This window comes from Chelon labrosus, assembly GCF_963514085.1.
Source record: "Chelon labrosus genome assembly, chromosome: 2".
Classification (NCBI taxonomy): Eukaryota; Metazoa; Chordata; class Actinopteri; order Mugiliformes; family Mugilidae; genus Chelon; species Chelon labrosus.
The window spans coordinates 30,185,686-30,665,519 of NC_140338.1; the positions used below are offsets into that span (position 1 = coordinate 30,185,686).

General features: G+C 40.8%; 17 protein-coding genes across 19 annotated transcripts; 8 read left to right on the forward strand and 9 right to left on the reverse strand.

Moving 5' to 3' along the window:
- Positions 1-6,060: 6,060 nt before the first annotated feature.
- On the reverse strand, positions 6,061-7,851 carry LOC311506232 (cerebellin-2-like). Its single transcript, XM_084570115.1, has 2 exons — positions 7,072-7,851; positions 6,061-6,765 (listed from the first exon to the last, which is right to left on the reverse strand). Exons 1-2 carry the CDS (start codon positions 7,313-7,315, stop codon positions 6,464-6,466), a joined length of 546 nt encoding a protein of 181 aa, XP_084426241.1. The 5' UTR covers positions 7,316-7,851; the 3' UTR covers positions 6,061-6,463.
- Positions 7,852-10,743: 2,892 nt separating this feature from the next.
- tppp2 (tubulin polymerization-promoting protein family member 2) lies at positions 10,744-14,421 on the reverse strand (the record flags this gene model as incomplete). Its single annotated transcript, XM_084560115.1, has 3 exons — positions 10,744-10,935; positions 12,879-13,032; positions 14,231-14,421. The coding sequence occupies 3 exons, from the start codon at positions 14,419-14,421 to the stop codon at positions 10,744-10,746; spliced, it is 537 nt and encodes a 178-aa protein (XP_084416241.1).
- Positions 14,422-18,327: 3,906 nt separating this feature from the next.
- Positions 18,328-22,716, forward strand: ftr84 (finTRIM family, member 84). Its single transcript, XM_084557635.1, has 7 exons — positions 18,328-19,011; positions 19,209-19,304; positions 19,385-19,618; positions 19,789-19,945; positions 20,033-20,089; positions 20,185-20,238; positions 20,323-22,716. The coding sequence occupies exons 1-7, from the start codon at positions 18,439-18,441 to the stop codon at positions 20,862-20,864; spliced, it is 1,713 nt and encodes a 570-aa protein (XP_084413761.1). The 5' UTR covers positions 18,328-18,438; the 3' UTR covers positions 20,865-22,716.
- Positions 22,717-24,879: 2,163 nt separating this feature from the next.
- On the forward strand, positions 24,880-25,952 carry LOC311503572 (uncharacterized protein). The gene has a single exon (XM_084566372.1). It carries the CDS (start codon positions 24,912-24,914, stop codon positions 25,851-25,853), a length of 942 nt encoding a protein of 313 aa, XP_084422498.1. The 5' UTR covers positions 24,880-24,911; the 3' UTR covers positions 25,854-25,952.
- A 52,638-nt stretch (positions 25,953-78,590) lies between these two features.
- Positions 78,591-86,168, reverse strand: LOC311507146 (ecto-ADP-ribosyltransferase 5-like). Its single transcript, XM_084571392.1, has 5 exons — positions 85,961-86,168; positions 85,504-85,847; positions 80,010-80,063; positions 79,722-79,806; positions 78,591-79,642 (listed from the first exon to the last, which is right to left on the reverse strand). Exons 1-5 carry the CDS (start codon positions 86,015-86,017, stop codon positions 78,944-78,946), a joined length of 1,239 nt encoding a protein of 412 aa, XP_084427518.1. The 5' UTR covers positions 86,018-86,168; the 3' UTR covers positions 78,591-78,943.
- Positions 86,169-86,762: 594 nt separating this feature from the next.
- Positions 86,763-88,344, reverse strand: LOC311507151 (ecto-ADP-ribosyltransferase 4-like). Its single transcript, XM_084571402.1, has 3 exons — positions 88,185-88,344; positions 87,932-88,032; positions 86,763-87,766 (listed from the first exon to the last, which is right to left on the reverse strand). The coding sequence occupies exons 1-3, from the start codon at positions 88,273-88,275 to the stop codon at positions 86,879-86,881; spliced, it is 1,080 nt and encodes a 359-aa protein (XP_084427528.1). The 5' UTR covers positions 88,276-88,344; the 3' UTR covers positions 86,763-86,878.
- Positions 88,345-88,722: 378 nt separating this feature from the next.
- LOC311507161 (ecto-ADP-ribosyltransferase 4-like) lies at positions 88,723-96,066 on the forward strand. 2 transcript variants are annotated; one of them, XM_084571413.1, is made up of 3 exons: positions 88,723-88,773; positions 91,967-92,078; positions 92,285-96,066. In XM_084571413.1, the coding sequence occupies exons 2-3, from the start codon at positions 91,974-91,976 to the stop codon at positions 93,149-93,151; spliced, it is 972 nt and encodes a 323-aa protein (XP_084427539.1). In that variant the 5' UTR covers positions 88,723-88,773; positions 91,967-91,973; the 3' UTR covers positions 93,152-96,066. The 2 variants fall into 2 exon arrangements, with proteins under 2 accessions (XP_084427539.1, XP_084427540.1); XM_084571414.1 differs by lacking the exon at positions 88,723-88,773 and having other exon boundaries at positions 90,958-92,078.
- Positions 96,067-105,719: 9,653 nt separating this feature from the next.
- LOC311508825 (uncharacterized protein) lies at positions 105,720-122,824 on the forward strand. Its single transcript, XM_084573805.1, has 17 exons — positions 105,720-105,817; positions 107,181-107,395; positions 107,597-107,801; positions 108,296-108,381; positions 108,497-108,590; positions 109,167-109,353; positions 109,630-109,799; positions 109,908-110,020; positions 110,877-110,993; positions 111,654-111,860; positions 112,024-112,159; positions 112,938-113,090; positions 113,186-113,278; positions 114,044-114,153; positions 114,483-114,647; positions 114,785-115,084; positions 116,538-122,824. Exons 2-17 carry the CDS (start codon positions 107,195-107,197, stop codon positions 120,387-120,389), a joined length of 6,189 nt encoding a protein of 2,062 aa, XP_084429931.1. The 5' UTR covers positions 105,720-105,817; positions 107,181-107,194; the 3' UTR covers positions 120,390-122,824.
- Positions 122,825-122,974: 150 nt separating this feature from the next.
- Positions 122,975-189,885, reverse strand: LOC311501921 (cytoplasmic phosphatidylinositol transfer protein 1-like). The gene is made up of 8 exons (XM_084563987.1): positions 189,269-189,885; positions 141,052-141,200; positions 137,311-137,410; positions 133,319-133,390; positions 130,067-130,162; positions 129,311-129,466; positions 128,242-128,305; positions 122,975-126,724 (listed from the first exon to the last, which is right to left on the reverse strand). The coding sequence occupies exons 1-8, from the start codon at positions 189,314-189,316 to the stop codon at positions 126,369-126,371; spliced, it is 1,041 nt and encodes a 346-aa protein (XP_084420113.1). The 5' UTR covers positions 189,317-189,885; the 3' UTR covers positions 122,975-126,368.
- Positions 189,886-195,576: 5,691 nt separating this feature from the next.
- On the forward strand, positions 195,577-203,057 carry psmd12 (proteasome 26S subunit, non-ATPase 12). Its single transcript, XM_084564053.1, has 11 exons — positions 195,577-195,768; positions 196,158-196,217; positions 196,773-196,901; positions 197,260-197,367; positions 197,658-197,762; positions 198,341-198,490; positions 198,671-198,805; positions 200,027-200,139; positions 200,417-200,591; positions 201,034-201,111; positions 201,620-203,057. The coding sequence occupies exons 1-11, from the start codon at positions 195,661-195,663 to the stop codon at positions 201,827-201,829; spliced, it is 1,371 nt and encodes a 456-aa protein (XP_084420179.1). The 5' UTR covers positions 195,577-195,660; the 3' UTR covers positions 201,830-203,057.
- Positions 203,058-204,126: 1,069 nt separating this feature from the next.
- On the forward strand, positions 204,127-252,744 carry helz (helicase with zinc finger). Of its 2 annotated transcripts, none has more exons than XM_084560932.1 (33): positions 204,127-204,259; positions 210,068-210,313; positions 210,909-210,945; positions 211,379-211,503; positions 213,677-213,733; positions 214,047-214,095; positions 214,342-214,417; positions 214,826-215,024; positions 215,445-215,552; positions 215,726-215,867; positions 216,728-216,883; positions 217,096-217,366; positions 219,963-220,089; positions 220,224-220,436; positions 222,196-222,326; positions 224,295-224,474; positions 227,003-227,104; positions 228,233-228,411; positions 231,410-231,528; positions 232,678-232,823; positions 234,029-234,176; positions 237,012-237,195; positions 237,778-238,006; positions 238,981-239,257; positions 241,820-241,865; positions 242,948-243,135; positions 243,349-243,553; positions 243,670-243,752; positions 243,892-244,429; positions 246,170-246,449; positions 246,635-247,364; positions 248,175-248,469; positions 248,559-252,744. In XM_084560932.1, the coding sequence occupies exons 2-33, from the start codon at positions 210,086-210,088 to the stop codon at positions 248,969-248,971; spliced, it is 6,261 nt and encodes a 2,086-aa protein (XP_084417058.1). In that variant the 5' UTR covers positions 204,127-204,259; positions 210,068-210,085; the 3' UTR covers positions 248,972-252,744. The 2 variants fall into 2 exon arrangements, with proteins under 2 accessions (XP_084417058.1, XP_084417059.1); XM_084560933.1 differs by lacking the exon at positions 204,127-204,259 and adding an exon at positions 204,968-205,017.
- Positions 252,745-254,452: 1,708 nt separating this feature from the next.
- On the reverse strand, positions 254,453-265,277 carry LOC311506570 (voltage-dependent calcium channel gamma-1 subunit-like; the record flags this gene model as incomplete). Its single annotated transcript, XM_084570574.1, has 4 exons — positions 254,453-255,037; positions 255,126-255,272; positions 257,516-257,590; positions 265,043-265,277. The coding sequence occupies 4 exons, from the start codon at positions 265,275-265,277 to the stop codon at positions 254,805-254,807; spliced, it is 690 nt and encodes a 229-aa protein (XP_084426700.1). The 3' UTR covers positions 254,453-254,804.
- Positions 265,278-278,977: 13,700 nt separating this feature from the next.
- LOC311499073 (voltage-dependent calcium channel gamma-4 subunit-like) lies at positions 278,978-288,465 on the reverse strand (the record flags this gene model as incomplete). Its single annotated transcript, XM_084559913.1, has 4 exons — positions 278,978-279,771; positions 280,099-280,239; positions 282,072-282,155; positions 288,243-288,465. 4 exons carry the CDS (start codon positions 288,463-288,465, stop codon positions 279,215-279,217), a joined length of 1,005 nt encoding a protein of 334 aa, XP_084416039.1. The 3' UTR covers positions 278,978-279,214.
- A 13,487-nt stretch (positions 288,466-301,952) lies between these two features.
- On the reverse strand, positions 301,953-307,931 carry LOC311496326 (voltage-dependent calcium channel gamma-5 subunit). Its single transcript, XM_084556141.1, has 5 exons — positions 307,434-307,931; positions 304,669-304,755; positions 303,107-303,247; positions 302,662-302,807; positions 301,953-302,456 (listed from the first exon to the last, which is right to left on the reverse strand). The coding sequence occupies exons 1-5, from the start codon at positions 307,627-307,629 to the stop codon at positions 302,193-302,195; spliced, it is 834 nt and encodes a 277-aa protein (XP_084412267.1). The 5' UTR covers positions 307,630-307,931; the 3' UTR covers positions 301,953-302,192.
- Positions 307,932-318,942: 11,011 nt separating this feature from the next.
- Positions 318,943-454,515, reverse strand: prkcaa (protein kinase C, alpha, a). The gene is made up of 17 exons (XM_084570894.1): positions 454,167-454,515; positions 452,472-452,503; positions 410,429-410,511; positions 385,518-385,629; positions 384,053-384,181; positions 374,522-374,678; positions 374,204-374,338; positions 373,270-373,363; positions 367,883-368,026; positions 367,610-367,783; positions 362,702-362,793; positions 362,507-362,569; positions 362,039-362,177; positions 343,203-343,283; positions 339,781-339,888; positions 331,978-332,118; positions 318,943-323,605 (listed from the first exon to the last, which is right to left on the reverse strand). The coding sequence occupies exons 1-17, from the start codon at positions 454,331-454,333 to the stop codon at positions 323,441-323,443; spliced, it is 2,016 nt and encodes a 671-aa protein (XP_084427020.1). The 5' UTR covers positions 454,334-454,515; the 3' UTR covers positions 318,943-323,440.
- Positions 454,516-457,131: 2,616 nt separating this feature from the next.
- Positions 457,132-460,508, forward strand: LOC311496489 (beta-2-glycoprotein 1-like). The gene is made up of 8 exons (XM_084556369.1): positions 457,132-457,401; positions 457,593-457,775; positions 458,438-458,534; positions 458,634-458,710; positions 458,889-459,074; positions 459,296-459,475; positions 459,708-459,905; positions 460,258-460,508. The coding sequence occupies exons 1-8, from the start codon at positions 457,332-457,334 to the stop codon at positions 460,365-460,367; spliced, it is 1,101 nt and encodes a 366-aa protein (XP_084412495.1). The 5' UTR covers positions 457,132-457,331; the 3' UTR covers positions 460,368-460,508.
- A 6,595-nt stretch (positions 460,509-467,103) lies between these two features.
- Positions 467,104-470,317, forward strand: LOC311496470 (beta-2-glycoprotein 1-like). Its single transcript, XM_084556345.1, has 6 exons — positions 467,104-467,502; positions 468,012-468,108; positions 468,494-468,570; positions 468,922-469,110; positions 469,264-469,443; positions 469,725-470,317. The coding sequence occupies exons 1-6, from the start codon at positions 467,307-467,309 to the stop codon at positions 469,943-469,945; spliced, it is 960 nt and encodes a 319-aa protein (XP_084412471.1). The 5' UTR covers positions 467,104-467,306; the 3' UTR covers positions 469,946-470,317.
- The last annotated feature ends 9,517 nt before the right edge of the window (positions 470,318-479,834 follow it).

Consider the following 479,834-nt stretch of genomic DNA (forward strand, 5'->3'; position numbering starts at 1 on the left):
CAGATCTCCAGTCTATCACAGGGCTAACACAGAGAGACAGACAACCATTCACACTCACATGCACACCTACGGCCAATTTAGAATCACCAGTTAACCAGCATGTCTTTGGACGATGGGAAGAAGCTGGAGTACCTGGAGAGAACCCACGCAGGTAAAGGGAGGACATGCAAACTCTACACAGAAAGGCCCCAGTCTGCCGATGGATTCAAACGCAGAACCTTCTTAAACCAGAATTAAAGGATTTGGTGCTAGAATTTGGTATAACAGCACACCGTCTAGTAGAGTCCTTGTCTGGAGGTGTCAGAGCTGTTGGGTGGGAGGTACACAATATTAGGCAGGTAGTAACAATGTTATGTCTGATTGGTGTATGTATGTGAAAACACAAAATTCTGCTTAAGAAAACGTTCACAAAAGTGTTTGTTTTCTCGGAGGACAACAAGATGCTTTCATCAGATAAAATGACTTACACAACCACTGGTGCATCAGCAAGAACGAAAGTGTAGACAACAGTTGTTTACTTAACATTAGTTGGTCACAATATACTAACAATGCCTCCCAAAAAAGACAAACATGCACCTTGTTTAATAGTGTAATAATCCACACTTATATTGTGCTAGGGTCACATTTGACATGATATCCTCAGGAACAACTATTTTAACTCAACAAAATAATTTTTCACCATTTTAGTGAATTCTGAAAGCCTCTGAAAAAAGTGACATCTGTGGTGTTACGGGTCAAATATGACCCGTAATATGATCCATGCATCGTAAAAAAAAGTTTTAGTTTGCTGTGTGGATCAAATTTGGCTAAAAAAAAAGGTGACATTTCGTCCCCCACTCCACAAACTGATGAAGACAGAAACCAAAGTGACATTGAGGAAGATGTGTCTGAGAATGAGGATGGTGTTGAGTATGATCATAAGAATAAGAATAATAAGAATAAGAATAAGAAAACCTTTATTCGTCCCACAATGGGGAAACTGCAGTTTGCAACAGCAGAAGAAGAAGACACATTTGATGAAGAGGAGGGAAGAGAGGTCTTCAAATCAAAAAAAGGTGACATTTCATGATCGTCAATCCCTTATGATACACAAGGCAGAGCATCAACTAAGAACATCATCAGAATGACCCCGGGGCCTACCAGATATGCTGTGTCACATGTTCAAGACATCAAGACAACATTTAATCTGCTTATACCACCATATGTTGACATCTTGCTTGAGATGAAGAACAGTGAAAAGAGAAGGGTGTCATGCAACAGCTGGATTGGAAACGGCAGACACACTTGGATGCTTACATGGGGCGGTTCCTTCTTGCTGGGGGTTATAGATCCTGTAATCAGACTTCAGCCATCTTATGGGATGCTGTATCAGGCCGGAGTATTTTCTGTGCTACCATGTCACTTCAGACCTTTCATGTGTTGTCAAGAATTATCCACTTTGATTATTGGGAGATGACAGCTGGTCCCAGTGCAAATTACAAACTTGCTCCCATTGGAGATGTTTTGGACAAATGGGTAGAGCACTTGCCATACATGTACAAACCAGGGCCTATCTTTGTATTTTCAATTTTGAGCAAAATAAAGTTTGTTTTTGTGAAAAATCCTTTTTTTTTTTGTGCGGGTCAATTTTGATCTGTAACACAACAGATGTCACTATGGTTAATAGTATTAAGTAAAAAAAAAAAAACTTCACATGTAATTTATTTTTGGTGGTATGTTCTAAGTTAGATATGAGGTGAAAAACAAAACTTGTTGACATTGTGCTTTGACAATTTTGGGCTGGGTTAAGTTATGGGTCAATTTTGACCCGCTAGCACAAAAGACGTGGGCAGCTTTCTAACACATTACAAGGGTTAAACAAAAGAAAAGTGAAGTGGTGGCATTTCGTACCATGTTACTGTCCATGCAGCATAGCATTTATTTTGTGACCTTTTACCTTACAATACACCACTCGTTTCCATCTTAAAAACAAATTTTTAAATCCACTCATTATCTTTGTTTCAATAAAGACAATTTGTAATTGTGTTATCTGACTGCAATCATTCATTCATTCATTCATTCATCTTCTGTAACCGCTTGTTCCTGTTAAGGGTCGCTGGGTCTGCTGGAGCCTAACCCAGCTGTCATCGGGCAAAAGCCGGGGTACACCCTGGACAGGTCTCCAGTCTATCTCAGAGCTAACACAGAGAGACAGACAACCGTTCACACTCACACCTACGGCCAATTTAGAATCACCAGTTAACTTAACAAGCGTGTCTTTGGACGGTGGGAGGAAGCTGGAGTATATCTGACTGCAATAGACTAATATTAGAACATACCACCAAAAATAAACTGCTTTAATTTTTTTAACTCAGTATTATTAAACATAGTGACATCTGTTGTATTTCGGGGCAAAATTGACTCATACAGATTTATGTTAGGACAGAGGTAAAAAAAAGTCCTTTCTTTTTGACAAAACTAAACTTTGTTTTGCTCAAAATTGCTAATGTAAAGAGAGGCCCTGGATTGTACATGTATGGGAAGTGCTCTACCCATTTGTCCCAAGCATCTCTAATGGAAGCAAGTTTGTCATTTACACGACAAGCAGCTCTCATCCCCAATTGTCAAAGCGCATAATTCCTGACACACATGAACACATGAAAGTCACCCCTCTCCCTTCAATGTTTGTCATCCCAAGCAGGATCCTCTCAGCCTACGGTGGTATAAACAGCTCAACTGCTGTCGTCATGTCTTGAACATGTGACACAGCATATCTGGTAGGCTCCATGGTCATTCTGATGATGTTCTTAGTTGATATCATAAGGGATCAACGACCATGAAATTCAAGTCAATTCAATTTTATTTATATAGTGGCAATAACAATACAAATCGTCTCAAGACGCTTTATAAAACCCAGCCTGAAACCCCCAGAGCAAGCCTGAAGGCGACGGTGGCAAGGAAAAGCTCCCTTTTAACAGGAAGAAACCTTGAGCAGAACCCAGCTCATATGGAGGGACCCATCTGCCTAAGGCCAGCCATGTCACCTTTGAGCATCTGTCTGTATCATCCCTCCTTTACCAGATGTGTCTTCTTGTTCAGGATGACACTCAACACTCAACATCATCCTCATCCTCATCCTCAGACACATCTTCTTCAATGTCACTTTGGTTTCTGTCTTCACTATCACTTAGTGGAGTGGGGGATGAAATGTCAACTTTTTTTGATTTGAAGATCAAAGGTGCTGGTCTGTGCCCCCAAAGATGATACAAAATGTATCAATATTCTGCAAGAAAAGTTGTGTTGCCATGGGATCAGGATTAGATATGGGGGTATGCTGAGGTGAGGTGTGGTGGGGAGAGTGTAAATTGAGCCAGATTTGAACCACAGAGCAACCTAAAACTTATTTTTATGATCCATGGATCATATACCACCGTATATGAAAGCATAACATTTTCTAACATATGAAATTATGCAGTCCATGTGACAACTATATTTTGTTTTAAGGCTTGGCTACATGCTCCCTCACAAGGACACAGTGTTTTTTTTTCTCAATTTCACATGTTTCAACCAAGTTCTGGAGGTGTGAAAATGCCGGCGTGTCAACTTTGAACTGGTGGCAAAATCATCTTCACTCCACTGTTTTTGCTTTGCTGCATGCTGTCTGTAGACATCACGAGTCTAAGGTTTACAGCACATGTTCTTAAGTCTGAAGCCTAGGATACTAGTTAAAATCTTGGTTGGGAAGTAACATCCATTAATTTTAAATGTATTAACTTGTAATAGAGTGTTTTGATAAGCATGTGGACAAAGACATTTACAACATCAAACTAATTTTTTAAAAGAATCTCTTATATGACCCCTCTTGACCTTTCCCTTTGCTTTTTCAGATCCAGTCCAGCTTCACTCTTCCAGATGCCATCAAGGACATCCCATTGAGTATGGTTAAAGATTCAGTTGATGACATATACTTTTGCTGTAATGAGGCAATGATGAAAACAATCAAGGACAAATACATTCGAAAAATGTACATGGGAACATTTTTAGATGCCTGGAAGGAAGCAGAAATATGTGTCTAAAAAACGTTTGAAAAGAGAGAGGATGACGCTCTTACCAAAGATCACATGCAGGCAATCTACAGCTAACGGAGTGTATACAATGTTCAATGCTGCTGTTAGGACAGGACGAAGTGCCTATATCCTGCTGACATCAGCCATACAAATCTTGAATAACAGTCACTACTGTCACACCACCTACTGGTGAAGTTTGGTTTGGTTCCTTTTCTTCCAGCTCCTATAAAACAGGCCTGAGGCTCTTTGGTAGACATACTTGCTTTAAAATTAAGACCTGCTCAGGTGCTTTTTCAAAAAAACTATCCATTTTAGGACAATGAAGAGGCAGACGTGCTTATCCCCCCATATGAGACGTTCAATATTGCTGAGAAACATGAAATTGTTTTAGTATATGAAATTTTAGTATATGCAATATAAAATTCAGGACTGTAGGATTGCAAAGTTGTCTATGTCTTGGAGAGTGCTGGGGGTAGGAGTAATTTCAACTGCAAACTTCTGGACATATAAAAGTCCTTTAATGATGAAAGAACTTGTTGGTCTTGTTATGTCATCTTTCAAACTTCTAAATCTCTTGTGACAGCTGACTGAAAAATCATTTAAATTATACACTGCATCATTTTGGTAAAATACATACATTCAGCTCCATGCTTTTTTTGTGTATCCTGTTTTTATTTGTTTGTTTTTTTTACTCTTCTACAACATGATTTTGATTAGGCTGTACAATTACTGAGCGACATTCTTGACGTCGTTCAAATTTCTTTTTGTAAAACCAATACATCTGTCACTGGAAAACTGTGCAATTCCTGCTTTTGCAAAATACACAGTGGTCTTTTTAAGCACCTACACACTGAATAATGAATGCTCATTATTCTGCAGAATAATAGGTCAAATTCACAAGCATTCAGCGTTTTGATTGTTTTGGCACATAGGAGGTGGATTACTTTTGTTGTTTGCTGCTTACTTACGTTTAAGTTAATAGGCTGTACGTACATTTCTGGGGAGGTTCACGTCAGGCTAGAGGGGGATACGGTGTAGGGTCAGGAGCTGCACTGTAAAATTGACACGCAGCTATAAATTGTAGCTATACATCTTAAGCGCATGTGTCTGCAGAAATAAATTCACAAAGACAAATTTATTTCTTTACATAACTTATATTTTGGAAATATTATATTGTCTAGATGTTTTAATTGAATCTCTATATAGACATTTAGATGCAGAATATAAGAGGCACAAATAGAAGCACCTGTACAAGAAAATGCAAACCCAAAATCAAACTTTGAACTAATATAGGTTTTGTGTTGACTCAGTTCCATGATGTATTGTTGGGCTATACACCGTGGTCATAAGGTTAGGGTTAGAGGTTAAGGACTGCATAATATGTTTACCTAGTGTGCTGGGATAAGGTCTTATTTTTTGCTCAATTAGGGAAATGTAAAGACAATACTGGCAATATGAGGCTATCCAAGGTACAGACACAGTTGCTAGATAGCCTTCTTGCTGTGAGGCATCAGCGCTAACCACCACGCCACTGTGCCGGGTGCCACCCTCAACAACACACTTAAATCTGCTTTTTTTTTTTTTTTTTTCATTGTGTATCCATCTTGTGATTTGTATCTTGTATGTATCTTTGTCCTTGATGGTTAACCCCTTGACGCCTAGTGTCGCGAATTCGCAATGCACTGTTTCCGCTCAGACTGCAGCCGAAATAACGCATGTAATACTCCAATGTCGGTTTGTGCACATTCAAAAAATTCCTAGGAACCTTTTGCAAGCACTAGTTTCTCGTATGACCGGTCAGAGTGGTAAGCAAAAACACAAATAATTAATTTCTTTATATAATTGAAAAATCTATTCAGGCGTCAAGGGGCTAGCGTGCTTTAGTGCAGCTTGGTTTTAACTAGTGAGTTTAGTGATGCAGGAAAAGTGCATCATGACTGGGTGCTTCAGGAAGCCAGTTTCAAGAACTGCATGTCTGAAATTATATATATCATATCTCACATGATAACTATGATTCAAGGAACCCACTCATTTGTTAAGAAATAATTGAGTTCAATCAGAATGTTAAAAATGCACTGTATAGCTTTGAACAGAGCTCTACAAAAGTAACTGCTATTCCTAGTTTATCCACTGTTATAGTAAGAGTAGCAGACAGAACCCAACATCCAGAACTAAACGACAGATGGCAATAAAATTGCATTTTCATGATTTATTTATACTTATTTGCATTAAAACAAAGGGAAACATTTGGAGTTGTCATCATTTATAGGTTATTGTAATATAATATTTCTGGACGCACCTGCTTTACACAGAAATATAAATACAGTTTCAGAACTGCAGCAAGAGTGCTGTAATTTATGTATTTTATTTTCAATTGCATTCAAGTCGACATTAGGCCACAGTGAGATAAATCAGTACTACACCAGAGTGGGATAAATCAAAGCGCCAGCGAAGGTGTTCAGGCCCTCAGCGTTGCCACAAAGCTGCCTGCCATTCAGCAGTTCTACATAAACCTGGCCTCCCTGCTGCAGAGACAGCAGTATTGTCTGGGAGTTGCTGTCTTCTGAATCCTCCCTGTTGTCCTCCCAAGTTGAAGTAACTGGTTCCCCATTTTTCATGAGTTGTACTTTGTAGTACATCCTCTCACCTGCTCCGCCCACCTTGGAGTAGACGGAGAAGGAGAAGGAGTAAAGTCCGGAACGAGGTGCTGTGAATATCCCTGGAAGAACAGTATTTTTAACTTTAGATCACTGTCAATGAGCAACTCTACGCTTTCATTCCTGAGTCGAAACTCATCCAACAGTATTGTACCGTGTTCAGTGTTCTTTGCCTAACGTGTCCAAACAGCTACATGTCTATTAAATGTCTGTCCACCAAATACTAAAGCAGGTGATCTCATTACTTCCCTGTGCTTAAAGTTGCTAATCATTCAGAGAAATATCTGTCCATCACACGTATCATGGTAGGACAACAGTTTTATATCATGAATGATACCCTCTATCTTGAATCATTGCTTGTGACTTACCCAGGGCAGGGTTATATCCACTTCCGTGGTTTAGGGTGATGACATCGTAAGGAATCGGGCGATTCCTGGTGAAAGGTCCGAGGCAGGTTGTTCTGGGGCTTGTGGAGGCGGTGAACGCAACCCTTATCCCTCCTGAGAAAGAGGCAGGCCAGCAGGAGAAAGAAAAGACCACTTTCATGTCAGCACCATTCATTTTGAGCTTCAGTCTTGACAGTGAAAACAGCAGCTGGCAAAGCAGCCTCATGTCAAATTTTATTTAACTGCTGTCCCAGAGCAGCTCCAAATGTTACCTGCACTCAGAACATTTCTAGCGGGGTTACAGAACTCTAAACTTTTTTTTCTGTCAGTGTCCAGAGTACCTATGAGTTCCAGGATGCTGTCACCCAGCTGGGACACTCTGTTGGACAGGTCCATCATTCTCATAAAGATTTGATCCTCTTCTTCCTGGAGCTCATGGGCTGCACAGCAGCAGCCTCGCTGGCGTGTAAATGCACATTCGCAGTCATACTTTGTGCACGGCAGCTCCCCCTCCCAGGCAACTACAGATGCAGAAAGAGAGACAGACAGGGGTGTCGAGTTAGATTAAAACTGACATTTAGAGACTGAACCATCCACACCACTGACACACTGTTTTTCTCCATTTTAACAGTTTACCTGCTGCCGCCCGCAGGCTGCTGATAATGTCTTCGGCTCTCACACTGTCCCAGAGCAGTGCCAAGGCAAACAGAGTGCATGCTACAGTTCTCATTTCACAACACAGAGAAATATCTGCAGACAGAATAATTTGTGAGAATTAACATCACATTTATTTTATGCTGCCTGACAAACTTGATAGGAGAAGGAATAAAATTGATTTCCTGCTGTTCTACAGAGGGAAAAGTGAAAATGAACTGTTACATACATTATTACATGATTGCTACAAAATGCCAGTCATCAACATAAAAAAAAATAATAATAATAAAAAAATAGCAGTTTGATTAAACAGGAGATCACAATTTTGTATGTGTATACTGTATATGTATCAATGTAAACCTTAAAGGGCAGCTATAGTTTATAAAACAAATGTCTTGACTCACTTTAGTTTTTTGAGAATCTCCTCTTCAGATTGTATCCGGGTAAAATCTGGTTTAAACCACCTGCAGTTCTTTAAATACCGAGGGTCTTGCAGTAGTTTTCACAATCGCAGCTTGTCAGAGATGTTCCTTTTTGTTTCTTAGATGGGTGGAGCGATCTCTGTGTCCAGTCAGCTGGCAGAAAGGTCCAAAACAACTCTTTGATTCCCCTTCAATACACAGTGTGAACCCTGTGCTCTCCCAGCTGTCTGACCTGGACGGGTAAGTTTCAGCAGGGACCATCCTGATGAGCCCCCCAGTGTACAGGCTCCTAAAGATCTCCTAATGATGTTATCTAACACAGCCTGTGTGTATTCGTTGGTGGGTCAGTGGTGTCAGGTTTGCTGATAAGATCCCTCAGTTTGTTGTTTATGATAAGCCTGCTGCCTTACCCATCAACAGCTGTCCTGCTACTGGATACCGATGACACTGAATGAAAGGACGTCCCAGTTTAGTTCATGCTGCTGTTTCCACTAGTGTGTCAATAGTGCGTGTGTCTGTCAATCAAGACCAGACTATGAGGAAGCACGATGAAATAGAAAGTGTTAAGCTAAATGTTAGCACCCGGTATAAAACTCTTTAGTAACTCTTATCAAGACATTACAGTTCTGTCACGTGCATCACTGTAACAGTGTGTAGTTTAATGGATCAGAACGTGATTTTCTATCAGACTCCTATATGAAAGCCTCTTTGTTCACAAACCCCTTTCATTCTGACACATAGCAAAGCAAACAAGAGAGCACTTCTATTCATCATGTAGCCAGAAACACATCTCCAGATGAATACATTATGACTGGCAAGTTTGACAAGTTTGTTTTATGATAATAAGGCGGTTTACAACTAGTGTCCGGGGTTTTAAATGGAAGGACACAAAGCCTAAACATCTTATTTTAGAATAAAACTATATTCAGAGTAGGGAGCATTCCTTCATTATCAATTGGGATTCCTATCGTCATACTGAACTGTGAGATGAGCAAGACAGTTCACACAATAGAGGCTTTGTATTGTGGAGTTCAATGCCATTATGTACATGAAAACCCAGGTGATGCTTATCCGTTCAGGTGCACAGTGTATTACATAAAAGAGGAGAGTTAAGGAGGGAGATCCTTGACCATGTGCACTATACGAGATGCATTGTTATATGTTTCTTATGAATCCTCCATAAATGCCAAGAGTATCACAATACAAGGAGGGTCCTCGGAGGTGAATGAGTGTATGCTTAGTGTTTATTGTTCTACAAAGACTCTTTATGGTATGAAATTGGATCCTGGCTATGTTTTCAGACCGGCCAGGTTAAATGAAGGCTAGTGAGAGAAGACGGTAACGTGTGTTGCTTTAAAGAGTTATTTACCGAGAACATACATGACAGAAGAGATATTTCATTTTTATGTTTTGTTCTGCTTTATTTTTTTTTCTGTGTTTTAGATTTTCTTCTTGCATTTGTTTTTCACATAGGATCAAATATAAGCTCATACAGAACAATGTAAAAGAGTATTGGCACACTGCTGCCACATCATAAAAAAGAAAAACAGATCAGTATCACATTCTACAACCTGATATTATATATAGTAGTTAGTATAGTTTTTCTTGTTATAGCAATATACTGTTTATTAGGTAATTATGTAAAAACATTTCACATATATTTTAATGACAAGAAATATTTCTTTCATGAAACTATCATGTCATTATTGAAAAAAAAAAAAAAATATGTGATACTGATCTGTTTTGGGGTTTATTTCTGGCATGGCAGCAATGCATTTCCGTACAATATGTATATGTGCACCCCTAAATATTATATTATAGTGTGTTCAAACCAGTAGATAACATCCTGAGCATTTTCTTCCGTTATGTTATATTGCGGCACCCCATAACCCACATTTAAAATTGAATATATATTCATATCAGAGTCATTTGGATTTATTTTTGAGTATTTATTTAAATTTTTACATTCGCTCCCCTTTAAATGTATTTTTTTCTTTTTTTCTGGGAGAAAAGAAAACAAGACAACACAGAAGGACACGTACTGTGATGTGAACAGCATGATGACATTAGCATTACCAGTAGGGTCTAACTGTTCTTCACTGCTCATTACATTATTTTTCTACAAGTTATTTAAAGACTTCAGTCGTTCATATAATGACACGAACAGATTCCATCGCAAGAGTAATAATGGACACTGATTGGTCTTGTAGCAACAAGTATTGGCATTAAAAGTGTCAAGCTTTGCTACAGTCACTTCTTGAAGGCAGCTAAATTATCTCCTGTTGCAGCAAGATAACTAAGCATAGCAGCGCATCATATCATAGGCTTTTAAAGTAGCGTATAAATTTAGTAAGGCACAGTGTTAGTGCATAATGAAAAGCTGAGTTATACTACAAAGCAAGCTGTGTTTTGGTCCCTGTCAAACAACACAAAATATACAGAGCCTGATTAGTTGGACATGCTATGTGTTATTTGAATGCTGTACTAACTAATATTGTTTCTGAATCCTAGAGAAGCCCGTACGTGTTTGTTCTTAGCAACCTTACTTTGGCTTATTGGTAAAACAAAATGTTCTTAATTACGCCTCTTTAACTTTTTCGTCGTAAGTGCCACTGCCCTTGTAAGCTGACACGTAGCCACTGGTGTCTGGGATGTCCTCACGCCCGGATTTCCCTTTCCCTTTGCCTGACTCATCGAACCGCTCCTTGTGTAAACCGGTGTACTTCGTGGTGTCTGTCAGTCTGTCCACTGCTGCTGCCTTTGCCACTTTCTAAAAGTAGGGAAAGATACAATTTACAGTAAGAACTCATTTCATTTGGTAACACATGGGATCACACAGACACATTTGAGCTGTGCTCCTGTTTACTTTCACCCTCTAATATCCCATACAAACAACTGATTACTATAGAGAGAGGAATGTCTGTTTAAAGACTGAGGCCCAGTTCAGGCCTTGCTTTAACATCAGTCCTGGGGAATCAGATCGCAAGTGACCAGCCTAAAATTACTGGTGTGAACACACCCAAGAGACACTGAGGCTGCGTTCGAGAAATCTGATCTCTGACCACAATTGGGGGTGGTCTAGGTCACACTTGACCTCATTCCTGTGGTAGTGTGAACAATGACTGAGTCACATTAAAGACGTCCTACTCTATAGAGGTGCTATCGCGTTAGCTAAGATTTGCATCATTCATTCAGACAAAAAAAAAAAAACACCATCACCATTATATTCTATCCTTCTAGGCGTTTATGTACAATATAAGTAAACTGTGTGATTCTGTTGCGTGCAGTTACGTATTTCCTCAATAATCACCAGCGTTTTTATTTATCTATATTACCAGAGATTTTTCTGTGACTGCTTCAAACAGCACAGCCGTGAAATTATAGTGGGTGATGATTTTTTATTTATTTTTTTTCAGGACTATAATGAGCTTTGTGTAGGCAGATTTCCATTAGTAACTCGAGCTACCATAATACTGTACTGTGCCCCAAAGGACATTGGTGTTTATTTGCATACAGTGCGTGAAACCGAGATCGAAGAGATGACTGGAGACACATGCAGAGGCGCATTTTAAAGCCATGTGTGACCACGCATACTTTAAGCTGGCCACCTGTGATCAGATTAATTAGGTCAGATGTTAATGCAAGGTCTGAACAGGTCCACAGTATGCTTGACACACATTTTGTCTGAGTATATATTGTTAGCCATCATCAGACCAATAGAGAGTCAATCAGAGAACTACACGATATTACTCTGGAGGGATAATTTGGAGGACCCTAATGTAGGACCGAGGGAGGCAGATTTTAAAGAACAGAAAGTGAAGTCTGCCCAAAGTCCAGAAAGGCAAAACCGTAAGATACAAAGTAACAACAAGATTAAAAAATTCAGCAGGAACAACTGCGAGAGGGTGATACTGAACTATAAATAAGGAATATTTGATGAATGAAGCACAGGTGCTACAGAAAAGTATAAAAGGAAGGAAGTAAAGCGTGTATGAATAACGTTCAGCTTTCTATACTGACATGGTATTTAAGACACTAAAAGAGATGGAGAGATTATTTAGTATATCAAAAACCTTGTTACGAAAACAATAATATGTATCATGGGTATTATGTAATAGGAAATATTGTCGTATGTAACCACTAGACATTACACTGATGACATTATAATTTTATACTGAGGAGTATGGCAGTAGCTATATACTACTGTTTATTTGCATCACGGTATGTTGAACATTTTGACTATGTAGTGCAAAAGATATGCTTTAAGATACATAAATAGATGGACCAAGCTGTGCTGAAAAATAAAGTCAATGCAAAATTTTCACAGTTCTTTGAATATCAACTTGACGTAAAATCCTCAGCAGAAATGTTGTAGATATGTTTACAGCCTGGGTACAAAAAAATAAAAAAATAATAATAATAATTCATGAAAGATATGTGGCTGAGTTTTGATGTAACTCTCCCATTAAAATTATAGCAAGCTTAAAAGTTATGCATGACTTGGTAGGATGTGCAATTGTGCAATTTCAAATCACCCAACCGCCTCAAATTCACTCATGTGCCAGATCCTTGCCCACTTCTAAACTGGGATGGACACATTTGGGAAGTTGTCTCTCAAAATCAACCCAACAACACCAAGAGCCAGGACATACTCAAGTGTAGTTCCTGGATTCTGCGGGCTTGAAGATGTCAAGGTTCTGTCTAAATACTCACAGTGACTCCAACATTGGTAGGTTCCTTCCCAACAATGAGACCATAGAGCTGCTGAAGTGCCTCATCTTTGTTCTTGCCTTTGAACCGTTTGGGAGCCAGCTCGGTAAGGGCCTGGTTGAACTGCTCAAAGGTGATTACACGAGCCGATTTTGCCCTGAGGAAACCGGAAACACACAAGTGTATTCTGACAAAAAATATCCAGAAAATACCATGCACTTGCTTTCGTATCAATATCTTGCCAAGGGGCAAGCAAAGAGAGGTGGTTACACAGTATGCCACAATCTGACTGTGCGATATTGTTAGACTAAACAAACAAGCCCTGCACATTGCATGTATGAGCATTTTTATTCTAGTAGCCACTAGAGGTTGTACAGACTAGTTGACTAGTTGACTAGTCGATTAGTCGACTTCTGTTCTGTGCCATGACGCATCATGTCTACTAGTCACGGAACACATGACAACAACATGAGCCCAGTGGGTCACTGCAGCAAACTAGCAGCAGTTCTTCAGGTGTGTGGAAATACTTGACTAAACTTGAAGCCCATTCTGCCGTGACATGCAAAATATCTAAATTGTTCCTGAAAGACAACAAAAGTACTACTGCAATGCACACCCGTCTGAAAAGATATCCTCTAACACTAGCACAGGAACGGTAGTATATATAGTAGCTTCAATAAATTTGCAGAAAAGCCTCCTTTGTGTGAGACGGTACAATATGTATTCAGGTCAAGAACACAGATTTCATTGTTGCAAAGTATTACTTTCTGTGTTTATATTAATGACGTCATTGGCGATTAGTCAGAGTCGACTCAACTGTCATCGCATAATAGTCGACTTTAAAAAGTCATGCAACCTCTAGTAGCCACCACAAGACTAAAATGCTCTTCTTTGTCTATTTGAACACACCTTTAGAGGAGACATAAAACTTAACTAAAATACATTTTTCACTACCAAAGACCACACCTTAATTAATGCAAGGACGTTTATTGGTAGACAGGATGTGAGGGAAATGGATGGAGGGATGTGAATGGTTGAGAGGAAGGGGTGAGAGGGGTTGAATAATTAGATGGATGATTATAAAGGAACCCAGGGAGTGAGACTCAGGGTGGGGGCATGTCTCAGGAAGCTTCAGCTCCTTCTACCCCAGGTTCCTGTAACAAAAGATAGAAATGGAAGAAAAGAAAAGAGAGGGAGGGGGAGGTTGGGGGTTGAGAACTGAGGCAAACAGAGAGGGAGAGGGTTAGGAAACACCTTTATAGGCAAGCACGGGAAAAAGAATGACAACATGGGCTGCAAAACAGTTTGATGAACTCTTTTTAGCTGTGGAAGGTGGAGCCTGGGTGAAACCTTACTTGACTTTGGTGAAAACTATGTCAACGTCCGTGGTGGTGACGTTCTTGCCGTCAGTGATGCGGCAGTCTTTGCAGAGCTTGGCAAAATTCTTGCCGTTCATCTCCTTCCCCGTGGCCTTGGTGTCCCCGTGGACTGCAAACTTCTGGAAAGCTGTCTCCACCTCTGCTACAGACACTGAGCCCTCAGCCATTCTAACAGATGCACACACAATTATTGGTCAGGCCAAAAATTCATGTTTTCAGTTACAATAACAAAGTATGAGCCATGTATGCACTTTATATGATTGTGAGGACAATTTTGAATCCACTTTAAGTCCCTCAAATTCACAATGACTCTATAAGCCAATTGATAGGCCAGCCATGGTGTTCAGTCTAACTTCTTTCTCTCCTGCTCATGGACACACGCACGTTTGTATGGCTATCTTAGTGAGGAGGACATTCATTGACATAATGCATTCCCTAGCCCCATTATCGTAACCCTAATCATCTCAACTAAGCACCTAACCCTAACCCTTACCCCAGCGGTCATCAACTACATTTGTCTAAGGGCCAGACTCCGTGAGGGCCAGATGCGCTTGCAAAACAAAATAAAATAATATTGCATCCTAAGTAATATATTATTATCTGATATGTTCATTTTCCTTCCACATTTATTTAATTTTTTAGCCTTTGTCAGTGTTAAGTATTAACAGACTTATATTACCTGTACTTCCACTAGGGGGCACTTGCGATATTTTAAGCTTCATATTTGTAAGGCTGTTAATCGGTCAACCATGTGCAACGTTACATTTTTTGGCTTATCCCCAAGAGTACGACACGCTGAAGACAATCGGCATGTATGTGCTCACCACGTTCAGATCAACATACACCTGTAAAGCTGCGTACTCAAAAATGAACTCTATTAAAACACATGTTAAACCAGTCTTTGGAGGACTGCTTGCACATTAAACTTGACAGCTATTCATCCTGATGTTTAAAAAAAAAAATAAATAGCATAGGAGGGGGAATGTAACTTCTCCCATTAACCTAACATGAGTATTTCAGTGTTTATATTCTTGGTTTAACTTTATTTGTATTTATTTGATCACATTTCTAATAACTAAGGCCTGTCACTTTTTTTTGCCATTTGTATCTATTTGCTGATGTGCTATGTTTGCTCTTCTCTGTTATGTTGACAGTTGTTATTGAGATTCCCCAATTGTGCGCTATAGTGTGGGGGAAAAAAGCCCAAGCAAGATTTATGAAAAACGACTATAGATAAAATAAGCACAAGAAACATTCTTTCATTCATTCATTCATCATTCTATACCCGCTTAGTCCTGTTAAGGGTCGCGGGGGTCTGCTGGAGCCTATCCCAGCTGTCGCACAAGAAACAAGTAAAAAAAAAAAATAATTAAAAAAAAAGTTGATAAATATAGGAACATATTCTTGAATTCAGTATATTCTGAGGGCTGGATGGAAAGCTCTGGCGAGCCGGATGTGGCCCGTGGGTTTATGTTCACTGCCTTATCCTAACCCCAACAATAACCTTTACAATAAAAAGCAGTCTTAATCCTCAAACAGCTTTGTAAAGAAGTGAGGACCAGTCAAAATGTCCTCATTTGGCTTTTCATCACTGGATAAACTCATATTGGTCCTGAGAAAGAAAGATAGCTGTACAAGTGTACACACACAAACACGCGCACACACACACACTGAACACCCTCCATTTGCGTTGCGAAAGCTGCTCTCAAGCCTCTTTAATTCAATCAACTCAATTTCCAAAGGGCTGCTCTGCTGACCAGTCCTTTCTCTCCCTTTCTCTTCAGTAATCTGTCACTCAAGAGTTACTGCTTTAAAGCTACTCTGACGGAAAAAGAATGAAATAGTTAATTCAGTGAAGGTGGGTGGGTAATAAACAGTGAAACAGAAACATTGTTTATTAGTCCAAAACAAATCTTTTCTTTAGAAATTGCAGTACTTCTTCAGCACATAAATGCTGATCTATTATAAATGCCCTGTTCATGCACATGTACATTAAAGTGGCAGCTAGTGTTTAATTTATATTCCTTGAGTAGACATTTTATTAGTGGGCAGGTAAATAAAAATAAACAGCAGGACTTAAAAGCTTCTTCTACACAATCTATACTGTAAAGCCAGTGCTGCATTCTTTGCCCAGTGGCACATCGTTCTGGGAATAATCCTGAATCTATTTACAAAAATCTAAAATTTTGTCTTAAAATAAACATTGCATAAATATTGCATAGTAATTGTCAGTACTTGAGCTTGAATTGTCAAATGTCTAGCTCTAAGAATTGTTTAATGCTGTTAAGAGTATTTCCACTGCGCCTCTGCTGCATTTCTGCAAGTAGCGCATAAAACAGTGATACTAGAACGTAAGGCGTACCTGCTGTCGTAAATTAAAGGATGCTGCGTAAATATTTAGGAGAATCCTCAAGAAGATCGTCCTCAGTTTCCTCTTCGTCCTCTGCCTCTCCTCCGTCCGGCCACTCCCAGGCTTTCGCACAATGACGACACGGATGGAGAAACGGAGAGCCAGAAGGAGGGAGGGAGGAGGGAGGAGGGAGGGAGGAGGGAGAGAGTACCAACCAGCACAGTCAATGACATCATAGGTGCTCAGCCCCACTTGTGTGTCTATTCAGTCTCCTTAGTTCCCTATCTCTCTGTACAGACTGGCCTCTGTGGAAGGATTTATCTGGTCCTGAATATATTGCTTGCTTTCATTCAGTTTTTCTAAATATTGGTTAAAGATATTTTTGTTTTAGAGAACAGGCTTCAAAAACAAAGATTATTGTTCACTCCTATATCCCTACAGTTTGTTAAAAACTAAATCCAATTTGTGTATCTGGTATGCTCATTATCCATTTCTCAACTAGCCTCTTACTTTCTCTCTTTTCGCTCGCCTACTGTCATCACAATAACCTTCTTGTTGGCCAAAGATGCGAGTGGCTCTTCACAGAACAAGGAGCTGACACAGTACTGGACAGATACCTCACAGCTTCATATCAGTCGAACTAATCCTACAGACAATAGACAATTAACAGTAAGAGGATTAGAAAATATGAATGTCTATGGCCCTGTTCAGACCTTGAATTAACATCCGTCCCGTTCAATCAGACTACAAGTGGCCAGCTTAAAGTATAGGTGTGAACACACCCAGAACAAATTAAGGATGACGTATGTGAGAGATCCAACCACATTTGGACTGGTCTGAGACGCATTTGACCATATTCCAGTACAGTGGTGAAATTACGATGATTACAAAGTTTTCAGGATTGGAGTTATAATCTAAGCTTTATGCAGGTTTCTAAAATAACAAAATAATAGATAATGTGTAGTATTTTTTTGTTGAGAGAAAGAGAGCTTGTTCCAAAATATGGAAGTAATGACTGTTGATGAATAATTCAAGTTTAATTTGTTGTGTCTTTTTAGTCTATAATAAGATACATCGGTCAGTTGATTCTTTATTTTCTCTTTCAGTGTTTTAATGTCTTAAAAATCATCAAATAATGCTTTCCTAACCAAGATAATTTGAATGATTATATAATATTATCAGCATCTCTTTTGGTGTTACAATGATTTTGTTTTTTTGTGTGTCCCTGTGGGAACTCACATGTTCTGTATTTGTTAACAGGACAAACAGATAAGTTGTTTTGGCATCAGGTACCATCATGAAACTCTCCACTCAGTCAACTGGAAAGCTGAAGGTTCACCTTAGAAGAACTGAATAGTTCAGCTCAATTCCTCACTCGTGATTAAATAGACATTTGGGGAAATTAATGTTAAACAACAGTGGAGCTGTCCTTTGTCCAGTCTTGTGTCTTTTAACTGTATGCTCCTGGCAGCCAGCCGTAGTTTCTCTTTTGGTGACAGCTTGACCTTACTGTGTCAGTTTACCTGAGATTCCTGTTTGGTAAGCAGATTGGATGAAGACATGCAGACCTCAGTACTTTCAGTCAGATGCAGGAAAAGGGGCTGTGTGGGAAGACATCACCTGTCTGTTTATAGTAGAAACAAAGCCTCCCTTTAAATGTCAGCACAAAGCATGTTTGTCAGGTGTAAAGGATCACAATATCTTGTGGATGCACTCTGTCTGGACCATACTGTGAGCAGCAGCACTTGACTTACCATCATTTTGTGGACTTTAACTTATAAACAGTTTGGGAATCTATTCTAATTCATTTCCAGTATCTTTTCCATCCAACATCATGGCTGAATCCGGTTTCCCTTTGCCACCAGAAGCTTTCTGTCCACTGTGCGTGGACACTCCGAGAGACCCAGTCACCATCCCCTGTGGTGACACTTACTGCCTAGAGTGCATCAAGATCTACTGGGATCAGTTTGACCACATGGGTGTGTACAACTGCCCACAGTGTCGTTCCACCTTCACCCCGCGGCCCGTCCTGAAACGTAACCTGCCAGACGTACACCACGAGCCACGGCAAAAGCTTCCGGAGCTCACTCCTTTCCCCTACATGCACCGTGAATCCTTCTGCGATTTCTGCGTTGGCCGTCGCAACAAAGCTGTCAAGTCGTGCCTCATGTGCTTGGCTTACTACTGTGAAACGCATGTCAAGCCTCACTACGAGTCGTCTACCTTCAAGAGGCACAAGCTAGTGGATGAGACCGGTCACCTGGACAGGAAGATTTGCCCTCAGCATGAGAAAGGCCTGGAGCTGTTCTGTCGTACTGACCAGATGTGCATCTGTGTGCTGTGTACTGTCCGAGAGCACCGCAGCCACAACATTACCTCAGCAGAGGAAGAGCGCATCGAGAAACAGGTGAGTTTGAAAGCTGGAGTCAGTATGCCTGGCTCTGAATAACATATTCAGAGCCAGGGTCAGTTTTTCTGTTGTATAGACTACACAGGGGCAATTTAAACTTACTCGTGTCTCATTCCAAAAACACAACTGATGTTACTGGCTTCACTGGAGTGACAATGATTTACGAATCCCGTCTATTTTTGTTTTTCTATTAGAAAGTCCTGGTGGTCACCCAGTCTGAGGTCCAGCACATCATCCAGGAGAGGATGAAGGAGCTACAAGAGCTGAAGCATAATGTCGATGTTCTAAAAGTAAGATCTAACATAGCCATGAGAAAAATGAATGTTATTGTACCTAAATGCTCCTATAAGAAGCTGACTTTACTTTTCAGAGTGGTGCCCACCGAGCACAGGCAGAAAGCGACAAGACCTTCCACGAAATGCTGCAGGCGGTGGAGCGCTGGAAGGCTGAAATCAACCAGATGATAATGGCCAACATGCAAGCGGCGATGTCACAGGCGGAGGGCTACGTGGAGCGCCTGGAGCAGGAGATCCTGGAGCTACAGCGACGGGATGCAGAACTACGACAGATCCTCGAAACGGAAGACAACATTCACTTTCTGCAGGTGCTGGAAGATGATACAGAGCTGCAACAGTTAGCCTTTATTAGTATTTATAATGCAAAACTTTAAACATGTAGAGATGAGTTAATGATATGAGAGCTAACTACATTTCGAATCGTGTTCTTACTTGTTGAAAAAACAAAAAACGACACCCCTATATTTTCTTTAAATAGAATTTCCCAACCCTGTGCGTTCCTCCTGAAGCCATGGTGCCCAAAGTGCTCATCAACCCTCAGTTCTCCTTTGGAGAGATGAGCAAAACAGCCACAGAGATGAAGGAACATCTGGATGACGTATGCAAAAAGGAACTGAGCAAAATCTCCAAGACAGGTTTGTTGCAGCTCTTAATTTTCAAAACTTATCAATACACAGTGAAAACCATACAGCGAGACAACTTAATGGTGTAATATTTCACAGTCAGTGAAACTCCTGTGTACATACTTTTGCCGAGAAATGGAGACAAACGACTCAAAGGTAAGAAGAGTGTGTCAACTGAATAATTTACAGTTTTAAATTAAACACTTTTATACATTTTACACAATAATGTATATGTTTTCAAATCCAAACAGTTCCTTCCAGGGTAGATTTTCAGGAGCCAAAAACCAGAGCAGACTTCTTGAGATGTGAGTAAACTCTTTATGGTTCAGTCCATTCAGTGCCTTTCGCTCTTATCTGAAACGGTGGATAACTGTGGTTGTTTTGATCAGATTCCTGCAAGATGTCATTTGATCCAAACACAGCCTACAAAGAGCTGGTCTTATCAGACGGGAATCAGAGGGTCACAAGGAAGAAAACAGCCCAGTTTTACCAGGACCATCCAGAGCGTTTCGATGGCTTCTCTCAAGTGCTGTGCAAGGAGCCTCTAACTGGTTTCAGATTTTACTGGGAGGCAGAGTGGGGCGGCGAGTTTTCCATAGGGGTGGCTTACAAGAGCATCAGTCGTAAGGGGAAGAACTCGCACAGCCTGCTGGGCTACAATGACAAGTCGTGGAGTCTCCTCTGCTCGGACTCTGGCTACTCTGCGTGGCACAACAAAGCAGACACAGACCTTCCCGACGCACCCAGGGCTACGAGGATTGGTGTGTACCTGGACTACGCGGGAAACACTTTGGCCTTTTACTCAGTGTCAGAGTCTATGGAGCTTATCCACACATTCAAAGCTCAGTTCAGTGAGCCTTTGTATGCTGGCTTTGGCGTGGGCTCCTCAGTCACCCTCTGCCAACTGAAGCAGAATCCCATGCCTTATTGATTCAAAAGGTCTAGAACTCATATTGATATAGATTTTAACATAGATCCAGTACTATATTCAATGTGAAGTTTCAGTATATTTCAGACTGAATCATCAAACAGTTGCTTCTCTATAGAAGTTTGAATAGAGACGAGACAAGATAAGATATGATGACATGTGAAACAGTGACAGAACATGTGGAATAACAGAAGAATTGAAATAGTAAATCAACAATCGGTGTGAAACATTATCATGTTACTATACATTTTTTCTCTCCCTATATATATATATATATATACATATATATTGTGATAGCTACTTTAATGACTAGGCTCTCTGTTATGGTCTTGACTCTATGCACATCACATATTTTAAGATAAGCTTTACATATGAACATCGTGAACTTCCTATTTGTACATGTTTTAACATTGCTTTGTAGGTACCTTAACACCAGGATGAAAAGCAACCATTTGTTGATGCTCTCTGCGATTGGGAGTTTTCAACCCCCACGCTCCGGCTGTCTGGCCTAATGTGATCAGTAGTGTGTTCTGTTGCGGCTGTAACCACCCAAGGTGGAAATCATGTAGTACACCTGTACATCACAGAAGCAAAGGCATAACTTAAACAACTGGAGGTGAGAAACAGCTAAACAATCAGAGGGTGTGAAGTTACTCTTTTATGTCATTATCCCTCTGATCAAAACTTCTAGGATCACATTTTATAGATCCACAGATATCTCCATATTGGCTGTTATTTTCTGGAATGTTTCACCACTCTATACAGATAAAGAAGAGGATGGCAAAAAACTGTTATGACAAAGGTCCAGATATTTACTGAGGAAAATGTGAAAAACTGTGAATCTGATGTGGTTCCTTTCAAGGATGTAAATAACACAACTGGGAGCTGAGTTGCAGTTGTAAACACCAGATTAATGAGAATGATCTTAAAAGCCCTCCTCTTCATCCTGTTACCACTTTGTTTTTTCCTCCGCCCCTCCCCTGGTACCGGGAGCTTCAGAGCTCTGAGAATCAAGATGCACCAGAAAGCTATCAAAACAACTGATACAGAGCTGCTATGCCAAAGAAATACTCTCTTTCAGAACTAAATGCTTTAATAATAATGGAGACCGCGCTCACTATCAGCCAAGACACACAGCAGCCGCTCACCCTGTGGTTCAGAGGTTTACGCCTGAGGAAAATAACAGGATGGACAGTAGCGGGGTATTGTTCCAGGCAGCTATAGCTCTATAGCTCTGCAATAGTGGACAAATAAAAAGGACAATTGCACTGGAGAACACACATGTTGTTGAGACATGTAGTGACATGTAGTGACATGTAGTGGTCCAGGAAATAGCAAATGCCTGACACACAGAAAAGAATCTCAGACACAAGCTGGTTGATGAGGATGAAAGCAGAAGCTATCTTGTCTTTCCCTCAGTATGCCACAGGACGTAGCCATGGATGGGGAGACCAAAGAGAAGGTTTGTTGAGTACACAGCTCCTGGCAGTCCCTCACCGTCTTCATGGTGTTTTCTTCAGGAGACATCCACGGTGAAGTCGTGGCTGTACGGATGATAGCGCAGACATTCATTTTCTTCCTGATAATAAAATACTAATCAATACTTTTGCTTTTGGACGTATTGTAGATGTGTGCTGTAGCAAACCTTACTATACATGTTTAAACAATAATTAATAAATAATATAAGCAACAGGCGCTGGTATCATTTAAAAAGTCTTATTAACTTTTGATTTCTTATCTGAATTTATTGCTTCAGAATTATATGCGAGTATTAGGTTCTGCAAAGGGTCACTGTAATGAGTTTTCCTCATCTTAAGAACCATGCATTTTCTCAATGTAAGAATTTGAACTAAATAAACAGTTCCCTGCATTTGCTCTTATAAAGTCAAAGAGTTTTTAAAAAAAAAAAAAAAAAAATTTCCATAACCAACTAAACTGATTAGTTATCTTTATTTTACATTACATACTGTACTGGGTAGGATTTACCATCACGACAACATAAAATAACACCCTCTTACCTGCAAGGCCTGGCATGAGTCTTCTTCCATGGCTGTACCAGGTAATTTTCAGGACCAGGATCTTTGCATAGTCTTTGTATATTCATACCCTCAAAATAAACATGCTATTGCAGTGTTCTCCCAACGTTTTCCAATCAAGCCAAGCAATAAAAAGCAGAAAAGTAGCTAAAAAGTAGCGTCAAGAGCTACCAAGTAGTTTTCAACTCAATGCCTAGTAGTACTATACTGTAAGATATCTCTCTTTCATATATGTATTAGCATGTGTACTTCAAACTTTGTTTAACAAATAAAGAAACAGTGATTTCCAAATTTCTAACACATTTATTATTATAAAAAATGTTGTATTCAGATTGATTCCATTCAGTGTGCTTGATGGGAGCTGCACACAGTGTTAATTTTAACATTAATCTACTGTCGTCTGTTGCTATTGTTTTGTTATTTTTTTAAATTACTTATTATCTGACATTTTTGCAGAGGCCCACAGAATGGAAATTGTCTCGCTGTGATCAGCTCACATGATTTGCAAGACAAAAGACCCAAAGGGTACACCGCAGCTTTACATTTTTTTCCATAACAGATGCGAAGCACGGCCATGTGTGCTATATGTAAATGTACAGGTGTTGGGGGCCATCAATCAAGTGCAAGAAGGAGCGCCACCTAAGGTCCTCTGTCCCTTCAGCAGTCACACTCTTCAACATCATTTCTTAGCTACACTGCTGGGTCTCCTCAGGACAGCACATCTGTCCATGTCTCAGGAAATGTGCTTATTTGTCATTCTAGCATTTTATTGTGTGTAAATGTGGTCTTTTCTCAAGTGCAATACAGCAGTCTCAGAGTTGAAATATGCAATGCCATCTCAGGTATCATGTAATTTCTGTGCAATATTTGTTTTTGAGAACAAATTTGAGAGCAAAATTTATCATTGTTCGTTATATTGAATGTCCATATGTATATTCAACCCCCAACCACTTCAATCCTTTTCTTTCACTTAACTGAACTTAAAGGGGAACTACTGTTTTTTACAACCTGGACCTTATTTTTGGCATAAAATATGATAATTTACTCACCTTTTGCTGCTACTAGTTTTGCTGAATATTTTTCAGATTCTGAGGTTGTGGACGAACCACAGCGTTATTTAGAGGCTGCGTTTTGGTGCCCCAGTCACTCCCACTATATGGATATACACTGATCTAATTATCTCCCGAACGACTACAAATTACACAAAAGTTATATGGGTGAGTAAACGATCGTATTTTATGCCAGAAATAAGGTCCTGGTTGTAAAAAACAGTAGTTCCCCTTTAAGTTCAGTGCAGATGCAGATATAAATCGGTGCTTGATTCTTGTAAACTCCAGACAAGGATATTGAATAACAAAAGCAACATTTAGACAAAAAAAAGTTCAGTTCATAAAGATGTGCTTATTTAGAGGTTTCTATAATTTAGAGAAACCAGAAAGAGAGGAAACAATCAACTTTAAATTCGCTGCCATCTGCTCCATTCCGTGAAATTATTTTTTTTGTGGCCTTTTTGCTGTTTTTTTTTTTTTGCTTGTGTTCGTGTTGCATTTGATTACAGCAACATTAAAATGAGTTCAAATTCATTTTCCAACATGGATGTAAGCCAAGGTTGTGGCTCCATGGAAGTGCGTGGCTGAGACAGATTGTTACAGAATGTTATGCATGAGAACATCTAAATCTGCTCTTACGAAGAGTTCTATGTAGAGATGGGCCGCCGGGAAGACAAGCAAGTCAAACGGATAATGGGTTTGAATATGAGGAGGCACAACAGAAGGTCTGAGTGCATGCAGTGATAGGATAAATGGAAAAAGGTTGGGGCACGAGGATGAAGGAGAGGCTGGACCAGAGAAATAGGCGTAAATGATCCTGGCCCTGTCTGTGGTTTATCATCCAACCGATAATAAGAATCTGCAACGCTATTTGCACATCATTTCAAATCTTCATTGCACTGCTGTTGGACCAGATCTCCAAACACTGCTCCACACTGTGCCAGGTTTGCAATCCTTAAGATTTAATGGCAACTAGACTGGGGGATTTTGTAGAACATCACGACACAATGATTTCTCGACCTTGTGTTAAACATAACTTCTGTCTTCTTTACAGAGACAAAATGAACATCACTTCTGCAGAGAATGGTTTGTCAAGACACCCCGGTATCATTGACTCTCATCATGCGGCTCTTAGCTTGGCTTCGGTTGCAGTCAACAGCACCCTGGGTCTTCCTTTGAACGGCTATGTCATGTTTCTGATACTGAGAGGAGCCAGAGGGACTTTGGCCTCAGACTTTTTCTCTCTTAACCTGGCCATGTCTGAGACCCTTTTCTCTTTATCCAACCTCTTCTATGTTCTTTTTGTAGAGCTGAAGTCGTCCTTCTTTTTTGAAGCATTCATGTTTTCACTCGGTCTTCTGTTTACGGCCCGCCCTCTTTTCCAGTGCTGGATCTGTGTTGAGTGCTATGTTGGGGTTGTCCACCCAGTGTTTTTTCTTCGGTATAAAGCCCTGAGATACAGAGTGGCCTGTTGTTGTGTCACCTGGCTGACTGCTTTGGTTTCCTGCATCTACTCTAAATTCACCTATTCTAACACTCTGTATCTTTATGGATTTTTCTGCCAAAATGTGCTCTTCTTCTCTGTGAAGCTTTTCTGCTGCCTGTCTGTTGTCAGGGCTCTGAAAAAGCCTGGGCCAGGGGAAACAGCCACAGAGAAGAAGAAGAATAGCAATGTAATGAAGAGAAGGGCCTTTAAAATCATTTTGATTGTTGTGATTTCCATGGCCATTAATTTTGTTTTATATGTGGCGGCTATCCCACTGCAGTGTTGCTTTGATTCAAAGTATTTTACCAGCGCTTTCACTATTTGCACGTGCTTGGCTTTAATAACTGGGTTTATACAGCCTCTTCTCTACCTCCACAGAAATAGAAAACGTATCTACTGTTGTCTTATTCTTTTAGATTAAAACCACTGTAATGTCAGTCAATGCTTTGTGAGAAACTGTCCATGTATGTAATAGTAATAGTGGCTGCAGATCTTTAAGCATTGAATGGTAGGGCACTCTTTCATGTAATAGTTTTTATAATCCATATGTCTGTGAGTGATCTGCATGAATTTGATTATTTGCGTGTTAAATCAGCAGCGCTTGTGCAGGTGTTGCGTTACATGCAAACCTTGCATCCGATGTGATCAGCCTGCATTTCCCAAACAGCACACATTTGTGGTTTGTGTTTATTTCTGTTCACTGATTTGATTAGTAATATCAATAAAATTCTATTAAATAAAATGTTGGCTTTATCTCCCCTCATAATCTGACACATCTGGAATGTTGTTTCCAAGAAGAGCAAATGAATTAAACTACTCGAATTAAAGCATGCTTCAACTAAGAATTTTTATCTTTTTTTTTTTTAATGGTTTACCTTTGCTACAGGTTATGACTTTTAAATAAAACGTGTGTTATGGTCTCTAAGGTTCAATAGACAAATAACATAAAAGGGATGCCAGACAAGAATTGGAGGGTCTACAAAAGGTGTGTTTTATTGAAGTTCAAGAATCCTGTTATGTTTTGTTTTTGTTTTATTTTTTATACCACAAGAGCCTTCTGATTTAAGAGGGGTTGACATTTGGTACCCACTGACCTTGACCCTGAAAGGATGAATTCTAGTCTCAGCTGGCCTCATGGCGTATTTGCTCCCCAACATTCCACCGCATTCTTGAGTCTCCCAAAGAATGTCTAACTCGTGTGGCTTGTCCTGCTGTATGAGGCCTTTAGTCGTGGTGTGTGAATAGATGCTGGCATACTCCATAATAAGTAGCAAACCATTACAAGATTGCTAACAGGCATTTTCTTTGTTTGCAAGATGAGAATACATGTGACTTGTGTATGCCAGCTACATTTCCAAACACTATTTCCCAGTTATTTTTACAAAACCAAGTGCAACATAACTTATCAGTGTTTGTGATGAACAACGTGACTAACCAACATAATAACACAATGGGATGTTGAGTGATCCAGCGCCACAGTTGCCTTTGGTACAATGTATAAATCACTCCCACTAATGAGAATGAGATGTTTGTCAGTAATGCAATGCCATTTGTGATGCAATGAACTCAACATAGCTGCTTTCTCTTAGCTGTTATCACTAATTACTTCCTGTGATTTTAATACCACAGAAGGACAGCTGCAGGGAAGTTATTTTCCAGTAGATGGCGACATTTCAATCTTTTGCTGACTTGCCCAGGGCGTTTTTATTACAGTAAATCAAAAAGTGTATTTAAAACCCCTTTTGTGTGAGTGTGTGTTCAATATGTTTGGTTGAACACAGGGTTGATTAAAAACCACAAGAATTACAGACTGGTGAATCAAGTGCACTTTAGACTCTTAGCCTAGCTCTGGTGATTGATTTAGTTCCCAACGTGGTTCCTGTGTGTTATGTTTTCATCCCCGCTATACCCAAGGAAACAGTATTGAATTGAAATTGAAATTTTTTTTTATTTTATTGTTTTCAGTGGCCAAGCAAACTGTAAACAGTGCATTTAGAACAAAATAATTAAATTGATAATTGCATTAAATTGAACAAAATAATTTTTTTCTTAAACATTTAAGAAAAGCATTTGTACACAATGAAAAAGAGCCACGTACATTGCTGTCACTGAGAACTGAGTTGTTGCTCTTTATCAAGCTGAGAAAATAAACTTGGCTGCTGTACATATTGATCTGTTTAACCACAATCTGCACAACTTCCTCTTCCTCTCATCTTTTCAGAGATGAAACCTTGTCCATTTTGCCTTTTGCACACTCAAAGCACATCAGTGTTAAAGTACATGTCAGACTGTGTCCGGAAACTGGAAACATTATTCATTTGAACTTTTTACCGATAGCGAAATAAAAACAGAACAACCCTGCGATGCAGCTTTTTACCTGCCTGAACAAAAAGGTCTTGAAGCAAAAAACTGTCACACCACTCCTGTTTCAGCCTCTTTACACCAGCTCCTGGTATGTTTTAGAAAGGAGTCACCACCTGTGTCCCCTCAAGAACAGCATTCTGAGAACATAAAGAGAATTTGGAGAACATGCATTCAGTCCTTCATCAGTACAACTGATCAAGTCCTGGAATAAGACCTCCAACACAGTTACACTGGTTCACCCCACGGCTGTGTACTCAGTCCATTACTGTTTACACTGATAACTCATGATTGTGCTTCTAGTCAGGAGGAGAACCTGATCATGAAGTTTGCAGATGATAGCACAGTGGTGGGACTCATCATCAATGAGGAGGCAATGGACAGGTGTTACATATAGACTTGTGTGTGTGTTTGTGTCTCTCTCTCTCACTCGCTCCTCCCTTTGTTCTGCCGATGAGAAGAGGAAGATTGGCTGCCACCTGTGAGCTCCAGAAGAGCTGTGGATTGGAACACCCTCCAGCCAATCAGCCAATCAGAGATGGAGGACACCCTTTTAAAAGCCTCTCTCTCGTTTTGCTCTCTCTCCTCATTGCTTTGTTGTCTAGGAAGGTTTGTGGTGGGGCTGGGGTACCCTGTACATTCACACACATAGGAAGAAGTTGTTACAACACTAGGTTATGGGATGTTGCCACTGATGTATTTTTGTTCTTTTCAGACACTTTTGTAGATAAGATAGTCAGGCCTTTTGTTTCTTTTCTTTCCTCATAGAAAGGTTGAGCTAGGCCCTGTTTTATTGTACTTTGTTTATTTTGTTTGGCACAATCCCCACAGTTCCCTCTTCCCCCAACATTTTGCAAACCTACTTTCGTTGTTTACCTTTTCATTTAAAAATAACAAATAAATCTTTCTTTTTTACTGCCTCCCGTCTTCCCTGAGCTATCTATGTTGGTTGTCAGCATTATTGTTTCTGCTTAAAAAGGGAAACGTAACAACAGAAAAGAGGTTTTTTGTGCACAGATCTCAGAGAAACACAGTTTCATTCTATCTACATTACAGTTGTATGTATGTCAAAATGGCAACGCTTGATTTGATAATGAGACTAACATACTGTATGTAAAAGTAACCCCTGTGTGGCAAAATCTCAGACTACAGGCCAAGCCCAGCTCATTGAGATTTCCTTACAAAGTTATGTCCCCCTAGTCAGTTGAGGACAAAGGAAAAGACAATACAAGTGACCATGAGTTCCCAAAAAAGTCCAATTGTGTCATTTGTTGTGCAGTGATTTACTAAAAATGACTAAACAGTTATGGAGAATACACATTGAGTGAACATTCATTCATTCATCTTCTGTAACCGCTTATTCCTGTGAAGGGTCGCGGGGTCTGCTGGAGCCTATCTCAGCTGTCATCGGGCGAGAGGCGGGGTACACCCTGGACAGGTCGCCAGTCTATCACAGGGCTAACACAGAGAGACAGACAACCATTCACACTCACATGCACACCTACGGCCAGTTTAGAATCTATGAACCTAACCAGCATGTGTTTGGACAGTGGGAGGAAGCTGGAGTACCGGAAGAGAACCCACACAGAGACAGGGAGAACATGCAAACTCCACACAGAAAGGCCCAGTCGGGCCACGGATTCGAACCCGGGACTTCTCGCTGTGAGGCATCAGTGCTAACCACCACTGTGCTGCCCCATTGAGTGAACAATCAGATCAGTATTTCTTCAAATAATGTCTGACACTTTAGAGCAGTCACAATTGTAACACAGCAGGTCAAGTGCCTTACCCTCATGGTGTGTGTAAGAGTGCTGTAGACTTGGTCTCCATCTATAGTGGATGGGTGGAGCTTTTCATAGACTCCATCAGGACCTGCGCTCTGTGGGAATTTAAAATTACAACAGTTGGAAAATAAATCAAACATTCTAAATACAATTATATTTGCTTTTGTGCCAACTTCATTATATGACCATCTGCTCCAGACACAACAGGAGTTATAAGGTCAGTTCCACCACAGTCTTTAGAACTCCTCCATTTTACTTTAAGAAAAGATTTAAACATTGCTCCCAGGTGCTGCACAGGTGGCAGCCCACTGTTCTGAGTGTACACACTGCTGTGTGAATGACTGGATTGAATAAATCGGAGAAAGAATTCCCCCATGAGAGATCATTAAAGGAATAATAATAATATTATTACTACTACTATTAATAATTCTAAAAGAGGACTCTACCGTCCTGACTTACCTCTTGTGCTTCTTCTGGTGGAGAATCAGCACTTGTCACTATTTCTGACGACATAAACATTTGTTAGTATGTCTGAGGGAGACTTTAGTGTTGTTCTCACATTGTGTGCCATGTCTATGATGGCGTGTGTGTCTTACTCTGCTGTCTCTTCACAGTCTTCATGAGCACCAGAAGGACGATCAGTGTGGTTACTGTGGCAGCGAAACCTATGAGAAAATATGTTGCTTTTTCTGGCCAAAGAAAATAAATAAAAAAGAGGAAGATGTATGAAAAAGAAATAGCACATCTCATCATAGTAAGCACAGTTTACTCAACACATAATCAAAGTGAAGAGATACGTGAAGATGACATTTCTCAGAATCACTTCAAATCTGACGCTACAGGCATGGAATAAATACTATTCACAGTCTACAACACAGGCCATGTGTCAAATGAGTCAAACAAGTTTACTTCATACCAGGTACTACTGCTGATGCAGTAGGTGTCATATAAATGGTAGAATATGACACAAGTATATCAGTGGTGATATCCAAGTTACTGGAAGACACAGCAGATGACACTGTTGATCCAACAGTCACTGGTTTAGCAGAAGTCTTGGGAACTGGAAGCTCAGCTGAAAATAAAAGACATAATACACAGTACATTACTTTATTAATTAACTGAGATGTTATTATTTTTTGATAAATGGTGTTTTATTGAAATAAAAATGAAAAACATGAACTTACCATCTATAACTTTAAGATTCGCCTCTATAAATGTGTCAGGGCCAAATCTTTCAACTCCACAATAATATTTTTTGGAATCTGACATTTTAAGATTTTTGAAGATCACATATAACCCTTCTGCAGCATTAATTATCTCTATTCTGTTCTTAGATGTAGTCTTTCTAAAAGCTGCTCTGATGATGATATGTTTGTCTTCTGTACATGGACTGTGACAAAGGTACTTAACATTTTCTCGTACATTACTCCAAGCCCTCCAGTTAGAACATGTAAATGCCACATCTTTCCCAACACGTCCCTCTACTCTGAGAGTCTTCATCTCCACAATACTCAGAGCTACAGAAGAAGAAATAAAGAAAACATTTTCAAGTTGTCATAGTGTCAATGGATACATCAGTTCAAATTTAAACATTTTCATTAAAAGTGATCCATCCAGCATTCATATATGAACTATTGTATGTGTAAGATTACAGAAAAAGTCAACTCACCAGAAAGAAGACAAGCACACACAAATTTAGCTGTCATAGTTAAAATGCGGAGAAACAAAAACGAAATTTGCAAGAGGGATCAGGTCGGTTCTAACACAATCTTTAAAACTTCCCCTTCCTCTAAGAGACCAAAGCTCCTCCATTCAGCCTTTTACATGCACGCACACACTTGACCACACACACAAGCACAATTCAACTATGTAATGTGAAGGACAGGGTTTGTGAATAAAAAAACAACAAAAAGATAGAAATAGGTCAACTGACTAGGACTCTAGGGACATAATTCATCACAATCTCTGGTTTAGTGGACTGTTGTATTTGAAGCATTTCTGAGACTGTCCCTTTAAGAAAAGGGTGTGAATGTGTGCTTTCTTTTTTTAGCCATCTATTGTGGTTACCAGAGTAGTTTTGTGCTCTGCTCTGTTAGAGAGCAACATGAAGTCACAGCAATCAGAACTCAACAACCAGAATGAAAAGCGAATTAAACAAATTCAACTGTAATCTGGTTATGAAAGATGCCACTAAGACTTCAGCCACCAGACTTCTGATTTGATTGAATTCAGCTATAGACGGTTTAGTGACATGGAGAATGTTAAGTATAACATCAAGGTGCATACTTGTTGAGATCAATAGAATGGTACAGCACAGTTAGTAATGTCTTTCACTTCTAGTTGTCTCGCAGTGACGTCTAAGGGGACCTGTTGAATGGGTTAATCAACAGTGGGTTGGCTGGAGATTGTCTCAATGAATTGATTGGTTAGTTCTACTCATGTAATAACATCACCAGTGACCAGTAGATGGAGACATAACACAAAGATTTATCCTTGAGCAATAGACTAGTCAGTGTTTATGGACTGTTACAACCTGACATTGCCTGTGTTGGTAATGAGTTTGGGTCTAGAACAGACACTCCATAGCTTTCCATACCATTGGATGTAACTAACTTTAGTGTAAATAAAAAAAATAAACTGGCTCCTCATAGTCATCTGGTTCAGTACAGTGTCACTGGAGCTGGTAAGATTTACAATTCAACAATACAATTTGAACTTAATATTCAAGTGGTGCAATGTCGTAGCTCAACATTTAAATTAAATTAACTCACTCATTTAAATTCAAAATTCAATTTCCCTCTCACTGAAATCACTTGTGTTCCTGAGTAGTTCCCTCTCCATGGAAACCATCGGCAGTCCATTCAGACCTCCCTGAAACATTTCACTTCACAGGAATTTCCTGACAAAAGAACATTAGTTCAAGACCTCCAAGAGCTGTTGAAAAAATACAGCTTTAATATGAGACTCTATGAGAATAGTCCGAGCCATGTCAGTATGGCAGCAAATCACCCTGATTTCTGGGTGATTTTCTTCTGAGCATGGACTGAAGTACTGAGGTACTGAGGTACTGAACATTATATCTTACATCTGTTAAAGCGTTCTAGTTTGAACATGTAGCTGTCACCCTTTAACCAACCTGTTTCCCTGTGTTTTGTCTTTATCTCAGAAATACTCAGCGCTACAAATAGAAACATTCTGTCATCGGGCGAGAGACGGGGTACACCCTGGACAGGTCTCCAGTCTATCACAGGGCTAACACAGAGAGACAGACAACCATTCACACTCACATTCACACCTACAGCCAACTTAGAATCACCAATGAACCTAACCAGCATGTCTTTGGACGGTGGGAGGAAGCTGGAATACCTGGAGAGAACCCACGCAGACACAGGGATAACATGCAAACTCCACACAGAAATGACCAGTAGGCCTGGATTTGAACCCAGAACCTGTGCTCCACCACCACGCCACTGTTCCACCCCAAACAGAAACAAATGAAAAATTTTTAAGTTGTCATAGTGTTGTCAGTTAAATTGTAGATATTTCAGTTAATACTGGTCCACTTTATTATTTTAGTATATTTTTATAGGCTAATCTTCACTTTTAAGCCAAAGCATTTATACACAGGTTATTGTATGTGAAACATAGCAGACGAAGTCAAATCAGCAGAAAGAAGATAAACTGATACATTTGTTACACATAAGGAGAAAACAGGAACAGCCTGACACAGGAACAACTCAGAAAACATGAAGAACAGCACAAGGTGTTGACCTGACCTCCAAATTCACTAGATCCCAAACTGATCAAGTATCTGTGGGATGATCCACAGAGACCCCTCCCTTCAACCCATAGGACCCAAAGGCCCCCACTAACAACATTCTGTTACCAGACACCACAGGACACCCTCAGAAGGCCCAAGTCCATTCTCTGATGAGTCACAACTGTTTTGGAGACACAAGGGAGACCTCCTTGTGCCTTAAATTGCCCCCTGGGGACAAATAAAGTTTTCTGAATCTGAATCTACACAATATTAGGAAGGTGGTCATAATGTTATGCCCAATAGGTGTAATTAACCATAATCTGGTATTTAGGCCAGTTTCAAAAGCAGTGGTAAATTATGCTTTTCTAAATGAGTTTAGAGTGCTGTAGACCTGGTCTTCATTCTTTGTGGATGTGTGGAGAACTTGAAATTGTAAAGAGAAAAAGAAAGTTGTAAAACATCATTACCACCACTTAAAGCACTGATCCAAAATTCATGACCACATAGTTGACATCCTCATTAGTGGCATGAATATCACAAAGACAGCTGTGTGTGTTATTAAGATCCACTGATTTGTTGACAACAATACAAGGATACAGTTGTACAGTTACCTGGAATATTAAACCGATTAGGGCTACAATAACTGAGTTTAAACTGTTGTTCTTTTCCCGATTCTCTGTCTCACATAGTGTTACAGTGTTGGATGTTTGTAATAAATGTGTCCAGAGTTTCAAATAATTAGATAAATGTATGTAAAGGTAATTCCTGTGAGCTAAATTTCAGATTTCAGACTGAGCTGAAGGCTCTGTTCCTAACACACAAGCTCGCAAACTCAGCTCATTACAGATTTGTCTTTACACTGTGTTAAATGCCCCAGTTGCGTAGGGGGGTGACCGGGGTATAAGTGTCCTGTATTTATATTTATTGACTAAAAATGACAGAATAGCTAAATGCTGAAACACACATGACAACAATATTTGATCAAATGATGTGGGACCGTTTTGAGCATCAGAGTCTGCTGTCCTGACTTACCTCATGTGCACTTTGTTGTTGAGAGTCGGAAGTTGGCACAACATCTGAAAATAGCAATATTCGGTAAAATATATATGCATACACACACACACACACTGCCTGGCCAATAGCTTTGATTTACAGCACACATTCTCTGTGGCATAAGCTTCTGCAATGTCACCAGATTTATTTCCATCCAGTGTTGCATTCATTTTTCACCAAGATCTTGTATTGATGATGGGAGAGTCTGACCACTGCGCAAAGCCTTCTCCAGCACATCCCAAAGATTCTCAATGGGGTTAAGGTCTGGACTCTGTGGTGGCCAATCCATGTGTGAAGATGATGTCTCATGCTCCCTGAACCACTCTTTCACAATCTGAGCCCCATGAATCCTGACATTGTCATCTTGGAATATGCCCGTGCCATCAGGTAAGAAAAAATCCACTGATGGAATAACCTGGTCATTCAGTATATCCAGGTAGTCAGCTGACCTCATTCTTTGGGCACATAATGTTGCTGACCCTAGACCTGAGCAACTGCAGCAACCCCAGATCATAGCACTGGCCCCACAGGCTTGTACAGTAGACACTAGGCATGATGGGTGCATCACTTCATCTGCCTCTCTTCTTACCCTGATGCCCCCATCACTCTGGAACAGGGTAAATCTGGACTCATCAGACCACATGACCTTCTTCCATTGCTCCAGAGTCCAATCTTTATGCTCCCTAGCAAACTGAAGCCTTTTTTTCTGGTTAGCTTCACTGATCAGTGGTTTTCTTAAGGCTACACAGCTGTTCAGTCCCAATCCCTTGAGTTCTCTTCACATTGTACGTGTGGAAATGCTCTTACTTTCACTATTAAACATAACCCTGAGTTCTATTGGTGTATTTCTTCGATTTGATTTCATCAAACATTTAAGTGATCTCTGATCACGATCAATCAGATCACATTTCTTCCTGGAAGACGATGGTTCCCCACTGTCCTTTCAGTTTTTAATAATGCGTTGGACAGTTCTTAACCCAGTTTTAGTAGTTTCTTCAATCTCCTTAGATGTTTTCTCTGCTTGATGCATGCCAATGATTTGACCCTTCTCAAATAGACTAACATATTTTCCACAACCACAGGATGTGTTTTTAGACATGGTTGTTTACAGTTTTTTTCAATCGCTAACAAGCGCTTACCCATACTAAAGATATTTTTTCTAAACTCTTAACACAAATTCACACCTACAAAACACAATTGGCCAAATGGATAATTTTCTTGTCAAAAACACATTTTGTTAAATATATACTAACTCTTCATTTCAAAATAGAACACATCTTTCTCTGCACACACCAACTTTATACCAAAACACTGGAAATATGACTCAAAATGAAATTATTCTGTCAAAGAATAACACTTGTTTTCACTTCACAAGGTACATGCAGTGAATCAAAGTACACCAGGTTTCAAAATACTGGCTATTGTTGACATTACAAAAACTGCATAGACTTTTATGCTTCATTTTTACAAGTATTTGCATGCAAAACATGCAATCCACTGTTTTTTACACTAAATTTCTTGGTTGGGAACTGTATGTCCACATGTAATGTTCACATTCAAAAGCATTCCAGTAAAAAGCAAATAATTTTTTTTCCTTTACTGTTTACTACAGGAGGTACAGTAGAAATACTGTTTACAGTATGATAGAACAGAAAAAGTTTTACAGTATTGCTTACAGTACAGCAACAAAATATCCATGAAACACACAAGAGCATTCTGAACAAAAAATACAACAGGAAAAAGCCCAGATAAAGAAAAGGGGGGACTAAAAAAAGCACAAAATTACTGTATCTAATCTTCGCGATCTTCACGGTTAGGCCACATGTTTTCATCAACATCGCATCTGATATTATCCAAGGTGATGCACCTGGGATAAAACTGCTTGGTATGTCGGATCCACCCTTGGCAATCATCAACTGTGATGTCCCTGCAGCCAGCATCCATGGCTTCCAGGAGGGACATCTGGTCATGTGGCTGACGGTCATAAACCTTCCACCTCCATGCAGAAAACAACTCCTCTATGGGGTTGAGGAACGGTGAATAGGGTGGAAGGAAGAGACGTACCAGTCTTGGGTGGTGAAGAAGTAAACTTGAAGGGACATTGAAATTGACACGTCTGGGGCAATTCCAGCCATATGTTGATCTCTCCTGCCTCTGCTCCCCTGCTGATCAGAGTTTCCTGATCATACTACCTGAGTGTCACTCCTTTGTCCTTTTGTCCTTTTGTTCTGACCACGTCTGGGAGCCACCTCTGCCCCTCCGCTGAGTTTACCCTCCTGTGTAAAGTTGCCCTCGACTGACCAATATGCAACCACACCTGGGGACAGGGTATATCTGTGCTCTGGCCCTACATTCAGGGTCAGTCTCCGGTCTCAGACCCACTCTGTGTCGGTAGGCTCACCATGACCTGGAACTCCAATAAACTTGCACCACTTCAGCAAACTTGGAACTAGACTTGGATGTTTTTTTTCTTCAACAGTGGACTTCAAACCATGTTGTTAGCGATTGAAAAAAACTGTATTATCAGCTGAGATATGTTGTTTTTGAACTGATATCATTGCAGAAGAAGAGGTTTTTATACTGTATCTAAGGTTTGGAATATTGTTTTTGCTATTGTTGGATGTTGTGTGTTAACATTCGTAAATAATACAAAAACAATCCATAATTTTGTTGGGAGGTACAGCTGGTCTGTTAAGAAAATGTAAGCATTGTGAAAATGTGTTCATTGACTGCATATTGTGTGAAAACAACATGAAATGTGTGAATGGTATGGCCACAAAAGTCCGATGCTGTGCTAATTGTGTTTAGAGTTTTGAAAATGTGACCACTGATTGGACAAACGCTTGTTAGCGACTGAAAAAAACTGTAAGAAACGAGAAGCTACTCATTGCATCAGTTGGAGTTAAATAACTTGTTGCCAGCTGAAAGATAATCATCCATGCAGTAATTATCCAATAGGAGTAATTATCCTTTATTTGGCCAGACAGTGTATATATGAAGGGGGCTTTAATATTTCTACCACATCATGTGGAATACCTGTAATGGTGTTTGTGTCTTACTCTTCTGTCTTTTCACTGTCCTTACAAGCTTCAGCAGAACCACCAGTGTGGTTACTATTGCAACGATGCCTGTGATGAAATACAGTACAGTTCCTGGCAAAAGAAAAGGGAAGTGGAAGATATATGAAAGGAGGTGTTCAGCCTGTCTCCGTGTGTTTCAGAATAGAATCTATTAATTATTGATAAAATATTTGTCTCAGTAAACTGATAACTGTACTGCAGTACAACTACACTCTGAATTTCTAATATTGCTAAACATAATCTATGAGTAAAAGTAAAAGCAGGGCGCTTCATACCATATCCTTGCAATGCTGGAGAAGTAGGTGTCTTATAAATGGTATAATATGAGACATTCAAATCTGAAGAGATGTCCATCTCGCTTTGAGACATAGTGGTGACTGATGTCTGAGGAACTTGAAGTGCAGCTGAAAACAATAACATGCATCACTTTATTAACTAGCTGAGATGACCCAGACTGAACATTATTTTACTGAAATGAAAGTGAAATGCAAGAAGTTACCTTCTAAAACTTTGAGATTCACCTCTATGTACGAGTCATGGCCCCACCTCTCAACTCCACAGTAATATTTTCTGGAATCCAACCGTTCAAGATTAGTGAAGACCACAACTAAACCTTCCTCTGTGTTAGCTACCTTTATTCTGTTCTGATGTTTGGTCTCATTGAATTCTGCTTTGATGATTATATCTTCATCTGCTGAACATGGACTTTCACAAAGGTACTTAACATTGCGTTGTACATTGTCCAAACGTTCCAGTCAGAGCATTTAACTGTCACATTTGTGCCGACATGTCCCACTATGTCAGCAGCCTTAATCTCCAACATAGTCAGAGCTACGGGTGAGAAACAAAAGAAACACTTTTAAGTTTTGGTAGTGTTAACACACCAAATGTGGAATTTTTATTCATTTTTGTATTCAGTCAATTTTAACATTTTAATATCAAAGGCATTTTTTTGCTTCAGTGCATTTACACACAAGCTAATGTATATGTGAGATTATAGAAAAAGACAACTCACCAGAAAGAAGACAAACGAGACCCAAGTGGGCAAGACGTAGCATTTTACAACAATAGTCTGGAACTTCCTCTCACCCTTTTAGATAACAGCTCTGTCACACACACAGAGACAGACAGACAGACAGACAGAGAGCACACTGTATCATGAAGCAACATACAGTCAGAGCAACCTTGTGCTACAGAGTTTTAGATCATAAATACACATGTGGACAAAATTTCTGTTACCCTGCTGTTAAAGAAAGAAGTAACTTGAAAGCAATGATAAATAAACAATTACTGCACATAATGAAAATCAGATATTACTTAAACTGTGGTTCAACAGAACCATCCTAAAACTTAAACTAATGAAACTGTCCTGTGCAAAACTGATGGTACCCCTAGAATAGATATTATTATTATAAAACAACATAAAAATACTTGCGACTTTTTTCTTTATGTATGGATTTACTTAGTTAGATGAAATGTGTATTTCTTCCTGTCTCTGCAATTTTAATTTTCTGACAAACATACTGTGAGTTTATTACTTTACTATTATTTTAAAGCTGTCTTTCTTTTATAGGTGTTTATATGTGTTTAGTTTTTGTTGACTTGTTTACTTTGTTAAATATTTAAATAAATAAATGTATAGATTGACAAGTGTCATCTTAGGAAGGGTGTCCTGTGGTGTCTGGTAACAGAATGCTGTTAGTGGGGGCCTTTGGGTCCTATGAGTTGAGGGGAGGGGCCTCTGTGGGTCATCCCACAGATACTTGATCAGTTTGGGATCTAGTGAATTTGGAGACCAGGTCAACACCTTATACTGTTCTTCATGTTTTTTGAGTTGTTCCTAAACCGTTTTTGTGTGTGTGTGTGTCTGTGTCAGGTTGCATCCTGCTGGGGATGGCTGCTGCCATCAAGGAGTGTCATTGCTATGGGGTGGTGGTGTCTGGTGTGGTCTAGGTGGGTGCTACATGTCTAAGTAACATCCACATGAATGCCAGGTCCAAAGGTTTCCCAGCAGAACACTGAATTGTCATAAGATGGTCGATGTTGTTTATTTCTCCAGTCAGTGGTTTTAATGTTATGGCTGATCTGTTCATATTTCCGTACTTTCTACTTTGTTTTTATTTGACAACTTTAGTTACGGTTACTTTTGATCATCTCACAAGCCCTCAGGTTTATCTACTGTCCCTGTTTATAGACTGTATACAAGTACTTATACAACCCCTGGCAAAAATTATGGAATCACCAGTCTTTGATTCCATAAATTTTTCCCTCTGCCTGGTCTAAAAAAGTTACTGTTACTGACTACCACAATTTTTTTTTTATTGATTTCTTTTAGTGTTTCTTAAAGCCAGAAAGTTGCCATTTTAAATGACTTTAGTTTTGTGTCATGTCTGTGATCTGCTTATTTTCTACAAAAATAAACAACTGAATGAACTCCCTCCAAGACTGGTGATTCCATAATTTTTGCCAGGGGTTGTATACTAGCTCCACCCTCAGCTGCTACAGACATACTGATACTTAATAGTAATATTTATAACAGTGTAACTATGTCATATAGAATATAAATAATAGTAATACATGCGCAGTAGATAAAGGAAACAAACCTGTATATTTTCAAGTGAGGCCAGAACATTTTTATAGAAAGCAGTTGTCACCAGAAAGGGAAGTGACACCCGGGGTACAAATGAGAGGGGGATACAGAAAGCAACAAAGAAAGAGCAGACAGAGAAAGCAAAGGGGGGCTAATAGCAGAGGAAGTGAAAAAGTGGTCTTTAATACCTTGCAATACATCAATCAAGCATAACATTATGACCACCTTCCTAATATTGTGTGTGTGTCCTTTGTGCCTCCAAAACAGTTGTGACTAATCAGAGAATGGACATGGGCCTTCTGAGGGTGTCCTGTGGTGTCTGGTAACAGAATGTTGTTAGTGGGGGCCTTTGGGTCCTATGGGTTGAGGGGAGGGGTCTCTGTGGATCATCCCACAGACACTTGATCAGTTTGGGATCATTTTTGTGTGTGTGTCTGTGTCAGGCTGCATCCTGTTGGGGAGGTGCTACATGTAACATGTACAAGTAACATGAATGCCAGGTCCAAAAGTTTCCCAGCAGAACATTGAATTGTTTCAAGATGGTCATTGTTATTTACTTCTCCTGTCAGTGGTCATAATGTCGTGCTTGATCGGTGTATATTTCCACTCTGTTACATTTCAGAGGGGAGTATTGTACTTTCTACTCAACTGTTTTTATTTGACAGCTTTAGTTACGGTTACTTTTCATCATTTTACAACTCCTCTGATTTATCTGCTACAGACATACTGATGCTTTAGTAGTAATGTAATTATGAGATATAAAATACAAAGAATAATAATACATGGAAAACAAACCAGTTTATTTATTTTAAGACTGTACAATACTGCTGATAATACTTTTAATGAAGCGTTTTCATGCAGAACCTTTACATGTAATGATGTATTTTTCATTTATTGGTATTTTTACTACAAAAAGGACCTGAAAACCCTCTTTTGTGTGTGTGGGTGTGTGTGTGTGTGTTCAATATGTTTGGTTGAACATGGGGTTGATTAAAGACCACCATAATTACAGACTGGTGAATCAAGTGCACTTTAGACACTTAGCCTAGCTCTGGTGATTGATTGAGTTCCCAACGTGGTTCCTGTGTGTTAAGTTTTCATCCCCACTATACCCAAGGAAACACTTTTGAATTTTCTTTTAATAGTGATGCATTTTATCATTTTCATTGGCAAAAGAAACAGCATGGTTAGGAAATTGTTCAAAATGTTTTTCTTCTTAATCATTTAAAGTAAAGCATTTGTACACAATGAAAAAGACAAGAGCCCACGTACATTGCTGTCACTTAGAATTGAGTTGTTGCTCTTTATCAAGCTGAGAAAATAAACTTGGCTGCAGTACATTTTGATCTGTTGAAGCACAACTTCCTCTTCCTCTCATCCTTTCACAGATGAAACTTTGTCAATTGTCCAAAAATAAAGGATATGGGAAACATCATTCATTAGAACTTTCTACCGATAGCAAAATGAAAAACAATAACCCTGTGATGCAGCTTTTTACCTGCCTGAACAAAAAGGTCTTGAAGCAAAAAACTGTCACACCACTCCTGTTTCAGGCTCTTTACACCAGCTCCTGGTATGTTTTAGAATGCAGTCACCACCTGTGTCCCCTCCATGTCGACTCAAGAACAGCATTCTGAGAACATAAAGAGATTTTGCATTCAGTCCTTCATCAGTACAACTGATCAAGTCCTGTGGTTCAGGTTAGTCCAATCAAAGTTGCAGCAGAACTGTGTGAACTGTGTTTTACCATCAAGAGTGCTGTAGGCTTGGTTTGGATCCATCGTGGATTGTTGGAGCATTTCATAGTCTCCATCAGGACCTGCACTCTGTGGGAATTTGAAATAAAACATTAACCAACACTGTCACTAAAGATGCAGCTATCCAGACTCTGGTTTGTCTGAATTCAGCTGTAAGCATTTCAGTGACATTTTGAATATTGGAAAGACAGAGCTGTCAGGTAGTTGAACTGCTGAGATCAATAGATGGATCCAGCTCTGTGTTGTATAGTTACTAATTTCTAGGTTTGTCTATTTAAGAAGCCTTGAAAAACCAAACTAAACTAGTGAGAAGTTTGGACCAAAATACTGGAGTTTAAAGTCTGCATTGGGAATAACACCCCCACATGAACACATCAAACACAGTTCTGTTGGAATACTGTGTATATATTTTTGTATTTTTTGTATTTTTGTATTTTATATATAGTTCCTATATTTATTTATTTTATGAGGCAAATTCCTTGTATGTACAAACATGCTTGGCAATAAAGTCTTTTCTGATTCTGATTCTGATTCTGAACACAATTACGCTGAGCACTGGTTCACCCCACGGCTGTGTACTCAGTCCATTACTGTTTACACTGATAACTCATGATTGTACTTCTAGTCAGGAGGAGAACCTGATCATGAAGTTTGCAGATGGTATCACAGTGGTGGAACTCATCAACAATGAGGAGGCAATGTACAGGAAAGAGGTGAAACAACCTGAGGAGGGCTGGGATGATTGTCAACTTCAGAAAGTCTCAACCTGAGCACATGCCCCTTTGTGTCAGAGACCCCTCTCATCCTCTCAATAAACTCTATGAACTGCTGCCATCAGGAAAATGGCACCAGAACATCAAATGCAGGACTAACAGACTGCTCAACAGATTTCTCCCACAAGCTAGACTGGTGAACTACTGATCTCACCCAGGAAGGGCACATCTTTAGCATTTTAACTTTTACTTATTTTGCTAAGTCTGCACAGATCTCAGAGAGAAACACAGTTTCATTCTGTCTACATTACAGTTGTATGTCAAAATGACAATAAAGCTTGATTTGAAAATGAGACTAACATACTGTATCTGTTGATGGACCAACATTTGCAGAGGCTAGACTCAAATATCTCAAAAGTGCATCTGAAGAGAGGAGTGTTACTGCTATTATGTAAAAATGATTTTTCTGATATGCACATTAGATTAGATACAGCTTATTCATTACAGTGAAATGTTGATTATCAGATGTAACTACGGCATGTGGTAATGCTAAGCTATGGAGTATTATTCATTCATTCATCTTCTGTACCCGTTTAGTCCTGTTAAGGGTCACGGTGGTCTGCTGGAGCCTATCCCAGCTGTCATCGGGCGAGAGGCAGGGGTACACCCTGGACAGGTCTCCAGTCCATCGCAGGGCCACACATAGAGAGACAGACAACCATTCACACTCACATGCACACCTACAGCCAATTTAGAATCACCAATTAACCTAATGAGCATGTCTTTGGATGGTGGGAGGAAGCTGGAGTACCTGGAGAGAACCCACGCAGACACAGGGAGAACATGCAAACTCCACACAGAAAGGCCAGTCGGCCCATGGATTCAAACCGGTGACCTTCATGCTGTGAGGCATCAGTGCTAACCACCTCGCCACTGTTCCGCCCGCTATGGAGTATTATATTATATTAATATTATTAATAATAATAATAATAGTAATAATATAATGTGTACTTTAACACTGATGTAGTTTCAAACAATTAACATGCTTTAGATAATTTGAACTGTAAAACAACAAACAACTAGGGTTAGAAATCTGATATATAAAAGGATGAAAAGGGGATAGCACTTTGACTGACTATTAAAAGCAGATAAAACATTACAGTTTTTTCCAGTTGCTAACACACTAAAATGAATGACATGGATAGCACAAATATTAAAACCTCATCTCAAATCTCCAAAACTTTAAACACATTTTCTGCTTTACACACATTTTGCAATTCGAAATGGCACTTTTTGAGTGTAGTGAACGTGGTTCTCTGCATAAGACACAACAATCTGACATAAAGTCACATGTTTGCGATTTCAAAACACTGCCATCTAAAATGACGCACTACATGAGCTCATTGGCCACTATATGTGCAGGAAGTAAGCAATACTAAAAGACCACAGGTGAGCATCTTTTTTTCTTTTCCAACAACAATGGAAGACATTGCTGAGAGAGGAATAGGAAGAGGGAGGGTGAGAGTGCGATGTTGACGGGGCGTTGTGGCCAGACCTAATTGTCTAATTATTTTGCTTTCTTGCTTTATTTATTTATTTTTTAAATTTTTTCTGCACATTTTTTCTGCATTGTATTTTTTAGCTTACTGTTTTGTGAGCATATTTTAGTTCACTCCAATGTAAATATATCTGCTGTGCATATGTTGCACTGACTTGTTTGGTGAAAAATAAAAAAATAAATATTTCAATAGCGCGTGTGTGTATCTGCAAATCTGAAGAATTCTCTACAGTTTGAACTATGTTAGTATTATGGCAAAGCATACTAAAGATGAGAGTGCTTTTCATTATGCCCAACAGTGTGTAGTTAGTTAGACAAAAATCTGTAATACGAATGAAGTGTGTGCCATCTGGTGCAAAAGATTTATTTTGGTTGCAGTGCTTCATTTTGCAGGATATATGAGGTATTTTGCAGTTTGGTTGTGTGGTTTGGTGAATTGTGTTAGTATTTTGATAAAACCAACCTAGTTTGCAAAATTGTGTTTAAGCAATTGGAAAAAACTGTAACTACCCAGATACAACAAACAATAAAAGTGTAAATTATGTTGAATCTCTGCAAATGATCCATAATAGTAAAGACCCAATCATGCCGCACATACAGAAGCTCAGAAGCAAGTTATCAACTTAACAGTACACTGTGCTAAATAACTGACGCAGTACAACTGATGCTTCATTTCATTACTGTATCTTTACTATACCTCTTTCTTTCTCCCGATTTTCCTCCTCTTCTTTTCTCTTCTTTCTTCCCCCGGACAGTTTAGTTCATTTTGGCAAGTTTACAAAGTTCTCTGGAGTCACATCAGTAAGTTCACCCCTCCCACCACAGAGAGCAAGCAGGTACCGATCAGCCAGAGGACAGGAGGATGGGGACTTATTTTGCATTCTGATTTGTCGTAATATTAATTGGCCATTGCTTTCCATTTTAAGAGTCAATAGTAATAACTAGTTTTAATATAATTATATTGAACGTGAAGTTTTGGTTTGATTCATTTTTCTTTTTGCTTATTTTGCTTATTCGTTTGGGTTCCCCTCTCACTTCCCTTAATTTGACATGGCACAGGGTGGTTTGGTTTGTAGTGGTTCTCTTTGGTTTGAGTTTTTTTTTTGTTTTTGCTTTAGTCTATCAGCCATAAGTCTTAAGACACAGTCCTGGCTATGAACAATAGAAAAGGTTCTATTTACTGATGAATCGCAGTTAGAGAATTGTGCAGCAAGGCAATGAGACCAAACACACCTCAAGACTTAGAAGAACTACTTGAAGACCAAATAAGACCAAGACATTCTGACAAACATTTCTGAATCACCAGAAGCTTTTTGTAACATTGTCAGCAAGCTAGGGTGACATGGGTTATCATCTCAGGGGTGTTTCTGTCATTAAAGTATCAGACAGACATACCATATATGGTTTGGAGAGTTTTTACAGAGCTTCACTCTCTCTCTTTTTTTACTCTGTTATCATTTGTAAGAAAACATTTAGCATTAAATCAAAACAGATGCACAATGGAAACATCTTGTAGTTTCAGACATTTTGAATACATTGAAGTTCCTAAAGACCCACCACAAATATCCAAGAAAACAAAAGTAAATAAATAAAATAATTAACATGTTTACGCCGACCTGTCCAGGGTGTACCCCGCCTCCCGCCCGATGACAGCTGGGATAGGCTCCAGCAGACCCCCGCGACAATTCACAGGTATAAGCAGGTACAGAAGATGAATGAATGAAGGATAATGTGGTGTATTGATTTACCACCTGAAAAAGTCAGATCGGTGCATCCCTAGTTGAAACTGAAGCTCTGATTGACACTGAAGTGTGCCAATCAGGGAGCCTCCTCCTGTTCAGGGCAGCCAATCAGAGGAGATCTGTGTGTCGATGCCAGATACATTGTTCCAAATATTTAGTTTGATAAAAGAAAAATCTCTGATTCTACAGCTCTGAGCTGAACTAACTAAACTGTCATTCAAACTACTGAGCAGAGAATACTTGTCATGCATAGATTTTGTTGTGGAAAGTCACTGGGAACAGTTTATTGAATGTAAATGGCCATTTACAATGCACAGCTGAACCAAGCATTAAGTTAGTGTTAACTAATGCTGAGGACACTTTAGACTGATGGGTCAAACTCATTTTAGTTCATGGGCCACATACAGCACAATTTGATCTCAAGTGGACTGGACCAATAGTTTAAGAACTTACATAACAACAACAACTCCAGATGTTTCACTTTGTTTTAGTGGAAAGAACATAATGCAAATGTCTACATTTAATGAGCTATACTCTTTGTTATGAAAATAAATTCAACTGCTTTGCTGTCATCTGCTGTTTACTTCTGTGTTATGTCCACTACTCTGACTAAAACAGCTGACAAACTGGAATTAGTAGTTACTGTTATTAAAAGATTACAGTTAATGCCTTCTATGTAGTTTTCGACGGCCAGATTGGACCCTCTGGCGGGACGGTTTGGCCCACGGGCCATATGTTTGACACCTGTGCTTTAGATACAGCGTATAATCAGTATATCAGTGTAATTTTCTGGATATGAAACCAACATGACAATTTAAACATTAGACACTAGAGCTGCTAGAACAGTTGTTTTATGTACTGGCCACATACAAAAAACAAACAGCTGTGATTTTCATACTGTAATGACAGAAATGCTACTGACCATATCACTGTGAATTTCAAATAAAACACCACATCATTTTTGCTGTAAGTTAACTAAATTTATTACCAAAGAATATGTCAGAAATACAGTTCGAATGGGGATAATAATGGTATTGCAGGCCGTTTCAAGGTGCATTCCCGAATTTTCTGCTTGCGCTTTTGAAATTTTCAGTATGGGGCAACAGTGCAGTCCTAGGAGAAAAAGAAAAGAGAGATTGGTATGAAAAGAGAGATGAGTAAGGGATTGGAACTGGTAAAGCTATAAATCATATGACACAAATTCACATGTCTGAGAACTAATTCTAAATGGGCTGGAGAATGCTCCATCTAACAATCAATGTTCCACCTAAATTTTGTGTTGCATTGTAATGAGTTGCCTTGTGTTGAAGACTTGACAATATATCTTTAAGAGGGTCTATCCCCCCTAACCCTAACCCACTGACAATGTTCCATCCAAACATGTTTCCTACTGTTCAGACTCCAATTTTTTCAGTTTTCAAACTCTTATAGTTTGTATTAGTAATTCAGCTAAATTACAGTCAAACCCATGGCATGGCTTTCATGCCATAATTTGAACCTGCAAATAATGTTTTGAAAGATGGAAGTATTTGAAAGATCCAAAAAACGCCACAGACATGCAACTGGACTTGAAGACATTTCACCAAACATCCAGGTAGCTTCTTCAGTTCTGAAGACTGGTGGGGAGGTGGACTTTCAATAGTCACGTGAGGTTCTCATGAGTAACACCCATAGATGTACCTATTTGAACCGCAACACCCCATCAGTCTTTTGGAACTGAAGAAAGTACTTGGGTGAGGGGGGAAACGTCCTCATGAAAACCTACAACTCCAATTGCCTTTCTTTAGCGTTTTTGGATATAGCATGACAGAGTTGCAGGGGTGAAGAATAAAATAATAAAATAATAATTGCAGAGATTTTTTATGCAGTTCCAAATTATGGCATGGTATAAACAGAGCACTTAAAACAGTGTGCTGCTTCTCTCTAGTGGCTAAAATCACTGTAACATGTCAGTTCTAACTAATTCATCAGTCAATACACAGATCACGCATAACATTACGACCACTGACATGAGAAGTAAATACCACCAACCCGCAAGACACAGGCACACACAAAAATGTTTTAGAAACAACTAAAAAAAACATGAAGAACAGCGCAAGGTATTGACCTGGCCTCCAAATTCACTAAATCCCCAACTGATCAAGTATCTGTGGGATGATCCACAGAGGCCCCTCCCATCAAGCCACAGGACCCAAAATTCTGCCTATTATTGCGGCCTACGCAATAATAGGCAGAATGCGTGATCAGTGTATACTAAATGTAAAAAAGCATGGCAAATACTTTAGAGTAGAAAACATTTCTGATCATATCAGTCATTATCCTGACAGATGAACAGTAGGAGAAGGAAGTTTCAGACTGGTTCAGCTACACCTTCTAAACTGATATGGTAGTGTGGGATACATGTGTAGGGACTATGGAGGTGGGATAGAAAAGTCCTGCCCAGAAAAACAAAAAGGATTACTCACCCCTCCAGAGGTGGAGGGCTGGGGACTGGGGCTCCACTCCATGGGGACAGCATCTGGCCTGTTTCCTGCAGGAGGCTCACATCAACGTGTCCACGGATGCGTTAAAAACATGGACCGGAAGCCAGAGAGAGAAGGAGAAGGAAGTTTCAGACTGGTTCAGCTACATCTTCTAAACTGATACAGTAGTGTGGGATACATGTGTAGGGACTATGGAGGTGGGATAGAAAAGTCCTGCCCAGAAAAACAAAAAGATGGTGAAAACCAACATATCTGGATTACTCACCCCTCCAGAGGTGGAGGGCTGGGGACTGGGGCTCCACTCCATGGGGACAGCATCTGGCCTGTTTCCTGCAGGAGGCTCACATCAACGTGTCCACGGATGCGTTAAAAACATGGACCAGAAGCCAGAGAGAGAAGGAGAAGGAAGTTTCAGACTGGTTCAGCTACATCTTCTAAACTGATACAGTAGTGTGGGATACATGTGTAGGGACTATGGAGGTGGGATAGAAAAGTCCTGCCCAGAAAAACAAAAAGGATTACTCACCCCTCCAGAGGTGGAGGGCTGGGGACTGGGGCTCCACTCCATGGGGACAGCTATGTTCACATTGAGCCTTGTCTTTGGAGGTTGCCGGGAGGATGTGGAGCTGTTCTTATGCACCTTCCTGATCTGTGAGAAATATGAACAGGTTGAATGCAGAGGACTACTGATGGAGTAATATGGGATACGTGTGTAGGGACCATACAGGTGGAATAAAACGGTTCTACTCAACAGAAAAACGAGAAGATGGTGAAAACCAACATATCTGGATTACTCACCCCTGTAGAGGTGGTGTGCTAGGGGCTGGGGCTCCACTCCATGGGGACGGGTGTGGTCACACTGAGCCTTGTCCTTGCAGGTTGCCAGATGGATGTGGAGCTGCTCGTACGCACCTTCCATGAGAGAAAGATGAACAAGTTGAATGCAAAGGACTACTGATGGAGTAATATGGGATACATGTGTAGGGACCATACAGGTGGAATAAAACGGCTCTACTCAACAGAAAAACAAGAAGATGGTGAAAACCAACACTACATCTGGATTACTCACCCCTGCAGAGGTGGAGGGCTGGGGACTGGGGCTCCACTCCATGGGGACAGGTATGGTCACAATGAGCCTTGTCCTTGGAGGTTGCCAGGTGGATGTGGAGCTGCTCTTACGCACCTTCCATGAGAGAAAGATGAACAGGTTCAATGCAAAGGACTAATGATGGAGTAATATGGGATACATGTGTAGGGACCATACAGGTGGAATAAAATGGCTCTACTCAACAGAAAAACGAGAAGATGGTGAAAACCAACACTACATCTGGATTACTCACCCCTGCAGAGGTGGAGGGCTGGGGACTGGGGCTCCACTCCATGGGGACAGGTATGGTCACAATGAGCCTTGTCCTTGGAGGTTGCCAGGTGGATGTGGAGCTGCTCTTACGCACCTTCCATGAAAGAAAGATGAACAAGTTGAATGCAAAGGACTACTGGTGGAGTAATATGGGATACATGTGTAGGGACCATACAGGTGGAATAAAACGGCTCTACTCAACAGAAAAACAAGAAGATGGTGAAAACCAACACTACATCTGGATTACTCACTGTTACGGAAATTATTTTATTAAGAATAACAGAGTCGCTGAAATCTCGTTTAAAAGTTTTTCTTGCAGCAAGGAGTTGACACATGCACTACAGCAAGTACAGAATCATCTGGCAATAATAAGGTTACATTCACTTTTCTATAGCAGGTGGTCCCAAACTAGTGATGGTTACAGAGAGACAGCTTTGCTCAATTAGCCATAATAAAAGGAGTCATAATAAAAGTAGACTTGGTGCATCAGTGCCCTATCTTTCCCCTAATATTTAATAAGAAGATGAGGGTAAATATTTTGTGCGACAGTTTAACCTCTGTATTTTTGCAGCACTCACCACTATCGATCTGCTATGTAGGCCAGCAGTGGAGTGCTGGGGGCTGGGGCTCCACTCCATGGAGTCATCCATGCTTACATGGGGTCGTCTTGTCTTACGTTTCTGTGAGAGAGATGAACAGGCAGAAAGTAAAGGACCCCATCCAACTGGTTCAGGTAGAGTGCAGCCAGACTGCTGCTGTAACATCATTACACCTGAGTTTCCTGTCAAAATGAACTTATCATTGTATTTCAGCCAAACTGGCTTCTGTTGTTTACCCAAGTATCAAATGAAATTGAGTTAGTTAAGTATAGTTTAATCTATATTTATAGCCAGTTTAATCTGTGGGCTAATTTTAAAGTGCAGTCCCTAGGCATGTGTTATTACAGCCACAAAAGACAAATACAACACAGTTAAACAGGAACTGCAATACCAAACATATAACAAAACCTGCTTAGTAAAACAGTTTGTTCTTATAATTATATTTTGCCGATAAAAACTTGACATAGCATCAGTTGTTGGAAGCTGTTTTGTAGTAACTTCTATAAATAAATAAAAACTTAAGTAGCTACTAGCTAAGCATCAAGTATCATAACACTGCTAGCTGGCTAGCTGCTTCACCTGGAATAAGAGGCTGTCATAAAATATTAAAATAATATAAATATTCTCACACTTGCCATTTTTCTGTCGTCAGTAGTCCGAGTGTCTTCTTAGAAAGCAGTTGAACTTTGTTCTCTCAAGTGTGTGAGTGAGTGAAATGGTAGTTTAGAAATCGCTTTTTCAAACATAAACGTACATAAACGTAAACAGTCTTTCGAACATAAATTCTCTCCATAGCAACCGGCGCCATAGCTCTTAAAGCTAGTCCTTTTACGGCCTACGTCACGAATACGTGATGGCGGTTACCTGGAGGCAAAAACCCCAGAGTGATACTCGCGGTCCTGGAGAGTGGGTTACCGTATGTATTATGTTTTTTTTTTGTTTTTTTTGTTTTTTTTTAAAACAACAAAAAAACAAACAAACAAAAAACGTTTTCCTCCACCACTGTCAAAAACAACCGTACAGAGAGAGACAGTAAGCTCAATTACACCATAAGTGTAAAAACATTTTTACAACTCAACCTGTGCAATATTACAACTAAATCTGTGCAATATTCCTATCTGATCTGTTCTACTATTTATCTTTAAAGCTACCCTTTTTGCTCTTGCTATTTTTTTATTCCGCATCTTTCTGTAAGCTGTTGTGAACTGCAATTTCCCCATTGCGGGACTAATAAAGGTTTTTCTTATTCTTATTCTCATTCTAAATAGCCAGCCCATTCATTATTATGAAGTATAGGTAACCACCTAAACAAATAGCGAAAGTAATAAAGGAAAGTTGATGATCATCAGTAAGGCATCATACATAACATGTTAAAGTATGAAGGTCTTACACTTTAACTTCAAATCTTCCATATAGCCTACAGAACAACATGGTACCACTGTGCCCAAAAAATACAAGTTTGACTGAACATAGTGCAAAAATTGGGTTATGGGAATGGCTAGTGTGTGACGTCATCAAACGTGAACAAAACGATCTCTTATTACCGATTTCCCCTCGACGAAAAAGAGAAGAAGAGATGGCTGAAGTTGATACGGTAAGTTGGATCTCAAATGATGAACATAATAACAAAAATAATAATTAGTGATGGGTCCGGCAAAACCGATGCGTCGGCGCACGTGTCGAGCTCGTAGAGCGAAACCCCGTTTCGGTGCGCGTATCGCGTTAAGAAAAAGTCACGTGACCGATACAGACGCTGTTTCGTTCGTCACCGAGGCGCCAAACTGTAAGGAAGCGCATCTGTCAACGGGATGATGTTTGCCAAAAAAAAACCTGGAACTGTGGAATCAAATCAAGTTGGAATATGGAACCCCAAAGAAAGAGAAAGGTCTCTGCCGTGTGGGACCATTTTGATCTTATCGGCAAATAAGGTATTTGTTTTTATTTCATCCAATTGCTCTTAGTTTCCACTTGATCTATCAGAATTCAAATCAAAGTGACTCTTAGTTTAAATTACTCATTTTATTTTCTGCAGGTTAAATGCCGCATTTGTTATACGGAACTATCGTATATAAATAAAAGCACCTCCTCAATGCTAAGACATTATAGAGCTAGGCACAAAAATGAGGAGGCCACAAATACACCTGCAATAAACACAGGTAGGCCTAAACAGACATTTTACAACTTCCTCATGGTCGCTTTTGTTATTAATGAATACATATATTGTTTTTATTATTTCATTTTTGACCATCAAGCTTCCAGGAAGCATGTGGTTGACCAGGCCATAATAAACATACCTGTCAAGTATCCCGTTTTGGCCGGGAAAGTCCCGTATTTTACCCTTCTTTCCCGCCGTCCTCCCGTATTAGTATTTTCCCGTAAATCTCCCGTATTTTAACCTGCGTTATTAAAAAATAATAATACCCAAGGCCGGGCCGAGTAAAAAAAAAAAAAAAAAAACATCCCCAGTCTGAGCTATGTCACTAGCCTCGCGATAACTGCCACCTGCAGTAGCATACTACAGGTACTGTGGGTGGCGGTCGTCGCGAGGTTAGTGTGTGACGTCAGATGATGAGTGACAGCGCGAGAAAAAAAAATGAAAAAAACAGAGATGGATGATGGACGCCACGACAGAGAAGGCACTCCTCCTGCCAAAAAACCAAAACCCTCATGTAAATCTGATTAATCCAGGTGTGTCTGATTATTGTTGTCGTGACTACTGAGGTCAGGCACACCTGGATTAATCAATTTGTCCAATAACAGCAGACAGGACAACAAAGGAGCAGGCTGAAGTTCAGGAAGTAGTGCAGCTGTGCATAAAGCCAATTGTAGTAGTTGACAAGTGGTGATTTTAGCTTTCTTGTAGCCTACACTTGTCTTAAAATGTAAGGGATACTGGAGCTTGGTTGGGGTGGTGGGACTGCTCGCGGCGGGCGCCGGAAAATTTCCCTTATTTTCAAATCCAAAACTTGACAGGTATGATAATAAATTTCATCGTCAAGGACTGCCAACCCTTCAGTACGGTTGAGAGTGAGGGCTTCAGGGAACTGCTTCAGGTCCTGGAGCCATCATATGTTTTGCCAACCAGAAAGGTTTGTATAGAAAAGGTCTACAGAAGTACTAATATTTAATTAATGTGGTATAGAATTTAAATTGACGTGCTTTTGGCTTAACTTGGTTTAATTTTCAGACTGTCCAAGAAATGGTGGCCAAAAAATATGAGGAGGAACGAGAACGAGTGAAAATGGAAGTACAGCAAGCTGTGGCAGTGAGTATAACAGCTGACATGTGGACATCTGTGAATATGGATGCTTACTTGGCTCTAACCTGTCACCATATTAATGACAATATGCAACTGTGTACATCTGTGCTGGGAGTGCAACACTTTCCGCAAAGTCACACTGCAGACAATTTGGCCCAAGTCAAAAGGGGCATGATGGATGACTGGGCCATAACTCATAAAGTAAAGTGTCTCGTGACCGACGCAGCACCAAACATGATTGCATCCACAAAACAGCTCCAGATTCGGCATTCGGTTTGCATTGCACATAGTCTAAATTTAATAGTAAAAAAATCATGTGATCAAATCCCAGCATTTACAGCAATCAGACATAAATCTAGGCAAATTGTAACATACTTCAGATCAAGCACCACAGCCAAAGAGAAGCTTGCTCAAGTGCAGCAACAGATGGGATGGCCAACCCTGAAACTTGTCAATGAGGTACCAACACGTTGGAACAGCACATATCAGATGCTGGTGAGGCTACATGATGAGAAGGAACCAGTGTGGGTATCTCTGGCCTCACTACCAACAGACATAACTCCACTAACGGCTGATGAGTTTAACATCATAGGAGAAGCACTTCTTGTGCTTGCTCCTTTCCATCAAGCCACAGTGGAGTTGTCTGAGGAGAAGAGAGTTTCAGGGTCAAAGGTCATCCCTATGATGAAAATGCTATGTCATGCACTTGAGCGTAATGCTTCAGCTTTGCACACACAGGCAGCCATGCACCTACACCAACACCTTAGGCGACGAGTCACAGACACTGCTTCCAATCTGGAGTCATTGAGTGTGCTGACCCTATCCACACTTCTAGACCCCATATTTAAATCACTCGGATTTCGGAGTTCCTCCAAATGCTGTGAAGCAGTGAACAGATTAAAATCGGAATGTGCAGCTGTAATTGGGCGCGTAGCAACCGAGCCACAGCCTGGACCGTCTTCACAACAGCTATCGGCACCCACTGCAGGCATGTTATGTTCAGTTTTATCAGTTTATTTGTGCATGTATTTGCTTACAAAACATGCACAGGCTTGTAATTGATGACTCAAACTAAAATGCCAATTTGTTGTTTTTTAGATAACCTCTGGCAGCAGCTCGATGAGGACGTTGGCAGGCAGACGAGTAATGCCACAGCGGACTCAATTATTGAGGTGCAGCGGTACCTTGCTGAGGGCAACCTCCCCAGATCCCAGGATCCTTTACTGTACTGGGCCAGCCAGAAGTATAATTATCCACACCTCTTCCGGCTGTCACTACAGTTTTTATGCACCCCAGCTTCTTCAGTCCCATGCGGGCGGGTGTTCTCCAAAGCTGGAGAACTTGCATCGAAAAAACTAAATCGACTAAATGCGAAAACCCTGGAAAAGCTTGTTTTTTTGAATAAAAATTTGTAAAATAAAAAAAAAAAAAATAAATAAACCTCCCTGCCTCAAAGACAAGTACATAAGCACATTCACTATAATTTTCACATGTTCACATTATTTATTGACCACATTTTAAAGATATCAAAGATTTTTTACACTTAGATTAAGATAGAAAATACACAATATAAACAACAATAACAAATGATATTGTGTATATTCTAGGTCATTCAATCAGTATGTCAGTGGAGTCTCAACTAGGTTGCCTGCAATGATGTTTATGGTCCAGCAGGTGTCCCTATTGAGTGACACAGTACCGACACAGTATCGATACGGTTTGGGTAATGTGCCGCAACGCTTCACGAGTAGGGTGACCAGATGTCCCGCTTTGTGCGGGACAGTCACGCATTTTCATTACTTTTCACACGTCCCGCAAATTGAGACGTTGTCCCGCATTGTTATTGACAGTCAGACTCCAGTTTTGAAATGCGCGTTTTATAATCTGGCATTTATCAAATAGCTGTTTGGAGAAAGCAGTGAGGGCTGTCATCAGGGGTCGGGGCGGGCTGTTTGATCATGTCAATCAAACTGGGACGCGGACGCAGGATAAGGGCACGCCCACCAACAACAAACAATGCAAATCCGATCACAACGGCATCCAGCGCGAGACATGGAGGGAAGCACAACCCGTACGGCTAAGAAGAGGAAATGCAGCTATAATAAAGACTGGGAACTATCTATCCCTGGGTGAAACCAGTGCAAGGCGAGTCTGGTAAAGTTTGCTGTGAAGTTTGCTTGAGTCATTTTCCCGTTTCACACGGAGGTGAATACGACGTGAAACGGCACAGACAATGCGAGACAAAACGTGTTGCTCAACTTGGGAAAGTTGCATTTAAATAAGTGTATATATATATATATAGGCCTATTTTTTTTTTTAAGATGGCAAAGCATAGTAATGTTATAAGCAAAGGGTCAGAATAGAAATGTTTATTTTTTCTGTTAGTTCTTTTAGGGTAGGCCCTACTTGGTATCTCACATTGTCCCACATTGTCCCACACAAACGTAGCCTTTGTCCCACATCTGGTGAACTGGGATCTGGTCACCCTATTCACGAGGCCTCATCTACCCATCACTAATAATAATAATAACCGGCTAGCGATTATAGCGAGCTAAGCTTGGTACTACTAGCTACTGCTAGCTGTTTGTTTTGTCAGCACTTCGACTTCCACTTAACGTTAGCTCGCTAGTAATCGCTAGCCGGTTATTATTATTATTTTTGTTATGAATGTTCATCATTTGAGATCCAACTTACCGTATCAACTTCAGCCATCTCTTCTTCTCTTTTTCGTCGAGGGGAAATCGGTAATAAGAGATCGTTTTGTTCACGTCGTTTCTGTTATTGCAACACGGGACACAGCACTGCACCATTTTAATGCCGTTGTAGTCCAGTTTGACAGAGCACCGTAACCGTAAGAGTATTAGCAAATGGACACGGAAGTGGCTTTTTTGGACGTGATGACGTAGCGCCTTGCTATTCCCATTAATGAACTCAGATAGGCCTACTGCCTTAATAAAACAAAATAATAACCCATAAACATAGTTATATCAGGCTCATCGGTAGCTTACCAAATGAAGAGCATCAGGTGGCTAGCAAAGCAGTGATTTAATGTCAGTCCTCAGTGTCCTGTGACAGCGGGATGTCTGTCCTGTGAAGTAATGCGAGAAAAACAAAACAACAGCCCACACGTGCCGAGTCTGAAATCCGACAGGGAGTCGGTCCGCCTAGGCGTCAAACAGGGACAGAGTTCCGCCGCAGAAACGGCCGATGTGATTCTGAGGTCAAGGTGAGGAAGCGTCGTCCTCCCGCGCCGAAGCCTCTGGGTATGGAGCCGGCACCGACGCCAGAAAATCCTCCGCTTCTTTGGGTGAGGTGAAGGCTTTGTACTGAGCACCGTCTTTAACTTTCAGAGTGGCCGGATAAAGTAAAAAGAAGTCCAAACCTTTAGCTCGAGCCGCATCCATAGCCTGGTGAAATCCTTGGCGTCGCTTGACGGTGAAGTTGCTAAAATCTGGAGAAAAGCGAATCCTCCGACCTTCGATGGAGAGAGGGTCCTCCCTCAGCACGCAGAATGGCCTGGCGGGTCGAGTAGCGAAGCACGTTGAACATCAGGGTGCGGTTAGCTCCTCGGTTGCGGGCGTTGTAAATACGGTGCGCTCTCATTATCTCAATCTGGATGTCACCGAGAGTGGGGAACCACTTAGGTAGACTGTGTGAAAGAAACTGAGTAGCGTTGGACCCCTCGAGCCCCTCTACAAGGCCAGTGATGCGGATATTACACCTTCTGTTCCTGTCCTCCATGTCGGCTAGCTTGAGCTCCATAGCCTGAAGAGCCTGGTCGTGTCTGCTCAATGTACCGGAGTTGCTTACGACGGTGGTTTTCAGTGTGTTTAAGTCGGATCTAATGGTGCCAAGGCCGGCCGCCAGCGTGGCCAGCTCAGCTTGGATAGCACTTAGCTTCTCGTCGTTGTCTTTCCCCACCTGTTGGATCTGGGAGAGTTCAAGATAGTCACGCTGCTTCTGCAGTACGGACTCGGCAATGGCTTCAATATCTTGACGGTTGCTTTTGGTTTTGGTAGACATCGTTGTAATCTATCTTTAGACAACACAAAAAGCCAGTATGAAAACCTGTAGCTCCGAAAAAATCAACAATTTGTAGGGGTGTGACGCTCGAAGCTGACGTTTCAAAACAGGGTCGAGCTTCCGAAACGCAAGTGTTTCGAAAAGTGTTTCGAAGTGTGGTTCAAAACGCCCATGTCACGTGACCATGGCTAAGTGAGGCTTCGTGGTGTTTCAAACTGGTTTCACCTGGTGGCACACTTGCCGAGCCGAGTAATTAGCCAAGTCCCACAACGCTTAAAAGTCATTCAAACATCCTATCTTCGTGGGTTTTTTGTGAGGAGAGAGATTTTGAGCGATAACGACATATAGAGACTCCAAAACAAGAAACAGATAAAATGCCAAGACGGCAGAACAACTGTTATTCTTAAATAAAAATTTATGTTGAACCTGATTAGTCTAACCTGCTTCATTCATTTATCCTTTATTTCCCTACAATATGTTCCCCAAAAAAAAAAAAGCCTGGGCCATAAGCATACATTTTAAAACCACTGTAACATTTTTCTTGAGTATATCCCAAAGGATAATATACTATGAAACTGAAATAACAAAACATCTGTAACTGGCAGTACATTTCACTGTGCATTGTACTATGTATAACTGTGCATGTGACAAATAAAACCTATCTATATGAATAAAATGCTCAATTTACTCTAGGGATAAACTAGTTCAGACATTTTAAGCATCAGCAGGGAATCGAACCTCGGCCGTTTAGGCCGCGTGCATGTGAGTTAAAAACTGAACCACCTGGCGGTTGACGAAACATCGCGTTCCATGTCGCTTATTTATATTCTTTGTCTGAAGCAGTTGTGCTTCATGGTCAAAGTGTGATGTTAGCAAAACAGGCCACTAGATGTCACCATGGAGTTACGTGTGTCGGATTGTTTCGAAGCCTCGACACAATTCCGGCGCAATTGCTTCGAACGTTTCGTTGTTTCACAAAGCCTCGTTCTGCCCATCCCTAACAATTTGGCGATGCTGGGCCGGGAGCTGAAAGTCGGCTGCCATCTTGTCCAGCTGATCACGTGACTCCCCTGTTTATATACTGATGTCTCAGAGACAATAATCTTACTATGTTCTTTGAAATACTATATTTGCTGCTAATACTTCATTTGTTCATTTATTAAAGTGGGCTTTTTCTTGCAGGACATCTACTGGAGTAATTTTAAATTTCTTAATTATTACTTTTTCACGTTCTGCATTCATCTTCTTCCAAGGGTTTCAAGTAATTAAACTGAAAAGCTATTGCTATCATTTCAATGATCGCCATGTTGAGTTTGGAAGCGTCCTCTTTTTTAACTTCAACGTCTCTCACAGTTTGCTTTTATACTTAAGCATGTTGTATTCTGTCTTAATGTTATTAATTTCCTGTGACTGAGAATGTGCAGCACACATTTACAGAAAGCACTTGTCATCATAAAGGGAAGCCACACATGCAGGCTAAGATTAGAGAGCTTATCTGAGTCAGGTGACAAAGAAGACACTCAAACATGACCATACATAGAAAAGTCAAACGTGCTTTCAGATAAGTACAGGCTAGTTGTGATTTTATATGCAAACAGGCGATTGAAACATGTCTTTAAGAAGCCAGTGAGACACCACTCATCTTTAGGATTGCCAGTTTAATGGCTGAAGACTATGCTGTGAGTGAAAACTGCACTTAAAGACACCCGATCAGGCAAACGGCACCAGAACATCATCTTTAGTAGCTAGTTGTACGCACAGGTGAGACCACCTGCTAGGCATTTCTGTCTTAACTGAGACTTTTAACTTTTTTTTTTTTTAACTTAACTATTTTGCTAAGTCTGCACAGATCTCAGAGAGCAACACAGTTTCATTCTGTCTACATTACAGTTGTATGTCAGCACAATGATACAGCACAGTTAGTAATGTCTTTCACTTCAAGTTGCCTTGAAACATCAGTGTTCAGTCAGTTTAAAGTGACGCTTCACAGGACAAGGGGTTACAGAAGATGAATGAATGAATGAATGAATGATTCTGTTTTCATCAACAGAACCTACTTAAACACATCTAAATTTCAATGCTCCCACTTAGAAGCATCATCTCTTTAAAACCAGCTCCTAAAATGAAGGCACTTTTTGACCATGCCAAACTAAAACAGCTAAAAACTATTTGTAGAGTTTTAAAAATGTCCCCGAGTCTGTTGCAGTCATTAAAACAGTGAAACACAGTCACACACTGTTTGTCCACAGAAAAGACAGTCACTGGATATTGTTGGGTTAATAACGGAGATAAAAGCGTTCACTGCAACAGCTCCATGTAAAATTCTCCACTGTAAGTCTGTCAGCCAGGAGAAGATGACGACATCATCTCCTGACTGACAGCTACAGTCACACAGATGTGACTGAAGTAAGTAGCATCAAGAATCAAGAATCCTTTATTGTCATTATGTGAGAACATAACGAAATGTTGGGTGGTAGTTCTAGGCTTAAATAGTGCAAATATAAAAACAATAGAATAAGCACTATAAGAATCAAATAAAATAAAATTAAAATAGAGCTGTACAGATATATACATATGAGTAGTCAATCCCTAAACGATGCTTCAGTATTTGATGAAACAACTGAACACATTTAGTTTGTTTCAAAGTAATTCACAGATGCCACAGAATCCTGCATGGTGACTTTATTAATGTATAGGATTAATTGAAATTCAGACTGAACAATTTTAGCTGTATCTTTGATATTGTTCTGTTACCATAGTTTTGTTTTATAGTTTAGTAGGTTCATAATACCACCACTAGTGGGCGATGGTGTCTTAGTGAGACGCAGCAGGTGGAGAGAAAAAGTCACGTTCGATATCTGTTAGAAGTACGTTACCTAGGGAACAGCGAAGCTGTCTGTTTACATGAGCGAATAACCGTTTACATCTTATGCTATACGAAGCATCGTCGGTATGTATTATTGTTGTATATTCTTATGTTTAATTACGGTTCATTATTTGTCATTACAAAGGTTTGTGAAGTTTTAAGAAAAAAGACAGAGAAAGCAAAGGGGGGCTATAGCAGAGGAAGTGAAAAAGTGGTCTTTAATACCTTGCAATACATCAATCAGGCATAACATTATGACCACCTTCCTAATATTGTGTAGGTTTCCCTTGTGCCTCTAAAACAGTTGTGATTCATCAGAGGATGGACATGGGCCTTCTGAGGGTGTCCTGAGGTGTCTGGCAACAAAATGTTGTTAGTGGGGGCCTTTGGGTCCTATGGGTTGAGGGGAGGGGCCTCTGTGGATCATCCCACAGATCCTTGATCATTTTGGGATCATTTTCATGTGTGTGCCTGTGTCAGGCTGCATCCTGTTGGGGAGGTGCTACATGTCTAAGTAACATCCACATGAATGCCAGGTCCAAACGTTTCCCAACAGAACACTGAATTGTTACAAGATGGTCATTGTTATTTACTTCTCCTGTCAGTGGTCATAATGTTATAGCTGATCGGTGGTTATTTCCACTCCGCTACATTTCAGAGGGGAGTATTGTACTTTCTACTCGACTGTTTTTATTTGACAGCTTTAGTTACGGTTACTTTTCATCATTTTACAACTCCTCAGATGTATCTGCTACAAACAGATTACTGATAATACTTTTAATTAAGTGTTGTCATGCAAAACTTTTACATGTAATGATGTATTTTTACTACAAAAAGGATCTGAAAACCCTCTGCCACCGCTGGTTTTTAGTTAGTCAAAAAGTGTATTTAAAACCCCTTTTTTGTGTGTGTGTGCAGGGCTGTTTCTAGCTTCGTGGGGGCCGTAAGCAAGATGCTGTTTGGGGGCCCTTAGTTTGTCAAACTAGAGATTCCTAACCCAGATGGTCCACTAAGACGCCACAATCTATTCCACCTCATGAGCAAAACAGGCTAGAGTTAAAATTAAACATCTTAAGTTGAGCCACTCATGCAAGTTAAACTGATGAAAAACTATAATACAAGGAAAACAACAATCCTCTATACGTCAATAAATAAAACAGATTTTGAGTGTTTATAAAAATGTTTACTTTAAATAACAACATTTATTTTAAAGTGCAACAGTGAATACAAAACAACACTAAAAATAATGCTTATTTAACATCACAGTTACTTATCAGCATAACACCTGATATACTTAATCAAATAGTTTATGTGTTAATGTGATGGTCCTGGAGCTTCCTGGTCAGGAAGTTCAGAAGATCCCTCTGGCTCAACATCTGGATCTCCAAAATATTTGAGTGTTTTTATGCAGAACCTTTACATGTAATGATTTAGTTTTACATTCATTGGTATTTTTACTACAAAAGGGACCTGAAAACCCTCTGCCACCGCTGTTTTTTAGTTAGTCAAAAAGTGTTTATAAAAGCCCTTTTTTGTGTGTGTTCAATACGTTTGGTTGAACACGGGATTCATTAAAGACCACAAGAATTACAGACTGGTGAATCAAGTGTACTTTAGACACTTAGCCTAGCTCTGGTGATTGATTGAGTTCCCAACGTGGTTCTTGTGTGTTATGTTTTCATCCCACTATAACCAAGGAAACACTTTTGAATTTTCTTTTAATATTGATGAATTTTATTGTTTTCGGTGGCAAAGGAAACAGCGCATTTAGGGGATTGAACAAACTAATTTTTTCCATAATCATTTAAGAAAAGCATTTGTACACAATGAAAAAGACAGGAGCCACGTACATTTTTTTCACTGAGAATTCAGTTGTTGCTCTTCATCAAGGTGAGAAAATAAACTTGGCTGCAGTACATATTGATCTGTTTAACCACAATCTGTACAACTTTCTCTTCCTCTCATCCTTTCAGAGATGAAACTGAGATGACATTTCTCAGAATCACACAAATAAAATCTGATGCTACAGGCATGGAATAAAATACTATTCACAGTCAAATGAGTTTACTTCATACCAGGTCCTACTGCTGATGCAGTAGGTGTCATATAAATGGTAGAATATGACACAGGCATATCAGTGGTGATATCCAAGTTACTGGAAGACACAGTAGATGACACTGTTGATCCAACAGTCACTGGTTTAACAGAAGTCTTGGGAACTGGAAGCTCAGCTGAAAATAAAAGACATAATACACAGTACATTACTTTATTAATTAACTGAGATGTTATTATTTTTTGATAAATGGTGTTTTATTGAAATAAAAATGAAACACATGAAATTACCATCTATAACTTTAAGATTCACCTCTATAAATGCGTCAAGGCCAGGTCTCTCAACTCCACAATAATATTTTTTTGAATCTGACATTTTAAGATTTTTGAAGGTCACATATAACCCTTCTGCAGCGTTAGTTATCTCTATTCTGTCCTTAGATGTAGTCTTTCTAAAAGCTGCTTTGATGATGATATGTTTGTCTTCTGTTCTGTACATGGACTGAGACAAAGGTACTTAACATTGTCTTGTACATCAGTCCAGGCGTCCCAGTTAGAACATGTAAATGTCACATCTTTCCCAACACGTCCCTCTACACTGAGAGTCTTCACCTCCAAAATACTCAGAGCTACAGAAGAAGAAATAAAGAAAACATTTTCAAGTTGTCATAGTGTCAATGAATACATCAATTAAAATTTAAACATTTTCATTAAAAGTGATCCATCCAGCATTCATATATGAATGCTGGTATGTGTAAGATTACAGAAAAAGTCAACTCACCAGAAAGAAGACAAGCACACACAAATTTAGTTGTCATAGTTAAAATGCGGAGAAACAAAAACGAAATTTGCAAGAGTGGTCATGTCGGTTCTACCACAATCTTTAGAACTTCCCCTTCCTCTAAGAGACCAAAACTCCTCCGTTCAGCCTTTTACATGCACGCACACACTTGACCACACACACAAGCACAATTCAACTATGTAATGTGAAGGACAGGGTTTGTGAATAAAAAAACAACAAAAAGATAGAAATAGGTCAACTGACTAGGACTCTAGTGACATAATTCATCACAATCTCTGGTTTAGTGGATTGTTGTATTTTAAGCATTTCTGAGACTGCCCCTTTAAGAAAAGGGTGTGAATGTGTGCTTTCTTTTTTTAGTCATTTCTTGTGGTTACCAGAGTAGTTTTGTGCTCTGCTCTGTTAGAGAGCTAAATGAAGTAACAGCAATCAGAACTCAACAACCAGAATGAAAAGCCAATTAAACAAATTCAACTGTAATTTGGTTATGAAAGATGCCACTAAGACTTCAGCCAGCAGACTTCTGATTTGTTTGAATTCAGCTGTAGACGGTTTAGTGACATGGAGAATGTTAAGTATAATATTAAGGTGCATACTTGTTGAGATCAATAGAATGATACAGCACAGTTAGTAATGTCTTTCACTTCAAGCTGCCTTGACGTCTAAGGGGACCTGTTGAATGGGTTAATCAACAGTGGGTTAGCTCGAGATTATCTCAATGAATTGATTGGTTAGTTCTACTCATGTAATAACACCACCAGTGACCAGTAGATGAAGACATAACACAAAGATTTATCCTTGAGCAATGGACTAGTCGGTGTCTGTGGACAGTTACAACTCGACATTGCCTGTGTTGATAATGAGTTTGGGTCTAGAACAGACACTCCATAGCTTTCTATACCATTGGATGTAAATAACTTTAGCGTAAATGAAAAAATAAACTGGCTCCTCATAATCATCTGGTTCAGTACAGTGTCACTGGAGCTGGTAACATTTACAATTCAACAATACAATTTGTACTTAATATGCAAGTGATGCAATGACATAGCTCAACATTAAATGAATTAAATTAACTCAATTATTTAAATTCAAAAGACAGCAGAGTAAGACACACACTGTGACAGACATTGCACATGATGTGGTAGTCTTACTCTGCTGTTTTCTCACAGTCCTCAAAAGTTTCAGCAGAACCACCAGTGCGGTTACTGTTGCAATGATGCCTTTTACGAAAGAAAAAGGATATGGAAGATAGATGAGGGGAGGTGTCCACCCTGTCTCTGTGTGTATCAGAATAGAATCTATTAATTATTGATGTCTGTGAAGGTTCTCAGTCATTCAGGTCATGGTATATCCAAAAAAGCGTTTAAAAAAGGCAATCGGCGTTATTGGTAAACAATAATCTATGTGTAAAAGCAAAAGGAGTGCGCTTCATACCATATCCTTGCAATGCTGGAGCAGTAGGTGTCTTATAAATGGTAGAATATGACACAGTCAAACTTAATGTCCAACTTGCTCTGAGACAAAGTGGTGCCTGATGTCATGAAATTTTACAACGATACTCTGGAACTTCCTCTCATCCTTTTAGATATCAGTCCTCCCTCCCACCGACTCTCCCACTCACATGCACACACAGACACAGACAGACAGACAGATTTTTTTGATTCTTAAAAAAACGTTAATAAAATAATTATCTACAGACAATCATTTTGGAACAATAAGTAACAACGGTCATCATCTTCCAAGACAGTGGAGATGGTCATGGACTACAGGTAGAACACAGCCCCACTCCTCCCCATCATCCTGTGTGACTCTACAGTCATCACTGTGGAGTCCTTCCGTTTCCCGGGCACCATCATCTCCCAGGACGACTTTGCAGATGACTGCGTAATTGTGTCCTTGCTGACTAGTGACGGCCCTGACTGTGGCCCCGTAGTGAGGGAATTCACTGACTGGTGTTCCTCATCCTTTATGTGCATCAATGTGGCCAAAACTAAAGAAATGATTATAGATTTTAGGAAAGTTGTGTCGGACACACCTTCTCTGGTTATTGAGGATCAAGCTGTCGAAAGGGTCCATAATTATAAATATCTGGGAACAAATATTGATGACAAACAGACTTTTAATGACCATGTTGATGCTATTTGTAGCAAGGCCCATCAACGCATGTATTTTTTAAGGAAATTGAGGAGTTTTAATGTCGACAGCACTTTTATGAAAATGTTTTATTCTTGTTTTATTGAGTCCATTTTTACCTTTTCTTTTATCTGTTGGTATGGTTCACTTTCCCTCAAGAACAGGAACAGATTGCAGGGCATAATAAAAGTGTGCAGCAAAATCGCAGGCATTAGCCTCAATGACCTGTCTGACCTGTATAGGCACAGAACCTTAAGTAAGGCCCGCTTACTCCTCATCGACCTGAACCATCCCCTGGTCGGTGAGTTTGTACTGCTTCCGTCGGGCCGCAGGTATATTATGCCAAGGTGTAGGACAAACAGACTCAAGAAATCTTTTATCCCTGCTGCCATAGGTTTTCTTAATAAGTGACTTTTTATTCTGTCTTCTGTGCTTGATGTTGTTTGTTGTTGTTTTTTAACATTGTTTTTAATATTGTCGACTGTGTCTGTTACTGCTGGCTGCAGAACAATTTGCCCCTCGGGGACAATAAAGACTCCTTGAACCTTGAACCTTGAACCCAGGACCTCAAATGGGAGCATCAGTGTCCTAATTAAAAAAGCACAGCAGAGGATGTACTTCCTGCGGCAGCTGAAGAAATTTAACCTGCCAAAGACAATGATGGTTCACTTCTACACTGCCATCATTGAGTCCATCCTCACCAACTCCATCACCACCTGGTATGATGCAGTCTCTGCTAAGGACAAGAACAGACTGCAGCGTGTCATTCTCTCTGCAGAGAAGGTGGTTGGCTGCAGTCTGAAGTCTCTCGACGAGCTGTACGCTTCCAGGACTCTGAAGCATGCAGCTAAGATTGTGGCTGATCCCTCTCACCCTGGACATAGACTATTCAACAGAGTCCCCTCTGGCAGACGGCTGTGATCCATCAAGTGCAGGAACACTCGCATGGCGAACAGTTTTTTACCATCCGCTGTGTATCTGCTGAACAATGCCAGATTTGACTGTAGTAAGTAGCATCAAGAATCAAGAATCCTTTATTGTCATTATGTGAGAATATAATGAAAATTTGGGCAGTAGCTCAAGGTTTAAATAATGCAAATATAAAAACAATAGAATAGGGACTATGAGAATCAAATAAAAAAGAACTAAAAATAGAGCTGTACAGATACACTACTGGTCAAAAGTTTTAGAACATCTTTATTTTTCCAGTTATTTATTGCAATTCAATGCCTCGTAGCTTTTGCCGGGAATGCGCAACTGCGTCACGCATGTGTGTCTCGCTAATAACCGTCCCCGGCAACAACACGTAATGTGGAACTAATTACCTTATATACAAAAATTACTCACATCCAAAGTTTGAAAGTACATTGAAAATTTGGCTTTTGCAACAGAGATTATAAACAGGTTTTGAGAAGGTTCACCAAAATAATATAATGTAAAACAATTTCTTTTTAAATAAAATATTGGTAACGCTTTATAATACCATGTGCTTATTAACTCGGAACAGTGCATAATAAGCCGTTAACAATGCATAACTAACAGCTTGTTAACAGTTATTCCCCGTCACTAACTGTTAACAAGCAGCTTGTAAGCAGCTTATGAGCATATTTTTTAAGAGTTTACAAGCAGCTTGTTAACTGTTAAAAAGCAGCTTGTAAGCGCTAATAAGTTGATTTTAATTTACTTACAAGCATATTATAAAGAGTTAACAAGCAGCTTGTTAAGTGTTAAAAAGCAACTTGTAAGCGCTTATAAGCAGTTTTTCAATACTCACAAGCATATTGTTACCAGTTAACAAGCAGCTTGTTAAGCATTAAAAAGCAACTTGTAAGTAACTTAAAAGCAGCTTATAAGGGCTTACAAGCTGCTTTTTAACGGTTAACAAGCAGATTTGCAGAGCCCGGATCTAAAGCGGGGACTACTTGCTATACTTTCACTACCTCAAACATTTATCCCTATATTTCACATAGGGATTTTGGCTCGTCTCTGAATGTCACTTTCAAAAGTACTGCTCCAACCAGGATTCGAGCCCAGGTCTCCCACATCTGAGTCTCAGCAGTTACCAAGTGAGCTATATTCAGATGAAATAACTGTGACTCTTGATACTGTGTGTAACTGTCTGTGGGACAAATTAATCGCCTAAATAAATTTACATTTCATATTTTATAAACAATACAAAAAGATTTGAGTTCATGAAATATTTTAAAAAGATTGATAAATAGGAATATAAGTACAAGACAATAAATAAGAGATGTAAAAATGGTTACATTATAATTAACTTCTGTGACAACATGATAATAAATGATTTCAGTTGTGTTTAAAAGAACAAGTAACTTAAAATCAACTTATTAGCGCTTACAAGCTGCTTTTTAACAGTTAACAAGCTGCTTGTAAACTCTTAAAAAATATGCTTATAAGCTGCTTACAAGCTGCTTGCTAACAGTTAGTGACGGGGAATAACTGTTAACAAGCTGTTAGTTATGCATTGTTAACGGCTTATTATGCACTGTTCCGAGTTAATAAGCACATGGTATTATAAAGCGTTACCAATTTCAAATCTTCGGTTCATCATGCAGGATCTTTGTACGCCGTCGAGTAGGCGAGAGGATGGTTCCACAGTGTGTGACATCAGCTGTCAAACATGGAGGAAGAAGTGTGATGGTCTGGGGCTGTTTTGCTGGATCCAGGGTCGGTGACTTGTACAGAGTGAGAGGCACCCTGAACCAAAACGGCTACCACAGCATTCTGCAGCGCCATGCAATACCCTCTGGTATGCGCCTAGTTAGTCAGAGGTTCATTCTACAGTTTTGAATTTTGAATATTTCTTATTCAAAATATATTTCTTTTAATATTGATTTATACATTTAACATTTTATTATTTTCAGTGGCAAAGGAAAAAGGAAACAGCGCATTTAGGAAATTGAACAAAATATTTTTTTCTTAATCATTTAAGAAAAGCATTTGTTCACAGTGAAAGAGCCAAGAGTACATTCTTGTCAGTGAGAATTGAGTTGTTGCTCTTTATCAAGCTGAGAAAATAAACTTGGCTGCAGTACATATTGATCTATTTAACCACAATTGTACAACTTCCTCTTCCTCTTATCCTTTCAGAGATAAAACTTTGTCCATATTTCCTTTTGCACACTCAAAGCACATAAAGCACTCAATAAAAAAGGTGGTAAGGAAAGAAAAAACGGGACCCAAAATAATTCTTAAAAGATCATACAAATGGTTTAAAACTGAGTGTTTTAAGGAGGAGGTAAAGAACCCAAGTTGGGAGGAAATTCTAAAAGAATGTAACCCAAACAAAGCACTGAACAAATCTGATGAAATTCTGATGCCGGTTATAAACAAGCACGCTCCTCTCAGAAAATTCACAGTCAGAAACACCCGTACACCATGGTTAGATCACGAAACCAGAGAGCACATGAAACACAGAGATCAAGCAAAGAAAACTGCAATACTAATAGGATATGAGTCAGACTGGATAATATATCGTAAGTTAAGAAATGGTGTTACAAAGTTGAATAGAATAAAAAAGAAATTGTACTATGAAAATAGGATTGTTGATATCAAAAATGATAACAAAAAAGTATGGAAAACACTGAATGAATTAATGGGCAAAAACCCTCACAAACACCATCCTTCTTAGAGGTGGACGGCAACTTCCTCACTCGACCATCTGACATTGCTGACTATCTTAATAAATATTTCATAAATAAAATTGATCAATTAAATAATAATATGTCACGTATTGATATTAATAACATATCCAATCTATTAATAAAAGATAACATTATGAAGGATAAACAATGTTCATTTAAGTTTGATAAAGTAGGTATTAAGACAGTAGAACTTGTAAAAATAAACCACCAGGCATTGATAATCTTGATAGTAAGCTACCAAAGCTGGTCGCAGAGGAAATTGCACCTCCTATCTGTCACATTATAAATATGAGTTTTGCCAGCTGTCAGTGTCCACTACAATGGAAGCGTGCCAAGATAATTCCATTACCTAAAAACAAGAAACTGCAATTTTCAGGAGCCAACAGTCGTTCAATTAGCCTTTTACCTGTATTAAGTAAAATTATGGAAAGTGTAATGTTTGAACAAATGACAAACTACTTATCTTTGAATAATTTCCTTGCAGATTTTCAACACGCATATCGTAAGGGGTCACTCCACAACATCAGCTCTAACTCAAATGACAGATGACTGGCTGAGGGAAATAGATAAAAAGAAACTAGTTGGTGTGGTTACGCTTGATTTCTCAGCTGCATTCGACCTAATTGACCACAATTTACAGTTGGAAAAACTTGAATGTTATGGGTTTGAGGTGTCCTCCTTGTCCTTCCTAAGGAGTTATCCAACTGACAGAACACAGACAGTTTTTTTTAATGGGTGTTTTTCTGAAGAGAATGTTGTGTCATGTGGAGTACGACAGGGGAGTTGTTTGGGACCGTTATTGTACATTATTTATACCAATGACCTACCACTTGTTCTGAGAAATGCAAACATAGGAATGTATGCTGATGACTCAACCATATATGCCTCCGCAAGGGAGCTAAATGCGGTTTTGAAAGAAGAGCGAAAAGCAGTTATGAACTGGGTTAACTGCAACAAACTTGCTTTGAATGTATCCAAAACTAACTGTATGATAATGGGCTCGCACCACAACATTAGATTAGTAAAAATCCTCAGTTAGATCAGAAAGTCAAAGAAGTACGTATCAATCAGGTTCAGGAGACCAAGCTGCTGGGAGTTGTCATTGATGAGAAACTTACATGGAAAATGCATATAAACATGGTTGTTAATAAAATGGGAAGTGGAATCTCTGTTATCAGAAGATGCAAAGCATATTTATCACCAAAATCAACTAAATTAATAATACAGGCTTTAATTCTGTCAAATCTTGACTACTGCTCAGTGGTCTGGTCAAACGCCACAGAAGATATAATTAATAAACTTCAAAAAGTGCAAAATAGAGCGATTCACATTGTCCTGGGTTGTGATCTTAGAACTAATGTATTTAAAATGCATAGAAATTTCGGTTGGTTGATGGTTAGTGATAGATTGTTTTATTCATTACTGATATTTGTAAGAAATGTACTTATAACAAAAACTCCACAAGTTCTATACAAAAAACTACAGTATAGTTCAGACAATCATAGTTATACAACGAGACATGTGGCCAGTGGAAAGTTTTCACTTCCAAAAATAAAGACAAACTACATTAAAAGAACAGTAATGTACAGAGCTATGGATGCTTGGAACCTATTCCCCAAATACCTTGGACAAACTATTAGCACAAGAGAATTTAAATTGTTAGTGAAAAAACATCTTTTAAATGGATACATACAGAAGGCAATGCATGAATTGCTTATTTATTTATTATTATTATTATTTTGATATTTTTATTTTATATGATTTTTTTAATATATATATTGTATTTGTTTGTTTGTTTGTCTGTTTTTTGTTTTTTTTTTCCTTAAAAATTTGTCTTGTACTGTATTATATGTCGGACCCCAGAAAGAATAGCTAATGGGGATCCAAATAAAACAATAAACAATAAAACAATCAGTGTTATAGTACGTGTCAGACTGTGTGCTTACCAAAAAAACAAGGGAAACAGGAAACATTATTTATTAGAACTTTCTACCGGAAAGTAAAAACAGAACAACCTGCGGTGCAGCTTTTTACCTGCCTGAACAAAAAGGTCTTGAAGCAAAAAACTGTCACACCTCTCCTGTTTCAGCCTCTTTACACCAGCTCCTGGTATGTTTTAGAATGCAGTCACCACCTGTGTCCCCTCCATGTCAACTCCAGAACAGCATTCTGAGAACATAAAGAGAATTTGGAGAGCATGCATTCAGTCCTTCATCAGTACAACTGATCAAGTCCTGTGGTTCAGGTTAGTCCAATCAAAGTTGCAGCAGAACTGTGTGAACTGTGTTTTACCATCAAGAGTGCTGTAGACTTGGTTTGGATCCATCGTAGATCGTTGGAGCATTTCAGAGTCTCCATCAGGACCTGCACTCTGTGGGAAATGAAACATTAACAAACACTGTCATTGAAGATGCAGCTATCCAGACTCTGGTTTGTCTGAATTCAGCTGTAAGCATTTTAGTGACTGCTGACACTGCTAACTCATGATTGAGCTTCTAGTCTGGAGGAGAACCTGATCATGAAGTTTGCAGATGATAGCACAGTGGTGGGACTCATCATCAATGACAAGGCAATGGACAGGAAAGAGGTGAAACAGCTTGAGGCCTGAGATGATCGTCAACTTCAGAAAGTCTCGACCTGAGCACAGACCCCTATGCGTCAGTTGCTCTACAGTAGAGAGGGTGAGCAACATCAAGCTCCCTTGAGTTCATCTGTCAGGGAACCTCACATGGTCAGCAGACACCACCGCAATTGCTTAATGGGCCCAACAGATGTAAATGTACTTGGTGAGGAAACTTAAGCAGGCTTCACCCGGTTGTATAATCACCTTATTATCATTCCTGTGTATAGAATATATACTCTTCCATCTCTATTTTTTGTACATTTGTTTATATGCTAATTCTGTACAGTTTTTTATTTGATTTTTATTTGATTTTACTCTGAAGAGGGACAAAAATGGACACAACGGAAGAGAAAGTTTGATCAGAGCCAAAACCCTCAACAAAGGGTTGTACTTAACATTTTCTTACAGCTCTACATAGTAGTTCTATATTAACTGTGAGATAACATAATTAGCGTTAGGACTGTTAGTTGTTACATTTACCCATGAATGGAAACAGCAGTGCATTAGATAACGCCATCTATCCAAAACATTATCGCAGAGCTTATGACAAAGTATTAGTTTGTATTATTTACATTTAAATTAGATTTTTTTTTAAAACATTCTCACTTCAGACGAACTAGTCGGGGGTCCCGGAACTGTCTGCGGTTGCGCACTTATTGGACCAAAGATTTTTAAATTTTTAAAATAATCTTAAATTAAAAATATATATTAATATCTGTGTGGTCCTCTGTTGAGTTTAGTGTCATAACTAGACGAGAAGTTATATCAGTGAAGGTTAATTTTCCCTAAAGGAAAGATAGCTCTCTTCGCCCAAGCCCAGATTTCCCATTTTCCCGGTGGCACTATACTTATTTTAACTTAAGTCTTTAGCATTTTAACTAAGTCTTATAACGTATTTGAACTGAGTCTTTTACCTATTTTGCTAAGTCTGCACAGATCTCAGAAAGAAACACAGTTTCATTTTGTATACATTATAGTTGTATGTATGTCAAAATTACAATAAAGTTTGATTTGATAATGAGATTAACATATGTAAAAGTAACCCCTGTGTGACAAAATCTCAGACTATAAGCCAAGTCCAGCTCATTGAGATTTCCTTACAAAGTTATGCCCCCCTAGGACGGGGAAGAAGGAAAAGACAATACAAGTGACCACGAGTTTCAAAAAAAGTAGCAAGAGTCCAATTATGTCATTTGTTATGCAGTGATTTACTAAAAATGACCAAACAGTTATGGAGAATACACATTGAGTGAACAATCAGATCAGTATTTCTTCAAATAATGTCTGACACTTTAGAGCAGTCACAATTGTAACACAGCAGAGTCAAGTGCCTTACCTTCATGGTGTGTTTAAGAGTGCTGTAGACTTGGTCTCCATCTATAGTGGATGGGTGGAGCTTTTCATAGACGTCATCAGGACCTGCGCTCTGTGGGAATTTAAAATGACAACAGTTGGAAAATAAATCAAACATTCTAAATACAATTATATCTGCTTTTGTGCCAACTTCATTATATGAACATCTGCTCCAGACACAACAGGAGTTAGAAGGTCAGTTCCACCACAGTCTTTAGAACTCCTCCATTTTACTTTGAGAAAAGATTTAAACATTGCTCCCAGGTGCTGCACAGGTGGCAGCCCACTGCCCTGACTGTACACACTGCTGTGTGAATGACTGGATGGAATAAATGTAGAGAGATCAAGATAAAGGAATAATAATAATAATATTATTAATACTACTATTAATTATTATAAAAGAGGACTCTACTGTCCTGGCTTACCTCTTGTGCTTCTTCTGGTGGAGAATCAGCACTTGTCACTATTTCTGACGACATAAACATTTGTTAGTTTGTCTGAGGGAGGCTTTAGTGTTGTTCTCACATTGTGTGCCATGTCTATGATGGCGTGTGTGTCTTACTCTGCTGTCTCTTCACAGTCTTCATGAGCACCAGCAGGACGATCACTGTGGTTACTCCAGAATCGAAACCTAGGAGAAAATATGTTGCCTTTGCTGGCCAAAGAAAAGAAATAAGAAAGATGAAGATGTACACCACACCTTTTCCATTTTTTTTACTGAAAATTATTCAGTTTAGTGTCTCATTGCACTCTGAAATGAATCAAAGAACAAATAAGCAATTTGAGTTGAAAAAGAAATCATGGAATCAGTTTATAAACCAAAATGTATTTGACTCATCAAAGTAGCCACCTTTGGCAGATATAACAGCTGAACACACTCGTGGCATTCTTTCTACAATAGAAATCAAATATTCTTCAGAAAGTTCTTCCCAAGTCTGTTGCAGAAGTTCCCATACATGTGTGGCACTTGTACTAGGTTGCTTGGCTTTCACTCTTCTGTCCAGTTCATCCCAAACCAGCTAGATGGGGTTTAAGTCTGGAGACTGTGCTGGTCACTCCATGTTTTCAAGCTTACCATCTTGTTCTTTTTTCCTGAGGTAGTTCTGGCATAGCTTGGACTTGTGTTTTGGGTCATTATCTTGCTGTAGGATGAGCCTCTGACCAACTAGGCGCATACCAGAGGGTATTGCATGGCGCTGCAGAATGCTGTGGTAGCCGTTTTGGTTCAGGGTGCCTCTCACTCTGTACAAGTCACCGGCCCTGGATCCAGCAAAACAGCCCCAGACCATCACACTTCCTCCTCCATGTTGGACAGTTGATGTCACACACTGTGGAACCATCCTCTCGCCTACTCGACGGTGTACCAAGATCCTGCGTGATGAACCGGAGATTTGAAATTTTGATTCATTAATCCATAATACCTTCTTCCAGTCTTCAGTAGTCCAATGGCGGTGTTTCATGGCCCAGCTCTTATTCTGACATCTTAGCAATGGCTTTCTTGCTGCAACTCGTCCTGTCAAACCTGCAGCTCGAAGTCTTCTCTTCACAATTGAAACTGAGACTTGCTTACTACGACCACTATTAAGCTGTGCTTGAAGCTGTTGTCCTGTGAGCCGCCTATCACGCAAGCTGTTAATTCTCAGAAACTTGTCCTCTGATTCAGTTGTGGCTTTGGGTCTGCCAGACCTCTTCCTGTCAGAGTTTCCCCCAGTTTCTGAGTGAGACTTTCTTTGCAATTTCCCTGTAGGAAAGACCTACATTTTTAAGTGTTATGATGGTCTGTCTCTCTTTCATTGTTAATTGCCCTTTTCTTTCATTGTTAATCTGCCCTTTTCACCATTTTTGTAGCAACACACTACTTTCTGCAGTACAATACTGTTCACCTGATGCTCATGAGGGTCTGGTACCACAGTGTGTTCCAACACTGCTTTTATGCAGACAGAGGGGGTTGTAAGTAACCAAGAAAAGTTGGAACACCTGTAGGAATTAGTATCACCAGCTTTCAAGGCTGATTCAACCTTCCTTGCTGCAGAACAGCTTTAAATTGTTAATCCACTTTGTGTTCCCTGAAAGAGGCCTTTTTGTATAATTCTAAAATGCACATTATTTTTCAGTTTTAGGTAACCAAACCTTTTGTTTTAACCTCTGGGTACCTTTGTACCATTTCAATCTATTCATTGGACTTGAACTGCAATAAATAACTGGAAAAATAAAGATGTTCTAAAATTTTTGATCAGTAGTGTATGTAAAAAAAAATAATAGCACATCTCATCATAGTAAGCACAGTTTACTCATCAACACATGATCAAATGTCAAACAGGTTGAAGAGATACGTGAAGATGACATTCCTCAGAATCACTTCAAATCTGACGCTACAGGCATGGAATAAAATACTATTCACAGTCTACAACACAGGCCATGTGTCAAATGAGTCAAATGAGTTTACTTCATACCAGGTACTACTGCTGATCCAGTAGGTGTCATATAAATGGTAGAATATGACACAAGTATATCAGTGGTGATATCCAAGTTACTGGAAGACACAGTAGATGAAACTGTTGATCCAACAGTCACTGGTTTAACAGAAGTCTTGGGAACTGGAAGCTTAGCTGAAAATAAAAGACATAATACACAGTACATTACTTTATTAATTAACTGAGGTGTTATTATTTTTTGATAAATGGTGTTTTATTGAAATAAAAATGACAAACATGAACTTACCATCTATAACTTTAAGATTCACCTCTATCAATGTGTCAAGGCCAAATCTTTCAATTCCACAATAATATTTTTTGGAATCTGACATTTTAAGATTTTTGAAGGTCACATATAACCCTTCTGGAATGTTAGTTATCTCTATTCTGTCCTTAGATGTAGTCTTTCTAAAAGCTGCTTTGATGACGATATGTTTGTCTTCTGTTCTGTACATGGACTGAGACAAAGGTACTTAACATTGTCTTGTACATCAGTCCAGGCGTCCCAGTTAGAACATTTAAATGTCACATCTTTCCCAACACGTCCCTCTACACTGAGAGTCTTCACCTCCACAATACTCAGAGCTACAGAAGAAGAAATAAAGAAAACATTTTCAAGTTGTCATAGTGTCAATGAATACATCAATTCAAATTTGAACATTTTCATTAAAAGTGATCCATCCAGCATTCATACATGAACTATTGTATGTGTAAGATTACAGAAAAAGTCAACTCACCAGAAAGAAGACAAACGCACACAAATGTTGTTGTCATAGTTAAAATGCGGAGAAACAAAAACGAAATTTGCAAGAGTGATCAGGTCGGTTCTAACACAATCTTTAAAACTTCCCCTTTCGCTAAGAGACCAAAACTCCTCCATTCCGCATTTTGCATGCACGCACACACTTGACCACACACATAAGCACAATTCAACTATGTAATGTGAAGGACAGGGTTTGTGAATAAAAAACAACAAAAAGGTGGAAATAGATGAACTGACTAGGACGCTAGGGACATAATTCATCACAATCTCCGGTTTAGTGGACTGTTTTTAAGAAAAGGGTGTGAATGTGTGCTTTCTTTTTTTAGGCATTTCTTGTGGTTACCAGAGTAGTTTTGTGCTCTGCTCTGTTAGAGAGCTAAATGAAGTAACAGCAATCAGAACTCAACAACCAGAATGAAAAGCCAATTAAACTAATTCAAATGTAATCTGGTTATGAAAGATGCCACTAAGACTTCATCCACCAGACTTCTGATTTGTTTGAATTCAGCTATAGATGGTTTAGTGACATGGAGAATGTTAAGTATAATATTAAGGTGCATACTTGTTGAGATCAATAGAATGATACAGCACAGTTAGTAATGTCTTTCACTTCAAGTTGCAGTGACGTGTAAGGGGACCTGTTGAATGGGTTAATCAACAGACTGGCTGGAGATTGTTTCAGTGAATTGATTGGTTAGTTCTACTCATGTAATAACACCACCAGTGACCAGTAGATGGAGACATAACACAAAGATTTATCCCTGAGAAATTGACTCGTCAGTTTCTATGGACAGTTAATTATAACTATAACTTAATATGCAAGTGGTGCAATGAAGAACAGCACAAGGTGTTGATCTGGCCTCCAAATTTACTAGATCCCAAACTGATCAAGTATCTGTGGGATGATCCACAGAGGCCTCTCCCCTCAACCCATTCTGTTGCCAGACAAGACGTAGCATTTGGATCGTATGGGTTGAGGGGAGGGGCCTCTGTGGATCATCCCACAGATACTTGATCAGTTTGGGATCTAGTGAATTTGGAGGCCAGGTCAACACCTTGTGCTGTTCTTCATGTTTTTTGAGCTGTTCCTTAACAGTTTTTGTGTCTGTGTCAGGCTGCATCCTGCTGGGGATGGCTGCTGCCATCAAAGAGTGTCATTGCTATGGGGTGGGGGGTGCCTGGTCTGGTCTAGGTGGGTGCTCCATGTCTAAGTAACAGCCACATGGATGCCAGGTCCAAAAGTTTCCCAGCAGAACACTGAATTGTCACAAGATGGTCGATGTTATTTATTTCTGCAGTCAGTGGTTTTAATGTTATGGTGGATCTGTTCGTATTTCCACTCTGTTACATTTCAAAGGTGAGTATTGTACTTTCTACTTGACAACTTTAGTTATGGTTACTTTTCATCATCTCACAAGCCCTCAAGTTTATCTACTGTCCCTGTATAAAAACTGTATACCAGTACTTATATACTAGGTCTACCCTCAGCAGCTACAGACATACTGATACTTAATAGTAATATTAATAGTATTAACAGTGTAATTATGTCATATAGAATATAAATAATAGTAATACATAAGTATTAGATGAAGGAAACAAACCTGTATATTTTCAAGTGAGGCCAGAACACTTTTATTGAAAGCAGTTGTCACCAGAAAGGGAAGTGACACCCGAGGTGTAAAATTAGACAGCTTAGCAAAGTCGGATCACAAAGTAAAGATTTTAACAAGAGCATAAAAGATAAAGCAATTCTGTATGTTAACGTGGTAATTGGGGTTTTCTGTGCAATGAACATAAACATGTTTGATTTTGTTAACTTCATTCATCTACCTCAAGTAAAAGCTAGAATTATACTTCCCACTCCCACTCCAAATCTATTTTCAAAAGTATTTCTAAAGAATCTTGATCCTGACTAAAGCTGTACAAACATCTGACTAATACACAGTTTAGTGAAACACTAAGGTGCCTTTTTGGCACACTAGCATGGTAATGGGAACACTAGAACAACATCTGGCTGTTCAGTTTCTAAATTAAAATTCATACTTAATAATTATTGGGTGATTAAATATTCTGACTGAAATGAGTGTTATTCATTTGTAACAATTTGGTTCATGCTAGAAGCCCTCAAATAGAAACTACCAGTCAATTCACACATTGTGTTTTAAACACATACCGTCTGCCAAGCGCTGGTTTCTGTCACCAGCTTCGCACAAGAAAACCATTTTAGCTTCTGTTTCTTTGAATTACATGCAAGCCCAAATAGAAAAGAGAATCAAGCACAGTTTTTGAAATGTGGGCTTTATTTGACCAATAGACAGTACATTTAATAGTTTATGAAACTGTGTTACAAAACAAAACGGGCCTTATACAGTATGTATATACATCACTGGAATAGTAAAAATATTGTTATACCTTTAGTTAAATATTCATTCATCTTCTTTAACTGCTTGTCCTGTGAAAGGCCGCAGGGGGGATGGAGCCTATCCCAGCTGTCATTGAGCAAGAGGCAAGGTACACACTGAACAGGTCGCCAGTCTATCACAGGGCCTTTATTTAAATATGTGACTCCAATTTCAAATGAATTCTAAAATATGAATCGACTAATCTGGCACAATTCTGTATATTATTTTTATAATATCATGTGTCAGACTGCTTTTTTCAGAAGAGAGCACAATTCAAATTGGAAACAACTTTGTTTGTGGTGTCCACTTCATAGACCACCTCACATGGAAGACTGTTTTGCTCAGACCTTCTCTCTATCTTTGTGACTTTGAAGACCTCATAAGGAGGAATCAGGACTTCACTCTCTGACTCATGCTTAGAGAACGACGAGATGTCGGCTCCAAAGCATGTGTTTATCTGAAAGCACGTTTTGTTTCCAAATTTCTTAGGGTTAGGGTACGGCCTCCGTGAGCTGGAGGTGAAGGACCCAAAGCGAAACTCTTTGTTGAGAACATCTTGACTGAAGTAGCTGTTGACACTGCGGTATCCAGTGAGACACCCTGAGTTGAGAGTTTGAACGGCTCGTGTGAGGAAGAAGTGCAGTGAATGATACTTGAATGTGGTCTTGTACTCAGATTTCTGGGTTCGAACCGCTTCATTGAAATCAAGATAGATATTTGGACTGTCAAGTGTATAAACATAAATAGCCATTCTCTGAAATCGCCGTTCCTTCTTCCCTTTCTTAGATACCCTTTTCTCCGCTTCATTCCAGGCCTTTTTGAAATTCGCATCATTATTTAATTCATTCTTCAGGTACTGCTTCTCCACTAGTTCATGCATCTTGTCTTCACATTCAGTGTACATGTCATCAACAGAATTTGGGGCCATATCCAGTGGGATTTCACTGGCTTCATTCTGGAAAAGTAATAAATACAGTCTGAAAATAAATCTTCTGGTGATCTCGTTCATTCAAGAAGTAAGAAGCTTACTCTACCTTTTCCACTAGCATAGAAGCTCCAGAAGTCACTAGCACTGCTGCCAAAAGTGCCGTCATTGCCATTTTCCAACAGCATGCAAACCTGCGCACAAAACATTTATTTATTTCTTTATTTTTTCACACAGTTTTTGTAGTTTTTCATATAAATCAGCTGATTCTGCTGGCTCTCTTAAACACTCAAATGTCAAACTGATGCAAAATAAGCATTTACTGTATGTATATGCTTGTTGGAAATCTGATCAAATCATGAGAACAGCAACGGAAGAAATAATGACTTCTACTTATCACAGTTCATTGCCCATTTGGTAGCCTGGTTGATTTAAGCTTCCAAGACTATGTCTGTTAAAAGAATGAAAGAAACTCAACTCAGATGGAGAAGCTGTTCTCAAATTTGCAAATCGGCTTGGGCAGGTCGAATGCTGATTGGTTAAAAGGTTGACATGAAAAACAGATGACCACAACACAGACCACCACAAAGAGGAAGTAGTGTGGGGGAAAGAAAAAAGTATGCAGCAGGCCTGGCAGTAAGTACTTTTGTGCTGTAAAAGATGGCCGAGGCCTCCAAGGGCCCCAAAACAACTTTGAGATCAAAGGAAAGGGTTTGTTGTTAAGTGCAGTTTTGATAAACGCATACTTTATGTTTTTGCTACTTTTCAAAGGGAAATACTGAACTTCTGACTCCACTACACTTATCTTACAGCTTTAGTTAAGAATTACATTCAGTCAGTGTAATTATTAACTAAGGTTTATCCTCTGTCTTTGTATATACATGTGTTCAGAAACTGATGTCTCAGTGACAATAATCTTACTATGTTCTTTGAAATAGTATATTTGCTGCTAATACTTCGTTTGTTCATTTATTAAAGTGGGCTTTTTCCTGCAGGACATCTACTGGAGTAATTTTAAATTTCTTAATTATTACTTTTTCACGTTCTGCATTCATCTTCTTCCAAGGGTTTCAAGTAATTAAACTATGCCATGTTGAGTTTGGCAGCGTCCTCTTTTATCTCACAACTATTAACTTCAACAGTCTCTCACAGTTTGCTTTTATACTTAAGCATGTTGTATTCTGTCTTAATGTTATTAATTTCCTGTGACTGAGAATGTGCAGCACACAAGGCTGGATTAAGAATTCAGAGGCCCCTGGGCCAGACTCTTATAGGCCCTCACACGCACGCCTGCACGCACACACACACACACACACACACACACACACACGCACACACGCACGCACGCACGCACGCACGCACGCACGCTTTAACTCCATTTGCATGTTGCTCCTTTTAAATTGTACAATCTACAGCTGTGTAGATTCAAATTTCGCGGTCATCTGTCATCTGTTTTTTTTTTTCAACTGTCATCTATGTGTGTACATGTTTACGTGTGTACGGCCCCGTCATCATCGCCTGGACAAAGACAGCAAAACAAACACTCAGTAATATTTTTATTTGCAAATAATTTGGGTAGGCTATAAATTTATAACTCATCACACACTTAATGAGATCTACTCCAGTGTTGTTTTTGGCAGCCATTTTAGATTTAGTCTTAGTCTTTTGGACGAAAATGCTTATTAGTTGTCATTTCTATATGTGATGGTTTTAGTCTAGTTTTAGTCGACGAAAACTCAAAAAGGTTTTAGTCTAGTTTTAGTCAATTTTAGTTAAAAGAAAAAAAAGAAAGTATTTTCACCAATAATTACAATAACAAAGGAATGGTTTTAGACAGACAAGTTTTCCACCCAACAGCAAATACTTTCTGATCTGCTATAAGGATTATGCATTACACACAGATAAAATGGTAACAGTGTATATATAGTCATATTAATTGGTGCTACAGTGTTAAAAGCTCTATCCATCTTTGTTTTTATTTTTATCAAGAAAAACTGGTGCACTGCACCTTTACAAAAACAGCGCTGTCTCTTTAAGAAAGACTGTAGTCTTGAGTTGTGGTTGAAGTTGTGCGTGGCTGTGGATTTATGCCGCTGAACTGAGGGCATGTTGCAAATATAAAGTAAAAATAAATAAAGATGAACGTTTTTCTTGCTGTTTGTTTTGGAGGTGCAACAGACAAATGTTTTAGACTAACATCTAAAAAAAGTTTTCAGTGGCACGCGATCTACCGGTCGATCGAGATCGACGTAATGAGCACCCCTGCCATAGATCATCTCGTCGTTTCTGACCACCAAGGCCCTTGCCGCTGCCACTCAGGTCCATCATTTAGTGTGACCGTGACGGCAGGCGTGTTGTGCAGAATGTGCACAGATGCTGGCGTGATGCCATGTGGTGGGCGTGACCAAACAAGGATAGGATGCAGCACTATTGCTGATACTTTTTAGCTTTTGACAGACAATAGGCAGAAATGTCATGCGTTTTGAACGTCTGACAGACCACCCACAACATATTGTCATGAAACAAGGGGCGTAAACGAAATAATTTCATCATCGTCATCGTTGACGAAAACAACACTGATCTACTAAAAAAAAAAAAATAAATAAAAATAAAAAAATAAATACTACGTGACGGAGGCCTCTCGAAGCTCGAGGCCCCCGGGCCGCGGCCCAGACGGCCCGGTTCAGGATCCGGGCTTGGCAGCACACATTTACAGAACGCACTTGTCATCATAAAGGGAAGTCACACATGCAGGCTATGATTAGAGAGCTTATCTGAGTCAAGTGACAAACAAGACACTCAAACATGACCATACATAGAAAAGTCAAACGACACTGTGCTTTCAGATAAGTACAGGCTACCTTTATGGAAGCAAAACACATTGTGATTTTATGTGCAAACAGTCGATTGACACATGTCCTTAAGAAGCCAGTGAGACGCCACTCATCTTTAGGTTTGCCAGTTTAATGGCTGAAGGCTATGCTGTGAGTGAAAACTGCACTTAAAGATACCCGGATGTTGTATAGTACTTCTGTTTCTGAGTTCGGAACTCACGTGCAACACTCCCCGTCCTGAGTGGAAAGCTTCTCAACTCAGCCGTTCTCGGTGAAGTAGCCACCACTCCACTAAAGGACAATAAAGAAAACTTTTCCAACTCTTTGAAAACTCCATCACTCTCACCGGACCAACCTGTTGATCCTATCATTGACTGTATATACTATCCAATCATGCACTTCCGGGTTCTCCACACTCCTCTACCTGCACACAGTGTGATGACGCCATTGCACCAACCACCAAGCAACAGACAAGCCAAACCTCTGAGGGTATAGAATTCCTTTAGAAATGAGACTTTGTCGTAGAATACTTCGATGTATTTGATGCCAGCATGTTTTTAACACTTCTACAGGGCAGCAGCATATCTAATGAGAAGTCAGTGTTTAAGATGGGTGTCTAATTAAATGGCATCAATATAACGGATAATAAGTATAACACCAGATTCTTTAGGCATTGTCCTGCAACTTCTCATAACACCACTGGAATCGTCACTTTGAGAACATTAATTGGTAAACAACTTGGACCTACTCTGACAAATACCTGCTCAACAGTACAGAAGAATTGGAGAAGTGTCCTTTACAATCATACCCCTGATTAATCCAACAAACCACTTTCTAAAAAAAGTATAAAAAGTATCTTTCTGAGTCCTGTGTATCCTGTTTCACTGACAGAAACAACTGTACATTTACTTTTGGATTTTATTTATGTTAAATTCTTCTGGATTGATGTTGAAGAATGTGCTTTGTGGGGTTAAGACTAACCAACAGAAATGGAGGTCATGTTTTACTTTGAAATAAAAAGATATGGACAGAAGTCATGTTTTCTTTTTAGATCTTCTCATTTTGTATGGAATGTTTTACAAATGAAAGGTCTGAAAAGAACCCCAATATCCGCTAGTTTAAGAATGAAATGAGAGGTCTTTTGTTCTTCCTCACCCTGTCACAATCTCCATTATTTTTATTATTTATTTATTTTTGCTCCATTTATCATCCTAAATGCAGCTTGCATTACGTAGCAGATACCGTAGCACTCTTTCCTGACAACACAGCTGGTGGCAGCTCACCTCTAACTGGCCAACAAAAATATGGACCCTCTAGAAGCTATAACACGTTATTGTTGCAACTATTTGGGGAGCTGGACTAAAGGTCTTCCTCCAACATTAGAACATCCATTACCCCAGTATACATCAGTGCATTAATTTCTTCTGTATTAAACCACATTTGCTCTTCTTTTATTTCCTGCTCCATGTGAATACGCCAATCAAAGCACATTGAATCTCACTTAGCTCTAAACGTTCACCTCCATCTCCCTCATCCAATCGTCCATTTCATCCAGTGCTCCTCCAGCAGTCCTCTGATTCATGCTGCATCCATTACTTCCAGCCTGACAAATATATCACCACATCATATGCTAACCAAAAGCTCACACAGTATCTATTTGGCGCTAAACATTCATGTATAACAACAGGCCCACTCTCCTCTAACTCTCCATTTCGGCCACATCAAAGAGGTTTCCCTTGCAAACCTCTTTGCAAACCTGGCATCAAGTGGATCTGTCCCTCTATATGAGCTTGGTTCCGCTCAAGGTTTCATCCTGTTAAAAGGGAGTCTCTCCTTGCCACTTTCACCTTAGTGCTTGCTCTGGGGGTTTCAGGCTCTGGTTGTTTCAGGCTCTGTAAGGCGTTTTTAGATCGTTTGGATTGCCTTTTACGTTATAGAAATGAATCAATTTAAAGCTCTTTCTGGGGAACAAAGAGCCAAAGCACCCAGAGATGTTCCGCCAACCAGAGTTTCAGTCCCTGGGTTCCTCTACACATTTTATCCACCTACAAATGCCTTCGCTTCGACCATCCCCTCAAACTTCTTTTAATCAATTATGGTGTGGTCTTTGTTAGTGAAGTATTTTTATTCGGCTTTTGTTTTGTACTCTAGAAATCTACCTTGAACATTTCCTATAGAAGCTCCATAGGTCATGAAGCTGCCCAGGTGAAAGCACCAAAATGCATGTTTGTGTTGACGACATCTTGCTGAAAGCATTTCCATGTCCTGTGATAGGTGGTTCTGGACGATTGTGACGCAGTCACACTTAATCCATCTATGGTGTAAATGTGTTTTCCCCTTGTCACTGCTTTGTTGAAGTCTATGGCATGGTCTTCTTTCAGGTGCTTGTGCTAAGGTTTCTTTGCTTCTCTTTCCAGGCATAACTAAAAGTTTCTATTGTAGCGCCACTCAAACACACCAGACAGGTCAATCATAGAGGATGCAGACTGGCAGCTGTCACTGGGATCAGGAGCCATATCTATATTCAGTGCAAATAATACAACTGAATTTCAAAACATGAATAGACTCAGTTGCAGTTCCGCATATTGTTCTGCATGTTTAATTATCAAATATATGTTCAGTGTGTCAGACTGCTCATTTCAGAAGAGAGCACAATTCAAATTAGAAAGATTTCTGCCTGCGCTCTTTAGTTTATAGACCACCTCACATGGCAGAGAGTTTTGCTTAGACCTTCTCTCTATCTTTGTGACTTTAAAGACTTCATAAGGAGGAATCAAAGCTTCTCTCTCCGACTCTCCGAGCTTGGAATACAATGAGATGTCTGCTCCGGAGCAAGTCATTATCTCAAAGCACGTCTCATCTCCAAATCTGTCAATACTAGGGTACCAACCCATTGAGCTTGAGGTGAAGGACCCAAAGCGAATCCCCTTGTTGAGAACATCTTGGCTGAAGTAGCTGTTGACTCTGCGATACCCAGTGACACACCCCTCATCTTTAGGTTTGCGAGAGTTGAGAGTTTGAAGGGCGTCTGTGAGGAAAAAGTGCAATGAATGATACCTGAATGTGGTCTTGTACTTCAGCCTCTGGGTTCGAACTGCATTATTGAACTCAAGATACAGTTTTGGTTTGTCAAGTGTATAAACATAAATAGCCATGATCTGTTCCTTCCCCAGCGCGCTGGAAGGTTTTCTTCCCTTTCTACGCTTCCATCTTTTGTTGTAGTATTTCTCTGCTTCACTCCAGGCCAGTGTGAAATTTTTGTCTCGGTTTTTCTCATTCATCAAGTACTCATTCTTCACTCTGTTCTCCATCTTCTCTTTACAACCAATGTACATATCATCTACAGAGTTTGGAGCCATATCCAGTGGGACTTCAATATTTGAACCAGGTTTTGCAAAGTTCTGCAAAAATAGTGATACAAGAACAAAAAAAAAAAAAACACATTCAGTGATATAGACCAACAGACAGCTGTACACTGAGACACTTAAGAAAGCCACCACCCAGCTTACAATACCTTTGCAGTTCCTATAGAAGCTCCATAGGTCATAAGCACTGCTGCCCAAACTGCCATCACTGCTATCTTCAATCAGTCCCGTATACAAAACACATCTCTAGAGAACACAGTTTAGTGATTGTCAGTGTAAATCAGTCATCTCTGTTGACTTTGCTGACTGCCTTCTGCGTTACTGAATATTTCAAATGTAAAGATCAATGATGCAACATGTGATAGGTCGGATTAATATTGGATTTAGTGACAAAACAGCAAATGGATGAATCACCTTTGTAACTATTCAGTCACCTGGACTAAAGTATTTGCAAAATTTAATCTAAGTTTGTCTGAAATCTGATCAAACCCCAGACAATTGCAAGGGTGGAAATTAAGATTTTGATTTACTTACCACAGCTCAGTTCTCACGTGATATCACCTTTAGTGGTCTGTTCAAATGGGAGCTCTTGCGCGTCTTCAGCCAGCTGCAGCTTTTTCCAATCAGGGGCGGGATTTCCATGAACTCTACACTTTTGATTGGAATGAATTATACGCAGCTGTCCATCTTGGGATGCGGAAGTCGTTCCTACAATATAAATGCTCTAAAACTTTGTTTGCATTTAATTGGTGAATCTCTGCAGATGTACCACTGCATGAACTAAAGTGTCTGGAAAACATAAGCAAAGTCATTTTCTCTTACCTGTAGCTGTGGCAGTTCAAAAACATACAAAAAAACATACAGCTGCAGATGTGGAGTTAATGTGTAGAGAGTGATGAGCTGTTCACAAAAACTACATCATTTTGATCACATTAATCAACAAAGTCAAACTTGTGAATTAGTGTGAATTTATTTTGGACAGTACATTGCTTTTGAGTTTATTATTACTTACAAAACATGTATAAAATCTTTCAGGGGCACACATCAATCGTGCTTTGATTTACTGATCAAGTCAACATTAATGCAGTGATTAGCAGCACCAGCAGAGGTCCCAGCACTGCAGCCACAAAACACTTCTGCTTGCGTTTTATCAGGACTAAAGAACTTATCATCAAAAGCAACACGCATGTTGACATCAGCATAACACTGCTTCCATGCCAGTGTGTTGAACCAGTTCCAAAATATGCTGCCATCAGCCTTTGATTCAGTTGACAGTTGAGATTCCTCTGTAGAGTTTCAGTGCTCTGTAGCTTGTAGACCACACTGCACCATGGCTCACTGGTCACAACATCTGTGACTTTGAAAACCTCATAGGGAGGAATGAGCACCTGTTCCTTTTGTTTTATGTAAGAGTAGTATGTTATATCAGCACCAAAGCAGGTGTAGATCTCAAAGCAGGAAACATTGCCATTGAACATCAATGACTGCTTGCTTGACGCTGCCCAGGTGAAAGCACCAAAACGCATGTTTTTGTTGACGACATCTTGCTGAAAGTGTTTCCACGTCCTGTGATAGGTGGTTCTGCACGATGTCTGATTGTGACGCAGGATTCGAATGGCATCAGTCAAGTAGTAGTAGAAATAGTGGAACTTAAATCCATCTGTGCTGTAAATGTGTTTTCCTCGTTTCACTGCTTTGTTGAAGTCTTGTCGGATGTTTTTTGCTTTTGAGTACATGTGTAAAACTATGGCATGGTCTTCCTTCAGGTGCTTGTGTAAAGGTTTCTTTGCTTGTCTTTCAGCTAAAGCCCAGGCATAACTGAAGTTTCTGTTGTAGTGCCACTCAAACACACCAAATAGGTCAATCACAGAGGCTGCTGCAGACTGGCAACCGTCAAACATGTCATCAATGGAATCAGGAGCCATATCCAGAGGTAAACTGCCACTATGTGTTTTCTGCAGTGACAGATAAGAGATAGCTGCAATGAGCAAAACCAGCAACTGAAGAAATGTGGAAAATTTTGTGTACATTGCCCGGAAAAGATGCATTACATAACATGATAACATGATTTTTTCATGTCCACGTGGCTGGACCACAATAAAAAAGGACTATGATCCCACCTCAGCAGGTCTCCAGAGTATTAGAAATGGGTCAGCATACAAAAGGACTGCCACCAACAACAGGACACAAAGCACTGCCCAGTTTCCCAGTGACTTCATACCTGAATGAAAAAGATAGTATCAACGAAGTACCAGAGGCTTTGTATTATTATTTTGTTTGCGTGCATATTCAGAGTGTATAGTGGTGCATCAGCCCAGTGGCAGTTATATAAAAGATAAACGGTAAAAAACGGTGGAAATACATTTATCCTACCTTGCTGATGTTCTCCAGCAACTCCAGGAAACTGTGACGCCTGATTGTTTTGGCTTACCTTTGTCCTTCCGAGTGTGTTTAACAGCGCCATAAAGTTTCAGTTGTGTGAAAAGCGTTGTTGCAGAGTTGTGTGTCAGGAAGCTCCACCTCACTGGATTCACTGGTAAAACCACATGGCACACACACACCCACATACACAGATACACGCCTACACAGAGACACCTTTTTTTTGTGTGTTTACTTAAAGGTTCCAGAGCTAATAAGCTAAAGTTTTACTTTTACTTAATTTCATTTTGTTCTACCAGTTATTTTCTCATTTCGCTGTGTGTCTGCATTCACTGGGTGTAAACAAATCCTTGCTTCATACTGTCTCTGTCATATTTTTGTATTGCTCAAGGGAGGGTCACATGTGGTAGTACTTGCAAATCCGGTTTAGTCGCTAGGTCGGCCAAGACAAACAAAGGTAAGTCACTCGGTTGCAAATCACAAAAAGCCAGCTGAGACATTTTTTTCTCTCAAGGTCTGAGGGTGACAGCTCCTCTTTTCTAACACGCAGACCACGCTTCACCACAGTGCTGCTCATGATGTGGTAAGTTAGAAAGCATTCTAAAAACATGACATTTTCAAAACATTCTTCAAAATTGCTCGCTAGTTTTTCAGCTAGTCAATAGCTAAATTCGTGAATATGTTTAATGTAGAGCTCTCCATTTTTATTTGTATTTTCAGCAGCAGCTTTATATGCTATGACAATTCTTACAGGGGCAGTCACTTTAACACAGTCATCTCAAACAATGGCTCTAGATAATACTGAGAAAGCAATAAATGAAGTTGGATTTTTAGCAAAGCTGTGACTTTGTCAGGAATTATGGTAATATAACCCTGGTTTCTAGCAGTGGCCTTGTCCAGACTCTCTGGCTGTGGGTATAATGCGGGTTACAGTTCAAATCTTCTTTTAATCTACACCAACACAGCTGGACAGTACACACTTAACTTTATTACCTCGATTACGCGCACACCGGGAGAGCGTCACACCCCTAAAGAAAGGTAGGAACCAGGAAGCAAAATTACTCTATAAGGGGGTCAGATAACAGAAAACGATAAACGTCAAGTCCCAGAATAACATAACATAAATTATTATAATAAAAATGTATCCTTAGAATAATCCAAAACTAATGTGTGCAATAACTAATGTTACAGTGATAGTACTCACAGTGTAGCTGCTGACTTGGATACCATTTAACCGGTCTAATTACAACATGAAACACAAACTGCTGAGTAAAGTTTAGCTTTCCCCACTGACTGTTTATACAGATGGACAAACCCTTAATGATGTCACCCATATCACTCCTGAAGGGTGTTTGTGAGCATCAGTGTGGATAGCACCAGCAGTTCCTCACTTCCCAGCTTATTCAAAAATGGTTTAAGAGGATTGGGGGTAGAGATGATTTGGGTGGATGGGTAATGCCTAGACACGCAGCTAGTGACCTGTGGTAGCACCCACTTGAACTTTATACATAAAAAAAAAAAGTCACACAGTTGATTTGAAGATGGAGATTTCACTCAGTTTTGGAGTCAGCCTCAAATGATCATTTGAGGACATGAATCGGTTCTGTCATACAGCCCTGGCAGTTGCCGTTCGTTTCTCTCTCACATTCATACTGGCTATGAACAAAACTCAGTTTGCTTTGTGCACACATACAGTGATATATTTTAAACAAAGCTTTTTCTATGTGTTTTAGTCTGATTAGTCAGAACGTGCTACTGAGGCCCCTGCTGCATAGTCCACACTCTGAGACAGCAGGATGCCTTTGTCAGCTTCTGACAGGACGACATGGGATCAGCGTTATCTTGACGGCTGTCGGTTTGGCACGCTCTTGACAATACCCACTTGTGTATTTGCGTGTGGACAGTGTGGATGGTAGGAAGGAAGCAAACTATTTTTAAAAAAAATAAAAAAATATGTGGTTCAGTCTGCATCAACCATGGTAGATTTGTTTGTTTGAGTCGGGATTCATAAAAAGACTAGGCTAAATTATTGAAATATTAGTTGTTGATAGTCACTGAATGGTGAGAAAAACGTGGTTGTTCAGTGACAGCGTGGAGGGGGGTGACTCCAGGACGCTGGAATTCACTGTTAAGCCTTCTCGAGGTGTCGTCGGCCTAACTTAACGAAACATCGGTGAAAGGGAGGTGCCCACTTGAAAACCCCAATGACATGCTGCATACTGCTGTTGTTTAGGCCAGGTATCTGATGTCTTCATGTTGGTTGGTAGCGATATTTCTAAGTTAGCTTATATTTCACAAGGGTTGAAGTATCCTCTGCTGCTCTGTGGGCCTACAAGTGAGCAGCATTTACTTAGTTCATGTAGATTGTAGGTTAATCGTCATAGCTCATGACCGTAGGTTTGTTAGGGTTTCTCAGCTGGACAGGGCCTCTAAATGTGTTTTGCCTGGGATATTGGCACAAGGGATTGTAACATCTAATCCTGTATATTAACGAATGTTTCTCTCTGAGATCTGTGCAGACTTAGCAAAATAGGTAAAAAAAAAACTCAGTTCAAATAAGTTAAAAGACTCAGTTCAAATAAGTTAAAAGACTCAGTTAAAATGCTAAAGACTTAAGATAAAATAAGTATAGTGCAAAGTGCAAGATGTACGGTGCCCTTCCTGGGTCAGATCAGCAGTTCACCAGGCTTGTGGGAGAAAACTGTTGAGCAGTCTGTTAGTCCCACGTTTGATGTTCTGGTGCTGTTTGTCTGATGGCAGCAGTTGATAGAGTTTATTGAGAGGGTGAGAGGGGTCTCTGATGATATTATTTTGTGCTCTGTTCTTGCATCGGCTCTGGAAGAGTTATTGAACAGGAGGCAGGGAGACTCCAGTCACTCTCTCAATACGTGTGGATTTGGCTGTAGTTTTAAATTTGGAAAAGAGAGCTGCACAGATGCTTCTGTTGTCACAAGCTGTGACCTGGCTTATTCAGATTCATACAACTTTATTTATCTCCAGGGGGAACTTTAAGGCACAGTGAGCAGTGTGACATGCAGGAACAAAACACTTTTGAGAAACAAACAACAAAAATTGAAATAATACAAAGTATGTACAACTAACTTTGAGATAATGTTTTTAACTTTCCAAACTGTCCATGGAGGATGTAAACAAGACTGTATGCGTAAAGTGACTATATAACTGATTTTATATTTACCTGTTATTGCAGAGGTAGAATGGGTAATACATACAGTATATATAAAAATATCTAAAAAATAAAATAAAATAGAATAAGGAAATAAGGTGCTTGGGAAAAAAAGTCAGCTGGAGAAGAGTCAGAGAGAGAGAGTAAGTGCGTGTGAGTTAGGAGCAGGATGGCTTTGGGGACGAAGGTGGTCTTCCTCCTCTGAGCTTTGCAGGCAGGGCAGCGGAGCCATTGTCGAATGCTGAGTGGAGGACATGCGAGGGGTTTTTGGTGATCTTGCCTTCTAAGATGAGTGTCTATTGGTCGTGAATGTGTGACCCACTGATAGACCCATTCCAGCTTGCATATCTGGAATATTCATTAAGCATATAACACACAGTCAGACACAGAGTGAGAGCAAGGACTCCCCATGAATATTTGGCAGCAGAGTCTATAAATGTTTTAAAGAGAGCTCTGTGTCTATTATAAATGAGGAGACTGTAAAGGCAGGCAGACAATTGTTTCTTCCTTGGTTTGAGGAAAGACAGCATAAAAAGCTATCACCTCACATTAAACCAAATGACCCTGATCTGACAGATGTTCTCTTCTTCAGATGCGCCATGCCTTCCCTGGAGAAGCCAGCCTGCCAGAAGATAGCCATAGCATGTGCCATCACTTTTCTTGTTCTTTTGGTGGGACTACTGATTTTGGTTGTCATTGAAGAGGTTTGTAACACTTCATATAATTTACAAAATTTTATTTGACATAAAGTTGATGGTGAAGTTTTCAAAATTCCTATCTGTTGTTGTTATTGGTTGATCTCCGTCATCTCTGATGACTGTGCAGAGGTCCTGGCCTCATGCAGGATTTATGTTGTGTATGTCGCCCTCTAGTGGACATGTTATTAAGGACGCGTTTCTCCTCATTTCAGAGTTCCTCTCAGAATGTGACCTATGACTACAGCCTCGGTGACAACAGATCTGATGGCTGCAAATCTGAATCTACAGTTGTAACAGATGAAGAATTAATGCAGAAATGGGATACCTGCAGTAGAAACTTCACCCAAGCCTGGAGCAACGCAAAGCAAAATGTTAGCGAGCCAAAGCTCAAGTACATGGAGAAACGTCATTCATTTGCTTTACACATGTACACAGATTTTATGGTGCAGCCTGTCAATCAGATGTCCACATCTGCAGAAAGAAATGGGAAACAAAAGGTGACTTTTGAGTCACACTCCCTCTATTCATCCCTAAGTGAAGCCATCCAGATTCTGAAACACAGTCAGGTGATGTGTCATAGTACAAGTTACAGAACAGAGACAGTTCTACACCTGAACATCTCTAACAAAGATGTTCGGTTCAGCACATTCACACTAGGTTCTGATGAGCAGAACTTTACTGGGAACGCTTCATGTTTCGAGGTATACTCGTGTTTTGGTGCTGACGTAACGCATTACTCTGCCCTGAAACTGAAGAATCAGGTGCTGATTCCCCCTTATGAGGTTTTTAAAGTCACTGACACCCAAACAGGAACGAAGAGATGTAAAGCCATCTACAGACTCGAGAGCAACCTGAACTGCGTTTATGACAGAGACAGCAATATGTTACATCAAATATCACCATTATCGGTGGAGGAATTTTGGCTTATATTTACTATTACTTGTATTATAATTATATTTCTTGTGATACCTTTGATTATCAGAAAAGTGTGCTATAAGCCTGCTGCTAAGACCACTGTTTATAGACTTTCATCTTTGCACAGCAGCACTGGAACTAACCCACATTGGGACCCCTATTAGGCTGAATTTTCCTCGTTGTTCATGCATGAGAAAACAGGAAAATAAGGTTAACATCTGCATACCTGAAATACATACAGAACATTAACATATGTTATCCATTATCATCTTGTCATTTTGTAAAAGCTAACCATATACCACTTTTGAAACTGCTCTGGTACTAAGCTAATATTTAGTGCCTGAAAGTCTCCAGTCCTGTCGACGATGCTGAGTCACTATTGTGGTGACACTAATAAAATAACATCGTTATCAAAAATACCATTGAGATGCAACAGAATACCTATGACACTGACAAAATGTCAGAGAGCCAACCAACAAGCGCACAGACAAACACAATTCATTTCCTTTAAACGTGTGCACAAATATTATGGTGCAATCCATGAATCTGATCTTCACGTTTGCAGAAATATGTGGAAAACAAAAGGTGAAATTTGTGTCACATTATTTTTATTTAGTCGTAAGTGAAGCAATTCAGATTATGAAAAACAGTCGAGTCAAGTGTCTTAGTGCAGAGAAACTTTTACATCTTAACATCTCATCGTCCTCATGAGTGGAGCTTTACAAGGAGTGTTTCATGTTTTGAGGTTTACTCGTGTGTTTTGGTGCTGACATAATACGTTATTCTGACCTGAAATCCTTCAAATCTACACTACTTTAAGCTTGACTACATTTATTCATGACTGATGAACTCATATAGCAGAAATGGGATGCCTGCGTCAGAAACTTTAGTCGATGCAGAGCAAAATGGTAGAGAGCATAATATACAAGTAGCTACATTGAGAAACATCATTCATTTCTTTTATACGTGTGCACAAATATTATGGTGCAATCTGTGAATTAGACGTTCAAATTTCCAGAAAGAAGTGGAAAACAAAAGGTGAAACTTGAGTCACACTCCTTTTATTCAAGCCTAAATGAAGCAATTCAGATTCTGAAACACAGTCCTAGCAAAGAGACACTTTAATGTCAGCTTCTTTAAGAAAGAGATTCAGCTTAGCACCTTCACTCTAGGTTCCGATGAACTTTACAAGGAACGTTTCAGTTTTTGGGCATTGCTTTGGTGGTGACACATTACTTAAAAAATAAAAGTCTAACCTACTGATACTCTTCCACTATTTTTTTTTTTTTTTTAATTGTTAATTTGTACGCTTCTTGAATACTATTACTATTCAGATTTTATTCAATACAACTGCAGTGTTAAAAAAATACACATAATATATCAGCTTGACACGGAAGACAAAATGTATTTGAGGCACTCTTATTTATTGATGTTAGCGGCATCCTTCATTGCAAATGAATTTGCATTAATTAGTTAGTTTTAGGTGCTTCCAAATGAGAATGGGCCATTCACATGTACTGTATTTGTACTGTATGCACAATATGTACAACTCCCTTGAAGAAAAAGAATGTGAATGAACAGGTATCTTGGTACAGATATTGTTGCACTGAAGTTAAAATAACATTGTTACCATCTTGACAATATGTACTAAACCAAAAGCTCCAAATATATCAGCCGGCATTGGCCAACTCCATGACAGGAGAACTGAGAATAGGATTTGTGATGGCCACCTGCTAGGGCCTGTTCTGTGTTTTCCCCCTTGTCTTGTTTTTCTGTTTCTGCAGGTACCTTAGTGGGCGGGTCTTATTTGGGAAATTGGGAGCACCTGGCCAGTCTCCCTGAGCCATAAGATCTGGCAGTCACGATCCTCACGCTCTCTGATCTTTGACCTGGATTCCTCCAGCATGGGTTTTTGTTCTGTTGGCTTTGGCCTATTTGCTTTATGTTAGCACCTCTCAACAACACACATACACTATCATGCACCCATCGACAGACACACTGATATTCAGACTCAAACCTCATTAATTCTTATGGGTTGATTTTTGGTTTGTTTAAATAAATCAGTTAACCTTTATGTTAAAACCACGTTTCTCTGGTTTTTTTATCATGGCTTACGAGCCAGGTCATGAAAGATTAAACATGGAGGACCTGTCCGTGGGTAAAAAAAAACTAAAAGATTACCCAGGAACACTGAGTCCTGGGGGGTATTCCAGAAAGCAGGTTCAACAAACTCTGAGTCTATCCCTGAACTCTGAGTTGACTTACTCTGAGTCGGGAAACTCTGAATATCCGGTTCCAGAACAGCTGATCTGAGTTAGTTCAATCAACTCTGAGTATGTTAACCTCGAGTTACGCGCGTGCACAACCACTATAAAAAGCCATCATCAATGGAGACCCGATACCACGAGTCACCATGACAACCGAGAAAAACAAAAGATCAATTTATTTCAGTGAGAAGGAGTTGGAGATCCTTATGCTGGCCTACGGAGAATATGAGCACATATTTCGCCGCAAATGCAACACAGCTGCAGCAGCGAAGGAGAGAGAGACGGCATGGGAGAAAATTGCTGCCCGAGTCAACGCAGTTTGAATGTACTATTCCATTGACGTAACAATTAACCGTAAGATCGTAGCATAGCCTATAGTTATGAATATAAGTAGGAATGAAATCTGAGTTTTTCATTTAGGTGCAATCCAACAGGAGAAATGAGGACTTGGAAGCAGCTCAAAATGAAACATAAAAACATCATTCAAAAAGGTAAGGCATATTTAAGGCATATATATGATTGCACCTCACTTTGATTTATTTATTTATTTTTTTAATTGACTTAGGCTATTAAACGTAAAGTAAATATTAATTCAGATTGCAAACATTGAGTTCTGCTCAGCCAACAGAAAGAAGGCAGAGGCCCGAAAAACGGGTGGAGGGCCACCTCCACCACCTCTGACAGAGGCTGAGGAGCTGGCTCTCAGCCAAAACAGGGGTCGCCCTGTGGCTGAAGGCATCCCCGGGGGAAGCTCATCTGAGCCTGTCACCCCCCAGGACACAAGTGCCTACATCAGATGCAAGTATACACTTATGTCTTTTTTAAAAATAAAACTTATATATATATATATATATATATATATATATATATATATATATATATAGCCTACTTCTTAACAAATATATATCCACCCACCCAACAGTTGTGGATGGTGTTATGTATAGCTACTGGCAGTGCTCTACCCATTCATATTCATTTACATTCTTGAGTGGAATTTGGAGTTTGACATGTACACTGAAGTGATGAGCATAGATAATGGACAAACTAGCACATTCTTGTCCTTCAACAGAACATGGCTGGGCATCACCAAGAGGAGGGTCCATCAACTTCTAGAGCACAGCTTGACACAGTGAGATTTTCGGTCAATACCATGTTAAATCTGTATGTAGAACTGCAGGAATTAAATGTCGTCCATATGTTTCCCAGTTGCCGGTAAAAGAGTTGTACAGGGTGCACCTAATGAAAACCATTAAAAAAAACGAAAAAGAAATGGTGTACCTGGACCGGCAAATCAGAACAACAGACTTGGAAATTCTATTACTTGAACGCCAGTTGAGGTGGGTGCATTGTCATGGTGAAACAGGTGAATATGTGAAATATGTTAATGGTTGGAACTATATTACAAATCCTGACTGTTGCTTTTGTACTTTTAGGGAATAAAGAAGAACCAAATCACATGTGAATTTGTCTTTTATTTTTAATCAAAAGTGGTTTCGGGCGATGAGGTCCCTTACAGCCCTTCCATCCTGAACATCTGCAGGGATGGGATGGTCATCCTCAGCGTCGTTGATTTGTACGGCAGGGTGTTGCTCTCCTCTAATAATTGCAATATTATGGAGAACAACACATGCCACAATGATGTCACATGCCCTCTCTGGGGTGACCCTGAGCTTACGCAGGCACTGGAACCGGGATTTGAGTATGCCTATGGTCATCTCAACCCGGGCTCTAGTCCTGCAGTGGGCCACATTAAAACGTTGTTGGGGCCCCGGCTCAGGGTCAGGGCAAGGGGTCAACAGAGAGGGCTGGCATGGATAGCCTCGATCCCCCAGCAGGTAGCCATCAAACTCTCCTGTAATTATAGAGGACACATTTGAGTGCATTTAGAAAGGGAGACAAAGAACATTTGTACAAAGCTTTAGCTTCCTTACCACGTGCAAATCTGTTGCTCAGACTACACTCCCGGTAGATCCGGGAATCATGAACTGAGCCAGGCCATTAGCTTCTACATTTGTAATAAGAGAAGCTGCATCACATATGATCTTTACAGTGCAGAGAATGACATGAGTTAGTTGTATTGTAATGTATACATTTTCATGTACATATTTTTTAAGATGGTAGGTCACATACCTGGACATTGATGCTGTGAAAGGATTTTCGATTCACATAGTCCCCTTCATTTTGTGTAGGCGCGGTAATAGGGATTTGTGTCCCATCTATGCATCCTATCACATTTGGAAGGCCTGCAAAATGACAGCTAATTAAGCTACTGACCCCACTCTGAGGCCGCAGCAGAATGTAGGCCTATATCATAATTTAAAATAACAGAATATATGATTTCTACATCAGTCACAACCTGCAAGCCTGTGGAATTCCTCTTTGATGGTGCGAACAGGTTTGTGTCCGGGGAACACCACCATCACTGGTAACAGGCGTTTCAGTGCGAGGGTTACCTTCCTCACAGCTCTACACACTGTTGCCTTTCCGTAATGCTCTGCATCCCCGATGTTATAAAGAAAACTGCCGTTTGCAAAAAAACGTAGCGCTATGCATAAAGTTTGCTCTGATGTGAGTGCTCGTCCGCGGTGTGTGAGGTTGGTGATATATGGCCGGAGAAGGTTATTGAGATAAATGATACTGTTGGATGAAAAGCGGTAGCGTTCAAAAAGAAAATCCTCGGGAAATGATAAAACGTCTAATCTGGGTCGGAAGATTCTCTCACGACGTAATGCATTTCTAATCAATACGGCTTCGATGTCGATTGGATTTCTAATGAATGGGCAATCCATGTCTAACTGCTTTCTTCGTGTGGGAGGCGACAGGTAGAAACTCTGGGTTTCTTATAGTAAACCTGCCAGCGAGCAGGTTATGTTCACAGAGTAAGTTACCGCAGTAACAGACCCAGAGTTTAAGTTACCTCTCTTTCTGGAACGGATAACTCAGAGTTTCCCTCATCTCAGGGTTAACAAACTCAGAGTTTTCACATAACCCGCTTTCTGGAATACCCCCCTGAACTTTTTTTTTTTATTTATTTATTTTTTTGCGTGTGTGTGTGTATTAAAAGTATTCACAGCATTGCACACGTTCTTCAGACAAAACACGCAATCACTTCTTGATGTAGTTTGACACCTCTGACAAAATTAGCTCCTTTAAAGTGTCAACACCTTTAATGGCTGAAGTATGTAGGCTACTTCAGTCATTAAAGGAAGTGTTCTTCTGACTCTATTGTTTTGGGCTGCAACAGTTTTCACCAGGAACATTTTTTTGTTGTTTTTTCTAGACTGCTTTCAGAAGACAAATACAGCAGCTACATAACTACAGAAAAATAGCAGCAGCAGATAGGAAACAGGAGAGTTGTCAACTAAAATGCCTTCATGATTATCTGTTGAGTATTAAATTCGCTAAAGGATGATCTTCTTGCCACACAATGGTGTCTAATCAGTCAACCCACTGTGAGACTGGATTTACATGATGAGACCACGCTAAAATATTCCATGATAATCACCCTTGCACCTGTCAACAGGAACTGACTGTTAGACAATGCTGACATCATGTTTGTCTAAATGGGCCGTAGATGCGCATGTGAGTGTGAATGCTTGTCTGTCTCTCTGTGTTAGCCCTGTGATAGACTGGAGACCTGTCCAGGGTCTACTCCACCTCTCGCCCAGTGAGAGTTGGGATAGACTCCAGCACCCCCTGTGACCCTCCAGAGGATGAATGAATGAGTTACCTTTATAATGTTTAAGTAACTATGGGGCTTCTATTCTCTATGCTGAACCAGAATAAACATGCCTTAACACACATTAACTACCTACGGTACACAATGAGTTGTTCTTCCAACTGGAAACAATAGTTGTATGTTTTAATTATGCAATAGATTGGAAGCCTGTTTATAATATACTAACAATATATGGATGGATGTTCAATATATGAACGGGTTTGATAAAGATAAATTTACTGGCATGCAGTAGAAATGTATTATTTCTGATTAAAAGTACACGCATACCCATGCCCTCAGTCAAACACGAGGATGCATAAAAAAAGCGGTTTGTGTGGGACACACCTATAAGAGGAAGGAATGAGCCTGCACACTCTCTTTCAGGATGCCCAATCACGCATATGCACACATGCTGTTTAAAGATTATGCAGGAGAAATGTAAGTCTACATACAATATGATCTACCTGAGCGTACACCTCCGAGGCCTGAAGAGGAGTCAACAAGACCCAATTGCAAAATGGATATTAAATTAAGCATGGAAACTGCACGAAAGTTTAGTCTGTAGGTTTCGCTAAATGTCAATAAGAAATACCATTACTACAACAACTGCAAGCATCATTGTTCCCATACCTTTGTGTTTTGCCAGCTGAGTATGCCATCCATCAGTGTGGCAAGGGCTCATTATGTGTTGACAGTGCTGAAAGAATGTGGTGGTTTTAAGCCCAAGTCATCTGATCTCAGTGCTTCCTCTGTACATCATACTTACAGCAGGTGAACGTGGCCTTATACCCTCTGTATTCAAGGATGCATAGAAAGTATTCTATGGCTGGATCAGTCCCTTACTGTATTTTAAGGGGACAGCTTCCCTCTTAAATGTTTTGTCAAGCACTGATAAACATACGGTCCAAGACAACGGAGTGAATTTATGTTTTTAATAAGACATGACGGAATGCTTAAATGAATGTCAGCTACATGTCATAAATCAGACTGAGAGCATGAGTATTGTTTTTACATCTTGCCAACCAAGAACTTTGTCGTAGGGCGGTCGATTCTAGGACCAGTCTTGTGCACTCTACAGGCAAGGTTCACGCGTATTTAGTTTATGATGAATGTCAGGTGATGTCCAGTTCTTCTGATGATCTAATGATGGTAAAATAATTCAAAGAAAAAGCAACGGCGGTTCTGTAAGCGTGGTAAGGACTTCTACAGCCACAGTAACTGGGTCGAGCTGGGCAACAGCCCTCTGATCAGACCTGACGAGTCTCTTACAAACCTGTCAGGGAGGACACTCCCCTCAGTTTGCAGAGAGCATATCTTGTCAACAAAATTTCTGCGTGGTGACTGTCTGTGCTTCAGTTAAAGACCACAGTAGAAAACACTGTCACCCTGTCACATATCTGTTAACAAATCCCAACCCTGCTATGCGAGGCTTTTTAATGCACACACCCAGAACCACAAAAAGACGTACAGTGTTACACAACATTCATTTTCTGTAACCGATAACTACAACCACTTATGTTCACAACTCATTTTTTAAATTAATGAAATGAATTAAAATTATTTATTTGCTTATTCTAACTCTATTTTAAATTAAATCCCAGTGTAAATTAGCATATAGATATTTCTGTGTGTTAAGCAGTGTGTAATGTTACATCATTGTAAGTTGCACCGTATTGTCAGATAAATGATCCATTCATGACTGTATTATTGTATTTCTGTGTTGTTTGATAAATGTGTTGCAGGACCAACTGTTCCACCTTGTAGTACAGGAAGGGGGTTTCACTGGCAACATTCTGCCTGACGTGCTGCAGCAGGGGCTTCACACTTCAGGCCACTACTTCAGCATCTACTCATCAGCAAAACCCGAAGGTGACTTACAAGGAATCATGTGCATTTGTGTGTTGTATACACTGCATGTAGGTAATATATCAAAATGTCATCTCTGCTACCCTTCGCAGGAACAAGCGGTTACAGAAGAAGAAGTCATCTCTGCTCCAAGGCAAATGCAGCCACGGCGGATCGGTCAACGAGACGAGCAAGTGTCCTCCAGCTGGGGCCATCAGGAAGGATGATGTTGGGCCCAGTCACGGCTCACTTCACCACAAAACAGCTGACATGGCTGTACTATGCCGCTATGGAGCTACTGGAGGACATCAGACAAGCTGCTGGAGACAAGAAATTTCTGCGGTGAGTGATAACTCAAAATCATCATTTTGTTCATTTTCTTACACATTTATTTTGGTGCCATATATTTAGTTAGTTAGTGCTTTTAATCATTTGTCTCTTCTATTTTTGTGTCCCCAGGTGACAGATGTTGATTTGGACAGAGTGGGAAATGTGTGGATCTGTGCAGGACACCAGCTGCACCTGTCACTGCAGCTGCAGTTAACACAACATCCACTGGAGGGCGTTGAGCAATATCACACTATCTCTGGATCAGTGTTGCGGTTTCACTTCTTAGAAAGCAGGAGATGAAGGGGAAATGCACTGTAACACATGACTACTGGGAGATTAAGTTTTTCTTTCTGTTGTAAATTGTTACAAATGTGTCTTTAATCAACTTATACTTTCTCGGTGCACATGTTTGCTTTATTTGAATGTATACATGGTGACATTAACCATTTTTGTACAGTGTCCTTGTGTGTCTTGAAAGGCGCTAATAAAATAAAATGTATTATTATTATTATTATTATTATTATTATTATTTGCTCCACTCACTATTAACATCCATTAGAACTGTTCAGTATAGTGAGGCTAACACAGAAGACCCTCTTTCTTGCAGAAAATAATTAATTTCCACAACCAATTTCAGGATTTCGATAGAAAGTTCAGTTCTTCTATTCTGTGTCTTGGTCGCAAATAAAACAATATAATGTTTTGGTGTCCATGCTTGTTTTTTTGTATGATTTAGGGTCATTATTACCGAAGGGGAAGTTTTCATTTTGTGTGTGTTCACATTATTATTTAATGTTGCTGTATCCAGGAGGGCCAGGAAATATTTTGTGATTAAACCGTGTCTTTTCCATTTTTGGAGGTACACTCATTGTACACTTTAATTAAAAGTCCTGACCTTTGTCTCAATCAGCAGTTGAGATTATTTCATGAGACACTTGTTGCGGCAGCATACAGGGGTACACCCTGGACAGGTCTCCAGTCTATCACAGGGCTAACACAGAGAGACAGACAACCATTCACACTCACATGCACACCTACGGCCAATTTAGAATCACCAGTGAACCTAACTACCATGTCTTTGGACAGTGGGAAGAAGCCAGAGAGAACCCACGCAGACACAGGGACCCAGACAGCCTTGATTAAAACGCAAATGAAACAAAAATGTGACACACCTCTGTCTCATTTGCATGGGAATTAAGGAAATGGTTTCAGGATGTTGTTTTACACGAAGGTTGGGATTCCTGTAAGTTATGTCACTCGCTGTGAGCCACATTGCACATCATTCTCCTCTGTTTGCTCACTGCTGCTACCGAAATGCCATAAATGTTTCTAATGCCTTGATGAGGATTTCTTGGCAAGGAATGGCAGACTGCGGTTTTCTACGTAATACAAATGTTTAATCAGTGCTTACAATCAGTGCTGCAGCTTTTAATGGAATAGAAAAATGTAGTGATGACAGACTCCAGAAGGGAGTCAAACCTCAAAATACTTTTTTAAAGCAACTGTTACTGTATTGCTATTACTGTATTTTGTGTTTTACACTACTTATGAATTACAATGATAAAGTAGCATACAATGGAAACACTCACAGAACACATATCTCCAAATCCTAATTAGTACAGTACTTGAGTAAAAGCACAGAGCTTGTGTCATCATCTGTTGTCCCCCATTTTGTCTGAATAAAGGTTAACTCAGGAGTGTCAAACTTAATCACACCAAAATGTAAAACACAATCTAAGTTGCAGGCCAAAGAGGATTAGCATTTATTGAACAGTCTATTACTGACAGCGCTTTAACCAAAAATACTGTATTTGAACCGACAGCAACAACATTTTCCACAATAAAATAAATAAGAAAATTAAATTCAAACTATTAACATTAAGCAAAATAAGATTATAGAAGGATATGTCAGTAAGGGGTGTCTCATTTCAAAACCATATTAGTTAAGTTTTGGGGTTGATAAGGCAATGCCGCTTGGCCCTTGTGCCGCTGATCCCTCCTCACCCTGAGAAAACAGGTCACCCCCATCCACATCCATTCATCATGTTCTGAACATAACAAACAACACAGTGTTCCCATGGTCAGTGTGTAAATCTGGTTTCTGTTTTTTTGTGCTGTCGCAATTCGCTAAACAGCGTGGACATTAGTACAGTCTAGAGTCTATACTAATAAAAGTCTACACTTTTACACAGAGGCTTTTATTTTAAGACAACCATACACATGCTAACCTCAGGCGGGTCAGATAAAATGATGTGGTGGGCCGGATTTGACACATGTGGTCTAACTAACAAATAACTGACTGTAAATGTCATTGTCATATGGGATAGAAAAACAGAAACCCTGCAGTTGTTTATATAAACAACTGCAACTCCCAAATATATAAATATATACATATATATATATATATATATATATAAAATCCCACAAAAAAAATAACGCGTTAATATATATCATGGGAGATAATCAGTATTTTGTTTGTCTGTTTGTTTAAAGGTGCAGTCTGTTTTTCCCCTGGTGAATAAACGAGGAAGCTACAAGAAAGGTTTCTGATGCTCCAGATAAAAAAGATAATTAGCGGTCACGATAAGGGCTGGACTTTAAAAGGAAAGCAACCAGTGGAACGGCAAACATTCACTAACGCTTCTGAACAAACAGCAACCAAGATATTTGTTGTTGTTTCAAGGTAATGGCATTTTCAATGTAAGGAACTGTCAGGGACGGGGGAAAAAACACTTCACTTTCTGGAACTCCCGATTGCCCTTACTTCCCTCAGTTCAGACACTCAACTTAGTTGTTTGTTCTATGAGCGGGTGTGCGTATGTGCAAGTAGCTATCATCACTACCGAATAACATTATTTAATAAGACTCTAATATTACACTGCCATAGCATAACTAACAACCTTCATATTATACACTTTAAATACTAAATGTTCTCACCGCAGGATAATTCGATAAGGGTTCTGAATAGAGGCTGACCTCCAATTTTTTAAAGACGAGTAATGTGGTGAAAGTCGAGTCAACGTCGACTAGTCGATGACGTCACACATAAAAACACAGTAGAAAGTAATACTCTGCAACAGTGAAATCTATTTTCTTGACCTGAATACATATTGTAGCATCTGACACAAATGAAGCTATGGAGGCTTTTCAGGTAGCCTAAGTCTGTCTGGCACTTCTAAAACACGCTCTACAACCACGGCAACAATGTCAACTAATAGAACACAACAGAAATGAACAAACATATGAACTTGTCTTTACTGTGCGCTTTAGATATGTTTAGCCTATATAAATCGGCAACGTCAATAACATTTAATAGTAGCCTACTTCACGGGTGTTGCAAGGATAATGTAGCTGGGATAAAAAAAAATTAAAAAAATATAAAAAAAAAAATAGAAAATGCGGTATATCTCCTAAGCCTTTTCCGTGTAAAACAACCAAAGGTCTAATAACAATGACAGTGAATTAAAAAATTATTGATTCACCGCCTCCTTCTCTCTATTGTTGCTGTTTGCTGTTAATTAACTGCCGTTGAGAGGATTCCTGTGTTAGCGTTAGCGGAGGCCTTTTCAGACGTAATGCAGTTGTACTAGTTGTATTTCAGGACTGACTTACATATCCCTCATGTCATGGTAGAATGGGCTTCATCTTTATTTAAGTATTTCAACACACTTGATGAACCACCACTATTTTGCTGCAATGACTCACTGGCCTCATCTGTCTTCTCGGAGGCGTCCGTGTTGTTGTTGTCAATTGATCGGAGACTAATCGACTTCCTGCTAAAAGCGTCATGGCACAGAAGTAAAGTCGACTAGATCAACTAGTCAGTACAACCCCTAGTTCTGGATGTCCTTGTTGCTTTGTGTCTCTTATGTTGTCCCTGTCTTGTCCCTGTTCTCTCGTTTTAAAAATGCAGAGAAATGGATTGCTCTATACGTGATTTTTTTGTTATCAACTATTAGGCCTACTATTCATCACTATATTGCAGGTTCTATTTGAAGCTTTTTATTTATACGTAGGAGGATGAGATTTTTGTTGTTTCAGTCACTGTAATACCACACACACACACACACACCCACACACACACACACACACACATATTACTCAAAAAATAAAAAAACATTCTATCAGTTTCTGTCTCTCTGTCTCTCTGTCTTAGGGTGTACCCCGCCTCTCACCCAAAGACAGCTCCAGCCCCTCTGTGACCCTCTAGAGGACAAGCGGTTACAAAAGATGAATGAACGAATGAATGAATTGTTCTCATTGAAAGTTTCCTGGTAAGGGAATGGCAGGCTGTGGTTTTCTTGGTAGCGATAATTTGAATACAAAAAGGATACCCAGAATTATGACAGTCAGGTGGAAAACTTTTACAGACAACGTTGTCTGATCTGAATCTTTTAAGCAGCTGATCTACATGGCCAAAAGTTCCTGGATCTATTTGGTCAGTGCCTCTGGGTTTCATAACTCAAGAGAGCAAGTATGTAGGCTCAAGAGTAAGGAATGAGGATATATTCTCTGTATAAATAAAAGCAATAACGTGATCAAACACGCAAGCGCACTTAAAGGTTTTAAATTCCGCTGGCTGGGAATCATAGGCCTAGAGTACAAACATAAAAAAGAAATGAAAGCATCATTTCCACTGGACTAAGGCTAGCGAGGATCGGAGCACGAAGGTAAGAGTGTGCAAAATGATTATTATTTTGTACATTTTCAGTTTATAGTTTTATATATCAGTGTATATTTTTAATTAAACCATCAGTGATCATTCACATGTTGCACAGCGTTGCATATTTTGTTGACTTTAAAAGCTTGTGCTTGTGGTTGTACTTCTATACATATGGACTGTATTTCAGACTGGTCATACTGTATATTAATGTAATAATAAGTTGGCCACACATCAACAAATGACAGGGAATTATTTTAATGGCATTCATGATATTAGATTATTTTATTAACGTTACGTTAATTTTAATAATATATAACATTTGTGATTATTTCTTCATATTTTTTTGCCCATCCAAGTTCTAATGGAACAAGTTATGTATTTGTTTTTCCAAAAAATGTAACACTTTGACATTACAATTAAGAACAAATGAATATATAATATAATATGTAATCATATATTATAATACAATTTTGGATTTAGAATTAAACAAAAAACTATTAGGTTATTATTGAACAATAACCTAACCTATGATAGCCATTAAAAATATTTCATGCTTGAGGCACTGAAGGAGATTAAGTCATATGAATACACCCTGCAATTATAGGTTTACAGTTTCCTGTTTGTTGTTTTATGTGCTCCTCTTTCATCTACCAACCCACCATGGAATTGTCCTCTATATATATCTGCTCTGCATATCACCCAGACCTGTTTCAGTCTCTTTCCAAAATATACACTCGAAGGACTTGAGAGTTTAAATGGATTGATTTGCGAAAGAACCCACATTATGTCACAGATTTTCTGGAATGTTAAAAATGCCGATCAGTGGCTGATACATTGTTTCAGGTGGGACACACCCTACCAGTGTGTACTTTCTCCTTTCAGTTCTGTTCAGGATGTCTGCATGTTCATTTCAAACTTTTACACCACTATTGACTCTCTGCAAAACCAGTAACCACCTTCAGCATTTAGGCTTAAAGTTCTGCGAGCAATTCATCCGACATACAACCACACACCCTAGAGCTCACGCAACACAACTAATTATCGAGCAGCATAACAACACCACACACACATGGCAGAAAAGTAACTTCCTAGTAATGGTTTCCAAGCCTGTAGCCACAAACACTAAACACTACCAAAAGAAGTGTCATTAGATTTGAGCCAACTATTGCAACCATAACATTTCCTCCTATTATCAAACTCAGCTAAGAGCTCGGTTAAAGACACCACATGCACTCTAGAGAGTTTAGAGGGATTTGATCCCTCCAAGTTCTTGTTGTGTTTATTCAGAGTAAACAACGACAAGTGGTACACAGTAATAGAATGAGTGGGGATTGTTTTCCTCTTCTTCTTTTGTTCTTGCTCTACTACAGCCCCACCATCCTTCATGGCTGCCAGGCAGACAGTCGCACTGCTGGTGGTGGTGATCTCCTTCGTGCCTGTCTTCACCCAGTGCTTCCAACCGGACTTATCTGTTGATGGGATGTCCATTGCTCATCGTGACATTACCCAAATGGCAATGCTCAGGAAGACAGCTGAGGTCTGCCGGGACATTGCTACCACTGAGGGACGGGACTTCAACCTTGAGGTGAAGTCTTAAACATGAAAATTAGATTAAGGTTTCAGATAACGACGGAAATAGAAATATTCTATTGGCCCTTTTCCAATCTCTAGCATATATCCTATTCAGATTACCTGAGGGCACTCTTGCAAAGGAAATCTGAGTAGGATATCTGTTTCACGAGGTACTGTATGTACTGTATTTTAACTGACATTTCTTTGTCTCCAGATTGATGACAACTTGTCAGCCACCAAGGTATTGAGGGCATGCTCAGCCACACCCACCTCTACTCCTCTCTCCGCTGACATGTTCCAAACTGCCATCAACCAGATCTGTGAAAGAAATGCATTGGTGGATTTCAAATTGGCCCTGGAAGCAGAGTACCATTTTAGCAATGAGGCCTTTAAAGGAGGACGGGAAGTCATCACAGCAGGTATATTTTCAAATGTTGTGTTCTTAAATAAGATCAGAACAGGAGTGATCATAACACACACACAGAGACACATATTCCTGCCAAAATAAAGAGAGCTTGTTTATCTACAAAAATTCCAATAAGTTGGAGACAAAAAGTAAGTAGACCTCTGTCGCAGTGAGACTAATTACTCAAACATTTGATGCATTGACATGACATGACAAATACCAAATTTGTCATGTCAAATTCCCCCTTAGTAGTTTCTGTTTGAAGTTTTACTTACTCTTAGTGGCTGTATCCTACTCCCCCTTTCTTCTTCTGACAAACCAGTCAACGGTGGTTCACATGAAGCGCATTGCTTCCGATGCATGGATGTGGGACCATCACCACAAACAACAGATTAAAAATTCCAATATACTGCGACACTGATAGCTGAAAGCTTAATCAGCACTGTGTGATCTCACCTGGCAAGTTTCATTCATACCAGACTCTTAATGTTTTCTTTTTCTTTTGAGGCATGTGTGCTGTGAAGGCAAATGTGAAGCGTGGGAACTATATCACTGGGAGGCAGACTCTTGGTCAAATCTGCCACATCCTTCAGGTGAGGTTGATGATTATACCGCCGTAGTACCCTTTTTCATTAAATAGCATTTTCATTTTAGATATAAGAAGCAATGATAGTACTGCAAGCAACGTTAGGTATTCTTTGTATTAAGGACTTCTACAGCCACAGTGACTGGGTGGAGCTGGGGAAAACCACTCCTTACAGTGCTCTGATCAAACCAGATCAACCTCTGGAGACCTTGGCAGGTAAGATCCTGCTGTCTGATGAAATTGTGTGGTTTAGACAGCGATAGCTTAGTCGGCATTCTGAGAAGAAACATGATTTTCCGTACATATATGAATAAATATGATATCACAAATTTGTCTGAAGGTGTTCTTCCAGTCAGTACACTTTTTACTGCATATTCTGTTTCCATATTGAGTTCAGCATTATAAATTACATCCATCTCAATTAACCTGTAAGAGCTGCACAGGAGAGGTTTGTGCCGACGACATTTTGCCTCAAGTACGGGCACAGGGGCTCCTCACTTCAGGCTACTTTGACATTAATTCTCTGAATAAACCGGCAGGTAAAATTTAACAATCTCATATATTTGATTCATCCTATTAGTAGTGGTACATTTGAGAATTTACAAATGGATACAATGGATACTCCTGAGCTGTGCACTTGAAATATGACAATCAATAGGTAGAGTGCTGTAATACTCCTTTGTGTATTCGCTTACCTTCTGTTCAAATTTCCTACTACCCATGTTTTGTGCATCGTTAACTAGTCATCATCCATATTTGTCAAAATCTAAGGTTATTGATTCCTGTCCAAAGGTAAATGGAGCCACGGTGGTTTATTTGACAAGACGAGGAAAAAGGACCCAGTGGGGGGGATCAGTAAGGATACTGCTGAGTCTCATCGTGGTTTCCTTCACAAACAAGCAGCTAATCTGGCAGTGGCTGCAACTATGGAGCTTCTCGAGGACATCAGAGTGGCTGTTGGAGACAAGAAATTTCTGAGGTACCAGACAAATTCACCTGAGGAATTTTTGTCCTTATACAATGGTTGCATAGATGGCATGTTTAGCAGAAGTTAAGTGGATGGAGTTAAATATCAAAACATCAAAACATCTACAAATGTACATATACATGCATTGAACTGTTCAAATTAAAAGTCTGCGGAAAGTAAACAACAGTCCAATATTTTGGGAGGTACGATTTTTTGCAGTCTTGCCAAGTAACACTCACTTAAAACATGAAGGCTAGTTGTTTTTTTGTCTCTCTCATGTTCCTCTAGACTGATGGGCCTCTCCCAGACATCCGCGATGTGCTTTGTCATCGACACCACAGGAAGCATGGCAGATGACATAGCTGAAGCAAAGAGCATTTCCTTTGAGATCATTGACAAGAAGAGAGGAACACCAAATGAACCCTCTATGTACATACTGGTACCTTACAATGACCCAGGTATGTAGAATACTCCACATGTTGCCTAAGGCAGCTGCAAAAGAAGGTGTGCTTAAAGAGATAATGCAATAATATGCGTGCCTTTATACTGCTTTATCTCCTGTCAAGATTTTGGACCTGCCATAAGGACAACTGATGCAGGCATCTTTAAAAACAGAATCAACAGACTCACTGCAGGAGGAGGAGAGGATAAGCCAGAGATGATTTTGTCTGGACTGAGAGTACGTCTACTTGTATTACTCAAGCTGTTGTAGGCATATAGAACATTTGCATACACCTTAGGGTGAAGGTTAGGGTGAAATCATGTACCAGTTATAGTTTCCAAGTTTAAGTGAATGTCTTTTATGATGTATGGGGTAGGGGTAATATGACTTTGGATTTTTAAAATTGACTGTTATGTGCTGAAAGTCAAGTCAACGAGATGAGTCACTGATGACGTCGCTGTTAAAAACACAGCAGAAAGTAATGCTTTGCAACAATAAAATCTGTATTCTTGACCTAAATACATATGCTTAGAACTGATAGCTCATGCGCTACATACTGTGCACTGCAGATATGTATAGCCTGTATAAAAACAGGCTGCAACTCAGGACCAACAATAGCATTTAATAGTACTGACGTGTGTTGTAAGATGGGATAGTGTAGCCGAATTAAAAAAAAAAAAAAAAGTATTTCTCGCAAGCCTTCTCTGTGTACTGCGCCAGCAATCTTTAGTGAAGTGTTTCCACACAGCTGCTAGTTTGCTGCAATGACCCACTGTGTTCCTTACCTGTCCTCTCAGAGGTGTCTATGTTGTTACTGTCACGTGATGAGTGACTCGTCGACACGATGCTTAAAGAGTCATGGCACAGCAGTGAAGTTGACAAACCAACTAGTCTGTACAGCCCATGGTGTGGTGTTATGTCATTTATGGGTGCATTATTTCAGACAACAATGTAAAGCTAAATGAATTGTATAATATGTAAGCACATGATCATGTTACGCCACAGTAAACAATAACTGAATTATCATGCACCAGGTTTCATTTGAATAGATCAAACAAATAGCATTTTTTTCTTTCTTTTATTTGACTAAAAGCTTGCACTGACATCAGCTCCAGCTTCCTCTGAGATCTATGTCTTCACTGATGGGTCAGCCAAAGATACCCAGCTGACAAGCACCGTCCTTGCCCTTATAGAAAGTACTAAGTCTAAGGTAAGTCTGTGTATGAGTTGAGTTTTTGCCATTCGTTCGTTTCATGCTAATGTAAATGCAGCCAATAACTATACAATAATACAAACTGTAAACATATCGCACGACCCAAAGGATGATACCACTGGTATACAACAATACAAATTTGATCGTATTTGTAAGGGACAGCTTAAATGCTGTTGCTGACACAGAAATAAACAAAACTTCAGAAATATTTTCTCATAAACACATGATTATATATGTAAATATTTGACATCTTGGACCTTTGGGCGACAACTGTTGGCAACAACTGAAGCACATTCATCAAGAAAGTCCATCCAAAAATATCTGTTCTAGCTCCTGAAAAAGGGCTATGAACCATCCAGGCCAATATCTGAATTGCTAGATTCACTACCATGAATAATGTATGAATAATGATGTATTGTATGAGTTAGCCAGACTACATAGTACTTACTGTAGTAGTAAGTATTTATGAAATGAAACAAATTCAGAATTTATGTCTCGATAAGAAGTTACTTATATTAATATAGCCAACAGCCAGATTCCACCAACTTTTATTTTCTATTTATGAGTGCTTTATTACCAAAAGGGATTTATGCATATTGCACATCTACATGTACAGTCTATGTATTATATTTCTTTTTATCAATCCCTGTGCATTAGGTAAATTTCCTGTTGACAAATGTGCTGTCAAGTCATCGGCGCCACCATAAAGATTCTCATGGTCTGACATCATGTTCCCTGACCCAATTAGAGATCCAGCTATACAAAGATCTGGCCCGAGCCTCGGGGGGTCAGGCCATTGAAGTCACCAAGGCCGAGCTCTCTCTGGCCACTGCTGTCATAGAAGATTCATCAGCCAGCGCTGTGGTAAGACACTGATCAAGGAAATGAATAGCTGACTGAAGGTAACATACAGTACATGCTAACTGTGTACCAATCAAATGTTGTGTAACTTGTGGCTTCATGTGTCCCACACATCTTTTTATACTGGTTCCTTTCTAACAGGAGTTTTTGTTCCTCCCTCTTCCAGGTGACAGTTTTCCAGGTAGTAATGGATCCTGGATGGCCTCAAGTTTTTAGATTTACTGTGGATGCATCACTGAGCAACATGACCATTTACATCACAGGAGACTCCTCTCTCACCTTCAGACTCATCAGCTCAGCAGGTTCACTTCTGTTCTGTTAGACTTGTACTTCAGTGTTGTTGCTGCTGGAGTTAATCTAATTATGTCCCTTCCTTGTGTCAACATTGGGTTAAACTATGACTCTTTAGATGAGCATTATCTGGAATTGAATCTATTTGTGTTGGCTTAACAGTGTTATCTATAGACTGGTACCTGGTGTTACCTTAAGCTTTATGTACAGGCAAGCAGAGGCTGCTCAAATTGTAAAAAAAAAAAAAAAAAAGAATAAATAAATAAAAATTTGCCATATTGCACTAAAACACTTGGTGGTTTAGTGGTCAATGGTTCAAATGATAAAAACAAAACAAACAAACAAAAAAAAAAAAAAAAAAAAAAAAACATAACTGACCCCAAATAACATAAATGTCTTTGGAGGTATTTCTCTTAAATACTGAAAAAAACGTTTCTGTGACCTCATTTCAGGACTTGTATATGTTCATAGCAAAGCCAATTTACTGGTTATGGTATGTCATCAGTCTCTGTATTTCAAAGTAAAAGACCCATTCTGATAAAGTAACTGTTGCCATATGGTAACATCATGCAATAGAGGGTAAATAATGTGATTAGAAAAGGGTTACCATCTGCTTTTGTAATTTACCAGTAAAGACAGTGAAATTACCAAGGAGCAGGAATATTTTCTTAGTGCTGGTAAAATAAATAGAGTCTAAATGGGTAAAGACTGTTCAGCATGACGTATTTGGTCATTTACATGGGTCCTTCATTCAGCCTGGTGATGTGGTTGTAATATGTGCTTCTACAGGAGTAAGTCAGACCTCAGATGAGGCCAGTGGTCCTCTGGCATCATTCACCAAAGTGGGAAACCTCCGCCGGATAAGTCTTAACAACGGCATTCAAACAGGACTATGGAGAATCAGCGTTACCTCAGTTCATCCCTACTCTGTTAAAATCACAGGTCTGTGGTATAAATAAATCCAAGTTTGTAGAGAATGGTTGAAATCCTAAAATTTCCTGAGCATTCAAAATTTGTTTTCTGTGTGCCAACATTAGGTCAAAGTTCAGTGAACTTTGTCTATAACCCTGTGGAAGAACAGGAAGGAGCCCATAGTGGTGTACATCTTAAAGAAGGACGCCCTACCACAGGTTAGAGCCATAGAGTGTATATAAATATGGACAATACATCCCCAAATCCTTGCATTGATTTGAGTGATGCTATTGTGCCGGGGATACGGGCAGCGCCATCTTGCAAGTTTGGAGTCAGAGTCTGCGCAGTACAGTACAAGAGTGGAGCCACGGTATCGATGACCCGGCCTCACTTCCGTCAGACTCACTGGCGTTTTCGTTCAATTAATACTATGCTCTGCTCTACCTCCACCAGTTACAAAGAAATGTTGATTATTAACTGTACTTTTTTTTCTTTTCAACTATCATGGCCCTGCGGGACTACTTTAAGGAGGTTGGCATGGCAATTTATAGTTATCACGATGTCACCTCCTGTGTCTATAGCATCAAATAACTAGCTAAATTGAAACTTACCAGAAAAATTGACACTTGGAAAATGCATTAGCATTATATTAACTACCTATAATGAGAAAAACAATTGTTGCAAAAAACAAAAGTGACGTGTATTTTAGTGCCTCTGTACTGCAGCCAGTCACCAGGGCAGCTCTACTTGCTTTGGTTTCACTTTACAGTCTATGGTTGGAACACAGACCAAAATATTATAATACCCTTTTCACAAAGATTTCTTCCTTATTCTCCTGAACAGCTTCAAATTCTCTCATGTCCTTGTCAAGACCACCCACCAACACTATACTGTTTTGTTTGACAGTCCGCGTGTACATCATGTATATGTTTAATATCTGTTACAATAATACTCAATACAATAATAATGTCTCTTGCCATCAGGTGGTAATGTCACTCTCTTGGTCACGGTGACAGGAAGTGACACAGCAACAGTCACAGATGTGAATCTTTTTGACAGCTCAGGCCCAACAGCAATCAGCGGATCAGTGCAGGTAGGCCACACATTACACCTGCTAGATTAAAAGATGTAGATAAACTAAACTTTTTAAAAATTGAAAGGTATTCACTATTCAACTGTACCCTCTCCAAGACAATGTGTGATTTTTTTTTATCGATGAAAATATCTAAAAAAAATAAAAATTGGTGTAGAGCTACATGCAACTCTGTAAACCCATATGTAGGAGAAGTGAAAGAAGATTTAAATGTCAACAATTAGTCATACTCTAGCTATTGCGTAGTCTGGTTGACTCTTATTATTGTTTAATTGCTACTCTGTCACTGAAGTATGCATGATGATGATTTGTGTTTCTGTTCTCCTCAGTCATTGGGAGGCAGTAACTTCTTGGTAAGATTCTGTGGAGTTCCAGCAGGGGAATTTGTGTTTCGCCTGAGAGGAAAGGACTGCAGCTCCACCTCCAGGTCCTCAGCAATCAGCTTCCAGAGACAAGCCTCCACACAGATCAGGACTTCCAGCCTTTCTGTTACTGTGAGTAACATGTTGTTTTCTGCCTCAGACCAACCTGGCACATACCAACACCTCCTGCCATATTATTACACAAAGTACAGAAGGAAATAGTTGACATTTTCTACTCTCTGTCCTCTCTAACCTTTTTTTTTACCCAGGCTCAAGCTAACAACATCAACGTAGAACCAGGCTCTACTGTCTCCATCCCTTTCACAGTGTCTTCAGACACAATTGGAATGTACAAAGTGCAAGTCAACAATGACCGCAGCTATGCTTCCACCTCACCCAGCACCGTCACCATTAAAGCAGGCAGTGGAGGAAAAGCCAACGGCACCGCCACATTAATAATCCCAGCCAGAGCTGCATCAGGAACTGACGTGACTCTCACCATTGAGGCAAAAAATGCAGCTGCCACGGACATGAACTATGTTGTCCTTAGGTTTTCTGTAGCTGCCAAGGTGAGAGGAAATGATCATTTAGCTGGATATAAACAATGTTATTATAAAAAAATGTCATGGAAGAAAACCCTAAGCAGAACCCATCTGCTTGAAGAGAAAGGGATACACAACAACATGCTATACAGTAGTATCACACAAATCCATGAGTAGTAATAGAGAAGAAATTAGATAAGAAATTAGAGGATATGAGCTTGGTACGGGAGAGAAGAAAGTAGAGGACAGGTGCTTAGTGCATCATCCCCCAGCAGCCTAGGCCTGTACTAGCATAGTTAAGGGATGGTTCAGTCTAGCCCGACTATAAGCTTTACCAAAAGGGAAAGTCTTAAGCCTAATAGAGAGGGTGCCTGCCTCCCCCAACCCAATCTGGGAGCTTGTTCCACAGGAGAGGGGCCTGATAGCTGAAGGCCCTACCTCGCATTCTACATTCTGAAACTCTAGGAATCACAAGCAAGCCTACACTTTGAGATTAAAGTGATCTACTTGGATAATATGGAACTATGAGGTCTTTAAGATTGAGATAGACCTTTAAGGGCATTTATCTATTCTGGGTTTTACAAGACCATTTACCATTTCCGTCTGCCACCAAAAGAAAGTTAATTACTATAAATCTCCAGATTAAAATGTGCTAAAGTGCATAAAGAAACATGTTCACAGCCTGATATCAAAAACTGTTTTGGTCTTTATACATAATTTAACCATACCTAACACCTGCATGCTCACTAATTTAAATCATATCAGTAACATGCCTTTTATCATAATTTGAATGACATATACAGTAGATGCCCTCTCAGGTCACCAGCTGTCTGTCTGGTGGTGTCATCCATGGCTCCAGTCACACACAAACTCCCATTTCTGAATCAGTTCTATGAATGAGTTCTATGACTGATGTCATGAAGAGTGTGTCCATCTTGATGTACAGTCAGTGTCTTTAACACAACATGGGAAAACATACACTTATAACAAGCTCTGCTACACTTCCTGTCTCCTAGTTGGAGCAGGTAGAAGTACAGCATATAGCATTTAGCATTATAAAAAATATCTAGGGCATTTGTTAAATGTCAGCGTAACAGTTTTAACGGTTAAAGCACTACTCTGGAAACATCTCATTTTTTTCTTTTATAGAAGAATAATGTGGGGGAAACAAGTTTTGTGTGCTGCTAAGAGAGTGACAAGTGAGTGAAAAAACGCTGATAAATCTAGATCTGTGACTGTGTTGTGACATAATGTATACACAGACTGTGGACAATCAGAATGATGCGGACAAACATGGCCAAAAAGGCAAAGTAACAGAACTGCAATGAATTTAAAAAACTTGTGACTCAGAACGTGGGCAATCAGAGAGAGACTGGAGAGACCGAAATCAAGAATGAAGAGCTTTTGACAGCATAGGAACGGCCAAGTGATGATGCTAACATTCCAGGTTGTGTCTTATTGCTCCTCTCTGTCTTTGTAGGTGACAGATGTGTCCAGTCCTATGTGCCAGGTGGTCAATATAACAGGTAACTGTCCCTCCTCTTCATCGCTTTGTGCTTCATCCCATTGGGAATTCAACGCCAATCTCACCGATGGCATCAATGGGACTGGCATTGCAAGAATCACCTTACGCCGAGGGAACGGTACTTTGAATACCTGCAAAGTGGGTGGAGCAGGTGGCAAGAACATCATACTGGTTACCTACAGAGCATCCTGCTGCTCCCAGAATGTGGAGCTGGCTGCTGTAGACACAGTAGGTAATGTAGGAATATGTATGGGACAGGCGAGAGCACCTGTAACTACGACGACCCCTTTAAGTACCCAAGAAGTGGGACATGCTCCTGCGGAAGCCACTGCGGAGCCCCCCGCACCAGCCCCTTCAACTACCCAAGGGGTGGGAAATGTGGAGGCCACATTGCAGGCCCCTTCAACTACCCAAGGAGTGGGAAATGCTTCTGCGGAGGCCACCGCACCAGCCCGTTCAACTACCCAAGGAGTGGAACATGCTTCTGCGGAGGTCACCACGCCGGCCTCTTCGACTACCCAAGGGGTGGCACATGCTCTTGCGGATGCCACCGCGCAGGCCCCTTCGACTACCCAAGGGATGGGAACTGTGGAGGCCACTTCGCAGGCCCCTTCAACTATCCAAGGGGTGGGAAATGTTCCTGCGGAGGCCCCCGCACCAGCCCCTTCAACTACCCAAGGGATGGGAACTGTGGAGACCACCTCGCAGGCCCCTTCGACTACCCAAGGGATGGGAACTGTGGAGACCACCTCACAAGCCCCTTCAACTACCCAAGGGGTGGGAAATGTTCCTGCGGAGGCCACTGCGGAGGTCACCATGCCGGCCCCTTCGACTACCCAAGGGGTGGCACATGCTCCTGCAGATGCCACCACGCAGGCCCCGTCGACTACCCAAGGGATGGGAACTGTGGAGGCCACCTCGCAGGCCCCTTCAACTATCCGAGGGGTGGGAAATGTTCCTGCAGAGGCCCCCGCACCAGCCCCTTCAACTACCCAAGGGGTGGGAAATGTGGAGGCCACATTGCAGGCCCCTTCGACTACCCAAGGGGTGACACATGCTCCTGCGGATGCCACCGCGCAGGCCCCTTCGACCACCCAAGGGATGGGAACTGTGGAGCCCACCTCGCAGGCCTCTTCGACTACCCAAGGGGTGGGAAATGTTCCTGCGGAGGCCACTGCGGAGGCCACCACAGAGGCCCCTTCGACTACCCAAGGGGTGGGAAATGCTTCTGCGGAGGCCACCGCGCAGGCCCTTTCGACCACCCAAGGAATGGGAACTGTGGAGACCACCTCGCAGGCCCCTTCGACCACCCAAGGGGTGGGAAATGTTCCTGCGGAGGCCACTGCGGAGACCACCACGGAGGCCCCTTCGACTACCCAAGGGGTGGCGCATGCTCCTGCGGAGGCCCCCACGCCAGCCCCTTCAACTACCCAAGGGGTGGGAAATGTTTCTGCGGAGGCCACCGCGCCAGCCCCTTCGACTACCCAAGGGGTGGGAAATGTGGAGGCCACCTCGCAGGCCCCTTCGACTACCCAAGGGGTGGAAAATGTTCCTGCCGAGGCCACTGCCGAGGCCACTGCCGAGGCCACTGCGGCGGCCACTGCAGAGGCCACTGCAGAGGCCACTGCGGAGGCCACTGCGGAGACCACCGCGGAGGCCCCTTCGACTACCCAAGGGGTGGGAAATGTGGAGGCCACACTGCAGGCCCCTTCAACTACCCAAGGGGTGGGAAATGTTTCTGCGGAGGCAACCGTGCCAGCCCCTTCGACTACCCAATGGGTGAGAAATGTGGAGGCCACCTCGCACGCCCCTTCGACTACCCAAGGGGTGGGAAATGTTTCTGCGGAGGCCACCATGCCAGCCCCTTCGACTACCCAATGGGTGGGAAATGTGGAGGCCACCTCGCAGGCCCCTTTGACTACTCAAGGGGTGGGAAATGTGGAGGCCACATTGCAGGCCCCTTCGACTACCCAAGGGGTGGGAAATGTTTCTGCGGAGACCACCGCGGAGGCCCCTTCGACTACCCAAGGGGTGGGAAATGTGGAGGCCACACTGCAGGCCCCTTCAACTACCCAAGGGGTGGGAAATGTTTCTGCGGAGGCCACCGTGCCAGCCCCTTCAACTACCCAATGGGTGGGAAATGTGGAGGCCACCTCGCACGCCCCTTCGACTACCCAAGGGGTGGGAAATGTTCCTGCACAGGCCACTGCGGAGACCACCGCGGAGGCCCCTTCGACTACCCAAGGGGTGGGAAATGTGGAGGCCACACTGCAGGCCCCTTCAACTACCCAAGGGGTGGGAAATGTTTCTGTGGAGGCCACCTCGCAGGCCCCTTCGACTACCCAAGGGGTGGGAAATGTTTCTGCGGAGGCCACCATGCCAGCCCCTTCGACTACCCAATGGGTGGGAAATGTGGAGGCCACCTCGCACGCCCCTTCGACTACCCAAGGGGTGGGAAATGTTCCTGCACAGGCCACTGCGGAGACCACCGCGGAGGCCCCTTCGACTACCCAAGGGGTGGGAAATGTGGAGGCCACACTGCAGGCCCCTTCAACTACCCAAGGGGTGGGAAATGTTTCTGTGGAGGCAACCGTGCCAGCCCCTTCGACTACCCAATGGGTGAGAAATGTGGAGGCCACCTCGCAGGCCCCTTTGACTACCCAAGGAGTGGGAAATGTGGAGGCCACGTTGCAGGCCCCTTCGACTACCCAAGGGGTGGGAAATGTTTCTGCGGAGACCACCGCGGAGGCCCCTTCGACTACCCAAGGGGTGGGAAATGTGGAGGCCACACTGCAGGCCCCTTCAACTACCCAAGGGGTGGGAAATGTTTCTACGGAGGCCACCGTGCCAGCCCCTTCGACTACCCAATGGGTGGGAAATGTGGAGGCCACCTCGCACGCCCCTTCGACTACCCAAGGGGTGGGAAATGTTCCTGCACAGGCCACTGCAGAGACCACCGCGGAGGCCCCTTCGACTACCCAAGGGGTGGCGCATGCTCCTGCGGAGGCCCCCGCGCCAGCCCCTTCGACTACCCAAGGGGTGGGAAATGTGGAGGCCACATTGCAGGCCCCTTCAACTACCCAAGGGGTGGGAAATGTTTCTGCGGAGGCCACTGTGCCAGCCTCTTGGACTACCCAATGGGTGGGAAATGTGAAGGCCCCCTCGCAGGAGCCTTTGACTACCCAAGGGGTGGGAAATGTGGAGGCCACCGCGCCGGCCCCTTCGACTACCCAATGGGTGGGAAATGTTCCTGCGGAGGACACCGCGCCGGCCCCTTCGACTACCCAAGGGGTGGGAAATGTGGAGGGCACCGCGCCGGCCTCTTCGACTACCCAATGGGTGGGAAATGTTCCTGCGGAGGACACCGCGCCGGCCCCTTCGACTACCCAAGGGGTGGGAAATGTGGAGGGCACCGCGCCGGCCTCTTCGACTACCCAAGGGATGGGAAATGTGGAGGCCACCTCGCAGGCCCCTTCGACTACCCAAGGGATGGGAAATGTGGAGGGCACCTCGCAGGCCCCTTCTACTACCACAGGAGTGACACATGGTCCTGCGGAGGCCACCTCACCAGCCCCTTCGACCACCAATGTAGTGGGACATGCTTCTGCTGAGGCCACCGTGCCTCCTGTAGAGGCCATTATGCCGACCCCTTTAACAACCCAAGGAGTGAAAGATGTGCCTGTGGATCTCTCTGTGACCAGTGCTGTAGTTAGCACTACATCCACAGGAGAGCACACAATGGGCACTTTACACTCTGTCTGGATCAGTGTTGTGGTTTCTAATCTGGTTTCTGTTCATGGGAAGTAAAGATCCCATGAATAGATCAGTGAATATGTTTCCCCTATTTATTCTGTGTTTTTTCAAATTTGTTTAAAATCCCTTCTACAAGATAAGATATTTCATATCATTAGGTGGTAAGACAGTAAAATAATAATATGTTTCTTTATTGGATAATAATATATATTGAATCCAGTGGAAAAATCATTGTCTCTCATAGAGATCTACAATCAAAGCGAAAATGATGTGTGTTTGGTTTCTTACAAACTGTCTTGTCCACTGCATTTTATGAATTTGTCAGCTACATAGAAGTGACTAAGCCGATTCTGATTGTAAACATAAACCAGATGATTATCTTATAAATTATGTCTTGTTAAAGATTAAATCATCTTCCACAGCAATCCAGTGGTAATAAAAGTCCATGATGTTGTTCCATTTAATTGTGTATCCTACACTCTAACTGGGAACCATTGTCACTTGATCACTGTTTTTGGTTTTGATATTTTAAGTATGTTCTGCTGCTAAAGCTGTTGAACTTCTACTTACAAAATTTGAATGCAGGACTCTTTCTTGTAACCAGTTATCTTTATAATTTAAAACTACAGCTTTTACTTAAGTAAAATATCTCAGTAGGGTACTTCTTCAACTGTTAACTGTAACTTTATGCTGTGAGTGTGAAATATTCTTCACTTTAGACAATAATCTATATAAGTAAGAAAACAAGTCAACTTCATTTCAGCATCTAGTTATTTAATAGAATGGGATCAGCCTAACTTTAGTCTGTTTATATTTAAAACAAACGTATTATTTTCAACTCGAGTGTTACTTATTTGATGTTGGATTTACTTTCAGTGTTTCTTAAATATGTATTACAGGCTAGGGTTAGAGTGTCATTCTCAATCTCTACTAGGTCTTGCAAGCAAACTCAAAAAGTACGGTCTTGTAGTACTAGTTGATAATAATGGAATGAAAAACTATGATTATGCCTATGGCTGTAGACATAATGGACAGGAAAACATGATTTCTCAGGCCAAGCCAAGAGTTTCTTTAAAGGATTGTGTGACAGATCTCCAAAGAGGGAAATAAAGGTTGTTTTTTATATCCACATGAAACCACCGTGGTAGTCAGTAATAGTGACTGCTGTGGACAGCTCGTGCTCATGCCTCAGGACATAGTCAAATCATTACTACTGGCCCGTCCTTTATGGGCCATTTCAGTCTGGTAGCAAATCTTCCAGATTATATTCATGACTGTCATATTAACACTATATGATACACTGTATTGCAACCTGAATGGGTTCTGGGAGTACTTCCACTATTTTGCTTTTGTTGTGCCTAACCTGTTTGTTTTTTAATTGCTAGGGCAGCAAGTTTGCTAGTTAGCTCAAGGCATTCTTGAAAAATGCAAAGTGTGAATACACTGGCCATGATTTCCATTTAGAAGAAACTACTTAGGGATTTTCCTGATTTTGGTGAAAGGGTAACTGGTCACTTTGCTGTATTCAAAATAAGTGAATGTATTTTGAATTGTGAATTATGCGATTACACTTATTTACACATCACTACAACAGTTCAATTGTAAATGTTTTGATGCATTGCATCAGCCCCAGTGCCACTGCCCTTTATTCTGGATTTTGTGCACATTTATGCAATGTACACGATGTACTAAATCAGAGCATTTCAATCTAAAGAATGAACACAAACCATCTGTTGACGACAAGACGAAAAGCCCAATTTTACTAATCTGTGTTATGTGACCAGCTAGTGGTTACTGGTGGTATTGCTATTTGTTTTTGAGCAAAGACTGAATATAAATATGGATGTCCCCACTTCCCTGACGCTACTTTTCTGGGGATACGGGCGGTACCATCTTGTGAGTTTGGAGCCAGAGTCTGCGCAGTATGGACCGAGAGTGGAACCGTGTTCTCAATACTTCCACCAGACTCACTCGCGTTTTCGTTTAATGACACTATGCTTTGCTGTACCTCTACCAGTCACAAAAAAAAAAAAAAGTTAGATTATACACCGCACATATGTATTTGTTCCTACTCTCACTTCTGGTCCTTCACAGAGGGGTTGGCATGTCAAGTTGTTGTCACCAAGATGTCACATCCTGTTTTTATGGCTTCAAATTAGTAAATGAAACTTATCAGAAGAATGGACACTTGAGTATGCATCAGCATTATATTAACTACCTAAAAAGACAGAAACCATCCTTGAACATTTTTTATTTGATGTGTATTTTAATGTTTTACTTTGGCCCAAGCGCCATCCCCTAACATGGAGGAGGTGGAGCTTATGACCTATACTGCAGCCAGTCACCAGAGGGAGCTCTAATTGCTTTGGCTTCACTTTTGAGGAGCTGCTCTGTGTCCAGTCTACATGAGTAACAGAAACGTAAGACTCAATGCAGTGTGACGTATTTATTTAGCCTGCTGTTGATTTACCAAAAGGAAAATTTACCCTTTGCTGTCACTGCAATATTTGACTGCGACTACATAAATAATTTAATTACTTTTATAATACTAATAATTGCCTTTTGAACAAATTCAAATTAATTCTAGCAATAAGCTCAACAGATATATCAATGTAAAGATATAAATTTTTTGTGTATACAGCAGTGAAATACTGTTGTTTTGCAAGCTGTGTAGCATGGTTTTCATGGGTGAAACAGATGGTGAACAGAATAAATAGTAACACGATTGCAATAGCTAATAAAGTTTATTTGTCTATTTCAGAAAAAAGTTAAACAATAATTACAACAAAGAACCAAATAAACTTCAAAGGGCAGTAAAAATATACGAAATACAATAATACCGCACTTCCAGGGCCTGTTACACAAAGCAGGATTAATGAGGAAAGTTGAATAAGCCAGAAACACACCGTTACTCAGTGGCGTGTTCGAGCCAGCTCTGAAACTCTGGTTTGTGAGACAGGGCCCAGTTATCAGAAGACAGCACGACAGCCCGGCCGATCGAGAGGAGGAGTGAAATGCTTGGTCCTTTAATCAAAAGAAATAATGACAAAGTAATTTTGAATTTTTTTTTTCTTCCAAAAATACAGCAATCACAAAATCAAAAGTACAGCATGTTTACTACATTAAAAGAAACTGGAAAAGCCAACCACCTCTCAGTTAACATCATACGTCATAAACGTCAAAGCAGCCACACTACTAAAAAAAAGAAAGCTTCATTTTGTTTTAAAAAATCATTTTGACCTGCAGGGTCATCAAAAGCAACCGGGGAGTCAAAAGTGCACCACTACAATGAGGCGTCTTTACACTTGATTGAGAAGAGTAAACTTAACTGAACTCAGTATGCTCAACAGATGACAACTTCATAGGTACAGACACATATTAAGCCTACTCCTAGATTAAAACAGACCTTTAATTCATGTCTGTGGAAAAATGTCATCCCTATCACACAAACATAAAAGAAAATCCTTCTCTGTCCATTTTAAATCTTCAAGCACATTCATGTTACATCAGTAATGCAACTTGGAGCAATGTAGGAAATCTACTATATTAATCTTTAACAACAGTATTTACAATACCTAATGTGTTACTCTTTTAAACAGAGCAGAGCTTAATGTTACACAGTTGGATATTTTGCATTATTTTAATAGCCCGCGGTAGATCAAACATGTCCCTGGATCTCTGTGTTCCTGACAAGAGAGGTGGTTAACACCAGAGTTGTAAGTACGTATAATCCATACATAATAGATCAATACAGAGGGCCAAAAACTGGTATTTAGCATTTTTATCCTCAAAAGGCAAAGACAAAAGCTACAGTTACAGATAAATAGCTACAGTTGGTTTAGTTTCTTTTAACAAAAGCAAGTGAGAAACTGTACAAATTATTAACAATATTGTATGGCAAGACCACTGCGGGACCTTCTCTTTGACCTCTTCAAAGTTACTATGCTGTATCATAGGACTTTGGTCCAACAAACCCAACAAGACGGTATTGTAACACATTCCTTCATAGTCAAATAAGGTGTCAAAGACTGGAAAGTGCAAAATGCATTTGCGCTGTAAAGTCAGTTAATTTTATGAAGAGGGGAAAAACAAACAAATTAAAAAAAAACACTAATTTCCTAAAAGATAATGAGAAGTTAGCCCTGTTACTCGATAGTCTGATGTCATACTTTGATATGATTGATCTGAATATGTTCAGCCACTGTATGTGGGATTGTGTCTTAATTCTACAGGCAAAGAAAATGCAATGAAAACATGTGTTTCTGTAGCTGAAAAATCAGAGATTTTGGTTTACACACATGTAGGTGATGATATAATTGTTGCATGCAGAGGCACTGAGTTCAAAGAGTTTATAGGCCTACAGTATATTCTCTGAACATGCTAACGTTTCACTCAAAATCTGCATTTCGTATTATACAAAATTTAGTATAGACTTCCAAGGTAAGCATTCTTTTTTCATACAGTTGCATCACCAATACTGTACCAATCCATCCATTTACAGTATATCCATATATACTTCGTATAATGTGTATATGTCGGGAACATTCCATGCAGCATATTCGAACAAAAAAAACACTCTTTGAATAATATCATTTGCATTGAAAATGGGGTTTCCATCAAAGAATAACCTGCTGTCTTAGTTTATTGGTTGCTGCTTTAGGGGGGTTGTATGGCAGCCAGTAATACCAGCACAACACAAATGATAGGTCACTGCACTGGGTGCTCCTGTTTTACTCTGACTAACCCTGGCTCTATACTACCATCCAGTGCGGCCAAAGCCTTCTGAAGATTCTGTTCACCCAACAAAGCATATACTCAAGTGCCCTCCTCATGTCAGACACTGAGTTTTCAATACCTCCACTGTGCACAATGATTAGTCAGTGATTTCAAAACTCCCCAGTATGGCCTTGTTCCTACATGCGACATAAGAGTGGTGTGCTGATTTGATCAAAGTCGTTTATGTCACATGAGATGTCCAGCATTAGTGTCAGGCAACTTTTGACATTTGTTGTACTGACCTCTCCGTCAACTTCAGCAAGATGTACGCAGAAGCAAACTTCAGCTAATATGAGTATCATTTAAAAGTCGCGTTAATACCAGCTCTATCAACAGCTTGATTTAAAACTTTCTGGCTAATATGCAAATGCTCCAAGGTTTCTCATCTGTAAACATTTCCAGGGTTAAGCAGACTAATATAGTACATACAATAATTACTGTATTATAATATCTGTGGAGGTATAAAATGCAGTGTTTGGCAATAAGTAGACAGAGAATGGAACATCCCTGCCTTTGGAGTGCGTGCCAGGTAGAGTCGGGGAGACCTGAGGTGTATTCTCTCTATGATTGTACTGATCTTGCATCTCTTATAGAACTGGAGTTGGTAATAGAAAGGATGGTCTGTGTGTCACGGCTCAAGAAACAACTAGGTGGATCGATAATGAAGATAGCTGGGTGGCTTTCCAATGTGTGTTATTCAAATATATCATGTCTACTGTGCCGCTCTAGTTTGTGTCATTGATTCCTAATTACAATGCAAACCGCCATTTTGAACACTGAAAATGGACAGTATTTTTGTCAGTCATTGATTTGCGGACATTGTTAAAAGTAATAAACACCAGTAGCTCTGTGGTGTTAAGGCAACTGTTTCAATGTTCAATAGTTCATAGCCAGCTTGTTTGTTTGAAGAGTACATGACTAAGAAAATAATGAGAATAATGTATTGATGTAATATAGAACTGGCACTCAGCAAAAATAATTACTAATGATCTTTGTTTTGCTTAAACATCATGGGCTGTAGCTAGAGCAAATGTTAGTCATAGGAAGAGGTGTCCAAATGAGCCTATAACAGCCTGGGTGGTATGAATGACACTGATGGCGACTCTCCAGGAACATGACAAATCATTGGATATGGCTAAAAAAGTGAATGTCTGGGCACTGGTGTTTGGAGGGTAGGCTTGTCTCATTGGGCTCATAAGACATTTGGCTGGGAAAATAAGTAAAACAGGGAGTGGGGGAAGACATGCCAAGGCCCCTCTACTCGTCGTCCATTTCAGCAAGGTCGGAGTTGGAGGGTGGCGCGGATGACTGAAGGTGATTTGAAATGGGCGATGGGCTCAAGGTAGACCCTTGAGGGACGCCGCTTGGGGCAGGGTCGGGAAGGGTCAGGGTTTCAGGAGCAGATTTTTTCCGGGGTCGGTCCTTGGGGACAGAGAGGGACTCTGGGGCTTCAGTGCACATTGGAGTGGAGGGGGCGCTGGCGGGGCCAGTGAGAGCACAGGAGGACAGGGGTGTCTCGCTGATGGAGATCGACGGGGGAAATATCCCAATCTTCTGGTTGGTGGCCTCCTGAATGGCACGCTCAAACTCTCTCACCTCATCCATTGTCATGTCTGGATAGGAAAGAGATTGATTAAGACCAACAAGAGGAAATATTAGTGAAGTGGATAAGAGCTTATCCTCTGAAGACAATTTCAGACAATATGTTGATCAGTTAAAAGTCACAGGTATATCCTTTTCAAATACATACAACAGAATTATCATTTTCTTTTTATTTCTCAACCGTTCATGTGTGCATAGTTTGGCTCAATGTAGGACAAGATGAGTGGTATGAGGACAGTTCAATGGATAGTTACCAACCGTTCAATTATGAGACAAAAGCGGGGCAATGGAGTAAAGAAACAATGAAAAAGACATACGCTTGCTTTATCATGGATCTCAATGTCATCCAGAGAAGATGGTTTTGTTGTGGAATGCTCTTGCTGCTCATGGCAAACTTTAATGTTGGTTTTCTCATGCATTTGTTTCTCGTAATCCCGCACGTCATCCCAAGTCATATCTGGAAAAAGGGGGGGAGGGGTGGAACGAGGGTCGAAACGTTGGTAACTCCTCTACAATGGCAGTCCATTTGTGAAACAGGTCAGCGAGGAGAGGGTTAGGTGAAAACGTGAGCTTTTTTTAAGTTAAAGCCTTAGTGGTTAAAGTGGTAGCTTCCCAGGACCCAGAGAGTTTACAGGGGACAGCAAGACAAATCCAAGCCACACCAGGAAGAAAGGATCAGGCCAAGAGTGTTTCAAGATTAAAGAAAAGCATGAAGAGGTTGCATCAGCAGAGGTTCAGTTATTCCACAGGCAAAAAAAATCATTCCCAGTGAGAAAAGATTAGGAGTATTTAAAAAACACATCCAGGTTGCAGGGAGTTGTGGTGTAAAGGTTAGTTGGGATGGAGAGGAGAGGAATATGTTTTATGGCAAAGATAATGGCCTTATTATCTCGAGGCCCTACAGCTATGGAAAAAGCTCAACAGCCTAGAGTGAGTACATGCGTTGCAGCCACTTATGAGCGCAAACAAGGCTGGCTCTTGTGCTGCCAGACACTCAGAGAAACAGACAGAGGGCACGTTCATGTTTCTGTGCATGCATTCACCGATGCACATTTCCAGCTCATGTGGCTGCAGAGAGTTAGTTTGTAAAGTCTATAAACAAAGTCCCACATTTTCAAATACAGTTAATAGCAGTTTTTCCAGTAATTTTCTACTATTGAATCTACTCTTTATTTAAATTAATTTTGACACATAAACTTATACCTATGGATTTCTCTAACATGAAACATGAAAGAATGTGGACTGTGCAGTGTTGAACTGCACCATACTCTGGTGATTTCTGGAAAGTGTTTACAGTGTTCGTAATTAATGAGTTAGTGGTGAGAGGAGGATCCATGCTCTAGGAGAATGAACAGGACCTAGCAGTGACCAGGTTAGACGAAGGTCGAACGATTGTTCATGCACGCTGAGAAATAAATAGCAATCAGAGTACAGTACAATTTTAACATTTTAAAGAATAATCAGTAACAGTAAGAAAAGCAAATGCTTTAATGACTGAAGTGACTTTATAATTTGCTTTCACACTTACCTATCCATTCATCCACCCAGGCAAATGCTTGTCTGTGACCCAGCAGCAACACATCCCGAACCACCTACGACACAAAGCAATGATGGTCAAATTATTTCTCATCCATCTATTGCTGAATGCAATAATATAATATATATAATACATACAATTTTAATATTTATTTTATACAAGTATGATAATTTTCATCATTTTTAAGTGGCATTCCATCTAAGATTTATAAAAACGTAAATAATCTAACCGAACGGCAACTCAGAAATGAGCAATATTGAACACGTACACGATCAGTCATAACATTATGACCACCTTCCTAACATTGTGTAGGTCTCCCTTGTGCCTCCAAAACAGTTGTGATTCATCAGAGAATGGACATACAGAACAGTGGAATGTCATACGATGGTCAACCTTATTCACTTCTCCAGTCAGTGGTCATAATGTTGTGGTTGATCTGTGTGTATATATTGGTGTTCTTTACAACAAATGTGAAAAACATTTTGTATCTATTGTCTACATTACATGTTTGTGTGTTCAGCTGTGTGTTTACATGGACTTGAATATCCCAAGATTAACTAGGTTTTTGAAGCATCCCATTTTAGTGTTTGCGCAAGTAAACGTTGGATCCTGAATAAGACATTATCTTGTTTTGAGGAATCTGGTCATGCAAGCCAGAGTACTCTGAAAGAACCGGGGTAGTGTTTTTGTACAGTTGTAGCTTTCAGTAATGAAAGAATTAAATAAACTTGTCAGCTTCAGTGTTAGAAAAGCATCAAAATAGAGTCCTATTCAAAGATGCAGTAATCAGGTTAAAGGACAGAACATGATGGTGTTGACATCGCCTTCCCTTCTGCAACAGATTCAAAGCTTTCTCAGGGTGGCACATCAAACCCAGGTAAGTTGCTTGGTTAACATTAGCATGAACATATCATATCACATATATTTTTCATTCATTCATTGCTGGCTTGTGTTGTCACCAGTCCATTTCTCTGGATTTCTCAGTGTTCTGTGTAACCACCATACCCTGAATACAATCAAAACTGGGGTAAGCCACCCTGGAGTCCATCCGTGCTCTCACCTTGTGCACAAACTGCTCCACTCGTGTCTGCAGGCCCCACACCTCAAACTTGACTGTGACCAGTTTGTATGAGCACATGATGGGATCCTGCGTGTCCCTCCAGCCTTCCTGAAGGATCCCTCGCGACGTCTTCTCTGACTTGAAATATCGCAAGTCCTGCAATGGCGGGGGAGAGAGCACGCACACAGACGCTTAATATTACAATATTGAACCCAAATCTTCAGGCAATGTTGCTTCTGCACCCCAGAAGAGGAGATGGACTAAAGGGAGAGTCTAAAATTGGGATGCACGATTAAATGACAGCATTAAATACAACCTGCATTACCCTCAGAGGTCCTTAGAAAGTCCAGGCTCATTAGAGCTAAGGCAAGCTATCATTAAACATCTATGAAGATGATTTAAAGCCCTTTTCCAGGACAGAGCCTGTCAAGCGAGAGAGTCTTCACATTAATGCATATGCAAAAGGGGAGAAAGTAGAAAGTGCAGCTGCAAGACAAATTAGCCTTATTTTACATGAGAAAATTCTTCAGCAGATAAAAATAATCGGATATAAGGTTAAACAATTTAGACTTAGAGAAAACCACCTAAGGAAGAACAGGAGAGAAACTGAAATCCTACCATGTCATCTAAATCACGTTGTTATACTACTATTTCCAGCTTCAAGTACTACACTCACACCTCTCCAGTGGTGTTGACTGTCAGCAGCCGTGAGCATCTACACTACACACACACACACACACACCTACACAAGCTCACCTCAGACTCTTTGTAGTAGCGCTCGGGGATCTCATCGTAGGCGATGTCGACGAAGCACACCTCCCTCTCCTGGTCCTTCAGCTCGGTGTCGAAGATCTGGAAAAAAACAGAGCACATCGGTTTGCCAGTGCTGGCTGCAGCCTCTGCGTGCCAGTCAGAGTAACCTCCACACATACATGCTGTACACAGACTGGTTGGAACGTACTCAAACTGTTACTAATGCTTGAGTGTTTATGTTGCCACTCTGTTCCCACGCTACTAGAGGCACATGTTGTGACCGTCCTCACAGCCATTAGGGGTTGCTCTTAGCCCATGCCTTCAGCCTGGTGCTGCGCGCTCACTGCAGTTCTTGTGTCACATATTGATAAGCACGCTGATTGTTCCATTTCTTATTTTATTTATTGTCATTTCTCACACTGTTGATTAACATGGACCCACCTACTGCAGCAAGGAAAACCATTTCATATTGAAATGCTTACTTTTAAATGAATGCATGTGCTGTATCTGCATGTCCCCGTATCAGCCACCCACAGTCAGAGGATAGAGACCACAGGCTTCATTAAGAGATTCACTTTGGTTTAACAGCATAAACAAGCCGGCTGACGGAAGATTAAATCGTGCGAAACAAATGTTAATGTCGCGATTTACTTTACTGCGTTATGGACTGAAATACTCTGGTTATTGCATTCTGAAGATGTTCTGCAGAGGAGGCGAGGAGGCGAGGCAGAAGGATCGACAGAGAGGAAAATAGTCAACAGAAAAAGAGGAAAACGTCTGCAGCGAGTGTGGGTCTGCAATGTGAAGCGCACTAATGCCCTGCGAGAAGGCTGTTCATTTTTATGTGCTACGGAGTTTCATGCAAATGAGTGGTTTTAAGAAAGCAGTGTATGCCCAGTAGCTCTTTTTTTCAGAAAGCTAGAGAACATGCTAATAGATATACGACATTAATGTCTTTTTAGGCATTCAATTATCATTCTTTTGTTTTATCCGTTTGTGTCTAGGTGAGTGAACGAATTTCCAAAGAATTATTTTATAAGGATGGGCAGAATGAGGGAGAAGAATACAAATGAACATAAAACACTTGAATGAAGAATGCCACTGTCACATTTAATATACTCAAGTCTTCAGTCAGGAAGACTATCTCTCTGCTCATTTACAGCACTTTCCCGCTATCATCTCTCTTCAAGCAATCAAAATTTGACACTTACTTAGACTCTGACCAATCAACCTGTAATCTCTCAAATGTAAAAGCCTTCTCTCTCTGCTGTCATTTCAGTTTCACTGTGTTTTACCTTCCGCCATGACGTCAAGACCCCCCTACTTTCACCTTCACATTAATCTTAGCTCTGCTCTTCTTCTCCCAACATGAGGACATGCAGTCTTTCTGCTAATATTGTACCTTTTTCTGCTCCTTCTCCAAGTGTGTGTGCATTTCACCAGCAGGTTCTGCTAGTTGACGTTGTGCTTGTGTCTGTGAGACCAGAAGGCCGTTTAAAAAACAGTTAATGGGGTAAAAAGTTTCCAAAAACAGAGCGTGCCAATAGAAAAGAAGAAAATAGAAACAGATGTGCTTCGTCATTCTGAATGCTGCGCAGTTTATGGGTCCCTGGGGAGATTACAAGAGCAACAGGAGCCTGAGCATGAACCCGGTCATACGCGTGTGTGTATGTCTTTAGATACGTCATGTACTGTTACCACACCCTCCATTCAAATAGTGCATGATGTTCACTCACACACCCACTCATTTCCTGTCCACACAGCCATGATTTTGCTCCTGCATTTTCCTTCTTTCCTTCCTTCCTTCCTTCTTTATGTCATCCCTCTTTTTTAAGAGCTTACACACAGCGTGAAGACAAGCTGGGTGGACAGATGAACGTTGTGTCGGAAGAAAGGACGACACAACCTGACACTTGTTCAGAGAGCGTTTTGCTGTATTAAATCTTCAAGAAAAAACAACAGACAGCTGCAGTCTTGTTATTTCACAGCATGATTTGCGACAAACGTATCTGTCTTCTGCTCATATACTGCTTATACACTGTCATAAAACATGCAAAGCCTCTTGTTTATTTGCCCTAAAGATGTTACACAAAGTAGTGCAGATCTATCATTGAGTCGCAGACTGAGACTGTCAGCTCATATCCATAGGCATCGAAACAGAATTACACCAAGGCACACATATTTAAGCGTGATTGTGATTTCTCTTAGTTTGTATTTATGATGTGCATTTATTGAAGGCAATTTGGGTTGTAAAATTTTTATCCAAGCGGTGTTTGATTTATAACCTTGTCTTGTCAAACCAAACAAGCATCGATCTAAAACGTCACTCCGCGGTTAATGCAGACTGACGGTCTGTCGGTTTCCGTCTCCCTGCTCTCGTGACAACATGAAAACTACTCAAGACACACCAACTCGAGGCACCAACTCCCAGTGTGCGCTTCGCCGAACAAACGCCACTTTGATGCGAAACATGAAGACAGTAAAATTAATCTGATGCCCACCCACCGTCATTAACTGTATTTCAAGCTATTTGTCTGTTGCACACCACTCCGTCGTTCCTCTTCATCACTGTCCAAACCCTGGCAGCCTTTCATTTGATGACTAATGCCCCAGTAAAATGGAGCATGGAGAGTGAGCAGTCCGGCAGCCCAAATGAAATTAGCTGTCCAACAAGTGGAGCACTTTTTGGCAGACTCTCCAGGCTCATGTATTATTGGCATTACGATACGGTATGATGTGATTGCAACATTTGCCAAAGCGGCCTGGAAGACTTTCCCTCATGCAGCTCTTCTTCTTTTCTACCATATGCATGCTTAATGTGCTATTTTGTTTTGAATTGGCTTGCTTTGCTTTACATATTTCTGTAATGAGAAAGTGAAGAGATTTGTGTGGGAGGTAGAGGCCGACTGGTTAACTCGCCGGGCCTATGGGCTGAGTTTATGTTAAAAGAGGAACAAGAAATAAAAACAGCAATGTATTTAAAGCAGTTATCAGACTGGTGTGGCAGGAATAGAGTTGATGAGGGAGCGGTATGGTTTACCAGAGTTTGCTGATGCCTTGGACTTCATCAGGTTATTAATGGAACACGTTACCCACAATAACTGAACACAGCAAGTTCATTTTACTCAGAGAGCCCCGAAATCACAGATTTGCCTCAGAGCAGTCTGCAATCTGTGACACTATGTGACCCTCCAACCATCTGGGAGCTTTGAATGGCACCATTCAAAGCTCCTTTCACACACACAGTGGACTCACGTTGTCATTGCATCCTTTGTTGTCTTCATATTTTGTCTCTATGTGGATGGAGAACTTGGGCAGGAATGAGCACTGTGGATGAAACCAGAAAAAGATATTAAACCACTAAAAAAAAAAAACACTGAACGCAACCGATGTGCTGAACAGATTTGTGTATTATTTTAAAACACTTAAACAGGGAACACAGAAACCGTGAACAGTCTATTACGGAGAAAGTTAACACTGCTTCACTTCTTGGAATAATCTAGATAGGGTTACATGTTTGGAGTTTATTTGTACTCAGACATCTGTTTGAAAGTAGCCAGTCCTACATGCTTTGTTATAACAGCTTTCAAAGTGACTGTCAATGCTGCTTTTGGAACTTCCTGCCTCTATTTGTGTGTTTTATCTTTTTACCCCAGCTGAGACAGTGCACTTTTCAGTTTCTATCTCCTTGTCAAGAGCGACAAAAGCAAAGACAACTTCTAAGACTCATGTGAGACATTTGCGTAAAGACTCATCTTGTATGGGGGTATTTACACTGACTCATACGTGAACAAAACATTTTCCCCACACACAAGCATTCTGTTGCTGTCACAACATTGTCCTCTTTCCCTTCTTCTCCCAGCGCCTTAAAGCAGTGTGACTCATGCCGTCATCATTTCTCACTTTGCACAACAGAAACCCTATAGCTAAGCCTAATGACATGGATGCGTGTCCTAAATGGCGTCGGCTTGTTCTGCCAAAGCTTCATATGTTTCAAAGGTTAATCACAGGTCACGTCTGCTTATTTGCAAAGCAAATAATGTTTACTGGTGGCTAAGTTAAGTTGTCTGGATCATGGCAGGAACAGAAGATGCAAGTTTCTAGCAGATCTCATTTCTTTGTGGAGTTATTCACTTAACTGCCAGATGCCGGGGCTACACTTTACGCAGCAGAAGACTCCGTAATTGACTTCTGTAAACAGACGTTACATTTTCTAGAAGAGGGCACCACGGATACTCCAATATGTAAATGTTTGCAATTTTTGACATGATGCAAGCTGTCGGGCCCTTCAAACATGTACATAAACACATAGTAATTAAAAATAGTGGAAGAGTGACTGCAGGAGTGGTTTCGGAAGCAGCAAATGTTTAGTGTGCTTGTGTTTAAATTGAAGAGGGCAGACGAGCTTCTCAGTCACCTGGACTCTGTGTAACTCAACTCGCCAGATGGTTTATAACATGGAAAATCATTCTTGGACAATGTTTGGAAAAGTGTCAGCCTGTCACAGGCTGGCCTTGGCCATGCTTAACTCTGACCCTGTATTTTTGGCAATGGCTGTTTTACTTTGCAAGTTGCTTAACTCTCTTCCTGTCCCCTTGTAGTTGCCTGCCCTGATTGTTTGCTCCTCCCTGATACATCTCACCTGTGCCTAACTGGCCCCCTCGTATTTAGCCAGCCTCCCCCCTATGTCAGTTCTTCTTAGTTCTTTGTGCTGTAAACATAGCCTGTTCCTAGTGTGTTTAGTGCTTTAGATTTGCTCCTTGTGGTTTCTGGACTTTGTCTTTTCCAGTATTTTTAACTAAAGACCTTCCATCCACCACCTGTGTCTTGGGTTGTGCGTTTGAGTCCTCCTCAACCAGTTCTTTATCTCACAGTCAATGTAGTTAGCTCATTTAGTGGGATGTCCTGATGCCACTTTTCGTCAGAGCAAGAACATTTGGGCACCCGCTGATATTGACGGTGCGTTCACACTGCGCGTGACAAAAGCTACAACATTGTAAGCGACACTGTCACCAACTAGCCATTGGACAGCTATTCAATTGGTCTGTGACGTCATGAATGATGGGGTTTCGAACAGGCAATAATTTGAATTATTGTGTGAATTATTGTCTGTCTCTCTGTGTTAGCCCTGTGATAGACTGCAGACCTGTCCAGGGTGTACCCCGCCTCTCGCCCAACGACAGCTGGGAGGGTCGCTTCATATCGCTTCCATTGAAAATGTAGCTTGTGAATGTAGCATGAGTGCCGACACAAGGCATATATTTGGACAGAGTATCCCAGACCCTGCTTCCAATCAATGATGCTACTGAAACAGATCGGTCTGGGGTATTTTATATTTGTATACTTGTTGAGCTGCATCTCAATCCTTTAAAAGGCTAAGGAAGAATGTTTAAAGTGTAAAATTATTGTACATACACCTGGCACCACATTGGAACCAATTAGTCAAAAGACCCTCAGCTAAGCTGCCTGCCACCACCTAAATTCTTCTTTTTTAGGGTGTTAACTGGCAATTGGTAACTCAGCTAGAATTATACAGCACATTGATGCTACTGCTGCCTCCTTAATGGTGTTATGTACTGGTTATGTATTGTTCCCTTAGATTATATGAGTATAGTGTCTTGCCATAAAGTGCACTTAAGTGCAGTTGTATTGGGTATTGTGGTTTTATGAATACAAGCACAGGAGAGCAGTATATTGATATCGTTTGTAGTTGCCATGACGGAAGATGAGTTTTGACAGCTTTGTAGGGAAAATATGCACATAAATGTCACACACTATGGTAGACACATTATCATAATAAACTGTTTTCATATCTAAAGTATGTAGCTCCTCAAAGAACGCTAAATGGTGGAAGCACTGTTAGGCCACAAGGGAATAGCTCGAAGCCTGGTAAGATGGATCCCATGTAATCTTGTGATTTTTAAGAGAATTTGGTTGCTGCAAAATGTTGCACACTGTATGGCTGAAGATCAGTCATAATGATAATTGACACCTGGGGCTTCTTTTATTAAAAAAAAAAAATATTGTGTGAAATAAGCATTGAGGATACTTACAGTATATTCTTCAGACCATGACGTGGAGGGGCAGACGTGAAGTCAGAGCAGAGAAAGAACACAACAGACACACAGTTAATTATACAGCCTTCAAAGAATTTCCACTGTACTGATACTTCCAAAGAACACATAAAAACATAACTGTCACATATCTAATACACCTTATCATCCCCTCCTAGGTGACCTTCTTCTCTACCAATTTGCTCTCATCAAAAACAAATTCCCTTTTATCTGTGTTCCTCGTCCTGTGACACTTCTCGTTAATGATCAGAACCACTAAAGCTTCACAGGAATATGTCCTGGGAACCGCGGCTCTGATCATTGCACTCCTGATGACTGGATGCTTGTACAGCGCCGCCAATTCAAACAGCGCAGCTTATCCCCCAGTCAGCGTGGGTAAAAACCATTTGCATCACGGCAAAGCTGCCAACATGTAAATACGTGGCAGCTTTAACATGTTTCCATGTCAATAACATGTTCGTGCTTTCTCGCATCGGGTCTTGCTGGCAAACTGAAAGAGTGACAAGCGGCAGTGGTGTGACGGACAGTGTGATCAGTGTGTCATCGTCACGTCTGAGTTATCATTCAATGTTGTGTGTCGGCATTAAGGGCCCTTGTGAATCCATAGGCCACGGTCCCACCTAGTTTTTTGCTCTTTTTAACAAGAAATCTTGTCCCATGTAAACTCTGAATGTGGAATACCCCTCCATCCCCTTTTATTTACAGAAAACATTTTTCTTAAGATGCTATAAAACTCTCGTTACCTCATTACCATCCAGCTCATGATCCATGGGATCTATACTCTTAAATCTTCAAATGGCTAATCGTCCGTGGCTTTCAGAAATTACAACTGAAGCCTGAGCATCTTTATTTAGCCAGCCTCCCTTTTCTCTGTGCCTCTTGAAAACTCACTACTGTCTTTTCACACCACTCCACTTCACTAAAAACATTCAGATAAGTGTTTATACCAAGTGCTGAGTGATGAGTAAACTGTGGATAAAAAAAAAAAAACAATTGTAAGCGGATCTTTTTTTTTTTAAATAAGCACATTAAGTGCAGTGATAAGCTATTCACATTCACTGTTTCACCTGACACGTACCGTATTAGAGTGTTACAGAAGGGACCTTGATACAGCAGCTAACTGGATTTGATACGATCCGAGTGGTGACCAAGAGGCAAACACATTTACACTACAGTATACTCACCTGTAATGGTGTAAGGGTAGTAGTTCCAGGCTTTCTCTGTCACGTAGAAGATTTTAGGAACCACTGCTCGAGCCCAGCTGGGCAACTTACTGCAGAGAGACATGGAGACAAACAGAGACAGAGGAGGAGAGAGACTGTGAGCTTGCGCCAGAGAAGGGGGAGGGGCAGGGGTGAAATGACTTCTTTATCGCAGCAATCAACAAAAACTTGTTCCACATATAAAAGGAAAATGTGCTCTCAGTTGAAAACATTGTCGAAAATGGTAAGCTTTGACTCACGGAAGAGACCAGAAAGACATTTTCTACATATGAGGTAGCATCCAAAGGTGCCTACAGGTTTAACGGCACCTCTGGAACCGCAAATCCGAAAACTAACACAAGGACACAAACGTAAGTGTCCACAAATATAGTCTTTGTGTTACTCTGATCTTTTTGGCAAGTTTTGTCAGAGAGGAACGTCCTGTTCACATTTGCACAGTTACACACACTCATACCTGGAAGCTGCCCAGGACAATCGCTGTTTTTCTTCTGGATACTGATCAGCTCCACTGGAGCAGCTGATAGTAAAGGAATTTATGGACCCCAAAGGCACCTCAGTGGAGGCAGTGAGGGAGAAAGGGCTGCTCTTTAATTGTCCTATAATATCTAAATATCGTTAACGCTGCATGAAAGAAACAAAACTCCAAACTATTCTTTTAGGGTGTCTTAAGGTCCTAGCCTTAAAAGGTTTCCTGAGCCTGTTAGCCTCTCCTGCCACCCTGCACATCTTTGTATTATTCATCATGTGTTCATTGTTCATAGATTTTCAATATTATTTCATTTTTTTTCTCCGATTCTGAACTTGGGTCAGAATATAATCACGACTGCACTGAGAACTTATTTATGAGATGTGTCAAACATGTCAGGTTTCCATGTAGCCTGCCATCATCTCCAACTTCTTCACAGAAAGCAGTTTCTTGAGGAGGACATAAATGGCGCACTGTGATTGCTGTGAATAAAATCAGCCTTCGACAGACATGTTGGCAGTCTCTCACTCTCTCTCTCTCTCTCTCTCTCTCTCGCTCTCTCCATTTCCCCCAACAAAAGAGACTGACACTCCTCCTACTCCTCCATCTGTCGATTTCTCCCATTCCCTCCTTGGTCTTTTAAATATCTTTGCCAATATCTGCCGCGAAAGAGCCTACTTTGACAAGTGTGGAAGCGTGATGGGTGGCTGCTTTCATGCCAAAGCTGGTGTTTGTATTTAGAAGAGAAAAAATGTTGTTATCCAAGGAAAGGCAACACTTTATTCAATCAAACACTCAACCATCCCCTCTCTGCTCTTAATGGAGGATATTGACAGAACAAACATGGGAAACAATGTTCAGGTTAGATAAGATCAGGCCAGAGAGTTGGGGGTTTGGGGTGGGGGGGCTAATGAGCTGGTTGAAATGTGACAGAACAAGTCCAGACTGACTTCCCTGCTGGTGAATCAAAGCTAAACGTTTAGTCACTGAGGAGCAGATGGATGGCCAATAGAAAGCCAAAGTTATATATTAGATTATATTTTCCCTAATGTGATTCCACAAAAAATAATTGAAGTTACAATACTGTGCCTCATCAACCAGAACCAACTTGACTGATTTTTGGCTGCAGATGTTGGCTTTACTCTGCTTCTCTTCTCAGTCTCAATCATCCTTTCAGCATTCAGAGCCGAGTGCTTTTGGCTTATGGCACAGATGTCTCTATCGGGAGAGACATGTAGCTTTTGCATTCTGGCAGACATGGAAGCAGACTAATGTACAGTGTGTCATGAGAGTGTTTTTTATACATTTATACATTTTTATCTTAACAAAATGTCAGCCATTCTGGAAAGGTCAACGCTTTTCATTCTCCATCAAGACCTGGGAATGTGAATGGACTTAAAAGCTGTGAGTTGGTGGTTTCCTTCTTTCTTGCCTGACCTCCACTAAAATCCCCTCCACATACACATACAGTATATAAACTATAATGACAGCTCTGGTAAGCTGTGAACATAAATGCACTGGCCTGGAGCAAGTAAATGATCTTCTTTAGATACTGGCTGCATTTCAGAAAAACAACACATAAACACGGCGGTTGCTATTGCTTTGGCATGTCTAGGTCACCATGCATGGATATGATTTAGTTTAGGAAGTATAAAGCAAGCGTTGAGTTTGTGTGCAAAGACAATAGTTGGAGCCTTATTTGTTACAAAACCAGGTTTATTCTTGACTATTCATCCTATGATCTCCAAATTGTCCAAAGCCTCAACAATGAAGTCTAAATGATTAGTAGGGACAAACATATCTTGAATTAGTTTAATACTGAGCTATACATGGCAACAGTATAACTGGCAACCATGAAATGGCTGGAATGTATCAACAACAGCCTTTGTCCAGAGTGCACTGTGGTCTCAGTCAAGGAGAAGTCAAGGGGAGTAGTTGCAGTAAGACAGCGGTGGAAATATGACTGAGTCGGAGAGAGAGACGTCTCAGAGGAGAATGGAGCAGCATTACCAAGCTGAACTACAGACAGAAAGTGTAGCTTGCTGTTATCATGGAACTTGGAGAAAAAACACCAATGGTTATGTTTGCACATTACCAAATTGTGGCAACAAAATGTAACAACCCAAAGCTTTCACAGGCTATCTTTTGGAGCAACTAATGTTGTGGCCAGCTGTGCTACAAATGGATGAAGACGGTCCTGTCCATACCATAGACTGTAGAAAGATGGACGACTGAACAGCTCCTCAAAAGTGAAGCCAAAGCAAGTAGAGCTCCCCCTGGTGACTGGCTGCCGTATAGGTCATAAGCTCCACCCCCTCCATGTTAGTGGATGGCACTTGGGCCAAACTAAAACACTAAAATACACGTCTAACACATTTTTTTCAAGGATGGTTAGGTAGTTAATATAATACTGATGCAAATTCAGGTGCCCCTTTTTTGGGTGGTGTTATTGGCTTATTTTATTAACCTGGCATCACCACACATGAAAGCATACCAGGATAACAACAAAAACAGTTACTTAATCAGCTAGCATTATGTAAAAAAGTAAGTGGTAAAAATTGTCAGGCCCCTTTTGATTACATTGCAGACATTTCATGTTTCAATACTGGATCAGTTTCACATTTAAAGATTTGCTCAGAAAACTCAGAGAGGTGCAACAATAATGCCCAGTTTTGAAAATACCAGAATTATACTTTCATAAAATAATCCATTTATATTCTTATTTTTCTATTCAAGCTGAAACAGGACAGAAATTTCAACTTGCCTCTGTGTGCTGCCCTTTGCTTTCTTCCTCTCCTCTGCAGAGCGGAGCTGTGCTGACTCAACATAATTAGTTCCCCGGCATCGCGAACGCTGACACAGGTATTTGTGATCAGACAAATGGCCTACAGCATCTCTGCCTCCTTTCCCTTTTCTCCCTCTCTTTTCCTTGGTTTGTCTCTGTCCCCTGCACTGTCATTATTTTTCTTTCACTTTCTTTTCTTGCACACATTTTCTATTCTTACAACTGTCCTCTCTGTTTGATTCATGCTCAAGTCTGTTGCAAAAAACAGTCTGTGTGCAGATCAAGGTCCATAAAGAGGCTAATGGAATGCGCCAGTGTAGGGTGATGTACAGTCCGGCTGTGATAAACCACCTTATCAAAAGACTGAATGAAATCCAAGCTACACCCCATGAGCTGATCACACGTCAGCCTGTAAACTAGCAGGGACATGCTCCACTGACCTGTTGAGGTATACTCGTTTCTCTGTGAACTGTCCTTGGCCGTGCGCCGGGTCTTCATATGGTTCGTTCTGGACAACCTCCACCCCTTCCCCTCGGTCACTCTGCTCATGGCTGTGTTTGCTGATCATGTACAGCTGCCCAATCCGGTACTGAAGGGAAAAAACACACATACAAGAAGATAAGCAAAAACACAGGAAACCTGAGACATCCGCACCTAGCAGGCATGGAGCATTTTACACTCAAAGTGAAATACTCATAGATCAGGTCGAGTGTCAAACTGAGAAACTTATCTCATCATGAGGGCCATTCAGGAGCTGTTCTGAAGCTTTTTCTTCACAACATCCAAACAATGAGTTACTAATGTTCCTGGAGACTTGACCTGTCTACAAGATAGTCTTTATTTGACGGGGTCAAGAATGGCCGTTTAAATTTGAATGAACATTTCCTTTTTTAAGTGTTCACAGACACTGCATACAATTTCACACTGCACTCGCACCTACTTGCAGCCAAATGGTGACAGAATCTGGAGGCAAAATAACTATAAACCCTTTACAAAGGAAAGAAATTCAGTTCTTTTCTTTTCATCTCACCTGCACAAAATCTGACACATGAGCTGAAGCAATGTCTCCAGATAAATAACAATCAAATTTCCTCTTTTGCGTGTTCAATAAAGGGTCAGACCTGCAGTTTGATTTTGGCAAAACTACAGTGTTTATCTGGGTTTCTCTTGGAAGCAGACTAATGTGTAACATATCACCCTTTCATTTTCTGGCACTCACTGTCAATAGGTGTGTGTGTGTGTGTGTGAGACACAGTATGTTATATGAGTGGTATTTATGCATTTCTATTTATTTTAGTTTTTTTAAAGTCAGTAAATCTGGAATGATCAACGCTTTTTTGCTTTGCAGTTTGTTTTCGGCAACACTACTTCTGGTTTAATGAACGTGCATTTGCAAAATATGCAGCGGATGATTAAATACTGTGGCCATGCATTAACAGCTCTTTCAGTCTCTTTCAGTTCTCATCATTTAGTCAATGCACTACACATTAACAGATTAAAGACAGCTCCTCTGCTTGCTTTTGATCTGTAATCTTCATTCTCTAAATCCAAAGCTTCTGTTTGGTAAAAAAAATAAATTAAAAAAATCAGAAAGGAGAAGGAAACATATGGACATGACTGAATTCAAAGAGGGTTTAAAAAAGGATCTTGCGTATTGAGAGCCTGAGAAGCATCAAAGGAGGCCAACTTAAAGAGCTTTAATGAGAGGGAGGGGTACACTCAGCGTACTACGACTCAGTGAGTATGAGAGAGATGAGGTGTAAACAGAACAAAAGAGATGGTTTGATCATGACAGCTTCTAATCTTTCTTATCTGTGAACAAGTGAAGCTGCTCTCTGCTTCCTGCTCAGGCATCATACGCTTCCGTTTGGGCCCTCATCTTCCACACATGAGCTTCAGTTTAAAAATCAGAGAGAGCTGGGCCTTGGTAATGAGAGGGAGTTAAGTCAACCACATTCCTCTGGATCCCTCACCGCCTCTCTCTCCCTGACCTTTACCTGTCTGAGCCGTGAAATGCCGTCAGGGGAAAACGTGAGGCGGTCTCTGCATGATTTCGGCACCTAGCTGCAGTTGTGAATCTCCAAGGAATACGCCTATTTGCAGGCATGAGATAAAGCAAATGAAACAATTACAGTATGTAAAACTCCCAAAGCCATTAATCCAAGTAGTGGAGGGATGCAAAACAAGGCAGTCCAGGTATGGGGGATTTGCATAGTTAGAGCTTCAGTGCTTGCATGTCAATGTTTGACGCCTCATGCAGTTCAATACAATAAAAAAGAAGCTTATTTCCTGTCCTGCATACTCGGTCTAACACAGCAAATATGCACATTTACCTCAGAGTGGATGGGGTCAAATGTGCTGAAACTATTACATGACATAAACACAATATACTTAATATGTATAAATATGCATAATATGTTTGCCTAATTGCTAAAATGTTTGACACACTATATGCTGATTTGAGTCTAATAAGCCCTCTGCTGAATTGTGTTGACTGTTATGCTCAGTAGAGCTTTCGGTGGCGAATTCTGCCTCAGGGACAAGAGTGTAATCATCTGAAAAACAGACAGCCCCAAGAGGCTATGACACAGATGACACGGGGGATGAAGTGGTATAGCTTCTGATTAAATGTAGGTCAGTTTTGCATTTCACACACTTCATGCACCTTACTTTTTTCCTATTGACGTGTTGTCACTTTAATAAGAGTACGAAGGAAAGATACAGAAGGTCTTTCCTTCCTGCTGCTGTTAGGCTCCATGGCGAGCACTCCTAATATGTGCAATATGTCTATTATCTGTTCTATCTCTGTCATTTCTGTATGCTGTTGCAAACTGCAATTTCCCCATTGTGGGACTATTAAAGGTTTTCTTATTATTATTATTATTATTACATATATATATATATATGTACTCTTTTATCACAAAAGAGTACATAAAAGTCATCTATGCAGTTCTCTTGTATATTGAAATCAATAAGCAATAAATGTTGCATGAAATACCACCAGTAACTTGACTGGTTCCTCAGCGCACAATCCTCGGGTATATCACCAGATGTTTTCCTCATCATACATAGAATGTATGCATCTGAGGTCACAGACTTAGATGCAGCACCTTGCCTGCGTGGTCTCTGTGGTGGGCTAGGTTCAGTGAGACACTGTGAAGGGACAGTTGCACAATGACTCACTTCCTCTGCATGTGATCGCTCCAAGGCCCCCCACTCTCTTGGCAGCGCTATGTGTACGGTGGTAAAATTATTTTGTGAACACGACATTCCACGGACACAGCAATGTGTTCAGATAACTACTACTCCCTTACTGAAGTGACCACAGATACACAATATATAAAAATATTTTCCTCATCTTATCTGGCTTTTTGTTATTTTTTTTTTAAATTTATCCTTGCTACTTAATAGGTGGCTGTATAAATCATTGACCTTTAAGAAATAATTGAAATACGTGCCTCTTCAAGAAATTCTCAATTTTCATCCTAGGTCATTCAATTAATTGTAAACATGCTGCTGTTGTTGAATTTTTCACAGGGCTCTAAGCAGAGCAGGAACAAAGCCCTAACAAATTGTTTATGACATTATTAAGCTGATGAACTTGTTAGCGAGCTGTTGCTTTTTTACACGTTTGGCACTTTAACTGCTATATTATGTTCATGCAACTCTGGGTTAACTTTGGCATTTGGTGCAAAGGAACGTTTTGCCAGTGTCGATGGCCAAAATGCTGCCAAAAAACTCGCCGCAAAGACTTCATAAATAAAGGTGCGTTCACACCACGAGCGAAAAAAGCTGCAACTCTGTCAGCACTGCCAGAGACAGTGTGGCTGTTGGCGTGTCACTCAAGTGCTCGGTAACGTAATCGACGGGGGGGATTGGAACGGGCGTTGACTGTATACGCAACATGGCAAGAGGTGAAGCAAATGCATATAACTGGTGGATGCGACAATGTGTCATAAGAGGGTCAAAAAACAACTTTTACGTTGCGAGTCTCACCAGACACGTAGCAACACGCTTTAGACGTCAGCTTGTCGTTTCATATCGCTAGGTTCCATTGAAAATGTGTTGTAGCTGGTCACTCTCTCTCTGATAGGGTGCTACTATAACTATAAAAAAAAAAAAGGGAATCCGTAACTATTAGCTGGAAAGCTAGGACTAAATGATGGGCTACAAACCTAAAAATCTTTGTGTATTTTGTATGTTCAGATCAGACGATAGAAGACGTAAAGCGAGAGAAGCCTCCTGTGTGACCTGTTGAACTTACGTTCCTGAACAAAACCAATCGGCCAAAGATTCTCACTGTCAGCCAAACACCAGTAAATGGCTGACTGTTGGATGGGCGTCTCACGGCTCGCGAAGAAATGCAAAACAATGAGCCGCACAACGCTATGATGGGGCAAGTGCAGTCAGGTGATAACTCTCTGGGAGTTCATTCATCGCTACATGGGCATCATTCTCTCACACAGGTATAGTGATGTCATTATTAATACATGATTAATTATAGCTGTTTTAACAGCCACTCGTGCCTCAAATTTCCTAAACCAACTTCAGCAGCAGTGGAGCAGAAGCAGCCACCTAACAGATCAGCAGCAGTTCAGTAAGCACAATGGCGCGCAGGGCTGTCATGTCACAAGATTGTCATCAGGCTAAAAGGACATTTTCGGCAATCGCAGAACGCCTTCAGGACACTCTGAGTGTCAGGCTCATTCCTGAAACGACCCGCCTCAGTGTGATGCCCTGTCCAGCACAGCCAGTGCTGCACTTGTGAAAATAAGGACCTATCTCCGTTCGTTATCTAATACTGATAAAGGGGTAGACACATTCAACCATATGCGGCTGTGGGACATGTACTTAGTACGGATGAGGTCTGTGATGTGCCTGCAATGTGTCGACTTCAGGGACGGGTCAAAGCCAGTCACGATAAATTAGTTATGAAGAATGTCACGCACTGAAAATCTACACACTTAAATATGTCTGGGTTGTATGAGCAAAGATTATGTAATTCTGTTTTTAAAAAGAAAAAAAAAAAACAGAACTCTAGCCGTCTGTGTGTTAAGTTATTAATGAAGTATAAAGTTGAATGAGTTATTACATCACCTCAATTATCTCTATCTCAAGTGACAGACAGGACACATTGCATAATGCGTTCTTGTTGCACCACGACAAATCGGCCTCTGCAAAACTGCACCTCTGTCTGCTCCATTAATAAAAGTTCACCTTTCCATTGAAGTCTCCAATGCAAATGCAGCGTTTCTAAAAACAGCTCTGGGCTGTGGGGGGAGCGAGCCTGCCAGGTTAAGAGCTACTGTAAATAATGCAGATGCACTCCATCCCTCTTCCTCATGTCTCATACAAAGCGAGAGAGGTGAGTGGTGCAGACTCAATGACACTGAGGAGGCAGAGGACAAGCGGAGGACAAGACCAGGAGGGAGCTTTTGTGAGTCCTCCGTGAGGATAAACTTGCCAAAAATGAGAGTGAGGTGGAGACAGAGGGGAATAAATGTCTGGGACACAGAGTTATAGAGGCAGTGAAGTGTGACATCATCCTAACTCTACGTCCGGTTAGGTAAGAGATGTCTTCATCCATCCATCTCGTCATCGATGAACTGCTACTGAAGGCCATCAACTTCTATAAATATCAAGGACCTGAGTAAGTTATCTAGACCTCTCATGAGGGATGATGTGATGACTTGAAAATGTTAGAGAACACCATGAATGCCCTCAGCTGTGAACAGACCAGAACAGACAGCTCCACAAATGAAATCCAGTTGAACTGCCCTGTTATTTCCCCTGTTATATTTTGAAGCGAAACAGCCAATCACTTCAGCAAAAGCTGCAGCACCGAAGTACGACTCAACTCTGTCTACTGTCTGGATTCTTCATAGCGTAATCGATCCTATAGCCGCGCGACGCAGCCGGCGCTCGCCTCGCCTTTATTCGATTTGTCTGATGACGAGGCACTCTGGTTTGTCTGCTGCTCATTAATCAATGCCAATAATCTAGAGTGTGTTGTCATCATCACCCCTCTATTACAGGGTGCTGGTCTAGTTCACTGTAACCCAAATCCACAAATTGAGAGGACTGTGTACTTCCAGATGTGAAATCAACCCACTAAGGTGTACTGCGCTGGGGGAAGGCGTCACTTGTCCTTCTCGTCAGTAAAAGGAACAATCAGGCTCATGTCAGGCTGCACGGTTCTGCTGATCTAGATTGATCCACAATCTTTACTCATGTTTTGATGTACAAAAAAAAAAAAAAAAAAAAAAAAGAAAGGGGCAACGCTTCACAAAATATCTGGGGATCAATGGTTCGTAATGGGTATTGACTGTTTTTACGTCTTTACAAACCCAGGCTTATCCACTGTGTAAATGAGTATCTTGTATTTTCCTTCCACAAGCTTCGTCATATGGGATGACACTGGAAAATTTGAAAGCTAGGGTTTGCTGTTGTTAGTTGTTGCTTTGGAGCTGGATGGGGAGCTAGCATCAGAATGCTGCTAGGTTTGGTTACAATCATAGACTGTATATAAATATGGACAGCGTGTCCCCACTTCCTTGCATTGACCAAACTGACGCTATTTTCCCAGGAATACGGGAGGCGCCATCTTGCGACTTTGGACCCAGAGTCTGTGCAGTACTTAGTAAGTTAGTGTTTTAGTTCATCCACTAACATGGAAGAGGTGGAGTTTATGACCTATACTGCAGCCAGTCACCAGGGGGAGCTCTACTTGCTTTGGCATCACTTTTGAGGAGCAGTTTAAATATTTAAAAAAAAATAAAATAAAATTGCAACCAAATGAAAGCCATCTGCTCTGAGGAAATGCCTTGATTATTAACATAATCAAAATTGTCATATATGGGTTAGCAAAGTGTTCTGCTCCTTTCAAGAGCATTTTTCACAAAATGTGAAAAATAAATAACTATTTCACACCTTCCTGTTGTCAGAATGTTGCAGGCCAGAGCATTATGGTGACATTAAATTAGACACTGCCGCTACAGCACCAGGTGTTACAACAGATGCTGGACAAGAAGAACCAGTGGCAGGTATCCAAGTCAGACACCTCACTTTAGATGATCTCATACAATTTGTGTGCTATGATAATGTTGGACGATATCCAGATTAATATTTCCTTCCTTCATTCATTCATTCATTCATTCATTCATTCACCTTCTGTAACCGCTTGTCCTGTGAAGGGTCGTGGGGGGACTGGACCCTATCCCAGCTATCATCAGGGGAGAGGCCAATTTAGAATCACCTCGGATATTATAACAATGTCAAGCTAGCACCACCACTGAAAATAAGCCAAGTATATGACCTTCCGTCTCCAGAAATTTCTCACGTCAACCAAAGACTCTTATGGTCAACAAAAGTATTATTGAGGACATAATTACTATACAGTCCAACGGCACTGCTCCCAGCAGCCAGGTCAGCACACCTCTCTATTTGAATGTCACTGTGTGGTAATAGCTACACTAATAGCTCTGATAATCACTGTGTAGAGGGGCACATTAATGCCCTCTGGGAGCACCATGGCAGCCAACACACAGAGACTACTGTGTGCTCGGCAGGTACTAAAACACTGACAACTTGTAAGAAACCCTTTTTCGCCCCAGGGTTTGTGTGTATTCAATTGCTCAATTTCCAGCTGAAAGAGTGAAATCGCTATGGAGATGAGAGCAAAAAGGAATGCAGGCTTCACAGCTTGTATAAATTAACTCGATGTGATTTCCTGAGCTACTAGTTGACTGACTCTGTGTGGGAAGCATGAGTGTAAACAGTCACATATGCAATTTCAAGTGGAGATGGTTCCTACTCCTGGACCGAAATATCAATGAGCTCATAGTGAGACGGTGTTGGTATTGGTATCTGATGTAGATTTTAGTGGCACCGTCCCTGAAGAATGCAGCACAATGCAAGTAAGTGTAAGTACTGATTAGCAGTACAAGTGATGGGTCCTGAGTAATCCAAACACGATTGGTCAATTGTAAGTACAGGTGTGAAAACAGGTGTGAAAAAAGATGCACTGAGGACGCAGTCGAGACCCCCACCAAATGTGGTGTGAAAGAGCTTATGACCACATTCTGCTAGAAGTGTGAACACACTTGCATCCTAGCCACATTGGTGAACTACATACTGACATCCTCTGTGGTATTTTGCATGATCACCAGAAAAGGCATAAGCACCATCAAGTGATGTTTGCTCCTTAGTAGTGAGTAGGGATGTCCTGATGGGTCTTGGGAGATTGGCAGCAGGTCCAATCCAGGCATTTTTGAAATCGGATCGGATCAATTGTAGTTATTTGTTTTAGGTCCGGCATAAACCAAAGCCATGTCCCTGTAGTGTCTACATGTCTTCGCCCTCCTCTGTTCTGATGGCAGTTCAGCTAAGGTCAAAGCTGCCAAACAATGAAGAAGTCCACTGTGTATGGATGTACTTTATTCTGGAGTACAGGTGCAATATTGGGCCCGACTGAGCCGACTGAAAGGAACATCCTTCAGTAAATCAAACACCATCACACTGGGAGATGCTTGGTTGTCATGGGTTCGTAGCAACGGGTTCGTCTACCAGCACACACACAAATCCATACATCCACAACCCGTACTGCCGTCAAAGCTATGGTTCCATCACTTAGCAATTTCATTACCTATGATGGCAAATACACGCAAACACACGGAGCAACAGACACATGCAATCTTCTTGTCGTGTTCTGTGCACATTTAATCAACTGTGTGGCAGTGTGCAGTGCAGTGCACTGGGCTGCTCCCTCCAGATAAGATTATCCTTTAGCTGTAGGCCTGACAGTCAATACCGGGCCTGTAATTAGTACGTGTTTGTGTGTGTGAAGGCAAGAGAGAGAAAGGACAAATGAACAAGACGGAAAAAGATTATAAATATACTGACCGAGTGAGTGACAGAGGGAAAAAAACGACAAAGACTAGGTATCTGCGTTGCCATGTCTGTACAATCAGAACCATAAACGCCAGAAATCAATGTGGAGGATGGACAAATGAACGCAGTGTACCTCCGCCCTGTCCTTTCTCCCAACTAATCTGCTGCCCTTCCTGGTAATTTATATAGTATACTTTATCCGTTTGTGAGGAAGAAGAGGACTGTCCATGCACAGAAGTCAAAACTTTAGTGCTTTTCATCGGAAACTGTGCATTTTTGTTCTGCAGTTAATTTAAATAAGGTAAGATTAATTCACTTTCAGTGCAGGTTACCAACATACTGTATAACAAAGTAACTTTTGATAAATATACTACTTGGTTGGTCTGTCCCAACTGCTTGCCAGGCAGTGCCATCAACCAAAACTGACAGAAAATACAGAAATTGATTTTATACTAATAGTGAAACGTATTATTCATCTACGTGTGAATCTTGACATTTCGTTGTCCAGTTTTTGTTTTGTCTAACATCTTAGTGGGGTTGAGCTGTGGGTTGGCGGTTACAGAAGCAGCACAAGGTCACCGTCTGACCCCTCTATGACCATGGCTGACGTGCCTTGACGAAGCAACTTAAAAAAAAACTACAACTTCACCCCAAACACATTTTGCATGGCTATTCATTGTGTGCTCATATGGATTGGTTACATGCAGAGAACATCATGTGTGTGTGTGTGTGTGTACATATATATGCAAATTAAGCTGATTTAATTTATTATCCCACTGTCTGTAGTGCACAGATAAACCACAACTGCAATTTTTCAACACAAATATGCAATACAACACTTACAACATGGACGTCAAGGTTAAACAACCACTGAAACATCACATGAAAAATGTAATGATGTTTTTTTAAAAAGGATTTCAGTTGTTCGTGTATTGATTTTCATAGATGCTGCCTTGGCCTGAGCTGAGGCGCACACCTGTGGCTCAACCCGATACCTGTCAGCTTCAAGTTCCTGCTAATGTGCGATAAAGTGCTGGCCAGCCGAGGCGTGCAACCGAGACGCACGTGTCGCCTCACACCTAAACCATCGACTAGCCACACTGTTATTATTCATCATATCGCCACATGCGCAGATTAAGGCTTCAGCCGCTCAGATGATGCACAGTTACATTCAATGCCAGAGACATGCCGGACGGCTATTTTTCTTAAAGTGAAATGATGGAAACGACGACATGAGAAAAAAAGAAGACCCGTGGAAACTGTTCACTCCTGGGCTTTAGTAGATTTGGGTAGGTGCTTTTTCACTCTGACAGCATCGCATCCACATCATCACTCTGAATTGGTATGCGCAGGCATGTGGGTACAGGTTGGTGATAGTATCAATCAACTCAATAGTACAAAAGGTAACACATTACTGGAAACATGCCATCCTCCAAGGCTAGAGTATTAAAGACAGACGAATTGGCTTCTATTTCCCCGATTCAAATTTTGGCTTGTCGGGATAACATTACACCTGTCTGAATTGAAAAATAAATAAATAAATCGATAAAATGCTAGTTACAGCGGTGGAAAATGAGACAAATCCCTGCTGTGTACAGAGCAGGGCTGAAAGCCAGCAAGGTGTCGGCATTGAGGTGAAGGTCGTGGCAGTGTGCTATGAATTGCAGATAGGCGCCCACAGCTGCTGCAGCCTGTGTGTGTCACAAGAGAGCGGTGTGAAGAGCAGTCGCGAACATGCCGTCATGGTGTGTGTCTCTGCTCTGTGCATGTGACCGTGTTTGTGTGTGTGTGTGTGGGGTGTTTGGAGTGAAGGGGAGAACATATGCTTGATGTTATGTATGTTATTGGCGTTGTCTCTTTAGTATACATATATATGTGTGTGTGTGTGTGTGTGTGTGTGTGTGTGTGTGTGTGTGTGTGTGTGTGCAGCATTGACTGTCAGCGTGTGGAACAGAGCAGGGTGTAGTTACTGTATAAGGGATCTCTCTTCCCTCACACACACACACACACACACACACACACAGAACACCTTATAATGTAACGCCGTAATCGTTATTCACCATAATTATTTTATTATTATTATTATTTTAGTAGTTTGAGTGATTTTAACTCCTTAACTGAGCACTGAGTGCCTCCAGAATAGTACGTTCACGATAACATGCATTTTGTTGTGACTGAGCAACACATATGGTTCCCAATAACACTGTTAAGGTGTACAGATCACATTAGAGGGCCCTGCTCACTCTGCCTTACATGCTTTTCATTCATTGGCTGGACTGGATGAGGGGGTTGGGTTTGTGTGTGGCGGGGATCATCATGAGAACCGAAGACACCTGTGGATCAGAGGACGCCGACAGAGAGGCTCGAGCCATTGTCGTGATGTGATTTCTCTCCTCGCTTTCGGTTATTCTTTTTGCGGGTTTTGTTTGGTTTCACCAGACGTTATTTATCAAAGAGGCTCTTTAACAAAGCTTGAACGCGGAACCAGATGGTTGACACAGTATATGAGCACGCAGATGGGCGGAGTCTGGTAAGCCCGCATCCCACTCCACATTTCAGTCCAGCCTACGTCACACTTTTCTCCCAACATCCCATCCTTACAGGATATGGGTGTGTAACAATTTTCTAAAAACGATAATAAAAAAGGACATGAACATGTTTCTAGTCAAAATAAAATAATTATTATAGACTTGCTGCACTTACATTACATTTCTTGTTAGATTCTTCAGAAAATCTGGTGCCAGCTTTGAAAAATGACCTCCTTGCTCTGGTTGGTAATTGGCTCCATAAAAACATTTCCATCACTAAACATCAGATTTATGAAGTTCTAGCTTACTTATTGCATGTTATATGCACACATACACCTATCAGGCGAAACATTATGACCCCCTTCCTAATATTGTGTAGGACTCCCTTGTGCCTCCAAAACAGTTGTGACTCATCAGAGAATGGACATGGTCCTTCTGAGGGTGTCCTGTGGTGTCTGGCAACAGGATGTTGTTAGTGGGGGGCTTTGGGTCCTATGGGTTAACTGGAGGGGCCTCTGTGCATCATTCCACAGATACTTGATCAGTTTGGGATCTAGTGAATTTGGAGGCCAGGTCAACACCTTGTACTGTTCTTCATGTTTAGTTTTGTTGTTCCTAAACCATTTTTGTGTGTGTGTCTGTGTCAAGCTGCATCCTGCTGGGGATGGCTGCTGCCATCAAGGAGTCTTGTTGCTATGCTTGCTCATATTGATTTTATGAAAGCATTTTTATTTAAAATCTTGTTTGATAACGAGTGGGTGGGTGGCAGGGGGAAGAATTATGTGGGTGAACTGTGGACTCAGGAGGAGAGTTAAAAAAAATGGACAATAGGCAAAAAAATGTTTAAAGCTGGACTGCCATGTAAGAAATTTGTGACGGGGCGTGATTTTTTTAATATCACAGTGACAAACAAAGAAATGCTGAAGGGGGAGCAGTGCCCTGAGCACATTAAAGAGAAAAATTGATCCAAGGACAGAGGGAGACGGGGGATGGGGGGTGATAAAGAGAAAAGGAGGACCAGGTCACACCAGAGAGAGGACACAGAGAGATAATGACAGACAGGGACAAATGACAGCATTAACGGAACAAAAAAGGACTGAATGACTGAATGAGAGAATAATGAAGAAACGTACAATACATTAAGGAGAAACAGTAAATGCTAGACATAAAAGAGAAGCCAGCGTACCTATCGAGAAGACATGCATGAGAGAACTAAACCGACAAGGAGGAAGTGAATGCAGATGAAGGGGATTGTTCCCGGCTGAGTAGATCCTCCCTCCTTGTCCCCTCTGGCCGACACAGGGACTGTAAATCCCCCACGAAACTTGATAGGACGTAAACAAACCATTAGCCCTGTTCCACCAGAGGGAAAACGTTCTTCACACACACACAGGAGTGGTACACACATGCCAAAACGCATCAACATGCAGACATACTCACCTTGGTGGCACACTCCTACAAACGTCTGTGCATGCCTTTGAGACCGAGCGGACATAGGAACATACAGCACATACACAGAAAACATGTCTGACCGAGGACGGATTAAGTAAAGCAAGTTCAACCAATCGACTGTTTGCAGTCCTACCAATGGCACTATTCAACAAAATTTATTCATGTGTTTATCTGGTAAAACAGTTTTAACCGAATAATCTGAAATGGACATTATAATGCGTTCCTTGTCCAATTTCATACAGAAGTGGAAATGGCGCGAACGCTCCGACCAACAGAGCTCTAAAATCAATGCTGCGACGGCGGCCACGAGAGTACACTGAGTCTCATTTAAGAGTCATAAAGCATGGTAAAAAGTAATATAGAGCATGGGAGGTGACTGACCGGTGTGCCTTTGGTGTCATCTGAGCACTCAGGCAGCCCGCTTGTCACGAGCCGAAGACTTTTATATGCTATCACGCAACCAAATACCTCTCACGACACGCTTGTTCGTCTCTATCCGCCTCAAAGTCCCATTCTCTTTGATAACTACAATCATGTCTTCTGTGCTCTATCCCTATATTCACTCCTTATAATACATCTTTTCACTGCCCCCCTTTCTAGTCATATATTTTTCCTGTCAGCGTCGTGCCATTCTCCAGAGTTCTTGAAACTCTCAATCTGTCTTTCATTTTCACAGTGAGTGAATTTTCTCCTCCCGCTGTAACCGTGACAGCAGATGGTCTGATTTCCTAAGAGCCACGATCATGTAATGAAAAAGAAGGATATGTCAAAGTCATTATGGTGTGTTTTATTTTTACTGTTTAGAATTTCATTTGGACTAAAATGGTTGTGTGTCTCTCCTCCATGCAGCTCTGGAGGCAGCAAAAACTGGAGATAATAGTCTGCAGCGTGAAGGTACACTATGTGTGCACTCATGAAAAGCACTTGCCCTTCTCAGCTCACACACACACATACTCGAACAGGAGCAGTGTTAGTGCAGAATGACCGCAGCAGGCAGGAAACAAAGTCAGCACTACAAAGTGATAGCTGGTGGACCAGAGCCTTTGCACCGCAGCTGCACACTGGGAGGTACCTGGGATTTTAATGGTCTTTTCTCAACTGCTTTTATTTGAAATACCTCACCTTCTTCCAATTAGTTTTTCTGTTCTCTTCACACATGGGGCTGCCTACACCCAGTTCTTCAGCTCCATATTAGTCCTGTCCCTTTAAAAAGACACAGTTTGAACAAAGAGTTCTATTTCCGCAGTGTTACACCTTTGATTTCTACTTCGATGCACGCAGGATGCCTGACATCGTAACTAGAAATCAATAGAATGAACGTGACTACCAGTCAGGGCAGCTCAAACGCTCAGCCAACGTGCATTGTATTTAAGCCTGCTGAGATGTTCGGTAACCTATAAACATAGACATATTAGGTCTATATAGACCGCTTTTTTGTGTAAATATGATGGTGTTTTTATGGGGAGGGGCATAGCTAGAGGCACAACAATCTGCATGTTCTTTATCTGAATATGTACTCCCCAGGACTAAGAATGTTACTTGAAAAAGTTAACACGAATAGACAGGCCGATTTGGCCGGCCCGTATGCAATAGCACAATGGATGGAGGATCTGACAGGGTTAGCTTCTTTGCCACGGTCGGCCACTTGATAGAGAAACCAAACATGTACACTAAAGTGGGCATATATTTAGCAACCATAAAGTTAACTACACACGTGTTATATATGAGACAGAGATATATATAGTCTAATGAATATGCAAATGGGGGCTATTACACAGGCTAATGACTAAGAGGCTAATGTAAAAGCAAAATGTTGTCAGCTGTGTATGTTTAGCACAATATAAAGTAAATGAAGCTTGCTATCAAAGTATCAGTGCAGCTCATCATTCTAATGTTAGCTAACTTTCTAGTGGCAGCTAGCAAATAGCATTTGCTAGCTGCCACTGAGCGCCTAATTCCAATCCCCTCATGTTATCGTGTTCAACCACAGGTTTCTATGATCTTCCTGACTCAGAGTGGCAGCTGGTATGAGATAAGAATTTCAGTTTAGAATTATTAAGCTTACTTCTCTAATTCTGGCTCCCTACAACACAGTAAGATGACATTTTGATAACGGTAGGCGCTGCGGTTTTTGCCTCCAGCTAACTGCCGTGACATGATCGTAACGTAGGCCATAAAAGGGTCTACAAAGTATAATGAAGTGTGATTGGCTTCTATTGAATCACAGCAAGCCAAATGCCATCTTCAGATGAAGATCAAAGATCTTGTAATGGACTGCTCCACATCTGCTACTAAATAAATATGATAGAGGTTAATAATGTCAGTTATTTGTCAAGTAGTATTTACCAGCACAACTTTAAATCGCTAAAAGAGTAGTAATAAATACAAAGCTGCAGAATAATAGCTAATCAACTTTGAAATATCAACAAACCCCTTAATGTCTTCATGTCTATGTGTGAGTTTATTGGCTGCACCTTACACTGGTGTCCTTTGTCTCTGTGCCGTTTCTTCACTTCCCTACTCTGAATTTTCAAAGAACGGGTTCACTGGGCAATTAAACAGTATGCTAGTGGTATAAAGACAGGTTTTCTGTGATCTGTGTGTGTAGGAAAGGATGTGAGTCAAAGAGTAAGAAAGGACAGTGGACAGTGTGTGTTTCTGTGTGTGTATATATAAATGTAACAGCTCAATGTACGAGTTCAGGAGAATGGTTTAAATTGCACGGGGGAGCTTGTGAATGGTGGAGTGAGAGAGTGAGTGAACATAACTTAAATGAAAAGGGCAGGATAGGTGAGGGCGGCTTTGATGGGCTTCCCCACTGGGATGTGTGTGCGTGTGTGTGTGTGTGTGTGTGACAGCAGCAGGGCCACTTACTACTCTATTTTTAGCCTGGCTGGTTGAAGTTTTACTTCGTCATCGGGGACTAAGGACAATCAATTTCAGTGCCTCCTCTTGCCTTTTCGTTTGCCTTGCTCCACTCTGAGTGCCTTCATCCTTTTTCTCTTTTCACAGTTTCTCAGCTCCCTTTCATCCATGTGTTACTCGTGCCTTTTTTTTTGTTAGGGTTCAACCTTGTGACTCTTTTTTTTTTTTTTTTTTTTTTTTTTACTTTTGAGCTGTTTCAAAACAGTGGGATAAAACACATAATGACTAATAATAATTGCTAATAATTTCTAATTAGAGGCCGATCATCTGAGCCGAACGAGGAAAAAACAAGTGATATAATTAAAATCTGATTTATTTGGATCTGTGTTAAATTTTTATCAATGAAACTAGAACAATCCATGTGTTGCATTTATTTTATATAACACTGAGCCAGTTTTCACATCTCTGCCATAGCAGAAATGAATGCCTCATTCTATCTAAACGACCTAGTAACCCACAGCAGATACTTGGAGCTAATAAAGCTACGCAGAAAGCGACCATTATTAATGTTATCATTTGATTCATCGACAGTGGATCAAATGATCTGCTCTGCGAAGCCAAATGATCTGCTCTGCACAGCTAAAGAGCACAAAGAGCACACACACAAGATAAAAATACTTCACCATCAGAAGACCAGAATAGGTTTATTTATTGGCTACAGTATCAGTCTGAGCAGGCTGAATCTCTGTTCAACCAAATCGGCATTCCTAGTTTTGGCGAGTGTTTTCATCAAGAATGAATCATCTAGAATGAATAAACTGATCAGCATGATACAAACTGGCTCTGTAGGGCGGTTTGCAGCTCTTCCAAGCCTCCCAGCTAGTAGGTCTTTCTACCGAGAGTACTACCACCTGCTGGTATGAGAAGTTATTCCTTTCATGCAGGTGCAGAACATGTGTGCCAGCTGAACATTGGTTGTAGTCTCGCGGTGTGTTCAAGTGTGTACCTTATATTCTTGCTATTCGGACTTTCATGAGAGCCACACTGCCGAACACCTCGTCTGTGTCCCAGGGTTCATTCATCAAAATCCAAATCAGAGCCATGGCATTAATCAACAACGTCCCAGTCTTTGTTTTGTGTAGCAGCATGCACTACACAGTGGGACGGATTTATTTGGAAGCCTCTGCAGTTGTTGGAGTGTAATGAAAAACAGACTGTCCATCCATTTATGAAAAAAAATAAATAAATAAAACGGCCAGCTCCTGCCTTCACAGCAAATACTCACATTCACAACTTCATTCACGCCTTCTGATCTCAACATTGGCCGATAATTTATACACTCGATGATAACAGATTTAGCGTTAGTGTGAATGTTAACTTTCATTATCAATAACAATTACATTTAAATCCAATTCTGTCTTGTAGCTCGGCGTACTTGGATGTTAGACTGTGTTAAAGGTCAGAAACTGATGAAAACAGATTCCATATGGCTTCCAATGGATATGCAAAGTTATGGATGAACACCATCCCCTCCATCTTCCCTGATTCTTGCTTTGCGCCTCTTCTGCAGGCGCAGTGGCCACTTATTTTCCCTTTATGTCTGCAATTTTCCCTTCCCCTCCCCAGCTCTGTCCCTCTTATTTTCATCATCCATCAACATCTACGCCATCCTCTCATGACCTGTGCGTTACTGATGCAATGTACTTGTGAGAGGCGCGCTGGGCTATTGCATAATGATGGTTCAGATAGTGTTACTGTCCACGGTAGTGTAATTCTACACGCACTAATGACTCTCAATGTAACATGACGGCACCGGCCAGTAGCTGATTTCTCAGCAGTCATGCACACATACACCGGACTGGATCATTGGTAAAGTGATTAAGCGTCTTTGTTAGACAGTAAAAAGACATTCAAAACCATGGACTCCAACTCTGTGTTCATGGTGGGGAACGGAGAGGATAGCACAATAATACTAACTGGCTTTGGCTGACTATGCAATAGACGAGCAGCTATTAATTAATAGCCATTAAAAAGACGAATGAAACGGTACAATAAAAGTACGGAGTCCCAAAAACTAACATGTGTAGACATAAGAAGAACCACCTGGCTGATTGGGCAGCCACATTATAGCAGGGCTCAATTAGTTCAGCTGCTTTTCATCACAACCGCTTCTCTAGTATTCTATAAACAGGACAGGCCTGTGTGGGCTCAGGTGCACCGAGGCTGTGCCACTCACGCAGATTATTGAGATGCATCCTTGGTCTAAGTCGTCTTGAGATAAAACCCTACATCCCAAACAGCTCCAGTGAGGCCGTTGAGTGGTGAATAAAGCTATGGGTTCTATTTCTGTAGTCGTAGAAAAAACAGTGCAAAAACAATAAAGAACAGCGTTTACTTGACTTTGAAAAGTTCTGACTTATTTGATGTATTTGTGAACATACCACTGAGGTGAACAATGCTGGTTTGAAAACTGTGTGATATTAATGAAAAACAGACAACTGAGAGAGCAAGGTAGGTTTCACGGTGTTGTACAACCAAACTGGAACTGTAATTGCATTTAAGTTCCACTTTACCCAACCTTAAAGTACTGCATTTCCATAATAGTTTTATACTTGGTACATTCTACAGTCACACTGCCACGTTAATGTAAACCAACATTTATAAATAATGTCATACGCTATTCACACAAACTGCAAATTTAACGGAACAGATCTCTGGCAAACAGTCGTCCTTCCTTAGTTAGAGCTTCTGGCGTCTGAAGTGGAGATCAAAACAAATCCTGTAATTTAAACTAAACACACTGAGCTGTCTTGCTCATTGTGTTTGCGCTCTGCATTATATATTATGTCAGTGCTAATGCCGGGAAGGAAGAAATAGCTGAGGATCAGTCCAAGTTCAGTTGGCCTTTATTTGTATTGTGCTAAGCTTCCCAAGCCGAATGAACTGTTGGCAGCTACTCTGGCTGCAGCAGAACCCCCATAAAACCCAGCGTTTGGGACTGGATTAGGTTTTGTTCACAATGCATGCACTGTGGTTGTCAGAATCACATTTGGACAGTGATCTGTTGCCATGAAACCAGTTTAAAATGGTACTGCTCACACTGAAGTGCAGCACAGAGTTCAAAAAAGCTTCTAGAAAGATGACCGATGTCAACGCACTGTGTCACGTCTTGTTACTTTTGTTTAAAAAAAAAAAAAAAAGTGTTGCGTTCCAGTCTCTGTGCATTTAGGGCTTGTAACTTTGTCCAAGTGCGTTCCTGATGCATCATGCAGACATGCAGTTTAACGATAGAGGGGAAATGCCACTGCACACTCGCCGAGGCAAATTCACACACATACACACACAGTCACAAGGACTTTGTGGTGTAACCAAGGCAACCAAAACACATGAGCTAATTATAGTCATAGCTGTAGACTCCAGGATACATCCACATCCCTATGGGTTTTGTGGGTTTTGTGTCAACGGACACCGTGCTTAGGTTGGAATTAACACCTTACCAACTCTCCTTTTTTTTTAATGCTGTGTATAGGTGTATGTGAGCAATGAGGAAGATGACTGTACGTACAACTGGGGAAAGTGCTGGTAAGCAGAAATAAAAGAAGCGATTCCTGTGTGTCTTTGACTTTAAATAGATGAACATTTGCTCTGATGTCTACACATAAACTGCTCTTACTTTCTTGTTCCTTATCTTTCACGATCTCATCTCCCGTAAGTTGAAAAACACGACTGACCTTTTCAGTATTCTTTTAAAGTTCTCCTTTATTCATTTCCATTTATTCATGTTGAGAATTTTAACCCTGAGCAGCAACATACAGTAGACTTTTTTTGTTTTTGTTTTTTACCCTAAGGCAGGTTGTATACAGTTTGTCCTCTGCCTCACTTGGCCTTATATGTACCCCAATACTTGCCACTCAGCCTGATTTGTTTTCTACCTTTCTTTCCTAAGGGAAAGGAAAGGAAAGAATGTACATACGCACATGCATGTACATGTGCACTATTAACCTCTGGATGTGGTAAGAATCAAAATCATCTCGAACCAAAAAAAAGTAATCACATACTTCACATAGCACAAGTCGCTGGAGGCTCGATGAACTGCAGACGTCAGCATTTCCTATAAGGAACTGTGTGTGTGTGTGTGTGTGTGTGTGTGTGTGTGTGTGTGTGTGCGCGCGTGTCTGCGTGCATATGTGTGATGTGCCAAAGCCAACCACTTGAGCTGTAAACACGCTTCAGTACCTTGGACAGCTGCAGCGGGAAAGTGGGTGCAGTCATTCATAACCTGCGCTGATACTGCAATACCTTCCTCTTACCTGTACATAAGCCACTACCCACAAAGAACTATTCAAACCAGTTTGACACTATGTGGGAATTGCGAGATATAGAGCAACCATAAAAGACGCACTTTATCAAGTGTTTATGGTGATGTATTCCAATATACTCATGCTTAAAAAAAAGTATACGCACATGCTGGCGTTGTAATGGCGCTGCTCACCATAAAACAAACATATTCCTGCTCTGCAGAGACGCCGTTTTGATTGCTCTGCTATTATCCGACGACTTCCCAGTTCACTGAAAACCACCATGTAATTTGACATTGCAGATGCATAAGGGATTACAACTGTGGATGGATTGATAATAACAGCAATTACTGAGCCTGACACTGTGACTCTAATACCGTCTATATTGGATTCAGGCCAAACAGTCACCTCATAAGAGCAGCTAAACAGCTGATAGACAAAGTGCAGATATGGAGTTTAAATAAATGACAAGATTTATTGCACGCTATCTCATAGTTTCCCCTTATCATATTTATCTTTGAAGATACAACAATGGATTGCAGCCCTCAGAGCAATGCTGCACTCACTTAACTTATAAAAATCTCTTCCTTTTATGTGACTGTTAGTTCACTTTCCATCTGTTACCAACTGCTGAAGGCAACACATGTGAACAAGGTGATGCAAGGCCTGCTGATAAGCACAGAGAAGCAAGGATGAGAGGTTTATGCACAAATCTGTAGAAACAAGCTTGACAGTTACATGTGTTATGTGCAAATTTGTTGCTTCCCAAATGCTAAGATATATATCTTATTTAATATGAATGTAAACAATGATTCATTTGGGCCCTGTACAAGATATCCCAGATTTCCAGATGTAGCTAGCACATGTTCTTTGCATACACCATATAAATACAGACAACGCATCCCCACTTCCTTGCCAAACTGACTGCTATGTTACTGGGAATACGCGTGGCACCATCTTATGAGTTTAGAGCCAGAGTCTGCGCAGTACGGTCCAAGAGGCGGAGCCACACGGAGCCGCTTTATCTATGACCCGCCCACACTTCCTCCAGACTCACTCGCGTTTTCGTTTTAATTAATACCGCGCTCTGCTCTACCTCCACCAGTTACAAAAAATGTTGCATTATACAGTGTACTTATTTTTATTTTGTTTCCAACTCTCTCGGAGTGGTTGACATGGCAACTTGCATTAATCATGGTGTCACATCCTGTGTCTAAAACGCCAAATAAATAACCAAAGCTAAACTTAGAAAAAAATGGACGCTTGAATATGCATCAGTATTATATTAACTACCTAAAATGACAGAAAACATCCTTGAAAAAAAGTGTTTTAATTCGGCCCAAGTCCCATCACCCACTAACATGGAGGAGGTGGAGCTTATGACCTATACTGCAGCCAGACACCAGGGGGAGCTCTACTTGCTTTAGCTTCACTTTTGAGGAGCAGTTCCCTCATCCACATTTATACAGTTTATGGTCCTTTGACAGAAAAATCTCACCTCCATTTCTCTCTGAACTGCCTATAAGCCTCTATTTTCACTACAGCGTATTACAAAGTTACAGCAACTTCTTCTTCTCCTTAGGTGTGTGATGCAACCTGATTGTAAAGCATAAGGGTGCTTACACAAATTTTATCAGATGTCAACAAAGTAATTGCACTCAGGTGCGCACTAAAACAACCACACCAATAGACTGGTCTTGGTCCAGTCGCAAACAAACTCTGAAGCAGTGCGATCCAACCTTGGTCCTAGCCAGCCACCAGGTGTACGCCAAGTTTGAGCCAAACGGTTCCTGTAGCTGAGGGCTCATTTGTTCTGCTCAGTTGTCTGAGGACAGCACACCTTTTCGGAAAGTGTGAAGCAGTTTAGTATCTTCAAGACGTTTCCTCAAAGTGCATTTATCATTCTGCTGGTATAGTTTTGTATGATATACTGCCTAGGGCAATGAGCAAATGGTAACTCTGCTGTAGCTCTATATTAAATTGCCTAGCAGTTTTTCTCTTAGATATATGGACTAGTGCACCTGCACCATCCACTGAGGAGTGATTGTTCTCACGTGGTTTGTAGTGATGCATTTCAGTTTGCCTGGATTCGTCTGTGCAAAACGGAACCGGATCAAGAAAACGAACTCATCAACTGATTTAGTCAGCTGATGAGTAAAAAAACATGGAATTCACAGAACATGCTTAATACAACACACTGATACTATCCCAAAAAACATCTGTGAAATCCTACTCCAGTTCCTCTGCGTGATCCCAGCATGCAAAGTTGTAAAAATAAGCTTCCATCCTGGTGTGGATCTCTGAGAATGTGGCAACGACATGCTCGCGTGTAAAGAGCAGGATGTTGCTGTGTGTATGATAACACCAGGACATCTTTCTGTACACTCTTGTTTCTCGTGGAATTTAACAAGGGACTGTTAGAAGTCTCTGACATTGAGGGAGGGAAAAAAAGTGTCTTTGAAAAATATGAAAACGGTTGGGAACTCAGGAAGGCGGAGGGGCAAAGGGAAACAGTTCACACGGACAGCAACACAGGAAAGGATGGAAAGTAGATTCTCTGAAGTCCACACTTACATGTGAAGAGTTTATGTGAAGAGTTCCTGAACTCTAACAATCCTGCAGAAAATCTCAACCCTCATACTGCATTGTTAGTGTACTGTTTGGATCATTAATTAAAAACACAAAATGGTGCTCTAAGGATTATTTATGTCTCACCATTAAACCATGGACAACTAATTTAAAAAAAAAACAATCACAAGTACAAGTTTTTGTCTGATCAGCAGGACCAATTAGAGATCTGGAACCAAAAAAAGTTACTTCTAAAAGGTAAGCAATGATCAAAATAGCTATTTTATTGGAACTCTTAATGAAGCTACAAATGTATAACCAATACCTACCTCCAACATTATTAAACTCCAACCATTTGACGTTGGGAACTCATGTCAAAAGGTGTGTTGCCAAAATAAAAGAACCTTTTTGTATTTCTGCCAATAAAAAAAATCCATCTATTCCAACACAGTTATTCTTATCTTTAACCCGCCTTGTGTTGCTAGTGGTCATATGCTGCCAATATTTTAGGGCGGGCAATATATGGCATGAGATAATAAAAAGGTTGTAAACTGTTTTCAGATTTTGCTGTAAGGTAACACCTCTTTGATACCTGCTTTACGAGAAACTGGCATTTTTTGTATTATACACAGTACGAGTATCCACTTAGCGGGATTAGCCAGAAATAGGCTATTTTATTTAGCAATTTGCTAACTGATTTTGTGGAAGTTACATGTTAAAAAATGCATTTGTAAATTAACATACAGTCAAAGAGGAGACATCCCACCTCTGTTTCTGAAGCACTGAGCTATATTAGCTGTAAAAAGAAATGTTGGGATTTCTTATATAAGAGTAAAATATTTATGCAACTTCGATGGACCTGATGTAATAATTCCATAAAATCTCAAGGGTTAAGACAGACACCAGATGTTTATTTCTTTATGAGAAAATGTGAATGACTCACTGCTTTATTCTAAACATAACTGAACGAGAGAGGCAGACCACCCAGAAAGGACCCATTCCAAACTTTTGAGCTGGAAAACCTGCAACTCACTTCCTTAGTCACTGAGCCACAAACACGAAAATACCAAAATATGCAGCAACCAGTGAGTTCTTGGATAACAAGAAAATCCAGAAACAAGGGACGCATAGAAATGAGCTCAGCTGGCCGTGTGTCGACATGGGAACCAAAGCGTTTCCAAATCACCCCTCTTTTTTTGTCCTTTTGGAACTCTACAGGGCTTTCCAAGAAGCAAAGAATGACTTGATTTTCCCAGAAACCGCTAATTGGGGATTTGTACCAATTGCCATGGCAATGGTGGGCAGTGTAGGTGAGAGGTGAGCGAAGGTACCGCGAGGCATATCTGAAATTAAAGCGAGGACGCAGAAGAATGTTCTCAGGCATCCAAATACACGTTAAAATCAAAAGCATGCAGACGGCTGCCAGAGAACGCACAAAGACCTTTCAGTAACCAAATTAATGACAGTCAGCTGGTCATGTCAGAAATGTTGAGCAACGACGTCGTGGCATTAATGCACCCTTTCTCTCCTTAACTTGTTTTCCAGATTTGTGCAGCCTTATCAGGATTCATAGTTGCTTCTTATAGTTCTGTGTTTATATTGTCCTCTTAGAGTAAAATGGAACAGGAGGAGTCGAGTCAGCCAGCCCGAGCACCGTGACAGTGTCTCAGTGTCAGGATGAGTGGCAGGACAGAGCGAGTATGGCAGGCTGACACAGAATGTGAGTGTGTTATTAAGGAAGTAATGCAGTCCTCTTTACCTCCCCACCTGGAGGTAGATCAATAGAGCTCTGCTTACTGGGTGGGGGGGAGACGACCGTCTGTGTGTGAGCCAGAGAGACACTTTCTCTGTGAGTGTATGTTTGTACACGTTTCTCTCAGCTGTGCACAAGTGAAAACTGACACAACAAGAATCTCAGACATTTCCGTGATGGCACAGTGAGACTTTGCTGAGTACAAACCCCCTCTGACTCGCTGCTGAGTAAAAGAAGAAAAAAAAAATATATAAAATTTACGAATTCCGTCTCCATTCCAACTCGGCCAGTGTTTCCCCAGTCGCTCATAGTGCATAGGTCACTGACACTGCATCGACACGGTTAAAATATCCCACACATCGCTGCGGGAAAGTTAATAACTGGCTTTCATCTGGACCACCAGCTCACTCTGTGGATCACTGACTTTTTAACTAACAGGTCACAGATGGTGCTAGTCAATAACTCTTATTCAGACATCCTCCACACCTCCACCCGTTTGCCCCGCAGGGCCGTGTCTTATCACCTCTGCTCTACATCCTCTCCGCCGACGGCTGCAGGTACACTCGGCCAAACTGTCATCTGGTGAAATCTGCTGATGACACAGTCCCGCACTCTGTGCTTTACACCGTGGCTCCGTGCTGCAGGATGTTCGTCACCTGGTGTGAGGGCGTCTGTCTTCAGCTGAACAGCGAGAAGACGAAAGAGGTCACTGTGACATTCGCCAGCAGGCAGGCACAGCTGGCAGAGACTTACATCCAACATGCAGGGGGAGCCCGTGGAGGTCTTGGAGGAATACAGGTAATACGGGCTTTCTCAGGTTTTCCACCAACACTGAGGAAATCCTCATGAAATGTCACCAAAGACAATATCTACTCAGGAAGCTCAGATCCTTCGGGGTGAATAAAAACTTTATCGTGACTTTTTACCACTCCTCTCCTTCTCATTCACCTGCTGGCCTGCGAAACCAGATGTGCTTACACAACATCATTAAAGTCTGCTGTAAAATGACTAGACATCCTGCTCTTGGTGACCAGCAAACAATCTGATCTGCTCACAGGATCCTACAAGATCCATCACACATTCTACACTCACTCATGGACAATACCTCCTGTGCTGTTTGCAATTTGTTGTGTTTTTCATGTCCTGCGAGTTTTGTCCACGTTGCTGCTCTCTGTGTCTTTTAATTGTCCATCAGTGATAAACACAAGTGATTTTGAACTGAACTGAACTTGAATTGAATACTGTTGGCCTACGGTTGTGGAAAACGGTCAATATTTTTCTGACTAGGGGTGAGACACACTGTGTTGATTGACACGTCTCCCTTGGCTTTCATACATAAACAGAGGTGGGATAACTCCTCTTTAACATATCTTCAAAGAGGAGTTATCCCACCTCTGTTTCTGAAGAATTTCAGTAAAAATATTAACACTGGCGCTAAATTCACGCTCACAAAATAGACAAATCTCTCATTATAAGCAGAACTTCTTGTAGCAAATTACTACTCAACTATGGATCTTGAGGGAACCTTTCAGCTTGCTTCAACCTCATTGTTAAATGTTTACTGAGCTTTTACAGTTGGTAATTTCCATCGAAAAGGCAGAGCACAAGAAATAGTAGGGCACATTTAAGCTGAGTGCAAAGAAAGTCAATAAGAAGAGTTAAAAAGAACAAGTGCACTTAAGATTTTTGATTCTGTGAGTGGTCCAACACACCGGATGTAAATATAGGTTATTATCCAGCATCTTCAGAAAAACCCTACAGGTTGAAAACATTCAGAGAAGAGGTCTTCTGCAGTCCTCCACAAAGAGTGACATTTCATAAACTAAAGGTACAAAGTACCAACAGTCCTGCTGTTCGTAGTCCATTTATGGGCCTGACGGAGACTGAGAGAGAAGAGACACTGCCGCTGAGCAGACTCCTAAACGAATTAAAATAGACTGCAACGGACTTATGCAACTAAACAGAACCGCATTACAGGTTTGTAGAAGTCTGCCTTTTTCCTGGAGGACTGTAAGTTGTTGCCTGAAAACCATTTGTGTGTGCTCTGTAAGAGAGAGAGAGAGAGAGAGAGAGCGAGAGAGAGGGCGAGGGGAAAAAAAGCAGCAGAGAGACATTAGAGGCACGAGGTGGTATGGCCAGAGAGGCAGCCAAGACAAGACATTTCAGTCCTTGTAAATCAGGAGAAATTTATCACTCAATGGCTGGCTCTGTGCAGTAGCCTGGAATCACTACTGCAAAAAGAAACACTGGCTTCTGTCATCCCAGGTTAAAAGAACTGTGTAAAAGATCTGCATCCTTACATAACAGCTAAATTGTGTTGCCTTATTATTCATTCAAGTGTTCTGTTTATGCGCCACTTCCCAAACGCCCAAGATTACCACATTGCCTTGACATACCAAAACCAACTCAGTGTCAAGCAGTGGGACTGAACAGGAAGGGCAGGACAGTATTCAGATGTGAGGTATTGTTAAAGCAAGCACACTTAAAGGTCGCCTGCACGGAGAGGAAAAACACTTAAATGGACTAAAATAGATACTTTCAGACAAACCTTGTTGGATTCCTGCTTCACGGTGCATGCCTTAAGGTATTTCTAGTACTCATAGAAAAGTGTGTACAGCATACATGCCAGTACTGATGAGGTGCCTGGAGAGGGTTTTTTTTATTTTCAGACTTAACCATCCGCCAACTAGCTGACGCCTACCGATGCCTTTAGAGAGCACTGATAGCGTAAAAGCATGCACAGTAGATCCTCATTTTTCATCAAGAGTTGACTTCCAGGACTCTCTGGAAGAAGAGATCTTGTATCTCAGTGGGACCTAGCAGGATAAAGGAATCTGGAGATTAAACCCTCATCATCTTTTCAGAAAAACTCCAATAACAGAAACTCAATGAGCTTGCATGAAGACCGCGAAGCAAGCAGCCCTTCACAAAAAAAAAAACGAACATCTGTGACGTGCAAAAACAATGTTTAATACTGAGCTCATGTTTACGAAAACAAACTGACCGAACTGTGCCCTCACATTCTTTGCTCCGTTCCCTTTCCTCAGCCATCGTGCTAGCTAACCTTGACACTGAGCTGACCCCAATTAATCCCGCTGACTACTAGCTGAAGCTTCATCTAAACGGCCCGCAGGTATGAAAAGGTATCCAGGGCTGCATCTGTCTGGTCCGTCTTTTTTTTTTTTTTTCCCTGGCTCACTGTTGAAGGCAGTCTTTTGTGCATGTTCACATCACAGTGACAATGAAGATCCAATTTAACCTGCAAGCAGTCAGGTCTGATTTGACTTTATCTCTTTTTGTGCAAGACTGGTGATCAAATGTTATGTTGAAGAAATGTTTTTTCTCCTCAGAAGTGCAATGAATGTGATCTTTCCAGTCAATTATATCAGGCACTCAAAAAAAAGAAAAAAAGAAATAAAACTGCTGAGCCGTACCTGCATCCACCATCATTCTATTCAGATCTCTATCTCCTATGTTTGGTAAATAAGCAGAAGGAAGAAGCTGACTCATCCAAAGTGTCAAAGAGCTGCCACTAAAGTATAGTGACTGACTTAAAGGGCTTCTGTGAGGCTGCCCTTGACCTTCTGTCTGCCTGTGTTTCTGTAGCTAAAGGAAAACTAACCTTGTTTCCATAACAGTGTTGCTAACGGGGGGCATTGATTCAAGGTCAAACACCCAGTAGGAGGCAGAACATAAAACGCAGACAGGTTAGTAGTCAAACAATACTAAATGGAGACAGAACCGGCTGGAGGCGTGGAATATGGACATTTATCGGCATACACACTTTGAATTAGCAAATACTGTGGCACAAAGCATAGTTCAAGAGAAGATAAGATAATCCTTTATTTATCCCACAGTGGGGAAATTTGCAGTGTTGCGGCAGCACACAGTCCAAAGGACAGTGCACACAAGAGATGAAAAGGTACAACACCAAATAAACACCAAAAATAGAAAATCAAACAGCAGCTCTACGTTTGTGGTCTACTGGGAGCAGGCTTGGTTGTCCTACGGTAACGCTCCTTCACACAGTGCGTGTGAAGCAGTTGGTTGCTGAAGGCGCTGCCCAGTGCTGTTATAGCATCATTAAAGGGGTGTTATTGCTTTTCCATCAGGGAGGACAGCTTTTGGACATCATCTGATCACCCACCACCTCCACAGGATCAAGAGGGCAGCCCAGGACTGAGCTGGCCTTCTTCACCAGTCTGTTCAGTCTCTTCTTGTCTGCCGCTGAGATTCTGCCGCTCCACTCCATAGTGGATGGCTGGCCTCACAATGAGCCAACACACCAAGTTTCAAACCAAATGCACGAACTGGGACACTAGCAAGTCACTCCCACCCACACACACACACACACCAGACAAAACACTGCATACTCCCGAACACACCGCAAAATACGGACTTGCACCGTCATCTCTGTTTGGCCTAAAACAAAAAGGGACTGTTAAGAATGGAAAGAATTTTTTACCACAAACAAAGACAGCAATTTCCTTCATTTAGGTTCAACAAATCTGAAGGGAAAACACCATGAGAGACACAGAGACTCCAGCGTCTGAGCGTCTTTGAGATTTCTGCTGGTTTGAGGAAAAGCGCATGGTGATGGTGTTTACACGAGGTTTGGGACAAGGCTGCTCCAAGATCAAGTATGTACTAAAATATTTAATGATGTCATCACGAGCCAACTCTGGAGAGAGTCAGTCATACAAGTGAGAATAGGCTTTTTATCTGAGTAACTGTGAAAAACAAAACAGATTAACAATTTAATAATTCTAATCTGCAATCAAGTATTTATGGATGTAGTAATCATTGGCTTGTTTAAACAACTCTCTAGATGCTTCCTTAACATCATTTATTAGTTGATAGTTAATGGCTTAATAGTTCATGTCCCAATGTTTGCAGGGGTTCAGCCAAAACAAACTGGAGCTCCCTCTGACACACTCACATGAAGGCTTTACACCCCTAAAGTCAGCTTTATGTATGTGCCCTCCACCATGTGTGCCCCATAACTGATGCAGAACCAACTTGTGGTTTCATAAAAGTGATCATGAATTCAGACCGGGCACCAAGGCCTCGTGGCCACGGTTTCAGTTTGAGTTATCGGCCTGAGTGACCACAGGCCGATAACCACAAGCCACACATTAAAGACAGTCACACGGCCACTGATGTGGTGAATGGAATCTCTTGAGTCGTTCGTCACACACAAAGCTAAAGCCTTACTATGGCCACTTCCTAACAGTGAACCCCCCGACTTAATTTTCCCTTCTCTCAAAACCAACTGACCACAGACGTACTGCAGCCCGAGCAACACGAGGACAAACACGTGTGGGACAGTAAAAAGTTAATCCAATCAGCAAACTATCAGGACATACCAACAAACAAACTGTCTGGATTTAGTCATCTGAAAATAGACATGTTTAAAGTTCTTGTGAAATCAAATTTGATGTTTCAAGTGTTTTTATATATTATGTCTTGAACTATAAATACTCTACCATCAGTGGGCTCTTTAGGAAGAGGGGCAGCCTTCCTTTATCTGTTTTTGACAGGAAATACGTTCACATGCAGGAACAGATAGCACTCTGCTAGCTGCTAGCCAAGATTTTAAAAAGGAAGAAGTTAGAAGTTTACTAAACTATTAAGCCTGTGGTAGAGGATTCATTAGACATATTTCAAGTGGTGTACTGACTTGGACCGGGTTTAAAAAAATTAGACTTTCAGACTCAAAGCGATTTCGTTTTTAAAGACCCATTATCGATTCATGAACTCAGACCCAACCCATTTCCGGCACCCTCTTTGGAAATCTCGCAGCGGTCTCGTGAGACTGATTTCACATGACAAACGTCACAAGACCGCGCAACGAGATTAGTCCACATGTGAGGCAGATCCAAGGCATGACGGATGCTCCAAACCTGAGAGCACCGTGGGGCCTGACAGCTGACTGGATTTAAAAAGCATGACAGCAGAGAAGAGGTGCACAAAAACCAAGCCATATGCAACATGAGGTGTAAATCTCTTTCATGACAAAGTAGAATTCTTTTGAAACTGAAATATCTCAAAATAAATGCATATTAAATCCAATCGGGACCTTGTGAAACAGATTCCCAGCCCTAGTACGGACTGATCCTTCAAAATTAACTTTGTGAGAATATGTTCCCAATTTTTAATATGTCCTAACTTTCAGCTCAGTCACAGTAACTTTCTTTCTTTCTCTACATGTCTTCACACTGAGCAGAGAATTCACCCTGTGAAAAAACAAACAGAGATGGGAACTTGACGTTCAGCCCTCTGGACCAGTCACTGCTTCCCTGACCAGCTGCTTATGTCATCCATCTGTAAACACGCTGCAAATTTGCTTTTCACACACGCCTATGACTAGAATTAACTCCTCAAACAGAAGAAGGACGCTTATATATGATTACAGCCACAGAATCATTTGAGTATAAAGTTATCTAGGCATGCATGTCTGCTAGAAAGCCATCAAATAATCTGAGTAAAATTATCAGCAGGCATGAAAGCAAACAAAACCTCAGGACTTTCTGAATGTTCTCAACAGATAAAAAGTTTGATTGCTCCAGTAGTTTTATTACATTATGACGAAATGTCAATAGATAAACTAACAGCAGACTACCTCACGTTTTACTTGATAATTGCAATTTTTAAGTGTCACATTTTTCACACTTTCAGACCAGTTCCCAGCTGTTTTCGGTTCCCTGTACAATGTGCTGATAGCAATATTTGTCAAGTGCAAACGTATGGTTTTCAGATGGAGTGCCAAGTGAGATCAACTTCACAGTAATCACAAAGTAAGTGAATGCAAAAGGATCCTCTTTTAAGGCCTGTGGGGCGCAGCTTTCAGAAATATGCACCTCGGTCCAGTTTCACCTCCCACTGACGTCAAAGCCCTATTAAGGCCAACTCACCCCAGCAGCAACGCTCCTCTCCCCCCACGTTAGTTAGAGGAAATCACTCGGCTTTTTCCAAAATATCTGCGCTGTTGATTCCTGGCCAGCATGTGTGAGTATGCGGGTTTAGATGTGTGAGTGTAGCTGAGTGTAGCTGTGTGTAGCTGTGCGCAATGACATCACTCTGGGTGCAGAGGGGAAGGAAGTTGGAAGGAGAGGAGTTTGACGGGGACGAGACGAGAGCCCCAGCTTATTAATTACCCAGCGAAACATTCCTGTCTCAGAGAGAGGTTAAATGCTGGCTTGGCTCCATTTTACCATCGTCTCACTCTTTCTTTGTTTCTCTCTCTGTCAAGCTGGTGCTACAGTACAAGTGTAACGTCAACACTGTAAGCATTACTCTAGAACATCAGTGTATTTAACATAAGCAAAAGAGGCCTTCACTTAAATGAACATAAGCTTATATTGTTTTGATTAACATTGCGGTTTGTGAGACCAGATTCTGCAAGGGAATGGCTGTATTAGCACATCGCAGGGTAAACTGACTTGTTGCATAAACAGGAAAAGGCAGCTGGTTCTCCAGAACAATTACAGCTAAAACAACATGACAGAGCAAAGGCAGGTCAGAGGCAGGGCACCTATTGTCATCCTCTAATGCATCAGTAAGGCTCTGGATACGATAATTACTAATTTTACCAGAAATGGAAGAAATATTGAGGTATTTTACGTAAGTTGAAGCAGCAACACTATATTTCAATTTTTTTTTTTAAGATAAAGAAGACTCTTTCTATCCTATATCTAGAATTTTCATCCAACATACAGTCATTTAAAGAAAAGATAAGATACAACAAATGCACACATTAAACTGAAATAGTTTAGATTAGATAATAAAAATAACTGACACAAAACTTGGACAAATAGTAAAGCATGAATTGAAATAATAATTAAGTGCAGCAATTGAGTAGATGTACTCATGACAACCCTAAATGCAACTGTTCTGACAGCTTAATAAGCTATTGGTAGCTCAACTACGTTTCAGCTTTAGCAAACAGAAAAGCTGCTTTAAGTGCGTTCACCAACAACATGACAAAATGTCCGACCACATACAGAATTGCCGCTTTCAGTGCTCGTCGTTCAAGTAGTCACATCAGCTGTAGGTTGTGAGAACATAGTTGCTAGACAACCGTTGATATCTAAAAGGCTAACAGTTTAGAAAGCTAACAAGCAGGTGACTACGGGGCAGCATTTCTTCTATGGTAGAACATACTAAACACCAAAACCACTTGCTGTCGTCAAATGGGGTCTTGTTCACCATGTTCACAGTTAGAGTCCACATTTAGGGCTCTCTCTCTGGGGTAATTGCAACCTCATAGCTGGAAATTTACAATAATGTCCATGTTGTGAGGTGCTTGCTTCTGTTACATAATAACATAAAATTACAGAAGTAAGTGATAATTTTGCAGTTTAGTTTTACTGCATGTAGATTCTTTGTAGTTAAATACTCATCCAGAGCCACTCTAACAGCCTCACCTTTTCATAATGCCTTTACATTTCCTACACTGAGTTACCCATTAGCTTTAGGTCATTAGCTAGCTGGACTTCTGGGCGCCAACAGTTGCCTAGCAGTGCTGTCCTCGAAACATACAACTGATATAACTGCCAAACACGGTGTGCCTCCCCATGTCATAACCCCAGTTTCAGGAGTTCCAGTTCAATTTTAAAACAGCAACTATACACTTTTATATATATTTTTTATAAGCTCGCTTGTTGGCTTCTGAAATAGCCCTAGTTACATAAGACAGCCTTTAAGCTTCTGAAACTATGAAATGATGCAACTTTCCTGAACAGCAAATGTGAAAACTATAAAATAAAATCTGTGAAAAGAAATTATGGGTGAAATGGGTGTAAATATTGTGTAAAAGTTTTTCTGTGTGTCACACTGCCAAACGAAAGAAACTAAGCAGCATTACATGTTTGCCAGTCTGCATAGTTTTAGCAGAACAACACTGAACAGATGCTGAGATCAGTGAGCCAAGAAAACATTTTATTATGTATTCTGTATATACCAGTATTTGTACATTTTTATACGACATTGTGCATGTCGCCATACAGTACTGCATACTTTCTACTGAACACTATTCATAAAAGGCAGAATATACACCAGAAAATGATGTAACACTGCCTTTCTCCCCTCTCCCTAGAGTGAATTCCGGGACTGTGCACAGGACTTTGAAAAGGGTCGTCCTCCGAAGAGAAGGATGTGGGATGACAGTGAGTCATACACACACAAATACATACAGGCATGCACACCGAGAAAAGAAACGTGTGGGAAGTGATCAGCGGAGTATCAGCACCAAACAAACGCTACACTTTTAGGTCAGACAGCAACAAGCCAGCGAGTAAGAAAATTAGCACAGGGTGATCGATATGGGATGAATCAACCCAGGAGTCAGTGACTATAAGTGGCCTGTAGACGCTTCGGAAAAAATGTTCTGGACTGAAATCACAGAGACTTCAATGACCATGAACAGGCCCTGAATGGGCCAAAATAGACGGGTGCTATGGCTTGTGTCATCGTTACCTGCCAGGTCTGACTGTGCTGTTTTTTTTTTTTCCAGTACACTCCACCACAGATTTGATATTCAATCAGTTGTAAAAGTTAAAAGCAAATAATGTTAAATTAATGTTTGACCTGAGTGAGTATTGGTTTTAAGCTGCCTCAGATCCTTCCATTAATTCCTCCATTTTAAATGTTTCTTAGTAAAGGCAGCTGCAGTTCTACAGTAGATGGATTACAGGCAGTACCAGAAATACCCTCATAAAAAAAAGGGAAAATAAAACAAACAGAGAATAAATTACAGTAATTGTATGGGATTTCTGGAATTTCTCAGGGGCTGTGAGGGGAAACAGGATTCTAACCAAAGCCTGAGCTGAGCAGACCGCTTGTTAAGACCTCTTTAGGTCTATTTAAAGAGACGGCACATCTGCCCCCTGTTTGCCTTTCCAAGGCTGTAAAACCTGGAAAGTGAAAGGAGGGTGAACCGTGATAGAAGAGAGGGGAGACGGTCTTTATGAGATGCACACTTGGTTTGTTTGCACCAATAGCATCGAATGAACAGAAAAGAGACACATACAAATCAGCCTTTCTCCGTTTTTATTTTCTTTCCACTAGCTGGTACACTTAAGATTGCTGTAAAGAAATATTACGCTGTTGTTATGGAAACTCTGAGCACCGTGAAACCGAGGCGCCCACAGTAAGTACCATAAAGCTGCATTATACAATTTTCATATGTCAGTGGTCAAACACAGCATCTTAAATACAAAGACATCTTCTGCCACTCAGCATGTGCCAACTGCACAGCAAAAATAGAAGCTTTATATTGAAAAATGAAAAAAAAAAAAAAATGAAGCCCTGAAACTAGCACACAAGGGCAAACCTCATGCAGTCATTGCTTTTACCTCCTTGATTGCCTCTCCAGGAAGAAGCAAACATACCCCAGCTAACAAGATGAATTACACACACTATGCATTTCCAGAGAAAATCAAATATACATCTAAAGGCTCTTTGCAAAACTTTAGAAAGATTAAAATCCCCTTTTTATAGCAAAATGACACCTTACAAGTCCCTGACACGTCTACAATTTTGTTGATGACTGTATTTTTGTGATTTTTGCGGTTCGAAGTTCGAATAAAATTCTGAACGGTTAACACACGTTGAATACACTCTGTGTCTCGATCTGGAGCCAGACAGGATCTAATAAATCCCACCACAAGAAGCCTTCTGTAGTTGGCAGTCAGTAATCAACACTGTTCTCCACTGCGTGGGGACAATGAAAACGTGGCCGCACATCACGTGTAACAGCTTCAGCTTCTACTACTTAAAAACGCTACACCCCGCCATTAAATCTCGACACCAGGGCTTGGACGATCTCGACTCAAACATATAAAACGCACCGCACACAAACGATGTCTTACTCCAGCAGAACAGCATCTGTGCCTGGCGGAGAAACGACAACCCTGCGCCTTGAACGCCTCCCGAGTGGACAGAAACAATGCATCAGCTGCTGGTGATTTGCAAATGTGCTGCACTGTCCATGTATTCCTGCTGTAAGGTTGCAAATTGCCCTTAATGCGGCACTCTCTGTATGACCATCAATATGATCACCACGCATCTAAATGAATAGATAAGCACATCTGTCGTCTTGTTCCTCCGAACATTACTCCTCTCCTCCAGTTCACCCGGGTGCTGTGTAGCTGCCATGTGTCCACGCACACTTTCTCCAGTCAATACATCTTCGCTGGCATTTTCCCTCCCTAATCCTCTAAATCACACTACAAATCAGCTGTGGTCAGGGCTGACTCAGTTGAAGAGGACACTAAAATAGGGTGGAATATACACACATGCCTCTCACACACACACACACACACACACACACACATACCAGTGAGAAAAGAAATCAATCCTAACCCCTATTTTTTCTTTTTTAAATAAAGGGCTGAGAACGTGACCTACCTTTACTTTCTAATCATATGAGGAACAGTAATTCAATCATGTGGGAAACAGTAATTCTGTCCCAACTGAAGACTAATTCGGTCTAGCTCACTCTCTTTCTCGGAGGCAGAGACTGACTGAGCACCAGCCTTTCCTGTGAACCCATTAAGATAAGACAGGAGGTTTATTAGCTTCGTTTAGTGGGTTGACGCTGTTGTCCGTTCATCAGAATTCCCTCATGTGGAAGTGACCGAGGCAATACTGACCTCACATCTCTCCCGAGACTGTAGTACACCGCTGTTCCTTGAAAACCTTGTACCTGCAAAGAACTCAACCCACTGGGAACTGAGGCAAACGTACTCATTTTTTCAGCTGACACTAGCGCAGTTCCGAATCCGCCCTAGAATGGCCGTCGTGGGAGTTCAGTATTTGTGTGGCAGAAAGGTGTACCTGTAAAAAAAACCTGCATAGGTGCAGCTGATGACAATACACCATCATCATAAATATCAAACTAGTCCTCATAACCTTGTGTAGGCCATGTATGATGATATTTAGCATCCAAATGGAAGCTCTGTGTCAACAGCAGAGCAGTGGCTAAGAAGATGTTTTTCCAGCTGAGATGTTTTATAATTGCCGGTTTGAAACAAATACAATTAGTATAACTATCATGGGCTTTTAAGATCATGATACGGGCAGCAGAATGGTGCAAATTGCCCTAAGTGAAAACATTTTGGATTTATTCTCGATAGGAAAAATCGAAACAAAACACATCTTACTAGCTAATGTGGCCTTTAATAGACATGGGAAGTGCTTGAGCATAGCGGTTGTGCTATCAAGGGGGGCTGTGTCAAAGTGTGCAACTTGCTGGGTCTCTGTTTAAAGAATTCCCACACTTTTGACATCAGGGCTCTAGCTTTTTCTGTCATTTTTGGCATACCTTGCAGAGGGCGACTCAATGTATTCAGTGAAATATCATAAAATATACTGGGTGAACTGGCACAAACATTTGGGGAAATTATTTTTCTGCATTTGACCCATCCATTCGTTCAAACAGTAGTTTATACACTCAGAGCTGGAGGCTGCTTCTTGTGTAGCACCCAGGGAGCAAATTGGGGGTTAGCTGCTTACCCAAGACACCTAAGCCATGGACGCAGGGGGGATGTGAACCTGTGACCCTTTGGTTGGTGCTTCTCTAACCACCACGCCACTACTCTCCCACTGACATGTATGCTTTTGTCAAGCTGTCAAATTTAGTACAGACTTGCATTTCCCCACAACCATACAGCCCTCTGTAACAACATTCTTGAAACCAAATGCTCTAAAGAGTATCTGCAGAGCCTATTTACACTGACATTAATGAGTTTAAACCCAACACTACAAGGAAGTGATTGAAGCTAAAGCCCGGACCGGCGCGAAGGTAAGGCTCCATCAACTGCCTCATTATTTGACAGTTATCCCAGGGATGGTCTTACACTATAATCACTATAATCCACTCCGTTTTCAGGGTAATGGTAGGGATGGATGGCACTGGATACCATAGAAACGAGAAATGGTAATGAAGCGTGTCAGCATATAGCTATCTATAGCCAGTCTAATTTGTGAGTGTGTGTGTGTACGTGCGCATGTGTGGGCTGAGCTGATAGTTCTTCCAAAGGCACGTTGCACCTGTGTGTGGGCTGCAGGCATAGCAGAACAGCATGATGACCAGTGTGCACAAGTGTATTCTTATCCCGAGTGTAAAACTATCGGCAGTAACACACGGCGGAAGAAAACCTTTCAAAACTTTCAAATAGCAAGTATAAAATAGATGCAGCTATGAATCACAATCATGAGCATTTCGTGCGCACATGGGTATTGACGTACCGAAGGTAAGCATGACTTGCTTCCATTTAAGAGGCGGGCAAGTAACTGGGGGAGCCTTGGAAAGAAACACACAAAAACATCTCTTCAGTCTTATTATAGCAACCAATAGCATCATGTTAATAGGGATGTCCCGATCTGTATCAGGAGATCGGTATCAGGGCCGACCCAGGCATTTTTTAAATGACCTGATCTGTATCGGGCTTTGGCCAAGCCTGATCTTTTGTAGTTATTTATTTTTGGCTAGCTTCAAAACTTCCAACGGAATACGCCAAGTACACCTAGGCAAAGGCGGCGCCAAAGAAACACCAACAAACACAACAAAGTTTTCTAGAGACAGTGTCATGGTTAGATTAGAGAACACAGGTTTTCAGTCTTTTTGAGCTTCTGGAGCCAAAGGGAGCTACCCCCTCCTTGTTACATTAGCTTTAACTGCACTATTCCAGTTGCACAGTGCATACATGATATAGGAGATTGTAAGGAACATAAGAAAAGCCTTTATGAATCTGCAGGGGAGGGCATTTTGTATATTCGATACTGAATAAGAGATTAGTCTTGAATCTTGATGGGGATGTGTTAATGTCCATGCCTATAGCAGGGCTGGCTCTCTCTCAGCTACTCAGAAACCACTGGCTGCCTTAAAGCGTAGATGACTTCCTTGTAAACTTATCTCACCTTCTTCATATTTCATGCGACTACTCAGCTTTCTTTTCCACCACTGTCGACCTCTTCTCTTCCTCTTACATAAAAGCATCTGCTGAGCCTCCACTTTCATATCTGTCTACCCTCATCCTGTCTTGGTAAATCTCTGATAACTCTTTCCTAGGTTATTCGCAAAGTAATCAAGAACAAAAAGAAGAAGCATGAAAAAAAAGAGTTGCTGATTATCCATTCTTCCTGCATTAATTCTTTTTCCGCAGCAACTGAACCTTTTAGAGTCTCTCTCTGAGTTGGAGCTACTGAACAAGTACAGGTTGTAGAAAAAAAAAAAGGACAGCAACTCCGTGCCTGGGTACACGTATGCAAATATGTGTGCACTACGTGAAACTACAGAAGGTGCGAAAGGACCACCAGAACATTAAATTAGATCAGATGACAACCTACGTTTCGTGGCCTCTAGCGGTAAAAGCTCGTCAGAAACGCAGCCAAACAGTTTGACCTAATCAGAACTGAACACATGGGACACGGTGGACAGGCAGCCACAGATAGTGTAGCCAAATAAACACGAGGTCACTTTAAAGCCATGTCTACGCTCAAGTGATAGCATTATCAATGCGACATTTGCTGAAGTAATGAAGATATTACAAGCCTAAATCATGCTTTGAGCACCACAGTGCGTTTATGTGTGGACCTTGTGATAATGTTTCTCTCCAGTCTCTTCAAAAGGTCACACTGTGGTCTGACTAGAGGCTTCTAATCCAATAGGAAGCATATGAAGAAATAAGACATATTGAGGTCTCGTGGTGTCTTGTGCAGTGTCTCTGTTCTGTGCTGCATTGGATTGATTTTTCTAGTGTCTGCCGTGTTTGGCCACGACCGTTCCAACTTTAACCTACACTCTTGTGTCAGTGTGAGCTTTTAAATTCACAAGGTCACAGTAAAAATACAAAGTCTATATTTGAGTTTTATATTCAGATGACCTTGCACAAATTAAAAGCCAAACAGTTCTAGGTAACCTTCTCAGATAGCTTAATGAAAACAGACAAAAAAAAAAGAAAAGCTTTTTTGTAAAGACTGTAAGAAGGTAATGTTTCAGTAGACATTCAATTAGATGACGTAGCAGCAGAAAAAAAGCTCTCAGGTAAATGTTGACTTAATGAATAAGCACTTGCACTACATATACTGATATGTGGTATTCAAATTCACAGAGATTGCGGCACTGTAAACTCAGATAGTGGTAATAAAAGGGGAGACTGTTGATAGTGTATTGCTAGATCAGCAAACTGTGCAGGGCTTTATGGGCACTACAGTGTTTAATGCCATTGAGCACTACTAAATACAAATTACCCTAGATTGTCCTGATAATTACCCCCTCTAAACAATGTCTGCATCATAGCTAGAGTCCATCTTCACCTACTGCTATGTTTATAGCGTTGTAATCTCCAACACTTCACTCTGACAGCAAAGTGACGTGTTTACTCCGTTTATTGTGTTAACCCCCCACCCTCTGCCTTTGGCAGGAATCTACTCAATAATTCATAAAACACAAAAGGGATTGTGGAAATTAGTTTGTGGAAAAATAAATAATAGAGTGAGGCAGTTAAAGCCATCATTGAGAAAACGCAGGAGCTGCTGTGGAGGGCAGAAGCTCACTGATGGCTGCGGAGATCAGTCAGTAGTGGTGGGAAATATGACTCCAGCAGTGCTAGTGGTTCCAATCAATTTCATTTATTTATTCATCCCCCCCTTAATATGATATTGTGAGCAACATTGTTGACTAGCTTCTCAATGAATGGGGGTGTGGTAAGACATTATGACTGGCGGCGAGGCAAAACAAGACATTAGTTCATACCTCTGTGTCAAATATACAAATATACGGCATGGCCAAGTACATTAGGGTGCAGCCATCACCGTCGCCTGACGTACACCTCCTCAGAAATGCAACTGTGCATCGTCGTGGAGCAGCACGCACCAACTATGACTGGTATAAAGTGTCTTTCCCCTTTCACATCGGTGACCAGACAAGCACAGAAAATTCAACCTCCTTCTGCATCCTTCTACATCAGCTACTCCAATGTCTACTGAAACATATTCACTCTTTTCTGCACTGCAGTGTTTCCAGTAAAAAAAAAAAAACAAAAACAAAAAAAAAAACTGTGGGTCAACGGCTAAAAGATCCAACTCCAACATGATCCACTCAGTAACAGTTGATATTTTTAAAAGGAACACAAAAAAGTTCCAAACTAAAGGCATAAAAAAACAGCCTTTTAGTGTCTTTTGCATTAATTTGGAAAAAAAAACAGATTAACTGAATGAAAATAATCTTTAGTTCCAGCTAAAATATGCAGTGGAACGTCTGATCCAAACACCCAACCAAGTGGTACCAACATGTCAGATTATGCTAAAAGTTGCTTTATGGTGTTTTGGGTAGAATTTGCCTTTACAATACCAACTACTATTAAAGCTTGACTGCTGCTCTATTAACCAATAAAGGTCAAAACAAACAAACAAACATGACGAACACATCGTTCAGCTCCTACGTGTGTACGACGTCACCACACAGTATGTATGCACAGTCAGGCCGACAGCAAGTCATCCCTCAGGAAAATCTCCCACTGATCAATCTGAATATTCCACATGACTGGATCTGTTTTTACCATGTCTCCAAGCTCCGTTATTAGAACAAGTCATGTAATATAGTCCTGTCAGAGATGCTCAACGACAGCCTGTGAAATCTCCTCTGGTGAACAGAAGATAAATGTGCGCATATCCACTCGTAGGTACTTGGTTGAGTGGATCAAATGAATATCTGTAATGTCGAGTACTGTAAAGAGTCTGTGAAGCGTCATCTCATACATAATTCCATTAACTCACCCTCATCTTCTATCCATTCTATCCTCTCAGCCTTTTATCGTATTTGCAAGTATTTGTGTGATTTGAGTTTATTCACAATTATACTGAAGACTAAATATAAAACAAAGGCTCAAATTCCTGACTCGGGATGTTCAGCAAATACAAAGTTTATATCTTATTCCATTCTTTTTCAGCCATCGTTCAGATACAGCATTAGCACGCACACTCACAGCGGCAAACCGTGTCCAAATCTAACGCTGCAAGAAAAGTTGCTTTGGTCTCAGAAATCAGCTGCTTTGTCTCTATTTTCAGTCACACTTTACAGATTTAGCAGCCGCCTTCAGACTGTGGCTGCCAGTAGAACACGTCTCTTGTCTTCGCTGTGATTTGTTTGTGCAGCGGGGAGAAGAAATCCTCTTTTTCTCCATGGCGACACGGGGCTGTTTCGCAGCAGAACAAAAAGGCGCAATTAAAATGAATTTAATTCCAGCACTGGTTTTCATGAAAAATTCCTAGGAAACGGGGCCCAGCTATGTGATCAAGGTGCCCTCCCAGTGAAAGCGGTGTTTTCGTGCAAGGACAGTGTCCAAAAAGCCATCATTTCACTATCAAAATGTTTCATTTAATATTACTTTAGCCCACTGAGCTCATCACCATTCTCATTTGAGCATCTCAGGATTAGAGTGCTAGCTATCAAGCGCAGGTCGCTGATCAGCTTACAAAACAGCGACAACGATCATGTGTTCCTGTTGCTATTAAATAATCGGGACATAAATGCACACAATTCAGCTCAAAGGGTGTGTGTGTGTACAAGAGAGAGACACGGTGAATTAGTTTCACAGGGGTGACTATCTCATGTAGCGCTTGTGTTACGAAACAGCCTTTCTTCCAATACAATACACAAGCACGGCGACGCACAAAAAACACACACAGCCATCTAGGAAATGAGAATAGTCCTCATCCGAGGATAATGGTCCATCACAACCCATGATGGTTTCCTCTAGAAGAGTAAATGGCAGTAAATGGGATGCTGATTGAATCATAGCATTGTCATGTATACCAGATGGCACTTGCACCTTACAGCGAAACAAACAGCATATAACAGGCCCCATTTCCTAAACAAACTCTGGAGTGGATGGGAGGAGTTCAGCCATCAGGAGAGAAAAAAACAATCCTCTCAATGAATAGATGGCAGTGGTTGCGAAAAATAAAAGCAGCTTGACAACGCGGCGGCTTCGTCGCGGAGGGATGCAAGCAAGTGTACTAAATCGGATGCTGCACGGTCAATCAAATGTCCACCTAAATGGCCATTACACCTCCCTATGTAAACACAACAGAGGATTTACTCACAGGAATCGATAACGTCTCACTTTACACAACTTCTTATTACTTTCCATTGCAAAAAAAAACACCCAGTCGTCCAAGGACAATGTCCTCTTAATTTACCTTGCCTCAAAAAACAGATGGATTCATCTTGAAAGAAACCCCGGTGTTGTTGCTGACCTTTGTACTCAACATGGATTCATGAGGGTGGAATAATTGCAACCAATCAAGGGTCCTCATTAGCAAGACCTTTCAACAAACCAGCAATTGTAGTAACCAAGGCAATTACGCACTACTGTATACGCTTATATAACATTCTACTGTCTCTAGTCATGGAGGGTAGCAATGCATGAAATGGTCCAAATCGTCAATGTCATGCTCAAGGACTGATACAAAGTCTGAACAACATGAACACTTATATGTACATCTGTATGACAGATAATCCCCCATGGGAGAGAGCACAATATGGTGCAGCAGTTGTAATCCCATTTTTGCTCTGTAGGCCCACTACAAGTATCAGATGATGTTCTACACGCTTGCTGCTTTTAGACAAACGGCTTTCTGTTTTCTGTCTCAGCTGTGCAGGTGCAAGAGTGCCGTTTACATCACGACATCATGAGTAAGTTATGTGTTTCGGGGAGCGCCACATTATACGGCAATAATTTCCTCCAATGAACACTGGCAGGAATGACACTTGCAGAGATACTAATGCCTTGAAAAGTGAGACAGCGACCCAGGTGTTCTCCCAGCGATCCATCCGGCCATTCATTCAAGCAGAAACCTCCACATCCTCCCATTTATACAGTCATCCTTCCATGAGTCAATCCATCCATTTTTCAGCCTGCCAGTAGCGCCTAGACAAGCTACTTTCCTTTGCAAATGTCACTGCAGGATCTCAGAGGTGCTTAAATAAACCTGCATGTTACCTACACATTCCACGCCAAGTGGACACAGAGGAGGTATGTGTAATTCAACCAACTGTTCTGAAGCTTCGTCACTGCCTGCAAATCATTATATTCTTGTGCATATGGCAGCCTATGCTCGAAAAATATGTTGCCCCAGATCAAGACTCTGAGCAGATTACAGTGTTTTACCATCAGATGGTGTAATAATCTTTCAGCTGTTTCCAGAGCTCATGGCCATTCAGCCAAAGGGTACGGCTGTCTATCAAGTACACCAAATCGAATAAAAACACACTAGTAGTCAGTTAATTCAGCTTTGAATGGGTGCCTTTTTCAGTATCCTTTGCTGAATGTCATCATCCTCTGAGTCACTTTGGTTAATGGGAAAGGCTGGCCTTCTGCAAAGGAGATCTGTTTTAATGTTGTTTTCCCCAAATGCATCTAGTGCTCTAGTAGAAACACGTTCAGCTCATACAGTCAGGGTCTTTGTAAATCCAATTCAAAGCCAGTCTGCCGTGCTCTTTTTGCCGTACAGATAAAGACATTAGAGTGTGAAATCGTAAGCGCAATGAAGCCTTCGGAAAGCAAGCACGCTGCTGGAGGCACACTGTGACTGGGGTCAGTGAAGAATGTTGGCCGATGTCAGCCTGCTTCATGGGTGCTTGAGAAGTACATGTCAGACAAAGACTGGGAGGTGTAAGCGAGGGCTCCCGCGGAGAAAGACATAACGGTAGACGGGCGGTGGGAACAGAAGAAGAAACGCGTCTATCTGCGTCCCCTGTGATGCGTCTCCTGTGATGCGTCTCCTGTGATGCGTCTCCTGTGATGCGTCACCTCTCTATCCTTCGCAGGGAAAAATGGGCGTGGTGGCTGACAAATGTCTCAGCTCGGAGAGTCATTCCCAAGGCACTTAAAAGAGAAAATGGGTTATTTTTTGGCAAAGTGGCTTTGGTTACATCCAAATCTACAGAGATGGAACTTTAAACCAATACTGACTGAGCTCCTTCAAAGTTACACCAATTTACCCTGCCTCTACTTATTACACAGTGAAAATTAAACCTAATGTGAGGAAATGTAATGTTAGGAAATTTAATAGGGCTTAACAAAGTAGAAACTTTTTTTATTGAAGTTTCCAAACTTATGCAAACCTGGAAGACACATTTTTTCATGCTACCAATAGGGCTACAGTCTCCCAGTAAACTCAATAGGTCGGTCAATACACCCTTGACCTACCTAATTCTCATTGGTCCAACAATCACCTCTGCTACTTTCATGAGAGGGACAGACTACTTGTAAAAACTCTGAACTGGCCCAACCCAAAAGAGACTTCTGGGACAAGCTTATTAAATGTTTATTAGAGTCACCTCCAAATTACTTGGTACCACATCAGAGAAGCCTGCAAATACTAGCTTTCAGAGTTTATTCATAATTTATTTAGGATAATAAAGCTTCCAGGTTGTGTGCACTCAGTGCAATGAACAAGTTATGTGTCTTCCAGGTCTGCATTAGTTCATCTAGAGCAGGAGTGTCAAACTCAGGCCCGCTGGCCAAATCTGGCCCATGGTGTAATTATATTTGGCCCGCGAGATAATATCAAATGTCTATTAGAGCAGACCTGCAGGTATATAGTGCGTGCACCTCCAATATTATAAATCCCAGAATGCTTTGCTAGTGCGTTGGCGCTTCAATCAAGGCCCCTCCTCCCGTGTTCATTAGCAACCTCGTGCCCCCAGTCACTTTGGGCTAATTTAAGCCACCCATCCCCAAAAATGGCCAAACAAGTGATGGAAAACAGGAGCTTTCAAGACAGGTGGGAGGCAGATTATCTGTTCACGAATGTAAAGGACAGACCTGTTTGTGTCGTGTTCGGAGCCAAACGTGGCTGTAACGAAAGAATAGAACCTAACAAGACAGTATGAAACGAAACACCACGACAAGCACAAGGACCTGGACATAAAGCAGAAGCTCCAGAAGGTTTCAATAAATATCGAGTCTGCCACGACTTTGTCCCGGTTTGTAATTTTGGCCCACAGTGGATTTGAGCTTGACACCCCCGATCTAGAGGGTTAACCTTAACCCTTTGCGATAAATTGATTGGTTGAGTAGATGCAATTTCAATCAACCAATAAAAACAGATATTTTTGTAATTTGCCAGAACTGACCTTTTGAATCATTTCTGATTGGTGTGATGATTTATTTTGGGGATTCTGGATAAACTGGACCATTTTTGTCTGAGTTTTATTAATTGGTGGTTTCACAGGCAGCTTCTGTCAACTTTGTAATCGTTTGTTGGACAAAGCAAAGAAGCATTGACTGCACTTTCAGTTACGACTGCATCATTTGAATCACAAGAATCATCAAGATAAAAAACAGCAGGCAAGCCCTGCCTGGTAATGCCAGGGACAATTTCTCTGCCAGGAGAAGGGAGTTCCTCTGCTGCCTGCCTGGCCGCCTCGTGGTAACAAGACTCCAGATGAATTTAACACTCAGCAGAACACAAATGAGTGAAATGTGCCGTAGTTGGTGATTTATCCTAGCTGTTCCTTTAACCTAAAGACACTGGAGGTGGTTATTCCTCTTTATGTTTTCTAGACTACAGGGAAGTTATTATCCATTGCTCTTTATTAAAAGTGTAAACGAGAGTAAGGAAAACTGAGTAAAAGTGAAGATAAGTCAGTGGTGACGTGTCGGATACACATCCAGACATGCAAGAGATGACTGAGAGGACAGAGAACTGTGGCTCATGGAACAGCTCATAAGCTCTGGTAATGCCACATGATTTCTTCAGAGTGTGTGGGGTTTGTTAAACTCGCATAAACACAGCACAGAGAGCTGGTCCAACATCTGCCGTAGTAAGACTGTGATGACGCAACGCGGCCAAGCAGCCGACAGTAATCTCTTCCCAGAGACAATACACAGAGAGACGTGACCTTGCATGTCCCTGTGAATCCAAATCCAAGTGCGCACACACACTGTATTAGTGTAGAACCCTGGAGAACTTCAAAGAAGGAAAATCTCCCAGATCTTCCCACATGACCCCCCTCCTCCCTCTTGTCTTTCTGTCCTCGTTGCCATTCTTTTCCTCCCTTTTCCCCCACAATCACCTCACGGCAGTCAGCACAAAGGTGCATGTCTTCATGCACTTTCTATCCACCCCACCCTTCCTCCTTCTACTCAGTCAACCCCTCCGTATAGTCCCTTCGGACAGGCAGGAAACTTTGAGGAGAAGAGGGATGGCACTCGGCTCAATGTGTGCCGCCATGATAAGAACAGACAGAGCACATCACTTCTCATACTCTACGTTTCCCCCAGATCATTAAGGAGGTTTCTTTCTAAGTTAGGACTCTCAGCATGCAATGACGCAAGTGCTTCCTGGGATTCATCCAAAGAGGACTTTATCTCTCCTAAACTCGCAAAGTGCAGGATCTAATTAAGCAGTAGTGGATGACTACGCTCCTTCATGTACACAGAAATAAGTAAGACTCATGTGCCTATCTCCTGTTTTGGAAAGTCTGTGTTTCTGAGGGATGCGATGTGCATCATTTTGCTACCCTTCTTGAGAAGCACATACAAAACTTCCAATTCCAACTCATTTCTAGAAGTTCAGTTCCATTTTGGACATACTCATTTGAGTTGTATCAATGTTCAAACACTGCTGATGCAAAGAAGCCTTTTAGCATTAGTATCACTTACCCAACTCTTGTCAAGTGGCAGACGTGGCAAGTTTGGAGTAACAGCGGTATCTGGTGTTGCATTTTGAATTTCTGTGGTAGGACAACCTTTAATTTGTTCAATTCTGATCTCAGATCGAGCTTTTAATTACACTGGTTCTTGCTGCTCATGACTCCCATCTGTTCACGAGTCCAACGGACGTGACAAGAAAGCTCTCGCTACTCCGCTAGACTCCAAGCGCGTGCGTGGTAAAGGCTGAAGCTGGTTTACCGAGCAGACTACGCATGTTTGACGCAGCCACAAGCTACCGCTCTCTCTCACACACACACACACACCCTGCAAAGGTATTCAACAATTATGCAAAAACACATTTGTCTCATAACACCCGTGCATTAGAAGATGACATTTCCCTTTTAACTGCTGGTTTCTACATGAGTCAGCCTGTAGTGTGTAATGTAATAATACGGATCGTGTTGAGATAATGGTAGTGGTGGTGGTAGTGGGTGGTGGTGGTGGTGTATGTAAAGCCATCTCATCAGGTTGTACTGTGAAGTGGAGATGCCCCTAATTGAAAGTATGTTTCAACTGGATGCAGTCATCTCTGAGTTACACATATTGGTGGGCAGACCTAGGCAGTGTACGAAAGCTATGTTCATGGGTTCCCAGTGACTGATCTCAAACATTTTCTTATTTAGAACTGTTCAGTCTTCACAGTGTTGTATTTTTCAGACAAGCGTTTTCATCTCAGGATCCGAGCTGACAGGACGTCAGTGAGGACCATTATTCCGCCTGACTACCAGCACCCGGCTGCAAGGAAACCAACAACTGCGCCCACACATCACAAAAACAAAAAAGGAACGGAGATGATTAAGGAAACAATGGCACGGGTGATAATTGAAAAAGGTGCAGCCGTGCTGTACGGCGTGCATGCCGGGACAAGAGAGCCATCGTCTTCACCTTCTAATTTTAGACTGTGTCGTGAGACCAGATAGACAATGCACACAATGGCCTATTCTTTCTCATATCAATCTGTGCAGCACAAGTGCAATTGAGCACTGCCAAGTGCGGAGACCCCTGCACTGCATTGTGTTACTGTCAGCATGTGCATCGCATAGGGGCGTCATGAATTAAATGCAGTTTACATGCAATTGATTGAGTGTGTGAGGAAGTGATACACAGTATTGTAAAAGCAAAGTAAAGCATCTTCTGAGGCGATGACCAGATAATAGTTTTAACAACCGATCAAACATACTATCAAGTCTATGATATCTTTTTATTTGATGGAACTATTTCATTGGACAGTTTGGTTCAAAAAAAAAAAAAAAAAAGATTATAAGGTGTACTGGAGTTCTTTTCTCCAAGGTGAAAAGTAGTGATCATACTGTTGACCTCAGGGTTAATGGCTTAAGATGTTTGACTGAGAAGTAGGGAGGAGTAGTCTAAACACAGATGAGAGACTGGACTAATGATCAATGAAGTGCTTTAAGTTCATCCGAAAGCATTTCTCATATTCCATGTAACCTCCAGCCACATGTCTGGAACATTAACCCCAGAGCGTTAGCTGCCAAGGTCGTCTCAACAGTACTGACCCCCCCAGAGAAAAAAGAGAGAGTGAGAGAGAAAGTAGACACTGGGATCAAACTTACCTCCTCCACTGTGAGCGGCATGCATATCCTGTACTCCTTCAACAACATCTTCCCCCTCTGCGCGTCTCTTCTGTGTATTCACTATGTGTCAAAGCAGCCAAGTCAACGTTCCCCTCCGCCGCCCGACGGGATGTGTGTAATGTCTGGAGACGTGTCAGCGCATGTGACGGGACGGTCAGCCCGAGTTACGAGATGCTCTCCGAGTTACGGCTGAGTTGGTTCATCGGAACCGGCGGGTGCTCGCTCCGGCGCTGACTGTGAGAGGAGAAATGAGCTCGGTTCTTGATTCTCCCCCTCCTATCACACTGACGCGTCAAGCCAGGAGCACACAACGCCGACACAATCCGGAAGCCACGTTTCCCCCCTATAAAATAAGAGCATAAGATTCGTCGCGCTGCAAAGTAATTTTTGCCAACTCTAGTTTTTTAACAATACACGAAAATGTGCGTGGCCGTTTTCTTCCTGTATCCATGGTTGCAATAGCAGCAACTTCACCGCGGACCCGGCACTTTTAAGTTTGTTAAATTTGGGACCATCAAAACATCAGCAACCAAAAACAAGGCTTTAGTACTTTAGTTGATGATATTTTCATATTATTTCTGCACAGGAATCAAGTGGATGAGTGTGTCTGAAGATTCTGGCACCAAACTAGCATTTCAATTTGAAACAAATCAGCTCAAAGGTCTGCTTTGTTCAGAAAACAAGGAGCGTTTTAGTAGTTTTTAAGAGAAGAAGATGCTGAATTAATGTCATCTCTCTACTTATAAGCACGTTATGTATGGATCATTTTCAATTGGTGTGATAAACGCAGTACATTGCAGTATGTAAAGATTATTGTAATTAGTCCTGGAGCACACTAGGTGCAATAATGTTAGTGTAAATAATAATTTATAATAACGGCGTTGCTATTTAAAATAAAATATAAATATATATTTGCTGTATATGTGAGATGGGGGATAGATTGATGTGCTTTAACAATGATTTAAAGCTAATAGTAACTGTTACTACTACTAATACTATTTTAATTATTAGCTAAACTGCATTTTCCGAATGAGTCCTTGTACAACATACGTGTCAAACATACGGCCCGGGGGCCAAAACCGGCCCGCCAGAGGGTCTAATCTGGCCCGCGGGATGAATTTGCGAATTGCAAAAATTACATCGAAGACATTAACTGCAATTTTTCCAATAAAAGTAATTGCTATTCCTAGGGTTCACACAAATTTAGTAAGAGTTGTGGACTTAACACAACACTGAGACCTAAAACTAAACAGAAATTTATTTTTCTTAAGAAATGTCCAGTGATTAAATGTAAACATTTTCATAACGTTCTTCTTTGCACTAAAACAAAGGGAAACATTTGGAGTTGTCGTTATTTATAGGTAAATATGCTATCGTGTTATTGTTCTGGCCCCCTTGACATCAAACTGGGCTGTATGTGGCCCCTGAACTAAAATGAGTTTGACACCCCTGTTGTATAATATTCCCCCCGAGAAACCTGGTTTAAAGGGCACCGTCACTCAAGCATTTATTTTGAAAGTATTTACCGGATATGAAATTGCCTTACGGCAGCTGGCTGCACACTGGTTTGTTCTGGGGACCGCCAGAAGTAAATGTCCAAATTGCTGATAAGGGAAATGCGTTCTTTTGAAAGCAGCGTTTGTGAAACCGTCCTCTACATATACTTAAACGACTCGGCGCACCTCAAAGTTGTGGACAAAACAACCCCTCGAGTCGCGTGAGAACCAGACCCCGAGCTCTTCCGTTACTCGCAAACGCAACTTGCGGAGGAATCGGAAAATATCAGCGCGTTTCTCGGCAGCCTCGGCCCTCCTTCCTCCCTCTGCGTGGCCAGCTGAAATACGACGCGGTACTCAGTGGAAACATCGGTCGACTCAACCACAGCACAGGAAATATCGGCTCGCTGCTGCACTGCCCCCCCCCCCCCCAGCTCTCTTTCTCACCCATTCTCCTCTCTCTTTTTACTGTCACACATTTAACAACCACACATGCACACACTTCATTACAGTCAGATCAATGCTTTCTCCAGAGCAGCTTCAGCACTCAGTAGTGCACTCAGTGTGGGAGCATTTAAGTGCTTTAGTATACTGGCTACTGGGTGAACAGGGGTCGCTCTGTGGTCATCGCCCTGTTTTACGAAAACCCAGAAGGTTCCTAAGCACACCACTCCAGCAAAAAAACTCCCAAAGAAGCAAGCAAAGGTTGAACTTTTAAGACTTATGAATTACCTTATTAGTTCTTGATCAACTCTGACAATTGTCTAAAACTTGACTTCTGACTGCTCCGACACACTAAATGTCACCTACTATCGGGTAAACAAAGACACAGGCCTAGTTTATAGAGTTACCTCGTGAGGGAAGTCAGGTCCCAGGCTATGTGCTTATTTCTGATCCACTGAGCTGCGGGCCAATCAGGGTCAGCAGCATAAAGCATAAAGCAATTAGTTGGTTGCCCATAGCTTTTTAGCTGAAGTATGGTTGGTAGTGGATGTTCCGGTCTGTGGCTGTTTAGGTAACTTTCTTACTTTCTTGTATCGGCCTATTTCCCACTCCAGATGTTCCAGAATGATTGTGCATAGACAGAGCCAGCTCTTTGGAAAGATAATAATTGTGGTATAGTGAACTTGGTGGTGGAAACCAGAGCTGTGGACATGTTTCTAGTAGTAAACGTTTGCATTAGTTCAACTTGGTGCCACACTCTTTTGTGTCACTACAACCCCCTGAATTTCATTAACATACTATGGTCCCTTATCTCTGATGGTCACCTCCTCCACGACCCTTTACCTTACAAAGACAGCAAGAATCTACCGTCTTGCTAACCTGGCTAGCTACACCGACTACTGGCTAGCTTTCAAAGCTCCTCAGACTGCAGATTGTTGTGTTTAGCCCATGATAGAACTGCCAGCCCTTTTCCAAGAGGTTTCCATGATGACTTCTCAGATGCCTCTGAGTAAAAACATCATCTTGTGGGACGGATTAACAAAACATTTGACTTTATTATGGGTGACTGCTGCTTCCTGTTTGAAACTGAAGGTTAACATTTCTTATAAAGGTGCTATAGTGCCTGCCTTTGGTGTTGCTAATACACCAAAGGCAGATCGTTCCTCTTTCTACTTTGAAAAGTAGAAACAACCTTTTAAAGTGGTTCAGATTAGAAGACATGTTGAATCTGTTCTGCTGCTAACATTGTAAATTCATCCTCACCCTGTCTTACTTAGGCCCCTTAAAAAAATTCTGCAGAGCTTGTGAGTTTCTCCTTTTAAACAAGAACTACAGTTAGTAATACTAATGAACCAGATCTTGCCTGTGAGGCCATAGCATATACAGAACTTAATAGCTGTGTGTTTGACCATGCACCATCTCAGCTGAAAGAGTTATTTAAATCAAATCAGTCAAAAATACTCACCTTGAGGCACGTTTGCTTAAAATAGAACGGACAATGTGAACACATTATTAAAAAGTCACTTTCAATTAAAGTAGGAGTAGTACTGCTGGCCTCCTTGACATGCTTGATGCATTCGGGTGTACTCAGCAAAATTCAGGCTTACATTTCTGCACTGAAGATGCTGACAAACATTATTTTGCTCCGTCAGCAGAATTTTCCTGCAGAAATACAGCCACACCAGAGTGGCAGCCAACCTGAAACAGCACTGGAATTTAACTCTCCAGTTTATACCCAAGCTAATGGGTGAGCCCAGGTGACAGGAATCATCTGCTGAATCTGCTGGACACAGAAATGCCTTTATATGAAGAAATAATATGCAGCGCATTTACAGTAATAAAATTTAGTTAAATGTATTACTTGCCTTAAACATAAGCAGTGTATGCAGTATACAGGTATGTAGCTTCCAGGAACACCATTATGTAACATGATATCAAATGCTGCTGTTCTGGTTGGGTTTCACTACAACATTTACTTCAGACTTCCTCTGGCATCAGTATATTTGAAAAATTTCTGCAGAAAGATTAAAGTAATGTAAAGGTACACTACTTTGAATACTGTGATTATTTGCTTCTGCTATAAAAACTATTAAAATGAATTCCTAGTAAAAGTTTTTAAGTCACATTATTTGTGTAATTGCATATTTTGTATATAGACTAGTGGTGTGGCACTATCAATTATATGTTGTTGGTATAAAAGATATAACACTAAATAGAAGCAGCTTACCTGAGTCTTAAGAACTGAGTGACTCATATTTCGCTTTCAAGAAAACTAAGCCTTTTGGCACCGTAATAAAGGAAGTGCAACATCATTGTTGACTGCGGAAAGCTACAAATAGCAATGCAAAGCTATGAGCCTACTGAAAAGAAAGACTCATAAAGCAGATCCTCGTCTTAACTAAACAGTTGAAATATAGGTTTATGTGGAAGCAAACACTGAACCTAATGGACAGCTGAGCCACTGAATCTGTGTGTTACACGTAAGTATTACAACTTAAACACAGTATTTCACACAACCCCACCCAAAAATGTGTATACTATAAATCACGTGCTCAATCAAGCTTTTAAAATGCCAGGCCTGTGTTTCACTGACTGTTTCTCAGTCTGTGTTTATCTTAAACTTAAAACCCTCAAGCCTAAGGCCTGTGGGCCAGGGGCAGGCTTTCATGTGAGCAGTATCTCAGAACCAACGAACCATGACCTAACGATGACCTAACAATTTCAATGAGGTTTGTGTTGACTGGAAAAGAGATTAGAGTCTGATGTCATCTAAACTGCTGTGTGGCGTCAATAATGCCAAACACATCTGTAATCTCTGAAATGGCTAAATAGGCCTACCTCTGTCCTACTTTTAAGCAGAAAACCACCTATTTAAATAGGTGAAACACCAGCAGAGGGGCACTTTCTTTTGTTTACTGTGAGTTTTGTTGTCAATTCTGGTCTGTTTACACCAACAGAACTAAATTGGACAGAAAGGCTTAAGCAGATTCTATTTAAATGACACTGGCTCTGGGCTGCAGTCTGTTGTCATCAGTGTTGAGGAAGATACTATCGAATATGGTGATGGTGTTCATTTTTCTTCAGCTAAGATCTTCTTGATTGTTGGACAGAATTCTTGAAAGAAGGCTTAAAGCACTGGGGCTATTTGTGTGTTTCGTCAGAGATCATGTGCCACATCTGATCTTCCTCTCAGCGGCTCCTAGTCATGTTCAGTTTATCGTACCTCTGCACGGAGCCTACACTGGGCTCAAACTGATTTTAGATTAAGGCTTAGGGGCTCTCTCTACCATGGGCCGGAAAATCACTGACCCACATTAGCTTTATTTACAGGGAGCATTTCAAAGCAGTGAACTGCATAAGGACAGGAATGCAATGCAGACCTTAGAAGGACACCTACTGGATGTCTGCAGTCATTGCACTTTGTGTTCATTCATACATGTATGCTCATGTTCATTCAAAAAGTTCTTCATTCATCCTTACTGTTTGATTGAAACGTGGAATACAGGTGAAACACTTTCAGTTTATGTGTGGGTAATGAATGTAAATATTTCCAGTAAATCTGTCATAGGTGTGTTTCTGTTGTATTTGTTTTGGGGTTGCCAGGAGGCAAAGTCAGTTTATTTTTTTAAGCTCGGACATAGCCCCTCTGTGTTGGTGCCAACATAGCATACAACAAATCTGTCAGAGATATATATTTGCTTTTGCCTTCATTTTTCTCATCTTTTCACTCAGAACTTTCACTGTTTGATGTGTTTCTTGTAAGTTAATAGGTACTGCATGCCAGAGAAATGTGTGCCTCCCACTTTTTCCCCCCACCTCCCTCTCCCTTTTGCCGTTTTCAGCTATATGTAAGTATCATTTTATAATGTATATAATATATTTATATATATTTATATATATAAAACAATATTTTATTTTATTTATCCACTTATATATATTTTTTTTATTTAGTTATTTTCTCCACAAAGTCTTTGGGTCCTCTAATTGAGTCGAATATATGTACCCCATGTTCAGTATTGTTTATTTGTCACTGATGATGAATTTAAATAAAGATTGGAAGGGGAAAAAAAATCATTTAGGGATGACCTAGGCCTGTGAAACAACTAAATAAATAAATAAAAAATCATCACCATTGGTTTTCATTATAGTTCAAAATTAAAAAGAAAAAAAATCTCTTGAATCTGTTACCTATATGCAATACATGTTTTATTTTATTTTATTTTATTTTATTTTATTTTATTATGCCTGAATAAAATGCTCTGTGCATCCGCAGTGGGGTCCTTCGGGCGCCTCGGACAGCTGTTTGGCTCTCTCGTTTGATTGGTCAGCTTTCCAGCTTTCGTTCATTTGACAAGCAAAATAGTGCTAGCCTGAGTTTGGTCGCGAGAAAAGAAAAGCTATACACATTGTCGTCACTTGTAGACTGCAAAGATGTCTGAGGAACGGTCTGAAAGGTCTGATGGGAAGATTGTGAAGATGGAGGTCGACTACAGTTCAACTGTAGACCAGCGTCTCCCGGAGTGTGAAAAAATGGCTAAAGTAAGCTCGGTGTGAAAGAGGCCAGCGCCGGCTGAGTCATGGTGCATCAGTGCTTTAGCATTTAAGCTAACATTTAACGTTACTAGCTTTAGCAAAACCCGGAAACCTCTTATGATAAAATACACTCAACAATTTTGATCGTAAATGAATCATGTGTGGACATATACTTTCACATCTTCATAAATTTGTAATGTCTCTTTATTTCCTGTTATTCTGCTCGCTAGCATGCTAGTAGTCTTAGCAGTTTAGTCATTGGCAACATATTTAGCTAACCTGCTAACCAGGCAAAGGGACATACACATTTTGTATGTCCAAAAACAAAAGTTAACATTTTATATTTATCCCGGCAGTATAACTGAATCTAAGTCTGTGTATTTTTTCTGCCGCAGGAGGGCAAGTTGCAGGAAGCCATCGAGAGCTTGCTATCATTGGAGAAGCAAACCAGAACAGTAAGTCAACATATTGATGTGGTGCTCTACACAGTAGTAATACAACCTGTTAATTCTCTCTGTATTAAACTGCAAAACCTCCCTTCATCTGGGGTCTTGAGCTGTTATTGAGGGTTAATTATTCTGGTATTATGACACATCTCAACCCAATACAGTAGAAAAAAAAAAAAAAAACAGGCTCTACATTCTAATTGAAAATAGCCAATTTAGCCCAGATCTCTCTCTACTGGAACTGATCTTAGCAGTCTAAATGATTACACACCCAGAGAAGAGTTGGCTAAGAAATTTCAAGGCCTGGCATTGTTTAATACTACTGTCCTGGCATGATAACATGGAAAATTGACACATGTTAACCAAAATGTAGTTGCAGACAAGCTTAACTGGAGCCCCAAAACAGGGTATTGACTGATAGCATCCAATAGTATTGCAATATTATAAATATTAAAATGCTTTGAATAAGTAAATATGTGTTTATAAGTGAATTTAAAATGGCGTGTGAGTGTATTTGTGTATATTTTAGTCTGTGTATTTACTTCTCCTTCAACCCTTGCTCAGGCATCAGACATGGTGTCTACATCCAGAATTCTTGTCGCTGTCGTCCAAATGTGTTACGAAGCCAAGGACTGGGATTCCCTGAATGAAAACATCATGTTGCTCACCAAGAGGAGGAGTCAGCTCAAGCAGGTCAGATACCTAATGTACACAGATTGCTAGTTTCTAGAAGTTCATTTCAATCATGTACCTATGACTTCAGCAGTTTAAAGACCCATTTTACAGTGCTCACCTGAAGTCATTTTGCAGGCTGCACTGCTGGTAAATCCCTAAAATTGGCATGTTCGTTAAGCTGTAGTATACATTATCTGTACTGTACCTCTGCCTTAAATTTATAAGTGTTGGTTTTCTGGACGGAATATCCCCTGAATGTTAAATATCCATAAGCAACATTTAGTGAACTTGAGCAAACTTGCTTAACTTATAGCCCTGCTGCCAGTCAGATTGTTGCTGATACTAAAACCTATGTTTGCTTTGTTTTCTGTCTTAGGCTGTTGCCAAAATGGTTCAAGAATGTTATAAGTATGTGGATGCTGTGACTGATCTGACCATCAAGCTGAGACTTATCGACACCCTTCGCACTGTGACGGCTGGCAAGGTCTGGCATTTATTTGTGTTGTGTAACAGTGCTCTGTAAGATTTTCTTCTCATTTATTGAACAATTGGCACCTTTGGTCTGATGTGCTCTGCAGCTTAAAGTTTGCACCTTAAAAATGTACAGTTTATGTGTTTTGAAGAGGGAAATTTTATGTGTAATCACTGAAATGTTCCAGGTTTGTTTTATATGTATTGTGAAAAACAAATGTATTTACAGTGGTTTCGCAGTTTGGTAGGGTCTGATTCACCAAAAACTGTGTCACTAAAACACCAAATTTGCCCACCTCACAGATCTATGTGGAAATCGAGCGTGCCAGGCTAACAAAGACTCTGGCTAATATAAAGGAGCAGAGTGGAGAGGTCAAAGAAGCTGCTGCCATTCTCCAGGAACTTCAGGTAAGAGACTAATAGAAGAAAAATTCTGTATGGTAATTGTGGGCACAAATGTGTTTGAAATAATGATATTTCAAGTGGAAATTAGTGCTGGGTGTCACCCAGTAATGATTAATTTAGAGATACTTTAGCTTTGAAACAATCTTGCTTAGTTCTTAAAGAGAAAACTAATATTGTTGTTGGTTTCAGAGATTTGTGGTATTTTCACAACATTTTACCTCTAGATTTTACCTGTAGTTTCCCATGTTGCATATGGCTTTACTTTTGTCCAGCTATTCTGTCGACAGGACTTTTAATTCCAGAATGCTGCCATACATCAGCTTTCAGGCTTGATGGTGCTCTCAGAGTTTCTGTCATGTTTTGGGTCTCCCTCACACATGGACTGATCAAGCTGATCAAGCTAGACTGATCAAGCAAGATTTTATCGAATTTGAATTGGACAATCCATTATTTTTAACCCAGCCCTAGTGAATATAGATTTGTTGACCCAGATGTTATGAACTAATCCCATGCAGAAGGTTCATTATCCATTGTATAGATATGATTTACCATATATATATATATATATTTCTTCTGGTCAGGTGGAGACATATGGCTCCATGGAGAAAAAGGAGAAGGTGGAGTTCATCTTGGAACAGATGAGGCTTTGCATTGCCGTCAAGGATTACATTCGCACCCAGATTATCAGCAAGAAGATAAACACCAAATTCTTCCAAGAGGAAGGCACAGAGGTAAGAAATAGATTCTACTCTCTAATGTTCCTTGACATCGAAGGCAGGGCAATGTGTATTCATTTTTGCCCTAGCACTTTGGAGCCATCATCATTTCAATCAGCCATTACTTTTTGGTAAATCTGTGCTGCAAAGGTTGACCTAACTCAACGCGTTCCATTTCTTTCATGATCAATCAAGGAGTCAAAGTTGAAGTACTACAACCTGATGATTCAGGTGGACCAGCACGAGGGCTCCTATCTGTCTATCTGCAAACACTACCGGGCCATTTACGACACCCCCTGCATCCTGGAGGACAGCAGCAAGTGGCAGCAGGTACATGGGCTTTCTGTCAGTTGCAATACAAAGGTTACTGTCTAATATTTCAAGGTATAGGCAGCCATTCTAAGCCAGTACTGTTTTTGTCAAGTTCAACAAATAGCTCCTCATGGCCCTCTTAACTTCTGTATGTGAGCCAAAGAAAATAAGACTTTTTTAACTTAGCCCTGGCTCTACAAGTGGAAAAAACTTAGAGGGTCATTTCAGTCAACATGACACTGTTCCAGGAAAAAACAGCAACAGGTGACGTTGCTGCTTGTGCACAGGACAAGGGAGGGGAGATCGAAAACAGAGGAAATTCATAAGAACAAGAATGGTAAATCTGGTTATTGCAAACAGGGTAGACTCCAAGAATGAAACATGGGAGCAAATTAGGCCAAGGAGAGAAACTCAGGCGGTTATATATTGAATAAGAAGGGTTGGGATCAATCAGGAAAGGGTTAGGAGCAGCATTTCCATCAGCATTGGTGGAGAGACCTCAGAGAGTTGGATTTCACGTGTTGTTTTATTTCTGCTTAAAAGGTTGGAAGCATTAGTTTAGAACCAAAATACTGCTCCTAATAATGCTGTTGGCCAGTGTGCATCCATGAATTTGGAGGGCCGAGCATCTTTTCTCTAAAGCACGAAAGGGAGGAGTGTGTTGCGTTCGAGCACCAACTGTCTTTCCTAGGACTGACTCCATCTCTGTGTTTGGACATGGTTGCTACGGTTACTTACCATAAATTACAATTAGATTAAAAATGGATGTCTGTTGATGTTGATGGTGGAGACTCTATATTAGATGTGCAATTGTATCAGTGTTTTTATTTTCATGTTGAAAACGTGTTTCAAAAAAATGTAAAGTGTACACCTATCAGACCAAGATTTACTCTCGGATCCAGCGGTATGCCTTGATAGTGCAGCAGTTCTTCTTTCTATGTCATACTGAAATCTACAACAGTTCCTTATAGGGATGTCCCTGTCAGGGTGTTTGCCCCCTGATCCGATATTTTAATATTCAGTATCAGTCCATCGAGTCCCAATCCAATCTTGAATTAATAAAATGTCTTATTCATAAAGGTGATCAGTGTTTGTTGTTGTTTCAGTGCAACCTTAGTCTAAATGTACTTGCACAGTTTGCAATAATAATGCAATAATAATAACAACAAAAAACTATTCCTAAACGATTCTTTGCATGTTGCCTGTTTATTCTAACGAATGAATGATTTTGTGTTTCAGGCCCTGAAGAGCGTGGTGCTGTATGTGATTCTCGCCCCTTATGACAACGAGCAATCGGACCTCGTGCACAGAATCAGTGCAGACAAGAAATTGGAAGAAATCCCTAAATACAAGTAAGACATGCTTTGTGCTCCTTGGCTTGTCGTAGGGAATAAACCAGTCGTAATGTGATGTCGGCCCACTTTCTTTAAGAGGGAATATACTGTACAAACAGTGTGCTATTTTAGTAGAGTTGATGAATATTTAATGGTCCATCAGAATGGACTAAAATAGTTTTTCGTGCTACTCCTTTGAACTGACAACCTACGTTGACATCAGGTGCATGCACTGTGTGGCAAAGTGTTCATACGAGGGATATTTTCAATGTATTCTCCCTCTGTTCCCTCCCAGGGATCTTCTCAAGCAGTTCACAACAATGGAGTTGATGCGCTGGGCTTCCTTGGTGGAGGATTATGGGAAGGAGCTGAGAGAGGGATCACCAGACAGCCCTGCAACAGATGTCTTCTCTTACTCAGAGGATGGAGAGAAAAGGTGGAAAGACCTGAAGAACAGAGTGGTGGAGCATGTAAGTCCCACAGTTTAAAATACAGTCTTTTCTTTTGGAACTGAAATGCACACAAGAGTTTTTGCTTGTCCGCTTTATGTTCTGCTCGACAGTGAGACATTTAACTACCTAGACTTAGGCTGGCACACCTACAGTCTGGAGTTAAAGAGAAGGGTTTTCCAAGTACTGATTCAGGTCTGTTTATATGGATGCAAACCAATTACTAAAAAGAATAAAATTAAAAGGGAACAATAGAAATGCAAAGCAGGTTAAAATGGAGATGATGTTTAAGCTCTAAAGTGGCAGACTGTTGCATAGACTGAAATTAGATTGTTAATGGATGTGTTTTTTCCAGCCGTAAGTGTTGATGTGACCTGAAGGCTCCCATGTTCCAACTCCCAAAAAAAATGTAAATATCCCGCTGCAAACATGTATATTAATGATGTTCTCCCCTGTTCCACAGAACATCAGAATAATGGCTAAATATTACACCAGAATCACAATGAAGAGGATGGCCGGACTCCTTGACCTCTCCATTGACGTAAGCAACGCTTTCACTAATTGCCCACTAATTGCACAGAAAAAAACAAAAAAAACATGTTGGATCAAATGGTTTGTCAGACTGTGTTTTTTTTTTTTTTTCACCTTGAATGTCGCTAGAGGTTCAAAATGTATGTATGAGTGCATGTGGGGCAACTGGTTAAATGTAATGTGATTGTGGGTTACTAGTAGCCGTAGTAAGACAGAATAGAAGTCTAGTAACATGCCATTCAGATTTCATTAAGGGGTTCATTTCAATGCAGTTGGATAGTCCTACAACCAATCAGAGCACCAGTTGAAGGCCACAGTGCTCAGATGACATGTATGAATACCATAAAGCCCATCCAGACTATTTGATTGATCCAGCAGATCTTTGCCTGCACTTAATCAGCTCCCAACAGAGCAACCCTAGACCCACTTTCCCCCATAAACACTTGGATTTGGGCTCACTGACAAACATTTTTTTAAAGACACTAACAAGAAATCTGTCCGTTCAAATACTTTGTCAGGAGTCGGAGGAGTTCCTCTCCAGCCTAGTTGTGAACAAGACCATCTACGCCAAGGTCGACCGGCTGGCTGGCATCATCAACTTTCAGAGGCCCAAAGACCCCAACGACCTTCTCAACGACTGGTCGCACAAACTCAACTCTCTCATGTCTCTCGTCAACAAGACAACACATCTCATTGCCAAGGAGGAGATGATCCACAACCTGCAGTGAAACAAAAGCCGTGCACGTTATTTTATGTTCTGATTCATTTGTTTTGTTCCCTTCTGTGGGAATGTTTTTGAGTATGTGGTATTTTGGCAGACTGTGTATGCAGTCTTAATTCCAATGTTGTTTAATTGGAAAACATCTGCAACACATAAACGGATCCCCAAGATTGTTCTTTTTTTTTTACTGTCCAGTAAAACATTAACAACAAACACACAAGCACCTCTCCTTCTTTTGAATCTCCCTCTCTCTGTTATAAAAGACTGGATCTCCAAATTTGTTACTCATGGCCATTGATGGAGTAGTTTAACATTTATTGCTGTAACTGAAAACCTTTCAATGTATACTTGGAAATGTAAACAATAAACTCCTCACATTTGGTTAACATTTGTATGCAGGTGTTGTGTTTTAACATGACAAGCTCCAGACACATGACAATGGAAAAGTTGAAATGTGAAAGATTGTACACCAGTGCAAGGTAATGCATGTTTAGTAGACTGGTAGTGTAGGAGCAGTTGGATATGTGAAATCGATGTTTCATTTGAGTACAGTCGGACTGTGCTTCTGGTGGTCAAAGTTTTTTTTGCTTGCAAATTAAGAATGAATTGTATGGATTTGGAAAACAAATCCTGTGGGACTCTGATGTCCTGCTCAGAGTTGTAATGTTCTATTTTCATTCATAATCGCAAGGACCTGTAGAGAGTGATGAATGAGACGTAAACCATGTGTTTATGCTTATAGTACTGAGCATTGAAGGAAGGACTGTGGAAGCGATCACTTAAGGCTACTGGTTAAGTTCATTGCAAGGACGTTGAGTATTAGATGGGTCAAGATGTGTTAACTTTGCATGTGGTGGAACTGGGGAAACGAGTCCATGACAAGTCCATGTTTTCTGACTGAGGATGGAATGGAGCTGTTCAAATGCTAGGATAGAAGATGTCGGTGAGGAAGAAAAAGGACACAACTGGAGGAAAATGTAACAAAGCACTCTTACTGAGCTCAGAGTTTGTAGGCTAGTGTTAGACGTGGACTGCCCCGGAGCTTAAATAAATTGCATCAAGTGGAGATTCAAAATCTCTGGGTTCTTTATGAGTCTTTGTCAAGAAAGTTAGCTTCAGTTACTTTACTATGTGCATGGGATGGGGGGCCTGTGGTACCCTCCCTATAGTCAAATGCTCCTAGTTTTAGTTTCATATGGTGCAGCTTTAAAAAAGAAAAGAAAATCCTCATCAAATAAGTAATCATCGATGACAGGACAAGGAACTAAACATATATCTCTGGAAGTACATTTCCAATGATCGTGTTGCATCCTCGGTTCCTTTTCAAATCTTACCAATGCGTTTAATACCTGAAAGTTAATTAATTTAATCTCAAAGCAGTGATGGCACACATTTGCATAAATAAACTACTGTTGTAATTGCTGAACAGTAATAGCCACACTGTGTTAAGGCACCTAATGGGTGGTGTAGTAGATGCAAGAATCTTGGTAGCATGCCTCTTCCATCTCTCCCCATTTCCCTTTCACTCTCAATATGGCAAAAATATTCTACAAAACTTCTACTGGACTGAAATACCTCTGTATATTTTCTAAAAATCTGAGTTAAAATGCTTTTGATAAAGTTTATTTCATGCTATATTACATATTTCTAGTAGACCATTCCTGCGTGCAGTGTTAGTTACTAATAGTGCTTTTTGTACAATCACATGTTAAAAAAAAAAATGCATTAAATAAAATCACTTACTAAAATCGCCTACTACATGTGCTGCCCAATTGACAGGCAGAATACATAGCATGATAATTACTGACATAGTTGATAACTGCTTAGACAAACATGTACCTTAATCTGAGTGTTTGATAGCAGACTACACATTGCCTGGCGTTTGTACCAGCCTTATATATGTAGATCAATTATTGCAAGAATGTTTTCATTATTTTGAAATGTATTTTGTGTTTTTCAGTATCATAGTATAATTCTGTTTGGCATTTTGACTTAAAACATATATGTTTTTATTTTATTTTATTATTTTTTATATATATTTATTTCCTGCCATCATAGGTCAAATAAGCTCTGGGCCAAACTGGATTTATTTTTTTATTTTTTATTTTTTTAGGGAAAAAAACAAGTTAATAAGCATTATTGAAGTGACACAGTTACATAGAATATGAGCAATTCCACAATATGACATTTATAGTTATATATAAATACAGAAGATTTTTTTGTGGAATGGTAATCTTAGAGTTATATTCTGTAATATATCAAAGCTAGATCTTTTTCAGACAAACTGTGACTAGATTACTCTCCACAGGCCACGCGCGCGCACGTGCACGCACGCACGCACACACACCAGTCCGCTCAACCTTCAGCTCAGTACATCCCACTATGCTTTGCGATGGTCTGACAAGTGGATCCAAGATGGCGTAGAAAGTAAAGCTAGGTAAGTGTTGACTTCCCATTTTCAGCCCTTTCAGTTGTCTTTTTCATCACAAAGCCACTGACACAAATCCCCTCCATTAACCATTATGATAAAGGCGGATGCTTTGAGTTCATGCACGGCTAACAACTCGGTGTCATATGAATTATATGCGCCTAAACGCCGTGGCAAAATTACAGGCCCGAAACCGTTTTGTTTCGGGCGAACCTTGCTAGCTAGCCAGCTAACGTTAACAAACCAGCCAGCTATTCTTGTGGCGAGCTTGCCAGTTTGGCTCCAAGAAAGGCCGTGTTTTGGCTAGTAGGCTAACTGCTAGCTACGCATAGCCTGTTTGGGGGCAACACTGTTTACCCAGTGTAAACGCGAGCGATAAGTTAAACAACAGTAAGGGGACATTTTCATGGCTTTGTGGCGCTGCCGTCATCGCGTTGACTTGTAGCAGTCATGACAAGTTTGCCAGACAAACTACAGCTATAACTATCTACGAAAAGACGAAGCAAGTCCTCCCCAATGTCTGTGGTTATTAGTTTATGCTCTATGCATATCTACTAATAGGACTCGGTGAATTATCATGTTTTACATTTTTTTTTTTTTACACATTGCTGCTAACGATGTTGTCAAGCCAAATAACGTTATGTCAGGATGAAAGCAGCCGATGTTCCTTCACAACTATCCTCAGCTGTAAAATTAGCTTTCTCATCCGCTGTACAGAAGACCAAGCTGCTGTAGGACCCACGACTGGACTCCAAAAATAAAGACAGGTGACCAGCCACTATATCCCGCCAAACTATTTGTTGTTGCTCCAATGAAGTGGCTGGCTTGCAAGTAGCAACACTGGATCGTGGCTGTGCCTACAGTTACAAATAGGTCTGAAGTAACCTCATTTAAATAGTAGTTACTGTGTTAATATCAGCCTTCAAACCCAGTCCAACCAACCTTCATTTGTACTAACTAGATTTTGATGATTTAATGCTGAGTTTTAATGCGGTTCAAATCATCCAGCATGAATATCTGCTGCTATACTAATATTGTTATGGCTGTGTTTATTGTAAAGCACATATTTCAGCTATACATTTGAAATAAGTACAGGCATTTAAACCTGTCTTTTATTAATTGGAGCTGAGCAATATTTATTGTTTAAGATGAGGCTATATGTGATATTACCCTACAGTGCTGCAATATTGGTCACATGTCAATGTACATAGCATGCAATGCTAGCATTGCTGGGGATTGTAACACATAGTCCTATACAGCAAACGTACTCAGACAGGCTAATCATAAAGTACAGTACTGTTCCTTATATGCATGTTTTAATTTTTAGAGGAAGTGAACTTATTCAGTAGTTCACTTTTTTCCTTTTTGAAACATTGACATTATGAAAAACAGCAGCCCTGTGATGTTTTGCATGAAACTGCGAAGAGTTAACTGCTCAGGGAATGCAACCTTGCTCAGTTTCTTGGGGAAGTAGATGGGGTGGGATGTCGTGTCTTTAGCAACATTGTCAACCTTACATATATTTAATGTAATTGCATGTCTGATAGGAATAAAAACATGTAAAACCTATACATGGCACTAATTTCAGATTTAGTCAGTGTCCTGCGCAGCCAACATGTGCTGTGCATTAGCCAAATATTTTTTTTCTGTATACTGTGGTCCTAAGAGATGAGAACAACAGGCTGCATCAGAATATGTGCCAGCTGGACTAGAGCAGCTGTTACGAGTATGGTTGCCTGTTACTGGGTATTTAAGAAGTGACTATCTTAAACATTTAAGATTAACATGCTCTTTTTTTTCTCTCCCTTATTGTCCAGCCAGCTATATTATGAAATATGCCCAATGAATGTTAATACACAAAAAAGACAGTTATCTACCATAATATATGGCTATAATTTGTTTGATATTTTCATCATCCTTTGCTGTGCAACGTGCAATGCATCTAAGATGTCATAGTTGTTTACAGTATCTCTTTCGAGGACCAGCTCTTATTTTGAGTCATTATAAAATGCTGAATTCCAGGCTGTGGTAAGTGCTTGGATGGAAATTCAGCATCGGCTAATTGTTGTGGAATTTTAATTAGCAACTGAAAGTTTGTTTTGCCAGACATCTTTGCCCATAATAACTATAATGACGCTTTTGGGGCAGCACTTTGGTGATAAAGGTGTTTTATCAGTCACTTTGATATCCGTTGCAATGCCAATGGTGAAACCAGTGAGGTGAAAATAAGGCCAGTAGTTACTAGGCAATTGGCCAAGGTTGCGCATTTAAGGCTGTAGTGATCTCCAACAGGTCACAGTGTACCTTCTCTATCCAAATCTGTGCTTGTTGGCGTGAAGGAGGGTGCACTGCCTCATGTAAACTCAGCCTGAGGTTCCAGTGCACATGCTTTTGCCTTGCAGGAAAAAAAAAGGCAGGCTACTGAAAATTACTATTTTGCATCATTATGCTTTTTTTTCCCAGGGATATGTTTTCAGTTTATGATCAGAGTTTTGCAATGTGATCCACCTTAAACACTGTTGATCTTCTTTAACTCATGTACATCTATCTCTATCTCTTAAGTTTATCATAAACATGCTCACACCGAAGTTTAAAGGAACTCAAAGTATTTCTGATCTAATACACAATCTGTCATTTGCGCTGTTCAACAAAACCGAAATAACTTTTAGGGTTATTTTCATCTGGAACCTTGCTAAGTGTTGTAAAATGTATTATGAAATGGCTTTGACAACTATTTCATGTTGTCCAGACGTTTTAGTCAGAGGCCCTAAACCCTAAAACTTAACACCCCAGTTAACACCCTGACTGGGTAAAATGTCAATCACATGATTTTTTTTTAAATGAACTCAAAGCCTTCCCTTGTACTCTTTACATCCCAATGTGCAAAACAGTAGCTAGATGTATCTTCCCACAGCCATCTATTGCCACATACAGCCTCCTCCTTCACACACAACCATGGATTGTTCCTTCTTACACATGAGTGCTTTATTTGTATGTCTAGATGTATTGTTTTAAAAACCAACATTTTTCTGCTATATTTTAAAGAGAGTGGGAAAACAGGTGCAATCCAGGGGATGCTGCTGTTCCAACACAGCCTGATCTTGGCTGTGTAAACTTTGATTCTAAAGACATGTTGTAATTCTCTTGCGACGAAGCTGTTCGGAACATATCAGTCCAGTTTTTCTTCTTTTTTTCTTGACAGTAGTTGACTCAATGTGTGACCCACTGATCTTACCGACTGTTATCTTATTCTTATTGTGTTGGATAAATCCAATTCAGTGTGCTTCTTTTGGGCAAGTCGTGCCATGGTGATGGTACACTTAAATAATCTTAGCCAGCCCAGTTAATCACAAATTGACCTGACTGAAAACTCAAAATACTGTCCTGTAGTGGTCCAGCATTCTGTCATGTGTTTTTAGCTCTGACTGCCTGTGAAGTCTTAACTTACCTATTTCCTTCTGCATACTATCAAACACATTATGTTGTCTAGTTTTAATAAAACCCTTATATTCTGCATTATGAATTATACCCTTAGTCTAAGGACTAAGGTGACACCATGCGGTTGACTCCACCATTACTGACTTTAGAGCTTGAGATCATATTAAAGTATGTCTCACATTAGGCTTTAGGCTTCTCACATGACTGCGGCCTTCCCAGCTCATTGCAGATATCTATTCGTGTATGAGGTGTACAGAGGTACAGAACAAGGTATGTAGGAGACACTCTTAGGATCGCCATCCTCCTTCGTTGATTAAGATACAGGTCGACCACATTAGGACTTGACTTGGTGGGCAGACATCTGCATTGCATGCTTTCTCCAAAAATGTAGTCATTGAAAAATAGTCATAATGGCTTAGGATACATGGTTCAAATAGCTTTATCATCAAAACTTTAAATATTTATTTTAGTCATGTATGGCAGATATGGACTCTAAATGTTCACATTTGAGATGTGGGAACAGTCAAATGTTTGTTTCCATCAAGCTTCTGTGCATGCCTCACATTCTACAGACTTGATTTTAGATAGAATGTATTAACATCAAAACTTTGGGAACTTATTCAGATTTATTGGTGCAATGTTACATGTTCATGAAAAGAAACGCTTCCCACGGTACAGAAGAAAAGCAATTAAGATTTTTTTTAAATCTTTGACATATCATATAAAAGTCACATAAACCAACAGTGAGGGGACATTTTTGTGGTTATTTTTATTTTTGATATTTTTGTAGCATTCACTAAAACTTACTAAAAATATGGCAGAATAATACGGACAACCCTACTCTACATTAAGCTCGTGCAGATTTCAAATACCATAGCAGTAAAAGCAGAGGAATTTGCCAGTGTGATCTACTTTCCTCTGCAAATATTGACAAGTGTGCTTAACAATTTAACAGAACCTAAAGTCTCCATTCTTCATTTACCTTACCTGCTTGCCAAAATTCTCTATACAACAATATCTGTAGGCTCTGGCTGTGTTGCGTTTCATCTGAGAGCAATTGGTTGGATCACAGGGTGTGCCCCGCAGAATTCCCAAACTTAACAAGAAGGTCTGTTCCGAATGTCGAGTACACGTCCCATTGCTGCTGTCTGTGTTAGCTGCTGCATATAAGCAGAGCTGCTTTTTGAAAATAATTTTTTGTACATGGAAAGATGAAGATGAAAAGATGTCTTTCTGTAGTTTCATGACACTGACATATTCCTTTTCAATTACTTTCGTTAGTCTTAACATCTATATTATTATTATTATTATTGTTGTTATTATTATTATTATTATTATTATGTCATGGCTGAGTTGGAAAGTGACTTTTAATTTGAATATATTTTAATCTTAAAAGGATCAATTTTCTCTCTGTAAATTAAAAAGAAAGGGGAGGATGGTCTGGTTGGTCTCAGCCTCAAAATGATCATTTTAAGTCAGTTCATGGGTGAAGTGATGACTGTGGAGGCTTAAGTAGTTGAGACGTCACTCGTTTTTTCCCTCTACTTCATAGATTGTATTTTGTCCTGACACATCATTATGTCCTTAACCGTTGTCTCTTATCCAGATCTGGGTTGGGGAGGCAGCAAAGCAACATAGCTAAGTTGTCCCGATTCCTAGCCCCCTCCCAACTTTTCCAATGTAGTCTGGCTTCCTGTGATCTCCTCAGTTGGACACACCTAGAATACTTCCTTATGGAGGCATCCTGGTCAGATGCCCTTATAAATGGGAGCTTTTAGTTTTTAATGTTTGCTAAGGTTTCTAAAACATGTTTTAACTTTTCACTACTGTTGAAATTAGATCAACAACTGAAAGATGCAAAAGATAAAAGATTCTGCATACTTTATGGATTCACTGGAAGTGTGTGTGGGAGGGCTGTTGCTTTTATTTTCTCAGATTGTGTAACTTCATATGGACTCACAAATAGTCAGTGATGATGTCAGAAATTTGGGTCTTTTTATGTAAACTCTAAACATGCTTAACAAGAAAAAAGCTGTTTTAACAGTTTGTCTTAAGGCTTTGTTATATTTAATTAAATTAAATTGAAATAAATAAATAAATAAATACAAATACAAAAAAATCCAATACCTAAATTGCAAAATCTTCTTCCTCTGCTGTCTTTCATATAGCACTAGTGCTCACAGTGAAAGATAGTTCAGGACAACATAAGGTGTGCATGATAGCTTTGCCAGTCAAACCACTGCTGTGTTTAAATGTTGTTGTGCAAATGAATGTTGTTGTGGGGTAGCCACTTTAATTGGGCAGAAAAGGAACATTTATTCTGTTGCCCAGCGCTGTTGTTGAAAGGATGTGTTGGTGATTGTGCTCTTCTGCTTATAGACGTTTTGTCCCTGAGTCATGGCGGACAGGAGAGCGGAGAAGTCATGTGAAGAAGCCAGCAGATCGTTAGCCAGGCGGGAGTACGAGGCGGCAGTCAGCCACAGCACAGATGCACTGGTGGTCCTTGCACCCCAAGCCCCATCCTCGAGTGCCCCTGTCCTGCCAAGCCCTCCTTCCCTTGTCGCCACTGTCGGACCCCTCCGCAGCCGAGCACTGCTCTACCGAATTGCTGCTTTCCTACAGCTGGTAAGGACAGTTGCTGTCCAAGTAGTGTTGCTCCTCTGGCAAGCATGTATCCTATAATCTAAAATGATCATTTTTTCCATCTTCTCCTCTTGCTGCGAGGCCGCAAATTCCTTCCATTTTCATTTTACCCATCAGTCACAGTTATGCCACTGTGTGGAATAGTTACTCATCAAATGTGAATTTGGTTGACTTTTTTGCGAGAAGGGAGAGATGCCTTTGTCTGAGAATTCTAAAAATCATAATATTGAGCAAGAGCTCTGAACAGTAATATCACCAAATAGAATATAATTTACTCAAATCCCTGAATAATACATTCTGAAACACTGGGTAAATTACCACGAAGAAAAGGTTGGAATTGAGAACAATAAACTCTCCATGGTACTTTTATGTTATCTTTCCAGCACACTAAAATTACAGCAGTTACTTAAGCCCTAAGATTATGGAAACTGTTTAAGTCCTATAATGATAGTGTGAGAGACTGTGAGGCAAAGATAGCCATTCTTGGAGCTTATGTGACGCTCTAACCCTCAAGCACAATGTATTCCCATTTGTTATGGTTCTAACTTTTCTTCCCTTTCTCTCCTCCTGCAAACAGAAAAACTATGACGAAGCAGATGAAGACTGTAAACATGGTAAGTTGCAATTCAGTTTTGTATCATCTGCTGATACCATGTACAGCAGTATGTTCTTTTTCTCCAATAGACTTTGATATGCTTTAACATATTTTGCAGATGTCTGACTGTTTTGCCTCAGTTTTTTCATTTGAAGTATACAGCATGCGATGTCTAGGGCGCCTCCGTTTTGTTATCAAAGTATACAGTAGGTGATGTGTATACAGTAGGTGAAGTCGAGAGTTAAATATTATCCCTCAGTGCGACCACATTCCCACTTTCAGCCCATATAAAAAAAGGAAGAAAACTTGAGAAAAATGTTTCAAACATTCATTTCATTTTTCACAATTCTAAGCTGCACCCCAGTGTCTTTTGTTATTTATTTCTCCCAATGTATGGTACTGATTTAATTAAATACATTTTCCCTTCCCATTTCCTCTTCCCCCTGTCCTAGTCCTGGCAGAGGAAATTGCCAGGGGAGATGGCTCACTACAGGCGAGCTTGCGCTCCATGCTGTTGGATGGTAGCCTGCAGGAGGTGGCCAGCATCCTCTCTAAAGCCTTGTATGGAGAGCCAATGGTACGTATAATGTACATCATGCAGACTATATCCATAAAGACAGTCAGGCAGTACACTGATTAATGAAAATCTGAATCAGCTTTGCTTTGGCCAAGCATGCACACATACAAGTAATTTTTTTTCTATAGTTAACCCTTCCACTCATACATACATAGAGCAGTGAGCACATTTAGTGCAGTGGGCAGCCACGAACCACTGCCCAGGGAGCAGTAATTAGATGTTGAGACTAGAATAATATGTTTGTTGGTGTCTGATTTTTATTTTTACTTTTCTAAGTGTTTCAGGGGCAATGCACAATATTCAGCATCAACTCAATTTCCTGTGAATGTGTCTGTGTTAACCAACACACTCTTTGTTTTGCTGATGTTAGTTTAGCCATTAAAGCAGCATTAAAACAACGGGATTAAACCAAACAGAATTTAAAGCAGAAAGGTGTAAAACCAGCACCAAGCATCGCAAACCACGTACAATTCAAACCGTTACACCTTACTTTATGTTTTGGTCACTATGTTAATTAAACATGATATTTTGAGTAAAAATACACATCACTCATTGGTTGTGAGTGATGAAATGCCATCCTTAATAACCACTGACTACGGCCCAAATATTCACCATATTGTGTTTGTATTGTCACTTGTGTAATGCATTCTTTGATTCATAGAAGTTACATACTGTGGGAACATGAAGCTTATGTATATCCTATTTATTTCTTCACATTCTCATTGCTTTTTGGAGGTGCAAATACTGAGACTTTTATTATGCATACTATGATAATGATAATGGAAAATAGTAAATGTAAATACACTGCCTGGCCAAAAAAAAAAAAGATGCCACCAAAGAAAAGTCCACACACTCGTAATATTTCATTGGACCGCCTTTAGCTTTGATTACAGCACACATTCTCTGTGGCATTGTTTCGATAAGCTTCTGCAATATCGCAAGATTTATTTCCATCCAGCGTTGCGTTAATCTTTCACCAAGATCTTGTATTGATGATGGGAGAGTCTGACCACTGCTCAAAGCCTTCTCCAGCACATCCCAAAGATTCTCAGTGGGGTTAAGGTCTGGACTCTGTGGTGGCCAATCCATGTGTGAAAATGATGTCTCATGCTCCCTGAACCACTCTTTCACAATCTGAGCCCCATGAATCCTGACATTGTCATCTTGGAATATGCCCGTGCCATTAGGGAAGAAAAAATCCATTGATGGAATAACCTGGTCATTCAGTATATTCAGATAGTCAGCTGACCTCATTCTTTGGGCACATAACGTTGCTGAACCTAGACCTGAGCAACTGCAGCAACCCCAGATCATAGCACTGCCCCCACAGGCTTGTACAGTAGGCACTAGGCATGATGGGTGCATCACTTCATCTGCCTCTCTTCTTACCCTGATGCCCCCATCACTCTGGAACAGGGTAAATCTGGACTCATCAGACCACATGACCTTCTTCCATTGCTCCAGAGTCCAATCTTTATGCTCCCTAGCAAACTGAAGCCTTTTTTTCTGGTTAGCCTCACTGATCAGTGGTTTTCTCAAGGCTACACGGCTGTTCAGTCCCAATCCCTTGAGTTTCCGTCTCATCATACGTGTGGAAATGCTCTTACTTTCACTATTAAACATAGCCCTGAGTTCTACTGTTGTTTTTCTTCGATTTGATTTCACCAAACATTTAAGTGATCGCCGAACATGATCAATAAGCATTTTTTTTCCGATCACATTTCTTCCTTGAAGAGGATGATTCCCCACTGTCGTTTCAGTTTTTAATAATGTGTTGGACAGTTCTTAACCCAGTTTTAGTAGTTTCTACAATCTGCTTGGATGTTTTCTCTGCTTGATGCATGCCAATGATTTGACCCTTCTCAAACACACTAACATCTTTTCCACGACCACAGGATGTGTCTTTAGACATGGTTGTTTAAGAAATGAGAAGCTACTCATTGTATCAGTTGGGGTTAAATAACTTGTTGCCAGCTGAAAGATAATCACCCATGCAGTAATTATCCAATAGGAGGCTCGTACCTATTTGCTTAATTAAAACCAGGTGACGACTTCTTTTTTTTTTTGGCCAAGCAGTGTATCTATAGAAATGAAAAAGTCGTATCATTATAAACATGTTCTGAGAACATCAGTTTCTGTATTTTGTAATGAAGACCCTTTGTCTCCTTCACAGAATGGCATTGTTGCAAAAGATCTGACCAGATTAAAAATGCTCTTCTCTGAAATAGAGGTAAGTGCATCTAGTTTTCTCTTTTGTTCATGTCTTTTGGTGTTAGTCAGTTTGCAGATGATGGTTTAATGCTTGCAGTCAAGAATCATAAATTTAACTCAATGCCCAAATTCCAACACTAACTTAATTATTTTGTGCCTATTGTTTGTAGGCACAATATCTTATCTTTTGTAAATTGATTACTTATTCTCTCCAATAATACAATGGTCCAACAGCTTGAATGCTACCAAGTTACTAGTTGACATGATAGTAATAATCTTCTGCACCCACTATCACCTCCCCCTATTGCACCCCTGTCTCTTCTCTCTTTTAGGCTATAAATAGGGACATGCCGCCAGAATACACAGAAGACCAGGATGAAGGTGAGCGGATCTGTACTCTGAGTTACTTCAACACATTCAACATGTTGAAGTTATAATGTGCTCTGTGCCAAAAAACTACATGTATTTAATTACAGTAGACATTATTTATATTAACGGAGTTAATTCAGCCAGTTGGCATCTTGAGCACATTCTAAACATGATACCAGCAGGCTGATGCCAACCTCCTGATGTTTTTGGAGTCTTTGGCTTGGTGTCATTTTGACCACTTGCCTTGTGCATTGACAGAAGTCCAAGATGGCTGGCAGTTCCGGCCTCCTCCCAGAGGAGTCACCAGCAGTGAGGAGTACACCCTCTGTAAAAGGTAATACAAACCTTCTGGTAATTTGCACACAGGTGCACTCAGCAAAAAATTTGTCACACATAGACTTTTAGTTCCTCACATATGTATATGTGTAATAATACCTTTCTTAAAGGTTTATGTACAGATGCTGTAATGCAACGCTGCTGTAATGTTGGTATTACAATGCAAGATGATTTTCACTTTCTATTAATCAGGTTTTTGCTATTATTGTAGAAGTAAAAAGTAAGAAACGCCTGTTACACCATATTATACTGCATGTATATCTTCACATACTACCTAGCTGCACGGAATTTAGAATCGTACAAAACGTATCCAGGTAATTCTCAATGGGAGAACTTGTAATGTGTAACTGATTAAATAGCTCCTTGTTTTAGCACTACTTCAGTATACTGTTTGCTGCTCCTGTAGGTACTTGGAGCAGGGTCTGTGTCGATATGGGGCACAGTGTACATCAGCCCACTCGCAGGAGGAGCTGATGGAGTGGCAGAAGCGCTATGCGTCACGCCTCATCCGCCTCAAACAGCAGCAGGAGAGCAAACACTTCACAGAAAACTACATGGAGACCCTAATAGAGAAGTGGATGAACTCCCTCTCCCCAGAGAAAGTGGTGAGTGGCTTTGTGGTCCATGCAAGCTCAAATGTGACTCACTAAGTAGAAAAGATCAAAAACACTGTTCCAAAGTCAGGGTTTGTGGTTTGTCAGTTTATTGAAATCCAAAAGTTTCCAGCATTATTAACTTTCCACCATGTAAACTGCAGCGAGAAGCTTTTGTTGGGACATACACAAAAAAACTCTAAATGCTTTTACATGAGATTTATTTTTGAACTACTAGATCAGTTGGGCGTCCATGCTGCTGTAGTAGTAGAGATATACAGTATCTGCTCCATTGTGGTCCATTATCTTGCCTTTCATGTAACTTTTTCCCTCATCCATACATTATGATTGTTATAACTGAAACACTGCAGAAGCAAACTGACCTCAAAGTCTTTTTTTTTTCTGGCTAAGTGTGGTTGTTTTTTCTTCTAGCTAAGTGACGGCTTAGAAGGAGTGAATGTAGAGACCAGCTCCAGCCTCTCTGTTACCGTCACCACCAAAAAATCTGCTCACTCCTGGATCTTCTCCTTGTTGTGCAAGGTAGGATGAAGTGTGTAATCTTGTCTTTGTCTAACTAGATCATGTGTCAGTGTGACACAGGACAATTAGGGCATTTTTTTACTGCATACCTGTCAGTGCTGCTTTGGTCTGTATTGATCACCTTTTCATTTTGTGAAAGATCTTATTATGTTCCCTTTGCTCTCTTTTACTAGCCTCCTAGAAAGCTGTATCGCATTGCCCTGCTCTATGATGCCCACCGGCCACACTTCTTCATCACAGGCGTGTCAGCTGCAGAGCGGTTCCAAGCCCTTTCTAAAGGCTGCCAGGAGTGGACAGCAGGAGAGGAGACATCAGGTACAACATATATATTCAGCATATCCACAAGGAATTGATCATTTTTTTTCCTCCCAACTATACGTCTGCTTAACATTTACCTTATTTTTTTGTCTCTCAATTCTCACATAAATTACTGTTCAAGTGACCACCCCCCCACAATTTAATCTATATATTAGATTTTGGAATAGTCAATTATTTCTTTGATGAACAATTAAATAATAATATAATAATAATTTAAACATTTATTCAAGCATAATCATAATGATATATTTTGCCCATTTCAAACTTTTACCTCGTGATATCATTCAACAAAAGTTTACTCAGTGCTGACCTAATTTGGAAAATTTTGAAATGTTGTTCACTATACTGTGGTATTAATTAGCAAAACATCTGATCTACGGAGTCTTTTTTGAGTTCTTGTCTGACAAAACAACAAATAAGGACACAACGACAAATCCCAGACACTGAACACAAAGCAACAATCAGACAAAACTCACGGTTATAGTTCAACTACTGAAGCTACTGTCTTGTTGGTTTATGGCTGAAAAGCCAGTGGGTCTTCTTTGTTAAAGTGAATTTCCACCCTTTCAACATTTGAGTTCAGGCCTTTTCGGTCTTTTAAGGCATTCCTTGCATTGCATTATTACAGCCAGAATTTGAACTTTTGAAACCCAATTATTACTTGGGGTTTGGGATTCTGTGAACGTTTTTGCTAAAGTAATACACAATCCAGATGATTGCACATTAAAATATTTTCATAGACAAGTGGGCTTCACTTCATGTGGTGTTCTTAAGTTCCTGTTATTTTAATTGACATTTTCTCTTGTGAAGAAACTTCAAGTTTAAATGGACTTACATGAACTTTCCTATTCTGACAGTGGCAGCAGACAATGGCCTGGACCACTGTGTCTACAAAGTAGCAGTGGGCTTCAGCACGGAGATCTTCGGTACCTTCCGACAGACCATTGTTTTTGACTTTGGCTCAGAACCTGTGCTGATGCAGCGGATCATGGTGGATGCTGCCTCTATTGAAGGTATGATTGAAGCACGGTAGTCAGTTAGGGGCACTGCAATGGCACTGTATATTCGTGCTTCAAAATATGTTTAATAATGATCACACTCAAAATGTAGATTTCGGCATTTTAAGAACCATGCATACAAATAAAAGTGTGCAGCTCAAAACTGGTCAATCAAGCAGTTATATCAATGAATGTTTTCACTCATTCACCCATTCTTTGTTCTCCAGACCTAGAACACCTAATGGCAGCCAGGCAGCAGCTTTTGATGACTGCAAAGCGCTGGGACTCTTCCTGCAAGACCATTGTAGAATTCAGTCCCAATGAGACGATGGCTGAACTGGAGCGCAGCCTCCTTTCCCGCTATCAGATACCTCTGTCAGCAGACCAGCTCTTCACTCAGTCAGTCCTGGACAAGACCCTGACCAAAGACAACTACCAGGCCCGGCTGCATGACCTGCTCTACATAGAGGAGATTGCACAATATAAAGAAGTCAGCAAGTGAGTATAGAGATATTCTGGTTTTCTTTTTATCTAGGGTATTCAGCTTAAGTTGAACAGTTTTGTGTATGTTTTTAAACTTTGATATATATATATATATATATATATATATATATATATATATATATATATATATATATCAAAGTTTAAAAACATACACAAAAGAATATTTGTATATCATTGTGAAAATGTAACCTTTGTATAATTAAATTAGAATAACTAATAGAAACAAATATGAATTAAAATTTCAGAAAAATGACAAAAAATATATATTCAAACGTGCCATTTATTTCCTGTAGTCTTTGTGTACAGCCAGCTGGGTGTTCTAAAACAGAATGAACATGTGAAGGAATGCTTTATTGTTATTGCACGTCAGTGCAGCGAAATTAGATGTGCCACATCTGAATAGTGCAACAATAAATAACATAACATACCCACTCACATGGCCACCAATATCCACAAATGTAAGTGTGTGATATAAAAAGAATAAACTACTATGTTATTTAAAATACAACTTATTGCACATAATTATGAATTAGCAGCATTCACTATTCGGATGGTCCATGGGTAAAAGCTGTTTTTAAGTCTGTTTAGTTCAGATTAATTTGGTTTGAATTGAATTCATTTTTTTGTTATTTAATATTATCTCATGTCATTTGTCTCACCAGGAGAAATGGTCATTTTTACAATACTTACACCTTGTCTCAGGTTGCATTATGTGATTTTGTGTTTTTCATCCACCACAAGGTGTCAGACTTGACCTTCATTGTGAATTTCCACTGTGTGTTGGCTGGAGAGTGTATTTCACCAATTCCATTTAATAATGCATGAGAGATGATTGAAAACTAAGCCATTTTCTTCCTTTAGAATGTATAAGGATTTTTGCTTTCTTTTTTAAACCTGCTACCTGCTGCTCCACTGGTTTAACTAAGCTTGCTGCTGATTACAGGTTTCACTGCTTGATTCCACATTCGCTGAAATAAGTACAGGAGAATTACACTTGGCAAATGTCTTTTATTTCCTTTGTGCTCATAAATCTTTGTTCCTTTACATAGTGTCATTTGACGTAGTAAAGAATTGAATCATGGATCTCTTTCTGTTATTACCTGATGTGTCCATATATGAGTAATCTCTGGTTCATCAATGTCCTGCCAGGTTCCACTGATCTAATTTGATCAGATTTCCAGTAAAATGTGGTTTCCTGTACTATTTCTGTCACAGTAACTCATTTCAGACTATATTCATTTCTTGTTTTTATGAGTGTGACGTCTACCGTTTTGTCACTTGTGAATCAGGAGGACTAGGCATCAGCTGATTATCTATAGTGAAGATGGAGTTTTTTGCAGTCTGTTCTTCTGTACAAGTTTCCGTCTTGGAAAATTTAGCCAAGAAGCTGATGATCGACACATTTGGTATAAGCAAACCAGTGGTGTTGCAAGGGCAAGGCAAGGCAAGGCATTTTTATTTATATAGCGCATTTCATACCAAGAGGCAACTCAATGTGCTTTACATAAAAACAGAACAAATTAGAACACACAGTTAAAAGCAAGAACAAAGAAAAAGAAAAAAGAAAAAAGAAAAAAGAAAAAGAAAAGTGTATTATATTATACATATATTAAAACGATTAAGAGGACTTACAGTGTAAATCCAAGATTACGATTTAAAATGATTTAAAAGGGCTCAGCCATATGCACATGAAAAAAGAAATGTTTTTAACCTGGATTTAAAAGTGCTTACAGTTGGGGCTGATTTCAGCTCTGCTGGTAGTTTGTTCCATTTGTGTGCAGTGTAACAGCTAAATGCTGCTTCACCGTGTTTGGTTTTAACTCTGTGCTCCACTATCTGACCTGAGTCAGTCGATCTCAGAGCTCGACTGGGTTTATACATTGCTAACATGTCATTCATGTATTCTGGACCTAAACCATTCAGTGATTTGTAAACCAGTAGCAGAACTTTAAAATCTATTCTGTAGCTGACTGGGAGCCAATGTAAAGACTTAAGAACTGGGGTGATATGCTCTGATTTCTTTGTTCTGGTTAAAACTTCGAGTTGCACACCCAGAGGAGGTTATAGTTTTGCATCAATCGGAGTTCATCACCAATATTTCTAACCATTTCATCATTTCAGATCCTGCTGACACCACAGAGGCAATCTCAAACAATCTAAAGCGAAATTGATATTTTTCCCAAAAGTGCTTCGGTTTCCCACTACATATCTGCTTGTGTTACCTTTGTGCCAGTGGTTGTTTTTCTCTAAAAGACCAGTTTATTTAAATGTTTTGGCTATCTTTTTGTTTTAGGCTCCTCGTTGACAGTGTTTTGTTTAGTTGGTCAGTCTTTACAAAGCGAAAGCAGGGATGTATATTAATATGAGACAAAAGGGTGGACTGCCAGAAAGTGCAGCAGTTCCAGTGTTAAATTGTCTGTGGTAAAGGAGGGGTTTACATGTCTGAGTCAAAGGAGAATGTATTGTGGAAATTATACTAGTTTAATGATAATTTATCACAGCATCATATTTGCTATTAATCCATATACTGACTTATAAGTTTAGGATAGATGTTTTCAAATGCATAACTAATGTCACTTTTGCCTCCTAGGTTTAACATCAAGGTGAATCTGCAGCTGGTTACTAGCTTTATGCTGACGGGCATCTCTGTTGGAGCCAAGTATGCCCAGAATGGACAGCTCTTTGCACGTTTCAAACTCACTGAAACACTTTCTGAGGTAACTTGATTTGGTGCAGTAGCAGTTACTGTGCACACATTGGCACATTGCTTTCTCTCTTTGCTACACGGAGCCCAAAGGTACCTGATATCTAGGTAACTAACCTTAACTATGTTTTTTTCCCCATACATTAGGACACACTAGCTGGGCGGCTAGTGATGACCAAGGTAAATTCAGTTCTGCTGCTGCCACTGGGTCGTGAGTGCTTCAGCAGCAAGCCACCTCCTGGGGTCAAAGAGCGTGTATATGAGGCTGTGATTGAGGAGAAGACTAAGGATTACATCTTCCTAAGGATCTGCAAGGACTGCTGTGAGGAACTGGGGCTGCTGCCTGACAGAGAATTACAGGTATAGGCAGCACCACACTCACTTTCTTGGTGGCGTGTTAGATGAAATAATGGTGGAGAGGTCTAGTAAATGATCTGATTTCATAGAAGTTTTTTTTATGTGTGTGTGGCTTAGTAGATGTTAGACCCTGTGAAAGGATGAGTGGTTCATGTGTTGGTGTTTTCACAAAAGGTTAGAAATGTTTCCAAGAAACCTGTGTGGGCATTGATGGCAGTGTTGAGTGCAGATGTAATCTTTTCTGAATGACTCTACCTTCAGCTACTTCAGCTTGATATTTCTCTAGTCTGATGTCGGCAGGGGAAACAAGTCACTGTTTTAACATTTATAAAAACAACCCCTATTCTATCCCTGTGGGAGCACAATCATCTTTTTCGTCTTCACATTCTCCTTTTGCCTTGCTTTGTGGGCTCTTATTCCACTCCACCTTGATGTTTCATACTCTTCCCATTCTTTGATATCTCAGACTTTCTGTTGTAATGTATTTGTTGTTTCTCTCTTTTGCTTTGTCTTTCTTCTCCACTTTTGTCACACTACAACCCCAAAGCACTGAATACTTTATAGTTTGGCTGTTATTAGCCTTTGCCTGTTTTATGATGACAAGGCCTTCTACACAGCAAAATCAGCATACCCAAATCAACACCATCAGAGTTAATCTCAACACTTTTAAAGTGTCTATATGGGTCCGTTTTATTCTTTTTGAAGTGTTGATATGTTAACATTGTTATTATTGACTCTTCTTATAACTAAAATTTAACACTTCCCAATACTAACCAGTGTTCATTTCTCTCAACACTACTGTGTAGTGATAGATATCAACTTTCTCACAGTGTCAGTTATTAACTTCTACAGGTGTTTACTCCATATTTACACTGTATGGTGTAAATATTGTTTTCAGTTATATATTGATAAAATAAAGAGGTTATGTTAAGTTTAAAACATTTATTTAAAATGCACCACAGTAACACTTTTAAATACATTTAAATGACATAACTGTTTGGAACGACACATTAAACGCCACTTCACATCAAACTTTCCAGATACTTCGTTCCCAAACATCAGTGAAAATGAGAGAGAATTAGTCTTGTAGTTTCTACGGCAGGTGTTGTGTTGCATTGTCTCCTGTCTCTATGCAAGATTGATGTCAGGGTCATACTATTTGCTGTGTAGCAGTAAAAAGCAATCTGGGTGATTCTATGCTTCCGGTGGAAGAAGTAGCAAATGTAAATCGTCTTGATGCGTGGTTCTTCATGATGTCGTGTTAAAAATGGATAAAAGTTGGCAAAGCCAGTGTACAACACAGTAACAGACATTTTGATAGGAGGTTTGCAGTTGTTACTGTCCCACCCAGTCTTCCACTCCCTCTCAGTGTGAAGAATCTCCACACCGTGATGCTGCCATCACTGTGAAAGATAAAAGTATCACCAAGTGTGACAATTGTTGTGGGATTTTTATCTATATATTTTTTAGACGCATTTTGATGACAGGTGGATAGACTGTATATGATTATGACAGTATATCCGCATGTTACGTCCGCTCAGTTTAATTAGTTGCGTGTGGATTTATGAATGTTCTGCATTCATAAATCATACAATTTTGGTTTTGAGGGGGCATGAATATTCCACTCCACAACCACTGCAAAACCTGTTTTTTATTTGTTTGATTGAAAAGTAATGTATTGTGCACATGTGTGAATTCGTTTGGCCTGTACACATATATAGGCCACTGAATTAACAAGCTCTTTGTGTGGACTCTGCGTCAGGTGGAGCTCCAGTTCCAGCTGAACAGACTGCCACTCTGTGAGATGCACTATGCCCTGGATCGCATCAAAGATAATACCATCCTTTTCCCTGATGTTAGCCTTGTCCCCACCATCCCCTGGAGCCCCAACAGGTGTGTATTCCACCATGTACACAATCACACACACGCACATACACATACACACATGCCTAAGTCTTCTGCAGAAGTTGTGTAGGCAACTAACAAATACTTATTCAGACAGAGAATATACTTTTCTGATAAAATACATAATAGTTTTCCTTCTCCTGCTTGTTGTCTTATTCCCTTCAGTCAATGGGAACACGAAGTAAAACAAACTAAAACCTATTTCACTGCAGACATAAATAATTCTTCAGATGCATTGTCCGTTTATATATTTTTAGAAGTGAGGGAAAATGTTTGCACCCACAATGCACGCACATTTATGCTTAGTAAACACCACTAATCCTACACACGTTTATTATACAGAAACTCCTTTAATATATACACATCATATTAGTTTGACAAATACCCTCAGAGAGGAAACACCACATCAATTCCAGAGCTGACTGAATATCCCTCGCCTTGCTGTACTCACTGACCATTTGATAATGTTTGCAGGTCCCTTCAGCTTAAGATATCTCTCTCTGAAGTTGGGCAGGTGTGGGAAGTGAGGCAGTAATCTTTATTGACAAGAGCCCGAGTCAAATATAATCCCCTGTGGTTGTCTTGGCTGCTGCTTTATCTGGGCTCCAGAATAGGATTCATGTAGACTTTTGTCTTAATTGGAATTTGGATAAGTGAGGATGTTACATTAAACAGGCACCAAGTAGTGAATTTAGCTTAAGCTCACAGTTTCTTTATTGTAGTTGATTGAGTTTTAACATAAGCATACCTGTAGTGTTAGTAACTACAAACAAATCATAAATATACTTTGTGGTTTAAAGCTTAGTGGTTGATAACATTAAAGTCTTTATAAGCATATTGGTATCAGGCACTATTTTAGATGGGGAATCTGCAAACACAGAGTCACAATTAAACGTTTAGGAGTGAAATGTGAAATTGTTATCTTGCCACAGTGTCTTGATCCTTCCATGTATTTCACCTGGGTAGTTAAGATGATAATGAACGCGTGCATTTGAGCGCCTCAGTTTATATACAGTACAGTTAAGGAACAAAAGGAAAAAAATTCTAAAACCTACAAATATTTGATTGCTGTACCATGATTAATTGTACCGTATCAGATGGCCAAATGTTTTATACCCTAGTGTCTTGTTTTCTCATGCTGAGAAATCTCTCAGGCCCCCAACTATGACTTAGTCGGAGTTCAGTCAATTGGTGTTGGTGGAGTCACAGCTTTAGAAGATGCAGTCTTCATAATTAGGACAGTGATGCTTTGAGACAGGCAGACGCACACATATACACACACACACGCTAAATGCACGATAACTCACACTCACAAGTATATGTGCAAAATCACATACATGAAACACTCCCTCCTAACCACATATACCAGTACCTTCTTACTACGCACTGTTCCCTTAAATGTTTTTCTTATTTTGTTGTTGAATAGTCTGTTGTTTATGACTTGTTTACACCCATTCTGCACATTCTCTGCCATGAACATTTGTTTAAAAAAACAAAACAAAACAAAAAAAACCTACAATTGAGTAAAATGACAAATACAATGATGAAACATAAATGTACGCTTGTGGCACTCTTCTTGACCATAGTCAGGTATGTGTATGTTGTTAAGATTTCTGAATTTCTAATGTGTAAGGCTATAGAGAATAATGTATACACTAAAAGACTGACTAGAATCATTTCCCTATCACTTCTTACCCACCTTCTACCTCTGTGTTTCTGTATCTGGCTGACTTATATCTCCAGCCACCACACGATTTATCCCACAACACGACTTACATTGTCAGTTGGAGTTTGTGCTTGCATATATTGTTATTCTGTGTAAAATTTTGTCTTTCCACTCATGTTAATTATAATTCATCATTATTCCTTGTTCACGAGTATGTATATCTAATGCCTGAAGATGACTACTTAGAAATCCAAGGTTTTAAAATGTCCCCACCCTCCCTCCGCTTCTAGGCAGTGGGATGAGCAGCTGGATCCACGGCTGAATGCCAAGCAGAAAGAAGCCATTCTGGCCATCACCACACCCATCTCTGTCCACCTTCCTCCCATCCTCATCATTGGGCCCTATGGTACCGGCAAGACCTTCACCCTGGCACAGGCTGTCAAGCACATCCTCCGCCAGGACAACAGCAGGTCGGTGTATGAGTTTTCTTTCTCTGCTTGTTTTTTTTTTTTTTTTTTTTTTTTTTTTTTATGCAAAGGGCATTTAAAACTTTTTGACCTTTGTTGGCAACTAGAAGGAGAATTTGTGTTTCTCCTGTAATAATGTGACATTCTGGCCATCTTACATTTGAACTAATTCTGTAATGTATCTCAAAACAAAACATCATCAACAAAATATCAGATATATTATTTTGCGACTGAGAATGAACAGTAACAAAACTCAAAGTAATAACTGGTAGCACATTTTTCGTTCCAGCACTTTAAAGTGTGAAAAGATTGTCTTGACATGTTAATGGGTGTGAGAGTAAGTGCTGGCACTTCCCATACCTGTGAAGTAAATGTATTGGTGATCAACAAGCCTGTCAAACACACATCGATTGTCATGTGGGCTTGGTTGTAATTTGTGTTGCTTTTGAATTGTACTGCATTATATTTTGTAGGGTTTCAATATTTTATCTACTCTCCCTGATTTCTCACTTTGATCTCACTATTTTTATTGATTTGGTTTTGTTATAGCTTGCACAATGTGTGCTATGACAGAAATTATGTTACAGGAGGTGTCCATGTTAAATTCATGGATGCAAAAATTGTGTGTCTTTGTGCCACTGTAAGCCAAGTTAAGCTTACCAGTTGAAGTAACACAAGTTTGTCAAGCTTGTTTCACACACTGGTAAATGAGCTGCACAGCGCATCTACACACCTTCAAAGCAAGAAGACATCTCATTAGTGTGCTCCTCGCTGCCTTCTTGTCAATAATTTCATCCCAACTGTGTCCAAAGACAAAGGCTCATAATGGAGTTTTTGATTTATTGTTGGTGGAACCAAATACACAACTAATATTATCCATTTATTCTGGTTTGATTAAAGTGTCAACACTGTTGCATTTATGCAGTGCATGGGATAGATTTCCCCTAAAAAGAGGTGTGGTAATGAAAGCCTACTGTGGACGATGGCTTAATCAACAATCTAGATATCACAACCTCCCCCTTAGAACTTTTAGGCTTCTGGCACTCCCTGTGAGATTATAAGTATTAGAGGGAAAAGAACGGGGAATATAGATAAAGGCAGGTGTGTGTAAATCATGTAAGCCTAAGTCATAAATCAGAATCAGAAAAGACTTTATTACCAAGCATGTTTGTACATGCAAGGAATTTGCTTTGGTGTTGTTGCACGCATAACGCATAAAATAAAATAAAATAGAATATAGTAGAATAAGATAGAATAAAATAAAAAAAAAGAAATTTGGCTCTCAAATATACAAAAATACAAAAAATATATACACAGTATATATATATTCAACCAGAACATTTACAGTGGGATGGTAGTGGGTTTTGATGTGTTCATGGGGGCGGCTTGGCATTGTTCAGCAGAAATGAATCAAATGTTAAGGGAGGTCAATCAAAAAACGAGATAGTGGTGGCAGGGTTGCTGGCCTGTGCACTGCCTCACTATAAAGCATCAAGCTGTGGTGTGTGTGTGTGTGTGTGTGTGTGTGTGTGTGTTTCAGAGCCTCTTTTTGTGCTGTGGGTTCGTGTATGTTGTAAAATGTCCATGTGCTATCACTCGAAGGCAACGTGTCCTGGTCATTTGGATGAATTTGTGTCATTTGTGGTTAATGCACGTGGTTAGTTTCATTACAGTGCATTTCGTAGGCCAAAAGTCCATGCGAAACATAATGTGATCAATCAAGTTATGTCATTTCAGTAGCCCACACAGTGTTGTATAACAATAAAACATGGCAAAAGTTTCTTCCATTGACATTTTTCATCATTAGTAAGCTCCCTCACTGTGTGCACATACCCACAGGAAATTCTGCAATTTCTTTAGTTAGAAGCAATGCGATGTTGCACAAGCACATAAATGGTTCCCTGGTCTATGAAAAATGAATGCAATATCTCGGACAGTGTCCCCTAACAGAAGCTAACATTTTGTTTTTTAATAGGGGAAAGCAGGGTGTGTATATGCAATCTTAAAGAAAAAAGGCATTTGAAAAGTGTGCAGCAATGTAATATTCATTCCTCATTTCACTCTGAATGCATTTACTATTCTATGCTTGAGATGAATTATAGATATTTTAAAAGCCAAGACAAGGGGAAGTGACCCCCTCTGGACTAGGGCTTCCAGCTATCACACTGTTAAAACAGAGAACAAGACAGACCCTGATCAGCCTTGGTTTCCTACATTTACCACATATTGAGTAGTGAGGCTACTTTTGTCCACTTTGATGAGTCCAGCCCAAAATTAAAAAATGTATCATATCATCTAGCACAACAAAATGTATTTGTCATATTGATATTAGAAATGTTATGTATTTCTCTAATTTAAGGTTTTTATGGGTCACTAAACCAAATAATAAACATTTCTTACACTTGCCATGTGGGATTTATCCTTGCAGCTGATATCTGATAAAATTGTGGTTTTTAGGTCTCAGTCACTGAGTATTGCAGAAACTGTCTATGATAGTTCATACCTGCTATTTTTTGTCTTTGTCTCTACAGGGTCCTGATTTGCACCCATTCCAACAGTGCGGCAGACCTTTACATTAAGGACTACCTTCATCCTTATGTTGAAGCAGGCAATCCGCATGCCAGACCTCTCAGGTATAGAAATCTGCTTGGCTAAGCAACACGTGATGCCAATACATGTTTCATTCACCCGTGCTCAATGCTTTGCATATTTTCATGCACTGTCTTGTTAAGATGAGCAGTAATGTCTCAAATGAAATGTCACATACAAATGTGTATTTTAAGGCATATAAAGTTGATTGCATTTTTTTTAATTGAATAATTAATGCACCCAGGGGAACACATTTCATATCAATAATGTGTACATACTTTTAAAGAGAACGTCATTTCCTGCCTCTTAAATTATTGGTATTTAGGGTTAGGATCTTTTGTGTTCAGCGGTTATGGCCTGTCTGTCAGCATAGACCAGCTGACAAGAATCACTGTATAATACTTATCTATACTGTGTATCAACTGAATAATCATTATGAAGAAGCTTGCAGTCAGAATAATACATCTATACTAGACAGAGATTGTCGAGTGGCTAAGCTGTTTTCCCCCACAGTGGTGAGTAGACATTTGCTGACTTTGGGAATGAGACCTCAAAAACTCTTCTGATTTTAGAACAACACCTTGAAGCAGCAAAAACCGACACATACACACAGATATCTCTGCATCAGTGACTTCTAATCATGTTTTAGCAGTCCCAGTGCCTTGACCAATGTGCTAGCTTTAGTTCCCTTGGTGGGTGGGTGGATGTGTGTGTGTTTGTGTGTTCACACACATGCCTAGGAACATATGGGCAATCAAATGACTTGTTTCACATGAGTGGTCAGTCTGATTTCAACAAGCTCCAGTCTAAATCCCTCCATAATCACCAATCAGCTCATCTTCTGGCCCAGTTTTCCTTTTTAAATGAACTCTAGAAAACATGTATTTAGCAAAGGGCAACATCTCAAGACAGCTCAACACTGCTCTAGATTTGAGGTATACACAACGTCATAAGAAGTTTGTCTCATTTTTTCCCCTCTTCCTGCAAAGAACTCATTTGTTGTTTGCTGCCATGAACTGAAACAAATGGCCCAAGTGGATCGAAACTTAGAATGTGGTTGTAAACAAACAAGCTTAAATGGAAGACAATTATCAGACTTTTGGATTGCTTGATTTGCTTTTTTCTGTTTGTAAGGTTTCTCCTGATCTTCCTGTTTTCTTTGGTCACCCCAGGGTATACTTCAGGAACCGCTGGGTGAAGACGGTCCACCCAGTAGTCCAGCAGTACTGTCTCATCTCCAGCACACACATCACTTTCCAGATGCCCACAAGGGAGGACATCCTCAGGCACCGCGTGGTTGTGGTCACCCTCAGCACCTCCCAGTACCTCTGCCAGCTTGACTTGGAGCCTGGTAAGCTGCTAGGAAAGACATTTAATCATCACAAGTGTGCTAAGACAGACTAGTGATGGTAGATACGGACAATAACTGTCCTTAGCAGCTTTCATGTGACATGGCGGGTTTTATAGCTGTATCAAACATTTTATATTATACTACAATAGCCAGCAATGGGAGTCTGAATCATTTAAATTTAATGAATGGATTAAGACAGCTGGAAATCTCATTAGTAGTTTTACATTACATTTAAGTAAGTAAGCCAAAGGTAACAGATATCTCAAAGGTCATATATATCAGATAATCACACTGAACTGAAGTTTTGCGATGACGGATTGTTTAAGGTGTCTTGTATTGTTGGACTGTTCTAAGTGAAAACGAGACAATAATAAAATTTTTAAATGAACATAACTGAGTTAACATACCAAAATGTAAGCAATTAAAAGTAATTTTACTGTAAAGTTAAGATACTGTATTTGATTTTAAACATATAGATGTACAACATTTGTAGAGCAAAAACAAAATTTATTCTGTATTCACAGAATGTATTCTCCCGTTCATTGGTCATCCCCAGTGACTCTGACAATCAGTGTTGGGAGGGGCCTGCCATTTAAAGAGGGATGAAACTCATTGAAGTTGTGTAAAAGACATGGAAAACAAACCAATTTGTCAGTGCAAGCTAATAACCAACACTAATGTGTCAACGGAGGGGGCTTTGTCTGTTGCTTGGGAACACCATCTGCCTGTTTCTGATGTACTTTACATCATTAGCCCTCTTCCCAGCGTTTCATCTATCCTGCTCTCCTGGTGTTTGATGGTGATGAAAATCGCCAGGAAATGAGGCAATTGGGAGCCAGCAAGTCAACTAAGTAGCTGTAACAAATCTCCCACCCCAAACACACAGGTTCCCCGAAATATATGTTTTATATCTGGTTTGTTGACTTTCCTCTTTCTTTATAGGCTAGATGGTGAGATTTGGGGTATGGAAACTGTACATGCACAAAGGGTGATAATAGTGATGCTTACTAACAAGTCTTTTAACCATTTATTTAAATCAAATCAACCCAAAGATACTGAACACTATAATTTCCTGCGCGTAGTCTTCAGTATCTTTAGGTGTGTAACAACCACAATGCCATCTCTTATTGAGGGTCAACTGCATTCTTGTAATTAGGCAGCCATAAGCTGAAATACCATCATCTGATGAATAACACCTTATAATAATTATTATTTCTAAAGAACAAGGACATCAAAGTTAGATGAACCACTGACAACAATATTTTCACAGAAATGTAGTTTAAGCTTTTTATTCACATGTACAGGGCAGATGTAGGCATGCTAAAAGACGGCGCAGTACTGTCTGTTTTCTGCTGTGGCTCAGGCAAATATTGAGCTATAGTGAGATTATTGCAACCTTGTGATAAAGGTTTTGCCTAGTGGCTCATTCTGCTGTCAGGAAGGGATTTTCCATCTTTAATTAAGTTTAGATTCCTAAAGGGGTTCACACTGAAGTGTCTGAGAACAGAATTAAAACGTGTCTTTCTGTCACATGCTTAGACCCTTTCAAGTAAGAGACTTTCCAAATCACTTATCCCTTTCTCCTTCTTTCTCTTACCACCGTTTTGTCCTAATTAAAACACCGTTATTAGCCCAATGACAGATAGCAGCTACAGAAATGTAATTTGGGCCTCTGGTTTAGATATAGATTCCCCAAGGCAGGTGGCTGTGTCCCAGGTGAAACATTAAGCACCATGTTCCTTTATGTGTGCCTGTCTGTCTACCTGCTGCTCATAAAGACAATCTTTAATCTCTACTGCCCTGCCTGGGGAAACATTTTCAATTGTAATGATCCGTGTACATCATTTGTGAATGTTATTAGGCCATTGTGTGTTCATGTGGATACAAGTAAAAAATCAAGTAGGCATGATGCAGCAGGGCTCTTGTGCACTTCAGTTTATAGCATGGTCACCAAAAGTGCGGTACCTCAGTAATTAATGAATAGCTCATCTACATTAGGTCTTTGACTGCCTTGTTGAGAAAATAATATTCAGTGCAGCCATGGAAAACTGAAGAGCTCCAATCAGGCTTTAACAGCACTTCTTAAAATTATTTAAAATTTTCATTGCTCTCCTCACACTGAAACACACCACATCCTGGTTGTCTGTCCATTCTGCCATCTGCATCAAGTGCATTATATTAAAGACATGCCTATTATTTATGCGTCATTTTGTGCATAACACTCTGTCTTTGAACCCTGACTTACTTGATCTAGCAGTCTTTCTTTGCATCTGGCAATTCTTCCACTAGAAGGTGGAATACAAAATCTAACAGGCAGGAGTCCAACATTGTTGTAATCCGTACAGTATATAGTCTGTTGTAAGATTTTCCAAACATTATTTAAACAAAGGCACAGGCCATTGGAGCAGTATATGCCGTTTTGTCAGGACCACAGTGGGGGGAGGTTGTCAGTTTATGCTTCAGTGAATTACATATACAGTCAAGGGAGAAAGCAGGTTTGAGCCTTTATGCTTGGAAGAATGCCTTTGAAATACATTTTGCATGCATTTGTTCAGAGGCAGACATTAAAGAGTGATTGTTGCCTCAAATCAAACTGCGCGACCTCCATTTTTGCCAGCCCTTGTTTTTGTTATTTACTTTTTGACAGTCCCCGAGTTTATTTTGTTATTTCCAGCTGTCACATTTCATGTCTGTATATACTATCCTGTGGAAGTGATTTTGCTTTTGAGGCTGCTGGTTGTTATTCAGCCTCTCTTCTCTGCTCCCCGCTCTAGTGCTCATTTGCCATGCTGTTTTATCCCCTCCCCTCATACTGCCGAGCACAGTTTGAGCTTTTTAAATCAGGGTTAGGCTACTGTTCAATCATTTTCAAAATGTCCACAAAACCCTGCCTTATACGTGATACGCTGAGTATCTTATGTATACAATATATATTACTGAGTAATATTATTATCAACTACCAGTTAAATTGATGTTGGTGTCCCATCTGTTCTGCCAGGGTTGTTCACTCATGTCCTGTTGGATGAAGCAGCCCAGGCCATGGAGTGTGAAACCATCATGCCTTTTGCTCTAGCTAGCAAGACCACCCGCATTGTGCTGGCTGGAGACCACATGCAGGTAAGCAGCATAGGCTGTGACCAAATATACTGATAGGATTTGACCAGACATTGAGCAAATGTTGCCAGTTCAAAGGAAAATCTACTTTTTAATGTGCTTATGTGTGAATCACCACATTATATAGATGCACATTATAGGGTCCAGGGACCATTCCCTAAAATGATTTTATTTTTTTAGCGATCTATCAATCTATATATGTAATCATCTTTAAATCAAATGCATACTTTTAAGAGGCTGGTGCAACATAGTCGCAGATAGCAGTTGTGACATCTAGTGGACTTAGTGTCTTCTACTACTGCTTCTAAATGCTTAAGAACAGGCAGTGTCTACTGTGGAACGTTGATTTAAGAAACTAATTTAACCTCAGATAACACAATTGCTGTTTATACACGCGTCGGTCAAGCTATCCTGGTTTTTAGATGATGCACAATATTTCCACAACAAAGAGTCAAACATACAATAATGGCTTTAATTCTGTGTAAACACAATGGCCACCGGTCTTATTCTCAATTGCTTTCACATGCTTTCCCAATTTACCCTGTTATCTTGTACGATGTAAACATTCTGCAGGCTAAGTAAGGATGTTGCCCTTAATATTGTTTTCGATTTTCTTACTCTGTCCCTTTTGTTCCTACGGCAACAGTCCATTCATGAGCATAATAGGCAACTGAATTGTCAATAAAGGCCACAGCCTCTATTGATAGTTTGCTTTCTTGTTGACTGTGGGTCCTCATTAAAGCAAGCTGTCCCTCTCTCATTGGCTGGCTTAAATTATGATTTAGACTAACTCAATGTAAATTTCTCAAAGTAGCTAATTAAACAAATACAACCAAACCAAATTTACTAGCTTAATGGATTTTAAAGGATTGCTATTAACCATCATGTAGAGCTGACATGTCAAGCTATATGAAGTGCCCTGTGAACCTTTTTTTTTTCGTTCAGTCAAACACTGCATGTTGTTTCATTGATTAATATTCCCTCAATGAATCACAAAAAGACCTAAATGTTTGACTCATCATTATTAGATATTGTATTCTAAACTGTATTTCACAGTTGAACAGAAAGGAGACATGATGATTTTGAGAGTGTGGGAAAATAAAAAATCTAAACCTAACCCTAACCCTTTATTCTCTGTCCATTGGTTTACAGCTCAGTCCATTTGTGTACAGTGAGTTTGCACGGGAACGTAACCTGCACGTGTCACTGCTGGATCGACTGTATGAGCACTACCCCCCTGAGTTCCCCTGTCGCATCCTGCTCTGTGAGAACTACCGCTCCCATGAAGCTATCATCAAGTAGGTGTGAGCCCTCGGCACTGCCTTGTGTGGACTCTAGGAGTAGAGGCTGAAAAGGTGGAGGAGGAGGGGGTGATGGTTATAGTCGTTAAAAATGACCACGCTGGAAGGCCAGTATCTCCAGGGAGACATTAGCTGTGTTTGTGCCACAGTAACTTTACCCAGTGTCTGTGCTCATTTGCATCTCAGGCACCAGTGACTACATTAAGTCCTCCCAGAAAGTCCCTGCTTTGGGAAAGTACTTTACAGAAGTAAAGAAACTTGCAGCACATTTCTGATTGATGGGGTACTGGTAGTACTAGCGTTCAGCATTTTGAAAAGTCTTGTCATTTTGAATCCACATGCTACTATACTCATTTGTTTTCCAGTATTGACTCTGTTTGCAAATCAGTAAATCATGTTCAGCAGCAGCACATGCTGCTTAATTTTGTTGCAGTGTTAAAAATGTATACATGTCTGTTGTATAGTCTCCTGCACTACTGCATCTATTACTTTTGGGGTGGAGTATATGAAGCTACTATACAATTCTTCTTCTATATCAGTGGAATACTCTGTGTGTGTCTTTAGTCAGTGGTGTAACCGCAGACAGCTATAGTTTGAAGAAAGGTTTTGGTTGCTTGACAAATGCTATTGGGGAAAATTAAATTTTGAGTACTTTGGGTGGAAATGCTGCTGCTTGATATGGTTGCATTCTTGGACAGAAACTGAGAAGAAACAAGAATGGGGACTACAAGACAGCGGGGTTGGGGAATGTTATAAAGAATGGTCAAAATAGACATCCACTGACACAGTGCTTAAATCCTTCTTAAGTTTCTGTTCATGCTGACAATACTACATTGGAAGTGTAGGTCAGAAGATTATAAGAAAACTCCAGGTTCAAGGGTTATTTGACAGTTTAGTGCAATACTATAAGGTATATGTTTTGTTTTGCCTTATCAGGTAAGTTGAGATGCATGTACAATATATGTATGGTCAGTGTCTTGATGGGTTACACAACATTGAGCTATAGTTAAGGTAGTAATAGTATAGCACCAACAATGAAGAAAGAATTGAAAATGATTATTTTCAAGTTTCATATATTAGAATTAAGACTTATCATGTTTGTGGATGGACTATACATTGTTTTAATTAAAATTCCACTACATGAAACCTGTTTAATGAGCACACATTTACCATGTTTTCCCTTTCTTCTCTTCCTCCTAAAGCTACACATCTGAATTGTTTTATGATGGAAAGCTAATGGCTAGTGGAAAGCAGCCCTCCCATAAGGATTTCTACCCTCTGACCTTCTTCACAGCCAGAGGAGAAGATGTTCAGGAGAAGAATAGCACTGCCTACTACAACAATGCTGAGGTATGGTTTTTGGAAAGTGTTTTTATGTGCAAGTACTGTCCCTGGACACCTCCTTTGTAGTCACAGAACACCAACGTAGTTGCTGCTCCCCCTTGTTAGACAACACTAAATTGCAGATTTAAATTTAGAAATTGTGATGGGATATGAGGGAAATCAGCATTATGAATGAGGGCCACTATGACCCACTTCAGACTTTGCATCAACATTCGTCCTGGAGAATCTGATTACAAGTGACAAGTACAGGTGTGAACACACCAAGGACGCTTTTAAGAGATCCAATCTGACCACATTTGGAGGAGGTCTGGGTCGCATTTGACCTTATTCCTTTAGTAGCATGAACACATAATGTGCCCCGAGTCCCATTCAAGGCCTCTTACTTAACAGTGGTCCTCCTTCGTCAGCGGAGGTTGATTGCTCGAAAAAGGAAAAAAAGAACACGTAAGAGATGTCTGTTTATTAGTAATGAGAGCCTTTTAAGTATTTTGTCTTTGTAGCAGTTAACTAGGAAAACAATAAATACATTTAATTAAGAATTAATAAATGAAAGTATTTAATGTCCAGGTCTACCATAAATGCCTGCTGTAGTTTTTCATTCATTGAGAAGTTGCGGTCAGATTTTACCAGTTTAATCCAGCTGAGAATCAACTCTGGTAGTGCTGGTGTTATATGTAATGTATCAATCTAATTCAATATGATTAATAAATTAGTAGTTGGCTGATATGTTGTCAATGTTTTCAGAGCATGACTAAACACTTGCAAACCATAAAAGTATGGTTTGCAAAAGTAACTACTTTTCAGTTTAGTTTGAATACAGATTTAAACATTTGAACTAAATTTCCCAGTTAAATATTTCAGGAATTTGATCCACTGATATTATTTACTGAGTTTGTGGAAACACTCCAAAGCAGAACCTGATACTGATTGGCTGTATTTATTTTGCCTCATGATCATTAAGACCAGTCAGTGTCTTTTTCTCATAATTGAAAATGAAACCCATAAACTCGGTTACACCAAGCGAGAGCTACATTTGACACCCATGATGCATGATTCACTGACAGTTCTAGCTTTAGATTGGTTCCTCCGTAGGGTCACTTGGTTGTCGTCATTGGCTGTCTGTGGCCGCTGACCCTATGATGACACACTCCAACCAGTTAAAACATGGATGCCTCTTGATTTTGCTCCCAAACTGTCAACAATGCCAAATGAATTAACTCCTGTCTCTTTAGTACAGCAGCCATGTCAAACCGTTATAACATCATCATAAGCTTGGTGAATTAAAATACATTCAGAAATTGTGTTCGCGTGTCAGACGTGTCTTTGATGGGCTTAGCTTCAAATGGAAGACAATATTTTCATGACAGTTCAAAGCCTCCCGGAGTATGCCTAAGCTCTGAACTGAAATTGAAAGACTGCTTATGTGATAAAAGAACAGTGTGGATTCACAGGAAAAACTTTTTTATGTTTTAGTAACTAATATTTAAGCAAATTTGGATACTTTCATGAAACCTGAGAAAAGTATTGCACAGTTTATCATCTCAAAATAAAACTGAGCTGCAGATATGATATTAAGTCTATTAGGTCTAAATTGTCCATATTTTAAACACTACAAATTTATCTGTGTATGAGGATGTAGTGCTGATCGGTCTTTATCACACAAGTTTCATAGTGTTTCCACCTTCATTTATTATTATTTATATCTTTTGTGGCTGTTGCCTTTTAACCCGGGGAAATATATCCCTTAGTCTCTGACTTCCCACAGATCTTTTCAGGTTGGGATATGTTTCAGATTCATAGTGTGAAGAGCGCATGAATTTTTGTCACCTCTTCCTCTGTCACATTGCATAAAACATATGAGTGATTATTATTATTATTATTATTATTATTATTATTATTATTATTATTGAGGTGAAATATTACACACAAGATTTATGATTGTTTTTTTAGGGTATTAAAGTCTTTGAGTAGAATAGCAGGACCATGTGACCTTTAGGGTGGTTACATGGTTACATGGACCTAAACACCTACGCACGTAGCCAACGAGCCATTTATACTTGTGTGCTCGTCAATGTGGCCCGCTCCATAACAATGCCACCCAAACGCTAGTCGCCGCTGTGTCTTTTTTTGCCAATCGGGTCAATTTTTGTTTCTACTCCCTGCTTCTCTTTCAACAATGAGTCGTACAAATGTCTGTATCTGTATCTATATCTCCAAACTTCAGTTAACCTTACTGATTCTTTATTGATCCAAAACGATCAATTCGAAAATTGCAGAGACGGAGAAGCAGCCGGAAATACTAAAGCGGAAACATGCTAATTCCAATCACAGCTCTTGCCCTATGCGTCACCGCGGCGTGTAGTTACATTTCTGGGGAGGTGCACGTCCGCTACGGCGCTAGGGTCTGCGTAGGTGTCTACGTTATTGCCGTAGTCCGTGCGTCAACTTAACGCAGAAGTCTAAACAACCGCCTGTTACTGTGAATGATGTTCTTTTTCATGGTTTGACACAATTTAGTTAATGCAACCATAGGTTAGTTGATGCCAAGCAGGTAGAGTGCGATATTCTAAGCATTGTTGGTTAAAATTGGGGGGGGGGGGGGGGAATAATTATTTATTAGTTTAATCCTTTGGATAAAACTTTTTGGGAGAACTTAGCTCAGTGTAATGATGTAACAGATCATTTTCATCATCTTGTATGTAAATAAATACTGTCTTAAATTACTTAAATATACGTGTTCATCATGAACGTTTTATGTTAACATTTGATTTGCTGTTTTGTAAATGTTATGTGTTAGAGTTAACATCTCTAAACTTCTGCACTCGCTGTCCATTTTCTCAGGTATTTGAGATTGTAGAGCGGGTGGAAGAGTTGCGCAAGAAGTGGCCAGTGGCCTGGGGTAAGCTGGACGATGGCAGCATCGGGGTGGTGTCACCGTATGCTGACCAGGTGTTCCGTATCCGTGCGGAGCTCAGAAAGAAGAGAATGCATGAGGTCAGCGTGGAAAGAGTGCTCAATGTCCAAGGTGAGAAAACCACTAGAGATGGCCTCAGTAGCCTCTTTAGTGTGCAATTAACAAGGCACATAGTATTTACTGTAAGTTCTTCATCTCATTTTATCTGTTAAATCTTATGGTTAATATAATAATTATATCACAGCAATGGGAAATTTTATATTTTCAATAAATTTCAAACACTTGAATCCCCTGGTGCTTCATTAATATTTCCCTATCAAGTTTGTCTCCCACATTTCAATGTGTCAAATGACAGTGTTCATATGCAATTAAAATGATGCTTAATATCAGAGATATATTACCCTAAATCTCTATTCTCCTCAGCTTTCTCTTGTATTGCATCAAGCTTTTCCTCTTAAAACACACATGAAACAGGTAGACACATTCACAAACAGATGAAAAACTGTACTCAAGTTTTGTGAACCACTTCTGGAGTTATAAGATCATTTACTATTAGAAATGTTTTCTCTTGGTTACTTCTAGTGACTTTTGTGTTTTCAGTTATCACTGAGTTATCACTATCCCCTTATAAGGAGGTGTGTGGGGCTTAGCAGTTTTCAGACTGCTTAGATACTAAGCAGTGTGTGTTTGCAGGTAAACAGTTCCGGGTGCTGTTTCTCAGCACTGTGCGGACACGGCACACCTGCAAGCACAAGCAGACAGCTATCAAGCGTAAAGAGCAGCTAGTTGAGGACTCAACAGAGGACCTCGACTATGGATTCCTGTCCAACTACAAGCTACTCAACACAGCCATCACCAGAGCTCAGTCCCTGGTTGCAGTCGTGGGGGACCCCATAGCACTGTGCTCTGTTGGGCGCTGCAGGTAAGAAAAAATACAGGCCGTAAATACGGGCAGTTTTAATCTTAGCCTTCAATACTGTGACATAGCAAAAGTTTGTGGCCTTTATGGTATAGTCTTATTTGCAGTGGTCATATGATAGATACATATGTACACCCTCATAGAGCCTCATATATTAGAGGAATCACAGTTATTAAGAGAAGCTTCAGTTTTAAAAAAAAAAAAAAAATAATAATAATAAAAGTTAATTATGGACCACTGTATTGTTCCCCCTGCTTTTATAGCGCTATCACATCATTTCTCCATTGCAGCTGTGTTTTGTCTATGAAAGTTGACACAGCATGTCAAGGATTTTACTGTTGTTTGCAAATGTCAGCCCGCCGACACAGACCAGCTAAATTGATGGGTTTGAAGTGGATGCATTGTTTACCTAACACTGAATCTCCAGTAATTGAAGGTCTAGGTCAGTGAAGTAGCTGAAGGAGTTGTAAGATGCATTCATCTGAGAGGAGCCTAGGTGTGTTAGAGTGAAACTAAAGGTTGCTGGCAAAATCATTTTTTTGGTTCTGTGTTGTGGGTCAATTTTGATGATCTAGTTATGTAACAAACTGCAGTTACCAGTGATGGTTTGAAAGACAAAACGGCTCACAACTCCATAGTTATTCTGTGTTTCTGAATCAGGTCACTAAAGGCAAAGATTGATTTTTTTAAACAATAGGTATTGCTCTTGCACCCCTTTTTTTGCTTCTTTCCATTAGTCAGGCAGTGTCCCTGATCAACTGGTTTGGTTTGGTTGAAAGGCAAAAGTTTTGTACTGCACATTTTAGAGAACCTGCATGTTGTTGTTTACCATTAACTCATAAAACTCGGCTCGGCTGCCAGTTATTTATTACACTGCCAACAAGAATCTGATAAGAAAAGCTATGAAGCTCCTTAAACAAGGACAGAAACAAGGAAAACCTCTCTACATCTGTTGTCTCTTTTTTGGCCATTTCCAGAAAATTCTGGGAGCATTTTATTTCCATCTGCCACGAAAACTCCAGCCTGCACGGCATCACCTTTGAGCAGATCAAGGCTCAGCTGGAGGCCTTGGAGCTCAAGAAGACCTATGTCCTCAACCCACTGGCCCCAGAGTTCATCCCCCGTGCCCTGAGGCCACTGCAAGGACACCACTCCTCTTCGCAGGCCCTCCACCCCCACCATCATCCGCATGCTCAGCATGCACAGCCCCCCTCCAATAAGCAGGGCCCACAGCAGCAGCAGTCCCCCCCCAAGGTAAGGTGTTTCTCAAGAGGACCCAGAGGAAGGAATTACTGCATTTCCATCTACCACTGGCAATTTTTAGGTTGTTGTTTAAATCAAGACACTAAATAGTAGAACTGTGGGGGAAAAAACTAAATGAAAATGAACGTCAACTAAGTGGCAGAAAGAAAGAAAAGCAGGTAGGTGAAGTAGTACTTTCTAAAGCAGACTGTCTTGATGACAGGCCAAATGTGCTGCAAGATTTATCACTTTTTGTTCAATTAGTTTACATTTTACCACATCAAAGAACTTGTCGGCATTTACAAGAACTAAATCACTTAATTAAAAGCAGTTAAATATGCAGTAAAGCCACTGCTAATGACAACATATGGTTTCTTTCTGGTTGTCATAGCAACACACCATGCTTCCCAACTCAGACATATGATACAATAAACATAGCACAATATGAGAGCACTGACTCTTAACCAACTAAGAAAACTGCTTTGTGGAGAAGTTTGGCCTGCTTGTGGAAAACTGATATACAGTACATCTTTGCTTTCTTTATGTTACCAGAGGATGTCACCCCTGATAAACATGTTTGTTTTACATTCACATGCTGAATATGAGAAAGAAATTTGTAAATCTACATCTGTGTTAATGTTATGTGTTAGGTGGCCACTTACTGTTTTAGAGAAGTAGCAGACAGTTAATCAAAGATAAATTGAGCACTTCTTGTTTTTTAGAGAATAATAATGATAAAAGCTTTTCATATTCTAGCACAAACCTTATCTTTATTAAAATGATGAATTTTCGCCACAGGACACAATTTTGTGATCAGTCACCTTAGCCGCCACAAAAAACGCACAGAAATAAGCATTGCAGGTTTGGCAGAAGGATCTGTTGTTTGATTGTTTAGCTCAGGTTGAAATGTCTTTCCGTGTCTGTCTGCCCTCCCTGCCCTCCCTGCCTACCCTGAGGTAAAGGTTAACGAAATCACCACAGCTGCCAACCTGCTGCCATCACCCACTGGGCCTAATGAGCTGAAGCTCCGCAGTATCAGTCAGCTTTGGAGACACGAATGCTCCTCTTGTATCTGCACAATCATACTACATAGCTCACAATTATACAGCATACACAGACATAGTGTTACTACCATGCACAATGTGCAATTTATTGTTTCCTTCAGCCTATAATCAGCTGATATTTCAAAGCACAGAGAAAACCTTTGAAAACTTGTTGCTGCAATTACTTCTAAAAATACTAATTTAAACTAAAAGCATGCAGTGCTGTTATTGTTGGACATCCATTTTACCAGACTTATTGGCTTCAGTTGACTTGTATTGCTTTTTTCTGACACGTGGTGTTATGGTGCAAGACTATGAGACTGTGACACTTTTGTTAAAATATGTCTCGTATTAAAACGCTTGTAGTAGTTCTAGTGTTAAGTCAAACTGTCTTAACATATAGTATATTCATTTTAGTTTTTTCTTTCTAATTTTTCTTTGCATTTTAGTATAGCTTAAAAATGACAGCCAATATGCAGTTATTTAGTATTTGTAAAAATCCAGTCAGCACTGCTTTTCCTTCTCAGCACACCTCTGCTTTTTTGAGAAAACTGATCATGAGACAAAGATTCAGCAACATCCTTTGGGTATTTAACTCCTACTCTTCAGAGGATATTTTGTAGCACTGCATCTACAATTGGATCAAATATCCACAGTGCTAGACTATAGGCACCAGTTAAAGTCCAATGTGTCTGGCATTGCTCAGTTAATGTTACGCCCTAGAATAGCAGCACGTCTAAGTTTTATATTGAGCTGCCATAAAAGTATTTGATATCTCTCCTGACAGTGTAGTTTGGCTGCTCCTTAGCGGGCGTGGTTGCCACCTCACAAGTAGAACCATGTTATCAAGAGCCATAAACACTGGCTTTGCTGTCTGTAACAGCATAAGACTGAAAAGAAAAAGGCCTTGGCACATTGTTTGCACGCTGAGCTCATATTGTGGTTGGTACCTCTACTGTCTCAGAAAGTGGTTTCAGCATAGCTAAGCTGTCTTACAGAATAACATGTCATTTCATGGATTCCTGCATTTCAGCCTTCTAACTGAAAGTATTTTGCAGTAAAGTGCATTAGTGTTTACCAAATGGCCTTTGCCTTGAATTTCAAAGATTATTTGTTTGTACACACAGGAGAAAAGTCTCAAAATGACTGCCTGGCTGACCTAAAATAATTAGTGGCTGCTTCGCATTGAACATTTGCCTCCCTAACATTAACGGTGAAATACTAAAAAAAAACATAAGTGCTACATGTTGGGAAACGTTTTGTAATTATTATTTATTTAAATCTGATGTAGACTGATCAGATGATAAGTACGTCACATATTAGCTATGTAATGTGGATTAATTTAGTTGTCGTATCGTAAAGCCCGTACTAGACAGCTGCATTCCCAGTTCCTCTTTTTCTTAACAGATTCCAGATGCATTGGTCATTGACATAATGTGCCCCACTAATCCACACTCCACCCCTGCTGATGTTTTCTGTGTTTCCTGTAAACTCTTTGTCTTGCTCAACTAATAATTATTTTCTCTTCCAGGGAAAACATGCAAACCACACCGACCAGCTTCCACCTGAAGGATATGGTGAGTGTGCAGTTAACAGCTGTTGACTCTAGGTATACCACATTATGGAAAAATGCCTTTCTTTTAATACCCAAATTCCACACTTGTATAAAGTCAGTGATCCTGCACTCAGGGGTATAGGCAGCCATAAAAAAGAAGACGTTTTTAGGTTCATGTGTTGGGGCAGATGAAATTGAAAACGTATAGCAAAATGTCTAAACACAAAACTACGGTTTTTATTATTTTTTTTAAAAATATAAAGTTCCTCTAATACTTACCAAGAATTGATACTATCATAGAAAGGTACAAATTCCAAAACTATATCCCACTGTTGATAAGCTTTACATCTGTTGCATCAACACCATTTATGGCAATTTTTTAGCTCCTAATTACACTGTAGGAAGCTGTTAAAAAAACGTTATTAATTTGAAAAGCCCCACTCCTCCACAACACTTCAAAGGTCTGCTGCATAAATGTTAACTGTCTCTTTTCCAGTTTTATTAATTTTAACAAACAATGAGAGAAAGTACACACTCAGTAATACGTAGCAGTGACGACTTTGACAAAACCATGTGAAAATCATTCTATCCTTATCACATTTCTGTCCATGTCATAATGTTTCTTTGCATTATGGTCGGGCTTTTCAACAAAGGAACAGTAAAAGACTTACCATTGTTACATTTTGCTGTGTCTCCCTACAAACATACAAACCCACGTCTTGACAGCTTGATATGAGAGAGTTTAATGCAGTGGGCCAGATGGCAGCACGAAGGCCTGAGGCTAGTGAAGCCATGACAGCGATGCAGCCTTGAACAAAAGATTATTGACTGGGGGAAGACAATCAGTTTGTTTCAGCCCCACACAACTGCAAATTGTCAGTCAGCTAGGCTAGCTTTAAACTTGTTAAAATATCTTAAAATGTAAAGTCTGCCTCCTTTCTGCCGTCCATCTCAAGATAAACAGGTCGGCTTTCATTCATCTATCCCTTGCCTTTCTCTCTTTCATAATATAAGGTTCCAGTAGTGCCTCTACAAGGAGTATGTCACAGTAAGAACTTTGCATTTACTTGTGTTTCACTGTATTTTCACTGTTTTTCACTGCAGTCCAACCCAACCCAGCGGTGTTGATGGGAAACCCTATAAGGGCATTTACACCACCTTTGGGAAGCACACCAGCTGGTATGGGCAAGTCACCCAGTCCTGTGCAGAGGATCGATCCTCATACAGGTGCCAGTATCCTCTACGTTCCAGCTGTATATGGTGGAAACATGGTCATGTCCATGCCCCTGCCGGTAAGTTTTCTTCTTCTGCTTTGAGAGATACAAGTGATATATTTTTATTCTTAGATTAGATTAAGATTCTTTTACTGCTAATTACAGCTGATACAATTCCGTATTTCAGTTTTTCTTGTTCAGTGTTGTGTTATTGATTGAAAGTGCAAAAATAATTATAGCCCTTCAGGAAAAATGTTACTGATCTGTCATTTTTGTTTTCATTTTCCTAAGTTGCCCTGGCCAGGTTACCAGAATCGCTTTGCAGTGGACCCTCGCATCATGAGCCACCCAGCAGCCATGGCCTACAACTTTAATCTGCTGCAGGCACAGAATCGAGGCTCCCCCATTCCTTACAGTGGGGTGGCACACCCCTCTCCTCTAGGAATGGGCCAGCCGAGCCCTGACAAGGAGCTCCAGACTGACCTCATCAGAAATGGTGTGCTTTGATCACAATCTCCACATTAAGCAACCAGCTGAAAACTGAAATTGCTGTGATTTTATTTTTTCAGAGAGAAGCAGTTTAAGTGTATTTTTGTCTAAACGTTTTTTTAGGTAAACTAGAAGGATGTCCTAAGTCAGAGCAGAACCGTCTTCAGACTCCTGAGAGGAAATCAACAGACATGAAGGAAAAACAGGTAAGTTGTTGGCATTTACAGGCTTTGTATTTTACATATACCTACTTAATAAAAGATGAATCACATTGTGGTTGGATAGTGATAATTAAATTGAACAATTGCATTGCTTTGCTTATGGTGTTTAACTTGTTTGGTCCAGGGTGATGTTGAAACAGGCCAAAGTCGAAGTCTAGATTCACAGACAGACGGGCTAGTCGGATATCCCAATGCATTGCTCCATCGAAAAGACCCTTCAGCTGCCCAAAGACCCCTCAACTATCACCTGGCACCCCCAAGCCCAGGTTTTCCACATCCTACCAGTGGAAGAACCTTCCCCCAACAGTATCCGGTCTCTAGGCTCCCTTACCGGGTCAACCAGCCACAACACCCAGGGATGGCCCAACAAAGTCAGCAGCAGCAGCAGCAGCAGCAGCAGCAACAGCAACAACAACAGCTCAGTCCTGCCTACACAGGTGGAAGCCACAATGCTTCCTTCTTCACTGGTCCCATACCGACTCATAGATCTGTCCAGTCACCCACTTTGGATGGGCCAGAGTCTGGAGGGGTGGAGGAGATGAGTAGCTCCATTAGGACTTCAATTGCCCACCCAGGGGTCCACCACCCAGGCCTTTCACAGCATAACAGGGTCAGCAGCTTTGGGGAGGACGGACAGGATGGAAGCCTAGGAGATGGTTTGGGTGAGTGGAACAGCGCTATTTTTATCCTTATCCATTGCTGAGCTAAAGGAAGTTTCCCAAATTTTCTTTCTGACGGAATCTCCAATGTAGTTGTTCTGAGATTCAAAATTTGTTTATTGTCAATTTCTCAATACGTTCACGACATACAGAAAAATCGAAAAAACGTTTCTCTCTCACACACATAAGAATAAAAAACCTAAGGGAGGTTAAAAAATAAATCTCATGCAGGGTTCCCACGCGTCCTGGAAAACCTGGAAAACCTGGAAAATGATTGACCAATTTTCCAGTCATGGAAAATGAAAAAAAAAGGTCAAATGTCCTAGAAATGATTAAGTTATCCTGGAAAATTATTTATCTTCCCCCTGCCTTCTGAGCGAATGTAAACGGGTTAAAAGTTATGCGCATGCATGTCTTCTGGGCAACATACGGCACAGAGCTTCTCTGCTTCTAGCCAGCGCACCGCCCCACGTGACACTACCAGCAAATCAAATTTGATTTTGTCGCTAGCTTTAGCAGAGAATTTCTGGCTTTAGCGACTTTTCAGACCCCGCGCCTAGAGACAAAACTCGGGACTACAGTAAGTTGAAAAGAGCCAGTGTCGCTAGTATCATTCCAAAGAATGAGCGGGACAGGGGAATGTATTAGTGTATGACATGATAACTTGTCTCTGTAGCAGCTGAAAATGTCCTGGAAAAGTCCTGGAAAATAATTTCAGGTTAGGAGTGGGAACCCTGTCATGTTGATTGCAATACTACTTTATTTATCTCTGTTTAGAAGTTTCATTTAACTTTTCCACTGAGTGATATATTAGATATTTCACATACATATATTTTCTAAAGAAGCATTTCAAATCTGATCTGTTAAAGTGCTTCAGATGCACTTAGATGCACTTTCATTTTTGGCCATATTGTCACTTGGTATTTAATCAAGGGGAATAAAGCATGTGCCATTTATTACAATGCCCCAGCAATGATTTCTTTCCCAGTAACATAATTCATTTCCCATGTTAAGGATAGGAGTTTCAATTATAGTTTGATTACTTAGGACGTCACATTAGCTTGAAATACAGTAATGAGAGTCAAGGCAATGCTCCTCAATTAAAGTTTTTTTTCTTTTTTCTTTTTTTTTAGTTATCTCAGAATAGTAGGACTGGGGCTCTTTGTAATAATACAAATGTGCAAATAAATGCTGGTTAACTAAGACCTTGAGGAATTGACTTGGAGATGAGATGAGTTTTCTCTGAAGACCTTTCGTGTAGGCTTGCAGAGGGATTACCTGGAACACATTTTATTTGTAAAAGCACAAAAATGTGACACAATACTCTTGAAGAGTCTTTTGTCCATTTATTCAGCGATGGCCTCCTCGCCATATTGAGGCTTAGCAAGCTTTTGTTCTCTATCCAGCTCACCACTGCAACTGCCACAAGTTGCTTACAATTTAGGCGAGACACTGTTCACTGTCCTTTGCATGCTGTTTTCTCATTGTGATTGTAGGTCTGAAAAGCACACAGTAGTTCCTCAGTGCGAGAGAAACTAGTCTCTGCATTATTATACTTAAATGGGATTTCCATCGCATATAAAAGCAAGTGCAGTTATGTTTAATTATCTGGTGCATCTCATTTATTGAATGATTTATTTGATATATATGCATTGCAAATCTGTTTAAAGAGTTCCCACTGAATCATACATACCACACCAGTGACCAGGAACTTAAAAACTGATCACATTGTTGCCCTTTCAGACCTCCAGGGTCCCTTGGCTTTAGAGGCCCTGAGCCAGCAGCAGCAGCAGCAGCAGCAGCAGCAGCAGCAGGCAGCCAGGCTAGGCCAGTGGGGGGAAGCAGCAGGCCCTTTCCTCCAGAGCAGCGTTGCTTTTCCTCTTCCCCAACAACTTGCCCACCTTGCTCAGCCCGGCATGGCTCGCTTCCCCCATCAACTGCTCCGGGCGGCTGGTTGGGGCCTTGGTGCCAATATGGATGATGAGGCTGTACCTTCTGCCTCCGCTGGGCCTACTTTCACAAGGTTTGACTTGTCACTTTAATTTTTTGCAGATCAGTTTAAAACAAGATAACTGCTTAAAAACATATTTGACCTTTTGCTTTCTGTTTTCTTTTGTTGCTTCTCCCTTAATTAACCTGTAGTTGTCTTTACCAGAAGGTTTATTTTCTTTGATGTTGCTATAAAAACTTTACATGTCCAATCCCTAGGTACCCAGGCCTTTTGAGAGAGATGACCCCACAAGATCAGCCTGAAGCAAGGGAAGCAACTGAGATGCAACCTCCACCTCAGTCCCGACTTCTCCAGTACCGCCAGTCCCAGTCCCGTGCCTCAGGAGACCCCTCGTCCTCTTTAGCCGCCATCTCCAATCATGCTGGGCCTTTTCCATCAGGACTTTACCCCCATGACACAGCTCGTGATCTCCTTAATGAAAACCTTCTCAACAACCAAGCTCTGCAGCAGCATCCGGGCAACCCCCTCTACAACCCTGGTAGCTACCCACATCAGCCACCAGCTCACTCTGGCAGCCCTCCTCCCTCACAGGTCAAATACCTTTTGCAAGATGCCCAGTGGTCCCACGGTGGAGCTGCATCAGTGAGCCCACCACAGCAGAACCACCTGTTAGGGAACCAGGGTCATGGCCTTCCTTATGGACTGCCAATCATGACTCACCCCAGCAGACAGGAGCAAGTCCACCTGATGCAACTTCACCATCAGCACCAGCAGCAGCAGCAGCAACATCATCAGCAGCAACAACAACAACAACAACAACAACAACAACAGCAGCAGCAGCAGCAGCAGCAGCAGCAGCAGCAACAACAGCAGCAGCAGCAGCAGCAACAGCAGCAACACCAACAAAATCAAGGTCCAGACCAGGAGTCCTACCACCCACTGTCCCCCAGAACATCAGCAGCCACAGCCCTTCACAATGTAGATGAGGTGAGGGTTATTCCTATATTTATTTAGCTCTGTCAACTAGTTAGGTGCACTAAAAGTACAAAAAGTTGATGCTGTAGTAACGGTTTTTATTAATGAAAGCTTCTTGTACCCTGCCTGTTTTTCCTTTATTCACATATATTTTAACATCTACAATATTTTGTGAGTAATGCTGGTGTGCAAACACGCTAAGAAAAGAGTATGAGAAACACAGTAAACAAGCTGGCAATATTAATAAATTAGAGATTTGCTAAAAGGCATATGTGGATAATGAGCAGCTTCAGATTTGACAGAGATGCAGAATAACTGTTAGGATGATGACCGTGTCTGATGAAGCTAAGGTTGAGACTTTTCATCTCAATATTTTATTATTTACACATCTTAGTGTTCCTATTTGTAAAACTGAATGCTACTTAACCCAATGATATCTGTTGCACCAACCTAAGTATTTATATTGCGGCTCTGAGCATTATTTTTTAAATATGAATAGATAAATACGCTACTTCCTACACTAGAACGACGGTCTATACTTTGGTAATTGCTCCAAAACAATAAGCAAAGACAGCGGCCTGCACAAAACCAGGCATGAAGTCAGATTGGTTTTAAATGCATATAAGTGTTTTCCCCTCTCTTTCTTGTCTATAACTGAATCAGTAAATTCTGTGAAAAGGAGATGCTGCTGGTTCATTTTTATGCCCAACACAGTCTTGAAAGCTGAAACTTCCTGCTATATTTAAGGACTTACCTCTGAAGTGACCTAATGCCTCACTCTCACCTTCTTTGTGCCTCATCCATCTGTATCTGTCTGCACAGTATGAACCCAGAGGTCCGGGTCGGCCTCTTTATCAGCGGCGCATCTCCTCCAGCTACCCAGATGAATCATCTCCAGCCAACACCCACAGTGCTCTCTCCCAACAGCCCCAGCCCTGTACGTCAGACCCCCAGGACCACCCTCATCCGCACATACAGCATCATCAGCACCCACATGCCCCCTACAGTTATCCCCCACATGACAACCTCTGGCCCAGTAACGGAGGGGGTCCTGCTCCATTTAAGAAGATACCATGTAATGGAGCTGGCACACTCGCTCAGCATCGGGACCTAATGGGTGGGTGTTTTATTCTTTTTCCTTGATTTGTCTGAAGCTGTTTATTCTAGAGGCTAAAAATCCCATTTACCCCTTTTTTGTTATGACAGCTTCCAAGGCTCTTCATCAGACAGAGGAGCAGGTAAAGGCCGAGGCCACAGCAGCACAGCCGACACATCCACACTCTCTCAACTCTCTACAGCACCAGTTTCCCCCACTCATGCCCAATAACAAGAAGCAGCAGCAGCAGCAGCAGCAGCAGCAGCAGCAGCAACCACAGCCGCCGCAGCAACAGCCGCCGCCTCCACCTCCGCCGCAGCCTCCCACAGAGCCCAGCCAGGGGGCTCCAAATTTAAGCAAACCACCCACCATGTCCTACGCAAGCGCCCTCCGCGCTCCACCCAAGCCCCGAGCTGTTCGGCCTGAACAGGCCAAAAAGAACAGCGACCCTCTCTCCCTCCTACAAGAGCTGAGTATAGGAAGTTCAAATGGTAGCAATGGGTACTATTCCTACTTTAAATGAGCATCACTTCTCCCGCATAATTTGTAAGTGATGACATTTTTAACAAAAAGAAAAAAAAAACAGCAAAATTGTTTCTGAAAAAATACAAAAAAATTGTGCAAAGTGCATTTATAAATTGTTTCTATCAGTAGGTTTGTTTTCTGCATTTTGTTTCATTTTAACTTTTTATTTGTAACAGTTGTTCTTTTTCCTCCTGTTTCACATATCTGTGAAGAAAGTAAGTATATATAATGAATGCATTACTGGTATATATACATACTCATTATGTATATATGAATATATACTTATATTATCTACCCTTGTATATGTACGTAATGCTAAAAAAAATGAGAAAAAAAAAAAAACAAGAAAAAATAACTAAAAAAGGCAAGGCTCGGTTGACCACTTAGCTACCTGCTTATTTTTCCTCACTGTTGGTTTCTGAAGTTGCTTTTGTTGCTTACTAAATAAGTATGTTTTTATTCTTTTTTTTTTTTCTACTCCTCAGTTTTGAGTGGACATTACGTCTTGATTTTCATACTACTGTAGTCGTGTTAACAGACAAAGCTAAGTGGTCAGCTGACAGAGAAACTACATGGAACAGTGTATAGAAGTAGATAAAAAATTTTCCTCTAATCTGTACATATAAAGAAAATAAAAGACTGAATTGTATGCCACAGACATGTCCTTAAATTCCTGTATCATTCTAGCATTTGCATCATGAGTTCTTTTCTGTTTTTGGCTCCTCATCTTTAATTCTTAGACATCCTTGCTTGGGAATAGTCACCAATTTAGTAGTAAATGTGATCATTTATGGAGAAAAAAACAGATATTTAATTCACTTCAGTTTTATTTATGCAGCATCGATAACAATACACATTATCTCAAGACACTTTACACAACCCGCCCTGAATATTCATTTTCTCCAAGGTCTCGTCAGCAAACATACAGTGTGAACGCATATTTGCTTTAAACATCCGAGAGCATCAGAACTCGCTTTATTTGATAAGGTGTCCAAAACTGCGTTGCTTGTAGCTGTCATGATTTATTTTATTTCACTCATCACATGTTGGAGTTGCTTCTCAACTCACATCAGATGGGATGTCAGCAAGTCTTTACCAGGGTCTTGTTTCAGAAACTTCTGGGGGATGTGAAATGTGTGTTTGTTTGTTTTTTTGTTTTTTTTGTTTTCTAATGGACGGTTTTTAATTTCCTTGACAAAGGTTGCGGTATTCTGAAGGTTTGTGTAAGTGAAGAAAGTTGTGTATCATGACGGGTGAACTGAAACTGAGGGATGTGATGAACTTCCAGTCAGATGGTTTTGAACACACTAATTAAACACTTTTGCTTTTAAGTGTTATAATTGGAGAGCCCTGGAATGTAACAAATCTGCCAGGAATATTGGAAGTGAGAAACCTTTTTTTTTCTTTTACGTTACTGGAAAACATCAAGCTCTCAGTCACTCTGTAGCAAACGGCACACAGTGGATTAGACAGTTGATCTGTTTCAGTACTTCTGTGTTTTGCAGTGTAAGCCAGAATGGCTGAGGCTCATTGGCCATCTTCACTGTATTGTTTTTAAATCAAATGAAATTCTACTAAACGCATCTCCACCACAAACACGCGGTTGTTTCACCGCCTTCAAGGTCAGATGTTACAGTCGCTCATTTCAGGACAAGGTTTTCCTTTCCTATAAGTAGGCTGTTCAAAAACCTCTGACTCTTAGCATGTTTTGTTTTTAGGCAGCGCACATTGAGAATGAGTTTGTAATGTTGAAGTTATTCATCCACAAAATTAAGTTCTCCACATCGTTCTCTCTGATCCGATATATATATATATATATATATATATATATATATATATATATTGATGTCGACAGCAGATGATAAATTTAAAATATCTACGATCATGCGTTACGTTTGCTGCTGCCTCAACTTTGCTTTTGTTTTCTACACATTATCGTCCCAATGCAACATAACACAGCAGCAGTCTATCAGTGAGCTGCTCTTTATTGGCTGGTACACAGATACATGAATTACTCTTGTGACGCACTGAGGCTCTGATGATCAAGTCCCACGCAGGTTAAATATAAAAACACGCTGATATTTAAAAAAAAATTTTATGGCAAAAGCAATACTGGAAACAGTCATCCAGTGTTTGGCCCGGTTTTATTTAATTCATTAACTGCCCCATCTGGAAACTGGTGAAATGCTAATAAACTCATCCTGCTGTTTCATGGCTGCCACACGGCAATTAGCCACTGATGAATCTCTTTAAATGTCACTCCCCGAGAAGCCCCCGACTAATAACCTAGATGTGTTCTGAACTGTGAGCGGAGAGCTTGATGCGAGGCATGGTTTTATTTTAAAGTTTTCACATTACAACTCAAAGGTCCAGATTTTTTGACTTGGCGGAGAACACGTACTTGTAAATATGCATTTTCTAGGTATTTACAAACAAGAACTTTGGGAGCGCCTCGATTTTGTAGAAGCTGTTCAAAGAAGAGGTGAAGCCCTTTTTAATTATGCAAATTCACAGAAAAAAAAAACAAAAAAAGATCATTCTAGAAATGGACAACGGCCCGGTCGTAAGTTGCAGCATCTCGTTGTGACTTTTTAGATTTTATTTTATTTTGTTTTTTTTCTTTAAAGATGGTGTCTGGCTGATTTAGCAGAGGAGAATTTATGTTGCAGCTGTTATAAGACGACTTATTTCACTGTACAATACATACTTTCAAGTACACGTTGCTGGATTTGTCCTGTTTTCTCACGGCTGTGCAACAATCAACTTGGATTTTTATTTTTAAATGTGAAGTCTTGTTTTCTTTTCATGCATGTTCAGATGACCTGGCTAGTTTTTATCCCTGTTTTTATCAGTTTGTATTGATTTATGGATTTAAAAAAACAAAAAAAAAACAAAAAAAAAATACAAAAACGAAACAAAAAAAATAAGAAAATATGTTTTTCTTCAACTTACAGAGTCAAATTTTGGTATATGATTTGATGTGTACAATAACTTGTGACATTATCTGCAAAACTATTATACTATTTTACTAATGTGTCAATCAAATATGTAATGGTCATGTAAGTTCTTTTTTTTTTTCTGCAGTTACTTAGCGGGCCTAAAGCTGAGGTTGCTCCCTGCTGTCTGTTAAATGTCGTTGGAGGGGATCACTTTTCCATAAAGCAGTCGTTGGCTAATCTCTGAAGTTGTGCAATACTAATATTTCACCGCTTCTACCGTTTTATTTATTTTTTTATTTTTGAAGCAGAAGAGATTGAGCCAAAGACATTTTAAAGGGATTTTCTTTTCTTTATTGCTGATTTGTTTTCAAAGCCTGCCAAGAAACTTTTTCCTTCTTTTTCTTTTTCTAATGATTTAGATAAATTTGTCATCGCCCGAATTGGAAAAACTTCCTTGAAAACTTTCAGTTTTGCCCCTTATAGAAAACAAAATGAAGCCAACTTGTGCGTGGCCGATGGAAAAGGGGAGCAACCTTTTGCCCAGCCAGCAGAGAGCACTGTGTTCAGCCTTTTCTAAATGCCATCTTTTCCTGTTATCTGTTCGCTCTCCTCTGTTCTTCCCTCGCTGCAGTGAATCAATGGCACACCTGTTCTCCCAGCTTCCAATCCCATTGGTTTCTCCCCCGTGGGTACAAAATAATGAATAGGTCTGTTTTGCTCTTCTTCATTTCAGTTGGTGGTGGTTATAATAAAGGATATAGACTGTGTTTTAAAGGTTTATTTTCTTTTTTTTTATTTGTTTCTCTATTAAAGTGTTTTTATTGAAACTGCTGCTATTGAAAGTTCTGTTTCTTTTCATCTTCTGCTTTGCACAGAAGCCTTTACAGAATGAATGAATGAATGAATATCATCCATTGAATAAATCATCCATACATAACTAGTAACTAAAGCTGTAAAATAAGTGTAGTGTAGTAGAAAGTACAAGGTTTCCCTCGGAAATGTAGTGGCGTGCCAAGTAGAAAGTAGCGTAAAGCACGCAAGTGCCTCCAACTGTGCTTAAGTAAATGTACTTCACTTTGACAGGAATTTTTTTCTTTGCTACATAAAAACAAAATAATCCCAGACACAAGTTTTCCAAAGCTTACCCAGATTTAATTTTACAAAGTTAAAGCATGAAACACACACACAGTCTACTGCATTCCTAAACGTTTGTAACCATATGCCATATTCACTGAAAAAGACAAACACATGAAAACGTGGGAGATTCATGACTGTTGCCACTACTTTATCTTTTTTATTATTAATAAAAGCTTTTCTCTGAAGCCCTGAAAGCGAAAAGGTCAGAAATATTCACAGTGCTCACCTCCACACGGACAGGATGGCAGCCGTTCTATGTACGATGTTAAGCAGAGTAAAAGCATGGGTAGGCTTTCTGTACGATGCAGGCAGCTGGAAGTAGCAGCTTATTTAGGAATTTAAAAAAAATAAATAAATCATCACAAATAATTAGCCTCTTGTTCCTATGTTTAGGCTGCTCTATTGTACCTGTTGTATACATGTTCATACCTCAGAAACACAGCTGGACCAACAGAAATCTGTCTTTCCGTCCATCAATCCACATTATCTTTACTGGTTTTTGTCAAAATTGACACCCTAACGTGTCCCTGGCTAACCAGCTTTGTTTTTCATGTAGAGACAGTTGCATGTAAAATGCACTCTGATATTCTTCTAGCTTTGATTTCATTCATAGCATTGTTCCTTGCAGCTAGATAATAGAAGCATCTCAGACTTACTAATGACAGTTCATTCGAAAACCAGACAGGTTGAGAGTTAATGAAAGCTCAGCTGCTACTTTCTCCTCTTTTTTTTTTTGGAGGTCTGTGTTTTCATGCTGTTTGCATGTAGCATTAGAGTTCAGCAACAGATCATGAATCTCTGTGGGTCTTTCAATGCTGTCACACGCAGGGACGGAAATCCAAGTTTCAAACGGACCGTGATTTGATGACACGTGAACATGAACAGAGATTTTTTTGTATCAGTTTGGTTTGGACGCTGTCAACAACAAAAAGAAAGAAAAGGGAAAAAAAAAAATAGTAAAAGGCCTTGCATGTGCACCTGCTAAAACTGAACCTTATCCAACATGATTGGTGCTGCAGACTGTGGGTGTTTGGGTGTTTAGCATTCAGCCTAACACACTCACACAGACCTGCTCTGAGGAGCTGCTCTGCTCGAAACCATTCGTTTAACTTCTTAATGCAATGGGACATTTTCTTTATGAATCCTAGAGACGTGCAGTTTTCTAGCTGGATCTCGTCTTTGTGAGTGAGGGGTTCCTTGAGTGAAGCCGTAAAAAAAATACAGAAGAACATTAGCTATGTACAAGATATCATACATGATGCAGTCCATAAAATCAAGTTATCTCGACATCAGGCAGTTACTGTTTTACTTTTGGGATTTTTTGTTTGTTTTTTTTTTTAGCTAGAAAGGGAAAGACACTGACACACAGGAGCCCAAGTAAGACCATAGTCACGTGACAGTAACAGTCAACAATTCCTCTAAATGTGCCGGTTGTACAGGAAAATGAAAGCATATTAAAAGTGCTTTCAGGTGTTTTTAAAAGCCATTTGGGTATGGTCTGCTCTGAGTGAGAAGGAGGGTGGTGGGTGTTACAGACGACCAGTTTTATACACTAAGGCAAACATGCTGAACTGATACAAAAGGCCTGCTGTTAAGAAGTTAAGTTTCCCATCATGGCTATGACCTACCAGCACCGGTTTCCCCTTATTTTTGACCTTACTATCTGATGACAAGATCTTGTTCTTGAAATGAATCTCACATTGGTGCTCAAAACAAAGGACACAGTCAGTCTGCATTTGTCCGTCTCCCTGGCCATCACTCTGCTTGCTCTGGCTCGGCGTCCATGCAAGTCTCCCACGGATTCCTGGGCATCTGGGGCATGGAGAGGACGAGGAGCGCAATGCCGGTGAGGAAGAGGAGGACGAAGCCGGTGCAGGCGCAAGCAAAGGACCAGGCGTAGCGGTACTCGATCCAGATCGTCTCCTCACTCTCGATCATGCGCTTGACTGACTGACGCATCACCTCCAGTGAGATGAAGGCACAGAGACCTGAGAAGGAGAGGGGTGTGTGAACGTGAGAACACGAACCGTGGTAACACCCGCAAGTAGCCACGAAGGGAAATGAAGCTGAACTCACCTGCAAATGCGAAAAACATGCCGGCAGGTTTGAGGAGGTAGTCTCTTCCTTTGCTTTTGCCGGTACATGATCCCACCAAGCACAGAGACCCAAAGATCATGAAGGCCAGGCTGAAGATGGAGATGGCAGCAGCAGAGATGTTGTACTCTGGAGAGAGAGAAGCCAACAGTGTTGAAGAGCGGGGGTTCAATATCAAGAAAAACTCCCATCAATCACATTGTGTTTACAGTATGTGCAGAAAACGCTTTAGAGATGACCCACAAGGTGACAAGAAGACAGAATAGATGTACTTGAGTATAGACCAAATAGGAGCACATGACAATAATCTGTAGATAAAGGTTCCTCTGTGTCATGTAGAGAAAGGGAGAATGAATTACTCTTGATCATTTCATTGTTGGTCTTTTCTTAAGATCTGATCCAGGAAGAGGAATAGAGACCATCACCTAACTCGACGGTTGACATCTGATACTCAGGTGTCAGTACTTTTCGTGTTTGGAGATTCCGTGTTTTCTGATTAACAGGATCAGCAGCTGGCTTGTCTTCTGAGCAGAGAGGTGGATGGGATGCCAGGCTTTTGATCTCCAGCCTGTTCGCCTGTGAACCGTGCCCGCGGGAGAGGCGCTCCTTTGGGAGACGAGGCCTTCATCTTCTGCTGGCAGGGGAGGAGGATGCGCCGCATCGTGAATCTCTGAGATACGGCGTGTGTCTGTGGAGCTCGTTGGCCAACTTACACCAAGGATCGTCAACACCAAGAGCAAGGTAGACTTCAAAAAGTGCTTCATTCATACAGAACTTGCTCCTCTGGACTGTTGACAGATTCCTCAGCCTGCAGAAACACGGCGGTTGACAGTGTTCTACTGAAAGCTGCAGTTCTTATGGCTTTGCTGAGCACTGTGTCTAGCACAGTGTGTGAATCTATTTTAATTTCATGTTTGCTGCTGTATAATGTATGTACTTTAGGTATGTACTTTAGGTGCAGATGTTTGTGGATTATTTATAAGTACAGTATATATGCTAATGCATATACTGTATGTCCCTCAGGAGCAGAGAGTAAAGATAAAAAAATGGAAGATTTGGGGTTTTTGTTCCCAGACTAGATCTGGCCTATGCTAATTTTATATCGATCCACCACTGTAAAGAAAGATAATGTACTTGGCTTGTTCACACTTAATGTGTCTTAAGGAACAAGACAGTTCTCTCATATGAAATGGCACAATAAATGCCATCGCGATGCTCACATATTACCTTAATACGTTTGAAGAACCTCCAAACGTTCACATCTATTATGATGGTATCCCTATCATAACATTCCCACCTCACATGCTTCATTTATTTTTTACCGGCCACCTCCTTGCGGCAGATAAGAGGCTTGCTGTATGGCTGGATGTGCCTGGGGTGACATACATCTACTGTGTTCATTCAACCTTGTGCACCATAATGGTATAGCCAATTGCTCAGTCAGGAGTGGGTAACACTGCGGGATACTTAGGTCAGTGCTACAATTATTCCAGCAAACTTTCAGCTTGTTCCACAGGGGCTAGCCATCAGCGCCGGGGTGCTGCATGTTGTGTGGGGGTGCTGGAGGATAAGGGGGAGGGAACCCATGAATGCTTGCATTAACCATTCAGGGTGTGGGGGTGTGCGCAACTTCGTCCTCGAGTCTGTTCACATTTATACCCCAATAATGTGTGTGTGACAGTGCTCCACATGTGCTCGGCTGTCATACAACATGCGCTGGCCTGGGCTCAGAAAGTCCATCCTTCTAACAGGGTCCCTGAAGAGAAGATGGAGGGAGTGGGGGCTGGAATGTACAAACGCAGACATGAAATCTCGACTATAATGTATGTACAGTTTTGCGTTGTTCCTAAGGAGCAATATGTGTCAGCTTAGTGTTACTGTGGACCCTATGACTTGATGCACAGCTGTTCGCTATGATAGGTAAAACAACAAAATTGCAAAATAATTCCTGTCAAAAGTGTCTGAGACGCGTTGGTACCCTACAAAAATTGCCAAAGCAATGCAAACATATGGTGCATGATATAAAATGATTGCGACTAGTGCAGTCAGCCTGAGCTGAGATTAGATGATAATCCAGCTGCCTTTGATTTCTTCTGGTCTTATGTCAGAATTTGTCATTGACAGTGAGTTGAATACACCTGCTGTGACATAGCGGACTGTGCTGCAGTGTGAAGGGAAACACAGAAGAGCAGCAGCAGGTGAGACCATTAGGGAAACCTTGAGCCAGCCAGTTTGACTCATCTGATGTTCAACATCACAGAACATACTTAACTGATTCATTTACAAATGTGTCATTTTTTCTCTCTCTCTCTCATTTTTCGACAAGACGGAATGATACAACCATCAAACGGCAACAAATGATGATCACCTACCTTTTTGTGTTTTATATTCAAATATCTCAGCGTCCTGTCCTGAAGTGAAGTGCCTGAAGTAAGTGCAGTTTGTGTCTGTGAAAAGAAAGATGAACAGATTTAGGCCAAATTTCTCAGATCACTTTGTGGCTGCACAATAACTTGAACATTCACTTTAGCACGCAACTAAAGCAATGTTAGCATTAGTTTGGAGCCATTCTCATGTCAACAGGATAAATATCAGTCAAACAGTCAGTCTTCCTGTAGTTCTCCTTTGGTCACCACCAGCAACACGTTGCTCTTTGGCTACGTTGTTACCATTAAGGGACTAAAGTGTCCTCCTCAAAAATGCCATAAAAATAGTACTTTTTTTACATAAATCTTTTAATCCACTTCAGTCCTAATCATAAATACCAAATGTTTGATTGAATTCAAAAATGTAACCCTCTATGTGCCAGTGTTTGTGATGGCATCACAAATCTTTCGTAAAAAAAAAAAAAAAAAAACACAAAAATTGAAATTTTCCAATAATCTAAATGCAAAGTGGATTTTTCTTGCAGTGATTATTAGCCTTGGACAGAAATTTTGATGGATTTTTGTTCTTTTGTAGTGTCAGATTTTCAAAGTTCTTACGATTAAGGGACTAAAGTGTCCTCCTCAAAAATGCCATAGAAATAGCATATGTTAATATTTTTTTCTACTTTTTTTACATAAATCTCTTAATCAACTTGAGTCATAATCATAAATACCATACGTTTGATTATTTTCTGACTTTTTACCCTTTATACGCCAGTGTTTGTGATAGAAATCACAAATTTTTCATTGGAAAAGCACACAAAAAATTGAAATATTTTCAGTTATCTAAAAGCAAAGTGGATTTCTCTTGGGGGGTTATTAGAGCCTTGGATATGTCAATGATTAGTAGCAACATTGATTTTAATACATTTTAGTTTTTTTGTGTGTCAGATTTAAAAAAACAACAACTCCCATTAAAAACCCATTGAAACTGAAATTGCAAGCTGCACTTTGGCTTTTTTCACATCCACTCTGATTCGTGTGTCTTTCAAGTAACAGAATGAAAGCTATAGTGGAAAAACCCTCAACTACACACACACATACACACACAGACACACAGGTCAATGCAGAGATCACTATGAACCCACTTGTCCTCTGCTTCATAACAAACTTTGGAGATACAAATCACACCAGGGCAATATAAACATTTTATTTTTAGTAAAAGTATAAGACAAAAGTATAAAACAAAGTGTGTACACTGAACTCACACACAATGTGTAGTATATACGTGTGTGTGAGTTCAGTTTACTCCCATGCACAAGGATTGCAGCAGAGGAATGTGTGAACTTTGCATATATAGCTTCCAGACTTGCAGCAGCTATTGGTAGCTGTCCTCCATTGACCAGTGCAGTGCATGCACAGTCAACATTTGTGGGATTTGGAGGTCCCTGGGTGCCCACTGATACAGGCACTGGCCTAGCCTTGCTGGGGACCTCGTGCTTCTGCTACCCTGACTTGGTGTGCAGGCCAGCCACTGTCGCTGTTGCATTTACAGAGTGATCGATGCCATTCCCTGCTCCTCCAGGAAAATTTGGCACTTGTACAGTTTGCTCTGGTTCCATGTTGGATACACAGACATCCAAGGCATGAAGGAGTTGAAAGCAAAGACAACCAGGATGTTGTAAAACAAAATCAGTGGCTAACAGCACGTCTTTCAGTGACAGCTGTAGGCACCTACACACTGCAAAAAAGAAAAGAAGAAATTCATAAATTAAATAGGTTATTCTTCCTCATCACACCTAAATATATAATTTATTATTCAAATAAACGAAAGAACATCAATCCAGTAATAATAAAGCATATGCGTAATTAATGCATAATTGTGCATACCTTATCCAGGTTGTTCACACCTCCCTTCCTGGATTATTTTGGGCTTCTGGTGGGCCTCATCACTAATGGCCGGCTCCCTGTGCTCAGTGCTGAGCAGCAGCACGTTCTTGCCACACTCTGGGATGTAGGAGACGGCTGTGTGGGTCTTGGCAAAGTAGAAGAGGGAGGAGTGGATGGTTCCAGGCTGTGTTTACTTGTTGCGCTGCTGTGGTTTGCAGCTGCCAAGTTTGTTATGATGCAGAGGTGATGTTATAGTGTTCATAGTGATCTCTGTATCGACCTGTGTGTGTGTGTGTGTGTGTGTGTGTGTGTAATTGAGGGTTTTTCAACTATGTCTTTTATCCTGTTACTTGACAGACAGAGTGAATCAGAGTGAATGTGAAAAAAGCCAAAGTGCAGCTTGCAATTTCAGTTTCAATGGATTTTGATGGGTTTTAATGGGAGTTGTTTTTATAAATCTGACACCCAAAACAAAAAAAGAAAATCCATCAATATCAATGTTGCTACTAATCACTGACATATCCAAGGCTCTAATAACCCCCCAAGAAAAATCACTTTGCTTTTAGATTTCAATTCTTGCATGTTTTTCTAATGAAAAAATTGTGATGCCATCACATACACTGGTATATAAAAGGTAAAAAGTCAGAAATTAATCAAACTTTTGATATTTATGATTAGGACTCTAGTTGATTAAAAGATTTATGTAAAAAAAAAAAAAAAAGGCATTTTTGAGGAGGACACTTTAGTCCCTTAATGGTAAGAATGTTAACTATTTTTTAAAATCTGACACCACAAAAAAAAAAATCCATCAAAATCAATGTTGTTACTTATCACTGACACATCCAAGGCTCTAATAATCCCTGCAAGAAATATCCACTTTGCATTTAGATCACAAACACTGGTATATGAAGGGTTAACATTTTGAAATTAATGATTAGAACTGAAGTTGATTTAAATATTTATGTAAAAAAGGTAGAAAAAAATATTAGCAGATGCTATTTTTATGGCGTTTTTGAAGGGGACACTTTTGTCCCTTAATGGTAACAACGTAACTACTTAGGTGACACAGTGTAATAAAGTACTATTATGGGATTTGAGTTTGAAATATAAAAATTTGCTCAAATGAAAACACACACCTTTGCCAAATATGATAGCAAAAAGCATAACCACCGCTAAGTTATTAAAAAAATAAAAAAAACTTAAAAGGACACTGTTGTCTTTAGTGCTACTACACAAATCATTTTCTTCCTGGGCTGTATTATCAAAACAAGGAACTTAAAGACACTAAAACTCTCTGAGGAGCCGAGAAGAACTTTTTAAAAACTGTATTAAACTCGTTTTTCCTGGCAATACTCAACTTTTTCACACTTCTCAAGCAGCCTCGCCACACATATTTTCGCACCGCTACCTGCGCCCTACCTGCCGTCTAACACCTTGCAAATATGGTGCTTCTACCAAACACTTCACACTGCCTCGGATCTATCTCGCATTCTTGCTCCTAAAGCATCTGGCGGAGTGACACCTTGAGGGTGATATCACCAATAGAACAGTTGCTGTGCAGATCTGCGGTGTGCTTTGCGTGGCTCGGCTGTCAAGAGTAAACGTGGGAACAGCAGACATCACATTCAATTTTTCTCATGCAGACGAGGTGTTAAACCTTGGGGATTTGCACAAATAAAGCCAGGCGGCCTTACGTGATCACACAGTGGTTTGATGGAGGAAATGCTCTTTGAAGCTCTTCCAAGTATTTAAAAGAAATAAAAAATAAATGCAATTTAGAAATAGGCTGCTGAATCTCTGTGGCATATCTCGCATCGCATGTTCGTCACCGGGGAATAAAATGTACGCTTGGGTGGTTGATCCAGGGCATACGGGGCGGATCACACATAACTTCATGTAACAAGAGTATCTAAAAGCAGACCAATGTCTTGGCATTAAAAAGACATGACACAGAGGTTAGAATGATCATATTTGCTGAACGAGTGAAAGCGATTATGTATTTAACACCACACCACTTTGCCACTTTAGTCTCGTGCAAAGTCAAGTGCCTGTCAGTGATCACAGTGGTATGAGGCCTCCGCTCACATGGGTGTTCTTAATCCCTGTCTTTTTCCACACAATCTCATCATGGGAAGTGACATGCTTTCATGTGGAAACACCATGCTCCCACAGCCAGTGCTGGGACGGCATGATCGTTTTCATATGTACCCTGGAATCCGTGATAACAAGCTAAAAGGGGTGTCAGGTGCTCCTGAAGGGAAATAACAGAGGGTCGTTTGATGCAATAGGCACAGGCAATATCTCTGAATCATATTTTTCCAAGCCAAGTCATTATTACAATGTTTACAAAAAAAAAAAAACCTCCTTTGATATTGCAAGCTTTTAATGCTTTGTGCCTCATTGTGTGGGCCCACATACAAACAAGATGTTTTTATGAATGAGGACAGGGACTGGCCATGAAAAGGAAAAAAAAACAAAAACTAAACGCAGAGGCTGTTACTAAGCAACAAGCACCACTGTTTTTCACTGTAGATGTGAGAGTCAAACCTTGCATTCGAGGCTGGGCAGTATCTGAACCTTGTTTATTTTCCAAAAAGGAAATGCGAATCCCCATCAGCCCTGTCTGCCCCCCTGCTGGGGCAATTTTGGGAAAACGCTGTGGTAACTTCCAGCTGACGAAGAAGTTGTTATTATTTGTTGTGTATGTTTAAATGGAGCCAGTCACTGTTTGTGGGGCCTTGGGTAGGCGGCTTTAGCTCATTTTCTGTATCGAACAGCTTTATATCAAGGTGTGTTGCCTAATCACAACTTATTCAACCATCATTACAATGGCAGTTGGACAACTGATGGTCATAAAGTGATCTGTTTCATCTTAAGTGAACACACTCCAGTGTTGCACCACTTGATGCTGGCCATTGTCCCGCTTTGTCCTGACGAGGTGTAAAGCCCACCCCCCCCTTGTTCCAAATCGGGCAATCTGTCATCTTTCCAAAGATCAGATAAGGACATCAGATTAGCAGCATCCCTGCACATTGTCAGCAGCGTCCCGTGCAGCTCTGATGTGTGCTGTCAGCTCATTTTGTCTACAGTGGGAGCCGAGTTTGTCCGAGTGCCCATGTTTTCATTTTGCTCTATCTGGCTTTTGTCTCCCTTCTATTTCTTTGGCTTAGCGGCTACAGAATGACAAGTGAGATGTTGTTGCTGGATCAAGTGTTTGTATAGACAATACTGCTATATTGCAACAAAGCCCAGCAAATTTTACTTTTATTACATTAAACCTAAGCACCCACGGTCCCACAACCACACTTACCACCTGCTTTAATCCCACTATAAACCCACAAAGCCATATGATACATATCTGTATATGTAGGCTGTTAAAGATATCACTGTCACCATGTCTCTATGTATGACGCCCATCCCTGGGTTGGCATGTTACGTGGGCGGCTTCAAAGGCAAAATACATGTGATTCTGCTTCCCTTTTGGACTATGCATCCCAACCCTGAGGAGTGTGAAGTAATATGAGTGGCTATATGGGCCGCATGGAGATGGGAAGCTGCAGGACGGTCTTGAGGGACAGCAGGCTTTGACTCTGTCAGGCGGCCCCGTCACTCAGAGAAACGCTGGGCTTAGAGAAACACTTGACCCTTGTAGCTTCCACCCAGCACAGCTGAGTATTTACATGGCCTATGTTTAGAACTATAGTGGCTGCTTGCGGAGCACTTTGCACAATATTACTTAACTAATCTGTGGGCAAAGAATCTACCAAAATTAGAGCGCAGCCTTCAACGCATTTTCATTTCCTTTAAGAGATAAACATGAAGCGAGCACCAAGGAAGAGCTACAGTTCACAGCTGCCCATAAAACAACTTTAAATCAAAAGAATAAACGGCCCAAAACTTGTGTTCTCCTTTCAAACCTGTGCTGCAAATCAGCACGATGAACATTTTAGAAGTATTTCTGAGATGATCTCTCTCTCTGTGCTCTGTCAGCAGTTGACCTAAACATCATGTCAGCCCATATTTTCCAGCTGAGCAGTGAACAGAATCTCCTCACACGCTGTTTAAGTCCTGCTTTGGATCATTGGTTGACATCCCCCAGAGTACATGTGGTTATGATAAACAGTAATGTTCCTCTCCAAATACAGCTACAGAGCCCAGGGAAACCCCTGGAGACTGATGGGACATCTACTAGATGTCCTTACTTCTTTTATAAAAGCTGCCAAGGTGGCCACCACAAATCAGATGTATTGGTGTAGACATGGAGCCTGTTTGTTAGCAGCATAATGCTCGAGCAATAGATATCTTTACAAAGAATATGTAATATAACACTGTATTCACATTACTTTACTATGTGCAAAGGCTTTATATGCAAGGCTTGCATATAAAGCCTCCATTATCTGAAACATTTGCCGCTTGTCATTGGCATCCGAAGAATCCCCTGTGTGTCTGGGTGGGTCAAGTTGATTTAGAATATTCAGCACATGCCCGCATTAATGAACCGGCCGCAGGCATTTCACCTGCTCCCGGAATGTCCCTGCACAGCAGAGAGTATACGGGATTCCCAAAAGCACCGTCAGTCAGTGGAGACGTACTCCGTGAGCTTCACTTTGCATGTGAGACAAATACGGTGACATGTCTGGGCCCGTTTCTAAAAACCGACTCACGGGCTCAGATAACAATTAACGGTCAGATAATTGCCTCTCAGTCAGTGGCCAACGTGCCGGCAGGCTTTACCCCATTCTACATGTGGAAGGAGTGACTACAAATAACTGACCTGTGAGTCTTTCAGGGGCAGCTCAACTTTATTTACATGCATTTGATTTCAAATTATTTTTAAAACAACTGCCTCATTACTGCCTCATTTTAAAACAACTGCCTCATTACAACTGCCTCAAACGTGTCAAACTTTTCATTGTTGAAATGAAAATTTGATCAAATCTGTAACTGAATGTTCAGAGCCTTTGTAAACACCTTTCGTCTCTGTTCGCCGAGGCTGTTCTCTCGAGGCCTGTGAATGTCAGTGACTAATACCCATGCTGTAAAAATACTAATATATATGGACCGGATTATCAGTTTGTCAAGAGGTTCCGTAGCAGCTGGCTTTATTAATAAAGTTAATTCGCTGGAGGAGCCAGCCAGAAGAATCAGCTGTTGTGGTCTCTGCAGTCTCTTGAGACTCCATGGCTTACGAGCCTGGGTATCTGTGGTCAAATGCTGGTCTGGTTAAATCTTTACAGCTAACTAATCCTGAGGATCTTGTTGTAGTTGGTCAGTCTGGATATTGTTCCTACCTCTGACCTGTTGTTGGACCAGAGGAAAGATGCCAAACCACAGAGTTAGCTTAAATATAAACTCTGTGACTGATTATCACTACTTCATGTTTCTTCAAGTGCATTTCTTAAAAGGTAATCAATCAGACATCTAGACGTAAAAAATGGCCTTCTACCAGGGGATTTTTTGTGTTTAGAAAGTCATATGACATGTCTGGTGACCCTGCATGAGGACCTCTATTCTTAGTAGCTTCAGACCTCATGAGCAAGGACTGGGTTGCAAGGAGCCCATCACGGTCATGCAGAGCGTAGCTGCAGCCACAGGGACAAAAAGTGACAGTTACAAAAAGTTTAGCTCAGATTTTTTTCCTACCTCCCGGCAGGCTGATGGAGCCACAGCCCTTCCCCAAGAACTCTTCCGAGCTGATGTAAATGTGCGTCTTACACAGCCTCCACAGGCCGAAGTGGGCCGCCTCGCAGGTCTCGTTGACTTTCTCCACCTTCGGGCTGAGCACTGCCCAGTGGTCTGTTACCACCGCCGTGAACATGCAGGCCATCCCCACCAGCAGCACAAAGATAGCAATCTTTATCTTTGTACGCCTGTGCATGTTTCCAGGTGGTGAGATTTCTGTTCAGTGAATATTCTTCCCCTTATATAACAATTAACAAAAATGGAAAAAAAAAATAAAACAAACTGGATGTTCTGCAGTGTGGACACGCCGCTCTTTGTCCCAAGGGCTTCTATCCTCAGTGAGTGCAGCTAGCTTCCCAGAAAACCTCTTTTCTCTTTCTCCCTCCACCTAAGACTAGTCTCCTCTCCCCGCGCTGCAAATCTGTGCTTCTGGTTCGAAAGAAAAGGAGCCAGACTGCTCTGTCCTACTTTCTAGTCCCCCTTTCCCTACTCACTATGAGTAGCTGCACAACTGAGGGACTGCAAGCTGAGATATACAGCTGTTGAGGTAGATCAGGGAAGCTGATGACCAAACGGTCTGCCCTGGTGGGCTATGGGCGTGGGGGCCGCTGCATGTGTTGGTAGGTATTTTTTCTGGCGGTGTCGGATGCTATAAATGTGACTGGTGAGTCAAGTTGTCAGGCCGCCTGCTTATCCTGTTACAGCGCCAGTGGGTGGGGAAACGTAACATCAGAAACAAGTGGGAAGAAACTGTTTACGCTCCTCCATATTTACACGCAAACTTTCAAAATGGATGATTCGGCATTGTGAGAATAGTTTCCCTTACTTTTAGTTTCCGTCCAGCTTCATCTCAATGCTGCCTTGGTGTGAGATTTGTCTCTGTAAACTATTTATAAAGAGAAAGTGGATGTGTTTATAAAGAGTAGCAGCTAAGCTCCAGCTGACAACAGAAGCATTTTACTGTTGGAACAACACTGCATTCAGTAAATCCTGTTAGCATGCACTCTTAATACCATGCTTTATAGCCCATGGTAAAATTATTATTTGTTTTTCTTTTAATTGCAGTGTCTACAGTATCAAAACTTGATCCTAATTTGTGAGAGTTTAAAATGTGACGATATGTAATTACTGATAAAAAGAAAACACCAGCTTTCAGTCTTATTGTGGCATATAAAGTTCACTGCAAGGTAGACAACCAGGACAGCACAAACAGTGAACACAGGCCGCAGGTTTTGTGGTAAGTGCTGCCTCACTGTTATTCCGCAGGCAATGATGGTGTCACCAGTAACGTCACTGAAAACACTCACTGGTCACATCCTTCTGAGCGACCGTTCTGAAAGTCTCCTTTGTGCCTACTTCAGTATTGTGTTTGAACATCTTTTTGGCACATTATTTTTGTTAAGCGTTGTCCCACTTTGGGTCTCTTTATAAGTGCTGCGACCCACTTTCCCCTGATGTGAGCAGAGGGGCACCGGTGAAAGGCAAAAAGTCATCACAGCAAAAAGTAGACAGTTGAGAAATCGCTGAAAACCAGAACACACCACACAGGGAGTCAGTCAGCTGCACCCACCCACACTATACAGTAGTACGTCCACGGATCCTCACTGAAGCAACATCATTGTTTCCAAAGGAAAGCTAAAACAAAGCCAAGGAGACTTGAGTGGTAAAGCGTCTTTGCAAGACATACCATGGCCCCCTATAGACGATAGTGCTATATCTAGCAACACAAATACCTCTCTTGTGGCAGATTTAAAAGAGAAAATGCACCACACTGCAAACAAAATCAGCTGGTTTGTTCAAATTATATGAAGCTCCACATCAATGTGGACACGAAATGGGAGGTCTACTTACCCGCTGTGTCCATTATAATTATCCATCCATCCGACCAGGCAGCAGAGCCCGCATGCTAGCACGCTGCATATTTAGATAATAGATAAGTACGATATGGAAGGACAATTTCAGCAGTTTTTCCACATTTGTCGAATGGATTAAAGCGGAAATGTTGAAGAGCAGCTTGATTGCTCATGTCTGTGACGCTTCATGGTCCACATGGTCTCTGCCGCCCGCAAATCCCACTTTGTTTTGGATCAATGAAAGGAAAAGACATGTGAAATAAAGTTGGCTCTGATATGAGGCTACATGCAGCTGCACATTCATGAAACGTGCAGGTTTTGTGGACGGTAAAAGTCCCCCTTATGTGATGAGTCTGGATAGACGAGCTCGAGTTTCCCCTTAGTTTCTTTGAACTATTCTTAGAACACAGGACACGGCGGGTGTGAAGCACCGCTGCATTGGCTCTGTACCTGTGTTTGATCTAAATATCTTTACAACTGCATGCCTGTTTATTTTAGCTTGGAGAGTCATGCCGGTCAAATGCCCGGCAAGCCTGTTTTATAGCAAGCGTATTTCTGGGTCTATTATAAGCAAAAGGTCTTACTGGGTCATCAGGAAAGCATCAGAGCAAATGATATGACAGCTAAGCTAATTTAATGGCTGAACTGATTAACTGATTAATCTATGAATCATTTATATTTTTGTCTGTAATCTTGACTGACTGTAATTCCTCAAGGAATTAAACAAATCATTCAAGGTTTCATGCTTACAACAACATGAAGGTATTTGCTCTCTTTTGTCATTGAAAAGCTGAACATTTCCTTACATGTTTTATTTTTTTTTTTTACGGCCATTTTACATTTGCATTGATCATTTGATGATATATATTAAACAGATATTACTCTACAGCTCTACAGATTATTCAGTAATGCAAATATTAGTAGCACAGCATGAAGCATCAGTAAACGCTTAATTCATTTAATTTATGACACATTACTCCAACATTAGTAAGCAGTTTACAGATGCAGCTATAATTCTAAATTGATGGTAATGGTAAATGGCCTTGCTTAGCGCTTTTCTACCTATTGGTACTCAAAGCGCTTTACAGTCACAGACACATCTACCCATTCGTTCACACAAGCACACACACATTCACAGTGCCACGCACTGGGAGCAACTGGGGGTTCAGAGTCTTGCTCAAGGACACTTTGGCATGTGGCACATTCCGGGGATCGAACCGTTAACCCTCTGGTTCGTGGACAACCCGCTCTACCTACTGAGCCACAGCCGCCCCAAACATAAATGTATATGTTCCTCTGTGTTTAATGATGGTATTTTCGAACTTTGCTAATGATTATTTCATCATTTATGAATTCCGTATTAAAGTATTTACAAACTAGTTATCAAGGAGTTACCAGTGGTTTGTAAGACCAATTCAATTAAATGTTTTCAATTCAATCTTATTTATATAGCGTCCATAACAATACAAATCGTCTTTACAAAACCCGGCCTGAAACCCCCAGAGCAAGCCTGAAGGCCACGGTGGCAAGGAAAAACTCCCTTTTAACAGGAAGAAACCTTGAACAGAACCCAGCTCATATGGAGGGACCCATCTGCCTAAGGCCAGCCGGGTACAGACAGAAGAAAGAGAGAAGAGAACAGCAAGATAAACATACATCTGTCATAGATACACATATCTGACTAAAGCCTACATGTGGAATCTTATGATACAAAGTGATGATGTTACATGACAGTTTACCATGACCATTTACAAGATGTAAGTAAAGGATTAAATAGATCATTTAAATGTACATTTAAAAATCTTATTTTTGACACAATTAATGTTTTTAAACATGTATTCTTACTGTAATTAAGAAATGTATAAATGCACTCAGCGACACGCCCGCTGAGAAACCAACTCTGGTGATTGGCGACTCTGTTTTGCGGAACGTGAAGATAGAGAAACCAGCGACCATAGTTAGATGCATTCCAGGGGCCAGAGCGGGCGACACTAAATCTTACCTCAAACTGCTGGCTAAGGCTAAGGTTAAATACAGTAAAATTGTTATTCACGTCGGCAGTAATGACACCCGGTTACGTCAGTCGGAGGTCACAAAACTTAACGTGGAATCGGTGTGTAAGTTTGCTAAAACTATGTCGGACTCCGTAGTTTTCTCTGGTCCCCTGCCCAACCTGACCAATGATGACATGTTTAGTCGCACGTCGTCATTCCACCGCTGGTTATCTAGGTGGTGTCCAGAAAACAACGTGGCCTTCATTGACAATTGGCACACTTTCTGGGGAAAGCCTGGTCTGATTAGGCGAGATGGCATCCACCCAACTTTAGCGGGTGCTGCTCTCATCTCTAGGAATATGGCCGATTTTATTAACCCCCCGAAACCATGACAACCCAGAGTTCAGACCAGGAGGCGGAGTTGTAGTCTTACACACTTCTCTGCCGCTTCTCTAGGACTGTCTCACACCCTAAACTCTATCAACTCTATAGATGTTCTGTCTGCTCCCAGATTATTTAAACCAATAAATAACAAAAGAGGAGTTTCTCATAGGAACCTTATTCAAATCAGTACAAGTTCATTGGTAGAACAGAAGAATAGGAAAATTAAATGTGGTCTTTTAAATGTCAGATCTCTCTCATCTAAATCTCTTTTAGTGAATGATCTGATAACTGATCATCAGATTGATCTATTTAGTTTGACTGAAACATGGCTACAGGATGATGAATATGTTAGTTTAAATGAGTCTACTCCACCCAGTCATAGTAATTATCATATTCCTAGAAGCACAGGTAGAGGAGGAGGAGTGGCAGCAATCTTCCACTCTGATTTATCTATTAATCCTAGACCTAAGGAGAGCTTTAATTCATTTGAAAGTCTTACTCTTAGTCTTCCCCATCCAGAACAGAAAATACAAAAACCAATTCTTTTTGTTGTGGTGTATCGCCCACCTGCTCCTTATTCTGAGTTTTTAGCTGAATTCTCTGAGTTTTTATGTGATTTAGTTCTTAGAACAGATCAAGTCATTATAGTAGGTGACTTTAACATCCATGTTGATGTTGTCAGTGACAGCCTTAGCTCCTCATTTACATCATTATTAGATTCGATTGGCTTTTCTCAGAATGTAAATGGATCAACTCACAGTTTTAATCACACCTTAGATCTTGTCCTAACATATGGCATAGAAACTGAAGGTTTAACAGTATTTACTCATAACCCTCTTTTGTCTGATCATTTCCTCATAACCTTTGAATTTGCAATAATGGATTACACAGGAACCGAAAAGACATTTCATTACAGTAGATGTTTGTCTGACAATGCTGTAACTAGATATAAAGAATTAATTCCTTCTTTATTTACCTCAGTGCCATGTACCAATGTTGTGGACGACAGCAACCACAATTTATCCCCTGCACTAATAGATTATTTTGTCGATGGCACTGCAGCATCGCTTAGTTCAACTTTAAACTTAGTTGCTCCTCTGAAAAAGAAGGTCATAAATAGGAGGAGGCTAGCTCCATGGTATAATTCACAGTTGCGCTGTTTAAAACAGGAAGCCCGAAAGCTAGAAAGAATTTGGCATTCCACTAATTCTGAAGAAGCTCGCATAGCCTGGAAAGATAGTTTAACAACTTATAAAAAAGCTCTCAGTAGTATTAGAACAGCATATTATTCATCATTAATAGAAGAAAACAAGAACAACCCCAGATTTCTTTTCAGCACTGTAGCCAGGCTGACAAAGAGCCACAGCTCTGTTGAGCCATCTATTCCTTTAGCCCTCAGTAGTAATGACTTCATGAGCTTCTTTACTAATAAAATTGTCGGCATTAGAGAAAATATTCAAGGCATCCTTCCAACAGCTGTTAAAGATGCAAGTACAGTGACATTAGAAACTTTTGTACGACCTTATCAATATCTGGAATCCTTCTCCCCAGTAGATCTTCTTGAGCTCTCTTCAACAATTACAGCATCTAAACCATCAACCTGTCTTCTAGATCCAATCCCAACTAAATTGCTCAAAGAAGTTTTTCCATTAATTAACATCTCCATATTGAACCAGATAAATTTATCTTTATTAACAGGATATGTGCCTCAGTCTTTTAAGATTGCTGTAATTAAGCCCTTACTTAAGAAAGCCACTTTAGATCCAGATGTTTTAGCCAACTATAGACCAATCTCCAACCTTCCCTTTATTTCCAAAATTCTAGAAAAAGTTGTTGCTAATCAGTTGTGTGACCACTTAAACAAGAATGGTCTGTTTGAAGAGTTTCAGTCAGGTTTTAGAGTTCATCATAGTACAGAAACAGCTCTGGTTAAAGTTACCAATGATCTCCTCATGGCTTCAGACAGTGGACTTGTCTCTATACTTGTTCTGCTAGATCTTAGTGCTGCATTTGACACTATTGATCATAATATTTTACTACAGAGACTTGAAAGTGAGGTCAAGATTAAAGGAACTGCATTAGACTGGTTTGAATCCTATCTATCTGACAGATTCCAGTTTGTTCATGTCAATAATGATTCCTCTACTTATACAAAAGTAAGTTATGGAGTTCCTCAGGGTTCTGTGCTAGGACCAATACTCTTCACGTTATACATGTTGCCATTAGGCAAGATTATTAGAAAACATGGCATAAACTTTCATTGCTATGCAGACGACACCCAGCTATATTTATCTATGAAACCAGATGAAACTAATCAGTTGGTTAAACTCCAAGCATGCCTTAAAGACATAAAGGCTTGGATGACCTGTAATTTCCTACTCTTAAACTCAGACAAAACAGAAGTTATTGTATTCGGTCCTAAGCATCTCAGAGATTCATTATCTAATCACATGGTGTCTTTGGATGGCATTACCTTGGCCTCCAGTACTACTGTAAAAAACCTTGGTGTTATATTTGATGAGGATATGTCCTTTAAATGTCACATAAAGCAAGTGACCAGGACTGCCTTCTTTCACCTGCGTAATATCGTCAAAATTAGGAACATCCTGTCTCAGAGTGATGCTGAAAAACTAGTTCATGCATTTGTGTCGTCCAGACTGGATTATTGTAATTCATTACTGTCTGGCTGTCCAAATAGCTCTTTAAAAAGCCTCCAGTTGATTCAAAATGCCGCAGCAAGAGCATTGACAGGAATTAGCAAGAGAGATCATATTACTCCAGTTTTAGCTTCTCTTCACTGGCTCCCTTTAAAGTCTAGAATAGAATTTAAAATCCTCCTCCTTACATACAAGGCCCTTAAAGGCCTAGCTCCATCGTATCTTAAAGACCTTATTGTACCATATCATCCCAGCAGATCACTTCGGTCTGAAAGTGCAGGCCTACTTGTGGTTCCTAGAATTTCAAAAAGTAGAATGGGAGGTAGAGCTTTCAGCTATCAGGCTCCTCTCCTATGGAACCAGCTCCCAGTTTGGGTTCGGGAGGCAGACACTCTCTCTATTTTTAAGGTCAGGCTTAAGACTTTCCTTTTTGATCAGGCTTATAGTTAGGGCTGGACTAAACCATCCCTTAGTTATGCTGCTATAGGTCTAGGCTGCTGGGGGACGATGCACCAAACACATGTCCTCCTTCTTTCTTCTCTCTCCTCTCTCGCATCCTCCACTTTCTTTTCTCTGGCACAGAGCTCTTGCCCTCTAATTTCCTATATACTACTAGTCATACAATTCTGTGCTATTACTATGTAGTATGTTTACTGCTGTGTGTGTCCCACCCCCCTTCCCCCCCCTTCCCCCCCTTCCCCCCTCTTCTTGTGAGTATCTCTGGCCTGGAGTGGTGTGTTTCCTGTGGAGCTCTATACTACATCTGTTGTCGTGGTCTCATCAGCCTGCCTAGTCTTCATGGAATCCTGAAGTTATCCACTCCTACCTGAATGAACAATTCTCCAACCTGCCTATGATTCCTCTTACATTTTCAAACTGTCATGTAACATCATCAGTTTGTATCATAAGATTCCACATGTACACTTTAGTCAGATATGTGTATCTATGACAGATGTATGTTTATCTTGCTGTTCTCTTCTCTTCTCTCTTTGCTGTTCTCTTCTCTCTTTCTTCTGTCTGTACCCGGCTGGCCTTAGGCAGATGGGTCCCTCCATATGAGCTGGGTTCTGCTTGAGGTTTCTTCCTGTTAAAAGGGAGTTTTTCCTTGCCACCGTTGCCTTCAGGCTTGCTCTGGGGGTTTCAGGCCGGGTTTTTGTAAAGCGTCTTGAGACGATTTGTATTGTTATTGACGCTATATAAATAAAATTGAATTGAATTGAATTTATAAATGCTTACTAACGTCTATTAAAATATAATACCCCTACCAGAGATTAGTGTGTTTCAGCTCAGTAACTCTGATCTTATTGACACATGTGGTGATAAAACATTCTAGGTGGTTGGCTAAGATAATGTGTTTATATCATTTACAAGTGTACCATGTATGCTTGATATTTATGATGGTAATTGGTGTTTTTCTTCATTCAGTTCTTCTGTTATTTAAGGAATATATATAATAAGACACAAGAGCATTATGATTCAACTTTAGAAAATATTTCAGTATAAACTGATCAGTTTAGTCCAAACTGTAATTATCTTGATTGTATATGTGTAGAAGTGATAAACAGTCTTTTTGTGCACCATTTTCCTGAGTTGTAATCTTCCATGGAATACTAAAGTGTGAACCTTTAACCAGTCCAGTCCTCACCATTGTTCAGATTGATGGCACCGACACGATGACTTTTAAAACAGCAACAGCACCTGACCTCACAGACATTAGCTGCTCCGACCTTTGACTCTGTTGCATCTAGAGAAGCTCCCTGGAGCTGTGAGTCCTCAGGCGAGGCTCCTTAAATATTGTCCAAGGGAAATAACCTCATCCTGTGGACTAATGGTGTGGACAGGACCTGAACCACTAAATCCCATTGATTGTACTCGCAGAGAACACAGGCCTACATTGATTATGTGGCTTATCATGACTGCTTCTCAGTCACACGAATAAGTCCTAATGTTTTGCTCAAGTGAGCCATCGATCACTTTGGTTTCAGCTGACCAAAAAGCAATCTTGTTTGCCTCTAGTAGTTAAAGAGGACCAGTCTGTCTTTAGACTCGCACACCAGTGAGACGTCAGTTATAAACACTACAGTCCCCAATGTGTGCAGCAACGTGGGATTTATAATTTGGTGGTGTAGTAATTTAGAGGCACATTCAGTTTTTTTTTGTCTGATGGAAGCCTGGAAAACAATATGGATCATTTGTCCCTTTCCATCAAAATTTGAGGCAGTGATAAAAACAAAGACCAAAAAACAATAAAACATTGATTGCAATCCCTAAATGTGTTACTGCTCTTTGACAGAGGATTTGGAACAATTTTGTTTTGTATATTTTAATAAGACAACTTTATAGATGAGAGCAACAGGTCGCCACTCAGAAAATGTTGTTTGTTTGACTATGATGGTGTAATAAAATGAACAAAGGCACTTCAGAGGGTTCTGGTGTGTGACTGCCTCATTTAGCAAAAATTACATTTCTGCAACATTAAAGTGGAATGCTTAAAATTTACCACTTTGAGGAGGTTGGAAAATACCAATATTTATCTAGAGCTGTAATGTATTCACAGACTAGCATGTTAATATGTTTTATGCACTGTATCTCTGTTTGAATGGGATGGACACAGCACACTACACTAAAGTCGTCTGTGTGTGGTTTGCTGCTATGGCTATTCTTTGATCATCCCATCCATCCGAACGTATTCTTTTGACATACACCAAAACTCACAATATCCGTCACATGTGATTTCCAGGTTCCTGAACTCTAGGTCCATCATCCGCGTAACTTACAGTACGTATCTCCAGCCAGTTCTTACGGATGCAATATGTGAGCAACTCCTTGACAGATCCTCTTCAAACCAAAGTGAACATACACCGATCAGGCATAACATTATGACCTAATATTGTGTAGGTCTCCCTTGTGTCTCCAGAACAGTTGTGACTCATCAGAGAATGGACATGGGCCTTCTGAGGGTGTCCTGTGGTGTCTGGCAACAGAATTATAATTTTTAGTGGGGGCCTTTGGGTCCTATGGGTTGAGGGGAGGGGCCTCTGTGGATCATCCCACAGATACTTGATCAGTTTGGAATCTAGTGAATTTGGAGGCCAGGTCAACACCTTATGCTGTTCTTCATGTTTTTTTTTAGTTGTTCCTAAACTGTTTTTGTGTGTGTGTGTGTGTGTCAGGCTGCATCCTGCTGGGGATGGCTGCTTCCATCAAGGAGTGTCATTGCTATGGGGTGGGGGTGCCTGGTCTGGTCTAGGTGGGTGGTACATGTCTAAGTAACATCCACATGAATGCCAGGTCCAAATGTTTCCCAGCAGAACATTGAACTGTCACAAGATGATCAATGTTATTCACTTCTCCTGTCAGTGGTCATAATGTTGTGGATGATCAGTGAATTATATATTGTTGTTATGTTTTATTATTTCACCAAAACGTAAAATACTATGCTCAAACAATAGAGGGTTAAAGATTGCAGCAAATCAAAAATCTCTCTGTTTCACTTCTGTAACTATATCTGCAACATTTTCACTTTCCCTCTTATTATTTTGACTTAAATCTTAATTAAGGGGTTAATCAGCTCTTAGTCACAGTTATTGACTGGTGTTTATTTTGACATCAGATAAATAACTGGCTGTGTTATGCTAAACCATCATGATCTTTTCCATGTGTCATAGCAGATGAAAAGGGTTAAGCTCCAACTGCTGCTGGCTCAAACCGGTCTTAGCGCAGTGACAGATGTCATCCTAATGGATGCCTGTGGTTCCTCAATCGACAGTATGGAAGCAATATCAACGGGGAGCTTGGAATCGAGCCCCCCCTGTTGGGGAAAATGTCAGCCATTTTACATTTTCAAAAAGAAACTTGGGAGGAGAGAGAAGGCGCTTGGAGATGGGATCTTGGAGAGGAAGATCAACATCTGACTTCCAGATTGGTTCTGCAACCTCAAAGTACAGTACACACTGTGTTAACAAGGAGTTTGGTGATCACATGACATTAAATGTATTATATTTAACATGTGCCGCTGATTCCCCTGTATATTTTTATTACATTATCTGTGTACATTGAAATCCTGGCGTCTTAAAGAAAAAGACTTAAGACTTAAAATAAAGCTAAATTTTATATTAGAATGACATGTTCACAGTCAGTCAGCTGATTAAAATGATTCAAAATAAATGTCTTCCAGATTTAGACCTGAAATAAATTATTACAAGTATGACTGACCAACTGCTTTTCCAGCTAAAATAAACCATTGCTGGCTGTAGATGCTTTATTATGCAATTCTGTGTGTTCCAGTTCAATATAAAGATAGCAAGAGTATATGAACTTTTGTGTCTTCTGCTGTTCCAAAGATGACCCGAGAGCCCAAAGTATTACTTCATCTGTCCTGCACAGTGAGCTACCGATACTAACAAGCACGATGGCTGGTCCTGTGACTGCATGGAGGGGTGACCCTGCCATTTTCCTCTCAATTACTGGGGAAGATATCTCACTGGCACACAACAGGGGGGAGTGGGAGGGGGGGCGCAGCTTTATTGTGGTTGAAAATATCAGTGAGGGTCCATGGTACTCAAATTCACAGGGCTTAAGAGCTTGAGTGATGGGCAGACTTGGGGGTGAAGAAGAATTGCTCAGATTCAAGGCTGGAATGGGAAACGAGGTCATCAAACTGGCTTGGCCTAACAAAGATACACCACACACATGCAGAATGGAAATAAGTCCATTCTAATTCAAGGTATCCCCTTGTCAAGCTCAGTGACTTGAATGGCATCTATAGCTGGGAGTAGACTGAATGCCCTCTCATGGCTCTGTAGGTTTAAACACACATGGCAACCACCGGGACACTGATGATTCACAAATCAACAACCAAATTAAATCAATTCCGACTTCTGCTAGAAATATTCTACTGGGAAACAAACCATGACGCTGACATATAAGGCAGCCAAGCGTGTAGCACACCAAGAATGAGTAATTTGAACTTGCACTTGCACTCGACGCACACTTCGCCCCGGCTTTTGTTTGCAGACAGGGAGACAAGCTTCTCCAAGTCTGGATGAGCATTTGGGAGCCTGTTAGTTCAGTCGAGCATTAAGTTGGCTGATGCCGATTTCCTTTAACACCCCGTGGTTGCCTGACTGTCTGCCACGCAGCTTCATAGCGGAACATAACAGGACCATCAAGCCTGCGCCATTACCTAAATACTTCCTCGATGAGCAGAGGCAAAGGCTGTGAAAAACAGCGGCGCGTCGCCTCATCGGACCAGTTCCCAGATCATATTTTGCATCGAACCACAAGCTGTTAGTTTGAAAATTTGCCCCTGTTAGCATAGCAGTTCAGACGCGGAGTCTGTTTCTGAGTGTAAACAGTACAGTGATTAATTGAGTATTTAATTGGTTGGAATAATAAATTGTCCTTTGAGAGTTTGGAGAGTTGCTGTATTTTTCAATAGTAAACTGATTATTTATGACATAATTTGTTCAGAAATTGTTGATTTATATTTTAAGAAGCAAGATGGGGGCTTATAACCAATAATAAGCGCCTATTTTCTGACACTTTAGGAAGTAGTTACTCTTCTACTAATCCATGATAAATGTCCAGAATGATTTTATGTCATTCACTGACCCAAGTTCTTTTAGAACAAGTGTGTTTTTCCTTGACTATCAAGCTAAAAAAGAGAGAGTATATACAGCGGCAGCCGTCATGAGGCAGATTTTTGCAATGTCCTTCGCACAAAAGTTGGAAAACAAAGTCACACAACGACATCCTGACACAAAAACATTTATTGTTTCGGTCGATTCCTTTAAAATATTTATTCATTTTCCAATCACATCTCATTGATATGAAGCAGTCAGCATACAGAAATACTTTAACATGAATCTGCAAGGGCTTACAGTTGTATTTTCTTGCAGCATGATCAGAAGCCTGCTTAAGACAAAAATCCTCCGAACACAAAGGCAGTGAATGCAGGAACAAGAGTCATGTTAATTAACGGCAACGCACAGCATGATCTCACCTCCGCTTTTACAACACACCAACTGTAACAGTCTGTCTGGCTTAGGAGCTCATTGGTTCCATACATCGTCCCTGAGGGAATGGAGAGCAAAAGATGACACAGGGCCTGTACAGTTTATGTTTACACTGATACACCACGCAGCATACTGGAATGTGGCATTTTAGTTCATATATATGTATATATAAACACAGAAATCCATATTCCTAGTATGAATCTTTTTAATCTGCATAATTTACGATGTACATATGTACACACATACAAGGAATTAGTTCTCTGCATCCAAGTGAGCACACTTGAGCAGAGTAGTGGGCTGCCCTACGAGCAGTTTGGAGGGGTTTAAGTTGCTTGCTCAAGGCACCTCATCCATGGACACAGAGGAGTCTGAACCAGTGACCTCACGGTCCCAGAGCTGCTTCTTTAGCTACAGATCCCCCAAACTAGTCCTCAGACCCCCCTGACTCCACGGCTTTCATAGTGTGGCAGTGTTTCAGAGCCATAACACACACTTGCATACTGAAACACACACACATATTTAACACAGGACTCACACACAAACTTGAGAAAGCTTATAGGGACACGATATTTAAACGGGGGTCGAGAAGGCGTCAGATTATTAAAGGTGTACAGAAGTTAGCACCGTTCGTGTCAAGATACAAATATGATACAACAATACTCTGATAACAAACAATCACACAAATCAATTCATTTTAGCAAATCACTTTGGAGACAAGCATTTTTTTTTTTGTCTCAGGTTAAAACAAGTTCAGTCAGCAAGTGAGACAGTTTCCAAAACACTGCAGAAGAAAAACACCAACGCTATCATTCCAACAATCTAAGTATTTAATCTATAAAAGGTTCATCCTTTCACTAGGCAAATGAATACGTGAATACCTAATATTGGCACAACCACGACATCTTTCAGGGTTTGTGCGAGAACAAAAGTACTTTTCAAATAGTAGTATCATATTTAAAATTCTTCAAATATTGCTACAAAATTCCTGCAACCACTTTTTTTTTTACAATAAGAGACACATCATAAAAAGTTATCTGATATAAGTTTTTCTCGCCCACTAAATGGAAGAGGCAATTTTCTATCACAGAGGGATGTCTGAAAATTGTCCGGCCTTTGCCACTGGAAGGCCTGAACAGTCCTGGGGACAAATGGTCCTTTCTCATCACCAGTACAACATCTAATGTGCTCCATCAAGCTTAGTGTTTTACACAGCAATGCACTCCTGACCTCATACCGGCGTGGTCCTCCTGTTCACTCCGTCTTTCACATCTTTCTGGTAGCAGTTGTGGACTTGTAAAAACCCAGAGTCCCTCTCAGGGCTGTACGGCCCTGCAGTACCACTTCCGCCCTTCAAAGGGTCTCTGCTGAGGGCGTACAGGGATATATCCCCCATAGGCAAGCCCATCCCCAATCCTCCTGCGCCTCCGCTTCCTCCACCGATCTTCCTTCCCACCGGGGAGGGCTCACGGGACGGGTCAGTTGACCTCGAACTGGAGCGCGAACGCCGTCGTCGGTAGCGGTAACTTGGTATGCGAGAGTATGGCGAAGAGGATGAGGTGGTTTTGATGAAGTCGCGCTTGGCTTTGTAGCGCGTCTCTTTGTTTTTCTCAATATAAATGTTGACCGCGAGAACGCCCACTGACTCAGCCACGATGAAGGAGAGTGCCCCGAAGTAGAAGGACCAGCCGTAGTTGTAGTGGTTCTTCTTGTCCTCGTCTTTCTTGTCGCTGGGGTCTCCGGCGTTGCTGGAGATGTAGACAATGATGCCAATGATGTTGCTCAGGCCTGAAGAGAGGAGAGACAAGAGAAGGAAAGAAGGAAGGAGAGGAGTGAAGATAGACACTTTAATCTTACCACTGTCCCTTCTGTCACTGTGTGTGGAAATGTGTGTGGAAGGTGCACTTTTCTTCAGCAGTGTTTGGTTTATCAAAACATTTCTTTCACAAGGAAAGGTTTGCTTTTAAAAGGAAATAACTAAGAATTATCTGTATCACAAACACCAAAAAGTAATCTTCTGTTAATATCTTTCTCATTTTTTCAGTCTGTTGCACTGCTCCAAATCTATTTGTTTGTTAATCTACAATGTACAGTGTATTGCCAGTATCGTCCTACCTGCAGCCACAAACAGGATGCCTGCACTGAGCAGGATGGTGTTCTTGCTGCTGTAGATGCGTCCAACCCCGACACACAGGCCTCCCAACATCAGAAGGATGGTGCTGAGAATTGGGAATAGGCTGGATGCACGTACTATACCTGCTCACACAAGAAAGAGACAGGGAAGCGTGACGATACAAATTAAAAATGTTAGATAAAGACTGTGCAGGAGAGCTCAATGGATAACAGACTGGACAATGTTAGAAGACAGTGCCATTTTATCACAGATGTGCTGGCTAATGAGCAACAACAAGACTGAGTGTCTACAAAGTAAAACCGATGCTAATTAGAATGTCTAAATGAGCTCTGCATATACAGTGTTTGCTCAAAAACCACAGTACTGGACAACATTTTCTGATGATGTTGCTAGAGGCAAAGTCACAGCTCGCATCATCACATCTGGGACACTGGGAATATCAACATCTGACAACTAGATGTTTCATAGAATACATAAGCCTTTGGACCAGCTGGTGGCCACAGAAGGAAAGGTCACCGGAGGATGACCAAACTAAGATTAATGGTCTAGAGGGCATGGATGTCTGGACAAAATGTCATAGCAATCCATCCAATAGTTATCAAGATATTACAGTCTGGACTGAAGTGATGGACGGACCGATTCACGGACAGCCTGGCAATGGTGACCCTGGAGGTATGGATGAAAACGGCGGTGTGCAACTGACAAAGATACGAAACAAAAGTACATTATCCACCACAAGTTTTTCACCTGTAAAATAAATGACAAGTTTCTTGGTGTATCTGCTTCACAAAAATCTGTCATAAGCAAATCTTTTAAAGGACCAGCATACAGGGTTTAGTGACATCTAGTGGTGAGCTTGTAGACTGCAGCAAACTAAATGCACCTCCATCACTACTTTACTTCCAAATATGTCAGAGAACTTTCTGTGGTTGCCTCTTAAAGTATTTGATTTGATTAATATTATAATTATTTGTTTTTGATTTTAATGGGAAATTATAATATGTTTTAACGAGCAGGTTCTGTAATACAGTATGCACAACTAACATGTTTTTGTAAGATAAGTTAAATCTTTATTGATCCCCAAGGGGAAGTTGGATGTTAAAAATGTTAATTGGATGGCAAACAGTAAGATAGAAGAAGAAGAAGAAGAAAACAGGGAAAAACTACGCAAAATATAGATTATATTAAAGGTACAAATATATTTAGAGTTGTTGTACCAAACTGAAGTTAGATGAAAAAGCACACAGGGCAGGAGTGGTGAAGGTTGAATACACAATATAGATGTCATGAATATCATGAATACTGACAACTCCAATAGCAATGACACATTGTAGCTCTGCCATAGGTGAATAAAGGGAGTGCATGAAAAGCAAAAGCTCCCTCACATCGAACCGATAACTGTTTCCTTGGATACTGAAGCCTGATTAGCGGATGTTGCTGACTTTCTGTGAGACTAACCAAGTGAGCGCAGAGTTTAATCTTCCTGCTCAAGTTGAAGATCATCAATACAGACAACACGGGGACAGTTGCCTTGGGACGTCAAACTAGGCACAAAATATGACATGAGTGCGGCTGATCTGAAGCCTTAAGCAACATGATTGAACTGTAATAACCTAGACAACCCACCGTGTTCAGACAACTCTCAGTGCAGCGACTCAAAATGTTTTTTTTTTTCTTACCAGCGTCTCTGTTAAAATGCGTTGGTCAAATGTTAAACGTGCTCTTAAGTGGGTAATGTCTGCCCTGTTTTAGGCAAGCCCTATTACTCAGCACACAACACACTTCATTATCTCCAATGCCCCAATTACTGTCATGACATCAGGGTTTTTATAGGGACGGGCTAGAGGTGTCATGACACATTAAGTAGCCTTGTGATAACTCCATCACCGCTCAGGAAAAAGGAGAGAGATTAAGGGCTGAAGTGTTTGAAGATGAAGAGGTTGCATTGACTTACGTAAGATGTACTCGGAGCTGTCTGTATCGTAGTCGTTATCCTCTGGAAAATGATTGATCCGAAAACAGCTGCCTTTGTTGATACCTGCAGAGGAGCCAAAAGCACGCTGAGTGGGAATGTGACTTATGGCGGTAACAATCTGGGAAATGACAACAGCTGAAGGAAACCATTATGTATTCACCGTGAAGTTTGACACGAGAGCCTCTAAGACAGAAGGGAGCAAGACACCAACTTGTATGAACCTGAGACAAATAAGTTAAAACCAGTCTCGCGTTGCCAGTTCATGCTGAAATGTCCTGTTTTCACCTCTAACCGTGTCAGAAAGCATTTGATGGCAGACTGCTGAGGTTCTGATGTTCTGATGTTCTCAAGCCCTCGGGCACCTTCAATTCAAAGACCCAGTCTCTTCACTGAGAAAATCTTCCCTCCGCTTTTAAGAGAATAAAACATTGGAGGATTATGAATATTGAAAGGTTCGACTTTGAATTAAAAGTGTGACTCCTGATTTTGCTGCCACATCCTGTCATTTCTGTCTTTGTTACTGTGCCGGTTGCTGTGGAGATGTGTTAGACATCCACAAACACACCTTGGGATGTGTTTGTATCATGTGTATGAAATTGTCAATGCGAAGTAGACCGAGCTGGGAACAGACACATGAAATAATATAGCATCACATCAACACTTGGATATTCTTATAAATAATAAAGGTCTCTAAGATAAGGTCGTGCTCTTTCAGTGGAGAGAAAAAAACACAGACCAAACCATGTCTCCTAGTTGAACATGTCTTGAAAACATCAGAGTGGGTATGAAATACTATGCTAACTAATGAGTAGGCTTGCTTGAAGTCTTAAAGTGATCTGAGAGTGTGACAATGAAGTGTAAACTTGTTTGTTTTACATGTTTTCTCCTGAGCAATCAGAAGTCATTTGCAGTTTTTACTAGGGATGGCTCGATCCGTTACTTAGGATCGGTATCGGCCCGAAATTGGTCAAAATTTCAGGATCGAATAGGCTATCGGAAAAAATAACTATAGCCCGTCCGATCCGATACCCAAATGCTCAACTTAACTTTGCGCGACATGCCGTAAACAGAGAGCAGCTGCAAGCGTGTGTAAACAGAACATCGTGACAGTGAATTAGCCTAGCGCTCTTATCATGTCAGCTGTGTGGAGTTACTTTGCATGCAAGGAAGAGAAAAGTAAAACAGCCGAATGCAACTTGTGCAACGCGAGTGTCTCAAGGGGTGGCAGCAGCACTGGACGCAAGTGTTGGTGACAGTTATTTAAAGTTAGCAGTCACTTAGCAGGGGTGCCCATTACGTGATCGCGATCGACCGGTGCGGGTAGATCGCGTGCCATTGGAAAAAATAAAATGTTTTAGATGTTAGTCTGGCTTAACAACTAACTGTTGCACCTCCAAAACAAACAGCAAGACAAACGTTCATCTTTATTTATTTTTACTTTATATTTGCAACATGCCCTCAGTTCAGCGGCACACATCCACAGCCACGCACAACTTCAACCACAACAACTCAAGACTACCGTCTTTCTTAAAGAGACAGCGCTATTTTTCTACAGGTGCAGTGCACCAATTTTTCTTGATAAAGATAAAAACAAAGATGGATAGAGCTTTTAACACTGTAGCAACAATCAATATGACTTAGGATAGGTAGATCACTTTGACTTGGTCAAAAGTAGCTCGCAAGCCAAAGAAGTGTGGACACCCCTGTCCTATAGTCTTCAATGGAACATTGGAACTAAGTCCATTCTATATCTAGTTTGATATGGGTGTTTTACATACAGTTCAACCCCAGAGGTTACATGTGAAAGAAGAAACATTCAAGTTTGCAGTTTGCACTGATTTGAAGTTTAAATAAAGAGCTTATGGCTTGAGGCACATTGTGGGCTATTTTATTTCTCCCCTGAGGGGAGCAGAATATTTGTTGCACAGTTTGACCATGGTGTTTTTAGATGTCCATATTAAGCAAAGTACATCTATACAAACTATATGTATCATAAACAACTTAACAGAGGAGAAAAGAAGGTATCGGATTGATATCGGTATCGGCAGATACTCCAAATTGCAATATCGGTATCGGTATCGGACATGAAAAAGTTGGATCGAGCCATCCCTAGTTTTTACCAGTGCACCTAGTGTTCTCTGTTTATTGAGCAGTGCTGTGATATTTCTGGATGATAATGCGCTGTGTGAAGTAAGGTGCCAGAAAAGTTAAGGAAGTAGTAGGCCCCAAGCTACCAAACCTTGATGTAACCAATGCAGAAACAATTAGCTATGTTTATCTTTTACAGTGGAAAGGGGCTTGTATTCAGTTTGTTGATATCCTCACAAGGAGCACTGAACTCAGTGAACTGGACGTTCAGTCCTTCTGTTGCTCACTGTCAACATTGTGGCAAATCCTGAAAACTGGACTTCCAGTGAAGGAAGTGGCTTGTGTGCACCCTTAATGGTGAGTGTAGCCAGTAGTGAGCATTGGCTGATTAGCTGCAATCACTGGCTGCTTCTGCTGGCCCTGAATGGAGTGCCTTTATGCATTCCCCGGCGACATGGCATTTTGTGACAGACAGCTCATTTGGGTGAGTTACACATTTTCGGATAGAAAGGTTTTATTGGGTAGGAAATCCATCCGCTGTTTGTTCCTCTACAATAACGCTAACAACGTGACACAATACGTGCAAGCAAAACACAAGCAGGATTTGTATTTTGTGTTTTTCATGTCTTTGTAGCCAAAGGCGCACAATTCTCTGTTTGCGTGTATCTATTTAATTTTTAATTTGGATGGTTAATGCCTGAGGCTGTTGAGAAAGAGAATACAAAGAGATAAAGTTATGAAACATGCTCAACAGCACAGACTGAGCCTGTTATCTCACCTTTCAACACTGATGCTCTATCTTTCTTTTATCAACACTCTTAGCACGATCATGTCTCAATGCTCAACAGTACAATTTCCCCAATCTAAAATGTTTTCCTTTTCTGAATCCTTTTGAGCTTTTATGCACCAAGCGCACGTTTAGGATCGATACAGAAACATAATCACTGTGCAACATTGTTTTGGGTGTCTGGGTGTAAGTGGATTACCGATCTAGGAATCTAGGAAAAGCAGTAGAGTAAATAAATATGATGAGAGGATGTCACAGTAAAATGAATCAATACGTGATACACAAGGCCAATGAGAAAATATTAGGGGGAATGATGAAAGAAAGATAGAGGGAGAGGGAGAGAGAGAGAGAGAGAGAGAGAGAGAGGGGGGAGAGGGGAGGTATCTCCCCAGAGCCCATCTGTCTGAGAGACCGGAGCCCATCTTTTATTACTCAGCATAGCTTCACCATAGCAACCTCCCCCCAGCAACCCAGAATCACATTTCTAGCTCCGCTTCTCAGAGGACGCCTTTGACATCTCACTAATGCATTCTCCAGGCCAACGCAATCACACACACACACACACACACACACACACACACACACACACCCCACACACACACACAGAGTCGAAGCATGAGACACACACTCACGCATACACACAAACTTAAAATGCACACACACACAAAAACAGAAATTAGCCTTGGTGGTGCAGAGACACTCAAGAAACACCCATAGAGAAAATATTATCATTTAGTGCAGGTTCATATGTTTGCCTGAAGTCTTTCAGCGCCTTTCCAGCGTGGTCGGAAATCAGGGACCAGCGCCTTAAGTGAGAGTTGTTGTTGTGTTTCAGCATGACTGGCTGCAGAGCAAGACTTCACTTTGTTCCCTTTAAAAGTTTGTTTTCCACCTTCAGTGCACCTCCGTTTTCTTCTACAAGACATTGCAATCATACAGTTGTCTGTTTAGCACATAGAGACAAGTGATGGGATTTCACCTGCAGGGTTAACCAACATCTGCCAAGGCTTAGTTGCTGTTTGTGCTGCTCGTTTGTGCTGCTCATTTTAACTAATAAAATTGTTGGTAACTGACTGCGAAAGATGTGACCCTAAACAAACAAGAGACAATGTGCACAAGGTTGTCAGGAACTGAAAGAATAAATTAGTATTTTATTTTTATTTGCACAACAAATACAGCAAAAGAAGTTGAACTGAAGTTGCCTATAAGTCACAAAAATTTTGAATAGTATAGTCTTTGAGTGGATGCCACTAACATTGAAGACAGTGAAGCAAAGGGGCATGAGAGAGGGAGTGTAGGAGAGAGAAATAGAGCAACAGAGAGTGTGTTACTCAGTTTTAGCTTCATATGTGACACCCTGGAAGGAGAGGATGGTGAGAAATATCACAGATGTTTAAGAACAGAGTGCACGCCATCTCACTCCTGCTGAAGACTCTTAAGAAGCGAGAGAAAGAGTGAGTGAGAGAGAGAGAGAGAGAGAGAGAGAGAGAGAGAGAGAGAGAGAGAGAAAGTGGGGATGTGTCTTTTGATTAACATTACAGGAAATCCATAAATAGCAATGTCTTTTTTTTTTTTTCACGTGAAATTCCAGTAAAGAAGAAGTAACAGAGCAGATTTGGAGCCTGGAGCGACTCAGAGCTCTATAATGGCTGTATCCATTAGCACAGACTCCTAGGTCCATATGGAAACACAGGAAAACACATGTGTTTAGATGTAAATATGTGAAAACAATTAGAGGATCAACTGTCTGTGATCAATAAGGAAATTATGTTTTTCCATACCTTGTTTTTTGGTCTGATATGATTATTATTTATTGATACATGAATACAATCAGGAAAATCCACATTATGTCCATTCAGCCTCCTCCCACTTCAACCTTCCATTGACATTAGTTGGTTTTTCACCAGTAGTAGCTGGTTTGGCTACGATAAACCTGATATGTGTAAATATTTTTTGCACCTTTAACACATTTACTTTTATGTAGTTTCATTTGTTTTGCCTTATTCTATTTTTTTGTATTTGGCTCTGTTGTTCCCTGACGCTGTAACAGCTTAATTTCCCCACGGGGATAAATAAAGTCCTATCTTATCTTAAACTGTTGGATTTTACTTGAGTGGCTGCAACTGCAACATGTGTTTGGCTGTAATCCTTGAATGGGCCTGTCCAAACATGGAATGAGATGGACAAATGTAATCTGTAAACCTTTAATCATAAAGAAAAGGGCAAAAGTTCAGCAACAGCGTGCAGAGATTTGTCCCCCTGAATGTGATTTGTGCTGCAAAATAAACTTCTTTACAGGATGAAAACGTTTGTCAGTGAAAAGAGGCGCATACGTATCAATCAAAGTGTGGATTTCAGCACCAACGGCAGAGGACAGCTCCGCGGCAGACAGAGATGAGGGAAGTCATCTTGTTTCCTTTCAGTGACTCAGTCGCTCACAGTGGTGTTCAAACAATAACGACCTGTTCTCCCATCATAGCAAGCCCAGCCCCCAAACTCCTCGCGCGTGTTTGCTGGGGATCATGGGAAAGCTGCGGACCAGCTGAGAAAACGACGAAATCTCCTGAACCAACAAGCCGGTCCCTTTGCTGAACCAGCCCTTCTGTAGCTGAAACTTATTAGAACCTCATTTTGTGAAAGGAGTTCCCAGCCATGTCGCGTAATTGAGAAACCTTAGATCATAACTGTACATGCAAAATTGATTTCATGTTTAACCAAGCGTCCATACTGGATTTGATCATTGCTTTGTCTTGTTTTTATTTATTTATTTTTTAGATTCTATAACGTTGTAAATAATTAAAAGAAATATTTTTAAAGGAAAACGAATGTAAACGATTCATTACGCACACGAAACTCCACCTCTGCGCACACTACGCAGCATGTTCCCTCCAATTTGTGTTATAAAAAAATACCTTAAACTCTTTCATTTCATTGCACCCAACAACAGAACTGACGACCACGAACACTTAGGCGATTTCTATAATTCCTGCGTATTTTTACCTCACAAACACACATATATATTTTTTGCAAATTCTCATACACTTTTTGCAGAAACGATTCTGTTGTTTTCACTCGGAGTTCCTAGAGGTTTATTCCACTGACAGAATGTGTAATGGACCTGTCATCCATCTCACTGAGGGGACTGTCTCCTCCTCATCATAAAGACAATCACAATAAGATCAGCTGGAACAACGCTGGACAAAATACACCCTTGAGGTATAAAACAGAAAAAGTTCGTAAACTTAAAGACACCAACTTGTTCGACTTTATTTTACCTTCTATGCAGCAGATCCTCCACAGCCCGGAGTGCGTCAGGTCGCCTCTGACTTTCTTGGTTTGCATCTGGCTCTCTTCGGTGGTGACATTGGTGGCGTTGCAGATGTACGCCCGGGAGTAAAGCCAGTAGTCGGTGCCGATGGCGATGGTCATGAGGCTAAAGGCGGCGAAGGCCCCCACGACGGCCAGCAAAGTCTGAACCCCTCGGTCACACCATGCCATGGCGTCTCATAATGCGAGGAACCCACACAGCAGCTTACGCACACGGCGAGGAGCACACGGCGAGGAGCGCACGGCGCCAGTGGTCATGGCAGGAAGAAGCGCTCGGGTGTCGCTGCCATCAAAGTATCGATCCTCACACTGCCTGCTTAGCGCTTCCTTTTCCTCCGAAAGTTCAAACCAAGTTGCGGAGCTGGAACGATCGCGCAGCTGGTTTCAGTTTTTGAGTAGGTTGGTCATGTCCTCAATCCTGCTACAGGTGGAAATAAGAAGAAGAAAAAAAAAAACAGATGGAAACACATTCCCTGAACTCCCAAAAGAAAAAAGAAAAAATGTAATGACGTTTAAAACATGTCGAGCACAAGCGGTTATGGCTTCTTTACAGTTTACTGTCCAACATTAAACTAGACGGTGTGACAATGGATGCAGCGTCGTTGATCCAGACCACACCTTCCGCGTCTGCAGCCAATTGGAAACGGCGATGATAACAGCTGTTGGAAGAAGAAAAGATCAGTGACACCAGCATATACAGCAGCAGCAGCAGCATTTCGCAACATTCTGGGAGGGAAATGGATTTTGCAGTTCGTTTGTGCAAAAAAAGAAAGAAAGAAATAATAAAGTCCACAAAAAAAAAAAAATGCAACAGCCATCATATAAAAAGAGAACATATGCTGTAAACATGCATGCTGCAGGGATTTAAATGTTTTCAAAAACATCTAGAAACCAAGAAAAAGATAAAACGCCACCACTGGCAGCGGAGTGGAGATGAGAGAGATTTCATCTGAGCTGCTGCACCAGTAACTTTAAAGCAGGAAGGATCATCGCAGATGAAATGTTTCTTAAAAAAACAACAACATGAAAACAACTTTGAAGTTGGAGCAATGTAGCTGCAAGATCAGCAGCTAATACAAGTAGAAAAGTGAGATGTAAATGTTGGCCATAAGAGAGTCAGTCTTATAAAATCTGCATTAGGGGCTGAGCCTGTCACTTTAAGCCCTTGGCTGCTTGCAGTTGGGGAGCCATCTCCCCTTTTCACACTGACAGAGAACAAAAGCAGGGTCTGCAGAGTTTGGTCCATGCTGCTTCTCTGCTGCCCCATCTTTTAACAGGGGCCCTTTCTATGGCCCCAGCTTCTGAGTCATTTCCTGGCCCCTGCGAAGAGAGTAGAAAGACTGCACAGAGTCTGTGTTCGGGTCTGAATGTGTGTGTGTGTGTGTGTGTGTGTGTGGAAGGAGATGCTGGAAGTAGGACAGGAAAGTGAGGGTTAAAAGATAGAGTGAAGAAAAAAGGAAAGTCAGGCGTGGGAGGAATAGTGAGATTAGAATATGATGAAGAGTTTGGACAAAAAACAAAAAAAAAGGAGCTCGCAGAGAAGCGGTGAGGATACAGAAGAGAATTGGTTTGACTTTTTACCTATAAAAACGTGCTCATTTTGGGCTGTCATGTTAGTTAACGGAACCGGAGCGGATCTACTGGAGTTCAGTCGTCTTGACAAAAGGGTGAAAGTGTGGAGATCACAGCTGGTGAGCAGACAGGCGTAGGGAGAGATGGGAGGTTTCAGATTGCATCAGCAAACAGAAAATTTAAGCTCTGACAGTTTTAATACCGTTATAGAATATGTGAAAGGCAACCACCAACTGTTGTTCTTTTCATCTATTTGGACAGATGCTGCCTCATCTTTGACTTTCAGAGTGAGTCAAGGAAAAATGGTATAATATAACTATCTGGTGAAGGTCTGGATGTACAGCTGTGGCCAAAAGTTTTAAGAATGACAGAAATATTAATTTTCACAAAGTCTGACGCCTTAATTTTTATGAAGGCGATTTGCATAGTCGAGTGATCAGATGTATTGCAATTCATTGCAAAGGCCATCTTTACCATAATCATGTCAGTGGTTCTCTGGTTAACACAGGTGAGGGTGCTGACGAGGACAAGGCTGATTGACTTAGAATGACAAACTGGAAGCTTTAAAAGGAGGGTGGTGCTTGAAATCATTGTTCTTCCTCTGTTAACCATGGTTACCTGCAGGGAAACACGTGCAGTCATCATTGCTTTGCACATAAAGGGCTTCACAGGGAAGGATATTGCTGCTAGTAAGATTGCATCTAAATCAACCATTTATGGGTTCATCAAGAACTTCAAGCAGAGAAGTTCAGTTGTTGTGAAGAAGACTTCCGCGCCAGGACTGTCTCCTACAGTTGCTTCAGTTGCAGGATCGGGGCACCACCAGTGCAGAGCTTGGTCAGGAATGGCAGCAGGCAGGTGTGATGGCACGCACACACGCAGTGAGGCGAAGACTTATGGAGGATGGCCTGGTGTCATGAAGGGCAGCAAAGAAGCCACTTCTCTCCAGGAAAAACATCAGGGACAGACTGATATTCTGCAAAAGGTACAGGGACATTGGACTGCTGAGGACTGGGGTAAAGTCATTTTCTCTGATGAATCCCTGATCTCTGATGATTGTTTGGGGGATCTGGGAAAAAGATTCTCCGGAGAAGAAAAGCTGAGCGCCACCAGTCCTGTGTCATGCCAACAGTAACGCATCCTGAGACCATTCATGTGTGGGGTTGCTTCTCAGCCAAGGGAGTGAATAAAGAATGGTACCAAAACGTCCTCAGAGAGCAACTTCTCCCAACCATCCAAGAACAGTTTGGTGATGAACAATGCCTTTTCCAGTGTGATGGAACAACTTGCCATAAGGAAAGAGTGATAACTAAGTGGCTCGGGGAACAAAACATTGAAATTTTGGATCCATTGCCAGGAAACTCCCCAGACCTTAATCCCACTGAGAACTTGTCAATCCTCAAGAGGCAGGTGGACAAACAAAAACCCAGAAATTCTGACAAACTCCAAGCACTGATTATGAAACAATGGGCTGCCCTCAGTAGGGATGTGGTCCAGAAGTTAACTGACAGCATACCAGGGCGAATTGCAGAGGTTATGAAGAAGAAGCGTCAACACTGCAAATATTGACTCTGTATAAAAAGCCTTTGACACTTATGAAATGCCTGTAATTATACTTCAGTATGCCATAGTAACATCTGACAGAAAGATCTAAAAACATGGAAGCGGCAAACTTTGTGAAAACCAATACTTGTGTCATTCTCAAAACTTTTGGCCGCGGCTGTTGCCATTGCTGAGGTCTTACAGAAGCTGAAACGGTCTGTTTGCAAGATCATGCAGCTCATAAAGTACAAACGTAAGTCATGGATATTGGCCACAACCACAAACTCATGCTGCTAATTGAAAGGAGACTCATAAAGTCTAGGACCGTGTCATCACTTAAAGCCGTGGGCTGTTTGTAGCTGGGGCTCTGTGTCAGTGCAGCGATCTCCTGTTTCACCATGACACACAGAGACCGTCTGGTTTTCCAGCAATTGTGGCCCACTTCATCTTAGTTTGTGTGTCTGTGATTCTTCCCTGCGCATGCCCCGCGTGGTTTGCCTTCCGAGTGAATTGTCCTCGGGCTATTTTCGCATCCCAGCAAGATGTGTCTGAGTGCTTCTGTTTCTTAGAACAATGGCCATGTGGCCTTTTCAGCTAGCCTCGCTAAAGTTGCTGTGGTAACAAGAGCACACAGGGGCCACTGATAATGAATTTAATTCTCATCATCAACTTGTTCCAAAGTTCTTTTCAAGTTCACGTCTTTCTCTCTCTCCACTTTCCAGATCCTCCATTGTCCCTGCTTAACTTGAGAGAGCGCTGGCACAGCTTGCCATTTTATTCTGGTAATTGAGGTCTCCTCTGCCAGTTTCCTTTTCTTTCTTCCTTCTATGCAGGTCTGGGCCTGTGTCAAGAGAGACCTTTCTGTGACCTTTCTGAACTCGGCTTACAAGTACGGCACTTTAAGTGTTGAAGAGGTGTTCTAAATGATTTTTCTTTTCACTTTCACATGCAGTTTTGACTAGCTGTCGCAGCCTGGTCTATCCAGTGAAACCGAAGCGGGGCGGCTGCTTGGTGCAGATTATTATGTGCCAGAGCCATCGACTAAAATTAGATGCTGTATCAAGGAAGTAATTGGTTTATTTCCTTTGAAATGATTTAGTCAAAATTCAGACTGATTTTGGCAAAATTGTAGGGTGAAGGCAGAGGCTTTTGGATTTTGTTCCTTTAGAAAGGCAAATGAATGGAAGTGGGTCCAAGTAAGATTGGGGTGAAAGATCGTCAGAGGCAAGAAGAGAGGGAACATCTTCGTTCATTCATCTTCTGTAACCACTTGTCCTGTGAAGGGTCGCGGGGTCTGCTGGAGCCTATCCCAGCTGTCATTGGGCGAGAGGCGGGGTACACCCTGGACAGGTCTCCAGTCTATCACAGCGCTAACATAGAGAGACAGACAACCATTCACACTCACACCTACGGCCAATTTAGAATCACCAGTTAACCTAACCAGCATGTCTTTGGATGGTGGGAGGAAGCTGGAGTACCCGGAGAGAACCCACACAGACACAGGGAGAACATGCAAACTCCACACAGAAAGGCCCCAATCGGCCTGGATTGGAACCTGGAAACTTCTTGCTGTGAGGCGTCAGCACTAACCACCACACCATTGTGCCGAGAGGGAACATTAAAACTACAAATATGCCATGGAGAGATATACCAGCTGAGATGTGTGGTAAAAATTCAGCTCCAATTCATAGAAAACTTCTGAGGCTAAACGTACAACAAGAGAGGCTCTAAATGAGTTGTTTAATCTTTGAAAACACAGTAATCAGTGCAGCTTTGAAATGTTTTTCACAAATATTCTCACGTAGCTTGTTATTATGTGATGCTCTAGAGGCTTCTCGTGCTCCCTGGGTCAAGCCCCCTTTTAGTGCTTCTCCACTTATTAGTGTTTATACTTTTTTACTATCTAGATTTGTCTGTATTTATATCACTTACTTAGCATTTTGCGTAGTCTATCTTGCCATTTTGTGTAAATTTGTTTTTTCCTTAAACTACAGTACATTCTAATGCAGTGGACAAGTTTGCCACAAATAATAAAAATATCAACTTAATATTCAAAACTGTTGCAGTAAACCTAATCCTATAAACCCCAGTGGTTTATAAATGTCAACCACATTTTCATAAATGTAACACACTGTGTTGTACATAATTACTGAATTGAAAAAAAGGTTTAATTATTAAAGAGTGCATAATTAAAAAACAAAAAAAAAAAACTGAAGGTGTGTGTCAGTGATATCACTCAGTGCTTGTGATAGCTCCAGTTGACAGCAACAACAACTCCAAGTAATCAGTAAAAATAATTACAGAGCATTTTTAAATGGAGCATTTTCCATAATTCACTATAGGATCACATATTTCTAGGCTGAATATCTTTTATTACATGAACATTTACTTCAGACAAAATGCTGATTATGAGCCTGTACTCGATGAGTGAGGGTGAAAATATAACGTGGCCAGTCCCCTGTCCTGCTGCCTGTGTTTTTGTTGAGATGAGGCAAAGCAAGCGCACGGATGCTGCCTGCTGAAGTCACACAAGGCGCTGTGTGAGCAGACAGTGCCGGGAGCAGAAGAGAGTGATAAAGAGCATATGAGATTGGGCTAAAAGAAAGCAAACACAGACTAAGCCCTCGGGCTGCCAGAGACTCGCTGTGCTAAGACAAGCTGTGGTTTACACCAGCAATTGTCCTGTTTTTCTCAGGACCTTAAAGAGAAAAATCCAATTTATCACTTTGTATTTCCTATCTTAACAGTTCTGACCATGTTCCTTCCTCAGTTATGATCGTACAATAACAAGTAATTGCTGAGAAAATAAAACCTGTAACTGCAAAGTCAGGTTAGGCACAGTTTGTAAAAAGGTATAAAACAGCCAACTCGTAGACAGATTGTGCAAACACACACTTTCTGACCCTGTTTTTGTCTGTGTCAGTGTGATCTGAGAACTCAGCCATTAACTTGGTCAGTAGAACAATCATAACTGATGGGAGAAATAGCCAGAATGAATGAAATGTTTCCCAGACTGTACAAATAAACAAGTATTTACCCAAACTAGAAAGACAGGCTGCTTTAATACCGACTACTTCCAGTTTATAGATGCATATTTCACTGCCAAGCCAAATGAAACAAGCTGGAATCATACTTTTTTTTTTTTGCTTTCTCTATTTTTACTACTCTTTGAGCACACAGTAAACTCAGCACTGAGGCATTCAGCCCCTTAGTGATTCCAGGTCCTTCAGTGAGGACCACCTGTCCACCGTGCCTGCTCACTTGTCAGAGTCCTGCTCCCTGAGGTCAGTGGCAGTAAGCGACGGGTGGCTCACTGATTTCCAGTGGGGTGGCGCACGCTGAAGGGCCGATCTTCAAAGACAAATTTTCAATTCCCTCGACTCCAATCAGGCTTTGAATCTGACTGCAACACATTAGTTTAGATTAAAAGCAGGATATTCTCTTTGAATGTTTCAGGAAGCCACAGCAGCTTAATATCCAAGTGAAGCCGCTTTGTCAGTAACTGACTTGACAATTGTGTTGTTTTGTCTGATCAGCCGAGCAGGTAAGTCAAACAGTAAAGCATCGTTGGAGGACGGGAACGCTCAGATGTGTTTAGGCCTCTGTTTTTGTCCCTCAGTGTAAGGAGAGTGAACAGTGAGGAAAAGCTGTTCCGTGTATTTGCTTGGACAAGTCTTTGTTGGAGGTCTGAGGCCAAGGGGGAATCAACCATGAAGCACTACATCCCCAGCTAAACTCAGACTGGAGACCTTTGTTACATGCCTCATCTCTCTTTTATTACATTTCTTCTCCTTTCTTTACTGCACACTCTCCAATAAAGCCAGGACATGGCTAAAAAATACTCAACAAAGACAAAGTGTCTCTGAGTCTAACATGAAAGTCCTTATTATCTTGACTCAGTTACTCCAAGGAATCATATAACAATATCCTACTTCATTGTCAGCATATTCCTTAACATGTATACACACACTGTGCTGCTGAAAGCTCTCCAAAGTTTTCACTTCATGTTTCACGCCATGCTTTCTATCTCCCTCTCTTCAGTTTTAATGAGTAACCAAACTTCAGTGACATATTCCACAGTGGGCGACACGCTGACCCATTCTCAGGATCAGTGATTTATTTTTTGTGCCAGTCTGTGAAAGATAATAAATGCGAGCAGGTTCGAGATGTGTGCGTTTGGTGCTTGTTAGCTACATCCCTCACAGAATGGATCCAAGAGTTGTTTGGCCTTTATTTAATTTAAGTTTTCAAGTATCAGCTTCCAAATTAAGGCAGCAAACCCACTTCTTTTTTTTTGGCACTGTTTCACCCTTAGGTGTTATTATGTTGTTTTTGGTTTTGTAAGATTTTTCTCCGAGACAATTTCCAAACTAATATATCATTATTATAACATGGTACCACTGCATCAGTTTTGCATCACACATGCAGGAGTAAAGAACAGGATTTCATTAAGTATGCATGTATGTGTATGCATGCCTCACAATCATGTATGTTCATTTTTGTTAACCGTTTTTAAAGTGACTGTGCGTTCTGTTCCTCTTTATTTTAGTACTCTGTGTCTCTCATTACAATCACAAAGTGAATCAAATCAGAACAAAAACATAGCAGGCAGTTTGGAGAACGACCAATGGACATCTTGTCCTGTGGTACCTCAGTTTGAATTCAGAGGCTAAAAGCGTTTGAAATATGAAACATATATTTCCACTAGATGGAACCATAGTCTCATTTGGGTGCAGTTCCCAAATGAATCTAGAAACAGTCATTTCCCCTCCCACACTATCTCGTACATATTACTACGTAAAAAAGAGCCTTTATGGGTAAAAGTGTTCAAACTGAGTGTTACAACCTATATTTAAGAAAACTTTCTGATTCATATTTAGACTTATACAAGGACAGTCCCAATACATAGCTTTCACAATGTTGCATATTTAGAATACATTGATAGTTAACCAAATATGGGACTGAAATAATGTGTGGTCAAATGTGGTGTGCTGTAGTTTTGTGTTTCTTAGTTTACAGTGCCCTGTCTTTTATTTATTTATTTATTTTTATAAAAGACATCTTTTAACCCATAAGGACCCACGGTGACACAGGTGTCACACATCCTGTAAATACTCTGGAAAGTTCCAGATAGAGCTTTTTTCTTGAATGTAACTCATGAAGTCCCAGAGTGACATCCACTTAACATCCTGGCAAAGTCATGTGACAGTATGTGAATTGTTGTCCTCATGACATCACTTCCAAAATGGTGGCATACCTGGTTAGCACTTGGGAGAGAGCTAGCTAATTTTTAAAATCTCTTTTTGGACAGTAAAGGTAAGTTTCAACCCATGTAACAGTTGTAATCCTTTAATAACAAGTCCATGATCACTTTTAAACTGTTCTGACCACATTACTTGCACAAATTTATGCGTAGTAAGTTTAGAAAAATCGCTGTGACATATGTGTCACATCAGGCCTTTAACATAAAAATTGCTGTGGAAAATGCCATGTGACGTATTTGTCACAATAAGAAAAATGGCAATGATTTGCTCAAATAATTAAGCTCAATCAGTTAATTTGTATTAACTGATTGTATCAGTGGTTCATTTGAAAGTATAATGTCAAGTTAAATAAATTATAAGATGTATAATGACACGTCAGAAGGTGCACATCAGTCCCAAAAGTGCACCTTCTCTATAGTGGAAACACTTTTCTTGGTAAATAGATGGACAAACAAACACACAAACAGTTTTTATTAAACTATGCTGACCCTGGTTCAATTCAATTCAGTTCAATTCAATTTTATTTATATAGCGTCAATAACAATACAAATCGTCTCAAGACGCTTTATAAAAACCCGGCCTGAAACCCCCAGAGCAGCCTGAAGGCGACGGTGGCAGGAAAAACTCCCTTTTAACAGGAAGAAACTTTGAGCAGAACCCAGCTCATATGGAGGGACCCATCTGCCTAAGGCAGTGTCTCTTTTTTTTATATTGTAGTATGCATAAGAAAAACCAGTTCAGTGTTGGCATCTTTACATTTCACTGACAACACTGACTCGCCAAACAAGCATGTACAGGACTAGTGTTGGAAGATCCGCCCATGACTTGATATGTTTCGCAAACAATGCCTGGAAATCACACCAGAGGAGTACAACTCCATTGATGAGCATTCATGGGTGGAGTAGACCTCCATGATGCATGCGTCGCAAGGTACAAGTACCACATGAGGTCACGGAAGTGGTATCTCTACCTGTTCTGGCAAACCATCATGCTAGGCCAAGTCAATGCATGGCTGATCTACCGCCGTGACTGTAAACTACTTGGTGTCCAAAAGCCACTGAAACAAAGCCACTGTTGAAAATACCTCTAATATGAGGCTGTTTTATTGTTTTATTGTTCAGGTTGACGTTTTTGTGCTGCAAATCAAATTTGAATAATAATTTGTGGCTAAGGGCGGCACAGTGGCGAGGTGGTTAGCACTGATGCCTCACAGCGAGAAGGTCACCAGTTCGAATCCATTGGCCGGCTGGCCTTTCTGTGTGGAGATTGCATGTTCTCCCTGTGTCTGCGTGGGTTCTCTCCGGCTTCCTCCCACTGTCGAATGACATGCTCATTAGGTTAATTGGTGATTCTAAATTGGCCGTAGGTGTGAGTGTGAATGGTTGTCTGTCTTTGTGTTAGCCCTGCGATGGACTGGCGACCTGTCCAGGGTGTACCCTTGCCTCTCGCCCGATGACAGCTGGGATAGACTCCAGCAGACCCCCGCGACCCTTAACAGGAATAACCGGGTATAGAAAATGAATGAATTTGTGGCTAAACCTTATTAGAAAATAAGTCATTTTGATTTATATTGTGGAAATGCAAATAAAATGGCAACTCTGTGTTTCTAAAGAAGAAACTGCTAAGTGGATTTATTTTCAAATAACATATAAAATCTATAATAAATTTCCTTTAAACGCCTGATGTGACATATATGTCACTTTACAGATCTTGGCCACTAGGTGGTATTTTTCCAAAATAACATCAGAAATATGTTCTAGGTGATCCACCTGCTCTGTTTTATATCCAGCATAATTTTCCCTTGAAGAAAAATGGGTCTGGGTTCTTATGGGTTAATTCCCTTCCCTCACTTGCTTTTTAGTCACATATTACATAGAAGTTGTGTATCTTCACAAACACCACACTAGATGGAGCTGTTGTCAAAAGGCACCGGGCCACCTCTGAGCCGTCAGCTGATATCTGAAGAAGTTCAGAAGAATGACTTGAACTAAACAACGAATTTTCTTGAATTATACAGAGAACAGAGATGGCTCTTGTTCTTGTGCCACAAAATGCGTATTCATTTCTTCCCCAGCAGTGAAATTTACAGCAAATGGTTTCACTTTTGGGGGGTAATCAATGTGGGGACGTGCCAGCTTATCGGTTCAATACATGCAACTGCTCGATCAGTTTGTGGGCACATCACTACATGGAGCAGATTAGCTGTTTCCATTCTGCTGATAGCCCCATTACCTCTCATTCACCCAGATGGATGGGTGCCAGCTCACCCAGTCAGAGTAGGCTCACACTGGCACTGGGTCTAAACTTTACATGACACAGATCTGACCTAATCACTGTTTCAGGGGAAAGATACTTTAATGGGGTCTGACTGCTCATGTGATTACGCGCAATTGTTCACAAAGCATTTTACTCCTAGTGCAGATTATTTTTATTTTCAGCAGCAGGCAGTCGTTGACAAACTTAAATTAGACTTGATCAGTAAATGAAATTCTGTTGTGTCAGCCTGATAACCATTTGGGAATGGCTCAGGATACCATTTGCACAAAGCTTGTGGAAAGATGTCAAGTGTTTAATAACATGTGCAAGTTGTGGCTCTTAAGTTTGACTTAGCAGACACCTAATTAGAAAATCTAATAAAGGATTTCAATATGCATTTTCACTCCTGGTGAATAGAGGGTGACATTTTGCTACCATAACTTGTAGTTTACTTGAAGATGATTCATCATCTTTATACTTCTGAGACATCTCATGTCCACAGCAATAGTTTCATATTAAAGATGAGAAACTTAATTATCCGGTCCTATTTGCTTTCCCAAGTCACTGGTTGTGTAACAGAGTCCTTACATGACTCATGACTCTTGCTATTATTGAGGTCAGTTTCAAAAAGTTTAATTTTTCACCATGACCAATTTACTAAAACTTGTTAAAAGAATAATTACAGAAACAAATCTGGATTTGTAGAGACCTTTAAGGATATAGGCCAATTAATATAATTCATTTGGCCCAAGCAAATATAAAAGCCTGCTGCAACAGATGAAACCAGCTCAGTGATTATCAAATCCCATTAGTTTTATTTCATTGAGTATACACGGCTCATTGCACATTTAACATCATGAATATGACTGATTGTAAAAATACACATATATTGACATTTTATGTCTGACTATGTCACCATTGGAATACTTTACAATTACATAAGCATAACATTATGCAAAAGCTCACATTCTCAATGTGATGCAGGAGGCTGTCAAATATACTGCAGATGAACACAACAAGCAAAAGAACAAACATCGTTTTTACATTTACTGTCATCTAGGAAAAAAAATGAGTCTATATACACACACGGATGATTTCATATTTACAGTGTTTAAAATGAACAGAAGTTAACAGCTATGTATATTTATGTACCAAAGCAGTGGCTGAAGTGAAAGTTTAACTTGGCACAGTTTGTGTTTTATGTACTTCGTTGTGCAGGTGGAACACCATCCAGTGATCCAGTGATGAAATGTTGCATGCCACTAATATTATGTGGAGTTCACACCATGCGACATCATATACTGACAATAATCATCATTTTATAAATATATCAAAGTAACATAAAATTATGGCACAAGACAAAATGTATCTCTGTCATATGTTTTCTTACACTTAATGCTGCATGAAATGTATATATTCAATACTATGTCTCTTAACCTGGATACAACATCTCCCATGGCACACTAAGGATTGCTGTACATTTGTATGTTAAGCATTTAAGAATATTCTTTTATTAAGAGGGAGTAAATTAGAAAAATATGCGTCTATAATTTTGGTTAATATATTTCTATAAGAGACGTCTTATACTCTATAAGCAGAGAATCTCATTTAGGACTGTTGCCTCCGGCACATTTTACATTCACCATGACTCCATATATGAAAATAGTATTTCATACCACCTGACTCATTCACATTCTACAATAAATATGTTATCACTTCATCTTCTCTCCTTTGACTTTCTCTTCTTATTTAAACTCACAACTGGTGTTTTAATAGTCTAATTTGACTACAACAATCAAACAGTGATGCACATGTTTGTTCTCTTCTCAGATTTTTGTCTCTGTGTGCTAAGGAGACCACGTTTCACAGGAAGTTCTCTGAGAGTATAAAAGGTTTGTTTTTCTGTACCGTTTGATTCACTATAGCTGTAAAGCTGCATTGTTATTCATGGTGAGTACTGAGTAAATAGAAAGTATTCCTTTTGTTTTCTGCTTCCTTCAAATGAATGCAACAATACACAAAGATTTCATGGTTACTGACATATTCAACTCTAGGCCTGTAATAAAAGTACCACATGTGTGGATTAGCAGTCTATAATACAAACCTTTCATTTGGTGCTTATACCGCTAAGAGAGACTAATCAAAATAAACCTTCAAATGAAGATTTAACCAAATATAATGTACGTAAATACAAAAAAGAGAGGTCTTTCAGTTACTATATAGCTTAAAAACTTTAGAAAAGATCTGGTGGCTAAACAACACTAAATGGTCAGTGTGCAATACATTTAAATAAGAAAAATGTGTACTGTAGATATAAACTGAGTGTCAGTGTGATCTGCAAAATGTGATACAGAAATACATGACGGGTGGGAAAAGCCAAGTTAACCAAGTCCATATAGAAGGTTAAATACCATCTATCATCAGCCCAATTTTCCCAGCATAATGCCATCAGTTTGTTTACAAAATGGTTGGTCAATTATATTGAGTGGTAGAAATCCACAGCCATCATGTGTTTCATAACCTCTCACTTCAACATGAAAAAGTTAAAGCTAAATTTGAGCTCCTGATTCACATAAACACATCTCAAACAGTCGTGATGTGCGTGAGAACACCTCGAGTACATCACCACAAACAGAGTGCAGCGCTCTGCAGCTGAGAAATACCTTAATTAGAAACTGAGCATGTGAGGAAAACTTGCTTGTGCACACTGACACAGCTAGTGCACGTGCACAAGAATGGAGCTGCAGCAAATTTTAAATTAACATGACTGACTAAATAGTCTGCACTTTTTGTTCAACGATACCATTATCAAACTATAGAAAGGATTTATGATCATCACCGAGTTTCTTCTGCATGTTTCACTGATTAGTTCCAGCCTTCTGGCTGTTTTTGAGGTTAAACCAGCAGACTCTGCATCCATCACACACAGTTGCTTATCCAGTTCTAATTACAAACTCAGCAGATGGCTAGTCATTTATCACTAAAAACTAGAGGAAAAGCAAAGTACAACTTGGTCAGACTATTTCCTCTCTCATCTTTTAACAGCTCCCCAAGACTGGGAACAAAGTGAACTGGCTAACCTTCAACTTTAGTTTTTCTCCCTACTAAACCAAAAGGTGTAAATAAAAACTGGCAGAGAGAGTCAGGTCATAGTCAGAACACTTCAAGTGAAGACTACAAGCTGGATTATATCAAATTATATGACAGTTTTACGTCAGATCAAAATGACCCCAACAGTACCAACACCATCCCTCATCCTCTGCCTCAGCAGGGTGAGGAGGACATTTGTTCATACTCTGGACACTTGAGAAGGGCAGGGTAGTTGGAGGAGTTCATCTGCAGGGACGCCTCTGAGGAGATGGAGGAGGGACTGCGACCACGTCCGGCCCAGGCGTCTGGATGGAGGAACTGGCCGGAGTAATCTGAGCAGTTGCTGAGGCGAGGTCGGTAGAAGCCCTGATGGGGTCTGTACATTTCCTCTGCTGTGTAGCGCTTCATGAACAGGTACACTGACATGACGCCCGCCGTCTGAGAGGGGTGAGAAATAATGGCAGAATTAAGGCAAGGCATACAGTATAAAAGGATAACATTACAAGCCAATGTTTGCAATTGTTCCATTATTATTTAAGATAGACATTCAGGTCATTGGCTACTAATTCTTCTTCTTTTTTTTTCAGGGCATGCTTCTGAAATGTGTGACACAGTGATACGGTGTCTGTTACAGCAAAGTTACCTCCGTGAGCAGAAAGGAAATGGCAGCAAAGGCAAACGACCACCCATACTTGTAGGTGAAGTAGGCTTCATTAGTTTTGGTCCTGTTCAACATTTCATCATTAATGTTGGAGATGTACAGCACCAGGCCAACAACCAGAGACAGACCTGTGGGGACAGAAAGAAGACACACAGATAAAACAACCACTGTGTGTATAAATTGACTGTATGAATACACATTTGTAGTGGAATCCTTCATGTTACAATACATTAATTTATTGATCATAGATTTAATGGAGACAATATTTGTTTCACTGTGCTCTTCTGTTAAGTTACTAGCATCCAACACGTCGTGTACTGTACGTATGCCGTATTCATTTAGTGCTTCTTCTGGTTCTTAAATGTGAATCTTTACAACACCTCTTGTACTGATTTACAGTGGTTATAATCTGAGGGTAACCAAGTACCTGACAGGATGAAGAAGATTCCAGAAACAAAGGCCAGGATGGTGCGATGTGGTCGAATATGGCCGATGTTACTGAGCACAAAACCAATGAACATGAAGAAGAGGCTGACCAGAGGGAAGGGCGTAGCGGAACGAATCATCTCTACAATAAGACAAGAGAAACAACAATGAAGAAAGAGAAGAATTGATAAGTGTGTTGGTTGTTTTCAGTATTTTTTTCCCCAAATCCCTCTGTTAGAGTAGCAGCAACCTCTCTTATGTATTATCCTCAGGAGGTTGTATTTAATGGGTTTCCATCTCGACTCTTTGTTTTGACATGGGGAAGGACCTCTTCACAGTGAGAAAATGGTGAGGCACCTCCTGTGGTACTTATCTCCAGACCCCAACTGTGTTCTCCATTACACACGATGGTAGTCTTCCAGCTAAGTGGACCAGATGTCTAAGGCAATAACCTTAATGAAACTGGTTACTTAGTTAGTTGGCTAAACTTTAGATTGCATGCTAAACTTGCTTTTTAACATCTAAGATAGATATCCTTTGGTTGAAATAGAATGAAAAAACCTAAATAAAAGTCTTTTCGGATTCAAACTGAGTCAAGTTGTGATTATTTGAATGCTGAATAACAACTCTTATTAGTGACATAAATAGTACCTACCTATATTTTATTTAAATAAGGAAATATTCTTATTTCTTTTTCACATGCACACTTCTTCACTCTGCACATGCACTCTTCTTTAACACTGAACTTTCTGTCACTTCCACCACCTCCTTCACCTCCATCTTCACATTAATTAACATCAATTCTCCTGTGTCCCAATTAATCTCTTTCTGTCTTCCAGTATTCCACATTATTAGATCATCAAAAGTGCGTTATTCATTGCGTATGGGTAAGGGGTCAAAATGGCCCCCTTACGTTTTTCGTATGCACCCAGCTCTTATCTTGAGTGTACTAGGAAAACCACATATGAAATGACAGCATAACTCAGACGTGTGGACTCAAGTCACATGACTTGTACACAGGTCAGATTTAGGTCATGCCTGTTATCACTTCAGACTAAATCAAAAAAGAATTAACTATCCTCTACAGTCCTTGTCAACACCAACCTTAACACTGGCCTGGAAAGGACTGCTGACAGGCATGAGCTGTCTCAGTGACAAAATGTGTTAACACACACACTTCTTTCAACTGTCCGCAATAAGTTTCACTGGAAGGGTGAATCACAAAAGGGCTATCTCTCCAGTGTCCACAATACAAGTTCCTCAACAAACGAGCTGGAATTATGATTAGAATGATTAGACCTTTCACTCAGCTTCCCTTTTCTTCCTGGAGCATCACTCAGTTTGTTTCGGCATCAAAAATTTGCTTAAACAACACCTCACAGTGCAGGACAGTAGCTGGGGTAAGGCTGTTGTTTTTTTACAACTACAACTGTTTGCCTTGACATTCATGCCTGTAGCTGACAGTTTAGTTGTAGCGATACATTTCCATCTAAGGGAAGCCAAAACAATTTAACCAGACTGAAGTACTGTAGTTATAACAGTGCCACGCTAACAGTCACTTACTCAGCACACTAACAGTGGACTCGGAGGTCATCTGGACATTAGTGGGCATCACATACTCAATGGTAAAACAGCGTCCTTTCTCCTCCCCTAGAACAAAAGACAGGTAGAAAAGATATTCAGTGAAATTTCACATAAATCAGACAGCAGTTACTAGCGCTCAACACACGTGCTTACAAAGAAAAGTCCATTGTAGAAGTCCATATATGATGAATACCTATAACAAAAAATGTATGAGGGTGCAATAAAAATGTCGAGTTGTCAGACAAGTTTCATTTTCATGTGCTGGAATTAGTAAACGTTGTGTGCCAGCTGTGGAATACTTTCATTTTATTTCATCTGCGAGCATTTAAAGTCAACATCTCGTTTGATAGTTTCTGCTGTCAGTCTTTGTTTCAGGAACACCCAGGATCAGATTTTAGCACCTTTCTCTTCAACACATACAGTACAGAGTCTGGCACCAAAGCACACTAACTGATGTCTTTCTCAGCACTTCAGTAACCCCACACACACTATGAGGTGTTGTATTAGGTGAGATTTCGTGTTTCAGCATATGTAATTAGTCTTCATAATGCATGCATAGTTTACACAGCATAATAATAACAAAATAACATTCTGTGTTTGGATGTATATTGGAGAAATCTGTAAAAGGCAAATAATCTGGGATGCTCCAGAGGCTCTTTTTTTTCAAGGTTTTCATCTTTTTTTTGGCTAACAACTTCTTAGTCATATTATGTGTAAACACAGGTTGTGCACAGTTGCTTAATTATGTCTGACAAGTTTGCATACGATTAAACTAGATTGCATTGTTTCACGAAGTACATTTTTGTGACAACCAACAGCAGCTGGTACGAACAAACTGGATAAGTTCAGGTTCAGGTCCACATTTTAGGCCCATACAGTTTTATACAATACACCCTTTATGTACTGTATGCTCACATATGTCTTTCTTTTCACAAAAAGCATTTAATGTGACTAAATAACAACATTATGTTGGGTAGACAGGTCTCTGTGGTTTCCTTGGGTTTCCCTCCCTTGGGTTATTAAAAGCTTTGTGTTATAGTGTGACTGTAAAGCTTGTGTCTGGTTCATTGTAATTATTCATCAATAGTAACTTCTCAGTGAATTCTAGTGTTGTTGCAACAGGGGGAAAAATACCTATTACAGAAAATGTTGATTATGCTCTAATGGCTTATGTACTAAAGCAAAACTCTCGATTATCTCAACCAACATCAGTTCTAGTCATAACATTGTGCAACCTTGTTCACGTTAATCATTGTGACAACATACTGTGACAGAGAGCAGTAACGGTTTCTAGGTCAAACACCGTGCACCAGAACAGTTAAGTGGGCAATAGGGTCACTCAATTGGCCCTAAAAGACACACTGGTTGATTTATAACAAAGGCCAGCTACATGGAGGGAAAACATCTTTTCTCTTAAAGGCTGTTGAAACAAACAGTTTTTAAAGACTGGTCAATAAGATTACACTTGTTTGTGTGTGCTTAAAGACATTATACCTATGCGCCTATATAAAGAACATATATACGACAAAATAATGCAGAGAATCAATTCCAAAGGGTTCACATATTTTCTGCTGTAATGCATCTAACAAAATATTTGCAGAACTTGATAAACCTTTAAAGTATCTGGGACTTAAACAGAAATATCGTGTTATAAATAAAGTATACAAATAAATGACATAGATTCTTGCATCAACGATTACACATCCAAGAAAAGAAACTAAGTTTATTGGTACAGTTAACTGTTGTCATTACCAGAGGAAGCAAGAGGTTAAGAGCAAAATGTGATACCTGGTTTACTGTGGGATAACACTTGTCTGGAGGGTTGTTTCTCTAAGAAGAGATTAAAAACTAACAGTTAGTGTATGCCTCAGCTAACCAAGATCTCCAAGCATGCCTTTGTGATGTTGGAACTGGGGAGGAACAGTCATTTTGAAAGACATTTTAACATGCAGTTTGGAAATACATGTCCTTTTCTAACGGTATGTAACACTATTAGTGAGGAATTCTGTAGTGGGGAAAAATGCAGGTCAAATAGGACAAAGAAAATGCAGTCAAGGCCTAAAGGGTTTGTGCATTAATCCAAAAATGCATATGGTGTCACAGAATGTTATTTGACCATTGGTTAAGTCAGAAGGAAAGAAGTCTATGAACTGTGCTGGTGGTTGACTCTTCGAAGGGTACAGCATTGAGGGTAAGCCTGGAGATCACAAGCATAAGGGAAGACACCGATCCTAAAGCTACAGAAAGGTGAAGTTACAGTGTAGAATAACATGCAAGTATTCAAACACAAAGCAAAGGCTAGGCTTCCATGCTTGCAGCAATCTAGTGGTCAAAGACAAACAAACACACTGACTGTTCATGTGCAATCCACATACTCAGAACTAGACACTGAAGCCCAATGTTGAGTTAATTTTTCCACGTGTAATCATTATAAGGATCAAAGCGATACTAATTACTATGTCTGCTACTTATAGTTCACTATATGTTTTCTCAGAATTTGAATTTGAATGACTGAAAAACTGCATCAAGATTGGCCATATATTTCTTTACATTGAATTCTTTGTGAGTAACATGAAAGCTTCAGTGTTAACCATGTGTGAATCTATACCTTAATAAACAGAAATCATATGCATAAAAAATATTCCTTTAATTTTTGCCATACAACTGGGGACACTCAGATTAATTTTCTTGAGGAATTAAAGTTAATGCCTTTCATATATATATTTGACTTTATACTAACTCACCAGCCAAGAAGCAAACCCTCCAGAGTCCAGAGTGGAGAGACATGCGTATCTCTGTGCTTTGGTTGAGAGGAAGGATGACTCCCTCCTCCAGGTAGAGCCAGTAGTCGGTGCTTACAGCGATCCCCAACAGGCCAAGCCCGCAAACAGCGAACACGCTGCTCAGCAACGTTAGCGCCTTCCTGCCACATAGGCTCATACCACAGCCTCAATAGCAGAGGGGCAACGCCGGCAGAAAGGGAGCTGGGAGAGGGGGAAAAAAAGACAAATATTTTAACCAATTTCTCCCACAGGCAACCAGGTTATCATGAAACAAATGAGATGCGAATATTTGATATTACTTCCACTTCTGCTCTGTTACATTTAGTGATCCAGAGGCAGTATTGCAGATGGTGTGCAGTATGTGTCAGCATATGAATGTGTGTGCCTGTCACACAAAACGATGGATCTGTTCATAGCTGAAGCTCACATTTGCAATTTGAAACTGAAGCGCTGGGAGCTTATGATACGTGTTAAAGGGAATTGATTTTACATAATTAGCACCCGCTGCGAGACTGGGAAGATGGAGGGAATAATTGTAAGATTCTTGGCATTTGGCACATGGCTCTGGATTGAGTTCTCGTGTCAGGACTGGATGGTGGCAGAAAGCAGTGAGATCGTTGCTTGCTGTGCAGGATTATTATCTCAGCAAACTGAACAATGAAGAGAAGAAATTGAGCGTGGAACAAATGGTTGAAAAAAAAATGCTATAACTAATGCTTCTACAACAATGCATGTGTTCAACAGAGTGAGAGGAGGCAGATGAAGTTATAACAATGTTAACAGTTTCCCCATCTCACATGACTATTTTCCTACAGTGTTCCTAATCAATATCTACCTGTGTTATGTCATGATACCGAAGTCAAAATTAAAATGTATCTGTTTAAAATCTACAGGCTTTACACATCATAATATGAACTATGGTCTTGCGCACATGTCTATGTGTTTGAACAGGTTCAAGCATGCGTTCTTTGAGCCATTATTATTCATCTTATTTCCACACCTTGAGAAAAATAATGATATACTTAAAAACATACATTCATATGACATACACGTTCTAATGCAAAATGTGAGTCTGACAAGAACATAGATAACTTATGACCACTGTCACCCAGCAAGACAAAAGCCCTTTAAAACACACAAAATAGTAGTGTAGAAAAGAACACACTCTCTACTCTTGAGTATTTCAAGCTAAAAATAAATGTATTCCTCTTTCTCCTGAGGCTTGCTCTCCCTTCGAACTATGAACCACAGGTCAGCATGTAATGCCAAAACGACTGATGGTGATTGGAAGCAGTTAGGATGCATGCATAAGCAATCACAGCTCACTAAAGCACAAAGGCGCAGCATTAATGAGAAAGGACTATTATTTAACCTCAGCTATTCTTGGCCACGGTGCAATCAGTGCCCATTCATTTACAATGTAAGGGCTATATTTTCCGTCCTTCAGTAACAAGCTGCAACCAGATGGATGCTTTCCACTAAATAGACCCCTTTTGTATACGGCCCTCACCAAGTGGTCTGTTTTTAGTTAGAAAGCACAAAGAGCACATATTGAAGTGGTGATTGCGCCTAAATGTGGTGCTTCCTCAAACAAGGTACTATTACCAGTGCTGAGCCGTAGAGTAAGGGATTAGTTACTAATTCAAATAATTCTGTGTTACTCGCTTGGTTCGTTTGCTGTCTTATTGACAGTTTGATGGAGGGTTGATCTCTGTGAAAATGACCTCAGTGTTCAGTTGGTAGACTGGGATATGGTTCAGGATTTGATATGGTTAAGAATATAGTAGTGAGTGTTAGAGGTCATTTAGAGGTGAATGTTAAGCAGTAGATTTTATGTAATATGAGTGACGGAAGTAATTAGTAATGCAATTACTTCTGCAGTGAGCAATGTGCAATGAGTGACTGATTACATTTTTCAACACTGAAAAAGAAAGAAGAGGATCGGATTAAGTTGGTAGTTGGTAGACAAGTACAACGCGAGGACAGCAAGATGCTGAAACTTGCTGTACTTTGAGGTTATCCCAAGACATGTACACTTAAAACCAGATTCTGTCTGTTTGAATCTAAAGCAAAATGCCTCAAACTGGACTGGGTACAGACACACCTGTCTTAGGTTTGGTCCAAGCAGTTTAAACAGCAGTAGTTCGTCAAACAAACCCTTTACCTCCTGCATTTGGCATGGGTGATCATGAAAACACTGTTCTTGCCAACTTAATATGTGCATGGTAGAACACCTTGTAGCGCTGTGCTGATTTGTCCCTTGTACCATTTAACAACAGTTCTGTGTTGTATGCAAAACCTTTTACAGCATTTTCCAGTACTGTGAACTTTTTTGGGTTATAGTATTTGTAGTAGGAAGTTGTAGAATCTGCTCAAGTGCCTGAACTCCCCTAAATTTTTGCTTTTCTTGGTAGCATGGCAAGAACTGGCAGCAACAGCAAATGACAATACAAATGAGTTTATACATACACAAAACAACAACAACATCAGGCATTTGTGTAGAAATTGTTCAGAAAGACACCATACACACGGCGTCTCCACATCCAGTCCATGAATACTAATAATTGTATTCATTGTTCTGGTCTCTAAAGGATGGAAAACGTATTAGTTTTATTGAGAAACGGTTCTCATTAAATGTTCAAAGCGACTAAGACCAAAGCTTGCAGTCTCTCTCTGCTTGCACAGGGATGAACAAAGCACCCTCTCTCCTGCATAAATATCAGTGAAACCCTTTGAATCTGTGACTAGTGAATGCTTCTGCTAAACATGATAAATTCAGCAGTCTCTCCTATTGTTACTATAACCCTAAAGGGTATGGTCTTGAAAACCAGAAAATCAGTTTCAACTGTCTCAAGTCAAAAAATGAAAGATTGTTAAATGTTACACTAATTCACAGAAGACCCATTAGGTCCAAAATGTAATATTTATCAAATAAGTTCCAAATCATGTTGCTTCACTTGACATTTGACATTTATTGTGATACTGGACAATGCCGCTGGGCCCAGAGACCATGCTGGTATCAAGCAAGGCAGATCTATGCCACTGCAAGAGTAAAGGTCACATCATCACCAAAAGTAGGGCAACTCTGCTTCTGTCTACTTTCTTAATATACAACAATTCCCATGTCAGAACTAATCTGAATGCTAACATTTTCCAACAACAATGGCAAAATCCATTCAGATTTTATGACCCCTCTATATTTGACAGTTAACAACTACAAAAACAATCAATCTGTCACTAACTTATGTGGCAACAGTTTTAATAGTAAATGGCTGCTGTAAACTCTAAGAAACCCCGGTATTTATTTGGGTGGAAATTATACTTCCCCTTTGACTTGCTACATAAAAGTCAAACTGTGTGTGTATATATATATATATATATATTTAGTTTGAAATATTTGATCGTTATTGTGATTGTGGAAAAATATACATCTCACTGTAAAACAGCTGACGTGATTTGAATTTGTGTATACGTTCATCATGAGTGTTTGTCAGCGTCACAGCTTGGATGTCTTTTGCCATGTTCATTGACCCAGTTATTGTGGCTGTAAGAGCGTGTCTGTGAGTGCAGTCGCCCCTGTTGCCTCTGATGTGGAAAGGCAACTAACACTGTGTGAGTTAGTTCCTGTTGGCTGATGTTGCTAGGGCTGGCTGGAGGAGCCTGAGGACAATGCACGAGAGAGGAGATATGTCATCAGACCACAGGCACAGCTGGGTAAAACTGGCAGCCCCCATCAGTGGGCGGCTGAAACCCGCTTTTACGGTTTCAGTAGACACACTAAGGGAGAAAACCCTACACATGTCAACAGCGTACATCCAGAAATTGACACACATGGATTATAAATATTACAGAAGTGATGTACTATCTTACTTTTATGGTTAGAAGTATAGAATTAGTGCATTCAACAGTGTTTATCTATAATTTATTATTCTGGAGAAAGAAAGAATTTAAAATATTCTTTTAAAATATAAAAAAATGACCTCTTTCAGAGGCATAGTCAAGCTTGGATTACAACAAAGTTTTCCTAGCTTTAAAGCTACAGGGCTATAAAGCTGAACATCTTTTACAGTCAAGCCATTCCCGAGCTAGTTCACACAATGCTGACTAAGCTAAATGATGCATTTTTTTCTACCTATCAGTACCTATGAGTACTTCCAAATTTTAATTGTGAAAAGTTTAGGACAAAAAGAAGACAGAGATGAACAATAGTCTAAAAGAGATACTGGTCAACGTTGAAGAAAAACACATATTTCCAGTGGAAACTCACGGAGAGCACTGACAGGAGAGAGGAGGAGAGGGGCCGTAGACTGTAATCACTGTTAGCATTCTATCATTGGTCCTATAGCACATATCCTGCTGATTAGAGGAAGTCTTTGTTTTCTCAAATGTTCAAACATAATATTATAGATTCAAAATTAAATACGCATGAACAATGGGAGAAGTAAATGTTGTAACTGCTATGAAATCACTTGTGTAACAATTTAGCATTGCTGCTAATGGTTTATTCTAGTCATTAAATTTGTATGTGTTTTGTCTAATGCATGTTTTTGTTATTTCTGATATATTCTTGTATATCAGGCATTATACTTAAGAAATGGTAGCCTCCAGGAGGTAGCTAACAAGCCAGGATAATTTCTCAGTGATCTAATTTTGGAGATTCCTCGGCCCCCTAGAAGGCATGCCTACACAAAATGAGAAAAGACACACTGCAGCTCAACCGAAATCCTTGCTGTAGGCCAAACAGCTTACAACGCCTCATCTGGCAAGCAGCAGAGACAGGTGGCGTGGTGTGAGTTTGAGCTGTCAAGACGAAAAATAAAGTGGACATTTCTGTATCATATTTTTACCTCAAATCACATGATTGAACTTACAAAATCCTTCAGATCTCTTTTTAATGTTGTAATGTTGTAATGTTGTCGTCCATTTGCATACAGTTGTACCAGCTGGCCTAATGTAGGAGGTGTTCTCTTTGCTCGCCCTCAAGACTTTAGAGCAGTCAACATGAAAATGAAGTACATCTCTCTTCTGTAAAGACAAATCATCTTAACAGAATGGTGCAGTTTTGGATACAGCCCAACCCTCTAATGCCATTCCAAAGACAGGCCCCTGTGTCTTTTAGCAGATGATTTTTGCTTTGAGCAGTTATTCTTTGGGCACTCCTTCATACTGTATACTAACCAGAAAGTAGATTGCAGTTTGAGATTTTCAGTCAATCAGTTATTTTGAATAGCTTTATTTCATGCAGATATATTGCTAACAAAGGTGGCAGACAGGTCTATTTAATTTAATAAAACCTTAGAGAATCCACTAACACTACCAAGAAAAAAACAGCAGCCTACAGCAACAGCACTAACATCATTTTTTTGTGTATTTATTGAGAGAACAACTCTCCCATTTATAAGTGCTTGTCTTGGCCCTGTCGCCAGGCAACGCTATACAGAGAGTCCCACAAATTAGCTAAGCATGAATGAACTGATGAGCGCGTCCCAAAAAAAAGGCTTTCTATTTGGTAGTGCATTTTATATGCTGAAGTGAGAACACAGGGGAAAATAGGAAAAATAGGAGACAAAAATGCATCATAAATGATTGAAGGAGAAAACATATACAAGACATATTACATGCAGCCACGCAGGCACTGAAACACACACAGCATAATGACAGGGTTTTATAAAAGACGCGATGGGTGCCATTTGCAGCCATTTTCAATATGTGGCTGAAAGTACTTCTCCTAATAGCTACATTCTATTCTACTGAAGAGTGGCATCATTAGTCCACATGCAGAAAGAAAGGTTTATAATTCCCGTGAGGCTTTAACAATGACTTCCATGATCTTATTTAAGCTACTGTACTATATTAAATTAAAAACTAGAAACTGTGTTACTGTCAGACCAGGTGTTTACAGACTAAGCCGATTGCAGCTGTGATCACCAGAGAGCACTGTGTTTACTTTTTCAGCATATTCCCATCAGGATGCTGTTTAGAAGGTAGCTGATCACTGGAGCCACTGATGTGCAACTGAGACTCGGCCATGGAGCAACAGGGAACACTTAAATGCTGTTTGTTTCACTTCAGCTTTCCTCATACACATACTAAGAATAGTTAGTGCATTTATTACAGGTTTAAAAAAGGAAAACAAAGCAATACCTATGTTGATAAGCCATAGTCCTACTGACTTACTTTGGCATTTTTGTCTTTTGAATGAACACATTTGCTCAACACATCAAGACATAAGCTTAAATACTGGCAATACATATTATAACTAATAATATTTTGTTCATCCCGTATATTAACTGACAATACCATCAAATGCCCACCAACAAGCCTTTTGTCACAGCTTGCCGATAGGCTATTAAACCAGCAGACCTATAGTTAGCATAACAGTATAGAGTATAATGACATTGCAGACACTGAGCATGTTCCCCGATATGGAATCTGTATCAGACATTTCTTGGCTATGTTGTCCTGTTGGCAGGAGTGACTTTTGTGAGCAGTGGTGTTGCAGAGTTAACAAGACACAAGGGTGTAGGAATAAAAGAGGAACACTGCATGATTTTAATGACACAGGCACAACGTAGGGGCTTGTAAGGCTCTTTGTAGCATAGCCTCGGGATACTCGAATCGCTGAAACTGTGGCCCATTATGACAACCCCGTGAAGCTGTATGAAGGCTGGCACAACGGAGATCACAGACAGAATATATGCCACCCAGGGGTTTTTAGCATGTGGTTCAAGTCAGCAGTTTGGTTTCTAAAAGCATGGACTGGATTCTACATTAAGTCAAAAGCAATGGCAGCCATTAATGATGGCATCAGCTGTACCTAAGGAAAAAAAAAAACAGCATTTAAGTCAGCTGACTTTTAATTAAATCTCAGGCCTCTAGGAACCACTTTGATGATTTTGTGGATAAATTGGCTTTTACACTGAAGGAAAAAAAAAGCGTTCAAAAGGTGAAGATCCAGTCGCATGGATCTAAATCTGAAAACGCATGCACTCTAAAATGTCGCATTTCCCCATCTCTGATTCACACCCTGATTTATTACAACCTACAGTGTCTCAGTGCAACAAGTAGTTCCTCGCGTGAGTGTACAAGTAGGCAGAATGCAGCCTGTACTGGTCATTTCTCTGCTGAAACTGTGAGAAACCCACACAGCAGCTATCCAGATTTGTGCTATCATAGTCTTTGCCTGGTATACTGAGGAATGTTTTTGAGCTGTCTTTTTTGAAAAAAAGCCTCCAAAAGTAACACAGTCTTACAAGCATAAAGGTACGGCTACACTTTTCATCCCATACCTTATAACTACTTTATTTATATTTACATTTAGAAGTATTATAAAGAATTTGGGGTGACTACTATCCATCCAAGAGAAGTAACTACGTGCTATAAGTAATTCATGATGATTAATATCACTTTTAAACAAAAACATGATTGTCCATCTCAGTCAGTGTTTAAACAAATCATTGTATCATGTTTTAAGTGTTTCCTCCGTAGTACAATGTGCCAGCTGTTTGTTACTCATGCCGTTTAATCTTTGGCTCAAACTCAAATCGCTCTCCGTGGTGCTGAAATAATCTTACACGTTCCAGTGCTGAACAATTAGACAATAATGAGCCCGAGTGCATTGTTAAACATGAATGCAGTGGGAGCTCATCTAAACCTGATCATCCACGTCCTAATTAGCACAGGAATACCAAAAGCAAATAAGGTAAATCGGTTCTTTTTGTATGTCAGTTCTTTTCCGTATTGTGGGCTTGTGAGCCCAAATTACACTCTATTTATATTCTCTTTCCATCTTCTCATAAAGAATACATTTAACAACAATAGTTGTGTCACACCGTGCAATGTGACACCATTTTGAAGGTTATAATGTCAGAGTAGAGTTTAGAGATAGGGGCATCAGAAAACGACAATTAACCTTTTAACAATAGGCTGTGAAACTCCACAACACAGAAACTTTGTGTGTAAGTAAGTAGAGCATTCCGTGAATGCAAGGAAACTGTTTTACAACGTAAGTATACAAACCAAGCTTCAGTCTAACAGTTAGAAAGCGCAACATCTGAGAAATGAAAAACAACAAGCAGAGCTTCTCGTGATACATATCACTTGTGTGGTATCTGCGTTTCTCTTGCACTAATTATTTCCTATTTCTAATTAGTGTCTTTACAATAGACACTCAAGACAAAATTTGGCTAAAACCTGATTTACCTTCGTGAAGAAGACTCGTTGAAGGAAGCGCCTCTGCTCTCGTTCTCTATTCCCTCCTTTTCTCTACTTCCCGTTCACTCTGTCAGCGTTATCTCGGGGTTGGCGCGCGATAAGCCTGAGCGACTCGCGGGGCTCGCGGTTGTGTAGCTCGCGCACACCACTCCAGTACTATCCAAGGCAGCACTGACGGAGCAGAGGGAGGCACGTGGCACCCGACTCAGCACTCCACCTCTCCCCAGGTGTGAGGAGGAGAGGCGGGCGTGATGCGTTCATGTGACGTGGAGAGAGTTTGTTATTCCATTAAAATGCAAGTCCGTGGCAGCCATGATGGAAGTTTTCGGCGAATGTTGGTGTAGTGAGCTTCACGGCGCCAAATCACTGAACTCTCAAAAGTGTTTGACGATGTGCATATGAAATTCGAAAATCTTTATCATTTTCCATTTTTTAATGGCAGATTTAAAAATCAAACGGACACTAGAGAAGTATTACTAGACTTCCCACATGCTTTTGAACGAGGCCTGGTTGTTTACCAAGAAAAACTGTCAGCCGCTACAAATTCACTTTTCTTTTTTCCCCTTTTTTCTTTTCAACATACTTATATGATGCAACCACTCTCAAACTGCTAAAGTAAACAGAAAAGGGCGGCTGTAGCTATGTCTTCTTGACTCTGATGGATCTCTGATCAAAGTCTTTCTGGCATTTGCTGCTTTTTAAAATCTCCGTGCCTCAAAAGAAGGATTTTCATAATCTGCAAGGAAAAAAAGACACCTTCGACTCAGTTTAGATGCTTTTCATTGCTGCTTGTCTATGTAACACCTGGTTTTACCTTCACGTGGAAACAGATGTACTATATAGTCCATGCACGTGTTTCCGCCTGAGATCAGAAGCATTGTGGAGTTGCAGAAAAATTAAAGACATAGCTATACACCGAGCTAAAACAGTCTAAATGTGATTGTTTTATTGTTGTTGCTGTCAGACTGAAATCAGCACAAACTGTGTCTAATTGTTGGTTCATTCCGTCATTTAGGAGCATGTGGTGAGTTCCGTTCATGTGTATGACTAAGTACCACAACTGATCATCACAGGCATAAGTGAATAAAGAGGCTGTCGTCATCTTGGCTCTCAATTGGCCTCTCACATAACTCACTGACACTCACCACAAACAACCGGCCGCTTTCGCTTCTCATTTTGCATCACTTCCTTCCAAAACCTTATCTCTTACATATTTCATGTATTATTTTGTGGTTTCTAGAATTCAAGAGTCACTGCTGAAAAGTATAAGGTAAGGTGTAAGTTTGAATAACTATTTTGTTTGTGAATGAGCATTAGAACAAAAACAAAGAATGGCGAGCAAAAATATCAATATACATAGCGTCCAAAATAATTATTTCGGACCCCACTCAACCCTACCTGAATGACAACTTTAAAAACTGAAAAAATAATATAAAGCACCCAAACAAAATCAATTAAATGGAGTCTCAGACATGAAGTATAGTCAGATTACAACACTGAGCACAGTCAAGACACTTAGATGAATCCAGAGGGAGTGGGGACAGTCTCTGAAATAGCAAAGGCTTTCATCTCCTAGAATGAGTTTGTTTATCCCGAGGAAGAGCATGGTATTACTGAGACATGTCGCGTGAAAACAATTTTTAAATCCTTTTTAATGTAAACGTCATAATTTTCCCAAAGGAATGCTTCATGTATAGAGGAAAAAGCCAGCCTTTACGCTTGCTGTCACTGAACTTCACTATCATCAGCAAAAAATAATCTTGAAAATAAGCATGGTTTGGTCAAAGTTTTGACTATAGACACAGATTTGTTTTTTCTTTTTCTGTCTTCTTTTGGTTCTTTATATAATGCAAACATTAATCATTTAGTCAGATTCTGTAACACACACCGCCTTTGCCATTATTTGCAAAGATAAAAATGTGTATCAGACATACTATAATGCATTAAGGCTAGAACAGTGAGATTAACAAAACAATATGGTTGTACATGACTTAGCAGTTTCATAACAGATGAATTGATTCTGAAGGTGTGTGTGTGTGTGTGTGTGTGTGTGTGTGCGTGCGGGCATAGTTGTCTGTAAATGAAAAATGAGAGAAACCAACGAACTGAAACATATAGGTGTTAAACAAATGCTCACACACCAGCTGGGTCCACAGTCAACATACCACAGGGTTTTTTCTAATCAGATGGCAGCTATGCTTTATCTGAAAACACTGTACAGTATGTCTACATTAAAAGAGTACTGCTTTCTGTGTTATATCTCAGGGGAGAATACATTTTCATGTATTTAACAACTTGTGATTAAGCCATTTTAATTTAATGCAAATGTAATGTATTTTCTGATTCAAAGACAGGGTTGGCAAGGACCAAAAACTATAAAAAATAAAATAGTCTCAATACACAGAGGTGTGCTGTAAGTCCTTACCAGCCTCTTCTTATCACTCCAAGTCTTGGGACCGCTTGGGACACTGGCAGGCTGCCAACACTGTGCTGTAGAATTATAGGCCCTCATTTGAAAAAAAAAAAAAAAAAAAACCTCAGTAAGATAGATGAAAGTCATCAGGTAAGTTGTGAAGTCTGTTAGTCCAAATTTTGTGACTAATGACATAGAAGAGAATTCAAAATAGCGGAGGAGTCGAGGTCAGAAGAAATTAGCTGGAAAACTTTTCCGTGATAAATACAATAACAGGGACCAGCAGTGAGACTGACTGAACAGCTAGCAATGCATGCTAATAACCTCATCCAAATGTGTTACAAATGTTCTTTGAGCACTGCATTTATTATGTCCTAAAAAGGGCATACATGTCATGCCATGGAAGCCTACGCAACCCTGTTATACACATCTTACATTGGAAAAGAAACAAGAGGCTACTGTAGAAGCTCCCAAAAAGTCAGTATGGCCCTGAACTGAGCCACATAAATTCCTGTCTTCCTGAACAGGAAAAAAATCAACTTCAAATCTAGTTTGCTGTCACTCAACTAGTAATGCTCCTCAGTCTAAGTAACTGCTGATGACTTCTGACAGCAGTGAGTACTACACCCTGTCTTCCGTCACTAACTCTTTCACTGCGACTTGAGCTGAGCCATCAAACGTACAAAGGAGCATGGAATATTCACAATAACAACCGCAATTATTATGCTGTTGCACCAAACTCCCGTGTCTCCAACAAGAATAAGTTCCAAATTGCTTACAGTTTCCCTAGCTACAGTGGGCTGAACTTTGAATGAAAGGGTGAAATGTCTTAAAACAGATGAACATGTCCCAAATGAGGAGAAAATTAACTCTGACCCAAACTGTATCATAAGACAGTATAATGTGCTGCTTAATTCTAATGTCACCAGTCACACACACACATAAACTAGTTTAACATTTTTATTTGCATTATCATACATTAGGTACAAATAACACAATCAATTACAAGGTAAGTAGCTCAGACTCATTTTAAAGGTTTCAGGCTGACAAGGGAAGAAAACAAACATACACCATTTGCAAAATACAATATATTCTTTCTTTTACAGTCTATTTAGATATCTACTGTAAGTCTTTTATGTACAAGGACAGGGGTGCAGAGATTATAAATGAACAGACAGAGGAGAGTTAGCGCTCATGTTACTGTGTGGGTAATATAAGGCATTCTTGCACATCACTGATCCTGTGCCCCGTATGGTCAAGAGGATAACAGTTCACATCAACTCTCCCACTGCACGACAGGACACAGGAAAGAGTAACTAAGAAGTATAGAGACATTACACCAGGTTCATCTAAAGCAAAGGATCATAAGAAGTGATAACTAAAGCAAAATATCTTTCAGACCTTATATTCACAATCATATCTTTAAAATATCTGGCCATCCGAATCAATTCAATTAAAATCAAAAAGGGTAAGGACATAAGATGTAAACAAAGCAATTTGGCTATTTCCTTTGCCATGGTGCACTGGGGAGCCCTGGTAGAGAAGAGGAACAGGTGGAATAGAGTCACCTCTGTCAAGTGAATTGCACAAGAGATCAACCGCTTTCCTGAATTACAGTTTAAAAGGTGGAAGCAGGAGTGTACTGTCAGTGAGGTGACGGATTGACCTGGCCCAAGCACTGAGGACTTAGATATAGACGGAGTGTAAGAGGACAAGAGGGAGGGAGGGGTCAAAGTGACGAGGCACAGGGGTTGTTCTTCAAGAAAAGCCATCATCATCATCATCATCATCATCTATCCTGTCTATGTTCCTTGTTCCTTAACTCCCTCACCATCCTGTATCATACTTCAATATTGTCCATACGTGTATTTGCCATTTTACTCACTGTCACAGATAGGCACAGGGAGGTAAAGGTAAACTAAGCAGACACACAAGGATAAATCCAGTTGTAGTCTAGACTATAAAGGTTGTCCGTGTTAAAATATTCTAGCTAAAATCTTTATTTCATAGAAGTTTTAATTTACATTCATGTGAATTGTAAGAGGTGTTTAAACAATAACATGGAAAACAATTACGTAAAATGAAGTCAATAATTAGTTTGAAAAGTTAAAGACTACGATGAAAGATAGTATGGAGGAAAATGGAATAGGGAGTTTAAGTCAGAGTGAAAGACTGTGTTCAGAATATCTGGACAAGCTGGAAAAGGCACACAGGGGAAGAGGATTAATCGTTATTATGCCCACACTGACTGTGACTTACATTCTGAAAACACAGCAAGGTAAAAGAGATTCTATTAAAGGGATGGCGCTATACTATTAGTCAGCACGTAGTCACATACAGAGGTGCAAGTTTGACAAGGGCAAGACTGTTGCTGAGCAACCTCTGCGTATGTACAAGGAATATTTTCTTTCAGTTCTGAGAAATTTCACTGCGAACGTTAAATCAAATGCTCCACTGGCTCAAATGTCTCTCAGACACCTCAGAGGAAGATCAGCAGAACATGCACAGTAAATCGACTCTCAAACTGACTGGCAATGTTAAGTGTACTGACACAATGTGCACTGGTATACTCATGACAGCATGCTGCTATATGCTATGTGGCCAACAGGGTGTAAAGACGTACACAGGGAGAAGCTGCCACAGAAAGTCATCCATGCCACTACAGCTAGTGCAAGGGTGCTATCGTTGGGTTCCGTGTTATCCAGGTTTGGCACATGCAAAAGGTGAGCATAAGACAGGGAACATGGTAGGAGAGAGTACAACTCTTTGAAAACTCAGACAAATGTTTACAAAGGTATCAATAGTTCCTACATGTAGCAGTCAGATATGATGCTATATAATGTGATATATCATTTAAAACATTCCTGATTTTTCGAGAAATTTGAGAAGCAAAACAGACAACACTGACAAAATCCTAAAATTACCAGCAAAACAAAAAACAGAATGTGACAAGAAAAAGAAAAACAAAGAGCTGATCTAGAACCAGCAACAGGGGCTAGGTATCAGGAAAGACTCTACAAAGCATCTTCTTAAATTTATAAGCTGTAATCAATATCTACTGGATGTCATTCAGCCTCTGGGCTCTGCATTCTTTAGGCTAAATCCCTGTTGTTCCTCCAGTTTACTTAAAGCCTACCAACCTTGCATCTATATCAGCCAAGCGGGTCTCAGTTCAGTAGTTTTGTGATACTGTTATTAATAGTGATGGTTTAATAGGACCCACCTTACAGTTAAACCAATCCAGACCTATGTAAACAGTGATACTCCACTCTAAAAAAAAGTGTCCTGTAAGCATGACAGGACATACAAACAAGCTGCATGTGGGTTTGTTAAGATTTGTGTGCAATGACTGAGATGATAAAGCAAAAATATAGTAGCAGTCAGTGTGTTAGGACACAGAAGCCGTTGCAGACATTTCTATTGGCATTTCGTAACAGTGAAAAGCTGTCACTAGAAATCTGTTGTAATAAACACCGACTTAAACTAACCATGGCCACTATTAAATCAAGACGGACAGAAGAGATACAAACGTTACAAGGGTTGACTCTTACCTTTAAAGTGAGATTTTGAGCAGAGTATCACTTTGACACTGTAACTCTTTGGGGTTACATACTTTATAGCATGCAGCATCCAGAATATCACATGCATGAATGATGCCTACCAACAGCATGCAGATACAGAGGGACAGGCAACAGCCAGACACGCATCCAATCAACACAATCTGCCTTCAAAATAACCCCAAATGAAAAGGAAATAATAATAATAATTGATAAATCTGACAAAACAAGTAGAACAGATAAATCTGGATTCTAAGACATCCAGCAGTTACAAAGTTGATCTGTACTGGGTTATGTTTTTTAGTTTTTTTTACACATACAAATATTGGATTATCTAATAATGTAATAAAAGTACATTCAGGTGTTGGTATAAAAAGTGTAACTTGCTATACTCTTTTTAAATAACTACTCATTATTTACAAAGGAGTTACACACTGATTCCTAGATACATTAAAATATTAATCTGATCTAATGGAAAAATATGTATGAGATCACAAAAAAAGAGGAGAATAAAAACAAAGATATCAGTTAAAGAAACAAACAGGCGTACGAAGAACAAGGGTTATTTTGAATCCAAATTAAACACAAATTTTCTTTTCTATATGTATCAGCTCAAACCAACATATATGTGTGTGTTTTATCAACTCTTGAGGGGATGATACTGTATGCAATGCAACATTGCAGAAGTAATACACAATTATGTCAAATGATGTAAATATCTCCATGTCTTTACAGTTCCCGTTAAGACATTTATGACCAATAAGAGGCTTTGTAGCCAGCGGGTGCAGAATCGGACAAAAACAGCGATTAACACTGACTAGTGTTGAAATATGACAAACTGTAAACTGTTTGGGATTGTTTTCAAGCTATAAGAATGAAACTGGCCATTTTATAAACTGACTAAATTTTACTCCGTGTCCACATAGTGTCCACAAAATTATTGACAGGGTAGGTATATACAATCTTCAGCTCAATTAGGGCAAGGAAAAAGGTGCAAGTATGAATTATCATTTTCCGAATCAGGTCAAGTATATAACAGCTGATAACAGTTCAGCCAAGTTTCCTTTCAATAAATTGGAACAAACACCTTCACACCTTTTGCCTGCTTTTACAGGCTGCATGGGATTTTTTGAGTCGACTTGCTACTCACACTGGTAGTTGAAATTGGCTAAAATCAGTTTGTACTAAAAATTTAATTAGACACCATCACCATGAAAACCAAAGAGGAAGAAAACTGTAAACATGATACAGGAAACATTGAACCACGAGGGGCTGTTTCAACGCCTGCACCACCTGTCCTTCATATTTGGCTATAGCATCTACACTGCTAAGAGTGTAAGAGTGTTTCTCAGGTCATCACATAATATCTGAGCTGTGATGACTATCCACAATGTTAAAAACTGTCCCCCACCAATTAGCTCTGTAGACAATATTCTTTATCCATGAAAGTATTGTAAGGAGATTCATTTATTCTCTAAACAGCTTTGTTTTAGTGCCTCCAGGTTACCAAAGCACATCCTTGTCTACAGTGCATGTTCATCATTAAACTAAAGGAAATTATTTCTTGTGGTGACCAAGAAAGAATCTAATCTATCTAATCTATACTGGCAAAAATGTCGTACTGAGAAAATATGCATGCCCTAGAACCCTGCTTATTATACAGACACCAATACATTAGGATCTATTGCGGGTCTTGATGAAAATTCGGAAGGTTAGGTTGGCGGTTGGTTTAAGTGGGTGGCAGTGAGCAGGGAGCTTTCCTCACAGACGTGTCTCCGTCCTTCTCATACGCTGACGATGAGCGAGGGGTGTACAAACTGCGGGTTGATGAAAGAGAACCCTGCAAACTCAGCCTGGTCGATGTTGGCAATAACCAGCTCGTCCGGTGGTGTGAGTTGAGGCTGGGTGCGGGTGAAGAACTTGTCGAAGTTCTCTGCTCCTTTGCCACACTGTAGGAAACAGACAAACAGGCAAGACAAGACATTTAGACGTCTGATGAAAGATTATGAAATGTGCAAGCAGAGCTACTGTACAGGACAGACGTGAAAATCTGGAGCACAGGCAGCAGTGTGCACACAGCAATTCTGAGAACAGCCAGTGAATGAAGCAGAATTTGTTTTTGACTTCTTGGAATTTTTCCACAAATTGATTGAAAGAACAGGACACGCATCATCATCATTAGTCACTACCACTGTGAGGACCATTCAGTTATTAAATACATTCTGGCTGGCCGGCCAACATATGTGGCTTCTCCTGCTTTAACCTGTCAACTAATTAAAATGCATCTTCATTTGATCTGGCCTACAAACAGACCAGATCTGGCACCTGATCCCCCACCGTACTCACTGCTACAGGAAGTAGGAAGTGAACAACGTCGGATTACATGCTCTACATCTCATTCACCTGAATCACAAACCTACCCGTCCGAATACTGGACGAACACTGGCACAGCTGTGAAACGGCAAAAAAAAAAAGTTTCGAATAAACGAGGCGAGAAAATCTGCTGTGATGCAGATCATTTATTTTGACTTCAGAGACAGGACACAAATGTGTCTGACTTGAAAGCTAATTATTTTTCAGAAGAATAAAATAAGAACAGCAACGGCACCGAGGTCACAGAAGGGCTAATTAGTGTGTTCATGAGGGGGAGACAAGCTGTCAGTATCTAACAGGTGACATCAAAAGTGTTTTCGAGTTTCTGTGACGAGAGGAGAACCAAATTAAATCAGAGGCATGAAAACGGATCATGTCACACGGTGGGATGCATGAGCGCTTCAGAGGGTTTTTCAGCATTGGAAGGGCTTGCATATTTGGAGACGGTGGGTGTGCATTTCATTTTGTAGCTGTTCCCCCTGACTGGGAACTGACACCACGTCAAAAAAAGATGTGCTGTGGCAGCACTTTACTTCGACAAATGACCAAAATAGTTGGCTGTAAACTTTGCAAAGAGCAGTGTGTAGGCTCTGTCAGCTGTCATGTTTAACTTTGAGGCATCAAGTGTGAATTGGTATATTTAAATGTTTGGCCTAATAAGTGTTTTAATTACGATTACGGGCACATCCAGCGAAGCCTTATGAGCACTGAGCCTCACTGCCAGGAGCAGCAGGTCTGGAAATAACTTTTACATTTATTTGTAAGTCATTTAAGCTATAAGGCCAACAGACAGAATGCACCCTCTATGCTCCCTGACCAATATAGCTGAAGATATAACATGCAGTTTTGTGTTCCCACATCAATCGTTTGGTCGACTAGAAGGTACAATTTCAGTTGACCAGGACTTTCTTGGGTTAATTCCCCCATTATTAGCACACATTACACATTGACACTAACACTGCTGGATAACAGTTGCAGGAACAGAAATAACAGAAATCAGCTATTATTTCTCTTTCAAAACTAATCCACTTTTTGGCGCTGCGTGTTGCTCAATTTTATCCGTTTTGTTCTCATATTAGCTTTCGTGGATCGTCTCTACCCTCTAGGATAAAACTGGCTGCATGCCATGGCACCTTAAATAGGCTTTCAAAATTGAGGAAACACAAGAGGATTTCATTTGTCATGACTGATGCCAGGCGCGACCACATTCTGCAATATTCATTCAAATAGGCCTCTGTGCTTCATGTTCCTTCAGTTACACATTTTTAGAGCAAGCAACACAATGCAGCCAACGTAAAATCATTTAGTATGCTGAATTAGGGACTCCAAATAAAGGTCTGGTTCCATGTTTAATACCCCTGTGCTAAGGCAATCAAATTATCAAGTTTCTTATTTGATTGTTTTCACTGAAGAGCAAGAAGAGATAAGAGAGAATACAAGGGACGGAGTGAGTGAGGAAGAGAGGAGGCTGCAAACAAAATTCTTCTCTACCCTCATTAGCTAGTCCACCTACACACTGGGCTCACCAACATGGATGCATGCATTATCCAGCACACAAACACACAGTCCACACAATTGCACACATGCGCACACATTCCAGCACCCAGTGCACAAATGAACTCTCTTCAGGAACAACTGCTCTCCGGTTTGCTGACTCTGTGAGGTCTATATCCATCGATCCGATACAGAAGTTGAACAGCAACAACCAAAGGACCTTTGGCACTGTTGTAAATACAACATAATATCTGTGCTTTATGCCGTGTTCACACTAGTGGTGTCAGAGCAACAAGCTGCAACTCATTTTCAACAGAATCCGACAATATGAAAGTTCAAACTGCTGCCCGACACTTGGCACTACAAGCAAGACTTACTACATTTTAAAGCTGAGCTGGGTTCAGACACTCCAGTGACGTAGAGATTCATCAACCAATCAGTCATATTTACATTTGTTCTACAACTTGCTTCAGTCAACAAAGGTGCAAGAAAATGAATCTTTCCATGTATGAGAGCATTGCTCAGTGCATGTTTCTGCTTGTGATGTTTTCAGTGATAGTTAAAAGTGATTTGTTGAGATGTAAATCTGACTAGACAGATATACCCCCAACTTTTTAGCCAGGTAGCGGCATCTTTAACATGGTTTTGCCTACTTGTGTTTTTTTCCTGAAGTACCACTGCAAGGAAAAGCATCCACTGACTTTCTTTCTCTTTTCTGGTTACTAAGCGCTTCGACCAATAGGACCGACTGACCCATATAGGAACCTGTGTCCCCACCTGGACTCGTAATTACTGCTAACATAAACACATCCGTGTGTGCTCAAATACCATGAAACATCCAACGATACACAGACGGAGAAAAGAAAGAGAAGGTAGGTTTTGAGAGGATGTATGAGAAACCAGAGATTTTATAGTTTGTGCTCAGCAACTCCACATCCTCTTCACTTGGTTTTCAGCCCCTTCCAATCAGTTGTAATTGTAAGCATTAGGGCAGTTTGACCGGCCAACCAACTGTGACCTGGCTTTAAAACATTTGATTCACTCATGACTGAGTGACTTTATGCACATTCTATTCACAGATAAGACATCGTTGTATGTATGTTTCTATCCATGTGAGAGGCAGTGTGTGGGTGTGTTATAAGGCCTGTCATTCTGTGTTTGTCAAGCTGAGGTATAAAGGACATTTCTATTTTCTTCTTACTTATTTATTTATTTATTTTTTAAATCAAGGGGGGCAGTCAGAGCATGTCAGGTGATTTAACAGAGGTGAACACAAAAACATTGAGACAGAAATGTTTCTAAGGTGTGTGTGTGTGTGTGTGTCACTGACAGGGGACGTTCGCTCCAAGCCACCACCGCCACCAGCGTGTCAGAGTGAATAGAAGGCAAGTTTGTGTGTGTGGTGTGGACTCTCCTCTGGCAGACACCTGATGGGTAATTGCCAGCATCCTTCAATTGCTGTGTCTCTCTGTACTCTTGTCTTCTTCCATCCATCAATGACCATCCGTCGCTCCAGTAAAGCGACACATTTCTGACCCTGACCTCCACCGACAATCTCCAGCACCAAGACGTCCCTTTCTAGATCACGAAATAGCTACTCCCCGTGACATCGGGCCTCTACTCCTGCCAGTGTTTACACAAAGCATATGTGGGACAAAGCCTCAGCTGCAGACAGTGCTGAGTGTTTGGAAATATTTGACAGACACGCTTCATTTCCAGTGACGGTGGTTATGTTCATCACTCACAGCACAAGTCCTGAACTTTAGAAATATTTTAGCTCTTGGTGACAGAGCATCACACTACAAATAAAGGAATGAATAGACTAGAGACTAATTTAAGTGCTGCTTTCAGAAAATAATGAAGAAAAAAAAAGCTTAAAAGATTAGCTCAGCAGGAACAAAAAGATAAAATTAGATTATAAAGTAGTCCTTTCTGCCTTTGTGATGTTTTCGGGGACATACATTTGCCCTTTTTGAAAAGCACAGGGCTGGTCTTACATCGCCGATGTCTCATTGTGTGATTCAGCCCCCTTATTGGGTGAGACCAAAGCCATTATGCTGCTGATACATCCCCCCGGTTCACAGTGACATAGTGTCCTACATGGGATTTTGACCTACTTTCTCTCATCTTTAATCTTTCCCCTCGCTCACTGCACACATACAGACACACACGCCTCTGCACTCAAGCATATTAAAAGAACACTCAGCTACTTAGGATGATAAATGAATGCCTGCCTCCATTAAGAGTTGTGCCAAGACTTTCTCTCGCTGCCTTCTTCACCATTCTCCCTCTTCCTGAACCCAGTGGCATAGGAACGCTCCATTCAGCTTGCAGCAGAACATCTGCCATTTCAATTTAACATACATCTTTAAAAGTGGAGGATGGAAGTATATTAAATACATTTTTAGTCCATACTGGTGTATATGACAAAGCACAGCAGAACTCCTCGATTATTGGTGCAGAAAGTTAAAGATACCACGAGTGCTTTGGCTATGCTCCAATAATTTACAACTTTCAAATATTAGGTTCAGACAATCCGAGACCCTGCTCCAAGCAAAATTTACAGCTGTCATAATTATTAGTTTCTGCAGCACCTAAACAAATCCAGACATTAACACAGGGAAATATTTACGACGCATATATTCCTTTCAATTTGTACTATAAAATATAGAGCTAGTGTTTGAAGTGTTTCAGATGAGACCTTTATGCAAACATGACTGATTCTGCACTTGCTGAGACATAAACTATAGACTTTTTTGGAAAATGTGATGAAGTGGAAATACAGTTATTCTCAACTCCAGAATTAGAAAATAAATAAATAGAATGAATAAATGCACGAACCAGAAGTACTGCCTATTATATCCAATAACCCACAAAATACAAGGCAGACATGCTCTGTCAAGCTGGAACAGTGTTTAACTCTCATTTTCCTAGAGCCACGGTGAGTCATAACTCATCTACATTGCCATCATTTTCTGTGTAGGGGCGTGCGCACACGCGTGTTACCACGCATTCCATGAACCATGCGCATCCTTTCCTTCGACGCCGTTCCAAGATTTTCTGTGCAGTGACTACATCCTCCCACTCTTTCTTTCCCTGCCTCCATCCCTTCACTCGCCATCGACCAGAAGCTCTCTATTTGACCTACTTTTCCCATCCGGATCTGTTCCCTTCCAGCCATAAACACCATCAGCCATCCACAAGTGGGCATAAAACGTGTGGGCGTCAAGTGTGTGGTGCTGTCTAGAAATTAGCCTGGTTAAATACCAAATACCGACACTGTTAGCTGACTGTCGCTGGCATTTAATTAAGCACTTGACAAGTTACCTGAAGAATATGGCTGCACAGTGACAGCACCGTAAATATGGCTCATCACTAACTAAGCCTTCCCTGACACTCACTCTACTGTGCAGGCTATGTCCTCCATGCTGCCTGAAGCTACAATCCAATAGATACAGACGCTTTGAATCCTTCAGCTGAGTGCCGCTGCTGTATTGATTGCAATTCCACAGCTGTCACAGGTGGATGAAGTGAGATTGAGCGGTGCAAGATGCACAAGGAAAAAGGAAAGATGAGGAGGAGGAGTGGATTAGAGGGGCATGGATAGACTTGGTGAGAGGTGAAAGAGTATCACCGGTGGTTATGGAGTCAGAAACAACACTGTATTACATGGTATGGTGATATGGACATGATGGAGCAGGTTATGGTTGCAGGAAGCATTCAGAAATGTGTTATTGCTCTCTTTCCAGCTCTTTCATCTTCCAAGCGCAGGACCATGCGAGCATGCAGTGTGCAAAGGACATGCACATTTGCATGCATCCACCTCCCTGCACCTTCAGTGTGGCCAGCTATTCAAACACAGAAAGCCTTTCTTTGTTCTTGCCCGTATTGATTACCTCCCTAGACGGCAACAAACTCACACTCGTATGCAGCAAACAGACACATGAGACAAGGCAAAGAAATCTTCCTCCCCTGCTTTTCTCAGTCTCTTAAGATTCACTTTCTCTGAACCCTCTCCCACGCACATATGTTTACTCGAACATACACACACACACAAAGCACACACAACATGTCCAGGATGCCCAGCACATCCACTCAGACAACATGGACAAAGAGGCCAGGAGTCACCTTGTTAGAGGAACTGGAGCCCTTCAGGGTTGAAACAGAGGAAAACTACAATATTTAAAATGAATATGTAAGGGGGACATACGCGCGCGCACACATACACACATTTCCTGGCATTTGTCTTTTTACATAATAATTTTACAAAATGAAATATATGCAATAAATATATATGAAATATATGTGTATATGAAGTACAGTGATATACAGGCATAGGGAGAAAGTGTATGTGTCTACATGATCGTATGACTTCAAAAGTATGTTTTCCTCTGCAGCCAGATGTGTGCATTTATAACTATGCATTAAGATGAGAGGCTTTGAAACTACCCACATAACACAGAAGTCATTGTGGAAGGAGGTAAGTCATTGTTCACTGACAATCCTGAAGACTCTGAGAGAAATATTACCTCACTTTGGGTGACACTGGGTACTGTGGTGTGCAGCGGATTAATCCCGTGGTACAACTTTCTCCTCTCTCTTACATTCTACACACACATTATGTAGTCAGTCACGTTAGATCAGCTATTTCTGCACACATGAACTGTTTAATGCCGTCTCCCGCGTGTAATAAGATTTATAGCATCAACATTTAAATTTTTTTATTTATATTCAGTAGCAACACGGCGGAGTGCCAGCAACACTATTACATATGTACTAGTACTTTAAGTGACTCATGGGTAAGCGTGTGGTGTTTATGGACCAACTGTGGAGATATTTTACATGCAGCCTAAAACAAACCAATATGTAACAGGGTGTCTGTAATTGCATTATATTTATATACATTTCTGGTGAGTAAGAATGTTATGTCTTAATTATTCTTTTTGCCTATGTAAGGAATTTCTGGAGCCGACAAGATTAGTGGGCTTCAACTGAATCACAACGACTATGTTAACCTGCTTACCTTACTACTCACTGTAACTATTGCAGAGTGTTTAGATTATCTGTTATTGCTCGCTTGTTTTCTTGACCTTTTGTTGTAGTTGAGTGGGTTAAAGTGCGCGCGCCATTTCCTTACAACATTGTTCCGACATAAACTCTCTTAAATCTGTTGCACATCCTCTCTTAAGTTTTCCTTCCATCTTCCGTGTCCGTTTCAACTGTACGTTAAACCTCTACTGGCGGTGACTACATATTCTCTGCTGAGTAAGTTTAAAGTTAGTCAAAGAATTCCTGATAGCCGCCTTCTGAAAAAAACAAATATTTGTCCAGACAGAAAAATGCATTTTCTGCAGAAAACTGTATAAATTATAACTTCAGATGTTCCATCCAACCTCTGCATCTCACGTAACAAAGATTACGAGGGATTAATGAATCTGAAGCACAGTAAAAGAAATTTGATCAAACCCTTAGGAAAAAGACATCTGTGCATAGCTAAGAATGAACTCTAATTAGTGTGTGTGTGTGCTTGTTCATTTTCCAGGATGGGGTCCATGGAAACATCTGAAGAGTTTATCCTAGGGATTTTCTTAGGTTGAGCATCAACCCAGAGCATCAACTATACAGACAGCAAAAATGAATCCTTGTCGCTGGTATTCCAAAAATTTAAGATATTAACAACCTGCTGCGCATTACATATTAAGCAAATTGGACAATTAATATGTAACATTTTCCTGTTACGTATGAATGAATAAGAAGATAATACGGAATCATTTAGATGAATTACTGTGCTTTACCACGTCTGTTTTGTGTTTCTATTCTTACAAATGTGACTGAGGGCAGAAGTTCAAATTGGTAAACAAGGAGCCAAGAACACACAGTCCCCAAGGGAGTAGAGAACGCAGCACAGGGACATAAAGTGCCTTGCCATAACAGATTTGTCTTGTAGTGATGAGCACATCTGTTCTTTTAAGATAGACGCAGCTCAGAAGGTTGCGCTTGTGTATTTGTTGCCTTGTGTGTCTTGTGCTTACGACACAATGCTCCAAGGTAATTTTTCATCAGTCATAACCATCTGTTAATGGGACGTAGAGTTTCTATAGGCACAAATGCAAAGGAAAAGTAGATTCTGCTGTCCACTAAACTGACTAGATACATTCACTACTATGTGGATACTTGAAGTTGAGATACACATTTGGTGGGACTTAGTCTCCAGTGCCACGGGTGCCATAAAACAACGACAGAAGAAGAATTAAAAGTCCGACAGCTGACCTAAAACTATTGGGAATTATTCTTGTTTCCATTGTACTTTAGCGTTATACCTTAGCTAAATGTAACTTACTAACACTTCCCTGGAATAGACAGGTTCTATGGGTCTGACATTTGACCTTCATGTGTTTAGAAATCTAAACTTAAGCGTGTTTCGTCCCTGAATGTGCATGTGCATGGCACTTACCACTTTAGGCTTGAAGGGTGGCTGGATCTCCCTGTTCTGAAGGCGTTCCCAATCGATACGTCTGAAGAAGGCATGTTCTCTGATGTCCCTCTCTCCTTCAGGGCTGCATCCCAGACGCTTGGATGGGTGTTTGGTCATCAGCTGGTAAGAAACAACAGAGAAGTTGAGTTAGGACAAGGAGCCAAAAGGTAAAACCATTCAGTATTATTACCAATAATCTATGTTTGAGAACATTAGGTTCAAAGAAAAAAAAAAATAAAACTTTTGTCTTTCTAAAGTTAATGAGAAACACTTTAATTTGTAGTTATACAGAGAACAGAATGCTGTAATTTTGCGAACCACAGAAAACTAATGACATTAGTGTCATCTCTCTCGTGAGCGAGAAAAACTCCCACTTGTCCTTTCGCTGATGTGCTTTGCAAAGCGATTCCACCTCTTTCTAGGTCAGCAGAGACAACAACCAAACAGATGGGCCTGACAAAAAATGATAGAATTGTTTTTTTTCTTTCTCCCTCTGCGTGTTCTGCCTTTAGTGATATGCTGCCACTTCCAATCGCACCACACACAACATGAGGACCCAGTTAGCGCTTTGTTAAAAAGCAAAAAATAAAAATAAAAAAGATTTATGACCCCACAGAAAACATCCAATTACAAAAAATTGTCCTTGTTGAATTATGCAGCAGAGCATTGGTATTTAAAGTAATTATTCAAATAATGTGTCAGAAGCTTAAATGTTTTTGTTGAGCTTTCAGCTGGATAATTGTACAAATAAAACACAAGTTTGCTTGGATGAGGAAAAATGTAGGCTTGAAATTTGACTGCCAGCACAGTTAGACTATTTAAAAAACCTAGATTGAATAAAGTCTCCTGCCTCAGTGCAGTGATTTATTCTGACTGGATAGCAAAGAGCTGGATAGAGAACCTGGTGGGTTTCAGCATTGACAGTCCAAGGACAAAATGACTTATTCATGTACTGTTTGACTGGGTGAGTTAACATGCTTAAATAGGCAGGCTTTCTGGTATGGTCTGCAGTGTGTGCTTTCACCCAGTGGCACACCCAAGCTGAGAGTGCATACAGTGCATGCATGCATACACATGCACGGGCCCCAAAGGCTGCAGAACCTCTGTTTAAATCCTTCATCGGTAAAGCACAGTTTCACGTGCAGCTCAGTCACCTTGACAGTTCTTCAAGAATATAGGATATATTTAGCTAAACGTCCTTGTGTGTTCAGTGGTGCTCTTCCTGCAACAAATGCTGATCTAAGACAGATACAGTTTCAGTCACGTCTTAAACTTTACTTCTGTCAAGACCACTTTGGACAAAGAAACTTGTTGCATTTGTAGTCAATAAGTTCTGGTGGTATGGATCTGTTCTGCAACCTTCCTGTCCTTCCACGACCCTACATTAAGAGCTCAAGGCACGGAGAGCACACCTCCATGCTCTTCCATGCGCCTACATGAAAACCCCAGAGAGCAGCAGCAGCAAAGACCCCCCCAGCCCAGAACAGAGCAAGGATGCATGATACAGTAATGGCATTTATAGACACACAGGATAAAAGGATGATTTAGGGTGGAGGTGGGTAGCAAAAAAGCTTTCTGGGAAAAATGAAGGGAAACCAGGATATAGCAACTTAAATAGGCGCCTTGAATGAGATTTGCCATTGAGGTTCAGCCGAGAGGTCAGCTGATATGGTTTGCTTAGCTGATTAACCTTCAGCTGATGAGCTAGGTTTGTAAACTGAACTAGACTCCGTGGCCTGCCTCGACTGATGCTTCGCTGTCATCAAATGATGTAATGCAATAGTAATTGATTCTGATGAAACTATGTGAAAGTTGCTGCATTTAAAGTAGTAAGACGTTAGAATCTGTGGTGGTATTAGTGTGCAAACTCACAGGCCACATACTGTGACTCGTGTTCCATCACCCAACAGTGAGAGAGAGTGGGCAGAGCTAACGCAACCGACTCATCTGTGTGTGAGGTGGCAGAGTGATTTTTCTCGAGCTGGAAGAAAATGCTACCATGGCTAGAACTGTTTGAGTCTCTGGGATGTGAGTTTCAAACGCACACCTGGAAAAAAAACGCTTACTAAGCTTCTTTGACGCGTTGTGTGAACAAATCTGCTAATACAAACTCATCTTTAACGGTGGAAAAAAACGTACACGACGCTGAAACAGAGGGTGTGCTATGTAGCGTAAGATTAGACTGTCTATTCTGTGACTAGTTGGAGGGTGCAAAAACCTCCTCATGAACCCTGAAGAAGAAGTAATATGAAAAACTATACCTCGACAGACAAATCTCACACCCACACTAGGAATACTTGCAACATTAATGCACACCTGCCACACCTGCTACATCTGCACTGAGGATTGGACACAACACATGATCCAAAACAGCTATTATAAAAAGAACAACACAACTGTATGGCTGCTTATGGACACACTTATGGACTGGCCTAATCATAATAAGAACTACTGTGTAACGCGTTTGTCCGGCTTAGGCTGCTATAAGTACACTAGTAATTCCGACCCATCAAGAACCACATACATAGTGGTTCATACACACGCATTTGATGTTTAAATGGTTTGAAAAATGTAAACATGTAAGTCAGTGCAGCCCCATCACTTGACTCATGACTGATGCTGGACTGTGTCTCATTTGTATATTACTTGTTTGGCAACTCTGAATTTAGCTTTTCTGGGCAGCTGACTGTCAGTGAGGTGTTGTTGTCACTGACTTTGAAACCAATGTCGAGTTCAGTTCAGTGCGTCGATCATTCCCACTTGCTGACTGGCTCAATTTTAATGCTCTCTCACTCTCCTTCCCTCATGTGAATCGCTCTGACAAACTGATATTTAATGTGGGAGATATTAATCTTAAAAACATTTGGTCTCTTATATGTTTTTTTGTTAAATGAAAAGGACTCCCAATTCCTTGAAGACTATTTAACTTAAGAGATATACAACATTAAGTTATAAGCTAAAACGCCAGCTCCACTTTCTGCAAGCCTGCCGGCGCTGTGGGCTCAACCACATGTGCAGTGTGCGTTTAGCAAGTAGAGTGCAACGGACAACCGTTGACAAGGAGGAAAAAGACATTTGCAGCTTTCTATCTGTTCACAGGACTGTCAGTGACAGTGAGACAGCATCCCGCTGCGAACACAAAGCTGCCACCATTAAGATGACACACCTCACACCTTGGAATGTCCTTGAACCTGAGTGACTGCAGGCCTCCCGCAGTGTTTAACGTTAATTTTGAAACCTGAGGACGGCGGATTACTTTGCATTAGCGCGATGCGTGTAATCACCACGAGCAAACAGAAAATCTAGCGTTGACGTTTCATGGGGAACATTTCACGAGCCTGCCTGCCAACTGCTAACGCTGAAATTTTAGCGGCTCCATCATATCATGACCCTTGAGGTAACAGTTTGGTTGCATGTGTTCTAAGAGTTTATATAACTTCGACTGCACCCTGCTGTTCCCGCTGAGTACGTAAAATCATTAGATTTGATGGGACAGGAGATAGGAGAGTCAGGAAGACAAAGAGAACAGGAGATAGCATGTAAGGTCTCTAACCTGGCAGAGCTCATCATCGTCCTTTAAGACCTATCAGTTTGCTTGAGAAATTTAGCGGTTTACTCAGGCTATTCATTCAATTCAGTTAGTCAAGGGTTAAATTTATGAAACCATGGTTGACATTTTGGCTGATGTTCACATCTGTATCACAACTTTAGTCATGCCAAATTCCAGTCTAAGTTTGAGTAGGTTTAAATCCACATCATCAACACACACACACAAGTCATTAGACAGATACACACGAGGAAAATACTTAGAAGTGGCTGACTTATGCCTTGAACAACGAGCCAACAAGTCAAAGGCTTGCATCCGATCAAGAGGCGGAGTAGAGAAGAAGTCTCCTCTTGATAACTGACATGGAAAATGCAAACCTGCATTCTTAACTTAACATTCATAAGTCATTCTTGAATCCACACAACGCCTGCTTATCTGTCTACCAGGTCTTTTACTATTTTGTGTCCATCTTTTGCGCAGGAAGTAACACTGAAATGACACATATCTGCTACAAAAACATCTGGGCCATATGTAGTATCTCAACAACTGTTCTTGACATAGTAGTAGAAACCTACTGTAGTGAATTAGATGGGATTGACACTTCAGTGCAGTAATCGATATTCAGTTTATAACTGAAACTGTTGATGCGCAGAGCCTAAGGAGCAAATATTTAACTATTCAAATACTTGTGCTCTTGTAGATGTATGTGTACTTAGATCTGTGATCCCTTTCAAAAGTAATAAAATGTACGGTATATATGGCCTTGCTCAGACAGCTGCCTATGCGTCTTATGTATATATATATAAACAGTCACAGGCTGGATAATGAGATTTGCAGTGAGTTTGCATACAACAGTTATACACAATATGGTGTGTGTCCTTTTCATATTTGTCCGTACTTCTATATCCTCAGCTCTCAACCTTTTCTGAGAACACATTGTCAACCTGTTCTCCGTTCCAGCATCACCTCTCCTGCTTCCTGCTCTTATTCATTTCCTCTTTCTACCTACATTAATCTCCCTCTAACCCATTCTCTTTTTTTCCTTCTTTCTATTTCCTTCTCTTTCTTTTGTGAGTCAGGCTTCTGGCAAGCACTATGTATCCATTAAGAGGAAGTGCAGCAGCCATGCCAAACAAGGCAGGGAGCTGGGCAAAGACTAGAGCTCACAATTGTGTTTTCATCACTTCATGGGATGCTACACTGTATTATATTCACATCCTGGGCACCTAAACTTAAGCATAACCACAGATGTCCTAACCCGTCCCCTAACATTTAGCCCTTTAAAAAATAACAATAATAGGTACTTTTTGTGTAAGCAGAGCTGTGTCCCATTATGGTACAACTCATTGACTTTGCACAGCCTCTGTGAAGAAATAAAACTGCCTCTTTCACTATTAAATTCCTTGAATGCATGCAATGTTTTTGTACAGCCCCAGTAAAACAAGTCAATCTGATTTATATTTATATACTGTATGTATGATTCTAAATTGGCCGTACGTGTGCGTGTGAATGGTTGTCTGTCTCTCTGTGTTAGCCCTGAGATAGACTGGAGACATGTCCAGGGTGTACCCCGCCTCTCGCCCAATGACCGCTGGGATAGGCTCCAGCCCCCCTGCGACCCTTCACAGGACAAACGGTTACAGAAGATGAATGAATGAATGAATGTACGTATGTATATAATATTATTGCTAACGGTCTTGTCTTCCTGGGGCCAAAAGCTCTGCTGCTATTAATACTCATCTTTTATCGACCAACTCGTCATTAGGTGAAACTCATGTCATCAGTGACTGTGACTCCACGGACAGCTGTCAAAACACATCATATCTAATGTACATCAGATCCAGTTAACCTTGGGATGAACATGTATTGGCATACTGCCTTCAGAGGGGTGCAAACAAAGCGCCAATGAAGGTCATGCAAGCAGGCACTAATGAGTGAATGTGTCTGAACACACCCTACACATGATCCGCTTGTTGATACACACTCACTTGCCAGGCCATCGGGTACACCAGATGCATTAACATATAACAATGCATTGTACAAATGCATTTTAATATTACAGTCCTACATTTTCATTTTGGAGACTGTGGCTTGTAGTACTATTGAACTGTATCATGTTGTACCGAAACAACTTAACAACTTAACAGAAACACTTTGTACACGCTTAATTCAATCCAGTTTAAAGGAACGACAAACTGCATCCTCCAAAATGATCACAGAGTTCAACATAACATAACATAACATCTTAAACTTCAACATAACATGAATATTAGAACAGTCGTGATGGGGAAATAGTGCACGACTGTCATATTAGATTGAATTTGTTTTCACTAGTGTACCTAATGAACTGGTGAGTGTATTATATGAAGCAAAGGAATCCACTATGTTTCAGTAAAAACATCAGTTAAAGACTAAAAATACACAGAAAGCTTGTTCCACATGCAGTACTATAGCTACTATGTCCAAGAATTTGCTTGCTTGCTTGACTTGCACTGATCCACTGTACTGCTTGGTCAGCCTCTGTCTGTAGAGAGGCAAAACTTTTCCTAGAGACCTTATGTTGAGAGTTTTTTGCTTTAAGTGTCTTATCAATAATTTCAATTCTTGTAGATCTGTTTGTTTGGAACCGTTCGACTGAAGGGTACAACCCCTGACTTTGCTAGTATTAATAAGAGCAACGTCATCACACCCGTTAGTATCACTGTGGCTGCGTGTTTCCTGATGCATGCAAATTCGATTATTTCTTAATGGGAAACATACTCATCACTGTTTTTCAAAATTCATGAGGCAGAAGGGCTGCTGAATAATTTACGTGACAAATTTCATGAGAGGGATTTCCTTTTTAACAGTGTGCTTTTTACATATAGAGTCTATGCACATGACTTCCCAGTAGGTGAAGGTCAGTGGAATTACACCCTCTGAGAAACAGAAGGACTAACTTAGCGACTGCCTCCTAGGTAAGTTGCTTTGCTGACTGCTATTAATTTAGGTACATACTTTTTATGAGTTTGATGATTTTGTAGATACAATTTGTTTTAATTCCGATTTCTAGTCTTTTCTAGATAGCAATGCTAGAGCATTGAGACTGACCCAGCAGGCTCAGGATCAGCTTCTTCCATACAGCTGTTTCCCTGGTGAACTCAACCCCCCGGTGACATACACAACCACTCAGGACTCAGTACATACTGTCTGTATGTATATCTGTATATAGTAACACTTTACATGATACTGTATAATATTGTATAATATGATCTTTACTGTATATCACAGGTGACAAACATATGGCCCGTGGGCCAAAAGCAGCCCACCAGAGGGTCTAATCTGGCCCGCAGCATGAATTTCCAAAGTGCAACAATTACACAGAAGACTGCAATTTTTTAATAAAAATACTGCTATCCCTAATTTGTCCTCTGTTTTATAAAGAGAAGTGGACAGAACACAACACTGAGACCCAGGACTAAACAGTAGACAGCATTGTGCCCAAATTGCAATTATTTTTCTTAAGGTATTTTATTTTTTTTAGAGGATATTTCATTAAATGCACTATATACAATGGCAATAAAGTTCAATCTAATCTAATCTAACAATACACAATCTGAATGAGTATATTCTGATGGGTGACGTCAGCCATCAGCCAATACATCTGTAGTCATACAAAAAAAAGTGAATATACTGAATAGGCTTCTGTTTGGAATGATAACCCTGAGTACTGATAAATATGCTAGGCAATTTTAAAAGTCCAACACTTGTGCTAAATTATATACTTCCATCAATTACAACGGTGGAGCTATTTCAGACAAATGGAGCTACCTGCGTCACACCTGTGATGCCTGCTCTGTGCACTTAATAGTGTATAAGTCATAGACAGAGGGACTCAGTGTAAAAAGGTGAGGGAACTTCTAGATGAGTTCCCAGAAAACACAGACACTTACCCCCCCTGCAAATTGAGCTAGACCACTTACGTGTTACTTCTGATGTCAGAAAGCTAAAAAAAGCTTTCCAGCAGTCTGTCAGATCTTCTTCCTTAAGATGAACTAGCTAGCAGAAAGGGTTCGTAGCTCTCTTACATGAAAATTAATTATTTTGACTTCAGCTTAAAGGTTTAGGTGCATTTTGCTGAATGTGTTTAAAACATTGAAAGACACTACTCTGTTGACATGAGGTAAAACATTAACCGATATCTTATAAGTTTTTAGTGAAAAAACAAACAAAAAAAACACAGAATGTCCACTCACCCCTTTGCAGATGGAGACAGCTTCTTTGGACAGCGATTTTGGATAGGACACAGTGTGCTCCATAATGGACTGGAACAACTCGTCTTCATCCTCACCATCAAATGGAGGCTGTGGGTGGAAGGACACAATATTCAGCATGTTTGAGTTTCATCCATTATCACATAGTAGATAAATAAAAGGTTCTCTTAACAACCTTTTAGTGCAACAAATTAAGTTTGACCGCATTGGACCAAAGAGAGCCAAGCAATTGAACAAACTGAACACTGAGAATAAGAAGACCCACACAAAAAAAAGGGGCTAAAGCAATATCAGAGAACAAGTTTCACAGGAAGACCTTGCACGACAAATGGAGTGGATGACCCAGCTTTTCTCCCTGCTGACTGGGTCGTTATCATCAGTAACCATAATGTGGGTGTTTTGACAGTCCATAATACGAATTATTCGTCATTTCCACTCCATTGGCCGTTTCGACCAGAGGTAGCGCGCCTGCATCATGCCCCCTTTACCTGATTTCACACAGGCAGGTAGGGGGACAGAAGATGGGAGCATCTGAATAAGTAAAAGCTTTGTCAATTGTTTAACAGCTGACATTCGTTCTCCATACTGAGGAATGAAACCATACACATCCTTCTGTTTTGCTTTAGATGGGAGAGCTTTTACATTTACTTTTGGCCTTTCGCAATCATGGTCACGTCTAAATAAGTCATAAATACCTGAGTACGTCATCTACTACTGAGCATTTGAGACATGTTTTATTAAAACGTACAAACCTTTGGATGGGATGAGATATTTTTATCTATCAAATTCAATTGAGGCCAACTTTAAAGAATGCTCTTGAAGCAGTCTACAGTAATAGCAATATCTATGAACTCAAATGACAATATAGTGAAGTCTATGCGAAGGTCACATTGTTTCATTGCAACTACCACGTGCAAGGATTCCTTCAGCTCCAACTGTTAGACAAATAGAAAAAATGTAAAGCTCATAAAGATAACGAAAAGGCTTGGACTGGATGCAACACAAGTAAAGGTAGGCGCAACTCCTCATAATGCTGCATGTCCTCCTTTTCTTGACTTGGTCTATTTGAGTCCAAAAGAAGCACTCCTCTACCAGCCAACAGTTTATTGACATGTTCACTCAAACAGCTAAGAATATTTCCCAGAATATTGACTCATGTCCTCCAGAAGCACAGAGTGCCATTTCCAGGAATACATTTTATTATATACTTATGTCTAGCACAAACATGCCAAGAAATGCTTGAGCCAGTCAATCTAGTGCTTGGCATCGCAGGGGTCAACACCCCTTGAAACCATAGCAGCTTCCAGACAAATGGTTTTCTATATTGTTGCTGCCTTTTAGTGCAAAGGCGAGTACAAGAAGGTCAAACGTCCACGCTCGGTTAAAGCTTAAACATTAGAGACACACACGTTAACTTCATCACTTCAGAAAACAGGTTTGTCAAAGCCTTTGGGTGTTGTGTGGGCTTGAGTACCTCAATCAGCCACATGTGTAAAGGACATAATGCATGGCTGGAAAGGCTTTAAAGAAGTCAGCGCTCAGCTCCTGCCACAGAAGCTCACCACGTGTCACCTGTCGCTAGTTTGACTATATATTTAATAAACCACTGATTCTTGTTTCTCTGATGTCTGATCTCCATTTTTATTGCCCTCTGGCTTTGTCGTAGCACTGAGAAAAGTCTCCACAATGTCACTGTATAAACAGAGTTATGTCCCACAAATAGAGTCAGTCAAACAGCATTACAGGCAGCATTACAGCCATGGACCGAAAACGCCTGCAGAGATTGGTGAAGACTGCTTAGAGGGTCACCAGGACTCCACTCCCTCTCTGCAGAGCATCTATAAGCATAGAGTCCACAGGTGAGATGCCTCCATCACTAAGGACCCCACTCACCCCCAACATGGACTGTTCACACTCCCACCCTCAGGTCGGAGGTACAGGAGTGTGAAAAGTAGGACGTCGAGACTACAGAAGTCCTTTTCCCCCACTGCTATCAGACTAAACAGCTGACAGGAGTCGAGAATCATAGACTAAAATCATGGACTACTGCCTGCCATATAATGTACTCACTTTTTCAGCTTTTATATTATTTACATTCCCATTTGTACATCGACATTTGATACTTGATATTTTATATTTTGTATTATAACTTTTATATTCTATTTCTAAGCTTTTTTTATATTGTTAGGCATTTGGGTGGATGGCAAAAGAAGAATTTCATTGTACATTGAAACATGTTTCTACACTGTGCACATGACAAAAAACTCTTTGAATCTTCAATCTTAAAGGACAATTCCGGCGCAAAATGAACCTGGGGTTAATAACACATGTGTACCGAGTTCGACCGTTCTCTGGTATTTGTTTTCATGTATTTGTTTTGTTAGTCAAATGTGACCAGTTTTCTTGCAAACCGCTAATTAGCATATAACGCTAGCCTTTGGGGCACACCTACACATAAAAAGAAATCGCTATTTCTATACCACTAACAAGGCTCACAATATCACCACACTTACACGGTAGCATAACTAGGGTCTCTACATGTAAACCGAAGCATTGAGAACTTTGCAAGTATACAGGCAGTTTATTAAAAAAGGAATACAGTACCGTTCACGTCTGGCTCACATATCCAGGCGGGTGCCATCTTGGGGAAACTGAACTCTCTGGGACGTGAACGTGAATCTCGCGTGAAATGTTATTGCCGGAAGAGGCGTTGTACACGTGAAATGTGATTAGGCGTGTTCGACTTCATGCAGATCTGTGCAGATCTGACTTGACGTGATGCATGCTGGGTTGAACAAGTTAATTTTAACCAATCATATTCGAGGTCTATGAGCATGAAAAACCCAGCATGCATCACGTCAAGTCAGCTCTGCACAGATCTGCATGAAGTCGAACACGCCTAATCACATTTCACGTGTACAACGCCTCTTAGTGGTATAGAAATAGAAACAGAAATTTCTTTTTATGTGTAGGTGTGCCCCGAAGGCTAGCGTTATACGCTAATTAGCGGTTTGCAAGAAAACTGGTCACATTTGACTCGCATGAAAACATTACCAGAGAACGGTCGAACTCGGTACACATGTGTTATTAACCCCTAGGTTCATTTTGCGCCAGAATTGTCCTTTAAACTCTTTGAATGAATGGCCTCAAGGTTACGGCAACCTGACTATGCCATATGACAGGAGGGTAGAGAGAGATTTTTAGTCAATATGTGTCTCTGTTTGTTATTTTTAGACCTGGTGGGAAGGTCTTTAGGAAAGCACCACCTGAGTACATTTAGGCCTTGCATGTGGGAAAATGTAGGTATGAGCAATCTGTCAGCAAACTTGTGTTTGTGTAATGTAACAGGGATTTACATAACACCTACCACTGTGTGCATGTGTTTGTGTGTATGCACCACCCACCTGTCCTGCCAGCATTTCATAGAGCAGAACTCCATAAGCCCACCAGTCTACAGAGAGTCCGTACGGCTGATAGGCGATGATCTGTGGGACAAGGAAGAGAAAAAGTCTATTAGGTCAGCTCAGTTCAGTTTAAATGACTAATTCCCAAAAAATACCTGAAAATAAAACAACACAGGCCGCAGAGAACTTTTGAACAAAAGATTTTTAATGTTCAGCAATGACGACCTCCTCATATCAGTCTAATTGGTCTCAATCAAACCGGAGAAGTTCATCTGGTAGAATTTCAGTAATGTTTTTATTTACAGTGAACATGATGGGTTAAAAAGGATTTTTTTTTCTATGAACGACTTAAATTTGCTTGGAATTGGACTTGCATGCCCTTGTTTTCCTCTTATATAGTTTAATATTTCAAGTATTTAAGTGTTTATTGCTTTCAAAACAAAAACATTATCCTTGTGGCTGCACTACGTCACAATTTAAATGTAATCACTTTGGACCTGTTTTAATATGCAGCTAGTCACAAATTCTCTAAATATTTCAGTACATGGTTCATGCATTACAAGTTTAACCACTTATCCTATATTGTGTTAGCCCATCTGCAATCAGTAGATAAAAAATATGGCGCACATTATTCACTCATGATGTGTATGGCCCTGTCCAATCAAATCAGTTTTGTGAACAGGTCACATGCTTAACATGTAATTCTAAATCTATAGTAGTACAATTTCAGTGAGCATCTGCAATATATAGTCTATGGCGCACAACTGTGCAAATATCCAAAAAGACACAAATACACAAATTGTTGTTTTTTTTCAAAATAGTTTTGATGAGATGCTGATGGTGGTATAGCAGGAGAAATATGAGGTTTGAAAGCCGTCTTCAGAATCCTTTGTACTGCATTAAAAACTCAAAGACAATGTGCTCTGTTCAGTGATCAGCCTCAGACAAGGTATACAGTATAAAGCAAAGGCGTGACTCTTGCTGTGACTAGACATACAAGCCAGATGATCCCTAAATCGCCTCCATTTTAAATCACCTGCAACAATCACACTTATATTTGCCAGGGATGAACAAAGAAGACAGGAAGCTCAAGATTCTGACAGGAAGGGAGCATTTGGTGCGTGGGGAGAGAGAAGATAACAAATGCCAGAAAAGAGTCACCGTGCATCATGTAACAAGAGACAAGCTCAGGACTACAGTTCACGCAGGATGATGTGGCTGCAGCTGAAGCTGAAAAACACATTTAACACGTTTCAAACAAAAACTAGTTCAATGCGGGGAGCAAAGACTCTCACTGGCAGTAGGAAAGCCCATCTTATGAGGACTGACAGCACTAACTCAGTCTGATTGGACTGTAAAGTGATTATTAATCTAGGCTATAGGAATTAGTCATAGCCAATATTCCTTCTTTCAACAAAGCTTGGTTCCTGCTGATGAAGTTTCGCTACCACTGCCAAAATTAAAGCCCGAATAACTAATGGAGTGTCATGCAAAACTCTTTAGTCATAACACACTTACACTTCACTTTTAGTTGGCTGAATAATGAAGCACAAACAAGTTAACATCTTAAGAGAGAGAGCATGGAGAGAAGTAAATATAAAAAATGCAGGAATTTAAAAGAGCATATAAACCTCTGTTGGGAAGGCCAAGGAAACCTTTCTCAACTAACATCTTCTGTTATTTCCTGAGGGTTACACTGACATTGGCCAAGGTTAGAACTTCCATGCATTCTGAACCCAATCACACCACTCTGGGGGCACACATGTTTACTGTACACTTCACACATCCAACAATTGCTTGGATGTTCATTCTGCTCTTTGCTGCAACCACGCACACCGTGCACACACAGACAATATGGTGACCAACGCACACAAACAACTTCAGGTGTGCAGCATCATAGCTGCCGTACATCACTTTCAGTTCTTAAGTGAGTAACAGCTGACCTCTGCCGCACACATACTGCCCTGGGACGCTCCTCTAGCTTACCAACACACATGTACACAAACAAGCATGGGCAGCGTACGCAAACAGCTCACATGAACTGTAGATTAACACACATACATTTCTGCTGAACAATTTGTCTAGGTGCGTGGAAGCAGATGTATCACAACCTTCACAGCGTCTCACCTGACCTCTGCCTTTCCCGTGGGGCCCCACACATGCACACAAACGCACACAGGTGGACAAACACATCTCCAGCTCTGCACTGCACTGCCATTATGCTATCTGGAGGGATGGGAGCCAGCTGGACACCTGCTTTGTCCACATTTACCTTCAGGCAAAGGGCAGACATGTGTACAACCTTGCATGCACATTTAGTATGCTAATTTGCAATTGCATGTGAGTGTTGTAGTAGCACAAAGTAGCATTTATACAGAACACATGTAACATGCTGTGGTTGGCGTAGGTTCTCTCCTTCAGTTTATCACATTTTTATTTTAAGAGTTTGTAAAAATATACCAAATGATATATTTTCAGGTCAGCCATGGTGTGATTTTTCCGTGATGTTTATGTGGGCGGAGCCTCGTTTATCAGCCTCTATCTATCCTTGACTCTGGTGGATATGTTTCCTGGTCAGCTACCAGTAAACAACATCCAGACCTTGCACAACCTTTCACACGGTCACCTAAGGTTTAAAAGCCTTCATGCAAGTGCCCCAGTGTCACAGCTCTGCAGACCACAAAGATGAGGGCTGTTTTACTCATCCTGCTTGGCTGCTGCCTGTCTGAAGCTGACGTCCTGGGACAGAGGTTGACTGCTACTGCATTTACTCAAGATGAGCTGGCCGCTGAAGCAGAGAGCTTCACTCTGCTAAAAGAATTGATAGCAGTTTTGGATGAACAAAGAAATGAGTTGCGGCACACCAAAGAGCAACTGGTGCAGCTTCAGAAAGCACATGGTATGTTTGGAGGTGTAGACGAAGGATGCAGCGTTTTCTGCATCCTCTCTTTTGTTTTTCTAAGACTGCATGGAAAACAGGTGCATTATTTGTGTCATTTACTGTGCAGGACAGAAATCTGAGCAGACAATTGATGACAGGCATTTCGAGGAACTACGGGCAGACGTGGAGACACTAAAGCAAGGCTTTACAGGTACATCTAGAAATAAAAAACATATTATTACTACACTTTGTATTATAAATACATCCCTCATTTCTCTATAAATAATTAATTCTCTCACAGGTTTTGTGTGTTTCTGAAATTTCAGACGTTTTTTGGTATCACTATCTATATAACTAACTTTGTATTTTTTGCATTATTTATCAAAGACCACGAGGGCAGACTGAGAATCAGTGAGATGCTGGAAGAGGAGCAGAGGAAGCAGGTGCAGTACATAGTGCTGCAATACACAGGTAACAGAGATTTACCCTCACAATTATCGGTTGTATAAACTTTGATACCAAACCAAAAACTAACAGCAATAAGAAACTAAGATGACTGTCCACCTTATTTTTCTAGCTTTAAAAATTTCTTGCTTATATTTTTTTATTTCCCTTCTCTTATTATCTTTATTCGTCCTTGCTGAACAGAACTGGAGGCAAGACTGGATGCCAGTGATCTGGAGGGCCAAAGCCAGCGGGTGGAAGAACTCCAGAAGGAAAGTCAAGGTAATGCAACAAACAAGTCAATTGGTGAGGCAGTGAGGCAGATTCATCTCATCTTAGCACATCTCACCTTGTGATTTCTATTTGACAGAATTACTGAAGCCATGCATTATTTACTTCCTCATTTCTAATAAATAGATCTGAACTCCAAACTTCAGGAGCTGGGAAATAGGTTTGGAGTTACGGCTGCGGAAGTGAAGGCACTACAGGTTGCTGATCAGGGTAAATTGACCATGCTGATGTGTATGTGTATGTGCGTAATATTTTTAAATGAATGGTGGGGTGAGAGATGTGGCTGTCTGGTGGAATTATCTTGCTTATTCACTATTTCATGTTTGATTCCACCATGAAATGAGAAGATCTGGAGGCCAGGCTGAACGCTACTGATGCCCAGACAGAGATGCAAGCAGTCCTGCTGGCACAGTTACACACTGAAATTAAAGGTACATGAACACCACTTGGCAATGGCTGCTGTAAGATGCCAAGAGACTGTGGACTGCTGATAATGGTGACCACATGCTAGGTTTAATACTGAGAAAACTTTTGTCGTTTTAACTGTCAGACTTTGAGTCCCGACTGGTTTCTAGCGAGAGTTTAGAAGAGGAACTAAAGGCTCGACTGCAAAACACAGAGACAGAGGTGGGGGCAATGAAGACTGTTGATCAAGGTAAGGAAATATAAAAAGTTGGATACCCTTATCTAAGTCCAAATACCCTTATGCAAAACATTCACTGACTGCAGAAATTTAGTGTGCTATTTTTTAACAAACAGAACTGAACACTAGACTGACAGAGCTTGGAAAAACGATTGGAGATGTGGACACAGACGTGACGGCGCTGCAGACTGTTTATCAAGGTAAATGAACTGCTTTTTTTACCACTAAAAGCAGATGTTATTATGAGATAACTGTCTCTGCAGTTGAGGATTTCATGTTTTATTCTTCCATGTACTAACGAGGAATGGAAGCCAGCCTGAATGCGACCAATGTCCTGGCAGAGACGCAAAGAACCCAGATGGCACAATTACAGGCAGAAATGAAAGGTCAATTAATGCACTGAGAGATGACTGTAATTCAACGCTCACACTGTGAATCAAACAAATCAAGACAAGGTCACTGAAGTATGAATGCTTGTTTTAACTGTCAGAGTTTGAGTCCAGACTGGAGACCAGTATCAGTTTACAGGAGGAGCTGGATGCTCGACTGGGAAACACAGAGATCGACGTGGAGGCACTTAAGACTGTTGATCTAGGTAAACAGAGATTCAACATTTGGTGGAGATACTTATTTCCATATGTGGACTATAAGATATTCATATGCAGACGGTTTCCTACTTTGATGTATATTTCTATGAATTTTCCATGACCTTTTCATGATTAAGTTAGAGCATTTCAGACTACAAACTCGACCCCTTACTGGTTTGTTAGTCTCTCAAGGGTTGAACAGACACATATGGCCAAGTAATGCAATAAATCTGTGAAAAAAAAATGTCACCAAAAATCTCCACTCTAATTCCTAAATATAAATAAAAAATATAATTGACCAGTGACTTGGAATAGAAATGTATCTAAACTCTCTCATTTTATCTTGTAAACTGATTTCAAGTTTCAAATTTCCAAATCTTTCCCTTCAATCAAAGGGTTGGATTCCAGGTTGTCAGCCAGTGAAAGTCTGGCAGAGGAACTGAAGATTAGCCTTGAAGGCACAGTGACAAAAGTAGAGACCATCACTGCAGCTAATCAAGGTATCAAGGTTATAGTAAATGAATGCCTGTACGGTGTATTATCCACATTTTGTTCATCATAATAACAACTCTCCTATTTTATTCCAAATAGAAGTGGCAAGCAGACTGGGAGTTGCTGAGAGCCTGATTGACGAGCTGAGGAACAAAACTGAAGCCACAGACATGGAGGTGAAAGCCCTCAAAACAGCTGATCAAGGTGGCACTTTAGAATTATAAATGACATTTAATTATGAATGTGTAACTACCTCATTAGTGCATTAAATTTCATCTGGGCCCGTATTCCTAAAGATTCTTAGCGCAAAGAGTTGCTCCTAGTGGCCAAATTCTAAGAAAATTCTTAGAATCATGATGTTTTCTAAGAATTTCCCCTTAAATTTAAGAGTAGATCCTAGTAAAGATAAAAGGTATTCCTAAAGAATCTTAGCTCTTAAGAGAGCTCCTAAGGTGAGATCTGTTAAGAGCAGGGAGGAGGACTTTTAGGAGGCTTAGGAGAAAATGGCTGAAAGAAGAGGCAGGAGAGATATTCTCCAAACTGAATGACAACCAAACTTGTTACAATCGCAACATCACCGGAAATGAAAGTCATCACAACACTGAGGTATTTAGCAACAGGAAAAATGCAAAAATGCAACAATGCAGCAGTGATGACTTGGGGCCAAATCTACGTCTCTAAACACTTATATTCTCATTGACCAGTTCAGCCTCTGTCCAGTTGGGTTTCCTACTTCATTTCTTCTCAATTGCAGTTCGGTTTGTGGAAGATTTGAACGGCAAACCAACACTGCTTCTTCTAGGCCGGTTAGCAATCACGGAAACTGATGAAAGCTGAGCCATTTTACCCTCGTTAATACCAAATGGATGAAGGGCAAAAATGACCAGCATGGTAAATGAATGGAAGCAAATAAATAGAACTACCAGCATGTGAATACTGCGGTAGTGGGAATTTTCACACATTTTGTAGGATAATTTTTAAAGTATAGCTTACTATTTATTTTTATGTAAAATATTATAATTCCACAGTCTTCATAGAGATTAGATTCTATTATTAAGTCTATTGATTTGACGGTCGATTCTAGGCCAATTATCACCAAAAGTGTATTTTTATCTAGCTTTTAGGATCAACCAATCACACCCCTTGAAATGATGACTCATACCTAGCAACGGGGTCAACCACACCTCCTTGCTAAGATAAGAGTTTCTGTCCATTCCTTGCTCAGAGTTCTCTGAGAATTTTCTGGAATCACTCCTAAGCTAAGAATCCTAGCTAGGAATTTTTAGGCTAAATTAGGAGGTCTCTGAGAGGATTCTCAGAATCTTAGGAATACGGGGCCTGATCTCTTCTCTGAATAAAATGAGACATTATGGGAGAACTAATGCGGTTTGTTCTTCATATCACATCTTCCACTAGAGCAGTGGTTCCCAAACTTTCTCTGCTGGGCCCCCCTTTGGTCCCGCAAAATCCCGAGAGAAAGACTCTCAAATCCTGTCCCCTATGTTGTTGTCTAAAGTTAGGCGCATATTGTTAAATGCTGTTAAAAATTTCTTGCTTATATTTTTTTATTTCCCTTCTCTTATTATCTTTATTCGTCCTTGCTGAACAGAACTGGAGGCAAGACTGGATGCCAGTGATCTGGAGGGCCAAAGCCAGCGGGTGGAAGAACTCCAGAAGGAAAGTCAAGGTAATGCAACAAACAAGTCAATTGGTGAGGCAGTGAGGCAGATTCATCTCATCTTAGCACATCTCACCTTGTGATTTCTATTTGACAGAATTACTGAAGCCATGCATTATTTACTTCCTCATTTCTAATAAATAGATCTGAACTCCAAACTTCAGGAGCTGGGAAATAGGTTTGGAGTTACGGCTGCGGAAGTGAAGGCACTACAGGTTGCTGATCAGGGTAAATTGACCATGCTGATGTGTATGTGTATGTGCGTAATATTTTTAAATGAATGGTGGGGTGAGAGATGTGGCTGTCTGGTGGAATTATCTTGCTTATTCACTATTTCATGTTTGATTCCACCATGAAATGAGAAGATCTGGAGGCCAGGCTGAACGCTACTGATGCCCAGACAGAGATGCAAGCAGTCCTGCTGGCACAGTTACACACTGAAATTAAAGGTACATGAACACCACTTGGCAATGGCTGCTGTAAGATGCCAAGAGACTGTGGACTGCTGATAATGGTGACCACATGCTAGGTTTAATACTGAGAAAACTTTTGTCGTTTTAACTGTCAGACTTTGAGTCCCGACTGGTTTCTAGCGAGAGTTTAGAAGAGGAACTAAAGGCTCGACTGCAAAACACAGAGACAGAGGTGGGGGCAATGAAGACTGTTGATCAAGGTAAGGAAATATAAAAAGTTGGATACCCTTATCTAAGTCCAAATACCCTTATGCAAAACATTCACTGACTGCAGAAATTTAGTGTGCTATTTTTTAACAAACAGAACTGAACACTAGACTGACAGAGCTTGGAAAAACGATTGGAGATGTGGACACAGACGTGACGGCGCTGCAGACTGTTTATCAAGGTAAATGAACTGCTTTTTTTACCACTAAAAGCAGATGTTATTATGAGATAACTGTCTCTGCAGTTGAGGATTTCATGTTTTATTCTTCCATGTACTAACGAGGAATGGAAGCCAGCCTGAATGCGACCAATGTCCTGGCAGAGACGCAAAGAACCCAGATGGCACAATTACAGGCAGAAATGAAAGGTCAATTAATGCACTGAGAGATGACTGTAATTCAACGCTCACACTGTGAATCAAACAAATCAAGACAAGGTCACTGAAGTATGAATGCTTGTTTTAACTGTCAGAGTTTGAGTCCAGACTGGAGACCAGTATCAGTTTACAGGAGGAGCTGGATGCTCGACTGGGAAACACAGAGATCGACGTGGAGGCACTTAAGACTGTTGATCTAGGTAAACAGAGATTCAACATTTGGTGGAGATACTTATTTCCATATGTGGACTATAAGATATTCATATGCAGACGGTTTCCTACTTTGATGTATATTTCTATGAATTTTCCATGACCTTTTCATGATTAAGTTAGAGCATTTCAGACTACAAACTCGACCCCTTACTGGTTTGTTAGTCTCTCAAGGGTTGAACAGACACATATGGCCAAGTAATGCAATAAATCTGTGAAAAAAAAAATGTCACCAAAAATCTCCACTCTAATTCCTAAATATAAATAAAAAATATAATTGACCAGTGACTTGGAATAGAAATGTATCTAAACTCTCTCATTTTATCTTGCAAACTGATTTCAAGTTTCAAATTTCCAAATCTTTCCCTTCAATCAAAGGGTTGGATTCCAGGTTGTCAGCCAGTGAAAGTCTGGCAGAGGAACTGAAGATTAGCCTTGAAGGCACAGTGACAAAAGTAGAGACCATCACTGCAGCTAATCAAGGTATCAAGGTTATAGTAAATGAATGCCTGTATGGTGTATTATCCACATTTTGTTCATCATAATAACAACTCTCCTATTTTATTCCAAATAGAAGTGGCAAGCAGACTGGGAGTTGCTGAGAGCCTGATTGACGAGCTGAGGAACAAAACTGAAGCCACAGACATGGAGGTGAAAGCCCTCAAAACAGCTGATCAAGGTGGCACTTTAGAATTATAAATGACATTTAATTATGAATGTGTAACTACCTCATTAGTGCATTAAATTTCATCTGGGCCCGTATTCCTAAAGATTCTTAGCGCAAAGAGTTGCTCCTAGTGGCCAAATTCTAAGAAAATTCTTAGAATCATGATGTTTTCTAAGAATTTCCCCTTAAATTTAAGAGTAGATCCTAGTAAAGATAAAAGGTATTCCTAAAGAATCTTAGCTCTTAAGAGAGCTCCTAAGGTGAGATCTGTTAAGAGCAGGGAGGAGGACTTTTAGGAGGCTTAGGAGAAAATGGCTGAAAGAAGAGGCAGGAGAGATATTCTCCAAACTGAATGACAACCAAACTTGTTACAATCGCAACATCACCGGAAATGAAAGTCATCACAACACTGAGGTATTTAGCAACAGGAAAAATGCAAAAATGCAACAATGCAGCAGTGATGACTTGGGGCCAAATCTACGTCTCTAAACACTTATATTCTCATTGACCAGTTCAGCCTCTGTCCAGTTGGGTTTCCTACTTCATTTCTTCTCAATTGCAGTTCGGTTTGTGGAAGATTTGAACGGCAAACCAACACTGCTTCTTCTAGGCCGGTTAGCAATCACGGAAACTGATGAAAGCTGAGCCATTTTACCCTCGTTAATACCAAATGGATGAAGGGCAAAAATGACCAGCATGGTAAATGAATGGAAGCAAATAAATAGAACTACCAGCATGTGAATACTGCGGTAGTGGGAATTTTCACACATTTTGTAGGATACTTTTTAAAGTATAGCTTACTATTTATTTTTATGTAAAATATTATAATTCCACAGTCTTCATAGAGATTAGATTCTATTATTAAGTCTATTGATTTGACGGTCGATTCTAGGCCAATTATCACCAAAAGTGTATTTTTATCTAGCTTTTAGGATCAACCAATCACACCCCTTGAAATGATGACTCATACCTAGCAACGGGGTCAACCACACCTCCTTGCTAAGATAAGAGTTTCTGTCCATTCCTTGCTCAGAGTTCTCTGAGAATTTTCGGGAATCACTCCTAAGCTAAGAATCCTAGCTAGGAATTTTTAGGCTAAATTAGGAGGTCTCTGAGAGGATTCTCAGAATCTTAGGAATACGGGGCCTGATCTCTTCTCTGAATAAAATGAGACATTATGGGAGAACTAATGCGGTTTGTTCTTCATATCACATCTTCCACTAGAGCAGTGGTTCCCAAACTTTCTCTGCTGGGCCCCCCTTTGGTCCCGCAAAATCCCGAGAGAAAGACTCTCAAATCCTGTCCCCTATGTTGTTGTCTAAAGTTAGGCGCACTCACAGCATTGCAGCATCATTTTTTAATTTAAACTCTTGCTCCATCCCGCTCCCGTTGATTTTTATTTGCTCTATCCCCCCCCACTGCACTAGAGCTCAAGTCCAGAGTAGAAGCTCTGGTCAAGGAAATGAACACATGCTCTAAAGTTACTGAAACTAAAGTGGAGAAAATGAAAAAAGGTTTAAAAATATTCAGTGTATGAGGTAGCTACCCTTTTTGTATAAGTGTGCTGTCTATTGGTTCCATAATGCATTTCATATAATCCCTGATCCTGCAGGCCTCGACGCCAGACTGACTGCTGCTGAGATCGGAGGCCAGGATATGAAAACAAGGCTGGAAAAAGCAGAGGCTACGATGCAGCAACTTCAAACAGCTGATCTAGGCAAGCACATCAAATCTGCCCACATTTCTGTACCCAGAATACAATCATTAATATATGGATTGAAACAATTTAGTTACAGCAACACTACTTGAATACACACAAAAAACAGGTGGTTAGATGTGTGTTTGACAGGATATTGTGCACTTCAATGTTGGTCAGTTTATCTTCATTATCTTGATTTATCGGCTTAGTTATTCATTGACCTGCAGCTGACTTCATGTGGATTTTATTGTGCTAAATGTATTTTCATTTAAGAGCTGGAATCCACATTGGAAGCATATCAGGCCACACTAGAGGAGCTGAGAAATAAGGTCGACCACACAGCTGCAGCACTGGATGAAGTGACGACAACAATGACTGGAGGTATGTAAGGACATGAGAAGATGAAGATTTAAGTATAACCTCCACTGAGATGGACATGCATTTTAACATCATGTTTTCTCGTCTTTGACAGAAAAAGTTGCTTTCTCGGCTGCCTTCGAAGAGAACCAAGTACACATTGGACCATTTAACACAGAAACTACTCTTGTCTATAAGAAAGTTATCACCAACATTGGTGATGGCTATGATCCCACTACAGGTAATGTATCACAGTAACATATATTTCCTGATCTTTTCTGTCTTTCAGTTATACTCCAGGTCTTTAAAGGTTTAGTATAATTCATCCATTCCCATTGCTCTTTGAAACTTCCTTCGTCATTACCTAGGTGCACTGGTGTCTGTGCTGAATTTGCACAAGGTTTAGTTGTTGTTATTTATAATAATGCTCCACCCTTCACATTTAGCCACTGTTGTAAAACCGCTTTAAAAAAATGATAAAGACACCAAAGCTCTCATAGTATATAAGATGTGTCAACTATTCCTGCATGTAACATTACTTTTACAATGATTGATAACCTTCTTACATTTTCAAACTTTATACACAGGTTTCTTTACAGCTCCAGTCAGTGGAGTTTATTATTTCACCTTCTACTCTCATGCTAATGGAGGGAACCCTAGCTTTTTACTGCTGCGAAAGAACGGTGAGGCCGTCGTGGGCAGCGCCGAACACCAGACCGGCTCTGACCTCACTGATAATGGCTCTAATGGGGTGGTGCTGATTCTTCAGGAAGGAGACCAGGTTAATGTGCGCATGGAAGCCAGGTCCTGGGTGTGGGCCGACAACAATCGCAACCTTTGCACTTTTACTGGTATTCTGCTGAACAGGGCCTAAAAGAACCCTGCAGCTTAATGCCACTTGAATTTGGAATACTGTCAGACAAGTCCTCAAATAAAAGACAGAAAACTGGTTTTGTTTCAGTGTATGTGTTTTACATTGACAGTGTTTCTGAGGGTTAGACTGTTATTTTTTTTTAAAAAAAACACTTCTTTCTGGGCGATTTGATATATTACTAATCCATATAGCACTGAATGAAAACGCACGGATTGACAGTTGACATTTAACTCTAGAAATCAGAGGCAGATCTATTCAATAGCTCATATTCCTTCAGTGTCCGTCTATTAGCTCCGGGAGAGCCTATCAACGTGTAACAGAATAATAATGAGGGTATAACCCAGATGATAGCATGATGTCAAAATGAGGAAGACATATGTGAGAAAATGTGTCTAAGGCTCCACTTCCTGATCCTTCTACATGAAAGCGAAGGTGGTGCCTTGGGAAGGTGGGAAGAGCTAATCCTTTGCTTTCTTTCTAGTGCTTTAGTAAGAAGGCAGGAAGGTTCACAGGAGAGAAGTCCCCTTGCTTAATCATGCTCCAGTATTTTTAATTAGCTCGAGGGTCAAAGACTCCGTGGTGAGGGAAAGCTCCGAGTGAAATCCCTGAGCTTGCCTGATTGAATCCTTCTTCCTGCAAGGATCATGCCAACCTTCAATCTAACCTGGCAACTGCCAGCACACACTTCTACGCACCGCCATGCTTGGATATGACAGTTGAGAAAGGATGACATCTTTGAGAACCGAAAGCACAGCAAAATTAGTATGGGGGAAAAAAAAAAAACACTCCCCCTGGGTCTATCGCGCCTCCAAACAAAAATAGATCAGTAGCCCAATATCTTAAAACAACATCTTTCAGCATTTTGGACAGATCTTTAATGCAGGGCATCAGTTCGTTTAATACATGACTGATTTGCTGAGACGAAACTGTTTTATTATAAAAGGGTGAACTAGGTTAATGCTAGACAGCATGTCACTAGAGATCTATTTTGACGTGGCCCATTTGTTGCACTGTGTCACTGGGATTTGACTTCACGGCCTCTCTAGAAAAATTGTGTGCAATGAGGAATTTAAGCAAGGAAAGAATGCAGACACATCAGGTCAATGTAGCAGGGAGATCTGCAGCCTCGCAGTCAGCTCGTGTCACAGAGAGGAACGGAGACAAAAAGACAGAGATGGCGATAAATGATGGCATGAAAAAAAAAATAAGACAGGGCTCATGCTCTTTTCTTATGCGTAACAAAAGTCATGTTTTAGTCTTTCTGTGTTTTCATGGTATTGTCACATTGTCGTTTTTTTTCTAAGCTGTCACTATGAAGAAAGTATAAATTAATAAAAGTGTATTAAAAGTCAGAAAAGGGCAGAGAAGTCGATGAGATTGAGGCAAAAAGGGAGGAGAAAAAGAAAAGACAAAAACAGAGGACAGTTCAGCAGAAAAGCCTGTTTAGATCAGTTTCAGGCCATCGTGCAGGGCGCTGTGCAAATGTGACGCTACTGTGACTCGCTGCCCTTGCCACCCATCGCCTGTCTCCGACAACACCAGCGGACATTTACAGTTTCAGGCACGGTGACCTTCCTACACTGAACACTGTTAAGTTTAGCTCTTCAGTTTTTCCCACTCATTTATTATGTACAGGGATGTTTGTTTACTTTGCGGCTCGCATGAGGCTGATACATAAAGTGCTCTCTCCGTCTGTCAGGAAGCCAGTGATGGAAAGAGTCAAGCGTGACTTGTGCCTGACATTCTCTGCTTCGTCCTTGTTTTATTTTTTCCTTTGTGGTATAAAAGCCCCTGGCAGGCAGAGCTGATTCACCGAGTGTGTGTGTGTGTCTGTGTGGGTCTGTGTGTGTAAGATGGCAGGATAAAAATAAATGCTGCTCTTATGCTTAAATTTATATAGTCTTTAGTTTCTGAGTTTGTCAGTACACGTGTGTTTATTTATGTACCTGTGCTTGTGGCTTGAACAGTCTGCGTGTGTGTGTAGATTATGAGAGCGCGTTTATGTGTGTGCATGTGCACGGGAATCGCCGCAGACATCTCCCCCCCATTAGGCCTAATGCTACATGACAGTTCTGGATCAGACTGCTAGCTATTCAAGGCTCCTCTCCGACCCAACAACACACACACACACACAAATGCACACAACCTATGCTTCTAAAACCACAGTGTTCTTCATAGACTGGACACACAACACCACTTTTATGACCCACACTGTTACAAGGTGCTGCGTTAATGTCAGCCCTGCTGCTATTGGATCGGTTTGAGGAATGTGCGTGCTGTGGAGCTGATTAGGCCACGTTTTGTGGTGCTAAATTTATTACTGCACTTCTATAACTTTAGGAGGGTGTGATGGGAAATTTGGAATTTAACCAAATTCTTAAAAATTTTAAGTTAAAATCAAAAGGCACATACCCCAAAGCCTGAATTCTTTTGAATTTCTAAAGTAACTAAACTGAATCTTTCATTAGCTGTGATAGTATTTGGTAGCTTGGGGATTATTTGGTTCGGATGGGACACTAACATATTGAACTTGCATTTCTTTGAGTTTCGAAGGTTAAGAAAATTAGTTAGGGGTTCAGTTTCCTCAAATTGAATTTTTTTTGGTCAAAGTTAATGGATAATTGTCCTGTGTAGACATATCCACGTTGGTATCTATACAATGCAGTAAAAGAATAGTACATACCAGAGAGGTACATATGAATTTCTGCATGTATATGCATGTATAAGTATACTGTAATTACAGATTCCAATCCACAGCTTTAGTCCATGATTATCAGTAACACTGTAAATTATACATGCATATTGAATCTGTTGCCAGTGTGAGCTTAAACGATAATTACAAATAAATATGGGAAGAATATACAGTGTTGGCATTCATGCAGTATAATGTATAATCACCTTTTAACCTCTTCACTCAGAGAGGCAGAGAGGAGAGGTTCTATCAACAATGTTTAAAAGTACAGAAGTATAATCATTTCTTATCTGTGTAGGAGAAGTGAAACTGTGCTCCAGTGCGTTTCTTTTTTCCTAGCTGCCATCTTGTTTGCAGGATGCTTGCGAGTTCTTGCTCTCAGCATCTGCCTCGTTTGCGGTTTCCTTCTCACTTTCTCTTTTTCACCTTCTCCTTCTCCTGTTTCTCACTTCATCCTCACTTTCGCAACCGCGGATTGGAAGTTCTTTCGTAAGACTCCTAACAGCTCTCGTCTGAAACCACTGGCGCGGGTGCTCAGCGGCTGGGCAAGAAGTTTAAAATTGGAACTGCTTTTGCTAAAGAGCGCGGACAGATGATGGCAGCGTGTCAGGGATGCTATTTCAAGTCATCCAACTTTTTGAGGAATAAAGAGAAGTCACACCCATTATTGAGTGCAGACCATGGACATACATAGATTCACACGTATTAAAGTAACTTAAAGAACAACAAGTAAGTCTATCAGTGAATGAGCAAAATGTTTTCAAGGTAATGTTCCTGGGTTATAATGTGGTTCTTTTTTGTGCAAGGTACATTCATTTTCTTCATGAAAGTAAATGAAAAACGCTCTTGTCACTCTTGTGCTTATTTTGTGAAAATATATGAGACTTGCGAGTTTTCCTTGTCTATCCAAAGTGATGTCTAAAAAGTGGACTAAATTTGTAGTACATCGTCCTGACACGACAATTGCACCAAATGATGATTCAGCCCACAGAGGAGTGAACAGGAAAGTGGACACCAATGCCTGCTATCGCCAAAATGCAGTGGAGACCAACTAGAGCAAAGAGGAAAATGGCCCGTGTCAGACAGCTCAATATCCTCAAATGCTCTCCTGAAAATGTCACACGGAGCCGTCATGAGGCCATTCATTTCTCACCTTGCTGCCTTCCTTCATTGTCTGGTTACTTCTGTCCGCTTCTGCTCTTTTTCTCATAGTTAATACTGCTTTCTTTGTCTCCTTATTCTCTCCCTTGCTATCTCTTCCTCTCTGTGTCAAAGTCATTGAGGTGTAAATTCACATAAGCGTGAGCATTCCTCCCAGACGGGAGCTACCAATAGCTGGCTATATAGGTCAGAGTAAACACAGCAACAGCCAGCAGCAGAAACACTACCACATTCTGTCACATGTGTACTGACAAGCAGGGAGCCACTGCTACATAGAAATGTACTTCCTCACTAACAGAAGTGTGACGTGAGCAGGTGTTTGAGGCAAAAAAAAAAAAAAAAAAAGGTGTGACAATGTCTCATCTCACAGCTATATCACACATTCTGAGATACAAACATACAGCACACAAAGTGGAGGAGGTGACCTGACTGTAGCAGTACGCGTAAACAAAAAGTACACAACGCTGCACGCAAGGTAAAGATTTGTTGATGGGACCAAGAAACATATCAGTACTATGAGTTACTATGGCTCTCATTAAGCCACACGTGTTTATTGTCAGGCCTCAGGCAAATGCTAGCAAGTAATATTGGGCTGCAACATTTTCTTTTTCAAGAAACAAAAGAATTTGGGTATTTTTTTGGCCATTTGCAAGAAAAAAAAGTTGTCAGGAAATATTTCCATTTTCTGATCTTTTGTAAAGGAAAAAATAGTCGTATAGTAGTGGCACAAATAGTGCTAGTTTCAAAGTTTCTGTTGCCAGTGGTGTCTGGCAACAGAATGTTGTTAGTGGGGGCCTTTGGGTCCTATGGGTTGAGGGGAGGGGCCTCTGTGGATCATCCCACAGATACTTGATCAGTTTGGGATCTAGTGAATTTGGAGGCCAGGTCAACACCTTGTGCTGTTCTTCATGTTTTTTTTAGTTGTTCCTAAAGCGTTTTTGTGTGTGTGCGTCTGTGTCAGTTTTGTGTGTCTGTGTCAGGCTGCATCCTGCTGGGGATGGCTGCTGCCATCAAGGAGTGTCATTGCTATGGGGTGGGGGTGCCTGGTCTGGTCTGGTCTAGGTAGGTGCTACATGTCTAAGTAGTGACTGATCGGTGTAACTTTTATTGGCTTTTTTTAAATAGATGGCCTAAAACTGAGAAAGGTGCTGCAAATGTTTTTGTGGAGGAGCTGAATGACACCGACACTCTCATCTGTGTGTGATTTCAGGTTGAAAAACCCCTACAGAGTGCATTCTGGGAGATGAGTTTATTGACTTAACAGTTTTAAATAATTTTGCAGGGCAACAAGTTCACAGAGTACTCTGTACATGCTATATGGAACTACCGAAATGAGTCCTTAAAGCAGACAGACAGTTTTTTTTAAATGACTGAATTAATCACACAAAGCAGGTGTCTAATCTGTGAAGTAAAATTCAGCTAGTAATGTTATTAGTAGTTCATTCTTCTGTCACTTCCACTCAATTATCTCTGAAAATGTCACGACGGTAAGCCCATTTTTTAAGGTCAGCCACTTGGAGTGTTTTTGAGTGGGGGCATGCAAGTGTTCAAGTGCTAAGGCTGACTGGTTTGTGTGTCCAAACGAAAGCCACGTATGCGTATAGATATTTATCTGCGGATGCCCAATTTAACACGGTGACATGTGATGCTGTCACTAATACGGCTGTGTGATCATCGCGTGTGTGGCATAAAGTTTGTGTACTGGCTCACGGTGCTATGGAAACAGTAGTCACTCCAACCCCCTGCTGTGTCATCCCTGGCTGGTGCATTAGTGTCAGCCTGACTCTGAACGATCACAGCATGTTCACCCTGCGTCTGTGGGGTGGAATTAACCTCCCAGTCTATCAGAGAGGGGTTTTAGGGAGAATCAATAACCCAGCCCACCGTTAAATAGAAGCAAACTAACTGATAATGGTCTGAGGGTTGGAAAAACGTATGTTACGTATGTAACATATGACGTTTTACAGACTGCTGCGTATAGCTCGGACATGTCTATGCATTTAAAATACAGCAGCTGGACTAACTTGACATTCTTGAAAACATTTCACCTCTCACCCAGTAGGCTTCTTGAGTTCTAACAGACGTTTGGGAGTCCTACGCTTTTTTATTTCATGTGGTACTGTTGAGAGTTTATTTAGCTTATTGTTGACAATAGTAATATGGTCCCCTGACCATCATGTGAGGTGAAACTAATTAGTACATATATTAGCAGATGACCAGATGCCATGGATTGCAAGAAATGTGTTGTTTTTTTATCCAAACATGGGGGCCAGCCAGGACATTTTGCCACTTATCCAAGCAGCTTCTTCAGTTCTAAAGGACTGCTTGGGAGTTGGGGTTTAAATAACAGTCTCCTCCAACGACAGATAAGTGCCTGTTGTTAACACACATTAGTCATGTGAGTTTCTGATAGGTAACACCCACAGATGCTCCTACTTAAACCCCAACTCCCCACCAGTCCTTCGTAACTGAAGAAGCTACTTGGATGAGTGGTGAAACATCTTCAAGGAAATTCAGCTGCCTTTCTTTAGTATTTTTGGGATACTTTATCCAATGCCACCATTTGCTGTGACCCTTTGTATTAGTTTTTATGGCAGTGTTTGGCTTCCATTACCTCTTGTCATTTTGTATGTTTGTGTGACTGTCCTTGTCAAACAGAGTGGAAAACATCTAGGTATGTTGGCAAATTGCCTAGAAACAATTGTGATCACAAATGTGAAGTCCAGTGGTTTTGTATGGAATGAAATAATCATCACAGGAGCCCATTGAGATGCACAGAGAACCGTGTCTGTGTGTGGGTTAAGTCTGAACTTGCCAGTGGACACTTGGGTGTCTGTCTGACTGGGACGCTTACGTCATTTGAGAGTGTTTGTGTGCGTGTCTGCATGTGTGTGTGTCTGTGTGCATGTGCCATCCTGTCCTGAGGCGGTGACCTTAATCTAGAGCACAAGGGTGACACAGGCTCGGACCAAACAGCGACAGAGATGACATCATGCATCAAAACATGCATGGCAGTGCATGTTCTCTCTCTCTCTCTCTCATACACACACACACACACACACACACACACACACACATGTCTCTACACGTTCAGCCTTGCTCACCTCTGGAGCTATGTAGTCTGGAGTGCCGCAGAAGGTTCTTGTAGTCACTCCTTCTACCATGTTCTCTTTGCACATGCCAAAGTCAGCAATCTTAATGTGTCCCTCAGAGTCCAGCATCACGTTGTCCAACTTCAGATCCCTGAGGAAGCAGAGGGACATTTCAGATATTGACTTTCCTTGTAGGAGCTGGTTTCAGTGGATGCATTTAACTCTAAAATCCCAGGTTTATTCTTTATCTAGTTTTCTTTTAAAGCAAACTCAGTTGATTTAATGCCTGCTGGTTTGGGTGTTTCAAGAAATCCTTATGCAATGGTTTTCCAGGTAGAAAGTCTCACTATTTCGTAGTATCTCTTGCAGAAAGACATTTATGTTATCTCACAAAACCTTTGGTTAATACTTTGAAAGCAGCACGTGCATATAACTAAATGGAGCACAATGTGTAAACTATGTGAACTTGTTAATAATTACCTGTAAATGACTCCTTTACTGTGCAGGAAGAAGAGACCAACAGCGATCTCTGCTGCATAGAACCTGCAACAACAACCATACGTTTACCCAACTAACACAAGAAATGTGTCAAAATCAACATGGATTTTGACAGTGGAAAATGGTTCATTACGCTGCAGAATACAGAATATGTAATAATAAAAAGAAAAGTCTTACACTGCCTGAGGTTCCTTGAACTTGCCCACTTGTTGGATATGGTACATGAGATCCCCCCCATTCACGTACTCCATGACAAAGTACAGACGATCCTGTGGTCATACAGAGACACAAAAAAAAAGGAGTTGGGATAAAAGAGAGAAAATATGCATCATCACTATTTTGTACAAAAAAATTAACAAAATGTGTTAAGTTACACAATATTCCTATATCTCTACCCATGAATGAAGCTCTAAAAGACAAAGTTCAATGCTGAAGCCTACTTTTACAGACTGCTGTGTATAGCTCAGACATGTCTGCACATTTAAAACACAGCAGCTGGACTAACTTGGCATTCTTGAAAACATTTCACCTCCTTGACGTCTGAGTTGTTCAATCTTTACCGCTACTCTTCCCATGACAAGGTGACCTAAAAAGGCCACAACAAAGCGCTTCGCGGAAAAAGAAAACACTCAACACAGACATCTGTCAGGAGAAATTGGCTTTGTCTTACGCTGGTTCCTTACCGCACGTGACAGGTTTGGCCCGAACACATTCTAGATGTGCTTGATGCTCCCTCGCTGAAAAAAACAAAAAGGAACTAGCCCACAAAGCAACAGACCCACACCAGCAACCGCTGAAACTTCCACAAGGTCTGACACCAGGTGTGTGACCCTCGCTGCACCGCAATGACAGTGCCCTGAGCAAAATGCACGCAGTATCTTCTCCAAATTTGAACTTCCAGTGAAAAACACTTCAGTCTTACTTCATTCTAATGGATGCTGACAGCATTCTGTATTAGCAAAACAAATGCATCTTTCTATCCCTTGTTTCCTGTCATATTTCTAGTGGGTCCATGACCATGAACTAGATTTAAACATTTAATACTTTTCAATTTCTTTGCTTTCATCTGTCAAAACTTGCCTTTACTACAGTATTCCAACACACGTTTTTATTCAGCAAAGACTAAAAAATATACTGATACCTGAAGCACCTTGACAGCTGTATCAAACCATTTATTTGTTAAGCCCAGTCTTAAGAAATGATGATCACTGAGATTATTTTAAAATCAAGTCAATTTATTGAACAGTCACTACTCCTTACTTACATCGAACCACACGGCATGATGAACCACAGTGGATACCAAACTCAACTGTACTAATTAAAAAAATATAATAACCATTCAACACCCTCACATGATCATGACACTGGTTTATAATTTGGCCAAAAGATCACATGAACGCTGACAGACTTTCTAGATGCTCGACCATCAAAATAAACACAACAATGAGTAGCTTAATCACTGAGAACCATCCTCACAGAACAAGCGAAAATATCACAGAGGTTGTGAAGGTGAACCAGTGAGCTTGTCTGTGAAGGTTCTCAGTCATCCAGGTCATGGTGTATCCAAAAAGTTGTTAAAAAAAAGGCAGCTGGACTTATAGAGTTTTTTGAGAAGACGTTTCACCACTCATCCCAGAAGCTTCTTCAGTTCTAAGGGACTCTTGGGAAGCTGAGGTGTAAATAGGAAACTCTGTGGGCAGTAAGCGTGTTATTTTACATTTGTTTGTCTATGCAGGAGAAGGAAAATGTCTGGGTGTTTGCGGTTGTATGTGCGTTCATGAATATGCTATGAGTGACGCGAAGCTGTGTCTCTTCCCGTGCGCTCTGCCTACCTGCTGGTGCTGTGGCTCTAATCAGCTGCTATATTTTAGTTTGGCCTCTGATAAATCCGACTGCTTGTAGACATTCATTTGCAGTCCAGCTCTAACCACAGGCTGTGCCGTCGCCACCAGACAGAAACCATTGATTTATTTTGCATCTAGATGTATTTGTGGAGGCATGAAAAATTCATGCACATTCTCGTCCATACTAGGTTTACGTCAAACCAAGAAACTGATTTCCCTGTTAAAGTTGATAACCTGCCTTATGAAACATATTCTTTGCATATTATCGGATTATTAAATGTTGTAATTCTAAGTAATAGATTGTGCTACATATTGCCTTTGTCAGTATCCAAGCCCCACAACTTTACTGATCCCATTAAATAATCCTGAGGTGTGATCAGACTCTTAATAATGAAAAACTTTAGGCCATGATACAGTATAATGTGAACAAGTGAGTTATCTGAAAATTCACCCTTTGTACAGGTGAAGGGGAAAATTAGCTAAATTGGTCAGGCTGTAAACATGTTCATTTCTGTTGTAAAAGTTGAAAACAGAAGATGCTCCTTTTACAATATTAAGTGAGCGCACTCTCAATAAAAATGCTTGTGTGATTGCACTGACTGAGACCTGGCTAATAGAACACGATTCGAGTCAGGAGTACAGCACTGATGGCTTTTGGGAGACCTATCCGGCTCGATCGTGACACACAGCTGACCAGCAAAGCACAGGGAGGGGGCGTGGGTAAGACTTTCATAATAAGGGAATCCATTTGTGGCCGTCACATTGAACTGCTATCTGTTTCACTGCGCCCACTTTACTTACCACAGGAAATCCCGCAAGTTTTTATTACAGCGGTCTATATTCATCCTACAGCCAACATTAAGGATGCAACATCCACTATTGTCAAACTTGTGCACGGTTTCCAAAGCCCTGTCCCCTGAAGCCCCACATTTTATACTTGGTGATTTTAATACTTGTAGTCTTAAAAAGCCCCTTGGTCACCTTTACCAGTATGTAACCTGTCCAACAAGACTTAGTAAGGTATTGGACTTTTGCTATGGCACTAGAAAAGGGGCGTATAAATCATACGCAATTGCGCCACTTGGCTCTTCTGACCATAACTGCATCTTTCTAGCACCGGTCTATCAACCGGCCATCAAGAGAGGAAAAGTCAAACGCAAAGAGGTTACTGTGTGGACAGAAGGTGCAGTTCACCAGCTGAATGGCTGTTTTAACAGCACTAACTGCGATGTTGTCAAAGACACTTGCACTGATTTAGACGAGCTGACGAACACTGTATCTGGATACATTTCCCTTTTGTGAACAAATGATCACCCCAGAAGGCCAAAGATTGATGAAGAAGGAAATAAAGCTTGCCAAAATTAAATTTAAAGGGAAAGGGAGGATGAACTCAGGAGTAGCAACTCCCACAAAGGCTCGAGGGGAATTAAATCAAAGGTTCGAAGCAGGATAAAAAAGGCAACCTTTCAATCCTGATAAGCCTGACTCTGTCCTGGCAGATGAGTTAAACCAATTCTGTGTGAGAGCTGACACACATAAACACTCTGATAAACTGGCTGAATTCAGGGTTGCTTCAGAGGGCAGCAGATCCTTAATGATGAATTTGAGGTCGCAAAATGTTTGAAAAAAATAATGTGAGGAAAAGTTGTGGGCCTGACGGGATTAGTGGTCGGCTGCTCAAGAATTGTTTTTTGAGTAACATTTTCACGCTCATTTTCCAGCTCTCTTTATCATTACAGACAGAAAGTTCCCATGTTATGGAAAGAATCCATTGTTGTCCCCGTGGTCAAGGTCCCAGTGCCAAAAACACTGAATGATTATCGAGCAGTGGCACTTACTTCCTTAGTAATGAAAGGATTTGAACGAATCATGAAGCGGAGCATTTTGTCGATGACGCAGAGTGTTTATTGACCCTCTCCAATTCGCTTATCAGCGGCGTAAAGGCGTGGAGGATGCCACAGCAACTTTGCTAAATCTGGTGGTTGGACACTTGGAAGGAATGAGGATTCATGCTCGTTTATGTTTTGTTGTCAGCTTTTAACTGTATGCAGCCTTATATTTTAGCTAACAGGCTCTGTGAAATATCTGGCTTTGACTTTGGTACTATAGTATGTTGGCTGGTCGACTTCCTGACTATGAGGTCACAAAGAACTTGTGTCAGTGGCACCCTGTCTGATGCCATGACATGCTCTACAGGCACCCCAAGGGCGTGTCTTGCCACCTTTTTTGTGCTGTACACTTGACTGTCAGCCTCCTGCAGGACCAGGATGAAGGGCACGGCCCTGTGATGGACAGTTTCACTGAATGGTGCAATAAGTCATGATTACAAATTAATGTCAGCAAAACTAAAGAAATGCTGATCGATTTTCAAAACAAAACCCAATGTCCCGAAACCAACTTTCATAAATGGTACAGCTGTGGAGATTGTAAGCCAGTACAAATATTTGGGCACCATCTTGGATGACAAACTGACTTTTGAGGCCAACACGGACTATATCTGCAAAAAAGCCAACCAGAGACTGTCCTTTTTAAGGAGCCTGAGGGATTTTAATGTTGACAGATCACTTTTAAAAATGTTTTATTTATCCCTTATTGAGTCAGTCCTACCTTTTGCAGCATTTACTGGTATGGGAACCTTAACAAACAGATATCTCAGCAGTAGGGTTTCTAATAAGCTGTGTTTCTGTGTATTATACTGTACTGTTTTATGGTATGAATTTGGTTGTCAACTGCTGTTGCAAATCGAATTGCCCAAATTGGGACAATAAAGACTTTCTAATCTAATCTAATCAGACTGAATATGAATTTAAATTTGAAGTGCAAGTGCAAGTGACTTATTTTTGTGTGTGCTACACTTTGGTTCCTTTCATCAAAGGATCTCCATCTATATGAATATGACTGTGTGTGCGTGTTATTGTATGTATATACTGTATGCTTAACAAGTACCTGTGTATGAGGTTGTGTACTCAGATTATAGCACAGCCTACAGGTAATACACACACCTATGAATGTGCATGCATCCACACATGCCTCTGCCTTCTAATTGGGGTCTATTTTTGTTTTCCTTTAATTATTATTTTTTTTAAATAAACTTGTCATACACGTCCTCTATTGTCCTCTCTGGCACTTTATGACTAAGCTGTGTAGCTAAAAGCCTCTTCATGAATTAATCTGACCTGACCTGAGCTGAGCTGACCTGGAGTAACTTTTCCTGATGTACGTGCCGAAGCGTTTTACCTACCACAGTCTGGAAGCACGAGTGGAGATGTGTGAGGAAGGGTGGCTTGTCCTGTTGGGCCAGGACTCTCTTCTCCACCATGGTACATTCAACGTCATCATCCTGGATTACCACATCCTTCTTCAGGATCTTGATTGCGTACAGCTCTTCAGTGGTCTTCATCTCTGCTAACATGACCTGCAGAGTGACAGAAGAGGGCAGAGGCATGGAAAAAGACTCTATCTATGAGTATCTTTTCCAATAGATTTATCTTTGAGCTGATCACTGCTGCCTTACCTTGCCAAAGCTGCCTTTCCCTAGCACAGCCAGGAAGGTGAAGTCGGTAAGTTTGACTTGGCTCAGGCTGTTGAATGGCAGCTGGCTGGGGCGGCTGTCATCCGACTCAGTGATCACCTTCTTCCCTGGGCCTAGCTTGGCTTTCTGCACTCAGGGCACAAAAGAGAAAGCGTCTCAGAAACAGGGATCTCAAACCACCCACATAACGTTAAGCTGCAATGTGCAGATCAGAAAGGTGGACCTTAAATAAATGTTTTATACCCAAAAGGAGTAGATGTGGTACTAAACCGACAGCAGACTTTGAAGAAGATTCTTTGTAGTGGATTCCTCTTGACAAAGCTTCCACACATCCAATTCCCTTGTTCATTCTTTCTTATTATTACCACTACAGATATTACCATACAGATAAACAATTAATGTTGGAATTTATTCCCTAAAACGATTTAGTGATTCTCTTGTACCTGCGTTCGCTCACTCACACTGCTCATTTGCTCACAGCCACAATGCACTTACTGATAAAACAGAATTCAAAATTCATGAGATGAAATGAGAGAGTGGTGCAGCTGTGGAGTTGAGGTGGCACAAAAATGTCTCCATGGAGATCTTGTAAAAACGAATGTCTGATAAACAAGGGAAACTACATGTTGTTCCTGTTCGTTCAAAGCAGGAGAGCTGAGATTGCAGCACTATGTGTTGAAGATGCGAAGATGATAAAGAAAGAAATCTACTTGAGATAAGCTTGAAACGCCTTCCAATAAAACCTCTACCCACACAATACACTTAAAATAGACCGCTAAAATTATAGACAATGACTAATACAATGTTTAGTAATCACTTGTCACTTAAAGTATTTTGATGCACCTGCAAATCATGGAACAATGAGCATTTTAAGCATTACATAAACAAAATCCCATCTTACATCATACAGGCTGGTCAAGGTCACATCAGACGTTGCAACTGCACTAGCAGAAACCTGCACGGTTGCGAGAGCTGTGAAGAAGGGATCCGGTTTATGCATGCATGTCCAGTGCAGACTTCTGACTCTAACACTGATCTGCATCCTCTTGTATGTGTTTCCCTCATGCCAAGTCATGCTCCATCTCCCAGCGGGGCAAAATGCTTCAAGAAGCTTGCTGCAAAATCCACACTTTTGTGGCAATCTGACTGCTAAACAAGAATCCAATAAACTATAACGTTTCTATCTCTCTGCACAAAAACACACTCCACATTGTCATGTCCAGGTTTCACTCTCGGCCAGGGCAATACACAATTAAAAAAATCATGCCGCAGCCCAACAACATACAGCACGGATTTTATCAACAGCTATATCCTTCACAAAAAGAAGGTTGTTTGACTTTAGCAAGGTCTATGACAAAGTGGTATTAAATTGTCACTTTTTTTCAGTTCCTGCTATCCTTATCCTTGGGTCCTTATCTAAAAAGTTTTTAAAGGTTACTGGTAAGTCATATTCTTTTTGAGCAGCCTCATCCCACTACATCTTCACCAGAAGTTAAATTCAAGCAATTTTTATCCACAATATTCTATGACAGAAACCTCTGATAATGACCAACTTCTGTTAGGTAAAGAGGATTTTTTTCTGCCCATAGACACAATATCTATGATGGACAAACTGAAAATTACTTTCCGAAGCAAAGCTAGTGAGAGGGGCAAAGGTATTATGCTACGCCGGACTACTTTCAAAAATCCCTGATATATTGTATCCTGCTTCACCTTGAGAAATCACATTTAACTTGCAGCGACCAATGCTGAGCAGTTTTAGTTTGGTTAATGGCATCATAGTCTGCTCTTAAAATCGGAGAGCAGCAGAGAAACGCAAAGCAGAGCAGACTGCACCAGATCACAGCACACCTGTGAGCCTTTTTAGCCAAAGAAACCAGCCTGGCCGGGCCAAGCGTGCAGCAGCCTTACTTCCTTCCTGTCAGACGCACCTGATCAGAGTCTTCCACAACTGCTTGGTCCTGAAACCACAGGGAGAGGGGAGCCAAAATGGCTGACTCACTTAGTATGAGCTTTTTTGTTTAGTCGAGGGGCAACAGAAGTGCAGCTCATACACACAGACGAACACAAAAAATATGAATAAAGATGCACTGACAATATAATGCTAATGTGCTTCGACCTTTGGACCAGCCCACTGAGTCGCAGTGTTATACAATTGTGTTCAAGTTCAGATTGGCAGAAACACAGAAAGAACACACATGTAAGGGGAACATTACCAGTAACCTGACATCAGTTAGATTCCTGACAAAGAATAAAAATCCATGTGTGATGTCTGTAAAAAAAAAAAATAACAAGTTTGATTTCATCGTGAAGAATAAATAAAAGTGGAAGAAAAATAAACTCTGCAAATGCCACTGAGAACCAAAACAGTTTAAGGCTGGTGTGGAAGCATGAAGAAGCACACATCCTCACACAGGCAGGAACAGTCGCTCAATACTCTGGCAATGTACTCCAGTTCAATGGTGACATCTAGTGGTCATAACAGGTGTTGCCATACAATTCAAGCGTTAATGACGCCTTTGAATGAAGTTTGATCCAAGGTTAGAATGAGACGTTTGCAGGTAGAAGAAGTGGACAGTGACGGATACATGTTAAGCAAGTCCTACGATGAGAGACATGAATGCTGATAGTCGTCCAGATTATATCTGTGTTGACAATGATGTAAGCAGACAACGTGAAGACAGGAAGGTTAATCCACAAACAAGACAGATACAGAATACAAAGACACACATGCACACAAATGTAAAGCTATAAAGTGGAAGCAGAACACTCTCAGAATTTACTAACAATCCTCCGGCCAACTCAGAGGAGCAGGAAGCCGGGACAATAAATAACAGTTGTACTTGGGCAAAAAGGAGCACTGAATAAATATCTATTAGGCTTCGTTGTTTATTTTTTACTTTATTACTTTTAAATTGTTAGTAAACTGGATCAATTTGTAGTAGCACTGCACCACATACAAATGATCAGACATAGGAGCGATGGAACCACAAGACAAGACAAAAAGAAGAGAGAGGAGAGGAGAGATCAGGGGAGGAGGAGGAGGAGGGGAGAAAGGGCTACCTTTAGATTAAAGTTAAATTGGCAGTCCTGAGAGCAGGGGCGAGACGTGGAGAAAGGAAGAGAGAAACTCTTGCATTAAATATGACAATGTGACACGGGATGAAGAAGGATTTGTACAATAAAGTCTCACCAAGCACATAGGAAGGAGCAGGAAGCTGAGGGAAAAAAAGGGAAGGAACCACAGTAGGGTTTATGAAGAAGAACAGGGAGAAAGAAGACAGACAGAGAGAGACAGAGAGAGAGAGAGAGAGAGAGAGAGAGAGAGAGAGAGAGAGAGAGAGAGGATCTCCAGGCTATACAGAATCCAAAAAATACACAGTCAGTTGGATGAAACATGAGACCTGGAAATGCAAAAATAATATAATACCTTTATTTGAGGTACATCAAACAGTACTGCCATGGTGGCAAGGTTTCTGAGTTGCAGATTGAATCATTTGTGAAATATTAGGACTGCACTGGGCTTCTCTCAGTGATGGATTTGTCTGCTGATGCTCAGGGGGACATGATTTAAAGAACAAACTAGAAAAATACCTGTTACTGCACGTGTGTTTTGCAGCCTGTGCACGTACAGACTAAGTACAAGCCTGTGTGTGTGCGTGTGTGATATCTTCTGGACCTGCTATTACCATACAGCTCCTGCTTTTAAAGTAGGAGCTGTTTTGTGAAGCCGATAACACTGATAATGGAGATATCAGGAATGATGTCAATTGTCTCCTCTCCCTTTAAGAGTTTAATAAATTCCAAGAGTGGTCCCAGTGGTGCCAAACAGATATCTTCAAGTGCAGGATCCCTTTTTTATTTTTAATAAAACACCCTATCATAATCCATTTTCCACCAACTGGTTTCAGTTCCAACTGTGACCTTTAAAACCGCCTTGTCGTTCTTTCTTATTCTGTCCGTAACTCCCCACAATGTGTCGCAGAAATGTCACAGAAAATAGCTTTACAAAGAGGGGCTGTGCTCCCACGGAGAGGCCGAACAATATGACAATCAGAGGACCACGGAGGGAGAGAGCTGCTTCAGTGTGAGCAGGCCAGACACACTGGTGCAGCAAAGCAGACGAAGGAGAGGAGCATGAAACTGTGTCGGCATGTGAAACGGGTCTTGTGTAAAGTGTGTGGTTTCATGGAATTTGGAAAGCAGATGTTTATGAGTCATTATTGAAGAGACTGTAGTACCAGTTATGAATGTCCCTTTTTGTATTGACAGATGCTACATTGATCATCATCAGCTTCATTACACTTTGACTGAGATAATGCCTATAAATCATACTGACTTATCGCCGGGCAGTATCTCAAAGACACACAAAAAATCACATTATTAGGGAGAAATGACCTGAGGAGGTCAGCCATTATTAAAAATATATTCACATTTACATTCTACAACGGAAAAAGTATTACATTTGAGAGATTAAGATGTCGTAATTCATCACAATGACCGTAACCCACTGGCCAATTAAATGTCAATTTTTACTTTAAAAACTTGTGATATTGTGATCTGACTGAGTGCCGCTGACTTGACCAGAATGTCAGAGGCTGATTTTTTGCAGTTAGCATTACAGTTTGAAAAAAAAATAATAATTATTCTTGTGAAAAATGTCCACTTATTCTGGACAAAATATTATCCACACAGAGTCACACCTTTATAGATCAAAAAAAAAAAAAAAAAAAAATACTAATTTACATGTGCTTAGAAGAAAACTAGCTGTTTTAAGCTGTTTTAAGCAACATGTTGATTTTAAATCATAAGTCTATGAATAAATGAAGCAAAAATCTACGTCCTAGAAGCCTTTATTTAATTCTTCAGATGCATCTGGCTCCAGTGCGTCATCCAGCAAAGCGCATCTCGACTATCAAAACGATCCACCTGAGATCATCTCAGTCTTGGTCCTAAAGCAAGATATTGGAGACGCATTCACTTTTCCACGAATTTATGAAAGAAATAAATGTGCGCCAATCAGCGTAATCGATTAAAAATGATTAAATGGATGGATGATTGTAGAGCACGTTTCTTGTGTGTCTTAATTAAATCAGTTGTTTTTTCACCATCATCATTGACATTTCCCTGCACAAAATGCCAGTGGGCTTTTGTGCATACTGGCCTAAGTGAGGTCGAGGGCCCTCTTAAACTTTGCTCTTAGAACAAACAAGAAAGAACACAATTATTGATTAATTCCATTGATTATATGCTTCCTTGTTTCATGGACCCTTGACAAGTCAATAATGCAAGCCAGCATACAGACACACACACACACAGACAGAACGACAACAATGCACATTTGCACGTTATTTCAGTGCAATCCTCACCTCAAATTTCTGCCTCAGTTCCTCATTACCATCATCCTCCTCTGAGATGGGAACATTGTAGTACTCCCCCTCCTCCTGGCACAACAACTTATACCTGACAACAAAGAGATGAGACGAGAAGGGAGGTGAGAGAGGAGAGGAGGATGGAAAAATACAGAGAAACATTTGGCAAGAAACTGGCAGGTTCTTTTGTCTGCCTTCCCTTCTTCTGTGTGTGCTGCTATTGTACCCTTCCACTGATCTCGGCCTGAAAGTAGCTGATGGTAAACCAAGACTTTCTTTGCCTCTGGTGTAGCTGGCACCACCCTAACTCACACATGTCAAACCAAACACAAGCTTAACTGTGGCAGTATCAGTATAGCTCCTGCTCCTCTGGGACAGACCTGCGGTAAAATCCCAAACTGAGCGCTCTGTTTACCTCAGAAAGTGCCGTGTTTGTTACAATCTGCCATACAGGCTGTGATACAGGGCATTTACAAAGAGGCGGCGGAGGGAACTGTTATAAACTATCACTGCTGAACTGTTGACATTTTTGTTTCTACTGCTGTCTGTTGCTGGATGTGCTGCACTAATGAGGCCATTACACACACATTACTGCCACAGCTATTTAGTATTTCACTGTGTTCTAGCTTTATCATTTAATAAATCTTTAATGTTAATTGGATAAGGTTCCCTGACAGAATCAGGCAATGAACTTAACATGCCATGAGTAATATAACTGAATACGCGGAGTTCTATACACACAGAGCTCAAACTGAACTGCTTAAGTCAATATTTACACACTAGGCGCAGGGGCCTTGCTGAACGAGTGTCACCCAGAGCTGCTGGGCTTCAAGCTAAACACTTCATCCCCTGTTACACTTTCCACCTCACAAAAGGCAGGGAAAAGTGTAATATTTGTGTCATTTTTGATCCTTAAGAAAGCCAGCATTACCAGCCACAGACTGGAGCCTTCATGAGCTCCGACACGCCGAAGGAAAGGGCTCCCATGAAGTCGTTCCTGGTGGTCCGGTCCCAATCCCACACTTCTATTGACAGGCGGCGGTCTTTATCTGTAGGCTTCAGCTTGCTGTACAGTGCGTTGTGGTTATTGGGGAAGAGAAACGTTTCGTAGATTAGTTCATGCAGCAGTTTTAATACTGGCGCTTCTAACGTCTTGCTTACTTCACACTTTGCACCACGTTACACATACTCAACAATATACTGTAGCTGTGGGGCACAAGTTGGAGGTGGCAACAGAAAATGCACTCACAAAGTAAAAGTCTCGTTCCATCTGGGGTTGAGGTTGGCACGGATAGTTTTGGTCTTCTGCTTGGTCTCATTCTTAGGGTCTGGTATGAGTTTGAGCTTGACATATGGATCAGACAGGCCATTGGGGTCCATGGGGATGAGGTTTTTGCCTTCACCCACTGGTAAAGATAAAGAACAGGATGAAAAGATTAACATGTCTCAAGAGACTGAAGTCATTTTTTTTAATATAGTCAGCTTGGTTTCAGCTTCATAAACCGATTTGGTCCATTCGCTTCCTTCTCATCAACAGAGGAGAACAGAATAAACTGCAGGTGTTCGAGATCAAACGGCAAGTCACAGCCTATGAGGATTATTTATGGTTCGGTAACAATAAAAGGAGCAAATGGAGGAAGTGTTATGAGGACAGTGTATCAAAATCGCAAGCAGTGTCATGCTTAAGTAGGCGAAGGCTCTGTTCTGGTCCTCTTGTATTTAGCTGTTCAGTAAACAAGGGCACACCAGGGACATTAGCACTCCATTAGCCCTGAGCACTGGAGCACAGCCAGACCTGAGCACACACACGTACAGTACACACACTCATCCCTGCTCACAGTCAAACACACACACATACACACACACACACACACGCACTCTATGTTTATCGACACACAATGCACCTAGGATCCCCGCAGGGACAGGGTGAATGCCTGTCTGCTTGGTTAAACCTCGGCCCCCTGGAGACGGCAGAAGTGTCTCCATGTGGCGCTGTCAGTCAACCTACAATGCTGCCCTGAGCAGTGACAAACTGATCTTTGACCCTGAGAGGAAGGCGCAAAGCAGCTGTGCAACGAATGCAAGACATCACTGCTAAACCCACTGCCTTAACTCTAAATGAGATGCAGTAATGTCAGGATTAAGAGGGCCAAACGGGATTCGACACAAAGTTACAATTTTTTACTGACATTCCTTATCTGACGCATTTTAAAGCTTTCATGAAACACATGACAAACTAGGTTCATATCATTCCATGTGTGGTTGCACTTATAGATTTAGAGCACAGTTAAATAGCTTCCCATTGTTTGCTTATTCTCAGCTCCTCGGTGGAGGATCTGGGTGTTGAGCGATGAAGTGTGAAGTCGGATGAGTGACGGACTGAGCTGCTGCAGAGCACACACCGATGGAATAGACTTTATAAGAGACTCAGACGGTTACAGAAGCGACTGGAGGTGTGGGAAGATATTGAGCGGTTCTAAACTGGCGACCCTGTGCTTTCTCACAAATCCAGTTGAAATGTGTTGAGCACGTATTTTCAAACTGCACGCTGTATTTGCACTTCTAATACCGTCACACTGTGCAGCAGAAGAGGGAAGACTGAAATAAAGGCAGCCTTTCTGCTTCTTAATTATTTTAATTTCTTTACTTTTCAAAGTTTCATGCAACATGTAAGAGGTGCATTATGGGAACCAATAACATCATATCTAATGTTCCCTGTATCTCAGCATCTAATTCTTCTGAGGTAAAGGTCGTGTTTTGAATATTTCACGTGCTGGCCGTATAAATGCAAACTCCCAGCAGCTGAAGGGCATTACAAAACTCAGGGAAAAAAGACATTCATCAGCGGCTCGAGCTTCTTTATGTGACCGGAAAACAGAATCAGTGGTGAAGCTGCGTTTGTGGCAAATATACTGTATATTTTTAGCTCTATCAATAATTAATCATTATGTTAATGAATCTGTCCAACAGTCGTGGGTACTCTTGTCTACAGTACAGAGTGAAAATGATGTTAAACAATACACACTAAATAAAATCATACAGGATGGCAGTGGATAATACTGCGGGAAAAGATTTTGAAACTGGCGCTGAGATGATGTTATAAAATAATAATTGAAAGTTAAGAACTGGAATTAATCTTGCAGAATGTGTGGTTGAGCATGTGTGAATGTTAGGGTTGCTCTGACTGTAATATTATAGATTTATTGAATACAGACAGGAGACTATTGACTCAAGTATCCTCCATGGTCACTGCAAACTGTACTGCCAGCTATGACCAGTGGGAGGTAGTCTAGACTGTCTAATTCAGTTTGGCTGGCACAGAGCAAATTCTTCCATAAACCAAACAAGATGTGTGCAAGTAGTCCTGGGTTTTAACTGATGTGCAGAAGATACTAAAGGTAAAAGTTGAAGTTAACTGCTCTGTCAAGTAAGTTTGGTTGGAGGTCTAATAGCTGCTGCCGTATCAAAACACAAATTTGTTCGTGCACAGGGCGGACATAAGTCTGTGAACACACGACACATAATGTTACCTACAGATCCTCTGACCCTATAACTGTTACTCAGCAAATAGGATTTTACATGAAATTAAATCTGCTCTCGGTGAGATCTGCCCCCATCTACATTTTGAGTCCTCTGTTTTGAGAAAACTAATAGTTACATGAATGAGAAGTGCTCCCGACAGCTTTCTCTGAAACACATCTGGATTTCATTTCACGCAAAAAACAAACCACAGCACAGCGCTTAGCATTTACAGAGCTCATCAGAAATCGCTTAGCATGTTTAATTTCCAGAAACAATCAGTTTGAGCATAGTGCTGCACCTCTGTCAGTTTCTGTTAAAATGAAATTAAATCAAAAAGACAGAAAAAAACAACAACACAAAGGCTGAGCAGAAAGGAAACGTCTAAGTGATGAAAATCAGAGGCACATGCTAAAACGGTGTGAAAGCAGTGTGAACACGCTGAGTGGGTGGGGGGGTTGAGGCAGGACAGCGACAACACACTGGGAATACCAATGACATGACTACTGGGAGTCTGGCATCAGAAATCCCACAGCAACCAAGTTCAGCTTCTCTCCACAGAGAAGGAGACAGCCTGCCTGTGCATTCGTGTGTTAATAAGATAAGAGACAAAAAACACAAAGCTTCCCCAGCAAAATTCCTTTTAGAGAGGGTAGATGTTCTAACAGCCCTTTTGCTTTCCTGCGGTGTAATTTCTTAACATTAAAGAAGTTTTAAAGTCTGTTCTCTATTGTGCGGCACACACAGTCTCCAAAGCTTAAAGTTGCAAATATCCAAATAGAAAGCAAACAGAGGATCCATTTTCAGTTATTTACTTTCATCTTTATGGTTAGTCTTGCTGAACGAGATAATGTAATGTGTTTGAGTAACATCCCATCATCAATCAGCAGGATGCTACATTCTCTCCAGAATTTATTTAACCACTGTAAGCATTTACACGAACACACAAAGCCTTGTCTTCAACTGACCCTACCTCAAAAATTAGGCCAGCCATGTTTGTACTACACCTCCCTGTGTAAATACAGCTGCCAAACATTAGACCACAAGCTTTGCTCTCAGCCTTTTCAGTGTAACCGTGCTCTTTTGAGCGACAGCTATTTACGAAATGGCGCGAAAAAATGTCGTGTTGACTAGCGCAAGTGTTTCCTGCATAGTGCTGCAGAAAATTTACATCAGGATAAAGGAAGTGGAGTGATCTGCCTGATATAGAATGTGCTCTTTGTAGTTTTAAATTAAAATATAGTTATCATACTGCTCAAATGGTGTATCATGTTATTACAAGCACACGGCTCTACGCTCAATGAGCTCCTGACAGATCCTTCAAGGAGGAAACCGTGCTGTCCCAATGGCCACCTCTGCAGTGGAAAAATGCTGGCACTGGTGTGCTACCACAAGTGCTGTCAGCTGTTCCGTCTTAACTCTGAATCACTGGGAAAATGTAATAGCAGGATTTTTAAGTTGTTTTTTTTTTTTTTTCTTGGCAGAAACCTTTTGGCCTTTCTGCATAATGACTCAGACACTACAGAGAAATAGAAATAGAAAAAAAGAAAAGGCTGCCGAGCGGAAGCAGCAGCCTTCAGATCACTGGGCAGTGATCATCATTTGGCAACTCGCAAGCTGCATCCGTACCCCAACTCTGCCCTCCAGTAAAAGAAACAGGCAGGATATCGTTTTAGTTTTTAGCATTTTGTATGAATGGCTGACTCAACGAGAGACATCCCGGGGAATATCAAAGTAACAAAATGGGGATAAATAGATTCTGCAGAGCTGTATGTAGCATAGAAAACAGTATATTGCTGAGAATTGAAAGACATTAGAGAATCAAATATATGTGGTGGACACGTGTATGTCTCATCAACATTTGCTCAGGAAGAAGGGGTAAGACAGGGGATGTACTGCAGTGCTGACTAATAAAGAGAGAAAACGAAAGCGCAAAATCCTGCTAAAGTCACAAAAAATATACCAAATGTGAAGGCTGAACTAGGGCTAATTACATTCTTATTCATTAATTTAGGGTTGAAATAACAAATGGGCCATACACAAGTTAGTTGCTTAAATATATCAAAAAGATAAAGAATTCAAGTAAAGTTAAAGTGTTTTGTACAAGACTATCAAACAAAAGGCTAAGAGTTGAAACCTGACCTCCACTGCCTATAGTGGATCCTCAAACCATTAAAACCATTCAGCTGAGACAAACAAGAGAGATGAAAGACTGAGGTGATTAGGACAAAAATAAAAACTAACTGAAGATGCTTGTCAACATAAATGAGGACACTGCACAGCTTGAATATTGAACATACTGTGCATTTGTTTGCTTCATTTCATGGAGAGCAGTAGGCGATCAAATCAAGGTCAAATTAAGTAGATCTATCTGGATATGAAAAGTGAATTTGCTCAAACAAGGATGCCAGCACCACTGAAGGTCATTTTTTTCATGCAACATCTGGCCTGTTTACAAATTTAAAAGCCTGGGCTGCAGTGCATCCTCTCTTTTAGTTTTCATTAAAATATAAGATACAGAAGGCAAAGCTAGAGTTCTGCTATTACATCTCCATCAGTCGGGAGACAGTAACAGTGTTCAAGTGTCCCTACACCTCCACAAGGTTTAACAGTAAAATCTGGCCTCCCTGATCCACCCACGACTCTATCCGCTCTGAGCACTAATCGGACCTACACACACCTACAATGCACCCACTGTACGTATAAACTGCCCTGACTCCTACGGCAGCAGGCTCATTTGGACACTGAGGTGAACATCTGAAGTAAAGGGTAAAGAGGAGATAAAAGGGAAGTGAGAAGGCTTTAAATGATGCTTTTCTCTGGAACTGGGTGAGTCAACGAGGGAACAAAACGAAAATGTAATTATTACCACTGTCTCTCACACGCTCCCAAAGGAACTTCCTGCAGCAAGGGGTTCGTGCACATGTCCTTATGCATTCACACACACTGCTGAGAATAAGCACAATTGCACTCTCTGGACTGACTATTCATACTTGGGATGTTTGCAGAGAATCAATAAACAATAGAAATAATCAGGAGGGTGGCTTCCTCAGCACCAGCAGACAGAGAAGCTCTGTGTGCAGGAATAGTGGGTTATGTCTGTCCTTCAATGCAGAAACAGAACTTGTTTTGTCTTCCCAGCACCTCCCCGTCTTCATTTAACTTCAACTGACAAAACACACATTCTCACAGCTCACGTTTCTGGAAACTGTGCAAATATCTCTCGTTGTTTCTGGCTGCTTTGTATATATTTCATTTTGCTATAACCGCCACTGTTGGCAATAAGGCTGTTTGTCTGTCTCTGCTGGTCTGGTTGGAGTTCATATATGGATACATGTACGGGTTTAAAGAACAGCTGCTTCCCCAGGCATCCATGTCACTTTCTGTTGAACGTTTTGGCTGTGGACAGTTGGTGAACTGCAAAGCAAGAGCAATCTTTGCACTCAGTGTTTTGCATTCTCACGGGAAACCAAGCTCCCCCTCAACACTCAAAGACGCACGCTGCATGACTATTTGACACATATGTTTGTGTTTAAAATAAATGGGGGGAAAAAAGCAAATTTAGTCACCCAAATGAGGCAGGGCCTTCTGGGAAAAAATCTGCTTGTGCTTCTGACCGAATGTGCTTCAGTAGAACTAATTTGAAAATGGGAATTTGAGGAGAGACGGTGTGAATGCATAGAAAAGTCAGCCACTAACCACTTTGGCAAATACAAAGATGCCAACCACTTTCATGTGAACAAACAATTCCAGTTTCCTCTTAAACCTCATTTGAATCAGGGGAAGAAAGATAATCTTTACTTGAAGCCAACTAAAACAGCTATTGGTAAGTCAAGCAGCTGCTTTTCCAGACTCTAATAAACCTAACAATAATAAAAATAATAATACACTTTAAATATCTGGCACAGACCAATGAGAGCTTGGGATTTCAACAGCTTTTCAGAGAATGATTGCTGGCTAAATTGTATTATGCACAGCTTTAATAAGTTACTCATTACTTGTTTTACATCAAAAAATAAATACAATACTTACTAAATACTATAACTCCAAAGATTATTTTATATTCAGCATGGATAAACACAGAAAATAAGATACTGTGCAGCTGCTGTAGACCTGGTACATACATATACACAGTGAGTGCATACACATTTAAATTCAAGGAACATGCATGTGTTTGTGGAATGAGACTGAATGAAAATGATGTAAAGTTTACTTCACCGTTTAAACACAGTTCTTTTTGGACAGCTACATGCAAGGCATCAACAGCAGCTAATGTAATCTGCCACGCAATCTGGCTTGAGTGGGCTGCAGGCTGGTGAAGCAGCTATACACACCTACACCCACACACACACACACACACACACAAGAGAACGCATGCAAATGACAACACGCATGTTGAGTCCACATCAGAAACGGGCTACTATGTACCACAGAGGGAGGCACATAGTAGTGTGCACGTCTTCACACAAACCATAAACAATACTGCATGTGATAATGGTGGTTTCTCATCCCCGGTGCACGGTCGCCCACAAACACACATGCGCGTTCATGTGTACTTAAACGCAAGTGTGAAGTATGCATCCATTTTCACACATAGTGCATACACGGTATGTGTGAAAATGTGTGTAAACATACACCTTTGGTTATCATGACTTGTGCTGAAAGAAATGAAAGAAACATTGGAGCGGGAATGGTTCTGGAGGAGATGCAGCCAAAAATACCAGCAGGATTTTATTGTTAAATTTAGTTATTGAATTATGAGGCCAGATGGGACTGTACACTAAAAAGAGAGTCTGTCTTGCAGACTTCAGTAAGAATGTGGACGAAAATCCTGATCGTCAAAGTGTTTAGATGTTCTTTGTGTTTTATTCTCACTTGAATATGCGTGGTATCCGTGGTGATCCCAATGACAAATATTACTCTCGCACCCCCTACGTCTTTACTCTAGGCATTAATTGCCTGGAGTGTTCCAGCAGATAACTCTTGTATGTGAGATGCACACATTAAAAAATAAGACAACACCAAAGGAGTTTAACCTGCTGTGACTCTTTAAATATTTTAACACTTGACCAAAATGTTACGTTTTACGAATATGCTTAAGACTAGGATTTACATTATTTATAGCAAGTAAAACATCATGTTGTCTGTAAAATAAAACTAACCAAAACTGTTCACAAGTATGAAGAGCGAACATGTGTAAATTGAACATTTGTGTTAGCCATAATGACGTGGCACCATTACTCTGACCTCTCCTAGTGATAATTTGTTAAGTGAATAAGTCAGAGATTGGAGACTGAGCCCCGTTAGCCAGCCAGCATGATGACTATGTGCACCTGCTGTCAGCTCCCTGTCTTCATTTGTTCTAACACGTGCTAATGCATCGTCATTAGAGATGGGGGATTTACAGAATGCCTTGGAAAGAAAGAAAAGGGGCCCTTGCACTAAAATTCACTGTTGTAGTGCATTTTTCCCAGAATGTGATAAAACAATATGGTTAATTTAGCCAATATGCAAAGTGCACATTCCACTGTTTTCAATTTATTTGGTCAAGAGCTACAAATCAGTATTAACCATTACTCAATGGTTTTATTCAGCTTCAGCATACACTACGTGTTCTGCACAGAAAACTGCATAAAGTGTTAATCCCGACATCTTAACCAGTGGATCATTACTGCTTCCTGCAGTTTAAGCTGGTCAAACCTGTCACTATTTATAACAGAGTGGCGCCCAGTAATGCAGCGTCTTGCAGCCACGTTAGAGTTTCTTGAAAAATGCGCCCTCACAGTGGTATCAATAAAACAGTGTTAATTGTCGTGCCACTTTTTGCTGGTAACGCAAAACGTCCCAACAAATACATTTCACAGATTGTGCATGAAATTGAAATGGTCTCAGCTAAACCCCAGCAGCTGTCCAGCCATTATTTGCTCCGAGCGGATTATACAATGCTGTCCACGACAATTATGAGCTGTCAAGAAATGTGTGATTTAAAACATCCTCTTGTTGTAGGCATATTTTCTGATAGTAAATCATCCAAGTCGTGCAATAGGGTGAGAGGGCCAGAAAATATAAAGTAATTTAATGGATACGCAACAAGGCCGAAAACCTTTACAATTCTGACATTTCTTGTGCTGAGACATTTCATTATGTAGAGACTGACAAGAGAATAGATTGTGTCACAAAGACGTGATTCTTTATCATGTATAAAATTAAATGCAACATTCGTGACATTCACATATTTCAGATAGCCTCATTCATCTTTGGCTTTTGACGCAATTTTAACAAATACCTGCAAAAAGATTTCCTGATACTTTCTATGAAAAGTCGTCGGAGTATTACATCACCATCCACAACATCAAAGAAATGCTATTAATATATCCTATGGCATGCCTTAATGAGCCTGGTAGGTGTTTATTTGAAGCCAGAGGCACCAGTGATTGAAATGGTAGGACTAGCCGGTGATGCGATCACGTAGAATAGCCTTCTAATGAATAATACTGAAACGGATGATTGCGAAGCCATGACCCTGCTCACAAGAACAGCGCTCAGATCCCGTCTTTGTGTAACTCAGATGAGAGATAAATTAATAAATCAGGACTTCAATTTGCTTGCTTTGTAGAGACAAATCGGTTACATCAGAAATTCCAGCCAACACACTGCAAGTCGTGACTGTTTAAAAAGAGTAACAACGCGAGGCCCACGCAGCAGAACACACACCACTGCAGGAGTGCATATTTTGGGGATTCAGGATTGCCTTCCAAATGCACCGTACCTGTGAATTATTTTTACAGCATTATGTTTAAATAGGGGAAGCTCCATCGATCTGTGCAACCAAAGGGAGTTGGTTTAGCAACATACTGATAGCTGATGGTCCCAAGGCCAGCTATGCAATCAGAACTTAAGATTCACTGCACCACAAGCAGCGGAGTAAAGGCCGAGTAAACGGCGAGGAAGATTCAGTTCAGGGTATTGGTAGCAGGGATAAACAGTGAATGCCTGTGTGAAATTAGACAATCAGGGATTATCGACAAAAATGTTAAAGTGTTGAAATTGATTTGGCCTTCCAACTACAACAGAACGACAGCATCTGCAACCTAGTCCATCCTAGTCTATGCAGAATACCTGACGCACACACACACTCACACACACTGACACACACAAGACATGGACAGAATCCTCAATCAGTTCGGCCTTTTGCTCATTTGCATTTTGAGTCCGTTCAGTTTGGCGTGTTCTGAAAGAGAAGGAACCTCGTGAGGCCTACCTGTGATCTGCATCTTCTCCCCGGTGACCTCACACTTCAGGTAAATACGTCCCCTCCTTTCGGTGAAATCAGTTCCACACAGGCTGGGCACATTCATAACACACTGGTTATGAACATTCATATCACAGGCTGGCGGGACAAAGAGATGAAAGACATCAGGGAACAGGACCTTATGCATTATGCATTTGATCCAAATCAAACAAAACTGAACGAGGGGTTTCTTTGAATTGACTAACATATTGACACTGTTGTAAATGTCCTCATAAAGATGCAAAACACTGCTTCGATTTATTTGCTGACCATGTACGATCTATTTTTTTCTTCCTATTTCCAGATGTAACATAGTAATGAAACACCATCTCTCAAATTCACGCCACCTCTCACGATTTAATGTTCCGGCGCAGTAAGCTGCTTTACAGTGCCTCCGAGATTCGGCGTACCTATTTCTGCACCAGCCTCTGCTGACATATTTCAATCTCGTTTCATGTATCAAACATGTCTGGCACAATATTAAAGGATTGTTTTTTTTTTTCTGAAAGCCATGTGAGGGAGGAGATAACAAGGTTATGACCCAGATTCATCCCCGTGATGTCACTGCCTACATGTCATGTATGTCAGCCAGATGAGCCATGAATTAGGAACAGTTACCAATGGTTACATCATCATGTCACCGGGTCAGCAGGTGAAAAATAATAAAAAAATAAATAAATGGCTATGTGTTCACACACTCCACACTCGTTTTTTTTGTTTTGTTTTTTTTTGTACCTCAGTGGAAGTAAGCTGTGGCAGATTAGGGTTTAAAAATACTACAGTGGAATCACATCGTGGTGTGATCGGAGGTGCAATTGCTTTGGCAAAATAATTTGCTGCTCCACATCTCTATTTATGTACACCCTGGAGCAATCATTAGGCATAACTGGTGGTCTGTGGTGTGCGGCAGATAATGTATTTAGGAGCTCATTAAGGCGTTCAGACTTGAATCCACTAACATTAAAGGGAAGAAGAGGAAGGGAGGGATATTAATAAAGGCTCTGAAAAGCTTTGATAGCAGGTCTGTTGCGAAGGTTTAGGGAACAAAGCTGCAGACTTAAAACAGACAATGTGGGATTTTAATGAGGTAAAGTCAAAGAGGAGGGGAATAAATCGGCCCATGATATTCGGTAAACGAAAACAGCGGGCTTTTTATTAAGCAACTAGTGCTGATAAAGTGGCTAAAATAGAACATAATCAGCGTAGAGCCACTTACATCATGATTTTCCTATGCATTGTTCACCTGCATAATAGAACAGTACAGGATTAACTGTCCTCCTGTGCTCTTCAAGCATTAACCCCAGCCTCGTGTGATTAACAGTCTCAACAGACACTTATGCAGCTGCTTACTCTGTACAATATCTCTAAGAGTGGCATTTTAAAATCCCTTTCCTAACAAGTGAGAAGTGTGAAGAGATTGAATTTAATTACTCACAGTCACATTTCATGCCCTGGTGGATCAGGCCATAGAGCAGAGAGCCACAGTGATCGCAAAAGGTTGGGCTCCCATAGGTGTGGATCTTAAACTTATGCTTCGTTCTGGGGTCCTACAGGGATCAAAAGAGAAAACAAAACCATAAACAAAAAGTCAAGCATTACTGGCTGTAGGTTGTACTTAAACAGTGGGTACAGAGGGTGTCAGATTCATCACAATGTATTGATTCAAAGCAAGAAAAGACAACGGCAATGACAGTGTAAGTGATTAAACACTGAAACGCTGCCCGAGGAAGAAAGTAATAATTTTGAATTATCTATCCTGAAAGGTGACTTCACTCGATAGCAGCAGCATCCTTTATCATCTGACAGTCACACATGTTACTGGAGGAAAGATCTTGGGGGATGGAGTCAACCGGCCACATCACCTGCATCACCCGGGAGACAGTTCATTACCGATTCCCAACTGACTGCAATCACGACTTATTTTCTGGGACAACTTGAAGTGGCAGCCAATCAGTCTGTAATGGGATTTTATTAAACTCTTGTTTTAGGGTTGTTTTTCCATCTTTCTTGACCGTATCACCGAGTGAGAACTGAGCTGTTTGTAATAGACTGGCTGATAATAAATTTAAGAGTACCAAAGGCAGCAGTTCATTTTACACTCGTGATCTACGTGACTTATTTATAAAACTCATTTAAGCACCGACAATATATCTTGGAAGTATAACACACTTGAAGACTCGCCCAAATAATGAGAACTGTGGGGAAATAACACACCATTAATATTCTGAGTTACTACACCCCCACGTGAAAAAGAAAACTGCTGCTTGATTTCCATTAGACTGCATTAAATGTTTGGAGAGGACCTGTAGTACATGTGAACATCTTACGTACTGTTGTCCTTGCAGTCGCTCAGTAAATGCTCTGTGTCCATGTGTGTAAAGCTTTACATTCATCATTAGCCTCCCATTAACACTGTTCAATGCTCCAGGCTCTACGTAAATATTATATTAGTCGGCGTGGAAAAACATTAAGGTTTAATGGATGGAGTAAGCCTAAGCAGTCAAGGGGTTGTTGGCTGCATGAAGTCCAGTCACATATTTGTAAAGATAATACAGTCTTTGCTGGCTGTTGCCATGTTGGATTATTCCCTTACATACAAAGTTCCCTCCATTAGTATAAAGCAACATTATCTCCCAGAGACCTAGAGTCGTTCTGATACAGAAAGCAGTACCGGAAATCCCTCAGATACTGCCTAAATATCATGAATTCTTCTTGGTCGTTACTGTTACATTACTGAGCATCCAATAAGACTTGATTACTGCTAGTGTAACATGACCAGTGCAAACAAAATGTGAGAATTTTGGCAGTGTCTGACTTTTGAGTATCCCACTAATATAACTGCTGCGTGTAGATTGTGCAAGTCCAGGCCTGTGGGTTCATTGTTGAGCCATGACACAGTTGGCCACGTTGCAAATACGCCCTAGAAATTGCCTTCCACAAACTGTACTATAATGATGGTTATGTAGCCCGTGTATGAATGGATACATCTTGTGCCACTCCAATTGCCCCTCTGGAATGAATACATGTTTTTAAACTCAACTGAATGGAAATACGACACGGTGATGGAACACGTTTTGTTTAGGCTAAAAGATGTGCAGGTCAGAAGACGTCACCAGACTAATATTATATCAACACTGCTATCTGCAAAGTTCAGATATCAGAATTGGTATCAAGAAAGAAAAAATAATTGCTGGATCATCTCTAAAGCACTCAAAAACACTACCTGAACACGCAAAAACACTACCTTGTGCAATATTCTGCTGTCTGAGCAATATTTATGTGTCTTTGTTAGTAGTAGTATCATGTGTGTTGTTTTTCTACTCTGTTACATATTGTTGTTTTTATTTTTTCTTATCTTATAGTTTCTACTTTTTTTATATAGCTACAGCACTTTTAAATCACACTGAATATGAAGCACTGCTACCTCAATTTCGTTGTACTTTGTATGATGACAAAAATGTGATTCTGATTCTGATTCTAAAAGGATCTTTTACCATTTGGTATTTGCATAACTCACATAAATACTACCCCAAGATCAACTATTTATGTTAAGGCTTTCAATTTTCATTTCATTTTCATTTTAGATGGCTCTTAGTGAATGGATGGATGATTGTTGATGATGCAGGTAAAATTTCAGACCCTTTGTCATCTAAACATACGGTCGATACGCATGTGTATGTTCTCTTCTCTCTACCCGACTGGCCTTAGGCAGATGGGTCCCTCCATATGAGCTGGGTTCTACTCAAGGTTTCTTCCTGTTAAAAGGGTGTTTTTCCTTGCCACCGTCGCCTTCAGGCCGTGTTTCAGACCAGATGTTGTAAAGCGTCTTGAGATAATTTGTATTGTTATTGACACTATATCAATAAAATTGAACTGAATTGAATTAACTGAGCCAGAATCCATTATAGATTTGGATCATTTGGATACTCAAATGAAGGATTATTTAGAAAAAAAAAAAAAAAGACAATTATTGTGATTCTGATGTCCTGTGGTATCTGGCAACAGAATGTTGTTAGTGGGGGCCTCTGGGTCCTATGGGTTGAGGGGAGGGGCCTCTGTGGATCATCCCACAGATACTTGATCAGTTTGGGATCTAGTGAATTTGGAGGCCAGGTCAACACCTTGTGCTGTTCTTCATGTTTTTTTAGTTGTTCCTAAACTGTTTTTGTGTGTTTGTCTGTGTCAGGCTGCATCCTGCTGGGGATGGCTGCTGCCATCAAGGAGTGTCATTGCTATGGGGTGGGGGTGCCTGGTCTGGTCTAGGTGGGTGCTACATGTCTACGAAACATCCACATGAATGCCAGGTCCAAAAGCTTCCCAGCAGAACTTGTACTGTCACAAGATGACAAACGTAATCCTACTGATGATCTTTATATCTCTTCATATCTTATTTGTGCACTAGCATTGTAAGACAGAACTACCGAAACAACCGATCCACTGGGCTTTGTTTGCATTTGTCATTCCTGAACACAGGTCCAGTATTTGCATGTGCATGTTCCTTTTCACCCAAATACCGATTTTTATCAGATCCTGATAGCCACTCACTGAGCCAGAATCCATTATGGATTTGGATAATTTGGATACTCAAATTAGGTCTTGGTTAGAAATAAAAAGAAATATTTTTATACAGTCAAAACAGGCAGATCTGTGTAAAGATAAAACACAGCTGCCAGAGGTGAAATATTCAACTCAGCTGACAGAAAATGCTTCAGAGATAAATCCAGTAACCGTGGTGAGAGTATATGTAGTGTACATGGTGCTGCTGTGAACTGAGCAATGGTCTGGCTATAGCGGGATTGATACACACCACCCGAAACTTGTAAAATTCTCTTATTGAGAATTTCAGTAGACAATTCAGAGTTCATTTCACTTGACATTCTGTCTGTCTGTGTTGAACATTTACCATACAATTAAACACAGTTTCAACCTAAACAAATTACGCGTATAAATTCTAGCCAAAGTAAATATCGGTATGTGTTAAATAAAGCCTGAGGTTTTTGGTGTGATCAGTTGAACAAGCAGAACCAGTTACCTCTCAGTTTAAATCTTTTGTGTGCTGAGCAGTAGATGAAAAGAGCCCGGTGCAAACATACATTCATTATGAAGTGTAGGGTCTCTGTCACATGCATTTCACACACTCGACCTGTGGCTTGCATTCCCTGGAAACACTCCCATTACAGAGAAACTTGTTCTGACTGAGAAAAATGCATTAGTGCTGAGAATATCTCCATATTTTGAAAAATGCTGTGTCAAATGTGAAATGAATGGAAAGAGATTGACCCGGAAGAAATAAATCATCAGTAAAGGGGACAGCATGTCATATATCTCAGGGAGAGCTGACAGTATCACACACTGAGGCGCCACAGTGATCAATGTCATTTCAGACACTGGCCTCTGGACCTGCACGTAAAAGCTTTATAACCGGGCAACTGTAGGTTATATATATCATACACATTTATAATGGCAGCTATTATGATCACAACTGTTTTGTAAAGTTATTCACATGCAGCACGTATTGTCCAATTAGCAGTCACCACTACACTCAGTACAGGTCAGCAGTCTGTGTCGGCTCAGGGCACACAAGGAGCAGAGACAGGTCGACAGACAGAGAGAGGAGAGGCTGTTCTCACATCCATCTATTACTCACATCCACCCACACACAGCTGATACTGAAGGATTATCCTCCTGCTCCCCCTCCCCTTTGCTTTGTTCTCTCATCTACAGCATGAATGAGTGGTGGCAACTACGAGAAACCTTCAGCTGCCAATGAATCACATATTTTTATTACCTGTCCCGTTGGGTTTTGATGGGTAAAACATGTTGCAGAAAACATATATAAGAAAAAAGAAATAAAAGACGATGATTACAGGTTACCAGCCCTTGAGGCCTCAGGGGCACATGTGTGCCTTTTGAAATCAAAAAGGTCAACCTCGGCTAAAAGTCATTAAATAGGCTAAACTGTTGTATACATACAAGAGTGTGAGGATGTCAACAATTACTTCCTGACTGAAACAGTGTTTTTAGTTTGAATTACTACTGTGAAACAACAAAAGTCATCACATGTCTCCAGAGCCTGCAGCCATGCTAGAAGATCTAACTGAACTTAACTGAACTAACTAATTGAACAGCATGCTAACAGGCATATTTACTTTCTAATATGTCCTAAACAGCAAAATAGAGATGAATCTGTCAATAGATTGGAGAGTATTTGGTCATGCACCAAAGTATCAGATAAACTAGATGATGACACCAGTTCAAAAGCTAGCTCAAAAGCTACCTCAAAAGCTGCGTGTGTGTCTGTGTCAGGCTGCATCCTGCTGGGGATGTCTGCTGCCATCAAGGAGTGTCATTTATTGTCATTATGGGGTGGGGGTGCGTGGTCTGGTCCACATGAAAGCCAGGTCAAAACATTTCCCAGCAGAACACTGAACTGTCACAAGATGGTCAATGTCATTTACTTCTCCTCTCAGTGGTTTTAATGTTGTGGCTGATCGGTGTATATCTAATGTTGGACCAGTTGTAGCTCAACGTGTAGTCCAATACGCGTTGTTGTCGACATCCAGCATGGCAGGTGTATACTGTCTGCTATGACTGATTGGCAAGGCTCCATTTAAAGATTCACTAAGACAAGTTGTAATGTGCAGAACGTAAAACCTGCAAATGAGTGTACCTGACCATACTTCACTGGGCACACTAGGTTGTCCATTAACACATCCTTTCTGTGAGCTGCAGGATGGGAGGGTTTACCCCTGTGGTTTCCATCCCCTATTACAGTCTAATTGGGTCTTAATGGGAAATTCAAGACAGACTGGACGGCGCTGCATTGCCAGAACAGCAAGGAAAGCAGAGTGTAACACTGAGAGCAATGATGAACTCAATCACTAGGCTCATTACAAGAATGACTTCATGGCAAAATAAAGCCAGAGGGTGTTACACGTTTACTGGATGATGTAATACGGAGGATGCCCTTTGGTAATCAGAGGCCCAGTGTGACATATTACCAGATATTACATGCACAAATAGTAATTTTGCACAAATATAGGAGAAATGTATTCATATTATTGAATGAATTAGCTAGGGTCTCATTTGCAGTCCACAGAACCCATTTTAGCAAACAAATAAGTGGTGTGTTTGTATAGTTTGTGATGGCATGGGTGCATCAGTAGAGAATCCTGGTGTACTGTACAAAACATTTTGAGCTTCTCAGAAAAACAATTGGGGCACAATGCGGGAAATGTGGAATCAGACACTGCTTAGATGGTTTTCAGGTAATGTCACCTATGGGACTACTGCAAACACATAAGACTCATTCTTTGTTGTACTGGCATGCATAATAGATCCTATTTTATCTTATAACCTCAAATATGACAAAGATAGAGACAACACAGACGTTCAACAGATGGAACAGAATTCCTCAAACAGCAAATGAACACTTAACTTAATGTAATTACCCTGTGTGTTATTTTAAAATTACTTTTAGGTCTTATTATCAGTATAACCCCACACTAACAATATTTCAGCATTTGCCCTGTAGCAATCCCAGGAAGATCAAAAGACTCAAAGCAACCAAGAGATGATGAAAAAAGAAGCACAGGGGGTCAGGACAGTGATGTTGGCTAATTAGCCAGGCTCTCCAATCCATCTTAATTAGCAAGCGGGATGCCAACCGGCTCCTGTTAATGAACAGCTTGGCAGGGTGAAGCTGAGAAGGGGCTTCCTGGCAGGCAGTGGAGAGGAGGGCAGAGGTGGATGATGTTAAAGACTATGGTCTCCATCTTGCTTACACACTGAGTCACATTAAAAAAATAAAAACTTACTGAAAGAATATCCTGTATGTGATTTTCAGTGTAAAATGTTAATACATAACATCCGTATACGACTCTTTGTCTAACCAGTGAAAACACTCTCAGATATCGAGCTTAATACTCTAGATGTATGGTATATTTTAGGTTCCAACCAGAAGGTGTTTTGAAGTTGCAGACACAGTGGCGGACTTGTGTTCTTTTCTGAAACTAACCTCCAATCTGTGCAAGTGATGCTATCAGCATGGGCGACTGATGCAGCTGAGCATCAATGAACCAAACATCTCGCCTCTTCACAAATTGTCTCTGGTTCTTTCCCCATTTTATCCTGATATCATCCATCATACAGCAGACTTTGCTTGCATGCAGTTTAACAGAGTCCCAGTGAAGAACAAAAGTGATGGAACACCCAATCATATCCGTCAGCAAGCAAGCTGGAATATCACATTTATCATGGTTACTTTAAACTGACCAGATGTGGATACAGTCTCTCAATACCAGTGGTGGATCGTCAGGGCCAGCGAAGCCTTCTCTGCTGACCTAAACTTTATCAAAATCACTGACTTACATTTTAATATTTTCCCATTTATCTTATTAAATTATTCCCAATAGCCTAATCTTTTCATTTTATGGCTTGTCTCTCTCTCAGCTGCAGTGTTTCTGGCCGTGTAACTTTGCATTAGAGCTTTTATCCAATCATACGTATTTCAGCCATCACGTATTGCCGGAATCGAAGAAATCTGCCTGGGCCTTCACAATTACAACTGCAGACAGCTGAAGGATGGCTGAAGCTTGTAATACATTGTAATGACGCTGTTCCTTTAACCAATCACATTTCAAGTTTGTATTCTTAGGTCTTCTCTGTGGCCCACGTTAGCGTCAGCATTTTCATGTCCTCTCATTGGAGGGTCAGAGAGCCGCTCCGTTTAAGGCAAGCTAGCGGTTCATGTTCATCTGTTGCGAGTTGCACAAGCAAATTGTCCCTGTTACCGTTTTGATAGCTATTTGTTGACCCTACGATGGCGGAAGGAGGAAAAGCTCCTCCAGATGTTCTTAGAAAGGCATTTCCAGGGCGGACTTTCCAGGAAAAACTGGATATTGTGAGGAAAGGCTGCCCAATCCCAGAGCTAGCTAGCCTGACCCAGCCAGGGAAACACTCAACTATGAGTGCTACCCTTGGTTGACAGGCTCTGAGGAGAACTTTAAATTGTTTAGTTCTGGTGAGTAAAATTAACTTTGTTTATGTTTATGTTTATTTTTGACATTTTACTGGGTCGACATTGCTGCTTCTGCTGGATTTGACATATGTGGTGCTGGTGCACAGCTGCTGCAGCACAGCTGCAGCACAGCTGGGGCTGCAGTGAGTGCGAGGAGACTTTTTGAATTGTTCTGAGTTTCTTTCTTTAGTGATGGCATTCTCGCTATATGAGATACCTGTCTACGAAGCAACGTCCTGTTTCATTGCGTATCCGTATGATGTTGATGATTTCTATAGCAGCATAACGATCGAACACATCGTATTAAGCTGTGGTTTGAATGAGGTTGGAGGGCACTGAAGGCCTAGGTGGAAAAAGTACAGCCCACCACTGCTCAATACCAACTTCATTCACACCTTTCAAGATATGAGTTAAAGTCTTGGCCCACTCTTGGCTCGTTACCTGGATACCAAGATATCTGCTGTCCACACCAGAAGCTCCGAAACATTGGCTGTTGACCCCAGAAGCTAAGTCATTAGATGACAGCAGGTGGGTTCCCAGACAGTTAAAAAGCACTTAAATACACAGCAAACTGATGCTCTTCTCACTTCCAAAGGCTGCAGTCTACAGTGAAACTACCATTCCCTCAGCATTCAATATTCATAATCAAAATTACACAGACGGTTTTATTTTCTTTTTGGTTTAGTTTGCATGGAAAAATATGGAATGAGTGGCACAATCATCAAAGAGGCTGGGTAGCTAATACGGTCCAACTGTATCCCACAGAGTCAAAAGAGATCCACCTGGTGTGACATTTGCAGCCAGGCAGCGAGGGGGAGAGCGCGAAATGAGACACACCAATAGTCACTTCATCTGTGTCATATCTCTCTCATTCACTTCTCTTTGGCCCATCTGTTCCGTGTACGAATGGAAAATAAGTTGCTTCAGTGCTTCTGGATGGTAAAATAAATGCCTTGTCACGAGCCCTCTTGTGGCCGACTTTCTAAAATAACACTGTCCTCTCCTTTTCACCCATCATCCCTCACTGTGGGGTGACATTTGAATTGGAGGTGGCAAGATGCTCCTCCCTTTTTTAGTATTTGAGTCATCCTTTTGTTGTGGATAACCTAACGGAGTCAATTTCACTGAGCTCTTTTGAATCCAAACTCAGAGCACTTGAGGCCAACTCCACAATATGCACTTGTTTTATTTTTATTCTGGTTGTAAATGTTCATCTTTTTTCTTTTATTTATATTTTGTCCAAGTCTTAACTGTGTCGTTTTGTTACTGTGTTTTGTATTTGCTGCTGTCGATCTTGGCCAGGACACTGAAAAAGCTGTTCTTAAACTCAGTGGGAGCTTCCTGCTTAAATAAAGGTTAAAAAAAAAAAAAACTTGCATCCTCATTTGAGGCAGGTAAGTGTGTAACTTTATGCTCAGGAAAAGCAGGACAAGTTTTTACTGCAAATGTTGAGTGATTCCATTAATACTGTGTACAGTCTACATATTAAACGACTGCAAATTGTACACATGATGGTACAGAAATAGGAAAACAGAGTATATACTGATGTTCTGGAAGCAACCAGTTAAAGGTTTGACTGAGGTATAGTTCTTGCAACCAGTTTTCAAAGACCTATTGTCAAAGTCCCTCCAGAAGGCTCTAAGGACACACTAACAATGGGCTGAATCAAGCAAAGCAGCGTGAATCACCGTCACCTAATTCTGTCACCGTTATTACTCTGTAGCCCTTCAGCTTCTAATCATATTTTATCATATTAATCTACTCAACTCATATCCTATTGTAACAGAAAAATGCACTCACGCACTCATCGCACTTGCCTCCAAGGAAGAAGAACACCCACAGGTGTTGGTAATGTATTGCGGAATGTAACTTAGTTGACTAACAGCAGCTAGCTCACTTTATTCTCCCAAATATAAACACAGGTACAAATGCAAACAGTGCATCATTTTTAGTGAACATCCTTGTCTTGGCCGACAGCTTCAGAAGTAGAATGCAGTGGTTACTAAGGTGAGGTGAGACTTTGACGAGAACAAAATCAAGCTATCATTTACCCAGGCATAAGGTGTTAGGCTAGGCAAGGTTACTATTTTTAGCATATAAATCACCACCCTGATTCCTCTTGGCCTTTCACTAAGCTGCTGAGTGCTGAGAGGGAGGGCAGGTTGCCACCACAGCTCGCTGGGGGCTTTCCTTGCCGTGTGCTATCTGTTAACACATCTGTCTGCAAGCAAACCTAGAATTAACAGCTGACATTTTTGACCAATGTCAGCCGCCTTTATCACAGGTTTTAACGAATGACATATAACAGAGCTGCAACATGCTGTTCTAGTAGCTAGCTACATCTTGGGTTCTGTCGGCCCTTTGACGTTTAAGAATAGGCCTTAAACAATATGGAAAGTTCAGGAGCATGTTCGTCCCTCATACAAAGTAGCCCTACAAAGCCTGTTTGTTAAATATAAATTAAATATATTAACACATTGTTTTTTCTGCCATATGATTCAAAGGGAGTTTTTCCTTGCCACCGTCGCCTTCAGGCTTGCTCTGGGGATTTCAGGCTGGGTTTCAGACAGGATGTTGTAAAGCGTCTTGAGACAATTTGTATTGCAATATAAATAAAATTTAATTGAACTGAACTGAATTGATTTATTGTTTACCTTGTTTTAGATGTATCCGGTTCATTTAACAAGTTATCTCTGTGAGTCATAGTGACAAAACACAGAAACCAAGGCGACTCATGTGGTGTCCCTCAGTGGTCTATTCTGGGCGCATATCAGTTCAGTTTTTACGTGGCATCCTTTAATGATACGAATACTGTATAATAACACACATGCTCACAATGAAGTGCGGCATTTCAAGGAAACATAAACGTCTGATCACATGGTGTCAGTTAAGAGTCACTTAAAAAAGTCTATATCGGCACACACTTGGAAAATGTGCAAACTGTTCTGTTTCCAAGTAATAATAAATATTAATAAAATGTATTTAAACTCATTGCACATAGTCTTATTTTGTTTTACAAATTATCTCAGGGTAAGTCACATTTGATATAACTTGAACTAGCTAAGCTCTCTACCGCTACAACAATGGCTTTTAGGTCAATCTGTGTAAAAGCCTCGTTGCAGCTGGATCAGCGCTGACGTCTTTCTCTCAACAAGAATTGCCACTTACCTACAAATCATTCAGCAGATTTCACATTACTAACATTACTAACATGCAATAAAGCCCACATGCTGATGAACACACTCAATACGTGGCCTCCACCTCTTTATAATAGCTGCCTAAACCCTTGCTGTGACAAGTGGGTCCTCATGAGTCCTTGCTCAGCTATGACAGTCACCTTTGAGCAAGGTCGTTGGCAATCATCGCTTGTTACAGGGAATATTATTCACACGAGAGGAATAAAAAGCTCAACAACAACTGGAGGTCTCTTAGACTAGACAATTCAAAAAGACTCACATTATAATTTAGGGGATCAAACTCAACCGAGGTGAAAAAGGTGACAAAGAGGAAAACTTCACAGGGAGGTAAATCTATTTAAATATCAGTTTAAAATATGCATTCAGACATTCTTGAGAATGCTAAAAATATATCCAAACTTGTATTCCAGTGCACTGCATCCAAAATGCAATAAAGTTCATCAACCAAAACAAAAACTCAGTATGCAACAGCTGACATAAGGCATTTGCTCTTTACAACCATTCCATCTTGTGTTTGGTTAATTAAAAGCCAGTTCATTAGATATGACGTTTATAAATTGACTTGGCATCCAAAACGTAATTTAATTTCCAGGGAGCTTGGCATTTGCACCCTTGTCACATGATCTAATTACACTACTGTCACAAGTATTCCATTGAACTACATGGTAAGTAACGTAGGTCTATTTTATGTAAATGTCCACACAACAGTGTACACATTTAGGTAATACAGACCTCATGAACAAGTCCAAAACAAATCCAGAAGCAAAAATGTGTAACTGAGTGCTGGTTAAGACATAGTTTGGCTTACCAATTACATCTTAGCGTAAAGAAAATGTTAACATCGGCTATTTTTGGTATTAAGATGTCAATTTAGCTGAGGAGCACAAATTGTGTTGTTATTTTTCTGCAAAAATCTAATAGTAACATCAAATGCAGTTAAACAAAGATGCCTAATGCCAGTATCTATACTGACATTAAACACAATTAGTCTTTCATAAGTAGAAAGACAAGAACAAATTGGAATAAAAGACCACTGATTACTGTCAGACTATATGGAAATAACAACAGCACATAATGTTGTAAGCAAATTGTGAGGTCTAGGGTTTCACTGAAATGGTTACACATTTGCATGATTATTCATTCATCTAAATAGTTTATACAATACAGGTGGTCCCTACAGAAAAAACACAGTAGACTCGATGCAGTTTACAGCTCAGAGGGCTTAGAGGCCTTTAAACAGACACTCCTGCTTGCCTTTTCACAGCTGGAGAAAACCGGGGACCCGTTTGATACTGCACTCACACACTGCCGCTGCAGAGATGCGTTCGTTTGCAGATGCTGGCTCATTAGTATAGCCATGCACACATGTTGTGCGTGACATCCACAAGGTCAAAAGAGGACAAGAGGGGCTGTCACAGCTGTCACATCGCCTTGAAGATGACTGCACTGTTTACTGCCTTGTAAACCAACCTTTTCTCCAGCATGGTAACAGGTGGAACAAAGGGGAACATTTTAAAGAAGGAGACCTGCAGGTTCATTTTGGTCATTTCACAAATGCCAAAAGCCAGAATAAATTGGCTTATCAGATGCAGGCCATCTGTCAGGTACTTAATAATTAAAAGAACTTCTCAAGATGTATTCCAAAAAGTTACCTAATAGCCAGAGTCTTGGCAGGGTCTTTTTTCACTGTAATGAGCCAGCTGACGGGGCAGTAGTTTGGCGGTTCAACTGTTTCTGTGGTCTTTGCTCTGTGGTTTGGATTACAGAAAACTCAATAACAGTTAGCTCTTCAATGCAATCACTTTAGTCTGTGCAGCTGTGTGTGAGTTAGAGGGTTTAAATATGGACTGGAGGAAAAGATACGTTGCCGTCCTTACACTTCTCTAAGCAGCTGAACAGCATCGGGAAGCCTGGGAATTCAGCAAATATAGAGCACTAAATCAAAGATATTGAGTGTGCAAAGAGCCTCACAAGAAGATAAATAAAGAAGAAAGGATTCTCTCATTAATATTAAATGCAGACACAAAGCAAATGCTCTAACAGTGGGGTCTACAAAGATCAGCCACAACATTAAAACCAATGGCAGGTCAACAGAATAACTCATATTGTAGCAATGCAATGTTCTGCTGAGAGACCTTTGGACCTGGCACTCATGTGGACGTGACCTGGACATGTTGTTGCTTATCAGGTACCCCCACCTGGACACTGTGACACTCCCCAACACTATGACATATAAATGCAATTGGTAGTAAACAGGCTAAATTATTCTATCAAAGAATCACGGAGATGGATTGGTTTTGTAGAGTGCTGGCAAGCACGGGTGAGCTCAATTCCCATTCTGCAGGAACTGTGACAACAGCCATCTCCAGCTCAAAAAAACATGAAAATAGCCCAAGGTGTTGTCCCGGTCACCAAACTCCCCAGATCTCAAACTGATTGAGTGTCTGCAGGAACTAGTCTGATCCACTAAGGCAGCAGTCCTCAGCCCGTAGGTCCCAAAGGCTCTCACTACCAACCTCCTGGTGCTAGACACCACAGGACACCCTCAGAAGGCCTGTGGGGGCTCCCTGATGATTGAGAACTGTTTTGGAGGCACAAGAGAGACCAATAAAATAATAGGTCGGTGGTTTTAGACTTGTGGCAAATCGGTGTGCAATAAGTGTAATATACAGTGTAATATAAAATTGTGTAGAAGATTCTCACCAGTTATTTCTATAAAGAAAGGATCTACTATTTCTTACAGGAAATACTCATGTGGACAAGGACAGAAATGCTAGAAAGGCCCAATTTTAAATGCATTTTAGGAGCAATGCTGAAATCAGTAATCAACAAAGAGCATAATGATGATGGCTAGTGAGTCACTGTATCTACAGATCATGCTGTCATGCAATGAATAGAGCCAAGGCTTGATTATGTTATTATTCCCTGGATAATAATAGTCTTGATTCAGTATTTTGTTACCAACCATTTCATACAGTAATCAATTGGATCACTAATCCAGTAATTATTAGTGTGGTCTGAGGTCAGCCTTAGACAATTTACTTTATGAAGGATTGCCTTTTCAACTCGTATTAAACATACACTCAATTGGAATCTACTACAGCACTGCAAGGCATCACTTTCCAGTAAATAATTATTCCCTTTTCCAGATGTCCCTGTATTCACTTTTCTGCAGAACGCACAAGTATGGACAGTCTGTTGAGTCTCTTTAAGTGCAGGAAGAGAGAGAGCGAGGCAGGCCAGCATATCTGAAACTTGCATCATTCTATTTCTAGTGCTGAGCTTCAGACCTACTGCTGGTTCAGCTTTAGGCCTCACTCTTCCATACGAGGTCAAGTTTAGACTTCAGACCCTCACTGGCTTCTATTTTAGTTTCATGTGCACTGACATGCAAGACAACTACAGCATGCTTGCCTCTTTGACTTAGATACACTATTCCTTTACATTAGAACACCCTAAAGCACACTTCCATAACACATTTAGATGACACAAAATCAGTTGCTGCTTAAAAAGTATAGGGACTCATGGTATGGAACCAATAGTATTTCTTAGGTAATATGAATGCAATCGGTAGTTAATAGGCTAAATTATTATATCAAATAATCACGGAGATGGATTGGTTTTGTAGAGTGTTGGCAGGCACTGGTGAGCTCAAACTCCCATTCTGCAGGAACTGTGACACTGATCTGATTCGGGTCACCGGCTGTTCCAACTCTCCCATGCGCTGGTCATTAGTAATACTTAGCGTAGCTGGAGCAAGTCTGGCTATCAGATACTTACTGAAAACAAACCTCGGGGGAACGGATGGAATCCATTTGTGTTCTTTGGATACAAAATTGTGTGTGGCAACAATTTATTGCAAATGTGTGTGTGTTTCAATGAGTTTCTGTGGCTGGGTGTATTGTTGAGATGGTGAAAGTGGTGTGTGTTTGAGGTCAAAGAGACTCTGGAACTCTGACTTGCTGTGTTTCCTAACATACTGAATGAACGGGGACCACTGAGCGATTCAGTAAGAAGCCTAGTGCATCATGAGGCCCTCAAATATAGTCAAGTTAAGCATATGCAATGTGGAGATTTCCTCATTAAGTTCACTTAAGTCAGGCCAGTGACCTTGTGACTTGACTTGGGTGTTGTTGCTTTTAGTTATTCATTGCATGTTTACAGTGAGTGCAGAGAAAGAGGTCTTCAGAAAACATCAGGGGAGGGAGAACAATGCTGATCTGCGCGTGGCTCGGTCGTTCAAATTACATAAAACATTACAAGAGTTTGACATTAAACTGTCAAACTCGGCACGGTGTGTCAGCTTCAATGAAATGTCCTCCGAACAGCCTTGTGTGCAGTGATCAAACTAATACTCAACTGGACGCGAACCCACTGGGAGCGCAAGCTGGGGATGCATTGCATTTCAGCCGAGAGATTGCGCTTCTGGCCCTTCTGTGGTCGACGTCTCCTGAATGTCAAACGGCAACTCTACAAACATTGCCATCGATTTGGAGTTGTCTGTAGCTGGCAAATGATCTTGCCACAAAACCTTTTTAAAAGGGCTCTCAGGCACGAACCCAGATGATTGTAACCGTACACGTCTATTGACTGCAAGAGTTTACATGGTCCGAATGTCACAGTCCATTTTAATTCCTTTGCCAAATGCTTCACTATCACTGTATAAAATATGGATGAAGACACATGAGAGTAGCAACATCTGGCAAGGATTGCCAGCTAGGCTCAGTGATTTGGTCTTTGAGTTGCAGCACAGGCAGCTATGTTTTTAATATGTTCTCAACCATGCCGCAGGCTACGTATTATCGTTCAGAAAAAAAATACATCCACTGCAGGATGAAAATGTTAAGATAAAGGTTTAAGGATCACACATAATCTCTTTCATATTCTCTTTCACTTCATTTCATGCAGTGGTCCGCTCTAACAGCTGTATAACCTTTTAAACTGCTTGGCATGAAGGAATACTTTATGTTTAAACTGGGAGTTGAGGGTCGACTGTGAGCTTAAGAGAGGAGGCAAAGGCTAAACATACTGTATGCTCTTCATGAATAACTGGAAGCTAGTGCCATTTTATAAGCTTCAAGTTAAAATAACGAGTTTGTATTTGGTTCTAAATGTTGCATTTATACCAGCTTTGTATTCTTTCAGCACAAGAACCAAAAAACAACAGAGGCATCACACTTGCGTACAGTAAATTAGACCAGATATGCCACAAATCTTTCTTACAGATACACCCTTCAAATCTCAAGGATTAAGAATGCATCTACTGTCAGTGGGGGGGGGGGAAACTGAAAGGACTTTAAGAATAGTGTCAAACAAAATCAGACTTCACAAAGCTTTCACAAGTCTTACACAAGTTTTGTGTCTGTTTTAGTGTGTGTCTCCGTATGTGTAAAACACTGTGTAGGTGTAGATTAGAAATAGACTCTGCGTTCACTGTCAAGCACCCCCATTTGAAATAGCTCTCCGTGAGCTGCCTCAGTGTTGAAAGGTCAAGCTAGAGACAACAAAGGAGAATTTCTGAGTGAAACTTAGTTGGAGGTTTATGCTGCAGCAACAGCACTTTAATATCTCTCCAACAAGAAATGCTTCAACAGGAAGTGATACAGCAGTTCTCGGTGCATGCACCCAGTCTCTATCCTCTAGTAGCAACACACACAAACTAGAATGCATGTAAGCCCTTACACCCTTCTGTAACCCTTTCCCCCAGCAAATGCTTGATCAAACCTCTTTTTAGACAGGCATGTCACAGACCATTAGTAAGACAGACTCAAGATCTGTTCATTAGGATCCCAGAGTGTATAAATACCATCAGCAGGCAGCCCAAGGGACTCTAAGCCATCACATCGACCATCGCTCAGCGCTGATCATACTGGAAGCAATGTCATATTTCTAAAGAAAACTGACAAAATATCATCTCTAGTTTCTGCTCCATTTACTGTGTCTTGTAAGCATTTATGTCACACGGTTTTTACGTGTTATTAACAAAATATTTCAAAATGAACTGACCACAGTTGTGGGATTTAGATTTGGATCGTGCCATAATCTGAAACTCTTTGAGAGCTGACTTTAAACCACCTACTTTTCAGAGATTAGACCACACAGTTGCAGTACAAGCTTTTGGATCAAGAGATGTTTGGCAATGTTCTCTTTTATTAAATAAGAGAAAAAACAGCTGGGGGAAAGGACATTTATTTTTAATCTATTGGTTACTTTTTAGGTGAGATTGACAGTCTGGTCTACCACTGACTGACACGCAATGGATCCAGGTAACGTGTCTCTCAAGCTCCTCTGCATACATGTCTAAAGTGCACCAAGAAATCTATTGACCCAACCAGCAGCTGCAGTTGCTATATGCTATATGTAAAACTTATCAACCTTCAAAACATCAAACAAGTTTTTAAAACTTAGCTTTTAGAGCTGCATTAGTTTTCAAGCTTTCAAAACATTCATGTCCTGCTCTAATACATAATACATATCTAAAATTTGAATACATCAATACTTCATCATTAAAGAATGTAAACTGATAACAAATAAACATATATTTAATCTTAAAAGAACACAAAAGAAAACATTTTCAGGTCCCTTAAGTGAATATATCCTGATGATATAATAATTTAAAAAGACAAATTAACTGAGCAATATTAATGAGAGATATACCGAACAGTAAGTCACAACAGATGGTATTTTCTGTGGACATGGCACACCAAATTACGAATGTCATTTTACACTGACATGGGCGATAAATAAAGAACAACAAATGTTGTCTATGACTGCGGCCCTTTGTAACAGCAGAGCTATGTCACTGTCACTGTGCTGCTCCTCTCTTTCATACTAGTGAGTCAAGCCATTTACTGCACGCACTGATGAGAATGAAAGAGCCCTGAGGTTAGATGTCAGTGGTTAATATCTTTGAGTATTAAACGAGCATAGCTAATAATAATAATGTGAATTCCATCCTGCAAATTATAGGATTTAAATGTTTCTCTGACCAGCTAAACCTCACTGCATCAGGCAGTAGGCATGCATTATGTCTTCGCAGACGTATTCATCTAGGGAACTATTTACAGAACACCAACACAAAAACAAACACACCCAAGAGAGTCACATATTAACTATAACGCCAATTGTCTTCACTTTTAATTCCCACATTCCAAGATTTATGTGCAACATTAAAGTTGTGTTCTCTGAAATAACTACATACATGATAATATTGCGCAGATGCCCAAACCTCTAGGGAGGGACAGTTCCAGACCTGATGAGATGTGACTCTATAAACACATCCCAGACAGAATAATAACCAGTAATGCTCTTATTTAGTGTTTTTGTCTATCGCAGAGCATGGGAACTCAAAACAACATCTATTCTCATTTGCTCCCTACGTATACGGCAGAGCCCGTGTTCGGTTACAGAAGATTACATTTAAATAGCAATGTGTGCTACCTCACTCAAGTCCTCGCCGGGCTGTGTTTTGTGAAAAACATCTGGGATAGAGACGAATTTGACATGTTTTTAAACATAAAAATAATTCCCAAACGACAATCAAGCCTTTTCCTTGCAGCTGTTAAAGTGACATTTAGCCTAGAATAGTTACAGTTTGAAAGAATGTAACTTTTTTAGTGGTGACACCTCGGCAGACAGGAAGTACCTCGTGACGGCACCCACTTGGCTATAACAATCTAAATGATGCGTGTATTACATAAAAAAATCAAAAAAAAATCACCCTGTGTAGTTATCCCGAAAAGAAAAATTAGCAATAGAAATCGAAATCATCTTTTTACCAAGCTGTAAGGTTGGACATTTTAACACAGAAATCTGTGTAGTTGCTGCATGAGGTCTGATTCACACCACTCGGCTGGGCCTGACAAAACACTTACACCAGCAAGGGCTTAAATCTCTAATGTCAGAGCAGGCTGTAGACCTTGTTGATATGACAATATCTCCTCATTCTCAGTTGTAATGTTTCTAGAATATTTGTGGATATCAGGGTAAAATACGAGTACATGATGCTTTAGTTGGTCCTCTTCATTTTTATTTGGGGAAGATGGCGTTTTGGCTCTGAAAAAGAGTATTTGGTGCAATCAGCCTATCATCTAGTGTTTAAATTTTGAGAATGTCTTTGAGAATGCCTTTGTAAGCCCCCGTATTTGTTTGTATTAGCCTGCATCCCCTCAGGAGAATGAAATCCTTCAGGGCCAAAAATGAAAAAGTTTATGAGTCCCAGTCCAATCTGATAAACACACCATTTCAAGGCACGAGCAGCAAACATCCAGCTATGATGTACGGTAAACAATTTGAGGGAATGAACATCAGCAACTTCATTAAAATGTATTACCATTTTATTCTCAGGGCACACGGCACATTCTTGTAAAGCCTTTCCCCAGCCAATCCACATAATGTTGTTTCAGTCGTGTTTTCTTTTTTTTTTCTTGACCTTTTATTACGGCCTAAAGACATTTTTGTTAATAACAACATAAAGGCTGAGCCGAGACACAATCAGCCTCCAACAGATATAGCCCCGGTGCATCTATCAGCGGGATATTTCAAACAGCGGAGGATGCAGCATTGAATTACACCAAAACGGACCTTTAAATCAAATCCTGCAGTTGACTTGGCATTTATGTTGTGCCTCATTTTGTCCTGCCCGCCTTCTTTATCAGAGTATGACATCTCCTTTCCATTTCCCTCTCTTTTCACTTCCTTTCTATATCTAATTCTGGAAACTCGTGCTCCCTAGAGAGTAGGTTGTACGTCCAACACACAGAAGACCACAGTGCTCACCTAGCTATAAATTTAAAAATCATGTCTGCTCATTTCACCACCTGAGCCATTCCTTACCCTGACCCTAGTCTTTCATACATTTCTACATTTTAATTACTCTGGTGGCTTCCATTTTTTAATTTTTCACCGTCTCTCTTGATTTCTCCACTACCGTAATCTATATGCAACTGCATATAAGCTTTTCATATTGCAAACAGAGATCAACATGACTGCAGAACTCCCAGACACCTCAGGGGCGGGGGAGGAGAGGCAGTCACGTACAACAATGAATACAGCTTGGTGAAAGATTGCCAAACTTCATTAGACACACCATATGAGTAAAGAACATTCTCTTTTTCCCTATGGAAGGACTTGAGTTAGCTGTTATGTACAGTATCTCCTCGCATGTGCCCACTCCAATAGCCAGCCAAAGAGATAATCCTGTCTGGCTCACAGTGTGATTTTACATGCACATTTCATGTGTTTTCAGGCAGGTTCGTGCCCACAATCGTGCTGCAACGGTGAAGCCTCCGAGGGCACTGCAGGGCATGCCAGCACTCACACGCCGAAATAAAGTCAATGCACTAAGCGCAAATATGCAGCATCAAGTTTCTTTGTGATTATGTTTCCTTGGAAGCAGCCTTTGTGCCAGGGCTTGCACAGGGGCGTGTGCTAAAAGCATGTGCTAGGGTTTAATTCAATAAGGAGTGAGAGGCTGCCACTGATACAGGGGCTGTTACATCACACAGTCGAGTGACTATCAAGGTAAGCAGAAAAAAATAAATGTCTCCACTCCAGATTCAGTTATTTTCCAGACAGTATCAAGGAAGCAAGGTCATGTGCTTATTTAGCAACAAGTAGGTTTCTAAGTCCAGCAGAACTTCATTTTTTAAGTTTAAAAAAAGTTTAAACACTTTTTAACTTATATCTAAATTACTTATACTGGTACTGCTGTAGGATTAAATAGCTAATTAAAGCAGTTTGCCAATCCCCACTTAATTGACGAATTAAAAGATGGTAATTTTCTCAAGGGCACCTAAGCAGCGTTAATGACCAAGGGCAAGTATTGCTTTCGCATACAGGCCCACTGGTCAGGGTATTCCATCACTGAGCGCCTTTCCGTCACTCAGAAGAATTAAGGATTGACTTCTCTGCACCAGTGGCTAGGTGGTTATTGGCTGCTTCTTGGTCAGATCAGGCCTGTCAAAAAAAAGATATGGCCAGGACCCTTGCGGAAAGGAAATAGACTGAAAACCAAGCGGAGCGGCTCCATTGCCTGTGACAACCCAAGATGTCTGTGGCACAGATGATGTAATTAAGCTCCACTCCAGTTTAATCTTGTTTTCAATTCCCAAGCAGAGTCCTAGTAACGAGACCATGTGTGACTCACGCCTTGTAACCAGAACACCTTTTTTTTCACGGACCTGCTGGAGTCTGCCAGAATCATCTTCTCCTGTGTGAGTTGCACTTTTAAATATTAGATCACTCTTCATCATCATCATCATCATCATTATCATTCAACAGCATTAGGTTATGGTCTTGGTTATGACTACTGCATACCAAAAAGGCATCAAAGACATTTTGGAGTACACTGACTGCAATTCCCAGTATTATTTCCCTGCTGCATCACAACTACATTTCCACTGAGCTACAGCTGCAAACCATGATGCGACCCTACTTCACCTTTAGGACATAGTTTACATATTGGTATACGGTATACTTTTGAGCCGTATATCCACATAGGTGCACACGTAATTAAAACAGAACTGTAACTGAGATGAAGATCTGTATATATTTGAAGACAAATGTATACATGGATGGTCCAGTTTTCCTTGCCACTGTACATAGCCCTTCAGAATGGCACCAAAGTATTTTCTATGTGTGTTTGAGCTCTGTCTGGCGGCCACATCACCCTCAGGTCAGTTCTGTTTGTTTCCAAGCAAATGAGACAGAAAGGCCACTGTGCTGCTGCTTAACTCTGTTACTCTGTCACAGCTATCTGTGCACTGAACAGCCCCAAGGGGCTATGGGGTGATTGTCTGAGAGTATGTGTGTGTGCGTGTGTGTCTGTATTGCATGAGAGGGAGAGAGAGAGAGACAAAGAGAGACAAGGAGAGACGAAGAGAAAAGGGGGGAAATCAGTGCAGCTTATCCTGGGTCATATGTGTTGCACTGGTTAAGTGGACATCAATGATGCAGCAGCCACAGAGCCTCACAAATGCAGGCACATCAAACCTCTCAGTTTCATCTGCTGAGCCCCTGTAGTGAAACGAAGAGCTCCTGCATTATTGATGGACTTGTCCTGTAAAGCACCGAACTTACTCGAGTTGCTTGAAACCTTACACCCGGCAGCCGAACAAAAACATTCTGTTAGAATAAGTGTTTTAATCTGACGCGATACCTCCAAAGAATGTGCTTACAAATGATACTATTACATTCTTTGTATCTAAGTAATAGTTTAGAGGTCTGACCAGCAAGCCTGTGACCCGACAGACATCTGTTATAACCTCTATGAAACTGACTGATGAACTGAGTTTTGTTTCTCTGTGTCTCAAAGACAGCAGCCTCAAACTAAATCTCAGGCTGTGTTAACTGTGTAGTGCTAAAATGCTTGAGAGACATAACAGAGCAATTCTCACTTCTGAATATGCACCAACCTGCCGCATCCCTTGTCCTTAAGCACCCTGTTGAAGAATGTATTCAAGATTATCTTGTCCAGTCATACCAAGGCTAACTGCTCGCAATGAGTTTGCTATTGACAAGATCTTCCAATGCCGGGGTTATAAAACACACACATGAGTCACGGAATGCAGGTAGCCTAGATACTGCAGATATTCAGGATATTTGCTGGCCAAGGGAGTTATTGCCTTCCTGGATTGCACGCCCGGGAGGCAGCAAGCCATGTAATATGTGTGGTTGCCCATGGCAACAGTACTGCTACTGTAAGTGCACAGAAATGTATATTAAAAGGACGCATCAAATATTTTGACAGGGCATACTCATGCAATTTTAAAAGGACCGAGACTCAGTTTTAGAGCCCTGGCGGTCATGTAAGAATTATAGGCTAAGAAACAGGAATCTGCATGAACAAAAGCCTGAGAATAATTTACACCTTTCTGCTCTAAGTGAAGTCTTCTTGGTAGGACTGGATGTTCCTTAGGCACTATTAGAGGGTTAAATATACACCACGTTTTACAATATCCTTAACAGTAGAACTGATCATTAGCACTAAAGGAAAGGCCTTAATATGGTAAAACTAAAATGTTTAATAATTTTTACAATTATATACTTACACACTTCCATAAAGCAGATTTATTAATATATTAAAACTGTGTTACTTGGAATCTTTTCAATAATGTGAACAATAGCACAGAAGTTATACTGAAGGTAGAGGGACACCTACCAAACCAAAATAAACGATCAACTAATTATAGTCTGTTTACTGATGTAGAAACTGCAGTCAGCACTGTCTTGGAGGAGAGGGTGGACAAAGGTGGAGGAAGCTGTAACACTTCTTTTCCATTTGTCAGCCATGGCCACGGCAGCTGACTGGTAATGTCACACCCAAAGATTGAGATCGTCTCGCTAATTGAAAATTTGTTCTGGAAAACTATTTGCATGTTTAAAATATATTAGTAGTATTACGATTCTCTATCTTCATTTAAAAGATCCAGTATTGATTCATAAAATCCCTGGGACGATTTTTTTTAAAACATCCCGTTCCCTGCATCCTCTCGTTAGGAAACTTGACACAGACACATGACTGGCTTCGCATGAATAGTCTTGCAAGACCACGCAATGAGCTTAGTCCATGTGTGAGGGAGATCCAAAACGTGACTGAAGCTACAATTCATACAACATTGTCAAGCTTGAAGTTGATGTGTGGCAACATTTTGGATTTAACGACCGAAAGGAGCAGGACAAAAGCAAAGCCAAATGCAAGGTGTGCTAACTAGAAGTAAAATATTGTGGAAATACCACAAATCTGCAAAAGCAATGACAACATTAGTTTTGTGAAATTCTCTTTCAGGGTCTTACACAGAGCACGGCACAATGTAATGGTTATTAGGATATTCTATGAGATTCTGGAAGATTAATTAAGATGGGTTTTGGTACACTGTAAAACTGATTGAGTCAACGAAGACAAATGTCAAAGGTTAGCTGCCCTGCTAACAATGGCTATGAACCCCACGGCCTGCTTGAATGAAGAATCCCCAAGCTCAGGCTATTTTATGCAGTTATGGCTTCCGTGTCATCCGTGGAGTGCTCTATTTAAAGAGTCTGGGTTGATGATCTTGAATGACACACGACATATCTCCAGTTACAGAGGCCGGTCCCCGCTGCTTTAACACCCAGAGGCTATGAATGCCCAGAAGGCAAGCAGGTATGTAAATGGAGTTTTACACTTAGAAAGCAGGCAAGCAGTGGTTGATGTCACATGGCAGGCGCCAGAAGCCGATGAGGAGGCGAAGGGAAGACCTCATTCAAAGCGTTACACAAGAGCGATTATTTATCAAGCATCATCATCATTAATTATTTTCATGGTCCGATGAAAGACTGCTAAAGCTTGTTTTTTTTTAGTTCACTATCTTAATATGATGAAATTATCCAGCAGACTGTCTCTGGGTCAGTTCAGGCCATCACTGATGACAGTTATCTGATCAGCTTTTCTCTGAACTGTGCTGCTACATAAATTAGAATCATTAAAGTTACACTATGAACTCTGTAACACTTCAGAAATAAAGGTCACAGTTTTGTGTGAAGAAAAAATGTTAAATTTGATGGTGGAAGAAAGTCATTTTTTTCTTAAGGAGCTGGGGGCAGTGACTCAATCTTAGTGAAATATTTCAATCACTTTTATTAAAGGTGGCACCCAGTGACTCGACTAGAACATGGACATTGAATGAATTAAATTAGCCACCTGCTCTACTGTGATTCAATCATGAGTCTCACAAACAGAGTGAATGGGTAAAGCTCTCTTCTTAAGACCTGACCAAACAGAAACGATGAATTCTATTTTTTTCACGCATTTCATAATCAACATTATATTATCATTACAAACCATCTTCACATGCATAAACACTTTAATATGCACTTTGCAGTTTGCTGCTTGAAAAGTGATGCTTGTCAGGGCAGGAGGAGGTTTCGGTTTTCCTCTGCGCCTCTGTCTACAGACAGCTACTTCATAGCAGGAGAAGAAAATGTGACAACACTCCAGCTGTCAAAGACCACCACTGTGTTCAGAAAAGACGCAGGTCGGTTTGGTACGACTGCATATTGGCGACGCTGTGCTCGTATTTGAGTCTAATGACAAGAAAGGCACCTCCTCAGAGGCAACAGATGAGAGGAAACAGCCGGACTTTGGCTACTTACGTCTGTGTCGGGCCCCTTATCCGCCCCTGGACAGGAGAACGTGACTAATTCATGGCACCTCTTGTGGACCACAAAACAGCAAACTGTAGGAGAAGAAAGTAGGATGAGAGCAGAAGGAGAGAGAGAGAGATGGGGATATAGAGTTAGAGAGAAAATACATAGACAGATGGGGACAAAAGAAGAGAAAGAGTGACATGGTTAGAATACAATGCATTATTCCTGACTGATATGTGGACAGACAGCAGAAAGAGATAAAGATCTGATAAGAGGAATTGAAAAAACAACTAATGTCTGGGCTAGGCTCCTTATCATGTGTCCAGATGGCCAGCCCTGCCTGCAGGCTGACTGCTCTTATTGCACAGTACAGTGCCACCTCCTCACTGACATGACAGGAGCTAAGGCAGACAGCACACACGTACACACTCGCACTTTAATATGCACAAGAACAACACTCACAGGAAGACAAACAGAACGACACAATTGCTTAACATATATCAACACGATACCCATTAAGACATGCAGAATTAAGTAGATCTGCCTACACAATGTCAGAGCACACAGTGTCGCTGTCTTGGTCTAAGGTCACCGAGTGCATCGTAGTTTGAGGCCAAGATAGCTGTCAGCTCAATGTGGAGGGCGGATGTCCCTCAGAGAAACCCAGACGAGACACGGTGGGGGGAGGGCAACAGTATGAGCTAGCCAGCACAAATAGCAAAAGCTGTATATCCTGTATTTACACGTCCAGGCTTCCACTTGTTCGTAACAGCTGCATCTAGATAAGTGTTCTTTGTGCTCATCTCTCCCTTTCATACAGAAAAGCACCCCTCCCTCCCTTCCTGGGACTTAATGTTTTCAAGGCCGGTACTTGCAGCATGAGATGAAAGCATCTGAATTGGTGGTTTTCAATAGTCTTCACTTAGCGCTGAGTATCCCTGAGCAGACTCCATTAGTGATTTGTGTGCATCAGTGATGCATTTCCACAGACCTTGCTTGATTTTTCAGTTTCAGTTACAGTTTTTCTTTCAACACGGTTTCTGCTGCGGAGCAAAGTAATGTTCTTCATCTCTCACTATTGTATATGCACATGCCACCTAACCCCTACCCCCCCACCCCCCACGGGCCACCTTTCATCCTCTTACTGCATCCCTTTAAAACAGCTCGAAAACAAATTACTGAGCACTTAAGATGAGCTGCGATGACATCCTTAACTGCACTTAGAAAGTAAAGAACAATTTACACAGCAACCCATACTTCTTTAACAGCAAGAAAAATCATCCAGGGACAAATCAGTTACATACTACTCAGCTTGATAAATTATTTTTTTCGTGCACTCATGCTCTCTACACAGAAATTCTGCGTGACTGCAGCCAAATTGCAACATGCAAAGGAATACATTGTTTGCATTCTGGATATTCTCTGTTGATAAAGCCAGCCCACATCGCATGCCATCTTACTGCCTGTGGCATTTACTGAGTAGAAGTTTGTTTGTAATGTGGGTGGCAGACACCCAGGTTAAACAGCGTCACGGACAGTGCTTAAGTTAGTACCAACTAGACCAAGACTCCAGACACAACTAAAATTCACCATTTTGAGTTCTGCACAAAGCCTGACTGAACATAAACATCACTATGAATGTTTCATACAAATAACAGGCAAATAGCTGAACACATTATAGCTCTTAAGAATGTGACAGTTCCAATGAAGCCAGTTATCAACAGATATGTTTTTCTTGGTAGCCAGACCTCTGTATACAACACCACAGCTGTAAATATTCACACAGACTTTCCAGTGAAATACAGCAGTAGTCAGAAGTTTGGACACACCTACTCTTTCAAATGATTTTCTTTCTTTTATTTCTACAGTGTTCCACGTGTGGGGGATATCTGACCATGCAGGAGAGTAACAGAGCACAGCAAAAGATGACCTGGCCTTCACAATCACCAGAGCGTCACCAGATGTGTTGGACCTCAGGGTGTTCGGATCAGGTATTCATCCAAAGCAAGACTCCATATTCAGACAATATTTTTTGACATGCAGTGTACTCAACCGTAACAGTTGGAAACATGCTGGTGTTCGCATGTACTTTAATGATGGCAAATCAATACAACCCCCACAGAGGCATATCACACTACCACAACTCAACCCTTTCTACCCGCTCGTGCCTCCTAGGAGCGATCAGTCAGTGTGGCCAATAAACAACATGAAACCTTGACCCACACCACTGCCTACCCACAAACCCACAGAAGTCATCCATTTCAATGATTCAGAACCTCCATAATTCACCCACCAGTAAAAAGCTGATAGGAACGGGTCGCCCCGTCTTTCAAGACATAAGATCCACAGGACGTTACAGTGAATATTGCCCAAACCAAACCTCTGTTTTGTTTTTTTTTCCCCTGTTGATTAAGTTAGAGTTCCTGTGCAGGATGCTAAACTGCTGCTCCTTTAAGCAATCAGTGCTCATCAGCAGCAAATAATGCTCATTGCAAGTACCCAATTATTCCTCTATTTATTACAGACAAAAGAGTGTTGCCACAGCTTAGTGTGTTTGATGCATTATCTCATCGAGAAGAAGATTTCTCGTACCCGACGTGTTCAAAACAGACCTTTAACCGCAGAACCTACACAAACTGGGTGTGAGTGAGAACACTGTGCTGATGTGAAACCTAATCAGCAGAAAGCAAGGAAGAAGCTGTTTCCCATTCTGATTTGCAGACTATTCCACAGAAAATATGAAACATGAAGTACATGCTTCATTTTTTCTGTGAAACACATTGAGCAGAAAACCCCATCCCATCTGTTGCACTACAGTGGGTTTTTTTTCTGTTTTGTTTCTCCTACTACATGCATCCTCTTTCTGAAGTTAAATTGACCTTTCCAAATGCCTAAATAGTTTTCTTCTGGTAAGACCATTTATCTTATATGGCATTGAAATTAAGCCTTTTCTCTTCAGATTTATAGAATTGTCTGTGCTTGTTAAGACAAAGAGAGAGAGAAGGCGTAAATGTGACCTACAGAGGCCTGTGAAACAGAAAAGGAGGTCAACAGAGACGATGCAAAGATGAAGGAGGTCGAGACTCAGTATCTTCTGGTGTTCTCATTAGAGCTCAGCTGCCTGTGATCAGTTGTCCCAGCGGTCTTTTTCTGAGGCACATAAAAGTTTAACAGACACTTCATCTTCTGCAGCATGGTGGAGAAATGTCTCCACTGGCTGGCAAGGCAATCAAGCTTGCTTAAGGGTAAGTGTACCCCAGTCAATCGCCACTGATAATTATCCGCCAATATTCTACCTAAATGATTTGATCAGTAACCTTTATAAAGGCCGATCAGATGAAGCAAGAATTGCAAGATAATTTCCTGGCGCAAACCCAAAATGGACTCAAGCCCCAGATATGTGGCCTGCTTAATGATGTCCAGGCTGCTGACTGGGTCAGCAGAACCTAGGAGGAGAGAGTACCACTAACTGGCTCAGTTCATGCTATGTATGCTGGTGTCAGCAGCCATGCTTCAGCACAGCTGTATGTCTACCTATCAGAGCTAGTAGCAAAGCAGACGGCCGCTTGTTTTTTGGCAGGACATCAAAAGCTGCATTGCCTCTGAACAGCATACATTCTGTTAGCATACTGGAATTTAATTAAAAAAAGAACATAGTGAGAAGAAAATAGAGTATATAGTATATGAAAGTAGCTACATTAATGCTTAAAAGCGGTAATGTACTTGTGCTGCATGAAGCTTTGAGGAGGTATGTACCTGTCGTAGGTGTCTGCTGCCATTGTCTTTGACAGTACCACCAAGTAAGCTACTCCTATCTGTGTTTATGCTGTTGCTATAGTCCTTCACTACTTTGTCCAGTCAAGTAGAGTGAAATCTGCTTGTACTATTATTAGGAGCAGTTGATTAAAACAAGGTCTTTGGAGACTGACAATTTAATAAAAAGCAATTAAGGCACAGAAAGTCATAATAACTATAAGCATGTCAGCAGAGACATTTTCCCAAATCCTGAAAAAATAGCTTAATCATCTTTGAATGAAAAAAGTGTCTCGGTTGTGGTGTTTTAATCATGTTTATTAGGGTAACCGGAGATATTTTTCTGCCTCCGACTTAAGAATTTCCTCACTCTCAGGACAGGATTAATTATACAGTCAGTGAGAGTGTAATGAGGGTTTTCAAATCAGTGCTCATTGCCTTCCAGTAAAACACATACCACAATCACGTTCTTTCCTCACAAAAGATAGCACAGCTCAGACCAACTCCTACTCCCACTATGTCTTTTCCAGGTCGAAAGTTCATCGGAGCAATCTCCTAAAGTTTTATACTGGCAGGAAATGAGACAGAGAAAATGGTTTATGGTTTGTTCACCAGTTCTTCTGTAAGTAGATGTGAGTTAATTCCAATGTGCTTCACAAAAACAAAGGACCCATGGCTTTTAGATCGAACTATGAAGAGGCCTCGGAGCCCACTGCCGCCTTTCACAAAAGCCTCTCTTCCTAGACTGGGAAGCTTTCATTATATCACGTGGGTCTTTTCTCCAGTTGAATGCCAGAACAATTTCCTCCACTCTCACCAAAGAATAACTCAACGACCATGAAAATGTGAATGAGAAAAATCATTCAGCAAAGACAATCTCAACAAAGTCAAAACTGCATACGTAGGAACAGGTTACATTTTTATTTTATCCACTGTGGGACATAATAGCATGTTTCTATCTTGTGATTCCAGAGGTTAAGCACTGTCTGGCTAAAACGTTAAAAATGCATATGGCCCCACATTGTCAACATAAAATAATTAAAATTTTAAAAAAAAGTTTAAAACGTGAACTCATCATTAGATTTTTGCCACTAGGGCAAGTAGCTAGTCAGAGGGAGAGTAGGGTATATATAAGTGTAGGGTATTATGTAATGTGTAAGGAAGCACAGCTGACAAATATAGCCACTGGTTAGTCAGGGGTACAGTATGTAATAAAATCCTGCCACATTTTCTATTATATGCAGATTTATGCAAGGGTTAATCCAAATTGGCAGAGACTCATTTATTTTCATCTCTAAAATAAGTCCTCGAGGATTCGGTCTTAGTGCCAGAAATGTTTTATTCTAGTAGGCGTGGAACAACATAAATCCTGTTACCACATAGACAGGTGCAACCGGGGAAACTCTGGGATTACATTACTGTCTACAAAAAGAAATGTGTTCTACAGAAGTGAATAGTCTTATGTCACAATCAGAAATCTGAAAATACCTTCAAATAGATCTTTTACGTGGTTTTAAAACAAGAAGACACGCAATTTACAGTTCATTTTAAACTGTAACCTTTATTTTATGAAACATTATTCGAAAAAAGAAAAACATAAACGCTACTCTTGGAGTGAAAGCACTTCTTAAGCTTCCACCTGCAGTGGTTGCGGCCTCTGCACCCAGCCCAGCGAGAATGATAAAGTGACGTTAAATGTCAATATCTCTGAGGTGGCTGCCTCACCATCAACACCATCCATACAGCTTTTCTACATGATGACTGAATTCACTATCGTCATAATTTAAAGGTCTGGATATTAAGGCTGACAGCACTGTGCATCACTGTCATATGAGCCAGAACTAATAGCTAACAGGGGGATGATTCAGCATCTGAAGTAACACTAAGGCAGGAAATGAAAATTAAACACAGACATTTTTTTACTATTTGATTTACCCTGCTTAGAATTAACTCTAACCTTTGCACCCTTTAAGAGAGCTAGCAGCTTAGTAGCACTAATTAAAATCCCTTTTCAAGTCTCTTCAGTTTTATCTACTGAATAATAAACATAGTGATTACTGTAGAAATTAATAAAGCTTCTATAGTCTCCATATCTTTTTTTTTTACACATTTGGATTTTCTCAGTAATTACAGTGTGATGCTGTCCCAGACTGCGGCACAGTGGCGTGGTGGTTAGCACTGATGCCACACAGCAAGAAGGTTCTGGGTTTGATTCCATCTGGGGCCTTTCTGTGTAGAGTCTGTGTTAGCTCTGCGATGGACTGGAGACCTGTCCAGGGTGTACCCCGCCTCTTGCCCAGTGACAGCTGGGATAGGCTCCAGCCCCCGCTGTCCAGAGTACAAGCGGTTACAGAAGATGAATGAATGAATCCATGTTATCCCAGACTACAGTCCAGTATGTGTGACTATATTTACTGTACATTTTGTTTATGTTTGTTGGTTTATATACTGTCTTGTGGTCATGGATGGATAGTTGGAAAATAAATTCTAAATATTTTTTTTAGATATCAATGTGTTAAATATTTTTGGGGGAAAGACCATAATCAAAGTCAAGCATGAATAAAAAAATTTAGTACATAAATTCTGTACATGGAAATGTCACTCTGGACATTCAGAGCAACCAACTACTATACTATGCAGTATTTCATGGCAGGTTGTGACCGTGTCACCATTATTTGAATACTCAGGAAATTGGAACAGTGCAGCTATTGTTGGAGTACAGCAGAGCCATTATTGTATCTTGCAAACCCCTGATTTGCCTTTTCATGTCTAATTAGATGACTAGTTGTACAGTACTGTTTACCCTTCAGGTTGTGCAGCTGATTTTATTTCCCCTTTCTCACTGTTTACAATCTTGCCATACTATAAATACTACAGCGCTGCGATAAAAATCACTGTTGGGAAACCAAAGACCACAAAAGGTGCATTTACATCTGCCACAGCATTTGATATGTAACACTGTTAAGTTCCTCAGTTACCGCATTAAAAGAACCCATGAAAATGTAATAATAACCTAATAGAATGCTTTGGGACTGTAATATATTTTCATAAAAATAATAACTTCAGCATAACTCTGCATCTAAGTGTTATGTTTACAGAGGATCTCTTGAATTAGCAATAGTAGTCAAATATACTCCTAAAGCTCTAAAATCAAGATTTCCTAGAATAATGCTGGGATATTTAGGAACATTGAATAAGCAATCACAGAACCCTGTTGGATGGCTGGATGCTTCATGGTTTGTATTTTCAGACATAAAAGTTCCCCTCTTTTTTCGAAAGCTACTCAAAATGTCGGCTGAGAAAGGCAACCCATCCACACATCAGGAGGATAAAACTAGTACAGCGTTTCATTTGCTGCCCTCAGTATCTCATAACCCACTGTGTGAAGGTCGATTGCTTAATGAAAAACTGAATGAGGAAGTAAACCTCACATGACCATGTCGTATTTATCAGGTATTTGCATTCAGGTGGTTATAAATCACTGATTACATATCACATGAACTGAATATGTGGGAATGTTACTTCAGGGTGTAAGTGAATTGAAGTCTGTCATTTTGTAAATAGAATTCATTTGGACATAATCTGCTGTTTAGCTGAAACATGTCATGTGTTGAAGTTAAACAGCTGTAAAGGTCCTGTCATACGCAAGTATCATGGGACCTCTTCAGTTCCCAGAGATGTACTCAGATGTTAATGGGTAACTTCCTGGTTCTGGTTGACAGGACCCGCATCAATGATCATTAGATTTGTTTTCTATGCAATTGAACCACGTCATATTGAGGAGGTCAAGGTTCAGCCTTCAGCTTGTTTAAAGGCTCAATTATAATTGACTACATAATCTAAAGAACACAGCCCTTACATTGGGGCCAATCTAAATACACACAAACTACTGCAGCCACAACAGCAGTAAATTGAAGAAAATCAGGTTAAGACAAAGCATAACAGTCAAACACAATGGCCTGTGCTTTGCACTTGAAGTGCCTCACTTGAATTTTCAACTGGCAAGAGGCAGGATAGCCGGGCAAAGAAAATGTAGTTTCCAAGGAAACAAGCCTTTAAGTCATCATCAGAAATTAAGGTCTATCTTATGGCAATATATCTAATGTATCTTGTACACGTATGTGAAAATGAAAGGTTATAGCAAGGCATTCAATATGTACATACAGTACGTAAAGATGAATGTGTTTCTTAACTGTTAGTAACCGGGGAAAAAGATACTGCACCATTGCATCATTATTGTAAACGTGCCTTTAATAGCGCCAAAGACCATTAATTATTTATGGACATGGACTTCTCCGTTCCAAAGAAGGCGAAAATAAACAAAACAAGCAACGCTGCAACAGACTGGGAGACACATGACAAAATATACACAGAAACAGGCCATTTAACTGAGTAATAATCCAGTCTGGTGGTATACAACTACAATTAGCTGCAATCTGATGACGTAATCTTTCCTTTGACTGCCTTGTTATAACAAACAGAAACTGGAAAGAAGGCAGTGAAAAGAAGGGAAATCAGTCACAAGAAGTCTAAGTATGAAAAGGTTCTATAGTTTCTGTCTAAATATAATGACGCTTGTTTTTATAATTTATAAACCAATTAATTAATTATAAATATTATTATTTTAAAACAAGCTCATCATATTATACTCCTTGAGAACCTCAGTAGATGTCTCCACTGCGTGTGCATTGATTTGCTTTAGGATATAAGACTGAACTCATAGCACAATTATGCTGTTTGGGTTGTGTACTCAAAATGACAGTTGGGCTCCATCTGTTATCAAAGCATCCTGATTCAAGAGATTTAAAAGGCTTAAACAATGCTTAGTTTGAGAAACACGGATCGCTGATTATATAAGAAATGTCTAAAAAGACAATTTGTTTCTCATAATTGGCTGATAGTGAGGACACTTGCTGTACATATAATGGGCACTTGTGGGGGAGAGCGGTCAAGAGGCATGGCTTGTAATTGATGGCTATGGATCGCTGTCTGCGCAAATAACACAATGGGGGGAAACCTGCAGGTGTAACAATTATGGTAGATGTCTGTGTGACAGGTAGGATAGAAGCAGCATAGCAGGGAGACAGTTACAGCTGTTGTAATAGACAGCTCTGAGGCACATGGAGCTGTTCACACATTTAAAATTAGGCTTGGGTCCACAACGACAGAGGCTATGTGTTAGCAGTGGCAGCATAACATCCTTAATGTGTGTGCAGGATAGCCATAATTTGCTGAACAAAGCACACCAGTGTCGTACCACACCGTATCATATCATGCTTCACAATCAGATTCTGGAAAAACAGCAAATGTGAAAACATAACTGAGTCAATCAAGGATATAATATAAATGACACTGTGCAAAGTTGAAGCATTAATATATGTGCAGCATTTATGTGCAAGACAGTGTCTCTGTTGTTTACAGTAGCTTAGGAATTTCTTTACACTTCTTGACATAACTGTGCCTCATGAGCCAGCCTGATCCTGAATGAGGACTGATGGTTAACGTAAGCAATAGTATCTCAATCCTGGGGATATGTTTTATATGTGGATACACTCAAACTGAGATCTTGTCTGCAGCTGCATGCAGTAATATTTGCCCTGAGATCTGCAAACCGTGCGTCACTACAGCCCTCTTTATATTTTTCTAATGTGGCCTTAATCGGCCTTTTTAAGTAATTGGTGTTCCCATTAAGGCCAGAGCTTTCACTTAGGAAAACACACAATTTGTATTTTCTATTGCATTTTTAATTGATTGCTAATCTTTAATGTGATCAACGATTGTTTAGGATATTGCTTAATATTAGGAGAGAAGGAAAGCAATCATGCAGGCAATTACCGGGCATCTCTTTCATTTTCTTGTTGATTGATAGAAAACTGAACCCCACAGATGGTTTAGATGCAGTGGGATGATCATTCATCTAATGAAACTGATTTTGCATGCTAAATGGTTTGTGACTCATTGTGACTGAGAGAGAGAGAGAGAGAGAGGGAGAGAGGGAGAGAGAGAGAGGGAGAGAGGGAGAGAGAGAGAGAGGGAGAGAGAGAGAGAGAGAGAGAGAGAGAGAGAGAGAGAGAGAGAGAGAGAGAGAGAGAGAGAGAGAGGGTGTGTGTGTGTATAAATAGCATTCTTAGGATTCTTCTCAAGACACTGCTGCTGACCGACTCCTTTGTAATAAAGTAGGTCTTTTCACACATGGCTGACTTGCTTTAAAGAGGCCAGGGTGAGTTTTAAAATAAATCACTCAATTGCAGCCATTAGCAGCCAAAGCACAAGACTGACAATAAATGGCCACTGTCTTAAGTGTCTTCTGTGGCTCTGGAGGAGCTTTCTAAGGTGGAAATAATTATGGCCTGGGTTTGGGGAATGCTTCCATTTTAAAGCAGAGACGTGGACTTCCAAAGATGTCAGGTAAAAACACTAAAAACTCTGCTCTTGGGTTTTGGATCTTGACCCATACAACGGACAAAAAGTCTGCGGGCAGAGCAGATCTGCGCTAAACAAGTTCAAGACTGCACTTGAAAAGGACACAGGCCCATCGAGTGTGAGCACTGCTCTCCCACAAAGACAGCTCTGTGAGCCAGAAAGAAATGAAGTCGGTGTTGAAGATCATGGTTGGACGAGGACGTTCTCTTCTTCTAAGACTCAACACCTCCAGTCAAGCACATCAGAGGAATAGCATGACCTGGCCACCTCTCACACTGTGTCTCGTCAACCACTTCAGCTTGTGTGGCTACAGTGGGTACAATGAACAAGGACACCGTGTAAAGCAACAACTCAGTCATGTGGAACAAAAATAGAAACGACTGAAAGTAAAACACTGGTTTCTTGGTTGGAACACCCACTATGTTAATAATATTAATAAATAATTCACTGATAACCAAAAATGGAAGGCTGCAATGAAATGAACTGTGAGCCAAGCACTGCATAAGGACATCAGATCTGAGTTACATTATAGTGGATATTAGTATAGTGACTTATTTGGTCATGGAAGCTCTTCTTTCAAAGTAATAGTTGTTTGTAAATCTAGCATGGGGAAATTATTTCTATGCGCAAGACAGAAAAAACATTCTTCAACTCAACTCAACTCAACTCAACTTTATTTATAAAGCCCTTTAAAACAGCTGTGGCTGACACAAAGTGCTATACATAAAATACAACCTAAAATATAAGACATCAAACTCACACGAACCATGGAAATTATTCAAAGGAAAATTTTTGGGAAGATTATCAAACCTTTTTTTCCCAGTTCTAAAATGTTGCCAGTGTCAGCTTCAACTTTAAACTGGGACTTCTAGCTTCTGGGTCATGCTGGTGGGAAGCTGCAGCGTATCCAACATTTAAGGAATAACTGCTTAAGGTGACAGCACTGCTTTCTCATGCGGTCACACTTCACCTGCCATGACTGGTTGACAGGTTGGAAGGAGATGGGAATGGGAAAATCTACCTCCCTGTGAGAGCCTTATCATGCAGAACCTTGTTACATGTTACTGCGCAGAAGGAGTTCAAATGGCTCATGATGTTCCACCTAACTAAAGGCCCAAAGCAGATGAAAGAATGACCCGTCTGAGTGCAAGCTGCTCCAGTTTTTCTCCAGAGGAGGATCTCATTCCAACTTTGTAGCTGTCCTCACAGCAGGCTCAGAGGGCTGGGCCAAGCTTCCTGTTAGCACAAGTGGAGACACAGCTGGCTTCAATTTGGATAGCTTTACTAAAGCAGACACCGACACGGCCAGGCTTACATATCTCTTTGTTTGGCCCAATGTTATAGTCCATTTGATATTTGAAAAGATTTGAGCCCACTGCACAGCATTTGCTCCCACTGTATAAAATAGTTCTAGAATGTTATGCTGAAATATTCTACAAGCCACTATAACATTGTCTAATGTGGAAACAGTAACACAGCTGGCAAAAGTCCATTTTACAATGCCACAGTTGACACTTGGACATCACACAGAATGCTCTTGTTGCGTTAACCTCGTACAAACTCTACATTGAAGATTTAACAACCAAAAATGCCAGGTCAGCTTAAATAACAAAGAAATATATGCAGATAAGTCCTGCAATGTACACAGCATGTTCTGTCTCCACTCAGTGAAGTGACAGTCAACTTTGCCCTGGCTGAGATTTGAAGTAACTGATAGGGTTGAGTCTTAATGGGATTTTGAAAAGCCAGGCCTAATCCAAAGCAGAGCCTGTGTACTCCCTGAAGGACAAGGAAAATACAACTAGCGGAGGCATTAACTTGACAGCTTTGTTTACAGTAGTTTTAGAGAAATATGGATGTTCATTATGACTTATAAAGGCTACAGATAATTGTAGGGATTCACACTTTTATCACTTTGTAAGAATGTTTGGATTGTGTGCTTCGGAATCTGTTTTTACAAGACAATTATTTGGGATTTATTTTCTCAACAAGGTCAGCAGCTAGCATAGAGTAACCAAAGTTAAGACAAACTAAAAATTAACTGAAATACTTCCTTTTTTCCCCCTAATATCAAGAGTTGTTAGAAATTGATTTGTATTTTGTTGCAGAATGCAGAATACAATGAAATCATTTAGCAAAAAGGCAAGAAAATGCTGCAAGCTGCAACATAGTACTCTTACATAACCTAAGACAGGGGGCGGCATTTTTGTAATCTGAGTACACTTAACCCGACTTTCAAAAACTAAAACCAAGTCCAAGAAGAAGCTCCTGAAGACAAAGACATCTGTGAAGACCCAGCCCTTCCGTTTTTATTTTAGCAATCCACTGATAAATGGGACCATTGCTCTTGTCCTGATGATAAAGAGATCAATTTTTATCCCTATCAATAATTCACTGCCGTGCACTGACATTTAAAGCCTTCCATAATGGGCGACGCCTTAACAGAGTGACACAGAGGGGCATCTTTGTATCCAGAAAACACATTTGTGTGGCAGGGAAGGATAGCTGGAAATGTCACTAAAAAATGTCTTGAGTAAAGTCTTTTAGACTTAACTCAAAAAGGCCAAAGTCAGGGCATCAGTGTTGATTCTGATTTCATTCTACTGTGTTATGTGTATAACACTATTTCTATTTTTATTATATTTAAATTTTATTACTTATTATACTTATTCATACTGTTATAATACAGTATACTTCCTTTTCCAACCACCTAGAAAAAAAAAAAAAAACATCTAATAGATTTAGATCATAATAATAGACTTGGCTTTCATTGTTCTTAGCAGTCTGTTTTAATTCAAAGCCACTCTCCTCAGGGATACCATGTTCACTTTTGGTGCCGAGGTACTATTAACAGAGCGCTGGCGTTGAAGAGATATAGGCAACAGGGCTTCATATTTGTCTGCCCATCTAATTAGTCAGCACTTGTCTGTTCTGTGCAATTATAGCTCGGGAGCAGCTTCAGTGGGAGAGGTACAGTGAGAACAGGCAAACACCAGCCTACTTTTGGACAAATGACAAGGTCTAACACAAGGGGGGGAGGCGAAAGTGAGAAAAATTAGAGTGAGAAAATGAGAAACATGAAGAGAAACTAATCTGATGCTTTCTGTGGTTTGGGGAATATGCAAAAGGCAACCAAATGCTAATCTCTAACGCATAACTCATTTCATCCTCTGGTGTCTTGAGGCTGAAACTTTAATTGCAACCTGCAGTTGTGAGGTTAGACAATAAGACCTCAGGGCCAGACAGTCTAAAAGCACCTCGTCAACTCTCAACGCTCCCCCAATTACATGAGACAGGAAGTGTTTCAAATTAGGGAGACCACTCTTTAAAAACAGCCACAAAAGAAAGGTTGGCTGAGACAATTGCCGTATTGTGGATAGGAGCGAAATCTACAGGATTCATGGGAGAAAATTTAGCTACACTGTCTGAGCTACAGCCTTTTCTTGCTATCAGAATTATCAAGAACTATGGGACCAGCAAATGAGCTTCCTAAGTGACAAACCTTTGAACCTCGTGCAAAGTATTGATTTTAATGCACCTGAAAGATGGATATGCCTCTCTGAAAAATGTGCACATTTCTCATTACCTATTGCTGCAACCAAAAAGGAAATTACGCCCCCAGCTATTGATTTAATGCCACAAAGTTGAGTAACAAAGGAGAACCTTGAGACAGGAAATGAGGAGTGAGCACTGACGTGTTCACCATCACCTGAATCTTATTTCTATCTTCACACGCAGTCCGGCCAGTGCTTCGCGCACAGTAGATCTTTTCCAGCTGACTTACAGCTCAAGATGGAGCCAAATACATCGATCTCTGATAATGTCCCTGCAGCTCCTGGTATTGCTCTGGGATATAAATTATACACAATGACAGAACAGGCTAATAAATGGAAAACACTGTGACAACATTTCAGAGAAAAATTATTTTTTTTTTTTACTGGCAGCAGTCTGGGATTTCATTACTTCCAGCACCACCAGGATGCTTGAAAACACTTGATTTCGCTCAGCTGAGGCCAGGATGCAAAATAACTCAGAGGCGTGAAAGCATAGCCTTTGGGTTTAGACTTGATGATGACAAATTCAGTCCCATTGTTTAACTACACATAAAAGCAGCCTTATTGCACGGTGAAAACACCTCATGTGAATTACTCTCTCTCCGTAGCAGTTGAGATTGGGTGCAGTCTGCCTGTATGCCACATGGTTAGCATACATTTAGCCTGTATGCCCAGCACGTGTAACCCCTTCTACCTTGAGAGATGAGGCATTCCCCCCCATGAGAATGGTGAGCCAGACAACAGCACAGACCAGCATTTAACTGCTCTGCACAGCAGTCTACGCTAATGTATTATACTAAAACTACTGTTGAGTATGAGCAGAGCATGGTGATTTCTTCTTTTAGACTTCCTTGGTAGCCTTAATGCGGTTTATTGCGAAATCAAGCCAAAACAGAAAGCGACAATATAAGAGACCGGTAAACGCACACAGAGAAGCAGAAGCCTGCACACACTCCTCTACAAAGAAAACGCACACACCGTTACACAATGGTTTGAACCTCTCCATCCTCCCAGGGGGTCTAGCATTGCAGAGGTTATAAATAATCATGGGGGATTGCTGGGTGTGGTGAGCCTGATTCATGACACAACCTTTATCAAGCAGAGTGTAAACACTGCAGTGGATGTGCGTTCAGCTATATCTGTTTAACTAACTAACAAGCTGGCTTACTGGAATTCGTGGGAGATTAAAGAGGGGCTGCCGCAAAATGAAGAACAGATTCATTTTATTAAAAATTAATCCGCAACATATTATCCCAGGTACAGAATGTGAGATAATGGCTGTTCTAAACATAGCCTATCCTTCGCAGCAAAAAATATCTCCTCCCGGCCGTAATTCAAAAATAAAAATACATCTTTAGACAAAAGCATGTCCCTATGCTCAAGCAGACTAATTTACTGCTTCACTGCTGACGTTGTGATAAGTACAAAATCAGAGAAACATTGTGCAGTCCCAAATATACACTACCAAACACAACATACACATCTCCCTTGAAACAGAAATTCAAACACAACAAGTGACAGGGGCATTGGTAAATATGGCACGCACCTGCTGTTTAGTGCAGTTTATCATGTACACGATCAATCATATGGTAAATGACAAAAACAAGATGAGACGCATTCATATATCACGTGGGAGTACTGGGCTGAGTTTATTTAGAACAGATGAAGCCTGACGTCTACCTTTTTGATTGAACCGACAGGACACAGCATTCAGGTGTCACTTAACATCACACTGAGTCAGCTGAACACACCTCCCTTTACTGAGAGACTGTTTGTCTGCAAGTGTGCCTTTATGCCCTGCAGGCACCAAAAGTTGGCACTTTATGCGACAGCTTTGTCCACACAGAAGACAGAAAAGCTTCAGTAATTAAGTTTATTAAAAGAAGCTGTGTTCCTTAATCCAGATTTTTCCAGCCCTACTTGGCACCTTGTGATTAACGGTCACTGACGAGATGCATTGATGAGATAAAAATATCAAGCTAATCTGACAGACCTGAGGCGAGGATACTTAAACAAGTTTCACTAAAATATTTGTCTTATTTTGAGTGTTTAAAGCTGAGTCCAGATAAGTCCGGATCATACAGTATATTACTGCTTCCACAGTGCATGTATTTCTGAAACTTTAAAAAGGTGAAAAATGGCTCAGGAGCAGATAGGGAGACAGGTACACAAAACTGAACAGCAGCAACAGCACTTAAGCAACGTCACAGTGAAAGGAACAGTTTGATATTTTTGGAAATATCTGTTACGGGTGAGGAAAAATCATTACTCTGTGGTACTGCAAGTTGGTTGTTTGGCAGTACTGTATGAATACACAAATATCAAGTGCCAGTCTTATTATTTGAAACGCATATACGAATCAAATTTTTTTGAATAATAAAATGAATTGCTTCTTCAGTCCATTAGATGGCTTTTTTTTCTTTCTGGAATTTCTTGTTCTCTAAACTAAAACTAAAAAATGGTAACTGACATGATGTACCATGAGGAAAATTTTTGCAGCCATCCAGAATGTAAGTGTCTGCAACGCGCCATGAACATGGACGGTTCACGGTCATTTCAAGTCATGAAGGCAGAGGAACGTCGAGCTTCCTAGATTGTTAAGCAATGTTGTCAGTAATTTAAGTTTGCACTTCAATTAGCAGACAAACACAGAGCAGATTATCTTTAGTTCTGCCAAAGTTCCAGAGAAGAACATCCAGCCTCTTTTATTATGAGCCAATGTGATCTGCGGCTGCGTACAGGGCTAGAAATGGTTGGAAGGGTTAAAGAAACAGAGACATGGACCTGGAACAAACAGGGTGAGCAAAGAATTAAAAGCAGCATGGGTGCAAGTCAAGTAAGAATGCATCCTTTGACAGAAAAGAAAAGGTTGCCTGGGATGAAAGGTGAAGCAGAAGAGGCAGCACATTAAGAGGCGCATATTACAGTTGGGGGGAAAAAAGGCCAACTGTGGACTGTGAGAAAATAATAGCTAAAGGTGACTGATGAGAATCAAGATGAAACTTTAATGTGCCCTGTGGTTAAACTGGGTAATGAGAAGAGCCCAGAAAAGATAAGGTGAAGAAAAATGTAAAACTTGCAATTACAACTTAATTACAGCGGCACGTTTCAACTTTGTGTTCACTGGTATTTCCTCTGATCCGCTGCGGTCAGCTGGCCAGAAAAACTGCTTATTGTGGTTCTTATAGCCTGCAGTCAGACAGGACATTTCTCTCCACTGAGTGGGTCTGTGCGGGTGGGTGTGTGTGAATTCGCGCGGGGAGGTGTACATCACAGAGCAGCTCCAAGATATCACTATAAAACATTATTGCCACTTACATAACCAAGCCTTTCCCTTTCTTCTTCCCTCATTTCCTCTTTATCATACACAATCATTTTTTCTCTCTCTCTTTCTTGTTTTCACAGTCTCCACCTCTCTTCTCTCGCTATGACAGTATTTATCTCCGGCATCTCGCCAAACTTGTTAACACAAGGATTGAACAGCGCCTGTTGCGAAGGCTTCATACTTCACCGCCACAGCGGCATGCAACAAACGCCAAGGCAGCAAGAGCTTTAACAGTTACTCTGTGGTTTTGAGAAATTGCATTAGCCCACAGAGGCAAAGGGAGCACAGCTATGTAGAGGCCGCCAGCATGCTGCTGAACTCAACCACATCCTTTGTCAGTGTTGCAAACAAAGGTAGAATAAGGAAAGCAGGTCTACCAATGCAAATAACAAGGTCATATGACTGTAGTGTTTTTACTGCAAACAGCCAAGGACTAGTGTTTACTTGGCAATGTGCAGCAATTTTTTTTTCAAACCTGACACTATTACTGTGTTGTGAATTCCACAGCAAACCTAATATCACATGAGATACAGTACCATACAGTACATCAATGTGACATTTTTATTCCATTTCTATGGGAGGTCTGGGAAACAGACGTGGCAGATGGGAAGCAAAAAAAAAGTTGACGTAGAATCTTTTAGTACCCAACAGATTGCATTAAGGTCTGCCAACATGGGCACATTTGAGACATGTCAGTTCAGAGCAGACGAATGAGCTGGGCAATTTGATCCCTGAGTGCGCGCGTGTGTGTGTGTGTGCGTGAACGCACGCCACACTCTTCCCTCTGTGTCCGCTTGTTTGGATGTTAACTGAACCTGCTGAACAGCACGGTCGTGTCCATCTGTATCAGCCTCTAACTTCCTGTCACAGAAAATACCAACCAATAGGACACCAGGAAGAAGGAAACTGGTGTAAAGGAAGCAGCCACTGATTATACATCAGGAAATGGGCGTGTCCCTGTTCATCTTCATAACAGCCTGCTGCCAAACGCCACAGAGCCTGGGTAAGTGGGTGACATTAAAGATGGATCAATCACATGATGCAGCAGTATGATGTCTAGTCAGGCAGTCGATGACATGCAACAGAAATTATGGTCACGGAGTCTGGTTTCAAATTAGGCGGCTCTGGATGTGATCAATATATTAGCATAATTTTGCATTGGGCTGTTCATAAATAAGATTTAAATGATATGTATCATACCTCATTAGACGGTAAATTAGGAATTTCCTGAGTGACAAGCTGAGGAACCGGAGATAGAAGACCTTAAGTGACATTGAGAGAAAGCTTTCTTTTGTAGAAGACACTGACACAGTCCGTCTTGTAACCAATATCAACCACTACTGCAACTGAAGATCATTGTTTTCATCAGTTAATACGTTTATTACTGTTTCAAATCCCAGATGAATCTTGTAATCCACCAACTGTCAACGCCAATTAAACCGAATGAGATATATCAGCTGTTTTTGTGCATTTGTGCACGCTGCAGACTGTAAAAACTGTAAATGAAATCTGCATGCCAGGAAACCAGTTTTGTGCACTCAAAGTATTTAATGAATATTAAGTTGACTGTTAGCACGTGACAAAGGAACACATCAGAATGAAGTGAAAGGAGTTTACTATCAACACTGCACAATCTCGGTTTGCACACATGCAAATGCCGAAACCCTTCTGCCTGTGACATGACCGAGCTGCACGCGTCTCCTGAGCCGATTCATGTCAGACGAGCACTACTACTACGCGCATTTCTTCAAATATACGAGAGCACGCACACAGTCTGGGCCGCGGCGGCCACTTGTAGAGGCAGTGAGTAAGAGTGCACTTTTTCCCTCTCTCTCGCCGTCTCACACACAGATCCGGGCACGCACACCAGCCAGCGCTGTCGAACGTGTCTCCATTTAACCACCAGCTAGTCGAGTCACGGCTGACACAAAGGGAAGCGAGCGGCGGCTGGTGCTAAATGGTGTGACAGGAGGGGGGAAGCGGGCAAAGCGGGGGGGGGGGGGGAGGAGAAAGATGAGGGTGATGATGCTAAAATTAGCGCTCTGTGAGAAAGTGACAGATGACCTCATGGTGGTTGTCACCTCGCCTTGCCACAGAAATCAGGTCATGTGGTCTCTCCTCCTTTTTTATGATATACAGTACGTTGTGTTTTTCTCTTCTCCCAGTCTCTCATTTCCTGTTTTAGAATATCCAAATATCTCCAACGGACTTGGCTCAAAAAGTAGATAAACAGGGATAATATCTTTAACTAAATGAGTCAGCAGTAGAAATTAGTTTTGCTATGTTGAGTTTTTGGTCTGTTTATTATCTAAAAACTATTCTTCTTCACGGAACACAGGTAAGAGTTTCTTTCTTTCCTTTAAAACTGAGCAAAGTGTATTTTCCTCCCTTTATACAGTATTTCAGTTAGGAAGTACATCACTAAACAAAACTGTAGTATCAGTCCCTGTACATTGACCTTTTCCTGTCCTCGTCACTACACACACACACACACACAGACAAATACACACAGACTACACATTATTATCACCCACCACCTCCCTGAGCAAAGTTCATTTCTGAAGGGAGAGGTGCTACAGAAGTCTGACAATGCAGCAGGTATTCGCTGGGGCCAAGACGCCTGGGGAAATGCCAAAACTCTGTGAAGACAATGCCACCGCCTTAATCTGCTTTCGTTTCGCTGCTCCTTCCTGTATCATTAGCCACCGATCCGTATTCCCTCGGGGCAGGAAAAGTTCAGTTCTTATGTTAAGGCGCAGGAATAAAAGCGGCGGTGGCGGCGCACGGAATGAGGGCGAGCCCGTACATTTGAGGCTGTGCGCGCAAGCAGGTGACAGGAAGATAGACGGTGGGCTGTGAGTTTGTGACTGTGACGTCAGAAGTCATTAGCTGCAGCAGGAACATGGTTGAAGTGTGTGTGTTGCATGTTTACATAGAGAGCAATCGTAGACAGGGAAACTAAGTGAAGCTGCCTGCAAGGAAATGGAGGGATGTGTACAGGAAGCGGGGGCATTAGGAGTGAGTGGCGTGTTTCTGCATACAGGAGGATTATATAAAATGTCCCACGGTAGCATATCATATACACACACATGCAATGTTGTTTTTCCAACATTTAATAGTACCTGGCATAAAGAGGTATTTTCTTAGTTGTACCTGTGTTCTTGATTAGCAACAGTGTTCTTAATCCTTATCAAGCTGATTGTTATCACCGTCTTTATCGGCCTTATTGAAATGTTCCCATGCTGATGTTGCATCAACAGCGTCTCATCAGGACTGATATCTGACTCAGCTCTCCCTTCCTTACAGTCATTACTACATTTTTTTTCATTCGTCTATTCAGCTGTAATATTCCAGCAGTGTGGAGTTACAATTTAAACAGAAAGCAAATCTAAAATTAGAAGCCGCTGGTCAGAGCGTCATATAATGAATGAGTGTGCTTGTCAGCAAACTGTGGCAGAAACAGATGTTAAGAATGAAAAGAAGAGACGGTGTGACTTTTAGTTTTCCTTGCACAAAGAGCTCAAACTAATCTCATAGTAGGCGACACTGCCAGTGTCACATTTAACAAACTCCTTTGCTTCCTGTTGCTGCAGGGATGTTGCTACTAATAGCATTCTGACAAGCCCCTCCCACTGGCGGGGGCTCATGCGTTTGTTCGGGGGAGCATGCAGGACAGTACTCACCAATGTGCAGCAAAGGCTTTAGCACAGTTTTCTGATACTGAATGAAAAACTCATCAGTGAGGCAGAGTGTGTGTGTGTGTGTGTGGCAATAAACATTTGTGAAAGAGCATTTCAGAACAAAGCTTTCTAGTGTTTTGCACTAGAAAGTGTTTTCGCCTGCATACTATTGTTTATCTTTACACTGTCTCTCGTTCTTGCACTGTTTGCACTGTTCTGTATTGTCTGCAAAAGCTTGCACACACACACACTTCATGCTCAGTCGCTTGTATTGTACTTAGTCCTATGTCTTCATGTAGCTCCATGGTTGTCTCATCTCACTATGTACTGCACCTGCTATATATGGTTGAAATGACAATAAAAATAAAAACCTTCGACTATGATAGGGCTGAAGTTATGTTCAGTGTGCCTGTGCTCCTCACTGCAATTTATAATGTCTGTTTATTATCTTCTATTCTACTAATCTATTTTCGTGCTGACATTGCCAAAAAACATTCTAGACTCACTGGAAGTTGTCGTGCGTTGTCAGCTGTCATGATAAAGTTTAAAAAACAAACTGTCACATAGCACAGAGGTGGATGTGGATAAAGCCACAGCCTGGAAACCTGCAGTCTAGGACATAAATTCTCATTCAGCTTCATGAACAGTGAAAAAGACATGGCTGAGCCGTCGATCTATTTTAGTAAAAACCTAATGCGTAACTGAGGTTAAGGTGTCAGTCCTTTGACCATAGTTAAGCTTGTGACACCTCAATCAATGCCAACGGCTTAAACCACTGAAAAGGCTGATAAGCCTCACACTTGACAAAGAGAAAAAGAGAGCAGGAGAAGGAGAAACATGGATCAGCAAATGAGAAATTATTTGCTTAGTGGACCTCATGTGTGATCATACACAATATGGTTTGAATGTGACAAAGGTGGAGACATGATTGGGAAGAACATGCAAAGAACTGATTATACAAATGATTTGACTTCCTCAGTATGCATACCTCACAGTGAAAAGTCGCATATTTACAGCAGTGCTTGGCCCTCAGACTTCTGATGGAACCGACTCAACAACCGACTTCATTGTTTTCATTTCAGTTATCTTCTTCAGGAGATCAACAGAATAAGGAGTTTTAGGCTAATTTATCCCAGAATTCACCCCAAGGAGGTGATGTCTGGTCCGGACCTTATACAGCACAGAGCTTAGGTCAAGATTACCTGGTAATATCTGTGAGGTTTCCACTTAAGTGTGTGATAAAACCTGATTTCAAAATCAGGTACTATCTTAAAACTCCTGTAGTCTGAGTCCACCTAAACAGCTTTGAATATGACTGTCTTCATGCTGAAGGAGTAACTGTGATTGGAAAAAAAATAAATAAATAATGAGGGTTATTATTAGGATCTGGCTCTGGACAATGTGTCCAGGCAGGGGGTAGGAAATACACAAAAATAAAGTGATAGAAACTGGGTATGTTACCTAACAGGTAACTAATGCAGAAATAAAACCAGACAAGACTGGAAGAAATAAAAAGAGGTCTTCTTCTTAAACGTTGCATAACAGTTTTGATCCTTACACGTCGCTGATGATTTGATCAGTTTAGCATCGCTTCATTTCACAATCCTAGGCCTACAGTCGTGAAAAATAAAATCTTAAAGATGTCATTTCATCTGTGCTGTTTTCTCCTGACAGCACAGAGAGCTGAAGGAGAAAGTTGTACGTGGAACATTTCCAAGCAATACAATTTGGAAAGTTTTGTTTGGATTAAAAAGGTTCTGATCCAAAGTCTAAGTAACTAAATGGGGAGGTTAGAAAATTCATTCCAGCTATCCTTCTTGTTTATTTAGAGAAGCATCCATTCTTCACCGCAACGATTTCAGATGGCTTGATGTTACAATGTCTTAATGAGGGTCTGGTTTTAGTCTCTGCTGTGTACAGCCTGTATCCAAAGCCTTAGCCTTACTTTGTCACAGCACCCACTTACTAATGATTAAATTATCAGCACATTAAGTAACTTTAACTGACATTTGAAGGTAACCTGAAGTTATAACTTGGGCTGGACATTGTAGCTGCAGCTGCACTTGGCTCATAGTGTGAATTTAGCAATCATTCAAATGATACAAGATGAATTAAAAAAACCTTAGTACTAGCTGTTTCATTCAAATGCACCACCTTTTGTCAGCAGCAAATGCGACGCATTAAGAGAGCAGTTATTGGTGTAACGTTATGACCAAGGTGCTTTAAGGTAAAAGCTTATTTGCATAGTGAAACAAGAGAATGTTTTCATGTTCCTGATTTGATTGTGTCTCATTTCAGCAGACATTCTCAGAGTGTACAGAACTGTAGCGCAATCCCCCACAAAATGACCTGATGTAATATTAACACCAAGAAAACTCATATGTGCATATGTGTGCGATGTAGCCTTGGTGAGACACACGTGTTTATCTAGCAGAATGCTACCTTGAGCATATGCCAACTTGGCAGTGTACTTGTAATTGGGATAAAAGGAAAGCAGAGATATAAGGTGATTTTAGATATAAAGTAAGCAAGAAAGAAACTTATTAGTAGAGTTAAGCGTCATTAAACATTTCAGTTGAAACTATTAACTCCCTCCAACATTTATATGCTGTCTTGAACCCTACCAACCTCCAGATGTCTCATCCTGACATGTCCTTCCTCTCCAAAAAGAACTTTGTTGAGGTCATAACAATATTGTACTCCATCAGCTTTAATCCTCAACAGCGGGGATTAAACACAGGGATTATACACTCATACAGACAGTAAACAACGGAGATGACAAGGAGCTGTGTGCTTAGCAAAAGGACACACAAGGCTGTCCACTTAGCGCTGGAACCAGAGAGTTCAGCGCACACGGGAAAACAAGCGCGCCGTTTTCTACCCACAGTTATGACAAGAACACAACTCATGTCTGAATAAACACTTCCAACACATTTTTCCCCTCACACTGTATACCCTCTATGACGCACTCCTAAAGGCCAGCTTCCAAAATGTGACTCACACCGTGGACAACAGCAAGTCTCACTTTAGGAGTTCATTTGCATTTTGGGTAGACCCGCAAACTGGAACACATAAAACAGGTTCATCTAACGGGCGTGTGACATGAAACAGCAACAGAGTTACACCGAACGTGATCGTGGTGTCAAGCGTGAAGTTTCTGTTGTTACACTGTCACATATCATCCCAGATTATTGTACATAGTAAGATCAAGATCTTGCTGTATAATATTAAATATAGCATTAGTGCAGTATTATATCGTATTACAGAAAAAAACCTACTGTTGCTAAGTGCTTGTGCTTGGATTACATAGGTCAGATTCAGTAAATTCTTGCCTTGCACACAAATATGTTAACAACAATGGAGAGTTCAACACATGACAGCAAAGGATCTCGTGACGTGAAGACATGGGGTCATATGACATGGACTGACAAGGGACCATCCACCAGTTGTAATGCTTTTTAAATTCCTGGCTGTAATTTGACCCTAACATAATATCCGTAGAGACAAAGTTCAGCAGGCATTATCATTTTGAGCTTAAGGTCATAACATCCAAAAAGTCTTTAATGGAAGGCAGCAGACGGTCTTTTTAGCCAGTCAAACAACAGATGTGTATTCATAACATTCCTCGTATTGAAGTACACAAAAGTTAAATTTGGATTTTTGGATTATCTCTAAAAACCTTTTCTCTACTTTTACTGAAACCTCTGTATCATTAGTGATGAGCTGCATGTTGATCAGGTCAGTTTGTGGCCGAAACACACTGCACACTTCCACTGAGAAAAACCCATTGTTACATTATGTGTTTAGGATTACATCATCGTAAAGTCACTTAAAATCTCACCTTGTCTGTGTGCAAATGGATTATAAAACATCCTGCAATCTGTGGGGGGATTAGCTAAGTATTCTGATGATCTGTTTGAGGAACACAGGGAACTTTTTAAAAAGGGAATTGTGAACTGCTTTTCTCCAGGGTCAGAATAAACTATTCATGAAGGGAAAGCGGTCTTCTGTGTTTATGACATGTTTCGAGGAAGAACAACTCCAGATGTGCGAGACGAGGTACAGTTTCAGTGATTGTTTTATCAGCTTTGAAAGTGTCCTTTCATCACATCACATCCATAAATGTACAGATCATTAACTCATGTGTTAATCATTTACTGCGTCATATAAAAGCGGCACCACTGGTTTTAAAAATCAGCCATGAGTGTGAGAAACCGCACGAGCTTCAGGGTTTCACCAATTTTTTTTGGTGTTTAATCAATTTTCTGTTGATGGACTGAGACTGACGGCATTCAAAAATCCATTTTAATATTTATGACCAGTATTTAGTCTAATCTCTCACAATGAATGTTGCTTGGGGTCTTAAATCAACGATGGTGGGCCGGTACCAAACCAGCAGAAAGGTTAAATTGGTATTCTCAGACTGAAATCCAAACCGAAATAACTTCTTATTATAATGGCCTCTTGAAAATGTTCAGAGTCCAGTATGAGGAAAAACATTTTCGCAAGATAGCAAGACTTTGAGCTCTGATTAAGAATTTAACGTACTTGTCTTACTCTCCTTATCTTATCAGCATCAACTGATAGATACTGTTTAATAAACGTGACATTTAATGACACAAGGGATTGGTATAGCAAGGCTCCCAGGAAGAAAAGCAAGGGATCAATATTCCTGGTGTGTTTTTAATAAAACAAATGTTCCCAAGTGGGGGTGAAACATTCTCAGGCCTGCATGTGCTCACATTTTGTCATTTAGTGCTGTGACTTGCAAAGTAACTGTCAAACCAACAATGAGCTATGAAAGCAGTGCCACAACACATTTTAAAGCACGCTTGTGAAAGAATGTTCAGCCTTTGAAACTTCAAGGTAGAGGCTTCATTGTTTTCGGCCACTGCGAGTTTGGAATTACAGCGTCATCTGCCCGTGAGATTTTCATACTTTGAACATGAAGACAAAATAAAAAAGCAATTAACTTCTCTAGTTGTACCACACGTTTGAGTTTCAGTAGGGTTACGTGAAATATCCTGCTTCCAATAACGCAACACTGTCTGTGGTTTGAGCTGCCCGAGAATCTCACATTACAGTTTAACCGTCACAACTATCTGTTTCTCCCAATTAGCTTCTGAAACATACTGGCACTTTGTCAATGCTGCCGACAGTATTTGAATTGATTCCTTGATGGCTAAATTGAAAAGCAAATCAATTTCAGTGCTTCAAGTGATTACCTGGCTTCTCTAGTTCAGCCTGTGACCATCAAGCCTGTTATTATCATTCTTAAATTTGCAGTGTAGTCCATGTTGCAGTGGGCAAACCTGACAGACCCTCACAGAGAGAGGGTGTCTTGGTGTGCCAGAACCACCAGACTGCAAGGGCTTGGCAGAAGCTCTGGCAAGAAACACAGAAGTACTAAAAATGTAGTAAATGTATTAGTGTTTTATTGCTGTTGTTTTACTGTTTTCTTCTGACAGTCACGTACTGCTGCAGTTTCACATTATCTGCAGAGACAAGGCGTCGTACATTATATTAAATGGGAAACAGTGGGTTCAAGGCATTCCCTATTTTCCGGATAATGACAAATAAAAGGCTAACACCAGACAATAGAGAAGACTGGGGGATAAAATGCCACCAACAATGACTTCTTGGCTCCTACAAACAGACAACCACAGATCTTGCCACTGCTTATTTTTTTTTCTTAGTGCTGCGTGGACTCATAAATTCAGGTTTTGCTTGAACAATATTTGCAGTTTGTCAAGAAAAGCCTGTCCGGTAAGCCTTGAAGACAAGCCTGAAGACATTCCTAATATATTCACCGTTGAAAAACGTCTCAGTTGTAACAAAAAGTTGCGTAAGCCGGGGTAAAAACAAGTTTGTCAGCCTACATGATCATTCTTAAGTGGGAGACCCACATCTGTAACTGCAACTCTGCCCTTTCCATTTGCCCTGCCTTTTGTTCTTCATATAAAACCTTCTAGAGCTCTTCCATTAGATAATGCCATTATCACAACAAAACTCATGGCAATTAAATGCAGATTATGCCGTAATTCAGAGTCTGGTGCATTAGTCTGTGCTCCATCATGGAGCTATCTAATACACGTCTAATGCATCCAGGCAGTAATATCCCTCTCTAATCCTTGGTAATGTTCGTTGCTGCACCTCCCCATGGATTAACCAAACCCTTTCAGTTTTAAAAGCATTCTGATCCGTAACTAAAGTGACGTTCACCTCTGGAAGGTACATGTTTTATTAAGTTGAATCCATGTCACTCAGAAAAGCAGTGTTTTTCCAGAAGTGTATTATTCCTTTCAGTAATACTCTGCAAGAGGTAAATTAAGGTCAGCCAGAGCTCCAACAGTTCATTCATCTATTGCTGAATGCTACTGATGTTTGCTATCAGCATCAGACAAGGTTTATGTTCACCAAACACTCTTGTCATCACTGATCAAACTTAAAAGTTGATGTGAAATTTGAAACATTGCAACATATTTTATAGCCGATGTGGCCTCGCACAATCTCGTCCTCTCGTTTAGAACAAATATCACCACAGGCACAGATATAAGGAAACCAGGGCACATATAAACAGGGAATAGAAAGTAGAAGTAAGTTTCAGTGACGTCTGAGATTCAATAGAAACAGAATGTGTGGTCTGATAACAGAAGAAGAGGCACAGAAAAGACACATTTTATGACTGTTGGCATAAAACCTGTACTTGACCATGCTGTAATCATTAATTTACCAGTTGTTTTCATGCAGGCCTGAACTCCATGCAGATTATTTGCTGCATTTACTTTAGTTCCTTCAAGATACATAATGTACATTCAATGTACAGCTTTAATGACCCATGCATTTTTTTGCTATTAAATTTGCTTTTAAAACCAGAAATGAACTAGAAAAACTAAATGATTGAAAAGGGAAACCTTTCGTTTTTTTTTCTGTAGTCTAAACCGAAATAAAGAAACTTAATACTTTAATTTTATTTTTACTAATGTGTTTTAACAAAACAAAGTGCAACAAGTCAAAAACCAAAAAAACTGCCTTATTTTCCTTCAATGAAACTTGAATTTACATTTGGAATTTGCGGCAATCAACACTTACACCATACAACCATACACCACTCTCATAGGCATGGATCATTACAGCAGCCCAATTTTCTTAGAGAGCTACAAAATCATTAAAATCATCATTTAAATTGAACAATTTTTTTTTTAGAGTTTAAAACCAAACTAGAAATACAAAAAAGGACCTGAATCGTTCGCCAACTCAATCTAACAACGTAACTTTAATACACTTAAATAATAGGATATCTGAATGCTGCATACTTATAATCAGTACTATCCGCACTATCTGTAAAGACTGCACTAGAACTGCTGTTCACCACAGCATCACAAAGTGTCTGTGAAGACACTTGACAACCATAATGACAAAGGTTAAGTGCCAGAGAAACTCAATTGTCTATTTAGCCAGAAGCATTAGCAGAAGCCTTGTTATGGTCTTCATGCTCATGTTACCTCTGAATCACAAAGCTATATGCATGAAGTGTATAAACACAACGGCAGGAGGATAAACATACAGATGGGGACAGTCTACCAGCTGTAAATAAAAGGCTTAGCAGTCATTAGATAGAAGGATAACAACATAGAATCCTCACCATCCAGCAGCAGCACAGGATACCTGCTGCTGCATTTTAGAAGTGTAAGACTCTCTGTGTAGCATGGACTCCCAACAAATGCAACATGTTTTTGAACTAAAGTGAAACTGAAAGTCTCTTAAATTTGTCCAGATAGGGACAGCTGTCAGTTTACTGGCCTAAATGAAGCTCAGTCACCGATGTGTTGACACAGATTTCTATTTCACTGCGGCTGAGGCGTGACAGTGATGGAATGATTTTTTTCTTTGTTATTCTTGTTCGAGAAACGTCAGTGTGAGAATCAGGGTGCATTCCACCTCCCGACTGTGAACACATACTGATCATGCATTCACATGTCCGATCATGTGAGAGCTTAAGTGACCTGGGATCTTTACTGCTATTCTATTGTGACTGCCTATTAAATCCTATAGCACGGCCCACATGTACAAAGGATTTAAAAACAGACCCTAGAATAGAGAAGAACCACGAGAACCGTGACTTAAACAACCATTACACATAAAGCTATGCTCTGTGTATGGATTAAGTTAACCATCAGCAATCATCGCTTTCAAGAAGCCCTTTTTGACGTACAGGCTTAAATGACTGCGATTCAACTTAGACCCAATATGCATGTGGGTGCATGTGTGTCACTAAGCCTTTGCGCAATCCTGCATTTGTTTCTATAAACTAGAGCAAAGTAAAACAGTAGAACACACTACATACTGTGCATTTGGTCACACAGGCTTAGTGGCTCTCATGCGTTTGTTACTACAGGTGACGACTGAGACGATAGACCCCAGTTATATTTATCTGATATTTATCATCAGGATTATTCTGTAATCCGTGAGGGACTTCAGTGTGACAGCCTTCAGCAATCTGTCAATTTTACTATGGTGTAATGCACAAGGGAAGGAACATGTAAAAGCCTTAAAGCCAGTTCAATTGAGGGCAGCTGTAAAGAGGAAGATGTGTTTGTTAAACATTTCAAATTCACAAACTCCCCCAGGATATGACAAAAGAATAGAAAAGAACCTGGTTGATTAAATCTGCAACCTCCTTATCAGCTGCAGTAACCCACTGCTGCAGTAAGCTTCAGAGACATGAGTTATACCATAAGACTTTCACCACTTCACCAAATTGCACAAAAGCACAACAAGTGGCAACAGAAGCTTTTCAAACTGCAACGAAAATACATTAGAACCCTGCGACTCTGCTACTCTGCAGCTGCCAAGATCAAATTTCAAAGGCTGGAGAAGCAGGAGGGAAGAATATATGCTCAGTGTCATATGGTCAAACTGTCCTCCACTGTATTAAGATGAAAAACATGCAAGGCTGTACACATTCACTCCTCAGACATGCACATCAGGTTATCCATACACAGACAGTTCACTCCACCCATTGAGTGAAAACAGGAAATTGTTGTTTGTGACTGTTTATGGGACCTGCTGTTTTTGACTCAGCCAGACTGTAAGCCACTCTTTTCCCCATTTGTTATAAACCCCCATTCCCTGTCACATTGCTGCTTCTTATTTCCAGCAGAGAAGGTATTCCCATTTTCTTCATGTCTTTAAGGCCGGTCTGGCTTTCAATAATGAGACAGAGGTTATTAGTGAAAGGTAATTTCCACCCAGCATGCAGATCCACAATCATATGGAAGACCAGCGCTGATCAATAACACTCCAAGAGTGCCCGGTCGACCTCTAGAGACCCCCTTGGAGATCGCTAGCCGTCGATGTAAACCAGTTCGGTATAACTATGTGATTCATTAAGCTGCAGAGGTCTGTGTTAAATGGCAGGGCAGATAAACCAACTCAGAGACACTGCAAAGTGCCCAAAGACCTATTCTGCAGACAGATGTGGGATATGTGACTTGTCGATGTTACAGCATCGATTCAAAGTGCTAGGAAGGATTGTTCCCCGCTGATCGCATCCAGGCCAAAAGTTAATCCCAGTAAGCAGGAACACTTCCTACGAGCAAATGACTGAACAACAGGTGGTCTCATTCACAAAAAAAAAAAGAAAAAAACAGGCTGCCTGAGTGTTTCATTGAAGTAAAAGGTACTTATAAGCTCCCATTAAGCACCTATGTTACAGTTCTGACCCTCAAAGCATTATCATTAACCCAAAAGTAGATTTAACAATGAAACCATAGAAGTGGTTTTAATCATCTAAATGGATGATTTTTAAAAGCATTACAAATGCCATCCAAGGTCAGTTTAATGGGTCAAACAAGCCTAACTACTTTAGTACGTTCTGAAAGGACGCTGTGTATCTGCTTGGAAAATGCGCGCTCGCATTTGAAGTTGTGAGGCGCCATTCTGTTGTTTCCAGTAGCAGTGCATCATTTGTGTTGCATGAAAGCAGCAAGAGCAGCGTCACACGGTGTTGGAAGCAGCAAGAAAGCAAGACTTTTTAAGCAAGCAAGAGGAAGTCACAGTTGGAAATTCATAATGGTTTGTGGTTGTGTGGTACTTTGTTATGAAGTTCACAGGCTGCTGTGAGTGCAGAATTAATGTGAGCCTCTTCTGCGCTGGATTTTTCCACGTACGACTGCAATACGAGTTTAAAATAAACCAGTTCCGTATCTATCCTCATCTTGTTGATAATAGCTTTTACATGTTTATAGTTGTTTTGTGGCGTTCACATGTTACATAATACCGAAGAAAGAAACAAAATCTCAGAATAGTTCACGACAAATCTGTATTCCAGTCCCAAAAAAGTAGATAGCCACAATAAATATCTATTATGAAAAGTCTTGACAAGCCAAAGGGGGAATCACAACACAGCTGAGACTCTTGAGAGTTTGGCTCACCGTGCTGTATCTGCATGCTCTCAACCTCAGTCCATTATGACCAAGCTGCCACACACTTCCTCCTGCAGAAGCTAAAGGTCCCTGAGCAAACACAGAACAGACACCAGAACACAAAGCTGCTGGCAGGACATTCTCTTTCACATGACTCTACTTGGGCACACTGTCCTTCGAAAACGTCTTCTCCATGCATCGGTACAGACAAACACACACATTAAAGGACAAGAACAAAACGCTATCCATCCATCCATCCATCTGTTATCTATCACTGCTTATCTTTAGAGGGTCGCTTGGAGCCTATCCCAGCTGAGAAAGGGCGAGATGAGAAGCGAGGTACACCCAGCTCGCCAGTCGATTACAGGGCTAACACAGAAAGAAAAACAACCATTCACACTCACGTGCACATCTGTAGCCAATTTAGAATGCCCACTTAACCTAACCAGCTTTGGGGATGTGGCATGAAGTCAGAGCACCTAAAGCTAGGGTATAGTAAACACTACACCGCATGTATACCACATACACAAAAAGGAATTTGATCTGAAATTTTTGCTGCCTGAAACAGGAAATGAGAGCTTTCGATTGCAGGTGAAGGCTTGTATTCTGGTTTTAAGTTCCAAAAATGACAGTTAACACAAAACAGCCTGTGTGTTAGCTCTGCTGCCTCGTAGTTGTGTGTGTCTGCCAGCCAGTCAAGTTGCAGATTACATTTATGTCTCATATATGTGAGATATAGAGATTTGGCAAGAATTTAACGATAAAATGAGTCTTTTTGCAGAGCATCACAGTGAGGATGACCCAGACTGGGACAATCTACAGGCATAAGGATGAATGGATGACCCAAAAACATAATAAATTGTTGTCTCAGAGCACTTTGGACAGCTTATTTTGGTTCAGCATTATATTGCTGGGGACAACGAGGTGGACGTCACGTGCAAGGCCACATATCCAGAAACTCAGAGCTATTTTAAAATCTGAACGCAACCTTTGTGATGGTTCGCTACACTGTAGCATTGTCCTCCAACTGACAGAGAACGACTGACACACTCTAACCACTCAAACTCCCGGTGACACAAGCATGACAGCAGGAACATGGACGTCATCCCACCTGTGACTGCTCAGTCAGTCCCCTTCCTGCACTCAAATCCCCTTATCAAACTGTGAAACAGATTTGGGCTGCATCACGACAGCATGCAAACAGGAACTGAACAGGGCTCCATTATCTCATGAAGTGCAGGTGTCAGAGGCTGTATTTTCCTCTGTGCAGGAGCTGTCCTGTGCCAAGAGACGAGCACATTTGCATCCATGTGTGGTCCAGGTCTCCACTTAACATAATGTAATCCAGATTCAGAAACATGGGGAGAAGCACTACAGCAAGGGAGCAACAAATATCAAAACAATATTTAAAATATTGACCTATATTATAATACGTGGCTGAAGACCAGTGTTCAGTTCAGAATCAATAATCAGTGCTCATTCCAGCACAGTCTCTCTAGGCTGACCAACATGACAAACAGCACAATATTTCTATGCAAATATTACCGTCTAGCGTGCCAAACACAATAGAACTATGAGGCACAGCACATCATTTCTCCCAAATGCATGGTGAGAATTAAAGTGATAAATAATGCAGGCCATCATGATGGATTAGTTTAATCTTAATGCAGCTGGTCTGAATTGATTGTCGAGAAACAGGAAGAGAGGTGACGGGCTTTCAGGGAAATCCAAAATGCCCAAGCATTTTGCTTCCACCTCTGTTTCTGGTCAGAAACAATCTTCACATTCAATTGTATCTTAAAGATGAATGCGCACAGTACATCAGGAGTGACATCCATTTCCTTTTTAGCTTTTATAATATGAATGGAATCATATTTTGACATTAATTGTCATTGTATTATCAAACCCCCCTGAGGCGATAATACTTCTGAACTGCTGAACAAAGACAGGCAACGTCTAACATGGACTAAATGACATTTATTACATGAAACACTGATTAAAATCAAGTTGCCCTACAGCTCTAACACAAACTAAAAAACTAAAAACTACCATTTCCTTTCAGCTACAGTAAATGTGTTTTCATCCAATTAACCTAGGTACAGAACATTTCCTTAGGCCACCTTAGATTTACGTATTAGCTTTATAAATAATGAAGCAGCTTCCCGCTGGACTGAATGACCACTGCCCAGCCCGACCAAAATGAACATCAGATAACAAGGTTTCGGAGAGCTATAAGTGTTTTCATTGCTGTCCATTTTCATCTAACAAGCCACTGGCTGCCTCTGACATATCCAACTATTTTCAGCAGAAAGCATTTGCACCTGTTTTAATCAACCCAGCTCTTTATTTTCCTATGTTTGACATGTCTCCATGCTTACAAAAGTGGAGTGACCTACACCTTAACACCGCACCTGAATGCCTCCTGAGTAACAGAGCTGGTGCTGCTCATGCTTCTGTGTAGACATAGCTTAAGTGCATTTTCCTTTAATGTTGGTTTCACCGAGGGCTTGCTGTTTTAGGGAGTTTGCAGAGCTAGTTATTATGGTCACTGTCAGAGAGGCCAAATATCTGCCTTGTGCCTTTACTGGCATCTGGATACAATGTGGAGGTCAACGTCCTGATAACCGCCTGTAAAGGTGTCACAATAGTAAATGCCATAGTTTCTATGGGGGAAAGTACCATCATTGACGGTGCCTCTGTCAAACTAATATCTATAGCAGCCATTAGAGGGATTTGTGCAGTTTACAACTTACGCTGCAAATCTCTGTAAAAGGAGGAATAATTAACTTTTTCAAACTACTAAATCTGCAGGAAAAAAAAAAAAAAACTTGCATTACTGTGAGGAAGAAGATTTAAATGTGCATAGTTTGCAAAATACCCTCAATCAAGCCACTAAGTTTGTAACATCTGCCGCCCATGTGTCCCCTCAATAAAGCCCAGCCCATGTAATCCAGCGATGGCAGTCAGAACTTCATATAAACAGAACCAACGTTATGCACAGGACTGTATATCGTCAGGGGGACCAGGAAGCAATGCTAAATATAGCCTATGATGAAAAATGTCATCTTCCCTTCCTGATCTTATAAACACACGCACTAACACACACATATGCCATGATGCCTCTTCTCTGCCCCATCCAAATGATTTCACAATCGTATCGTATCATGATGTTGATCCAACTAGACCTGAATGATATTTAGGTTGCAGCTGGGACTTCCTACTCATAAGGGAACCGCCACGCAATGTATGAAAATTCCTTCACAAACCAAACACCCAACTGCTAACTGCCTCTGTTTACCAGAATGGGTTGGAAGGATTGGGTGTGTTTGTACCGTGTATTAAAATAAGATAGAGCAAGCTCAGACCCTGTCACCCAGGGCAGAGAGCACCGTAGGCAACAGAGGGAAACAGTGAAACAGGCAAACAAGTAGGAAGACAAGAGAGATGAGAAACTGAGAGGGCTGGCAGTGTATTTGCTATAGAGCATTCAGCTGTTAGCATCAAAAGTGGTGATGAATCTGCGTATCTGTTCTAAGTATACTGCTGCTTTAGAAAAGAGGCAAAAAAAAAGAACAAAGAATAAAGGAAGGCACGGCCACTAAGGCAGCAGAGAAAAAGCAAGATGTGGCAGGTGGTCTCACAATCCTGACTGACTGAAGCACTGAGACATAAAATCCCAGGACCAAAGAGGTTTATGTCTCAGTGGCACAAACCATTTCCTCTCACAGTCATCTCTGGGAGGCCCCAATTATGAAACGAAAATTGGAATTGGAAAAATCTTCCAGAGCGTTGTATTTTCTAACTGAAGTTAAACAATAAATCAATCAATAAATGGATAAAAAAATAAAGGAGCCTACTGATTTAGGAACTGAAATGTTAATTTTTAGCATCTTCAAAATATGAAGAGGCACTTGTGAAAATGTCCGGCCGGATTAGTACTTCAAAGGTCCTTCACTGAGGGTCTGGTTTTCTGCTTGCTGATTTTTTCACACCAGTAATTTCAGATAATTACATTGCGCTGGGACGGAGGAAGCACACTACTCCAGAAAATAAGCTGCGGTACTTCCACATATTAAATAAACGAGTGGTGATTGTGCATTTAAGAGATGATTTGATTGAAATCCTGTGCTGCCTAATGAAAACACCATCGAGAAAAAGCTGCTTCACTGTGACACTGCAGACATATGATGTATTCTAGTAATTTCATCGTGGAGGCATTACTCACCGAGGCATACATCAGCGTGGTTTATTTCGGGCCACCTGAGGTTGATATTGCTATAAACGCTCATGTCTCTCGTGAAAATATGGAGTTTATTACAGGCCATTTAACCCCCTGAAGAGATAAAAGCATTAACCAATGCATTGCTTTCTGTATGGGGCACAACAGAAATGGCACCCTCAAATGCTGGCTGCTTGCTCTCTTAATATCTATATTCTCAGAACCACATTGGACAATTTGCTACTATCACCCAACAATGTATAATGAATTTAACCCAGGGTTTGGATACGTTTTCTGGACACAATCTTCCATCTTGAGCATCAAAACCAGGGAGCTGATGCAGCTTCATGTTGAAGCAATCAAATGCAGCAGGAAAATACTGCTTAAGAATGTTGACCTGTTTTAACAGTTGAAAACGGCACACATACCACAACAACAAGAGGTAAGAGACGAAAACATGCACCAGCCAGCATGAAAAAAAGGCCACGGACACCTGGGGAGTTTGTCTTTCCATGGTCTGTCAACAAAGGCCTTATTGGGATGACACTCTGACGGATGTGCACAAGGACACTGCGATTACTGTCCAAACACCGGGGAGCACAAGGTTAACAAAGCCACTGTGCATCAACAGGATATGGGACGGAGTCATTACTGTGTGTCTGGTATCTTGAAAGCTTGATTTAACACATCATAAAGCCACGAAGCATAAGGATGACCCCGATGAGGGCCACGAGCCAAATCGTGACAGTTTAATAAAGTTGTTCCATATACCACAAGTGGCGCTGGAGTGTACTCCATGAACACTGGTAGCAGGTGACGTTGCGCCAGAAATACAACTTTTTCCACGGTACATCACGAACCATCAAAAATAATATTGTAACAATGCTCAAAAAGAAGGTCACCAAGGCTTTGTTAAGACTGCAGGAAATTTAGATTTGTTTCTAAAATCAGATATTCAAGACAGGAGTGTCTGCACTGTTATTTGTGATCAGATCGGATCGCGTCACTAACCCATGTGCATGAGTTGTTGGGACTTCCAGTGACCTCCAGTATTGCCTGTATATTAGCCTCCACCCATATTGCCAGCAGACAGTTTATTTTGGTGTCTGTCCATAGACTGACTGTTGCTGCAAGAACACTGATTGGTCCACACCACTGTGGATCAGCCAGAAGCCCATAGCTTGACGGCTGCCATGATGGACTCACTGGATTGATCTTGTGATGTCACAAATCTTGATCCAGCCGCCTCGCAAGGTCTGTTGGGTTCCTCCACAAACACAAAACTCATTCGCTTGGACTACCATTAGACATTATTGAAAAAGCCTCAGGTGAAATTCAGTTGTCTAAAATCTGCCAATAAACCAATAAACCACTGGGAAAGCCCACGGCCATTCTCTGAAAACCAATACGTGACAAACCCAACGACTGCCGCAATACTACACAAATTGTCTGTATGTATCAAACTGGTGTATGAAGCAGAAAATGAGACTTCATCCATCAGTATGTCACAGGAAATCACTTTTTTCCTAGAATGACAATAACATTTTCTTAAGACTTCTGCCAACCCATACCCTTGATTTCGTGTCTCATTTAATTCTGTAATCTTCTCACATCTGTTGTCTCACATGCTGCGTAAACACCAACAGTAAAAGAGCAACAAGCTGCAATTCATTTTAAATGGAAGTCAGTGACATGAAGCCACACACCTCAGATGCCTATAAATTCGAATCACTACAAAGAGGTAGTTTATGAGACTATCATTAAATAGATTTTGCATTGACTACCATGTTACAGGCACAAGCAAGAACATTCTTTTTTGAGCAAAAGATTTGTGGGCACATCAAGTCTGCTGAAAGAGACAACAATAAGCATTAGCTGAGTTAGATGGACTCAAAGGTGTGTTATTAATACAATCTGAAATGGGATCAATACTGTGGGACTGTGTGCTCTACTAATGGCTTTATGTTTACAGTGGCAGGGGACAGTGACATCATGATACCATCTACATCCTCTCAGTAAAGTCCATTTACGTGAGTCCTGTTGTACCGACACTCGTGTAAGTAACAGGCAGTTTATACTTCTGCGTTAAGTTGACGTAGAGGCTACGGCGACAACACAGACCCTACGCAGACCCTATGCAGAGCCTAGTGTCGTGGTTGACGTGCACCTCCCCAGAAATGTAACTACGTGCCGCGGCGACGCAGAGCGCAAGTGCTGTGATTGGTCCGCTTGGTAGTAGCGTGTTTCTGCTTTGATATTTCCGTTTCCGTTTCTCCATCTCCGCAATTTTCTAACTGATTGTTTTGGATCAATTAAGAATCAGTAAGGTTAACTGAGGGGGTTTGGAGATTCAGATATTTGTTATTTTGCCAAACACGAGTCATACAAATGTTAAGTTTCAGTTGCTATTGTTGAAAGTGAAGCAGGAAGTAGAAACGAAAATGAACCCAACTAGCAAAAAAGACACAGCGCCAACTAGCATGTGGGTGGCGCTGTTACAGAGCGAGCCAGACTGACGAGTGCGCAAGTATAAATTGGCTCGCCCCGGCGTTGGCTACGTGCGTAGGTTGCGGCGTCTATGTCCCGCAGAGGTATAAACTCCACTTATGTGTCTACAGAGAGGGGTGTACTTGAAGAAGACACTTGACACTAAAATATTTAAGGTGCCTAGCTGTGAATATGTTTAGCTGAATGAATGTGAGGCAAGTCACAGAACAGGAGTCATCTTTAGAAAATTAGAACTTCAGGAAAATAGGGAATGCTTACCCTAACCTAACAAACCCACGTTCCAAGCTCCAAGGTTTCCACAGCCAGCAAGAGCTTAACAGGACCTGAATGGCAAATCAGCTGAGTGACATGAGTACAAATTGCCTGGCTGCATTACCGCGTCATCTAAATGGTGATCTGAGATACCCTGCCGCACAAAGGTAGCCCGCCATAAGCTTGAAATAAGACTCCAGAGGAAAATTAGCCAGGAGACGACAGACAGATCGTTCACAATGCAGATACCATCTAGAAAGGTGGTTACACGCGGGCTCGTTTGTTTCCACAACATTAACTTTGTTGGAGCAATGTATTTCAAGTGTCAGGTTGAGTGGTATGATTTTGTTTTTGAGCTTGTACTCGCGTAAGTTCGTGTTCAACAAGCTGTAGTGTTATGAATGTGTTACACTGTGACCAGGCGCGCGAACATTTATTTGTGTTAACAGTTAATCTTCTAATTAAATTCATTCATTATCTGGTCTAAAACAAGTCAAAATAATAGTATCATATTATAACGTCCACTACAGTTTTACAGAGCCTAAGTTGATATATTCAAACCCAGAACCTAAAGAAATTAAATTTACTGTCATAGACCAGTATGAAACTAGTCAAAAGCATTTATCATTTATCATTTCAGCTCTAATCAACACTTACAAATAACCACACAAATATTCATAAAATGAGTTTAAATATACATGTTTTGAGTGCTCAAGCCTTACAAAATCAAGCTCACATCACTGTAATGTTCAGCACGTGATGGTGCAGCGCTGTGCAGCCTAGCCTATTCTTAGAAAAGGGACATTTGCAGGGTCTGAAAATTAAATGTCACTCTTGTTATAGAAATGCCACTCTCCGGTTCATCACTTTGTCATTTTCAAGTAGTGACTGAGAGGCTCGCCATCGCTGCTGGGCTGCTTGACCCTCATTTCACAGGCGCTTCAGTTTAATATTTGATGGCTAAGCAGATGTTATAAAGTGAGGACCTTTCTCTCTCCGAATAGCTTAACGTAACCAATCACCTTCGTCTTGATATAAGGCAGTGCCATTATTTATTCACCAGCTCCAGGAATGGATAAATGCTGGAAAAGTAAGGAGTGGTCAAGAGGTCGGCACTGAGTGCAGAGCAAAAAGCTTCCGAGTACCATTTGAGTTTGTGTCTTCGTCAGTCATTCAGTTGATCATCTCCTGCATTAAAAGCTGTAAGAGTAACAGTGAGGCAGGGGGGGAAATGACAACTTGATGTGAACGCAAAGGAGGGCGCTGGCGGACAGGCTGACAATAATGTCAGGGTATGCAAAAACATGTTAGACTGTCAACACTTCGACAGCTTAGACTGACTCATTCCTGAGTCTGGTTTCACCTAAGTAGGAGCAGATAATAAAGGCCAGAGAGCAGGCTGAGTTTCACTTCAGTGAGAGGAGATCACAGAGAAGAGTGGGTGTTAGGTTGTTGGCAGTGGTGCACAAGGGGAAGAGATGGATTTACGTGATGACATAAGCTAATATGCATGTTCCTATAAGAGAAAAATTTTTCCTAGACGTATGCCCTTAGAGACACAGAATACACTTTGAACCATCTGCATTTGTCAGTGCGATGAGTAACGACTCAGTTAAGACCTCCGCATGTCTCATTCTCCCCGACACTCTCGAGAGGAGGGATTCTGAATCACTGAGATTAAACACCTTCCATGGCAAAGAGTTTATCTTTAAGTTTCCAGCTGAACGGGGCTGTCTTCTGTCCGTCTGTACAACTCCAAAAGAAGAAATACACAAAGAGTGCTTCTAACGGAGTCATTCACTGGGTTTAAATTTCACCAGTTTGACACATTTCAGACGCCATAAAAATAATCATGTTCTGTTCACCGTCGTATAATACCTAAGGCAGACAAAACATTTTTAATGTAAATAAATCAGCTGCACTAGAAAATAATAAACTTTCTAAATTTTAAGACAGCTGGAATGGTGGAAAACCTGCCTTAAATGTACACTGTGCAGTTGTTAAACACTATAACGCCGTGGAGTGTTTCTGCATGTGGGGCAATTCACATTCAGTCATTAGTTCATGCACAGCAGGTGGCTGCAACACTCTTATTTACCAATGCGCCAAGAAAGGCAGCAGAGAAGAAAAATGCAAGGAAGGAAATGTGTAAACAGAATGAGAGATTCTGCTTTGCAAGAATTTCTGAGGAAGGAAACACACTTCACACATTTGGTAGACCTCAAGAATTCACTCAGTGCATTTTTGTAAAAAACACCAAATGTAACTTTTTGGGTTTATGACAAAACTCCACACAGCTCCTTCAATTATGGGTTTGAAACAATAAACTACTTTTGTACACAGCTTTTAAACTCCTTTTAATTTGAAAGTTGTAAACCCAAGTTTAATGAAATTTTTTTTAAGTGAAACAGCTGCATGAATTATCTGCTCTGTTACCTGGGCACTCGCAGTCAGGCTCAGATTTTGGCAAGCCCGAAGGTTTCCACATTAGATGAGGAATTCGAAGAGTTCAAACATGGTAAAGCTCAAAATGGCGCTTGATAGGTGGAAAAACCACCTTCAGTGGCGTTGGCAAACTGGAGGCTGACGCGAGCCGAGACAACTACCCATATTTGTTCACCCTGTAGCTCATCTCCATTCCTCTCTTCTCTCTTTCGCTTTCTGTCCTGCTGCTTTTGTAAACTTGCCTCACCTGTCGCTAGCTAGTCCTCAGCTCCCACAGCAAACTTCCATTACTCTTTGTGCAGAGCTGGTCCATTCCAACAGGCCCATTTTAAGCAAAAGCTTCACTTGTAAAGAGGCACTTTTAAACACCTTGCAACAAGCTCCAAGGAACTGCTTATGGTGCCATAGAAATCAACACAGTCATGTCATTCTTGTTAGGTCGCAAACAAACAGCTACTCCCCATCTAGGCTTGAACAGCTAAATGTGTACAGTATTATAGGGTTATTTCCTCATTTGCACATGATATACACCGCCAAGCCAAAAAAACTGCAGCAACCCCAGATCATAGCACTGCCCCCACGGGCTTGTACAGTAGACGCTAGGCATGATGGGTGCATCACTTCATCTGCCTCTCTTCTTACCCTGATGCCCCCATCACTCTGGAACAGGGTAAATCTGGACTCATCAGACCACATGACCTTCTTCCATTGCTCCAGAGTCCAATCTTTATGCTCCCTAGCAAACTGAAGCCTTTTTTTCCTGGTTAGCCTCACTGATTAGTGGGTTTCTTAAAACTACACAGCTGTTCAGTCCCAATCCCTTGAGTTCTCTTCACATTGTACATGTGGAAATGCTCTTACTTTCACTATTAAACATAGCCCTGAGTTCTACTGTTGTTTTTCTTCGATTTGACTTAGGAGGCTCGTACCTATCTGCTTAGTTAAATCCAGGTGGCGACTTTTTTTTTTTTTTTGGCCAGGCAGTGTAGATCCACTATACAGAGCTTATCAACATTCAGGCGCTTTGACAGATGAAGCTTGATTGCGCACTTAAGCCACAGGAGGTCCATGTGTTTCATAGCTCTATCATGTTATCCTCGATGTCATCATGATTCTAGTCATAAAACAGCAGCGAGCGGAAGCAGGCAGGGGCCCGCTAACGGGAAAACTGATTGATCACGTGTCGTTTTTACACATTAGCTGCGCAAACAACACGGTTAGTGTGTCAAACAGCATCATTAAACGAAAAAAAAAAAACGCAGAGAAAAACGGATCAGCCCTAAATGTGTTGACCCAACATGAGTGTAAAGCAACAAGGGAGATTCTGTGTGCAGATGTTTGAAATGAAGAGCTATACGTTTAAAGCAAGGCGTATGTTTGCTCGACATAATGCACACGTATCGCACGCGTGCAGACACTCTGAGGTTTTGGTACGGTTTAGTCAGATGGCATTGTGGTTTTACCTTGGCACTGGAATCCTTGCTTTCCAAACCCCCTGTGAAAAGAAAGAAAGTCTGAAATGAGTAGCTGTTCACCGTTAATTCATTCCTACATTCAGGTACAAGGGGTTGCATATCATACATCGCTACTCAACAAGGCTATTGCTAAGCTTTCACATTTTTGAATGTTTTGCTGGAAGAATCTGTAGTCATCTGCTGAAAATGAAACGACAACAACACCCTGGTAGAAAACACAAAGCCCTGTTCTCAGCCTAATTCAAAATGTTTGCAGGGAACTGAAATGGCAGCTGTAGTGATAATGGTGCTGTTGAATTAGAGCATATCAGTGAACTTAAAGAAAGCTTTCTAGACAATTATACTGTCGTAGCAACAGGTAAACACCCAGACTTTTAGCAGGAGGTGTCTGACAATGACACACAGGCATAATATTCAGGTGTCCGTTTTCTTTTGGCCATGTAATTAAGGCTTTCCTTCTCCGTGTATGGAGACAGTGCATCCATAACAATAATCTATGTGAAGGGCGCTGTGTGCTTTCAACCACAAAGAAAAGAAACTAATTGTTTGCACTGAAATTTAAGATCACGCTGACTTCGCTCAAATGTAAACCTGTCAATGACAGAAGCAGGAGAGATCACACGCCCACCTCCAACAGTGCAAGACTGCAAATGTGGGTGTAACTTTACCAGGCTGTCTGCGCGTTCACTGTTCTCAGACAGAACTGGAAAGACTGAACGAAAAAGTTCCATTTAGCAGTAACTTGAACACTGACACACCGGCCCCTCATGATCTCATTGGAGACCTGCCTACAGAAAAGGCGCCTGCAATCAGCCTGGATACTCACAAATGTACGCTTTGTCACATTTTCCAAATATATTTCTCTTTGAGAGTGGGGGGAAAAAAGCAACATCAAGACAGCAAGAGCCTCTCACTGCCTGCTTCAAGAGTGTTTCTACTGAATACGAAGCACCCACTCAAACTTTTTTCTACAGGTCGGGTGTTTTTCCAAATGGGTATATTGAAAAACAACTTGCAGAGTTCTCTCCAAAAATGTAGTCAACGTGCAGCGATGCAGGACAGTTCCAGCAATAAACACTAAAGCTGATCTCCAGAGTAGTTTAAAATGGCTTCAATAGTGAAACTTGTGCGCTGGGGAGGGGAGTCTATTACTCATCCAAATACTCTAACCAAGTCCAATTCCTAGCAGAAAAGTGTTCATTTAAATTTATGCTCCATTGAAGAGCTTCTCACAGGGATCCTGGGGTTTCTAGGAGCACTTAGTCACACACAAATGAACATGACTGCTTCAATTTTTGTTTCTCACCGGGTACTGTCCCAGTTAGGCCGTGCACATAAATTCAGTTTAACTGCTCTGCTGTTTATGTGCAGAATGAATTACTGCATTCAAGGCAACACTTAAAACAACATAACTCCTCCCATATGGGAGTGATAAGGCAAAAAGCAACAAACAGGGACCTCTGGAGTAAAGAGAAGTGAGGGGAAATCCGACGACGTTAAGACGATCCTGAGGTGATAATAGTAATAGTAATAGTAAAGTGTGTCTGAAGTGCAGGGATTGTGGGATCAGGAGGGGGAAAGTTAGCCTGAAGTTGGGTTGCATCATCGAGCAGAGTGTGCCCCGCTGAACTTATCCAATATGCAACAGGCAGACAGCCAGGGGTGTGGAGGTGGGAGACTCACCAGATGAAGTCGGTGCAGTGGCTGCAGAAAGTCGGCTGCTTGAAGAACCTGGCAATGAATTTGTGGTTCTTCACTTCGTGGACGTTCTTCTGCCTCAAAGCACCCTTCCGAGCAAACCGATTCGCAACGTCCGCGGTGGACGACTCGTTCAAACTTACATCAGCCATGTCCCACCTAAAAGCAAATTAATGCAGCAGCTCTGCTTCTTGCTTTGGCTTCTTTCTCTTCAGCTGGGTTTCAGTCCGTTCAGACGCGCAGCCCTCGGCGTGCAGACAGCAGAGTGCGAGCGGCGGTCTTCACTGGAGACACCGTACTAACTGTCTGAGGGCTTTCCCTGCCTGTCCATACACTGGGCTGCTCCGCTGACAGCTCCGCGCTCTGTCAAGGTGGCCGCAATGGAAGGGGCTGCATCCGGTCCCGACTTTCAAAGTAAAAGCCTTTTCTCTTTCATTTCATTAATGAAAGAATTTCTACAGTTAACCACAACTATATACCTGCTCTGCGTGGCTACTTTAAAAGGGCAATATCATTTTACTTTTAGGACTTGAATTTACTTAATTTTTTAAAGCGGCAGCTCCTCCTATGGTTAAATCCAGCCATTAAACTGAATCTAAATCACAAGTTGGTTGAACAAACAAATAACAAAAATAACTTCTATCTATGTAGCAACCTGGACCTCGAGGACTGGAACATTTATAAATCATTAATTCTAAATAAATAACTGTGCAGCTGAAGCTTTTAAGGTGACTTTTTAAACTTTACTTTAAAAGTGGATAAATAACAGGTCCAAAGTTGCACTGGGTTTTTGTTATAAGTTACGCATTAAGTGCAGTTATCATCTGTTCACATAAACAAGGTAATAAACTAATACATTCTATATTAATAAAGGGAAGGCACTATATTCCGTGTCCAATGACAGTGAACTATTGCGGACACAATTCAACGGCTGAAAGCTGCCATAAAAACAGCTCCCGGGGTGCTTCCTGTTTCCATGCGCAGCCTTTAATCTCAGTCTCAAAGAGGTTTTTAATGCACTTGATGTCCGACAATACATGAAAGCAACACAGCCTTTTAAATGATCAAAACGAAGAACGCATGAAGCAGTTCTGCCTGTTCACCCCCCTAATATTACGAGAGTATTATGGAGTAGAATTACTGGGAACCATTGTAGTACGTACCATGATCAATAACACAGTGTAGAATATTTGTGTAATATTCATTCATTCATTCATCTTCTGTAACCGCCTGTCTTGTGAAGGGTCACGGGGCGGTAGGGGGCTGGAGCCTATCCCAGCTGTCATCGGGCAAGAGGTGGGGTAGACCCTGGACAGGTCTCCAGTCTATCTCAGGGCTAATTTGTGTAACAGCTGTCAATTAAAGTTTATATTGCCCATATAATTTAACAGATTATTGTAATACAATTTTACGTGGCAAGCAGCAATACAGAATGTAGTTTATAGTTTATTTTTAATTAGCCATTGTTCATTTCGAGCGATGGCTTCTTTGCCAATTTTATTTTGAAGGGAAATGTCCTCGTCCGTGTCTTATGTATCTTCGTTCTATCTTGACGTATCTCCGCTTCCTCCTTTTCATTCTGGCTGATGTCACGCAACAGGATCCGCTGTGGGAGGGAGGGGGCCCCTGGCCCCGCTGCAGGAATTTGGGATGGCTGCGGCACCGTGTGGAAAAATGGCGCATTACATATTTTCGCTTGGTTTGTAGAAAATAACCAAGTCGAACTCGCTTGATGAACGCGTGAATACAGCCTGATAGAGTGAGACACCACAGTGTCAGTGCATCCTAAGCCTCTAATGAATGGGTGCCAGTATGAGCTACTGCTTGCCTGGTATGTGTGGGGCTATGAGTTTACATTACCAAACCATTATCAGTCAAGTCTCTATGTCATAGGTTTCGATTTCCCACAGTGTCAGACCTCATGTCTGATCTTATTTTTTGCATGTGCAAAAGTGTTGTTCAGAATAAAACTGTTTAAGAACAGCTTACATTACCCATTTAGTTGTCCTGGAGTCCAGATTGTGCATGGGCACCATGTGCATTTTTAAAAGACTCACATTACTAAACACAAGCAGACTTACTTCTTACTTGATTAAGACCAAAGAATAGTCTTCCATTTGAGTTGTCTGTGTTTGCCTTTACTTAAATGTGTTCTTCAAATTGCTAAAGATCTTTAATTGCTGTCATCAGTATGTCTCCAACTGGGTTTCTGACTCAATGAGGCTGTTTGCCTCAACTGTTTTTTTTTTGTTGTTGTTGTTGTTGTTGTTGTTGTTGTTTCAACTCATTTGAAACATTTTCTCTCTGCTGTGTGGATTCAGCTGTTTCACAAACTTTCATGTGGTTCACTGACCTGCAGAGCAGCCCGGCCACCTCAGTCCTTCTTAAATTCGAGTTAAATATTTACAGATTCGGTTGGGTTAAATAAACCAGATCTAGTGTTCTCTTAAATCATGTGACATAAATGACACTCAGCATCTGCCCCTTGAAATCAGGACACTAGAAGAAAAAGACTGATGAAGGTTCTGTTCAAACAATGCTGCCTACCTGCATAGCTGAATCCATCCATGAAGGACACTAGGTATTACTGGTAATCAGCAAATTGTTTGACCCAGTTAGGTTTTACATCACTTCACTGATTATAGTCCTACGGGTCACAGAGTTTTTAATTTTTTTAGTAAACTGGATTATCTCCTTTGATTCTAACTAGACCTCCTTCATGTTTATAGTCGAAAACCCCAAATCAGTTAGAGCACATACGCTGTCAAGCTCTTATCTGTTTTTTTGCATTGTTCCTCAGCTTCAAAAGAGCAAACAGCCACAGAGCACTGATAAAATGACATCAAATGGTTCCACTACCGTTCATCAAAAGTAAGCGCGTTTGTTTGTGCCTTTATACAGTGCCTTTCAATCTGTTCATCACATTGTTTGCGAGTTCATATCAAACTAGATCTGTACAAACATCAGAGTTAGAAATCAACTCTTGGTAAATATGCATAAGATGTAACCTTTGCGCTCAGTCGATAGGAGATTAAACTAGCATCTGATTGGAGCAGACCGTCACCAGGTCATTACCCAGCGGCCCTTACAGTGGCCCCATCCTATCCCAGATTCAAGGGACATTTGCAGGGACACTTCACCCCAGAGAAGATGGCTCCAACTTGGGCTTTGTTGCTTCTCAGCCAAGTAGCTTTGTATACAACTGTAACATCCAAGAAAGGTAAAATAAAGCAGCCTCCGCTCTTTATTTGTTCTGAACATTACATTAATTTAAAATTTATTTATTAACTTAACTTGCATTTTCTTGGTTTTCATATCTTGTTTAACTTTTTGCACAAAAAATTAAAGTGTGCACCAGTCACACCATCCTGATCTTAATGTAATTTAGTACAATTTCTGGTTTTAAACTAGTATGTGGCCGACCTCCCATCACTGATGGAATTGACGCTTCAACCTTAAAACGCGTGTACGAGATTGGAGAAGAAGTGAGCCTCACATGTGAACAGGGCTACTTGCCCTCAGCGCAGAGTTCAAGTGCCAGAATAGCCTGCACTGAGGCCGGACAATGGACACAGTCGACTCTGGCATGTTCCCGTGAGTTAAGACTACGGTGTTTGCCGTAATTTATTTTAACTTTGTGGTTTTCGCCTATCCCTCAAAAGTGCAGTAATAGGAAGGAAGTGGGAAGGAGGAGGCAGCAAAGATTGCCTTCAAATCGCATTGTGGTTCTGCTGACCTTTTAGAAAATCACATAATGCTGCTCACACTCTCCACAGAAATCAATACATTATGCTGGAAGATTTTTACCCATGGTGCACGGTTTCCTCCATCTCACTTGTCACATGATGAAGTCTACATTCTGTTTCATGGGCTTTTCCTCAACTGTAGCCAGGAAGCTATCCATTCAAATATAGAAGCTGAAGATGCTAGTTTTCAGCCTTATTACCATGAAACAGGGGTGTCAGGTTGTAAAATGGGCTTATGGCTTGATCTTAAAAAAGTGTGTCACTCACAAAAAAGATCACATTTTCAAGTCTTCATAGAATATTTACATATTGCTAAAATATGGGGACAATCGTTTACAAATGTGAACAATGAACCAAAAGATCAAGCTGCACATTTAGGGCATTAAATCTGCTCTGTCCTGGTTTGAAAAAGGTCATTTCTAAAACTCATAACTATAAAACATAACTATATTTTTTGTGAAACCAACAACAGAGGCAGCTTCCCTACTCTCCCTACTGTTTTTTCTACAGCAAGGATGTGCCCGATCCCCAGACCTCTGCAGCCATTAGCAATGGGAAGGACAGAGGCTCCATTCAAGAGTGTGCTTAACTACACCTGTGACGAAGGGTAGGAGTGCGCAATAGTAAAATCCCAACAGATCACTGCAAGTTCTGTTTGCTGTTGTTCCACTGTATATTTTAGCATAACATGATTTTTGTTAATCAGGTATGTCATACACGGAGCCAATGTAAGCAGGTGTTTACATGACGGCACATGGAGCAACCCGGCACCTGTCTGCGAAGGTACCGCAGGGAAATGATGACAGGCTCTATCGTTGTTTAATTGAGAGCGCACACCACAGTCTGCACTGTGCATGCTGTAAAATATAGAATTAAACTGAAGTTGATATCCACTTGATTTCTGAAAAAAAAAACTTACTAACACCAAAACTCGTGTGTTTGACCATTTTTCTCCTCACAGCTGTGAACTGTCCCCTGCCCAAGGCACCAGCAGACGGAAGGATTGTCCACAGTAAGCCAGTAACTGGACCCACCACTATGTACGGACAAGGCTGGACATATGAGTGCAATCCACCCAAAGCCCCAAGCTATGAGAGAGGGTCCTGCATGGCTGATGGAAGCACAACTGAACCACCAGTGTGTCGAGGTATGCCAACATTTATGTAATCATAATCAGTGCCATGGCTTCTTAAACTAGACAGATGTATTGCATTAACACAGTATACACTGTCTGCATAAAAGTGCAAACACAACAGATCCTTTTAAAATAGGTTTAGTCTTTAAAAGTTTTATTTCTATGTTTCCACTATACAGTTTCTTTTTCTGATTATATCAACTGTATAATTCCTCTTCATAATTTCGTTCCAGAGGTGAGCTGCCCGATCCCAACAAACATACCCAATGGCGTCATCACCTTTGCTGTGATGAGACAACATGGTTACAAGGAGAAGGTGAAGTACGCCTGCAATGAGCACTACACTCTGGATGGTGCGGCTGAGATACAGTGTCAAAACACAGGAAACTGGTCAGCATTGCCAGTGTGCAGGGGTGAGTCATGGGGAAACAACATCTTCCTTCAACCCTGCAAAAGATTTTCGATCCAAATATGTTCCTATGGTATCTGAGGCTCTAAAAGGGACTATGTTGGCACGGAAAATCAATAAATCCTTCACCGCTGCTTTTGTTCAAATGTTGGAGTGGAAATTCCAGTAGTGAGTTCATTACCCAGAAACTGGATTTACAATGTTTAGTCTGCTCCTTTTTTTTTTTTTCCACCTAGCTCCCTGCACAGTTGACATCAAAAGAGGCCGCATCTTCTACAATGCCAGGAAGCTCTGGATCGCAGACCTGAAACCAAACAGAGTCCTCCATGGAGAACATGTTGTCTTCTATTGCATGAACAAAGCTGAGAAGTGCGGCTACCCTGTAGCCAGCACCTGTAAGGATGGAACCCTCCCCATCCCAGAATGCTTTGAAGGTGAGTTCCTGCATGCTCAGTAAGTCTGTTTCAAGCTGCTGTGGTCAAGACCCAACAGATAGGAAATAGGTGCTTTCAACTGAGAACATGATATCTGAAGCACTTGTACAGATTTGAAGCTTCTAATAAACAAACATGTTAACCATACAGACAGGGGCACGAGTAGTTTATATACTTCATATATTCAGATATTTATAATTGAGTTTGGACATAACTTGCTTCTAAGATCTACAAGTGTACAAAATGTTTTGTATGTGTGTCATGTGTCATATGGCATACTGATGTTTTCAACATCCATGTAGTCAGATAAAACTCTAACATATATCCCTCTTCTCTTTTGTTTTTCTTTTAGAACCAAGCAGGATGGCGTACACCTTAAGGCCTAACTCCCTCCCATCAGAAATAACAATGTGTGCCGCTCCCCCCCCTGCAAGCCCAACAAGTTCTGCAAGACCTGCATGACTTCTCACACAATGAAGCCATAATTACGTACTAAGACAGCAGCCACATTGTTACTGGTCATTGTCTGTTCCCAGCAGATAATTAAAATAATACTGATGACCATCAATAAAATAAGGAACGTGTGTGTTTATTAACACTCTACATTAATGGTTGGCTATCTGAGTCATTCCACTGAATAATGTGTAAACCTCATTGGTGGTTTCCAACACGTACACTACAACATGAACACACACACACATACACAATTTCTGGACTCATTAGTGCATTACAAACAAGTCAGACAGACAGAATGTCTATGTGTGGGTTTATCTATGTATGTGTTTTGTCCTTCAGAATTAGGTTACTGCACATCCAGGACCAGTGACTGAGGTGCGGCCTGTTGGATTAACGGCTAAAATGTTCCCTGAACTAATTCTAATTCTAAAAATGGAAAGAATTATTGAATATTGCATCTGATTTGACCTGATTTCATTCACAAGGAGATCAAGGTCCAAGGATATATGCTTGAGGAACACCATAGGTTGTATTTGCAAGAGATAGATAGATAGATAGATAGGTTTTATCTGTCACATGCACAGTTATACATAGTACAATGCACAGTGAAATGTACTGTTGTACCTGCAGCCAGTAGTAAAAAAAATATATAAGTACTACAGTAAACAGTAGTTTGCACACAAGGTAGCAATATAAGTGTAATGTACACCGATAGAGAAATAAAATAAAATAAAAATAATAATATAGACTGAATAAAAATATAGACTGGTAAACTTTGGGGGGGGGGGGGGGGGGGGGGTAGTTGTATATGTACATAAATTTACAGTATTTAGCAGCTACATGAATAAAGTGCAGTGATATTGAAGTCCAGTTAAGGCTCAGAATCGGAAACGCCGGCCTGATGGCAGTAGAGAGAAGAGAGAGTGTCTGGGGTGACTGGGCTGTTTCAGGATCTTCTTGGCCCTTAACCTGCAATGTTTGGTGTAAATGTCCTGCAGGTTGGGGAGGGGGGTTCTGATGGTCCGCTCCGCTGAACGGACCACCCTTTTGAGGGCCAGGAAGTCCTGCCTGGTACAATTTCCCATCCAGGTGGTGATGCTCCCACACAAGATGCTCTCGATGGTGCAGGTGTAAAGGTTCCTGAGCTTAAAGTCTCTGAGGCGCCTGAGGATGTAGAGACGCTGTCTGGCCTCCTTCACGATGATGTTCAGATGGTGAGTCCATGACAGGTCCTGTGAGAGATATCAGGATATCAAGATGGCGCCGGTGAGGCCAGCGTCCGTCGTACCTGCTCTGACAATTTCTTTGTACATAGTGCTTTTTGCTTTTATTTTTAACTTATTTAGCTCACCTACCCTGTGTCATATCACTTATGACAGACAGGCACTCATAAATATTGGATTACATTACTCAAACTTTTTTATACAACCACTTTCTTCCGACCCGGTGTGGCCCCAGGACATCCTGCGCCAGGGAGCCGACACAAACATTCCCAGCTGAGAATGTTATCTGACTCAGGTAAGAAATAAATCAGTCAAGAGCAGTTTTCCAGTCAGTCTGCTAAAATACTTATTAAAATCTGAAGTTCTAAACCATATAGTGTATGTCAAAAAATGCACCTATAATGCTGGGATATGGTGTAATTTCTCATTTTAGATACAGATTTCAGAACAGGTACAGAAGAAGACCATGAAAAGATAAAACCCAAATTTGATGGGATATCAAATCCTGGGGCTAATAATAGACTGTTATAACAGGAGACAGACTGAGACACCTTGCAAGGTCAACCTCACTTGACATATTTTCCCGAGAGATTCTATTTCAGCCAGTTCAAGCCTTGTTTCTGTGTGAATTCAGTCTACCCAGATTAGTGGGTGGGAGGTATTACTTGACTGCAGAAGGACTATGTGATACACTTGATAATAAAATCGTTGAAGGGTTTTGGTCAAAATGACTGTGCTACATTATTGTACACTACACTGCCTGGCCTAAAAAAAAGGAGACTGCAGAAACCACTAAAATTGGGTTAAGAACTGTCCAACACATTATTAAAAACTGGAAGGATAGTGGGGAACCATCGTCTTCAAGGAAGAAATGTGGTCAGAAAAAAATCCTGATTGATCGTGATCACAAACATTTGGTGAAATCAAATCAAAGAAAAACAACAGGGCTATGTTTAATAGTGAAAGTAAGAGCATTTCCACACGTACAATGTGAAGGGAACTCAAGGGATTGAGACTGAACAGCTGTGTAGCCTTAAGAAAACCACTGATCAGTGAGGCTAACCAGAAAAAAAGGCTTCAGTTTGCTAGGGAGCATAAAGATTGGACTCTGGAGCAATGGAAGAAGGTCATGTGGTCTGATGAGTCCAGATTTAAACTGTTCCAGAGTGATGACAAGATGACAATGCCAGGATTCATGGGGCTCAAATTGTGAAAGAGTGGTTCAGGGAGCATGAGACATCATTTGGATTGGCCACCACAGAGTCCAGACCTTAACCCCATTGAGAATCTTTGGGACGTGCTGGAGAAGGCTTTGTGCTGTGGTCAGACTCTCCCATCATCAATACAAGATCTTGGGGAAAGATTAATGCAACACTGGATGGAAATAAATCTGGTGACATGCAAAAGATCGTTGAAACAATGCCACAGAGAGTGCGTGCTGTAATCAAAGCTAAAGGCGGTCCAACGAATTAGAGTGTGTAGCCTTTTTGTTGGTGGCGACTTTTTTTTTTTTTGGCCAGGCAGTGTATTTGTATTTAGACACTGATAACACATCTGTATAGTTGCTGCTTGAGCGGTCCATTATGTTTTTGATGTAGAATGTACAACTGTTGCCTCGTCTTCTCGTCTTCTCCCGCTTATCCGGGTCCGGGTCGCGGGGGCAGCAGCTTCAGCAGGGAAACCCAGACAGCCCTCTCCCCAGCCACTTCAGCCAGCTCCTCCGGAGGAACCCCCAGGCGTTCCCAGGCCAGACGAGAGATATAATCCCTCCATCGTGTCCTAGGTCGGCCCCGAGGTCTCCTTCCGGTGGGACATGCCCGAAACACCTCTCCAGGGAGGCGTCCGGGAGGCATCCTTACCAGATGCCCTAGCCATCTCAACTGGCTCCTCTCGACGTGGAGGAGCAGCGGCTCTACTCTGAGCTCCTCCCGTATGTCCGAGCTCCTTACCCTATCTCTAAGGCTGAGCCCGGCCACCCTGCGAAGGAAACTCATTTCGGCCGCTTGTATTCGCGATCTTATTCTTTCGGTCATTACCCAAAGTTCATGACCATAGGTGAGGATTGGGACGTAGATCGACCGGTAAATTGAGAGCTTCGCCTTTCGGCTTAGCTCTCTCTTCACCACGACAGACCGGTTAAGCATCCGCATCACTGCAGATGCCGCCCCGATCCGCCTGTCAATCTCCCGCTCCCTCCTACCCTCACTCGTGAACAAGACCCCGAGATACTTAAACTCCTCCACTTGAGGCAGGACCTCCTCCCCGACCCGGAGTAGGCAGTCCACCCTTTTCCGACTGAGGACCATGGCCTCAGACTTGGAGGAGCTGATCTTCATCCCAGCCGCTTCACACTCGGCTGCGAACTGCCCCAGCAAGAGCTGAAGGTCGCTGTTCGATGAAGCTAAGAGGACCACGTCATCTGCAAACAGCAGAGACGAGATTCTCCGCCCACCGAACCCGATACCCTCCCCCACCCGGCTACGCCTAGAAATTCTGTCCATAAAAACTATGAACAGAACCGGTGACAAAGGGCAGCCCTGGCGGAGTCCAACCCTCACTGGGAACAGGTCCGACTTACTACCGGCTACACGGACCAAACTCACACTCCTTTGGTACAGGGACTGAATGGCCCTTAGTAAGGAGCCATCCACCCCATACTCCCGGAGCACCCCCCACAGGATGCTCCTGGGGACACGGTCGTAAGCCTTCTCCAGATCCACAAAACACATGTGGACTGGTTGGGCAAACTCCCATCTCCCCTCCAGCACCCTAGTGAGGGTAAAGAGCTGGTCCATGGTTCCACGTCCGGGACGAAAACCGCATTGTTCCTCCTCGATCTGAGGTTCAACAATCGACCGGACCCTCTTTTCCAGCACCCTGGCGTAGACTTTGCCGGGGAGGCTGAGGAGTGTGATCCCCCTATAGTTGGAACACATCCTCTGGTTCCCCTTTTTAAAAATGGGGACCACCACCCCGGCCTGCCACTCCAGGGGTACTGCCCTCGATGTCCTGCCCTCGATGTAGGCCTCCTTCTTCAGCCTGACGGCTCCCTTCACCTCCGGTGTCCACCAGCAGGTTCGGGGGTTACCGCCGCGACCAGCACCAGCGACCCTGCGACCGCAACTTGAAACAGCCGCCTCAACAATGGCGGAGCGGAACATGGCCCACTCGGACTCAATGTCCCCCACCACCCCCGGGACGCGGTTGAAGCTCTGCCGGAGGTGGGAGTTGAAGACCATCCTGACAGGTTCTTCCACCAGGCGTTCCCAGCAGACCCTCACTACTCGTTTGGGTCTACCAGGTCTACGTGGTGTCTTCCCCTGCCATCTGATCCAACTCACCAACAGGTGGTGATCAGTTGACAGCTCTGCTCCTCTCTTTACTCGAGTGTCCAGAACATACGGTCGCAGGTCAGATGATACGACTATAAAGTCAATCATCGACCTACGACCTAGGCCGTCATGGTGCCAAGAGCACCGATGAACAACCTTATGTTCGAACATGGTGTTAGTTATGGACAAACTGCGACTCGCGCAGAAGTCCAATAACTGAACACCGCTCGGGTTCAGATCAGGCAGGCCGTTCCTCCCAATCACGCCCCTCCAGGTCACGCTGTCGTTGCCCACATGAGCGTTGAAGTCTCCCAGCAGGACAATGGAGTCCCCAGTCGGGGCACCATCCAGTGTCCGTCCCAGGGCCTCCAAAAAGGGTGGGTACTCTGAACTGCTGTTCGGCGCATATGCGCAGACAACAGTCAGGACCCGTTCCCCCACCCGAAGGCGTAGGGAAGCAACCCTTTCGTCCATCTGGGAGAACCCCAACGTACAGGCAGATAGTCCAGGGGCAAGCAAAATGCCCACCCCGGCCTTCCGCCTCTCACCCGGAGCAACTCCAGCAAAGAAGAGAGTCCAACCCCTCTCAAGGACTTGGGTTCCAGATCCGACGCTATGTGTCGAGGTGAGGCCGACTATATCTAGTCGATAGCGCTCCACCTCTTCCACAAGCTCCGGCTCCTTCCCCGCCAGAGAGGTGACATTCCATGTCCCAAAAGCCAGCTTCCGTAACCGAGGATCAGACCGCCAAGGCCCCCGCCTTGGTCTGCTGCCCAATCCACAAAGCACCGGACCCTTCATGAACCTCCTGCGGGTGGTGGGCCTACAGGGAGGCGAGTCCATGTCACCAGTTCGGGCTGGGCCCGGCCGGACCCCATGGATAAAGGCCCGGCCACCAGGCGCTCGCCCACGAGCCCCAACCCCAGGCCTGGCTCCAGGGTGGGGCCCCGGTAGCCCTCCGGGCCGGGTACACTTTCTCTTGCTCTTATTCTTCATCAAGGGTCTTCTGAACCGTTCTTAGTCTGGCCCTTCGCCTAAGACCAATCTGCCTTGGGAGACCCTACCAGGGGCAAATTGCCCCGGACAGCATAGCTCCTAGGGTCATTAGGACACTCAAACTCCTCCACCACGATAAGGTGACGGTTCAAGGAGGAGTGACGGTTCAAGTGTAGGAGTAACTGTTGCTTTACATTAAAATATGTGTGCTCTGGATGTTAATTTCTGTTTTTGTATGTAAGAAGCATTTTAGTGTTTTTAAGTGTTCTTCCATAGGGCACCAAGCTTGCCACAAGCATGGAAATTCATACTGTCAGAAATGTGTCACAAATCATTTCAAGCTATCCTTTAGTTTGAAAGTATTGTGTCTTTATATTTAATCATTTTGTTAAAACGCATAGAATTTAAGCAAAAGTGGAAAATGGGATCAAATGAAAAAATATTTTCTGTAGCTTTAAAACATTGCAGCAACAGGTGAAAGTCCACACTGGGAACTATACACTTCCAGTAAAGGTGGTCAAGGATTACCACCTGTCAGTGACAGACGGGTTTTGCAGAAAACAAAACAAAGATAGGCAGACAGCATTTACTTCATGTTGCTCTTATCTGTTTACTTTGAGACGAACACAAACAGCAGTGACAGAGGGGACAGAGAGTCCACGGGAAAGAACCGAGGAACGGAGGTACACTTCTACAAAGGATGGAGCCCCTGCTGACTTTGTTGCTGCTATGTCCAGTTCTATTTCTCGCCACATTCGCACAAGAAAATGGTATTATTACTGGCTTTTAATAGAGCTTGAACTGAATATATACATCTTTATTAATTTAAGAGTTTTTTGAGGCATCCGGTCGCCTCCCTAACTTTACTCCACAGAAACCTGAGTAGTAATGGTTATGTTTAGTTTGGAGTTCAGGGATACAATGTTATTGTTCTTTTTCATGTATTGTTTGAAATTGAAAATAGTTTTTCTCTGCTAATTTAAAATCCAATAACTTCTCTCTTAAAAAGATTTGAATTCTTATTGAGAAATGTTTGTGAAATTGGAGCAGAGTGTAAATGCAATGATTTTGCATTTAAAGTTCAGGAAAGGTGAACCAACATAGCCCTTAGAATAGTTCCACTTATTCAGAATAATCAAATTAAATTCATCCATTAAATATTACTCTAAATTCAGTATCAAAATACCTCTGTAGCAGACAGTCCTGTATTGCCTGAATATTCTTTAGGACTGCAATGTAGTCTGTATAACTTTTCAGTGCATTTTGCAAGACATTTCAAATCACGGTACCTATAGTCACTTGTAGTTTGACATTGTTGGTACACTGGAGATCTTACGAAACACTTAGGTTGCTGGATACTGCAAATCTGTTGGATTTTGTACACCTTCTTAATAATGTCCTTTGTTCCCACAGTATGTCTCAGACCTGAGTTCCCTGACAACGTTCAGGTCTCTGAGCTCCAGAGATACTTCAGCCCCGGTGCGGAGTTAGTGCTGTCTTGTAAACCAGGATACACTCCTGCGTTGGGCCCTCGCACGATTGTTTGCGCTGCCAGAGGAGAGTGGACAAAAACCAAGTTCATGTGCAGACGTGGGTCTCTGTTATTCTACTGAAGGATTGCTGACAGAGGAACTTGTAGCAAATATAAGTCCAACAAAACTGTCTACTTTTGTAATTGTAATTGTAATAACTGGTAATATGGTTATTACTATGTCCTATAGTTGTCATAATTTTCCAACATAGAGAGTTTATTTAGTTGTTATTTGCCCTCAGGATTGGGTAAGTGAGATTTTAGGAAGAATATTAATTAAAAATATAAAGCAAGGTGAGGTACAGACATTGATTACTTAGAGACATAGAGATCAGCGTGGATCCTTTTGAAAATCTGATGATTCAAAATGGCAAAAACATGCTGAATGAATGAAAAAAATCAACAAATCACAATTTATTTATGATGAATTCAAAAAAAGTAATGACTTTTCTGAATAGTGCAACAAATGTGTCATTTAGTAACTGTGTTATTAATAAAAATGTAGTGAGCAGCAAAACCTTACATTTACACATGTCCTCTCTGCCACCATTATTATTCTCCCCTGCAGCAAAGCATTGTCCCTATCCTGATACGCCATCTAATGGGCAATTGTACTATGACGACACCATTTACCAGAGTACACTCAACTACACTTGCGATGAAGGGTAAAGCAACGATATCTTTTTATTCTTTTATTCTTAACATTCTTTTGTTGTGTAGATTTTGTCATAAGTTTGGGCATTCAATGCAAATAAACCAGAATCCCTGATATGCTAAAGGGTAAATGCTGCTGATCTTGCAATTTGATCCCAAATTAATTTGTTTGTTTAACCTTTAGTGTGCAAGAAAAACCTGTAATACGATATAAATAAAATAAAAAAAAATACAGAAAATAACAGAAAATTAAATATGTTGGATAAATGCTTTCCTAATCAGTCTCTGGCTTCAAATAAATGTAAGCATGTGTTTGATCTGATAGGAGCTAATTTATTATCTATTTATTTGCACATGAAGCATTAACTGAATGATTAAGATTAAGGTTCTGTACAGGTATATACTGACTGGATCCAGCACGGCCGTGTGTCAAGCCAATGGAACATGGAGCACACCTGCACCAGAATGCAAACGTATGTAATCCACTACATGTTCTACAAAACAAGGATTCATTCATTCATTCATTCATCTTCTGTAACCGCTTGTTCCTGTGAGGGGTCGCGGGGTCTGCTGGAGCCTATCCCAGCTGACATCGGGCGAGAGGTAGGGGTACACCCTGGATAGGTCTCCAGTCTATCACAGGGCTTACAAAACAAGGAAAACATGAAAAGCATATTTTCCTCTGGTCTTTAAAAAAAAGGTCTACGACACAGTTCTGCCCTTCAACCTGATATTGTGTCACGCAAAAAACATGTGTATATTGTATACTGTATGTATATGCCAGTCCATATACATTTGAATATATTCTGTCTCTTCTGTCATAGCTGTGACTTGTGGCCTCGCACCAATCCCAGAGTTCGGGTCGATAATATATGAAAAGAAGGTCAGAGGGAGTACCACTGATTACGGGACCATTGGCACGTACAAATGCCTGCCTCCACATGTTGTTATTGGCAACGCAAGAGCAGAGTGCACAGCCAGTGGCACCTGGACCAAGACACCTACATGTCAAGGTATGAAGCCTAGGACACATGTGAATAGCAGATCAGATTGGCGCACTTTGGTATACAGCAACATAGCAAAAAAATTGGTAACAGGCAACATAAAGTTTAGCTAGCTGTGTTTTTATTAGTCTCTAATGAGTAGACTAAATTGTTCCTTCATAGTGGTGACCTGCCCTCCACCACAGAACATTGAGAGAGGCTTCATGGCAAGCGTTCCGAGGGAAAGCTATGACTACATGGAAAGTGTTAAATATGGCTGCCTTGGAGACTATGTACTGGAAGGAAGTATGGAGGTTTTTTGCCTAGAGGATGGGGACTGGTCTGAGAAGCCATCCTGCAATGGTAAGACTGCAATGCCGCAATCTTTTTCCATCACATGTTTTGGTGTTTGCTGTGCATCTTGGTTCTTCTTGCTTCTTATTTTTTTTGTTGTTGTTTTAAGAAGAAGTCATTTTAAAAACACAGTGTAAAACCTGTCTGATGATTTGCATTCAAATAAATAAAATAATATTTTAATAGTTGGGTATAATGCAGCTTAACACTCGGATTCCTGTTAAGACAAACACAAACTGCAGTTTAATACCAAATTTTTAATGCATTTTTTTTCTTCTTGTGACTCACAGCTCCTTGCACGGTTGACATAGAGAGAGGGAGGATATTATATAAAGGACAAAAGATCTGGATTGAAGACTTCAAGCCTAACAAAGTCAACCACAAAGAACTCGTCTCCATCTACTGCAAGAACAAGGCCAGAAACTGTGGGTTTGCTGTGCCGGCTCAGTGCCTCAATGGACGCCTCAGAATCCCTGAATGCTTTGAGCGTAAGGCATATTTCAATTACTGAGGAGCATACTAGTCAAAGCAGCAGACCTGTTTTTAGATTAACAGAAGAAAATGATGAGAATATAATATGGTATAACATCTACAGAGCATGACCGAAACCCAAATTAAGAAGACTACAATAGCAAGTATACTCAATGCATCAACCGTTCAGAAGGAGTCTGGCCCAATTTGGATCCACATGCATTTGAAATTGCTTGCTATTCGGAGGTGTACTTACTTACTTCTCATCAGACCCAGTACCACTCAACCTTGCAAAAGATGTCAAATCACAACAGGATACATGAATGCTTTTGGTGACACTCAAGAGTTTGGTTTATGTCTAGTTCAAGGCTATGCCCTGCCATTTTCTATTAATAAGAATAATGCATTATAGTGACTGTGCCCATTCTAACTTATCTGTGTCTTTTTCTAGTGCCCAGCAAGAAAGACTACACCTTCAAATCCGGATCACTTCCATCAGAAATTGAACAGTGCTGAAACAGCAGCAGATCACAGCCCTGATGACTACTGAACCACTGCAATATGGAATAAGCGTTCTGGTCACTGAAATTAAAAAGTGAATTGACTTAAGTTGTTTGTAACACAAATGTGTGTTATTTGTGTGTGTGTGTGGGTGTAAAACAAAGGGAACTATTTTAAGTTGTTATCAGAGGTTATTATGCTATTATGTTTCTGATCTGGGCTGCTTGAGATCAAACTGGGCTGTATGTGGCCCCTGAACTAAAATGAGTTTGACAGCCTGTGAAGTGATATTACATATAACAATGTTGATCTCATTCCGATGTAAAGTTCTTCTGGGAAACCTGTGTCCTTTATGCATTTATGTGGATGTTACTTTGATATGGACATCGTCAGGTGGTGTTCCTTACATCCTAGTGTCATATGTTCCACAGGAACCGTGATTCATCAGACCAGACCTCCTTCCATTTTCAAATTCTCATGCTCATGTGTCCATTGTAGGACCTTTCAACAGCAGACAGGGGTCAGCATGGACACTCTGACTGGTCAGCAGCTACTCAGCCACATACAAAACAAACCGGAATGCACTGTGTGTTCTGACATCTTTTTGCCAGAACCAGCATTAACTTTTTCAGCAGTTTGAGCTACAGTAGTTGGTCTGTTGGATAGGAAGACACGGGCCAACCTCCACTTCCCATGTGCATCAGTGAGCACTGTGGCTGGTTCACCTCTTTTCCTTCCTTGGACCACTTCTGACATCCTGACCACTGCAGACCAGGAACACCCCACAAGAGCTGCAGTGTTTAGCCATCACAATTTAGCCTTGGTCAAAGTCTCTCAGATCCTTTCACTTGCATTTTTCCCTGTTTCTCACATCAACTTTGATTAAATGTTCACTTGATGCCTCATGTGTCCACCCACTGACAGGCACCATGATAGCCAGATAATCAGTGTTATTCACTTGACCAGTGATTATGAGCAGTCGGTCATAATGTTGTGGCTAATCAGTTGTTACACACTGGATAGGCTTTTAATTAATTTTATATGAGAGGCCTTTAACTAAGACACAGCATCATGCAGAGAACAGTAACAGCATAAACATTTCATTTAATAGGTTGTGCAGCTAATCACTGGGTAAGCAAGCTAACTTCCCTGCTAACTTCATTTAGCCATTATCATTCATTCATTCATCTTCTATACCCGCTTATTCCTGTTAAGGGTCGCGGGGGTCTGCTGGAGCCTATCCCAGCTGTCATCGGGCAAGAGGCGGGGATACACCCTGGACAGGTCGCCAGTCCATTGCAGCATTTAGCCATTATGCTGGTTAGATTTGCTTTTTAACCTCATTTCCACATGTGTTAGTGATATTAGTACTACTCCCACACACAATATATGCTGTGAGAAGAGGAAAACATTTTAACAGCTGCAACTGGAACAAAGTAATCTGGAATTATGTAGAGAATATCCCCATTTGCAAAATGGAGAAAGTTAAATCAATGTATTTTTAAATGTGACTGGAATGGATAAGTAGTTACACACTGCAATAAATAAGTAATTTAGTAGTAGTTTAGAGTGTCAATGTGTCACCCAAAAACTACAAGAAAAATCCTGACTCTTTATAAATAAAATGAAAAGCAAACAGATGATTTCATATTGTGCGTAGAATGGGACACGACTAACATCATATTTTTAGTGAACTGTGTTATCTATAGGCAGACAGTCTCGTGTCTAAGCATCCTGAACTAGGCCTGAAAGGTCAAACTAATTCATAGTGGTAAATATTACTCAAGTATTACCTCAAACACTGTCTGGGGTCAAATGATCTCTGTTAACCTCACTGCTCCTCCTTTATCCTAACTGTAAACTGTAGAAATAACTCAACTACAAACTGGAATTTTAAGGTTTAGTAGTAACTCATTTCAGATCTCTGCTGAAACCAAGTGAAGGACAAAGTCGTGCACTGAATTCCGTAAACATTCGTTTTCTGGTTGAAAAACTTTCCTCATACATCTCTTCACATCCTAATCTGCAGAAAGTCGATGTTCGGAAAGCCAGATCAAGAAATGGTCACGGTGGTCATAAGAAAATATGTGATGTTGACACAAGAGCTTAAATTTATTGTAAGACATTACACTAATGCAACCACAAGGATTTATTTTTTACCTCAATAAAATATTTTTAGGTGTATCTTCAAAACTAAGGAAGTCACAGAGAACTATAATAGAAACTGTTCAAATAATCTACATTAATATTTACTTATTTACCTATACTTGTAGTGGGCTTGTATTTACCTATACTTGTAGGAGAGGATCGTGCTTTAACAATAATGCTTTTTAAAATTAAAATGGCTACGCTACAAATATTGCATAAGCTTTAGGGTTACATGGGTTGATCGGATTTCTCATATGAACAGCAACACTGACTGGAAACGTACACACTAGCAGTATTTACATATCACGTGGAGTGGCAGGTGGCAGACATGCCGCACAGATGTGACTAACCAAGCCGGGAGTGAGCTGCCTCCTTCTCCTCATCCCCCGGCTTTTCATTTTCTGGAGGAGTAAAGGATATTTCCTCATGAGGAGTTGTGATCTTGAGGGGAAGACTGCTCAGTGAGGAGTGGTGTATCCTCCTCCATATCAGCCAGCAGGTTGTTAATGTCTGTGTCTTGTGTGCTGTCTGGTTGCTGCTCCACAGTGAAGATTGCACGCTCAAGCACTTTCAGGAGCATGCTCAAGCACTTTCAGGGGCAATGAAAGTCAGTGGAATACACTATATACTCGTAATAAAGTTGCCTGATTCAAAAAGAGAACCAACCTTCCCCAAGACATCAAGAGAGCTGAGACTATAAAGGGACAGTCTGTAAGTTACATAATGTATATAGATAGATAGATAGATAGATAGATAGATACTCACTCACCACATCATATGAAGACCATAAGAAAGTGGGTAGCCCAGAGCCAGTAATGCTGCAACCACACCAAGAGACCACATGTCTATTGGCTCGTCAAAGTCAAGACCAAGCATGACCTCTGGTGCTCTGAGCAAACAGGAAAAAAACAATATTACACTTTAGCATTGAAGCTACTTCCACTATGCACACAGGAAAGACACATCTCTGCCACATATACTTTTGTCTCTGAGGTTACTGTACTTACCTGTACCACTGGGTCTGAGTCTGGAACGATGTCGGACTCATGGCACGCCAAGCCAAAATCAATGATCCTGACCCTCAGCGGCTGCTGCTGACGATCCACAACCATGATGTTGTCAGGCTTTAAATCTGCATGCATTATTTGAAGGGCCTCCAGGTGCAGCAGTGTTCAGCTGAAATCACACCATTCTTCTTGGGCCACAACTGCACACAGATCATTTTTAAATTTTTTTTTTTTTAAACACTGAGAATCGTAAAAAGTAAAATACCTGATGGGCGGATATGGATATGGCGGATATGCGAAATACAGGGCGGATGTGTTGCACAGAGAGAAGCTGGAAATGTCTCTCTTTCATATAATCACTCAAACTGCAGATAAATGAATCTTTGGTGGCAGAATGAGCAGGCCCATTTCACAAGATTGCACTCATCTGGATTGAGAGACTGCAGTTCTTTGAAGATCTTAATCTGTGGTAGAGACAAAAGATTAGATTGGTATAGTTTGCTGTCACCTAAAAGACAAGCGGCATGGTAATAAATTATGAGGATTTTGATAAATAGACAATTTATGCTGTATATCCTCCAGTGCAATGGGGTCATTCTTGATGATTTTTAGGCCAGTGTTGTGTTGGTGCAAATGTCCACACACTTGGTGACCTTTCCAAAGATCCCTTCACCAAGAAAGGCCTGGAGGCCAGTAGGGTTTGCTCAGTTATTGGGAAGTTGCCTGCACAGGATGAGAAACATATTGTTTAAAAGAGAAAATATAAAATTACCCGTTTGTTTCAATGAGAATGAATTAAATAAAAAGTAAAAGCCTCGGTCCTTGTTTCATAGCCTGAAAAAATGAGTGACACATTCATATCCACAATGAAAGAGTTTTCTGTGTCTACTGATGTGAAGTGAAGGACTGATATGTTCTGTCAGAACTCTCAGAGATTCCAAGACAGCATTCTGTTTACATGAGATCTAGTTATAGTAGATAACAATTCCTAATTCAATTCAATATCCAGATTATTTCTTTGCTACTTTCACGCAACAACTAATTCTTTCTGATATCTGAAGATCTCAGTTAAAATTCAAGTAAAACCAGGAAAGGCTCTCCAATAAAAGCATGTTTTAAAGGGGAACTACAGTTTTTTACAACCTGGACCTTATTTTTAGTATAAAATACCATAGTTTACTCACCAGTATCACTTTTGTTTCATTTGCACTTGTTCATGAGATAATTAGATCATCGTACATCCATATAGCGAATATAATTTGCTACTGCTAGTTTGAAACATGGTTGAATATTTTTTCCGATCCTGAGGTTGTGGACGAACCATCCCACATAGCAAAACTGGTGTGGCCCACCTCTGGGCCACACCTCCCACTTGCACTCGGCCCACATGCCTGAAAGAATTCCGGTCCTTATGTGGGCCACATCCGGCATCCAACATGTGTGCCAGATAAGGCCCACATCTCAGCCACACTTCAACCAGAGCTGGCCCTAATCTGGCCCTAAGGTGGGCCAAACCATTTTCAGAAGTGGTTCCTGATGTCAGCCTTAACTCAGCCACTATATTTATGTGCCATATTTATTCATATATATATATATATATATAAAAACAAGTACAGTATTATTAGCAAATGTTTATTTTTTTTAGTCATGTCAACACAGTACATTTAACAAACATTTAACAAATTTAAAAACTGTACATTTATGATTCTGGACATGTCCATAAAGGTTTAAGATTGTATTTGTCACATACAGTTATATATAGTACAATGCACAGTGAAATGTATTCTTGTACCTGCAGCCAGTAGTAAAAAAAAAATGAGTACTACAGTAAAACAGTAGTAATTGTAAATTCCTTAACACACAAGGTAAACAATACAAGTGTAAATGTACACCGATAAAAATAGAATAAAATATAGATGGTAAAACTCAAGTGTAAACTTAGAGGGGGGGTAGTTTGTATATATACACACACATTTACGGTATTGAGCAGCTATGTGAGTAAAGTACAGTGGTATAAGTCTGGTTAAGGTTCAGAGTTGAGCAGGCGGATGGCATGTGGATAGAAACTGTTCTTCAGCCTTTCAGTCTCTGTCCTCAGGCATCGGAAACGCAACCTGATGGCAGTAGAGAGAAAACTGTATTCTCCCCACTCTCAGCACGAGTTTAAGATATGGTGCTGTCCATTTCCTGCTTTCTCTTCATCCTCTTCAGTCTGCCACCATCTCTACCTGGAGAGAAATGTAAACATCTTTTGATGGTCCAGTCTATTTCCTGGTCTGTGGCCCCAGATGTTAGTCAGTTACGCCAACAGCAGCTGAAACATACACACAAAGCACAAATGATTGGAAATTAACATTTATGTATCATTAGGTAATATGGCTACAGTAATTATATTAAAACTGATAGTGATGACAATATTCAGATAAGTGTTTTCCTACATCTGCTTGGTTTAATTTATGTACAAAACAAGGACTTACAGTGTTACACAAACTGTGAGTAGTCAGTATCAGTATGTAATCAATAAAAAATAACTCTAAGATTCTTGAAAATAGAGTCTGTAGGTTTGTAAACACAACATTTAAACCGACCCGTTTTATGGTTGTTTACAAACAATAGTTTCAGTCTAAGTTCCTAAACCTCAGACTTCCCACCAGTCCCCTAGAACTGAAGAAGCTACTCAGATGAGTTGTGAAGCGTCTTCTCAAAAAAATAAAATAAAAATACATAACACATACATAAATAAAACTCTTCAAGTCCACAGTTGCCTTTTTAAACGCTATTTTTGTATTGAAGCACGATATATCTGCAATTGCCAGCGGAAAAAACACGCCAACGGTCAGCTAGCAGAAGCTATGGTAGTAGCACTAATGTTTAACTAGCCGGAAAAAACGTGAAAAAAAAAAAGAAAACGACCCCTTCGGCAAAACATCCGCTGTGTTAAGTTCGTCTATATAATTTATTCAAAACGAATATGATAGTTTAACAGCAAGACAGTGCAGTCCATCCTTTCCTGAGCCGCATTTTAGGCTAACGGTAATCGTTAGCTAACGCTAACCACGCGTTAGCCACATAGCTAACCGTTAGCCACATAGCTAACCGTTAGCCACATAGCTAAACGTTAGCGCCCCTTGTTAACATTCAGGCTAGACTCTAGACAGACATTGTCTTTGTATACCAACGGCTAGCGCATTGTCTCAAAAACAAATGTTATCATAAACATAAAACTGATGTATTTCACTCACCACGTCTTTGTTGTCCGTCTCACCGGAGTGCACGAGCAGCCATCAGCTCCGGTCACAGTGACGTCGGTCGCGTCAGTCACCTGGACGGTTACGTTACTTCCGTTGATTGGCTGATGAATTTAAAAAGTGGATAGCTGGCTGACCGTTGAAAGGCCGCTGTTGCAAAGTTTAACTTTAAATTTTCAGATCAACTGAGACATCTGTCCTGTTTCTACAAGAACCATATTGTGATAGTTGACATTGATTGACATCGACAATATATCATAATAATATTTAATTTACTTATTTATTTTTATTAAATCTGTGATGTTAAACAACAACTCACTCAAAAATATCGAAAAATAACTTTAAGGGTGGCATGAGTCCGGCCTCACATATGTGGCCCAGAGGTCTAATCTGATATGTGGGCCGAATTCGGCACTCCACAAGTGGCCCACATCTGTCTGCCGGAGTCAAGACAGTGCCGCCTTTGCCGCATCTGGGCCATGTCCGGCTCACATGCCGTATGCCAGTGCCGAGTGAACGCCACCTGTGCCGGCTTCAAGCCAGATCTGGCCCACATGTCTCTGCTATGTGGGATAGCAGTAGCAAATTACAGGTAAACAAGCCGACCGTAGCGGATGCGCGCGCCGCTCAGAGACGACATCGCCAGATCGCCCAGGTCAGAAGACATCATCCGGGGACTGTAGGTCAATCTACAGACCCCGGATGATGATATCAGGTAACTCCGGACTCAACGGGTAATAGCACTAGCGTATCATGACAAAATATTGGTGAAATGAACGAGTTTCGCTGCAGATAATGCGTTATTTAGAGACTGCGTTTTAATGCCCTGACCACTCCCGCTACATGGATATACGCTGATCTATCTCCTGAACAAGTGCAAATGAAACAAAAGTGATACGGGTGAGTAAACGATGGTATTTTATGCTAGAAATAAGTTCCAGGTTGTAAAAAACAGTAATTTAATTAGAGGGGCACGGCCATGAAGAGCTTTAAATGTAATCAGTCAGATTTTAACATCGATTTTAAAACATACTGGGAGCCAGTGGAGACCTGCTGAAGCCATTGTGATACAATCCACACTTTTTTTTTTCTTTTTTTTTTTCAAAAGAAAAAAAAAACGGTAGTAGTCCTGTATCTATCTGAAATGTGAATCACCAACAACCGACGCAAACTACGCTGTAGTGAAGACAAATGAGACATCATGTTACGAAGTTGTTTTTCACTAAAACTAGATTTATGCTTCTGTGCAGGATCTACGTCATAACCTGACGTACACCTTGCCAGACATGTCACTACATGTCGCAGAAACTGCTATTGGTGTAAAACGCATTTCTTGCGTGGCGAGCTGGTGTGACACTAGCCTGGTCGTCACCATCCTACGTTTCCGCCCGACCGAAATCAAATTTCGGGCGGAAACGTAGGATGGTAACGACCAGGCTAGTGTGACACCCCCAGTTCAATGGTTCATGGACTAGTAGTTAAAGTGCTGGTAAAGTGCTTGTAAGCTTTTTGTTCTTGTGTGACACATATGCAGTGGCTTATTAACGAAACTCCTTAGTGTGTGTGTTTTTTTTTTTTTTTGTTGTTTTTTTTTTAAAAAGTCCTTTCGATTAAGGTAGCCTATAGTATAGTAGCAATACTGTAATTTTGTGACTGCTAAATTTGCTTTCTGAAGTTACAGCAGGCACTGGCACATTTTATCATATGTAGTAAACAAGCTAATTATGCTAATATTAGTTCCCTGATTTTACGTACTGTCGTAGAGTCTACCAAAAGTAATGACAGTCCATGCTATAGTTGTCAAGATATTTCACGATGATGATGAGCGATGTAGGAGAGGCAGATGAGAGCGAGTCAGCAGACCAAGGCTCTCGAGATAGGCTTTCTGGTATGGAGTTTCTGCTGGGAGAGACAGAGCTCTATGGAGGAGTCAGATGAAATGAACATGTCTGTCTTGATGTCCGGCTTTGCTGGGAGTGGAGCCCCTGCAGTGGTGGAGGGCAAAAGCAGTGTAGTTTCCAGTGTTGGCTATGGTGGCTCACACCTACCTGGCTGTTCCTTCAGTGGCAGGTAATGCTGGACAGAACTTTGTGCAGGAAGAAGTGGGAGCAGCTTACAGAAGGAGATCATACATTCCACCAGAAAGTTTGGACACAATGCTTTTTCTGCATCACATGCCTAACACTGAGAATGCGCAGAAGGCAGCTGGGAATGATGACAAAAACTGGGAGAGTGAAAAAGTCCCATACAGTATACGCCTGACTCAAACCATTAACCAAAGCCACAACAGAAAACTTACAAGACAGAGGAGGAACAGCAATTTGTGTTCAGAAGTTGTGTAAAACACCTACCATGTGCCTTTGTCTTTGTATGTATTGCATTTGCATTTTGTGTTCAGTAGAGTTTGAAGGACACCCCTCCAAGAGATTAATAATTTTACAGAAAAAAAAATCAACATTTTTTCAGGTAATTTGTGAAGCAGCTTCAGTCAGAATCCTTTTAGAATTATCCCAGGATCATCCCAAATCATCTCAGTTGGGTTTAGGTTGGTTATTATGGAGGCCAGGTTATGTGATGCAGCACTCACTTACTCGCTTTCTTGGTCAAATAGCCCTTAAAAAGTCTGGAGGTGTGAATCATTGAGAAACAAATGATGTTGGCACTAAGATGGGACGGCATGTCACTGTAGAATGCTGTGGTAGCCATGCTAGTTAGGTGTACCTTGACTTTTGAATAAATCACCAACAGTGTCACCAATAAAGTACCCCCACACCATCACACCTCCTCCTCCGTGATTCACAGTGGAACTACACATGTAGAAACCATCCATTCACCTTTTCAACGTCCCACAAAGAAATGGTAGGTGGAATCAAAAATCTCACCAGACCATTGTCCAAATTTGAACTGGTCCAATGTCCACTCCTTTTGTTTATTGGTCTGGCCCTTCGACAAATGTAGTTGATGACCCCTGGTCTAGACCTTCACTGCGTCAACCTGTGGCAAACTGAACTGATTTGACATTTTT

Coding starts and splice junctions, on each gene's coding strand:
- LOC311506232 (XM_084570115.1), bottom strand. CDS start 7,315: ATGAGGCTGCTTTGCCAGCTGCTGTTTTCACTGTCAAGACTGAAGCTC. Junction 6,766..7,071: donor TGGATATAACCCTGCCCTGG/GTAAGTCACAAG, acceptor CTGTTCTTCCAG/GGATATTCACAGCACCTCGT.
- ftr84 (XM_084557635.1), top strand. CDS start 18,439: ATGGCTGAATCCGGTTTCCCTTTGCCACCAGAAGCTTTCTGTCCACTG. Junction 19,012..19,208: donor AAGAGCGCATCGAGAAACAG/GTGAGTTTGAAA, acceptor TTTTTCTATTAG/AAAGTCCTGGTGGTCACCCA. Junction 20,239..20,322: donor CAGAGCAGACTTCTTGAGAT/GTGAGTAAACTC, acceptor TGTTTTGATCAG/ATTCCTGCAAGATGTCATTT.
- LOC311503572 (XM_084566372.1), top strand. CDS start 24,912: ATGGCAACTAGACTGGGGGATTTTGTAGAACATCACGACACAATGATT.
- LOC311507146 (XM_084571392.1), bottom strand. CDS start 86,017: ATGGCAGTTTGGGCAGCAGTGCTTATGACCTATGGAGCTTCTATAGGA. Junction 85,848..85,960: donor CTTCTATAGGAACTGCAAAG/GTATTGTAAGCT, acceptor CTATTTTTGCAG/AACTTTGCAAAACCTGGTTC. Junction 79,807..80,009: donor CAAATGGGCAATGAACTGTG/ATAAGTAGAAGT, acceptor TTTTGTGCGCAG/GTTTGCATGCTGTTGGAAAA.
- LOC311507151 (XM_084571402.1), bottom strand. CDS start 88,275: ATGGCGCTGTTAAACACACTCGGAAGGACAAAGGTAAGCCAAAACAAT. Junction 88,033..88,184: donor TGCTGGAGAACATCAGCAAG/GTAGGATAAATG, acceptor TTTTTCATTCAG/GTATGAAGTCACTGGGAAAC. Junction 87,767..87,931: donor TACTCTGGAGACCTGCTGAG/GTGGGATCATAG, acceptor CTGTCACTGCAG/AAAACACATAGTGGCAGTTT.
- LOC311507161 (XM_084571413.1), top strand. CDS start 91,974: ATGCCTTCCCTGGAGAAGCCAGCCTGCCAGAAGATAGCCATAGCATGT. Junction 92,079..92,284: donor TTTTGGTTGTCATTGAAGAG/GTTTGTAACACT, acceptor TCCTCATTTCAG/AGTTCCTCTCAGAATGTGAC.
- LOC311508825 (XM_084573805.1), top strand. CDS start 107,195: ATGGCTGCCAGGCAGACAGTCGCACTGCTGGTGGTGGTGATCTCCTTC. Junction 110,021..110,876: donor TGATTTTGTCTGGACTGAGA/GTACGTCTACTT, acceptor TTTGACTAAAAG/CTTGCACTGACATCAGCTCC. Junction 115,085..116,537: donor GGTTTTCTGTAGCTGCCAAG/GTGAGAGGAAAT, acceptor CTGTCTTTGTAG/GTGACAGATGTGTCCAGTCC.
- LOC311501921 (XM_084563987.1), bottom strand. CDS start 189,316: ATGTTGTTGAAGGAGTACAGGATATGCATGCCGCTCACAGTGGAGGAG. Junction 133,391..137,310: donor CCATTACAGGTGAGTATACT/GTAGTGTAAATG, acceptor TTTCATCCACAG/TGCTCATTCCTGCCCAAGTT. Junction 128,306..129,310: donor TGGAGCAGTTTGTGCACAAG/GTGAGAGCACGG, acceptor TTTGTGTCGTAG/GTGGTTCGGGATGTGTTGCT.
- psmd12 (XM_084564053.1), top strand. CDS start 195,661: ATGTCTGAGGAACGGTCTGAAAGGTCTGATGGGAAGATTGTGAAGATG. Junction 200,140..200,416: donor GAAGAAATCCCTAAATACAA/GTAAGACATGCT, acceptor GTTCCCTCCCAG/GGATCTTCTCAAGCAGTTCA. Junction 200,592..201,033: donor AGAACAGAGTGGTGGAGCAT/GTAAGTCCCACA, acceptor CCTGTTCCACAG/AACATCAGAATAATGGCTAA.
- helz (XM_084560932.1), top strand. CDS start 210,086: ATGGCGGACAGGAGAGCGGAGAAGTCATGTGAAGAAGCCAGCAGATCG. Junction 214,096..214,341: donor CACAGAAGACCAGGATGAAG/GTGAGCGGATCT, acceptor GTGCATTGACAG/AAGTCCAAGATGGCTGGCAG. Junction 217,367..219,962: donor CAATATAAAGAAGTCAGCAA/GTGAGTATAGAG, acceptor TTTGCCTCCTAG/GTTTAACATCAAGGTGAATC.
- LOC311496326 (XM_084556141.1), bottom strand. CDS start 307,629: ATGAGCCTATGTGGCAGGAAGGCGCTAACGTTGCTGAGCAGCGTGTTC. Junction 304,756..307,433: donor GAGGGTTTGCTTCTTGGCTG/GTGAGTTAGTAT, acceptor CTTTTGTTCTAG/GGGAGGAGAAAGGACGCTGT. Junction 302,808..303,106: donor AATCTTCTTCATCCTGTCAG/GTACTTGGTTAC, acceptor CTGTCCCCACAG/GTCTGTCTCTGGTTGTTGGC.
- prkcaa (XM_084570894.1), bottom strand. CDS start 454,333: ATGGCTGATGTAAGTTTGAACGAGTCGTCCACCGCGGACGTTGCGAAT. Junction 368,027..373,269: donor AACTGAGGCAGAAATTTGAG/GTGAGGATTGCA, acceptor CCCTGAGTGCAG/AAAGCCAAGCTAGGCCCAGG. Junction 367,784..367,882: donor GGAAAGGCAGCTTTGGCAAG/GTAAGGCAGCAG, acceptor GTCACTCTGCAG/GTCATGTTAGCAGAGATGAA.
- LOC311496489 (XM_084556369.1), top strand. CDS start 457,332: ATGGCTCCAACTTGGGCTTTGTTGCTTCTCAGCCAAGTAGCTTTGTAT. Junction 458,711..458,888: donor CCCGGCACCTGTCTGCGAAG/GTACCGCAGGGA, acceptor TTCTCCTCACAG/CTGTGAACTGTCCCCTGCCC. Junction 459,476..459,707: donor AGCATTGCCAGTGTGCAGGG/GTGAGTCATGGG, acceptor TTTTCCACCTAG/CTCCCTGCACAGTTGACATC.
- LOC311496470 (XM_084556345.1), top strand. CDS start 467,307: ATGTCCTTTGTTCCCACAGTATGTCTCAGACCTGAGTTCCCTGACAAC. Junction 467,503..468,011: donor AACCAAGTTCATGTGCAGAC/GTGGGTCTCTGT, acceptor TCTCCCCTGCAG/CAAAGCATTGTCCCTATCCT. Junction 469,444..469,724: donor TGAGAAGCCATCCTGCAATG/GTAAGACTGCAA, acceptor TGTGACTCACAG/CTCCTTGCACGGTTGACATA.